The sequence below is a fragment of the Coregonus clupeaformis genome, chromosome 9 (assembly GCF_020615455.1).
Source record: "Coregonus clupeaformis isolate EN_2021a chromosome 9, ASM2061545v1, whole genome shotgun sequence".
Classification (NCBI taxonomy): Eukaryota; Metazoa; Chordata; class Actinopteri; order Salmoniformes; family Salmonidae; genus Coregonus; species Coregonus clupeaformis.
Window position 1 is genome coordinate 34814323 of NC_059200.1, and position 576716 is coordinate 35391038.

Below are 576716 nucleotides of genomic sequence, written 5' to 3' on the forward strand. Positions count from 1 at the left end.
TTGACCATGCCAAAAGAGTTGAAAAGGAAAGTTTTGAGTGAGGAAACGAAGGGTTCAATTCTGGCTTTACTGGCAGAGGGATACAGTGAGTGTCAGGTTGCTTCCATCCTTAAAATGTCAAAGACGGCGGTTCATAAGAACAAAGTCAAGCAGCAGACATTGGAGACAACAAAGCTACAGACCGGCAGTGGGCGAAAACGACTCTCTACTGACCGGGATGACCGCCAACTCATTCGAATGTCACTCAACAACCGTAGGATGACATCAAGTGACCTACAAAAAGAATGGCAATCGGCAGCTGGGGTGAAGTGCACGGCGAGGACGGTTCAAAACAGGCTCCTAGGGGCAGGGCTGAAGTCGTACAAAGCTAGAAAAAAGCTCTTCATCAATGAGAAGCAAAGAAGATCCAGGCTGAGGTTTGCAAAAGACCATAAGGATTGGACCATAGAGGACTGGAGTAACGTAATCTTCTCTGATGAGTCCAATTTTCAGCTTTGCTCAACACCTGGTCGTCTAAAGGTTAGACGGGGACCTGTAGAGGCCTACAAGCCACAGTGTCTCGCACCCACTGTGAAATTTGGTGGAGGATCGGTGATGATCTGGGGGTGCTTCAGCAAGGCTGGAATCGGGCAGATTTGTCTTTGTGAAGGACGCATGAATCAAGCCACGTACAAGGTTGTCCTGGAAGAAAACGTGCTTCCTTTTGCTCTGACATTGTTCCCCAACTCTGAGGATTGGTTTTTCCAGCAGGACAATGTGCCATCCCACACAGCCAGGTCAATCAATGTGTGGATGGAGGACCACCAGATCAAGACCCTGTCATGGCCAGCCCAATCTCCAGACCTGAACCCCATTGAAAACTTCTGGAATGTGATCAAGAGGAAGATGGATGGTCACAAGCCATCAAACAAAGCCGAGCTGCTTGAATTTTTGCGCCAGGAGTGGCATAAAGTCACCCAACATCAATGTGAAAGACTGGTGGAGCGCATGCCAAGACGCATGAAAGCTGTGATTGAAAATCAGGGTCATTCCACCAAATATTTATTTCTGAACTCTTCCTAAGTTAAAACATTAGTATTGTGTTGTTCAAAAATGAACATTAAATTATTTTCTTGGCATTATTCGAGGTCTGACAACACTGCATATTTTTTGTTATTTTGACCAGTTGTCATTTTCTGCAAATAGATGCTCTAAATGACAATATTTTTAATTGGAATTTGGGAGAAATGTTATCAGTAGTTTATAGAATAAAACAAACATTTTATTTTTACCCAAACACATACCTATAAATAGTAAAACCAGATAAACTGATAATTTTGCAGTGGTCTCTAAAAAAATGTCACAGCTATATACAGTGGGGAGAACAAGTATTTGATACACTGCCGATTTTGCAGGTTTTCCTACTTACAAAGCATGTAGAGGTCTGTAATTTTTATCATAGGTACACTTCAACTGTGAGAGACGGAATCTAAAACAAAAATCCAGAAAATCACATTGTATGATTTTTAAGTAATTAATTTGCATTTTATTGCATGACATAAGTATTTGATACATCAGAAAAGCAGAACTTAATATTTGGTACAGAAACCTTTGTTTGCAATTACAGAGATCATACGTTTCCTGTAGGTCTTGACCAGGTTTGCACACACTGCAGCAGGGATTTTGGCCCGACTTTCAGCTCCCTCCAAAGATTTTCTATTGGGTTCAGGTCTGGAGACTGGCTAGGCCACTCCAGGACCTTGAGATGCTTCTTACGAAGCCACTCCTTAGTTGCCCTGGCTGTGTGTTTCGGGTCGTTGTCATGCTGGAAGACCCAGCCACAACCCATCTTCAATGCTCTTACTGAGGGAAGGAGGTTGTTGGCCAAGATCTCGCGATACATGGCCCCATCCATCCTCCCCTCAATACGGTGCAGTCGTCCTGTCCCCTTTGCAGAAAAGCATCCCCAAAGAATGATGTTTCCACCTCCATGCTTCACGGTTGGGATGGTGTTCTTGGGGTTGTACTCATCCTTCTTCTTCCTCCAAACACGGCGAGTGGAGTTTAGACCAAAAAGCTCTATTTTTGTCTCATCAGACCACATGACCTTCTCCCATTCCTCCTCTGGATCATCCAGATGGTCATTGGCAAACTTCAGATGGGCCTGGACATGCGCTGGCTTGAGCAGGGGGACCTTGCGTGCGCTGCAGGATTTTAATCCATGACGGCGTAGTGTGTTACTAATGGTTTTCTTTGAGACTGTGGTCCCAGCTCTCTTCAGGTCATTGACCAGGTCCTGCCGTGTAGTTCTGGGCTGATCCCTCACCTTCCTCATGATCATTGATGCCCCACGAGGCGAGATCTTGCATGGAGCCCCAGACCGAGGGTGATTGACCGTCATCTTGAACTTCTTCCATTTTCTAATAATTGCGCCAACAGTTGTTGCCTTCTCACCAAGCTGCTTGCCTATTGTCCTGTAGCCCATCGCAGCCTTGTGCAGGTCTACAATTGTATCCCTGATGTCCTTACACAGCTCTCTAGTCTTTGCCATTGTGGAGAGGTTGGAGTCTGTTTGATTGAGTGTGTGGACAGGTGTCTTTTATCCAGGTAACGAGTTCAAACAGGTGCAGTTAATACAGGTAATGAGTGGAGAACAGGAGGACTTCTTAAAGAAAAACTAACAGGTCTGTGAGAGCCGGAATTCGTACTGGTTGGTAGGTGATCAAATACTTATGTCATGCAATAAAATGCAAATTAATTACTTAAAAATCATACAATGTGATTTTCTGGATTTTTGTTTTAGATTCCGTCTCTCACAGTTGAAGTGTACCTATGATAAAAATTACAGACCTCTACATGCTTTGTACGTAGGAAAACCTGCAAAATCGGCAGTGTATCAAATACTTGTTCTCCCCACTGTATATACACATATACACAAAACACACACACACACACACAAACATATCCTTTTTAAAATTATATTTCCCTTCATTACTTTCCAACCCCACCACCCCTTCCCCAATTGGAGTAAACTAGTGAACAACAACGCTTAGGCCTCTACTTCCAGCCCATACATACAATATAAATTTTATGGACACAGTCAAATTCTTAAATAATTATATTTTGTTTGTTTTTACTCCTGAATTTCCTCTGATCATTTTCATGATGTCCATCTGGTTTGCTTCTATATGCCATATTTTTCTAACTGTGCTCTTTCACAAAAGCTCTCAACCTATAACCTATATACTTATTATGGACACAGTAGGCTTTACATTAGTTATCTTATTGTTATTAGTTGTTGTTATTAGTCCCATCCTTCAGCTCCATTCAACACCTCCCATCTATCTCTTAACACCATCCATATTGGATTTCTATTTGCCATATATTTTTCAACTGTACTGTGATGTTTTATAAAGGTTCTGAACCTTTCTATTCTCATTGTTTCTACAGATCGTAAATTGAAAATATAATATATTTTTTAAAAGTGTTATTATATTATTGATCGATTGACTATGACTTTTCCGATCACCCAGTAGTGCTATCTGCAGGGTTAGCTCCAGGTAAATATTGCAATCCTTTAGCCATTCCTGGACCTGTGTCCAAAAACAAGCTACAAATGGACAGTACCAAAACAAATAATCTAATGATTCTGTCTCTTCGCAGCAAAATCTGCAGAGCTGGGAATATTGTATCCCCCATATAAATAACATTATATTGGTAGCAAGAATTTTATATAATAATTTAAATTGAAAAATTCAAAATTTTGAATCCGGCGTCATTTTGCGTATCAATTCATAAACACTATGCCATGGAATTAGTACGTCAAAAATCTCTTCCCAACTATTTTGCAATCTATATTGTACGGCTGTCAACCCTTTGGTCCTTAAATTAAACTGGTATACTTTTTTATTTATCACAATTTTCTTTAACCAATTATATTCTTGGCCGACAGACAAGTTCCTTACTTTTTCCCCCTTCCACTTTCCTTTTCCATTTTTGTGGTAATGCTGCAATTATTTGGTTGTAATTTTGGGTAGACCAGACATTTCCATATGTTTTTGTTAGCTGCATGTGCGACATAACTCCACCAGTCCTACCGATAATATTGTTTATGAAGATTATACCTTTTTTAAACATTTTGTCAAAAAAAAATGTTTTTTATCAATTAGTATATTTGAGTTTAACCACAATATTTGTTGCATTATTTGTTTTGTCGTTTCTGGAGGATTCAATTGAAATTGCAACCAACTTTCTATGGCTTGTTTTAGAAATAGTGATATTTGGGAGATTATTTCCTTTTCAAATAACTTAAAGTGAGAGGTTGTAATCTGAATAAAGGGAAAAAGGAGGAACATTGGGTGAGACAATCTTACTAATTTGCTAGAGAACCAGTTCAGATTTAAGTATAACTTTTGTAAGACTGAAGCTTTTAGTGATAGGTCTAATGCTTTAATATTTAATAATTTATGTCCTCCGAATTCATATTCATTATATAAATAGGCCCGTTTAATTTTGTCTGGCTTGCCGTTCCAAATCAAATGGAATATTTTTTTCTCATATAATTTTAAAAACTGTTTGCTAGGCGTAGGCAAGACCATAAGCAAATAGGTAAACTGGGATAATACTAAAGAGTTAATCAGGGTGATTTTTCCACAAATTGACAGGTATTTACCTTTCCATGGTAGCAAGATCATCAATGTTTGCTAACTTTCTATTAAAATTTATTGGAGTGAGATCATTTATTTCATTTGGGATATGTATTCCGAGTATATCCACATCACCATCAGACCATTTTATTGGTAAACTACATGGTAATGTAAAAAATTGTATTTTTTAGTGATCCAATACGTAATATAGTACATTTATCATAATTTGGTTGTAATCCAGAGAGGTTAGAAAATGTATCTAGATCCTCTATGAGGCTGTGGAGGGATTCAAGTTGTGGATTTAAAAGAAAACATGAATCATCAGCGTACAATGACACCTTTGTTTTTAAGCCCTGGATTTCTAATCCCTAGATATTATTGTTGGATCTGATTTTAATAGCTAACATCTCGATGGCAATAATAAATAGATATGCCGATAGTAGACAACCTAGTTTCACTCCTCTTGGAGTTGTGCCTATTGTTAACACGATATCTGCCCTTTCATTGGCTAGAATGGTCCCATGTGATCTCTTGTCCTCTCTCTGCCACTTCCTCTCTGAAGACAACAAATCCCATTGTTAGAGTGTTGAGACGGGCAACTGGTCAATATATTGATAATCTGTGGTGACACGTTGCTACTGAAAAATGTTGTATTTATGTAAATAATGCCATGTTATTACTTTGTATTTTTACATTTCAGTTAATTTCTGTACAGAGAAAGGTCTTAATTTCAAAACAACTTTTTTTTTTACAAACTGTAATAAAATATCTTGATGTTACAGGCATCTATCTATTCATTGTCTGATTCACATAACAGTTACAGTTTTCCACTATGGACTGCAACCAGGTGAACTGTGAAATTCCTGGTTCTAATTTCACTTCATAATTTTTTTTAACCAGTATCATACATGTGATTTAATAGAACTAAAAGTGAATCTGGGAATTAGTTTGGCCTGGCTCAGCCATGTGTAGAAACACCATACAAAATAAGGATATTTTCTATCATTCTTTTAAGTCTGTCTTCCTGTATGGATTCCCATAAGACATATCTAAGTTGTACAGGGGCTCTGTATTATCAAACAGATCTAAAACATTCAGATATATCCAAAGAATGTCAAATTCCACAATACAGTGGAGTGCACACAACTATTAAATGCTTCAAAAAGAACTCAAATCCTATTTTATTTGTCACATGTGCCGAATACAACTGGTGTAGACCTTACCGTGAAATGCTTACTTACAAACCCTTAACCAACAATGCAGTTCAAGAAATGGAGTTAAGAAAATATTTACTAAATAAAATAAAGTACAAAATAAAATAAATATGTAAATAGTAATGTAAATAGTCCGGGTGGCCATTTGATTAATTGTTCTGCAGTCTTATGGCTTGGGGGAAGAAGCTGTTAAGGAGCCGTTTGGACCTAGACTTGGCCATTAAATGTTCTGAATATTGTGAAACTCTTGTGTGTCTGGTGTAGTAGCAGAGAACTGGCCATGATGGAATTGCCATTGACTACCCCCACCTCAGCCATAAACTTTTAGGTCCTTACTGAGGTAGGCTACCCCCCACCTCTGCAAAGAGCTATTCACACCTCTCTTGCCAGAAGAAACTCCATTGCTGACCAGATTTTGGTCAGAAGAGAGTTACCCCCTAGCAAAATAGGTGTGAATTACCCTTTGCAGAGGTGGGGGGTAGCCTACTTCAGTAAGGACCTAAAAGTTTGTGTCTGTGAGGGCCTGAGTGACCAGAGTTATAAGATTCCCTGTGTCCCAGCTGCATTAAGTAGCAGAACTGATCATTATGAAATTGCCATTCACAAAAAAATACATTACGGTCAATTTTGTACAGTTCAGGGAATACTTGTAGGCCGACAGCTGTTTGACTTTGCAGCAGCTGTTGCATTGTCTGTTAGTGTGTCTGAGGTGTAAGGTGCAGACATCTGTTGATCATCATTTACATTTTAGTCATTTAGCAGACGCTCTTATTCAGAGCAACTTACAGTTAGTGAGTGCATACATAAAAAAAAAATAATAATCATACTGGGCGCCCGTGGGAATCAAACCCACAACCCTGGCGTTGCAAGCGCCATGCTCCACCAACTGAGCTACACGGGGCCCATCAGAGGTGGGAAAGGAGTTGTCTTGACCAAACTGCCATTCCAATCAAATCAAAGTTGATTGTTTACATGTGCAGGATACAGGATGTAAACATTGCAGGGAAATGCTTACCCATAAGCACTCAACAGTGCAGTAAACATATAAAAAAAGAGTAAAGGAAGCAATAGGAATGGAAATAAGAATATACACAACAGGAATATGCAGATTATACTATGAATACTAAATAACATACTGGGATGTGCACTAAAGTAAATTGTACCAACTAAAAATAACCGTGTAAAGTTTGTGTGTGTGTATGCGTGGTGTTTGGGGCTGTGTGTGCGAGCTGTGTGAGAGTGGTGTGTGTGTAGAAACAGTGCAAATAGTCTTTAAAGGTGCAGGTGTGTAAAGAGTCACTCGAGGTGCAGGTGAGTAGGTGAGCAGCTGTTTGGCATTCTTATGGCTTGGAATTATAAACTGTCACTGAGGCTGTTGGTCCGGGCCCTGATGCTCTGGTACCATTTGCCAGACGGTAAAGTATAGAACAGTCTGTGACAGTTTTTTTGTGTGTCTTTGATAACTTTCCGGACATGCCCAGACACCACCTGGCATAAATGTCTTAAATGACTGGGAGGTCAACCCCAGTGATGGACTAGGCAGCCCGCACCACCATTCACAGCTCATCCTGAGAATCATTGATTTATTGGAATCTAGCATAGCATCTGTCCACAGAGGGATACAGGTCACAAACTGCTCCAACGACACAAGCAGGCAAAGGAATTATGTTCCCATTCCCAAGTTTCTCTCCATCCAGGATCCATTCCATGAAGAATCTGTACGCGACCAAGCGGTATTGTCTGCAACACAGAAAATATAATAAACTATTTCATTTTGTACTGACATCTTTCGAACTGTGCCAGCATAACATCAACATTAGGGTGGGGTAATTTAACATGCATACATGTGCACAGTCACAGAGATTACATACCAGAACAATATCCAGCCTGAGAAAGAAATGTGGCTCTCAACTTCTGCTCATGTACCTAGAGGTAGATAGTACAGCCATGTCTAGGCAAATATTTTTCTATTAAAACCAGCTCATCAGTTTCAGAGATGGAACTACAACAGAAACGTTAAATGGGTGCATGATCATTTCTTCTCAGTTAGTGAACTTAGCTAGCCAATACTTTTTGGATTAACATCTGTTTTGAGTCCTAGTGTATTTTGTGCCATCATGCCTCTAATGACGTAATTGAAATGCATCGACTGTCATAATCATAACAAACAATCGCTTTTTTTTACAATGCCAAAAAATGACTCATGGTTTACAGTTGCTGATGTCAGCTAACTAACCGTTACATAAGTTTGCCAGCTAACAAGTTTAGTTACAAACACGATGTATGACATTAGCAAGTAGCAGCTGGGCTGACCATGTTAGCTAGTTAGCCAACTCCAGTCTAGTGCTTTGCTAACGTTAGCTACGTTTGTTGGTAAACCTGGCTAGCTATCTTGTAGTAGTTTGCTGTTTAGTAGCCTTATTTAGCTAATGTAGCTAGCTAGCTATGTTTAAAAAGATACGTTGTTTTACAATCGTGATACACATCTCATATTATAAAATGTATTTTCTTTTTAGTTATCTAGCTACCCAACCTAGCCACAAAAAATAAGCAAATTGATTCCTCCTCACTGTAACACATTTTGTTAGCCAGCAAGACACAACATTTGTTTTCAGTAGCTAGATAGACTAAAGTTAGCTGGCTAGATGGCTTGCATGAAAAATTACTTACTCATTTGTCATTTTAGTCATTTAGCAGACGCTCTTATCCAGAGCGACTTACAGGAGGAATTAGGGTTAAGCGCCTTGCTCAAGGGCACATCAACAGATTTTTCACCCAGTCGGCTCGGCGATTAGAACCAGCGACATTTCGGTTACTGGCACAACGCTCTTAACCACTAAGCTACCTGCCCTCTTGGTCCGGCTGGCATTGGCTGCCTTCTCCAATTGATCTTCGGCTCTGAACTATGTTATCAATGCCTCTCTATCCATATGTGCACCAAAATTGTCGTGGTCTGTGACACATATGATCATCTGTCATGCTTGCAGTGACCCTTCCCAGTAAAACCTGTCCGCGATCCCATTCATTGCAGCAAATACATTCTTGCTCTGTTGGTATAGCTGGACAATTACCACAGAGACACCACCAATCAGTATTTGTTTGTGGTTCACCAGGATCTCCAGCGGGAGCAGCTGCTGCTGAGCTTGTAAATCCAACTCCCTCCTTCTCAAATCCTCTTCACTATATTCCGGTATGGTTCAATGTCACATACAAGTATGGTTCAATGTCACCATGTAAGAGAACTTCACAAAATTGTCATATTCGTCTTCATGAGAGGAATCACTTGAAGCCATTGCGTCATCTAATGTTAGTTAGCTAGCTAGCAGTCAGCTAGTTTGCCCAGAGGAATTTGTCTTGTGTTGCTCGCCTCCCTTTTCCAAAACCCTGCAATGGGGAGGGACAGGACTACAGTAAGAAACACCTCCCCACACCGAGTTGTAGTCTTATTGAGACTGGAAAAAATATGTCACCTTGCACATTTATCAATGAACAAGGACAACCATATCTACACGCACAAAAATGTATAGTGCGATCAGTATAACATAGAGCCTTCGTGAAATGCCACAAAGCAGGACTACATGTATTTTCAGATCTCCCCCCCATCAATATACCGGAAGCAGTCAAAGGGTGTATCATTCAGCGCGCGAAGCCCAGACCTGCCTTCCTCCTGGGCAATTATGTGTGAAACACATCTCACTAACCTAGAAATGCCTAGGACATGATGAAAACAAGCCCAGATTCTCCCAGGGTGAAATTCCCCTTTAATAAAGGACGTGGGCAACTAGAGACAACTCTTGCACACAAACACAACAGCATAGAACAGAGCAGTGAGACACAATGAAAGGAAATAGATACCATAGTCTCGTAAAGCCCATAGTGTCACAAACGTTGAGAGACGGGTCAGACCAAGGTGCAGCGTGGTATGCAAACATGTTTATTAAACTGGATAAACACTGACAAAACAACAAACGGCAACGAAACGTGACGTCGGAAGGCTATACACTAACAAGCCAAACACACCGAAACACAAACAAGATCCCACAACCCAGGCAGGAAAACTGGCTGCCTAAGTCTGTTCCCCAATCAGAGACAACGAGCGACAGCTGCCTCTGATTGGGAATCACACCCGGCCAAATGTAGAAATAGAAACATAGATCTAAACATAGATCTACAACAACATCGAACTAAACATGCACACCCTGACCAAACTAACTAGAGTTCTATAGGTCAGGGCGTGACACATAGATTGTAAAGAACATAATGTTTTCTGTCCTCTGGACACAGTGCATCTGTTAGGAGATACATTTGAAAGAAAAAAAGGGGGGAAAGAAAAAGGAAAGGGTTATGTGATTCCTCTTGTAGAACAATTATTTATGTCAGCAGAATCACAAACAGCCAATGACAGGTTGCCGGTGTCTGAAAGCAAGGAGACAGTTTGAGCAGTAATCGAGAGAAGCTGTAGCCAGTCATACTCCTGAATCATCCACTCCAATAGAACATGCAAGGAACCATAGGGAGTGTAAAGAGCGGGAGAGTGTTCAAGTGTTTGAGCTTGATTGTTGAAGTGAGCTTGAAAGTGTTAGAAGCCTAGCAGCAGCACACACAGATATAGAAGGTGTTTGCTTATGTGATTGCAAAAACTCAGGCAGACCCCTTGGTGTGTGGGGGACCCACAGAGTAGGAGAGAGTGAGGTTGAGCCCAGAGAAAGGGGTTGAGGAGGGGCTATAGGTGGGCTTGCCTTTTGAGGGGCCTGCAGCATGTTTAGGTTGGGCAGGTTGCCTGTGCTGACTGGGCTGCCAGCGTTGACTGTGTTGTTGGCTGTGTCTCTATGGCTCACAGCACACTGGCTCTCTATCGCTGGCCACCACATGCATGCTGCCTAGAGACCTGGCTAGTCTGGAGTGGCACAGGGAGCTGGCAGAGAGGAGGGAAGGGGTTAATTGAGTCAACATGGAACCATGAATGGCAGCATCCTGATTTATGAGCTGCTATTGAATCTGATCAGCCTGGCAGGAATAGAGCTCACCAAATGGATCATATGCATCAGCCTAGAAGGCACTTCGACTGCTAATATGCCTGCAAGGAGCTTTGCTCATGAAACAGCTTACAAGGCAGCATCATAACTTACCAGCCTCTGAGCCTGCTAATGAATCTGATCAAGCTCTGAGGCTGAAAGATAATCTGATAAGCCTGTCAGGAATGGAGCTCTGTAAATGTAAATATTATCCACAAAACATTAAGTGTCCCTTATAATTCTACACTTATCAGTTATGGAAGCTAACAACCAACATAGATAACTAGCTAGCTAACAAGACAACCTAGCTTACTAGCTAGCTAGCTCACAAGACTAGCTAGCCAAATTAGCTTGCTGGCTTCCCGGCTAGCAAGCTAGCTAACAAACACAAAAAGATTGCTCATCTACAACAATCTGTCTGATATAATATCAGTGATGTATCAGTATAAAGTTGCCTTAATTATGAAAGATGCTAGCTTTATTACCTTTTTTCCTCTAGGCTTCAGCTTTCTGGCTCTGTTTGAATATGGCTCAATGGCTCGTTGTTCCTTGCATGCGATTGACTCTGGTCTTGGGGGCGTCACGCAGCCTGGGAGACAGTGCTACCTCTTAGAGCTGCCTGTCAGGCGCTGTTCAGGGCTTAAATGCCCCACGAGTGAGCAGCTCAAAGCAAGGTTCTGGCAGGAAACTCCAGTCAGTCTTTATGTCAGCTGATACAGCCAGTGTGCAGCATGCTACTAAATATTGACAAACTACCTAATGGCCCTCTATGTACGTTGACCACTCCAGCAAACATAATTGCAGTGCAACATTGCTAGTGTTTTTGCCCACCTCCACCTGCTTTTGGTTCTATATGGAATTGTTTTAAGAGGGTCATACCAAGGATCATTTAGCTATTCGATGTTTTTATTTAATTAAAAAAGTTATTTTTGACCTTAATGGTATTAGCCCATACATTGAATAACATAGTCACTACATGGAACAACAGATAGTCTCCCCCAAAAATAAAAAGGAAGTTTGTTCTGAAGTGTCTGTCCTATATCTGAGAGATATAAGAAAGATCAGGAAACATTTGATATTTTTTTAACCCCTTATTTGGCACTAAACAGTCTCCATATATACTTCTATTTATTTTTTCAACTGGTACAGCGGGACCTTCAGACGAGTCTTGTGAGGCCTCGTGAGAGTTTCACCATAATAGTTTGTAGGCCAAACTGTTCAGACGCTACAGACGATTTTGTGAGAACACCAATTTTCGGCATATCTAATGGTTTGACAAACACCGCTCTAGCTGTCACTTTTCACAGCAGATGCGGAAGTGCGACATCAATTTGGGGATTATTTTATTATGCTAATTAGACTCTAGGGGGTTTAAGGCAAAAACAAAACTAGGGTAGTTGGTCGGGGTGGATGGGTAGGCGTATAACGCGACTGTCTAGCAAACCAAAGGTTGCAAGTTTGAATCTCATCATTGACAACTTTAGCATTTTAGCTAATTATCAACTTTTCAACTACTTACTACTTTTTAGCTACTTAGCAACTACAGTGGGGAGAACAAGTATTTGATACACTGCCAATTTTGCAGGTTTTCCTACTTACAAAGCATGTAGAGGTCTGTCATTTTTATCATAGGTACACTTCAACTGTGAGAGACGGAATCTAAAACAAAAATCCAGAAAATCACATTGTATGATTTTTAAGTAATTAATTTGCATTTTATTGCATGACATAAGTATTTGATCACCTACCAACCAGTAAAATTCCGGCTCTCACAGACCTGTTAGTTTTTCTTTCAGAAGCCCTCCTGTTCTCCATTCATTACCTGTATTAACTGCACCTGTTTGAACTCGTTACCTGTATAAAAGACACCTGTCCACACACTCAATCAAACAGACTCCAACCTCTCCACAATGGCCAAGACCAGAGAGCTGTGTAAGGACATTAGGGATAAAATTGTAGACCTGCACAAGGCTGGGATGGGCTACAGGACAATAGGCAAGCAGCTTGGTGAGAAGGCAACTGTTGGCGCAATTATTAGAAAATGGAAGAAGTTCAAGATGACAGTCAATCACCCTCGGTCTGGGGCTCCATGCAAGATCTCACCTCGTGGGGCATCAATGATCATGAGGAAGGTGAGGGATCAGCCCAGAACTACACGGCAGGACCTGGTCAGTGACCTGAAGAGAGCTGGGACCACAGTCTCAAAGAAAACCATTAGTAACACACTACGCCGTCATGGATTAAAATCCTGCAGCGCACGCAAGGTCCCCCCTGCTCAAGCCAGCGCATGTCCAGGCCCGTCTGAAGTTTGCCAATGACCATCTGGATGATCCAGAGGAGGAATGGGAGAAGGTAATGTGGTCTGATGAGACAAAAATAGAGCTTTTTGGTCTAAACTCCACTCGCCGTGTTTGGAGGAAGAAGAAGGATGAGTACAACCCCAAGAACACCATCCCAACCGTGAAGCATGGAGGTGGAAACATCATTCTTTGGGGATGCTTTTCTGCAAAGGGGACAGGACGACTGCACCGTATTGAGGGGAGGATGGATGGGGCCATGTATCACGAGATCTTGGCCAACAACGTCCTTCCCTCAGTAAGAGCATTGAAGATGGGTCGTGGCTGGGTCTTCCAGCATGACAACGACCCAAAACACACAGCCAAGGCAACTAAGGAGTGGCTTTGGAGGGAGCTGAAAGTCCGTATTGCCCAGCGACAGCCCCGAAACCTGAAGGATCTGGAGAAGGTCTGTATGGAGGAGTGGGCCAAAATCCCTGCTGCAGTGTGTGCAAACCTGGTCAAGACCTACAGGAAACGTATGATCTCTGTAATTGCAAACAAAGGTTTCTGTACCAAATATTAAGTTCTGCTTTTCTGATGTATCAAATACTTATGTCATGCAATAAAATGCAAATTAATTACTTAAAAATCATACAATGTGATTGTCTGGATTTTTGTTTTAGATTCCGTCTCTCACAGTTGAAGTGTACCTATGATAAAAATTACAGACCTCTACATGCTTTGTAAGTAGGAAAACCTGCAAAATCGGCAGTGTATCAAATACTTGTTCTCCCCACTGTACTTAGCATGTTAGCTAACCCTTCCCCTAACCTTAACCCTTTTAGCTAACCCTTCTCCTAACCGTACTCTTAACCCTTTAACCTAACTCCTAAACCTAACCCTAACCCCATAGCCTAGCTAATGTAACATATCATACATTTTGTAAATTACTAACATATTGTATGTTTTGCAAATTCATAACAAACTGTATGTTTTGCAAATTCGTAACATATACAGTGGGGAAAAAAAATATTTAGTCAGCCACCAATTGTGCAAGTTCTCCCACTTAAAAAGATGAGAGAGGCCTGTAATTTTTATCATAGGTACACGTCAACTATGACAGACAAATTGAGATTTTTTTCTCTCCAGAAAATCACATTGTAGGATTTTTAATGAATTTATTTGCAAATTATGGTGGAAAATAAGTATTTGGTCACCTACAAACAATTTATGGCACCTGTTTGATGGCACCTGTTTGAACTTGTTATCAGTATAAAAGACACCTGTCCACAACCTCAAACAGTCACACTCAAAACTACACTATGGCCAAGACCAAAGAGCAGTCAAAGGACACCAGAAACAAAATTGTAGACCTGCACCAGGCTGGGAAGACTGAATCTGCAATAGGTAAGCAGCTTGGTTTGAAGAAATCAACTGTGGGAGCAATTATTAGGAAATGGAAGACATACAAGACCACTGATAATCTCCCTCGATCTGGGGCTCCACGCAAGATCTCACCCCGTGGGGTCAAAATGATCACAAGAACGGTGAGCAAAAATCCCAGAACCACACGGGGGGGACCTAGTGAATGACCTGCAGAGAGCTGGGACCAAAGTAACAAAGCCTACCATCAGTAACACACTACGCCGCCAGGGACTCAAATCCTGCAGTGCCAGACGTGTCCCCCTGCTTAAGCCAGTACATGTCCAGGCCCGTCTGAAGTTTGCTAGAGTGCATTTGGATGATCCAGAAGAGGATTGGGAGAATGTCATATGGTCAGATGAAACCAAAATATAACTTTTTGGTAAAAACTCAACTCGTCGTGTTTGGAGGACAAAGAATGCTTAGTTGCATCCAAAGAACACCATACCTACTGTGAAGCATGGGGGTGGAAACATCATGCTTTGGGACTGTTTTTCTGCAAAGGGACCAGGACGACTGATCCGTGTAAAGGAAAGAATGAATGGGGCCATGTATCATGAGATTTTGAGTGAAAACCTCCTTCCATCAGCAAGGGCATTGAAGATGAAACGTGGCTGGGTCTTTCAGGATGACAATGATCCCAAACACACCGACCGGGCAACTAAGGAGTGGCTTCGTAAGAAGCATTTCAAGGTCCTGGAGTGGCCTAGCCAGTCTCCAGATCTCAACCCCATAGAAAATCTTTGGAGGGAGTTGAAAGTCTGTGTTGCCCAGCGACAGCTCCAAAACATCACTGCTCTAGAGGAGATCTGCATGGAGGAATGGGCCAAAATACCAGCAACAGTGTGTGAAAACCTTGTGAAGACTTACAGAAAACGTTTGACCTGTGTCATTGCCAACAAAGGGTATATAACAAAGTATTGAGAAACTTTTGTTATTGACCAAATACTTATTTTCCACCATAGTTTGCAAATAAATTCATAAAAAATTCTACAATGTGATTTTCTGGATTTTTTTTTCTCATTTTGTCTGTCATAGTTGACGTGTACCTATGATGAAAATTACAGGCCTCTCTCATCTTTTTAAGTGGGAGAACTTGCACAATTGGTGGCTGACTAAATACTTTTTTCCCCCACTGTAATACCAATTGTAATTCGTAACATATCATATGTAATTTTGCAGTGTAACTGCCGTTATAGTGCAGTGTAACTGCAGTTCAACTGCAGTACACTGCAATTACTCTGCAATTACTGCATCCAAAATACACAGTCGACTGCAGTTACTGCACTTTACTGCAGTTTCAAAACTGCAATCTTTTTTTGTAAGGGACTTCACTCGCACTAAAGAGGGAGGCTCGCTTGGCCGGTGCTAGCACATGCTCAGATAAAATACACTGCTGGAACACCAATTAAGGTTTTAAGATTGCTCAGAAAACCAGGTGTTTTAATCAGCGTATGCTTACTTTGATTTTGACCTTACGCCGATTAAGATAAACAGAGTAAGGTGTTTACATGACTATTGCATAATCTGCCTACTGCCATAATCAGTTAAATATCGAATGATTACTGTGGATGTAAACGTACTCACTATGGAACTCAGACCACACATAGCAGTTTAAACCTGAAGCCTGGCGTGCGGTTCACGACAACTGGACCATTGTCATTAGGCTACATTTCCATGATTAGTGAGGAATAGGGTATTTATAGGACTATTGTTCAACCGTTGTACACTTTTCTCACCTTCCAATATTTCATTGATTGAACTTGTAACGATCCCGGCAGTCTGAGTCGGGTCCTGTCTGTGGTCTAGTTGTTCTGCTCGTGATCTCCAGTTTCCCGAGGGTGCTGGAACGCTCCGGGGAGCTCTCTTGATTTCCGCACCTGCATCCCATCAGCAATCTGCACACCTGGTCCTGATCATCACCCTTCTTAGGCTCTGGTCTAACATCCATTCCCTGCCGGATCGTTAGCCATTAACAGTGTGTTTTGTCAGCGTATCAGCCTCTTAGTACTAGCGTTAGTTTTGTTGTTTTGCACCTTGTTGACCTGCCTTGTACTTACCTCAGTTTTTTTTCTGTCTACAGTCATTCTCCCGGAACCTTCACCCAACCCCTGCCGTGCCATCGTTTAATCTGCCACTTCACCTCCACCTACTCATCTCCGCCACCCGCTCCGTCTCCTGGATTATTCTGCACCTTTTGAATCTGTAATAAACACTCACCTTCGTTCAACTCTCCTTGTCCTGGTCTGCTTCTGGGTTCTGTCTTAGGGAACCGTGACAGAACGATCCGGCCATTAATGAACCCAGCGGATCTGGACTCTGTTCGCCATGCCATTTCCCATCAGGAGAAGATGTTGGGACAACATAGCACGGCACTACAGGAGATCGCGTTGTCAGTTCGGAACCTTTCTACCGGTCTGACGGAGGTCCAGAACCAACGCGAGTTTCCGGTGGAGGATCCACTACCGGTTTCACCCATCTCGCCTGCCGCTTCTGGAGCTGTGTCCTTCCGTGAGCCCAAGGTTCCGACGCCGGATAAATATGAGGGGGAGCTGGGAAGATGCCGTTCCTTCCTTATGCAGTGTGGATTAGTGTTCGATCTACAGCCCTACTCTTATGCCACAGACAAGGCTAGGATAGCCTTTGTGATTGAGTTGCTGCGTGGTCGAGCGCTGGAGTGGGCTTCAGCCGTTTGGGAACGACAGGATCCCTGCATGGCTTCATACCAGGGGTTCACGGCCGAGATGAGGAAGCTCTTCGACCATTCCGTCCGAGGGAGGGACGCAGCTAGGCGCCTGTTTTCGCTTCGCCAAGGAACTCGCAGCGTGGCCGACTTCGTGATCGAGTTCAAGACGTTGGCTGTGGAGAGTGGGTGGAATGAGGAGTCTCTGCAAGCGGCCTTTTACCAGGGTCTGTCGGAGCAGCTCAAGGATGAGTTGATCTCCTATCCGGAGCCTAGTGACCTGGACAGCTTGGTAGCCTTGTCTATTCGGGTGGATAATCGAGTCCGAGAGCGAAGGAGGGAGAAGCAATGGGGTCCGTCCAATCGATCAGCTTCTCAGTTCCCAGTCGGGTCGGGTGGTGGACCAGAACACGTCGATCATTCTCCACCACAAAGGATTAGTGGAGAGGTTCTCTCCCCGATTCTGAACCCATGCAAGTGGGGCGGCACGGGTTAACCAAGGAGGAGCGTCAACATAGACGTAAGACCAACTGTTGCCTCTACTGTGGTAGCTCGGGACATTACATCTCCACTTGTTCCCGGCGGTCGTCAAACTGCCCGGCTCGCTAAAGTTGGGAGGACTTTTAGCGAGCCAGTTTCAACCTCTCAGTACCTCTGTCAGACCCCGTTTCCCGGCTACCCTTGTGAACAGGAATCAGAGCTTAGCGATTAACGCTTTTGTCGATTCAGGTGCCGATGGAAGCTTTCTTGATGCCGAGTTGGTGGAACAGCTGGGGCTTTCCAAGGAGCAATTGCCGGAAGCCATTGAAGCGACCACTCTGAACGGCAGTAGTCTGGCACGTATCACGATGAGGACTGAACCGGTTAAGATGCTGTTGTCGGGGAATCATTCGGAGATGATTTCATTCTTCATTCTGCCGTCTTCCCATGTTCCTCTGGTCCTTGGATACCCCTGGCTGAAGGAACACAATCCCACGTTCGATTGGGTGACGGGCAAGGTAACGAGTTGGAGCCTTGATTGTCATGCTAACTGTCTCAAGACTGCCTGTCCCCATTCGGTTCCCAGTCAGGTGATTGAGGCTAAACCCCCAGATTTGTCCCTGGTTCCCGAGACATATCACGATTTGGGGGAAGTGTTCAGTAAGCAGAAGGCTCTGTCACTCCCTCCCCACCGACCATATGATTGTGCCATCAACCTGTTCCCTGGAGCTGTCTACCCCAAGGGAAGGTTATACAGTATCTCCCGACCTGAACGTGAGGCTTTGGAGACCTACATCAAGGAGTCCCTAGCGGCTGGTCTCGTTCGTCCCTCGTCATCACCCCTGGGGCAGGATTCTTCTTTGTGGGTAAGAAGGATGGCTCTCTTCGACCGTGTATTGATTATCGGGGGTTGAATGACATCACGGTCAAGAACAAGTATCCCCTGCCCTTGATGAGTTCTGCCTTCGACTCCTTACAGGGTGCTACGGTGTTCACCAAGCTAGACCTACGCAATGCGTATCACATGGTCCGGATCAGAGAGGGAGACGAGTGGTTGACGGGTTTCAATACACCGATGGGTCACTTCGAGTATCAGGTGATGCCGTTTGGACTGACCAATGCTCCAGCGGTATTCCAGAGTATGGTGAACGACGTCCTGAGAGATATGATCGGTCTCTTTGTGTTTGTTTATCTGGATGACATTCTGATCTTCTCGAAGGAACCTTCCGACCACGTCCAGCATGTCCGGCAGGTTCTGCAGCGATTGTTGGAGAATCGCCTGTTCGTGAAGGCCGAGAAGTGCGAGTTTCACGCCCACACAACATCCTTTCTCGGGTACATCATCTCCAGGGGAGAGATTAGGATGGACCAGGAGAAGGTTAGAGCGGTTCTGGAATGGGCCCAGCCCGGTACGAGATTGCAGCTCCAGAGATTTTTGGGGTTTGCGAATTTCTACCGCAGATTCATCCGGGATTACAGCCGTGTGGCCGCTCCGTTAACTGCCTTGACTTCCAGTATCAGGAGCTTCAAGTGGAATCCGGAGGCGGATCGAGCGTTTCTGGATTTGAAGAGGCGATTCACCAATGCACCGATTCTCTCTCAACCGGACACGGCCCGTCAGTTCGTCGTTGAAGTGGACGCGTCTGATGTGGGAGTTGGCGCCATCCTGTCGCAGCGATGCTCCACGGACAGTAAACTCCATCCCTGCGCCTACTACTCGTCGCCTTTCGCCTGCGGAGAGGAATTACGATGTGGGTAACCGGGAGCTTCTCGCGGTGAAACTCGCCTTGGAGGAGTGGCGCCACTGGTTGGAGGGGGCGGAGCAACCGTTTATTGTCTGGACTGACCACAAGAATCTTGCTTACGTGCAATCGGCTAGACGTCTCAACTCCCGTCAGGCCAGGTGGTCGTTGTTTTTCGGACGATTCAATTTTTCCATGACGTTCCGACCTGGATCTAAGAACGGCAAGGCGGACGCCTTGTCTCGGATGTTCTCCAAGACGGAGGAGAGTGGGTCCAAGACCGAGACAATTCTCCCCCGGAACTGCGTCGTGGGAGCTGTTAGGTGGAAGATTGAGGAGGAGGTGATGGCGGCCCTTCGGACGCAGCCCGGTCCCGGTAACGGTCCACCCGGTCGGTTGTTTGTGCCTGAGTCGGTTCGTCCTGCGGTCCTCAAATGGTCCCACGCCAGCAAGATGGCTTGTCACCCTGGCGTGGCTCGGACGATGGCGTTTCTTCGCAGACGTTTTTGGTGGCCTGCCATGGCCGAGGATACTCGGGGGTTATGTTGCTGCCTGTCCAGTGTGTGCGCAGAATAAGAGTACCAATCGGCCCAGCTCTGGACTACTTCACCCCCCTTCCTATTCCCCGGCGACCATGGTCGCATCTGGCCCTGGACTTTGTCACTGGGTTGCCCGCTTCTGAGGGGAACACGGTCGTTCTGACTATCGTGGACAGATTCAGCAAGTTCGCCCACTTTGTGCCAATTGCCAAGCTTCCCTCTGCCTCGGAGACGTCCGAGATCCTGGTTAGGGAGGTTTTCAGGGTCCACGGTTTGCCCAGTGATATCGTTTCCGACCGTGGCCCTCAGTTTACCTCTGCTGTCTGGAAGTCCTTCTGTTTGGCCATTGGAGCTACAGTCAGTCTCACATCTGGGTTTCACCCCCAATCTAATGGTCAGGCGGAGAGAGCCAACCAGAAGATGGAATCCACGCTACGCTGCCTGGCCTCTTCCAACCCCACCTCCTGGGTCTCTCAGTTGCCTTGGGTTGAGTATGCCCACAATACTCTCCCTACATCTGCCACTGGGATGTCTCCCTTCCAGTGCCTGTATGGCTACCAACCTCCCTTGTTCCCTTCTCAGGAGAAGGAGCTCTCAGTGCCTTCTGTTCAGGCCCATATTCGTCGTTGCCACCGGACCTGGCATCGGGCCAGAAAGGCACTCCTTAGAGTTTCGGACCGGTATCAGCTCCAGGCGAATCGTCGCCGGATCCCCGCTCCCACCTACACCATCGGAGATAGGGTCTGGTTGGCCACACGGGATCTTCCTTTACGGACTGAGTCTAGGAAGTTGTTACCGAAGTTCATTGGTCCGTTTGTGGTGGAGAAGGTGATCAATCCGGTGGCAGTTCGACTCAAACTCCCGAGGACGCTCAGAGTCCATCCCACCTTTCATGTCTCCTGCCTCAAGCCTGTTTTCCTCAGTCCTCTGTTGCCTCCTCCGCCTCCTCCTCCTCCTCCTCGGATGATCGGAGGTGGTCCTGCCTACACGGTGCGACGCATCATGGATTCCAGACGGCGGGGCCGGGGTTTCCAGTATCTCGTGGACTGGGAGGGGTATGGTCCTGAAGAGAGGAGTTGGATTCCGCGGCGACAGATCCTAGATGCTGACCTCATCAGTGACTTCTACTGCCTCCATCCTGGCGCTCCGGGGAGTCCGCCCGGTGGCGTTCGTCGGAGGGGGGGTACTGTAACGATCCCGGCAGTCTGAGTCGGGTCCTGTCTGTGGTCTAGTTGTTCTGCTCGTGATCTCCAGTTTCCCGAGGGTGCTGGAACGCTCCGGGGAGCTCTCTTGATTTCCGCACCTGCATCCCATCAGCAATCTGCACACCTGGTCCTGATCATCACCCTTCTTAGGCTCTGGTCTAACATCCATTCCCTGCCGGATCGTTAGCCATTAACAGTATGTTTTGTCAGCGTATCAGCCTCTTAGTACTAGCGTTAGTTTTGTTGTTTTGCACCTTGTTGACCTGCCTTGTACTTACCTCAGTTTTTTTTTCTGTCTACAGTCATTCTCCCGGAACCTTCACCCAACCCCTGCCGTGCCATCGTTTAATCTGCCACTTCACCTCCACCTACTCATCTCCGCCACCCGCTCCGTCTCCTGGATTATTCTGCACCTTTTGAATCTGTAATAAACACTCACCTTCGTTCAACTCTCCTTGTCCTGGTCTGCTTCTGGGTTCTGTCTTAGGGAACCGTGACAGAACTTGAATATGGCAACTTTCAGGATGAATTAAATCACTGTATTTTTTTATTCATCAATATATTTCGGCTCTCCAAACCAGTTTTTTATGATTTATAAATACTTTACTAACCCTTAATAATCTACAAGATCAGAGTATTTTAAAATCTACCAATTGGTGCTGAAACAGAGATGAATATGCATATACTGTATTTAGATGGCTTTCTTTCATTGATCCATAATATTCTGAACCCATTCTCTCGATATATTCTAGTGTCTGTCGACAAACTTTTAACTAAAAGGTACACCTTATTTAAAGGGGTGGCTTAAGATAACTGTACTGAAAACCCTATTGAAGGAAAACTCCACGAGAAAATCTGTTGGCCATCAAGTGGGAGGGATATATTTATTTAGTGTGTGCAAGGTAGCCACACCCGTACAGCGTGTAAAGCCTGTCGCATGCTTCCCAGTTGAAACAGCTTGTGCATATATTATGATGAAATTTGTGATGTTTTTGTTTGTTTTGGTGTTCGGCAGTTTTTTGGGGGGCTGTTCACACACACAAAATGTTTTCATGAGGCAAGTCGAAGTTCTGTAGCCAAAGTCTATGCCCCTTCGTCTGTGATTGGTCAACAGCACTGCATTTTAGATTTTTACATTTCAGTCATTTAGCAGACACTCTTATCCAGAGCGACTTACAGTTGTGAGTGCATACATTTTCATACTTTTTTCATACTGGTCCCCCGTAGAAATCAAACCCACAACCCTGGAATTACAAATTGTCCAAGAAAAACAGAAAAAAACATATAAAATAATTGATATTTAGTCTCTCTGTGTTTCATAATTTTCATTCAATTCACAAGAGGCTGAATGTATCTCACCGGAGAAAGCATTTGAACGAGCGAAACAGCGCCCCTCTGTCTCTGTATATGTAGGCCATCTATCTTTTGCTGTCTGGTCAAAAAGAGTATGACATTGTTGGTGCCCGTAGCATTGAATGCAAGGGAAGGCAGCGAGCATTTGGCCTCCCTTGAATACATTTTTTAATAAAATAATAGCCAATCAGCGTTGAGCTAAACTGAGTGAGCTGAACTGTGAATGGTCCTGGCGCACCAAAAAAAAGTGTCAAGAGAAGCCCGTTTGGATTTGGCTTCACTCCAATCACATCACATCAAGAGCCAAATGTCATTGACAGAAATAACTTGAATTGTTGCATCTCGTTGTGTTGTCCTCCGGTTGCTAGCTAGCAAGCTAAACTTGGCCCTTTCTTAAATTAGCCATGGATAGAGATAGGGATTTGGATTTGTGGGTTTACTTAATTCTCCGTACTGGCCAATGATTATAACGGCGATTCTGATCCAACCATACATTCATACATTGTGCACGTGGCCTGAGAGGATGGAAGTTCAATATGTAGCTAGATGTAGAAGGCTAATGTTAACTAGCTGGCTCATCATTTCCCATGAAAGCAAGTTAGGCTAGCGAGCAAGCATTTTAGCCAGGTAGCTTAGGACAACAAAAAATAAAAGCGTGTACTGTATGACAGTCATAGACCGTTTAGGCAACATTAGCAGAGGATGGCATTGGCGTTTCTCTACAAGTAGGGTGAGTCAAAATAATTGTTCTACTTGCACGAACGCATGCATGCACACACAAATCAGTACTATGGACAGCCACAATATTTAGCTTACGTTGATTGGACTTAATTGTTTTTGGAATCTTTTAGTTGTCACTGTATTAGACTAAGCATATGTAATTTGATGACGTTGAAATGTTGAAGTTGAAATGGTCCTGGAATAGCGGAGGCAGTTCCTGTTTTCTTTGCGACTTGCGGTAACTCTCCAGTGTTCTAAATCAATAGTTGTTTAGTAGTCCGAAAATGTCGGAAACATTCACTTGCTTGACCATGCTGTAGGTCATGTAACTGTTTGTTACATGCAATATGCCTTGTGGACTTCACCAGACAAATGTTGCTCTCTGGTTTAGTGATGAAACAAAGGTGTGGTTAAATGTATTCTGCAACTGTGTCTTATTGTCTCGGCCTTAGGCCTATATATCGCAGTGACAAGGCTAACAGGATATAGAGCAAACAATGTAATTATCACAACACAGGTTGTAATATTGCTTTTTCCCCTGGCTTGGCTTCCCCAGTGATTTTACCCATGCACTGCTATTGAGTAGGAGTGGGAACTATGGACTGGATTCTTCAAATTAAGTGTTTGCCATTCAACGAGAGACGACTAGTTTTCATGCAAATGTATTCACTTGAGAAATACTGCACCAAACATCTTAGTTAGATGTAAAACTGCGCGACTGACCTCCTCTGCAAAAATGACCAAATTAATAACTGATTTTTAAATGTATCTTAGATTAATTCAGACTAATTTGAAGAAGTGTTACTGGCTGTTGTTGCTACGGCGTCTCAATCTGGACAAAGAGTCAAAGGTCTTTTAAGGGAGTACAGACGTTTGCTTCACCTAGCTGAGTTCTGCTAGGAGCAAACCGAACCTAGTATGCGGGTGCCTTTATGTGCCTGCATAAGGTAATTCTGAATACCAACTACTGAGAAGTGCGTAGGAAAGGCATACATTTCCTAAATCAGAATCGGCCCACTAGTTTGGCGAAAGAGCTTGCTCTTGATATGCTCCTCAAACCACAAAATGTGCTTAATGGACTATGTAACGGCTCGAAAAACCTGTCTGAGGCCATGCATTCAACGTTAAGCATCACATTTTATGTCTCTTTATACATGTCTCTTCATACAGTGGGGGAAAAAAGTATTTAGTCAGCCATCAATTGTGCAAGTTCTCCCACTTAAAAAGATGAGAGAGGCCTGTAATTTTCATCATAGGTACACGTCAACTATGACAGACAAATTGAGATTTTTTCCCCCAGAAAATCACATTGTAGGATTTTTAATGAATTTATTTGCAAATTATGGTGGAAAATAAGTATTTGGTCACCTACAAACAAGCAAGATATCTGGCTCTCACAGACCTGTAACTTCTTCTTTAAGAGGCTCCTCTGTCCTCCACTCGTTACCTGTATTAATGGCACCTGTTTGAACTTGTTATCAGTATACAAGACACCTGTCCACAACCTCAAACAGTCACACTCCAAACTCCACTATGGCCAAGACCAAAGAGCTGTCAAAGGACACCAGAAACAAAATTATAGACCTGCACCAGGCTGGGAAGACTGAATCTGCAATAGGTAAGCAGCTTGGTTTGAAGAAATCAACTGTGGGAGCAATTATTAGGAAATGGAAGACATACAAGACCACTGATAATCTCCCTCGATCTGGGGCTCCACGCAAGATCTCACCCCGTGGGGTCAAAATGATCACAAGAACGGTGAGCAAAAATCCCAGAACCACACGGGGGGACCTAGTGAATGACCTGCAGAGAGCTGGGACCAAAGTAACAAAGCCTACCATCAGTAACACACTACGCCGCCAGGGACTCAAATCCTGCAGTGCCAGACGTGTCCCCCTGCTTAAGCCAGTACATGTCCAGGCCCGTCTGAAGTTTGCTAGAGTGCATTTGGATGATCCAGAAGAGGATTGGGAGAATGTCATATGGTCAGATGAAACCAAAATATAACTTTTTGGTAAAAACTCAACTCGTCGTGTTTGGAGGACAAAGAATGCTGAGTTGCATCCAAAGAACACCATACCTACTGTGAAGCATGGGGGTGGAAACATCATGCTTTGGGGCTGTTTTTCTGCAAAGGGACCAGGACGACTGATCTGTGTAAAGGAAAGAATGAATGGGGCCATGTATCGTGAGATTTTGAGTGAAAACCTCCTTCCATCAGCAAGGGCATTGAAGATGAAACGTGGCTGGGTCTTTCAGCATGACAATGATCCCAAACACACCGCCCGGGCAACGAAGGAGTGGCTTCGTAAGAAGCATTTCAAGGTCCTGGAGTGGCCTAGCCAGTCTCCAGATCTCAACCCCATAGAAAATCTTTGGAGGGAGTTGAAAGTCTGTGTTGCCCAGCGACAGCCCCAAAACATCACTGCTCTAGAGGAGATCTGCATGGAGGAATGGGCCAAAATACCAACAACAGTGTGTGAAAACCTTGTGAAGACTTACAGAAAACGTTTGACCTGTGTCATTGCCAACAAAGGGTATATAACAAAGTATTGAGAAACCTTTGTTATTGACCAAATACTTATTTTCCACCATAATTTGCAAATAAATTCATTACAAATCCTACAATGTGATTTTCTGGAGAAAAAAATTCTCATTTTGTCTGTCATAGTTGACGTGTACCTATGATGAAAATTACAGGCCTCTCTCATCTTTTTAAGTGGGAGAACTTGCACAATTGGTGGCTGACTAAATACTTTTTTCCCCCACTGTACATGAAAAATAAGAATTTAATAAGGAAGAATGAAAAACAACACATACACCAGTTACTTTGAACATTAATATATTTTATTTTTTATTAAGACAATAACTAATTTTTTTCATAAAAATGTCTATTAATGAACCAATACAAAATGTGTATGGGAATGTGGATATCTTTTTTCTTCATTAATACACATTAACATTGCCCAAGTAGACCTACAGCAGAAAGACAAAAATAATCAATGAAGACAATGAATTGATAAACAACCAAACGCCCTGGGAGGAAAACCAAACGTGAGAGACGTGTTTAAATTGATAGTTGCACAGCCACAGCTGAGTGTGTTCTGTTCCTGCGTCATTTTAACAAATGGAGTACTCATACATTATGAACTATGTCTATACAAAGTCATACTTAAACACATATTATACAGTTCACTGAATATTTAAGAAAATACATAAAACATGTACAGCTTAAATGCAAAAGAAAAAATCACTAGTTGTCTCTTGATCTAAAATGATTTGAGTTTTTTTTTTATATACTTAATCAATTTGTGGTGGGGCCTAGACTTTGCATTCTACCTGAGATGCAATCACACCATTCAATGCACATGAACCTGAGACAGGGAATTAACAAAGGAATGTAAAAAGTAATTTGATAAAATAACACGGTCAGACTACCAAGTTAACAGTACCTTGAGTCACAAAGGGGCATTTCATGAGAAAAATAAAACAGATAACAACACTTAGGAAAAAGAAATTACAAAAAAACAAACATTCTATACTCAAAGCCAACTCATTCCACACCTCTCTGGACTTTTCACATCCATCCAAATAGTTGTCCATCATCGAATTATAGTGGTCCCCATTCCAAACCACAATACACATAAGTAAAAGGTTAAAAAGCAGAAACAAACATATATATCGACCCAGTCCACACAGCGGTGAGTACATGTCATTACATCTCCATCTACAGAGAGAGTGAATAGATGTGTTCACTTGGTAAGAACATAATTTTCTAGGTCCAGTTTTGAATGGAAACCGCCACACTTTTTACCGAAGCAAAATAATGCTCAATGTTAAATACAAGTCACACAACCTCAATCTAAACGATGGTAACATTCTCTCTGTTGTTTGTTCCGTTTAAACAACAGAGGGAATCCAAAATGTTTCATATGATGTCACAGTCTAAAACTAAGCATTTAAACGAGTCAGGAAGCCACCGCTGTCCTGATAAACAAACAGCATTGTCGTTGTGGTACAGTGTTAAATCAGTGATAGCTCCTTTTCCAAGATATCATATTTGTAATAAATGTCAAATCAACCTCATTGTCATATCAACAACCTCAGCAGGACAGTAACTAAATTCAACAGCAATACTGACTGTGGTGATGTAGAAATTAAATGAAAAGTAATAGATAACAAAAAATGACTTTTGGCATTCCCCAATTCTCCCCCACTGGCCCTTTCAACATGGTCTCATCTTAAAGCTTAGGCAGGTCATTCACAAAGAAAGAAAAGAGAAGACTGTATTATGTTGGTTTAGAGGTGCACACTCACATACATGCAGTGTGGTGTTGACTGACTGTTTTGGCAACTGAAAATTGTCGCATCATGACAAGACCATGTACAGTCCAGAGGCTGAGGTGTGATAGTAGTGGCAATAAGGCCCTGTCTCCAGTGGTAATTCCTAGTGACACACACGCTCCTCAACTGTCATCACCCATTCAGGAGTGTTGCACAGTATGGAGTGACAAAACTCACAACAAACAGCTTGTGATAATCATAAAAACCACAAAATTATTCTGTCATGAAATTCCACTAGGATGTAAAATATATTTCCTGGCACGTGTTTATGCATAATACATTGGTGTGAATTTATTGGCTGGACATAGTTTGTATATTGTTGGAACTATTCATTCTGATGCATCTCAACTGTTTTGAGATAGTGTTTTGTCTTGATATCATATCCTTTGTAAAAATGTCTTAGATACAATGATTGTAGGTTCTCTGCTCAGAAGCTTTGTATCCACTATTTATCACCATCTCCTTCAAAATCCTATAACCCTTTTTACACCTCTAGTTCTAATTTTATACACAAGGCTGGAAAATACAACTAAATGTGTGATTTGCCTGTTCAGTTTATACCAAGATGAAGGTAGTATCACTTTTTTTTATGTTGATTGCAGTAAGTACCTCACAACCTAGATTGATATCTCTCTTATAATGAGAATATTCACCTTTGATAGTCAACATTAGTTTGGAGATGTCTTCCGGTCATTTCTCATTTAAATGAATCCTATCAGTATTACATATTTTGTTTTCTCCCCTAACTGTATTACAGCTTGGCCAAACTGAGGCATCTTGATTTAGAGACAAAGGGTGAGTACAACACCAAAGAAACCATTAAAAACTAATTATTATTTTCATTTTTTTGTTTGTAAAAACTATTTCTGAATGATTGAGGATGTAAAACCCAAAAATGTCATCACAAAACAATAAATGCCTGCCGGGGGATTGCGGTTCCATTCAGTGGAACAGAACAAAAACATAATTGTACAGAGAATAAAAGGTGTAAATAATGAATTGAAAATGCCTCTAAATTCAGCATAGCGAGGGTGAAATAATGTGCCTTCTACTTTCTTATTCCAAGCTGTGGCAATCTTTTAAATGCGCTGGCATATCTAATTTGAAAAACAAATTGAAGAGGCAGAGGAAGGAATACAAGTGATCCACAGTGATGAGGAATTGGCCCCGATACAAAGAAAACAAGGACAGTTTTCAAGACCAATTGTCCTCTACTGTCTTCCTTTAGATTATATTTCTGTGTGTGTGTGTTTTGAAGGGGGGGGGGGCACAATGTTATTTTCCTCATATACATTTTTCGAATATGATACGTAAAGCGTTGGATGTGTTTTGGAGCTTTCAAAAGGTTTGGGAAAAAAAGAAAGGTGGTGTTTGAGACCTGGCCTGCTCACAGTATAGTGGAAATAGGGTTCTTATGAGCTTTTGGTATGCAGGAGAGGACGTGTGTGTGAACACAGTGGGAGAGATGAACAGAGCCACTTTGTAATTTTACCCTCATAGGAAAGCCAACAGCACAATGATAATGAAGAGAGTGGAAGAGGGGAGGGTGGGGAGCAACAGGGCATATTGATGGGGGGAATAAAGAATGAATAGAAAATAAATTCAGAACAAGGCACAGAATTTTCTGCAAATGGTTGAACTAAACACAATTCGTACCAGCAGTTTTGGGAGGTGTCGCATGGTGACGCTCTCTTCTACAGTGATTTCTGGCAACCCCCAAACCCCCCTCCCTTACCAAAAACCTCCCCTCCCCATCTTTCCACCTTATACACACAAAACTTTTCCTCTGGACTATACATTGTTCAACCCCGGGCAATCATCCCTAAAACCAACCTATCCTACCCCCCTTACCCAACCCAACCCAACCCAACCCAACCAATTCTCAACCCCCCCTCCCCCAACCCAAAGACAGCGTGGTGTCCCACAGAGGACAGTATTGGGGCCCTGTGATTTCTATATGTAGTACTCTTTCTTCTCGTCCGAGTTGTTGTGGCCCCCCTCTGCGTTGATAATGGCCGTGTCTGCGTCTGCTGCATCGTCGGCTCCTTTAGCTTCATGTGTGAAGTAGGTACCTGAAGGGGGGGGGGACGAAAAGGAATGAACAACTTGATAAAAATGGACACTTCATTGCTAAGCTCCTGAATGCCTACTCAAGTTTCCTTGACATTAAGAAGCAAATCATTGAACCAAAACGACCCATGAGGTTTATTGAAAAAAATGTGATCTCATAAAATACGTTATTAAAATATAATCATATTAAACTCATAATTATGTCCGTTGGCACACCTACACAAACTCTAATGGAAACTGTAGCTTAAAAATTATATATCAGCTGCTACAATTTTTATTATTGTACGTAAATTATTTATTTGCCACTGCAAACCTCTCTGTTGGCATTCCTTGATTCGCACATTGAAATACAGATTCTGCTTCAGCTCGACTCACACCTTCGAATTAACCTTGCCAAGTTCAACAAACGAGTGGGAATGAGCAATCCACTTCAAACTTCATTTCCGACAGGGATTATTCACATCCCAACAGTGTTGGGCCTGATAATGAAGGCGATAGCCCAGATCAAATGGAGAAGGGCAGGGAGTAATTTAGAATCAAAACCAAAACCATGGGCTGCACTCCAAATACCACCCCTTCAAAAGTACAGTAGCCACAACAGAGAAAAAATCAGATGGGGCTCAGGCGGTATGGTCAAATTCCTAAAACATTGTTCAGGGGGGAGAGGGAAGTGGATTTCTGATAGCCCAGGACAACATTAGTATGATACTGAGTAAAAAACCCATTACATTATAGTGTGTTTGTGTTCTTTTTCACCTTGTGGTTCCACAGAGGTGCTTCTATAGATAGAAAACAAAAGGGTTTGTCACATACCTTTGTGTCTTGCAAAGTACCGTCCCAAAATGATGAGTAGACAGAGCATGGCAAAGACAACCACAGCCACTACTCCTCCAATGACTGCATGGTCGACCGCTCTTGGTGCTCCCTCTCCAGCTCTGGAATCTGTATGCACAGTAAGATAAACAGCTTTTAGAGAATCCACTAACAGTGCATGCTAATGGTAGAGATCACACCCACTTTGGTGGATTAGAGATCTCCAAAGAAATAATGATGACATTTATCCCTCATACTACACTGCTCAAAAAAATAAAGGGAACACTTAAACAACACATCCTAGATCTGAATGAATGAAATAATCTTATTAAATACTTTTTTCTTTACATAGTTGAATGTGCTGACAACAAAATCACACAAAAATTATCAATGGAAATCAAATGTATCAACCCATGGAGGTCTGGATTTGGAGTCACCCTCAAAATTCAAGTGGAAAACCACACTACAGGCTGATCCAACATTGATGTAATGTCCTTAAAACAAGTCAAAATGAGGCTCAGTAGTGTGTGTGGCCTCCACGTGCCTGCATGACCTCCCTACAACGCCTGGGCATGCTCCTGATGAGGTGGCGGATGGTCTCCTGAGGGATCTCCTCCCAGACCTGGACTAAAGCATCCGCCAACTCCTGGACAGTCTGTGGTGCAACGTGGCGTTGGTGGATGGAGCGAGACATGATGTCCCAGATGTGCTCAATTGGATTCAGGTCTGGGGAACGGGCGGGCCAGTCCATAACATCAATGCCTTGCTCTTGCAGGAACTGCTGACACACTCCAGCCACATGAGGTCTAGCAATGTCTTGCATTAGGAGGAACCCAGGGCCAACCGCACCAGCATATGGTCTCACAAGGGGTCTGAGGATCTCATCTCGGTACCTAATGGCAGTCAGGCTACCTCTGGCGAGCACATGGAGGGCTGTGCGGCCCCCCAAAGAAATGCCACCCCACACCATGACTGACCCACCGCCAAACCGGTCATGCTGGAGGATGTTGCAGGCAGCAGAACGTTCTCCACGGCATCTCCAGACTCTGTCACGTCTGTCACATGTGCTCAGTGTGAAACTGCTTTCATCTGTGAAGAGCACAGGGCGCCAGTGGCGAATTTGCCAATCTTGGTGTTCTCTGGCAAATGCCAAACGTCCTGCACGGTGTTGGGCTGTAAGCACAACCCCCACCTGTGGACGTCGGGCCCTCATACCACCCTCATGGAGTCTGTTTCTGACCGTTTGAGCAGACACATGCACATTTGGGGCCTGCTGTAGGTCATTTTGCAGGGCTCTGGCAGTGCTCCTCCTGCTCCTCCTTGCACAAAGGCGGAGGTAGCGGTCCTGCTGCTGGGTTGTTGCCCTCCTACGGCCTCCTCCACGTCTCCTGATGTACTGGCCTGTCTCCTGGTAGCGCCTCCATGCTCTGGACACTACGCTGACAGACATAGCAAACCTTCTTGCCACAGCTCGCATTGATGTGCCATCCTGGATGAGCTGCACTACCTGAGCCACTTGTGTGGGTTGTAGACTCCGTCTCATGCTACCACTAGAGTGAAAGCACCGCCAGCATTCAAAAGTGACCAAAACATCAGCCAGGAAACATAGGAACTGAGAAGTGGTCTGTGGTCACCACCTGCAGAACCACTTCTTTATTGGGGGTGTCTTGCTAATTGCCTATAATTTCCACCTGTTGTCTATTCCATTTGCACAACAGCATGTGAAATGTTTTGTCAATCAGTGTTGCTTCCTAAGTGGACAGTTTGATTTCACAGAAGTGTGATTGACTTGGAGTTACATTGTGTTGTTTAAGTGTTCCCTTTATTTTTTTGAGCAGTGTATATTGTCAGCTACTCCAGCCTAAAATACATAAATGCTGTATGCAGTTGGAAAGAAGCGCAAAATGAGAATTGTGAAAACATTTATGAAATGACACAAATAAAGGCCATGAAGATTCTTTCTAAAACACACAATATGATTCAAGTAAAATGTATATTTTATATTCCAGCTTCCACCATAATGAAACAAAATATATAATGGACTGAATTATATAAAATGGCCAGAATGTGGTAAGAGTTTGGTTTATTAGGCAAAATGACTGTCTTTCGAGAACCGCTATACAAAATTCATTTACATATCACATAGCATGTTATCCAATTTACAGTAAGAACATGCAGAACTCTACTGTGGTTTGCCATTTAACTGAATGACAGGAGAAGATAGTGGAACATTTAAACATGATTTATGAAGTGATACCCTTGGTTCTCAACTTCAATCTGCCAGAGCAAGCACTGCTGTTCAAATAAATCTGGACCCTGGTTTGTCTCGAGTCAGAGCCATTGAAATACATTTAGCCTGCAACGACTAAAAACTGCAGTTTCCAGGAATAAAAAGAAGAAGATTTATATCAGTTTGGCCTGAAGAACAAGGCAGGCCTCAGAGGCTCCAAACTGTAATGATATGTGAAGGTTATTGATCAAGTGTAGGGATCCATGACAACCTAAAGTTAATGGCGGTTTGTGGACTTGATTGGTTCTTCACGGCGCAAAGGAGGAAAATCTTTCATCAATAGCTCACACTCTGCTAGGAAATGATTTTGGGTGAGAGAATAAATAGGAGACCGGGGGCTTTCGACAAGACCTTATGTCAGTGAGAGAGAGAAAAGTTTCAGATTCAATGAGGGATTATACATTTGTAAAAGTGAGGCTGTGGTAATAGCCTATGCCATATCACAGCTACATTCCCATATACTGTATATCAAATACTAATCAATTAAAATGTGTCATTCCGGGCATTTAATTCCAGACCTATGTATGTTTACAGGTGCATCATCTTCAAAGAGCTATCGCGAAAAGATAGGAAGGCAAGAGGGAATGGAGAAAAGGAGGGAAAACTGAACATCCCTGCACTCATCGCTAGCCTGAATCCCAGCTCAAGGAATTACTTGTGGGAGCTCAAAAAACAAAAACGGCAGGCCACAACTTATTAGAATATAACCAAGAGCGAGAGAAGCCCATGCTGTTGGGCAACATGCCCACCCTTTTCCTTACCCAACTCACCTCATAAACAACTCACTGGTAATACTGAGTGTGGGAGGGAAGGGGGGAGAGAACCCCACAGTCACAGTGCTACCTGCCAAACTCAGCCAAACTCAACCAAACATTACTTGATAACCCTAATAGGTTATTTTGACTTCAGATTTCCTTTTTCCGCGCTGGGCAGATTCAATTAAAGTCTGCAGAAGTCCTTTTGACACCTAATTCGCTCTTGTCAGGGAGGGAGGTAAAGACGTGCGCTAACACACTTTCCTATTAAGATGTTAATGTGGACTTGGGCTACGCCAGTCCGTCAGGCTGGGGGATAAACAGAGGCCTATGGAAATGTCAGGGAATTTTGCTCTCTCCCCTCCCCCTGAATAAAAATACTTCCTTTTTCTGTACTGGATGAGGGACGGGTGGATGAGGGAGGAGAGGAGGCACTGGGTCCACGGTGGGTTTGATGTCCCACTCAGTACTTGACACTAATTAACATAAGCTGATAAATGGACTGGGCTCGGGGAGCTGACTGTTGCCACCCATCCTACATCGGGAGTGATCTGACCCCCAGTTGACCCCCACCCCTATCCCTCCCTCGCCCCTCTGTCGGCCCGCCATCCCCTGCCAGCCTCAGTGCAGCAACTGTAGACAAATGACATGGGGCTGGGAAACGCAGGCAACAAAAATCAGACTGTAGATTGGAGTTTATGATGGATTGCAGCAAGGGGTGTCGCTCAGGTCATAACGCAATCAGAAGAGGGGGAAATTGTAATTTGATAAAAGTCCACTGTGAACCAACATTGTTGCATTGTGTAATTTCAGAAAGGGCCAGATGGTTTGGAAATGAGTTGCTTCACTCTCATAACACAAACCAATGAACGCCTAATCTCATCCAGCCCATTCTGCCCCAGGAATATTCAATAATTCACAGCGAATTGGCATGGTAATGCAAACTCCTGAAATGTCCCTCCATCCAAATTGACTGTAATCAGTCACTTAATTATACGTATTGCAGGGTGCTTATAGATGAGTCATTACCACCAACAGCAATCCTTGTTAAACACTTAGGATTTAATCGTATAAAACTGGAGGAACGGCGCATCCGTGCCTTTCTATACTTCAAACAGATATGGGCGTTAACAAGAATATATCAAGGTATATATTTTCAGCTCATTGACACAAAAACCTTAAGGCAGAATAACCATGTGGATTAAGACCAAGACTTTATTCAATATAAAACGGGTATACGATAGTTTTCGGGGTGAGGCAACACAACAATTCTTCCTGTGTTGCATGCTGGAAATGATATCCGGTTGACTTTTTTGTTTCACACAGTGTACACCTGGTTTAAAATGAAAACGTCAGTAAAAGTGTAAACGTCAGTAAAACCAAATGCTTTTGAAGCCGAAGTGCCAGCACCCAGCGAGCACAACTAAGCACTCAGATCTCTCTATCCTCCATCACCCATCTTTCTCCACAGGTGGCCCCCCCGTGGAGAGGGGAGATTGCTACAGACATGGCGAGATGGCACCTTGGTGCTACCAGACACCAGGTAATCAGGGGCGGACGTATTTCTCCATCCCCGGAACTGGGGTGTTACCCAGATTATTACCCAGACGCTGGAGGCCCCCAAGGCCACACACTAGGCCTTTTCACTCGGCATTGTTCTTATCCCCAGGCTATCTTAACCCTGGGCTAAGCTTTAGGCCTGGGCTAAGGATTCACACTTGTATTCCAAAGCACTGGGTTTACGGACAAACACACATTCTATCTCTGCCACGTGACCAATGTTAAGCAATAAGGCATTTATTTAAACATTATTTCCTCTTGCTTCTAGCCTAGCATTTTATTTCCAACAGTGCTGTCTGGCTGTCTGACCTCAGAAAAAATGTTTCACTTTTGACATGCGATATCGCCCCTGTACAGCGAATGCTTTGCATGGACGAGACATCAACTTTTCTGATCCAGGCAAAATCATGCAACAATATTATTATCATGGATAGCTCTATCCAATTAAATGTCAATAGAAAAGCTATGAAAACAGATGAAAATGAAGCATTTGCTGCCCTTCCAGCTGTAGAGTTTGTGGCTTCAGTTGGCTAGCTAAGTGAGAAGATGGTAGCCAGCCTGCATAGCAATCGTTTTTGTTAGCCAAAGCAACCAATGTTTTTGCATGGATAAAAGTATTTGGTGACATTTGTTGACAAAAGTATTAAAATACCGTGCAGAACGCATCACAGGCATCACAAGCATATGCAAATTAAGTGAAAGTGCAGCTTTTGTGATTGGACAGTGAAAATTCTATGCGTTGTTCTTGACCCCATTTCACACTGGCTATTTTGGCACCGTGTTTCTGGAGCTAGCCCTGAAAAGTCTTTGCTAACCCTGCTCCAGAGCAGGGCGGGCTAGCCCTGGGCTAAGATAGGTGCTAGCCCACTTTAGAATGTGCAAGTGTGAACACTCGCTTAGGAGGCTCTTAGCCCTGCCCTTACGAAAAAATATTGCAGTCAGAATGCAGTTATTCTGCAGTTACTGCGTCCAAAATACCACAGTCGACTGCAGTTACTGCACTTTTAATGTAGTTTCAAAACTACAATATTTTTTTGTAAGGGTGGGCAAAGGTGTAAACGCGCCTACTATGGGCCAGCCTGGTGGGCCAGCCTGGGTACGCCACATTTCGATACAGCTACGACCGGAAGTGACTTTTCGGAGCAGGTTAGGAGAGCATTTATTTTAACCTGCTACATTAATTATCCTAACCTACTGCGTAAGTTCTCCTAAGCTGCTACCAATGTCACGTCCAGTTGTAGCTTTGTTTTTAGGGAATCTTGGAAGGCCTGTCACAAGCTCAACTAAGCTCATGCATGACGAGGGAAAGTGTCTGAGGTGGAAAGCTAGAATTGCATGCACATATAGAGGCAAGGCTAAAAGCATGCCTCAAAAGCAGAATGATTTCAATGAATAGTGTTTACCATTATGTTCACAAAGGTGATATCTTATTGTGAACTGTACAAAGAAAGTGTTGAATAGATGTCTAAAGACAAGGAGTCTTTTCAGCAGCCAGAACACAACACTCAACCCAAGGAAAGGTGATGTATTGAATTCAGAGAGCCGTGGTCTCCTTTGTATGGAGAAAATGGTAGTCTCTAGGTCTCCATCAGACGACAACTGAGTCTAAACATGAGTACAAACATCCAAGTGACATATAATTCTGGGTTTTCAAAGTCCAAGACAAAGACCTAAAGAGAAAGAAGAATAGGTCCCAACAAAGCTCTGTGTGGATACAGGACCTTGGGGTTGAAGTGAAATACCAGTGTGAACACAGTCGTGATGAGGGGAAGGAAAGGATGACTCTCAGGGGGTGTCCATCTGCAGACCACATTGGGAGTGCTGTCATGTGGGGTTACTTTCAAACACGCTTCCCTGATAGAGTTGGTGACCGGCCCCTATAGGAAGTGACCCGCGGACAATGGGCTGGTTAGCTTGAGAGGGTCGAGGCATTCTGCCGTCCACACCTTTTGTAACCCGAGACACATCCTCCAACACTCAGAGAGGAAAACACAGGCGTGATGGAGTCTATAGCGTTTTGCTGCTGTGATGTGGCGACGTGTTGTGTGTGAGTAGCAGCACCTTCTTTTGGTAATTTCCCTCCCTCTCTCTCTCTTGATCTATCCATCTATCTTGTCAGTGGGAAAGAAGATAAAACAGAAGAGTCTGTGTCTATACTGTTTGCTGAGAATGTATTGTCCCCGGTCACCCACACCTCCCTGTGGTTTCTTTACAGTCTAGGTTCTGATCTAGCCCAACACCCTCCAATTTACCACCAAACAACTTGAATGACAAACGCCCAAGCTATATACTAGAGCTCCACAGGGATCTGACTCTGTCCTCCCTGCTCTCCTTTCCCTCCGCATTCTCTCTTTCTCTCCATGACTGTTTTGCTAAGCGTCGCCAGAGGATAGAGAGGGTGAGTGTTTCCAGCCCTCTCCCGGTTGTTTGCTGTTTATGTGGAGAGAGAGAGTGGAAATGTATTGGTTTTCTCTCCTCCACCCCCATCCATCCCCCCTCTTGTGAGTGGAGCCTGTAGCCACACTTGATCTTGCTCTCAGAGTCAATTACTTCGCTTCCTTGGGATAAGGCTGCTGTTGTTTTTCAGCACCCAGGATTGGGGCGCTCATTGTCAAGTTCTAATAACTTTCTCAAATGAATCACACGATAGCAATAGGCCTCGATGCTATCCTCTGGTGGACAATTAAAAAGTTATTCAGTCTGTCCTATCGCCATCTCTCCTTGTTTTGTTGCCTTTTGACATTTAGGACGCACACACAAACACACTCATATGCACTCTTTTAGTAAATCTCCATCAGGTATTTCAAATACATTAGCCAAGCCAATTTAATGAGCATCGCTCACTGAAATCAAGAATACTTTAAGTGTTTCCTTGAAAATATCCTCTCTGTTTCAATATGCAAAATTAGTGAATTACCGAGCCAATTTCTAGAAAGGTCTACCACTCCAATTGTTTTTCTGCCTGCTTTTTTCCAATGCTTATGATAAACTGTTGCAACGTAGATAAATCCCAATCTGAGGTCACTGACTACCTTGGTCCATAGACTACTCTAAAGTCTATAGCGATCCATACAATGAGGTAGCCTATACTTGCCATTTGTGTGAACTATTCTAGAAAGGCTAGAGGCTAGCTTAAAAAGGCGTAGGTCTAGATTCAATCCGGGCTGCAGAAGATCCACGTTATAGCGTGATTGACATTTAAAGGTAATTTCCGATTGAGCTGACATATGCAGCTTTTGCCGTGAATGCGGTCTCCGCGAATGCAGAAACTTTGTCTTTAAAAGGTGTATAGCTGAAAAGAGGTGATCGGATTTAATCTATCCCTTTGTCTACATGCCATAGGTCCTGTACAACACTGTAAACAATTATGACAAACATGACTGTGTGTGTGTATGTGAGTGTGTGAGAGTGAATTTCTGTGAATTTGACTCTCTTCTGAAAGGTAAGTGTACGTGAATGTACCCAAGTGAGTGTGTTTGTGTGTGTCTAAGTCTCTGACTGAGTCTGTAAATATATGATTACATGTGTTGCGTTCTGTGGTATGGACACTGCGTGCGAATCACGGCGATGTGTAGCTCTGGCCTGTCCCCCGCTGAGGTCCGTATGTGTGAATAATGAGAAGAAATGAGGAGGAAATGCCATTTTCAGCTTTAATATCTCATGATTAGGGCCTAATTAGATGGCTCCACAAGGAGGCGAAGCACGGCAACAGGCCATCTTGGGCTCTGCTGGAGTATGTGGCTGTGGTAGTGTCCACAGGGCAAAACACGTGTACAAATGAGTGTATGTGGGAATACTAGATCATAGCTCTGAAGTATGTTGTGTCAATCTTGTAAATCACACAGGCGCAATGGTAATACTACATAGCAGCATGTTGATTGGCATATTCTCTTATGTGGGCTGTCCTTCTCAACGTCATACTTAAGCAGGTCTTATAAGTTTAAGGTATAAGGTATGAAGTTCAGTGTTTTTACCAAACATCAATGTTGAAGATTTGTGAAAAAACTAACTCACCGTGAAAATGTTCTGATTCAAGTTTAACTTTACTTCCACTCGCATGGTGGTTGTCTTGGCATTAAAAAGAGTGCATCACAAGTCCAGTATAATTTTCTTAACTGTTTTCTCTCAGGGGCCACTTTTAAGATGGATGTGAATTTCCATCGTTCCCATACATATTAAATAAAACATTACATAACTTTTATCTTTAAAGGAGCTACATGTAGCATTTGTGCATTGTAATTTCAGAAAATGTCCATACTTTCCTTCAGAAAGTATTCATACCTCTTGACTTATTCCACATTTTGTTGTGTTACAGCCTGAATTCAAAATGGAGAAAAAAATATTATAATAATCACCCAACTACACACAATACCCCATAATGACAAGGTGAAAACATGTTTTTGGAAATGTTTGCAAATTAAACTCTTCAAGCTCTGTCAAGTTGGTTGTCTAGTCATAGATTTTCAACCAGATTTAAGTCAAAACTGTAACTAGGTCACTCAGGAACATTCACTGTCATCTTGGTAAGCAACTCCAGTGTATATTTGGCCTTGTGTTTTAGGTTATTGTCCTGCTGAAAGGTGAATTTGTCTCCCAGTGCCTCTAGGATTTTAGTATTGTGAACTACAATGTTGTTGATCCATCCTCAGTTTTCTCCTATCACAGCCATTAAACTCTGTAACTGTTTTAAAGTCACCATTGGCCTCATGGTGAAATCCCTGAACGGTTTTCTTCCACTCTGGCAACTGAGTTAATTCTACTTTGACATTGTGGGGTATTGTGTGTAGGCCAGTAACTCAATCTCAATTTAATCAATTTTAAATTCAGGCTGTAACACAACAAAATGTGGAAAAAGTCAGGGGGTGTGAATACTTTCTGATTATTTTTGGCCCGACACAAAATTGCATTCTGATGGTGCAGTCTTCCTATTTGTCAAAAAAAGCCAGTCCGTCTTTTCTTGTCGAATAGGAAGGCTGCACCCTCCCTGTCTTCCATCAGCATAATTTAGAGGCATGGTCATCTCTTCATGAGCACAACCAACAATGACAACTGGGGCAAGCATTCAACATGTACAGTGGGGAAAAAAAGTATTTAGTCAGCCACCAATTGTGCAAGTTCTCCCACTTAAAAAGATGAGAGAGGCCTGTAATTTTCATCATAGGTACACGTCAACTATGACAGACAAAATGAGAAAATAAGTATTTGGTCAATAATAAAAGTTTCTCAATACTTTGTTATATACCCTTTGTTGGCAATGACACAGGTCAAACGTTTTCTGTAAGTCTTCACAAGGTTTTCACACACTGTTGCTGGTATTTTGGCCCATTCCTCCATGCAGATCTCCTCTAGAGCAGTGATGTTTTGGAGCTGTCGCTGGGCAACACAGACTTTCAACTCCCTCCAAAGATTTTCTATGGGGTTGAGATCTGGAGACTGGCTAGGCCACTCCAGGACCTTGAAATGCTTCTTACGAAGCCACTCCTTCGTTGCCCGGGCGGTGTGTTTGGGATCATTGTCATGCTGAAAGACCCAGCCACGTTTCATCTTCAATGCCCTTGCTGATGGAAGGAGGTTTTCACTCAAAATCTCACGAAACATGGCCCCATTCATTCTTTCCTTTACACGGATCAGTCGTCCTGGTCCCTTTGCAGAAAAACAGCCCCAAAGCATGATGTTTCCACCCCCATTCTTCACAGTAGGTATGGTGTTCTTTGGATGCAACTCAGCATTCTTTGTCCTCCAAACACGACGAGTTGAGTTTTTACCAAAAAGTTATATTTTGGTTTCATCTGACCATATGACATTCTCCCAATCCTCTTCTGGATCATCCAAATTCACTCTAGCAAACTTCAGACGGGCCTGGACATGTACTGGCTTAAGCAGGGGGACATGTCTGGCACTGCAGGATTTGAGTCCCTGGCGGCGTAGTGTGTTACTGATGGTAGGCTTTGTTACTTTGGTCCCAGCTCTCTGCAGGTCATTCACTAGGTTCCCCCGTGTGGTTCTGGGATTTTTGCTCACCGTTCTTGTGATCATTTTGACCCCACGGGGTGAGATCTTGCGTGGAGCCCCAGATCGAGGGAGATTATCAGTGGTCTTGTATGTCTTCCATTTCCTAATAATTGCTCCCACAGTTGATTTCTTCAAACCAAGCTGCTTACCTATTGCAGATTCAGTCTTCCCAGCCTGGTGCAGGTCTACAATTTTGTTTCTGGTGTCCTTTGACAGCTCTTTGGTCTTGGCCATAGTGGAGTTTGGAGTGTGACTGTTTAAGGTTGTGGACAGGTGTCTTTTATACTGATAACAAGTTCAAACAGGTGCCATTAATACAGGTAACGAGTGGAGGACAGAGGAGCCTCTTAAAGAAGAAGTTACAGGTCTGTGAGAGCCAGAAATCTTGCTTGTTTGTAGGTGACCAAATACTTATTTTCCACCATAACTTGCAAATAAATTCATAAAAAATCCTACAATGTGATTTTCTGGAATTTTTTTCCTCAATTTGTCTGTCATAGTTGACGTGTACCTATGATGAAAATTACAGGCCTCTCTCATCTTTTTAAGTGGGAGAACTTGCACAATTGGTGGCTGACTAAATACTTTTTTCCCCCACTGTAGATATCGCTCTGCCATTACCTGGATGCTAAAATGATACATTGTTCGCCTAATTTCAGTTTATGTGACTAAACAAGCAATGTCCAGAACAAATTCAAGGAAACATACAGTATTATACAGAGCCATGAGTGCATGGAACTCCCTTCCATCTTATATAGCGCAAGTGAACAAACAGCAAACCTGGTTTCAAAAAAGAAATAAAGCAACACCTCAAGGCACAACACCTCTCCCCCATGTGACCTACTTGTTGTGTGTATGTACTGACATGTATGTGTAACTGACAGATGCGCACACACACACACACACTACATGTTAGTGTTTTTAAATGTATGTAAATTGTAAAGTATTTTGTCTGTAATGTCTTTTTCGTTATGTGTCGGACCCCAGTAAGACTAGCTGTCGCCATTGGTGTTGGCTAATGGGGATCTTAATAAATCAAATAAAATGACAAAAATAATATTGAAAGTATGTATATAGTGTATAGAGAATCATTGTACCATCTAAATCATTTTGAAATATCTTTCAAATAACAACCAGCCGGGAGGATGTGGGGGGGTTAACCTCTCTGCCAATAACAGCTAGTTTTCAGTTTTCCACTCGCCACACACCACTCCCAGACAGTCCTAGCAAAATTCTTGCTTGAGAAATTGCTCTTTGCTAAGAAGCAATTTTATTTTTATTTTTCACCATTATCATTGAAAACAACCACAGCAAGGTAACAATGCATACCTTTTTTTTGTTGCAACTTTTTCTAATCATAGTCGCATACCTCATGTAGCCTAGCCCATAGGCCTGTATGTTTTGATAAGATTTGTATCATAGCTAAAGTGGCCAAATAAATTCTTAAAATTAAGCACATTACGGGTGTAGAGCCTAACTGGCATACAGTGCATTAGGAAAGTATGTTACAGCCTTATTCCGAAATGGATTCAGTTGTTTTTTCCCCTCATCAATCTACACACAATACCCCATAATGACAAAAAAATGAAATATCACATTTACATAAGTATTCAGACCCTTTACCCAGTCCTTTCTTGAAGCACCTTTGGCAGTGATTACAGCCTCGATTCTTCTTGGGTATGAGGCTACAAGCTTGGCACACCTACACTACCGGTCAAAAGTTTTAGAACACCTACTCATTCAAGGGTTTTTCTTTATTTTTACTATTTTCTACATTGTAGAATAATAGTGAAGACATCAAAACTATGAAATAACACATATGGAATCATGTAGTAACCAAAAAAGTTGGCTGCTTTTCCTGCACTCTGTGGTCCGACTCATCCCAAACCATCTCAATTTGATTGAGGTCGGGGGATTGTGGAGGCCAGGTCATCTGATGCAGCACTCCATCACTCTGATTCTTGGTAAAATAGCCCTTACACAGCCTGGAGGTGTGTTGGGTTATTGTCCTGTTGAAAAACAAACGATAGTCCAACTAAGCCGAAACCAGATGGGATGACATATCGCTGAAATATGCTGTGGTAGCCATGCTGGTTAAGTGTGCCTTGAATTCTAATTAAATCACAGACAGTGTCACAAGCAAATCACCCCCACACCATAACACCTCCTCCTCCATGCTTTACGGTGGGAAATACACATGCAGAGATCATCAGTTCACCCAGACCACGTCTCACAAAGACACGGCGGTTGGAACCAAAAATCTCAAATTTGGACTCCAGACCAAATAACACGTTTCCGCTTGTTTAATGTCCATTGCTCATGTGTCTCTTCTTCTTATTGGTGTCCTTTAGAAGTGGTTTCTTTGCAGCAATTCGACCATGAAGGCCTGATTCACACAGTCTCCTCTGAACAGTTGATGTTGAGATGTGTCTGTGACTTGAACTGTGAAGCATTTATTTGGGCTGCAATTTCTGAGGCTGGTAACACTAATGAACTTATCATCTGCAGCAGCGGTAAATCTGGGTCTTCCATTCCTGTGGCGGTCCTCATGAGTGCCAGTTTCATCATAGCGCTTGATGGTTATTGCGACTGCACTTGAAGAAACTTTAAAAGTTCTTGAAATGTTCTGAATTTACTGACCTTCATGTCTTAAAGTAATGATGGACTGTCGTTTCTCTTTGCTTATTTGAGCTGTTCTTGCCATAATATGGACTTGGTCTTTTACCAAATAGGGCTATCTTCTGTATACCCCCCCTACCTTGTCACAACACAACTGATTGGCTCAAACACATTAAGAAGAAAATAAATTCCACAAATTAACAAGGCACACCTGTTAATTAAAATGCATTCCAGGTGACTACCTCATGAAGCTGGTTGAGAGAATGCCAAGAGTGTGCAAAGCTGTCATCAAGGCAAAGGGTGGCTATTTGAAGAATCTCAAATATAAAATATATTTTGATTTGTTTAACACATTTTTGGTTACTACATGATTCCATATGTGTTATTTTATAGTTTTGATGTCTTCACTATTATTCTACAATGTAGAAAATAGTAAAAATATTGAAAAACCCTTGAATGAGTAGGTGTTCTGAAACTTTTGACCGGTAGTGTATATTTGGGGAGTTTCTCCCATTCTTCTCTGCAGATCCTCTCAAGCTCTGTCAGGTTGGATGGGGAGAGTCGCTGCACAGCTATTTTCAGGTCTCTTCAGAGATGTTAGATCGGGTTCAAGTCCGGGCGCTGGCTGGGCCACTCAAGGACATTCAGAGACTTGTCCCGAAGCCACTCCTGCATTGTCTTGGCTGTGTGCTTAGGGTCATTGTCCTGTTGGAAGGTGAACCTTTGCCCCAGTCTGAGGTCCTGAGCACTCTGGGGCAGGTTTTCATCAAGGATCGCTCTGTACTTTGCTCCCTCGATCCTGACTAGTCTCCCAGTCACTGCTGCTGAAAAACATCCACACAGCATGATGCTGCTACCACCACGCTTCACCATAGGGATGGTGCCTGGCTTCCTCCATTCAGGCCAAAGAGTTCAATCTTGGTTTCATCAGACCAGAGAATCTTGTTTCTCATGGTCTGAGAGTCTTTAGGTGCCTTTTGGCAAACTCCAAGCGGGCTGTCATGTGTCTTTTACTGAGGAGTGGCTTCAGTCTGGCCACTGTACCATAAAGGCCTGATTGGTGGAGTGCTGCAGAGATGGTTGTCCTTCTGGAAGGTTCTCCCATGTCCACAGAGGAACTATGGAGCTCTGTCAGAGTTACCATCGGGTTCTTGGTCACCTCCCTGACCAAGGCCCTTCTCCCCTGATTGCTCAGTTTGGCTGGGCAGCCAGCTCTAGAAAGAGTCTTGGTGGTTCCAAACCTTCAATGCTGCAGAAATGTTTTGATACCCTTCCCCAGATCTGTGCCTCGACACAATCCTGTCTCGGAGCTCAACTGACAATTATTTTGACCTCATGGCTTGGTTTTTCCTCTGACATGCACTGTCAACTCTGGGATCTTATATAGACAGGTGTGTGCCTTTCCAAATCATGTCCAATTTACCACAGGTGAACTCCAATCAAGTTGTAGAAACATCTCAAGGATAATCAATGGAACAGGATGCACCTGAGCTCAATTTCGAGTCTCATAGCAAAGGGTCTTAATACTTATGTAAATACTTTTTTTTTTTTTTTTTTTTTGCAAACATAAAAAAAACTGTTTTTGCTTTGTCATTATGGGGTATTGTGGGTAGACTGATGAGGGAAAACATTTATTTAATCCATTTTAGAACAAGGCTGTAACGTAACAAAATGTGGAAAAAGTCAAGGGGTCTGAATACTTTCCGAATGTACTATACAAACGCAGCGAATGAGTTTCAAGTTTGGGGAAGATAATTTTCACCATAAAAACGCACCTTTATAATAAAAGCATTACATGCATAATCGCATTTGCGGTCACTTTTGATAATGTATTTTTTTCCGCTAATGGAACATTCGCATTTATAGCCTACTGCTGTGTGCGCATTGCTGTGCTTATAATGTGAAGAAATAGCCGAATAGTTTATCAACATTTTAAGCCTAGCCTATGTTTGGAATATTGATTTCTTGCACAGAATAGAATAGGTCAACTTTTGTACAATAGGGGATAGTAGATTTATATAGGCTAGTGCTTTTGCTGTTCGTTAGACCTACTCATCTTGTTGGCTGACAAAAATTAAATGTGTACAGTTCTTCCAATATCTTCAATATGTGCCTTGGAATTGGATAAGGATGTGCACAGTTGCGTCCCCGATGTTTCTGTCTTCACTTGTAGCCTGTGAGAAAGACTTGATCACGTGACAGAGAGCCATGTGAGTGAGAGGAGCTCGCAGTACGCAGGGAGAAGGGAATTATAATTATTATATTCAGGCCAAGGACACAACGGCCACTGGCCGCAAAAGGCATGGATTGTTTTATGTGGCATTACGGCCACACAAAGGGGATGCCGCCGGGAAATTCGAGGCATTATCAAGTTCTTGTCAAATTGTGAATGAGAGACTGATGACGTGTGTACAGCCTGTGCAAAACACAAAGCAGAGCTCATGCCTTTCATGCAACCTTTTTCAAATCTAAATTAGAGTTGCATCATGCAGCCTTAAAATGTATTAAAAATCATAGCTCAACGTTTGTATCACAACTAAAGTTACATAAATAACTCTAAATTAAGCATATAGGAGTACCTGTTTCTTTGTTAACCGCTTAACACAGAATAGCCGCATGTGCGCACTCCCTTAAATCGTTTGGAGAAAATATCCTTTCTATTTTATTCAGCTTCGTCCAATTGTATTCTTCATACTATGCAATAATATAAAATAATGCCATGAAATTCTAAGCAAATCTTGTCTGCTAAATGAACTAGTGTAGCCCACAGCAATATGGCATATCCAGATCAGGACCTAACATAAGGACAACTCAGAGTATGCTATTCTGTTCTTCTGAAATAGACAACAAATAAAATCATATCATGTTTCTTTAGACCTGTCTAAAATAAATAATGGGTTTATTGTGTAGGCTACATTACATGGATGTATTATACTTTTTAAAGTATAATAAGCATGCCCCATTCAAAAAATTCTGAACTAAGAACAGATATAGCCCCTGGTTCACCCCAGACTTGACTGCCCTTGACCAGCACAAAAACATCCTGTGGCGTACTGCATTAGCATTGAACAGCCCCCGCGATATGCAACTTTTCAGGGAAGTCAGGAACCAATATACACAATCAGTTAGGAAAGCAAAGGCTAGCTTTTTCAAACAGAAATTTGCATCCTGTAGCACTAACTCCAAAAAGTTTTGGGACACTGTAAAGTTCATGGAGAATAAGAGCACCTCCTCCCAGCTGCCCACTGCACTGAGGCAAGGAAACACTGTAACCACCGATAAATCTACGATAATCGAGAATTTCAATAAGCATTTTGCTACGGCTGGCCATGCTTTCCACCTGGCTACCTCTACCCCGGCCACCAGCTCTATACATCTGGCACTTCATTGGACACTGTGTTAACAAACCTCCAAACGAGCTTCAATGCCATACAACATTCCTACCGTAGCCTCCAACTGCTCTTAAACACTAGTAAAACTAAATGCATGCTCTTCAATCGAACGCTGCTTGCACCCGCCTGCCCGGCTTCCTATTTCGCAACAAAGCCTCCTTCACTCATGCTGCCAAACATGCCCTCGTAAAACTGACTATCCTACCGATCCTTGACTTCGGCGATGTCATTTACAAAATAGCCTCCAATACTACTCAGCAAATTGGATGTAGTCTATTACAGTGCCACCCGTTTTGTCACCAAAACCCCATATACTACCCACCATTGTGACCTGTACGCTCTCGTTGGCTGGCCCTCACTACATATTCGTCGCCAAACCCACTGGCTCCAGGTCATCTATAAATCACTGCTAGGCAAATCCCCGCCTTATCTTAGCTCATTGGTCACCATAGCAACACAGACTTCTTGATGATGTAGGCACGATGTGTCGATAATGAAGGGAGCTGTGCTTTTTTACTGATTGGTTCTCATCTGTGTCTTTCTCACTCAAACACCCATATGGACAACCACACACAGCCCCCCAGTGCCACCCCCTTCCAATACAACTGTTGGATTTTCAAATCCAAATAGCGTGAGGTCTCAACTAGGGCTGTGGCGGTCACGAAATTCCGTCAGCTGGTGATTGTCAAGCAAATAACTGGCGGTCTCATGGTAATTGACCGTTAATTAACATGAACATATTTAGCATAGTATGCGCTCCAGCAGGTATATCTCACTGGTCATCCCCAAAGCCAACACCTCCTTTGGCAGCCATTCCTTCCAGTTCTCTGCTGCTAATGACTGGAACGAACTGCAAAAATCTCTGAAGCTGGAGACTCTTATCTCCCTCACTATCTTTAAGTTGTCAGAGCAGCTTACCGATCACTGCACCTGTACACAGCCCATCTGTAATTAGCCCACCCAACTACATCATCCCCATATTATTATTTATTTTGCTCATTTGCACCCCAGTATCTGTATTTGCACATCTTCTTCTGCACATCTATCACTCCAGTGTTAATACTAAATTGTAATTATTTTGCACTATGGCCTATTTATTGCCTTACCTCCATAACTTACTACATTTGCACACACTGTATATAGATTTTCTATTGTGTTATTGACTGTATGTTTTGTTTTATCCCATGTGTAACTCTGTGTTGTTGTTGTTTTTATCGCACTGCTTTGCTTTATCTTGGCCAGGTTGCAGTTGTAAATGAGAACTTGTTCTCAACTGGCCTACCTGGTTAAATAAAGGTGAAATAATAATAAAAAATAAAAAATAAAATAAAAGGTCTGCATCAGTGTCTTGTAGGCTATGTGTGGAAGCCAGGAGATGCTAAATATGTTCATGTTAATTAACGGTCAATTACCGTGAGACCGCCAGTTATTTGCTTGACAATCACCAGCTGACGGAATTTCGTGACCGCCACAGCCCTAGTTGAGACCTCACGCTATTTGGATTTGAAAATCCAACAGTTATATTGGAAGGGGGTGGCACTGGGGGGCTGTGTGTGGTTGTCCATATGGGTGTTTGAGTGAGAAAGACACAGATGAGAACCAATCAGTAAAAAAAGCACAGCTCCCTTCATTATCGACACATCGTGCCCACATCATCAAGAAGTCTTTTCAGACTGAAGTTAGAAATACTAAGTTTGGTGTTCATCTAGTTTCCATGGGGGGCTTCGTTTTACATGTACAGTTGAAGTTGGAAGTTTACTGTCACACCCTGGCTCTGGGGACTCTATATGTTGAGCCAGGGTGTGTAGATTCTATGTGTTTGTGTTCTGTGTTGTAGATTCTAGTTGTTGAATTTCTATGTTGGCCAGAGTGGTTCTCAATCAGAGGCAACGAGTGTCAGCTGTTGCTGGTTGTCTCTGATTGGGAACCACATTTAGACAGGCTGTTTTCCCACAGTAGTTGTGGGATCTTGTTCCGTGTTGGTTTGTGTTAGACCGAGGACGTCACGTTATCGTTTGTTGTTTTGTTTATTGTGTGCACTTAATAAAATAAGTATGTTTGCATTACACGCTGCGCCTTGGTCCTCCTCCTTCGACGATCGTGACAGAAGATCCCACCACACCAGGACCAAGCAGCGTGTCCAGGAGCACACGCAGGAGGTAACATTAGTAGATGTCCTCCTCGGTTGGGGGCAGATTACGGAGGAGGAGGCCGTCCGTTGCCGGAGGGCTATGAAGGGGGAGACCCAGGCAGGAGAGGAGAAGCGGCGCCAACCGGGCCGTGGTCGGACAGGCGAGAGGCACCCCCAAAAATTTTTTAGGGGGGGGCACATGGCATGAACGACGGGGCTGCTGGAGGCAGAGAAGGGGCGAGTTCGTGGACGAGGAGAGAAGGCCACCGGGTTACGGGAGCCATTGGTGAGAAAAGGGAAGGAAGATGTAGAGGCACGGCGAGAGGTACTGAGGTGTATTGCCAGTCCGGTCCGGCCCGTTCCTGTCCCTCGCACCAAGCCTACGGTGCGCGTCGCCAGCCCGGCCCGGCCTGTTCCTGCCCCTCGCACCAAGCCAATGGTGCGCGTTGCCAGCCCGGCCCGGCCTGTTCCTGCCCCTCGCACCAAGCCTACGGTGCGCGTCGCCAGCCCGGCCCGGCCTGTTCCTGCTCCCCGCACCAAGCCAATGGTGCGCGTCGCCAGCCCGGCCCGGCCTGTTCCTGCTCCCCGCACCAAGCCAATGGTGCGCGTCGCCAGCCCGGCCCGGCCTGTTCCTGCTCCCCGCACCAAGCCAATGGTGCGGCGTCGTCAGCCCGCCCGGCCTGTTCCTGCCCCTCGCACCAAGCCTACGGTGCGCGTCGCCAGCCCGGCCCGGCCTGTTCCTGCTCCACGCACCAAGCCAGGGGTGCGCACGTCAGCCCGGTCCGGCCCGTTCCTGCTCCACGCACAAGCCAGGGTGCGCGTCGTCAGCCCGGTCCGGCCCATTCCTGCTCCACGCACCAAGCCAAGGGTGCGCGTCGTCAGCCCGGTCCGGCCCGTTCCTGCTCCACGCACCAAGCCAGGGGTGCGCGTTGCCAGCCCGGCCCGGCCTGTTCCTGCCCCTCGCACCAAGCCTACGGTGCGCGTCGCCAGCCCGGCCCGGCCTGTTCCTGCTCCCCGCACCAAGCCAATGGTGCGCGTCGCCAGCCCGGCCCGGCCTGTTCCTGCTCCCCCGCACCAAAGCCAATGGTGCGGTCGCCAGCCCGGCCCGGCCTGTTCCTGCTCCCCGCACCAAGCCAATGGTGCGCGTCGTCAGCCCGGCCCGGCCTGTTCCTGCCCCTCGCACCAAGCCTACGGTGCGCGTCGCCAGCCCGGCCCGGCCTGTTCCTGCTCCACGCACCAAGCCAGGGGTGCGCATCGTCAGCCCGGTCCGGCCCGTTCCTGCTCCACGCACCAAGCCAGGGGTGCGCGTCGTCAGCCCGGTCCGCCCATTCCTGCTCCACGCACGCAAGCCAGGGATGCGCGTCGTCCAGCCCGGTCCGCCCGTTCCTGCTCCACGCACCAAGCCAGGGGTGCGCTGCCGCCAGCCCGGTCCGCCCGTTCCTGCTCCACGCACCAAGTCAGGGGTGCTGCGTCGTCAGCCCGGTCCGGCCCGTTCCTGCTCCACGCACCAAGTCAGGGGTGCGCGTCGTCAGCCCGGTCCGGCCCGTTCCTGCTCCACGCACCAAGCCAGGGGTGCGCGTCGTCAGCCCGGTCCGGCCCATTCCTGCTCCACGCACCAAGCCAGGGATGCGCGTCGTCAGCCCGGTCCGGCCCGTTCCTGCTCCACGCACCAAGCCAGGGGTGCGCGTCGTCAGCCCGGTCCGGCCCGTTCCTGCTCCACGCACCAAGTCAGGGGTGCGCGTCGTCAGCCCGGTCCGGCCCGTTCCTGCTTCCCGCACCAAGCCAGGGGTGCGCATCGTCAGCCCGGTCCGGCCCGTTCCTGTTCCACGCACCAAGCCAGGGGTGCGCGTCGTCAGTCCGGCACAACCCGAGCCTAAGCAATCCGCTCCTACGATGTCCGGTCCAGCTCCAGCCAGCGGGGCCAGACCGGACCAGGGGCGCTACGGGGGGATTGTTGGAGGGTGGTGGTCAAGCCCGGAGCCGGAACCGCCTCCGAGGAGGAATGCCCACCCAGCCCTCCCCTGTTTGGTTTATGTTTAGGCGCGGTCGCAGTCCGCGCCTTTGGGGAGGGGTACTGTCACACCCTGGCTCTGGGGACTCTATATGTTGAGCCAGGGTGTGTAGATTCTATGTGTTTGTGTTCTGTGTTGTAGATTCTAGTTGTTGAATTTCTATGTTGGCCAGAGTGGTTCTCAATCAGAGGCAACGAGTGTCAGCTGTTGCTGGTTGTCTCTGATTGGGAACCACATTTAGACAGGCTGTTTTCCCACAGTAGTTGTGGGATCTTGTTCCGTGTTGGTTTGTGTTAGACCGAGGACGTCACGTTATCGTTTGTTGTTTTGTTTATTGTGTGCACTTAATAAAATAAGTATGTTTGCATTACACGCTGCGCCTTGGTCCTCCTCCTTCGACGATCGTGACATTTACATACATCTTAGCCAAATACATTTAAACTCAGTTTTTCACAATTCCTGACATTTAATCCTAGTAAAAATTCCATATCTTAGGTCAGTTAGGATCACCACTTTATTTTATGAATGTAAAATGTCAGAATAATAGTAGAGAGAATTATTTATTTCAGCTTTTATTTCTTGCATCACTTTCCCAGTGGGTCAGAAGTTTACATACCCTCAATTAGTATTTGGTAGCATTGCCTTTAAATTGTTTAACTTGGGTCAAACGTTTCGGGTAGCCTTCCACAAGCTTCCCACAATAAGTTGGGTGAATTTTGGCCCATTCCTCTTGACAGAGCTGGTGTAATTGAGTCAGGTTTGTAGGCCTCCATGCTCGCACACGCCTTTTCAGTTCTGCCCACACATTTTCTATAGAATTGAGGTCAGGGCTTTGTGATGGCCACTCCAATACCTTGACTTTGTTGTCCTTAAGCCATTTTGCCACAACTTTGGAAGTATGCTTGGGGTCAATGTCCATTTGGAAGACCATTTGCGACCAAGCTTTAACTTCCTGACTGATGTCTTGAGATGTTGCTTCAATACAGTGAGGGAAAATCAATATATCCACATTATTTTCCTTCCTCATGATGCCATCTATTTTGTGAAGTGCACCAGTCCCTCCTGCAGCAAAGCATCCCCACAGCATGATGCTGTCACCCCTGTGCTTCACGGTTGGGATGGTGTTCTTCGGCTTGCAAGCACCCACTTTTTCCTCCAAACATAACGATGGTCATTATGGCCAAACAGTTCTATTTTTGTTTCATCAGACTAGAGGACATTTCTCGAAAAAGTACGATCTTTGTCCCCATGTGCAGTTGCAAACCGTAGTCTGGCTTTTTTATGGCGGTTTTGGAGCAGTGGCTTCTTCCTTGCTGAGCGGCCTTTCAGGTTATGTCGATATAGGACCCGTTTCACTGTGGATATAGATACTTTTGTACCTGTTTCCTCCAGCATCTTCACAAGGTCCTTTGCTGTTGTTCTGGGATTGATTTGCACTTTTCGCACCAAAGTACGTTCATCTCTAGGAGACAGAACGCGTCTCCTTCCTGAGCGGTATGACGGCTGCGTGGTCCCATGGTGTTTATACTTGCGTACTATTGTTTGTACAGATGAACGTGGTACCTTCAGGCGTTTGGAAATTGCTCCCAAGGATGAACCAGACTTGTGGAGGTCTACAATTTTTTTTCTGAGGTCTTGGCTGATTTCTTTTGATTTTCCCATGATGTCAAGCAAAGAGGCACTGAGTTTGAAGGTAGGCCTTGAAATACACCCACAGGTACACATCCAATTGACTCAAATGATGTCAATTAGCCTATCAGAAGCTTCTAAAGACATGACATCATTTTCTGGAATTTTCCAAGCTGTTTAAAGGCGCAGTCAACTTAGTGTATGTAAACTGCTGACCCACTGGAATTGTGATACAGTGAATTACAAGTGAAATAATCTGTCTGTAAACAATTGTTGGAAAAGTTACTTGTGTCATGCTAACCGACTTGCCAAAAATATAGTTTGTTAACAAGAAATTTGTGGAGTGGTTGAAAAATGAGTTTTAATGACTCCAACCTAAGTTTATGTAAACTTCTGACTTCAACTGTAGCTCCTTTAAGTACCACCACTTGAGTAAGTGTATGGTAAAGTCAGAGGCAGTTCATCAAAGAACAGTGAATTAAACCACACAGAGGAAATGGCTTAAAAAAATTAATTAACAAGAGGATTTGTCTCCGTGCGCAACTTGCCTGTGACACATTTACCCAAACCACCAGTCGGGAAGATGTGTCTCTTTCCGCGTTCTCTGAAATATAAATCATAACCTCAGAGAGCGTGCGGAAACAAGGTGTCCACGTGCCAAACAAAGCACCTAGCCGTTTCGTGAGTGCGATCAATTTGTAGGGGAGGAATGCCATCCCCTGGGGGACACACGAAAGTATCTCATTCAAATCAGGCAGCGGACTAATCTGAATGACAGGAGATCTGCTAATTGGATCTTCTAATCTGGTAATTAAGCATTAGTGATTGCAGTGGTGCAGCTGTGCTGCCTGCGGATAGGAAGACAATCAAAAGACAGCAGCATCCAGCAGGTGGGTGCCATACAAAGCTACATACATATAGTACATGTGTTACTGCATAGCCTCATTAGATATAACTGCATCACTACTGCACTGCCCCTGCTGTTAAAAAGCCCATTGAGCCAATTTAACGATGTTAGTTGGATGGTTTGACTCTTTGGATTGAATTTATTTTAATACTCACTGCCCAACACAATGTAAAAAGAGAGGTCAAACTGTTCTGTTTCTACCTCCTTTACTGAAGAGAAAGCATCAATAACAAGTGTATTCTCCTTTTATTATAAATATAGTGTTTATTTTCGATAACAACTAGCTATTTGTGTGTTCCAGATAGAGGAGTCCCACTTGGCAAAAAGTGGTTGAATCAACATTGTTTCCATGTCATTTCAACCCCAAAAATCTAATTGATTATGCATCAACGTGGAAAACTGATTGGATTTGCAAAAAGTCAACATATGGGCATTTCGTCATTTTTTCACCCAACATTTAACCTAAATCCAATGACATGGTGACATTTTTTGTTAAATTCATGTTAGTCGACAAATCAAACAAAATGTAAATCAAAACGAGATGTTGAACTGATGTCTGTGGCCTGTGGGGTGTCTCCTTTTATAAAAAGACAAACAGGATGGCCTATTGAAGACAACAACCCAGATCTATTCGATTCCATTTTTCCACTAAATTTCCTCGGCAGAGAACCTCTGGGGTTGGTTTGAAAGGGTTTTCAGTTAAACATATTAGCAATCTAATTACTTCAAAAACACAAAACTCCGGTGAGGCTGACTAGAGAAAAAAACTAAATCAAAGTTATAATTTCATTTCCAAAATCATGATCTGGGATAGCTTTGCCATTTTTATCTAAATTGTTTAGTTAATACATTTAATCTGGGTGCCATGGTATCAGTATACTGATAGGTGGAAGGCATGACATCTCTCCAAAAGCTGTTTCAATCCATGGAAGAGTATTATCAGTGCGTGACTAAGGCTTCTCTATTATGAGAAACGGGGATAGTGGGGAAAGGTGAAAATAATGTCAATTAATACCAAGTCTTTTATGGTTTTCCCCACGCTTGTACAGCCATTATGTACATAATGAATGAGAAATTGGGTTCCGTGCTTTTCTATTGAGTACCCTCTCCATTCAAGGAGTTTGGGGTCGGGATTTTACTGAAAGAAAAAAGTATTTCACTCATTGTGAAAATGAACCAAGTTCTCTGAGTTGCATGCATCTTTTGTCTCTTAGGAAAGACCTACATTCATTTGGACGTTTTCATTGGAGCTCTCTATGGTATCTTGGCAACCATTTGAAATCCTCATCGAGACTTTGATATAATCATGGACTAAGACAAATATAGACGAAACATACATAACTGACATATAAAATCTATGAGCTCTAAACTAAGAAAGTTTGAATAAGAACTAGGTCATGGTTCCCTCCATAACCACATCCTAATGTATTCCAGCGGCCTACTATGTTTGTCAGGATGTTCAGAGGACTCGCCAGGCCCAGAGACTCTGCAGCTCATCTCATAGATACACCGCCAACCCTGTTAATGGGAGGCAGAAAAGAAAACTGAACAGTGGAGCAATAACTGCTTTCGCTTCGCCGTTTGCCCTTTCTTTTCCTCTCCCGTCTGTTTATCGTCCCCTCTCCAATTCCCCACCCCTCTCTGTCACCAAGCTGCCTGGAGCCTTGTCATTACCGTGTTGGCTGACAAACTCCCCAAGATTTATATTTACAGTAGCGAGGGTCGGACAGGAGTGGGCCACCGGTGTGGCGCGGAGGCAGGGGAAGGAGAGAGGAGGGCAACCTTTACAAGCCGGTTAAACCAAATGGATTTTTAGCTTGACAGAGAGTGCCTGAGGAGTCTTTGTATCAGACAAACAAACCACCCCAATAAATTCCAACTGCTTTAACGTAGTTGTGGGCAAAGAAAGAAAAGGAAAAGCACAATATCCTGCGGTAAGTAAAGAATTAGGGACAGATGTTGTGGCAGGGCTGTTTAAAATTGGACTCTGATGTTGCTTATTTTCTTAGTGTGTCAAAAAAAAAAGTATAATAATAATAATAATGACTCACTAACTGTAAGTCTCTCTGGATAAGAGCGTCTGCTAAATGATTAAAATGTAAATGTAGACCCCCCCCACTCTGTGTGTTGGGGTGCCACATGTATATAACATGACAAAAACAGATTTATGTAAATCTGTGTAAACAACACAAGACACCACTGGGGACCATTTGTCCATTGTGCGAGAGCCAGGGGAAGTGAGTTTTGTCAGGGCTAATCCAGGATAAGATGTCCCTTCCAGGGAACAGTGCAAAGCCTGGGGCGAGCAGGTCCCGTTTCTCAAAAGCTTCCCTCGTTTCCTGAGAAAAGATGGATAAAGACTAATTCTTGTCCCTGGCTGCCATGGAAGCAGTCGACCCACACCGACGAGCATAGGCGGAGGTTCGCATTGACAGCCATCACCTTTGCGGTGGTGGCTGACTGAGGTGTTGGTACAATCTTAGAAAAAAGTTTTTCAGCTGTCCCCATTGGAGAACCCTTTTTGGTTCCAGGTAGTCCCATTTTTGGTTTCAGGTAGAACTCTTTTGGGTTCCATGTAGAACCCTCTGGGGAAAGGTTTCGACATGGAACCCAATAGGGTTCTTCAAAGGGTTCTCCTATGGGGACAGCCGAAGAACCCTTTTAGGTTTTTTCTAAGAGTTTACAGCTGGTTGATGGCTTTGAGTTGGACAATGAAACCTCCACAAAAAGCAGGCAAAAAGAAGTGGAAGGAATAAAATGTGGCAATGAATGAATGTCGGCCTAGCAGGGTGTTTTCATTTCCTAGCTGTAGGCTACTGTGAGCATTACCATGTTTTTGGGAGATTTTTGTGCTATATGTCCTCAGAAAGGGACCAATCTTGTAGTGCTTTCTCGGTGAGGCCATTGTTCACAAAGCACGCAGTCATAATGGAACCCTTTAGCAGACTGAGTCCAGAGTGTCAAGATGAGGTGATCTGTAATCCAAAACTTCACCTCAAAGGGGTCTCTGCTCTCATGTGTATGAGTTATGGGATTTTTTTTATATCAGTGTCTATTATCCCTCTTTTCCACAGATCGGCTCATTTTACAGCCAGTCATTGTACCGGTGCTTTAAAAGGCTTGCGACATTCAGAATGTGCATTCTTTCTTCGCGATGTAGAGTGGCGCAGTGGTCTAAGGCACTGCATCACAGTGCTAACTGTGCCACTAGAGATCCTGGTTCGAATCCAGGCTCTGTCGCAGCCGGCCGCGACCGGGAGACTCATGGGCGGCGCACAATTGGCCCAGCGTCGTCCAGGGTAGGGGAGGGAATGGCCGGCAGGGATGTAGCTCAGTTGATAGAGCATGGCGTTTGCAACGCCAGGGTTGTGGGTTCGATTCCCATGGGGGGCCAGTATAAAAAAAAAATATATATATAATGTATTCACTAACTGTAAGTCGCTCTGGATAAGAGCGTCTGCTAAATGACTAAAATGTAAAATGTAGAGCTTAAGAGCAAACCAAACCAACAAATGAAGGCAGATTTGGAAATACATTTCCTTCAAGAGGCCAAAACAAAACTTTACACCATGTAGACTGAAACCCAAAAAACTACTGGCTAAGAAGCCTTGCCAAAGAATTACAAATTGTACCTCTGTTTACCCAACATTTCAAACAGGGCCATAGAAGGGAAAAGGGGAGATTAATTGAAGAAAATGGCTTAAATGAAGGGCCAGAGCCTTGGAAGATAGCATTTGGCGTGGGCTGCGAGCGATGGAGAGGAACTGCAGACGACTGAGGAACTGTTGATTCAGTAGACCAAGCTAATTTCCACACTCGTCTGCCAGCAACCACCCCCACTGATTCTCACTTCCCGCCAACCGCCAGGGCGTCTAGGCCCCAGACGGCCACTCGGTGGTCCATTGAATGTCAGCCGAGGATGAGTTAGAGGGAGAAGAAGGAGGGGAAGTGGGTTTTGGTTGGTTGTCTGCCTTAATAGTTTGCGAGTCTCCTGGCTAATTACTGCAGCATATGCGACTCACCTGAGAGAGCCCCACAGGCGGGCTTCCAGTCATCGAGTGGCAGGCTCACAGACACAACATGTGCTACAAACACACACAGAGTGTGCTCAAAATTACAAACGCATCTCACACGAAACCCACACATACATGTACCATCAACATGCTACACTTACAGTGGGGAAAAAAAGTATTTAGTCAGCCACCAATTGTGCAAGTTCTCCCACTTAAAAAGATGAGAGAGGCCTGTAATTTTCATCATAGGTACACGTCAACTATGACAGACAAAATGAGCTTTTTTTTCTCCAGAAAATCACATTGTAGGATTTTTAATAAATGTATTTGCAAATTATGGTGGAAAATAAGTATTTGGTCAATAACAAAAGTTTCTCAATACTTTGTTATATACCCTTTGTTGGCAATGACACAGGTCAAACGTTTTCTGTAAGTCTTCACAAGGTTTTCACACACTGTTGCTGGTATTTTGGCCCATTCCTCCATGCAGATCTCCTCTAGAGCAGTGATGTTTTGGGGCTGTCGCTGGGTGTTACGGATACAGGTATCCTGTGTCTTTTTGTGTTTTTCCTCTCCTTCTGCCCTAATCACAGGTGTCCTGTATGTTCCTGATTGGGGGTCGTTGGGGTGTCTGCTGATTGCTAAGGTGGACCAATCAGTGAACATTCCTCTGCATTGCACCACCTGTTTCTGGTTTTTCAATCACACATCCCATTGTTTAAAAGTTGTGTTTGTTGTTAGAGACTAATTCCGTATGTGAGTATGGATACTGTGGTGTCCTGTGTTTTGTGTACTCACTCATTTGCTGGTTACTCTGTTTTGTAACTTTGTGTGTGTCTGGGAAAAGGGGAATTTAAGAAAGTTGCCCTTGGGCGTACATTACCCGTAGGAAGAAAACTGTCTAGAAACACTAGTAAGACCTGAGCGGACCACCCACTGTACTTTTGTATGATTATCAGTAGCTTAGCGGTTCTTGAGGCAGGCAAGATCAGTTTAGTTTTTTTTTACACTATTGTTTCATTTCTTGGGTCCTGCTCAGCCCTTTTTCCCAAACCTTTACCGTGTGTTCAAAAATAAACCTTTTATGTTTGACGGTAGTTTATTGTTGTCGTGTAGTTTTTGTTCTCACTGTTCCATGTCACGATTCTAATTTGCATGAATTATGTTACGGGTCTCTTCTCCATCCACCCTAGACGTTTAAAGCCAAAGGGTTCGTAACACTGGGCAACACAGACTTTCAACTCCCTCCAAAGATTTTCTATGGGGTTGAGATCTGGAGACTGGCTAGGCCACTCCAGGACCTTGAAATGCTTCTTACAAAGCCACTCCTTCGTTGCCCGGGCGGTGTGTTTGGGATCATTGTCATGCTGAAAGACCCAGCCATGTTTCATCTTCAATGCCCTTGCTGATGGAAGGAGGTTTTCACTCAAAATATCACGATACATGGCCCCATTCTTTCCTTTACACGGATCAGTCGTCCTGGTCCCTTTGCAGAAAAACAGCCCCAAAGCATGATGTTTCCACCCCCATGCTTCACAGTAGGTATTTTGTTCTTTGGATGCAACTCAGCATTCTTTGTCCTCCAAACACGACGAGTTGAGTTTTTACCAAAAAGTTATATTTTGGTTTCATCTGACCATATGACATTCTCCCAATCCTCTTCTGGATCATCCAAATGCACTCTAGCAAACTTCAGACGGGCCTGGACATGTACTGGCTTAAGCAGGGGGACACGTCTGGCACTGCAGGATTTGAGTCCCTGGCGGCGTAGTGTGTTACTGATGGTAGGCTTTGTTACTTTGGTCCCAGCTCTCTGCAGGTCATTCAATAGGTCCCCCCGTGTGGTTCTGGAATTTTTGCTCACCGTTCTTGTGATCATTTTGACCCCACGGGGTGAGATCTTGCATGGAGCCCCAGATCGAGGGAGATTATCAGTGGTCTTGTATGTCTTCCACTTCCTAATAATTGCTCCCACAGTTGATTTCTTCAAACCAAGCTGCTTACCTATTGCAGATTCAGTCTTCCCAGCCTGGTTCAGGTCTACAATTTTGTTTCTGGTGTCCTTTGACAGCTCTTTGGTCTTGGCCATAGTGGAGTTTGGAGTGTGACTGTTTGAGGTTGTGGACAGGTGTCTTTTATAATAATAATAATAATAATAATAATACTGATAACAAGTTCAAACAGGTGCCATTAATACAGGTAACGAGTGGAGGACAGAGGAGCCTCTTAAAGAAGAAGTTACAGGTCTGTGAGAGCCAGAAATCTTGCTTGTTTGTAGGTGACCAAATACTTATTTTCCACCATAATTTGCAAATAAATTCATAACAAATCCTACAATGTGATTTTCTGGATTTTTTTCTTCTCAATTTGTCTGTCATAGTTGACGTGTACCTATGATGAAAATTACAGGCCTCTCTCATCTTTTTAAGTGGGAGAACTTGCACAATTGGTGGCTGACTAAATACTTTTTTCCCCCACTGTATGCCATACATATTCAGCTCACGTACACACAGACACAAACACAGACACATCTCTCAGACATATATTCCATTTACATGCATGGCGTGTTCACACAGTCTCTCCCACCTAATTTCCCGCCCGTTAGCATGACTTCCAAAGCCAGTGGACTAAGGCAGTAATCAAGGAGTCAATGAAAACCCTGACAACTCTGAGAGACCCGAGAAATAAACACACCGGGGGGAAACAATAGGACGCGGCATGTCTTGCAACGAATCCTCTAGGTGACTCAAAGTCGTGTTCCTGTCATTTACTGAATATTAATGGCATCCAAAGCCTAGTTTATAACTGATTGTGTCCACATTTTAAGATATGCATCTACACATGGTATTAAAATGTGTCTCTTATCTGTCCACTGTGTCCGCATTGTGACCAGATTTTCTGGTCCCTCGCTGTATGCAAATTATTTATTTAAGACACATATTGATGCCATAAGTCAATGGTGCGACCTGTCAATGATTTTAGAAGGTGGGATAATGATGATTTCAATCAGGGATGGGCAACTCCAGTCCTTGGGGGCCGGAGTGGTGTCACACTTTTCCCCCATCCCTAGCAAACACAGCTGATTAAAGTAATTGCATTCCAAACTGAAGATCATGATTAGTTGATTATTGGAATCAGGTGTGTAGCTGGGGCTGGGGCAAAAGTGTGACACCAATCAGGCCCCCGAGATTTGAAGTTGCCCATCCCTGATTTAAATGGTTTCACTGTCCAGATCCGTCTACACTTGTAAGATATCCAGACACAATGCATGCTTCAATACCTCCTGAGGTGGTCAGGAAGATCTGATCACAATCAGATCACAATGCATCTTTTAATCGTTTACACCTGTCTGAAAATGTGGGCACAATCAGAATGTGAAGAAGATCAGGAACAAGGATGCATGTTAGAACCAGGTATAAACGGGGCTCAAATGTGACAAACTCTGTTCCCTATTAAATGGAAGAGATAAGTCTTCCGCTTCACCTGCTGCAGTTCCAGCTGGGAGCAAAATGGCCCTTATTCCGCCGTCTTCCCGCTTCGCCATTGCTCTCCCAGTGGCTTCCTGGGCCTAGCTCAATTATCCCCTCCTTCTCTCGCACACCACCCTGACATGCACGTTGGCAGGAGTGTCCTTTCCAGCGTGCTCACCTCTCCAGATAGAAGATTAGCGGGCAGAGCTCGTTATCAACTAATGGAACAGACTTCAGACCTGTTCCATCCTCCGACCATGCCCTTTCCAATAAGAAAGTGTGGATAAGAGCAGAAGATTCTGTTGAATATATAGAGCTGTAGCCCCAATGCCAACCCTAACAGGGCCTCTCAAGTGTAGCATTACGCAGAGCACAATGTCTGTTTCTTGAAACAAGAAGTTCAATAACGCTGGCTTCTCTTTGCCACAACAAACAGGGGCATCACAATGGCGACAGCTTTCAGGGGAGAGAGGATGCGGCGAGAGGTAGTTAGCTAGGCTGGCACTCTCTGCATATAAAACAGGCGCGCATCAGCGGAGGCTCAGCTCATGTCAAACAGAGGCTTAGGTTACTTTGCGCGGAGACAGAGAGAAAGATACGTAAATAAGCTGTTGCTTAATGTTCCCAAGCCGCAAATGTCACTTTTCCTGAGGATTGCAGGGAGTTTACTTCAGGAGTTTTGTACTGTTGGGGGTGACTTAGCGATTGCTTCAGGAATATGAATGAAATATTCTGAGTAACATTCAGAAAAGCAGAGGGCCCTCAGCTACACATTGGGCAATGGTGAGATGGTATTTCCTGGCCTTGAGGTAATTCAAGCATGAAGAACAAGGTAGGACAACAACCAAAATCATGTACTCCAAAATGTCATGCATGAAATGGACACACACAACCCCCCCCCCAAAAAAAAACAAGCGCACCAGTCCTTGAAATTCAATTGCATTACTTCGACCATGAGGTGAAACATTATTGCCTTGCCACCACCACTCCTTCTGCCTTAATCTGTGTGGTGATCTGAACTAGTACCGGCGCTGGCTTTACGGCTGGCTTCTTGCAGATATATAGTTACTTAAGGCACATCATCAAACAACTGGCCTGGACATGCTAGCCTCATGTTTGTAGAGGCCAGAGTGAAACGTGTTGGCTTTAGAAATTAACAGAGAGAACGAGGGACCAAGCCTGAATGCATTCGCGCAACAAGAGAGAGAGAGAACACACAAGTGGCAGCAGACCAAATGAATGGGGTCTTACAATAGAAATTCACCACAGACCTCTCCATTCTAACAGAGGAAGAGAGCGAATGCATTCTTTGAGAAAAAACACCAACATATCATTTATCGTAAAATAAAACACACAAGATGACACATTATTGATAAATCAGATTGGAAAAACTCATGGCCCCAGGCAGTGTGAAACTAAATACACAGTGGGTCAGGTAAAGGAAACGCCATGAATACCGCTGGTGCCAGTGTGTGGCGATAGAAGTGCTGTCTGACAGCGAGGCTGACGTGCTGATAAGGGTTTGATCTATCTGACCAGGACAGCAATGCGTTTCCCGGCCCTGCACTGTAATTCATATTCCTGAGGCAACCCACTTCAGCTCCACGGCGCAAAGGAGTAACAACAACGTGGCCTTGTAGTATCGATTTCCAAAGCAACTGAATAGAGCATCAGCTAGAGTGAAGCACTTCTGACAAAGGGGACGATGCAACAATGTAGCATAAATACACAAATGGGACTGCTTTTCTTTGGTGGTAATGTACTGGTTACTCTTCACTGACTTCCTGGTTCACTGTAGTATCTTTCTAACCCCCTTCGGTCAATACCCCCCCTATTTATGTAACAGGTAAAATAGACTGTTATCAGAGAGCAGAAACATCTCCTATCAGAGAGCAGAAACATCTCCCAAACAGTGAAAGGGCACCAAAACAACAAGAAGAACACATTTTGTAACGATAGAATAATACTTCTGCGACAGCCTAATATTTCACAATGACCTGTGTGAAACTTGTTTTGTTGGCATCTTTGTATTCTATGCCCCTTGAATGACTCAAATCTTTTTTTAGGCCACTGAACAGGTTTCTGAACAGAGTGCAAAGGTACAGTTTAATCGATATGTCTATCTCGCCGATAAAGAAAAGCTATAATGCTAGTCAGTTAAGAATTTGTTCTTAACTGACTTGCCTAGTTAAATAAAGGTAAAATAAAAATAAATAAAACAATTCTCAGAAGCTAGCTTAAGCTTAAGAGAGAGTTGCATGGTCTTACTGATCACAAACATTGATTTAGCATTTGGTGTGAAATAAAGCTGCTTGAAATGTTGCATAAAACACATTTCACACCAGAGTTGGCATTATGTTGAAAGATATGTCGGGATTTTGGAAATGAATTCCCCAGAGTCAGATGAACTCATGGATACCATTTTTATGTCTCTGCATCCAGTATGAAGGAAGTTAGAGGTAGTTTTGTAAGCCAATGCTAACTAGCGTTAGCACAATGACTGGAAGGCTATGCAGTTACCATAGATTTCAAGTCATTGCGCTAACGCTAGTTAGCAATTAAGCTAACACTAGTTAGCAACTTCTTTCAAACTGCACACACATATATATAAAAAATGGTATCCATGAGTTCATCAGACTCGGTGGAAGTAGATGAAGGGCTTCATTGCCAAAATCCTGATGTATCCATTTAAGGGTGAGAAGGAGTTAGATAGATTGTGTGTGTATATAGTACCATACCCCCCCTCCCTCCCCATCTCCTTGCCACAAATAGCTTTACATGTCTGCATATGTAAAATCGTATCTGCAAATCTGTTCATCGGGTTTCACCCAATGTCCTATTTGAATAGTGGAAATTGCACTAACATATTCTGGGGCTTACAGCAATTATAAGTGATACATCATAGGCAAGGCAGACACTACTCCACAAGGTTAACATTACCCTTGTGACATGGTATTTAGAACGGCACTTAACTGCGAGAAAGCAAAATTATAGCCTGGCTACATGTACCACGTAGCATGATATGTAGTCAAGCCTCAGTGCCTTTCCCCCTCAGAAAACACCACTTACACACTGCACACCCAGGCTGGTGCTGCTACTCAAAGAACAAGTAATAGGGTACTTCCTATGCTTGAAAAGCCAAGTAGAAGGGCACTCCATGTCTCAAAACACTAGCTGCATACAAAAATGTCTTGCCCTCTGAGCTCTATGAATAGTCTGCTGTTTGTGGCCTATGTGGACAGAAACCAAGCGATAATTCTCTGGCAAACTGAACTACGCTGTCTGAATCCCAGGTGATCGATCACCTTACAAAACCAGCCATTTAGACATCATTTAAATTAATGAAAAAATGATTTGAGGCAGGTTAATATTTATTACTTTTGGGCGCAAAATGAGAACACTGGAGGCAAATGTCAACAAGTACTTATGCACCCTCATACGTTGTCATGGAGATAATTAGCCTGTGTTCAATTAAGAGTGGCCATTTTGATTAAACCCAAAAGGGGTGTTCTTTTAATTAAAATGTACTGGCGAGGGTTTAACACAAATACACACTAACAGACAGAAAGACAGGCGGACGGACAGACGGACAGACATAGACACATGAAGGACGGATAGTCATACAATAGACTGGACCCATTCTGTATGTGCTGTAGCCAACTCTTCTCTTGTTGTCATGGTATACATGTATGGCATGACAAGGAACGAACACAGAGAGGAGTTAGCTAAAAGCACAAACTGGCTAAAAGGACCAGCAGGCTAGTCATACAAATGCCCAATTCCAAATTGACCCCTAACCACTTTCTTATAGGGGAATTGGGCCTACACAATAATGTGTAGCAATGCTGGCAAAATTCCACCTAGTCTATCAGAGGACAAGGTGGAGCTATTACCATATTGGCTATACCTTTCTGATTCTTTCAGATCTACACAAGTGTGTAGAGGCTAGGGGATGTTTTGGGATTAAGCAATAGATGTACAAATAGACAGAAAGACGCACATACAGACACAAACAAGCAGAGACAGACGGACATAGTAACATATGAAACCGTAGCAAGTCATCGTTTCATGTACAGTAGGCATTCATCCACAGTGTGGCAGACAGTACAGTAGAGTAATCAAAGGAGAGCGAGACATTAAAACAGCGCTGGTAATCAGGTGCCATGCTGCGGTGGGGCATGCTGTGGCGGGCAGACGAAAAAAAGAAGAGGAGGGAAGAGATACCAACCGTGTGCTGCGGGTTCAGTGCTGGGCGTAGTGTCTGAGCACACAAGGACGGAGGGACAGCAGTGGTGGTGGTGGAGGGAGGAAGGGAACAGGAGGAATGTGGCATGCAAAAAAAGGAGAAATGGGGGCGGGAGGGAGAAAACAAATGGAACCCATAAGCAAGCATTCAGAGACCAGTACATGACAAAGACTAAGACACGAGGCTTGAGGGAAATCAAAGGCAACCAAGGTAGTGCAAAGATAAAACACAACACACACACATTGGACCTCAAACTGTGAGGGGAGCGCCATCGCCGCTTATGGGAGGACAGCAGCAATCGTGGCGGTGTAGACAGCGTTCACATGGTACACAGACAGCTCATCAATAAAATACAACTGCACACAGTCATGCATTATGTTGAAGGCCAATGTGTGACTGTGGGGAGCTGGGGAAAACATTTTACATTTAATTTACTAAGGGCAGATTTTGGTATGGCTGTACATATTTCGATCAATATGACATGACTTTGGGAATCTCAATAAAAACAGCTTAAACAACCTTTGTCAAATGCAATCATACTAACCTTGATGTGACAAACCGCAATGGTACAGGGCACGCATATTACCCATAGGACCTTTGATTTGTGAAATATATATATTTTTTGGTGACTTACAGTGAGGGAAAAAAGTATTTGATCCCCTGCTGATTTTGTACGTTTGCCCACTGACAAAGACATGATCAGTCTATAATTTTAATAGTAGGTTTATTTGAACAGTGAGAGACAGAATAACAACAAAATAATCCTGAAAAATGCATGTCAAAAATGTTATAAATTGATTTGCATTTTAATGAGGGAAATAAGTATTTGACCCCTCTGCAAAACATGACTTAGTACTTGGTGGCAAAACCCTTGTTGGCAATCACAGAGGTCAGACGTTTCTTGTAGTTGGCCACCAGGTTTGCACACATCTCAGGAGGGATTTTGTCCCATTCCTCTTTGCAGATCTTCTCCAGGTCATTAAGGTTTCGAGCCTGACGTTTGGCAACTCGAACCTTCAGCTCCCTCCACAGATTTTCTATGGGATTAAGGTCTGGAGACTGGCTAGGCCACTCCAGGACCTTGATGTGCTTCTTCTTGAGCCACTCCTTTGTTGCCTTGACCGTGTGTTTTGGGTCATTGTCATGCTGGAATACCCATCCACTACCCATTTTCAATGCCCTGGCTGAGGGAAGGAGGTTCTCACCCAAGATTTGACGGTACATGGCCCCGTCCATCGTCCCTTTGATGCGGTGAAGTTGTCCTGTCCCCTTAGCAGAAAAACACTCCGAAAGCATAATGTTTCCACCTCCATGTTTGACAGTGGTGATGGTGTTCTTGGGGTCATAGGCAGCATTCCTCCTCCTCCAAACACGGCGAGTTGAGTTGATGCCAAAGAGCTCGATTTCGGTCTCATCTAACAACAACACTTTCACCCACTTCTCCTCTGAATCATTCAGATGTTCATTGGCAAACTTCAGACGGGCCTGTATATGTGGTTTCTTGAGCAGGGGGACCTTGCGGACGTTGAAGGATTTCAGTCCTTCACGGCGTAGTGTGTTACCAATAGTTTTCTTGGTGACTATGGTCCCAGCTGCCTTGAGATCATTGACAAGATCATCCCGTGTAGTTCTGGGCTGATTCCTCACCGTTCTCATGATCATTGCAACTCCACGAGGTGAGATCTTGCATGGAGCCCCAGGCCGAGGGAGATTGACAGTTCTTTTGTGTTTCTTCCATTTGCGAATAATCGCACCAACTGTTGTCACCTTCTCACCAAGCTGCTTGGCGATGGTCTTGTAGCCCATTCCAGCCTTGTGTAGGTCTACAATCTTGTCCCTGACATCCTTGGAGAGCTCTTTGGTCTTGGCCATGGTGGAGAGTTTGGAATCTGATTGATTGCTTCTGTGGACAGGTGTCTTTTATAAAAGTAACAAACTGAGATTAGGAGCACTCCCTTTAAGAGTGTGCTCCTAATCTCAGCTCGTTACCTGTATAAAAGACACCTGGGAGCCAGAAATCTTTCTGATTGAGAGGGGGTCAAATACTTATTTCCCTCATTAAAATGCAAATCAATTTATAACATTTTTGACATGCGTTTTTCTGGATTTTTTTGTTGTTATTCTGTCTCTCACTGTTCAAATAAACCTACCATTAAAATTATAGACTGATCATTTCTTTGTCAGTGGGCAAACGTACAAAATCAGCAGGGGATCAAATAATTTTTTCCCTCACTGTAGTTCCTTAGTAGAGAAAATATATGTTGTTGCGCAGTATAAAGCACTGCATATGAAAACCTTTATTCGTTGTTTATATTTCAGTATTTGTTTTTATGATAAAATGACATCAAGAGTACTCCAATAAAATAAATGTGATTTACAGAGGACATTGGGTGATAAAACAGGCACTGTTCTATCTCTGAATTTGCTGTTAATTTCATTTATTCTCTCTCCCTTAACTGTAAGTATCCATGATGGATCAATATAAAAAAGCCTGTTAGTTTTGCTGTTGCCTGTACACATGTAAATCCAAAATGTACTATCGCAAATTAGTCCAATGAATGGAACATCATTGTCATTGTCCCCATGCAGCGCCATTGTGGGGACACAAGCGAAGGTTGTTTCCCTTTACCACACTTTAGCTTTATCAGACCTCGAGGTGCAGGAAACTGTAAGGCTTGTTATGTGGTAACCCCATTTGCAATGTCAATCACTGCAAGAGTGTGGCGTAACTCCACATCCCGCTCTCTCTCCAGGGAGATTACATCGAAATCTAGATGTAATCCGATTGTGGTCTTTTGATGATTTTGGGTACAGTTTACCAGTTTCCTCCGCGTTTATCCCAAATCTTAGGAAACTAAGGAGATATGTGTTGACTGCGCTCCACTGTGTCGGAGTAGAGGGAGATGGGAACAGGGGGACTGACAGTGGCTGAGTCCCAAATGGCACTATATACTGTAGTAGTGCACTATATAGTGAATAGGGTGCCATTTGGGTCTTCCTGAGATGAAACACCTGCCTAGGAGGACTCGGCTGATTTTAGAAACGCAGGGAGATGTCTGCATGCCAATCAAAGCAGCCTGTCAGGTAACATGGTTCCTCACTGTTTTATCAAAGTAGGCCTGTATCCAACCAAAGCTAGATTGTTGTTGAGAAACCTGTCAACGAACACAGATACTAGCTAGCGCATCGCAAATCACGTGAACGCCTTGCATAATGCAATGTTTCAATTCCAGACAACACAACGACAACATAGGTATCAAACATATTTTATTCTGAAAGAGGTTTGACACCTCCATCTCAGTCACAGTTAAGTTGGGGCTACATGCATTTCCAGAGCTGTATGTAAACAGACTTCCCATGTTTCCCCTTCTTATCTACTGTAGACATGAGAGTATGAGTGGAGGGAGGTGTTCCCTCGCTTTCCATACCTCTCTTCTCACTACCTCTCATGTAGATCTTCTATAAGTCAATAAATTGAGCACCTCGGCTTGCTCTTTAAAATAGATTCCGACCTTGTAAAAAGGAAGAGGAGCCATTTCACTGCTTGCTTTTTAACTACCGCTTCTTTGCAGCTGCTACTTCTACACGGACGGCTCCTAGCGCTTCCTTAATCGGGCTGCTTGTAGGCCAGAGTTATCAAAGAGGAGTACACTGCGTGTCCTCAGGAAGGAGGGAGGAGAAAGATGGAGTGGTTCAAGAACAGTCCTGAAACAAGTAGGCATGAAGAGCAGAGAGGGAATCAAATGTCTGCACAGTCAAGAAAGGGTTTTTACCTTCTTTGCTCAATCGACATTTTAAGACATAGTACGACATCTCAGCCTCTACTTGAGGTCTAGTAAAATGTATTCGGGAGGGATGGGCTCCAAGCAGTCCTCCTAAGACAGCTGGAGGCGCTAGGGATGTGCGCTAGGGATGTGCGGCTATACAGCAGTAATATACCGCTGCTCATTCAAATCAAGCAGTACAATAAAGCACCCGTCTCTGCACCCCTCAATCATCGGTGGCCCCTGGATGTCTGCTAACCCCATTACTTGGCTGTGGCAGCTGTGCCGGCTGGTCAATATGTCTACTGATGAGCTATCACCAGCCCCCGGTGCGGCCCTCCTTCCTTTTCTCTTTCTCTCTCGCCTCGTGTTGCAGGTCACCTGAGACACTAGTGTCCTTGTTGACATCAGCAGACGTGACAATGGGCACGGAGCTTCACAGCTAATTGCTATGGTTCCCCACAAGCCCCTAGTGGCAGAATGCGACATACTGTAGCTTCATAGTCTGCTAAAGTTTTACTGTTAATACCAGTGCACCACAACCACTGCACTATCACTGCAAAGTCTGACAGTACAGAGAAGATAATCCCCACTGGAACCACAGTGTTTGTACTGTAGAAGTACAATGTCACAGTTAGATCATTCTTTTTAGTCCAGGAGGCTTGGGACATTGCCTTTAAATTTCGATTGCGCTATAGCGCTGAACTTCGGCGATACAGATTGAATTGAGCCCTAGATCTAGGTCTGCATGGGAAACCATCACTAAAAATCAGTGGTGTAGTGGAGGGTAAACGCATGTAAATGCCGTTTATGCACTTATTTTATTTTGCTCCAGCGTTTACCCACCCTTTGCGGAAATCTGTTAATAAAAGTATAGAGAGCGTTATTTTACTCACTGTGAGCGGCGATCTGCGTTTACCCACCTAGCAATTTTTTAAACGACTACATGGTTACACAATCTAAACGAGGATACCATGATATATTCTGTTAGTGGGTGGCAGTTACAGTAATCACTACAGAATTACATTGCTTTGGCCACAGATTATATTTATCATCAAAGCACCAACAGTTTGTATTTAAATAAACTTGACATAAATTATCTTGCAGTGCTCTGTTATGACTGATAATCGCCTTTCAAAATCAAGGTGTAAACACAACAGAAATATACCAATGCTTTTGCACACACACACACACACACACACACACACACACACACACACACACACACACACACACACACACACACACACACACACACACACACACACACACACACACATACACACACCAACCAAGCTTCATTGCCGTAGGTGATTCAGGGCTAGCTAGCTGATTACCTTCCCCAGCCTACTTTATGAGTCCCCTCTTCTTGGAGCCATCATGGAGTGCAATCATGGCCTCCAATAACAATATACCTCTACATAAAGAAGACGTATTTGGCGCATTTCTATGTTTGCATGATGCTAAGCCTAATAAATTCAGCGGGATGCTCTCTCTGAGTGGTGTATCACACGACTGCTGTTGTTGTTTTCCCCCGTGGGAATACAATTGACCTTTAGTGAATTAGCCTATCCTCTGCCGGTGAGCCATCCCTCTCTGTCCCTGCTTTATGCCGCTGGAAGGAATCAAGACAGGCAGAGAAATGGACTACTCTATCTCGCAAGAGCTTGTGCAAGTGAGGGCCTCATTTGTTCAATTCCAAAATCAGTTTACCAGATGGTGTTTTGCAATTTAAGGTTGAAATGAATTGGTTGCCATCTCTGTTTATGTATTTTCATCAATTAACAGGCGGTGGCGGCTAGGACTCCTAATACACTATTGTTTTTATTAGCGCGGGTACATTTTATTAATGGCCTTTTCTGTTGTGCGTCTCCCAAATGCTGCTTTACGAGCGTCTATTTCCGTTGCTGGGTTGGGGTGTAATTCTGTGACGTCTCATTTTGGTACATCATTAGTCATATACTGTATTCAATCTGAGAGAGAGAAAGGGAGGGAGTAAGGGGAGGGAGGGTGGGAGGTAGAGAAATGGAGGGAAGGAGAGAGAGGGAGGGAGAGAGAAAGAGAGGGGAGAGTAGGAGAGAGGGATCCAGAGAGAGAGAGAGAGCGAGAGAGGTATATGGAGAGAGAGAGGGGAAGATAGAGGTAGTGAGTGTGCTAGAGATGACTCTGTGTCTTAGTATCTGTGGACTTCATCAAACAGATAGATTCAACCTTCTTCCGCTCTGCAGGAGTGGGTCCGCATTAGAGATGACAATAACTACTGTTGCCCCTGACTACCAAAAGGCCAACGGCCTGCCCTGAGGACAGGGCCAGCACAAATGCTGCATGTCAAGAGGAAAAGCTATTTATTTGCCTCTCTGACTGACAGAGATAGAGAAAGAGATGGAGGGAAATAATAAGGGACCTGGAGAAATGGAGGGAAACAGTACAAAGAGGGAGGGAAAGAATAAGGTAGGAAGAATGCTTTGGGAATGCGACCAAAAAGAATGCTCTGAAAAAAAGAGAGCGAGATAAAGGGAGGGGTGAGGGTATAAATGGAGACATACAGAGAAAATGAGAGCAAAGATTTGGCCTTTGAACAAATTCACAAAACCTTTTTGAAAGCAAAAACAAAAAGAAATGGCAAAATATCGATAAACATACATTACGGAGCTGTGTTTAGAGGGCAAAAAAAGAGGCACAACAAATAGAAATGAATGACATCTGTCCCACGAGCGGATGGTACACTCTTAGAATTAAGGGTTCCAAAAGGGTTATTCGGCTGTCCCCATAGGATAACCCTTTTTGGTTAAAGGTATAACCCTTTTGGGTTCCATGTACAGTTGAAGTCGGAAGTTTACATACACTTAGGTTGGAGTCATTAACCCTTGTGCTTTGCTGGAAAAAAATGACATCCATTATGTTACGGGTCAAATTGACCCGCACAGTTTAAACACACTCAAGACAGTCAAAGAATTAAGTAAAAACAGAAACAACTTTATTTTGTCTTATCAGACATTTCAGAAAGAAGAAATACAATACTTTTTATTTTTTTTAAACAATATTTAAGAACTATTTGTTAAACATATTTCCTTTCTCACAAACAAGATTTTTCAGTTTCCCCAAGTAGGTTTTTTCCCCCTATTGGTCCATATTATCCCTTCAGTCTTTCTCTCTACATGTTGAACACAATGTGTGTGTGTGCTTTCTGCAGATGTATTTATTGCATTCTACACAAGTGGTGCTTGTTTTACTGTCTTGTCGAGGGGGCAGAGCTGGCATCTTTTCCGTTTCTTGCCACTGCCTGTATCCACTGGATCCATTTCTGGTTGATTGGAGGCATGTGTTGATGGTCCAGCTTGAATTTTCTGGACGGCAGATGCAGCTGCTGTCGACCGAGGAGGCCGGACTCTCCTCTGGATCTTGGGAGTGATGAGAGCTTTGCCGAGCTCCCTCTAGGAAAAGCCGGCGTCGGTACAATTTGCCACCATTCCATTGCTGGTTGATTTCAGTCCACAGGACATAGGCATTGTAAGCAGACACATCCACAATGTTGTAGAAAATCACCAAAGGCCAGCGGGCAGTCATGCGCTGACAACTATATGTTGCTGTGACTTTATCCAAATTGTCAACTCCTCCTTTGGTGGAATTGTAGTCCAGTATTATTTGTGGCTTGATGTCCTCTCTTGCACTCAGCGATGCATCTTTGTGCATTGTGCTCATTACAAGAACATTCTTGTTCTTCTTTGGGCAGTATGAAACAACAGTTGCATTTTCAGAGAAAGCAAATTTAGAGGAATGCACAGTTCTGCCCTGCATTTTCAGAAGCTCACTGGGAAGTTCAGGTTTGTTTTTTCTGATTGTTCCAACCATGGTCAGCTTTCTCTTCTGTAGTTCAACACCAAGGCGGTAGGATGTGAAGAAGTTGTCACACGTGATGTTATGACCTTGCAGCCCTTCACTCATGTCCAGCACCACCCGCATCCCCTGGTTTTTCTCAGGCACTCGCCGGGTGGCTTCCCAGTGTAAACTTGCATATTCCATGCATAGCTTGATGTGGCATCACATGCTGCCCATATTTTGATGCCATATTTTGCAGGCTTGTTTGGCATATACTGTCTGAAGGGACAACGTCCTCTGAATGGAACAAGGCGTTCATCAACTGTAACATGAGGACTGGGATTGTACAGTAACGGTAGAATTTCCACCCATTTATCCCATACATCTCTGATTGCAGCTAGTTTGTCTCTTTCACGTCGACCCGGTCTGGTATCACGGTTATCAAAGCGAATCACCCGAGAAATTATGTGGAATTCTTGTAGAGACATTGTTGCCCGAAATATTGGCCTTCCATTCTCTTCATTCCACAGGCTGGCCGTTGCTTCTCCGTTTGACCGGTAGACTCCAGCTAATATGAGCAATCCAATGTATGCATGCAAGTCAATCCGATCCAGTGGCTTCCAGTTCTCTTGAAACACACGGCTCCCCTCCAAGTTGGTCATGTCCAGAACAATCTTCTCTATTGCTTGGGGTAAAAAGAGCTCAAAAGCTGATTGTATGTCATGGACTCGAGTGACAGCAAATCGTGTAGGTCCTGGAACCATTTTTATTACATTGGAAGCTGAGAGTCTACCTTGACCTCGTTGTGGTGACGGTGACCATTCAATATGACCATCTTTAGACTTCCATGTCTTCTCTTCTCTTGATGATGCTTGTTGCATGCTCTGTCTCTCATCTGATGTAGGGGATGGTACGGCAGACTCCTCCTCTGAATCCTCTTCAATGAAGACAAAATCTGGATCATCAACAGCATTGTCCTCTATCTCTGAAATATCCTCTGTCTCTGAAACCTCTTCTTCTTTTTCACTGTCACAGTCCAGAATTTGTGATAAGACTTCATTGATTGAAAATCTTTTGGAGCTCATTTTTGAGTGTCTGTGTCAGGGACCTGCTGCTCTCACACTGAGGAGAAGCTTGGGAAAGCCCTTTTAACCCAAACACAATTCTAAAAGTGCAACGCAGGACCAGTCAAAACAAAATAAATCAAAGACACTTTTTTGTTTTGCACCTGTGCAAATATATATACACATGAAAGCCTCCGGGTCAAAATGACCCACAACATCATGTTTGTATACAAAATGTACACAGACATTCCACAACACATCAGTGTGTCCACATTTTGCAGTTAGGTTCATGACCCTAAATGAGGAAAAGTCATGTAATTTCATGGCGAAAAGAGTGGTTAACTAGTATTTTAGACAACGCAAAAGTGGAAACGGGTCAAATTGACCCACAACATAATAGGAGGGTTAAAACTCTTTTTCAACCACTCCACAAATGTCTTGTTAACAAACTATAGTTTTGGCAAGTCGGTTAGGAAATCTACTTTGTGCATGACACAAGTAATTTTTCCAACAATTGTTTACAGACAGATTATTTCACTTGTAATTCACTGTATCACAATTCCAGTGGGTCAGCAGTTTACATACACTAAGTTGACTGCGCCTTTAAACAGCTTGGAAAATTCCAGAAAATGATGTCATGGCTTTAGAAGCTTCTGATAGGCTAATTGACATAATTTGAGTCAATTGGAGGTGTACCTGTGGATGTATTTCAAGGCCTACCTTCAAACTCAGTGCCTCTTTGCTTGACATCATGGGAAAATCAAAATAAATCAGCCAAGACCTCAGAAATAAATTGTAGACCTCCACAAGTCTGGTTCATCCTTGTGAGCAATTTCCAAATGCCTGAAGGTACCACATTCATCTGTACAAACAATAGTATGCAAGTATAAACACCATGGGACCACGCAGCCGTCATACCGCTCAGGAAGGAGACACGTTCTGTCTCCTAGATATTAACGTACTTTGGTGCGAAAAGTGCAAATCAATCCCAGCAAAGGACCTTGTGAAGATTCTGGAGGAAACAGGTACAAAAGTATCTATATCCACAGTAAAACGAGTCCTATATCGACATAACCTGAAAGGTCGCTCAGCAAGGAAGAAGCCACTGCTCCAAAACCGCCATAAAAAAGACAGACTACATTTTGCAACTGCACATGGGGACAAAGATGATACTTTTTGGAGAAATGTCCTCTGGTCTGATTAAACAAAAATAGAACTGTTTGGCCATAATGACCATCGTTATGTTTGGAGGAAAAAGAGGTATGCTTGCAAGCCGAAGAACACCATCCCAACCGTGAAGCACGGGGGTGGCAGCATCATGCTGTGGGGGTGCTTTGCTGCAGGAGGGACTGGTACACTTCACAAAATAGATGGCATCATGAGGAAGGAAAATTATGTGGATATATCGTGAGGGAAAAAAGTATTTGATCCCCTGCTGATTTTGTAAGTTTGCCCACTGACAAAGACATGATCAGTCTATAATTTTAATGGTAGGTTTATTTGAACAGTGAGAGACAGAATAACAACAACAAAAATCCAGAAAAATGCATGTCAAAAATGTTATACATTGATTTGCATTTTAATGAGGGAAAGAAGTATTTGACCCCTCTGCAAAACATGACTTAGTACTTGGTGGCAAAACCCTTGTTGGCAATCACAGAGGTCAGATGTTTCTTGTAGTTGGCCACCAGGTTTGCACACATCTCAGGAGGGATTTTGTCCCACTCCTCTTTGCAGATCTTCTCCAAGTCATTAAGGTTTCGAGGCTGACATTTGGCAACTCGAACCTTCAGCTCCCTCCACAGATTTTCTATCGGATTAAGGTCTGGAGAAGTTGTCCTGTCCCCTTAGCAGAAAAACACCCCCCAAAGCATAATGTTTCCACCTCCATGTTTGACGGTGGGGATGGTGTTCTTGGGGTCATAGGCAGCATTCCTCCTCCTCCAAACATGGCGAGTTGAGTTGATGGCAAAGAGCTCGATTTTGGTCTCATCTGCCACAACAATTTCACCCAGTTATCCTCTGAATCATTCAGATGTTCATTGGCAAACTTCAGACGGGCCTGTATATGTGCTTTCTTGAGCAGGGGGACCTTGCGGGCGCTGCAGGATTTCAGTCCTTCATGGCATAGTGTGTTACCAATTGTCTTCTTGGTGACTATGGTCCCAGCTACCTTGAGATCATTGACAAGATCCTCCCGTGTAGTTCTGGGCTGATTCCTCACTGTTCTCATGATCATTGCAACTCCACGAGGTGAGATCTTGCATGGAGCCCCAGGCCGAGGGAGATTGACAGTTCTTTTGTGTTTCTTCCATTTGCGAATAATCGCACCAACTGTTGTCACCTTCTCACCAAGCTGCTTGGTGATGGTCTTGTAGCCCATTCCAGTCTTGTGTAGGTCTACAATCTTGTCCCTGACATCCTTGGAGAGCTCTTTGGTTTTGGCCATGGTGGAGAGTTTGGAATCTGCTTCTGTGGAGAGGTGTCTTTTATACAGGTAACAAACTGAGATTAGGAGCACTCCCTTTAAGAGTGTGCTCCTAATCTCAGCTCGTTACCTGTATAAAAGACACCTGGGAGCCAGAAAACTTTCTGATTGAGAGGGGGTCAAATACTTATTTCCCTTATTAAAATGCAAATCAATGTATAACATTTTTTACATGCGTTTTTCTGGATTTTTTTGTTGTTATTCTGTCTCTCACTGTTCAAATAAATCTACCATTAAAATTATAGCGTGATCATGTCTTTGTCAGTGGGCAAACGTACAAAATCAGCAGGGGATCAAATACTTTTTTCCCTCACTGTATTGAAGCAACATCTCAAGACATCAGTCAGGAAGTTAAAGCTTGGTCTTCCAAATGGACAATGACCCCAAGCATACTTCCAAAGTTGTGGCAAAATGGCTTAAGGACAACAAAGTCAAGGTATTGGAGTGCCATCACAAAGTCCTGACCTCAATCCTATAGAAAATGTGTGGGCAGAACTGAAAAAGCGTGTGCAACAAGGAGGCCTACAAACCTAACTCAGTTAAACCAGCTCTGTCAGCAGGAATGGGCCAAAATTCACCCAACTTATTGTGGGAAGCTTGTGGAAGGCTACCCGAAACGTTTGACCCAAGTTAAGCAATTTAAAGGCAATGCTACCAAATACTAATTGAGTGTATGTAAACTTCTGACTCACTGGGAATGTGATGAAAGAAATAAAAGCTGAAATAAATAATTCTCTCTACTATTATTCTGACATTTCACATTCTTAAAATAAAGTGGTGATCCTAACTGACCTAAAACAGGGAATTTTTACTAGAATTAAATGTCAGGAATTGTGAAAAAAACTGAGTTTAACTGTATTTGGCTAAGGTGTATGTAAACTTCTGACTTCAACTGTAGAACCCTCTGTGGAAACCATTTTAGGTTCTAGATAGCACCTTTTTTTCTAAGAGTGTAGTGAGCAAGGTCCTTCAATTTAGCCATTTATTTTGCAGTGTAAATGGCAATTTAGTCATCTCTAAATGCCACCTCCTGAAGCCACCGAGCACTATTCTGGCATTGGGGCTTTAATAAATTTGAATAAAAGTGCAGTATACCCCCATTCCAGTCCCTTTATAGCCAGTTTATCAAAAATATATTATATTTCTAAGCGGCCTCTACCCTGCGTACCCTCTGCTAGATTTGTTTGCCGCTACTGCCTATGATATATACGTATCTGCGCTGGTGGAGAAATGAAATCAGCCGGCACAGTGCATTATGGCCATAACAGACTGTTCCCTCACATCTAAATACACAGGAATAATGGAAGGCCCCAGAGAGTTAAAGGAAAAATCCTCTCAAAAACTATATTTGGTAGGTTTTTCATTAGTCCACTGTTGATACAGTCACAACATGTTTTGCATGTCAGCAGTCAAGTTTTCAAGATATTGGACTTTCAAGTAGGAAAGTGTCACCGGCCACATCATCATGCTCGCATCATCATGATGATGTGGCCGGTGACACTTTGCTTCTTGAAATGTGTGTGATGTCACTACGCTCCTGCATAAATAAACTTGATTCTCAATTAGTGTTTAGTGCATTAACGTCTATAATTGCTCCAGGGGTGTTGCACTGCAGCTGACCCAATGCGTCAAGCCCCTCGGTGTGTGTCCGTGTCTTGGGGGTTTGGGTTGTGAGCATAAACACGCATTTCTGTTCTATGTAAGTTAATGGACAATAAAGTACATCTTATCTTATCTAATTGCGATACTAGATTACATGAGTCTGACAATGTAGGTAACAGCCTACTAAGACACACTCACTTGTTTGATGTGAGTAGAAGGTGTATCCAATCAGCAATGTCACTAGGTCTTTGGTCTTTCATTTAATCCAATTAGATAACATAATCGAGCACAATGCCTAAGATTTCCCGGCCTCAGTAGATTTCTTCCAATTGTGCTGAGAAAGGTCTGTCAGAGACTTTGATAACATTTCTAGCTCAGGGCTGCTCAGCTCAAACGCCAGCCGTAAAGTGTTGTTTTGTTTATGCACATTTCAAAGATTATGAATTGCAATGCCGAAAATGGCCTTCAGCAAATAGTTTCTGACAATGAGAGTTGTTATGAACAAAGAGAGAGAATTGCAAGTTAATTTACTAGCCATTGCAAATGGCTTTAAGTTGAAAACCTAATACAATCGAATGGTTATAGTTAGGGCTCTATTCAATCTGTATTGCTGAAGTGTTACAGATTGAGTGATAGAAATGTAAATGTAATTTCCTATTGAGCCGTCATCTGCAGCGTTTACCGTGAATGCAGTCTCCGCTAACGTGGAAACATTGCCTTTAAATTTGAATCACGCTGTAACACTGAATTTCCACAATACGGATTGAATAGAGCACTTAGTCCACAATAGTATGGCAACCAAGATATCGTATTGACCTGATAAATACCTTTGAATGTAGTTGAAGAATGATGATTTGCGGCATCATCGTGTTGTTGTCATGCTCATATGTGACCCGTTTCAGGAAGCTAGGCGTATGTCACACATCACTACTTCACAGAGAGGCATTTGAACGTCTTTAAAACATAATTTTTATCCAAATGCTTTTTTTTCTGGCAGAAATGCCTTCTGGAACATGTGAACTTTCATGTACCTTAATAACAAACTTGTCACGGTTTCGGCCGAGGCTGCTCCTCCTCCTTGCTCGGGCAGGCTTCGGCGGTCGTCGTCCCCGGAGTACTAGCTGCCACCGTTGTATGTTATCGATGTTTGTTTGGTTTTGTCTTCTTTGTACACCTGTTTCCTTTTAGTGTTAATTATGTCTCCTATAAGTTTCTCGTTTTGTTAGTTGTGTGTTGTGTGTAATTGTTCCGCCTGTCTTTTGGTGCTGCTCGTTTTTGCTATTTGTATGTTCAGGACAGTCGCACTGTATTTCGTGCGCTATAGTATTTAGGTGTTTTACGCACTGCTGCGTAATCGTTCGCCTCCTGATTAGTTGAGGCCCAGTGTTATTATTTTTTCGTTTAGTAAAGTCTGTTGGACGAAGCTTCTGTGTCCTGCGTTTGACTCCTACACCACATCCACATCAGCCGTTCTGACAGAATGACACACCATCTAATGGAGTCAGAAGGAGCAGCAGCAGCGCCCGAGTCATTGGAGGAGCGCGTCCGCGGGCAGGACGATAGGATCCTACAACTCGGGACCGCCCTGCAGGACGTGATTAATACTCTGCACCGATGGGAGACCAGAGGGGTACCCACACCTCCACCTACCTTACCACCACCATCGGTCAGTCCTCCCATCCAAGCTCCGGAATCCAGTGGGATTCGGCTCTCGCTCCCGAGGGCGTATGACGGCACCGCTGCCGGGTGTCAGGGGTTCCTCCTGCAGGTGGAACTCTACCTGGCCACTGTACACCCGGCGCCCTCAGGACACGAGAGCGTTTCCGCCCTCATCTCCTGTCTCACCGGCAAGGCGTTGGAGTGGGCCAACGCCGAATGGAGGGGGATAGACGCCGCCACCATCACCTATGCGGAGTTCTCCCGCCGCTTCAGGGCCGTGTTCGACCATCCACCTGAGGGGAAAGCGGCGGGGGAGCGTCTATTCTACCTCCGACAGGGGAAGAGGAGCGCACAGGAGTTCGCCCTGGAATTCCGGACTCTAGCGGCGGATGCAGGGTGGAATGAGCGGGCCCTCATCGACCACTATCGATGCAGTCTACGGGAGGACGTCCGCCGAGAGCTGGCCTGCAGGGACACCAACCTCTCGTTCGACCAGTTGGTGGACATGTCCATCCGTCTCGACGCCCTGCTGGCCACCCGCGGACGTCCCGAGTGGGGGCCGTCCATTCCATCCTCCAGCACCTCCGAGCCGAGCCCTATGGAGCTCGGGGTGCTGGGCGCTAGAGAGAGGAGGAGAAGGAGCCCGAGGGGGTCGCCCCTGCACCAACTGTGGCCGTGGAGGGCACACTGCGGCTAGGTGCTGGGGAGGGTCTCCAGGGGGACGGGACAACAGGCCACGCACTGGGGAGCCCTTCCAGGTGAGTAGGCGCCCCACTTACCCAGAGCTCTCTGTTGTGCACTTATGTATACCTGTAAGATTTCCACAGGTTGCACCTCATTCCCAGCATAAGGCGCTAGTAGATTCAGGCGCAGCTGGGAATTTTGTTGATCTGAATTTTTGTGTAGAGTTAGGGATTCCCCTCCTTCCTGTTGATGCTCCTTCCCTGTCCATGCACTAGATAGCCGCCCGTTGGGATCGGGGTTGATTAGGGAGGTCACAGCACCACTTAGGATGAGTACGCAGGGGGGTCATGAGGAGACTATTCAGTTATATCTGATCGACTCTCCTGCGTATCCAGTGGTGCTGGGGCTTCCCTGGTTGATTACCCATAATCCCTCCATTTCGTGGCAACAGAGGGCTCTTAAGGAGTGGTCTGCCCAGTGTGTGGGGCGATGTCTAGGTGTTTCCGTGGGGGCGACCTCGGTGGAGAGTCCGAACCAAGTGCCCGCAATGCACATTCCCCCTGAGTATGAGGAAGTAGCACTCGTGTTTAGCAAGACGAGGGCGACGCGGTTGCCTCCTCATAGACAGGGGGATTGTGCGATAGACCTCCAGGCAGGAGCAGCGCTTCCGCGGAGCCATGTGTATCCTCTGTCTCAAGAAGAGAAGGGGGCTATGGAGACATACATAGCCGAGTCTCTGAGACAAGGATACATACAGCCCTCCACTTCCCCTTCTTTTTTGTGAAGAAGAAGGATGGAGGGTTGCGCCCGTGTATTGATTACCATAGTCTCAATCAGATCACTGTGAAATACAGTTATCCACTCCCTCTGATTGCGACTATGACGGAATCATTACACGAAGTGCGTTTCTTCACAAAACTGGATCTCAGGAGCGCCTACAACTTGGTGCGCATTAGGGAGGGCGATGAATGGAAGACAGCATTTAGTACCACCTCGGGTCATTACGAGTATCTCGTCATGCCATACGGGTTGATGAATGCTCCTTCAGTCTTCCAATCCTTTGTGGACGAGATCTTCCGAGACATGCAGGGGCAAGGTGTGGTCGTGTACATTGACGACATTCTAGTGTACTCTTCTACCCGAGCCGAGCATGTAGCTCTGGTGCGCCGAGTGTTGAGGAGGCTGTTGGAGCACGACTTGTATGTCAAGGCAGAGAAATGTCTGTTTTTCCAGGAGTCTATGTCCTTTTTGGGTTATCAGTTGTCCGCGTCAGGGGTGAAGATGGAGGTTGACCGTGTGTCAGCCGTGCGTAATTGGCAAACCCCAACCACGGTTAAAGAGGTGCAGCAGTTCTTGGGTTTTGCAAATTACTACCGGAGGTTTATCCGGGGTTTTGGACAGGTGGCAGCTCCCATAACGTCTCTTCTGAAGGGGGGTCCGGCGCGCTTGCAGTGGTCTGCTGAGGCGGACAGGGCATTTGGGAGACTGAAGGACCTGTTTACTTCGGCTCCGGTGCTGGCGCATCCGGACCCCGCTTTACCATTTCAGGTAGAGGTGGACGCGTCAGAGGCCGGTATTGGGGCCGTACTATCGCAACGGTCCGGCACGCCACCTAAACTCCTCTGCTTTTTACTCCAAGAAGCTCAGCCCAGCGGAGCGAAATTATGACGTAGGGGACAGGGAGCTGTTAGCCGTCGTACAGGCCCTAAAGGTGTGGAGGCATTGGCTTGAGGGGGCTCAACACCCTTTTCTCATTTTGACTGACCACCGTAACCTGGAGTACATCCGGGAAGCTAGGAGATTGAACCCTCGTCAGGCTCGGTGGAACATGTTTCTAGCCCGGTTCGTATTTAAAATCACGTACATCCCTGGGTCCCAGAAGAGTAAGGCAGACGCCCTGTCCCGGCGGTATGACACAGAGGAGAGGTCCATTGAGCCCACTCCCATACTGCCGGAGTCTTGTCTGGTGGCACCGGTAGTGTGGGAGGTCGATACGGAAATCGAGCTGGCGTTGCGTACCGACCCTAGTCCTCCACAGTGTCCTGTGGGTCGGACGTACGTTCCGCTCGAGGTTCGGGATCGACTGATTTATTGGGCTCACACGTCCCCCTCCTCTGGACATCCAGGTATTGGCCGGACAGTGCACTGCCTTAGCGCTAGGTACTGGTGGCCAACGTTAGCCAGGGATGTGAGGGTTTATGTCTCCTCCTGCTCGGTGTGCGCCCAGTGTAAGGCGCCTAGACACCTGCCCAGGGGGAAGTTACAACCCCTGCCCGTTCCACAACGACCCTGGTCTCACCTCTCGGTGGATTTCGTTACAGACCTTCCCCCCTCTCAGGGGAATACCACTAATTTGGTCGTTGTGGATCGGTTCTCTAAGGCCTGTCGTCTCCTCCCAATGCCGGGTCTCCCTACTGCCCTACAGACCGCTGAGGCACTATTCACCCACGTCTTTCGGCACTACGGGGTACCCGAGGATATAGTGTCTGATCAAGGTCCCCAGTTCACCTCCAGAGTCTGGAGGGTGTTCATGGAGCGCTTGGGGGTCTCGGTGAGCCTTACCTCGGGGTACCACCCGGAGAGCAATGGGCAGGTAGAACGAGTGAACCAGGATGTGGGTAGGTTTCTGAGATCGTATTGCCAGGGCCGGCCGGAGGAGTGGGCGAGGTATATCCCCTGGGCAGTGATGGCACAGAACTCTCTCCGCCACTCCTCCACCAACCTAACCCCTTTCCAATGTGTGTTAGGGTACCAGCCGGTTCTGGCACCATGGCATCAGAGCCAGATCGAGGCCCCTGCGGTGGATGAGTGGGTGCGGCGCTCGGAGGAGACGTGGAACGCTGCACACGTCCATCTGCAGCGGGCCATCCGTCGACAAAAGGCGAGCGCCGATCTCCACCGCAGTGAGGGTCCGGTGTACGCACCTGGAGATTGAGTCTGGCTCTCGACCAGAAACCTGCCCCTCCGCCTGCCCTGCCGGAAGCTGGGTCGGCGGTTTGTGGGGCCTTTTAAAGTCCTGAGGAGACTGAACGAGGTGTGTTACAGGTTACAACTGCCTATTGATTATCACGTTAACCCCTCGTTCCATGTGTCTCTTCTCAGGCCGGTGGTAGCTGGTCCACTCCAGGACTGTGAGATTGGAGAGACTCCTCCGCCCCCACTGGACATCGAGGGGGCTCCGGCGTACACAGTTCGGTCCATCTTGGATTCGAGACGTCGGATGGGGGGTCTCCAATATCTCGTGGAGTGGGAGGGGTACACCCCGGAGGAACGTTGCTGGGTGCCGAGGAGGGACATCTTAGACCCGTCTCTCCTGACTGAGTTCCACCGTGGTCATCCCACGCGCCCTGCTCCGCGTCCTCCTGGTCGTCCCCGAGGCCGGGGTCGGCGCACGGCTGGAGCCGCGTCAAGGGGGTACTGTCACGGTTTCGCCGAGGCTGCTCCTCCTCCTTGCTCGGGCAGGCTTCGGCGGTCGTCGTCCCCGAGTACTAGCTGCCACCGTTGTATGTTATCGATGTTTGTTTGGTTTTGTCTTCTTTGTACACCTGTTTCCTTTTAGTGTTAATTATGTCTCCTATAAGTTTCTCGTTTTGTTAGTTGTGTGTTGTGTGTAATTGTTCCGCCTGTCTTTTGGTGCTGCTCGTTTTTGCTATTTGTATGTTCAGGACAGTCGCACTGTATTTCGTGCGCTATAGTATTTAGGTGTTTTACGCACTGCTGCGTAATCGTTCGCCTCCTGATTAGTTGAGGCCCAGTGTTATTATTTTTTCGTTTAGTAAAGTCTGTTGGACGAAGCTTCTGTGTCCTGCGTTTGACTCCTACACCACATCCACATCAGCCGTTCTGACAAAACTTGTATTCCATCTGAGATAATGATGGGCTGGACATGTTGGGAGATGAGTTTTGATTGGTCTGCCATGTAGCATGCTTCTGTCAATAACGTGAGCTGCTCAGTATGTGTTGATAATCCTTTCTACCGTGACTTTTTTGAAAGATTTAACGTTAGCCATCGAGAACTATAATGATAATTTGGAAACAAAATCTGCAAACACCACGGTCAGTGTGAACCGGAGTGACTTGACAACGCCAAACAAGATGTAGCTACAAACAAAACAGAGTTACATGGTTCCAGTCTGTTGTGAAGCGTTCAGCCATGTATAGGGGTAAGAGTCTAGCTACATTTTCAGATATTATAAGTTTCTAATTTTGTCAGAGTCATTTTCATTGCAAGTTAATGAATGTTAGCTTGCTGGCTCGCTAGCTAACGTTATGTGTATGATCTGTGTAGTAATATTATTCGAATCAGAAATCCATTTGCATTGCTAGTTATAGCCTAATGTTAGCTAGCTAGCTAACATTGAACCTAGTTGGTTAGCTTTAGCTACCTGCATATTCATACTACAGATATGACAATCAGTTTCTATTGGTAGTAGTATGAGTTGAGATTATGCTGGTTCATTGTTTAGCTAGTTAGCTACATGCCCAAACAAAAGACTCCACCTTGCCAGATGATTACATGATCAAGTTAGCCAGGTTTGTCTGGGGGTGATTACGGCCATCTATTGTATTTCATGAACATGTGTACATGTCTAGACAATAGTGACCCATCCACTTAGCTAGATGGTGGTTATATCATTTATTTCACATGACCCATCAATTTAGAAAAGTGTGTCTGGGTAAGCGTTGGCTAATAATTATCTGGACACTTTCTGTTTTTGATATTGCTACTATGCAAATACGCAAGTAACCATTTCAATGTACCGTTTACACCTTCTGCATCCTGTGCATGTGACAAATAAACATAGATTTTATTTGATATAATGTGTGTTTACCAGAGACGGTAATGTGAAGAACAACATGACCTGCACCAAAGTCAGATTAGGATATAGGCCAAGGACTAGATAAAGTGTATTTTTACCTGGAGTTTTTCCTTATTGTAGGCTACTACTTTTACCCCTTTTAGTCTTGAAATCTTTGGTTGTTTACTACACTACTCACTCTGTTTAGCAGTATCTCTATTTGCACATCATCTATTTGCACATCATCTTCTGCACATCTATCACTCCAGTGTTAATACTAAATTGTAATTAGTTTGCACTATGGCCTATTTATTGCCTTACCTCCATAGCTTACTACATTTGCACACACTGTATATAGATGTTCTATTGTGTTATTGACTGTACGTTTTGTTTATTCCATATGTAACTCTGTGTTGTTGTTGTTTTTATTGCACTGCTTTGCTTTATCTTGGCCAGGTCACGGTTGTAAATGAGAACTCAACTGGCCTACCTGGTTAAATAAAGGTAAAAAAAACAACATCAACAACAAAAAAAACATGGCCTCACGTGTGAATCCTTAAAGAGATAGGTGGTGCTAAGGCTTAAGAGGGTGTGAATGATGCTGAACAAAGAAGAGCTCTCCAGTAGGTGTATCAAAAGTGGGGTTACAAGTTTATCAACTTTCAAAGCAGAATTGCTTTCCCGTTGTTCCTTAACTGCAGTGTATGATATTCCATTTTCTAGCTCTGAGTCTCTACTTTCATCCAATGTAAAAAACACAATTTCAAATTTTGCTACATAGGACCGAATCCAGGTGGTGGGTCACATATAAGCTTTTGGACTGAGAAAGGAAATACAGTTGATCATAGTGACAGGCCACATCCATGTCCAAAACTAATTTAACAGATCGTTTAACATCAATTATAGATCAACTGGTTGACTCACAGCCTACAAATACCAGTCTCAGAAGGGCTGATCTAGGATCAGGTCCCCCTGTCCATGTAGTCATATTCATTCATTCATTCTGATCTAAAAGGCAAAACTGATCCTAGAATAGCACTCTTACTCTGAGATGCTCGTTACATACGGCCCCAGATCTAGAGGACTCATTTGTACCTTGTCAGTGTTTCTTCTAGACAGAAACCAATTCAAGTTGGGGGGCATAAAAGTAAGCCAAAGCAATAGTAAGGACAAACATTGTATCTGCAGTAACTGGTTTTGAGGAGAGGTGAGCCAAGGTTACAGGAATTGTAACAGAAAAATGAAATATATTGCCTGTTCATTGCATCAGGTACATGATAATACAAGAAAGGCAGGGGAGAGATCAGAGCTAAATGTATCACTGTATCTGCATTCTGTTTAACAGGAAATAGGATCAAACAAGGGATTCCATAAATGATCCTAACATCAGTGCTGACATTCACACCGTGAATGTATTCTGATGACGACGCCAGGGGACAGTTAACTTTTCACATATATCGCTTTTGCGACTAAGTTGATTTCAAATGTATTTTGAGGAGTGGCAATGGACCTGCACTTTTCCAGTCACTAAGGCTGTGTGAACACAGGCAGCACAATGGAAAACATATCAGAATTGGGCTGCCTGTGTGAATGCAGCCTAAGAGAGAGATGCACCTCACTTGGGGAAAGACGAGTCTATGTGTCTACAGTACATTAATGTGAATAGCTGGATGGGAAGAGAAGGGAGTCGTCTGCCTGTCCCCGTCTCCACTCTTTTGTTTGAGCGTATGAAAATATGGCGTCATTGTCAACCCTCAGGAAACACAAAGGAGTTGTGTAATCCCTGGCTCAGACAGGGCGGGATACAGCCCAGATCGTGATAAGCTTGTGGGAGCAACAGGAGAGGGAGAGAGAGAAAGAGAGGGGCGATTCCACGCCAGGACAAAAATATTTTTGGTATTTCAGATTGTACTGGCAATTGTCACATAGAAACCTCATTGGGAGGAATGATGTTTGACATGCCTTTTACATTTGTATCACAATTTTGTAGACAATAAAGATGAACTTGGCTATTTTAGGTCAATTTAGACCTATACAGTGCCTTGCAAAAGTATTCATCCCCCTTGGCGTTTTTCCTATTTTGTTGCATTACAACCTGTAATTTAAATGGATTTTTATTTGGATTTCATGTAATGGACACACGCAAAATAGTCCAAATTGGTGAAGTGAAAAAAAAGAAAAAAAAGTGTGATTTGTTTTTCTAAAAAATACATTACGGAAAAGTGGTGCGTGCATATGTATTCACCCCCTTTGCTATGAAGCCCCTAAATAAGATCTGGTGCAACCAATTACCTTCAGAAGTCACATAATTAGTTAAATAAAGTCCACCTGTGTGCAATCTAAGTGTCACATGATCTGTCACATGATCTCAGTATATATACACCTGTTCTGAAAGGCCCCAGAGTCTGCAACACCACTAAGCAAGGGGCACCACCAAGCAAGCGGCACCATGAAGACCAAGCAGCTCTCCAAACAGGTCAGGGACAAAGTTGTGGAGTACAGATCAGGGTTGGGTTATAAAATAATATCAGAAATTTTGAACATCCCACGGAGCACCATTAAATCCATTATTAAAAAATGGAAAGAATATGGCACCACAACAAACCTGCCAAGAGAGGGCTGCCCACCAAAACTCACGGCCCAGGCAAGGAGGGCATTAATCAGAGGCAACAAAGAGACCAAAGATAACCCTGAAGGAGCTGCAAAGCTCCACAGCGGAGATTGGAGTATATGTCCATAGGACCACCTTAAGCCGTACACTCCACAGAGCTGGGCTTTACGGAAGAGTGGCCAGAAAAAAGCCATTGCTTAAAGAAAAAAATAAGCAAACACGTTTGGTGTTCGCCAAAAGGCATGTGGGAGACTCCCCGAACATATGGAAGAAGATACTCTGGTCAGATGAGACTACAATTGAGCTTTTTGGCCATCAAGGAAAACGCTATGTCTGGCGCAAACCCAACACATCTCATCACCCCGAGAACACCATCCCCACAGTGAAGCATGCTGGTGGCAGCATCATGCTGTGGATATGTTTTTCATTGGCAGGGACTGGGAAACTAGTCAGAATTGAAGGAATGAAGGATAGCTCTAAATACAGCGAAATTCCAGAGATTTGAGACTGGGACGGAGGTTCACCTTCCAGCAGGACAATGCCCCTAAGCATACTGCTAAAGCAACACTCGAGTGGTTTAAGGGGAAACATTTCAATGTCTTGGAATGGCCTAGTCAAAGCCCAGACCTCAATCCAATTGAGAATCTGTGGTATGACTTAAAGATTGCTGTACAGCAGCGGAACCCATCCAACTTGAAGGAGCTATAGCAGATTTGCCTTGAAGAATGGGCAAAAATCCCAGTGGCTAGATGTGCCAAACGTATAGAGACATACCCCAACAGATGTATAGAGATATAGAGACATACCCCAAGAGATGTCTAGTTATGCACACTCAAGTTTTCTGTTTGTCTTATTTCTTGTTTGTTTCACAATAAAAATTATTTTGCATCTTCAAAGTGGTAGGCATGTTGTGTAAATCAAATGATACAAACCCCCCAAAAATCAATTTTAATTCCAGGTTGTAAGGCAACAAAATAGTAAAAATGCCAAGGGGGGAGAATACTCTGTGAACCATACATGATACAGACAACATCGTGGTGTCATTATACTCCTAATAGTGTGCTTTAACATATGGAGTATGTCTAGATTCTGAAATACAATTTTTCACATTCATTTATAAAACATATTAATATTAATATCTCAAAAGCACCTTTTCATTTTAAGACATTGTTTGGAACAATATACTATACAAGTACATACAATTTCCAGAGTGGGCTCTCTCTGTGCTAATTCTAAGTTATGATCTATTTTATGAGCAACACCAACACAGTGAATGGGAAAACAGATTCAAACAGAACTCCCTCTGCTGCTGATTTGCTGAATGTGCAATCCTGAAGGAGGGCTGTGATTAATTAATTACCTATTATGTCAATGTCTATGTATAAAATGGGTCATATCATTAAAAGTACCAGAGAGCCCACTCTGGAAATGTGATGTGTTTGAAGAGTATATTGTTCCAAACAACATGTCTAAAAATAAGCAAAATAAAAAGGGTACTTTTGAGATATTCATATTTTTTATGTTGAATAAATTAAAGTGATGAAGACAGCTTGTCTGTGGAAACATTGGTTATCAGGTTATTACATTATTGCATTTGAGCTCCTAGAGCAGGGGTGGGCAAACCTTTTGGCTCAAGGGCCACATTGAGTTTTTGAAACCAAGTGAAGGGCCACATACTATATGCGTGACAAAACATGTGAAGCCTTTATTCATTTTCACATTGACACGTAACTACTAGTGTACTGTAGGTGTACATATGCTTGCAGAACAATTCTACCCTTGAACCATCTCTACTCTTGTTTTTTGTGAACATATTATTCACAAAACTTTCACAAAATTGATATAATTGATAACATCACAGACACAGTCAAACACACACACAGATCCTGCATCTCTACCCTTGTAAAGTACAATCAAACTTACAGTCACAATATGCAAACTTAAAAAGATATACAGTGGGGAAAAAAAGTATTTAGTCAGCCACCAATTGTGCAAGTTCTCCCACTTAAAAAGATGAGAGAGGCCTGTAATTTTCATCATAGGTACAACTATGACAGACAAATTGAGAAGAAAAAAATCCAGAAAATCACATTGTATGATTTTTAATGAATTTATTTGCAAATTATGGTGGAAAATAAGTATTTGGTCAATAACAAAAGTTTCTCAATACTTTGTTATATACCCTTTGTTGGCAATGACACAGGTCAAACGTTTTCTGTAAGTCTTCAGAAGGTTTTCACACACTGTTGCTGGTATTTTGGCCCATTCCTCCATGCAGATCTCCTCTAGAGCAGTGATGTTTTGGGCCCGTCGCTGGGCAACACGGACTTTCAACTCCCTCCAAAGATTTTCTATGGGGTTGAGATCTGGAGACTGGCTAGGCCACTCCAGGACCTTGAAATGCTTCTTACGAAGCCACTCCTTCGTTGCCCGGGCGGTGTGTTTGGGATCATTGTCATGCTGAAAGACCCAGCCACGTTTCATCTTCAATGCCCTTGCTGATGGAAGGAGGTTTTCACTCTAAATCTCACGATACATGGCCCCATTCATTCTTTCCTTTACACGGATCAGTCGTCCTGGTCCCTTTGCAGAAAAACAGCCCCAAAGCATGATGTTTCCACCCCCATGCTTCACAGTAGGTATGGTGTTCTTTGGATGCAACTCAGCATTCTTTGTCCTCCAAACACGACGAGTTGAGTTTTTACCAAAAAGTTATATTTTGGTTTCATCTGACCATATGACATTCTCCCAATCCTCTCCTGGATCATCCAAATGCACTCTAGCAAACTTCAGACGGGCCTGGACATGTACTGGCTTAAGCAGGGGGACACGTCTGGCACTGCAGGATTTGAGTCCTTGGCGGCGTAGTGTGTTACTGATGGTAGGCTTTGTTACTTTGGTCCCAGCTCTCTGCAGGTCATTCACTAGGTCCCCCCGTGTGGTTCTGGGATTTTTGCTCACCGTTGTTGTGATCATTTTGACCCCACGGGGTGAGATCTTGCGTGGAGCCCCAGATCGAGGGAGATTATCAGTGGTCTTGTATGTCTTCCATTTCCTAATAATTGCTCCCACAGTTGATTTCTTCAAACGAAGCTGCTTACCTATTGCAGATTCAGTCTTCCCAGCCTGGTGCAGGTCTACAATTTTGTTTCTGGTGTCCTTTGACAGCTCTTTGGTCTTGGCCATAGTGGAGTTTGGAGTGTGACTGTTTGAGGTTGTGGACAGGTGTCTTTTATACTGATAACAAGTTCAAACAGGTGCCATTAATACAGGTAACGAGTGGAGGACAGAGGAGCCTCTTAAAGAAGAAGTTACAGGTCTGTGAGAGCCAGAAATCTTGCTTGTTTGTAGGTGACCAAATACTTATTTTCCACCATAATTTGCAAATAAATTCATTAAAAATCCTACAATGTGATTTTCAGGATTTCTTTTTCTCAATTTGTCTGTCATAGTTGACGTGTACCTATGATGAAAATTACAGACCTCTCTCATCTTTTTAAGTGGGAGAACTTGCACAATTGGTGGCTGACTAAATACTTTTTTTCCCCACTGTATATATTATATTACTGGAGACATGCAAAATGTAACAGCAGATGTGTAAAAAAAAATAGATTCAAAAATTTGAGTGAAACATATGGTAAGAGCATCCGTTTCATTTGGAATGGTCTGTTTTTGAAAGCATATTAAGGAACAATTCTCATCTCCATTGTGAACCATATTCACAGTTATCCAATCACCTCAGACCAAATCTGACTGATTAGTTATTACCTGTATCCAAGTGCATTGCTGGATAATTCTCACTGCATAACCATCACCATGAAAAAGCATAATCCTTGCCTACCCCAGTCACGGTTATTCAAGTCTTAATGTGAACAATGGGTCTGGTCACCTCTCTTGGCAAGGGCATCAAAGTCTGGTGTCATCTTTGATGTAGAGATTCTCAGAACAGATGGTCATTTGTTAAATTTGACCTGTGACGGGATTTGTTGTAATTCATGACTGAGAACGTTTGTTCACACACATATGTGGACCCGAATAAAACAAGAATCCTTTGGGCATGCTTTTTCATGTTTGGAAACTTTGTTTCATTCAGTGAGCCGTAGAACTGGTCTATTGTTGCTGTTTTGTACTTCTCCTTCAAAGCACTGTCACATTGGATGTCGATGAGCTCCAATTGTGTGTCTGGTGGTGCTTTCTCACTGTCGAAAGACAGGGGGCATGATACAAGCTCCAGCTCAGTCTCAATCTTGGTGAAGTCTGAGAAGCAGTGGGAAAACTCAGCATGCAGGTCGATCAAAGTGCTACTGTATGTCTCAGTGCAGTACTGCGATATGGGCGCGTTCAATGCGGCCAGTGTCGGAAAATGAGTGAGAGACCGGCTGCTCATTTGTCTGGAGAACAACATAAGTTTGGCCTTGAATGCTTTCCGTTGGAATACAGTTCATGGACAAAAACACAATTTCCCTGCAGTTTCACATTTAGATCGTTCAGATGCCCCAATATGTCCACACCGAAAGCAAAGTCGCTCAACAAGTCTGTGTCTTTCAACTCTGAGAAGTCGTCAGCTTTACCAACCTAATCAAGGAACATAACTATCTCCCCTCTCAGTTTCCACACACGGCTAAATACTTTTCCCAGGCTTAGCCAGCGCACATTTGAATGGTACAACAAGTCCTGGTGCTCTGCCTCTGTGTCATTGAGCAGCTGAATGAACTGACGATGGTTAAGCCCCCTTGCCCGTATAAAGTTGACAAGTTTTTCAACCACTTTGACAACATTTTCCAGCTCTAACACACTTTTACACAGGGCTTCCTGATTAATAATACAGTGAAGAAATATAAATTCCTCCGAGTTAGGGCTTTCTTCTTAGGCCAATGTTTTTACCGGTAACATTTGGCGATCCATCTGTTGTGACGTTTGTCAGTAATGCTCCACGGTAGATTCATTTTTTCCAAGCAGGCAGACACCCTGTCATATAAGTCAGAGCCCCTGGTTGTTCCCATCATTGATTCCATCGCAAGAAGTTCCTCTGTTATTTCAAAGTTCTCATTTATTCCTCTGACACACGACATTCAGAGTCCACTTTTCTCATTTTCGCAGCACTCATTTTTCACGTCAAAAGTCATCAAGCAATGAAGTGGCTATGATGACTGAGCGCATTCTGAATCTGACTGTAGGCCCAAATACAGAGCGCGCTGCCAGGCTACAGCGCCATCTATTCTAGTGTTCTACTCCACTAGCCAGCACCTCGCCTAACCAGGTGTGCGTTTCTTTCGCCTCCAGAATAAATTAATGTGAACATATTTGTTTTCTGAATCTAGATATACTCCATATTTGAGCGCACACATAAGATGTTGTTTGTATCATGTACGGTTCACAGATCACAGGGTCTTACAGGAGGCTTGTATAGGTCTAAAAAGGGCCTAAAATGGCCACTTTCATCATGATTTTTATTTATTAATTGTTTGTGATACAAATGTAAAAAGCATGTCAAACATCGCAAGAACAATCGGAGATACCCAATATATTTTCGGGCTGTCCTGGCGTGGAATCGCCCAGGAATAGATGGAGAGAGAGGGAGAGGGGGAGAATAAAGAGAGAGGGAGAGAGGGAGGGAGAGAGGGGGAGAAGAAGAAAAGGATAGAGTGAGAGAGAGAGGACGGAGAGAGAGAGAGAGCGGCTGAACATTTTAGTGAGAGAAATGTGATGGGTGTGAGCGGGCAGCTGATGTGTGCCATTGACAGGGAGCCTAGACCTGGCCCCTCCAGTGCGACTCTGTTATTATTATCGTTCTTCAGAATCTTATCAGGACTGGCTGACGGCAAATATTGATCTCTTTTCCACACACTCTTTCTTGTTTGCTCACAAACACACACACATGCATGCACTAGGGGGGGTGTCAGGTCACACATTACAGTGGGTAATGGTAACTGTAGAATGAGAACGCTTACATACGCATGCACTCACACAGCGTGGATGGTGGAAATGGTGGTGTTTGTGGTGAGGGTCGGGTTTGGTGGGTATGAGGGTATCGCATACAGTCAGGGAAAAAAGTATTTGATCTTAACCTGCTGATTTTGTACGTTTGCCCACTGACAAAGACATGATCAGTCTATAATTTTTATGGTAGGTTTATTTGAACAGTGAGAGACAGAATAACAACAACAAAAATCCAGAAAAACGCATGTCAAAAATGTTATAAATTGATTTGCATTTTAATGAGGGAAATAAGTATTTGACCCCTCTGCAAAACATGACTTAGTACTTGGTGGCAAAACCCTTGTTGGCAATCACAGAGGTCAGATGTTTCTTGTAGTTGGCCACCAGGTTTGCACACATCTCAGGAGGGATTTTGTCCCACTCCTCTTTGCAGATCTTCTCCAAGTCATTAAGGTTTCGAGGCTGACGTTTGGCAACTCGAACCTTCAGCTCCCTCCACATATTTTCTATCGGATTAAGGTCTGGAGACTGGCTAGGCCAATCCAGGACCTTAATGTGCTTCTTCTTGAGCCACTCCTTTGTTGCCTTGGCTGTGTGTTTTGGGTCATTGTCATGCTGGAATACCCATCCACGACCCATTTTCAATGCCCTGGCTGAGGGAAGGAGGTTCTCACCCAAGATTTGACGGTACATGACCCCGTCCATCGTCCCTTTGATGCGGTGAAGTTGTCCTGACCCCTTAGCAGAAAAAACACCGCCAAAGCATAATGTTTCCACCTCCATGTTTGACGTGGGGATGGTGTTCTTGGGGTCATAGGCAGCATTCCTCCTCTTCCAAACATGGCGAGTTGAGTTGATGCCAAAGAGCTCGATTTTGGTCTCATCTGACCACAACACTTTCACCAAGTTCTCCTCTGAATCTTTCAGATGTTCATTGGCAAACTTCAGACGGGTCTGTATATGTGCTTTCTTGAGCAGGGGGACCTTGCGGGCGCTGCAGGATTTCAGTCCTTCACGGCGTAGTGTGTTACCAATTGTTTTCTTGGTGACTATGGTCCCAGCTGCCTTGAGATCATTGACAAGATCTTCCCTGGGCTGATTCCTCACCGTTCTCATGATCATTGCAACTCCACGAGGTGAGATCTTGCATGGAGCCCCAGGCCGAGGGAGATTGACAGTTATTTTGTGTTTCTTCCATTTGGGAATAATCGCACCAACTGTTGTCACCTTCTCACCAAGCTGCTTGGCGATGGTCTTGTAGCCCATTCCAGCCTTGCGTAGGTCTACAATCTTGTCCCTGACATCCTTGGAGAGCTCTTTGGTCTTGGCCATGGTGGAGAGTTTGGAATCTGATTGATTGATTGCTTCTGTGGACAGGTGTCTTTTATACAGGTAACAAGCTGAGATTAGGAGCACTCCCTTTAAGAGTGTGCTCCTAATCTCAGCTCGTTACCTGTATAAAAGACACCTGGGAGCCAGAAATCTTTCTGATTGAGAGGGGGTCAAATACTTATTTTCCCTCATTAAAATGCAAATCAATTTATAACATTTTTGACATGCGTTTTTCTGGATTTTTTTGTTGTTATTCTGTCTCTCACTGTTCAAATAAACCTAGCATTAAAATTATAGACTGATCATTTCTTTGTCAGTGGGCAAACGTACAAAATCAGCAGGTGATCAAATACATTTTTCCCTCACTGTAAGCACACAAACAACGCACGCACAACCACAACACACACAGGGAGGTGGTGGGAGGTGATACTGTACCTGCAGTGGCTTCAGGGAGGGAGATGGTGGTGGTGGTGGGAGTGGTGGTGGTAGCTGTAGTGGGTATAGGGGTAGTGGTGGGGGCATCTGAATGAAGAAAACAAATACATGACAGACAGGGAAACTAATGAGTAAACCATGAAAACAAAAGACACAATGAAACAGACCTGGGTCCAAATACTATTTGAAATATTTTAAATACTTTTAGCATTTGCTTTAGCCCACCTATATTTCCAGATGGGCAGGGTTTGTAGTTCTGGGACTATTGTATTGGTCCATGAAGCCAGCCAGCTTAATCGAGCACGGATAAAGTATTTGAAATTATTTCAAATAGCATTTGAACCCAGGCCTGAAATAATATGAAACAATTGTGATGGGGAAATTATTGATTCATACCAGTGGCAGTGCATTTGTTTGCCTTTAAGTCTGTCATAAACCAAGCTATATAAAAAAATGTTAGCTACGTTAAAGCATTAATCCCAGGTGGTTAAGGTTCAGGTTAGGGTGTCCAAATGTGTCAATTTATCTCTCCTACGGATACTGTTGGCAGGATAATAATAACAAGCCCATCACAAGTTAAAACAGAACAAAAGTATTCAGACATCTTCCCTTTTCCACATTTTGTTATGTTACAGCCCTGTTCTAAAATGGATAAAATATATATTTTTTCATCAATCTACACACAATACCCCATAATGACAAAACGAAAACAGGTTTTTAGAAATACCTTATTTACATAAGTATTCAGACCCTTTGCTATGAGACTCGAAATTGAGCTCAGGTGCCTCCTTTTTCCATTGATCATCCTTGAGGTGTTTCTACAACTTGATTGGAGTCCACCAGTGGTAAATTCAATTGATTGGACATGATTTGGAAAGTCACACACCTGTCTATACAAGGTCCCACAGTTGACAGAGCATGTCAGAGCAAAAGGAAGGAATTGTCCGTAGAGCTCCTAGACAGGATTGTGTCGAGGCACAGATCTGGGGAAGGGTACCAAAACATTTCTGCAGCATTGAAGGTCCCCAAGAACACAGTGGCCTCCATCATTCTTAAATGGAAGTTTGAAACCACAAAGACTTGCTAGAGCTGGCCGCCTGGCCAAACTGAGCAATTGGGGGAAAAGGGCATTGGTCAGGGAGGTGACCAAGAACCCGATGGTCACTCTGACAGAGCTCCAGAGTTCCTCTGTGGAGAACCTTTCAGAAGGACAACCATCTCTGCAGCACTCCACCAATCAGGCATTTATGGTAGAGTCGCCAGACGGAAGCCACTCCTCAGTAAAAGGCACATGACAGCTTGCTTGGAGTTTGCCAAAAGGCACCTAAAGGACTCTCAGACCATGAGAAAAAAATGTATCTGGTCTGATGAAACCAAGATTGAACTCTTTGGCCTGAATGCTAAGCATCCCGTCTGGAGGAAACCTGCCACCATCCCTACGGTGAAGCAGACCTCAGACTGGGGCAAGGTTCATTTTACATATACATTAACATCATTTAGCAGACGCTCTTATCCAGAGCGACTTACAGTTTTTTAGTGAATGCATACATTTTCATACTGGCCCCCCGTGGGAATCGAACACACAACCCTGGCGTTGCAAACGCCATGCTCTACCAACTGAGCTACACGGGACTACCTTCCAACAGGACAACGACCCTAAGCACACAGCCAAGACAACACAGGAGTGGCTTCAGGAATGTCCTTGAGTGGTCCTGCCAGAGTCCGGACTTGAACCCGATCGAACATCTCTGGAGAGACCTAAAAATAGCTGTGCAGCGACGCTCCCCATCCAACCTGATAGAGCTTGAGAGGATCTGTAGAGAAGAATGGGAGAAACTCCCCAAATATACAGTTGTGCCAAGCATCATACCCAAGAAGACTCGAGGCTGTAATCGCTGCCAAAGGTGCTTCAACAAAGTATTGAATAAAGGGTCTGAATACTTATGTAAATGTGATTTTTCCGGGTTTTTTTTGTTCTATAAATTGGCAACAAATTATAAAAACCTGTTTTTGCTTTGTCATTATGGGATATTGTGTGTAGATTGATGAGGATTTTTAAAAAATATATACATTTTAGAATAAGGCTGTAACGTAACAAAATGTGGAATAAGTCTGAAAGCACTGTATAAAACAAAACTCAGTCCTTTAAAAAAACATGATGTACATGATAAGTAATGAAAATGCACTGTCCAAGTCTCAAAACATCAACAAACAAACAAACAAGCACAGTGGTGCAACGTGAGGTCCAATGGAGGGAGGGACGTTCGGCACACAGACTTTCAGCTCAAGGCCATCCCCCCCACCCGTTGCATTTTCCATTTACTTCATTAGTCGCCTCGACCCCCCACCAATAACTGTAGGGGGAAATCAAAAGTGACATTCTCTCAGTCGGAGTGGTGGTGCTGCATTGATAAGAACTTGGGGCTGAGGCTTGCAGTGAGGAGAGAGCCTCGTCACTTGTCATGCTGCTCAGTTGCCTGAGAGTGTGCCGAAAAACAGGGGGAAGTGTTAAAGGAGTGCAGAGAGCGAGTGATTGTGGCGTTTTTTTCAGAGGATGAAAGAGACAACAACCAAACAGGTTAATGAAATTAGGGGAAATACAGAGAGAGAGAAAGAGAGCGAGAGGGGGATGGAGAGAAGGAGAGAGAGGGAGAGTGGGAGTGAAATAGAGTTAGAGGAGATAATTTTCTAATATTTTTTTTGCCCGCGGCCGCACAACTGTTTGCATGTCTGTCCTTGTCCAGCCAAACAGATACCACTGTGTTAACGTCTGTGGAGGTGGGTGGAAATAGGCAGACAGTTTCCCTTCCTCACTCCCTCACTCCCTCCCTGCTTTCCTTGTTGTCTGAGTTCTATCAGAACATCCCGGCAGGAGGGCCCAGAGATTTTCCAACAGATGTGGAGGACTTGGGAGGACTGGGAGGCTGGCAGGGACACATCAGAGAGACGGTGACGGCTAGAATGTCGTCTTCAAACATGCCGTGTTTACCAAGCCTTTCAAATATCACTGACAGGATACACACAAGATATTTGAAACACCTCATTCCAAATGCATGTCAATTAAATTAAATGAATACTGCCCATCCCCGCAGGAAAATGCAGCTTGAAGGTAAAGAAATTGAGAAATAGTGTTTGTATCTGCTGAAATGGAGGGGTCACTTTCTCCTCCGCTTTTATTGCTTTCAGTTGTTCTGACATTTTGTAATAGTAGTTGCAACTTGTGTATCTGAAATGAGCATATGCCGGTGGACTGTTTTCATAGGTTTTGAATGATGTCGGATAGCTTTGGCAATGACTTCACGTCAACTTTTAGAATTTTCCCATAGGGCTCTGGTCAAAAGTAGTGCACTATATGGAAATAGGGTGCCATTTGGGACGCAACCAAGGCTATTGAACTACAGATGTAGGATCTTAATTTTGTCATCCTGTTGCAGGAAATGTAAAACTTCCTGTGTATTTGGGTCTGTAATTTCCATTTACAAATTTCAGACTTGATTTTCCCTAACGAAAAATGTACCAATCCCTACAAAAATGTCCATTCATTAAAATTCACATAATAATTCACATTTCCTGTTGCTGAAAATTGTCTCAAATTAAGATCCTTCATCTTGCAAGACTTTCATTTAGTCTCGTGTCAACCCATAACTCTAACCCTGACCCTAACCTAACCATAACCAATAGATTTGCTGGTGCCATTTCCCTTTAAGTTTTCCTGATTGAAACACACATTCTTTCATTTCAAATCACAGTGGGCAGCAATCCATCTTTCCAAATGTTCCTTCACGTCAACAACGCTCAAAGGCGGCGGCCATCTTGTGATGTATCCAAGGGTCACCTTCCCTCTACTGCAGCCCGCCCAGGATACCGTCAGTATATCTTTAGCGCATTCCCTCTTACCTACTTGTTGTGTGTATGTACTGACATTTATGTGTAAGTGATAGATGCAAACATACACACACACTACATGTTAATGTTTTTAAATGTATGTAAATTGTGAAGTATTTTGTCTGTAATGTATTTTTCATTATGTGTCGGACCCCAATAAGACTAGCTGTCACCATTGGCATCGGCTAATGGGGATCCTAATAAAAATCGAAAAAGAAATATGAGTTTGGTGGCATATTTCTCCAAGGGAGAGGTACTTGAAGAGAGTTGTATGTTTGGCATGCCATTAAAGTACTTTTATGGATCATGTGTTGTCAGAGCTAAGTTGTTACCTGTCCCAAACTCCCCGTGATTCACAAGGCATGCCTTGACAGGGCAGTTGCTTTCACGCTGTTTCTCGGAACAGTGCACCCATGTTGATTACCTTTGCCAAAGGTGAGACAGAAGGTGGCTTGGGGAGTAGTGGCGTGATGAGTTTCTACACTAACGGAGGAATTCAGCTTGGCATTAAGAAATGGAAAATAGATTGATGAAGTGTTTGATTATAGTTGATCACCTTGTCGGTGTAAAGGATTATATTTAAACTGTAGTGTATTTAGGTACATTCGACAAAGAGGAACAGTTGTAATATATTCTGTTTGGCTCCCAGAGTCCTTTATGGTTGTTCAGCCTATATTTTGTTAATGACCAGTTAATCATTCGGATTTCCCCCCCAAAAAGTACATTCATCGTCATACAACACCTTATAAAATAGATACATGCGTAGAGAAGTAAGTAATTCAATGTGAGAGAGAGCTAGAGAGATGTGCAAAGTCTCGAGAATCCAGCCAGGAGCGGTTTCAGAAGCAAACCAAGCCGGCCTTTAGGTGATCTGAATTTGTATTCAAACACACTCTTTGATATTCATTTTTAATGACTAAGAAAGAACATATTCCATTCCTGTAAACAGAGGCTTGAAAAAAACAATGGCTGAACGGACAAATAGGGAAGCCGATCTTGCGGCGGGAGCTGGCTAACTGGGCTTGCACCACTGATGAGTTTCACACGTGTCAGGAGCTGACAAACTTGAGCTCGGCGGTGACGCTACTTAATTGGTTTTATCCCTTAATAAACTGTGAGGCCCAGCAGATGTTTGGGATCATCGGTGTCAATAGCTCATTAAAAACTTGGCAGCGATAATAAGATATATACTTTCCCTGCTTCCCACCCTCCAAACAGGCTCGACTGGAGTGAATGTTTACCAAGGTGTCCCTTAAAAAAAAGCAGCACTCCACGTTACCCGCTTTTCCAATGATGTTGTATCAAACGCAGTGGAAGCTTATTGAGTTTTAAATATGGGGAGCTGCGAGTGAGTTTTCCTGTTAAGTCACTGTGGATTGTTTACCGGGGCAGATTATGAATCAGCATCCCGGACCCAGAGAGCTTGGAGCGGAGGCTGCATTAAAATACTGGGAATGCCTGACAGAGACAGAGAATATCCCTCCACAGTCAAGCTAAATGCTAAGAAACTCCAGAGATGGAGAGTTTCTCACTTCCTGTGTCTCTTGGTTTTATCCCCTTAGACAGCTGAGTATAAACAGACCTCTGGAAATTAGCTGAGGTGACACAGCCGACACACACAAGATGTAGGGAGGGGAGAGTCAAGCAGGCAACATCTCAATTAATCCTTTAACCAAGGGATTGGTGTGGGAGTGGCAAACTGGCACATGTGGGGGTAGTATAAGAATCTCACTCAATAAGGAACAGGGTAAAAGTAAATGAGGAAAACACAGAACAATCTTGCTAATAGAGTGCTTAAAGTATAGTGTACTTTGGGCTGTTGATTTCCCTACTAGCCACCTGCTAGAGTCACACAGCTTTACATATAGGAGGGAAGCAGGAAGAGCGGAAAGCAATCTGGTCAAATCTCCCAAATGGCTAGCCAAACATTCTCTTCCTGAGCCCTTGGAAACTCAATAATAGTGTATCCCCTTTAGTTTCCAATGTCCAAAGGCAAAAACATATTAAAGTGGTTAAACGAAAGAGCCACACGGTATGTCAAGGATATAATATAATATTATTATATTAAGAAACCCAGGTACAGCTTTCGTTCAGACAAAAATCACTCCTTTTCTTACTCAATCATTCCAGAGAGTTATGAAGAAGTGTGGAGATGGGTGAATAATGTTACACTACAGCACAATAACACTAACTAAAGCACACACATCTCCCACTCCCAAAAGAGCGCCGAGGGGATGGTTGACTCCAATTTAAAAGCTTATGAACAGCACGGGGGAGTGACCCCCCCCCCCATATTAATCGCCCTGGCAGATAGCAGGCAACTCTTACCGAGGCGCTGGGCGCCCTTCTGTCACCTGCACAGCAATGGGACGGTGCCCGGCACTCACCGTGCAAAGAATGACGAGCCCCCCTACCTCTCCCAAATCTGCCAGCTGCACGATATGACAAACAAGAGTGATGGGGCCCCTCTTCTCTTCTAGGAGGAGTGGAGGAAAAAAGAAGAGAAAAAGGGAGAAGGGAGAAAAACAACTAGTCTCTGGCAACGGCACCACGCTAACGACGGTATTTGGAAGCCAACGGCACCACGCTAACGACGGTCATTGGAAGCCAACGGCACACCTGCATCGAATGCTTGTATCATGCAATCAAGGGCTGGACAATTACGCGTTAATAAACGAGGTGTGGGTTTGCAAGGGGGAAAGTCCCTTGTCGAGACAACTGTTTTGAATGGCATCCTTTCGTATGTTCACCTAACTGTGTTCATTTTCGTTGCAGGGAGAGACTGACACAGGGATCCCTCCGCAAATTAGCCACCTTTGCTGGACTAAATCAATGCCATCTTGCATCGTGGAAAGCAGTACACTGTCCTAATTATGGAATCGTTTGTTATTCAACCAGAATGATGAAGAGGAGCTCTCTCTTCCATATGGAAGGCTGATTTTTCTGACATTTGCATGTCTGCAGATGGGCGTGATTCTGCGCGTCACAGTAGCCAATAGCCATCTCTGACATGAACTAATAGTCTACCATTGATCTCAGGCTATCTGCCTTGTAAATTGAAGCGCCAGCCGACCCCTAACCAGGAGGAAATATTGGCCCCCAGAATATAATGAAAGAGCACAAGACCCTGGTTAAGAATGGGGATTGGAGGAGGGTGTCAAGATGAGAGAATTTACAGCTTCATTATAATGGCCGGCTGATGATATTGGTTCTGTCTGTGTCAGGGCTGCACATGTTGTTTCCCTACAGCTGCTGTCCTGTAGATTGTCTTCAGTTAGGCTTCCTGATCGTGAGTTACATCTGATGCGTGGCGACCGGGATGCTGCATTCCCTTGCCTGGCTGCCTCTCAAGAGTAAACAACTGTAAAACACGTGTTGTTGCCTGGCCGGGAACAAATATGTTTCTCTATACTAGGTTAGGGTGTGGGGCGAAAGGTTGCTGGTTCGAATCCCTGAGCCGGCAAGGTGGAAAAATCTGCCGTTCTGCACTTGAGCAGGGCAGTTAACCACCAACAAGTGCTCCCTGGGTGCTGTGGACATCGATTAAGACAGCCCCCGCAACTCTCTGATTAAATGCGGAAGACACATTTCGGTTGAATGCATTCAGTTGTGCAACTGACTAGGTATCCCCCTTTCCCTTAATAGGAAATGGTGTCTCTTTATTTGCGAAAATATTTTTCATTATGTTCTTCATTTTCCAAGCCAGCGTGTAGATAGGATGAAGGCAAAAAAGGTTACTGTAAAGGGTCCGATACATTTGTTCAGCTCTGGCTGTGTGTCTCCTTACAGGGGGAATTAATACTGTACCGGCCACACAATAATACGACTTCAAGCTTGACTCAGGTCGGGTGTTGGTGATTGCGATAAACACAGCAAAGCACATACTCCAGACCAGTTTAGGGGAGTGTATCGCCAACGGTAGCAATCAATCTTCAGCGCTGATGCTGACGCCAGGGGCGGGAGGAGGAAACCCCCGGAAGCATCGCAGGAGGACGGGGAGGAAGTGTTAGGGAGCCGAAAGGAGCACTAGAGCGACAGGCCGCCGGGCACGGCGCAATAAAAGCCAGAGCTTGTGAAGGAGGGAGGTCCTCTTTATTGGGTTAGCGCCACTTCGACTGCAGAGCCCCACCAATTTTCCTTTACCGACGGGCCGCTTGAAGAAATGGGTACCGGGAATGCATTCTTTCTCCCGGTAACCAGGTTAGTTTCAACTGCTCTCCCGTTGCTCTCCATCACTTAGCTTCACAATAGTCGGGGAAACAAACGTATTAGAGGGATGGGGGCTGGGGTTATATCAGTTCTGCCTGTCGACTAAGGGGAGACAGGGTGGGACGGGGCGGGGCAGGATGCTGAGGCTTCTTGACTTACTGTACGTAAGCTTTGATGGGTTCAGGAGTGAAATTCCGTGGGAGGTTTCAATTGGAAATAATGGAAGATGGGAAAAGCCTATTACACATTTCCAGACCACTCCAACCTACAGGATATTGAGGCCCCCACTGAGCATACTGGGACGGTAATAACTTAAATGGATTTCCTATTGTAATTTCCCCTGACAGGAAAGTGCATTATAGTGAAAATATGTAGTAACAGTGTGGTTAATGCTTGAAATAAAAACTGTTTACTACAAAAATCCCTGAATATGTCACACATGCATTATTCAGTGTTGGCCACTGTTGAGATTAAATGCAGGTATTGTCATACACCAAATTTTTCGAATATGAAAAACCTCATGTTTTTGTGCTTTTTGTGTGACCCCGACAGCTTTTATGATTTTTTTTTATGCTGTATTTCAGCAGGACGCTGAGGTACATTTTCATAATGGCTCAGACAACATTTTCATTAACGTGTGTGTGTGTCTCTGTTGTATGTGTGTGTGTACGTCAGAGTGTTTGTGGCTCGCTCACCATCTCAAATATGTCAGGGCTGCTGTGTTTATAATAAGCAGATGTCAGCCCCAACTCTCTATCTTTCTGTAACACTTTATTAAACACACACACACACACACACACACACACACACACACACACACACACACATACCCTAGCTTCAACGATCAATCCAAACGCCTCCGTCCACATACATGTTTAACAAGGGCGATAAAAAGGTGTCGGAAAGTCGACTCCCAGTCTTTCACAAGCCCCGTTGTTTTACTGCGTTCGTCATTAACACTACCCCCTGCTCTTCCATTGTAAATAACATCTATTCAGCGATTTGTTCCTGTGTCAGGCAACAAGTTCTTTTTTATAAAGGTTATTTTCAGTCCATTAATGCCCTCAAAATAGCAGCCAAATAATTTCTCCTGCAGGCTTAGTACGACTTGGTAAGCTATATCAGCTGAGTCAATTTGGCAGAGGGAAAATTACCAGGTTAGGTGGGAATGTCCTGCAAGGGAGGAATGTCATTGGAATCAATGGTATTGGACCGTGTTCAGATAACGCTGTCGGGAGAGAGGGGGAGGGGGATAGAGAGAGAGAGGGTGCTGGGAGGTAGGTACCATATACACGTAGAGTACGTAGTCGTAGAGAGGGGTAAAGACAGAGAGAGCACTGCATTGAGAGGTAGGAGGTATGTACCGTAGACATAGAGGATGTAGTCGTCATACGACTCGCCCACTGAGTTGGCAGCGAAGCAGCGGTAGGTGCCGTTGTAGGTCTTGTTGAGGTTCTCGATGTACAGGTCCGGGCCGGTGATGAGGGCGTGTGAGGGCAGGTGGTCGTCTACCTTCACCCAGCTGATTTGCTGGGGACTAGAGAGAGAGAGAGAGAGAGAGAGAGAGAGAGAGAGAGAGAGAGAGAGAGAGAGAGAGGGGGGGGGGGGGGGAGAGAGGAGAGAGAGAGAGAGAGAGAGAGAGAGAGAGAGAGAGAGAGAGAGAGAGAGAGAGAGGGAGAGAGAGAGAGGGAGGAGAGAGAGAGAGAGAGAGAGAGAGAGAGAGAGAGAGAGAGAGAGAGAGAGAGAGAGAGAGAGAGAGAGAGAGAGACTCAGTGATTAAATAAGCAGTGTTTGCACTTTTGGGACTAGTCTATAGGTTACACAGGAAAGAGAGGGGACAGTAATGTCACTGGTCACACGCATTGTGTCCCCTAGACCTGGATGTTGAATACATATTATGTCAAATAAATACTTTCAAATAATGGGATTATTTAATTGGTTTCTTTGTACCTGGCGAACTAAATCAATCATTTGTTTTCCCCTTTTTATGGCACATCTGATAGGGCACATGCTTTAGGATAAACATCAACACACCCAATGAGATTCTTTCACCTTTGACTGCCACACTATACTGAACAAAAATATAAACGCAACATGTAAAGTATTTGTCCCATGTTACATGAGCTGAAATAAAAGATCCCATACATTTTCCATACTCACAAAAAGCTTTTTTCTTTCAAATTTGGTGCACACATTTGTTTACATCCCTGTTAGTGAGCATTTATCCTTTGCCAAGATAATCCATCCACCTGACAAGTGCGGCATATCAAGAAGCTGGTTAAACAACATGATCATTACACAGGTGCACCTTGTGCTGGGGACAATAAAAGGCCACTCTAAAATGTGCAGTTTTGTCACACAACACAATGCCACAGATGTCTAAAGTTTTAAGGGAGCGTGCAATTGACATGCTGACTGTAGGAATGTCCACCAGAGCTGTTGTCAGAGAATGTCATGTTAATTTCTCTACCATAAGCTGCCTCCAACGTCGTTTTAGAGTATATGGCAGTACGTCCAACCGGCCTCACAACCGCAGACCACGTGTAACCACGCCAGCCTAGGACCTCCACATCTGGCTTCTTCACCTGAGGGATCGTCTGAGACCAGCCACCCAGACAGCTGATGAGATTGATGAGGTGGTCCTCTGTAGCTCAGCTGGTAGAGCACGGTGCTTGTAACGCCAAGGTAGTGGGTTCGATCCCCGGGACCACCCATACACAAAAATGTATGCACGCACAACTGTAAGTCGCTTTGGATAAAAGCGTCTGCTAAATGGCATATTATTATTATTATTATGAGTATTTCTATCTGCAATAAAGCCCTCTCTCAGAAACTCATTCTGATTGGCTGGGCCTGGCTACCCAGTGGGTAGACTTGGCTCCCAAGTGGGTGGGCCTATGCCCTCACAGGTCCACCCATTGCTGTGCCCCTGTCCAGTCATGTGAAATTCATAGAGTAGGGCCTAATTTATTTATTTCAATTGACTGATTTCCTTATATGAACTGTAACTCAGTAAAATTTTTGAAATTGTTGCATTTATATTTTTGTTCAGTATATTTGTGTGTGTGTTCAAAACTGTGTGTGTGTCTGTGTGTTGAACTGTGTGAGCTATTATGTGGGTAACCTTTTACATTTTAGTCATCTTCCTGGCCTTTCGACGTGGTTAACTACATTACCCAGCCATTTTTGTTCCCTAGCTACCTTGGCAGGAAGCTTACATGGATCTGGATCTGGATCCCATTTCTTAACGATTAGTTATGTGAGAAGAACCAGACGGCACAGACGGGGAAAAACAACAAAAACAAAGCACCTCTTAACTCTGTTCTGCTCTCACAACCTTCAATGGCTGGTTTGCTAGCTAGCTGACGCACCGTTATTTCCCTTGAGTGGGCGCCGAGGCCTCTCCCTTGTTCTGTTTTTGTGTTGCCGTTTAAACTTGTTCCCTCCGTTTGAAAAAACTTTTTTGGGGGAGAACGAGGGAGGGAGGGAGGGAGGGAGGGAGAGAGAGAGAGAAAAGTGAGGAAGAGAGAGAGAAAGGGAGAGAAATATGGGAAACAAAGCACTAAGCCACAAAACAAAAGAGCAGTTTGAGCTCAATAACAGTTGATCTCCCGCCTTTGTGGCAGGGTGAAAAAACTACATTTGACGGCACAGGCGGCGGGCGGCTCGAGAAAGCAAATCAGAATCCCTTATCAGGGCGAGAATCTTAGGTAGCCGGAATCAGAGGTTAAATATACACACACAGCGCCGGCCGCTGCTGCCACGCTCCCAAGACAGAGTAAGGAGAAATGACCTACAAAAAGTGGTTTACTGAGGAAGAGGGGATGACAGAAGAGAGATAGAGAGAGGGGGTTGGAGAGAGAGGGGGAGGCTGCGGGGGAACGGAGAGAGGGAGGATGGGCTGCTAGAATACAAATGGACACACATGGCCAGAGCCTGCCACTATCTGGCCCCAGTAATGAGTGCAGAGAACTCTCATGAGCTCTAATGAAAATGACTTCCAATTCTCTGGCCCACTGTATTGATTGTATTTTCATCTTTATTAAATGAATACGGGTGAGAGCCGCCTTGTCTCTCCCTGCTGAGTGCAAAACTTGAAGGGGGAGGGAGAGGGAGGGAGGTGTGTGTCTTGTCTGTGTGGTGTGTGTGTGTAGGCTGTGTGTGTGTGTGTGTGTGTGTGTGTCGAAATGTGGAAATGTTCGAGGTCTCCTCCTTCACAATTATTGCGCCTCAGGACCAGAGGATGGGTAATGATGTAATGTCTTCACAGGGATCATACGTCTGACAGCGTCATGTAATGACCGTTTGTTTTCCGCAGCGAACCGTTGCAGCCAGCATCACCTTTCCACTACGACCGGCCACCGCTTGCTCCCTGAGCTACGGGCGGGCATTTCCGTCTCTGCATGTGTCTGTCTTCAACGCATTAGCAAGCCCACAACCACACTGTGCTACACCCGGAGCATGTGTAGTATGCTAATAACAGAGGCTGTGAGCTAACGGGAAGAGGGGAGGGGGAGCAGTTTCCCCTTTGGAGGCATATGAAAAATACATTCAGCCTACTCCGTACTAGCCATAAATATTCATACACGTACATCAGTAAGCCCGTGGAGGTGTGTGAAGGTGTGTGTGGATATGTAAAACGTGTGTGTGTGTATGTCTTACTGGGGTTTGCCTTTGGCCTGGCACGACAGCTCCATGTTCTGTCCTTCCCTTGGCAGCCCGTCAGGAAACTCCACTATGATCTTAACCTCCGGTTTATCTGTGGAAGGAGAGGAAGGGGAAGAGGGGGAGAGAGAGAGAGAGAGAGAGGGGGGGAGAGAGCGGTAGGGAGAGACAGTGCGTCAATGTAATATGCAAGTCATTAGTTCCGTTACAAGTTTATCAAGTAGCTAAGCTCCAGTCTACTTAACGTTTCTTCATTCCAAGTTGATGCAGGCTACGCATTGTGAAATGTAAGGGCGTGTGGTTGGGAGGTTCACAATTTATTTTTATTTTTATGTGGAGCAAATGTATGAATATTGCATAAAAATAGACAGCTCTAAAACTTCAGGTACAAACTCAGCGTTTGTATTGTAGTTTGGTAAATCTTTGTTAGAAATCATGTTTTAATCTATCAACACGTTGCTATTATCAATACTATGCAATGCTAAGTTCTTTCAGAGTTTGGGCCTCTAAGTACCAGTGGAGGCTGGTGGAGGGGAAAATCGGAGGACGGGCTCCTTTCTATCCATTACAATGACCCCATCCTATGATTTCACTGGTAAGTAGCCTACACACAACACCCTCCAAAACGGCCACATTCTCCTACTGTATCCTCCTATCTTCACAGCAGCACAATGTCCACTTAGAATGGATGCTCCAAGCCTTTCCACTCTCCTCTCCGGTGTGCAGTTTGTCAACAGTCCATGGGGCCGACAGCAGGCTACAGCTACACCATTGACCATTCTGGTCCATTAGTAACAACCTTTGGCTCGTCCATTAACATGACTGGCCTAACTGGCCGTCATACGCAGACTGCAGAATGGACAGATTGGCCAGGTTCTACTCCCCACAACCCGGTGATAGACAACAGGTGAAGAGATGGCTTAAGGGATGGCTTTGACGCAGATGTGTCGTCCATAGCTGCTTTTACAACATTCGCTGTGAAATGAAACAGGCTGATGACATGTTGCCTACAGGGGAGTTGGAGGGATTGTGAAGGGACTGTTTGAGGCGAGGTTGTCGTTATTGTACGGAACCTAGATGATTTGACAGATTCTGGCCTTCAGGTTGCAGTAGTGTGTGAAGGAGTGTCCCACAGCGAACCTATACTGTTTATTTTTAAGTGTTGGTTAGTCGTCCAGTCGATGTCGATTGGTTTATTTAGAGGTGTTCTTTTGCAGGTTGAAATTTGTTGAAATTAAATAAGTCCCTTCGAGACTTTAGCCACAGTCACCGTAATGTTTATGAACTTCCAACACTATCTGCTGTCCTTGCAGTATCCGGGGAAGGCAACGAGATGAAAAAGAAAATAAAGCTGCCTCGCTAACAAGACCTCAAAGACGCTTTGGACGCTTTATGTAAGGAAGCCATAAAGGTCCTCTCAACAACATTTAAGACAGAAACAGGATTATAAAAGTGGGTAAATCAGTCTGGGCCGCCTTTTAATGTTGCCTTACAGTAAGTTAACACTAATAAGGCCCCCCTTTGCTCCCTTTGGCAGAACTCCAGCTCGCCTGCCGTGTTCAGAAGAAAGAGCAGCCTCTGTATTATGTACAGAGCAAGGGGAGAACGAACAGAGAGATAGAGGGAGAGAAGAGAAAGGGAGAGGGAAGAAAGGAAAAGACAGACAGACAGACAGGGAGAGAGAGACAGAGAGCGACACTGAGAGGGGGAAGAAAGAGAGAGAGAGGGAAGAAAGAGAGAGAGACAGAGAGAGGGAAGAGAAAGAGGCAAGCGAGAGCGGAGGGGGCGATAGAGAGAGAGAAAAGAGAAGCTATTTGAATTTGAGATAGAGTGAATGGAAAAAATGAGAGAGAAGGAAGAGAGAAAGAAAGAGAAGAATGAGCGAGAAAGTCAAAGAAAGCACACCATTACCTCCCTTTCATTAACAGTGCCCTGGCAACAACGGCTGGCGTGGACCAAGAGAATAAAACACACACAGTATGGCTAATGCACTCCTGCTGGGTGTTGTGTTAATATTACCATCATTATCATCAAATTCATCATCATCATCATTATCACCATTTTAATGTTATGCTGTTATCAACAGCAGCAGCAGTATAATTTGTAGTAGCAGAGTTAGCTAGTTGAGGCATGGTAAAGGTAGCAGTACAGGACAGAATATAACATGATAAATTACCATGACCTTGCTAAATGCACTAGGGGGACCACATTGTAAAACATGTCCGTTAGGATCCCTTGGAAAGATATGCATCTTGCCGTCGTAGTTAGGCCTAATAGCTGATATCACATCCAAACATTGGCACAGCTCCATTCCCTTAGTACCTCAAAGGACTCTAAATCTAATATTCTCCCTGTGATGGAGACGTGGTGCCACATACGCTGGTTACAGTACGTGAGCACTACTTCACATAGCATACAGTGTCAAACTTTTACAGTAGCTAAATCCTGAAGTGTTTCGAACTAACATCATGATACATCCATTGCAAAAGTGCACTCAAAATGATTATCACTCTATAGACGAAACAGCATCACCTATATGACAATATGCTAGATATATTGGCCCAGCGCAATTGTCCAGCGTCGTCCGGGTTTGGCCGGTGTAGGCCGTCATTGTAAATAAGAATTTGTTCTTAACTGACTTGCCTAATTAAATAAAGGTAAAAAAATAATATATATATATATATATGTCAAATACATTTGTACTCCAAAAGCAACACTATATTTACAAAAGTATGAGGACACCCCTTCAAATTAGTGGATTCCGCTATTTCAGCCACACTCGTTGCTGACAGGTGTATAAAATCGAGCACACAGCCATGCAATCTCCATAGACAAACATTGGCAGTAGAATGGCCTAACTGAAGAGCTCAGTGACTTTCAATGTGGCACCGTCATAGGATGCCACCTTTCCAACAAGTCAGTTCGTTAAATTTCTGCCCTGCTAGAACTGCCCCGGTCGACTGTAAGTGCTGTTATTGTGAAGTGGAAACATTTAGGAGCAACAACGGCTCAGCAGAGAAGTGGTAGGCCAAACAAGCTCACAGAACGGAACCGGCGAGTGCTGAAGCGCGTAGTGTGTAAAAATCGCTTATCCTCAGTTGCAACACTCACTACCGAGTTCCAAACTGCCTCTGGAAGCAACGTCAGCACAAGAACTGTTCGTCGGAAGCTTCATGAAATGGGTTCCATGGCCGAGCAGCTGTACAGAAGCCTAAGATCACCATTCGCAATGCCAAGCGGAGGCTGGAGTGGTGTAAAGCTTGCTGCCATTGGACTCTGGAGCAGTGGAAATGCGTTCTCTGGAGTGATGAATCACGCTTCACCATCTGGCAGTCTGACAGACGAATCTGGGTTTGGCAGATGCCAGGAGAACCCTACCTGCCTGAATGCATAGTGCCAACTGTACATTTTGGTGGAGGAGGAATAATGGTATGGGCCTGTTTTTCATGGTTCGGGCTAGGCCCCTTAGTTCCAGTGAAGGGAAATCTTAATGCTACAACATACAATGACATTCTAGACAATTCTGTGCTTCCAACTTTGTGGAAACAGTTTGGGGAAGGCCCTTTCCTGTTTCAGCATGACAATGCCCCTGTGCACAAAGTGAGGTCCATACAGAAATGGTTTTTCGAGATCGGTGTGGAAGAACTTGACTGGCCTGCACAGAGCACTGACCTCAACCCCATCAAACACCTTTGGGATGAATTGGAATTCCGACTGCGAGCCAGGCCTAATCACCCAACATCAGTGCCCGTCCTCACTAATGCTCGTGGCTGAATGAAAGCAAGTCCCCGCAGCAATGTTCCAACATCTAGCGGAAAGCCTTCCCAGAAGAGGGGAGGCTGTTATAGCAGGAAAGGGGGGACCAACTCCATATTAATGCCCATGATTTTGGAATGAGATGTTTGACAAGCAGGTGTCCACATACTTATGGTCATGTAGTGTATGTTTGCCTATTCTGCTCAGTGTTTTGACCTGTGGATGGGTTCATTTCCCGAGGAGTATTCAGGTACTTTCACTAAGCCTGATGTTGTTGTCCCTGGGGCTCCTGTAGTTGAAGTTGCTGTACTTGCAGCTCACTAAATATGTCAACAGTGGAGCGCAACCCGGCTGCTCCACTGTCCAGTCAACACACAGCAATCTGCAGGCCATCCATCTGTCCAAATTACAGGGGGGTTTTTCATCTAGTCGGCTTGGGGATTCGAACCAGCAACCTTTCGGTTACTGGCCCAACTCTCTTAACAGCTAGGCTACCTGCCTGCATGTTGATTTCAGGCTTGGGATGTGTTCGTTTCTACACTGCACTCTCCCAAAGGTTCTTGAAACCACTTTGCTCGGATCTTGTGGCGTGTGGATTAAAATTAAACCATTACATGCAATGCAGAGGGTTGGTACTGACAAAAGACACTACAGTACATCCCTCAATCGTCCTCTCACTGCAGTGTAATATCTCCTGTCCTTGTCATCTTCAAAATGTCATCATGAAACTAGAGATTTAGTGTTTTGATGGTTACAGTACCACTGTCTGTCTAGGAGTTGTCCCGTCATTAAACACCTTCGACACACACACACACACACACTCGGTGACTTCCTGGTATTACCACTTGGGGAAAATGAGAGCGGCTGTATCGTTGACGAGGAAGACATTATCATTATGCTAACAGAATTATTTGCTTTATTATCTGCGTCCCCCAGCAGCACTCAAGCCTCGGCCATCCATCTGCCCCGGGCAGCTGAACTAGTGACCTCCTCTTGGAGGGGGGCAACAGAGCAGTAGCGCAAACCTGTTTACCTTGCCCAGCAAGCCATCAATATTATTACTGGGCATATTTCATATCCCTGGCCATGTTTTTTCTGTTTTCTATGTGCACTCAATGATTTCAACATTGATTGCTTTTGCCTGCCCCGACAGCCTTGCAAGGCAATGTGTCTGATGAGAGCGCACAAGGCGGACCGTGAAATGAGAACGTGTAAAATTTGGGCTGCTGGCTGGCTCACCTTGGAGGATAATTTCAAGAATTTGGAATGATAGTTCATGATCACATTATTTTTTAGCATTCACTAAAATGTAAAATCCAATTGCCGTCATATTGGTGGTTCCATGTGAAATTGTGTAATGTCGAACCGTATCCTTTCTTCCCCTTCCATATTTATCCAGCGCAATGTGAAAAAGTACTTGTGACAGTAGGGGCAGCTCGACCAGGCTCTGCAGAAGCAGTTGGAGGGACAGCCTGGAGAACCAGGCTGTCCCAGGGCACCTGTAGTTGAAGTTCCTGTCCTTGCAGATCACTAAATATTTCAACAGCGGAGCTCAACCCGGCCGCTCCACTGTCCAACATTTCCGGTCATCACAGCAATCTGCAGGCCGTCCAGCAGTCCAAATTACAACCGTGGCAGAGGCTGTGCCACTCTTTCTGGGTGATGGGCATGGCGCCACGTTGATCGGACGGGCATGTACTGTTTTTACGAGAGAGAACTTTGTTTCAGGCTTGGGATGTGTTAGTTTCTACACTGCACTCCAAAAAAGGTTCTTGAAACTACTTTGCTCAAATCTTGTGGTGTGTAGATTAAAATTAAACCATTACATGCAATGCAGAGGGTTGGTACTGACAAAAGACACTACAGTACATCCCTCAATCGTCCCCTCACTGCAGTGTAATATCTCCTGTCCTTGTCATCTTCAAAATGTCATCATGAAACTAGAGGTTTAGTGTTTTGATGGTTACAGTACCACTGTCTGTCTAGGAGTTGTCCCGTCTTAAACTCCTTAGACACACACACTAAACATTCCGGTGACTTAATGATATTACCACTTGGGGAAAATGAGAGCAGCTGTATCGTTGACGAGGAAGACATTATCATTATGCTAACAGAATTATTTGCTTTATTATCTGCGTCCCCCAGCAGCACTCAAGCCTCGACCATCCATCTGCCCCGGGCAGCTGAACTAGTGACCTCCTCTTGGAGGGGGGGGCAACAGAGCAGTAGCGCAAACCTGTTTACCTTGCCCAGCAAGCCATCAATATTATTACTGGGAATATTTAATATCCCTGGCCATGTTTTTTCTATTTTCTCTGGCAGAATTAAGTCTATTAGGCCAGCCTGTGCACTCAATGATTTCAACATTGATTGCTTTTACCTGCCCCGACAGCATTGCGAGGCGATGTTTCTGATGAGAGCGTGCGAGGCGGACCGTGCAATGAGAACGGGTAGAATTTGGGCTGCTGGCTGGCTCACCTTGGAGGAGAATTTCAAGAATTTGGAATGATAGTTCATTATTAACATAATATTTTAGTATTCGCTAAAATGTCAAATCCAATTGCCGTCATATTGGTGGTTCCATGTGAAATCGTGTAATGTCGAACCGTATCCTCTCTTCCCCTTCCATATCTATCCAGCGCAATGTGAAAAAGTACTTGTGCGAGCGTGACAGCAGGGGCAGCCCAACCAAGCTCTGCACAAGCAGTTGGAGGGACGGCCTGGAGAACCAGTCTGCTACTGTAATGGGAGAGCGGCCAAATGTCACGCCGAGGCACATGAGCCCGTCTCTTCCAGGGAAGCGTCAGATGGAGCATCCTTGTTTATTTTGTATGTCAAGGTAAGGAAAGGCAACGTTTTAGAGAAAATATCCTTACCCTTTTGCATAGATAATGGTCTCTGAAGCCTAAGTCTTCAGCCCAAAGGCCAAGTCAAGCACTTCAGGGCCTTACCCATTGTATCATAATGCCACTACTGCATATTAAACATAGGCCAAACATTAAGTTGGTTGATTTTAGTTCCTGATGCAAAGACAGCTGAAATGCAGTCTGAAGGCCTTTGTCTGTCGTCTCAGGTTGGACAAAGGCCTCTGAGAACCTTTTTCAAGGAAAAAGGGTCAAACTTGTGTTGGGTGCAAAAACTTATGGATAGACTTAAAGTTCAGTCAACATCTGTGGAAGAACAAAATCTAAAACGATTTCCCTCAATTAGTAGAAAACATGTATCTCACATGTACAGTCCCAAGGAAAATTTATGTAAAAATAGACAAGATGTTCTCATCTTATTTTCTAGGTTTGAGTCCCTCAGGAAAGACAGCATTAGTGGACAAAGACACTGGAAGTATTAATTCTCTCGAGTGTTGGCCCATACTCACAATGTACCACCAGGTACGTCTGGGCCTGGACGTCTTTGACGGCTGGGTGGTCCACGATGCACACCACGGGCACACCGTCGTCCTCCTTGGTGACGGTGAACGTCAGCTGGCTGGTCACGGTGAACATGGCGTCGTACGTCTCCTCCACCTTCGACTTACCTGGGAGGGAAAACGAAGACAGCCATGTTTAAAGGTCCACTGTGTGTTATTTACAGCCATTTTTTATCATAGTTTTGTTGTTTTTGGAATTAAGGAGTGGGTCTTTAATACAGACAGCAGTTTTCTATGGCACCTGATGAAGACCTGAGTGGTCGAAACGTTGTCACCAATTGTCACCAATAAACCACATGCGAGCATAGACTGCAGTGTGGAGAGTTTATTTTTATCGTTTTATTGTATAACGATATCCGGCACCTGCTCAAAGACATTGCACATGTCATCTTTTTCTATAGGGAAGAAAAACACCATGTTTCAATACAAGACTGTAGGGACCTATTGTAAAGCAGTCTTCTTCATCTTTAGACCACGATTTGTTAATGTAACTGGCCTAGCTATACGTTTTCTCTTCATAAGGACACCACATAATCACATAAAAATGGTCTATGGTACTTTTTGTACCATCTCTAAACATACCTGAAAACAAAACATATTTTTTCCCCCTATGAAAAGCTTGTATTATGTAACCAAGTGTTCCCACATGGAATTGGGAGTGGAATATGTTTATGTTGTAACGAAATGGTAACAAAGGGCTACTGTTGCGCTCAAGGCTACGTGGGAAGACTAGTAATAACTTAGCGTAAGGGGAAAGGCGTCCATTGTGCGTCTCTGAATGGAGTGGCTCTGTGAGAGTGACCTTGTACAGTAAAAGTAGGGGAGAGAGGAAGACGTCCTAGAGAATGGTCAATGGAAGGTGAATCAGCTGGAAATGTCTTGCTGTCAAGGGCTGTTGTGAGTCATTCAATTGCTGCTGTGTTGGTTGTGGTTTTGGATGGGACAGATATTTTGACCCAAAGTAACCCCTGCCAACGGTACACAGCGAGGTGTGAAGTAGGCCTACACACATACCTCGTTCTGATGAGTAACTGTGGTGCAAGAGCACAAAGGGAGGGGGGATTGATTCCTTTCCCCATTGTCCCATTTTGTAACAATATTTGGTAGCATGAGTGTATTTTTGGTCTTGTCAATAAATCAACTAGATTTAAATTGGATTGAGAGATGGGGAGGTTGATCAGGGAGAGAGAGAGGGATAGAGAAGGAGAGTGAGAGAGAACGAAGGGAGAGGAGGGGGAGGGGGGTTGAGAGAGAGAGGAGCCCGTGAGGGGTGTGTGCTTAGTCCCGTCCTGTACTCCCTGTTCACCCATGACCGCGTGTCCACGCACGACTCTAACACCATCATCACTGGCGACGATGAGACAGCCTACAGGGAGGAGGTCAGGAACTGGCATTGTGGTACCAGGACAACAACCTCTCCCTCAACGTCAGTAAGACCAAGGAGCTGATCGTGGACTACAGGAAGGGGGGGCCTTAAAGTTTCTCGGTGTCCAAATCACTAAGGACTTAAAATGGTCCACACAGTCGTGAAGAAGAATCTTGAAAATATTTGGACTGGGCCTTCAAATTCTCAAAAAGTTATACAGCTGCACCATTGAGAGCATCTTGACTGGCTGCATCACTGCTTGGTATGGCAACTGCAACACCTACAGAGGGTGGTGTGGACAGCCCAATACATCACTGGGGCCGAGGTCCCAGCCATCCAGGACCTCTACACTCAGTGGCCAGTTTATTAGGTACCGGGTCGGACCCCCCTTTGCCTCCAGAACAGCCTGAATTCTTCGGGCATTGATTCTACAAAGTGTACCGTTGACACCAGGCACGGTGGGGCCATGGACTCATGCTGCTTACGTCAAATCCTGACTCTGCTATCAGCATGACACAACAGAAACCGGGATTCGTCGAACCAGGCAAAGTTTTTTACACTTCTCAACTGTCCAGTGTTAGTGATCGTGTGCCCTCTGGAGCTGCTTCTTGTTTTTAGCCGATAGGAGTGTAACCCACTGTGGTCGTCTGCTACAATAGTCCATCCGTGACAAGGACCGACGACTTGTGCGTTCCGAGATGCTGTTCTTCACAGCACTGTTGAACTGTACCGTTATTTGCCTGTTTGTGGCCGGCCTGTTACCTTGCACAATTCTTGCCATTCTCCTTCGACCTCTCTCATTAACGAGCTGTTTGCGCCCACAGGACTGTCGCTGACTGAATGCTTTTTATTTGTGCACCATTCTCGGTAAACCCTAGACACCGTTGTTCGTGAAAAGCCCAGGAGGCCGGACATTTCTGATACTGGAACCGGCGCGCCTGGCACTGACGATCATACCATGCTCAAAGTCGCTTAGGTCACTCGTTTTGCCCATTCTAACAATCAATTGAACAGTAACTGAATGCCTCGATGCCTGTCTGCCTGCTTTATATAGAAAGTCATGGCCAAGTGAATCACTGTCTGTAGGAGCGAACCATTTTCGTGAACGGGGTGGTGTACTGACTACTGAATGTATACTGAACAAAAATATAAACACAACATGTAAAGTGTTGGTCCCATGTTTCACGAGCTGAAATAAAAGATCCCCAAAATTGTATTTCTCTCAAACTTTGCGCACAAATTTGTTTACGTCCCTGTTAGTGAGCATTTTTCCTTTGCCAAGATAATCCATCCACCTGACTGGTGTGGCATATCAAGAAGCTAATTGAACAGCATGATCATTACACAGGTGCACCTTGTGCTGGGAACAATAAAAGGCCACTCTACAATGTGCAGTTTTGTCACACAACATAATGCCACTGATGTCTCAAGTTTTGAGGGAGCGTGCAATTGGCATGCTTACTGCAGGAATGTCCACCAGAGCTGTTGCCAGAGAATTTAATGTTAATTTCTCTACCATAAGCTGCCTCCAACATCGTTTTAGAGAATTTGGCAGTACATCCAACCGGCCTCACAACCGCAGACCATGATTAACCACGCCAGCACAGGACCTCCACATCCGGGTTCTTCAGCTGCGGGATCGTCTGAGACCAACCACCCAGACAGCTGATGAACTGTGGATTTGCACACCAAATAATTTCTTCACACACTGTCAGAAACTGTCTCAGCGAAGCTCATCTGCATGCTCGTCGTCCTCACCAGGGTCTTGACCTGACAGCAGTTCGGTGTTGTAACCGACTTCAGTGGGCAAATCCTCACCTTCGATGGCAACTGGCATGCTGGAGAAGTGTGCTTTTAAAGATATATGTGACCAACAGATGCATATCTGTATTCCCAGTCATGTGAAATCCATAGATTAGGGCCTAATGAATTTATTTCAATTGACTGATTTCCTTATATGAACGGTAACTCAGTAAAATCGTTTAAATTGTTGCATGTTGCGGTGTGAAAGGAAAGCCTGGAAAATTGGTAAAGACTCCAACCACCCAAGCCATAGACTCTTCTCTCTGCTTCCGCATGGCTGGAGCAACAAGTCTGACACCAGCAGGCTCCTGACTATCTTCTACCCCCAAATCATAAGACTGCTAAATAGCTAACAGCTACTAGCTAACTAATAGTTAGCTAATAGCTAACTCTTCTTACCGAACCACATCACCATTGTTTTGGAGGTGTTCAGAACAAGGTTAAGGGCAGAGAAAGCTTGCTGGACACTAAGAAAGCTTTGTCGTAGAGCGTTCAACACAAAATCCGGGGAGGGGCTAGCTGAGTATAAGATTGTATCATCTGCATATAAATGGATGAGAGAGCTTCCTACTGTCTGAGCTATGTTGTTGATGTAAATTGAGAAGAGCGTGGGGCCTAGGATCGAGCCTTGGGGTACTCCCTTGGGGACAGGCAGTGGCTGCGACAGCAGATGTTCTGACTTTACACATTGCACTCTTTGAGAGAGATAGTTAGCAAACCAGGCCAAAGACCCCTCAGAGACACCAATACTCCTTAGCCGACTCACAAGAATGGAATGGTCTACCGTATAAAAAGCTTTGGCCAAGTCAATAAAGATAGCAGCACAAGCCGAGCACTGTAAAAACAAATTCCTCACTAATAAAACCGTGAAAAAAGCATATAGCAACGTGGAGATGGAGCACCGAGGTGTGTCTTATATCAAACACTGTCTGACCAATATGATCAAGTGAAAAATGTAGTACCAGTTGAAAAGACAGTCAGCAGACACTGGCTCTATCACATTGAGAATGTGCAATGTGTATCTTGACCTAAGGAGTTAATTTGATTCTCCATACATTTGACGTTATTATTACAGCACAGTAGCTAATTGCTGGTATGTTGCATATCACTGCACTGCGTTGTCAACATTATGCTATAGCAAACCTGGGCCGGGCACTTCCTCAATGAAAGGGGCAGACTTCAGCGAAAGACAGAGATGAAAATACCTTTGAATTGGATGACATGAACTGAATCTTATTTACTTATGAAGATATCATCTTCCCACGGTGATAGCATCTCTGTTTGATAGCCACAATCTCAGATGTGGCGCTTGATATTACTCCAACACTATTTTTGGAGTGCTAGCGTACATATTAACATTCATGAAAAGCTAATTGCTTTTGTAGTCGAAGAGTGAAGCTCGGGGTTCAACATCAATGCAGAGAGAGTCGAGCCACTGTTAATTGCTGCACTTAGCTATTCCTTCAGATGCAGCGCCATTAACAGTCCCCGCTACTTTACATTAGAAAATCGTTAATTGTAATTTCAGTGCCATTTAGGAGCAAGGGGGCTGCGTTTGGGGAGAGTTAACTCAGATCTGTCGAAGCGCCTCAGACATTTCTTGACTACTTGCCCACTGCAAGTTCAATTATTATTTTATCAATGTGCAAGTCATTCCGGCAGAGTGTGGCAGGATAATTGAAATCACCCCGGTGGTTATCTTTGAAGACTTAAGGCTAATGGCCGTGCTCGCCCTCGTCCGTCACTTCTCTCTCTCATCTAGTCTTGTCCAGATAGAGAAACCTGTGCTGCTGGAACTCCCATTGTTCCTTGACATTCATTTCACTCGTACGCTTAAGTGCTGGAGATATCCGTGGAAGGCAGCATATAAAACAAAATAAACTAACCACAGAACAAAACAAGCAGGATAAGAAAGAGGACAATAAAGAGGGAGAGGGGTGAAAGGAGATGGAGAGATAGAGAGAGGGCAAGGGTGAGGGTAGAAAGAGAGCAGGAGAGACCGAGAGAGGGCAAGAGAAGGGATATAATGGTAGTAGGATAACTGAGGCTTTGCTTCGGAGGCCGACATCTTGGTTTACATTTAAATGATATTTAAAACACGCCCGATTATCCCTTAAGGTAATTAGGTTAAATCATAAGGACGTTTAATTAGAAATAAATCTGCAAGGTGCCGAAAGTAATTTGGAGCAGGCGGCGAGTGGCGTGGACCGTGGTGACACGTTCTTCCCTCTTGTGTCCTAGCTCCTGGCTCTATCTCAATTAGTCATTCCATGATTCCTCGCATCCTATCTCCTCGCCTCCTTCTCAACCATATTAGAGGCCTAAGGTCCCTCCCATAAGACCTTCTCCAAATGGTTTTACAAGGAACACAGGAAAGATGACTTGACAAAGAGCCCCTGTCTCTTCTGACCTCAAGCCTCCTTCTCAACCTCCACATTCTGTCCATTAAGTTATTCAAACTCCCACATATCTACCTCAATTACCTTGTACTCCTGCACATTGACTCGGTACTGGTACCCCTTGTATATAGCGGCGTTATCGTTACTCATTGTGTATCTACAGTGCCTTCAGAAAGTATTCACACCCCTTGACTTTTTCCACATTTTGTTGTGTTACAGCCTGAATTTAAAATGGATTCAATTGAGATTTTGTGTCACTGGCATACACACAATATCCCATAACGTCAAAGTGGAATTATGTCTTGAGTCAATAAGTATTCAACCCCTTTGTTATGGCAAGCCTAAATAAGTTCAGGAGTAAAAATGTGCTTAACAAGTCACATAATACGTTGCATGGACACACTGTGTGCAATAGTGTTTAGCATGATTTTTGAATGAGTACCTCATGTCTGTACCCCACACATACAATTATCTGTAAGGTTCCTCAGTCGAGCAGTGAATTTCAATTTCAGAGTCATTACAAAGATACAGGCATCCTTCCTAACTCAGTTGCCGGAGAGGAAGGAAACCGTTCAGGGATTTCACCATGAGGCCAATGGTGACTTTAAAACAGAATAAAAAATATTCCAAAACATGCCTCCTGTTTGCAATAATGCACTAAAGTAAAACTGCAAAATAAAATCCTAAGAAATTAGCTTTATGTAATGAATACAAAGTGTTATGTTTGGGGCAAATCCAACACAACACATCACTGAGTACCAGTCTTCATATTTTCAAGCACAGTGGTGGCTGCATCATGTTATGGGTATGCTTGTCATCAGCAAAGACTAGGGAGTTTTTTCTTTGTTGATAAAAATAAACGGAATAGAGCTAAGCACAGGCAAAATCCTAGAGGAAAACCTGGTTCAGTCTGCTTTCCAACAGACACTGGGAAACAAATTCATCTTTCAGCAGGACAATAACCTAAAACACAAGGCCAAATATACACTGGAGTTTCTTACCAAGTAGACATTGAATGTTCCTGACTGGCCTAGTTACAGTTTTGACTTAAATCGGCTTGAAAATCTAGCAATGATCTTGACAGTGCTTGAATAATTTTTATAATTATAAAATCCAGGTGTGCAAAGCTCTCAGAGACTTACCCAGAAAGACTGACAGCTGTAATCGCTGCCAAAGGGGATTCTAACACGTATTGACTCAGGGGTGTGAATCCTTATGTAAATGAGATATTTATGTAGTTCATTATCAATAAACTTTCAACAATTTCTAAAAACATGTTTTCACTTTGTCATTATGGGGTAGACAAAATGATGGGTGAGACAAAACAAATCTATTTAATCCATTTTGAATTTGGGCTGTACACAACAAAATGTGGAATAAGTCAAGGGGTATTAATACATTCTAAAGGCACTGTATTATTACTTTTATTATTACGTGTTTTACTTTTAGATTAATTCTATATTTTCTTTCTTTCTGCATTGTTGGGAAGGGTCCGTAAGTATACAGGTTAGTCCACACCTGTTGTTTACAAAGCATGTGACAAATAAAATGTGATTTGAACAATGCGGCATGCCATATTCATCATGTTGATGTGGCAATTAACGGCAAAAACATGGCCTCCAATCCACATCGTTCAAGATGACGCAAGTCTACGTTAATAAGATCCAAGATGGTGTAGCAGTGCGGTCGTGTTTTCTGTAGTGTCCTCATGTAAATAGCCTGTTTTTTTTTTTTATATATTTCTCAATCTCACTTTCCATCCTTTAACTAAATATACTTTCCTGCAACCCGCCTCACCCAATGTGGAATCGATTCTATTATTTCTTTATACCTTCGTATCTAGAACATCCGGCTGAAACTAGCCAGCTAGCCAGCTAACTAGCTACTTGCTATTAGCCACCGTTAGCGGTCTTCACCATTGTCCGTGGCCTGCACTACCTACCAGCCAGCTCTAGCCTGGACAATTATCGGCCAGTCTGCACCTCGCGCTATCGAGCCATAGCATATCGGATTTTGACACCGGAACATCGCAACTAGCTAGCTGCAACCGAATGGCTGTTGTTGTTGGCTAATCACCGCTGTCTAGTAGCAAGCCCCAGTTAGCCTTGAGCTAGCCTCGAGCCAGGCCCATCTCCCGGCTATCTACCTCTCTGTCAACCGGACGTGACCTCCTAGTGTTGACACGGAGCCCCGCCTATCCGTCACGACTGGTCTGCTGACGTAATCGTCTGATGTGGTTTCAACAGGCTTCCCGTTGCGACGACCACGAAGATCCATCTGCTAGCCCTGGCCCACTAGCACACGCAATCAACAGCCGTGCTTCCCGCTCGCCTGTGCCGTAGCAGCCACTGAACTGAACTGCTCCCGGACTCACCTATTGCTGTTCACTGGACCTTATGATCACTCAGCTACACAGCTGATGCCTGCTGGTCTGTTCCTTTATACGCTACCCCATCATGTTTATCTGTTTAGCCTCAGCTCAAACTTTCGTTGCCATTACCAGCTGTTGTCTTAGCTCTCTCGAATAACACCTGTGATTGCTTTATGCCTCTCTCCCATGTCAATATGCCTTACCTATTGCTGTTTCACTGTAGAGCCCCGAGTGCCGCTCAACCCGCATCAGATAGCTCCTTTGTCCCACCCCCCACACACGCGGAGACCAGCTCAATCGGTGCCTCCAGTGATGCTCTCTCTTTCATCGTTACCCAACGCTTAGGTTTACCTCCACTGTACTCATATCCTTCCATAGGTTTACCTCCACTGTACTCATATCCTTCCATATCCTTGTATGTACATAATGCCTTGAATCTATTCTACAACGCCCGTACCCAACGCACTAGAAGACCAGTTCTTAAAGCCGTATCCTTATTCTATTCCTCCTCTGTTCCTCTGGTGATGTAGAGGTTAACCCAGGCCCTGTAGCCCCCAGTATCACTCCTACTCCCCAGGCGCTATCATTTGTTGACTTCTGTAACCACAAAAGCCTTGGTTCCTTGCATGTTAACATCAGAAGGCTCCTCCCTAAGTTTGAGTTATTCACCGCGTTAGCACACTCCGCCAACCCTGATGTTCTAGCAGTGTCTGAATCCTGGCTTAGGAAGGCCACCAAAGATTCAGAAATTCCCAACTACAACATTTTACGTCTAGATAGAACTGCCAAAGGGGGCGGAGTTTCAATCTACTGTAGAGATAGCCTGCAGAGCTCTATCATACTATCCAGTTCTGTCCCCAAACAGTTTGAGCTTCTACTTCTAAAAATCCACCTTTCCAGAACTAAGTCTCTCACTTGCCGCTTGCTACAGACCCCCCTCAGCCCCCAGCTGTGCCCTGGACACCATATGTGAATTGATTGCCCCCCATCTATCCTCAGAGTTCGTATTGCTTGGTGACCTAAACTGGGATATGCTTAACACCCCAGCCATCCTACAATCTAAACTAGATGCCCTCAATCTCACACAAATTATCAAGGAACCTACCAGGTACAACCCTAAATCTGTTTACATGGGCACCCTCATAGATATCATCCTGACTAATTTACCCTCTAAATACACCTCCACTGTCTTCAACCAGGATCTCAGCAATCACTGCCTCATTGCCTGCATCCGAAATGGGTCCGCGGTCAAACGACCACCCCTCATCACTGTCAAACGCTCCCTAAATCACTTCAGAGAGCAGGCCTTTCTAATTGACCTGGCCCGGGTATCCTGGATGGATATTGACCTCATTCCGTCAGTAGAGGATGCCTGGTTGTTCTTTAAAAGTGCTTTCCTCTCCATCTTAAATAAGCATGCCCCATTCAAAAAATTCAGAACTAAGAACAGATATAGCCCCTGGCTCACCCCAGACTTGACTGCCCTTGACCAGCACAAAAACATCCTGTGGCGTACTGCATTAGCATCAAACAGCCCCCGCGATATGCAACTTTTCAGGGAAGTCAGGAACCAATATACACAATCAGTTAGGAAAGCAAAGGCTAGCTTTTTTAAACAGAATTGTGCATTCTGTAGCACTAACTCCAAAAAGTTTTGGGACACTGTAAAGTTAATTGAGAATAAGAGCACCTCCTCCCAGCTGCCCACTGCACTGAGGCTAGGAAACACTGTCACTACCGATAAATCTACGATAATCAAAAATTTCAACAAGCATTTTGCTATGGCTGGCCATGCTTTCCACCTGGCTACCCCTACCCCGCTTCTCCTTCACCCAAATTCAGATAGCTGATGTTCTGAAAGAGCTGCAAAATCTGGACTCTACAAATCAGCTGGGCTAGACAATCTGGACCTTTTCTTTCTAAAATTAGCTGCCGAAATTGTTGCAACCCCTATTACCACCCTGTTCAACCTCTCTTTCGTATCGTCTGAGATCCCCAGAGATTGGAAAGCTGCCGCGGTCATCCCCCTCTTCAAAGGGGGTGACACTCTAGATCCAAACTGTTACAGACCTATATCCATCCTGCCGAAAGTATTTGAAAGCCAAGTTAACAAACAGATCACAGACCATTTCGAATCCCACTGTCCCTTCTCCGCTATGCAATCTGGTTTCCGAGCTGGTTATGGGTGCACCTCAGCCACGCTTAAGGTCCTAAACGATATTATAACCACGATCGATAAAAGACAGTACTGTGCAGCCGTCTTCATTGACCTGGCCAAGGCTTTCGACTCCGTCAATCACCGCATTCTTATTGGCAGACTAAATAGCCTTGGTTTCTCAAAAGACTGCCTCGCCTGGTTCAACAACTACTTCTCAGATAGAGTTAAATGTGTCAAATCGGAGGGCCTGTTGTCTGGACCTCTGGCAGCCACAGGGTTCAATTCTTGGGCCGACTCTATTCTCTGTGTATATCAATGATGTCGCTCTTGCTGCTGGTGACTCTCAGATCCACCTCTACGCAGGCGACACCATTTTGTATACATCTGGCCCTTCAATGGACACTGTGTTAACAAACCTCCAAACGAGCTTCACTCCTTCCGTAGCCTCCAACTGCTCTTCTAAAACTAAATGCATGCTCTTCAATCGAACGCTGCTTGCACCTGCCCACCCAACTAGAATCACTACTCTCGGCAGGTCTGACTTAGAATATGTGAACAACTACAAAAACCTAGGTGTCTGGTTAGACCGTAAACTCTCCTTCCAGACTCACATTAAGCATCTCCAATCCAAAGTTAAATATAGAATCGGCTTCCTATTTCACAACAAAGCTTCCTTCACTCATGCTGCCAAACATTTCCTCGTAAAACTGACTATCCTACTGATCCTTGACTTCGGCGATGTCATTTACAAAATAGCCTCCAACACTCTACTCAGCAAATTGGATGTAGTCTATCACAGTGCCATCCGTTTTGTCACCAAAGGCCCATATACTACCCACCATTGTGACCTGTACGCTCTCGTTGGCTGGCCCTCACTACATATTCGTCGCCAAACCCACTGGCTCCAGGTCATCTATAAATCACTGCTAGGCAAATCCCTGCCTTATCTTAGCTCATTGGTCACCATAGCAACACCCACCCGTAGTATGCGCTCCAGCAGGTATATCTCACTGGTCATCCCCAAAGCCAACACCTCCTTTGGCCGCCATTCCTTCCAGTTCTCTGCTGTCAATGACTGGAACAAACTGCAAAAATCTCTGAAGCTGGAGACTCTTATCTCCCTCACTAACTTTAAGCATCAGTTGTCAGAGCAGCTTACCGATCACTGCACCTGTACACAGCCCATCTGTAATTAGCCCACCCAACTACCTCATCCCCATATTGTTATTTATTTTGCTCATTTGCACCCCAGTATCTCTATTTGCACATCATCTTCTGCACATATATCATTCCAGTGTTAATACTAAATTGTAATTATTTTGCACTATGGCCTATTTATTGCCTTACCTCCATACCTTACTACATTTGCACACACTGTATATATATTTTCTATTGTGTTATTGACTGTGCGTTTTGTTTATCCCATATGTAACTCTGTGTTGTTGTGTTTTTATCGCACTGCTTTGCTTTATCTTGGCCAGGTCGCAGTTGTAAATTAGAACTTGTTCTCAACTGGCTTACCTGGTTAAATAAAGGTGAAATAAAAAAAAGAGGTGGTCGGCAATAGAAAGCCCTGAAACTGTTGTCTAGCAACGGCACAAAACATTTTACACGGCTAGCAGTAAAGTTCAGATGTGTGAACTCTCCGTCACCCTCTGTTTGTTGTCAGGTAACTTCTCTTGTCAACACAGAGAGTAAGGAAAGACATCATCCACACAGCCAGGCCTAGCCAGCGCTATTCAACAACACAGTAGTAGTTACACTAACGGTTAATGAATGGAATGGGCACCAACTGTCCTGGAGTGCCACAGTGGGTGCAGACTTCAGCACTAAAACACCAGATTCACCTAAAACTGGTCTATATTGAAGACCACGATTAGTTGATTACGTGAATCAGCTGTTTTAACACTGGGCTGGAAGTTCAAGGAAAAATCCACTATAAAACTATCTGTAAAAAAATATATATATATTAGTCCACGCATCATCATGATGATGTGGCAAGTGACACTTTGCTTCTTGAAAGTCAAATATCTTGAAAACTTGACTGCTGACATGCCAAACATTTTAGGTCTGTATTAACAGTGGACTAACTAACAGTGGACAAAAATATAGTTTTTGAGTGGATTTTTCCTTTAGGCCTGCACACACTGCACACAGTCCTGCAGGACCAGAGTCAGCCTACCCACTCCAGAGTTAAAGTGTTCATTGAGTAGATGAAACCAAGTCGAAAGGCTTTGACTCCTCATTAGGGCTTTGCACTGTTAGTGATTGGTATGAGGTTGTGGTTGTGACGTGGGTGAAGGGCTTTGGACTCTGCTGAGTGGGAGCTGGAACAGCAGGGGGTCATTCCATTGGCCCAATTCTGGGCCCCCCTAATCCCAGCTCCCTTTGAAGAGAGGCTTGAAAGCTGTCACTGTGCCAAGAGGCTAGTCAACCACTGAGCCAGCCCATCACTCTAATGGATGTCATTCAGAGCCACAGGAGTGACCCAATTAGGCGGAGGTGTCGTTGACGTGGGGCTAATTATAAAGGAATGAGGGAAGGAAGGAGGTAGAAAATAAATCAAGAGAGAGGAATGTTAGAAAGAGAGACTGTAGAGGCAGAGGTGCCTATTGAGATGATGAGAGGGAAGGGGTTTTGGTGTTGACTTGGTGATGAGCCATCACCCATTGAGTCTCTGTCTGGTTTTATTGACAAACTATGTGAAGGCCTTTGAATAAAGATATGGTCATGAATGTATCACTGGGTCAATTCATTTGAACTTAGTCAATGTAGGGAATGGGAAATGATGCATTAACAACAATAGACAACTCTACAATTCATACAGAGTAATTCACTACAATGACTTTAACCCTCACCTTCTTATCCCTCTTCATCGGAAACATCTTGTTTTAGACTTTGGTCTTTCAGTCGGAGACTCCGCTGAGTTGTAGTAGACCGCTAAAGTATTTTGGGAGTGACAGGGTTGACAATGTGTTTTGGGCGTGACAGTGTTAACGGGCAGTAACCTACCTTGGAGCTCTTTGTCTCCCTTCATCCATCTGATGGTGGCGGCGGGCTTGCTGCCCATGGCGGTGCAGGTCATCTCTGTCTCATTGCCCTCGATTACCTGGCCCTCCCGGGACTCAATGATTGGATTGCCTGGAGGGACTGGCAAGGAGGACAAATAGACACAGTGTTTAAGGAACTTGGGTCATAAATCACAAAAAAAACTAGGGGGTGTCGGGTCAGTCCAACATCTTAGATGTCTTAACCATTTTTGGAAATACTTTGAGATAAATCAGATTGACTACAGTCATTTTGTTGTAAACCAAACAAGGTCAGAATGTACGCAGAAAATAAAGTGTGTGAAAAAGGACTAAGTTATATTTAGGTGCGTGTATCTCAAGTCAGAATCGGCCCCTATCAGCTTTTGGCGAAAGGCTCTACACAAAAAATAAGAATAATCACCCACTTTATAATAAAACCCCTACGCTGACAATATGCAGTACACTTCAGATGTTATAGGATGTTTTTTTCTCCCTTCTCTCAACTAGGCTGTTCTCATGAACATGTGAGTTGAGACCACTCACCGATTTTGGGTTACTTAATTCCAGCTCTTGCTGGCTACCTACTGCCACTTGAAACAGCTTGATACCATTTGCACTGTTCTACTCCTGCCTTGGCCCAGACACACAGATCCAAGCCTGAGCCAGTCTCCCCATGTCTTCCTTGTGAACACTTTCAGATCACAATCATTCCCTGCATCCCGCTGTCAAACTTCATTGCCAAAACGCCATCATTATGTCTAAGTGCGTGCTCTTGTTTAAAGCACGCTTTGTATGTCGCATTGTATAATTCGCACACAATGTAATTTCCCCTCAGAAACCCTGCTAGGATGCACAGTGGAGAACTGGATGGGTGCTGGGTTTTGATTGGCGTGGCTCTTTAAGTGCTTCTGCGTTGACACCAAATACGGCTGTGAGCTGAGGACAATGTTTAGATTGAAGCCATTCCTTATCCTTTGGATTGTTTTGTATGTATGCTTAAAAAACTAAGTGTGGGGTTATGACATCATGAAAGTGACATATAAAACATATCTAGCTTTCAGTGAAATGGCCTCATCCCTAAAAGCGAGACTTTTACTCCTGTTTAATTTTTTTCAAGGTTATTATTATTCAATTCAAGCTTTGCACATTGGCTCTACACCTTGATGACGGTTTGATTTGTCCTTTATTATCATTATTGAAACCCTGCCCTTATCTTCTGTCACAAAAACAGAGAGAAGAGAAAGGGTGAAAGTTTGAGTGCAAAAGTGAGTGAGAGAAGGCTACTTTAAGATACAGCTGTGGGATCAACCACTCCATCAGTCTCTGATGTGCCAGTGATAGCTGTGTGTGTGTGTGTGTGCATGTTTTACTATACTTGTGAGTACCAGAAGTCTTCACAAGAATAGTAAACCAACAAAAATTCTGAATAGTGAGGACATTTTGCCAGTCCTCACTTGTAAAAAGGCTATTTTAGGCTTAGGGGTTAGGTTTAGGCTTAGGGGTTAAGGTTAGGGTAAGGGTTAGGTTTAGGGAAAATAGTATTTTGAATGGGAATCAATTGTTGGTCCCTAAAAAGTCCTCACAAGTATAGTAAGACATAGCTGTGTGTGTGTGTGTGTGTGTGTATGTTTTTTCAATCATACTCTCATAACTAATGTCCACGTAGATGGTCTGAGACATATTTCCATTCTATAAACATTGTGTGTGTGTGTAGTCATACTCAGCACAGTGATGTCAGCGTAGGCCTCCTGTGGGGGGTCTGTGTACAGCTGGCACACGTATCTCCCCTCGTCAGACAGGGTCACGTTGGACAGAGACACCCGCAGCTCATTGTCCGAGAAGTTGACCAGCTGGAAGCGGGCATCTTTCAGGGCTGAAGGGTCAAAGAAAGAGAGATAGGGAGAGAAAAAGGGAGAGAGAGAGAGAGAAGGGGGGGTAGGTCAAAAGAGAGTGTCATTGTTTATGCCTTGACTATGAAAATGACTGTCGACCTACTAGGTGAGAGTATACAGTAAGTGTGTATCTTTGTGTGGAGTTCCAGGTGGAGTTTCAAGAGTTAAAGTATGGAGGTAAAGTCTACAGACACGTGGTCGCCACATGCTCACTCCCACAATTCTGACTCTAGTCCATCACATCCAGCAAACCTTGCTTGCCCCCTATGGAGAAAGCTCTCGTAGAGGGATGCCGACCAAACCAAACAACAAACGCCAGTCCTAACTTTGAGGACTTTGTATCTAGCTCAGGGTCCCTCACCTAATTAGAACAGCAGTGTGTGTTGAATGACACACACACACACAAGCTCGCAGACTAATGAGCAGGCCATTAGTGGTTCGTTTTGCCTTGCGAACGCGATGGAGAATGCCAACGTCTGGTTAAGATGAAAGCTTCCCCCCACCAACCCCAACAGATCGACAGCGACCATTTACTGCTCTCTGTGTCGTCTTCCCCTCCCCAAGCCACGTTTATTCTCACCCACAGCAGCCCAGTTCAAAGGAGCAAAACGAACAACAAAAAAGAGGTAGCGTGAATAAATACATAAATAAATGGAAACAAATAGCAAAATGATCTGGCATCATTATATAGTTTGCAGCGGCGGGCACATGAAAGGCAGGGTTGTGATGGCGATGGAGGATGGGGGGATGAAGCTGATTGTTCTTGGTTCCAGCTGGTTAGCCGTGCTCTTTTGCTTTTATTCGAAAATAGATATAAAGCGAGAGAGCAAGCAAGGGAAAAAGAGGAGGAGAGAAAAAGTGGCTGTCAGTCAAACGTGAGGATTTACAGTCGGAAGTTTACATACACTTAGGTTGGAGTCATTCAAACTTGTTTTTCAACTACTCCACAAATTTCTTGTTAACAAACTATAGTTTTGGCAAGTCGGTTAGGACATCTACTTTGTGCACGACACAAGTAATTTTTCCAACAATTGTTTACTGACAGATTATTTCACTTATAATTCACTGTATCACAATTCCAGTGGGGTCAGAAGTTTACATACACTAAGTTGACTGTGCCTTTAAACAGCTTGGAAAATTACAGAAATGATGTCATGGCTTTAGAAGCTTCTGATAGGCTAATTGACATAATTTGAGTCAATTGGAGGTGTACCTGTGGATGTATTTCAAGGCCTACCTTCAAACTCAGTGCATCTTTGCTTGACATCATGGGAAAATCAAAAGAAATCAGCCAAGACCTCAGAATTTTATTTTAGACCTCCACATGTCTGGTTCATCCTTGGGAGCAATTTCCAAACGCCTGAAGGTACCACGTTCATCTGTACAAACAATATTATGCAAGTATAAACATCATGGGACCACAGAGCCGTCATACCGCTCAGGAAGGAGACGCGTTCTGTCTCCTAGAGATTAACGTACCTTGGTGCGAAAAGTGCAAATTAATCCCAGAACAACAGCAAAGGACCTTGTGAAGATGCTGGAGGAAACAGGTACAAAAGTATCTATATCCACAGTAAAACGAGTCCTATATCGACATAACCTGAAAGGCCGCTCAGCAAGGAAGAAGCCACTGCTCCAAAACCACCATAAAAAAGCCAGACTACGGTTTGCAACTGCACATGGGGACAAAGATCGTACTTTTTGGAGAAATGTCCTCTGGTCTGATGAAACAAAAATAGAACTGTTTGGCCATAATGACCATCGTTATGTTTGGAGGAAAAAGGGGGTTGCTTGCAAGCCGAAAAACACCATCCCAACCGTGAAGCACAGGGGTGGCAGCATTATGCTGTGGGGGTGCTTTGCTGCAAGAGGGACTGGTGCACTTCAGAAAATAGATGGCATCATGAGGAAGGAAAATTATGTGGATATATTGAAGCAACATCTCAAGACATCAGTCAGGAAGTTAAAGCTTGGTCGCAAATGGGTCTTCCAAATGGACAACGACCCCAAGCATACTTCCAAAGTTGTGGCAAAATGGCTTAAGGACAACAAAGTCAAGGTATTAGAGTGGCCATCACACAGCCCTGACCTCAATCCTATAGAGGAGGCCTACAAACCTGACTCAGTTACACCAGCTCTGTCAGGAGGAATGGGCCAAAATTCACCCAACTTATTGTGGGAAGCTTGTGGAAGGCTACCCGAAACATTTGACCCAATGCTACCAAATACTAATTGAGTGTATAACTTCTGACCCACTGGGAATGTGATGAAAGAAATAAAAGCTGAAATAAATCATTCTCTCTACTATTATTCTGACACTCGACATTCTTAAAATAAAGTGGCGATCCTAACTGACCTAAGATAGGGAATTTGTACTAGGATTAAATGTCCGGAATTGTGAAAAACTGAGTTTAAATGTATTTGGCTAAGGTGTATGTAAACTTCCGACTTCAACTGTATATATACGCAACATGCAACAATTTCAAATATTTCACTGAGTTACAGCTCACATAAGGACATCAGTCAAATGAAATAAATTAATCAGGCCCTAATCTATGGATTTCAAATGACTGGGAATACAGATACGCAGCTGTTGGTCACAGATACCTTTAAAAAAAAGTAGGGGCATGGATCAGAAAACCAGTCAGTATCTGGGATCAGAAAACCAGTCAGTATCTGGTGTGACCACCATTTGCCTCATGCAGCGCAACACATCTCCTTCGCATAGAGTTGATCAGGTTGTTGATTGTGGCATATGGAATGTTGTCCCACTCCTCTTCAATGGCTGTGCGAAGTTGCTGAATATTTGCGGGAGCTGGAACATGTTGTCGTACACATTGATCCAGAGCATTCCAAACATGCTCAATGGGTGACATGTCTGGTGAGTATGCAGGCCATGGAAGAACTGGGACATTTTAAGCTTCCAGGAATTGTGTACAGATTCTTGCGACATGGGGTCTTGCAATATCATGCTGAAACATAAGGTGAAGGCGGCGGATGACTGGCACAACAATGGGCCTCAGGATCTCGTCACTGTATCTCTGTGCATTCAAATTGCCATCGATAAAATGCAATTGTGTTTGTTGTCCATAGCTTATGCCTGCCCATACCTTAACCCCACTGCCACCACGGGGCACTCTGTTCACAACGTTGACATCAGCAAACCACTAGCCCACACGATGCCATACACGCTGTCTGCCATCTGCCGAGTACAGATAAACCGGGATTCATCCGTGAAGAGCACACTTCTCCAGCGTGCCAGTGGCCATCGAAGGTGAGCATTTGCCCACTGAAGTCGGTTACGACGCCAAACTGCAGTCAGGTCAAGACCCTGGTGAGGACGACGCAAATGAGCTTCCCTGAGACGGTTTCTGACAGTTTGTGCAGAAATTCTACGGTTGTGCAAACCCACAGTTTCATCAGCTGTCCGGGTGGCTGATCTCAGAAGATCTTGTTGGTGAAAAAGCCGGATGTGGAGGTCCTGGGCTGGTGTGATTACACGTGGTCTGCGGTTGTGAGGCCGGTTGGACGTACTGACAAATTCTCTAAAATGACATTGTAGGCGGCTTCTGGTAGAGAAATGAACATTCAATTCTCTGGGCACAGCGCTGGTGGACATTCCTGCATACAGCATGCCAATTGCACACTCCCTCAAATATCTGTGGCGTTGTGTTGTGTGACAAAACTACACATTTTAGAGTGGCCTTTTGTTGTCCCCAGCACAAGGTGCACCTGTGTAATAATCATGCTGCTTAATCAGCTTCTTGATATGCCACACCTGTCAGGTGGATGGATTATCTTGGTAAAGGAGAAATGAGCACTAACAGGGATGTAAATGAATTTGTGCACAACATTCTTTAGAAATAAGCTTTTTGTACATTTGAAACATTTCCGGGACCTTTTATTTCAGCTCATGAAACATGGGACCAACACTTTACATGTTGCTTTTATATTTTTGTTCAGTATAATTAATCAAAGGAGGAGATTAAGTATTCTCTCTGGTTCTGCTTCACTGGAGGATCCCCGGAGTGGAGAGAGCCGTCCACCATTGTCCCCCTCGGGTTGATCCTCTATACCTTCCCGATGACCCTCCTCTCAGCACCTCGGAGTAGCCACGTGCCCCCTCATCAGGAAACCCAATCTTGATTACACTCGCCTCCCCCTACTCCCATAAGGTCAAGCCACATGGTGCAAAAGGAGTGCAAAGTTGCGGGGGTAGGGGGTTAAAACCTGTTTTCGTGCCAACTCATCGCTAATGTCTTTGATCCTGTTGCCAGGGTAGTGCTCTTCGAATATCAGAGATAACTACAAACAGAGAGAAACGGAATAGCTAACAAGTGTGTGAATTCAGAGTAAGAACTTAAAAGATAACATTGTTCAAAGGAGATTTTTAGCATGTGGGATTTAAGTCAAATCAAAACATAACTTCTCACCGTTCAGTTACATTTTGCAAAGGCATTCTGGTGTCCCAACTTCCTAACTCAATGACTTTCATTATTTCTTGATAAGTTGCTTAACTATGCTACTTTTAAACGCTAACCGCTAGCTTTAGCGCTCATATAGTCGCTGGCTGGAAAGCAGGGTTAGGCCTGTCAGTGTGAATGGCAGCCAGAGGCTGCAATTCATTGATTGGAAGAATGTGCTGGGATTAACACACTCCAATGAGAGGCGTCACGGCCAAGCCGCTGGTAATCTGTTGTGTGACTCAGCGCTAGGTGGAAACCAATGGGCATGATTAAAGCGTTATGAAAACACTGATAATGTTCATAATGGCACTAAAGTCTGGTGTACTGGGGGTATTCGAGGACTTAAGTACAGTCTAGTCTACAGACCTGGTAAGGAAGGACATGCTTTGTGGGAACCTTTAGCTAACGAACTGGAACGGTCATTGTATACAGTAGCATAGCCTTCACAGGGCACTTGACCTCCATTGTGAAATGCCAGGGCTTGCTGATGTTTTGTGTGAATAGTCCGAGACTGTGGAGGGGAAAGCAGTCATCAGCAAATACCCGAGCTGACCATCACATTCTTTGGAGGTATGGATACAGTATGTGAAATAATTTTGGTATTTGAAAAATGGTCTCCAGTCCATTGTGGTATCCTGTATGCTCAATGCATACCTTTCATACATTGCCTCCTTTACCATGCTATACCTTGGTGTGATAATTTTATGTAAGTGTACACCTATATTAACAACACAGATGTGGCTTTGGCCAAAAAACAGAGAGAATTGGAGGTGGTGAGAAACTGAACACTGATCCATTTTTGGACAGGACAACAGTGTTAGCGCTTGACAACACAAAATCTCTGTGTCCAACAGGAAACATGGCCTTTCTCTAGTGCAGTGGTGTTGTTCCTGGACACAAGCATGGCCATGTTGTGAGGGTTCAGTGGCCCGCCATGTCCCCGTTACAGCACAACAATGGTGCCTGCCCGCGACATCCAGCTCACCACGGGGGAGCCCGGGAATGGACACGCAGCGTGTCCCCACTAGCCCCTGCCGCGGCAGTGCTGTCCAATGGGGTGAGTTCCAGGAAAACAAATGCACTAGTAGTGGAAAGCAATTCCACTAAAGAAAACTAACTGAAAAATAAAGCATTTCGATGTTGTTTTGTTCTTTCATTTCCATTAGTTTGGCAGAGGGTTTCTCAGATAATGTACTTCTTGGAAGGTACAAACACAGGGGGAGACAGAAGTGGGCAAGAAAAGGCAATGACAACACAGTAAAAAACAAGTGTGGAGAGACACCGGTGAGGCAACAAACACTTGATCAAAACAATATGTGGGAATATGATTCACAGTGGCAAGGAACAGGGACAAAAACAGACACAAAGAAGAACAAGGACAAGGAAACAATGGGAAATAGCCCAGTCACACAGCAGGGTTGGAAACTGCGGTACATTTCAGACAGAATAATAGATATGGGCGGTAAAGAATAGGCAAGCAGGCAGCTTCGCAAACAATTGAATTCCTTTGCAGTAATGTCAAAGCTTGCCTGGCAAGGTATTTCTGAGGTATCCCCTTCTTCTTTGGGTTCAGATGTGCTACAACATGGAGGATGACCCCTCTCTCTTTCTCTTTTTCCACCTCTCTCTCTCTCTCTCTCTCTCTCTCTCTCTCTCTCTCTCTCTCTCTCTCTCTCTCCTTCCCTTATCATGAGTTGGGCTGAGGAGAGACGGAGCAATTCTGACAATCGTAATTGCCATTGAAGCTAGCCTGCCGGGAGGATTTCGGTAACAATAATGAAAACAAAGTGGTGGGGGGGGGGTATCGCCATGCAAGTCTCAAAACACAGCAGTAGACTATTCCTGCTGATTCAAACTTGAATACAGTAGCTATAGGAGTTTCAAAACTAGCACATTTATTTTATGTAACACACACACACAAGGCAGAGACTTGGAGGAACATTTGTACTGTATACGTTTCATTTCTATGGTGGTCTTGAATTAGATTGTGAAAACCAAAGTCAATGTTCTTCATACAGCCTCTCTACAACCAAAAAAACAGCCTCTCTATGAAAATGAATGACAGCTTTCTTCAAAATAAAACTGATTCACTGTTCACATTGCAAGAGTATTCAAAAAACATAATTGGTTTTGGAGGGTATTGCATCCCTCAATTCGGCTCTTTTGTTATTTACCTCGTATCAGAAGGCCCCAAGCCATCTCATGAATAAAGTGATCCTACTTAGGTATGAAATAGTATGAAATAATAAAACAGAGGACTTTCTGTCCAAGATTTCTAATTCATTTGCCTGGGTCAGATCAACGTGGACAATGGCGTTTTTTTTTTATGCCACTCATTTCCATTGGCGAGGGGTAGACAGTCGCCTAAAGTGGTGCTGAATATACATTGCTTATTTTGGTGTTATCACAAACAGCCAAAGGTCCGTTCGGTGGGGCTCAAAAGGCTGCACAAACACACTCAGCCAAATCCATTGAGTCCTGGCAATCTCTGCATTGAAATGAAGCTGACTGTAAACACAAAAGGGGTGAAAATCAACTCCAATTGATAACAGAGCGAAAAAATATATAAAGATGAGATCAACTAAACCTTTGATGGCTGCAATGGGTTATTCCTTTCTTCCATCTTTCTCCCTTCTCTCCCTCTCTCTTTCTATATCATTTGCGTATTTTCTCCCTAGTTTCATCGAGGAGGGCTGGCTCCAGCTTCTTGGCGACGAGCTTCTGGCTTCTTCCTAAGTGGCGGCAATCAATTCTGATTAGTGGGCCCGGCTACTTTTTGAGAGGAGCCCATTAAAGTTTTATTAAGGAGCGAGCGAGGGAGAGGTAAGTGGGGGAGGGTAATTTGGCTCCTCTGACAGACCCCCACCACACACATACACGCACATGCAGACACGCTACACACGCACACTTCAAGCGTTGTAGAAAAGGGAATCTTGGCGCCCAACCCTCCTCTTGTCCCAAGGCCCTTTAGCTGGTTCCATACGGTTTTCTAACCTTTTAGTGATAAAGAGAGCGGCGGAGAGATTAGAGAGGATGAACTTCTTGGCTTGGCTGCTGCCGTCCCCTTAATGGCCGGGTCAGTGCCTTGAAAAACCAGAGGAGATGGAGGTGAGGTTCTCATTAAGAGATTGGGAGCTGTGGTTGTGAAGGTAAGGTAAAGGTGTCCTTTGGTAATGCAGAGGCTGCTTTCAGACAGGTACCATGCAGGGCCCAGCGGACTCCTCACACACCCGCGCTCCCTGGATTTCAAAAGAATGGCTGTCCACCCACTGTACAAATCAGATCAAATTGTATTTGTCACATGTGCCAAATACAACAGGTGTAGACCTTACCGTGAAATGCTTCCTTAAAAGCCCTTAACCAACAATGCAGTTCAAGAAATAGAGTTAAGAAAATATTTACTAAATAAACTATAGTAAAAAAAAGAAAGAAAATAACACAATAAAATAACAATACCGAGACTATATACAGGGGGTACCGGTACCGAGTCAATGTGCGGGGATACAGGTTAGTCGAGGTAATTTGTACATGTAGGTAGGGGTAAAGTGACTATGCATAGATAATAAACAGCGAGTATCAGCAGTGTAAATTCAAAGGGGGGTGGGGGTTGACGGGGGGTTGGGGGGATGGAGGGGGACGGAGGAGGTGTCAATGTAAATTGTCCGGGTGACCATTTTAATAATTGTTCAGCAGTCTTATGGCTTGGGGGTAGAAGCTGTTAAGGAGCCTTTTGGACCTAGACTTGGCGCTCCTGTACCGCTTGCTGTGCAGTAGCAGAGAGAACAGTCTATGACTTTGGTGAATGGAGTCTTCAACACTTTTTTGACACCGCCTAGTATATATGTCCTGGATGGCAGGAAGCTTGGCCCCAGTGATGTACTGGGCCGAACGCACTACCCTCTGTAGTGCCTTACGGTCGGATGCCGAGCAGTTGCCAACTTCTTGAGGATCTGGGGACCCATGCCAAATCTTTTCAGTCTTCTGAGGGGGAAAAGGTGTTGTCGTGCCCTCTTCACGACTGCCTTAGTGTGTTTGGACTATGACAGTTTGTTGGTGATGTGGACACCAAGGAACTTGAAACTCTCGACCCGCTCCACTACAGCCCTGTCGATGTGAACGGGGGCATGTTCGGCCCTCCTTTTCCTGTAGTCCACGATCAGCTACTTTGTCTTGCTCACATTGTGGGAGAGGTTGTTGTCCTGGCACCACACTGCCAGGTCTCTGACCTCCTCCCTATAGGCTGTCTCATTGTTGTCTGTGATCAGGCCTACCACTGTTGTGTCGTCAGCAAACTTAATGATGGTGTAGAGATCCTGGTTCGAATCCAGGCTCTGTCATAGCCTGCTGCGACCGGGAGACCCATGGGGCGGCTCACAATTGGCCCAGCGTCGTCCAGGGTAGGGGAGGGAATGGCCAGCAGGGATGTAGCTCAGTTGGTAGAGCATGGCGTTTGCAACGCCAGCGTTGTGGGTTCGATTCCCATGGGGGGCCAGTATGAAAAAAAAAAAATATATAATAATAATGTATGCACTCACTAACTGTAAGTCGCTCTGGATAAGAGCATCTGCTAAATGACTAAAATGTAAAATGTAATGTAAATGTGTTGGAGTCGTGCTTGGCCACGCAGTCGTGGGTGAACAGGGAGTACAGGAGGGGAATAAGCACGCACCCCTGAGGGGCCCCGTGTTGAGGATCAGCGTGGCAGATGTGTTGTTGCCTACCCTTACCACCTGGGGGCGGCCCATCATGAATTCCAGGATCCAGTTGCAGAGCTTTGTGGGCACTAGAGTGTTGAACGCTGAGCTGTAGTCAATGAACAGCATTCTCACCTAGGTGTTCCTTTTGTCCAGGTGGGAAAGGGCAGTGTGGAGTATCAGGTGTCTGCCTCTTCATTGTGAATGCCAGGGCAAAAGCATGTGTGTGCCTCTTAACTCGCTGTGTGTGCCTACAGTATAAAAGTGTGTGTTTGTGTGTACTCACTTTGTGTGCAGAGGGCTACACCTGGGAGGAGGTCAGGCCCCCTCATCCACACCCGGCTATGACCGCTCCCTTGAAGTGGGGTCACAGGATGTCAATGTCAAAGCTCTCTCCTCTCTTTCTCTCTCTCCTTTTTTTCCCAATATGGATTTTAGTTGGAGGGGCCCAATATGATATTCCAGGGGAGGCTGGTAGCAGAGCAAAGCTATAATTAAGCAGTGCAGCTGCAGTAAAATGCCAGCGTGTTCTCAGGAAAAGATCACAAGAGATCAAGGCTTCCCGTCAGAAGATGAGATGCCCTTGACAGCCAGCTGTGGGCTTGGTATTTGGTGCCCCAGCGAAACAGAAAAACACGAGGCACAATTTATGCATGCGAGGGGGATCTTGAGGACATGGCTGAGTGGCTGTGTATGTGTGTGAGAGAGAGTGTGTGGTGGTGCGAAGGGAGGGAGGGACACAACGTTGGATGCTTCAGAGATAGATGGGAGACCTTCCGAGGACGTGGCTGCTTCTCTGTCTGTGTTTGTGTGAGTGTGTACGCTCATGCCTGAAGTCTCTGAAGTAGACAGAAGGAGGACATTAAGTGTGCGTACATTAGAGCTATACTGTATGTTTGTGGGTGTATTTCCAACCTCTTCAAATTAATGTGTATGCGAGTACTACACTGAACAAAAAAAATTACGCAACATGCAACAATTTCAAAGATTTTACTGAGTTACAGTTCATAAAAGGAAATAAGTCAATTGAAATAAATAAATTAGGCCCTAAACTATGGATTTCACATGACTGGGAAAACAGATATGCATCTGTTGGTCACAGATACCTTAAAAAAGACAAAGTGGAGTCGCAATTCAACGGCTCAGACACGAAACCGTTGTGGCAGGGACTCCAGACAATCAAAGGGAAAACCAGCCCCATTGCGGACACCGACGTCTTGCTCCTGGACAAGCTAAACACCTTCTTCGCCTGCTTTGAGGATAACACAGTGCCACTGATGAGGCCTACTCCGAGGACTGCAGGCTCTCGTTCTCCGTGGCCGACGTGAGTAAGAGATTTAAGCATGTTAACCCTCGCAAGGCTGCTGGCCCAGAAGGCATCCCTAGCCGCGTCCTCAGAGCATGCGCAGACCAGCTGGCTGGAGTATTTACGGACATATTCAATCTCTCCCTATCCCAGTCTGCTGTCCCCACTTGCTTCAAGATGTCCACCATTGTTCCTGTACCCAAGCAAAGGTAGCTGAACTAAATTACTATTGCCGCGTAGCACTCACTTCAGTCATCATTAAGTGCTTTGAGAGGCTGGTTAAGGATCATATCATCTCCACCTTACCTGACACCCTGGACCCACTTAAATGTGCATAACGGCCCAATAGATCCATAGACGATGCAATCGCCATCGCACTGCACACTGCCCTATACCATCTCGCCAAAAGGATTACCTATGTAAGAATGCTGTTCATTGACTACAGTTCAGCCTTCAAAACCATAGTACCCTCCAAGCTCATCATTAAGTTCGGGGCCCTGGGTCTGAACCCTGCCCTGTGCAACTAGGTCCTGGACTTCCTGACGGGACCCCCTCACCCCCAGGTGGTGAAAGTAGGAAACAACACCTCCACTATGCTGATCCTCAACACAGGGGCCCCACAAGGGTGTGTGCTCAGCCCCCTGCTGTACTCCCTGTTCACCCATGACTGCGTGGCCACACACGCCTCCAACTCAATCATTAAGTTTGCAGACTACATAATAGTAGTAGGCCTGATTACCAACAATAACGAGAAGGTGAGGGCCCTGGCGGAGTGGTGCCAGGAAAATAACCTCTCCCTCAATGTCAACAAAACAAAGGAGCTGATCGTGGACTTCAGGAGACAGCAGAGGGAGCACGCCTCCATCCTCATCGACGGGACCGCAGTGGAGAAGGTGAAAAGCTTCAAGTTCTTCGGCGTACACGTCACTGACAATCTGAAATGGTCCATGCACACAGATAGTGTGGTGAAGAAGGCGCAACAGTGCCTCTTCAACCTGCCTGCCCCACAGCACCCGATGTCACAGGAAGGCCAAAAAGATCATCAAGGACATCAACCACCGAGCCACGTCCTGTTCACCCAGAAGGCGAGGTCAGTACAGGTGCATCAAAGCTGGGACCGAGAGACTGAAAAACAGCTTATATCTCAAGGCCATCAGACTGTTAAATAGCCATCACTAGCCGGCTACTCAACCCTGCACCTTAGAGGTTGTTGCCCTATGTACATAGACATGGAAACACTGGTCACTTTAATAATGGAACACTGGTCACTTTAATAATGTTTACATACATTTACATTTTAGTCATTTAGTAGACGCTCTTATCCAGAGCGACTTACAGTTAGTGAGTGCATACATTTTCATACTGGCCCCCCGTGGGAATCGAACCCACAACCCTGGCGTTGCAAGTGCCATGCTCTACCAACAGAGCTACACAGGGCCCGTAAACATACTGTTTTACTCATTTCATAAGTATATACTGTATTCTACTCTATTCTAGCCAATGCCACTCCGACATTGCTCGTCCTAATATGTATATATTTCTTAACTCCATTCTTTTACATAGAGATTTGTGTGTATTGTTGTGCATTGTTAGATACTACTGCACTGTTGGAGCTAGGAACACAAGCATTTCGCTACACACACAATAACATCTGCCAAATATGTTTATGTGACCAATAACATTTGATTTTATTTGATTTTGAAGCGGACCGAACGATTCTTGTACACTTGATGACAGTATGTGTAAGTGTGTCAGTGTAGACCTACACAGAGTATACCAAACATTAGGGAACACCTTCCTAATACTGAGCTACACCGCATACTTTTGCCATCAGAACAGCCTCAATTCGTTGGGGTATGGACTCTACAAGGTGTCGAAAACATTCCACAGAGATGCTGGCCCATGTTGACTCCAATGCTTCCCACAGTTGTGTTAAGTTGGATGGATGTCCTTTGTGTGGTGGACCATTCTTGATACACACAGGAAACTGTTGAGCATGAAAAACCCAGCAGCGGTGCAGTTCTTGACACAAACTGGTGCGCCTGGCACCTACTACCATACCCCGTTCAAAGGCACTTAAATATTTTGTCTTGCCAATTCACCCTCTGAATGGTACACATACACAACCCATGTCTCAATTGTCTCAAAGCTTAACAATCCTTCTTTATCCTGTTCCTTCCCTTCATCTACAATGATTGAAGTGGATTTAACAAGGGACATCAATAAGGGACCATAGCTTTCACCTGGTCAGTCTATGCCACGGAAAGAGCAGGTGTTCTTAATGTTTTGTATACTCAGTGTAGTAGGCCTATATTTTTTTCTATTTCCAAGGTGTGTGTGTATATATGCTTGTCTCTGTGTGTGTGTGTGTGTGTGTGTGTGTGTGTGTGTGTGTGTGTGTGTGTGTGTGTGTGTGTGTGTGTGTGTGTGTGTGTGTGTGTGTGCCTGCCTGAAGTGTACCTATGATAAAAATTACAGACCTCTACATGCTTTGTAAGTAGGAAAACCTGCAAAATCGGCAGTGTATCAAATACTTGTTCTCCCCACTGTATATATTTCCAGGCCACGTGTGTATGCCAGTCTGTGTGTATGTGTGGTACTCACGTCGGACGTCTCTGAAATAGATTGTCTGTCTGTTGGGGTTGAGGAGCTGGATGACCGAGTCATCGTTGTTCTTCACCCGGCAGCTGATGACAGCCACCTCGCCCTCCACCACCGCCACATTGTCCGTCACCAGGTTCTGACTCTGGACTACAGGGCACAGACAGAGACACACACTCGTCATTACAACTGGCAGGCTGTGTGCAGTATAGTTTTTCACACCACTGAGCCAAACCAAGCCAAGCCAAACCGAGCTGTACTTAACCTGGTTACACATCCACCATAGTTGCTGGAACTGTGCTGGAAAGGTGTGAAAATATCATATCTGAGTGAGCACAATTTGGTTTGCAAACGTGTATGGAATGAAGTTGGTACTACCTTTTGGCATTATTTTCCCTACACCAACATGGTATGTATTATGTATTTGCTTCTTCAAGTGTGTTTGGGATTAACATGGGTAACCGGGATCCCAGGACTGTCCAGGGACCACTCTTCACATTTCCCGAAAAAATAGACCCGGGAAATTACAACATTTTACCCCAATGTCGCACTAATGCAATTCCACACAATACACAAAATGTGCAGCAGCAGATTGGCCCAAAATAAAATACCACATTATCCAAACAGGTTGTCGCATGGAAGCCTTGAGACTAGCGTATTTACGCCATAAATTCAAAGCATACGCATAATTGACACTTACGGAGACTGCACACGAGACCCGAATGCAGTTTAGAGTTCTAATCAGAACTGAAAATTCAATCCCGGTCCGAATCAAGCCCGGTGAGCTGAAAGCACGAGCCCAGGCCTGGTCCGACATCACAGAAATTAAATGCTAGATTTCTAGAAAACAGTAGTCTAAATTGATTTAAATTAGTGTTGAGAACAACGCGGCCGAGGTGGGCGGCAATGGAGTTAGGAGACAAGGAAACAGCCATTGGGCCTCGAAAAATTGCAGAGACAGGAAAACTCACCTTAGTTATGATCAACTGAATGATGAACATATTGGAATAAAGTAGGCTAATGCAGTTGAAGGCATGTATCAAATTATTACTTATACTGAAACTCCCAAAGTCATATACTGTACAACAGTTATACACCTTTCAAGCAATAGTCGTGTATGGTCACCTCGATCACGGTTTCCCAAACTCGTTCCTGGGGCCCCTCCTGCGTGCACATTTTGGTTTTTGCCCTAGCACTACACAGCTGATTCAAATAATGATGAAGTGATTAGCTAAATTGAGGTGAGTGCTAATGATCATCTTTATTCTAGTTTGCTCATATATTAGCTGATAAAAACTTGTTGCTAGCATGTTATACAAGTGGATTTTGCTCTTCACTCGCATAGTAGCCTATCTTACTCCCGACCAAAAGCCTGTGACTTGTCTAATATCAATGTGATATTGTTTCACTGAATCTCTGTCTGTATATTTGGTTATTTGATCTCTGGCTGGACAAGTGGAAGTGGTAGCTCATTTATTTGTTTGCTCATCTATCACTGATCAGAAACATTTAGCCTGCAATAATGTAGCCTAAATCAAGTGTATTATTGATCTATTGACTCATGTAGTAGCCTTAAAAAGAGGCAATTATCCTATCGTCACAGTCCCACTAAAACCCAAAATCCTGACTCCTGTCTCGCATGAAAATTCCTAACTTTATTCTGTAATCCATAGGTTGCATTATCAAAGCACGTCTTACCTACGCATGTCAAAATACCACTATAACATTTCCCCCGCTTCTCTGCACTGTCTCATATTGCTGCCCATATGAGAGCTTCGGTATTGAATTTGTGATCAACAAACGGTATGAGAGTAGATATGGATATATTTTTTTACAGAGTTGGTCCCCGTTAAGATACCTTGATATTTAAACAATATCCTCTCTTCACCGCCCCGTTATTCATGAGCTGATCTGCTATCTGTATAATCATCAACTCGATTTAGCCAAATAGGAGATATTCTGTCATTCGTTGGAGGTTATCTAGCAAGCTTAGCAACTTTGGTCATTTAACTTTTGTTTGACTGCCGTTACAAAGTTTTTACAATTCGACAACGCTATGGCCTGCGCTCTGTGTGTCCTGAGCACGCTCTGTATCGAGATAGCCTAGGACTACTGCTGAAATGCACTGAATTAATTGAGGAACATGATAACGCCCTGAATTTATGAACGGCCAGTTTCGCAACAATGTAATTGCCGATCAAAGTTACTCTATCATTACTAAATATCAGTTTCACTTGCTGTGAAATCTTTACATACTGGCGCAGCCAAGACGGCAATGTGGCGCAGCGACAATCTTATTTTGGGAGAACCCTGAGTGACCATATCTTGGTTTTAAATGCTTTAAAAGGGCACTTCTGTATTATTCACGGTATTGTTTCAGGAAAATATGAATCCCTAGTGTGTGTGTGCATGTGTGTTTTATGAGTGAGCTGGTAAAGGTTGCTCCTGATGGCTGACCTCGTGTGTGACCCCAGACTGTATCACAAGCCAATAGAAGACTTCATAAATCAACTGTGGTCTTGCACCTGAAAATCTCCCTGTAAATCTACTACGAAACCAAAAGATGCACATGTACACACTTAAAATGGATTTGAGCTACTTCATTAGAGCGAGAGTGCGAGAGAGAGAGCGAGAGAGAGAGAGAGAGAGAGAGAGAGAGAGAGAGAGAGAGAGAGAGAGAGCGAGAGAGCGAGAGAGAGAGAGAGAGAGAGAGAGAGAGAGAGAGGGAGAGAGTGTCTTTGATTTTCATCATCTCCTAGATACATCTCTTGCCTCCTGGATGCGTATCTTCAATAAATAATAATACAAAATAAAAACTCTATTCTATATTTATTGTTCCCTCCCCTAGGAGCTATTAAGGGGAACCTGAATGGACCTGCAACACATCAAATGCTAATTTGCATGTCTAGTTGTCAGGGGAAGAAAGCAATCGCCAGGATAGACAAACAGGATTTAAATCAGCCTGCCAAATAACAGCCCTGAAAATGAACCTCGCCAGAAAAAGGCACACTCCCCACTTGTAAGAAGCGAATTCAGCCTACTTTTCAATAAGGAAAGCCGTTATTGGATATATGCTAATATGCTATGGTAACATGCTAGGCTAATATGATATGCTAATATGCTACACAAACACTATGTTTCTTCAGGATAAAGGTTATCCTGCCGAAGGTTAAACATGGAAGGTAACTAGTGCAGCGGGTGTTGCCGTGGCGATGCTGCTAAATTTAGTCTCCTACTACAGTGGGCTAGGAGTTCAAACCATGGGATGTGTTCATTCAGTTATTTGTTCTTCCTCTGGTGAACAAACACTTGAACACAAGTCGTGAGGGGGAATACTTACGAGGGAACATGCTCATTAATGACAACAACAAACGTACACAGACGTCACCCAGAAAATGTCAACCGTATCGAGTCACTACCAACAGCTAGCCTAATCTGGATTGCAAATTTACTTAAAGCCGCAGTCTTTTTGTTTAGATTTTTAAATCATAACTGTAAGCCTAATAAATCACTGTGTGTTTATTTCATGAAAATAACTCCAAATATACACTACATATACAAAAGTATGCGGACACCACTTCAAATTAGTGGATTCGGCTATTTCAGTCACATCCGTTGCTGACAGGTGCATAAAATCGAGCACACAGCCATGCGATCTCCATAGACAAACATTGGCAGTAGACTGGCCTTACTGAAGAGCTCACTGACTTTCAACGTGGCATTGTCATAGGATGCCACCTTTCCAACAAGTCACATTTCTGCCCTGCTAGAGCTGCCCTGGTCAACTGTAAGAGCTGTTATTGTAAAGTGGAAACATCTAGGAGCAACAACAGCTCAGCCGCGAAGTGGTAGGCCACACAAGCTCACAGAACAGGACCGCCGAGTGCTGAAGCAGGTAGCATGTAAAAATGGTCTGCAACATTCACTACCGAGTTCCAAACTGCCTCTGGAAGCAACGTCAGCACAATAACTGTTCGTCGAGAGCTTCATGAAATGGGTTTCATTGGCCGAGCAGCCGCACACAAGCCTAAGATCACCATGCGCAATGCCAAGCGTCGGCTGGAGTGGTGTAAAGCTTGCCGCTATTGGACTCGAGAGCAGTGGAAACGCGTTCTCTGGAGTGATGAATCACGCTTCACCATCTGGCAGTCCGGGTTTGGCGGATGCCAGGAGAACGCTACCTGCCCCAATGCATAGTGTCAACTGTAAAGTTTGGTGGAGGAGGAATAATGGTCTAGGACTATTTTTCATGGTTCGGGCTAGGCCTCTTAGTTCCAGTGAAGGGAAATCTTAACGCTACAGCATACAGTGAAATTCTAGCCGATTCTGTGCATCCAACTTTGTGGCAACAGTTTGGGGAAGGCCCTGTCCTGTTTCAGCATGAAAATGCTCCCGTGCACAAAGCGAATTTCATACAGAAATAGTTTGTCGAGATCGGTGTGGAAGAATTTCACTGGCCTGCAGAGCCCTGACCTCAACCCCATCAAACACCTTTGGGATGAATTGGAACGCCGACTGCGAGCCAGGCCTAATCCTCAACATCAGTGCCTGACCTCACTAATGCTCTTGTGGCTGAATGGAAGCAGGTCACTGCAGCAATGTTCTAACATCTAGTGGAAAGCCTTCCCAGAAGGATGGAGGCTGTTATAGCAGCAAAGGGGGACCAACTACATATTAATGCCCATGATTTTAGAATGAGATGTTCGACGAGCAGGTGTCCACCTACTTTTGGTCATGTAGTGTATGTTTTAAATCATTTATTTCCCTTAGCCTCCTTTTGCCATCGAAAGGCTGATCGTGTGGGCGTGTTGATATACACTACCAGTCAAAAGTTTGGATACACCTACTCATTCAAGGGTTTTTCTTTATTTTTACTATTTTTTACATTGTAGAATAATAGTGAAGACATCAAAACTATGAAATAACACATATGGAATCATGTAGTAACCAAAACAGTGTTAAACAAATATATTATATATTTGAGATTCTTCAAAGTAGCCACTCTTTGCCTTGATGACAGCTTTGCACACGCTTGGCATTTTCTCAACCAGCTTCACCTGGAATGCTTTTCCAACAGTCTTGAAGGAGTTCCGACATATGGGAGAGATGTGTGTGGATATTGGATGAGTCTTTAGCAAAAACCTAGCTATACTCATGAAGAGTTGTGGAAAAAGCCTTTCAACTCACCCTGCATGCACCCTGCATGCACCTGACCAGAAAACAGAGGATAAACAGAGATATGGTCTAACAGTACCAGAATGGGCACAGGGACATATGTATCTTACTTGGAGGATGACTATTGTTTCTATGCTTCAATTAAAATTGATTGAACAACAAAATAAATTAATTCCTTACTGACAGGAATCAAATTAATTATTTGCAAATGGCATCTTGTAAACACAGAACCGAACTAGCATGTGCAACATAACATTAGTTTTCCCTCTCAAGGCTCTCTAAGCTTTGCTGTGGACCCACTTTGCTGTGCATTTGCTTTCTGTGCATGCGTCAACAATCAACAAGGCTTGCCGTCATGCAAGAAAGGATTCATATCGGTGGAATTTGCATAACTTGTTCAAACAGATCTGTGACATTATCTTTGTATGTAATTAGTGGCGTTCAAAAGCGCTAGCACAGAGCATTGATCATTCTGGCCTATATTAAACTTGTCAGATGAGGATGCTCTGTACTTTCAGCAGCACTAGCCTACACTGTGTGTGTGTGTGTGCTCGACTGAACTTGTGTGAGTGTGTTTGTGCACACATTTGAGTGTGTGTGTGTGTGTGTGTGAGAGAGAGAGAGACCCGAGTGTGTCTTCGCTAGTGTGTGGTACATTTCCACGCTCGCCCTGACATGAGAGAGAGAGCACCAGCGGCTGGGAGAAGCCCACATGCGGTGCAAGTCACTGACAGCTGGCTGAAGGCTGGAGCACACCGCTGGATTGGAAAGGTCATCGTGCCCTCGTCATTGGCCCTGTTCTCTCTGTAGATGGGAGCGTAGAGGGTCCGGCAGCCAGGGCCGGTACTAGCCCCCCCAGTACACCCTCTGCAAGTTCGATCAGAGAAAATAGCACCGGTGTCAAATTAGCATTGACCATGGGAGTTGCGTACAGAATGGGCTCTTGAGCTAGCTAGCTAGCTAGCTAGTACACAGCAGACTATTGACAGACGCAGTGAGGAGCTCTTATTGTGCCACCCTCTTTGTTGAACTGTACCCTGTTAATGCTAACTGCCTATAAGTAAGTAATGTTGCTAGAATGTTATTGGAATGTTATTGGAGTGCTTGTAGAGCACTTTACCCTGTTAATATGCACAAGGCTGGTGTCCTACCTTGAGATTAACACTGAACTAACAGAATTTATTGGGTGAAAAGCAAGGTTGCCACTGTATTGGTTACATCTATCCAGTTCTGTCAGATTAGTGTTGAAGGGTCTATTTTCCCAGCATTTAACTAGTCCTGTAGCTTGTGCTTACGCTTAGCTTATGTGTCATACTACAGCTAAGGGGACATTTTAGAACAAACAAACAATGCTGTATTTTGACATGGTGAATATGTGAGGTCAACTAGTCATTTCTCACTGAGAGCGTGTTTGATAGTCAGGGTGTATCTAAGCACCCTGGATGATTTGATTCTCATCTGCTGGCATTCTGTGTATGTGTCTGTCTCTCTCTCTCTCTGTGTGTGTGCATGTGTTCATGCACGTGTTTGTGTGTCTGTGTGAGTTTGCTGGTGATCCCGCAAAAACAAGAGGCTCTTTTTATCCTCTCCCTGCGATTTTTCATAATCCAATTCTGCTGTGGACCAGATGAGTGGCAGCGGCCATTGACCCCTTCATCTGTGAGTGGGAGACCCTGTTCAACAGAAATGCATGGTGATGCAGCCCTGCCAAAATCCCTAACCAACCAGTCACTGTCTCATATTCACACACACTGCTTTGATGTAAAGAACCATAGCCTGGTCCCAATCTGTTTGTGCTGTCTTGCCAACTCCTATGTTCAATGTCATGCCAAATCATAGTTGGCTGTACAGCACACACATATCTAGGACCAGACTAAAAGAACCCTGCTTCTACTCAATAATATCAAATGTATTAAGCCTGATTTACACCGTTTAGAAATGGCCTGCTTTTATGATTAGACAAATCTTATTAAATGGAGTAAAGAGGACGTTATAGAGATATTTTATTGCACAGTAATAAAATCAAAGGTTTGATAGTGATGATGCTGAATCATTGAACGATGTCAAGTGGTTTAATTTTCCTCTTAAATACTGAGGATGTTTTAGTATTTGAGATAGCTCGCTCATTCAAAGGGAATGACTAAGAATGATTCCACATCATCTTTGACTTTTACTAAGTAATTTCACTAAGTGGTAATTGTTTGTTCTTGACAGTTATTTTTATTCAAACACTTACGAAACGCTCTTACAAACAATTATGTTACCAGTGAACTGATGCCACCCAGAATCATAAAGCATATTCAAAATACAAAAAGGGCCTAGTGCTTAAGATGTGATTACTCGCCCCGAAGAAAAGTTTGAAGAAGCTTTTGTAGTGGCTAATTAGCAACGACAGCATGGTGTTTTTACATGCAGATTTCGAGACAGTGTTTATAAACTGACCTCCTACGCCTCCATGCTTTGGAGGAGAAAACACCCGAGAAAATCCCTCAAAGGCTATTCTGTGCTGGTCTTCCCTCTCTCCCTCCTTCCCTCCTTCCCTCCTTCCCTCATCACCATCCCCCTCTCCACTCGGAGAGGAGACAGTGGGGATACATTCGCAGTGCATTCCAATAAAGAGAGGGAGAAGAGAAGTACACAAGGAGGGGGAGGCCTGGCCTGTGTGGTGCTAATGACCAGGAAAATGGAGCTCACGTGGGAGCTGTCCGTGGATGGATGTGTGGATGGAGAGAAGTGGTGCAGAAAAGCATATGAATCAGGGGAGGGATGGGAGGATGTGTGTGTGTGGGGGGAGGGATGGGAGAATGTGTGTGTCAGGGGAGGGATGGGAGGATGTGTGTGTGAGGGGAGGGATGGGAGGATGTGTGCGTGTCTGTGTGTGTGTGTGGGGGGAGGGAGGGATGGGAGGATGTGTGTGTGTCTGTGTGTGTGTGGGGGAGGGATGGGAGGATGTGTGTGTGAGGGGAGGGATTGGAGGATGTGTGCGTGTCTGTGTGTGTGTGGGGGGAGGGATGGGAGGATGAGTGTGTGTCTGTGTGTGTGTGGAGGGAGGGATGGGAGGATGTGTGGGAGGGGAGGGGGGTGGTAGCACAGTGATTAATGCGTCAGAGAGGCAGTGGTGGCCTGGGCGCGCTATCAGAGGGCCCGCTATTATGCTCTCTCATTTGGAAATCTCTTTCCGGGAGGAGAGAGAGGGAGGGAGGCAGGGAGAGAGAAGGAGGGATGGAGGGGTCACCTCTCCTCCACCCCAAGCCAGATAAACAAAAGCAGGCTGAGACCCTGCAGAAGGGCTGAAGGAGGAGAGAGAGAGATGGAGAGAGAGAACAAGAGGGAGATACAGACAGAGAAAGAGAGAGGTGGGGAGGTAGAGGGCACTGCAGCAGAACACAGGCTATCAGCATCCCTCTTCCCCCCTCCTCCACACTCACTGTTTCTCCTCTTGGTTAGTGGTGTGTGTTAGTGTGTGTGAGAGGGAGAGCGCATGTGTATGTGTATGTACTATGTGGCTCTAGCACCTGGCTGTCTCTCCACAGCCATCTTGTACATGAACACAAAACAAAGCATTCACAAACCTGCTGCTCACTACTATCTAGTCTGGTATGTCTGTTATCTACTGGTGTCTCCATGCCCTTGCGAGGCTTACTTACAATCCACTTTATTTTAATTTATTTCATGAAGATGATGATCATCATCATCTTCAAACAGTGTGCTTTACAACACCTGCAAATCAATCAATTCAGGGAAAAATATAGTGGTTGCATTGGGGTTTACAACAGGCTTTGGAGGTTTCTAGAATAAAGAAATGCAAAGGGCAGACGCTGTTCAACAAGACATATTTAGGAGGACCTGTTGTTTTAACAGCTCCAGCTAAGCGCAGCCAATTTCATATACACTGCTCAAAAAAATTAAGGGAACACTAAAATAACACATCCTAGATCTGAATGAATGAAATAATCTTATTAAATACTTTTTTCTTTACATAGTTGAATGTGCTGACAACAAAATCACACAAAAATTATCAATGGAAATCAAATGTATCAACCCATGGAGGTCTGGATTTGGAGTCACCCTCAAAATTAAAGTGGAAAACCACACTAGAGGCTGATCCAACTTTGATGTAATGTCCTTAAAACAAGTCAAAATGAGGCTCAGTAGTGTGTGTGGCCTCCACGTGCCTGTATGACCTCCCTACAACGCCTGGGCATGCTCCTGATGAAGTGGCGGATGGTCTCCTGAGAGATCTCCTCCCAGACCTGGACTAAAGCATCCGCCAACTCCTGGACAGTCTGTGGTGCAACGTGGCGTTGGTGGATGGAGCGAGACATGATGTCCCAGATGTGCTCAATTGGATTCAGGTCTGGGGAACGGGCGGGCCAGTCCATAGCATCAATGCCTTCCTCTTGCAGGAACTGCTGACACACTCCAGCCACATGAGGTCTAGCATTGTCTTGCATTAGGAGGAACCCAGGGCCAACCGCACCAGCATATGGTCTCACAAGGGGTCTGAGGATCTCATCTCGGTACCTAATGGCAGTCAGGCTACCTCTGGTGAGCACATGGAGGGCTGTGCGGCCCCCCAAAGAAATGCCACCCCACACCATGACTAACCCACCGCCAAACCGGTCATGCTGGAGGATGTTGCAGGCAGCAGAACGTTCTCCACGGCGTCTCCAGACTCTGTCACGTCTGTCACATGTGCTCAGTGTGAACCTGCTTTCATCTGTGAAGAGCACAGGGCGCCAGTGGCGAATTTGCCAATCTTGGTGTTCTCTGGCAAATGCCAAACGTCCTGCACGGTGTTGGGCTGTAAGCACAACCCCCACCTGTGGACGTCGGGCCCTCATACCACCCTCATGGAGTCTGTTTCTGACCGTTTGAGCAGACACATGCACATTTGTGGCCTGCTGGAGGTCATTTTGCAGGGCTCTGGCAGTGCTCCTCCTGCTCCTCCTTGCACAAAGGTGGAGGTAGCAGTCCTGCTGCTGGGTTGTTGCCCTCCTACGGCCTCCTCCACGTCTCCTGATGTACTGTCCTGTCTCCTGGTAGCGCCTCCATGCTCTGGACACTACGCTGACAGACACAGCAAACCTTCTTGCCACAGCTCGCATTGATGTGCCATCCTGAATGAGCTGCACTACCTGAGCCACTTGTGTGGGTTGTAGACTCCGTCTCATGCTACCACTAGAGTGAAAGCACCGCCAGCATTCAAAAGTGACCAAAACATCAGCCAGGAAGTATAGGGACTGAGAAGTGGTCTGTGGTCACCACCTGCAAAACCAGTCCTTTATTGGGGGTGTCTTGCTAATTGCCTATAATTTCCACCTGTTGTCTATTCCATTTGCATTTGCAGGTGTGAAATGTATTGTCAATCAGTGTTGCTTCCTAAGTGGACAGTTTGATTTCACAGAAGTGTGATTGACTTGGAGTTACATTGTGTTTGTTTAAGTGTTCCCTTTATTTTTTTGAGCAGTGTATTTAATGTATTCCAGGACTAGGACACCTGATTCAACTGAGAGGTTGAATGAGAGGTTTAGGAAACATGGTTATAGTGCATTAAATAATGTGTTGGTCTTTTCTGTTAGATTGGGTAGTTTTCATAGGACAGTATTGACCTTAACTAACCTAAATTAAATTCCAGTCAGTTATACTAAAATGGGATCAGTCTAGACAATTGATCTAGACTGAAACACAAAGGTCTCAGACTGAAATATTAATGTATAATAGAGATGGTGGATGTACCAGGCGCAGTGTCGCATTACTAAGTATATATTCTAATCAAGTGTCTGGAGAATGTATCTACTCCTCTGCACCTGCGGAACATCATTAGGACAGCCTCTGTTTATTGTCCGTTCAGGAAATGAAATAGAATTCCAATCACAAATTGGGAAAATGCCCATAACGTCAGCTGAACAATTGAATTTCAATTCCAGACTTCAAAGGGACTGGAACTTCAAAGGTCCAAACTCCAGCATGAGTGATGTCCTTCCTGTTGTCTCAGTTGGTAGAGCGCAACGCCAGGGTTGTGGGTTCAATTCCCATGTGGGACCAGTACGAAAAAGTATGAAAATGTATGCACTCACTACTGTAAGTCGCTCTGGATAATAGCATCTGCTAAATGACTAAAATGTCAAATGTAAGGACAGCACTCCCATCAACAGCTCTCCCATCAAGTCCCTATAGGGATTTACTGGAAGTTTACAGCCAGCAACTTTTACCAGTCCTCCGGCCATAAAGCGCTTTGTAGTTTTTGTATTTTACTTAATATCTAGATGGTGACTGTACAGTACAGTATGTCTTTGGCAGAGGGGAAGGAGAGCAGAGCAGTGATGCTCAGTTGGCAATCTGTTGTGGAAGACCACAGCATAGCAGCGGGTGGGGTAGGATAGGACAGGATATCACTGAGCATAGAGCCGTGAAGGACTGTCCTCCTCTTAACAAGGGCTGGGCCCTGTCCAATCCCCCTCGGGAAGAATCTTTTGCAGCTCAATTCTAATTTATATATGTATAAATAACGGAGGGTGCCATTAATAATTGGATCGAAGGCAGGGGCTAAACACACACACACACACCAGGCCCTCTGCCAAGCGAGGCAGTGTTTTTGCGAACGCTAGTTCAATACTGGCTCAGCATCTTTGGCGTGATTGAATGTGGATGGTGTGGTGTGGGTGGTGGGTGAGTGGGTGGGTGGGTGGGAGCATTAATCACCCCTGCCGCAGTGAGGGGCGTTGTCGGGCCGTCTAGTTTCAATGTCTGACTGTCCTCAACCTCTGTCTACAGTAGTCTACAGCTAACGTGCTAAAAGCTAGTGGTCTGGTTCGGATATGAGGCTGTGAAGGCGTTGGACAATTCTGGTCCGAGAAAGCCAAAGAGTGTGCAGGCTTTGGTTCCACCCCTGCACCAACACATCTGATTCAGTGACTTAACTAATAGTGGTCTTCAATTTAGACCATTATTAGATGAGCTGGGATGGAATAAAGACATCCACACACTGCAGCTCTCCGGGACTGGAGATGTACTAGAGTTGTTGAGAGAGTAGTGACTGTATGCTAACTGCTAAAGTGCTATTTAATTGTGGCTGACTGTATGAAAGACAGTCAAGTTGAAGACAAAAAATAGATCTTACTTTGTAGCTTGTGTCATTTATTTTAGTTCCAACCACGAATTCAGACCATTTTGCCATGGTACCATGGTGTAACACAAACATACTGTAAGTGTTTGAGTGGCCCAATTGGGTGATACTTGGTGACAGCTTGGATTAAAACAGGCCTTGTTAGCAGGCAAATGAGGAACGGGTGTTGAAAAATTTATGCACTCACTAACTGTAAGTCACTCTGGATAAGAGCGTCTGCTAAATGACTAAAATGTAAAATGTAATGTGTTGTTTTGAAGCAGGCATGTCATGGTTTGCCATCCATTTTAAAAGTGACTAAGTATGAATGAGGTGGCATTCTTAAAATAACCTTAGGTTTTGCTAAGGAGTATCAAAATGGCCTCCCGAGTGGCGCAGTGGTCTAAGGCTGTGCCACTAGAGATCCTGGTTCGAGTCCAGGCTCTGTCGCAGCTGGCCGCAACCGGGACCCATGGGGAGGCGCACAATTGGCAAAGCGTCGTCCAGGGTAGGGGAGGGTTTGGCCGGCAGGGATGTTCTTGTCCCATCACGCACTAGCGACTCCTGTGGCGGGCCGGGCGCAGTGCACGCTGACTCGGTCGCGGCTGGCTTCCGGGTTAAGTGGGCACTGTGTCAAGAAGCAGTGCGGCTCGGTAGGGTTGTGTTTCGGAGGACGCACGACTCTCGACCTTCGCCTCTCCCATGTCCGTACGGGAGTTGCAGCGATGGGACAAGACTGTAACTACCAATTGGGTAACACAAAATTGGGGGTAAAAAAAAGAAAAGAAAAAAAGACAAAAAATAGAAGAAGAAAAATGGCCTCCTGAGTGGCGCAGTGGTCTAAGGCACTACATCGCAGCGCTAGCTGTGCCACTAGAGATCCTGGTTCGAGTCCAGGCTCGACCGGGAGACCCATGCGGCAGAGCACAATTGGCCCAGTTGCAGCGATGGGACAAGACTGTAACTACCAATTAGATACCACGAAATTGGGGGAGAAAAAGGGGTAAAAAATATATTTTAAAAAAGGAGTATCAAAATAAGTCCATTATGAATAGCCAGTGAGGCATGTGAGGTGACAAGCCTTTAAACTGGTTCATCAAAGTCCTTCCAATATCATAATTAATTCACAAAAATACGTTGTTTTATCGACAATGCAAACAATTTCACATACCACAGACCATCAACATCTAAAACCCTAACACAAAACAACACTGAGAAGAAAAAGAGAATGTGACAAACTGTAGCTCTAGAGTCTAGTTACCTTCTGCTCATACAAACTGCTTTTAAGATTAGCTCTCCCTGCCCCCACGTCTAACATCAACCATTATGCAGTACTCAACTAAATTGACCCTAGACAAGCTATAGAGAGCAAAAGGTTACAAGAACAAGAAAGAGATGAGGAAGAAAAGACGTGAAGAAGAAACAAAAGCAGATGCAGAAGCAACAGATATTCTATCAGCAGCTATGAAGCGGTGACGGCAGCGGCGGTAGATGTACGAAAGCAGAGGAGAAAGAAAATGAAGGCAGTGAGAGAAAATGAAAGTGTGAGAAAATAAAATTCATATGGAAAGATCACTGCGATAGTTAGTATGCAACACACAAACACTAAACGCTGAGAGGCGACCATTCTGTAAAAACTAGGAGAGAAGAGAAGGGCACTAGACGAGTGAGAGAGAGATAAGTAAATTAAAAGAGAGAAGGAGGTAAGGGGGTTTACCTGGGTACTGAGCAGCTCCTGTGTCAAGGGAAAGGAGGAAGGAAAACAGAAAGAGGGCAGCGTTAGCATTAGCGATAAGCCCCATTCACCACAGATTAACTGCTCCCAACAGTCACCAGTGCAGAGGAGAGCTAGCTCACTAGCATAGCGTGAGGCTAACATAAGAAGGTAGAGAGAGAGGATTTCTAGGGTGCTTGATTTCTTCACAGGGAAAGGGTGAATAGTTACATACATTCAATAGCACACAAGGCATTTTAATTCAGTCTAGTCACCAGTAGAATATTTTACTGTTCAGTTATAAGTAATATTCAATACAGCTTGTAATAATCATAGTATAACAAACATTGCTTAATATTGAACATCTCAGAATTGGTCTGAATAGCAAGCACAAGCTTATTGGTGGTTCAATTCACATGACATTGAAAGCAAATTACACCATTCCAGAGATCTTAGGTCCCAGTTTTATCCATCTGTGGTTTCTGCCATCGCTATCCCCCTGAAAATGAGCATCTTCACCAATAATCCAATTCACTTGGCACCTGTTACATCTTTTAAAACCGCTCTACGCCAACCGAGCGTAGAGCGGATTCTGCTCTGAGGCTGGTTCTGATTAGACAACCCATATCCCTTCAACATTTGCCAAATTTCAATCACGGTGACATACTAATTATAAATTCTCCAAGAGACAAGTGGGATTCTGTCGATTCCTCCTAGTAGCCGAGAAATCAGTTGACATTTTCAGTGTGGAGACTGAAAAGAAAGTATATCCTCTTCGGTTTCCGTTTATATCCTGAGAGACATTTGAACTCTTATTTGTGGTGCAGATACATCTAATGGATGTCTGAAATGGTCTAAAATGTGTCATCGGTTGACATCGTCTAGATTTTTTCGATTGAACTTTGCTTAGCAATCAGACTGAATCTCTCCAACCCTCTACTGATACAAAACAAACCAACATGTAAAAACACAAGTGGTACACTGTTAGAAAAACTGATTCCAAAAGGGTTCTTTGGCTGTCCCCATAAGAGAACCCTTTTTGGGTCCAGGTAAAACCCTCTGTGGAAAGGGTTCTACATGGAACCTAAAATAGTTCTACCTGGAACCAAAAGGGTTCTACCTAGAACCAAAAAGGTTATTCAAAAGGTTATCCTATGGGGACAGCTGAAGAACCCTTTTAGGTTCGAGATAGCACCCTAGTCCTCAGCAAAAGTAGCCTAATTATGCACACAAAATGAAGTGTTGAGATTGTCAGCAGGTTGACTGCACCAAAGCCCTCCAGGCCTCCATGAGCACAGTAATAGATTAATCCACATTGATACATAAACCAGGTTTCCTTCCAACCTTTTTATGCAAGTAAAGTACATGTCAGATAAAACATTTCATGGCAGGCCTGATGGAAACAGCAAATTTGTCTGTAAACTTTCCAAATATGTAAATGATTCAAAATATGCTAGACAAGGTGAGATCTTTTTGTGTCTGTAAAATTCATTATGTGAGAAATGGCAGTGAAAACTCCTTTATGCACAAATATTGATATAATAACCATAATATCGAAGTAAACTTGGAGTCACACGATGATATGTTGTATGGTCCTCCCACTGCGACTCGGGATGCATGCAGTTTATTAGGCTACAGATTAAATAAGTTATGATAAACTTCACAGGGTGGTGAAAGTGCATGCCAAATTGATGCTCCTTCCCAATAAATATAGAGGGTCTTATTCTGGTGACATGATTAATCTCACTCTTTTCTCCATAATAATCTCATCATGTAGGCTATACCCGCACTGTATCTGCAAGCTGTTGGCTAGAGCGCATCTGCCAAGACCAGAGTGGGCACACTCGCTATATAACACAATTTTTTTTTTAACTAAACCATCAGTAGAGTTGAAAAGGCGATGGAAACTAATTTAACTTGTATTTTTTATTTGGTACATGGGAATTTAACTGCAAAAGTAATTGTTATGTGCACTACATCATCACGGACATCCTTTTATCCGCAACAAGTCAATTTCTGGTGGGAAAATGCGCATATTGTTTTTAATTCAGATTTTAGAATATTCGCATTACAATCTGTTGCCAATTGGATGGAAACCTAGCACCTGACATTAATAGCCATGTTATCGTTGTGTATTTATTCCTCATGTTATTATCTTTCTATTTTTCTCTCTGCATTGTTAGGAAAGGCTCGTAAGTAAGCATTTCACTGTTAGTCTAAACATGTTGTTTACGAAGCATGTGATAAATAAAATGTGATTTGAATCACTCCTATATGTTTCTTACTCACTCTGCTGTTAGTAGGCTAAAAGCCATGAAGGCACACACACACACACACACGTAGTGGCGGCTCCCGAAATGACTCTTATCAACACTGTATTAAAATTATTTTGTGTTTCTCAGGAATGCTGAATTATCTGTGTTGCTCTCACACCTCTGGAAAGCAGAGGTGCTGTTGTGATAACATCCTGTAGGTCTGATATCTGATTGGAAGTTCACTTTCACAATATTCTATTGGTCAACAACTCAGATTTAGAATCCAAACAACTCAGATTCTCTCTCTCTCTCTCTCTCTCTCTCTCTCTCTCTCTCTCTCTCTCTCTCTCTCTCTCTATGCCTAGATAGTCAATGCTTTGTTAATGCCAGTATTGCCTTGTAACTTAAGCTTATGCCTTATATGAGAATAAAATATTTGCCTTTGATATTCAATTCTCAGACCTTTCTTGATAGTCTATTCCTGTAACTCAACAATAGTCCTGCTTACACATTGCTATTTATCTTATGGAGTCAAATGATATGATATTAGACTTTTGTAATATAAATGGCATAGTCTCATTATGGGTTGCAGGTGAGGTATACAGTATATACAGATATTACCCACTACACACACACAGAGCAAGTACAAAACAAACACACACGCACACCCAAAACCCCAGCACCACCGCGAGCCAGTCTCCCCTGCTTAAAGATTCCAGTCATGGGCCAGGCCACAGCCACTAAGTGGTTCGGAGAGCCACGGGGGGACCCGGGCCACCCTGGAGATCAGGTTCCTGGAACACAGGCCACGGGGAAGGGGCTTGCCATGTTAAGTAAATGCCTGACAGGTAAGAATAACTCTGCATGGCCATTTCAACCCCACCGGTCCTGAGGGGGGCTGCCTGGCTAACCCGCCAACCCCTCATGCCCGGCATGGCCATGTCGCCGGTATGCAACCATCCAACCCTCCAACAACCCCGGAGGTGAGGTTAAATGCTGGAACCAGAGAGATGCATTAAACATGAGTCGTTTCAAATGAAAGGTAGCTACTCCCTACTCTAAAAATGATAGGAACATTAACCAGGGGTCAGACAGCCTGGGTTGCATTAATGAAGGCTTGATGCCTCTCTTTAAATTCACCTCTACAGCCCACAAGAACACTCCACTTCATAAAATGGCTACGGAAACCAGCTCAAAGACAGGCCGGCATTCTCTATCGCACACACATACGCATCCTCATGCATGGACACACACAAACGTTTCTGGGTGAGAGAGACCTGCAAAAATCTCTATAGCAGTAGCAAAATGTACCACCACGTTCATATTCAAAGCCTCAATATAAAATACTGGCCTTATTGCATATGGAATATGGTTTGTATTGCAGACCTACAGCATGTTAATAATCCATACATAGCAATCTGCTACTGTCAGCAAAATCCTATCAAGTCAAGGAGCTTCTGACAGCATTAACCCTCTGCTGAACTCTCTACATTAACATTAGTTCAACTCTTTCCTCCTCTGATCTAAGGCCTTACTATAGGAACCATACCTCTAAACTTGTCAACCTTGTCAACCTTTCTTGTAGTAGTCCCAAAAGTGCAAAGCTCGCCCACCCTGTGCGCCATCCCTAAATTAAGTGTACCCAAGGTATTTGAAAGAAAATAATAGGCAATCTATTTTCGACCCAGGTCTGAATGGCACAGATCCAGACATGGGAAAGTTGGCGGTATTGGGTCCTCCTCTTCCACCCCCACCCTATTCAAAAGGTGGAGTGTAACCGCATTATGCCGTGATTAAATCGGAAATCTGCAGCTAGAGGGCCATGAAATTGGACATGATGAGTGTGCCACATTAAAAAGTAATTATCGATACCACTCTCCCATTGTCTCCCTTACAAGCCGCCGAAGTGAATCAAAGTCTGAATGAAAATGGATTCAACCTTATTCCAGTCAACACAGTAAAATTTTGTTTTGTTTTCAAAGCCCCAGCGACCTAATTGTGACTAAATTATCGTGAGAGCATTCATCTCGCGATTGAGATCATACTGTATTGTGTGTGTGTGTGCCACTGTGACTCTGTGTGTGTGTGTGTAAGTGACACAGACTGCAACAAAGAGATCTACATCTCTGAAATATCACTTACTCACACACACACACACACACCGGGGGATGAGACGACGGCCGCTGTTGAACTGGGACACAGTGGAGCTCTATGAAACCTATGAACCAGCGATTTGTTCTCTCTCTCTCTCTCTCAATCTCCCCCCCCCTCCCCTACACTGGAAGCATCGGCTCGGCTCGCTCATTCACGCTCGGCATCTGAGTCAGTATGGAGAGGGACTTAACAGCTGTCTGTGGCGCCGCGATTAGACGCCCGCGCTGTCACACTGATAAGCCGGCGGTGATGGGAAAAATCTCCCTCCATGTCCCAGCGTGACCTGGGAGAGGAAGGCGAGGTCACCACCACAATCATGGGTGGCGCCGAGAGATTGGGAAAATATAAAACCTGGTGATCTTGGATTAATGTAGGTTTCTTAGTGTTTCAAGATGTGGGAAAACTATGTGCACTGCAGAGCAGACAGAGTGTAGGACTTATTTGGAATGTGAAGTTATTTTGTGTGAGTTTTCGAGTTGCACTGCCGAGGCAGAAGAAGCCACAGATGAGGTCTGTTGTTGCTAAGCGTTGTGATGCACTGTGCTGATTGTGCACGACGTCTCTTCATTGTAAGGTTAATATGCACTGAAGTACCATAAGTGGCGGAGAGTCATCATAGAAAAACATGGATCTCGTCATGGCTCTAATGTAAGTCAGGGGTAAACCGCAAATACAAAATGACTCACTCATCTCTGAGTGGACCTCTCTCCACTAAGCCAACTCATTCAGCACTATCTAGGCTAAATAGGGTATACCTACAGTGGCTTGCGAAAGTATTCACCCCCTTGGCATTTTTCCTATTTTGTTGCCTTACAACATGGAATTAAAATGGATTTTGGGGGGTTTGTATCATTTGATTTACACAACATGCCTCCCACTTTGAAGATGCAAATAACTTTTCACCCCCCCCAAAGTCAATACTAGATTGATGAGGGAAAAAAACTCATGACAGCCCGCTTGGGCCATTTTAGAATAAGGCTGTAACGTAACAAAATGTGGAAAAAGTCAAGGGGTCTGAATACTACTTAGTACTGCAGCATGTTGTCCATGTACAGTCGTGGTCAAAAGTTTTGAGAATGCCACAAATACTAATTTTCACAAAGTCTGCTGCCTCAGTTTTGATGATGGCAATTTGCATATATTCCAGAATGTCATGAAGAGTGATCAGATGAATTGCAATTAATTGCAAAGTCCCTCTTTGCCATGAAAATGAACTTTATCCCAAAAAAAACATTTCCACTGCATTTCAGCCCTGCCACAAAATGACCAGCTGCCATCATGTCAGTGATTCTCTCATTAACACAGGTGAGCGTGTTGACGAGGACAAGGCTGGAGATCACTCTGTCATGCTGATTGAGTTAGAATAACAGACTGGAAGCTTTAAAAGGAGGGTGGTGCTTGAAATCATTGTTCTTCCTCTGTTAACCATGGTTACCTGCAAGAAAACACGTGCCGTCATCATTGCTTTGCACAAAAAGGGCTTCACAGGCAAGGATATTGCTGCTAGTAAGATTGCACCTAAATCAACCATTTATCGGATCATCAAGAACTTCAAGGAGAGAGGTTCAATTGTTGTGAAGAAGGCGTCAGGGCGCCCAAGAAAGTCCAGCCAGCGCCAGGACCGTCTCCTAACGTTGATTCAGCTGCGGGATCGGGGCAACACCAGTGCAGAGCTTGCTCAGTAATGGCAGCAGGCAGGTGTGAGTGCATCTGCACGTACAGTGAGGCGAATACTTTTGGAGGATGGCCTGGTGTCAAGAAGGGCAGCAAAGAAGCCACTTCTCTCCAGGAAAACATCAGGGACAGACTGATATTCTGCAAAAGGTACAGGGATTGGACTGCTGAGGACTGTGGTAAAGTCATTTTCTCTGATGAATCCCCTTTCCGATTGTTTGTCCGGAGAAGACAAGGTGAGCGCTACCATCAGTCCTGTGTCATGCCAACAGTAAAGCATCCTGAGACCATTCATGTGTGGGGTTGCTTCTCAGCCAAGGGAGTGGGCTCACTCACAATTTTGCCTAAGAACACAGCCATGAATAAGGAATGGTACCAACACATCCTCCGAGAGCAACTTCTCCCAACCATCCAAGAACAGTTTGGTGACGACCAATGCCTTTTCCAGCATGATGGATCACCTTGCCATAAGGCAAAAGTGATAACTAAGTGGCTTGGGGAACAAAACATTGACATTTTGGGTCCATGGCCAGGAAACTCCTCAGACCTTAATCCCATTGAGAACTTGTGGTCGATCCTCAAGAGGCGGGTGGACAAACAAAACCCCACAAATTCTGACAAACTCCAATCATTGATTATGCAAGAATGGGCTGCCATCAGTCAGGATGTGGCCCAGAAGTTAATTGACAGCATGCCAGGGGCGGATTGCAGAGGTCTTGAAAAAGAAGGGTCAACACTGCAAATATTGACTCTTTGCATAAACTTAATGTAATTGTCAATAAAAGCCTTTGACACTTATGGAATGCTTGTAATTATACTTCAGTATACCATAGTAACATCTGACAAAAATATCTCATAACACTGAAGCAGCGAACTTTGTGAAGACCAATACTTGTGTCATTCTCAAAACTTTTGACCACGACTGTAGACAAAAACATGTGCGCAAAAGTGGTATCCACTACTGTACATAGCTGCAAAGTAACTAATCTGTTTTGAGGTTGTATAATTATTCCACTAGTAGTTGCTGTGGTATATAAGGCCATTGCCAATGGTAAGTGTGACCTACGGCCCTGATAGTATCACTTGTATAGTACCTACAGCCCTACACCAATATCAGGACACAGTAAAAATCTCAACTTGTCTATTATTGTAGCACTGACAGTCAGTGTACTTATCTGACCCTCCCTCCACCACATGTTGCGTTGTGCTTTGGCCAGAAACGTTATCTTATTACTGGTCCAAGTGTTTCTGTTTTGGGGTACACTGGGCTATTCTGCTCAGGGCTCCGCATTGCTAGCTGGATGGCATGGGTACAGGGAAGGCAGGGGTAGGGGGCACAGATGGACACCACTGACTGGACTGGGGGGGGACCAAGGGGCTGGAGCGTGACCCGCCACGTTGTCGTGTAATTAAGAGGTTAGGAGGGTCGGGCCGTGTTCTCATATGAAAGGGGGATTGGTTGGATACGCCATGGCGTGCGGCATACAGATTGGTTGGATAGGCCATGGAAACACAGATTGGCCAGTTATAATCTTACAAAACAGCCAGGCGCCAAAAACCGTTTAGATTGCATGACAAAATAATGGTTCAGATGTGTGCCTGCATTTTCTTTCCAGTAGGACTAAAGCCGATTTCTGAATGGCAATTTACAGTGTGATAGGTATGAGAGAGGTATGATTTAGGGCAATTCCACAGAACAGAATGATGCTGAGACTCAGAGTTTTCTCTTTTAAAACGTATGTCAAACAAAAACCAATGATTGCAAAGTTTAACAAACCATACAACTCTATGCAAAAGGCCTACTTTGAACAACTTCCACAGAAAATTTTACAAAAACAAGTTTACTCGAAGAACCGTGCAGATGCAAAGTTTAGTAACAGAATTACAGTTTGTGCTGTTCGTGCCGTCATTCTGCATAGAGTTGTATGGTTTGTTTAACTTAGCAATCATTGTTTTTGTTTGGGATACATTTTAAAGAATTGCCCTTTATCTTTTTGCCTGATGCATTTGGCCTCAGGAGATGTAGCTCAGGATATAATTATCAGTCGGGAAAGATGTGTCAGTGTTTCTATGTTACAGAAGCGTTCTAAAACATGATGGCTATAGCCAATAAATCTAGGGAGCATACAATTACAACTTAGCCTACATATGCCATTCTGGACTTTGAGGTTTATCAACTGAAAACCTGGATGAAACCATAAGTCAGTGAATATGGGAGCCGGGTTGAACCAAACCAAAGGCCCGTCTAGGCCGGGTTGAACAAAACCAAAGGCCCGTCTAGGCCGGGTTGAACCAAACCAAAGGCACGTCTAGGCCGGGTTGAACCAAACCAAAGGCACGTCTAGGCCGGGTTGAACCAAACCAAAGGCATATCTTCTCGGACGAGACTTGGCCCAGCTTGACTCTGGGGTCATGGCAGGGCCTCAGTCACTATTGTTAAATGAGCAGATTGGATATGTGGTAATGGGAACCCAATGGCTCCAGACAGACAGCGAATGACACTGATAACCTGACCGCTCAACTGTACCTAGAGGGATGGGCCATTCAATGAGCTCCATTTAGGTGGATTTATTGGCCTGCCGCCACCATCACACTTCCGGGGACAATAAACAAACAAATCCATTTGATGAGTTTGGATTTGAGTTTTCAGTATCACTTTTTATAAACCACTTTATACTTTATGGATGCACTATTGCACTTACACTTTTATAAGGTGATTAGGATCAATTATAGCCAACTTGTGCATAGGCATACTGATGAATGCATTTAGGCTACAGTCTTTTAAAAGGCCTCTACATTGGTATATCGTAGATAGTGTTATTCAGGGATTTTCTGCCATTGAAATCCTTGGGTGGGACACCTAAGCGTTTATCGGGTCACTTCAGTCCAAACAGTGCAAATTGGGATGGAAAAACACTTTATAAAGTACAATATAAAGTATCTAGAAAATATAATGTACCTATATATATTTATATTATAGAATCTTTGAGAACTAACAATCACAACAACAAAAAAGAGTCAGGGAGACTAAAACATAAACAAAAAATGAATTTAGCAGTACATTTTGTTATTATGTTTGAGCGAATGAACACAGCATTAGCCATGGCAAAACGCATAGAATTGCAGGAAATGTGTTTTAAAACTGCAAAAAAAGGACAGACATTACTGTACAACACTGGACAAAAAAGATACAGAAACCCTTTATTATTGTATACAATGCAAGGAATTTAATGAAAGGAATTGAATTACTACTCAATAACAAATATTCCTTCAAGCCACGGGCAAGACATAGGCTACATTATGTTTTATTTTCCTATTTCAGTTAGTTTGAATCTGATCAGGTTTTTCACATACTGGCAATATATTGCTAATCAAATTGCAATGCTAGGCTATGTGGAGAGATATCAATATCAGAGAGCAATTTATTGTGTTTATTATTCATCAATAATATTGGGGCCTATAAGATGCATGTTGACGTGCAGAAAACATTTGGCTATCTACTTTCCATCTGAGATAAAACATATATTTTTTATAAACCTTCACAATTTAGCCTACATGCCACATATTCAACACATCTCCCATCCTCCAGTGCAAATGTATTTTAGAGGTAGGCTAAAATGTGCTCCAACACAAATAATTACTCCAAACCCTTCAGAAACCTTGAGTCGGACTGTTGCTGAGACTACAATGCCCTGCCTCTCCATTTGCTCTCTCTATTAGCCCTGGTTTTGTCTCTTTACTAAATTTAATCAGCTTGGTCGGGTTTACATGTCATATATTCCTTAAAGGAATACTAAAACATATCCTGTTCTAGCCAGCTAATACCATTACAAGGATAGGCAGAAAGACGGATGCTTTAATCCGCCAGATCAGAGTACACAAAAGAGAGCGTTGCCCGCAGTCAACCATTAGCCACATATTCACTCCTAAGCCCTGTATTCAAACCTGGAGGCTGCCCTGACGCTGTCTGACAGAAATGACAACAACCCCCCACCCCCCTCGCTCATTCTCCTTCACAGGCACTCTCATCTGTTGTGCCGTAGTGAGGGCGATGTTCAGGAAACAACTCTTCACATACACTAGGCTACATGTTTAGATGGTTGTACTATTTTTGGTCATTGAGGTTCACTCCAACTGTGATGGTAATTGTCAGCACATCGGTTATATGACCACTGACCAGGGTAATATGTGTCTATTTGTCATTGAACCTCCAGGTCATTCCCCAACAGGTCCCTATCAAAAGACTGAGACTGTCAGCATTAGTGAGCATCTGTTTGCTTATACCTAGCAAATGCACCTCATATCGTCTGGTTGTCTGACTTGGGTCAGTGTCTGTGCAATGGAGCGGTGACAATGGACCATTGACGTGCTGGTGATAAGCCATTTGTGATGCACATGACCCCTAGATCTCTGCTGTCTGTCTGGTCACTAATGTAACAAGAGAGCAGGGGGCCTCTTATGATATATGACAACAACATGCTACCGTGACCGTTAGTGCATGTTGGTGGCAGTGGTGGGATACAGGGGTATCTCCCCCTTTCGTTTTTTTTTGCTGTGTCAAGCGTAGGTTGGACCCCCACTGAGCTCGGGCCTCTTGGACTAATCCTCTCATTTAGGAGGTCACTGCTGATCATTATACAATAGGGTGCCATTACAGCATCCACTCCGGCATCACAGATTTTCCCCCAGCATAAATACATGGCTCCAGGGAATGCTCTGCATCAGCCTCCCTCCTTCCTTCCCACCCTCTCTTTCCCTTTCTCTCTCTCCCTCTAGTATGCTTCTCTCTCCCTTACTCTATTTATCCATACCTCCCTCTCTTTCTCATCCTCTCATATTTTTCAGTGTGTCCAGAGCAGCGTATAATTGAATCTGCAGATATTGTATGAGCAGGAACAAGTGATGCAGCCAGATAGTATTCCTGTAGAGGATAAACAGTCAAATAATGTAGGGGGGGATCAATATGCACTGTCTCTGACAAGGCAAAAGAGAAACACAGGGGTTGCAGAATACACAGCCGTTGTTTTTCCCACCGCACTCTGACAAAGACAGGGTCCACTCTTTTTCCACCACACCGATTGTTGTTTTTCCCCCCTAATGCTCCCATTCTGCCTACATTGAGTTGTGGTAAAAATAAATCCTTGAATGTCTGGTGTCAAGGCCATGTTGATGGCCCCATCATGTATTTCCCATTGCCTTTTTAATCGCACTTATCTGGCGATGGAAGAAAAGCTTGGTTCACAGGCGAACCGTGGGGATCCTCGCTTGATTGATCTGTAAACAATTGTGTCTATATTTTCACAGACTGTAGTTTAATTTCCAGATAAAACCTGCTCATTAGCAGGGAGTGGCAAGGGGCATCCCTTCCATTCCTCAAATCACTGTCGCAGATGGGATGGCAGACAGCAGACTAATTCTATCGCATCAGAATAACCGCCTCTTGTTGCCTCTAATGCTTATAGTACAACAATTCATCACTCCGCTGAATTCATGAATGCGTAAACCAGAGTAAACTAAAAAAGGCACTATTATTAGGAAGAAAATGGGGGAAAGAGAGAAAAAATTGAAAAATAGAGGGAATATCTTACTCCATTGAGTTGACATAGGCAAATAGTGGCCAAAATACTTCATAAACACCAATTAACTCCAGAAATGGAAAGGAAGTGGCAGCTGTTTCAACCAATTACAGAGCTCTTTACTCAAAGGGTGGCAGGGGAAAGATACTTCCTTTTTATGCCACTCTCTAAAAGAGAAGGCATTGTGATGTCACAGGCCCAACAACGTCCCTTATATCTTCATGTCAGGGATGAAAAGCCCCACCGTCCTTTGAGTAAACCCCAGAAGACATAACATGTATCAGTAACATGTCTATCCTTGAGGACGTCTGAGACGACTACACAAAATCCTCCCGTAGGCTTTGAGTCTCTCTCTCTCTGTCTCTCTTTTCCCTTCTCAAAGGTCCTTCCTTGCCAGTCAGATAACACAGAGAGAGAGAGAGAGAGAGAGAGAGAGAGAGAGAGAGAGAGAGAGAGAGAGGGAGGAGAAAGAGAATGATATAAAGAGGGGGAAGACTGCAAGAGAAAGAGTGAGGGAGAGGGTGGTGCAGTGCGCGACGTTGTCGACGGGCCGAAAATGGGGCAGCTGCTGTTGAATGAGTTGTCATTCATCACACGCCCAGGCTGTCTTCACTTCCCCCCTCCGCGCGGCACACAGGGCTAAACACATTTACCTCAGAGGATTGGCTGCACTTGGAGGTGGCAGTAATTCTCCCAACCCAGGGAAGGAGAGAGGGGGTAAAACAACAACCAACCCAGGTTCTGCAGAAGCTATCGGCAAACTCTTTCCTTTTACTTGGTGCAAACCTTAGGCCAAAAACGTATACTGTAGTAGTTTGGGGTTGCAGCAGCCACAGAACTAGAATGAGATAGATTCTAGTTCTATGGCGGCAGCTACTACGCTGTCATAACACATACTTTGAGAGGAACAGAGAGTGGAGAACAGCAAAGAAATTAATTGTCATCTGTTATTCTAAGTGCCCCTCCATTTAAATTAAGCTACTGACATTCAGTTACAAAGAGGCGGTTACGGGGAAAAAATTACCCGGCGCATTGCAGAAATTGCATCACAGAGGCCATCAAATGACATTCTAAATCTCTCCTCACCCAATGAGCAGTGAATCAGTGGTACTATGCGGATATAGCCGTGCCACACTGTGATGAAGCGTTTGTAGGTGTGTACGTGCGTATGCCATTACTGGCAAAACAGCTTATTTTCTGCATTCTGCTATGTCGGCCTAATTGCTTCCCCGCATGCCATTACACAGTGCATATTCTTCCCGAAACAATCCCCAGGACATTTTGGCCTGAAATTAAACTCTAAGGGAGCACTCCATTTTCAAACGGGCATGGGGAAGTAGAACGGCATGACTTCGCTGCAAAATGGTCGACCGGCAACTGGAAGAGGGCTCAGAGGAGAGGCAACAAGCACAATTCTCTAGACCTCTCAAGAGCCAAAATAATGCTTGAGACAGTAGTGGCTCCTTGACGATGGGCCAAAGCTGTGTCCCCTCTTTGGCTTAACTATACATCCTTAATGTTGAGATTTTGCTGCCCAAAAACCCCAAAGCGAGTAAAAATAGCAGTTTGTTTTGAACCACTGAGCTTGATGTATAATGTAACTAGGTCAGAAAACAGCAGTCAGAGAGAGTATGAAGGAAGTACCTAGGAAATGTCCATGCTGAATATGACCAAAGGCATCGCAACAAATGACTTGGTCATGCATTATTACCACAACACAGAGTCCACAAAACTAGCCGAACCAACAGAATAAGGTTAGCTTTGGAGCTTGAGGAGATCAACTAGAGCATCATGGACAACATTATAATGATATTTTGAAGTGGAGCTGCCAAATATAGGCTAGTGGAAAAGAGAAGATGTGTTCATCACAACAGCTCTGGAAGACGATGAGGAACCCTCGATGCCGAACTATGTTGTGAAGCAAACTACCGTGAGAGGATTTGTCTCCTGCCACCCATTTCGTGGCCAAATGTGGTTCTTGTTCCCCAACACAATGACAAGGACTGTCGCTACTCCATTTAGACGTCATCCAAAAGACAAGACTCGCTTTCACAGCTGCCACCAATCAAGGCTGTCTACCCAGCCACCACTGTACACCTGCCATTCTGGCATATTATGCTCTGGCGTAATTTAATTTACCACACAATCCCATTTTCAGCATCTGTCAGACTTCCACCAGCGGAAGGCAGTGACTTCAAAAAGATTAGGGAATTGTGGGAGATGCGAGGTAGTGAGGGGTGGGAGTAAATAAAAGAACGAAGGAAAGACCGAAAACGGGAGAAAAAAAGGAAATAAATACATAACATTATGATGTGATGTCTCAATTGAAAGGAGGCATCGGTATCATTTAAAAATGGATTAGAGGGTAAAGTCAATATCAAACAAATAGCTTTAGATTCAATGCCCTAATTACAAAGGTATTAAGATTTGAGGGAGTGATAAAACTGCATGGGGAGGGGGAGGGGGGAGGCTTGTAGAAATGGGTTCTAGCGCCGGAGTTGAGCGCCAAAATCAGAAGAGGGACTTTTGGAGGACTTCGGTGGCCATTGCAATGAGCCATATGGATTTTTCTTTCTTCCCCTCTCTCCTCCAGTTAAGAAGCAAAGAGAGTTCTTTGGATTTCTGAAGGAAGCTTTGAGAGTAGTACAATGTAGCCCGTTGAAGGACGAGAGCGAGGAGTGTTTGGTGTTTGACATGGCTAGCCTAAGTCTAGATTGTTTAGCCTAAGAGCATATGAATCACTCTGAATAGTGGTTTCCTCTGTTCTTTGTCTAGTTTGTATGCTTCCAATATGGAGTAAAACTCCACCACCACAGTCCTGCTTTTTCCTAGTATCTTAGTCACACAGGTCAATTAAACACCTGGACACTTGTCCTGGAAAGGTAACCTTAATATAATGGACATACAGTGGGGAGAACAAGTATTTGATACACTGCCAATTTTGCAGGTTTTCCTACTTACAAAGCATGTAGAGGTCTGTAATTTTTATCATAGGTACACTTCAACTGTGAGAGACGGAATCTAAAAAAAAAATCCAGAAAATCACATTGTATGATTTTTAAGTAATTAATTTGCATTTTATTGCATGACATAAGTATTTGATCACCTACCAACCAGTAAGAATTCCGGCTCTCACAGACCTGTTAGTTTTTCTTTAAGAAGCCCTCCTGTTCTCCACTCATTACCTGTATTAACTGCACCTGTTTGAACTCGTTACCTGTATAAAATACACCTGTCCACATACTCAATCAAACAGACTCCAACCTCTCCACAATGGCCAAGACCAGAGAGCTGTGTAAGGACATCAGGGATAAAATGGTAGACCTGCACAAGGCTGGGATGGGCTACAGGACAATAGGCAAGCAGGTTGGTGAGAAGGCAACAACTGTTGGCGCAATTATTAGAAAATGGAAGAAGTTCAAGATGACGGTCAATCACCCTCGGTCTGGGGCTCCATGCAAGATCTCACCTCGTGGGGCATCAATGATCATGAGGAAGGTGAGGGATCAGCCCAGAACTACACGGCAGGACCTGGTCAATGACCTGAAGAGAGCTGGGACCATAGTCTCAAAGAAAACCATTAGTAACACACTACGCCGTCATGGATTAAAATCCTGCAGCGCACGCAAGGTCCCCCTGCTCAAGCCAGCGCATGTCCAGGCCCATCTGAAGTTTGCCAATGACCATCTGGATGATCCAGAGGAGGAATGGGAGAAGGTCATGTGGTCTGATGAGACAAAAATAGAGCTTTTTGGTCTAAACTCCACTCGCCGTGTTTGGAGGAAGAAGAAGGATGAGTACAACCCCAAGAACACCATCCCAACCATGAAGCATGGAGGTGGAAACATCATTCTTTGGGGATGCTTTTCTGCAAAGGGGACAGGACGACTGCACCGTATTGAGGGGAGGATGGATGGGGCCATGTATCGCGAGATCTTGGCCAACAACCTCCTTCCCTCAGTAAGAGCATTGAAGATGGGTCGTGGCTGGGTCTTCCAGCATGACAACGACCCCGAAACACACAGCCAGGGCAACTAACGAGTGGCTCCGTAAGAAGCATCTCAAGGTCCTGGAGTGGCCTAGCCAGTCTCCAGACCTGAACCCAATAGAAAATCTTGGAGGGAGCTGAAAGTCCGTATTGCCCAGCGACAGCCCCGAAACCTGAAGGATCTCGAGAAGGTCTGTATGGAGGAGTGGGCCAAAATCCCTGCTGCAGTGTGTGCAAACCTGGTCAAGAACTACAGGAAACGTATGATCTCTGTAATTGCAAACAAAGGTTTCTGTACCAAATATTAAGTTCAGCTTTTCTGATGTATCAAATACTTATGTCATGCAATAAAATGCAAATGAATTACTTAAAAATCATACAATGTGATTTTCTGGATTTTTGTTTTAGATTCCATCTCTCTCAATTGAAGTGTACCTATGATAAAAATTACAGACCTCTACATGCTTTGTAAGTAGGAAAACCTGCAAAATCGGCAGTGTATCAAATACTTGTTCTCCCCACTGTATATGTTCTTCTCAGACACAGAGCCAGATGACTGTACATGATGGTAAGTTCACTGAAATCAAATGAAATCTACAGGCAATTCCTTCATTCTCCAAGCTTCAGTCACACTACAAATCAGGAATGCACAGTGCCGTGAGGCAGTTGACATATTACATATAAATACACTACAAAAGTATGTGGACACCTATTTGTCGAACATCTCATTCCAAAATAAAGGTCATTAATATGGAGTTGGTCCACCCTTTGCTGCTATAACAGCATCCACACTTCTGGGAAGGCTTTCCACTAGATCTTGGAACATTGCTGCGGGGACTTGCTTCCATTCAGCCACAAGAGCATTAGTGAGGTCGGGCACTGATGTTGGACGATTAGGCCTGGCTTGCAGGCAGCGTTCCAATTCATCTCAAAGGTGTTCGATGGGGTTGAGGTCAGGGCTCTGTGCAGGCCAGTCAAGTTCTTCCACAACGATCTCGACAAACCATTTCTGTATGGACCTCTGTGCATGGGGGCATTGTCATGCTGAAACAGGAAAGGGCCTTCCCCAAATTGTTGCCACAAAGTTGGAAGCACAGAATCATCTAGAATGTTATGTTGCTGTAGCGTTAAGATTTCCCTTCACTGGAACTAAGGAGCCCGAACAATGAAAAACAGCCCCAGACCATTATTCCTCCTCCACCAAAACTTTACAGTTGGCACTATGCATTGGGGCAGGTAGCGTTTTCCTGGCATCTGCCAAACTCAGATTAGTCCGTCGGACTGCCAGATGGTGAAGCGTGATTCATCACTCCAGAGAACGTGTTTCCACTGCTCCAGAGTCCAATGGCGGCGAGCTTTACACCACTCCAGCCGACGCTTGGAATTGCGCACAGTGATCTTAGGCATGTGTGTGGCTGCTCAGCCATGGAAACCCATCTCATGAAGCTCCCGACGAACAGTTATTGTGCTGACGTTGCTTCCAGAGGCAGTTTGGAACTCGGTAGTGAGTGTTGCAACCAAGGACAGACAATTTTTACGCGCTTCGCGCTTCAGCACTTGATGGTCCCGTTCTGTGAGCTTTTGTGGCCTACCACTTTGCGGCTGTGCCGTTGTTGCTACTAGAAGTTTCCACTTCACAATAACAGCACTTACAGTTGACCCGGGCAGCTCTAGCAGGGCAGAAATTTGACGAACTGACTTGTTGGAAAGGTGGCATCCTATGACGGTGCCACGTTGAAAGTCACTGAGCTCTTCAGTAAGGCCATTCTACTGCCAATGTTTGTGTATGGAGATTGCATGGCTGTGTGCTCGATTTTATACACCTGTCAGCAACGGGTATGACTGAAATAACTGAATCCACTAATTTGAAGGGGTGGCCACATACTTTTGGCCATATAGCGTATATGGGCCAAGATAACAATTATGCCTAGGTCTAATTCAATTAGTGTAACTAGGAGAGATTCTTGAGTTAGCTAATGTTCCTTTAACCAAAAATACCCACCTGGCAAAACTGGTTGAAATGATGGTTAGGCTACCTTAGATTTTATATAAAATCTAACACAGTTTAAGGTGCTTCCTTGCATTGGGTAGGAAAGCAAATGATCAATAACTTGTATTTGCATTCTAAAATCACAGTATATAAGCTACTTTTTAATTGAGTAAACGACACTGTGATGAAGTGTGTGTATATGCGCACATGTGAGTGCGTGTGTATGTGCGTGTGTACCATTACTCACAAAACAGCTGATTTTCTGCATTCTGCTAGGTCGGCCTAAGTGCCTCCCCACATGCCATTACACAGTGCAGATTCTTCCCGAAAAACTACAACAAGCCCCAGGACATTTTGCCCTGAAATTAAACTCTAAGGGAGCACTCCATTTTTGACCGGGCATGGAGAAGCAGAACGGCAGTGATGTGCTAATCCACACTGATACAGTGTGACTAGGATAGGTTTAGCAGTGGAAATCAGTGCTCAGACAAGCCAATCAATGACTTTGATTACTATCAAACTGCTGGGACTAGGGGCCCTTGGTCATTGACAGCAAATTGATTCCTAAATGATTTAATCGTTCATTGTGATTTATCACAAAGATGCAGTATGGAGTCCTTCACAAAACAGGTCATCACTCACTGTGAATGGGTGAAGAAATAATTCCACAAACCAATAGAAAACCAATCGTGTCAACATCAGACACACTTATTACCTTTTGAGTATTCCCTTTATCGCTTAGCGATTTCTCCACCTATGAAATTGGCATTATCAAAGCACCATTCTGCTATTGAGACCGACTGTGACCCCGGTCTGTCATTCACAAAGAGCTCTGAGGGGTTTATTTTTCTGGTTCTTTCTATGTACTTCCAATTTCTGATCCTCTGCTGACACCTTTGTTTCCCCAGCCAGCCAATAGGATGACAGCCTCCCTGGGTAGTACCATCCATCAGGCTTGACACAAATCACAGAAAAGCACAGCAAAAACTGCTTCCTACAATTTGGGTATTATTTCAATGTATTTCTGTGAGGCTCAATCAGACCTCTCACAAACACCTGCTTCCTACTGCCCCGAGCGTATAAAAAGGAACAGAGGTTTATAATCGGTGCTCAAATTTCTCATCTTCACCCACTATTTTTATCTTTCCTCCCCGCCCCTCCACCTCTTCTTGAAATAGACATGATGCACGCACAAGCACACACTCCCCCCCCCCCACACACACACAAACACACACACACACACGCAGCAATCCCTTTCCATGGATATCACAGCTATCAATCAGCCATGGCTTGAGGCTAGAGAAAGAGAGTCTCTTGTGAAGGATACATCTGCTCCATCCCCAGCTCAATTTGTTTGGCATCCCAGGAAATATATGTGGTGCATGGAACACAAACACAATGTTACCAATCACTCTGTTCAACTTGTGAAGGATGAGAGATCACGGTCCAGGGGAGAAGGAGCCTTCCATTTTTCACACATGACAAGTCTGTAAGGGCATGCTGGATGTAAACAAAGCCTTATTTGGTTTCAATATGAATTAACCTATATGCCCTGTTGTCAACACAGTTATCTAATACTAACATTACAAATCAAGAGCTATACAAAATATGTATGTGGCATCCAGTGTTGCTATACAGTGCTTTCGGAAAGTATTCAGACCACATTATTTCCACATTTTGTTACGTTACATCCTTATTCTAAAATTGATTAAATTAAAAAAATGTCTTCATCAATCTACACACAATACCCCATAATGACAAAGCAAAAACAAGTTTTTAGAAATAAATAAAAAACTTAAATATCACATTTACACAAGTATTCAGACCCTTTACTCAGTACTTTGTTGAAGTACCTTTGGCAGTGATTACAGCCTCAAGTCTTATTGGGTATGACACTACAAGCTTGGCACACCTGTATTTGGGGAGTTTCTCCCGTTCTTCTCTGCAGACCCTCTCAAGCTCTGACAGGTTGGATGGAGAGTGTCGCTGCACAGCTATTTTCAGGTCTCTCCAGAGATGTTTGATCGGGTTCAAGTCCGGGCTCTGGCTGGACCACACTAGGACATTCAAAGACTTGTCCCTAAGCCACTCCTGTGTTGTCTTGTCTGTGTGCTTAGGATCGTTGTCCTGTTGGAAGGTGAACCTTCACCCTAGTCTGAGGTCCTGAGCACTCTGGAGCAGGGTTTCATCAAGGATCTCTCTGTACTTTGCTCCGTTCATCTTTCCCTCGATCCTAACTAGTCTCCCAGTCCCTGCCGCTGAAAAACATCCCCACAGCATGATGCTGCCACCACCATGCTTCACCGTAGGGATGGTATTGGACAGGCTATGAGCTGTGCCTGGTTTCCTCCAGACGTGACGCTTGGCATTCAGGCCAAAGAGTTCAATCTTGGTTTCATCAAAACAGAGATTCTTGTTTCTCATGGTCTGAGAGTCCTTTAGGTGCCTTTTGGCAAACGCCAAGCGGGCTGTCTTTTGCCTTTTACTGAGGAGTGGCTTCCGTCTGGCCACTCTACCATAAAGGCCTGATTGGTGGAGTGCTGCAGAGATGGTTGTCCTTCTGGAAGGTTCTCCCATCTCCACAGAGGAACTTTCGAGCTCTGTCAGAGTGACCATTGGGTTCTTGGTCACCTCCCTGACCAAGGCCCTTCTCCCCCGATTGCTCAGTTTGGCCGGGTGGCCAGCTCTAGGAAGAGTCTTGGAGGTTCCAAACTTCTTCCATTTAAAAATGATGGAGATCACTGTGTCCTTGGGGACCTTCAATGCTGGAAAAATGTTTTGGTACTCTTCCCCAGATCTGTGCCTCGACACAATCCTGTCTTTGATCTCTACGGACAACTCTTTCGACCTCATGGCTTGGCTTTTGCTCTGACATGCACTGTCAACTGTGGGACCTTATATAGACAGGTGTGTGCCTTTCGAAATCTTGTCCAATCAATTTAATTTACCACAGGTGGACTCCAATCAAGTTGTAGAAACATCTCAAGGATGATCAATGGAAACAGGAAACAATTTCGAGTCTCATAGCAAAGGGTCTGAATACTTATGTACATTTGTAAAAACCTGTTTTTGCTCTGTCATTATGGGGTATTGTGTGTAGATTGATGAGGAAAAAATACATTTTAATCCATTTTAGAATAAGGCTGTAAAGTAACAAAATGTGGAAAAAGTGAAGGGGTCTGAATACTTTCCAAATGCACTGTACAATGTCCTCAAAACAGGATTGATCTGTCCTCATCCACTGACATGTTAAAATGAACGAATCAATGTCAAACAGATGCAGGGTTTCATAAAACATCCTAACATAGCCTAGTCTAAAGAATCAAGGTAATAGCTTAATTGAATCCATGTATAGATCTCATACATTTACATTTTAGACATTTAGCAGACACTCTTATCCAGAGCGACTTACAGGAGCAATTAGGGTTAAGTGCCTTGCTCAAGGGCACATCAATAGATTTTTCACCTAGTCGGCTCTGGGATTAGAACCAGTGACCTTTCGGTTACTGGCACAACGCTCTTAACCACTAAGCTACCTGCCGCAGAAACAGACAGACACAGAGAAGGTTTTACTGAAACCCTGTGTGTATTACACCAAGAGGTGTGTGAGAGCCGGGCCTGCGAATAGGGCAAAATAACAAGTCTCCCCTCTAATAATATCAGACACTCAGTCTGACAGGCCCTGGCGTGGCCCGTGATGTTGGCTCTCTGTGGGGCAAGGCTGTATAGTGAAGCCTTTAAGCTTCCTGAGCCTGGAGAAAGGAAGAATTGATCCACAAGGATATTGCGCCTATGTGGGAGCCAGGTAAACTTCATTTTTTGTTTATACTTCGTTGGTCGAGGGGGTCTTTGCTGAGACATGGTGAGAGAGATAGAGAGATAGAGAGAGAGAGAGAGAGAGAGAGAGAGAGAGAGAGAGAGAGAGAGAGAGAGAGAGAGAGAGAGAGAGAGAGAGAACACAATAGACAATAGTCGATACTAAACTCCGCAAACACAAATGGACTTGGATCTGTTACATCCTCTGATACCTATTGATCACATTCAACCAAAGGCAACTGGCTGGCATAAACAACCCTCTCTAATAAAACTGTAATGCTGCACTTCTAAACCCTTTGTGCGATAAATGTAACGTGCTTTATTGGACCCAAGAGAAAATCAAATGTAGCTAAGGAAAAACAACTAATTATGGCTTAGGGCAAGGCTTTAACACTAGGAGAGCACCCCCCATCAAATTCTCCTACTGAGTCACAAGCAAGTAAGACGTTTTGATGTCTATATAGTATCACTTAACGATAATAATAATGAATTATCTTTGTGATGGTTTTTATTTAATGGATTTTAACACTTAAATTGTAGAGTTTTAGTGCTTTTTCGCTTGTACATATAGCCTACAGTTACATAAACTAATGAAAATGCTATTGTATTCTTTGAAATACATTTTCTTTCATATTCTAACCGTCTACTGCACATCGTTGCCCTCAAGCAACAGAAAACCTTTTTGCCCCTCACACCTCCCAAATTATTATTTTTAATTCCTACACATGTGATGACATGTCTGTAAACAATGTATAAATTGGGGCAGGGGCCTTATTTCAGGAAGCAGAGCGACGTGAGTAAAGGGTCAGATACATTTCATTATTTTGCATGTTTAAATAGAGATAACTTGACAATAAAAAATATATACCTCTAAAGAACCATATTTGATAGGTTTTGAACATACAATATTTTGTTTTTCAAAAAATATTCAACAAATGTAGTTTTCTTTTTTGTTGCCTCAGGGCAAAGTTGTGCAGTTAGGCTACTTGGCCAATGGTCTTGGTCAATGTTTTTGCCAACATATCCACTTACATTCACAGGCAATGGACACAGGGACATTCTATCTGTGAAAGTAGCCTAATAAAGCAGTTAGGATCATACCCTCTGATATTGAGAACAGTGAGCTTTAGGACAGTGACAGCAAGGTAGAATGGACCGTAGAATCTGGTTTGAGAGGCAGTGATATACTAGTTTATGCCCAACTTGTATTTTCTTATGAAAAGAGTGCTTGTTTCTACTATATTTCACTTAATAAATGTTCTGAACATATCAGATTTTCCTTGGTGTTTTAGTACTTTTATGGCACAGTGTTGCCCTGAGACAACAAAGCCTAAATCTCCCCCAAAATAAGATGTCATATTTTTTTCTATGATAAAACAAAATGTGTGCAGTAGAGGTGTCACGACTTCCTCCGAAGCTGCTTCCCCTCCTTGTTCGGGCAGGCTTCGGCGTTCGTCGTCACCGGCCTTCTAGCCACTGCCGCTCCATATCTCATCATTTGCTTTGTCTTGTCATGTCAATTACACACACCTGGTTCATATTGCCCTCATTAGTACATGTATAAGTGTTCCCTCTGCCCCATTGTCCTTGTGGGTGATTGTTTCATGTGAGGTGAGTGTAGCTCGGTGGAGCTACCTGTACTTTGTATTGCCGTGGTATATTTTCCCTGTGTGCCTGTATTTGTTCCAGTGCGCCTGTTTTGCGCACTGGACTGTTGACGCTAACTGTGTACTACGGAATAAACTCTGTATTCTGTGATTTACCCTCCTGCGCCTGACTCCTTCAAATCACACTCTCACAAGAGGGCTAATGTTCCCTTCATAAACAAAACCAAACGATTATTTGTGCGATAGCATATATGAAATGTATTTATTATTAGACTGTTAGAATGTTGACGTTCAAAAGACCCGAAGAGGCCAGGCTTTTCTAGTGTTAAGTTGCCTCTGTTTAAATGTAGACTAAACTATGAAGAATCTGAGGGAACACTGAAAATATAATAGCCAGTATATAACAATCATGAGCTTCCTATGCTTACTAGCCAGAAATCATAACAGTATTTTGAACTGCCCTTGACAACCAGCCCTTGTTTGAATTCCAGTTGTTCTTATAGTGAATGCCTCTATCAAGAGATAAATGAAGCACTTGTGCATGTCCAAGCATGACACCAAGCCCACAGGTGACAAAAACCAAGGAACCCCTATATTCTCTGATCCTTTGACATTCCATCTGATGACACAAAACGAAAGGGAAAAGTGACAACACATGCAAGAGAAAGGGACCTCATCCGATATCCATGAAGTACCATTACTAAAGAAATAAAAGGGGAATATTCCATCGCTTTCTCTCCAACTGCACCTTCACCGAACCATAGGTGCAGCAGTGTCGAAGTGAGGCCAGGTTCTAGCCAGCCTAATTAGGGGAATACACCCTGCAGTATTCTCTTTCACTTCCACTGTGCATGACCACTAAGGGGAGAGAGCTAGCTACTCGTGCAGAGAGCAGCTGCAGCCACCACAAACAGACGTAATAAACCATACAGACCCATGGTGCTGCTGCTGGAGGGGTAAAAAGAGAGAGGGAAGAAGCTTTTTGATGCAGATAAGGGGGATGGGGTGGAGGAGAAAGATAGATGTGTGCGTATTCTCCACCAGCCAAAACACTGTGGATTGGTGTAATTGGCTTATTAGTATTTCAAATGGTGAGGCCTATATCTCCATTCAGATACGTCCCCTGATGGAGGGGGGATGTTTGCAATCTGGGGGTAGACTTACCTGAAGAGGATGTATTTATCCAAGTTGAAGTGAGTTGGCGCCGAGCCAATATAGCAATTTGTGACTAACTCCCTCGAAAAGCCTAGTGGAAGAGAGTATGTGCCATCCATCTAGCTTCCGTTTCTTTTCATCTCAGCTTTTTCAAAATAATCACATTCTCAATATGAAGAAAATTGGTAAACTGCAATGTATGTGTATGTAAGTATGTTTGGAAAATGATTATGCCCCCCCGACAATACCCTTTTCACTATATTCCTAATGTCGCCATGACAAGTATCCAAGTTTCTCAAAGCCAGATAAATCATTTAAATGACACCATCATGACAATCCGAAGAAAACAACATGCCAACAAATCAATAGTAAACATCTACTCTATATTTTACGCATGCAGCCGGTAAGATAAATTCTCAAAGCCTTATGAAAAAAAAAGTGGGGATGTGTTTACACGGTGACGGCAAGTTATCAATCAAAGAGAGGATAGAAGAATGGCAGCGTGTCACGAATTCCGCCGAGACTGCTCCTCCTCCTTGTTCGGGCAGGCTTCAGCGTTCGTCGTCCCCGGAGTACTAGCTACTACCGCTTGATGTTCTCTATGTTTGTTTGGTTTTGTCTGTTGGTGCACCTGTTTCGTTTTATGTATTGATTATGTCACCTATACGTTTCCTTTGGTTTTGTTTGCAGTTGTGTGTTGTTGTCCGCCTGTCCGTTGGTGATTTGTTATTGCTCTCTTGTATTTAGTGTATTGACGCACTGTATGCGTAATCGCTCGCCTCCGTTGTTTTGAGGCCCGTTATTTTGTATTGTCGTGTTTGACAAGTAAAGTCGGTTTGACTAAGCTTCTGTGTCCTGCGCCTGACTCCAACACCACATCCACATCAGCTCGTGACAGAACAACACACCATACTATGGAGTCAGCAGGAGCAGCGGCGGCGACCGAGTCGCTGGAGGATCGGGTCAGCTGCCAGGACGCCAGGATCCAGCAACTCGGCTCCGCCATGCAGGAGGTGATGAACACCCTGCACCGATGGGAAAGGGGTTGGCGTGCCCACACCTCCTCCGACATTACCACCACCATCGGCCAGCCCCACCATACCAGCTCCGGAGTCCAGTGGGATTCGGCTCTCGCTCCCGAGGGCGTATGATGGCACCGCAGCCGGGTGTCAGGGGTTCCTCCTCCAGGTGGATCTCTACCTGGCCACCATCCACCCGGCGCCCTCGGAATACGAGAGCGTTTCCGCCCTCATCTCCTGTCTCTCCGGCAAGGCGTTGGAGTGGGCCAACGCTTATGGAGGGGAATAGACGCCGCCACCATCAGCTACGCCGAGTTCTCCCGCCGCTTCAGGGCAGTTTTCGATCACCCTCCTGAGGGTAAAGCGGCGGGGGAGCGTCTGTTCCACCTCCGACAGGGGAAGAGGAGCGCACAGGAGTTCGCCCTGGACTTCCGGACTCTAGCGGCGGATGCGGGGTGGAATGAGAGGGCCCTCATCGACCACTATCGGTGTAGCCTGCGTGAGGACGTTCGTCGAGAGCTGGCCTGCAGGGACACCAATCTGTCCTTCGACCAGCTGGTGGACATGTCCATCCGTCTGGATATCCTGCTGGCCATCCGCGGACGTCCCGAATTGGGGCTGTCCATTCCATCCCCCAGCACCTCCGAGCCGAGCCCTATGGAGCTCGGGGGTGCTGGCGCTAGAGAGAGGAGGAGAGAGAACCCGAGGGGGGCCGTCCCCTGCACCAATTGTGGCCGTGGAGGACACACCACGGCTAGGTGCTAGGGAGGGTCTCCAGGGAGTCGGGGCAACAGGTCGCGCACTGGGGAGCCATTTCAGGTGAGTAGGCGCCCCACTCACTCAGAGCTCTCTGTTGTTCACTTGTGTATACCTGTGGTATTTCCTCAGGTTGCATCTCATTCCCAGCATAAGGCGCTAGTCGATTCAGGCGCAGCTGGGAATTGTATTGATCGGAAATGTTGCACTAAGTTAGGGATTCCCCTCCTGCCCGTTGATGCACCCTTCCCTGTCCATGCCCTAGATAGCCGCCCGTTGGGATCTGGGTTGATTAGGGAGGTCACAGCGCCACTAAAGATGAAGACGCAGGGGGGTCATGAGGAGATCATTCAGTTGTACCTGATTGACTCTCCTGCGTATCCCGTGGTGCTGGGGCTTCCTTGGTTAATCACCCATGACCCCACCATTTCGTGGCTACAGAGGGCTCTCAAGGAATGGTCTGACCAGTGTGTTGGGCAATGTTTAGGTGTTTCCGTTGGGGCGACCACAGTGGAGAGTCCGAACCAAGTGCCCGCAATTCACATTCCCCCCGAGTATGAGGATTTGGCACTCGTGTTCAGCAAGACGAGGGTGACGCGATTGCCACCTCATAGACAGGGAGATTGTGCGATAAACCTCCAGACAGGTGCGGCACTCCCGCGGAGCCATGTGTGTCATCTGTCTCAAGAGGAGACGGCGGCTATGGAGACATACATAGCTGAGTCCCTTAGACAAGGATACATACAGTCCTCCACTTCCCCTGCGTCCTCAAGTTTCTTTTTTGTGAAGAAGAAGGATGGAGGGTTGCACCCGTGTATTGATTACCGTAGTCTCAATCAGATCACTGTCAAATACAGTTACCCTCTTCCTCTGATTGCGAGTATGACTGAATCATTACGCGGAGCGCGTTTCTTCACAAAACTGGATCTCAGGAGCGCCTATAACTTGGTGCGCATTAGGGAGGGAGATGAATGGAAGACGGCATTTAGTACCACTTCAGGTCATTATGAGTATCTCGTCATGCCATACGGGTTAATGAATGCTCCTTCAGTCTTCCAATCATTTGTGGACGAGATCTTCCGGGACCTGCATGGGCAGGGTGTGGTAGTGTACATTGACGACATCCTAGTGTACACTTCTACACGAGCCGAGCATGTAGCCCTGGTGCGCCGAGTGTTGGGTAGGCTGTTGGAGCATGACTTGTATGTCAAGGCAGAGAAATGTCTGTTTTTCCAGGAGTCTATCTCCTTCTTGGGTCATCGGTTGTCCGCGTCAGGGGTGAAGATGGCGATTGACCGTGTGTCAGCCGTGCGTAACTGGCAAACCCCAACCACTGTTAAAGAGGTGCAGCAGTTTTTGGGTTTTGCCAATTACTACCGGAGGTTTATCCAGGGTTTTGGACAGGTAGCAGCTCCCATTACTTCCCTGCTGAAGGGGGGCCCGGTGCGTTTGCAGTGGTCGGCTGAGGCGGACAGGGCGTTTGGTAGACTGAAGGACCTGTTCACTTCGGCTCCGGTGCTGGCGCACCCGGACCCCGCTTCAGCGTTCCAGGTAGAGGTGGACGCGTCAGAGGCCGGAATTGGGGCAGTACTGTCGCAACGCTCCGGCACGCCTCCTAAGCTCCGTCCCTGCGCTTTTTATTCTAAAAAGCTCAGCCCGGCGGAACGTAATTATGACGTCGGGGACAGGGAGCTGTTAGCCGTGGTTCAGGCCCTCAAGATGTGGAGGCATTGGCTTGAGGGGGCTCAACACCCTTTTCTCATTCTGACTGACCATCGTAACCTGGAGTACATCCGGGCAGCTAGGAGATTGAACCCTCGTCAGGCTAGGTGGAACATGTTTCTGACCCGGTTCGTTTTTAAGATCACTTACATCCCAGGGTCCCAGAACGGTAAGGCAGACGCCCTGTCCCGGCGGTATGACACAGAAGAGAGGTCCATTGAGCCCACTCACATACTGCCGGAGTCTTGTCTGGTGGCACCGGTGGTATGGGAGGTCGATGCGGAAATTGAGCGGGCGTTACGCACCGACCCTACTCCCCCAGAGTGTCCAGTGGGTCGGACGTACATGCCGCTCGAGGTCCATGATCGTCTTATTTATTGGGCTCATACGTCACCCTCCTCTGGACATCCAGGTATTGGCCGGACAGTGCACTGCCTTAGTGTTAACTACTAGTGCCCAACATTGGCTAGGGACGTGAGGGTTTATGTCTCCTCCTGCTCGGTGTGTGCTCAGTGTAAGGTACCTAGACACCTGCCCAGGGGGAAGTTAAAACCCCTGCCCGTTCCACAACGGCCGTGGTCTCACCTCTCGGTGGACTTTGTTACGGACCTTCCCCCATCTCAGGGGAATACCACTATTCTGGTCGTTGTGGATCGGTTCTCTAAGGCCTGTCGTCTCATCCCAATGCCGGGTCTCCCTACTGCCCTACAGACTGCTGAGGCCTTGTTTACCCACGTCTTCCGGCACTACGGGGTTCCCGTGGATATAGTGTCTGATCGGGGTCCCCAATTCACCTCTAGAGTCTGGAGGGCGTTCATGGAACGCTTGGGGGTCTCGGTTAGCCTTACCTCGGGATTCCACCCTGAGAGTAATGGGCAGGTGGAGAGAGTGAACCAGGATGTGGGTAGGTTTCTGAGATCATATTGCCAGGGCCGGCAGGAGGAGTGGTCGGGGTATATCCCCTGGGCAGAGATGGCTCAGAACTCTCTTCGCCACTCTACTAACCTGACCCCTTTCCAGTGTGTGTTAGCGTATCAGCCGGTTCTGGCACCATGGCATCAGAGCCAGATCGAGGCTCCTGCAGTGGATGAGTGGTTTCGGCGCTCGGAGGAGACGTGGAACACTGCACACCTACATCTGCAGCAGGCCATCCGCAGGCAGAAGGCGAGCGCCGATCTCCACCGCAGTGAAGGTCCAGTTTACGCACCCGGAGATCGAGTCTGGCTCTCGACTCGAAACCTGCCCCTTCGCCTGCCCTGCCGGAAGCTTGGCCGGCGGTTTGTGGGGCCATTTAAAGTCCTGAGGAGATTGAACGAGGTTTGTTACAAGTTGCAACTGCCTAATGACTATCACATTAACCCCTCGTTCCATGTGTCTCTCCTCAGGCCGGTGGTAGCTGGTCCACTCCAGGACAGTGAGATAAGAGAGACCCCTCCGCCCCCACTGGACATCGAGGGGGCTCCGGCGTACTCAGTTCGGTCCATCGTGGATTCGAGACGTCAGATGGGGGGGTCTACAATATCTCGTGGAGTGGGAGGGGTACGGTCCGGAGGAATGGTGCTGGGTGCCTAGGAGGGACATTTTAGATCCATCCCTCCTGACTGAGTTCCACCGGAGTCATCCTACGCGCCCTGCTCCACGTCCTCCTGGCCGTCCCCGAGGCCGGGGTCAGCGCACGGCTGGAGCCGCGCGTCAAGGGGGGGGTACTGTCACGAATTCCGCCGAGAGTGCTCCTCCTCCTTGTTCGGGCAGGCTTCGGCGTTCGTCGTCCCCGGAGTACTAGCTACTACCGCTTGATGTTCTGTATGTTTGTTTGGTTTTGTCTGTTGGTGCACCTGTTTCGTTTTATGTATTGATTATGTCACCTATGAGTTTCCTTTGGTTTTGTTTGCAGTTGTGTGTTGTTGTTCGCCTGTCCGTTGGTGATTTGTTATTGCTCTCTTGTATTTAGTGTATTGACGCACTGTATGCGTAATCGCTCGCCTCCGTTGTTTTAGGCCCGTTATTTTGTATTGTCGTGTTTGACAAGTAAAGTCGGTTTGACTAAGCTTCTGTGTCCTGCGCCTGACTCCAACACCACATCCACATCAGCTCGTGACACAGCGTCACACTATTTGTAGAGGGGAAGATAGAGCGCTTTGTCTGCCACTTTGGTGACACGACGATTTCACAGTCAGGTCTCGGCGGTGACGGAGAAGCCTCACGTCGAGCGCCAACTCACTCCCAACTTCCGAGCCTCTCCGGTGCTCCTCCCTTCCTTCCGCATTCTTCGTTGGAACTGGGATCACAGGCTCACTCCTTCTCCGTGATCCCTACCCACGTGGGATTATTAGATGCGCCATTATTGTACAAAATAATGAAACCTCATTTATATCACACATGCTTCCCCCACATCCCTGCCACCACCATCACCTCTCCCTGTTTAGAACTCGGGAATCCTGTGCCTCTTATCTTCAAAGCTCCCAGTCCCTGCATAACTTTGAAGACAAATGCAAAGGGTGCTTAAATATCACGGGGTTGAGAGGATGTGAATGTCGGTGAGCCGCCAATAATAAATAGCAGAGAGGAGAGCACATAGAGAAGAGTCTTGGTGAATATGAGCTGCTGGGCTCATGCATTCTCATTCTAAACCCAAGCTGAGCATCGCTCACCGGGTGTCATACTACTCAGCTAATAGTGCCTTCACTTATTAGTCAATACTGTGACTGATTAGGCACTACCGCTGGGTGAGACGGGAAACTATGATGGATAGTAAGAGATGGGACAAATGAGAAGTAATGAATGTGAGTCTATATCAACTATTAATACAATTTGCGTCTATTCTTTTTTTATGTAGGCTAAAGATGGCCCTTTTTTCCGAATGAATAATCTTAGCATAGCTAAGAAATATTAAACTAATTTCAACAAGCTAGAAGTTGCTCAGTGATTTGGAAGTTAATGCCCATGACTGTGATCTGAAAGTTTCATGTGTTGCCAGTAATGCCAAGTACTAGTTTATCTGGAATTTGGCCGGCCTAATTCTGTTCAAGAGCCGATGGGAAGAACATTAAGCACTGCCCCTAATGGTCACGTTGCAGGCCGACTATATTGTAGCGTCGCTGCGCACATCAACTAAACCCTGTGGTTGCGTGCCACATCATCGACTTCACTGCCGGCCATCAGATTGCTATATATTGCAGTTCGCTGATATGTTAGACATCTATACAGGCGTTGTGAGATCTGGAAGGCGACTGCAATGTAGTCGGCCTGGAACTCGGTCAGTATATTTATCATTGGGTCGACTAAACAATGTCAAAACAATACTAGTTGAGTAACATTAATACAATGCTATTTCCCTCGAAAAGTAAGAGCAATTCTGTTGCACCACAGTGCAGGTAACTGCCAAAATAAAGGAAACACTTGAGTGAATGAGGGATACAAAGTATATTGAAAGCATATGCTTCAACACAGGTGTGGTTCCTGAGTTAATTAAGCAATTAATATCCCATCATGCTTAGGGTCATGTATAAAAATGCCCAATTGCCCATTGTTTTGGATACCATGGCTAGAAGAGATTTGAAAGAGGGGTCTCAACGAAGCATAGTGGTTTTAAAGTGTGTGTGTGTGTGTGTGTGTGTGTGTGTGTGTTTGTCAGTCACCAGAACTCAACCCAATTGAACACTTCAATTCTGGAGCGGTGCCTGAGACAGCGTTTTCCACCACCATCAACAAAACACCTAATTATGGAATTTCTTGTGGAAGAATGGTGTCGCATGCATCCCTCCAATAGAGTTCCAGAAACTTGTAGAATCTATGTCAAGGCACATTGAAGCTGTTCTAATGGCTCGTGGTGGCCCAACGCCCTATTTAGACACTATGTTGGTGTGTGCTTTATTTTGTCAGTTACCTGTAGCTACCCTTTGAGAGACACATTCATCCCCATACATTTCTACAGTTTGTACAAGCATAAAGACAAACCACATGCTCATTTTCTGGAGTTACTTTTCTGTTAAAAAGATGAAGAATCTCATTTGGTGAAAAACTAGGCCATGTTCTCCCATTTCTTCCTCCTCTCGTTGTTTGACTGGGAAATTTAAAATTAAACAGAGTGCACATGCATAAAGAATTAAGCTGGTGAGATCATGAATATAAATAAACCTCTGGGATGAAAAAAAACTCCATCATTATGCGCGGGAAACATCCTAAAGTAAACACAGCAATTATATTGACTACAATGACGGTAGTTGTTTTTTTCTGCTGTGGCAGTAATGTAATATACGTCCATCCCGGGGGAAGAGTCGAATTAACGAGGAACAGATGGGCAGTACTTTAGGGTTACTTGTTTTGCTTCAAAACGCAGCATTTCCCTTGGAATCATTAAGCGGCACTGCAAAGCTGTGTTATGTAACACACAGACAACACATGGCTAGGAGAACCAGGCTTAAGAGCATAGTACGATAAAGCCTCGCTACATAATCAGAACAAGACATCTTTTTTTTGCTGAGGTTTTCTTGGACGTTGCAGAGACACAGTAAAGTACCTCCGTATACAAGCCCATGTCCTTGAGGAGTCAGTGGTTGGCCAGTTACAGGATTTACTGTATAATTGAGCGGTAGTGAACCAATGACAATGCAGAGTGGTAAAAGAGGGAGAAGCTTCTATAGTGGAACGGCTGGATTAACTGTTTGAACGTCCCCCTGCGGTGTTAATGACTATGTGAAAAGAAGAGGGGACACTGTGTAGTGGGGAGCCCTCCAGGATGATCTGCTCTGGGCAATGTGGCACTACCACATACAGTGGCCAGAGAGAGAGAAAAGGAGAGGAGAAGGATAGAGGGAGTGGGCGAGGGAGGGGAGTAAAGAAGGGGAAAGGGGAGCGTGGAACAGTGGCAAAATGGAGGTCAGTTCAGGAGAAGAAGAGGGTATAAAGACAGAGAACAGGGAAAACAGGGGAGGAAGGAGAGGTGGAGGAAATGGAGGGAAGAAAATAAAGGAAATCAGGTTGAAAAGGAGGGATGATGTCCACCCTGCGGATGCCTCTCTCAGGCCAGGGTTAGTGTAGCATCCCCTCTGCAGCTCCAGAGCTGAACCACCACACCCACGGGGACGGAGACAGGCCCTCCCACAGGGGACACACACAGGAAGGATTTCAGCTGGCTGTGCTGGTTTAGATGTGGGCGTGTGTATGTATGTGTGTGTGTGAGTGTGTGCCTGTGCCTGACTATTTGCACAGAAGTAACTGTGTAGGAATGAGCGTGTCTGTACATGTACAGTGCATTCGGAAAGTATTCAGACCCCTTTACTTTTTCCACATTTTGTTACGTTACAGCCTTTTTCTAAAATTGATTAAATAAAAAATGTCCCTCATCAATCTACAAACAATACCCCATAATGACGAAGCGAAAACAGGTTTTAAGAAATGTTTGCAAATTTATAAAAACTTAAAAACATAAATACCTTATTTACGTAAGTATTCAGACCCTTTGCTATGAGAATCGAAATTGATCTCAGGTGTTACCTGTTACCATTGATCATCCAGGAGATGTTTCTACAACTTGTTGACAGTGCATGTCAGAGCAAAAACCAAGCCATGAGGTCGAAGGAATTGTCCATAGAGTTCCGAGACAGGATTGTGTCGATGCACAGATCTGGGGAAGGGTACCAAAAAATGTCTGCAGCATTGAAGGTCCTCAAGAACACAGTGGCCTCCATCATTCTTAAATGGAAGAAGTTTGGAACCACCAAGACTCTTCCTAGAGCTGGCCGCCCGGCCAAAGTAAGCAATCGGGGGAGAAGGACCTTGGTCAAGGAGGTGACCAAGAACCCAATGGTCACTCTGACAGAGCTCCAGAGTTCCTCTGTGGAGATGGGAGAACCTTCCAGAAGGACAACCATCTCTGCAGCACTCCACCAATCAGGCCTTTATGGTAAAGTGGCCAGACGGAAGCCACTCCTCAGTAAAAGACACATAACAGCCCGCTTGGAGTTTGCCAAAAGGTACCTAAAGACTCTCAGACCATGAGAAACAAGATTCTCTGGTATGATGAAACCAATATTGAACTCTTTGGCCTGAATGCCAAGTGTCACGTCTGGTGGAAACCTGGCTCCATCCTTATAGGTGAAGCAGGGTGGTGACAGCATCATGCTGTGGGGATGTTTTTCAGTGGCAGGGACTGGGAGACTAGTCATGATCGAGGCAAAGATGAACGGAGAAAAGTACAGAGAGAGCCTTGATGAAAACCTGCTCCAGAGTGCTCAGGACCTCAGACTGGGGCGAAGGTTCACCTTCCAACAGGGCAACAACCCTAAGCACACAGCCAAGACAACGCAGGAGTGGCTTTGGGACAAGTCTCTGCATGTCCTTGAGTGGCCCAGCCAGAGCCCGGACTTGAACCCGATCGAACATCACTGGAGAGACCTGAAAATAGCTGTCCAGAGACCTGACAAAGCCTTTGAGGATCTGCAGAGAAGAATGGGAGAAACTCTCCAAATAAAGGTGTGCCAAGCTTGTAGTGTCATACCCAAGAAGACTCGAGGCTGTAATCGCTGCCAAAGGTGCTTCAACAAAGTACTGAGTAAAGGGTCTGAATAGTTATGTAAATGTGATATTTTTTATTTGTAATACATTTGGTAAAATGTCAAAAAAAATGTTTTTGCTTTGTCATCATGGGGTATTGTGTGTGGAAAAAGTAAAGGGGTCTGAATACATTTCCGAATGCACTGTATATGACAGATTCACGATTCCGTTACTCTTCATGGAAGCGAGTGCAGTCTACATTTACGTCATTTAGCAGACGCTCTTATCCAGAGCGACTTACACATTTACTCAAGTAAAATGGCAGTTGTCAAAACATAAATGTAAGATAAAGCTGAGATGATCATAGCCAAGGTGGCACTCACAACTACATGTTCCTGATGACAAAAAATGTACTGGAACTAATCTCTCTCTCTCTCTCTCTCTCTCTCTCTCTAATGGCTTGTACATTTAATTTTTCTGTGTGTGCTATCTTTCCTATGCAATCCTTGATCCAATTATTGACGGATCTGTTTTGAACAGAGGGTGGAGGTTGTTAGCCTAGGTCTCCTCTATATTCATGCACTATATTCTTGGAAGACGAGTTGATTAAAATACCAATCTATTACAACTGTCTATATTTACTGACAGCTATATTTACTATTTCTAACAGAACACAAATTCATATTTAATATTAGCGTGGTAGGACTCCTAGTGTTCGGGGATAATTAATTATTTTGTGTATGCTATAGCCGAGAAAGGCCAGATCTGCTTTAATAGTTTTGATGAATAGCTGAATAGTTTTTCAGCTGCGGGATTGGGTACACCCCCCCTCCCCATCCCCCAAATGTGCGGACTCCGACCGCACAACATAAACATAAGAGGGTAGGGGCCGGGTGGGCATTCCGCCTCGGAGGCGGATCCGGCTCGGGGCGTGACGACCTCTCACTCTCCGCCTCCCTGTTGCGCCCCTGGTCTGGTCTAGACCTCGGCGCGTTGCTTCCCCTCTCCTTCCTTCCACGATACACCAGGCCCTGTCTGGACCCTGGTGTGGGAGACCCCAAACCTGGAGAGGGGCTGACGTCATGGTCTGGACTGGAGCCACTGACCGGAGCCGGACTAGGCACCGGTGGACCGGACTGCTTTGGCTCCGGAGTGGAGCCACTGACCGGAGCTGGATCAGGCACCGGTGGAGCGGACTGCTCTGACTCCGGAGTGGAGCCGCTGACCGGAGCTGGATCAGGCACCGGTGGAGCGGACTGCTCTGGCTCCGGAGTGGAGCAGCTGACCGGTGCCGGACCAGGCACCGGTGGAACGGGCATGGGCCGTGCCGGACTGGACAAACGCACCACTGGTCTGGTGCGAGGAGCAGGCACGGGCCGGACCGGACTAGGAACACGCACCACTGTCTTGGTGCGAGGGGCAGGAACGGGCCGGGCCGGACTGGCGACGTGCACCACTGGCTTGGTGCGAGGAGCAGGAACAGGCCGGGCCTGACTGGCGACGCGCACCACTGGCTTGGTGCGAGGAGCAGAAACAGGCCGGGCCGGGCTGGAGACGCGCACCACTGGCTTGGTGCGAGGAGCAGGAACAGGCCGGGCCGGACTGGCGACGCGCACCACTGGCTTGGTGCGAGGAGCAGGAACGGGCCGGACCAGACTGTGAAGGCGGACTGGAGGTCTGGAGCGGAGAGCTGGCACAACAGTCCTGGCTGACTGCCCACTTTCGCACTACACGTGCGGGGCGCTGGCACAGGACGCACTGGGCTGTGCACACGCACTGGCAATACAGTTCGTAGAACTGGCGCAGGATATGCGGGACCGAGGAGGCGTACTGGAGACCAGGAGCGTTGAGCCGGCACACCCCGTCCTGGCTGGATGCCCATCTTCGCACGGCACGTGCGTGGTGCAAGCACAGGACGTACAGGACTGTGCCGGCGCACTGGCGACACAGTACGTAGCTCCGCATAACACAGAGCTTGCCCAGTCATACGCCTCTTTGCGTGAGTACGGGGAGTTGGCTCTGCTCTAACCCTAGGCTCCACCAACCACCCCGTGTGCCCCCCCAAATTTTTTTCTTGGGGCTGCTTCTCGGGCTTCCTCCTCGACCGGCCTCCTCCATGTTGCCGTTGCTCCTCTCCTGCCTGGGCATCTACCTTAGCCCATGGTCCTTTCCCCGCAAATATCTCCTCCCATGACCACAAATTGGCCACCTGTAACATGGCCATCCGCTCCGCCTGGGCATGCTGCTTGGTCCTCGTTTGGTGGGATCTTCTGTCACATTCGTTTAATGACGGGTCAGACCAAGGCGCAGCGTGATATGCGTACATGTTTATTAACGTAATAAACAACACGACAAAACAACAAAGGAAACGAAACGTGAAGTCCAAGGTAGTACAGAACAACAAACCTTACACGGAACAAGATCCCACAACTAGACAGTGCCAATAGGCTGCTTAAGTATGGTCCCCAATCAGAGACAACGATCGACAGCTGCCTCTGATTGGGAACCACACCGGCCAACATAGAACTAGACATACTAGATCCTCATACATAGAACAAGCACAACAAGGAATATACATACCCTGACTCAACATATAAGCGTCCCCTGAGTCAGGGCGTGACAGACTGTACATATAGATAGAGCATTATAGCATTATTATCACTTGCTGCATGATATCACAGATTTGATCTCTGAGAGAAAATAATGGATAGTATATAAACACAGTAATAGCATTAGCCTAGCGTCCAGGCCAATGTTACATCTTCAAGGGCAAAGGTGGATAGGTAGAGGCAATACAGTAGCAGATGCAGGCCAGATGTGACTATAGCAACAAAACATATGCCTACCTATCGTCAGTGTGTCATTTCAAATCAAATCAAATTGTATTTGTCACATGCTTCGTAAACAACAGGTGTAGACTAACAGTGTACTAACTAACAGTGTACAGAGTCTAGCTGACCTCACACACCTACATACACATGATCATGGTGGAGTTGCAAATAATTCTGCCAGTCCACCTAGACACCCCTACCTACACACATCTCTAGCTCTACATTCATCTATCTGCAAGGCCAACTCTCTTTTGTCCACTTGCTTTCAGGATTTGTGCTTGGACGTCCTTCGCCAAGAAACGGCCTTGATAAACTTTTGTTTGTGAACAGTCTTTCTGATGATGACAGTCAGTCCGACACAGTCCTTGTAATACACAGTGTCTTTTTATTACACATGTACAGCAACGGTAGCACGCCAAAGCCCAACTGTGATGAAAGCGAGTTTCAAGGCACCGCTGCGTTCCTTTCAACAGAGGATAATGAAGGACGATTGGTCTCTAGGCTGCGACTGAATGCTTTGTGAACGGTTCGTGCTGTTTTTGCTGTGGTCAACCCAGAGGGAGCGATCCAGCCATGATAATTATGTCACTTGACTAGGGCCAAGGGCGATATGTTGCAAGACGCAGAACGCAGTGAGCGCTGACAATAGGATGTGTTAACTAATGGAACTCCATTCAACTGCAAAAGGCGCTGTTGTTGTCAGCTCAGGTAAAACAGTTGGGGTTTATTAGGGGTTTGTTGTCTGGCGCTTAAAGAGCCACTGAACACACCGATTATGCACGTGTGTCTTTCTGTTTCTCATTAGAAAAATAACATTTCAGTCTTGGAGGTGTGTTTCCTGACCGATTCCGCATTTGGTTAAAGATGTTTGTCCCCCATGAGACACTGTAGACGGGGAAGCCTACTTCACTTCCTCAAAATCCCCGAAATATGTAATAAATGTTGACGTTTTTGTCGAGAATGTTTTAGTTGCGCATATTTACATCTAACTAAGGCGTTTAGTGAAGTATTTCTCAAGCAAAAACACGTGTGACGTGTTGTCTTATGTATACAAAGTCGGGCTGCTGGGCAGGTCTGTCTCACTGTCTATGCTATTGGATAGAGAGCAATCACCGCAGCTGTTTACCCCATGTTAGTTGGCAAATGCACATCGTCAAATCAAAACCCAACCTTCATTTACCTGTTGTGGCACACAGATGTTCCAAACTCTGTTTTAGACGAGACTGACTTTATGAAGAAATTATCCTATTTACACTTTGTAGGAAATTCTGACACTAGAATAACTGTTTCTGACTCATATCGATGCCACATAGGCCATTTTCAAAGACATTCGTTGCTTTTTAAAGGCAGTCACTCTTTAAGGTCACAAACTCTACGACTACAGTAAGTAGGTGATGCACTTTCATCCTTGGCAAGTTTTTTTTAAAATGTGGATGATGAAACGGACATTTCAAAAGGAAAGTCACTGTAGGCCAGAGCGATAGTCACTGATTCTGCTGCTACAAAGGAATGTCAGATCAGTGGTTGGCTCCTGATCCTTTGTTGTTTGTGGAATCGGATTGTGCAGCTGAACAGGGGCTCAAAATAGCTTTGTATTTACCGTACATGGCTTTCTCAGCAGAAGTGTTTGTGTGTGTGTGTGTGTGTGTGTTGATGACAACACATAGGAAAAAACCCATAGGAGCCAGAACGTCGAAGGAAGAGGCTACTCGTTGATCAGATTTAATTTAAAATGGAAAACAATGCTACTTGTCTGGTCTACCTCCCGAGCCTGAAAGAGGCCCTGTGTTTTCCTATGGTCTGAATTGCCTGTGACACCTCGGAACATTGCAACAAATTGAAATAATTTTTCTATTTGTTTTGTGCATTGGGCTCGCCGAGGAGCTGTTAGGGATGATTTTCAATTTTCTCTCCCTCCAAAAACTCAGAGGAGATAGTCCATGAGACTGAATGAATCTACACAATAAGATTCTCTATTTGTCGGTAGAAAATGTTTCTTTCATTGAAAGAAGGCCATACGACGGCAAATAAATGTAAAGCAATTACTCTCAGGGTGCATGCAATCACCAATAAAATCCGATGCAATGATATTTTCAAATTACTGTACCCCTAAACTGTGTATAAATCCAAGAAAAAGGCCTCTCCACGCACACACACCTATTTTCTATCATTTTCCAAATCAGTTCAACTACACCCTTTTATATAGATGCACAACACAACACACACCCATATGCGTGTACACACACACACTCAAAATGTCTGCCTTTTCTCCCCTCATGTTAGAGGGGAGCTGTGAGGCTTCGAGACGGATTCTCTATACAATAGGCGTGGGTGCTCTTTAAAGTAAATGGGTCGTTCCATGAAATGAGTGCCTTTTGCGTCCCTTTAATATTTTAAGTAGAAATTGTGCACCAATATTGAATTGTAAAATGTTAAAAGCCAATATTGCATTTTTCATGATGTGCCCTTTAATATAGACCAAATGTATATGAATAAAGGCTTGCTAAAGTGCCAAAATCCAACATTTTGATATGTCCCTCCGTCAACCCTGTGTCACTTCTAGGTTTTAGATTTTAACCAACCTAATCCCAAAATGTCTCCAAGTTTCACCATCATTGTAAAGCCATAGTTATGTTGCTTTGACAAAGTCCTTTCTGAAGATTACTATTTATTTCACGTGATTAGTGATTCATTTACGTCTGTTCCTCATTTTAAGGTCAACCCTGTTACGTGAACTGAACTCTAGTTTTAATATGGTGAAACTATTCCTTTTGAACATCTAATAGTCAAATCATAGAGTAAAAGCAGGTGAGCTGGTTCTACTATTTTTGGCCATAGACAGGCTAGAAATGTTAATTTGTTTTGTGAAGCTAGCATTCAATTGCCACTCCCTGTTGCACACAACAAGCTTCCATTCCCCCTGTCACAAGGGGATTTATGGCTGATTTAAGAAGAAATTGTCAACCCTGTTACAGTCAATCCTCTTACTTTATTTGGCAGTTAATAGGCATTTACTATAGTGATTTTTTTTAGATTGGAAAACTTGATTTTTATTAAGTTGAACATGTGCTCTTTATCAAAGTATTTATAAAAAGGCACAGAATTTGAGGAACGACCAAAATGCCACTGAAATGTGCCACGGCAGATCGGCCCACTCTGTGCGGTCTGACATAACAACACCTTTCAGACAAAGCACTCCTCCTCCAACCGCCTGTTCATCTGCCCGCCAGTCCGCTTACTTAACATTTGCATCAGCCATTGATTTGGTGACACATTCTCGCAGTGGTGGTCCTTGCCTGTAGACTGTAGTCTCCCCCTGAGTGAGTTCAGGGCTAGCTACAGCACTTTCTCTCTCCCTCTCTCTCTTGCTCAAATGCCACAGCTCATGTAATTATGTGTCTCAAACTTCCCTTTTTCCCTCTCCCTCTTGTTGTGTTTCTGCTATCGTTCCTCATTGCTTTCGTGAGACAAAGCGGCAATGAAAGAAAATCAGTCCCTGGGTCAAGTGAAGGTTATTCATCCACTCTGCACTGGGGCTGAGAGTTGACACTCCCCACAGCCAGTTGCTTTGTTTTATATATATTTATATATTTTAAAAAAATTCAGCTGCACAAGCGACTGGTCTTTCAGCTCTCAGACTAATTGGTATTTGTATTTGTATTTATTATGGATCCCCATTATCTGCTGCCAAGGCAGCAGCTACTCTTCCTGGGGTCCAGCAAAATTAAGGAAGTTATACATTTTAAAAACATTCCAATACATTCATAACAGATTTCACAACATATTAAGTGTATTACTCTACTACCACATATCTATAACACAAAATCCATGTGTACATGCGTGTATAATGCGTATGTTATTGTGTGTTTGTATGCATGTGTATGTTTGTGTTGCTTCACAGTCCCCGCTGTTCCATAAGGTGTATTTTTATCTGTTTTTTAAATCTAATTCTACCGCTGGCATGAGTTACTAGATGTGGAATAGAGTTCCATGTAGTCATGGCTCTATGTAGTACTGTGTGCCTCCCATAGTCTGTTCTTGACTTGGGGACTGTGAAGAGACCTCTGGTGGCATGTCTTGTGAGGGATGCATGGGTGTCCGAGCTGTGTGCCAGTAGTTCAAACAGACAGCTCGGTTCATTCAACATGTCAATACCTCTCACAGATACAAGTAGTGATGAAGTCAATCTCTCCTCCACTTTGAGCCAGGAGAGATTGACATGCATATTATTAATGTTAGCTCTCTGTGTACATCCAAGGGCCAGCCATGCTGCCCTTGTAGCACCTGACCACACGACTGAACAGTAGTCCAGGTGCGACAAAACTAGGGCCTGTAGGACCTGCCTTGTTGATAGTGCTGTTAAGAATGCAGAACAGCGCTTTATTATAGACAGACTTCTCCCCATCCTAGCTACTGTTGTATCAATATGTTTTGACCATGACAGTTTACAATCCAGGGTTACTCCAAGCAATTTAGTTTCCTCAACTTGCTCAATTTCCACATTATTCATTACAATATTTAGTTGACATTTAGGGTTTAGCAAATTATTTGTCCCAAATACAATGCTTTTAGTTTTTGAAATAATTAGGACTAACTTATTCCTTGCCACCCATTCTGAAACTAACTGCAGCACTTGTTAAGTGTTGCTGTAATTTCAGTCGCTGTGGTAGCTGACGTGTATAGTGTTGAGTCATCCGCATACATAGACACACTGGCTTTTTTTATTTTATTTTTTTATTTAACCAGGTAAGCCAGTTGAGAACAAGTTCTCATTTACAACTGCGACCTGGCCAAGATAAAGCAAAGCAGTGCGATAAAAACAACAACACAGAGTTACATATGGGGTAAACAAAACAAAGTAAAAAATACAACATCAATTATATATACAGTGGGGAGAACAAGTATTTGATACACTGCTGATTTTGCAGGTTTTCCTACTTACAAAGCATGTAGAGGTCTGTAATTTTTAATCATAGGTACACTTCAACTGTGAGAGACGGAATCTAAAACAAAAATCCAGAAAATCACATTGTATGATTTTTAAGTAATTAATTTGCATTTTATTGCATGACATAAGTATTTGATACATCAGAAAAGCAGAACTTAATATTTGGTACATAAACCTTTGTTTGCAATTACAGAGATCATACGTTTCGTCTTGACCAGGTTTGCACACACTGCAGCAGGGATTTTGGCCCACTCCTCCATACAGACCTTCTCCAGATCCTTCAGGTTTTGGGGCTGTCGCTGGGCATTACAGACTTTCAGCTCCCTCCAAAGATTTTCTATTGGGTTCAGGTCTGGAGACACTTCTTACGGAGCCACTCCTTAGTTGCCCTGGCTGTGTGTTTCGGGTCGTTGTCATGCTGGAAGACCCAGCCACGACCCATCTTCAATGCTCTTACTGAGGGAAGGAGGTTGTTGGCCAAGATCTCGCGATACATGGCCCCATCCATCCTCCCCTCAATACGGTGCAGTCGTCCTGTCCCCTTTGCAGAAAAGCATCCCCAAAGAATGATGTTTCCACCTCCATGCTTCACGGTTGGGATGGTGTTCTTGGGGTTGTACTCATCCTTCTTCTTCCTCCAAACACGGCGAGTGGAGTTTAGACCAAAAAGCTCTATTTTTGTCTCATCAGACCACATGACCTTCTCCCATTCCTCCTCTGGATCATCCAGATGGTCATTGGCAAACTTCAGACGGGCCTGGACATGCGCTGAATTGAGCAGGGGGACCTTGCATGCGCTGCAGGATTTTAATCCATGACGGCGTAGTGTGTTACTAATGGTTTTCTTTGAGACTGTGGTCCCAGCTCTCTTCAGGTCATTGACCAGGTCCTGCCGTGTAGTTCTGGGCTGATCCCTCACCTTCCTCATGATCATTGATGCCCCACGAGGTGAGATTTTGCATGGAGCCCCAGACCAAGGGTGATTGACCGTCATCTTGAACTTCTTCCATTTTCTAATAATTGCACCAACAGTTGTTGCCTTCTCACCAAGCTGCTTGCCTATTGTCTCCTGAGTGGCGCAGTGGTCTAAGGCACTGCATCGCAGTGCTAGCTGTGCCACTAGAGATCCTGGTTCGAATCCAGGCTCTGTCATGGCCGGCCGTGACCGGGAGACCCATGGGGCGGTGCGCAATTGGCCCAGCGTCGTCCAGGGTAGGGGAGGGAATGGCCGGCAGGGATGTAGCTCAGTTGATAGAGCATGGCGTTTGCAACGCCAGGGTTGTGGGTTCGATTCCCACAGGGGGTATGAAAAAAAATAATGTAAGTCGCTCTGGATAAGAGCGTCTGCTAAATGACGTAAATGTAAAATGTAAATGTCTTGTAACCCATCCCAGCCTTGTGCAGGTCTACAATTTTATCCCTGATGTCCTTACACAGCTCTCTCGTCTTGGCCATTGTGGAGAGGTTGGAGTATGTTTGATTGAGTGTGTGGACAGGTGTCTTTTATACAGGTAACGAGTTCAAACAGGTGCAATTAATACAGGTAATGAGTGGAGAACAGGAGGGCTTCTTAAAGAAAAACGAACAGGTCTGTGAGAGCCGGAATTCTTACTGGTTGGTAGGTGATCAAATACTTATGTCATGCAATAAAATGCAAATTAATTACTTAAAAATCATACAATGTGATGTGTCTCTCACAGTTGAAGTGTACCTATGATAAAAATTACAGACCTCTACATGCTTTGTAAGTAGGAAAACCTGCAAAATCGGCAGTGTATCAAATACTTGTTCTCCCCACTGTACAGTGTGTGAATGTAGTAAATTATGGAGGTAAGGCAATAAATTGTCCATAGTGCAAAATAGTTACAATTTCATATTAACACTGGAATGATATATGTGCAAAAGATGATGTGCAAATAGAGATATTGGGTGCAAATTAGCTAAATAAATAACAATATGGGGATGAGGTAGTTGGATGGGCTAATTATAGATGGGCTGTGTACAGGTGCAGTGATCGGTAAGCTGCTCTGACAACTGATGCCTAAAGTTAGTGAGGGAGATGAGTCTCCAGCTTCAGAGATTTTTGCAGTTCGTTCCAGTCATTGGCAGCAGAGAACAGGAAGGAATGGCGGCCAAAGGAGGTGTTGGCTTTGGGGATGACCAGTGAGATATACCTGCTGGAGTGCAGACTACGGGTGGGTGTTGCTATGGTGACCAGTGAGCTAAGATAAGATGGGGATTTGCCTTGGAGATGCTTAATGTGAGTCTGGAAGGAGAGTTTACAGTCTAACCAGACACCTAGGTATTTGTAGTTGTCCACATACTCTAGGTCAGACCTGCCGAGAGTAGTGATTCTAGTCGGGTGGGCGGGTGTAAGCAGCGTTCGGTTGAAGAGCATGCATTTAGTTTTACTTATTTAGTTTTTACTCAAAGCCAGTGGCATGTCGTTAGTAAAGATTGAAAAAAGTAAGGGGCTTAGACAGCTGCCCTGGGGAATTCCTGATTCTACCTGGATTTTGTTGGAGATGCTTCCATTAAAGAACACCCTCTGTGTTCTGTTAGACAGGTAACTCTTTATCCACAATATAGTACGGGTGTAAAGCCATAAAACATAACTTTTTCCAGCAACAGACTATGATCGAAAATGTCAAAAGCCACACTGAAGTCTAACCAAACAGCCCCCACAATCTTTTTATCATCAATTTCTATCAGCTAATCATCAGTCATTTGTGTAAGTGCTGTGCTTGTTGAATGTCCTTCCCTATAAGTGTGCTGAAAGTCTGTTGTCAATTTGTTTGCTGTGAAATAGCATTTTATCTGGTCAAACACCATTTTATCCAAAAGTTTACTAAGGGTTGGTAACAGGCTGATTGGTCGGCTATTTGAGCCAGTAAAGGGAGCTTTACTATTCTTAGGTAGGGGAATATATTTTGCTTCCCTCCAGGCCTGATGAAACACACTTTATAGTAGGCTTAGATTGAAGATATGGCAAATAGGAGTGGCATTATCGTCCGCTATTATCCTCAGTAATTTTCCATCCAAGTTGTCAGACCCCGGTGGCTTGTCATTGTTGATCGACAATAATACTTTTTTCACCTCTTCCACACTTACTTTACGGAATTCAAAATTACAATGCTTGTCTTTCATAATTTGGTCAGATATACTTGGATGTGTAGTGACAGCGTTTGTTGCTGGCATGACATTCCTAAGTTTGCTAATCTTGCCAATGAAAAAAAAACGTAGTTGGCAATATCAGTGGGTTTTGTGATGAATGAGCCATCTGATTCCATGAATGATGGAGCGGAGTTTGGTGCTCCAAAGCTTTTTACTATCATTCTTTATGTCATTTATCTTTGTTTCATGGTGTAGTTTCTTCATCTTTTTATTCAGTTTAGTCACATGATTTCTCAATTTGCAGTACGTTTGCCAATCGGTTGTACAGCCAGACCTATTTTGCCTTCTCTTTTGCCTCATCCCACTCAACCATACAATTTTCAATTCCTCATCAATCCACAGGGATTTAACCGTTTTTACAGTCATTTTCTTAATGGGTGCATGCTTATTAGTAACTGGGATAAGCAATTTCATAAATGTGTCAAGTGCAGCGTCTGGTAGACAACTTGGTAGACAACTTCAGTTGAGTATTTTCTCAAACGCAGCCTGTGGGGAAAAAAGGGCAGTGAACACAGACATGCCATGTCCTCACTGATGGACACACATACACAAGTGTGTGCATGCACACAGTCTCACACAACATGAGCAAAAAGAGACGCACACAAAAAGAATTCAAAAAATGAACCTAGTGAACCCTCCATCTTCCTTCCTATCCAACTACCACACAACACCTCTGTCAATGTGTACTGTAACTAAGCCAGAGCGAGAGAGAGATAAAGAAAAAAAGAAAGAACAGGAAAAGTGTCCTGACAAGTGGATCAGCTTAACCCTTGCTCCGGAACCATCCATCAGGCTGTGGAATCAGCTCTCCGGGATCGCTCATCCCAAACGGGAGGTGAAATTCCCAACTCTGACAGCTGTGACCAGAAAGATAGCTCACTGGACACCCAGCGCCTCAGCCAGCAATCTTTAAATAACATTCCAGATGGTGATTTTGATACATGACAAATAGGAGAGAGGAGAGGAGAGTGGGGGAATGGAGGGAAAGAGGGAGAGAGGGAGGAGTAGTTGAGATGGAAACAGAGGTGGATGGATGGATGGGTGGATGGAGGAAAGGGGAGAGGAGAAGAGGTAGTTGAGTCGGAAACAGGGTGTCTGGGTAGAGGGGGGCATTATACTTCATACGGGCATCGATCTATGTGAGGAGGACTGAGCAAAGACAGGATGACATTCATGGTGCGGTTGGTGGTCAGACTGCATGGGTCGTTAGTTCTGAGCAAGACACTTCCAAACAGTGACATGCTCTACTGTGCTTAGAAATAGTGTTTGTATTCCAAATACACTGTGGTATCAAGTTGTTTGGCATCCAATTGAATCCCATGCTGAATTCTGAATGCTGGGTCTTGTTAGTTGCACTGCACCCACTGTATTACATGCACTATTCAACATGTGCTCCAGTGAGTGCACCATTTGCTGGCTAGCCTACCTGCGCACACACACAAGTGTGTGTGGTGCTATGTCATTGCCAATCATGGAATGAAGCTGAGGAGAGAGCAGGGGGCTACATGTGTAGCTGTCTAGCATTCTTAAGCATGCATGTCAAGGGCAATCACACACACACACACACACACACACACACAATGTATGCAATCCTATACCACTCATAACCTACACAGTTGTCGAGCCAATCCTGTATAAGAGGCCAGGTATAACAGAAGCCTAGAGCAGTGTTCTTCAATCCTTGTCCTGGGGACACACAGGGTGTGCAGGCTTTTGTTATAGACTAGCACTAACACACATAATTCAGTTTTTCATCTCATCCGCTAGGCCTGAACATGATTAGTTAAGTCAGGTGTGTTAGTGCAGGGCTAAAACAAATGTGCACAACCTGGGGGTGCTGCCAGGAATGGATTGTGAAACACTTGGAACAGAGGTAGCCTACTAGTGGACCCTTGTTAATTTGCAGTAATGACAGAATGTGCATTAACATTTCCTGAGGATCTAGGATTACACCACAGGTCAACAAATTACAGGTACAGCTTTCCTAAAATGAGGACAGGGAAAACATAATTTCGGCAAAAAACAAAATCCTCCTACAGCTCCTCATTTCTAATAGAATATCAAATCCACCGACGTGTGGTCCATGGATGTTTAATTAGACGCCACTGCTGGCTTTCACACAGAAACATAAAAACAAATACAGCGAAAAAAATATACGACTAGTGTTGCTGGAGTGTGCTGTCTGCAGTGTTGGGGAGTAGTGAACTACATGTTATTCAACTACTAGTAATGTAACTACATTTTGCCGTAGCTTGGTGGTAGTTGAACTAAATTCAAATCTTGGTAGTGTTTTCAGTAGTTAATTACTTTTTCAAATCAAATCAAATCAAATTTTATTGGTCACATGCGCCGAATACAACAGGTGCAGACATTACAGTGAAATGCTTACTTACAGCCCTTAACCAACAGTGCATTTATTTTAAACAAAAAAAGTAAAAATAGTAAAAATAAAACAACAACAAAAAAAGTGTTGAGAAAAAAAAGAGCAGAAGTAAAATAAAGTGACAGTAGGGAGGCTATATATACAGGGGGGTACCGTTGCAGAGTCAATGTGCGGGGGCACCGGCTAGTTGAGTATGTAGTGGCCATGTAGTGGTGTAGCCAACTACTGGAACTACACAATACTTTTTCTGAAACAATTAAATATAATATGGGTGAGGTAGGCAAGAATCAGACCTACCTAATTCTCATTTGAAACAATGTTTTTGTGTTTAATAGGCTAAATTACACATTCTGTTAACATCTGACTCCAGAGTGATGTGTTCTTGCAATTTGTAGTCTATGACATTTCAGATTTAGATATGATCATTTATCATGAAGAAGTTTGGATATAGTGAACAACTTTTTCAAAGTAACTTTAGTTAAGTAAACTATGTTTTTCTTAAGGGTAGCTTTAGTGTAGCTTAACTTATTCCAGTGTGAAGTAATTGGTAGCTTGGTAAACTATATTTTCAGAGTAGCTTCCCCAACACTGGCTGTCTGTCAGTGAATATATTATTAAATACCTATTATTCAGAAACAAGTTAACACATTTTGCAGGGTGTTTTTACCGTCGTGTGTGTGTGTGTGTGTGTGTGTGTGTGTGTGTGTGTGTGTGTGTGCGTGTGTCTTTGAAGGAAAATATACACCCGTTTCAGACTGCTGACTGGTGGGTAGAGTGTCTTAACACTTTTGGAACCATAATAATACTCAGTACATCCTGATTTTGGATATATATAGAAATAGAAGAAAAAAGTATATAGAGCAGTTGATATCACTCAGTAAAAAGGCACAGAAAATATTGAGTTCCCCTCTCAGAATCCACAGAATGATGACCTGGTTTGGAAATGCCTTTAGAACTTCTTCTAAACTAACATATCAGAGGCTAAGTAGGACACTAACAGGTCAACGTGTCTCGCCCAGGGCCTAACACCAGCATGAGCTGCCTGCATGCCCACCTTGACACATGAGCGGTGTTGCACACTAAACCTTCCCCCTATACCACAGGATACAGACAGTGGAGAATCCATCATGTCTCCAATCCACAGGCGGTGCCAAATGAACAGACCTGCGCCACACTTCATGTGTGTTGACCCCAGAGGGTACGTATAAAAAACAAGACACCGCATGCATTTTAAAACGAATCCCAAGTTTAACATCACACACTTTGCAAACTAATTATCACTTGGTAATTATGTGACAAATGTCGGCGCCAGCGCCTGAACTGAATCCGAATGCATCTTATAAGTTGAATATATGAAACTTTGATGAACATGAAATGATAGTTTGTAAACTTCATACACAGACAATGAATGCAATATCTACCATATTGAAACTGAATATATACACTGTGTGTACAAAACATTATGAACACCTACTCTTTCCATGACATAAACTGATCAGGTGAATCCAGGTGAAAGCTATGATCCCTTATTGATGTCACTTGTTAAATCCACTTCAATCAGTTTAGATGAAGGGGAGGTGACAGGTTAAAGAAGGAATTTTAACCCTTGAGACAATTGAGAAATTCAGAGGGTGAATGGGCAAGACAAAATATTTAAGTGCCTTTCAATGGGGTATGGTAGTAGGTGCCAGGCGCACCAGTTTGTGTCAAGAACAGCAACGCTGCTGGGTTTTTCACACTCAATAGTTTCCCGTGTGTATCAATAATGGTCCCCCACCCAAAGGACATCCAGCCAACTTGACACAACTGTGGGAAGCATTAGAGTCAACATGGGCTAGCATCCTGGGGGGTGCAACTAAATATAAGGAAGGTGTTCTTAATGTTTTTTACACTCAGTGTAAATATTGTACTTGAATATTCAATGAAATTGAATTTTAAAACTGAATGCAATATTCATTCAATTCAGTTTCAAATCATGAAATACAAGCTACATTTTTGAATTCAATGATTCAATTTGTACATTACAAATTCAATATCCTAATACACATTTTTAATTATGTAACTCAAATACTGAACTCGCTCCATAGATAGCCTTCCTACCTAAAAAGTCCCCCACCTGAAGTTTTCAAAGTGTTCTGAAGGAAAAATCTGAATCTCACATGACACTGAAGGGCACATGAAGGCAGATATTAACCGGAATCAAGATCAAATTCATTTGAATCCTGGTCCACTGAAATGTAATGACATTATAAAGTCCCCCAAAAGACTTCTGATAGAATTCAATGTGAAATTCCATTCAATGCTTTACCTGAATTTGGATACATTCAACCTAAATTCATGTTGAGGAAAGAGTTGAATCTAGCAAGGTATCCAGAAATAAGAAAACACCTATCATACTGTACATTCACTTGACATTTTGCCTCCTGCTTTTAGAAGCAAATACACTTGAATGATAGATCCACGTATAACTTGACCTTCGCTTTAACACAACATCCTGATCATGACTGTGAAGAAGATAGTAGTGGTGAGCATACAGTGGCTTGCGAAAGTATTCACCCCCCTTGGCATTTTTCCTATTTTGTTGCCTTACAACCTTACAACCTGATTTTTGGGGGGTTTGTTTCATTTGATTTACACAGCATGCCTACCCCTTTGAAGATGCAAAATATTTGTTATTGTGAAACAAACAAGAAATAAGACAAAAAAACAGAACTTGAGCGTGCTTAACTATTCACCCCCCCAAAGTCAATACTTTGTAGAGTCTCTTGGGGTATGTCTCTATAAGCTTGGCACATCTAGCCACTGGATTTTTGCACATTCTTCAAGGCAAATCTGCTCCAGCTCCTTCAAGTTGGATGGGTTCCGCTGGTGTACAGCAATCTTTAAGTCATACCACAGATTCTCAAAGATTGAGGTCTGGGCTTTGACTAGGCCATTCCAAGACATTGAAATGTACCCCTTAAACCACTCAAGTGTTGCTTTAGCAGTATGCTTAGGGTCATTGTCCTGCTGGAAGGTGAACCTCCGTCCCAGTCTCAAATATCTGGAAGACTGAAACAGGTTTCACTCAAGAATTTCCCTGTATTTAGCACCATCCATCATTCCTTCAATTCTGACCAGTTTCCCAGTCCCTGCCAATGAAGAACATCCCCACAGCATGATGCTGCCACCAGCATGCTTCACTGTGGGAATGGTGTTTTCGGGGTGATGAGAGGTGTTGGGTTTGCGCCAGCCATAGCGTTTTCCTTGATGGCCAAAAAGCTCAATTTTAGTCTCATCTGACCAGAGTACCTTCTTCCATATGTTTGGGGAGTCTCCCACATGCCTGTTGGCGAACATCAAACGTGTTTGCTTATTTTTTTCTTAAAGCAATGGCTTTTTTCTGGCCACTCTTCCATAAAGCCGAGCTCTGTGGAGTGTACGGCTTAAAGTGGTCCTATGGACAGAAACTCCAATCTCCGCTGTGGAGCTTTGCAGCTCCTTCGGGGTTATCTTTGGTCTCTTTGTTGCCTCTCTGATTAATGCCCTCCTTGCCTAGTCCGTGAGTTTTGGTGGGCGGCCCTCTCTTGGCAGGTTTGTTGTGGTGCCATATTCTTTCCATTTTTTAATAATGGATTTAATGGTGCTCCGTGGGATGTTCAAAGTTTCTGATATTCTTTTATAACCCAACCCTGATATGTTCTTCTCCACAACTTTGACCCTGACCTGTTTGGAGAGCTCCTTGGTCTTCATGGTGCTGCTTGCTTGGTGGTGCCCCTTGCATTAATGGTGTTGCAGACTATGGGACCTTTCAGAATAGGTGTATATATACTGAGATCATGTGACACTTAGATTGCACACAGGTGGACTTTATTTAACTAATTATGTGACTTCTGAAGGTAATTGGTTGCACCAGATCTTATTTAGGGGCTTCATACATATACACGCACCACTTTTCCGTTATTTATTTTTTTCATTTCACTTCACCAATTTGGACTATTTTGTGTATGTCCATTACATGAAATCCAAATAAAAATCCATTTAAATTACAGGTTGTAATGCTACAAAATAGGAAAAAGTCCAAGGGGGATGAATATTTTTGCAAGGCACTGTACATTTCCCTCTGTCTTCCTCCCTCCCTTCTGTCCCTGAAGTAGCTGAACTCTTCTCCCGGATAAATATTTGATTAACTCAGGAATTTATGGTGTGCTGCTACTACACAGGGCTCTCACAATTTTCCCAGGGAGAAAAGGGCCATGCTAGGGCTGTTTATTCTGGAGAGCTGGGAGGTCGGGGCAGTTTGTGTGTTTGTCTGTCTGTGTGTGTCTGTTTGTATGTGTGTGTGTGTGTGTGTGTGTGTGTGTGTGTGTGTGTGTGTGTGTGTGTGTGTGTGTGTGTGTGTGTGTGTATGTGTCTGTCTCTGTGTGTGTATCTATGTCTGTCTGTTTGTATGTGTATGTGTGTCTGTCTCTGTGTGTGTATCTGTGTCTGTTTGTATGTGTGTGTGTGTGTGTGTGTGTGTGTCTGTCTGTCTGTGTGTATATGTGTCTGTTTGTATGTATGTGTGTGTGTGTGTGTGTGTGTGTGTGTGTGTGTGTGTGTGTGTGTCTGTTTGTCTATGCATCAGTGCTCCTGTGTGTGTCTATGCACAGATGTGTGCGTGTGTACCTGTGAGTGAATGTTTGTGTGTATGCAACCTGCTTGCGTGTGTCCCAGCTCTCTTCAAAGGGAGCCTCTTGGATAGATCGCGGCTTTGGCACGCATCCAACCTATCAATAGGCTGGCAGGTAGTGGAGCTGTCAAGGATGAATCTAGGGAGATGAAACCAAATAAATGGGAGAGGGGGGAGGGAAAGAGAGAGGGGGGGCAAATAATGGTTTCTTCGCAATGGCTATGATGGGGGAGATGTTTGGTTCAAAGAAACGGACCCGAGTGGGGGATGGAGGGATGTGTGTGTGTGGGGGGCTTCATCCCACCAACTGAGACACTGGAGTCAACCCAACCTTAACAAGACCCCTGCTGAGGGGTGAGGAGAACTGGACGTATCCCCACTGGGCGGGCAGGAGGGAGAAGGAGGGAGGCAGAAGGAGAGTGGGATAAGACGGGAAAGAATTGGAGAGAGGGAGATAAAGGGAGAGAGGATTTACAGAGAGGAAAGAGGAAGGAGGGAGGGAGGGAGGGAGGGAGACTAAGGGAAAGAGGGAAGGAGAGGGAAGGAGTGTGGGATATAGAGGTAAAGTGGGTTGGAGGCAGGGAGGCAGAGTGTGAGGGTGAGATGACATAAAAGTGGGAAGGATAGTAAGGGATAGAGAGGGAAAGAGGGAGAGGAAAGAGAGAGGCAGAGAGATAGGGGGAGCAAGGGAGGGAGTGAAACAAGGAAAGAGGAAGAAAAGCGAGGGGAAATAGGGGAGAGGAGAAGCACTGATAGAAATAGAGCGTAATGATATGAAATGAGAGAGCTATCGCCTGCCTTAGCGATGAACACTCAGGGGACCCAACGTGTGTGTTCCCGTTCACGTGTATCCGTGCATGTGTGTGTGTGGGAAGAAGGGTGATCAGACGCGCCCCAAATTGGAGCTGCGATGACGATAGATTAGAGGCAGGACACTACCGGGGGGAAAACAGGAGGGGTGGTGGTGAGGGTACCTTTGATCATTAGCCCGTTTGCCAATCTCTCTCCGGGCTTCTCCGGGGACCTCCGACATTACATCCTCTTAAACCCCCCCCCCCCCTCTGACAGGTGGGAGAGACCCAAGAGGGGTGAGGAGGGAACCACCAGCCATGAGCCCTAGGTTGTTTCCCAAATGGCACTATATGGTCCCTGGTCAAAAGTAGTGCTCTACAGAGGGAATAGGGTGCCATTTGAGACACATACCTAGTTGTGATCCGCACCAAAAGGGGAAGAGGGGGAATAGAGTCGTAACCATGGGCTGCTGAGTGGGGGGGTGAGGTAGGGCTCCAGAATCAAATCAAATTGTATTTGTCACATGCGCCGAATACAACAGGTGTAGACCTTACCGTGAAATGCTTACTTACAAGCCCTTAACCAACAATGCAGTTCAAGGAATAGAGTTAAGAAAATATTTACTAAATAAACGAAAGTAAAAAATAAAATAAAAAGTAACACATTAAAATTACATAACAATAATGAGGCTATATACAGGGGGTCAATGTGTGGGAGTATAGGTTAGTCAAGGAAATGTGTATATGTAGGTAGGGGTAAAGTGACTATGCATAGATAATAAACAGCGAGTAGCAGCAGTGTAGGTGGGGGGGACACACTGGTGCAAGCTGCACATTCTACCTGGTCACCTCAATCAAAACATCCTATTTTTTGGGAGGATAACACCATGAATTTGTAGTAAAGTGCATTATCCTTTAATAAAAGTGTCTGCTCTGCCGCTGTGCCTGCCTGTTTCGCTGGGGCCGGCTGTCGTAATGAGCGAGCCTCTCATACTCTCTCTCCCCCCTTGTGTGCCCCTTGTGTGTGTATAACATTTCAAAATGCAATTGCAGGGAAAAAACTACTTTGGAAGCAACTAGTTATCCATAAAAATACAAAAAAATCAGGATACCTATTTCGACAGTAAAATATAACAAAAATAGCTGAATTGTCAACCCAAAATTCATGACAATCACTGGATTAGGTTGCATATACAATATTTTGAATCATGCATTCCTGCTTGGACATGTTAGATGTAAAAACATATTTATTGAATACCAACTCAGTAGTCTCTTACACTTCTTAATAAAGCATTGTGAATGACTTTATAAGACTGAAATGTATTCTATTGTGTGACGCTGCAAATTTGTTTTGGGGGGGGATGGTGCCACCAACTGAAAAAGTTAGTGGCACCAGTGCCACCAGGGGAACATGTTAGTCTGGAGCCCTGTGAGGTCAATAAAGGAGCTTGGGGCAGTAGGGAAGCTCATCTGACAGTAGGGGAGGGGAGGGTTAATGTCAGTTGATTACCACTGAAAGGGTGCTTCATTCTATAGCTAGAGGACTTTGGCCGGTGTAGGCCGTCATTGTAAATAAGAATCAGTGGCTGTATTGGAGGGGGAGTGGTTTCTCTTGTCCTTGGCAATCAGCAATTAGTACAGGGAGGTGTGCTCCTCCCCTCTGCTAGGCAATTAGCAAATAGTGCTTCTCAGCGACAGCTGTAAGCGGCGGTCATGTCTGTCTCGTCGGCAAAACTAAGACTGTCGCCGAAACAAAGACGGTTCTACTGCTCACTCTCTCACTTGAGTATCTAATTTTGCTCTTTTGTAGCTTTGGCAACTATGTGCGTTTTCCATACCTGTTCGCTCCTCTGCCTGTAGGCTTTACAGATGCTCCCCACCCCTTGGCTGCAACCCTTCTAATTTAGTGTATCCTGCACACACAACCCATGTGGAATTCCGGGTCTCTGGCAGAGTTTGGAACTGCCGATCTGTGGTCAAGAACACCAAGTTAATTTCAGCCTCTGCTGCCCTTCAGTCCCTTGACTTTTTGGCCCTGAAGGAGACATGGATCACCCCAGAGAACACTGCTACTCCAGCCGCTCGCTATTCATCTGACTACGTTTTCTCTCATAGACCAAGAGCATCTGGTTGTCACGGTGGTGGCACAGGGCTACTAATTTCTCCTAACTGGAGATTTACTAATTTCCTGATGATGGCTCACCGCTCTTCATACTTGGCGACTTCAACTTCCCGATGTCTGCCTTCAATTAATTTATTTCTAAATCTCTTTCCCCTCCTTTCCTCTTTTGACCTCACCCTTTCCCAATCCCCTCCAACTCACAAGGCAGGAAATACACTTGACTTCATCTTCACTAAAGGCTGTATGCCTACTAATCTCAATTCAACCACCCTCCAGGTCTCTGATCACTACTTTGTTTCCTTTTCTGTCTCCCTTTCCTCCAACCCTAACCACTCCACCCCTACCCAGATGGTAGGGCTGGGCGGTATACAGTATTTTACTATATACTGGTATTGATGCACGGACCGGTTTGAGTTTTTACTTTACCTTCTATAACGGTATTTCAATGTTTGATTTGTTAAATGTGATACGCAACTCCGGCGCGTATAATGTCTGTTTTTATAGTCTACTCCGTTTGCTACTTGAGTCATCTCTCTCCATCTCCTGCTGCTGCATGCCGCTAACCACACCAAGCCCTGCCCCCTGTCACTCAAGGAGAGAGCAGTTGCTCGAACACTGAGTCAAAAGCACTTTCTTGCCGTTCACTCCGCATGGTCAGATGGATACAACAATGTTGGTGACATGCTGCTTTCGTTCTGTAATTACACTATTTATTTGTGTATCTTACTGTCTGCAAACTACTGTTTGCTAGTTTGTCTTACCTTAGCAAGGTGTTGGTAAAATAATTACTGTTAGCCGCTAATGCTAATCGCTAGCTAGCTTGCTAAATGTACTAAGAGTCAGAGCAAACTTAGCTAGTTAGCTAATACTGCCTACCAGTGCTGGTGTAGGCCTAGATAAGCATGTTTGTGCAACAGTATCTTATCAGAGAGGAATAGGCAAAGCATGAATATGTTGGCTCGCTAGCTAGGAAACATCTCATGTAACATCTTAAGGTTACCTGGAAACACTAACAAAAACTTTGGTTCCTATCCTGTCAATCATTCCTCACTGGCTTATTAATTTGTGTGTTGTCAAACAACAATGTATTCAAGGTGCTGACCACTATATTTCAACTATAGAATTAGAATAATCAATATATTTCCATGATTCCAACAGTTAATTTAACTAGGACTAGATTTTTTTTGCCCATATCATGCTGCGTGGCACAGTGTGGAAATAATGATAAAAGTGCAGGAAATTCAGAAATTGTATGAAAATGCTGAAAATAATTGTTTTGAGTTGGATTGAACAGTATAAATGGAGAAAGCCCCATAAATTGTGTTGCCACCCTAGGGTTATGAACTACTCAGAAAGCATATTTAAAACTTTTATTATTAAAAAACAAAATGCCGTCAAACCATCAAGAATATTACAAAATATTGTGATATGATAATTTGTTCATATCACCCAGCCCTACCAGATTGTCATGCGCCGTCGAAATCTTTGCTATCTCTCTCTTACTACTCTCTCCTCTCCTATCGTATCATCTTTCCCTTCTGCTAAATCCTTCTCAGTCCTGTCTCCTGATTCTGCCTCTTTGACCCTACTCTGCTCCCTTTACGCATCCTACGACTTGCACCCTTTCCTCCTGGCCGGCTCGGCCCTCCCCTCCTGCTCTGTGGCTGAGTGACTCATTGCGAGCTTACAGAACAGGGCTGCGGGCAGCTGAGCAAAAATGGAGGAAAACTAAACTTCTGGAGGACCTATCATCCTTTCACTCCCTCCTCTCTACCTTCTCTTCCTCTGTATCCTCTGCAAAAGCCACTTTCTACCACTCTAAATGTCAAGCTTCTGCCTCTAACCCTAGGAAACTCTTTTCCATGTTCTCCCTCCTTAATCCTCCACCCCTCCCTCCTCCCTCTCTGCAGACGACTTTGTCAACCACTTTGAAAAGAAGGTTAACGACATCCGCTCCTCATTCCCTCAGCCTATTGAGTCCACTGGTCCCACTCACACAGAACTACCCTACGCCTTGACCTCTTTCTCCCCTCTCCAGATGAAATCCTGCGACTAGTGAGGTCTGGCCGCCCGACAACCTGCCTGCTCGACCTTCTCCCAATCCTCACTTCCCTCATCAACTCATCCCTTACCACTACCACTCTGACTTCAAAATGGCCCGAGTCGCTCCCCTCTTCAAGAAACAAACAATCGACTCATCTGACGTCAAACTTTAGACCTGTATCACTTTCTTTTCTTTCCAAAACACTTGAGCACGCTGTCTCTCAACTTTCTCGTTATCTCTCTCAGAACAATCTTCTTGACCCTAACCAGTCAGGCTTCAAGACGGGTCACTCAACCGAGACTGCTCTTCTCTGTGTCACAGAGGCTCTACGCACCGCCAAAGCTGACTCTATCTCCTCTGTTCTCATCCTCCTAGATCTATCCGCTGCCTTTGACACTGTGAACCATCAGATCCTCCTCTCCACCCTCTCAGAGCTGGGCGTCTCAGGCTGTGCACACTCTTGGATTGCTCGTGGAGAGGATCTGTGTCTGCACCACATACACTCACTACTGGTGTCCCCCCAGGGCTCGGTTCTAGGCCTTCTTCTCTATACACCAAGTCACTCGGCTCTGTCATATTCTCGCATTGTCTCTCCTATCATAGCTATGCGGATGCCACTCAACTACTTTCTACCAAGTTCTCCCATGTCACCCGCTCCTCCGCACATCTACTGGAGGAACTGCCCCTCCCAACCTTCAGGCTATGCTCAAACCCTACACCCCAACCTGAGCATTCCGTTCTGCCACCTCTGGTATCTTGGCCCTCCCACCCCTACGGAAGAGCATCTCCCACTCCGCCGTCCAAGCTCTTCTCTGTCCTGGCACCACAATGGTGGATCCAGCTTCCCCCTGAAGCTAGGACAGCAGAGTCCCTGCCCATCTTCCGAAAGCACCTGAAACCCTATCTCTTCAAAGAGTATCTTACAAAATTCCCCTGACCCCTTTTCTAGCTCTGACTGCTGATAACTACTTTATTAAAGAAAAGTGTACTTAATATGCCTGTGATATGTGGTTGTCCCACCTAGCTATCTTAAGATGAATGCACTAACTGTAAGTCACTCTGGATAAGAGCCTCTACCAAATTTTCTAAAATGTTTAAAGGGGTACTTCAACACCTTTTAACATATTGACACTGGTATGGTGCTGGAGATAATGAGAATGATAAGACAACGTCCAGCAGCAGATTTTAACAATGAAATGAATGACAACATGATTTAAGACTAAAAGGTCTATCAGACTAAAACAGACATTAAATAAGGGGGACTAGTACAATAAAATATGAAAATCTATGCAATCACTACTGTAAGTCGCTCTGGATAAGAGTGTCTGCTTAATGACTAAAATGTAAATGTATAAATACATAAGTATTTGGTTGTAATGTTGCAATATTTTATATCAAACATGGCCAACCATCCTCCAGGAGAGCTTTTGTTCCTGCCCCTCTATAACACACCACATTGTAGCCTAAACATCAGCTGCTCAACAGGACCTTGATAAGCAGACTTGGGTGTGTTTCAGGGCTGGATCAAAAGCCTGCACACCCAGTAGCTCTCCAGATGGAGGGTTGACCACGTGTTTTATACAGTAGCCTAACAGTGCAGTTATTCTATTTTGTGGGGTGTTAAGTGCCTTGATCAAGGCACAACGGCAGAAGATAGTGGACCTACATGGGATCAGAGACCAGCAGTCTTCTAGTGTCAATACCGCATTTATGCAGACTTTTTCATGTAGGCTACATAGACACCACCAATTATTGGTCATGGAAATGTGGTTAAAAGTCATGGTGAATCCATGGAAAAGTCATGAAATTCCATCGGTCAAAAAATGTTTATGAACCCTTAACAGTGAATAATCAGAGGTCTCTATAGCATAATGTCATTTGGGAATTTCTGTGAACATAGTTTAATGAACCGACTTGAAAAAAGACAGCTCCTGCACCTCTAGCCTCCCAAGTCAAGCACTACAAAGAGGAGAAAACACCAGACAGAAAACACCAGACAGCATAGAAAATACACAAACCAAATGGAAAAAAGTGTTTTTTGTAGGCGACTTGCCACAGTAGGTGACATGTAGTCATACTACCATAAATAGGCTGACATGATTTGCCTGTATGATTTGAGGAATATATAACTTTGCACATAAACCTAAGATAAGCCAACCCCCCCAAAAAACAATACGATGGGCTAAATGACTGAATCACATCGAGTTAATAGCAGTGACTTTAGAATTGTTCTGCGTCACACTTTAACGTGGATTCAGTCTGAATCGAGACGTGATCTCAGCTGACTTGTCTTCTTCCTCAGAGACATGTTGATCTTGATGATGCCACATTCTGCATGCGTTTTATGACTCATGCTTTCTGGTGGTGACACTGAGTAGGCGTGCAATGTTTGTGTTTCTGTGTGCGTTAGTGTGCTACACGCCTATGTATCTTCTGCTGAAATTAGGAATATAGGCAAATCATATGGCTATGTGATACTAAAATAAGATGTACGTCATACTACATACTACTAAGGCATAGTATAGGCTTAATACACACACACACACCGTGTCTTCTGCCTCGTTCGTCTCACTGATACTTTTACCTCACTGAGTCAGAAAAATAATAATCTCTTTTCTCTCTCTTTTCACATTTGCCTCTCGTTCTACCCTTGCTCCATCTCTTTTGGTCTCCTCATGATTACAAACCATTCATTACAGCCACCTAATTGCAGACTGTGAGCAGTGGCTCATTGGCCAAAAAATATTATTGTTGTCGGGCAGGATCAAATTAGAATCATTAACGTTCTTTCCCTCAGCCGCCCCAAACTGTGTGGCTGAAAAACGGTAATCAGTAGCAAAGACGAAAAAGGGGTCTTATGGGGTTAGTGGGCCTGTAGCTAAGTCACACGCTAATGTAGCTAGATGAAATGTAGCTAGCTAGCTGATACTGGGGGATTTGAATGGTGAAAGTGAAACTGTGGAAACTATTGCTTAGGTAAAAAACATTAGCCTATCCCCGGTCCTCCCATCTGCATACCCGGTGCAATTATGGCCTCTGTGGGGTGCCGTCCAGAAAGCAGCCGAGGAGTGGATATATTGCCGTAGCGACAACAGCGCCCACCTTAGTGACAGGGAAGAGGCATCATCTGCACTCTTTTTATCTCTCTCTCACATTTGCTCTCTCTATGGTCTCATTTTCTCTCTCTTTCTCCATTTCTCATTTTGTCTCCCTCACTCCTACCCCCTGCCTACCTCTCTCTCCAGTCTCTCTGTCTTGACCAACAGATTGCAGGGAAGTAACAGCATCTGGGGGGAGAGGAGCTGGAGGAGATTGAGACTAGCTAAGCCCCGCAGGCTGAGGTCGTCCACGCAACCCCGGAAATTGATATACTTTCACGGGCAAACTGCCTGGGACCGGGCACCCCTCCTCCACCTCCTCCTCCTCCTCTGACTACAACAACTCACCCAGCCAGGCAACAGGTGAAAGGGAGTTAGTCAGTACATGTTGATCAAGTGCCTGGATCTCGAGTAGGGTTATTGGATACTGGCTATTTACAACCGCAGCTAGGAAGGATGTTGTGCTTGGGAGCAGTATGGCTGAGGTATGACTCCATTTGTAAGACTTTGGGGAGGGCTTATGATGTGACACAGGATGGGACTGTACAGGTGCAGTATCTGGCAGATACATGCTTGATGGTGAGGTTATGATGTGACACAAGAGGGAACTGTAATGGTGCAGTTTTCGGTGTGGTGGTGTTGAAGGCATAATACTGTAATGGTATTCGGTGCAGTATTTGGCAGACACTGAATGGTGGTGGTGGAGGGGCTATGTAATGTGACACAGGGGGGACTGTAATGGTGCAGTATTTGGCAGGTCGATGAGGTGGGGGATTAGAGAGGGAGAAATAGAGAACAAAAACAGAGAAGATTGATAGAGACAGAGAGAGGTACATATATTTATAGAGAGTGATCCAGGCAGGACCTGAGGTGGATTCAAAGCCACTGGGCTCCACAGAGAGAGATAGAGAATGAGAGCGAGAGAGAGAGAGAGAGAGAGAGAGAGATAAGAGAGAGAGAGAGAGAGAGAGAGAGAGAGAGAGAGAGAGAGAGAGAGAGAGAGAGAGAGAGAGAGAGAGAGAGAATGAGAGAGAGAATGAGAGAGAGAGAGAAAGAGAGAATGAGAGAGAGAATGAGAGAGAGAATGAGAGAGAGAGAATGAGAGAGAGAGAATGAGAGAGAGAGAGAATGAGAGAGAGAGAATGAGAGAGAGAGAGAATGAGAGAGAGAGAATGAGAGACAGAGAGAATGAGAGAGAGAATGAGAGTGAGAGAATGAGAGAGAGAATGAGAGAGAGAGAGAATGAGAGAGAGAGAGAATGAGAGAGAGAGAGAATGAGAGAGAGAGAATGAGAGAGAGAGAATGAGAGAGAGAGAATGAGAGAGAGAGAGAGAGAATGAGAGAGAGAGAATGAGAGAGAGAGAGAGAGAGAGAGAGGGAGAGAGAGAGAGAATGAGAGAGAGAATGAGAGAGAGAGAGAGAATGAGAGAGAGAGAATGAGAGAGAGAGAGAGAGAGAGAGAATGAGAGAGAATGAGAGAGAGAATGAGAGAGAGAGAGAGAGAGAGATAGAGAGATCCTGCGTGTGTGAAAAGGAAGAGCTTGGACAGGACTGATGCACCCACTCACTCGCTGGACTGAGGTCCTTTTGGCATAACTGGAGGCTTAAAGATATGTCACATTAACCACTGAGCACAGCTGGGGAATTGGTGCATGCACACGTGTGTGTGGGCTTTTTTCACCTTCGAGGGTCTGAGAGCAAGGTTCGAGTGACATGCTGACTAGACCGGGCACACACGTGCACCACACCAGACGCGATCAGGACACGCAGGTTGAAATATCAAAACGAACTCTGAATCAACTATATTAATTTGGGGACAGGTTGAAACACATGAAACATTCATGGACATTTAGCTAGCTAGCTTGCTGTTGCTAGCTAATTTGTCCTGGGATATAAACATTGAGGCTACAGCAATCCACATAAAACAACTGCAAACACATAAGCTTCTTAAGATTACCTTATACACACACACACACACATCACAATAATATAGCCCTTAACAACCATTAAGCGAGGTGAAAATGAAGTCAAGCATGTTTCAGGAAGCTATGCGTATGTCGCACGTCACTACTTCACAGGAGAGCCCTTTGAACATAAACTTTTTTGGGGCAGAAATGCCTTCTGAAACGTCAACTTTCATGTGCCTTAATAACAAACTTGTATGCCATCTGTAAATACAAATAAAATTGTTAAATTACGAGCCTAGTTGGTTTAGCCACAGAAAAAGACAGCAACCTTCCCGCTAGCCATGATTGGCTGGGATAATGAGTGGGCTGAACATGCCGAGAGATGAGTTCGGATTGGTCTGCCATGTAGCACGCTTCTGTCTATAACATGAGCTGGTCAGTATGTGTAGGTAATCCTTTCTAACGCGGCTTTTTGAAAGATATCACGTAGTAGAAGTGTTGCTCTCCAATTTCTGGAGGACTGAGTTTTGAAATCAGTGGAATTAGAGTATGAAACCTAAGGAGATGGAGAAAATTCTGGCGTTTGATTGCAAATATGCAGACGGAGTTAAAAAGAGAACACGCAGAAGGCTGTTGTATAAAACACCTGTCTCCAGATTACATCTTCAAACTAAGGGCAACTATGGCAGAGAGGGAGAAGCGTCCATCCATGTATACGGGTAAGATAGTCTAGCTAGCTACATTTTCAGATATTATTAGTTTCTAATTTTGTCAGTGTACTATTAGCTAGCTAGCTAACATTAGCTGGCTGACTCGCTAGCTAACGTTACGTGTATGATCTTTGTAGTAATATTATTCATATCTCAGACCATTTGCATAGCTAGCTAACATTGAACCTGGTTGTTTAGCTACCTGCAGATTCCTCCAGGGTAGTAACGTTATGAGTTGGGATTATGGTTAATTGATAGCTACAGTGAGGGAAAAAAGTATTTGATCCTGCTGATTTTGTACGTTTGCCCACTGACAAAGAAATGATCAGTCTATAATTTTAATGGTAGGTTTATTTGAACAGTGAGAGACAGAATAACAACAAAAAAATCCAGAAAAATGCATGTCAAAAATGTTATAAATTGATTTGCATTTTAATGAGGGAAATAAGTATTTGACCCCTCTGCAAAACATGACTTAGTACTTGGTGGCAAAACCCTTGTTGGCAATCGCAGAGGTCAGACATTTCTTGTAGTTGGCCACCAGGTTTGCACACATCTCAGGAAGGACTTTGTCCCACTCCTCTTTGCAGATCTTCTCCAAGTCATTAAGGTTTCGAGGCTGACGTTTGGCAACTCGAACCTTCAGCTCCCTCCACAGATTTTCTATGGGATTAAGGTCTGGAGACTGGCTAGGCCACTCCAGGACCTTAATGTGCTTCTTCTTTAGCCACTCCTTTGTTGCCTTGGCCGTGTGTTTTGGGTCATTGTCATGCTGGAATACCCATCCACGACCCATTTTCAATACCCTGGCTGAGGGAAGGAGGTTCTCACCCAAGATTTGACGGTACATGGCCCCATCCATCGTCCCTTTGATGCGGTGAAGTTGTCCTGTCCCCTTAGTAGAAAAACACCCCCAAAGCATAATGTTTCCACCTCCATGTTTGACGGTGGGGATGGTGTTCTTGGAGTCATAGGCAGCATTCCTCCTCCTCCAAACACGGCGAGTTGAGTTGATGCCAAAGAGCTCGATTTTGGTCTCATCTGACCACAACACTTTCACGCAGTTCTCCTCTAAATCATTCAGATGTTCATAGGCAATCTTCAGACGGCTCTGTATATGTGCTTTCTTGAGCAGGGGGACCTTGCGGGCGCTGCAGGATTTCAGTCCTTCACGGCGTAGTGTGTTACCAATTGTTTTCTTGGCGACTATGGTCCCAGCTGCCTTGAGATCATTGATAAGATCCTCCCGTGTAGTTTTGGGCTGATTCCTCACCGTTCTCATGATCATTGCAACTCCACGAGGTGAGATCTTGCATGGAGCCCCAGGCCGAGGGAGATTGACAGTTATTTTGTGTTTCTTCCATTTGCGAATAATCACACCAACTGTTGTCACCTTCTCACCAAGCTGCTTGGCGATGGTCTTGTAGCCCATTCCAGCCTTGTGTAGGTCTACAATCTTGTCCCTGACATCCTTGGAGAGCTCTTTGGTCTTGGCCATGGTGGAGAGTTTGGAATCTGATTGATTGATTGCTTCTGTGGACAGGTGTCTTTTACACAGGTAACAAACTGAGATTAGGAGCACTCCCTTTAAGAGTGTGCTCCTAATCTCAGCTCGTTACCTGTATAAAAGACAACTGGGAGCCAGAAATCTTTCTGATTGAGAGGGAGTCAAATACTTATTTCCCTCATTAAAATGCAAATCAATTTATAACATTTTTTAAATGCGTTTTTCTGGATTTTCTTGTTGTTATTTTGTCTCTCACTGTTCAAATAAACCTACCATTAAAATTATAGATTGATCATTTCTTTGTCAGTGGGCAAACGTACAAAATCAAATCAAATACTTTTTTCCCTCAACTGTACATGTCTAAACAAAAGACAAGAGTGTGCAAAGCTGTCATCAAGTCAAAGGGTGGCTATTTGAAGAATTTCAATTATAAAATATATTTATATTTGTTTAACACTTTTTTGGTTACTACATGATTCTATATGTGTTATTTCATAGTGTTGATGTCTTCACTATTATTCTACAATGTAGAAAATAGTAAAAATAAAGAAAAACCCTTGAATGAATAGGTGTCCTAAAACTTTTGACCGGTAGTGTATGTAAACAATGATGTCAGCCGCATCCTGTACCAGATAAAATATGGTGTTGTTATCACCCCGCCAATGTTCCCCCCAGCTTTCATTTCTGCTAAAACAAGAACTGTCTAGGATGTGATGTATGCGCGCAATCTGAGCTGTTTCTCTGTGGTGCATAGTGTGTGTGTGTGTGTTTTTGCATGTGTGTGTGCACAGGCGTGCACGTAGTATGCATTCAGGGTGTCTATGATATGCATTTGTGTTTTTGTGTTTATGGCAGATGTATTAGAATGAGATGTGTGTGTCTGTCTCAGTGTGTTCGTACAAATGTATGTGCACATGCACGTGTGTGTGTGTGTGTTTGCGCCTTTCCCCCCCAACTAGATGCTGAATTAACCATGACAGACACAAAAGCCTAATCACCTTCACAGCTCTAGCCCCGGCCTCATCTCATCACTGGCTTGTGACCCCAGGAGTTGCTATGGCAACAAACAGTCTAATTTATCTCCTAACATTTGCATAATTTTTTCGGAGGCGGTGAATATTCCCTGCATTTTCGTAGCCGCACCTTTTGATAATACAGTATGAGACACATTTGATGATGCAAACCAACTCAACATATTTGGAAATAGTGACCAAAGGCTTTACAACAGTACATTTCGAGTCCATTATCATCTTGGATTTGCAGTGGTGGAAGTGAGGGGTCCAATGTGGTGCTTATAGTTCATTATCAATAATTAGGTCACAATACGGTGCAGAGCGTTCGTTTTGGCTGCTGGGGGGCCCCCAGCTCCAATAAACCATTGACAACTACCATTTAGAGTTATACAGTAAGTAACTGCATGCTTTTCATGACCATTAAACATCAATTGAACATGTAATTTCAGATAGGGTAGCCTATCCATTTGGCATGTAGCTAGCTAGCTAGCTAAGCAAACAACGTGTCATTTAGCTTGCTTCATCAGATATTAGGCTTTTGGAAAGAGCTTGACATCGGAAAGTCCTCGTTCTGGTAAATGTTTCAGTCAAACTACTGTCATCACCACTATAGATGGCAAGCAAATCAAGCAATATTTGTATATAGCCATCTAATTTATCCCATGAAAGTTTGCTTGCTAACTAGCCATATTGATGTGATCTTCTGTTAACTTGCTAGCCAATTTGACGTGGTCCATCAATCAATGTAGCCTATGTCTGTCAGCAGCAATCGTGATTAAACACTCTTAAAAACAATGTTGAAAAGGGGATGTTAACGTCGCTAGGTAGGCCTACATTGGTTGGAGAGAAAAGTACATTAGGTCTACTTACCACTATATGTTTAGCCAACTGTACAAAGTTTCTACCAGTAGCTTGCAAAGTAAACATTTTCAGCTAACAGTACATCGGCAAATATGCCATTCTGCTGCTTGACAGGCAGAGCCCACAAAGGATGGGAAATTAACTTAAACTACTCATTCTTGTCAGTTATAGTTCATTTGAATTTTATATCACTCAAATATCCAATTAATGGTGTCCATAATTGAGCGATATTGTGATGCTACTCTGACGTTGTAATGAATACTCAGGGAGAAAAAGGTGTAGATTCATGCGCAGAGCGTGGCAGGTGTTTAAATCGCCTTCGCAGAAGGCAGGAATCGTGGTCACAGGCAGGCAATGGTCATACACAGGTAGGCAAACAGGCAGGTGAAACAAAACTAGGACTGAAGGCTATAACTGGTTCTCACAAACGAGCTAGGAAAAGGCTTAGTAGAGTCAAAATGAACAATACCTCACAAGGCACAAACAAAATGAACTGAACTAAATAAGGAGCTGATGAGACCAGGTGAGTAACTAACACAGGTGAAATCAATGAACAAAAATGAAAGACAGGGCTACGTTCAAGAACACAAAGAAACAGGGCTACGTTCAAGAACACAAGGTGAACTAAGAAAATAACTACAGAACCTTACACACGTATCTGAAATTACATGATCAATTTATGTTAATTGATCATGAAAAGCATACAATTACTTGCTGTATAACTCTGATGATAGAGCTAAATGTGTGCAATTGTTTTGCATGGAATAATCAGACATTTGCAGTTCTGACTATACTTTACAAGTGGTGATGATATTACAACCAAATAGTTAACATTTATTTAATAATCCCTTGAAAAAGACACGCAGTTGTCAATGGTTTTAGCCAATTTGCCCCCTAGCATGCAAATTGAAAAAAGTACGAAAGAAGTATGAACTCGCTCTGGATAAGAGCATCTGCTAAATTACTCAAATGTAAATGCAAAATGTAAATTGAACGCTATGCACCTTATTGTGACATTTTATTGATAACAACCTATTCAAACTAAAATGGCCACCCTGAAGTTCATTATTGAGTTTCAATTAAATTATTTGTTCATTTTTTACACTAGATCCGATCTAATCCGGGCTAATCCCAACCAAAGTCATGTGAGCAACATACAGTTGAAGTCGGAAGTTTACATACACTTAGGTTGGAGTCATTAAAACTTGTTTTTCAACCACTCCACAAATTTATTTTTAACAAACTATAGTTTTGGCAAGTCGGTTAGGACATCTACTTTGTGCATGACACAAGTAATTTTTCCAACAATTGTTTACAGACAGATTATTTCACTTATAATTCACTGTATCACAATTCCAGTGGGTCAGAAGTTTACATACACTAAGTTGATTGTGCCTTTAAACAGCTTGGAAAATTCCTGAAAATGATGTCATGCCTTTAGAAGCGTCTGATAGGCTAATTGACATCATTTGAGTCAATTGGAGGTGTACCTGTGGATGTATTTCAAGGCCTACCTTCAAACTCAGTGACTCTTTGCTTGACATCATGGGAAAATCAAAAGAAATCAGCCAAAAATTGTAGACCTCCACAAGTCTGGTTCATCCTTGGGAGCAATTTCCAAACGCTTGACGGTACCACGTTCATCTGTATAAACAATAGTACGCAAGTATAAACACCATGGGACCACGCAGCCGTCATACTACTCAGGAGGGAGACGCGTTCTGTCTCCTAGAGATGAACGTACTTTGGTGTGAAAAGTGCAAATCAATCCCAGAACAACAGCAAAGGACCTTGTGAAGATGCTGGAGGAAACAGGTACAAAAGTATCTATATCCACAGTAAAACGAGTCCTATATCGACATAACCTGAAAGGCCGCTCAGCAAGGAAGAAGCCACTGCTCCAAAACCGCCATAAAAAAGCCAGACTACGGTTTGCAACTGCACATGGGGACAAAGATCATACGTTTTGGAGTAATGTCCTCTGGTCTGATGAAACAAAAATATAACTGTTTGGCCATAATAACCATCGTTATCTTTGGAGGAAAAAGGGGGTTGCTTGCAAGCCAAAGAACACCATCCCAACCGTGAAGCACGGGGGGGGTGCTTTGCTGCAGGAGGGACTGGTGCACTTCACAAAATAGATGGCATCATGAGGAAGGAAAATTATGTGGATATATTGAAGCAACATCTCAAGACATCAGTCAGGGAGTTAAAGTTTGGTTGCAAATGGGTCTTCCAAATGGACAATGACCCCAAGCATACTTCCAAAGTTGTGGCAAAATGGCTTAACATTTTAGTCATGCAAGCTTAAGGACAACAAAGTCAAGGTATTGGAGTGGCCATCACAAAGCCCTGACCTCAATCCTATAGAACATTTGTGGGCAGAACTGAAAAAGCGTGTGCGAGCAAGGAGGCCTACAAACCTGACTCAGTTACACCAGTGATGAGTGTTATGAAGTTGAACATACGCTCATTATGACAGAATGTTAAAACTAGGTGAAATAAATAGTTATTTTGACAAAATCACACTACCCGAAAGGCACTCTATCCGTGCAATGAAATAACCTGTTCACCTTCTCTTAGTAAAATTAGGAGTGATATCCCTGCATACTTCCAATGAGGTAACACAGGTAGGCCTATGCTTTACTACAAACAAACATATCAGCAGATCAGTGCCTTAAGAGAAAGAAAAACACAATTGTTTGCCAGATTTGCCAGATGACAGCTCCTTAGTATGGGGAGTTTGTGTGCTGTTGTTTTAGCAGTTTCTACCAAAGGTTATTTTTCCCTCTTCATTTTAGCCATTGTCATTCCCTGTCACTTTGAGTGGAGTAATTGTAAGAGCTGAGCACCTTTAGCATTGCGCGGCAAAGTTGTGGCGTCTTGTCAGTAAACAGAGCTATACTTTGAATACCTAATGTACCCCGCCAAAAGGCCATGAGCTCTGATAGCAGACGGCACGTGCGACTAAAACAAAGACAGGTAAAAGGAGCGAGAAAAAGGGTTAGTTTGTAATCCATCGGCGGTGGACGTTGTCGAAAAAATGTAATTATATGCAATGCCTTTGAGGTGGAAATTGCTTTGGGAAATTAGGCATGTAAAAAGATAAACGGTAAAATATTGGCTTCACAAGCTTTCATTGGTTTCAGATGGAAATGTTATCTGTGTTAGGGTGTTTTTGCACTTTTATTTGTATGGGCTCAGTGAGGTTCGTTAAAAAGTTCACGTGGTGAGAATGCTCACAGATCTCACCCCAACTTTTTGCTCCAAGCTAAAAAAGAAAGTGAGACCAGCTTTACATTTAACATTTTGGGCTTGTGATGTCATTTTGGACCACTACTTCAGAGAGCAAAGCACAAATGAGGTTTAAGAATTATACAACATAGTTTCTTTTGAAACTACCTTCTGTGAAAGTAATTCATCTATACAGGCAGAACCTAATTGAACCTGACTGATGTTCTTCTCATTTTGAGCCTGTTAACATTTTCAGTATGAAAGTAAATTTCACTGCCATATCATAGTTAAGTACAGCAGTACACATGTTCAAAGCTATAATCAAATTATGTTATTGGAAGTCAGCCAGGTGAATGTGGGAGCAAAACAGCAATATAAAATTATTACATTGTACAGTAAGGTCACAATTGTTTGATTAACGTTTGTAATACGGCAATACAGATACGGATGCAGAATACTGTTTGCTGTTGGTCTTGAAGAGGTACAGTAGGCCTATATGCTACTACAGCATGAACCTGTTGGACCATACAGCATGTAGTGCAGAAAGGCTGCATAGCACCATGCACACTTTGCAGCTCATTGGCTGGCATACTGCAACACTGCAGAACTGAGAGCTCAACAGCATGTCCAGACTCCAGTTCATTCTCAACACAGCCCATGCAGATGAGACACGACGAGTCGATTCCCTTTGGAACGAGGACCATTCACTCTGCATGGGTCTTGCTTCCCTATACGTTTATTAGGTACACCACCCCATTAACAAAAATGGTTAGCTCCTACAGACAGTGAGTCACGTGGCCATGGCTTGCTACATAAAGCAGGCAGACAGGCATCGAGGCATTCAGTTACTGTTCGGTTGAATATTAGAATGGGCAAAACGTGTTCTAGTGCTTTTCACGCACGACAGTGTCTAGGGTTCACCGAAAATAGTGCGACAAACAACAAGCATCCAGTCAGCGGCAGACCTGTGGGCGGTCAGCTCGTTGATGAGAATGGCAAGAATCGTGCAAGCTAACAGGCGGGCCACAAACAGGCAAATAACGGCGCAGTACAACAGTGGTGTGCAGAATGGCATCTCGGAATGCACAACTCGTCGGTACTTGTCACGGATGGGCTATTGCAGCAGACGACCACACCGGGTTCCCCTCCTATCAGATAAAAACAAGAAGAAGCGTCTCCAACACTGGACAATTGAGGAGAGGAAAAACATTGACTGGTCCGACGAATCCCGGTTCCTGTTGCGTCATGCTGATGGCAGTCAGGATTTGGCGTATGTCCATGGCCCCATCCTGCCTGGTATCAATGGTACAGGCTGGTGGCGGTGGTGTAGTGGTGTGGGGAATGTTTTCCTGGCACACGTTAGGTCCCTTGATTCCAATTAAGTAACGTTTGAACGCCACACCTTGTAGAATCCATGCCCCAAAGAATTCAGGCTGTTCAGGAGGCAAAGGGGGGTCCAACCCATTACTAGGGGCTCCCGAGTGGTGCAGCGGTCTAAGGCACTGCATTTCAGTGCTTGAGGCGTCACTACAGACCCCCTGGTTCGATTCCAGGCTGTATCACAACCGGCCGTGATTGAGAGTCCCATAGGGCAGCGCACAATTGGCCCAGCGTCGTCCGGGTTTGGCCGGTGTAGGCCATCATCAAATAAGAATTTGTTCTTAACTGACTTGCCTAGTTACATAAAGGTTAAATACAAATAAAATAAAAAACTAGATTGGTGTACCTAATAAAGTGAGTATATGCTGCATTTGTGAACGTATAAATCAAAGTGACAAACACTATCAACAAACAAAAAAACATTCACAGGTCTGCATGAATTATGGGTGGAATTCAGTAAGGAACAAAATATATATATATATATATATATATATATATATATATATATATATATATATATATATAAACAGCTGACATATACAGTATAAATAAAAGATAGAGGACAAGCCACACATTCCAGCTCCAGCTCCAGTGGTGTCTCTCATGTTTTCATGTATACACTGATCAGGAATTGCAGTCTCCCGTCCACCCATCCAGATTGACAATAAATGGGTGGAGGTATCAAACATGGTATGGGCGAGAAAAGATGATAAAGCGTTTGATATTTTGACTACAGGCTCCTAAGCAAGTAACTGAGTAGCGGTGTGAGGAATACTGCAGAGTCACTGCCGATTTATCACCACACCAATGGGAGCTTGGCAGCCGACTACATAGGGAAGTCAGGAGGGAGGAAAACGCTAGGGGAAGCTGGTGAGGTTAACAGCAATCCATAAATTACCCCTGAGACAAAGTCTCTGCCGCGGTGCATTATAACGGGAGGGATCGATACGACTCTTGTGATTCAAACACTACAACCTATTCTTCTTGCTTATCAGCAAACTTCGGCTGAGGTACAGTCCTTTCCTATGGTCAATTATTAAAATCAACTTGGCCTCGGCTGGCTTCGTAGACATCTGCTCGGTGGCTCTGTAGATTTATGCTTGCATAGTGGCCCTCCACAAGGTAATGTTTCACTTAAATTACTTTGAAAGTTTTGACTTTAAAGTTATTTTGATTTATTCAGACTCAGTAGTAATAGATAATTAATCAAAATCACTAAAACAAACTTTTATTGCATTATCAAATGGGCCTCTGGCAAAAGGAATGGGGAAATACAAACAGTCATAGAAGACCATTTTAATTTCTCTCTAATGGTTACGGTCAAAGCGGTTATTCAGAGTTTACAGATTACACATTACAGCATCAATGGGCCCAACTCAAGACTAGAGGCTTTAGCTGCTAAATAGAAATTGTCTAACTTTTCCAAACGATTCATAAATATGAAATGGACTTTCATCTACTTATCAAAGGCCCGGATGCTATCATTTTAGAGGAAAACAAATGAAGAGCAGCAAAGAGATTTGGCTATGATACCAAATGTGGTGAAATAGATGCAAAATGTATATCTGCTACTAATAATAATAGTATTCTTTGCTATGCCTCTAGGCTACTTGGTTATCCAAAGCAACTAGAAAGTTCTTCTTCTTCTTCTTCTTCTTCTTCTTCTTCTTCTTCTTCTTCTTCTTCTCTTTCCATTCCCTCCCACTTTCCAAAGACTTGACCGTGACACGATATACCGTTCTAGATTACTCTTTCTCTATCCCTCCCTCTCTCCACCCCCTTCTCTCTCCCCTTTTGCCTTCCAACCACTTCTTACTGGGAAAGGAGAGGAGGACTATCCCCTTACCCACTAGGGAGAAGTAATCGAGTTGGAGAGGGGGAGAGAGCGAGAGCGAGGGAGAGACAGAGAGGGGGAGTGGAGTGTAGAGAGTGAGAGATGTCTGAGCCTGCCTTCCAATTAAGTATTATCCATTAGGGGTAAACCAACTCACCCAACTGTTACAGGTTTTAGTTTCTCTATCCAATTTTTATTTAACCAGGAAGGGCTCATTGAGATTTGAAATCTCTTTTTCAAGAGCGTCCTTTTAGTGGGTGTCTTTGCGGTTGGTTAGCACGTTATCATGTTAGCTGAGGCACACTGATTGGAGTCACCTCATCAGTAAGGATGTGTTTCACCTGTGCTGGCCCAGCTGGTATTTAGGACCTGCTGACCCCGTGCATCAGTGGGAGAGGAGATGTTGGGAAAGCTACACCTCACATTAGCACTTCTACTTTAGCCAAAAAGAAGCCTGAGTTTTGTGTTTTCCCCTGTTTGTTTAACGCCATATTTATTTTACTCCCTATCCTAAATTGAATTGTTTTCCTTTAGTTTATCCTCTGAGGCAGATTTAGTGGGTGTCTTTTAGAAACTCCTTATTAGTTGCTTGCCAACTTTCAGTGGATGCCCCATGGGTGTCTTTCAGAACCCCTTTTGAACCTTTTTGTTGTCGACGTGACTTTTTGTTAGTTCCCTTATCTGTGAGCGACGACATTTTGAGTTTGTCCTTTGGAACGTTACAGCACTATTTCCAGCCCGTAGCCTGACTCACACCTCCAAACCTCTCGGGAGACTTCTCTACTCACACTTGCATCGCCTCTGATGACAGCCCCGCCATTTCCACCTTCTCTCCCAGATATCTGTCACGGCGTGTAGGTATTGCTTTAAAAGTTATCTGTGATAGCTGACCTTTGGCGTGTTCGCAGTAGCTAAGGTCTGCTATGATATCTCTGCTCTCTGGTGGTCTCTTTTCTTTTTCCTAACTTCACAAGACCTTTTCTAACCTTCAGCTTTCAAAGGAAGTGGAAGCTGTTTGGCGTGTATAAAGGAGTGTGTGTGTATTGGCTGGGGAGGGAGAGAAGAGGGGGGAAAAAAGAGGGAGAAAACAGCTAGATCAAGGCCAAGACAGGTCAATGAATCATGTTAATATCCCTAATAAAGCCAGTCAATAGTAATGTTGCACAGTATACCGGTACCACGGTAATATCACGGTACCAAGACGTCATGATATTTATGATACCAACATTTTAGTATACTGTAGTACCGTTTCATATGATACTACCGACTTTTTCAGCCCTACCGACCTAAAGAACCTGCTGGGGCCTGTTATAAAATGTTTATAAATTCAGTTTTGTTTATAAATTCGGTTGAATTTAAGCAACAGCCACTAGTCTCTTGTATGCACAGGTCCAATAATATCCACTTCACTTTCATGCACATATCAAGTGTGGCAGCTGTAATCAGCCAGCTGCATCCCCTACCAGCCCTCACTCACCTGCATCTCTCCATCTGCTCTTCACGCGGGACTATTCCTCCGTCAGTTAAAAAAAATAATCATTTAGACATGATGGCGAGCAGGGATGCAGACCCAGACCCTGATAAGTCTTCTGTTGTTAGATTTGTACATTTGTTACATTGGATCAGGCGCAAAGTGAGCAATTCTAAAACATTGTATAATTTAATCGGCTGTTATAACCAAGAGCACAGACCAGTCTGAATAGACTTTGCAAGCTCACTATCATGCAGCCTTTGAATGTCAGAGACGGAAAATGGAGCACCGCTTCGCGACAGGCATGCTTGCAACTTTACAGCAAAGAAAACAGCTTGTCTCTAGCCTAAACGGTTTTAAAAAATATGACCCATATTACCAGAGGTGCCTTATTTTCTTTCTATCGGGATTCGCACACATTTTATATTATTTCACAAACCATGTCGCGGGCCGTTTTTAAACTAATCCCGGGTCGCTCATAATTATTGGTTTGATAACCTGGTAACTTGACAGTATGTTTAGGTAACTTTGATTGGCACAGGAAGAAAGGAAAAGGGTCTGCTCCTCATGAGATGCGATTCTAAATGTAGGATTCATATAGGCCTAATGGAAGCCTAAACTATAGCAAAAATCTATTTATTTGGTGCTCCTTAAATTCTGTTTGGTGACTAACGTTTTAAAAGTTGGGAGCAGTGTGTGTATGTGTGTTTGTGGGAGGGAGAGAGAGAGAGAGTGGTGTGCCTCTAAAAGTGCAAAAAAGAGTGCAATAACAAGTGTACCAATTCCCTGTGTGTAGTCAGTCTCCATTAACCCACTCAATGCAATGGCTCAGTTCTCCAAATAGACAAGATGGCAGACATCCTCCAACTACAAATACAGCCACTGCTAACAGCTCCCTCCTTGAGCCAGCCACCTCCCACCACAGGGCTTCAATCAGCTGTCTGGCACTTTTAAACAGTATTCCATTTAGACACCACTCCCTAGGGGCTCCTCCCTTACACACATCCAAGCAGGCCTGCACACACACAGTGTCAAAGTCCTCAGTAGCACCCCGAAACAAAACCATTGACAAGCACCTCATTTACCCTATTCCTTCACATCCCCCATTGTCTCTCTCTTTACCACCTGCCCCCTCCTCCTCTCTCATGTTTCCATGCAGCAAATGAGGCCCACTCCTCCAGACAGAGACAGTAGAGGAGGGCAGAGTCCACTGAACATTGGAGGTAATTAGTGATCTTGATAATGGGGTGAGGGCAAGGAAGGTTGCCACTGATCCGGCCTAATTGCTCTGATCCGTGCCAAAGCGCCCGGGTAGGACACTAAGGTGGATAATGGCCTTGGCACCCATTGCCACAGATATGCCCGTGATGCTGCTTTTAACGACGTACAGGGGCGGGGGGATGGGTGGCGGGAGAGTGGGGACTGACGTTGATGCCACATCTCATCCATTGTCGCCATGCATCCTTCAAGGGGGACAATCTGAACACACAGCTGGAAAAAGGGATTGAGAGAGAAAAGGAAAGAAAAAAAACAAAGCTGATGAGAAGACACTGTTATGTAAGCAATTAGGTCTACTGTATGTATTCATCAGTTCAACACTCGGCCAAATCTCTGAGATGCATTATCAGACGTATCAGACGTTAGAGTAGAAGTCGACGACGTGAACATGCAAAAAGGTACAGATTTTCCTATACAAAAATAGAGCTGCATTAAAGATTCAAGATTAATGCCTCCGATCGTTTATGGAATTTTGTGGAGTGTATGGAACAAAACCCTTAAATGAGTCAATCCCTTGAGATGCACTCAACATAATAAAAGGCAGAGATGTGGAACATGGAACTTTAAGATACTATAAGAAAGGTTTTGATCGCATGTTAGTGCTACTACTCAGAATTAAGACAAGTACAAGGCATACTATAGTCATGAGGGATGCATTAATGCTCTAGTATCCTATTTATAGGAATTAGGAAGTGTTGGACAGCGTCGGGTGAGGTTGAGGTTGTGTCTCTCTCTGGCGGGAGGTAAGCTTGGCTTATATGGTGTCGAGTAAAGCTTAAACCAGTATTTAGATTGTAGGTAGGTAGGTATTGTAGTTAGGTATTGTAGGTAGTTTATCTAGGTAGTTATTGTAGGTTATTGTAGGTAAGTATTGTATTCGGCTGAGCCCGGTGAAGCACGAGGCTAGCTAACTCACTACCTGGACCAATAAAGCTAGCTAGCTAACGGGTAGCTACTGGCAACTATTAGCAACTGTGGATAGCTGTTTCCAATGTTATTTCACGCTCAAGAGTACCTGTAATTATGCCAGCTAGCTACCTACCATTCAGCTGTTTTTCTACCTCATTATCTGAAGTGTTAACGTTAGGTAGTTAGTAGCTACTGTACTCGTAATGTAGCTAGCTTGTTGCTACCTGGATAGCTAACTAAACATTAGCTGGAACGACCTAGCTTTAATATTTGGAGACGCTTTCTCTCCGTTGGGACAGACGCGAACTGGCTGAATCGATTCAGTGGCTAGCTTTGCTCTTAACTGGCTAACAGTAGCTACTAAGGGTAAGTTATAACCTACATTTATTTTTGTTTCGTTTTTTAAATACTGGTAACCAGAGTCGTTCAAGGGAATTTGGGACATGGGTGACTAGTTAGCGTTAGCTTGTGTGTTCGTGCCGTGGGAGGAGAGCAATGGCTAGCTAGTATGCTAACTATTCTAGCTAACTAACTGCCATGCCGTTGGCAGAGAGCAATGGCTAGCTGGTATGCTAACTATTCTAGCTAACTAACTGGCTGAATAAGTTGACGATGTACTCACTCAAATTGTCAAAACGAACCCAAAACTTTACACAACGTTAGACACGGACACGAATGATCTGCTTGGCGTGTTAACACACTGGTGGTTGTTGTAACCGAGTATTGGTGCTAAACCGTGTTATTGGAGGCTGGCATGCTACTTGGCTTTGGCGTCATAGGATTCGGTGCCCTGGACGGTTTTCACGGAAGAATACTGTACCAAGTTAGCAAGAATACTGTACCAAGTTAGCTAGAATACTGTACCAAGTTAGCTAGCTGAATAAACTAAGTTAGAGTCTATTCCTAGAAAACATTGAACCGCTGTAGTTTACAACAATTATAATTTCTAAAGTGGAAGTTGGGAGAGTTATATTTGAGTGTTTCAGTGAAACGTAAGTAAGGGAGGCCCCGCTCTCTCGCTTTCCCAGATGTTTAGTTCATTTCATTCCGATCTCCTTTGCATTATTGTAGCCTTTTTCTGTAGCCTGTCAACTATGTGTCTGTCTATCCCTGTTCTCTCCTCTCTGCACAGGCCATACAAACGTTTCACACTAATCTGGTGGTCCCTGCGCGCACGACCCACTTGGAGTTCAAGGTCTCTGGCAGTCTATGGAACTACCGTTCTGCGGCCAACAAGGCAGAGTTCATCTCAGCCTATGCTACCCTCCAGTCCCTCGACTTCTTGGCGCTGACGGAAACATGGATTACCACAGAAAACACTGCTACTCCTACTGCTCTTTCCTCGTCTGACCATGTGTTCTCGCATACCCCGAGAGCATCTGGTCAGCGCGGCGGTGGCACAGGAATCCTCATCTCTCCCAAGTGGACATTCTCTCTTTTTCCCCTGACCCATCTGTCTATCTCCTCATTTGAATTCCATGCTGTCACAGTCACTAGCCCATTCAAGCTCAACATCCTTGTCATTTATCGCCCTCCAGGTTCCCTTGGAGAGTTCATCAATGAGCTTGACGCCTTGATAAGTTCCTTTCCTGAGGATGGCTCACCCCTCACAGTTCTGGGTGACTTTAACCTCCCTACGTCTGCCTTTGACTCATTTCTCTCTGCCTCCTTCTTTCCACTCCTTTCCTATTTTGACCTCACCCTCTCACAAGGCAGGCAATACGCTTGACCTCATCTTTACTAGATGCTGTTCTTCTACTAATCTCACTGCAACTCCCCTCCAAGACGCCGACCACTACTTTGTATCCTTTTCTCTCTCGCTCTCCTCTAACACTACTCACTCTGCCCCTACTCAGATGGTAATGTGCCGTCGCAACCTTCGCTCTCTCTCTCCCGCTACTCTCTCCTCTTCCATCCTATCATCTCTTCCCTCTGCTAAATCCTTCTCCCTCCGATCTCCTGATTCTGCCTCCTCAACCCTCCTCTCCTCCCTTTCTGCATCTTTTGACTCTCTATGTTCCCTATCCGCCGGCCGGCTCGGTCCTCCCCTCCTGCTCCGTGGCTTGACGACTCATTGCGAGCTCACAGAAGAGGGCTCCGGGCAGCCGAGCGGAAATGGAGGAAAACTAGACTCCCTGCGGACCTGTCATCTTTTCACTCCCTCCTCTCTACATTCTCTTCCTCTGTTTCCGCTGCTAAAGCCACTTTCTACAACTCTAAATTTCAAGCCTCTGCCTCTAACCCTAGGAAGCTCTTTGCCACCTTCTCCTCCCTGCTGAATCCTCCTCCTCCTCCCTCTCCCTCCTCCCTCTCTGTGGATGACTTCGTCAACCATTTTGAAAAGAAGGTTGACGACATCCGATCCTCATTTATTAAGTCAAATGACACCGCTGGTCCTGCTCACACTGCCACACCCTATGCTTTGACTTCTTTCTCCCCTCTCTCTCCAGATGAAATCTTGCGACTTGTGATGGCTGGCCGCCCAACAACCTGCCCGCTTGACCCTATCCCCTCCTCTCTTCTCCAAACCATTTCCGGAGACCTTCTCCCTTACCTCACCTCGCTCATCAACTCATCCTTGACCGCTGGCCATGTCCCTTCCGTCTTCAAGAGAGCGAGAGTTGTACCCCTCCTCAAAAAACCTACAATCCATCCCTCCGATGTCAACAACTACAGACCAGTATCCCTTCTTTCTTTTCTCTCCAAAACTCTTGAGTGTGCCGTCTCTAGCCAACTCTCCTGCTATCTCTCTCAGAATGACCTTCTTGATCCTGATATGTCTGCCAGACATGCAGAGATGCGATTCGCCACCTGGTTATCAGAAGGGGGAAAGACATATCAGTGTGGATGTCGGATCACCACCTCAAGCTGAACCTCGGCAAGACGGAGCTGCTCTTCCTCCCGGGGAAGGACTGCCCGCTCCATGATCTCGCCATCACGGTTGACAACTCCATTGTGTCCTCCTCCCAGAGTGCAAAGAACCTTGGCGTAACCCTGGACAACACCCTGTTGTTCTCCGCTAACATCAAAGCGGTGACCCGATCCTGCAGGTTCATGCTCTACAACATTCGCAGAGTACGACCCTACCTTACACAGAAAGCGGCACAGGTCCTAATCCAGGCACTTGTCATCTCCCGTCTGGATTACTGCAACTCGCTGTTGGCTGGGCTCCCTACCTGTGCCATTAAACCCCTACAACTTATCCAGAACGCTGCAGCCCGTCTGGTGTTCTACCTTCCCAAGTTCTCTCACGTCAACCCGCTCCTCCGCACACTCCACTGGTTTCCAGTTGAGGCTTGCATCTACTACAAGACCATGGTGCTTGCCTACGGAGCTGTGAGGGGAACGGCACCTCCTTACCTTCAGGCTCTGATCAGACCCTACACCCAAACGAGGGCACTACGTTCATCCACCTCTGACCTGCTAGCTCCCCTACCACTACAGAAGCACAGTTCCCACTCAGCCCAGTCAAAGCTATTTCCTGCTCTGGCACCCCAATGGTGGAACAAGCTCCCCCACGACGCCAGGAGAGCGGAGTCACTGACCACCTTCCGGAGACACTTGAAACCCTACCTCTTTAAGGAATACCTGGAATAGTATAAAGTAATCCTTCTACCTCCCCCACCCCCCCATAAAAAAAAAGAAGAAAAAAAGTGGTTGTCCCACTGGCTATCATAAGTTAAATGCACCATTTTGTAAGTCGCTCTGGATAAGAGCGTCTGCTAAATGGTGTAAATGTAAATGTATACCATACTCAGTGTAGGTCCACTCAATGTTTAGATCTGAACACCTTTGACAACTACAAAACAGCAATATGTTTTTTATGTCCCCTTCAAGAATGGAACATCTTCACAAATGTCTCCACCAACAGACCGTTGCAGTCACCAAAGTGTGCTTTTTGTTAGAGGGGGACTTCACCAAAAGCAGACACATACATATTGGACAGTCTTCAAACCTAGAGGTAGAGTTGGACACTTTACCAAAGTGCAGAGAAGCTAGGACCCTGCAGGAGTTGGGAAGCAGTCGGAATAATCCACACACTGTCACAATGGAACTTACCTAGAGAGAAAGAGGGAGAGAAACATGTTAAACAGTTGCTAAACAACATCTAAGCCGTCTCATTGAGAAAAACGGCGAAATAAACAATTCAAGGTTTATTCACACAAAGGTGAAGCATAAGGAGGAGAGGATCTAATGGACAAGAGGAGGTGTCTCAACCGTATTAAATTGCTTCCTTCTATTCCTCATCTCCTTTCCTTCATTACCCTTGATGGTTGAAAGGAAGCCCTGGATAAGTTTCAGCAATATCGACATTGGTGGTGGAGGAAAGGAGACAAGAAGAGTAAAACTATTGAGACCCAGCTCCGTTCCCTGACTCTCTACACCCCTCTGCTTTAGAGGGAATTAGTCACAAGTGCGCTTTATACAGCAAACAATCTTGACTGCAAGGAACAATTAAGTAGAAACTTCTGAACCCCGTGCATAATTGAATTGTAATAAGACACCAAACATTTTATTTTCTACATAACATTAGACTGTGCCTGATTAATAATTCATCACAAACATTACATGTGAAAATTAAAGGCTTTCTTGAAGCCGCCTCGCGGGGAAGCGACAGCAGGTTTTGAAGGATGGCGGGGAAGACAAGAGGCCGGCGCTTAGTATCTCGGGCACCCTGAGATGGCAATTAGGAGCTCCCATAATAATCTGGCAATCACCTTTTATTAGGTGGGTATAATAGTAATGACTGGACACCACGCCTTACGTGGGTGACGCATTAACCCCGTGACTGGATTAGCCCAATGACGGTCCACAAAGGAAACTGTTGTTGTCATCAGAAACTAAGGGGGATGGTTGGTAGTCGGAAGAGTTGGGGGAAGAGCTTTTTAATCAAGGTGGCAATCATTTCTGTTTGTCGAAAACCTAAAACAGGTCGGATTTCTTACATCCCTGTGTCTGCTTGCACTTTCATCCGGTTTTTCCTGCATAATGTGTCACATTGAAAGTGCTCTTGACAGGCAGTAGTACACAGAGGGGGAGAGGAAGGAACCTCAAAGAAGTCAGACACAAAATACATTTAAATTCCTCTCACCAGGAACTCAGGCTGGTTGATCGCCCCCACGTGTCAGTCTTTAAAAAAGATGCTGCTCAAAAAAGTATATAGATATGATGTGAGGTTTATTTGTGTGTGTGACGAACCAAGTGCTACTTTGTAGTAGAGTGACATTTCAGCCATAAGACTTTATTTTTCAAACGCAGCCAGGCAGTCGATCTGACATCTGGGTTTGTCGATCTGACATCTGGGTTTGTCGATTGAAAAAAGGGCAGCTCATTCAAGTCAAAGGTTCTCCCGCCGAGTGTGAAATCTTTGGAATAATGGCATGCAGCATGTGACAGCCGAACAAACACTTGAATATGGTAACACTGAGGTAGTGGTGTCAAATAATAAAATACCTCACTTGACATATTACAAACATATCACATTACTAAACATGATACACATAAGAGCGTCCCTGGGATCTGAATGTATTCAAGACCAATCCAACACTGCCTCAAATGCCAGTGAGTTAACTCATCCTGATGGTTAGTGAGACCTCAATAAACAATCCCGATTGCATTTTCAGCGCCATACAGCTATCGCACAGTTCCCATCATACACTATCAAAGACAACAGCCCATAGACGATCCAGCCGAGCGAAAACACACACTGGGGACTTCGAGCAGTGTGCAACACAAAATCTCTCCAACCTGTTACTCTCCACTTCCTTTCCATTTCCCTTAATTCAATCAGGGAGGGGAATCTCAGAGCCAGCATCTCATGAATCCACCACCAGCACTTTACCAGTCCACTGGTTTGCCATCTCTGGGCCCCTCCCACTCTAGCAGTGTCTTACTTATACACGGAAGGAAGAGAAAGGGAGGAAGAGGGGCTAGGAGCTTCTCTCTGTGGCGTGACGGCAGGGTGGGATCACTAGTGAACACACTCCCGCTGATAAACTGATGGCACTTATTTTGTATGCATGGTATAGATAGGAGCGCCACTCAACTAATTCTCTTTTGTTGCTAAATAAGATACTTAATCACCATGCCGAGCTATGATACATGGACTAATCACTGACTAATGCCAATCAGGTCCAAGTTCCAATTCCAATTCCTCAGGCAGCGTGACAGAACTTCATAAGCCCCAAATGGAGTGTGTCATAGATTTTCCATTTGTATGTGCAAAGTCAGTTTGCAAGATATTAATGAGCCATCATGAGATTAAACCTTTAAATATTAATTTGCTGTCAATTAGCAACATACTCGGGCCACATGTCGTGTTCGTGTTGTATAAGAGAAAGGAGGAGGGGGGTCATTGTCTTTCAGTGTGGCTTATGAAATACGAGCTAAATATGCTGAAGCTCAGGCGAAGATGTGCTGATGAATTTCAAGTCTAATTAACCTCTACAAGTCTAAACTAATATATGGAATTGTTTTAAGATGGTCATACCATGGATCATTTAGCTATTTGATTTTGAATTTAAGGACCCTTACTATAGCCCATCGAAACGCATTGAATAACAAATTAATAAATGGCAAAACAGACAGTCCAAAAAAAAAATCATATGGAATAAGGTTTTGAAGTGTCTGTCCTATATCTAGGAGATACAATGCCTTCAGAAAGTATTATTGTCCCTTGATTTATTCCACATTTTGTTGTGTTACAGCCTGGATTAAATATAACACACAATACCCCATAATGACAAAGTGAAAACATGTTTTTAGAAATGTTTGCAAATTCATTACAAATGAAATACAAAAATATCTAATTTACATAAGTATTCACACCCCTGAGTCAATACATGTTAGAATCACCTTTTGCAGTGATTACAGCTGTGAGTCTTTCTGGGTAAGCGTCTAAGAGCTTTGCACACCTGGATTGTACAATATTTGCACATTATTATTTTTTTAATTATTCAAGCTCTGTCAAGTTGGTTGTTGATTATTGCTACACACCCATTTAAGTCTTGCATTGATTTTCAAGACAATTTAAGTCAAAATTGTAACTAGGCCACTAAGGAACATTCAATGTCGTGGTGGTAAGCAACTCCAGTGTATATTTGGCCTTGTGTTTTAGGTTATAGTCTCCCAGTGTCTGTTGGAAAGCAGACTGAACCGGCTATAAACTATATGGAAATGTTTTAAGAAGGTCATACAAAGGATCATTTAGCTATTTGATTTATAATTTTAAGACCCCTTGAAGTATAAAAAAAACATTATGATGACAAAATATTTTTGGCCTTAAAGCTATTAACCCATACAAACGCATTGAATAACACATTCACTACATGGAACAACAGATAGTCCCCAACAAAATGTCTAAAGGAAGTTTCTTCTGAAGTGTCTGTCCTATATCAGAGAGATATAAGAAAGATCAGGAAACATTTGTTATTTTTGTTTTTACATGTATTGAAGCCTTATTTTTTACACTATAAAGTCTCCATATATACACTATACAGCGCCTTCAGAAAGTATTCAGACCTCTTGACTTTTACCACATGTAGTTACGTTATAGCCTTATTCTGAAATGGATAAATCAGCAATCTACACAGAATACCCCATAATAAAGAATTTTTGTAAATGTATTAAAAATGTAAAACAGAAATACCTTGTTTACATAAATATGAGACTCGAAATTGAGCTCAGGTGCATCCTGTTTCCATTGATCATCCTTGAGATGTTTCTACAAGTTGATTGGAGTCCACCTGTGGTAAATTAAATTGATTGGACATGATTTGGAAAGGCACACACCTGTCTATACAGTGAGAGAAAAAAGTATTTGATCCCCTGCTGATTTTGTACGTTTGCCCACTGACAAAGAAATGATCAGTCTATAATTTTAATGGTAGGTTTATTTGAACCGTGAGAGACAGAATAACAACAACAAAATCCAGAAAAACGCATGTCAAAAATATTATAAATTGATTTGCATTTTAATGAGGGAAATAAGTATTTGACCCCCTCTCAATCAGAAAGATTTCTGACTCCCAGGTGTCTTTTATACAGGTAACAAACTGAGATTAGGAGCACACTCTTAAAGGGAGTGCTCCTAATCTCAGTTTGTTACCTGTATAAAAGACACCTGTCCACAGAAACAATCAATCAATCAATCAGATTCAAAATTCTCCACCATGGCCAAGACCAAAGAGCTCTCCAAGGATGTCAGGGACAAGATTGTAGACCTACACAAGGCTGGAATGGGCTACAAGACCATCGCCAAGCAGCTTGGTGAGAAGGTGACAACAGTTGGTGCGATTATTCGCAAATGGAAGAAACACAAAATAATTGTCAATCTCCCTCGGCCTGGGGCTCCATGCAAGATCTCACCTCGTGGAGTTGCAATGATCATGAGAACGGCGAGGAATCAGCCCAGAACTACACGGGAGGATCTTGTCAATGATCTCAAGGCAGCTGGGACCATAGTCACCAAGAAAACAATTGGTAACACACTACGCCGTGAAGGACTGAAATCCTGCAGCGCCCGCCCGTCTGAAGTTTGCCAATGAACATCTGAATGATTGAGAGGAGAACTGGGTGAAAGTGCTGTGGTTAGATGAGACCAAAATGGAGCTCTTTGGCATCAACTCAACTCGCCGTGTTTGGAGGAGGAGGAATGCTGCCTATGACCCCAAGAACACCATCCCCACCGTCAAACATGGAGGTGGAAACATTATGCTTTGGGGATGTTTTTCTGCTAAGGGGACAGGACAACTTCACAGCATCAAAGGGACGATGGACGTGGCCATGTACCGTCAAATCTTAGGTGAGAACCTCCTTCCCTCAGCCAGGGCATTGAAAATGGGTCGTGGATGGGTATTCCAGCATGACAATGACCCAAAACACACGGCCAAGGCAACAAAGGAGTGGCTCAAAGAAGAAGCACATTAAGGTCCTGGAGTGGCCTAGCCAGTCTCCAGACCTTAATCCCATAGAAAATCTGTGGAGGGAGCTGAAGGTTCGAGTTGCCAAACGTCAGCCTCGAAACCTTAATGACTTGGAGAAGATCTTCAAAGAGGAGTGGGACAAAATCCCTCCTGAGATGTGTGCAAACCTGGTGGCCAACTACAAGAAACGTCTGACCTCTGTGATTGCCAACAAGGGTTTTGCCACCAAGTACTACGTCATGTTTTGCAGAGGGTCAAATACTTATTTCCCTCAATAAAATGCAAATCAATTAATAACATTTTTGACATGCGTTTTTCTGGATTTTTTTGTTGTTATTCTGTCTCTCACTGTTCAAATAAACCTACCATTAAAATTATAGACTGATCATTTCTTTGTCAGTGGGAAAACGTACAAAATCAGCAGGGGATCAAATACTTTTTTCCCTCACTGTATAAGGTCCCACAGTTGACAGTGCATGTCAGAGCAAAAACCAAGCCATGACGTCGAAGGAATGGTCCGTAGAGCTCCGAGATAGGATTGTGTCGAGGCACAGATCTGGGGAAGAGTACCAAAACATTTCTGCAGCATTTAAGGTCCCCAAGAACAAAGTGACCTCCATCATTCTTAAATGGAAGAAATTTGGAACCACCAAGACTCTTCCTAGAGCTGGCCGCCCGGCCAAACTGAGCAATCGGGGGAGAAGGGCCTTGGTCAGGGAGGTGACCAAGAACCCCATAGTCACACTGACAGAGCTCTAGAGTTCCACTGTGGAGATGGGAGAACCTTCCAGAAGGACAAACATCTCTGCAGCACTCCACCAATCAGCCATTTATGGTGGAGTGGCCACACGGAAGCCACTCCTCAGTGGGGATGTTTTTCAGCGGCAGGGCTGGGAGACTAGTCAGGATCGAGGGAAAGATGAACAGAGCAAGTACAGAGAGATCCTTGATGAAAACCTGCTCCAGAGCTCTCAGGACCTCAGACTGGGGCGAAGGTTCACCTTCCAACAGGACAACAACCCTAAGCACACAGCCAAGATAATGCAGAAGTGGCTTTGGGACAAGTCTCTGAATGTCCTTGAGTGGCCTAGCCAGAGCCCGGACCTGATAGAACATCTCTGGAGAGACCTGAAAATAGCTGTGTAGCAACGCTCCCCAAGTGAAGGGAAATCTTAATGCTACAGCATACAATGACATTATTCTGTGCTTCCAACTTTGTGGCAACAGTTTGGGGAAGGCCCTTCTTTGTTTCAGCATGACAAATCCCCTGTGCACAAAGCGAGGTTTATACAGAAATGGTTTGTCGAGATCGGTGTGGAAGAACTTGACTGTTCGGCATAGAGCCCTGATCTCAACCCCATCGAACACCCTTGGGATGAATTGGACCTCACTAATATTCTTGTGACTGAATGGAAGCAAGTCCCCGCAGCAATGTTCCAACATCTAGTGGAAAGCCTTCCCAGAAGTGTTGAGGCTGTTATAGCAGCAAAGGGGGGACCAACTCCATATTAATGGCCATGATTTTGGAATGATATGTTCGACGAGCAGGTGTCCACATACTTCTGGTCATGTAGTGTACTTCCATTCATTTTTTCAACTGCTACTGGGGGACCTTCAGACATAAAAAAAATAATTTCAGCCCATGTAAAAATCATTGCAGCCTATGCAAAAAAAACATCTCTCTAGTTTAAACTGACAGATTTTGATGTTTTTTTTAAACAATTATGTTACTTAGATTGACGCAAGGGTGCATCAATAGACTCTTAAGGATTAAAGGATTTAGGGACCATATTTTATCAACACCAGTAATCCAAGAGTTACTTGTGTAAGACAAAACACTTCCACAGGTGCAGTCTGACTCGGAAACCGGAAACTCCTGGGATACCAATTTTGATTGAATAGGGCCATTAGGGCTGACAAAAGTTTGCAAAGATCTAAAACACACAGCAGGTATGGAAGACTGCATGGCGACTTGATTTTCCTTCAGTCAAACCTCTCTGCGAGGAAACCATTAAGGCTACACAGTGTCAAAGACTAAAGTCACACAATGTGACCCATATTTCACATTCATCCAACGTTGTCAAGAGCAAGCGATGGATTATACATGGCATCAATAATTAAATGTGTCTGGCGACTAACAAAAGGGAAGGCAGTTAAAGAATTAAAATGAGGGTAGGCACTTACATGCACTCAAAGTGTAATACTTGTTCAAGGTTCCTTGTACAGTTATGTCACTGTCATCGCTGCACTCTGCCTACTGCTGTGTGTCGTAACGTCTTAGACCGACATTTTTTATATTTTTTCTTCGAACAAAGTGGTGTGATGATGGCATTGTTATATGTACTGTAGCAACTCTGCTTGTTCTTCTCACAAATCCTTTCAGGATCTCTTTCCCTCACAATGAACTTTAGTCTTCCACCATGCTTGAAGCTCGGTTCAAATTTACATTATGATGAAAATAATCACTGTAGGGAGGAGAGTGCACAGGTATGTATGATGCCAAAGACTCTGCTGTCACTTTAGCTCTTAGACCTCTGACTTCCATACAAGGGAATGAAAAGGGACGGAGGAGTAGTAGTGTGGGGACCAGAGAGGGAGGGATGGTGAGACCCTTTCAGCCAGCTAGAGCCCCTGCATTGTGCCCAAGGCTACACGTTGCCTGCAGGGGGCTACTAGCCTGGATGCTACTAAAAGTGGGTTTAGCCACCGTAGAGCTTATCATCCCTTCACCATGGGTAGTCTCACTGACAGTTCATGACACAGTTGCCCCTGGTTGATCTTTTGGAGACCCCCAGATTCTGCTCCCGGTTACGCTAACTCACATCCATTCACAGCGATAGCTTACAAATGTGTCAGCCTTATAGCAGGACGAGTCCTTGACTTGGCAGACAAGTTTGTCTTGAGGGTCAAGTATGACATTACACAGGGCTGTCAGCGACGATCACGAAGAACATTCTCTGACACCGGCTGTGAGGGTAATTGTGTCACAACCGGTTGGGCATAGAATTCAAATAAGACGGATGTATCTTATTCAAATGTTAATTACTGCTTAGCGCAAATTAGCCTGTGATACACCAGGCTATGCTAAAAGGGGGCATAGGGGGAATAGAAGACACAAGGGCAGGCAAGGTCGGGCTATGATAATGTTAAACTGCTGCCATGATATCTCTGAGGAGATACGTACGCAGACACAATTGCCTGTATCTTCATTACGTGGCATTTTATCTCTGGGTGCCAAGTTAATGCAAGATGACGTTGGGCACTTCAGATGTGAAATGGGCAACTCAGTGGCGTGTCCTGGGCCTGGCACTCCACTCCTCTATCCAAACTGTCTGACACAGACATCAATGGCAATGGATGCAGGACGGCCTCAGATTGACAGTGGCGGCTGTACTTCACCGCTGAGTAAATGTATCTCCGCCAGCCAGGTTCTACTGCCTGAGAGGAGGCGGCAGTGGATAGCGAGCTGAGGAGACAAGAACCTGTCTCTGAGTCCAGATTCTGCCCGCGTCTATTTCCCCTTCTGCCAAAAATTAAGTTAAACCGGTCACTCGGGAGACTACTTGTCAGTAGCAAGAGCTGTCAGAGAAGATGGCCAGAGGGCACGGTTCAATCAAAGGTTGATTTATCAAGATGGAGGATTTAGACTCGGACTCACTGAGCTTTTTTTCAAACTTTCCTATTTCCACATGTTACGAAATAAAATGTAACTTAGGGTTCCCACGCCTGAAACGTTCTCATTGCGTGGCCCACCCTCCATTGTAAGATGTTGCTAAAATGAAAATGGGAGAGAGAAAAATTGTGCCATCAGAGATCTATTCATCTAGAGTCAATTAATTAGAGCAACACAGACGCGGTTGGGAAAAAATGAGGGCCTTCACAATAAAAACTGATGCTGAAATCCAACGCCTCATATTGGGTGGCTAATCCACACCGGTCAATGACGCCACGCAGAATTGCCAGCCTTGATTGATGCACAAGCTCCTCGCTTTTCTCACTCGTGGTGACAAATTCACTATTTCACTGCATTAGAGAGCCCCTCATCTCCCCACCATATAAAACACCCTGGACTGCAGTGATATGCACTGATTTATTAATTAATATATTTTAAGCTGGTTGCGGAGATAAAAGGAAAATAGGAGCCTGTAAATATTGTTGAATTAAGGCCTGAGTCTGAGAAAAGACTCCCTCTTACATTTTTTTTTCACAATGTGGTAAGTGTTCCCTCTTTTTTGTTGATAATCATATCTGCAGGGTGTTGCATGATACACTCAGGGTTTGTGCTCTCAGCTGAATTCAAGATCAATCTCTCTGTATTCAACTACCCCCTTCCTTCCCACAGACCCTCCATCGCTCTCTCTCCCCAGCCAGCCAATCCCCCTATCAGTCCGGGTGGAGGGGAGAGAGGAGAGGAAAGGGGGAGGGAGGAGACGGGAGGAGAGGAGATTTAATCGTCTGAGACAGCGCTACTTGTGCTGAACAACAACTCCGATCAGCTCCAGGATTTACAGAGTGATCAACGTGGGGCTGCCCTCTGTGGCTTTCGATTAAACTTCCCAGGCTCCCTAGCGCTGCTGACCACTGTTGACTCAAAGGATACCATCCACAAAGTTAGATTTAGATTTCTTGGTGGAAAGATGAAGATGTGAGTAAGGGATAAGCTAAGGTGAAGGCCTCTAGATTTCCTTGTGTCAATGATTTGGGAAATGTTCAGAAACCTACAGATGAAGTCGGAGGTTTACATACACTTAGGTTGGAGTCATTAAAACTCGTTTTTCAACCACTCCACAAATGTCTTATTAACAAACTATAGTTTTGGCAAGTCGGTTAGGATATCTACTTTGTGCATGACACAAGTAATTTTTCCTACAATTGTTTACAGACAGATTATTTAACTTATAATTAACTGTATCACAATTCCAGTGGGTCAGAAGTTTACAAACACTAAGTTGACTGTGCCTTTAAACAGCTTGGAAAATTCCAGAAAATGACGTCATGGCTATAGAAGCTTCTGATAGGCTAATTGACATAATTTGAGTCAATTGGAGGTGTGCCTGTGGATGTATTTCAAGGTCTACCTTCAAACTCAGTGCCTTTTTGCTTGACATCATGGGAAAATCAAAAGAAATCAGCCAAGACTTCAGAAAAAATGGTAGACCTCCACAAGTCTGGTTCATCCTTGGGAGCAATTTTCAAATGCCTGAAGGTACCACGTTCATCTGTACAAACAACAGTGCGCAAGTATAAACACCATGGGACCACGCAGCCGTCATACCGCTCAGGAAGGAGACGCGTTCTGTCTCCTGGAGATGAACGTACCTTGGTGTGAAAAGTGCAAATCAATCCCAGAACAACAGCAAAGGACCTTGTGAAGATGCTGGAGGAAACAGGTACAAAAGTATCTATATCCACAGTAAAACAAGTCCTATATTGACATAACCTGAAAGGCCGCTCAGCAAGGAAGAAGCCACTGCTCCAAAACCGCCATAAAAAAGCCAGACTACGGTTTGCAACTGCACATGAGGACAAAGTTCGTACTATTTGGAGAAATGTCCTCTGGTCGGATGAAACAAAAATAAAAATTTTTGGCCATAATGACCATCGTTATGTTTGGACGAAAAAGAGGGTGGCTTGCAAGCCGAAGAACACCATCCCAACCGTGAAGCACGGGGTGGCAGCATCATGCTGTGGGGGTGCTTTGCTGCAGGAGGGACTGGTGCACTTCACAAAATAGATGGCATCATGAGGAAGGAAAATTATGTGGATATATTGAAGCAACATCTCAAGACATCAGTCAGGAAGTTAAAGCTTGGTCGCAAATGGGTCTTCCAAATGGACAACAAAGTCCCAAGCATACTTCCAAAGTTGCGGCAAAATGGCTTAAGGACAACAAAGTCAAGGTATTGGAGTGGCCATCACAAAGCCCTGACCTCAATCCAATAGAAAATGTGTGGGCAGAACTGAAAAAGCGTGTGCGAGCAAGGAGGCCTACAAACCTGACTCAGTTACACCAGCTCTGTCAGGAGGAATGGGCCAAAATTCACCCAACTTATTGTGGGAGGCTTGTGGAAGACTACCCGAAACATTTGACCCAAGTTAAACAATTTAAAGGCAATGCTACCAAATACTAATTGAGTGTATGTAAACTTCTGACCCACTGGGAATATGATGAAAGAAATAAAATATGAAATAAATCATTATCTCTACTATTATTCTGACATTTCACATTCTTAAACTAAAGTGGTGATCCTAACTGACCTAAAACAGGGAATTTTTTACTAGGATTTAATGTCAGGAATTGTGAAAAACTGAGTTTAAATGAATTTGGCTAAGGTGTATGTAAACTTCCAACTTCAACTGTACCCCAGGGAAAGTTCTCTTCATCCTGACTAAGAAGTTTAACATACAAACTAACAAAGTTAAGGCACTTCAACGTTTTGCCGGAGGGAGGCAGGTAGGTGAGCTGAAAGGACTGAGCTGAACGTCTTCCCCACTCCCTTGTCATTGCATAACATTTACATCAGATGAAACAAACCAGGTTGTCATCTCTGTAGTGGCTACACCACACTGTCTGGAAATAGTCAATGTGAGTCACATAGGCAATAACCACGGAGATGACACAACACTAATCGAGCACTACACTCCAAACGATCCTCATGCCATTGTGTGTGAAAGAGCAACATTCGACAGAAAGAGGGAAGGGGAAAGGGATTGGCTTCCATATTAATTGTCTCTTCAAAGCGGATGGCAAAGTTTGAGTCTCGTGTCAAACGGGCACAGTTTTTTTACCTAATCAGGCCTTGATGTCTATGCTCTGTCAGATCAAATGACAACACCACTTTGTGCCAAGAACACAGCTGCAACGCCCCTCCCACTTGATATGAGATATGAGTAAAAAACATACTGCATTCATCTCGTAAAAAACTTGATGAAGCGAGCACGACAAGAAAATCACATTGTAGGATTTTTAATGAATTTATTTGCAAATTATGGTGGAAAATAAGTATTTGGTCACCTACAAACAAGCAAGATTTCTGGCTCTCACAGACCTGTAACTTCTTATTTAAGAGGCTCCTCTGTCCTCCACTCGTTACCTGTATTAATGGCACCTGTTTGAACTTGTTATCAGTATAAAAGACACCTGTCCACAACCTCAAACAGTTACACTCCAAACTCCACTATGGCCAAGACCAAAGAGTTGTCAAAGGACACCAGAAACAAAATTGTAGACCTGCACCAGGCTGGGAAGACTGAATCTGCAATAGGTAAGCAGCATGGTTTGAAGAAATCAACTGTGGGAGCAATTATTAGGAAATGGAAGACATACAAGACCACTGATAATCTCCCTCGATCTGAGGCTCCACACAAGATCTCACCCTGTGGGGTCAAAATGATCACAAGAACAGTGAGCAAAAATCCCAGAACCACACGGGGGGACCTAGTGAATGACCTGCAGAGAGCTGGGACCAAAGTAACAAAGCCTACCATCAGTAACACACTACGCCGCCAGGGACTCAAATCCTGCAGTGCCAGACGTGTCCTCCTGCTTAAGCCAGTACATGTCCAGGCCCGTCTGAAGTTTGCTAGAGTGCATTTGGATGATCCAGAAGAGGATTGGGAGAATGTCATATGGTCATATGAATCCAAAATAGAACTTTTTGGTAAAAACTCAACTCGTCGTGTTTGGAGGACAAAGAACACACACACATATATATATATATATATATATATATATATACAGTGGGGGAAAAAAGTATTTAGTCAGCCACCAATTGTGCAAGTTCTCCCACTTAAAAAGATGAGAGAGGCCTGTAATTTTCATCAAAGGTACACGTCAACTATGACAGACAAAATGAGGGGAAAAAATCCAGAAAATCACATTGTAGGATTTGTAATGAATTTATTTGCAAATTATGGTGGAAAATAAGTGTTTGGTCAATAACAAAAGTTTCTCAATACGTTGTTATATACCCTTTGTTGGCAATGACACAGGTCAAACATTTTCTGTAAGTCTTCACAAGGTTTTCACACACTGTTGCTGGTATTTTGGCCCATTCCTCCATGCAGATCTCCTCTAGAGCAGTGATGTTTTGGGGCTGTCGCTGGGCAACACGGACTTTCAACTCCCTCCAAAGATTTTCTATGGGGTTGAGATCTGGAGACTGGCTAGGCCACTCCAGGACCTTGAAATGCTTCTTACGAAGCCACTCCTTCGTTGCCCGGGCGGTGTGTTTGGGATCATTGTCATGCTGAAAGACCCAGCCACGTTTCATCTTCAATGCCCTTGCTGATGGAAGGAGGTTTTCACTCAAAATCTCACGATACATGGCCCCATTCATTCTTTCCTTTACACAGATCAGTCGTCCTGGTCCATTTGCAGAAAAACAGCCCCAAAGCATGATGTTTCCACTCCCATGCTTGTGGACAGGTGTCCTTTATACTGATAACAAGTTCAAACAGGTGCCATTAATACAGGTAACGAGTGGAGGACAGAGGAGCCTCTTAAAGAAGAAGTTACAGGTCTGTGCTTGTTTGTAGGTGACCAAATACTTATTTTCCACCATAATTTACAAATAAATTCATTAAAAATCCTACAATGTGATTTTCTGGATTTTTTTCTCTCAATTTGTCTGTCATAGTTGACGTGTACCTATGATGAAAATTACAGGCCTCTCTCATCTTTTTAAGTGGGAGAACTTGCACAATTGGTGGCTGACTAACTACTTTTTTTCCCCACTGTACATGCCCGTCTGAAGTTTGCCAATGAACATCTGAATGATTCAGAGGAGAACTGGGTGAAAGTGTTGTGGTCAGATGAGACCAAAATCGAGCTCTTTGGCATCAACTCAACTCGCGTGTTTGGAGGAGGAGGAATGCTGCCTATGACCCCAAGAACACCATCCCCATCGTCAAACATGGAGGTGAATACATTATGCTTTGGGGGTGTTTTTCTGCTAAGGGGACAGGACAACTTCACCGCATCAAAGGGACGATGGACGGGGCCATGTACCGTCAAATCTTGGGTGAGAACCTCCTTCCCTCAGCCAGGGCATTGAAAATGGGTCGTGGATGGGTATTCCAGCATGACAATGACCCAAAACACACGGCCAAGGAAACAAAGGAGTGCCTCAAGAAGAAACACATTAAGGTCCTAGAGTGGCCTAGCCAGTCTCCAGACCTTAATCCCATAGAAAATCTGTGGAGGGAGCTGAAGGTTCGAGTTGCCAAATGTCAGCCTCGAAACCTTAATGACTTGGAGAAGATCTGCAAAGAGGAGTGGGACAAAATCCCTCCTGAGATGTGTGCAAACCTGGTGGCCAACTACAAGAAACGTCTGACCTCTGTGATTGCCAACAAGTGTTTTGCCACCAAGTACTAAGTAATGTTTTGCAGAGGGGTCAAATACTTATTTCCCTCATTAAAATGCAAATCAATTTCTAACATTTTTGACATGTGTTTTTCTGGATTCTTTTGTTGTTATTCTGTCTCTCACTGTTCAAATAAACCTACCATTAAAATTATAGACTGATTATTTCTTTGTCAGTGGGCAAACGTACAAAATCAGCAGGGGATCAAATAGTTTTTTCCCTCACTGTACAATGCATTATTTAAATTTAGAACAGAAAGTATGTGTGAGATTAAACCTTAGCCAGGACAACCCACATACTTCAACTAGCCTAGAGGAATCTCTTCAGGCTCAAGCTCATGCTTTCCTGTATGGCACCAGGAAAAGGATTAGGTTGCCTTGGCGCACACAAACTCTCCCGTATACCCCCAGACATTCAGCTTATATTTGATAAAGTGAGAATATGGTATGGGGGGCCATATTCTACTGGCTTTGAACTTGGCACAACTGAAATGACGCCCAGAGTTGTTTGTGTTTTGCCATTGCGACATAACCTGCTTAATGAGACTACTGGAAAACCTACACTTTTGTCCGCCACAAGACAAATGCCACGCCCGAGTTCATATTACACAGCCAACAGCTAAATATAGCCTGATTTTACATTTGTTTCACACAACATATATTTCCCCCAGCCTAAGGCACCGTTATAACATAATTTGTAATTGCTTGAATAAAAGGCCAACGTATCAAATCTCATTAAGCCCCTGTGTGCATACACTGACGAGTGCATGTATTAATTAATGCACTGCTAAACTACCTTTTCATTGCGTGCAACCTGTCCCCACTTCCCACAACAACGACAACAAGAAATGTAATATCATCTGTATCCCTTGCAGCCCACGTCTCTCAATAAACACCATCGGATTAGCAACTCGGCTTGTCAGCTGACGACGGCTCTTTTTAACCAAAGCAGAATGGTAACACTGAGTACGTAAATAAATAAATAAATAATTATCTTTACTGAGACCGGGCAACGACAGTCTGGCAACTTTACCAGTTCCTTAATTGGGAGAGCAATTCATTCTGACACAGGTTTTTTGTCTGCTTGGTGTCAAGAAGTAGTATACACTCTAGGGTTGGGCCGATATATGATTAAATAGAATATCGTGATATTTCACATTGATATCATGAATTGGAAGATTATATATTGTGATGTGCAAGGCTATACTCTATTTGAACTTTCCAAATCTAAACTGTGCAATTTTATGTTGTATTAATATGTTGAAAATGAAGTGTAAAATAATTGACTAAGCCTTATTCTTTTGCCATTCAAAGATGATTTAATGAGAATGTGACTATAACATTGTAAATAAGCATTAAAGTCATTAACGCTGCAAAACAATTATATTGGATATCACGATATTTGGAGTAGAATATCATAGAAGAGGTTTCCCCAAATCTCGCCCAACCCTAGCACGTGCACGCACACACACACACACACACACACACACACACACACACACGTAGTGGGAGATGGGATGTACCCAAAGCCATGGGCGAGAGAGACTCTGTCACGGTACACTAGTGGATGTGGTGGTAAAGTCAGGCGCAGGACACAGCGGATAAGTCAAACGACTTTACTGAGACTCAAAAATGATAATACAAAAATAAATGGCCTCGAAACACACAGGAGGCAAAGAATACGCGCAACGCGTAAAATACACAAATGCAAACAGGTACCGACCAAAGACAAATGACAGGCGGACAACAACACACAACTCCAAAACATAACACAGGGAAACTTATAGGTGACATAATCAGGACAGAATACGAAACAGGTGCACTAAACTAGACATGACCAAACAAACATCGAAACATCAAACGGTGGCAGCTAGTACTCCGGGGACGACGAACGCCGAAACCTGCCCGAACAAGGAGGAGGGGCAGCCTCGGCGGTATTCGTGACAGTACCCCCCCCTTGACGCGCAGGTCCAGCCGTGCGCCGACCCCGGCCTCGGGGACGGCCAGGAGGACGCGGAGCAGGGCGCGTGGGATGGTTTCGGTGGAACTCCGTCAGGAGGGAGGGATCTAAGATATCCCTCCTAGGCACCCAGCACCGTTCCTCCGGACCGTACCCCTCCCACTCCACGAGATATTGTAGACCCCCCATCCGACGTCTCGAATCCACGATGGACCGGACTGAGTACGCCGGATCCCCCTCGATGTCCAGTGGGGGCGGGGGAGTCTCTCTTATCTCACAGTCCTGGAGTGGACCAGCTACCACCGGCCTGAGGAGAGACACATGGAACGAGGGGTTAATGTGATAATCATTAGGCAGTTGTAACTTGTAGCATACCTCGTTCAATCTCCTCAGGACTTTAAATGGCCCCACAAACCGCCGACCCAGCTTCCGGCAGGGCAGGCGAAGGGGCAGGTTTCGAGTCGAGAGCCAGACTCGATCTCCAGGTGCGTATACTGGACACTCACTGCGGTGGAGATCGGCGCTCGCCTTTTGTCTACGGATAGCCCGCTGCAGATGGACGTGTGCAGCGTTCCACGTCTCCTCCGAGCGCCGAAACCACTCATCCACTGCAGGAGCCTCGATCTGGCTCTGATGCCATGGTGCCAGAACCGGCTGATACCCTAACACACACTGGAAAGGGGTCAGGTTAGTAGAGGAGTGGCGAAGAGAGTTCTAGGCAATCTCTGCCCAAGGGATATAACCCGACCACTCCTCCTGCCGGTCCTGGCAATACGATCTCAGAAATCTGCCCACATCCTGGTTCACTCTCTCCACCTGCCCATTACTCTCAGGGTGAAAACCCGAGGTAAGGCTAACCGAGACCCCCAAACGTTCCATGAACGCCCTCCAGACTCTAGAGGGGAATTGGGGACCTTGATCGGACACTATATCCTCGGGAACCCCGTAGTGCCGGAAGACGTGGGTAAACAAAGCCTCTGCGGTCTGTAGGGCAGTAGGGAGACCCGGCATTGGGATGAGACGACAGGCCTTAGAGAACCGATCCACAACGACCAGAATGGTGGTATTCCCCTGGGAGGGAGGTAGGTCAGTGACAAAGTCTACCGAGAGGTGAGACCACGGCCGTTGTGGAAGGGGCAGGGGCTGTAACTTCCCCCTGGGCAGGTGTCTAGGCGCCTTACACTGGGCGCACACTGAGCAGGAGGAGACATAAACCCTCACGTCCCTAGCCAATGTTGGCCACCAGTACTTAACACTAAGGCAGTGCACTGTCCGGCCAATACCTGGATGTCCAGAGGAGGGTGACGTGTGAGCCCAATATATGAGACGATCACGGATCTCGAGCGGCACGTACGTCCGCCCCACTGGACACTCCGGAGGAGTAGGGTCGGTGCGTAACGCCCGCCCGATTTCCGCATCGATCTCCCACACCACCGGTGCCACCAGACAAGACTCCGGCAGTATGGGAGTGGGCTCAATGGACCTCTCCTCTGTGTCATACTACCGGGACAGTGCGTCTGCATTACCGTTCTGGGACCCTGGGATGTACGTAAGCTTAAAGACAAACCGGGTCAGAAACATGTTCCACCTAGCCTGACGAGGGTTCAGTCTCCTAGCTTCCCGGATGTACTCCAGGTTACGATGGTCAGTCAGAATGAGAAAAGGGTGTTGAGCCCCCTCAAGCCAATGCCTCCACACCTTTAGGGCCTGAACTACGGCTAGCAGCTCCCTGTCCCCTACGTCATAATTTTGTTCGGCCGGGCTGAGCTTTTTTGAATAAAAAGCGCAGGGCCGGAGTTTAGGAGGCGTGCCTGAGCGTTGAGACAATACTGCCCCAACACCGGCCTCTGACGCGTCCCCCTCCACTTGGAACGCTAAAGCGGGGTCCGGATGCGCCAGCACCGGAGCCGAGGTGAACAGGTTCTTAAGTTTATCAAACGCCCTGTCCGCCTCAGCCGACCACTGCAAACGCACCGGGCCCCCCTTCAGCAGGGAAGTGATGGGAGCTGCCACCTGTCCAAAACCCAGGATAAACCTCCGGTAGTAATTGGCAAAACCCAAAAACCGTTGCACCTCTTTAACAGTGGTTGGAGTCTGCCAATTACGCACGGCTGACACACAGTCAATCTCCATCTCCACCCCTGACGCGGACAACCGATGACCCAAGAAGGAGATGGACTCCTGGAAAAACAGACATTTCTCTGCCTTGACATACAAGTCATGCTCCAACAGCCTACCCAACACTCGGCGTACAAGGGCTACATGCTCGGCTCGTGTAGACGAATAGACTAGAATGTCGTCAATGTACACGACCACACCCTGCCCATGCAAGTCCCGGAAGATCTCGTCCACAAAGGATTGGAAGACTGAAGGAGCATTCATTAACCCATATGGCATGACGAGATACTCATAATGACCCGATGTGGTACTAAATGCTGTCTTCCATTCATCTCCCTCCCTAATGCGCACCAAGTTGTAAGCGCTCCTGAGATCCAGTTTTGTGAAGAAACGCGCTCCGCGTAATGATTCTGTCATACTTGCAATCAGAGGAAGAGGATAACTGTATTTAACTGTGATCTGATTGAGATTACGGTAATCAATACACGGGCGCAATCCTCCATCCTTTTTCTTCACAAAAAAGAAACTCGAGGACACAGGGGAAGTGGAGGGCCGTATGTATCCCCGTCTCCTCTTGAGACAAGGGATACACATGGCTCTGCGGAAGTGCCGCACCCGCCAGGAGATCTATCGCACAATCTCCCCGTCTATGAGGTGGCAAACGCGTCGCCCTAGTTTTGCTGAACACGAGTGCCAAATCCTCATACTCGGGGGGAATGTGCATTGCGGGCACTTGGTTCGGACTCTCCACCGTGGTCGCCCCTACGGAAACACCTAAACATCGCCCGACACACTGGTTAGACCACTCCTTGAGAGCCCTCTGTTGCCACGAAATGGTGGAATCATGGGCGACTAACCAAGGAAGCCCCAGTACCACGGGATACGCAGGAGAGTCGATCAGATACAACTGAATAATCTCTTCATGACCCCCCTGCGTCCTCATCTTAAGTGGCGCTGTGACCTCCCTAATCAACCCAGATCCCAACGGACGGCTATCTAGGGCATGGATAGGGAAGGGTGCATCAACGGGCAGGAGGGGAATCCCTAACTTAACACAAAAATTACGATCAATGAAATTCCCAGCTGCGCCTGAATCGACTAGCACCTTATGCTGGGACTGAGATGCAACCTGAGGAAATACTACAGGTATACAAAAGTGAACAACAGAGAGCTCTGGGTGAGGTGGGCGCCTACTCACCTGGAATGACTCCCCAGTGTGCGACCTGCTGCCTCGAACCCCTGGAGACCCTCCCCAGCACCTAGCCGCAGTGTGTCCTCTACGACCACAGTTGGTGCAGGGGACGGCCTCCCTCGGTATCTCCCTTCTCCTCTCTCTAGCGCCAGCACCCCCGAGCTCCATAGGGCTCGGCTCGGAGGTGCTGGGGGATGGAATGGACGGCCCCAACTCTGGACGTCCGCGGGTGGCCAGCAGGGTATCCAGACGGATTGACATGTCCACCAGCTGGTCGAAGGTGAGATTGGTGTCCCTGCAGGCCAACTCTCGTCGAACATCCTCACGCAGGCTACACCGATAGTGGTCGATGAGGGCCCTCTCATTCCACCCCGCATCCGCCGCTAGAGTCCGGAAGTCCAGGGCAAACTCCTGTGCGCTCCTCTTCCCCTGTCGAAGGTGGCGGCGTCTATTCCCGTAGCTGATGGTGGCGGTGTCTATTCCCCTCCATTCGGCATTGGCCCACTCCAACGCCTTGCCGGAGAGACAGGAGATGAGGGCGGAAACGCTCTCGTATCCTGAGGGTGCCGGGTGTATGGTAGCCAGGTAGAGCTCCACTTGAAGGAGGAACCCCTGACACCCGGCTGCGGTGCCATCATATGCCCTCGGGAGCGAGAGCCGTATGCCACTGGACTCCGGAGCTGGTATGGTGGTGGTAAGGTAGGAGGAGGTGTGGGCAAACCTCCTCTCTCCCATCGGCGCAGGGTGTCCATGACCTCCTGCATGGCAGATCCGAGTTGCTGGATCCTGGCGTCCTGGTAGCTGACCCGATCCTCCAGCGACTCGGTTCCCCCCGCTGCTCCTGCTGACTCCATAGTAATGGGTGTGTTGTTCTGTCACGGTACACTAGTGGATGTGGTGGTAAAGTCAGGCGCAGGACACAGCGGATAAGTCAAACGACTTTACTGAGACTCAAAAATGATAATACAAAAATAAATGGCCTCGAAACACACAGGAGGCAAAGAATACGCGCAACGCGTAAAATACACAAATGCAAACAGGTACCGACCAAAGACAAACGACAGGCGGACAACAACACACAACTCCAAAACATAACACAGGGAAACTTATAGGTGACATAATCAGGACAGAATACGAAACAGGTGCACTAAACTAGACATGACCAAACAAACATCGAAACATCAAACGGTGGCAGCTAGTACTCCGGGGACGACGAACGCCGAAACCTGCCCGAACAAGGAGGAGGGGCAGCCTCGGCGGTATTCGTGACAGACTCATATATCAACAACTTGGGTAAACTGTGGAAATCACTTAGGGAAGGGAAAAGTTGGTTTTCAAATGGCCTTTTCTGTCAATTACATTCAATAATGCATTCAGTCCGATTAGAGTGTGCTAATTAAAGCATTTAAGTGCGCCCTCAGGGAAGAAACGGAATCAGAGAGAGACAGAAATAGTGGTGGAGAGAGCAAGTGTGAGACAGTGAGAGAGAGGGAGAGAGAGCGACCGAGTCAACTAATGTGAAACAGCTGGTACCGTCTTCTCTTTGAAACAGAGCTCACATCGGGCTGCTATTCTGAGCTGGAGCCCAAACACAGCAATATGCTGGTTGTCACCGTGCTGCTACAGTAGCTCCACAAAGCGGATGGGAACCGCTGCTGCTGCCGCCGACTCTCAGCTGAAAGACATTACTCTGGGTGCTTTGTCTTTATTCACTCAGAGAAATTTACCATCGCGGTAAAAAAAGAAAAACAATCCCGGCCCAGAGTGGTTGCCAGCGCTGCTAAATTAGAACAGCTGCGCTCTTCGTGGCATCCTGACAAGCGCACGAGGGGGGTTTGCTGAAGTTAAGCTCAGGTAAAGCTGGCATTTCCTATCCCAGGATATTAATCGGTGGTGGAGTTGATCTGCAGTCTCACTTGAACACAGTACATTACATCTCCATCGTGGTGCACTAGCTTATGCTCCCTTGATCACTCATTAGCATTTGGGGCCGATGTTTGTTTTTACATAACATCAAAGCTTGCCACCCCCTCACACCTGATGGGGGTTTTCTTGAGGTGCACTCATACTGTGTGGTTCATGGGAGTACACACAGGCACTCACTCACGCACACATGTGCACACACACCACACACACACGAGCTGGCTCGCAGGCTCCAACGATGAGGCAAATGAATTGTGACATGAGGTTTGAAGACTCACGAATCCTTACTTGATTCCTTGCTGAGCTTGTGCAGCTCGGCGACATGGTTGGTTGATGTGCGTATATGGGGCACTTTGGGAATGGAGAAGTCGTTCCTTCCCCCACGCCGGATGAGGTGGGACAGGGATGCTCAGATAGGTAGTGGAGCACAGGAGGCTGCTGAAGGGAGGACGACTAATAATAATGGCTGGAATGGAGTGAATGGAATGGCATCAAACACATGGAAACCACTTGTTTGATGTGTTCGATACCATTCCATTAATTCCGTTCCAGACATTACTATGAGCCTGTCCTCCCCAATTACGGTGCCACCAGCCACCTGTGTAGTGGCAGGTATATGGGGATGGAGATGGAGGGTGGTGGGAGGAGGTGGTCTGTTGGAGCAGCTGGAAATTGGAAAATATGGGGAAGGGAAGTCAGGCGTGAATGGAGGGAGCTCCAGCCTGTCTCAGGCTTTAATGCACTTGACTACACTTAGCAGAGTCGCCCAGGCGTGGAGAGATGTGCATGGGGGATATGGCCCACTGCCTCTCAGCCTCCCTCTTTCCACTTTCTCTCTTTCTTCTACAGACATGTCTCTCTTCTGAAACACTCTCAAGGCATATGATGAAGTGTGTGTGTGTGTGTGTGTGTGTTGTGTGGCAGTGTGGCAATTATCTCATAGGAACATCCATCAGATGGGGGGTGTGTGTATGAGTGTGTGTGTGTGTGTGTGTGTGTTTGACAGAGAGAAAGAAAAAGATTTGTCTAGAAACATTGGCAAAAACATAGAATACAATATAATGGTGCAGCACCTCCAGGAAAACATCCACTGTGGGTTTGTGTGTGTTTGTGTGTAGGTGGAACTCTGAGGAAGTCATCATTAAGTCAGGAAAATAAATAACAAAGCAAAAACAACAAAGACTATTATTCTTCTATATATTCTTCCGAGGTTAACGTGGGTAGCACAGAGAGCAGCGCCTCTCTTCAAGAAAAATGCCCTGCGGCCATTCTAACCGCACTGTTAAAAAAGCTGTATATTGAAGCAGGCACCACAAAGGCCAACCTCTCCCAGGAAAGGACCCCTTTGTATATCCAGAATGGGCAGTCCAGTGCCCCCAGTGGCACAACTAACCAACCATCTATCCTCACATCCCACACTTTGGCTCTAACCTCTACGCTTGATCTCTGTTTCTTCATTATTACTAAACTACCACCTAAAGTACACATAGTTGATGAATTCTTGATTAAAGTAAGTCATTACTGCAATCATAGCGTGGATCCTTTGGGTTCCTAATTAATACCTCAATCTCTCATTTGTTTAAACTGGGGAAAGGTGACTCTTGCAGTGGCAGGAGAACAATGGCTATTTGTTGAGCCAAGAGAGGAGGGGGAGTTGGGGAGGAGGGGTTGCGTTGGCAGAGGGGATGGAGTCAGGGAGTGCAGAATAAGCATACCTTCATCCATCACCACACACACACACACACGCATACACAAGCATGTGCAGCACATACATATCTACACACAAGTACATACATGTGTACACACACACAGGCTTTGTGTGGGTCTGTTAAAGGGGATAGGTGGTGTGTATTATCTCTGTACTGGAAATTAAAAGAGACATGAATTACACCTGGAACTGTTCAAATACTCCTCAGACACACCTGGCAGCTATCTGTTGTTGAAACTCCAGGACAATTGCCCACCGGTGGCCCAGCAGTGTCCAAAAAAGACAAATAATTTGAGCCTTTGGAGGCAGTGCACTCTTGTTTTGTTAGTTGGGAGGTAAAATGTCAGGCGCCGCAAGAGTTCAGCTTTAGTGTTCTTTCAGTGACAAAAATCAAATCAGGATTCTGGTGGGGTAGTAGGCTGGCACAAACACTCCAGAGAAGAAACCCCCCCAGATGACCTAGCGGGACCTGGGCAATCCGCTGCAATTCGCCTGGGGAACGGAACCTGCCTGGTCTCTGTGCTTGAAATTCACTGCTCGACTTAGGGACCTTACACATAAATTGTATGTGTGGGGTACAGAGACGATGTACAGTGAGGGAAAAAAGTATTTGATCCCCTGCTGATTTTGTACGTTTGCCCACTGACAAAGACATGGTCAGTCTATAATTTTAATGGTAGGTTTATCTGAACAGTGAGAGACAGAATAACAACAAAATAATCCAGAAAAATGCATGTCAAAAATGTTATAAATTGATTTGCATTTTAATGAGGGAAATAAGTATTTGACCCCTCTGCAAAACATGACTTAGTACTTGGTGGCAAAACCCTTGTTGGCAATCACAGAGGTCAGACGTTTCTTGTAGTTGACCACCAGGTTTGCACACATCTCAGGAGGGATTTTGTCCCACTCCTCTTTGCAGATCTTCTCCAAGTCATTAAGGTTTCAAGGCTGACGTTTGGCAACTCGAACCTTCAGCTCCCTCCACAGATTTTCTATGGGATTAAGGTCTGGAGACTGTCTAGGCCACTCCAGGACCTTAATGTGCTACTTCTTGAGCCACTCCTTTGTTGCCTTGGCCAACACACTACATATATATATATATATCATATCATCATCTATCGTAAAATCATGTCTCTGAGCTCTACGGACAATTCCTTCGACCTCATGGCTTGTTTTTTGCTCTGATATGCACTGTCAACTATGGTACCTTATATAGACAGGTGTGTGCCTTTCCAAATCATGTCCAATCAATTGAATTTACCACAGGTGGACTCCAATTAAGTTATACAGTGGAGAGAACAAGTATTTGATACACTGCCGATTTTGCAGGTTTTCCTACTTACAAAGCATGTAGAGGTCTGTAATTTTTATCATAGGTACACTTCAACTGTGAGAGACGGAATCTAAAACAAAAATCCTGAAAATCACATTGTATGATTTTTAAGTAATTAATTTGCATTTTATTGCGTGACATAAGTATTTGATACATCAGAAAAGCAGAACTTAATATTTGGTACAGAAACCTTTGTTTGCAGTTACAGAGATCATACGTTTCCTGTAGATCTTGACCAGGTTTGCACACACTGCAGCAGGGATTTTGGCCCACTCCTCCATACAGACCTTCTCTAGATCCTTCAGGTTTCGGGGCTGTCGCTGGGCAATACGGACTTTCAGCTCCCTCCAAAGATTTTCTATTGGGTTCAGGTCTGGAGACTGGCTAGGCCACTCCAGGACCTTGAGATGCTTCTTACGGAGCCACTCCTTAGTTGCCCTGGCTATGTGTTTCGGGTCGTTGTCTTGCTGGAAGACCCAGCCACGACCCATCTTCAATGCTCTTACTGAGGGAAGGAGGTTGTTGGCCAAGATCTCGCGATACATGGCCCCATCCATCCTCCCCTCAATACGGTGCAGTCGTCCTGTCCCCTTTGCAGAAAAGCATCCCCAAAGAATGATGTTTCCACCTCTAGGCTACACGGTTGGGATGGTGTTCTTGGGGTTGTACTCATCCTTCTTCTTCCTCCAAACACGGCGAGTGGAGTTTAGACCAAAAAGCTCAATTTTTATCTCATCAGACCACATGACCTTCTCCCATTCCTCCTCTGGATCATCCAGATGGTCATTGGCAAACTTCAGACGGGCCTGGACATGCGCTGGCTTGAGCAGGGGGACCTTGCGTGCACTGCAGGATTTTAATCCATGACGGCGTAGTGTGTTACTAATGGTTTTCTTTGAGACTGTGGTCCCAGCTCTCTTCAGGTCATTGACCAGGTCCTGCCGTGTAGTTCTGGGCTGATCCCTCACCTTCCTCATGATCATTGTTGCCCCACGAGGTGAGATCTTGCATGGAGCCCCAGACCGAGGGTGATTGACCGTCATCTTGAACTTCTTCCATTTTCTAATAATTGCGCCAACAGTTGTTGCCTTCTCACCAAGCTGCTTGCCTATTGTCCTGTTGCCCATCCCAGCCTTGTGCAGGTCTACAATTTTATCCCTGATGTCCTTACACAGCTCTCTGGTCTTGGCCATTGTGGAGAGGTTGGAGTCTGTTTGATTGAGTGTGTGGACAGGTGTCTTTTATACAGGTAACGAGTTCAAACAGGTGCAGTTAATACAGGTAATGAGTGGAGAACAGGATGGCTTCTTAAAGAAAAACTAACAGGTCTGTGAGAGCCGGAATTCTTACTGGTTGGTAGGTGATCAAATACTTATGTCATGCAATAAAATGCAAATTAATTACTTAAAAATCATACCATGTGATTTTTTGGATTTTTGTTTTAGATTCCGTCTCTCACAGTTGAAGTGTACCTATGATAAACATTACAGACCTCTACATGCTTTGTAAGTAGGAACATTTGCAAAATCGGCAGTGTATCAAATACTTGTTCTCCCCACTGTAGAAACATCTCAAGGATGATCAATGGAAACAGGATGCACCTGAGCTCAATTTCAAGTCTCATAGCAAAGGGTATAAATACTCATGTAAATAAGGTATTTAAGTTTTAAATTTTTTATAAATTTGCAATGTTTTCACTTTGTCATTATGGGATATTGTGTGTAGATTGATTTAAAAAAAAAATATTTTATCAATTTTAGAATACGGCTTTAACGTAACAAAATGTGGAAAAAGTGAAGGGGTCTGAATACACTGTAGCTAGCTCCATCTATGGGCTTTTATTTGTTTCTGTCGTACATAATGTGCAGTAGCCTATATCATATACGTATTGGATAACGGCACTTGGGCTTTTTTGGGCTTGGGCTCATTAAATATTCTCAATGTATGGCTCATAAAATCTATTTAATTAATCAAATGGCCACCCAGACTATTTACATTGACAGCCCACCCCCCTCCATTTGTTTTTACACTGCTGCTACCTGCTGTCTATTATCTATGTATAGTCACTTTACCTCTAAGCATTTCACCGTAAGGTCTACACCTCTTGTATTCGGCGCATGTGACAAATAACGTTTGATTTGATTTGATTTGATCTATGGCTCATCAGGCTCAGGTAGCGTCAGGCTTGAATTTTCGATCAAAGCTCTAATCAAATCCAGACATTGGCCCATTTATATGCTTTATAATGCCTTTGAATTACACTTCTGGTTTTGGCGGGAAATACCGGGTTACCCGGGAGAAAAGTTATTTATTCTCGGAATGGAACATTTGTAAAATACCAGGAAAATATTAAACCCTAGTCTTGACCTTGTAAGGGTTGTTGCATTTTAAATAGGTATTTCATTAGCAAAAATTTCAAGAGAATCTACAGTGCTGTGTTCTGAGGCTTACTTCACTCAAGCGCTAGAACTCCAAAGCATAAGTTTCTATTTTTTATGGGAAACGTCAAACCTGGATGTGAGTGCTTTTGATGGTGCATTTCCAGAGAAGTGTAGCAAATTGGAGAGAATAAAAGGAGAGCTCTGCCTGAGCCAAGGGATGCAACACAGCAGCACTCATTATCCAATACTCCCCACAGCTACTTTTAAAATTGATTAACTTCCCAGAAGATTATGACAGTTGTGCTAAAAAAGTAAGATTGAACCATTACATTTAGTATTACCTTAACCGTATTACCTACCTAGTGAGAATTGTCAAATTGGTGCTACTTTGAGAACATAACTTTTTTGGTGAACCCTCATACTTCGCCTCGCTGGAGAAGATGTTTCCAGAAACAAATTGAGTGATTAGATGCTCCTCTTCTGTCGTGTCAGCTCTCCCTGCGGTCCCTTTACTTCCATCACTCTCTTCCCCCCGTCTCACGTTAGCAAACCACACATGCAAACGTATTGCAGGCGAATCTCCCTATTAGTGCTCTGCTGAGTGATTTGTTTGTGTCAACTCAAAGGTTATTGCTCGGAACAAGTTGTTCATTAAACCGGGCCCCCAGTTAAGACCACCTTAATCTGCCAAATCCTCTGGGAATTTAAATTAGTCAGTGGAGGAATACTATCATTGCCTAGCCGGGGGTCCATGACTGGCCATGGCTCAGAGAGCCCTAGTCATTATCCAGGGTGGGAGATGCGGTGGCAACTCTAGGACAGCGGTGAGGGCCCCGCTAATGAGATACTCCACCAGTCAAAATATGGAAGGGAAGACGTAGCTGAGTAGATGTAGCCTACTCCTAAGGTCTGTCTCTCTTAATTATAAGAAGCACTAGCCATTTATCAACATGTGAATCACTCTGCCTTATTATAAAGATCTTCAAAGTTGAGAGATAATAATTTGGTCTGGTTCCTTAATCACATGGGCCAATATTTCCAGTTATTATTTCATTCCTAACATCTTGGAGGTAACGTTGATTTCAGAAGCACCACTGTAGAATAGGATGACCCTATAGATCCTAGCGTGAGCTAGCTTGATTAGATTTCCTATATTCATAGAGCTGTAGCTCTGTTGGTGTGTGTTTCTGAAGCAAAGGTCTAGCGGTGGCTGCTAATTATGTTGGGATTTTGTTATCAACCCTGGGTTTTAAATAGACACAGTGTCTTGTCTTGTTCCTGTCTTGCACACAAGATCAGTAGTATTTATGTGTCTGGGGAGAACTGTGCGTCAATGTGATTAGTAGAATAACCAACTGTGGTGACAACCACAGAACCAATATCCCACACACAGTGGGTAGACATAAGTGGTTTCTCTCCAGACAAAATGGCACCACTTGACAAGAGGGCAAAGAATGGCCCTGCAGTCCAATGACTTTGCAGTCCATATGTGACGTGAGTAAGCATGGAACATTGCTGTTCTCTAAGATGTATAGGGCATTGGTGAATTGTCACCATGCAACAAACATGACACCTCTTTCCTTTGACTTGCTCCAAAGGAATCAGAGCACATTCAGAGCGACTGTTCTGAAGTCTGTCTACTTTTTTCACCAGGTCTACGGATGGGAGAATTCCAAAGTCTGTATATAGCGCCGGCCGGCCTGGGCGCGTCCCTGCGGAGGGCTGCGAGCAGAAACTCCAGTAAAGTTTCACTGGTAATAATGCTGTTGAGCGTTGAGGTTTTATATTCCCATTTGCACTTTGTACAGTGGAGGTGCAGGATTTGGTTTGACAGTGGAGAGCCCCTTGGGGCCTTGCTGCATGGAGCGATTCTGACAGATCAGCAGCCAGACCTGTTGAAGTGAGGGGTCCTGTGCGTGCAAGAGCAAGGCTCTCCATGTCAAAAGAACCTGAGACTTGGACTGGCTTATTAGTGAGGTCTGCCAATTTCCATTTTCCACCCTCATAGAAGAGCCTTTTTCATAGGGAAACTGTATTTATTTCTGTGAGTGCTGGTATATTATTTTGCTCAAATATTTTCAATTAATATAAGGGTGTGTTTACAACAACTAGCCTATCTAGACAGGTCTGGCAAACTTTGCATACCAAAGATGTCAAGTAACACAATCGAAGACAACAAATCTTTGACTGACAATACTTAAATACGTGATAAAGCAAATTATTTCAGAGCTGCTTCCTGTCTCTCTCTTAGGGGGTTGTCTCCCTTGTTGTCTTTTGTTCTCCAGCCAGGGTGGCAGAGATGAGTGGCGAGGACGTCCACTTCACCACAGGCACACAATGCCCACTGGCCCCTCATTAGCATATTGCTGACACCGCCTCCACCTGCCCCGCCCGTCTTAGCCACCAATTCTTTACCAATGGGGATTTAAATCGGAAAACCCCCCTTACTTCAAAAAGGCAGAATGCGGCAGCAGGAGAGAGGGATCTGTGTGTGTGTGTGTGTGTGTGTGTGTGTGTGTGTGTGTGTGTGTGCTACATGAACCTGATGAATAAATCAGAGCTGCCCTACTCCTCAACCCCTCAACGGTGAGAATGCAACAAGAAACAGGGATGAGGGTGTCCCAGTGCAGTGTGTTCACAGTCCCCATGGTAGCACGGCCATGCCTGTGCTAATAAAATATTGTGTTTAGCACAGGAGGCTGGTGAGGAGAGGGCAGCTCATAATAAATTATGGAATGGAGTGAACGGAATGGTATCAAACACATGGAAACCATTTATGGTAAATAAATGGAGCCAGAGGATATGTCTGCAGTTTTATGGCCCCCTAACCAAATGTGCTATTATGTGTGTTCTATCGCGTTATTTGTCATTTATTCTGTTAATAATGTTTCTGCCACTGTCTCTTATTACCAAAAATAACTTCTGGATATCAGGACAGCGATTACTCACCTCGTATTGGACGAAGATTTTTTCTTAAACAAGTCGGACGCGAAGGATATTCTACAGACACCCGACAAGGCCCAAATCCCTGTCATTCGCATGAGAAAGAGACAGAGATATCGTGGACGTAGGTCGGGGTGCCTTGTAAGGATCCGACGGCGAGCTAGGAATCTGCCTCTAACATCAGTCCTATTAGCCAACGTAAAATCATTGGAAAACAAAATAGACGACCTACGATCACGGATATCCTACCAACGGGACATTAAAAACGGTAATATCTTAGGTTTCACCGAGTCGTGGCTGAACGATGACATGGATAACATACAGCTGGTGGGATATACGCTACATCGGCAGGATAGAATGGCAGACTCCAGTAAGACAAGGGATGGAGGTCTGTGTATATTTGTAAACAACAGCTTGTGCACGAAATCTAATATTAAGGAAGTCTCGAGGTTTCGCTTGCCTGAGGTAGAGTATCTCATGATAACCTGTAGACCACACTATTTACAAAGATTGTTTTCATCTATATTTTTTGTAGCTGTCAATTTACCACCACAAACCGATGCTGGCCATAAGCAAACAGGAAAACGCTCATCCAGAGGCAGCGCTCCTAGTGGCCGGGAACTTTAATGCAGGGAAACCTAAATCCGTTCTACCTAATTTCTACCAGCATGTTAAATATCCAACAAGAGGAAAATAAACTCTAGACAACCTTTACTCCACATACAGAGACACGTACAAAGCTCTCCCTCGCCTTCCATTTGGCAAATCTGACCATTATTCTATCCTCCTGATTCCTGTTTATAAGCAAAAACTAAAGCAGGAAGCACCAGTGACTCCGTTAATAAGGAAGTGGTCAGATGACGCAGATGCTAAGCTACAGGACTGTTTTGCTAGCACAGACTGGAATATGTTCCGGGATTCTTCCGATGGCATTGAGGAGTACACAACATTAGTCACTGGCTTCATCAATAAGTGCATCGATGACGTCGTCCCCACAGTGACTGTACGTACATACCCCAACCAGTAGCCATGGATTACAGGCAACATCCTCACTGAGCTAAAGGGTAGAGCTGCCGCTTTCAAGGAGTGGGACTCTAACACGGACGCTTATAAGAAATCCCGCTATGCCCTCCGACGAACTATCAAACAGGCAAAGAGTCAATACAGGACTAAGATTGAATCGTACTACACTGGCTCCGATGCTTGTCGGATATGGCAGGGCTTGCAAACTATTACAGATTACAAAGGGAAGCACAGCCGCGAGCTGCCCAGTGACACAAGCCTACCAGACGAGCTAAATCACTTCTATGCTTGCTTCGAGGCAAGCAACACTGAATCATGCATGAGAGCATCAGCTGTTCCGGACAACTGTGTGATTACACTCTCCGTAGCCGATGTGAGCAAGACTTTTAAGCAGGTCAACATTCACAAGACCGCAGGGCCAGACGGATTACCAGGACGCGTACTCCGAGCATGCGCTGACCAACTGGCAAGTGTCTTCACTGACATTTTCAACATGTCCCTGACTGAGTCTGTAATACCAACATGTTTCATGCAGACCACCATAGTCCCTGTGCCCAAAAACACTAAGATAACCTGCCTAAATGACTAACAACCCGTAGCACTCACGTCTGTAGCCATGAAGTGCTTTGAAAGGCTGGTCATGGCTCCCATCAACACCATTATCCCAGAAACCCTAGACCCACCTAAATTTGCATACCGACCCAAAAGATCAACAGATGATGAAATCTGTATTGCACTCCACACTGCCCTTTCCCACCTGGACAAGAGGAACACCTACGTGAGAATGCTATTCATTGACTCAAGCTCAGTGTTCAACACCATAGTGCCCTCAAAGCTCATCACTAAGCTAAGGAACCTGGGACGAAACACCTCCCTCTGCAACTGGATCCTGGACTTCCTGACGGGCCGCCCCCAGGTGGTAAGGGTAGGTAACAACACATCTGCCACAATGATCCTCAACACGGGGGCCCCTCAGGGGTGCGTGCTCAGTCCCCTCCTGTACTCCCTGTTCACCCATGACTGCATGGCCAGGCACGACTCCAACACCATCATTAAGTTTGCAGACGACACAACAGTGGTAGGCCTGATCACCGACAATGATGAGACAGCCTATAGGGAGGTCAGAGACCTGGCCGTGCGGTGCCAGGATAACAACCTCTCCCTCAACATGATCAAGACAAAGGAGATGATTGTGGACTACAGGAAAAAAAAGAGGACTGAGCACAACCCCATTCTCATCGATGGGGCTTTTGTGGAACAGGTTGAGAGCTTCAAGTTCCTTTGTGTCCACATCACCAACAAACTATCATGGTCCAAACACACCAAGACAGTCGTGAAGAGGGCAAAACAAAGCCTATTACCCCTCAGGAGACTGAAAAGATTTGGCATGGGTCCTCAGATCCTCAAAAAGTTATACAGCTGCACCATCGAGAGCATCCTGACTGGTTGCATCACTGCCTGGTATGGCAACTGCTCGGCCTCCGACCGCAAGGCGCTACAGAGGGTAGTGCGTATGGCCCAGTACATCACTGGGGCCAAGCTTCCTGCCATCCAGGACCTCTATACCAGTCGGTGTCAGAGAAAGGCGCTAAAAATTGTGAAAGACTCCAGCCACCCTAGTCATAGACTGTTCTCTCTGCTACCGCACGGCAAGCGGTACCGGAGCGCAAAGACTAGGTCCAAAAGGCCGCTTCTACCCCCAAGTCATAATACTTCTGAACAGCTAATCATGGCTACCTTGACTATTTGCATTGTCCAGGTATGTGTTCTCAAAACCAGTTCTTTATTGTGATTATCTATAATGGATGGACTAAAAGCCTGGAAAGTTCATTTATGATCTGTTGAGTAGGCCTACAGTATACCTTTGGCAAAAGCAACGGTGTCAACCAACACATTTTTGTCCTGAGGATTACAGAGGTAACTGGTATATACACTGACCAAAAATATAAACGTAACATGCAACAATTTCAAAGATTTGACTGAGTTACAGTTCATATAAGGAAATCAGTCAATTAAAATAAATAAATTAGGCTCTAATCTATGGATTTCACATCACTGGGAATAAAGATGTGCATCTGTTGGTCACAGATACACTACATGACCAAAAGTATGTGGAACATCTCATTCCAAAATCATGCTATGACGGTGCCACATTGAAAGTCACTGTGCTCTTCAGTAAGGCCATTCTAATGATAATGTTTGTCTATGGAGATTGCATGGCTGTGTGCTCGATTTTATACGTACACCTGTCAGCAACGGGTGTGGCTGAAATAGCCGACTCCACTAATTTGAAGGGGTGTCCACATACTTTTGTATATAGAGTGTTACTTATTTAAAAATGTAGGTGCGTGGATCAGAAAACCAGTCAGTATCTGGTGTGACCACCATTTGCCCTAATGCAGCGCGAAACATCTCCTTCGCATAGAGTTGATCAGGCTGTTGATTGTGGCCTGCGGAATGCATCCCAAACATGCTCAATGGGTGACATGTCTGGTGAGTATGCAGACCATGGAAGAACTGGGACATTTTTAGCTTCCAGGAATTGTGTATAGATCCTTGCGACATGGGGCCGTGCATTATTATGCTGAAACATGAGGTGATGGCGGTGGATGAATGGCACGACAATGGGCCTCTGGATCTCGTCATAGTATCTCTGTGCATTTAAATTGCCATCGATAAAATGCAATTGTGTTTGTTGTCCGTAGCTTATGCCTGCCCATACCATAACCTCACCTCCACCATGGGGCGCTCTGCTCACCCACACGATGCTGCTCACCCACATGACACCATACACGCTGTCTGCCATCTGCCCGGTACAGTTGAAACCGGGATTCATCCGTGAAGAGCACACTTCTCCAGCGTGCCAGTGGCCATCGAAGGCGAGCATTTGCCCACTGAGGTCGGTTACGACGCCGAACTGCAGTCAGGTAAAGACCCTGATGAGAATGACGAGCAGGCAGATGAGCTTTTCTGAGAAGGTTTCTAATTTGTGCAGAAATTCTTCAGTTGTGCAAACCCACAGTTTCATCAGCTGTCAGGGTGGCTGCTCTCAGACGATCCCGCAGGTGAAGAAGCTGTGGCATTGTGTTGAGTGACAAAACTGCACATTTTAGAGTGGCCTTTTATTGTCCCTACCACAAGGAGCACCTGTGTAATGATTAGGGCTGACCCCAATTAGTCGACTGGTTGATTGTTTGGTCGATAGGCTGTTGCAAGGCTTATACAATGTTGCAAGTTCGTTGCAGACAGGCCATGTTGAGCTAATGTGATTTATAGGACATTTATTTTTATCAGGATATTTTCTACCTGCAGGCTGCAATGTTTTTATTTGTTGGTTTTATTTAGGCTATTTTTACATAGTTGGCAATGGAAGTTACTTTTTAGGTTTGTATCATTTTCATTTAGATTTTGATAGAATTTTGATTAACCACATGACAATGATTTTGAGATATGAAGACGTTATTATAAATGAAATGAAACTGTTCCACAAAAAATGTATATCTGAAAACCATAACTGGTACGCAGATCGTTAGAAATGGTAAGATAAATTGGCATTCCACATGAAAAGGTTGCCGACTCCTCATGTAGCCTATTACCGGCAACTTCAGGAGAGTAATGGCAGAATCTGCGAAAGCCAGCAGGAGAGGGAGGAGCATGGTTGGGTCAGGTTAAGTAATTTTTCTTCGGGTTATCTAGATCTCTGGCTCCCGCTTGAGGCATGTGTGTCATATTTAATCAAACAGTAAGCTTAAAGCATCAGACAAGCTCAATGCATATAGTATTTTTTTACCAACCGATTGGTCGAAAGAACAGACAACTTTCGGTCGACCAAGATTTGTTTTTGTCTGGGACAGCCCTAGTAATGATCATGCTGTTTAATCAGCTTCTTGATATGCCACACCAGTCAGGTGAATGGATTATCTTGGCAAAGGAGAAATGCTCACTAACAGGGATGTAAACAAATGTGTGCACAACATTTGAGATAAATAAGCTTTTTGTGCGTATGCAACATTTCTGGGATCTTTTATTTCAGCTCGTGAAACATGAAACCAACACCATACATGTTGCGTTTATATTTTAGTTCAGTATATCTAGACACTATTAGGTGTGTGACATTGTGGTTTGGCAACCATTGACTTGGTGATTTCCTGGTGAAAAGGAAGAATAATCCAAAACAATTAGTGGCGAGTAGAACATAACCACTCACATTCAGAACATCTCTTTAGTATTTACTTGTTTGATTATGCAACGCGTCACCCAAAGCATGTGACTTGAGTGACATTCTCACCTCGAGCATGTGTTAACCTATTGCACTCATAAATGATGCAAGCCACAACAGAGTGCCACTTGGATTGAGGATGAGATACAAGTCAACTAAATCTAGGTCAGGGATTTCACTCAAGCCCATTCTTCTCATTTGAAAGGAGTTTCAAGTCTTCTGGAATGCATATAAGTATGAAAAATGTATGCACTCACTAACTGTAAGTCGCTCTAGATAAGAGCGTCTGCTAAATGACTAAAATGTAAATGTAATATCTGCATAGCAGTGGGATAATGGTGTGTTGGAGGGATGCGTGGCATTTTAATGACGTAATCTTGCCATCAGGAGACACCCAACGAGAGATCTCGAGGTGGTTTATCCTAGGGCTGTTAAGGTGACCGTATTACCACCACACCGGCAGTCACGAGTCATGACCGCAGTCAAATTCCACGTTACCGTTTAGTCACGGTAACTAGGCTTCTCCAAGCTCTGATGCTGTTGATGACCATTAGTAGCCTACCAAACTTGCTAATTGCTTGGTACTCAGCAATCTATTGTACCTCTAATCACTCTGACATCAATGAAAATGTAATCGAAAATCAAATCAAACACTTAATGAGAGCCCATGAGCTCATGTGCAACATTTCCAAAGGCTATGCAATTACGTGAGAAACAGAGTTTTGATGGCCTCTATTAAAAAGAGGAGGATCCCATCAGCTTTCTATAGGCAAGGCCTACTAAATTATATTTATTTCTCCACTTTCCTCAAATTAAGCACATTGCTTTACTTTAAAACAGGAGTATAGCCTACCTGGCTTGCATGAAAATGAACCACGGGAAAAGCATCCTCCATTCGCTATTTAAGTCCATAGATGACATGTATGATTTTTTTTTTCCCGCTGCCCCTGTTTCGAGACAGGTACAATATAATAAGATTAAATCAAGAATAGTCTGATGGGTGACAATATTAGGCTATCACTTGTGAATGATATATTATCACTTGTGAATGATGCCCAGCTTGTGTGCAGTAAGGCAAGAAACAGTGCATGCCTTTTTTTGGCGACTTTTTCAAATCATAGTCCCACACCTCATGTAGCCTAGCCCATAGGCCTATATGTTTTGATAAGGTTTGTATCACAACTAAAGTGGTCAAATAACTCCTTAAGATGAAGCACATTAATCTGCTTTACAACCGGTGTAGAGCCTAACTGGCATACATAGGCGGCGAGTGAGTTTCAAGTTTGGGGAAGCTAATTTTCACCATAAAAATGCACCTTTATAATAAAGCATTACATGCATAATTGCATTTGTGGTCACTTTTGAGAATGGTGTTTTCCCGCTAATTGATTGCATGTTTTAACATTTGCGCTTATAGGCTACTGCCATGTGTGCATTGCTGCGCTTATAATGTGAAGAAATAGCCTAATAGTTTATCAACATTTTAAGCTAAATGTTCTGATCTGTTGCATCAGCATCATTGCTTTTAAAAGTTTTTTTGATGCGAGTAGTATTGATTTGGGATATATCGCATCCCACAACTGTCCCAGACTATGTTTTGAATACTTCTTTCTCGCACAGTAGGACAAGTTGACCAATAGAATAGGTCAACTTTTGTACAATGGGGTATAGTATACTGACATAAGCTAGTGCTTTTGTTGTTCGTTAGACCTACTCATCTTGATGCCTCGGAATTCGATAAGAGGGACGCGCGCAGTGGCATCCCCGATGTGTCTGTCTTCACTTGAAGCCTACTTATGAGCTAAGATAGATGCCTGTGAGAAGAACCCGATCACGTGACTGGCATTGGCTAATAAGAATTGAAATATCTGAGCGAGCCATGTGAGTGAGAGGTGCTTCGGAACACGCAGCCGGGAGAAGGGAATTATTATTATTACTTTCAGCCCAAGGGAACAACAGCCACTGGCTGCAAAAGGCATGGATTTTTTTAGGGGGCATTACGACCACACTAGGGGGATACCGCCGGGAAAGTCATTATCAAGTGGGCATTATCAAGTGCTTGTCAAATTGTGAATGAGAGACTGATGAAGTGTGTACAGCCTGTGCAAGAAACAAAGCAGAGCTCATGCCTTTCATGCGACTTTTTATGCAACATCATTAGAGTTGAATCATGCAGCCTTAGAATGTATTAAAAATCTAAACATGTAGCCCAACATTTGTATCACAACTAAAGTTGCATAAATAACTCTAAATTAAACATATAGGAGGACCTGTTTCTTTGTTAACCGCTCAACACAGAATAGCCGCATGTGCGCATTCCCTCAGAAATTGTTTGGATAAAACATCCTTTCTATTTTATTCAGCTATGTTCAATTGTATTCTTCATTCTATAAAATAATATAAAATAATGCCAAGGAATTCTAAGCAAATATTGTCTGCTAAATTAACTAGTGTAACCAACAGAAATATGGCATAGTCAGATCAGGGCCTAACATAAGGAAAACCTAGAGTGTGCTATTCTGTTTTTGTGAAATAGACAACATTTTCTTCATATCATGTTTCTTTAGACCTGTCTAAAATAAATAATGGATTTATTGTGATGGTGTAGGCTATATTAAATGGATTTATTAGACATTTTAAAATGTAGATGTTCCAAAGGTCTGCATTGTGACTTGTAGGCTATGCGTGGAAGCCAGGAGATGCTAAATGTGTTTATGTTAATTAACGGTCAATTACTGTGAGACAGGCAGGTATTTGCTTGACAATCACTGGCTGACAAACTTTCATGACCACCACAGCCCTAGTTTCTCCCCAAAATGATTTTGCTATATGGCCTTTGATGGAAATGTGTTGGATGCTTTTGTTTCTAATTGTCCACCCACAAGGCTGTTGGTTCTTGTGTAAGAAACTGCTACGAAGGACAGCTTGGAATAAATAGAAAAGCTCAGAAATTATGTTTTCACCTTGTTTGTTATATAAGCTTGATGTAGCATGGATGAACTGTATCAGAGGGGAGAAATAGCCTTAGGAGGAATGTTAACCACTCAGAAATTGTGGAGGATTGCCGCTTTGTGTAATATCTGTCTACTGACATTTCAACATCGCTTCTGACATTGTCAAACTTTGTCCCATTGTTGTGAAGAATGTACTTTCTCGTGTAAAATAAATATTGAATCCATTCTGGCTCGCTGATAGGAAGGCAAAGCCTACTGGGCAAAAACTGGTTGAATCAACGTTGTTTCCACATCATTTCAACCCCCAAAATCAGTGTGATGACATTGAATCAATGTGGAAAACTAATTGGATTTGCAAAAAGTTATCTAAATAAGGGCATTTAGTCTTTTTTCACCCAACTTTTAAACTAAATCCAATGACATGTTGACATTTTTTTATATTTCACGTTAGTGGACAACTCAACCAAATGTAAATCAAAACAAGACGTTGAACTGACGTCTGTGCCCAGTGGGAGGGGATAATGTGTGAGAGATGGTTGAATTGTGGGCTTTAAACACAAGGCCAGGATAGGGTTGCAATTACAAAATGCACTCCGTTTGACAGTGATAAAAGTCAGCAAGAGGTTGCCACAGTATCCAACAGGTGAACACAGATGGCCTGCTCTTTCTGTTCCCTGTAATGGGGACCGTGAACCACTGTTAAACTGTGACAATTGCACTTTTGTTTTGCTTCTTAACGATGAATGGTTCTCATTCAGGGACAGCTACAGTCTTGGCTTTTTGTCCGTGAAAAGTTCCACACTTTCCCACTGAACATCACATCCATTGTGTATGTGTGCCATTCAGAGGGTGAATGGGTAAGACAAAATATTTAAGTGCCTTTGAACGAGGTATGGTAGTAGGTGCCAGGCGCACTGGTTTGAGTGTGTCAAGAACTGCAATGCTGCTGGGGGTTTTCACGCTCAAAAGTTTCCTGTGTGTATCAAAGGACATCCAGCCAACTTCACACAACTGTGGGAAGCATTGGAGTCAACATGGGCCAGCATCCCTGTTGACCGCTTTTGACACTTTGTAGAGTCCATGCCCCGACAAATTGATGCTGTTCTGAGGGCGAAAGGGGGTGCAACTCAATATTAGGAAGATGTTCCTAATGTTTTGTACACTGTGTATACAGTATCGGCCTGGGATAGGGCTAGTTCAATATATACAGTGAGGGAAAAAAGTATTTGATCCGCTGCTGATTTTGTACGTTTGCCCACTGACAAAGACATGATCACTCTATAATTTTAATGGTAGGTTTATTTGAACAGTGAGAGACAGAATAACAACAAAAAATCCAAAAAATGCATGTCAAAAATGTTATAAATGTATTTGCATTTTAATGAGGGAAATAAGTATTTGACCCCCTCTCAATCAGAAAGATTTCTGGCTCCCAGGTGTCTTTTATACAGGTAACGAGCTGAGATTAGGAGCACACTCTTAAAGGGAGTGCTCCTAATCTCAGTTTGTTACCTGTATTAAAGACACCTGTCCACAGAAGCAGATTCCAAACTCTCCACCATGGCCAAAACCAAAGAGCTCTCCAAGGATGTCAGGGACAAGATTGTAGACCTACACAAGGCTGGAATGGGCTACAAGACCATCGCCAAGCAGCTTGGTGAGAAGGTGACAACAGTTGGTGAGATTATTCGCAAATGGAAGAAACACAAAAGAACTCTCAATCTCCCTCGGCCTGGGGCTCCATGCAAGATCTCAGCTCGTGGAGTTGCAATGATCATGAGAACGGTGAGGAATCAGCCCAGAACTACACGGGAGGATCTTGTTAATGATCTCAAGGCAGCTGGGACCATAGTCACCAAGAAATCAATTGGTAACACACTACGCCGCGAAGGACTGAAATCCTGCAGCGCCCGCAAGGTCCCCCTGCTCAAGAAAGCACATATACAGGCCTGTCTGATGTTTGCCAATGAACATCTGAATGATTCAGAGGAGAACAGGGTGAAAGTGTTGTGGTCAGATGAGACCAAAATCGAGCTCTTTGCCATCAACTCAACTCGCCGTGTTTGGAGGAGGAGGAATGCTGCCTATGACCCCAAGAACACCATCCCCACCGTCAAACATGGAGGTGGAAACATTATGCTTTGGGGGGTATTTTTCTGCTAAGGGGACAGGACAACTTCACCGCATCAAAGGGATGATGGACGGGGCCATGTCCCGTCAAATCTTGGGTGAGAACCTCCTTCCCTCAGCCAGGGCATTGAAAATGGGTTGTGGATGGGTATTCCAGCATGACAATGACCCAAAACACACGGCCAAGGCAACAACGGAGTGGCTCAAGAAGAAGCACATTAAGGTCCTGGAATAGCCAGTCTCCAGACCTTAATCCCATAGAAAATCTGTGGAGGGAGCTGAAAGTTCGAGTTGCCAAACGTCAGCCTCGAAACCTTAATGACTTGGAGAAGATCTGCAAAGAGGAGTGGGACAAAATCCCTCCTGAGATGTGTGCAAACCTGGTGGCCAACTACAAGAGACGTCTGACCTCTGTGATTGCCAACAAGGGTTTTGCCACCAAGTACTAAGTCTTGTTTTGCAGAGGGGTCAAATACTTATTTCCCTCATTAAAATGCAAATCAATTTATAAAATTTTTGACATGCATTTTTCTGGATTTTGTTGTTGTTATTATGTCTCTCACTGTTCAAATAAACCTACCATTAAAATTATAGACTGATCATGTCTTTGTCAGTGGGCAAACTTACAAAATCAGCAGGGGATCAAATACTTTTTTCCCTCACTGTATATAGCTTAGGTCATTCTGTCCTTACCACAAAGAAATTAAACTAACAAACCATGCCAAGGATAATAGCAATGTTTATTTATGCATTGATAAGCAGCCATAAGTCTACATTGTCCTGAAGGAGCATGGTCCTTTAGCTACTTTCTTTTATTTGCATGAGGGAAATGGAAGCAGTCTCCCAAACAAGGATTGCAAACATATTACCAATCTATTTCCCCTGTCCACATTATGCCTTCTCTAAAACAAATGAAGTGCACAGTATTGAACATATAAAACACATTCCAGCATTAAAATTAATTGGTCGGGCTCAATTGAAAGCACAGATAGATAGGCCTAGGTCAAATGGAAAGGCTTTGAGTGCTCACACACTTTCTGTGTTGGGTTTATTGTGTCGATATGACGGTGGAATGTTTCTTACTTTTGACTACCTTAATGGATGTGAAATGCAACAGCGATTTCCTGATTAATTTCTCTGTTGGCCAAAGAAGCCTTTATGAAATGGCAGTAAAATGACTCACCACAGCTGAGAGAAAAATAACAGACATAGTCTTGCACAGTATGAGCCATAATACCCAATACCCATAAAACATAGTGGTCAAACACAGTTCCAATTGTTTTTCCACCCTTTATTTTATCCATTGTGGATTTTTGAAACTCTTAAAATAAGGGCTGTGTTTCGTGTAGGCTTTTGATAACCGTGTAAATCTCTCTCGGACAAGGTGACATCAATATATTCACCTGTATTTATCCCCCAAAAATGAAATGCTAATTAGTGGCTACTGTGGCTATCATACAGAACTACAAATGCCTGTCAAGCTTCACGTCACTCACCAGGGTCATGACGATCTGGACGAGACTGCCGAATCGAGGCAAAGGTAAGAATCTCTGGATTATCTATCTAATGTTAGCAACATTTCGTAATCAATAAATTGGCTAAAGTTATTTAAATTGACAATTCTGTGAACTGTCTTGAGCAAGTTTTAAATAGAAAATGCCTGTTATCTAGCTAGCTAGCTAGCTCATGGTTAGCTAGTTAGCAACATATGCCTGGCTAGATGGCTATATTAACTGTCTATTTGTCTAGCCATTTAAATGCATGAGAAATTCATAAAAACTAATTTAGCTTTCTTTGGCTTTTATAAACCAACAGTCTACCTTGCTAGTTAACTAGCTAACTTAGATGGTGAAGCTATGGCTTTCTTGATATGAAAAATAAAATAATAATGTATGCACTCACTAACTGTAAGTCGCTCTGGATAAGAGCGTCTGCTAAATGACTAAAATGTAAATGTAAATGTTGATAATGTTGTCAACAAAATGCTGTCCTCAATGCTTAAGTTGCATTGTCTATGACTCAATTTGTGGAAATGCTGTGATCACTCATCGTCTTTAACGTTGTGATTCACAGACACAATGACCACGATTTGAATGCTGCAACTGAGACGGAATGATGTCGAGGGACACATGCTGAGACCCCGACTATGACTGGACATGAGCCGGTTATTTGAGATAACGACCTAAAAGGGGTGCAGAAGCACACCAGCACCCCATTTTATGTTTATTCCATGGCCAACCATCTCTCTAGATACCGCTTATTCCACACTATGCCTTTTATGCCCCATGGTCCCTCAACTTCAGACACTTTGGAACTCTCCATCTTACCTCTATAAACCCACCCTACCTTCAAGCTTGTGCTTGAGAGATTGTTAATGAGATCTGTCTTAATGTTCTATTATGCCTGCTACAAGACATGAATGTGCATTATGCATGGTTCTGGTAAAATGTATAGCCAGTCTTGATAGCCAGATCAGTGATTATTGCAACAACAAAAAAAACAATAGATTAGATTATGAGTGGGTCTTATGATTGTGGAAGGCTTATATTTAGCCTAGGTATAATTTCACAAGCCCTGAATTCATTAGATTATTGCTGATTGTTTGAAATGCAGTGTATTTTACCTTTAATTGTACAACAAACCTTATTTAGAGAACTTTTTTTTATCAAGATATATATTGTGAATCGCCAACAAGTTAGTTCTGATTTGCCTTAATACAGCAGTGCATTCTGACACAATTAATTGAAATACACTGAACAAAAATATAAACGCAACATGCAACAATTTCAAAGACTTTACTAAGTTACAGTTCATATAAGGAAATCAGTCAATTGAAATAAATCCATTAGGCCCTAATCTATGGATTTCACATGACTGGGAATACAGATATTTGTCACAGATACCTTTAAAAAAAGGTAGGGGTGTGGATCAGAAAATCAGTCAGTATCTGGTGTGACCACCATTTGCCTCATGCATCGAAACACATCTCCTTCGCATAGAATTGATCAGGCTGTTGATTGCGGCCTGTGGAATGTTGTCCCACTCCTCTTCAATGGCTGTGTGAAGTTGCTGGATATTGGCGGGAACTGGAACACGCTGTCGTACACGTCGATCCAGAGCATCCCAAACATACTCAATGGGGTGACATGTATGGTGAGTATGCAGGCCTCTAAAACGACGTGGCTTATGGTAGAGAAATTGACATTACATTCTCTGGCAACAGTTCTGGTGGACATTCCTGCAGTCAGCATGCCAATTGCACACTCCCTCAAAACATGAGACAGGCATTGAGACAGGCATTGTGTGGTGTGACAAAACTGCACATTTTAGAGTGTCAGCATAAGGTTCACCTGTGTAAAGATCATGCTGTTTAATCAGCTTTTTGATACGCCACACCTGTCAAGTGGATGGATTATCTTGGCAAAGGAGAAATGCTCACTAACAGGGATGCAAACAAATGTGTGCATAGAATGTGAGTGAAATAAACTTTTTTAGCGTATGGACAATTTCTGGGTTCTTTTATTTGGGGTCATGAAACATGGGACCAACACTTTACATATTGCGTTTCAATTTTTGTTCAGTATAGATTTCACATTATTCATATAATTGGCAGAAATTATAAGGGATTGAATAAAGACCTCCACCGGCTGAAGGAGAATTGGATCTGGTCAAATAAGGGTATGTTGCTAAGATCATCTAGGTAGGTAGCTAGGTTGCTATATAGCTTCTTTACAAAAAACTAGCCTAGTATTCATGGCACATTATACATATCTGACTGCTACTAGGATAGTATTCTGTACAAGACAAGACCAAATGTATAAATAAGATAACAAATATGAATTAAATAAAATATGGAACAGTAAATTAAAATGTTCAATATATATTTTGTTTTGGATCAAGGTAGTTAGTAGCTAGCTAGCTGACAAAAAAAGGTGTCAGATGAAGATTATGTGCAGGAGTTTGCAGGGATTTCTAGTCTTGCATGATGTCTACTTTGATACTAATTAGCAGTTTTGAATCTGAGAGTAAATAGAGCCGAATATATTGATAAGTCACCTTATACGAGAGAGATTTACACGGTTATCAAAACGTCACACCAGGGTAAGCCTACATGAAACACAGCCCTTATTTGAAGTGTTTCTAAAATCTACAATGGATCAAATTAATGGTGAAAAAACTATTGGAACCATTTCTGTGTTTGACCGGTTGGTTTTATGAGTATTATGACGTGTCCACTGTGGGGCTCAATTTGTTCTTATTAAGTGGGCTCCCTTGGCAATGAATTTAGCCAAAATTACAATAAATTGATGACAACAAAGCATTCCTGGCATGAGAATAGACATTTAGTTTTTATAAAGCTGTTTTGTCAGTTGCTGTGTAAAATAAAACAGCTATTTAGCCAGCTAAGACCTGAGACACCTAGGGAGTGTGTGAATGAATAAATGAAGAGTTAAAACCCATTTAGCCAAGCAAGTGCTAATTATAATTCTGGGATAGTGATAGGATGCTACAACAAGAAAGAAAGTCAAGCCAACCAATGCAGCTACTGTCAAAGGGTTAGCAAAATACCGAAATAATGACAAATTGACAGAATTATTACTAAAGGTCCTTGAAGCAATATACTTCATTAGCCTAATTCACATAATGTTGTAGTAAATTATTGAATTTAAAAGTGAAATTGGGTGTTAATTTGGCCCTTGGAAGACATAATATGTCTAAAGAATATGTCTACATTCCAGAGCAGGCAGCCCCACTAGATTGACATACAAGGGCATAACGCTGCCAAGATCCAACCCACTGGGCACTAGCTGGTTGAATCAACGTTGGTTCAACGTAGTTTCATTGAAATGAGGTGGAAACAACATAGATTCAACCAGTGTGAAGATTAATAGACGTTGAATTGACGTCTGTGCCCAGTGGGAACTGTGTATCTCCCCAGTTTACATCCCCACATTATTACTAGGTCAAAGGAAGATGATGAGTGATTACATGGATATACATTTGGCTAGCAGGTCACAAAGAGAGAGAGCCCATTCATGTTGAATAATGCAACACCGGGGTGAAAAGTCAACTCCATCCTCTATAACCAAATCAAAGCGGGGAATAGAAATAATGCCACAGGAGACCGGGGCGCTTAAAAAAACAAAAGGAAAGTGCTGTGCTAAACAGGTAGCCTAACGACGGAGATAATGGGTCTTCTGGGACAGAACTTCCCCCCTCACCTCCACTCCCTCACCTCCACCTCTTACTTCACACTCACCAAGCGTTTATAGTGTGTCAAGTCTCAGTGAGTTAAATTATCTGGAGCATGATCTGTTTATTTATGTTTGCGCGCCGCGCCCCCTGATCCATCCATGGCATCCCAGTGAGCCAGGAAATCCTGATCAGCATGATGCCAACGTGATGCCTTCACACACACTGAATACACACACACAAATGTGGGAGGCTCAGATTGAGACATTAATGGTGCTGGAGCACAAAAGTGTTTAACATCAGCAGATTCGGCTTTCATTGTGCCGATGCAAATCAGAAGATGATTTATTAAATATGCCTTTATTGAACATTTTATTTATGTACTGATAAATATATTCATTATATTCAAGCTAGTCTGTCAGAGTATTATAATCTGGATAACATATATCTTTGAAAAACAGAACTAAATCATAGAGCTGCTACCAATTAGAAGCAACGATGATAGACACCAATACTTTGACCATTGATATCACTGAGGTAAAGCTGAGAGCTAAAATTCAGAGATACCTGAGACAAATGTCACACACCCTCCTCACCTACACCATGAATCCCTTATTCTCCCACAATCCCTGTGGGCTGATAGGGATCTGGGCCTTGCCCCCATCATCAGCCCTCAGACAATGGCGGATCGCTTTCTTCATGCCAACACCACTCCTCTCATCACCTGGGCGTCCCCTGAGCGAAGAGGTAAGACGAAGGAGAAGTGAGGTAAACCATTATTGTAATATAGTCGATTGAAGGGGGAGGTCAGGGTTAGGCCATTCTTCTCTATGGGCTACTCAAGCTTTACTTTGGACTGCTTCTGGATTTGGAACCCCTTGGGGGTAAGTGGAATACCCCCATAGAGACTTAACTTCTGAGTTTCGAGATCCTCTGTAGCCCTCCAAACAACCACCACTAGAGTGCTGTGCTCTCCACTGCCCCAGCTAATGCATTATAAATCAATTATCTTCTGTTACGGATTGAACTTTTCTAATCTTAGTGTTTAAAAAAAATCATATACAGGGAACCCAGCACATTCACACCGGCTATCACGGATTTCAGATATCTCACCCAGCATCGCAGAGGTCAGGCTATCAGGTGGTGTGGGTGAGGTCACGAAGGTACCGGTCTTGGCCGGTTTTGATCCAGAACACAAAGTGGAAGGTGGCACATATAGCTTAGTTTACAAAGAAGGGTAAACCAAACCAAGCTTTTGAACAGTAGACTATATGTCCACTACTATTGTACGTCTCTGCTGGGAGTGTGAGCTAAAATAAAAGGAGTGGTGAGTTTGACACCTTGCCTACTGAGGTGCAAAAGAAAGGGATGTGTTACATTTAATCCTCGAAGTGCTAAGTGTTAAGGGAGTTTTTGTTCTTAACACAATCATTTGCATAGGCAACCATCAGGGAGCCATTAAGGATGCCTCTGGTTTGACTTTGCGCGCAGCAGCCATTACAGAAGAAGGTTTCGTGGGAGCCCGACAATGCCCCTGAGCGCTTCTCCGTTTTTCTTTCAATGGCTCTCCTGACAATATCCTTCTCTCTCTTTGTTTATTCTTTCCCCTCTCTTTCTTTCTCTCTCTCTTCTCTTACACACACACACACACACACACACACACACACACACACACACGTACTGCAACACACGCACACATAGTTTGGTGGCATGATAAGAAAATCCAAGTGACAAAGACAGTTGCAGGAAAGAACTCACGTCTCGGGATCGGGTAAATCCAGTCTACTATGGCACAGGGCACGTAATAAACCGGCTCTAAAATAATCTGTCCCTTCCCTTCATATCCCAACTCTCTCAAATAAAACAGAGGAACAGAACAAATGTATACCATACCTCCGTCCCTAACTATACTTCGACTTCAATTCCAACTAGGCCTAAACCTAAAAAAGAGTTAAAGTTTGTTTTCCATTTCGGTAACTAGGCCTGCACCACAACCGAAAGCATTTCAGTAAAAAATAAAACAATGGTCTTCATTTTGTTCTTTTTTCATTATGTTTTCATCATCAGGGATAGCAGTAAATTGACCCCCCTCGAGTGATACTCATCTTCAATTCATGGCCCAAATCTCCTAGCAGATTACAGCATGGAGCCTTGGGGTAAAACAAACCCAGATTACTTTTTGATCAGGTCTAATCTGCCTGGCCTGATAAAGGAGGCAAAACCCTGGGTGTCTTCACCTATCTGCTCTGCTAAGGGTGCCAATGAATGCGCTCCGATGGAATTCTAAGTATGACCGAGGTTGATTTTTTAATGAGAGCGAACAAACTGCCCTCTTCAGGTGGAGAGGAGAGTATTGACTGACCGCTGTCCGTATGAGGTAAAGAACATAGTCTACCTACACTATCACTGGTTGAGATACAGTATGTGCTTCAGCATGTGAATGTTTACTCCTAGAAATGATTGTGATTGCGCCTGTTCAGACGTATTGGAAAAACACTCCCACGTCTCAGAGATTCTTCTGAGAATCCTTGGGGTCTTGAAATAATCATAAACGTTAGGACCAGCTAAATTAGTACTGAGATTCCCACACCCAAATGACTACAGACAATACCATTCAATTCCATACTTTCTCTAGCCGTCAAGCCATCTATTGACTTGCCATGAGACTCTCGAGACCCGTTTAATAAAAAAAATCAGTCGATACCGAAATCACCTGTATTACACTAGCATCATTTGAATGGCGCCGTGTCAGTGCTATCTCTTTATCTGCCTCTCGAAGCCTTCACTCTGGTTAAACATACCCAATCAGCGGCCGCACAACAAACACAAGCCCCTATCTAAATGGAGGGCCTCTTCTTGATGGGCTTTTCGATTGATAGACCATTTGCCCATGGAGAGAAAATAAATAAAACTATCTGGGAGGAGTGGAGTGCAGATAAAGGCGAGACGAGACGGGCGATTGTTTTTTAATCTGCTATTGATGAGCGAGGTCACCGGCGATGATTAAAGTGTAGTGGCGCCATCATGGCCGTGTTCCTCTGTTTGCACCTTGATGAGATGAAGAGACACGTGAGGGAATGGAGTGTCACGCCGCACCTTAATCCCTGATTTACTGCCTCCCTCAGCGGGGCATTGATTGAAAAGAACAGAGTATCACTGCTGATAGGGCTGACATAGGGGTAAAATTGTGTGCATGTGTGTGTGTTTGAGAGAGGGAGTTGGGGGTGCAGAGAGCGCCACAGAATGGACTCCACTGAGTGTGAAGTTGCATGCAGATCTAAGACGTCATTGAAGTAGGGAGAGCAGAGACCCATACAGATAGAGATAGACAATACTGGTCTGCAATGACAATAAGCAGTCAGAGAACACACACACAGGTGCATTTGCAGACAGACAATGCTTATAGCCATGCACGTTCACTCATGCACTCATACATTCACATTTACACCACAGACCGACACACAGATTCATGAAAAACTCGCACACAGACAAAAACACAGAAGTGCACGGTCCGCACACACTCACACACCACACACAAAACAGCCAATGAAAAAGACGAGCACAGAGAGGCATGCATTACAGCTCACATTCAGGGACCACACAAACTAAATTAAGACTCTCACACATTTCTCTCTGGCATTCTGCTTCTCCAACCGAACCCAGCAAAACCATCTCTTTAAGAACCCCACTAGCTGAAACTGGCTTTTCAACTCCGCAGGGTAGCTCTAACAACACTGACACATCCGCCGTCTTCCACAGAGTCACCATAGCCTACTCTCTGCTATATGACAATTTCCGCGAAAGATGTATCTTGTGTGTGTTCCCCTACAAACAAAAGCTGCAAAGGCCCCATAAGGGTACTTTATAATTGCTTGTTCAGACTTTTAAATGAATGTTCTGCGGTGGTCTGGTTTTTCCACAGCAAAGAGAACCTGAGCTCGGGAAAGGGCCCGGAGGCTGTGGAACTGCGATTCTAATTGCTGTACCCCCCGGTTCAGATGTTATTAGAAAACGAGGAGGGGTCCTTCGCTTTCCTCAGCGCCTTCCTGTCCTCTATCTCTTTCTTTCCCTCCCCCTTTCCTGAGAGAAAGCCGTCAATTGTTTTAACTCTATAATTTGCTCAGAGGCAGCGTCCTTGAGGAGTCATAAATTAAAATGTATCCAGAGCTCAGACAGACACTTTGCTCCTTTGACAACCTTGGCTCAGCCTGTCAAAGCTACCCTGGATGGCGGGATAACAGGACACTGTGTACCCTTGAAAGGCTGCTTGTCCATTGCCTTATTGGCTTCCATAGTCTAAGAACAACACCTTGTAATGGATGCACTCAATACTTTTAAAATATCACATCAATCACATGAAACACACCATATTCACTCTTAGAAAAAAGGGTTCCAAAAGGGTTCCTTGGCTGTCCCCATAGGAAAACCCTTTTTGGTTCCAGGTAGAACCTTTTTTGGTTCCAGGTAGAACCTTTTTGGGTTCCATGTAGAACCCTCTGTGAAAAGGGTTCTACATGGAACCCAAAAGGGTTCTACCTGGAACCAAAAAGGGTCCCTCAAAGGGTTATCCTATTAGCAAGGCTCAAGAAACGCCCACCTGAGAATACAGCTCTCGAAGCCACCATTTGGCTGTGTTTGAGAAGTGGATAATCTATTTGTGAACTAATTGCCACTTCACCGATTGCTTTCAAAATAGAAACTGACAATATTCATACTATTAACTGGACTTTACTATCGGGGAAAAGTGTGAAACAAGGTCTCAAAAGGATGGGGGTATCATCGGAAATCGTAGACATGGGACAAAAAAGTTTGAGAAATCCAAGGCTTAAAAACAAAGGTGCCCATGTATGCAGATGACTCAAGTTTTATATTAAGTCTGCAAGTTAGATCCCTGCAATGTCTCATTGAAGATAACTTTTTCTGGATTTTCTGGACAAAAACCTAATTATGATAAGTGTACAATATTACATATTGGATCTTTAAAAAATACAATTTGACATTACCCTGCAGTTTACCTATAAAATGGGCTGATGGTGAAGTAGACATACTTGGTATTCATATCACAACATATATAAATGAGCTCTATACAATGATTTTCATTAGAAAACTAGTCAAAATAGACCAGATCCTTCAACCATGGAGAGGTAAATACCTGTCTATTTATGCACTGATCAACTCCTTAATCATATCTCAGTTTACTCACTTACTTATGGCGCTGCCTACTCCTGATTATACGTTTTTCAAATCATAATTATCAGCAAAAAATATTTCGCTTTATCTGGGATGCTAAACCAGACAGGATAAAGCGTGCCTATCTATATAATGAATATGAACTGGGTGGGTTGAGATTATTAAATATAAAAGCACTAAACCCCTATCTAAACGCTTCACTTACAAAAAAGTTTGCCTTGAACCCTAAAAGGTTCTCAGGTAGATTACTAAGAAAAGCTAATCCATTGTTCAAAAATGGCCTTTGTGCCATTGTGCAGATTGCCATGTCTCATTTTCGATTAATTGAGTCAATACTTTGTAGAGCGAACCTTTTGCAGCAATTACAGCTGCAAGTCTCTTGGGGTATGTCTCTATGAGCATGGCACATCTAGCCACTGGGATTTCTGCCCATTCTTCAAGGCAAAACTGCTCCAGCTCATTCAAGTTGAATGGGTTCTGCTGGTGTACAGCAATCTTTAAGTCATACCACAGATTCTCAATTGGATTGAGGTCTGGGCTTTGACTAGGCCATTCCAAGACATTTAAATGTTTCCCCTTAAACCACTCAAGTGTTGCTTTAGCAGTATGCTTAGGGTCATTGTCCAGCTGGAAGGTGAACCTCCATCCCAGTCTCAAATCTCTGGAAGACTGAAACAGGTTTCCCTCAAGAATTTCCCTGTATTTAGCGCCATCCATCATTCCTTCAATTCTGACCAGTTTCCCAGTCCCTGCCGATGAAAAACATCCCCACAGCATGATGCTGCCACCACCATGCTTCACTGTGGGGATGGTGTTCTCGGGGTGATGAGAGGTGTTGGGTTTGCGTCAGACATAGCACAAACATCAACAATTGTCTGTCCCACAAAGCACTGTAAGGTTTTCCCAAACTCTGTCCTCGGGACCCCAAGGGGTGCACGTTTTGTTTTTTGCCCTAACACTACACAGCTGATTCAAATTATCAAAGCTTGATGATGAGTTTATTATTTGAATCAGCTGGGTAGTGCTAGGGCAAAAACCAAAACATGCACCCCTTGGGGTCCCGAGGACCGAGTTTGGGAAAACCTGACTTACAGTGAATGTTCCCCTTTGTGGGACAGAAAAGTGTTGATGTTTGATTAGATGGTAATTTAAACAAATTCACCACTCAGAAAAGAAAGCAGACACAAAAACAATCATGCAATTTTTATCTTTCCCCTATTGTCAAATAAATATGCATTGGTTAATTCTAGAGCGATATACAATGCATTCGGAAAGTATTCAGACCCTTTGACTTTTTCAACATTTTGTTACGTTAAAGCCTTATTCTAAAATTGATATAATTGTTTTTTTCCTCATCAATCTACACACAATACCCCTTAATGACAAAGCAAAAACAGTTTTGTATTTCATTTTTGCACATAAAAAATAAAAATTAAATACGGAAATATCACATTTCCATATGTATTCAGACCCTTTACTCAGTACTTTGTTGAAGCACCTTTGCCAGCAATTACAGCCTCGTGTCTTCTTGGGTATGACGCTATAAGCTTGGCACACCTGTATTTGGGGAGTTTCTCCCATTCCTCGACGCAGATCCTTTCAAGCTCTGTCAGGTTGGATGGGGAGCGTTTCTGCACAGCTATTATCAGGTCTCTTCAGAGATGTTCAATCGGGTTCAAGTCCGGGCTCTGGCTGGCCCGCTCAAGGACATTCAGAGACTTGTCCCGAAGTCACTCCTGTGTTGTCTTGGCTGTGTGCTTAGGGTCGTTGTCCTGTTGGAAGGTGAACCTTCGCCCCAGTCTGAGGTCCTGAGTGCATCAAGGATCTCTCTGTACTTTGCTCCGTTCACCTTTCCGTCGATCCTGACTAGTCTCCCAGTCCCTGCCGCTGGAAAACATCCCCACAGCATGATGCTGCCACCACCATGCGTCACCGTAGGGATGGTGCCAGGTTTCCTCCAGATGTGATGCTTGACATTCAGACCAAATAGTTCAATCTTGGTTTCATCAGAGCAGAGAATCTTGTTTCTCATGGTCTAAGAGTCTTTAGGTAGCTTTTGGCAAACTCCAAGCAGGCTGTCATTTGCCTTTTACTGAGGAGTTGCTTCTGTCTGGCCACTCTACCATAAAGGTCTGATGGGAGGAGTGCTGCAGAGATGGTTGTCCTTCTGGAAGGTTCTCCCATCTCCACAGACGAACTCTAGAGCTCTGTCAGAGTGACCATCGGGTTCTTGGTCACCTCCCTGACTAAGGCCCTTCCCCACCGATTGCTCAGTTTGGCAGGGTGGCCAGCTCTAGGGAGAGTCTTGGTGGTTCCAAACTTCTTCCATTTAAGGATGATGAAGGCCACTGTGTTCTTGGGGACCTTCAATGCTGCAGAAATATTTTGGTACCCTTCCCCAGATCTGTGCCTAGACACAATCCTGTATCGGCGCTCTACGGACAATTCCTTCGACCTCATGGCTTGGTTTTTGCTCTGTCATGCACTGTCAACTGTGAGACCTTATATAGATAGGTGTGTGCCTTTTCAAATCATGTCCAATCAATTGAATTTACCACAGGTGGACTCCAATCAAGTTGTAGAATCTTCTCAAGGATGATCAATGGAAACAGGATGCACCTGAGCTCAATTTCGAGTATCATAGCAAAGGGTCTGAATACTTATATAAATTAGGTATTTCTGTTTTTATTTGTAATAAATTTGCTAAAAATTCTAAAAAACAGTTTTCGCTTTGTCACTACAGTACCAGTCAAAAGTTTGGACACACCTATTCGTTCAAGGGTTTTTCTTTATTTTACTGTTTCCTACATTTTTGAATAATACTGAAGACATCGTGTAGTAACCAAAAAAGTGTTAAACAAATCAAAATATATTTTATATTTGAGATTCTTCAAATAGCCACCCTTTGCCTTGATGACAGCTTTGCACACTCTCATTAAATGTGTTCTCTCTAGACCCCTAATGAAGCACCATACAGAGATATACACTATGTAACAATACACATAATATAAAGATGGGCTATTGTAGAAATAACAATAATAAGTTGAAAAATTGACAAGGACAAAATAAATGCTGGTCTTTTGGAGTATATAGGGAGAATTTGTTTGTGATAAAAATAAAGGTTGTGCCTTGCAGAGTGGCTAAGCTTCAGGCATTAGCACAAGGAGCCACAAATCCAATTAGCTGTTCAACCGAGATATAAATGAATAGGGCTTCAATTTAAACAAGCTAAATATAGCAGGTTTTTATTTTATCAAGGACATAGGCACATTCAATCATTGCTGAATTCATTATCTTAAGAAGAGACGTAAATGTCAGCATCGGTAAGGTATTTACTACCTCAGGCTTGTGTTATTGTGTCACACCTATTTGAGACAGGTCTTCTTTTGAAAATCTTCCTGTGTGAAGTCTCAGCACTGCTGAGACACCTCTTCTTATCCCTAATCATATTATTCAGATAGATTGTACCGCAAACAAACAATAGATGTACATTAGACCTGTCATTTAACTCCCCTTTCCTCAACTGTAGAAGAGCTCCCTGCATTGTGTTTGTCAAACAATAGTCAGGGCCTCTTTTTAAACATTGGCCTTCACTGTGTCTGGATGAACCTGCAACTGTCTTGCTTTTATTTTGAACCTCCCGTTGGGACGTGAACTGCGAGAGCAGAGTGAGTGAGTGTGAGAAGAGAAAGAGAAAGAGAAACAGACTCTTGCATAGGCCCTATTTCCCTATTGACCTGATGCCTTGGACAAGAGGAGCTTATTGGTCCTCACTTGGATCAAGGGTTCAACCTTGGCTAGGCCCTCTGCTTTTACATTTTCTCCCTCTCTACTGTTTTCCACATCTTCCCTCCCATCAAAAAGGGAATAGGATAGAGAGAGAAAACGTCCGCAGATGGAAACATGATTGGGAGGCCCACGCTATTTACACACTATTTTATTTTATTTAACTAGGCAAGTCCGTTAACAACAAATTCTTATTTACAATGATGGCCTACTTGTAAAGCCCCCCCCCAGCCAAACCCTCCCCTAACCCGGATGACACTGGGCCAATTGTGTGCCGCCCTATGGGACTCCCGATCACGGCCGGTTGTGATACAGCCCGGGATCGAACCCGGGTCTGTAGTGACGCCTCTAGCACTGCGATGCAGTGCCTTAGACTGCATGCGCCACTCGGGAACCTAAAGCCGATCCCCAATCCGCCTTTGCATCCAAATGGGGCTATTTCTGACCAGTGCTTGTCAATATCTGTGCACACGGCCATTTAGGAGAGAACAGAAAGATATACTCTACTTAAGTGATAATGCCCTCGAAGCCGGTGTTTGGAGGATATATTGGCACGGGTGTTGTTAGGCCCGAGATGAAGTCGAGGGCCAGCAAACCTTGCCAAGGTCAAGGGCATTATCACTTTTATCAAATAATGATTTACATATTTTCATTAAAACATTTATTTTGATGAATCTATTCATACTATTTCATCCTTCCATGAGATATAGTCCCGACACAAATCTAAGGTTGCTACCGAAGCCGGCTGGTCGTTCATTCTATCGGTTCGGTTGCCCCAGAGACGCGACCCAGTCATTACGTATTTGTTTTCTAAATGTTCCATTGTCATACTGGCTGGCAACGTTCTTATTATTTGCTTGCTAGCTTGCCAACTACAGCTAACTTACAGTCACGTCAAACAGTGCAACCAGAATAACAGCAAAGTAGCTGCATTTGTGTTTGTTTAAGCTGTTTTCTAGTTACATTTATTTGGATACATCCATAATGATGTGAGATTTCAACTGGCTTAGAAAATGTGCTCTCTCGTCAGGACACTATTGTTCAGAGAAGCTAGCCAACAACACAGCTAACACAATCACTTCAAACTGAAGATGGAAAGACCGCAAACTAGCTGCATTTTATTATGTTTTACCTGTTTTCTATTGACATTTCTTTGTATAAATCCATAAAAATGATGCCAGCTGATTCATGATTTCGACTGGCTAAGAAAAGCTGCCTACCTGTCTGTCTCGTCCCGACTACCGACACGTTCATTACTATGGGACAGCTGGAGATAGAATTTTCATATTGAAACAATGTTGCAAATGTCGGAGAGACAGACAGCAAGGTTTATACAAATCTCCGCTGTTGAAAAGTAAATGTTAGTCTAACAGAAATGTGATATAATGTCTAGATGCTTTTTATAGTGGAGATCAAGTTTATAAATTGCTTGGATGGGCTGATGAGACTGTGGATTGCGCAGTCAGATGGAACAAAGTAAATAGGCATTTTAAGGTCATAGATTTAGCCGGTGGTCATTTGTGGAATAGACACCGGCTGGAATGTGGTTTTAACCAATCAGCATTCAGGACTAGACCCACCCGTAGTATAAGAAACCATACCCAACATAATATAAAGATGGGCTATTGTATAGATAACAATAATACAAAATAAAAGCAATTTTGCCGCTCGAAGCGGAATGAATGTACTGATGGAGATTCTGTCAGCATTCCACTCAAAATGATTTGGTTGTAGGTATGGTGAGTGGAAAGTGAGTAACAGACTGAGATGTTGATGGGAGACCTAGGTAGGAGATCATTTACCTCCCTCGTCTACTACCATCTGTTTTACAGGAACAAAATATACTGAACAAAAATATAAACGCAACATGTAAAGTGTTGGTCCCATGTTTCATGAGCTGAAATAAAAGATCCCCAAAATGTCTCATACGCACAAAAGGGTTATTTCTCTCTAATTATGTGAACACATTTGTTTACAACCCTGTTAGTGAGCATTTCTCCTTTGCCAAAATAATCCATCCACCTGACAGGTGTGGTATATCAAGAACCTGATTAAACAGCATGATCATTACACCAGTGTACCTTGTGCTGGGGACAATAAAAGGCCACTCTAAAATGTGCAGAATTGAATGTTCATTTCTCTACCATAAGCCACCACCAACGTTGTTTTAGAGAATTTGACAGTATGTCCAACCGGCCTCGCAACCGCAGACCACGTGTAACCACGCCAGCCCAGGACCTCCACATTTGGCTTCTTCACCTGCGGGATTGTCTGAGACAAGCCACACGGACAGCTGATGAAACTGAGGAGTATTTTTGTCTGTAATAAAGCCTTTTTGATTGGCTAGGCCTGGCTCCCCATTGGGTGAGCCTGGCTCCCAAGTGGGTGGGTATATGTCCTCCCAGGCCCACCCATTGCTGCGCCCCTGCCCAGTCATGTGAAATCCATAGATTAGGGCCTGATTAATTTATTTCAATTTACTGATTTCCTTATATGAACTGTAACTCAGTAAAATTTTTGAAATTGTTGCATGTTGCATTTACATTTACATTTTAGTCGACGCTCTTATCCAGAGCGACTTACAGTTAGTGAGTGCATACATTTTTTATATTTTTTATACTGGCCCCCCGTGGGAATCGAACCCACAACCCTGGCGTTGCAAGTGCCATGCTCTACCAACTGAACTACATCCCTGCCGGCCATTCCCTCCCCTACCCTGGACGACGCTGGGCCAATTGTGCGCCGCCCCATGGGTCAGCTACGACAGAGCCTGGATTCGAACCATGATCTCTAGTGGCACAGCTAGCACTGCGATGCAGTGCCTTAGACCACTGCGCCACTCGGGAGATGTTGCGTTCATATTTTTATTCAGTATAGATCATGTTCTTTTCGATCTAATCAGCCAGTGGGTATAGGCCTGGCACGGTCGATTTGGGCCAAGAATAGAGCGCTTGATGACATAAATCAGGTCAGTTAGGGTTGGAGTTCAAATTCTGGAAACATTAATGAACAAATCCCACATGCAACATCTGGATAAATGTAGGAATGAAGGTATTGGTGTGTTTGGACAACTGTATGTGCATCGCAGTAGCCCTAACATTAAGGAGGGACAGATCAAATGCTAGTTCATTCATTTCTTCAATCTCTCTCCTCTGTCTAGTGATGGGGTCTGAGATTCAATGGTCAGAGATGGGATGGGGACATGACATCAGTCCAGAGTGTGCTAGTCCTGCTGAGTCGGCAAGAGCCAGGGCCACAGACATCTCTCTGAGCCCTGAACTCACTGGCGCGGTGTGTCACCTTAAATCGGTCCCCCTCCTGTACACCTCCTCACAGGGGGGGAACCATCAGGAGCTGCTGGCAACGAGAGGTGCTCTCACTCAAACCTCCACCATCATCATCATCATCATCATCATTACCACCAGGGGCCAAATAAAGTGCTTACCTAGAAGGAAAGAGGGAGAGAGAGAGAGAGAAGAGGGAAAGAGGATTATTCAAGCAGCCATGTTATGTTACACTCAGCAGGTCTATGAGCTCGCTTTTCAAGATGATCCGATCACTCTCCTAAATTCACCGGAGTGCCGGAGCTGATGTCTTACATGGAAATTACTCGGCATGCAGGAGAAACCTTAACGTTGGGCCTAAAGTGCCTTCGGAAAGTATTCAGACCACTACAGCCTTATTCTAAAATTTATTAAATAAAAACATTTCCTCAGCAATCTACACACAATACCCCATAATGACAAAGCGGAAAAAGGGTTTTAGAAATGTTTGCAAATGTATTACAAAGAAAAAACAGAAATACCTTGTTTACATAAGTATTCAGACCCTTTGCTATGAGACTCGAAATTGAGCTCAGGTGCATCCTGTTTCCATTGATCATCCAGGCACACACCTGTCTATATAAGGTCCCACTGTTGACAGTGCATGTCAGAGCAAAAACCAAACCATGAGGTTGAAGAAATTGTCCGTATAGCTCCGAGAGGATTGTGTCGGGCACAGATCTGGGGAAGGGTACCAAAACATTTCTGCAGCATTGAAGGTCCCCAAGAACACAGTGGCCTCGATCATTCTTAAATGGAAGAAGTTTGGAACCACCAAGACTCTTCCTAGAGCTGGCCGCCCGGCCAAACTGAGCAATCGGGGGAGAAGGGCCTTGGTCAGGGAGGTGACCAAGAACCCCATGGTCACTCTGAAAGAGCTCTAGAGTTCCTCTGTGGAGATGGGAGAACATTCCAGAAGGACAACCATCTTTGCAGCACTCCACCAATCAGGCCTTTATGGTAGAGTGGCCAGATAAAAGGCACATGACAGCCCGCTTGGAGTTTGCAAAAAGGCCCCTAAAGACTCTCAGACCATGAGAAACAAGATTCTCTGCTCTGATGAAACCAAGATTGAACTCTTTGGCCTGAATGCCAAGCGTCACGTCTAGAGGAAACCTGGCACCATCCCTATGGTGAAGCATGGTGGTGGCAGCATCATGCTGTGGGGATGTTTTCCAGCGGCAGGGACTGGGAGACTAGTCAGGATCGACGGAAAGATGAACGGAGCAAAGTACAGAGAGATCCTTGATGCACTCAGGACCTCAGATTGGGGCGAAGGTTCACCTTCCAACAGGACAACGACCCTAAGCACACAGCCAAGACAACACAGGAGTGACTTCGGGACAAGTCTCTGAATGTCCTTGAGTGGCCCAGCCAGAGGCCAGACTTGAACCCGATCAAACATCTCTGGAGAGACCTGAAAATAGCTCTGCAGCAATGCTCCCCATCCAACCTGACAGAGCTTGAGAGGATATGCAGAGAAGAATGGGAGAATCTCCCCAAATACAGGTGTGCCAAGCTTGTAGCATCATACCCAAGAAGACTTGAGGCTGTAATCGCTGCCAAAGGTCCTTCAACAAAGTACTGAGTAAAGGGTCTGAATACTTATGTAAATGTGATATTTCCGTTTTCGATTTTTAATAAATTAGCAAAAATGTATAAAAACCAGTTTTTGCTTTGTCATTATGGGGTATTGTGTGTAGATTGAAGAGGGGAAAAGGCAATTTAATAAATTTTTGAATAAGGTTGTAACGTAACAAAATGTGGAAAATGTCAAGGGGTCTGAATACTTTCCGAATGCACTATAGGTGCATCTTCAGTCCCACCACTACCCCCCCCACACCCACCCACCCACACCCCACTCCACGAGGTTGTTTCTGATTATCCCTGGGAGAAGTGAATGAGAGGGTTTCCCATTAGGACTGTGAATGATCAACATACATTTCCTGGTTTTCCCCCACCGGTGCGATAATTACAGCACTATTAGGAAAACCATTATCAGTGAAGCAAAGAAAAACTAAACCCCCACGCAGACAGAACACCCGCTCCTGCCACAGCTTGGAGTGATTTGGTAGGTTTTGCATTAGAAGTCTGATTGTGAGCCTGTGGTTAGTTATGATCAACACCCCCTCCACAACCATAATTTATCCTAGTCTTGCAGACCGCCTTTAGAAAGACTACACAGGTTAACTCTCCAGTGAAGGTGGGTTAAGATGAAAAAAAGCACTGAAATAAACAATCCATTTAAATGCAAGTGGCCTTGGAAGAATTTCTTTGCCTCAGGTTTTTTTCTTTTTCATATCGTTTATCACCAGGATGCTAACTAGCCTAAAACTACAATTCCACATCAAAAACATTGCGAGCTTCCAAGCAGGCCAGAGTTAAAATCCAAGCAGGCCAGATAAAATTGCCCAAGAGGAAGAGGTACTAATGCACAGAGCAGAGGGGCAGGATGTTGGAGTCGGTGGATGGATGAAGAGATTTCATTATTTGGCTTAATTTCTTCCAGAGGCTCTAGCCTCGGCCCGAATCAAGACTGATGGTGGCTTCGCTGAGCCAAGCCTACAGAACAGCCAGGGCAGAGAGAGAACAAATCAGAGACGTTGAACACAGAAAAAGAACAGCAGTGCAACAGTAAAACGCAACGACCTTGTTTGTCTGGAAACAAAGTGTGCCACTTGTATCAACTCAATGGTCCTTGCTATTTGCTGCGAGCAGATTTGATGTATTGCATCTAACAAACCCTTAACTTGCGGGGAAAAAGCAGCTCTTTCTTTCTCCTTTAATTCCAAATCTTCAAGTAAGAGGAAAAAAAGATGCAGTGCACTCTGAATGAATTAGCCTAGTAGTAACAGAGCAGGGCTTGGTTTGTCAACTAAATTTATTAAGGGCAGTAAGGGCAACACTTACAGTGTGTTTTTGTGTTTGAATTTCCCCAATATTTGGCTTTGTTACTTGGCCTGCTTAGTGCTTTGAACTTTCTTCTAGAAATTCACTCCAGTGTTTCTCAAGGGACTTTAGTTAATGCTAAACTCAATGCCTTTTTACAGTGTGTTGGACAACTGGCCAGGAGTGTCAATCAAAAACTATGGAGGACGGTTAGAGCCTATGGAGAGGATATAAGAAGAGAGGGAGAGAGGGGAGGAAGATTAGATGGGAGGGATGGGAAGGGGGATGGAAAATAGGAGTGAGGGGGAAGAGGGTAGACAGGAGAATTGAGGAAAGACAATGTAAAAGTTAAGGGAGGGGGTGAGGGGAGTGAAGAGAGGAGAGGTGAGGGGAGGGAGTGGGTGAAGAGGGAATAGCACATAGATAAGGTAGCCTAGATGCTGCACTGAACTGAAATTAATTAAAAACATATTGACTGTCGAGGAAAATCAGTCCGATGTCAACTCAAGTGCATTCAATCAGTAGAACGGGAATCTTTCAGCTTTGTTGATTCCCAGCCAATCCTGGACAGCTTTTGATGACCATCCACTGGTCCAAGCTGAACCCAACAGGGATCTATCCAACCAATGATCACCCCCATCTGCCCTGTCCACTGCCCACGCCTTACAGTATGTTCCCTCATAGCTGACCAATCAGGAAAAGGAACAGTGTGAAACAAAAGCTGAAAAGGCACCCAAGAACCATCCCTTGCTCCCTCTATTTCCATATTATAAGCCATAAAATAGAGCTAAAACCCCTGACAAAGGCTAACACCTTTCCAAATGCTAATTTGCTGAACAGGCTGCAGATGATGCGGAACAAGGATTTCACCTACTCCTGCCATACATAATTCATACTATTGACTGGTGAAGCAATGCCACTTTCATGCACTGGGCTCGCAAAGTGGTGCCACTTTCACACATCGAGGCGAGCCAATGAATCCAAAATAACTGTGCAGTTACACCAAGCACACAATGTGGCTTCGCGTGAAATGTCCACACAGACACACTGGAACACTCAAGCTCTAAGAACACACGAACACACACACACACACACACACACACACACACTCCCTTTCAAGCAAGTACAGTGGGGAGAACAAGTATTTGATACACTGCCGATTTTGCAGGTTTTCCTACTTAGACGGAATCTAAAACAAAAATCCAGAAAATCACATTGTATGATTTTTAAGTAATTAATTTGCATTTTATTGCATGACATAAGTATTTGATACATCAGAAAAGCAGAACTTAATATTTGGTACAGAAACCTTTGTTTGCAATTACAGAGATCATATGTTTCCTGTAGGTCTTGACCAGGTTTGCACACACTGCAGCAGGGATTTTGGCCCACTACTCCATACAGACCTTCTCCAGATCCTTCAGGTTTCGGGGCTGTCGCTGGGCAATACGGACTTTCAGCTCCCTCCAAAGATGTTCTATTGGGTTCAGGTCTGGAGACTGGATAGGCCACTCCAGGACCTTGAGATGCTTCTTACGGAGCCACTCCTTAGTTGTCCTGGCTGTGTGTTTCCGGGTCATTGTCATGCTGGAAGACCCAACCACGACCCATCTTCAATGCTCTTACTGAGGGAAGGAGGTTGTTGGCCAAGATCTCATGATACATGGCCCCATCCATCCTCCCCTCAATGCGGTGCAGTCGTCCTGTCCCCTTTGCAGAAAAGCATCCCCAAAGAATGATGTTTCCACCTCCATGCTTCACGGTTGGGATGGTGTTCTTGGGGTTGTATTCATCCTTCTTCTTCCTCCAAACACGGCGAGTGGAGTTTAGACCAAAAAGCTATATTTTTGTCTCATCAGACCACATGACCTTCTCCCATTCCTCCTCTGGATCATCCAGATGGTCATTGGCAAACTTCAGACGGGCCTGGACATGCGCTGGCTTGAGCAGGGGGACCTTGCGTGCGCTGCAGGATTTTTATCCATGACTGCGTAGTGTTACTAATGGTTTTCTTTAAGACTGTGGTCCCAGCTCTCTTTAGGTCATTGACCAGGTCCTGCTGTGTAGTTCTGGGCTGATCCCTCACCTTCCTCATGATCATTGATGCCCCACGAGGTGAGATCTTGCATGGAGCCCCAGACCGAGGGTGATTGACCGTCATCTTGAACTTCTTCCATTTTCTAATAATTGCGCCAACAGTTGTTGCCTTCTCACCAAGCTGCTTGCCTATTGTCCTGTAGCCCTTCCCAGCCTTGTGCAGGTTTACAATTTTATCCCTGATGTCCTTACACAGCTCTCTGGTCTTGGCCATTGTGGAGAGGTTGGAGTCTGTTTGATTGAGTGTGTGGACAGGTGTCTTTTATACAGGTAACGAGTTCAAACAGGTACAGTTAATACAGGTAATGAGTGGAGAACAGGAGGGCTTCTTAAAGAAAAACTAACAGGTCTGTGAGAGCCGGAATTCTTACTGGTTGGTAGGTGATCAAATACTTATGTCATGCAATAAAATGCAAAATTAATTACTTAAAAATCATACAATGTGATTTTCTGGATTTTTGTTTTAGATTCCGTCTCTCACAGTTGAAGTGTACCTATGATAAACATGACAGACCTCTACATGCTTTGTAAGTAGGAAAACCTGCAAAATCGGCAGTGTATCAAATACTTGTTCTCCCCACTGTAGGCCTACAAGCACACACACACACAGGCCTTAACACTAGAACCGCTGGGCCTCGATGGACCCCCTTTCAAGCTAAAGAGCCGTCATTCTGACTGCAACATTCTAACAGTGTAATTAATATATTTAATATATGCTATTGCAAAAATAATCATTTGATTGTGTTTATGAAGGCTGTGGGTAACATTAGAATATGATTAGTATTTTATTTAAAATAACACAAAAACATTTTACTGTAGGCTATATGTAAAAATAAAAAAAATAAAAAAATAATAAAACAATCATAATAATAAAAAGATTTACGCTAAAATTCTAGTGTTCAATCCATTTTATTTGTGGAGTGCCATTGTTACAACTATGAAACAGAACACATATGCGTTAGAAATTGTTTAATACCCCAACCACCAAGACACATGTCAAAAGAAGCAGTAAAATTATGAAAACATCAGTAGCCTAAACATCATTATAAGCCCCATGTGGCCTTGATAAATACTGAAACTCGGCACAAATGCAATAAAAAAAGGTATTATAATGAATATAAATGTAGATATGACAGCAGTCAGCAAATAGTACATTATTGTCAGCTTGTGTGCATCTTCACGCAATGGCATCAGTTGGATTTACGTTAGCTGTTATCTCTTGTCCTAACAGTTTACACCATTTTTGTAAATTTCACTTTGCTTGACACACTTTGACACACCTTTGTTTGGTTGTAGTGTGTAATAGTCTCCGGTTTTCTCTTTATTGTGTTCCCTTGTCTTATCATTCTTCCACACATACAACGGCTGTGCAGGTGCCTTATTTTGCGCAGAGGGAGGGAGCTCCCATCTCACTTTGTTCATGGTGCGGGCCAGACTTGTTTTCTTTGCAAGCAACTTGTTCGCCAATGACAGTGAAGTGAATAAATTGTCCATGGTGACATTGCTCTCCTTGCCAACATAAGGTTCCACAAGCTTCATCACCACATTCTCGCGCCTGCTGCGGACATTTTTTTCAGACATTGAAAGCCGTTCAGCATGTACAATTATGCACACTCTCACTGTGTAGCCTACTCCAAGTAGGCCAGAGTATACTGATAAGACTGCTTTGATTCAGTGAACTGATATACACTACCGTTCAAAAGTTTGGGGTCACTTAGAAATGTCCGGGTTTTCGAAAGAAAAGCAATTTTTTTGTCCATTAAAATAACATAACATTGATCAGAAATAGTGTAGACATTGTTACTGTTGTAAATTGCTATTGTAGCTGGAAACGGCAGATTTTTTATGGAATATCTACAGAGGCATACAAAGGCCCATTATCAGCGACCATCAGTCCTGTGTTCCAATGGCACGTTGTGTTTGCTAATCCAAGTTCATCATTTTAAAAGGCTAATTGATCATTAGACAACCCTTTTGCAATTATGTTAGCACAGCTGAAAACTGTTGTGCTGATTAAAGAAGCAATAAAACTGGCCTTCTTGAAGACTAGTTGAGTATCTGGAGCAACAGCAATTGTGGGTTCGATTACAGCCTCAAAATGGCCAGAAACAAATAACTTTCTTCTGAAACTCGTCAGTCTATTCTTGTTCTGAGAAATGAAGGCTATTCCATGCGAGAAATTGCCAAGAAACTGAAGATCTCGTACAACGCTGTGTACTACTCCCTTCACAGAACAGCGCAAACTGTCTCTAACCAGAATAGAAAGAGGAGTGGGAGGCCCTGGTGCACAGCTGAGCAACAGGACAAATACATTAGAGTGTCTAGTTTGAGAAACAGATGCCTCACATGTCCTCAACTGGCAGCTTCATTAAATAGCACCCGCAAAACACCAGTCTCAACGTCAACAGTGAAGAGGCGACTCCGGGATGCTGACCTTCTAGGCAGAGTTGCAAAGAAAAAGCCATATCTCAGACTGGCTTATAAAAAGAAAAGATTAAGATGGGCAAAAGAACACAGACACTGGATAGAGGAAGATTGGAAAAAAGTTTTATGGACAGACAAATCAAAGTTTGAGGTGTTCGGATCACAAATAAGAACATTTGTGAGACGCAGACCAAATGAAAAGATGCTGGAGGAGTGCTTGATGCCATCTGTCAAGCATGGTGGAGGCAATGTGATGGTCTGGGGGTGCTTTGGTGGTGGTAAAGTGGGAGATTTGTACAGGGTAAAAGGGATCCTGAAGAAAGAAGGCTATCACTCCATTTTGCAACACCATGCCATACCCTGTGGAAGGCGCTTGATTGGAGCCAATTTCCTCCTACAACAGGACAATGACTCAAAGCACAGCTCCAAACTTATGCAAAAACTATTTAGGGAAGAAGCAGTCAGCTGGTATTCTGTCTATAATGGAGTGGTCAGCACAGTCACCGGATCTCAACTCTATTGAGCTGTTGTGGGAGCAGCTTGACCGTATGGTACGTAAGAAGTGCCCATCATGCCAATCCAACTTGTGGGAGGTGCTTCAGGAAGCATGGGGTGAAATCTCTTCAGATTACCTCAACAAATTGACAACTAGAATGCCAAAGGTCTGCATGGCTGTAATTGCTGCAAATAGAGGATTATTTGACGAAAGCAAAGTTTGAAGGACACAATTATTATTTCAATTAAAAATCTACATTTCCTATGCATTTTGCTATATTTCCTATTCAAACTCATTTCATGTAGGTTTTCATGGAAAACAAGAACATTTCTAAGTGACCCCAAACTTTTGAACGGTAGTGTATGTAACATACAATTGTAAGATTAGGCCTATAATCAGAATGGATCAATACATTAGAATGGCCCGCCCTGTTCTTCATTCACAATTGGGTATTACATAATTATGCATCGTTCGCTTCCCCTTGCTCATCAACTCACCCATTCTCCCCATCATACTTTACTTAATTTATTTAATCTGTTGTTATTTGTGTGAAATTAGTTTCGGTATAGTTTAGTTTCAGGCAATTGTCGGGGCACTGCACTTTCAACTGTGGCGCAGGCCCTAATGTTGGGAGAAGGAGGGGCAACGGGGAAAACAATTTTTTTTAAATGACATGGCTTCCTAAAACTCCAGTTCTATTTGCGATATTATTATTCTGACAATGACAGTGTGTTATATAGACTTATTTAGGAAAAGTCAAGGACAGAGGGGAGCATGACTTGGCAGAGTAATACATAAAAAATAAGGAGCAGTCAAAATGACTGCTTTAGCGGTTCTGGTGTTAACAAAGGAACACCTGGATTCAAGCACACGCACACATACACTAAGATACACACAAACTTGACACTTTCACAAACACATACGAAAGCCCACAGTCAGAAACAAAGTATAACATTTGCTCATACCTTTCGTAAGCCAATTCAGACATACAGTATCACAGGAGTATGCACATAGAAGAAAATGCATGACAGCCATTGTCTCTGAATAATTATTCATAGCCCAATAGTGTTGTCACGATACCAGAATTTTGTTTTCGATACCGATACCAGGTTTAGTATCACAATTCTGGATACCATCACGATACTCAATACCAAAATGATAGCAAAATGATACCAAAACGATACCATGGCAAATAAAGAATGCTTATTAATCAAAGAATGGCACTTGATCCAGACAGATAAACTCAGCTACTGCTCTGTTTAATAGTTGGCCATCTTTTGAGTTTTTACCTTTTTTACGTCAACATTTTTCAGAGACAGCCATGTACGCATTAATGAATCAATTATACAATCATACAATCAATTTGACTTTGTTTTTACCAATCTAACTACGTAACAACATAATGCTAATAATTTATTTGAATGGTAAATCTCTATTGATAAACAGGGTAAATCACGATGTAGCCTAGGCCTATTCACAATACAGGTGAATACATATTCAACAGGAGTGTGTGCATGCATTGAATTATTGAGCTTGTTTTGGCTGATTTCATGGGGCTACAGATGACAAACAATCTGTTTCCCTTCCATTTGGGACATATTTTATTGTACTGATCAACAACATTTGCATAAAAGTATCTTGTTTTACAAAAGTGTGCGCTGTCTCTTTAACCAGCAATGAGGTCATTCAAGATGCAAGAGAGGGGCGGCCCTTCAAATCTTTGGGAGAGACGTGAGAGAGAGACCGATTAAGTGAATTAATAATGTTTTGGTGGCAATCAGCTTTGAAATCAGCATATTTAGCATATTATCACAAACAAAGTACTAAAGCCCGACCGCATTAAGAAGGAAAGAAATTCCACAAATTAACTTTTAACAAGGCACACCTGTTAATTGATATGCATTCCAGGTGACTACCTTGTGAAGCTGGTTGAGAGAATGGCAATAGTGTGCAAAGCCGTCATCAAGGCGAAGAAGGGTGGCAATTTTTTGGTTACTACATGATTCCATATGTGTTATTTCATAGTTTTGATTCTTCACTATTATTCTACAATGTAGACAATAGTAAAAATAAAGAAAAACCCTTGAATGAGTAGGTGTTTTCAAACCTTTGACCGGTAGTGTATCTGCCGATATTATCAGCCTTTTAACGCTATATCGGTATCGGCCGATAACTCCACCAATAACTGATATTCAATAAATAGGATGAAAAAGGGGAATATCATGCATATCTAAACACATGCGGCCATTCTCATGTGTCATTATTGTCACAATGTATGAAATTAACATTTGAAGCATAGTTATTAGACAATTGCTCTTTTGGATGGCAATGTATGACAATTCAGTGTGGGAAAATGACACTTTTTAATTTCCCCGCTGTAAAACAATATATCGGCAGAAACACTACATGACCAAATGTATGTGGACACCTGCTCGTCGAACATCTCATTCCAAAATCATGGGCATTAATATGCAGTTGGTCACCCCAGATGTTGAACATTGCTGCGGGGATTTGCTTCCTTTCAGCCACAAAAAAAAATCATCAAGAAATAGTTTCAACGGTATTGACGGTATTGAAAAACCATCCCGTGGCTTTTTCCAAATACCCCGGTATACGGTATATACGGTACACCGCCCATAGAGAACATAGAGAAAAATGCTTATGTAACGAGCCAACGGAAAGTGACGTTTGTGGTGCATACGGCTTTACATATGTAGAAGAGTACGGGCAGAGTTGACACTCGAACGGGAGTGTGCTGTTAGACATATTCTGATCTGCTCTGACCAGATGGCTGTCATCATAGGACTGAATTTGGCTTGGGGGTGTGAGGAGTGTTAAGATATGTAACCAATGGGCATTGTAAACATTTGTGGTTCACTGTTGGAAAGCCAAAGCGCTAATAAAATATTAATATATCACGTTAGTGGTGTGATAATGACACATTAACATTTGCAGAAATTGCCTCATGGTTACTGGTTTTTGTAGTTGTGGAGTTGTGTCAATATGAAATGTACCTAATTTACACTACTCACAACTTTTCAGAAAAAGAAAGAAGATAGCCTGGTTGATGAGGTTTGACTGAGTATTTCTCAAGTTGGTCGATCATAAAGACCCTTGATCTGACTTTAAAATGTAACAAAGTCGTCCCAATTCTTTGCAGAATGTGACAGTCACACCACAGTCACTGTCAGGTTACCAGGCATACCACAGTGCTCTCGACGCTGTCCTACCAATTTTCTAAACGGAGCACACAAATAGAGGCTCCCTGCGTTTTCCTCAGACTGATTACCAATTCATGAGAAGACAAAAGCGGCCACGATGACAGATGTCAATAACAGGAGGGGTGCTGTAGTATCTGATTGCCACGATCGCTTCATCAAATGGAAGTTATTACGGGTTGAACCCGTCAAACAACACATTCATGTCAGTGCTTTTGATAAGGCAGTGTAGCGTCTTTCAAGAATGCTGGAGAGCTTGTGGCTTTACTGCATGGGGTCTTTGTATGAAGATCTGCAAAAGAGGAAGCGTCTGTCAAAACAAGTCGCTGTAAAGGGCATATTCTGTCACTTTGTTCCATCTGTATTTGATGGTGAATAGCACTGCTGATAGAGTAGGAGGGAAGTTGGTATAAGTTTTAATTTGCATAGCACTTAAAAAGGTCATCACGTTCCTTTTGATACGAAGAGCGTACACTTGAAAAGGGACGCTTGGTATTGAATTCCATGACTTGATTAACAGTCTAGGCCTCTGAACTTTGCGGGGCGTTTGCCTACCGCCGCTTTCTAAACAACCGTAAAGCAGTGGAGATGTTTGTTGTGCCACAATCATCATCCTGTTGACTCTGGAAGTGGTCTATATGAAGAGAAGCCCATTCTCAGAGCATGCCCATTATTCAGTGGCGATGTGGGGACAAGGTTAAGGGCAATTTCTCCGGCTCATTCGTAGCGTAGCCCCCTCAAAATGATGGAGCAGGGCAGTCATGGAGAGAGCATGATCACACCGCAACACCATTAACCATCTTCTCAAGGGACAACTCCGTAATTGAACAGCTCATTAAAGCCAAAACTACTTTAATTATTAAATTGGCCATGACAGAGTTGTCCTTTTCAAGTCAAATTTAATTTCCCTCTCGGAGCAGCCGTGGCATTTCAAGATTGGCCTTAACTGCTGCTTCTGCTCCTATGATTCCGCCCTCAGGAGAAGTTTAAGATCACACACCTGACACCTTGCTGGGCGCTCCCACTGTCAGAGGCTCTCTCTCTGCTTTTCAATTCTCACTCCAAGAGCAAATCTTAAGACAGCTGGTTTGATGTTTAAAGCGAAAGGGCTTGAAAGCTTTCCACAAACCACCAAGAATCAAGAAGGCTCCCTTCAAAGGCAAACATCAATTGGCTTAAGAAAATGATTCAGACTGTACACAAACATGGGCTTGACTCTCCCCACAGACATACAAAACCCACCTTACTGAAACACAACCTGTTTGGCCAGGCCTTGTGTTTGTAAAAGGGTGGTGTACAGTAGAACCTCAAGTTATGGAAACGAAGGTACCTTCCTCTGGGAGAGGATGAATGAATAATCATCCTTGTATAACTACATTTTTATCCTGTGACAGCCCGGTGTAAAAAATATAATAAAAATGTCAGCTCTTTCCCTTTGAAACTATGCAAAGCACCAGCTGAAGAATAATTTAATGTTAATGAGAAAGAAATGCAATCAGAGTACGCAAAAAAATAGGCATTTCTCGGTCAGTGCTCAGGTCATGATATTGAGTCCTACAATGTGTAAACACTAATATTCCCTCATGTGAACGAGTCTTGAAGCTGTCTTTCCTATGTTTCATATGTATTGTTTTCCCTCAGGTAATTTTCGATTTGTCACAATCCAGCACACACACAAGATGCCCTTAACACAACAGCCATTTACTATGTGGCATACCGCGCTTAAAATTGTGTTGAGGTAGGCCTCCATAAAAGTAGTGGAGACAAAAGAAATTGCGACCACAAAATACGACAAATCATTTATCCCCAGAAATGGGAGAACGAAATGTCATGCAAAGTTCAGGGAAGCAAATACCGCTCAAACAAACTCTGTATAAACAACAGTGTAGGATAGAGAAGTGCATCCATGTCCCAGGCAGACTGGATGGAGAAGGTTGGGGTCAGAATTAAGCCCAGTCTAGTCTGCTGGAAGCAGCTGCAATGAACATCTTCTTACACACAGACATTTCTATGATGTGTTGGGTCATGAAATGTCACTATTGTATGTCTGAGTGTTAAACAGATATGTCAACAGGTGGAAGAGACTGTAGATTTGCAGGCCTAAATCTTCAGTATGACTAACCATAAACTTGAAAATACAATCATAAAATGGCCTGAAAAAAGGGATCCATAGGGATATTAGTAAGCCTGCGTGATCATAGATGACAGTGGGTCACTGTAGAGTCATGAGAGTTTTGTTAAAAGGTTAGAAATTCAATTCAACACTTTTCCAGTCTATCCTGTCTGGTTCATTTTAGGACACCACAGGAGTCTCCTCTGAGAAACCCTATTTGCCTCAGTCTGGTGTCCTAAGCTTTTCAGGAAAACACCATGAGAAGGCCTCAGATTCAAAGTCCCTTTGAGAGGATTTCATAAAACTCTTTATTGCTTTTCCGACTATTTTTTAAATGTTGATATACCTCCTCAGTTTATAATGAAAATCGGTGTACATAAACCAGACGAGCCTATTCCCTTCAAAACGTATTGTCTGTCTTCTATTGGGAGCCAAACAATGGCATTAAACGGTACTGGCGATGGATATAAGAAAAGCCACAAGAGCGGAAGCTGACATAGAGGAGACAGAATCCACAGTAAATAACTACAGAATTTTGGGCCTTGTCAGGATTCACAGCATGGCCCTGGTCCATTTGACTGACATTTACATTAGAATTAGCTCAACGGAGACGCCAGCGGAGAATATCAGAAAAACCTCACTTCATCTCCTTCAGAAAGTGATCAATTCCCCTCCTGAGTCAATACGCTTCTCTCCAACCAAGTCATATACAGCTGGGCGGGCAGGCGGATGGCGGGAAGTAAACCGATAACATCAACATGCATGCGGTGTTATCTGTTCCGTGCTCCGGCGGTGGCATATGCAATTTCCATTATTCTGAATCTCAAGTGCAGCAAACATGCCATTTCTGTCTCAAAAACGGCTCGACAAGAGTGGATGCAGCAACCACCCTATCAGACCCTGGTCATTGCCGAGCTCAATTATTCATTCACTCATTCAGATAGCTTTTTCTGGGGCACACAGGTATGTTTATACCTCATTTTGTGTATGTGTGTGCGTCAGGGGCATACCATTTGCCATATGAAAGTAACACAGCTGCCATTTTGTCCTCTCCTCAGATTGTTCCTCATCAACTGGCTGCTTCATCTCCTCAGTCCTCCACATAGGCTACATATTCCTCCATATCACAGACAGGAAGTGCTAAATCCTCATCTCTCTCTCTCTCTCTCTCTCTCTCTCTCTCTCTCTCTCTCTCTCTCTCTCTCTCTCTCTCTCTCTCTCTCTCTCTCTCTCTCTCTCTCTCTCTCTCTCTCTCTCTCTCTCTCTCTCTCTCTCTCTCTCTCTCTCTCTCTCTCTCTCTCTCTCTCTCTCTCTCTCTCTCTCTCTCTCTCTCTCTGTGTGGGGCATCTACGTGTGGCGCAGCCTGATGGCAGGAGGTCGAGGAAGAAAGGAAGCTGCAAGAGAGGGTGGGCGTGCTAATCTTCCCCCGGTTCTGTGGCTGGCCTGCATTAGTTCACTGCCATACTTGAGATGGAAGTAGAGCGGGAACAAGAGAGAGGGAGGAAAAAAAGAAAACTTCCATCAGCACCAGGCCTGAGCTTTTACACTGGTGCTATGATCCCAATGGGCTTGGCAGGGGGAGGAAGGATAGCGCCATAAGGGTGGAGGGTGGAGAGAGGTGGGAGCCATCAAGGAGGAAAGGGATTATTTCACCTAATCCAAATGACAACTACTACTTCACATGAGGGAATCTTCATAATTTTTTTCTTCTCCCTCTGTCTCATCACTTGAACGAGTCTTGAAACAATTCAAATCTAAATTGCTTCTCTTAGCCCTGAACACACCTGTAAGCTTTTTGGGGGGAGAGTGTACAGAAGGAGGTCTAGCAGAACAAATCTGGTGGTGGGTGCGTTGTGGGATAATCCAGGTTTACTGCCAGGAGGGGGCTCACAGACCCCCATACCACCCATCCTGTTCCCCATCCCACCTCCTTTTGCATTGAATTTTCCAAAGCGGCTTCGGGTAATTTAATTGAAATCAACTTTGGCAGCCAGGAGAGGCAGGCGAGGCCCGGTGCCGTGGCCACATTAGAATGCCTCTACCTGGGATGCGTCGTCACACCAGGCCAGGGGTGCTCTAGTGGTCCACTTTGCTCTCTTAACTTAGCCGTATGGCCTTTAACTCATAGCGGTTTAATTACCATCCTATTAAAATACGTCTTTATCTTTGACATGGGCTTTAAAGTCGATGGAAGGGCCAGCTCAAGGGCCTAGGTCGCTTGTAACCAACGTTTATTGGATCTATTAGAAGTCCCCTGGCTGGCTTTCTCCTCCGGTTTGGGTGTTTTATAGAAGGAAAGAGAAGGAGACCTTCATATTGCCATTTGTGACCGCCCTTCTGAAGTCTCCAGATATTCAGTGTCTGACCCCGGAGCAGGAAAACAATGACATCTAATGATTGGGCCTCTTTCCCCACAAAGGGGGTTTGACAGCCAAAGTGGCAGCCTTGTTTTTCACACATGACATGTTGTGTGACATTCTGTGCAATTCAACTATCCATTGAAATATGTCAATGAAATCTGTGAACCAATTTTGAATCACAATCTGTACAGGCCTCTGCAAATAAGCAACATTGTTTAAAAGGAAGCCAACCTATAAAACAACAATTTGATTTGTATTTATTTAACCCTTATTTTACGAAGTAAGTTGACTGAGAACATGTTCTCATTTACAGCAACGACCTGGGGAATAGTTACAGTGTCACGATCGCTGAAGGAAGTGGACCAATGCGCAGCGCGATAAGTGAACATACTTTATTTATTTCACCACACGAAACAAAACAACAAAACGATAACGTGAAGTCCTTGGTTACCTACACAAACCAACACGGAACAAGATCCCACAATACACTACTGCCAAACGGCTGCCTAAGTATGGTTCCCAATCAGAGACAACAAGCAACAGCTGATTCACGTTGCCTCTGATTGAGAACCACCCCGGCCAACATAACTAGACATGAACTAGAACTTAAACACAGAACACAAACACATAGAAACTACACACCCTGGCTCAACATAACAGAGTCCCAGAGCCAGGGCGTGACATACAGGGGAGAGGAGGGGGGATGAATGAGCCAATTGGAAGCTGGGGATGATTAGGTGGCCATGTTGGTATGAGGACCAGATTGGGAATTTAGCCAGGACACTGGGGTTAACACCCCTACTCTTACGATAAGTGCCATGGGATCTTTAGTGACCACAGAGAGTAAGGACACCCGTTTAACATCCATCTGAAAGACAGCACCCTACACAGGGTAATGTCCCCAATCACTGCCCTGGTGCATTGGGATATATATATATATATATATATATATATATATATATATTTTTTTTTTTTTTGACCAGAGGAAAGAGTGCCTCCTACTGGTCCTCCAACATCAACGAAGGGGAAAGAGGGAGGAGATGTTGGGAAAGGGGGGAAGAGGAGAACAAGAGTAGGATGTGTGTAAGAGAGAGAGAGAAAGAAAGAGAGAAAAGAGAGGTGAAAACGAGGAGATGCGGGAGTAGTAGAGAGAAAGAGAGAGAGAGAAAGAGAGAGAGAGAGAGAGAGAGAGAGATTCCTTTTCAGGGTTCCTTTTCAATTCAACCCAGATCTTATAATGCCACCCCTTAGAGTGTCCACCCAGAGGGGGTGAAAACACATTTTGTTGATGAATTTTCACTTCCTTATGTTATAAAATATATTTGATCAAGACAAATATGATTATTCATATTCTAAATCGTTCAATGGGGTCTTTCTCTAACATATCATTAACATTATATGCAAAAAGTCGGATTTCATAACCTAATGCATCTGATAATAAGCACCGAGCTCTGTTGACATAGCGGTGCAGGTTTCTTGTAACAATATTTGAGGATTTTACATTTTGTGGTCGTTGTCTTCAAAGTTCATTCCACGGATCACAAAAAACTACAGTGAGTGAAAAAGTATTTGATCCCCTGCTGATTTTGTACGTTTGCCCACTGACAAAGACATGATCACTCTATAATTTTAATGGTAGGTTTATTTGAACAGTGAGAGACAGAATAACAACAAAAAAATCCAGAAAAACGGATGTCAAAAATGTTATAAATTGATTTGCATTTTAATGAGAGAAATAAGTATTTGACCACCTCTTAATCAGAAAGATTTCTGGCTCCCAGGTGTCTTTTATACAGGTAACGAGCTGAGATTAGGAGCACACTCTTAAAGGGAGTGATCCTAATCTCAGTTTGTTAACTGTATAAAAAACACCTGTCCACAGAAGCAATCAATCAATCAGATTCCAAACTCTCCACCATGGCCAAGACCAAAGAGCTCTCCAAGGATGTCAGGGACAAGATTGTAGACCTACACAAGGCTGGAATGGGCTACAAGACCATCGCCAAGCAGTTTGGTGAGGTGACAACAGTTGGTGTGATTATTCGCAAATGGAAGAAACACAAAATAACTGTCAATCTCCCTCGGCCTGGGGCTCCATGCAAGTTCTCACCTCGTGGAGTTGCAATGATCATGAGAACGGTGAGGAATCAGCCCAGAACTACACAGGAGGATCTTGTCAATGATCTCAAGGCAGCTGGGACCAGTCACCAAGAAAACAATTGGTAACACACTACGCTGTGGAGGACTGAAATCCTGCAGCGCCCGCAAGGTCCCCCTGCTCAAGAAAGCACATATACAGGCCCGTCTGAAGTTTGCCAATGAACATCTGAATGATTCAGAGGAGAACTGGGTGAAAGTGTTGTGGTCAGATGAGACCAAAATCGAGCTCTTTGGCATCAACTCAACTCGCCGTGTTTGGAGGAGGAGGAATGCTGCCTATGACCCCAAGAACACCATCCCCACCGTCAAACATGGAGGTGGCAACATTATGCTTTGGGGGTGTTTTTCTGCTAAGGGGACAGGACAACTTCACCGAATCAAAGGGACGATGGACGGGGCCATGTATCGTCAAATCTTGGGTGAGAACCTCCTTCCCTCAGCCAGGGCATTGAAAATGGGTCGTGGATGGGTATTCCAGCATGACAATGACCCAAAACACACGGCCATGGCAACAAAGGAGTGGCTCAAGAAGAAGCACATTAAGGTACTGGAGTGGCCTAGCCAGTCTCCAGACCTTAATCCCATAGAAAATCTGTGGAGGGAGCTGAAGGTTCGAGTTGCCAAACGTCAGCCTCGAAACCTTAATGACTTGGAGAAGATCTGCAAAGAGGAGTGGGACAAAATCCCTCCTGAGATGTGTGCAAACCTGGTGGCCAACTACAAGAAACGTCTGACCTCTGTGATTGCCAACAAGGGTTTTGTTACCAAGTACTAAGTCATGTTTTGCAGAGGGGTCAAATACTTATTTCCCTCATTAAAATGAAAATCAATTTATAACATTTTTGACATGGATTTTCAGGATTTTTTTTCTTGTTATTCTGTCTCTCACTGTTCAAATAAACCTACAATTAAAATTATAGACTGATCATGTCTTTGTCAGTGGGCAAACGTACAAAATCAGCAGGGGATCAAATACTTTTTTCCCTCACTGTAAATTAGCATGACACGAGCTGAATGAAATGCAAAATGCTTCGAAAATAAAAAGCTTGGTATACGCTCAGTGCTCCATTGACATTTCACAGATATACACTTGTATTTGTGAGAAATCTTCAAAAAAGAACAGGAATTTCATATGAATATATATCCATCTTACCTCTATATTGTTTTGTGTCTTACGGATTTGAGAAGAAAGATGACAAGTTCAAGGGTAAAGTGAGCCTTTCAGGTAGCCAGTAGCCTTAATTCTTGCACAGAATCCTGCCTAGCTGATGCAATGCAATTTTCCAGATTTAGTACCAGTTTTTTTATCTGGCCTCCATTGATTTAGTCACCCTAATTCTGGCCACCCTACAAGTGTAAAAACTCCAATAACTTGTGTCACAGATTATGATAGAGACATCAGGTTTGGACCATTGGTTTTCTTATATAATTATCTACACAATTAACACATGATTTTACCCATTGGTCAAAATATGCATTTTTTATTGGACACGGTACACCCCTCTAAAAATACTATGAACAAACATCCCAGGCGAGGAAAAGATTTGGGTCTCCTCTCCACCATTGGGGTAAATATACAAATATAGACCTAGCCTATCCTGTTTACAACAATACAACAAGAAAAACATCAAAATGCCAAGCTACAGTAGGTCTTGTTCTTAAAAGAATTGTGCAGGTGGTAACAGAAACCAAAAAGCAGTCTTGTCATTAACTATGAGCCATGGAGTTTTTGGATAATGTGCTGGAAGTATTTTGAGTGCAGTCTAGTAACATATGGGCTCCTGCAGGCATTTATTCATCCAGAACTGAACAATGTCCCATCAAAAGTGATATTCAACAAAAACAAAGAAAGCAGATGACGAACCCCGGCTTCGCGAAGCATTAATCAAGGCCCTAGCCGGGCAGGAAATTAAATAAGGCGACAAAGACATGGGGAGGCCCTTTTGACCCCAGGATATTGAGAGACGGTGCACTTGGGCTGCGGCATTTCATCAATTCACCATTGGCATAAAGGTAATAGAGCTTCGGAGGGGCTGGCTAACACTAACGATCGCCGACAGACAGCCCTCCCCCCGAATGAGATGAAAAGGTAGAGCCTTTTTTAAGGGTGAGATTATAAAAGGTGCTGCTAATGAGTAATTAGGCTGTTCTGTTGGAGGGACAGGCTCAGGGCCAAAAGGCCAGCAGTCATTTGAGGAGCTCGAAATGGAGATGACACTAATTGCGGCCATCAGAACAGCCATTGATTCTCATTTTGAAATAAAACCCTGCTCGGTGGTGCCGGGCATCTCTTGACGGGCGTGTGTTGACAGGTACTGTCGGCTGTGGCGAGAAGGAATATACCCAGTCCTCAGCTTTTCGCCCCAGAACCTTCCAAATTGGCTGTGCTGTCATGCTCGGAGCATTCGTCCGGTGGGTTGGTATTTGAGCCAAGTTACCGGCGAGCTATATTCCCTCCAGCGAAAAAACCTGCCCTTTATGATTCCTGTCCAGCTGATCGGTTTGTTTGGCACAAGTAATTACCTAATGATGACGTGATAGAACAACATTAAAAAACCTCTGTTGATGTAGGCTTACGTGACCTGAAATGATGAAGTTTCCTACCAACTACTCAAAGCCTAAAATAGATTACCTGGAATGTGACACGATATGACAGTATGCCCTGGGTCATTGGCAGGACTAGGCTTTTGAAAACATCATAGTACTCTAGGCTGAGCTCACTCAATGCTCTCATAAGTTTGAAGTGTTGAAATGCAAGAGGTAAGACCGACATTGTCAACATTTGTCATTTGGGCCACATATGGTTAACACGAGCGATGACATACACTGCTAGAGTACCTTGAGGCTTCACAAATCGTCAGGTCTGCGTCATTGGACCCTCCTGCCAAAGCATGCAGGTAAAAGGAATTAAAAGCAGCTATTGACCAAATTGATTTGGCTGGCTGAAGGAAGGCTCGCTGAAGGAACACTCGCTGAATGCGTTGTGTACTTAACGAGGGGGAACTTTTGCCAATTTCTGGACTTTAGAACAGAACGCTCAGGCTAGTTCCAGAGACACAGCGAGGGTCCTCCAGAAGTATCATTTATTCTCAGCAGGAAACTGAGGCAGAAATTAGTTCAGCCGGGGACATAAATAGACTGTCAATATGAGCCGACAACAAGTGCGTCACCAAGGGGTCAGGATCAAAGCCTTTTTTTTCATCTCAGGCTAGATTTCCATGTCTTTATAATGGAGAGAGAACAGTAGAGAACAAATCAGAAATGGAGCAATAACTTTTTCTTGTTGTTATCTTATACACAACAAATGTAAGTGCCCTGTGGTGGCTTTATTGGCAGAATTAATTAAGTGGATGTGGTCCTAGCCGTCCGATCCAAGCTCGAGTTTCTATACAACCGTATCACCAATGAAGTGATTAGATTGATGCAGCTATCTTGACAACTTCAGCCTTTGATTCCCTGTCTGAAACATTGACCTATTATTACATCATCAGACCGTGGTTTTCCTTAGAAACATTGTCATGACCTGAGGTGGCCAATTACAGCAAAGATTGTTAATGATCTTTGAGTAACTTTATGAAGATACGTTATTCCCCATAGAAAACCACCAGGAGCAATGTCTCCAACTGGGCAGGGGGATTTAGGCCTAAGCAGCATAGCCTAACTTGGGTGGCACCAATGTGTCATTGCAAATCAAATCTGGTGGAAAAGGCTGCTACTAACCTCATTCCTGACTGGTGAAAATAGCCAGGGAAAGCTTTTGGAAAGGGACAAGGACGCCAATGGACTTGAAACCCTGAGACCTGAACCGTAATCTAGGAAAGAGTACAGCCATTCCCCCTCTACTACCTATGGTATTCTCCTCAACCCCCACCACAATCACCATCACACACACTCTCTCGCGCTCTCCCGTTTTCTCTCGTTCCCCCGGCAGACCCTGAGCTGAAGAGGTTAGGGTGGGCTAATGTTTACAATCTGTAATAATAACGCTGGGAACTGCCACTATAATCACCCTTGAACTGGGTTTAGCCCGGGCCTTATTGCAGTTATTACAAAGGTAATTCAAGCCACTGCTGAGATTCTTTAGATTTCATTTAGGCTAAGCCTTTTGGGATGATGCTGGGCGCTGACAATGGCCATCCATCTTTCTAAACAGTCCTAATCTGAACGGAGGATCCAACCCTCCGATTGTGCCGTTGATGGATAGCTCTCTGTTTTTTCCCTTCTCTCTCCCTCCCTCCTTTTTTCTCGCTTCGCATCCTGTCTGAAGACTTTCCATTATCGCATAGTGAGAAGCCTTTATAGCGAAGATGAGGCCACGGCGGGTATAGTGGCTGTCCAGAAAAAAAACAGGCAGGGGTCTATGAGAAGGCAAGCAAGAGACTAGACAAGACACCCACCAGGGTGTCCTCCTCAATCTAAAGTGGCTTCCTCCCTTTTGTCTCCTTTCCTTAATCTGCACTGATATGAAAACACAAGGTAGGTGAAAACAACTCACCAGAGTACTACTGAGTAACCTGCTTTCATCTGTCCAATTATTTTAAGATCAGTGTGAGGAGAATAGGACAGGAAGAGTGGGTATACTGTATGATACGGCAGGCAGACAGACTGGCGACTCAGTGATGACACCTGGACATCATGTGGGAGTTCCTCTTATGTTGGCAATGAGGCAGCCTTCATTGCAATATCTGAGAAAAACTACCAAACATCTTTCTTTTTTATGCTATATTAAAAAGACAAGGATTCATTGCCCAACTGCTTGGTGGAATCATGGATCTCTTTACAGGTCATAACTCCTCTGAAGATATCTGCATTCTCAGCCAAGCAAGGGTTAAGAGAAGGCCAAAAAGAATGGGAGAGGGAGAGAACAGAGAGAAATATAGAGAGATAGAGAGAGAGATAGCAGAGACTGGGAGAGAGAAGTCTGTCAGAGCTTAGAGCTGCCAGCCAGCCAACCAGAAGGCGGACTCTCAGCTTATGACTCAAACTCCACTCAACCTAGTGTCTCCTTGTCTCCTCACCCTCCCTTCAACACAATGACAAGTATGTAGGCTGAACAAGAAAAGGGGGAAACAAGCTTAACTGCTAAGAAATTCTAGGTAAACAAGTCCTGTCTCGGTCTAATTTTAGCAAAAGACGCAGTTTTTCCGCTCCCGGTCACACTAGCCGAGAATGCTAAATGAGCCCCAAATAAATTAACACCATGAAAGGTAAACAAGACAAATTTGGCCCTTGTCGAAAATGGCATGGTTCACCGGGCAACATTCATAGCACATTCCCTCAATGACGGAGCCTATCAAAGCCTGGTATTATCCCCTCAAAGCCTGATAGAAGAAGCCTGGAAGATTTATTTAATCTAATAGACTGAGAGAGTTGAGACAATCACGATGTAAAGCTAGAGTGAATGAGCTGGTGATGAAACATCTCACATACCGCACAAAAACCCCAGACAATGATAAGACCAGATAAGACCCTCTCTTTTTGACAAAGACACAAATAACAAACTCATTGTTATCTTTTTATCAAAGGCTAACTATAAGCCTTAGGCCTCCAATGAACATAAGTCAAAGATGGCTTCGTAGTTTCCTGTTTTGTTGCTCAAAGAGATTGAGGACATTGGCAATTAAGAGTCTCACAAGACATAGCAATAGCATGCTCTTTGCTCCTGTGTCATGCCGTCTTCATCGACCTGGCCAAGGCTTTCGACTCTGTCAATCACCGCATTCTTATTGGCAGACTAAATAGCCTTGGTTTCTCAAATGACTGCCACGCCTGGTTCACCAACTACTTCTCAGATAGAGTTCAATGTGTCAAATCGGAGGGCCTGTAGTCTGGACCTCTGGCAGTCTCTATGGGGGTACCACAGGGTTAAATTATCGAGCCGACTCTATTCTCTGTGTATATCAATGATGTCGCTCTTGCTGCTGGTGACTCTCAGATCCACCTCTACGCAGCTGACACCATTTAGTATACATCTGGCCCTTCATTGGACACTGTGTTAACAAACCTCCAAACGAGCTTCAATGCCATAGAACACTCCTTCCGTAGCCTCGAACTGCTCTTAAACGCTAGTAAAACTAAATGCATGCTCTTCAACCGAACGCTGCTTGCACCCGCCCGCCCGACTAGAATCACTACTCTCGGCGGGTCTGACTTAGAATATGTGGACAATTACAAATACCTAGGTGTCTGGTTAGACTGTAAACTCTCCTTCCAGACTCACATTAAGCATCTCCAAAAGTTAGATCTAGAATCGGCTTCCTATTTCGCAACAAAGCCTCCTTCACTCATGCTGCCAAACATGCCCTTGTAAAACTGACTATCCTACCGATCCTTGACTTCGGCGATGTCATTTACAAAAGCCTCCAACACTCTACTCAGCAAATTGGATGTAGTCTATCACAGTGCCATCCGTTTTGTCACCAAAGCCCCATATACTACCCACCATTGTGACCTGTACGCTCTCGTTGGCTCGCCCTCACTACATATTCGTCACCAAACCCACTGGCTCCAGGTCGTCTATAAATCTCTGCTGGGCAAATCCCCGCCTTATCTTAGCTCATTGGTCACCATAGCAACACCCACCCATAGTATGCGCTCCAGCAGGTACATCTCACTGGTCATCCCCAAAGCCAACACCTCCTTTGGTCGCCATTCCTTCCAGTTCTCTGCTGCTAATGACTGGAACGAACTGCAAAAATCTCTGAAGCTGGAGACAGCCCATCTGTAATTAGCCCACCCAACTAACTCATCCCCATATTGTTATTTATTTTGCTAATTTGCACCCCAGTATCTCTATTTGCACATCATCTTCTGCACATCTATCACTCCAGTGTTAATACTAAATTGTAATTATTTTGCGCTATGGCCTATTTATTGCCTTACCTCCATAACTTACTACATTTGCACACACTGTATATAGATTTTCTATTGCTGTTAGATTAATTTGTATTTTAAGAATAATGACTAAAGGATTTCACCCCAAATACAGTATAAATGTGTGAACGGTGTTAGAGTTATAATGTAGTGGCAACCCACTAACAGAGGGGGGCGGGACTAAACATTCCAGGGTGAAGGGGACTGAGAAAACGGGTTAAAAAAAGCCTCCTAAAGGTGGGCGGAGCAAAGTGCCTTTGTGTGTCAAGGGGTATAAAACAGCAGTGTATGGGTTTTGGCGCCAGAGCTCTCCATGAATAAAAATACAGATCATTCTTGCTGGTTGTGGACCTTGAATCATTTATGATTAAAACCAGGGCCTTACAACCCCTGGTAATGATTCAAGCTTAGGTTGAATTAGAGATAAAAATTCTCGTGACAATTGCGTTATTGACTGTACGTTTTGTTTACCCCATATGTAACTCTGTGTTGTTGTTGTTTTTATCGCACTGCTTCGCTTTATCTTGGCCAGGTCGCAGTTGTAAATGAGAACTTGTTCTCAACTGGCCTACCTGGTTAAATAAAGGTGAAATAAAAAACAAAATAAAAAATGCATGGCCTTCAAACAGCCTCTACTGTCATTAGCAGTCAATGCTAATCAGCAGGAAGAGGAGAGGAGCGATGGGCGGTGTGAAGTCCAGGTAGCAACCACAATTTTTTGCCCAAATCCTCAAAAGCTTTAAAGGGGGAGGGGGGTTGTTTACTGACACGGCACAGTCATTAAAGAATTACGGAAAGCATCAATGATTTAGGAATGAATAAATAAACACTTTGGACACTAAAATAAACAGGCATGCTAATCCATCAGGAATCATCTGAGACCTTCTGTCATCTCGGGCAAGGTTGTAATTAACTCATTTTGGTATGACAGCAAACAAAAAAGTACAGGACGTTGCTATGGAGACCTGAAGTGTATCAGTGTTCCAATTTGGAGTGTGCCCAGCTTAATGATTAATTACCAGAGTTAACTAGCCAATCGGAGTTCTAGCTGTCAATGGCACATAATGAATCATGCTTTCAGATGCTTTATGGGCGATTAAATGTATGATAAACTATAATAAATCAAATCTCAAATAAATGGCCAAAAGTATGTTGACACCTGCTCGTCGAAGATCTCATTCCAAAATCATGGGCATTACTATGGAGTTGGTCCCCTACCTTGCTGCTATAACAGCCTCCACTCTTCTGGGAAGGTTTCCACTAGATGTTGGGACTTGCTTTCATTCAGCCACAAGAGCATTAGTGAAGTCGGGCATTGACGTTGGGCGATTAGGCCTGGCTCGCAGTTGACGTTCCAATTCATCCCAAAGGTATTCGATGGGGTTGAGGTCAGGGCTCTGTGCAGGCCAGTCAAGTTCTTCCACACAGATCTCGACAAACCATTTCTGTATGGACCTCGCTTTGAGCACGGGGGCATTGTCATGCTGAAACAGGAAAGGGCCTACCCAAAACTTTTGCCAGAAAGTTGGAAGCACGGAATTGTCTAGAATGTCATTGTATGCTGTAGCGTTAAGATTTCCCTTCACTGGAACTAAGGGGCCTAGCCCAAACCATAGAAACCAGCCCCAGACCATTATTCCTCCTCCACCAAACTTTACAGTTGGCACTATGCATTCGGGCAGGTAGCGTTCTCCTGGCATCCGCCAAATCCAGTTTTGTTAGTCGGACTGCCAGATGGTGAAGCGTGATTCATCACTCCAGAGAACGCGTTTCCACTGCTCCAGAGTCCAATGGCGGCGAGCTTTACACCACTCCAGCCGACGTTTGGCATTGCACATGGTGATGTTAGGCTTGTGTGTGACTGCTCTGCCATGGAAACCCATTTCATGAAGCTCCAGACTAACAGTTCTTGTGCTGACGTACTTCCAGAGGCAGTTTGGAACTCGGTAGTGAGTGTTGCAACCGAGGACAGACAATTTTGAAGCGCTTCAGCTCTCGTCGGTCCCGTTCTGTAAGTGTTGTGTAGCCTACCACTTTGCGGCTGAGCCGTTGTTGCTCCTAGACATTTCCACTTTACAATAACAGCACTTACAGTTGACCGGGGCAGCTCTAGCAGGGCAGAAATGTGATGAACTGAATTGTTGTAAAGGTGGCATCTTATGATGCTACCACGTTGAAAGTCACTGAGCACTTCAGTACGGGCCATTCTACTGCCAATGTTTGTCTATGGAGATTGCATGGCTGTGTGCTAACTTTTTTTCAACAAGTGACCAAGTATCATAGTGAGATTCAATGATACTTAAGAGCAGACTAAAAAGTTAACTGAGACGCCTCCCCAACCCCTTATGGACACCTTATCTAGATGAACTATGTTGGCGACAGGCAGGCTAAACATATCACCAATATTACTACTTTATGCATCTCATCCTTGCTAAGAGGTGCCCAAAAGTGCAATTAAGACCAAAGCACATACTGTCTGATATGCCTCTCCGACGTGCAGATGTGCTACAGTCAGGTGTAATGAGTCTGGTGCAATCCTCCCATTATGTCTGCTCATCTGTTTTCTCCTCTCCCTCTTTATCCCAGCATCATGGCATGCCTAAGTGCCTCTCCCATCAATCATCTTTATGCTCCGCTGGGAAGATTCATTATACCTGGAAGACAGTCGGAGATGAGATTCACCATCTCCAAATTAATGATTGGGGGAAAAACACTAGGGTCCAATTCTGATTTTGGGGGGGACAAAACGTATCAATACCGATATATCTGCCAATATACTGTTTTAGAGCGGGGAAATGAAAAGGTGTAATTTGTTCCACAATGAATTCTCAAATTGTCATCCATTTCTAATACTTGTTGCAATGTGTCACTTATGGTATATAGCCAACTCCCGTAATGCAGACAGGGTAGTGGGATGAGCCCTCAGGCCCCCTGTGGGCTGTAAACCCTTGCTATTAAGAGCCAATATAATAGCCTCCACTATCCAATGGGATAGCCATTAACAAGAGAGAGGCTCACCAATGCAGGGGGGCGCCCAAGACATGAAGAGTTGGTACTCTTACGCCATGCTCTCGTTCTTTCCAAGTAGATGTGCAAAGCAAGTACTGACCACAAATGGTGGAGACGCTCTTCTTCCTTAGAAGTGAAGGGTGGTGGGTGAAAAGCCATAAGCTCTAAGGCGAGACAATTGTAATTGCCGCTGACCTTAGGCATAAACGTGGGGTTAGGTAACCACGTTACCTTGGATAACCCCCGGGGCAAACTGTAGGCACGAATGGTTGGCTGACAGTGTATGCAGCTCACTCACTCGCTTTGCAGATGTAAGGGCAATCAGCGGCTCAAAAGGTTGCTGACAAATCATCTCAAGCACAATAGCCAGGTCCCAGGACAGGGCTAAAGGCTTGGAGACTGGGCATAAGCAACATGCTCCCTTTATGAAACAACATACTAGGCTATATGACAGGCCGAGATAGCGGCTTAAAATAGCTGCTGAAAATACCTTAACAGTGAACTGTTTCTGGTCACACCGCTTCTCACAAAAGCACCACTTGTTTCCATACAGAGAGCGTAGAAGGGGTTCTTGCACTCTGGATAGTCTCAATGACTCTGAGAGGCAAGCCTATTGCATTCAGATTTACCATCTCATGGGCCAGGCCCAGAGGGCCATGGATTCCGGGTGAAGGTGTAAAAGCTTAATTTGAAATGGCTGCTGTCAAAAATATTTTTGAGCATAGTTCTGCTGTTTACAGTGAAGTGTTATTGAGCACGCACAAAATATATTTGAGGCTTGGAGAAGGTGGTGGCAGGGAAGTAGCCTGTGGAGCCGACACTGATACAGAGCTAAACGTGGAAACTCAACCATCTGCCTGACTCACTGGAACAATTAAAAACAAGTTGTTGTGAGCAAGGAAATAAAAGAAAAACAGTACTTATTCACAACCTTCAGAAGCAGTAACTTAACGACTAAACTCTAGCCATGCTTGTGTGCAAGTTGATAAGAACATAATATTGCTATAAAATGTCTTAATTAGTTGGTCCCGACAAAAACAACAACACCCACACACTGTTCTCTTTTTTGACACATTTATGTTACTGAAAGATCTCATACACTAAAAGCAAAGTAAATAGACCACAGGTTCACAGCTAAGCGCTTTTTTCTCCTTTGATCCTGTTACTGCGTCGTAATATGACAACTGCAACCGTCAGCCAAAAGTCAGCCATGCTAATTAATAATGTCAGGCATTAACTGGCCTTAGCTGCAGCTAGGAGTCGATTGTGTTCCCAAGTCAATCACTCTGCCCGCTGTGCAGTGTACAGCTGTCTCCAGAGGCAAGGCGCTAGCGCTAATAGGCATAGCCCCTAGTTATTGAGTCATAATCCTATCAATAATAAAAACAGGCCAGGCGTCTGAAGGAACACACCCCTCCCTCTCTCACTCTTTCCTTTTGGATGAGAGCTTTTCGCTGTCGTTGTCGGTGCAACTCTGGCCTCCTTCTCTTTTGCATTCACTCTCTCAGAACTCTTCAAAAAGGTGTTTCTTCTGATACAAAACCGATTCACTAGCCTGCTAATATTGTTGCACTCGCTAAGTCAAGGGGTCTTAGGCCTAGTTAACTGGTCTGTAACCTGATTTGATGTGTGCATTTATGTGAGAAACCAGCGTTTGAAGACCGTGTTGGATGCACATGTGCCCAGGGAGACAGCAACCTTACATTAGGGCCAGGGCCAGCTCTGTCTTGACTCCTTTGGGTCAGCGAGCCCAGGCAGATAATTATGTTCAGATAGTGAATGAAAACAAATATACAAAAAGGCATGCCTAAACTAAAGATTCAAAATCAAGCAGAAGGCCTTTATGGCCACCAAACCAACCAGCAGTCTTACGGCTTGCAAGTTGGGACACTGACTGATGATCACCTTAATTGGCAGCACCTGATGTGCTTATCAACCAGGCTCAGCACCTGGACAAGGTTGCTGCTGCCCCCTGGGGGAATGGAGTGTGGAAGTGGTAGTGAGCTGTAGTGTGCTGTGTAAACTACCTAACCTATCCCATAACCCTTCGAAACTCTTTGATTTTCCAGAATGTTATTGTTGTGTGTTCCCATCGTTTTGGAAAGGTATGACAGAATGCACCAATAAAGCTATGTACTGTTGTTTGTGTTGTCTGTTAGTGCTGTAGATCAAGGTAAAGGGAGAACACGGCACTGAAAGTGCCTTAAAACATTGAAGCATCTAATTAAGATGAAGTCCTCTTGACAGGTACATTACATTTGACGATAGAATAATATCTCTGGGAAAAATCTGTCAAAAAGGGTGGCAGGTAGCTTAGCGGTTAGGAGCATTGGGCCAGTAACCGAAAGGTTGCGGGTTTGGATCCCCGAGCGGACTAGGTGAAAAATATGTCGATATGCCCTTGAGCAAGGCACTTAACCCTAATTGCTCATGCAAGTCACTCTGGATAAAAGTGTCTGCTGAATTACTTAGATGTAAAAACTAGTGTATGTTCTTCACTTTGATACCACAGCAGACCAAACTGTACTCGATATGGCACAGGCTCTCTTTTCAAATGTGAGCGAACAGTGGCGTGCACTGCCACCAACAGAAGCTCAGTCAAAGGCACAAACACTTTCATGGCAGCTCTGATAGGCCAATCAGACAATGGAAGTCAAATGCCTTTTGTGCCCAATTGAGACAAAATGCTGCCATTATCAGCACTTGCTATCGTCCACCCCGCATCCCAGAACACTGGGAGTCATTATGGGGATAGGGGAGGCCTAATAGACTGACGGATATGAACTTTGATATCCCTCCTCCTTCCAGGTCTTTGAACTGTAAGCGAGTGGGGGCTAGTTTGTTGGTCTTTGCTAGACCAGTTTACACTCTTCTGGAAATAGGAAGCGGCATGTAAACAGTGCAGTGACACAGCGCAATTTAGACAGAGTGGTGAACTGTCGGGTGATAGAAAGTGGAAATACAGCAAAGGATAGGCAGTTACAGTACCACCCCACTACACTGCTGGTAAGAATCCTGGATGTACAAAAGGTCAAAGAGAATCAGAACAGTATGGCTGGGTTGCGTAACGGTAGGAGAAACACTGTAGGATGGGTTGAAATGTTGAAATATTTCATAATTACGCTTAGCTTTCTCTTTGTTTACATTTAATGAGTGTAAAATTCGAATGGGAAATTGAATATTCCTGGTAATCAAAGCACCTAAAGGGACTAAAAAGCATTCAAAGTAGGCTAGCCCATGGCATGAAATGTTAGGCCTAACCAAAACGAATATCCCAAGCAACTTGACGAGCAGCTCCAACACAGGAAGTGACAAGGCAGGCTACGCTAGCAGGTGGGGAATGACAGTTAGCATTCTAGCCCTGGTCTATGAACACCAGCATCACCAGACATGGCAGCCAGTGTGAATAGAATGAGCGGCCACACTCTTAAAAACAGCCCAATTGTAGCAGACTGCCGTGCGTCGGGGAGCGCCCAGGCTCCATCTGTGAGGGGAAACGGAGCTGCATGGCAGCCATAGGGAGAAACTCCACTGGCTGTTGGGTAGGTAGTGTAGCGGTGTCTTTGGTGACTGAGTTCCCTCTCCCGTCGCCGTTTTCCATGCTAATGGATCTTCCAACAGAAGGGCCAGTGCCTTGTCAACGCAAGGCAGGCTGTCATCCAGGGGCTGAAATGCACAGCCCCCGGTATCCATTTGTAATGGCCCTCGTGTTTGACAGCACTCTATTAAGCGGCCTTATTTGCTATCACAGGCTCACTTTTACCTCAGCCATATTCCACCTGGCGCAGACAAGCTAATGCTAGAGGCACTGCCAATATGACCAGACGTTTGGTTGCCGACAGTGACAAGAAAAGCCACAGGTCGGTCCTCATCTTACGTCCAACAGGTCCCCCTGGCTCTGACCAGGAGTCCACGCTACCAGTTTGCCCTCAAAAAAACGATGAACGTAATGTGTTTTTTCAAATGCACTGTCAGGACCACTGAATCAGACATGATTGACACCTCGTTATGTTTAAGAAGTAATGTCAAGAAAGAAAGAAAAAACTGAAAAGAATATGGCAATCAATGTTGTCAGTGACTACAGTAGGAGATGAAAAATTAATTGGAAGATGTGGGAGTAGGAGACTGTCATTAAAAAGTCAAATACCACAGCCCCGAGCCTGAAATGACAGTGTGAAGATAAATTGTCACACTAACCAGCTTCAACTTGAAAGTATCCTTTTTTATAGCACAAACCATGATGTAGTCAGTGTTTGTATCAAAATTGTGGTGGCACTGTTTTTCTCGAGCAATCTCATTCAGCATCTGATACCCTCTCCTCTTTCACTTGGATAAAGAGAGCGTGGCAGTGAGAGAGCCTCTGGGGGACAGCGCAGTTCAATGCCATTATTTTTAATTTTTTACATTTCAGAAATGTTGCAGACTTACAGGAGCAATTAGGGTTAAGTGCCTTATTCAAGGGCACATCAACATATTTTTTCACCTTGTCGGCTCAGGGATTCAAACCAGCGACCTACCTGCCGCCCATTATGAAAGTTTAATCAATACAACCAGAAAGCTGTAGTTAGTCCCACCGGAGAGGGGCTCAGGCCACCAACAAAGAAGCTTGGCAAGAGGTCGCCTATCAAATGTATTAGTCATTAGAATGACTAATAACAAACGTTGGCCAATGCAGAAACCCGGGTCTGTAAAGAACTGAGCGAATTAAATGCTGTTCCCCGTCTTAGCTGTCCCACAGGAGAGGCTAAGGGGAGCCCTGGGCTTTTTGACATTTCTGTGGACATTACTTTATAGAATTCAACAACATAGAAGACAAACAAGTGAAAGGAGGAAGACATTACATTTGCTAACACCAGAAATGCCACCAAAGGTGATTAATTCTGGTTCCATTCATGACCTTAAGTCTGTACATACAGCGCATTCGGAAAGTATTCAGACCCATTACTTTTTTCCACATTTTGTTATTTTACAGCCATATTCTAAAATTGATTAAATTGTTTTTTTCCCTCATCAATCTACACACAACACCCCATAATGACAAAGCAAAAATAGTTTTTTGTAAATTTTTGCAAATGTATTACAAATAAAAAACAGAATATCACATTTACATAAGTATTCAGAAATGTTTTGGTACCCTTCCCCAGATCTCTGCCTCGACACAATCCTGCCTCGCAGCTATACGGACAATTCCTTCGACCTCATGGCTTGGTTTTTGTTCTGACATGCACTGTCAACTGTGGAACCTTATATAGATAGATGTGTACCTTTCTAAATCATGTCCAATGAATTGAATTTACCACAGGTGGACTCCAATCAAGTTATAGAAACATCTCAAGGATGATTAATGGAAACAGCGCATGTCTGTGCCACCAGTAAGTACAGACAGTAATGTTAGTATAAATCCCCCCGCACAGTCCCCGCAGTCGGACAACTTTCTCATGGCTTCTGGAGGGAAATACTGTTGGAATGCTCAACCGGTGTCGCTCATTCAGCCGACAGAAACCTTCAACCGGTTTTCCCCATTATGTAGCGAGTCGGAGTCTGAGTCTGAGTCTTCTCTAGTCTCTACTCCTCCCGTTACGGGGTCTGAGACTCCGAAGGCTCCCACCATTAGCTCTGACAAATTGAAAACCCTAGTCATTGGCGACTCCATTACCCGCAGTATTAGACTTAAAACGAATCACCCAGCGATCATACACTGTTTACCAGGGGGCAGGGCTACCGACGTTAAGGCTAATCTAAAGATGGTGCTGGCTAAAGCTAAAACTGGCGAGTGTAGAGAGTATAGAGATATTGTTATCCACGTCGGCACCAACGATGTTAGGATGAAACAGTCAGAGGTCACCAAGTGCAACATAGCTTCAGCGTGTAAATCAGCTAGAAAGATGTGTCGGCATCGAGTAATTGTCTCTGGCCCCCTCCCAGTTAGGGGAAGTGACGAGCTCTACAGCAGAGTCTCAGCACTCAATCGCTGGTTGAAAACTGTTTTCTGCCCCTCCCAAAAGATAACATTTGTGGATAATTGGCCCTCTTTCTGGGACTCACCCACAAACAGGATCAAGCCTGACCTGCTGAGGAGTGACGGACTCCATCCTAACTGGAGGGGTGCTCTCCTCTTATCTACCAACATAGATAGGGCTCTAACTCCTCTAGCCCCACAGTGAAATAGGGTGCAGGCCAGGCAGCAGGCTGTTAGCCAACCTGCCAGCTTAGTGGAGTCTGCCAATAGCATAGTCAGTGTAGTCAGCTCAGCCATACCCATTGAGACTGTGTCTGTGCCTCGACCTAGGTTGGGCAAAACTAAACATGGTGGTGTTCACCCTAGCAATCTTATTAGGATAAAGACCTCCTCCATTCCTGCCATTATTGAAAGAGATCGTGATACCTCACATCTCAAAATAGGGTTACTTAATGTTAGATCCCTCACTTCAAAGGCAGTCATAGTCAATGAACTAATCACTGATCATAATCTTGATGTGATTGGCCTGACTGAAACATGGCTTAAGCCTGATGAATTTGCTGTGTTAAATGAGGCCTCACCTCCTGGTTACACTAGTGACCATATTCCCCGTGCATCCCGCAAAGGCGGAGGTGTTGCTAACATTTACGATAGCAAATTTCAATTTACAAAAAAAAAATGACGTTTTCATCTTTCGAGCTTCTAGTCATGAAATCTATGCAGCCTACTCAATCACTTTTTATAGCTACTGTTTACAGGCCTCCTGGGCCATATACAGCGTTCCTCTCTGAGTTTCCTGAATTCCTATCAGACCTTGTAGTCATAGCAGATCATATTCTAATTTTTGGTGATTTTAATATTCACATGGAGAAGTCCACAGACCCACTCCAAAAGTCTTTCGGAGCCATTATCGACTCAGTGGGTTTTGTCCAACATGTCTCTGGACCTACTCACTGCCACAGTCATACTCTGGACCTAGTTTTGTCCCATGGAATAAATGTTGTAGATCTTAATGTTTTTCCACAAAATCCTGGACTATCGGACCACCATTTTATTACGTTTGCAATCGCAACAAATAATCTGCTCAGACCCCAACCAAGGAGCATCAAAAGTCGTGCTATAAATTCTGGTGGTTGGGGATATCCCTCTAGTGGTGCGGGGGCTGTGCTTTGGCGGAGTGGGTGGGGTTATATCCTTCCTGTTTGGCCCTGTCCGGGGGTTTCTTCGGATGGGGCCACAGTGTCTCCGGACCGCTCCTGTCTCAGCCTCCAGTATTTATGCTGCAGTAGTTTATGTGTCGGGGGGCTGGGGTTAGTTGGTTATACCTGGAGTACTTCTCCTGTCTTATCCAGTGTCCTGTGTGAATTTAAGTATGCTCTCTCTAATTCTCTCGTTCTCTCTTTCTCTCTGAGAACCTGAGCCCTAGGACCATACGTCAGGACTACCGGGCATGATGACACCTTGCTGTCCCCAGTCCGCCTGGCCTTGCTGCTATTCCAGTTTCAACTGTTCTGCCTGCGGCTACGAAACCCCTACCTGTCCCAGACCTGCTGTTTTCAACTCTAAATGATCGGCTATGAAAAGCCAACTGAGAGACCTGAGCCCTAGGACCATACGTCGGGACTACCGGCCGTGGTGACTCCTTGCTGTCCCCAGTCCGCCTGGCCTTGCTGCTATTCCAGTTTAAACTGTTCTGCCTGCGGTTATGGAACCCCTACCTGTCCCAGACCTGCTGTTTTAAACTCTAATGATCGGCTATGAAAAGCCAACTGAGATTTATTCCTGATTATTATTTGACCATGCTTGTCACTTATGAACATTTTTGAACATCTTGGCATGGTTCTGTTATAATCTCCACCCGGCACAGCCAGAAGAGGACTGGCCACCCCTCATAGCCTGGTTCCTCTCTAGGTTTCTTCCTAGGTTTTGCCTTTCTAGGGAGTTTTTCCTAGCCACCGTGCTTCTACACCTGCATTACTAGCTGTTTGGGGTTTTAGGCTGGGTTTCTGTACAGCACTTCGAGATATTAGCTGATGTAAGAAGGGCTATATAAAATAAAATTGATTGATTGATTGAACAGGATGCACCTAAGCTCAATTTCGAGTCTCATAGCTAAGGGTCTGAATACTACCAGTCAAAAGTTTGGACACGCCTACTCATTCAAGGGTTTTTCTTTATTTTTACTATTTTTACATTGTAGAATAATATTGAAGATATCAAAACTATGAAATAACACATATGGAATCATGTAGCAATCAAAAAAGTGTTATATATATTTTATATTTGAGATTCTTCAAATAGCCACCCTTTGCCTTGATGACAGCTTTGCACACCCTTGGCATTCTCCCAACCAGCTTCATGAGGTAGTCACCTGGAATGCATTTCAATTAACAGGTGTGCCTTCTTAAAAGTTAATTTGTGGAATTTCATTCCTTCTTAATGCTTTTGAGCCAATCAGTTGTGTTGTGACAAGGTAGTGGGGGTATACAGAAGATAGCCCTATTTGGTAAAAGACCAAGTCCATATTATGGCAAGAACAGCTCAAATAAGCAAAGAGAAACGACCGTCAATCATTACTTTAAGACATGAATGTCAGTCAATACGGAAAATGTCAAGAACATTGAAAGTTTCTTCCAGTGCAGTCGCAAAAACCATCAAGCGCTATGATGAAACTGGCTCTCATGAGGACCGCCACAGGAATGGAAGACTCAGAGTTACCTCTGCTGCAGAGGATAAGTTCATTAGAGTTACCAGCCTCAGAAATTTCAGCCCAAATAAATGCTTCACAGAGTTAGTCACAGACACATCTCAACATCAACTGTTCAGAGGGGACTGTGTGAATCAGGCCTTCATCGTCGAATAGCTGCAAAGAAATCACTACTAAAAGACACCAATAAGAAGAAGAGACCTGCTTGGGCCAAGTCCTTTGGTCTGGAGTACAAATGGAGATTTTTGGTTCCAACTGCCATGTCTTTGTGAGACGCGGTGTGGGTGAACGGATGATCTCCGCATGTGTAGTTTCCACCGTAAAGAGGAGGAGGTGTTATGGTGTGGGGGTGCTTTGCTGGTGACACTGTCTGTGATTTATTTAGAATTCAAGGCACACTTAACCAGCATGGCTACCACAGCATTCTGCAGCGATACGCCATCCCATCTGATTTGGGCTTAGTGGGACTATCATTTGTTTTTCGACAGGACAATGCCCCAACACACCTCCAGGCTGTGTAAGGGCTATTTTACCAAGAAGGAGAGTGATGGAGTGCTGCATCAGATGACCTGGCCTCCACAATCCCCCGACCTCAACCCAATTGAGATGGTTTGGGATGAGTCGGCCAGCAGAGTGAAGGAAAAGCAGCCAACAAGTGCTCAGCATATGTGGGAACTCCTTAAAGACTGTTGGAAAAGCATTCCAGGTGAAGCTGGTTGAGAGAATGCCCCCCCAAAAATTTAAAATTAGTAATTTAGCAGACACTCTTATCCAGAGCGACTTACAGGAGCAATTAGGGTTAAGTGCCTTGCTAGTTGGCTCGGGGATTAGAACCAGCGACCTTTCGGTTACTGGCACAACGCTCTTAACCACTAAGCTACCTGCTGCCAAGAGTGTGCAAAGCTGTCATCAAGGCAAAGGGTGGCTATTTGAAGAATATAAAATATATTTTGATTTGTTTAACACTTTTTTGGTTACTACACGATTCCATATGTGTTATTTCATAGTTTTGATGTCTTCCCTATTATTCTACAATGTAGAAAATAGTAAAAATAAAGAAAAACCCTTGAATGAGTAGGTGTGTCCAAACTTTTGACTGGTACTGTATGTAAGTAAGGTATTTCTGTTAATTATTTTAATATATTTGCTAAAATTTCTAGAAAAGTATTTTTGCTTTGTCATTATGGCGTATTGTGTGTAGATTGTTGAGGATTTGTTTTTTTACATCCATTTTAGAATAAGGCTGTAACATAACAAAATGTGGAAAAAGTCAAGGGATCTGTGACGAGTACTGAGGATACGAAGAGGCAGGACGCAGACGCAGGAATCAACAATGTAACGGTTTACTTAACACTGAGCAAGAGAACAACAAAGAGCGAGTACACGACAAGACACTAACAATCACACACCACACAACACTGAACAGTCCAGGGCTATATAGGGGTGGTGATGAGATGATGAGGTGCAGGTGCGCTGGAGGTGATTAGAGTGCGTTGGGTTTCCATTCCGGTGTTGCCGAGGTGGTGCGCTCAGACCGGTGGCTCAGTAGACCGGCGAATCAGAGCGCCGGAGGGGAGCAACGGGAGGAGACGTGACAGGACCTGAATACTATCCGAAGGCACTGTAGCTTGTAAGTAGGAACTTAACTATAGATTGAAATCCTATTCATGGTCAAAACCAATATGCTATAAGAAAATAAATAGTGAGTTCTGAGATTGCCTAAGTAACAATGAGTTTGCCTCAGCAGCACAATATCAAATTAAAACTAAGGCTGTGGGGAATTGTCGTTAGTCAGTCAATAAGGAACAAAGATAAACTGCTAGGCCCTATATGAGTTGAGAATGAGATTGAGTCTGTTTTGACAGTTAGTTCTGCTGTGACGTTTATCCCAGACCCCTCATTTCAGACCACGTCAATATTGCCACCAAGGGTGTACGAAATGTATTGAATAGTTTACCACCTTTGCCAACTGTGTCCTATAAATGTGAATGCTGTGAGACAAATGCCTCTTCTGGGGATGGTAAAGTGTCCGGCATATCTATTAGAGGAGGGGAGTAACTCCAACACTGGGTGACAAAGACAGAAGAGGGTTTCTAGGAAATAAATGGAGACCAGGAAGAGAAAACAGTTTAGAAACTGTGAGGTCAGAAATTTCCACAACACCTCACCAAACTCGGAAGTGTGTTATCGAAAAAGGAAACATTCTGTGCATTATGGGATTAGTTACAAATGACACCGTGGTGGAAAAATAAGAAAGATAGGTTATTTATACAACCATTTAAGAATGAGCCGGAGGCTAGAGGACGTGAGTGAACGTGGCTGAGGATGATGTAATCACGCATTTCATCTCATTAGGTAAGTAGTCTCCAGTCGGAGCCTTGTTCTGTGACTGCGGCTAATTAGTCTAAAAAGTATGTCTGCCACAACCGCAACAGTGGAGACTACTAACCAGGACAAAATGTTGCAGACTCCTAAAACCTCTACTGCACAACACTGGAGGAATTGACAAAGACTGTCAGTTAACAGTATGAACAGTGTGTTGTACATTGCAGCCTAATTAGAAAATCATGGCATTCTCTATGTAAACATTATCAGACCTCCTTTTAAGAGGTCCATTTTGATGAGGCTCATAAAGCAGATATTGTTTATGAACAAACCAGATCATTACAGAACATTGAAACATGTCTAGATGTGACCAAAATGACAAACATGACATTTAAGTATTCCTCCAGAGACGTGGCATATGTTAATGATGAGAGCCCCTTAAGTGCACCAGGCAAGTTGATATAAAATCACTCATGGCACCCATATGGTTGCGCTGTCTACCCAGTCTCTGATAGCCACAAGAAGAAGATTAGGTGATGGCCTATTTGAGGTTCCAATATAGTCCTACATGAGGCAATGTCGAAAATATCTAACAAATGTACGCTTTGACATGCTGCCGCTTTAATGTCCGTAAATATTTTACAGAGGTCACCTTATGAAGTAACAAAGTAAAACACAGCAGGGATTTTGGAAGCCAAGAGGTCCCAGGAACAGTCACCTCACGTACCTGCACATTATCTAGCAGAAAATAAGAAACAAAATGATGAATGGCTTAGTGAATAATTTTAGATTTCCTGTCAAAAATGGTGCAATCATTACTGTAGTCCCTTTTGCAATAGGTAGCCACACTTCTATAAATGATTAGGGCCAGCTTTTTATGTTTTTTAAAGGCACCTCAGGGCCATAAGTAGAAAAGTCGAACCAGATTGACAGGACGTTTAGTTCTTTCCCAGATCTATTCTAACGATTTTAACCACAGCATAGACCAAAGTAGTTAACATGAGGGAGAGGATAAACCCATAGTGAAAGACAAACCCTCCATCGGATCTGTGGTCGACTGGCAAAGGAGCTATAGGCAACCTTCAAAGGTAGCCTTTGATATCCTACACCTGAGCCGCGTCCTGGGGTCTGCATTTTTCACTCATGTATGTGACATGTCAGGTTTGACGTCTTATGCCAACCCTCCTCCAATTGCCTCATAGCCTTGGATCCTTTAAGCCATGAAAAAAAGTATAATTTATCTTTGCAGAGAGCCGCTGAGGGAAAGATGCCATGGCACACCTTGACTGCGGAGCCAGGAGATAATGTCACAGGTGGCTCGAGCAGCAGGGGTGCCCCAAATCTCCATTACCGGCCCTGAGGACCTGAGGAGAAAGGCAGCAGAGGGAGGAGGTAGGGGCGAGCGCAATATGGCGAGTTTATTTTCACCTGGCCTCACAGTTTGACCTCTTTGCCATGTGTCGACCCCTCTAGAAGAGCTTGAAAATAATTAAGGGGCAAAATCAAAAATTGCCTTTTTGAGAAAGAGAGAGAAAAAATAGTGTGTTCAGAAGAGGATATGTTATGCATGTTAAGATGTAAAGCAATGCAGCGACTCTAGAGAGGCCTGCTCGCTGTTAAAATGTGTGTTAATGATGGGATGCCTCCACTCCACACAAACACAAAGCTCCAGTCAATGCAGCAGAGAGTGTGTGTGTGTGTAGACCAATATTGGCTGGCTGGTGCTCGCCTGGCCTGGTCTGAAGCACATTATTCTCTTTCTCAGATGTTCACCCAGTTGAACCGTGGTTAATGCCCACTGCCAGGAGCACTGGGCTCTGCTTTGGCATGGCTACACCCACGTCTCTGAGGATGGGAGGGGGGAGAGAGAAAGACCGGTATGAAAAGCGAGTACAAGAAAAAGAGTAAGACAGTGAAAGACGGGGGAAGAGGGAGAGAGATGAAGAGACAAAAGGAGTAGGACAGTGTGTGAGAGAAAGAGAGAGAGAGAGTGAGAGAGATGAGCCAAGAGGGCGGGGGAGAACTCAGGACAAAGAGATAGAGGAGAGGAGGAGAGACTCTCTTTTCCTGCTGACCCGCTTCCTCCGCACACGCCCTCCGTGCCCCCTCCCCCCGAGCGGCCAGGTGGCTGAGCCTTCCACAGGGAGGAGCGCAGACGGCCCTCCCGCCCCTCGCCATTCTGTCCCCACCGTCACACAAGGCACAGGGCCGTGAGGCCAGGCAGGCAGGCAGGAGGACACAAAGGGACAGTACACCGTGTTCACAGGCCTGACACATCTACACAGACTAAAACCTGTGAAATGCTACAGTACCTGTCAAGAGAAGCCGGAGAAATAGATGCTATTTTCAAAGCAATTATTCTCATAAAATTAACTTGACGTCGCCACCCATCTGCGGGGCAAAATAAACGTTTACTCCGAGTCGTGATAATGAATGTTCTATGTAATGCCGTATTTAAATACTTTATAAATAGCTCAAACGGTTTGTCACCGAGCAGTGAAAGACAAAATGTTCCTCGGTCAGTGGGTGCCAAAGTGAAGTTCACCAACTCTTTATACAATGTACTGTATAGCCTATACGGCAAACCTACAGTTCCTACAACTGCTATTACTTTCCACTTTTCCAATTTGCACAGCAATTTATGTGGCTCATGCCCTCACCAATTGACGCCTGAGTCAATTATTTATGAAAGGAACAATGTTTTATCACTAACCAATGATGCTTTAGCACACAAATTGGGCATGCAGGGTAATGCAGACCATGGCATGATGATATTGGAGTCGGAGTGAGCAATTTCTCTGAGAAAAACTAGTTCGATAAAAGGACAAACAGTAGTGGTGGGGATTTTCGCGTTCTTTGATCGCTATATTGTGATTATTTTTCAATGCTCTTTCAAGATTGGTTATATTTGTGGTAACACCATATTGTGTTTGGAAAATAAACAAGGCAGAAAATCATCTGAAGAGGTATCACTCTAACTGTATTGTTGTATTGTCTGAGGCCACTTTAGAGTGTGTGCAGCAGCCTTTGAGGGCTCCAGAGTGCAACCATTTGTTTGCATTTTGCAACCCTTTGACTTGGCTGTGGGATTTCATTTTAATTGGTGATTGCATCGATGCGAGCTGCAAATTCTAGCTGTCTACTTTTTGGGTGTTTTTGGGGCAGCTAAAACAGTAAAGTGCATTAGACCTATCCTGATTCCTGCAATCAAAGTGTCTGCCCTGCCTATGTGGCTGTTTTGCTGGTGGGAAGCATATGGGTAGAGTATCTGTGATGAGCAAGCCACAATCCCTTGGCCCCACTGTGCGCTCCCGAGTAGAGAGAAAAAATGCATTCTGATTGCGCAACATTTCAAAAATGCAATTGCGGGTAAAAATAAGAAAGAAAACATTATTGAAAGCGACTCCATTTGTGATAGTTGAAGAAAGGAGGGCCTCAGCTTTCTGTAGGTATTAATATTGAGCGTTTTAGCACCATTTTACAACCAAAATCAGTGGCGACCCGTCATTCAGGGCTGATGGGGCTCTCTGCCCCACCTGTTTAGCTTAAAAATAAAAATATATATTTTTTGTGTGTAGTAAGCTGTTAGTAGCTCAGTTTGTTAGAGCATGGCGCTTGCAACGCCAGGGTTGTGGGTTTGATTCCCACGGGGGGCCAGTATGAAAAATGTATGCACTCACTAACTGTAAGTCGCTCTGGATAAGAGCGTCTGCTAAATGACAAAAATGTAAATGTAATGTGCCTCACCCTAATAATTTGGTCCCTTTCCCCCTTATAACTTAGCCTACTGTTCTGACTTGGTGGTGCACATGTAGCCTATAGCCTGTTTTAGAAAAATGTCATCATCGAATATTGTAAGAGCTTTCATTGTCTGCTTATATGCCCCCTTTATTTATCCTACGGTTCTGACTTGGTGTACAGGGAGAATACTGTAAGAACAGCCCATGTTCTGAATTCTGTCGCTGTACATTTCAAAAGTGCTGAACAAATAGTTATATTGACTACGTCAGTCCTAGCACGCTCATTAATGCCTTAATCGAAATTACAGATTGCCTCTTATCCGCTCGTCGTCCCCTTATGCCATAGTTTGTACATCTGAATTGTCAGTAGAAACCACATTTGTTTAAGCAAGTCAGCCATATCAGCTATGTTTTTTTTAAAGGCAGTAAATGAGGCTGTATAATGGCGCCGGAGGAGATGGCTGCCATTTTACGGGCTCCTAACCAATTGTGCTATTGTGTTTGTTTTGTCTCGTTATTTGTAACTTATTTTGTACATAATGTTTCTGCCACCGTCTCTTAAAATGTTGTTTAACGAGACGGACGCGAAGGATTTACTTCAGACACCCAACAAGGCCCAAATCCCCGTCATTTGCATGAAGAAGAGACGGAGATATCGGGGTCGTAGGTCGGGGTGCCTTGTAGGAATCCGACGGCGAGTGGGTAATTTGCCTCTACCATCAGTCCTATTAGCCAACGTACAATCATTGGATAATAAAATGGATGAGCTTCGATCAAGAATATCCTACCAACGGGACATTAAAAACTGTAATATCTTATGTTTCACCGAGTCGTGGCTGAACGACGACATGGATAACATACAGCTGGCGGGGTTTTCGTGCATCAGCAAGATAGAACAGCTGCCTCCGGTAAGACATGGGGTGGCGGTCTGTGTATATTTGTAAATAACAGCTGGTGCAGAAATCTAATATTAAGGAAGTCTCTAGGTTTTGCTCGCCTGAGGTAGAGTATATCATGATAAGCTGTAGACCACACTATTTACAAAGAGAGTTTTGGTCTATATTTTTCGTAGCTGTCTATTTACCACCACAAACCGATGCTGGCACTAAGACCGCACTCAAGAGCTGTATAAGGCCATAAGCAAACAAGAAAATGCTAATCCAGAGGCAGCGATCCTAGTGTCCGGGGACTTTAATGCAGGGAAACTTAAATCCGTTTTACCTAATTTCTACCAGCATATTAAAAATGCAACCAGAGGACAAAAAACTCTAGACCACCTTTACTCCACATACAGAGACGCGTACAAAGCTCTCGCTTCCACTCCATTTGGCAAATCTGATCATAATTATATCCTCCTGATTCCTGCTTACAAGCAAAAACTAAAGCAGGAAGCACCAGTGACTCACTCAATACAAAAGTGGTCAGATGACGCAGATGCTAAGCTACAGGACTGCTAGCACAGACTGGAATATGTTCCGGGATTCTTCCGATGGCATTGAGGAGTACACCACATCAGTCACTGGCTTCATCAATAAGTGCATCGATGACGTCGTCCCCACAGTGACCGTACGTACATACCCCAACCAGAAGCCATGGATTACAGGCAACATCCGCACTGAGCTAAAGGGTAGAGCTGCCACTTTCAAGGAGCGGGACTCTAACCGGACGCTTATAAGAAATCCCTGTAATACCAACATGTTTCATGCAGACCACCATAGTCCCTGTGCACAAGAACACTAAGGTAACCTGCCTAAATGACTACCGATCCGTAGCACTCACGTCTGTAGCCATGAAGTGCTTTGAAAGGCTGGTCATGCCTCACATCAACACCATTATCCCAGAAACCCTAGACCCACTCCAATTTGCATACCGCCCCAACAGATCCACAGATGATGCAATCTCTATTGCACTCCACACTGCCCTTTCCCACCTGGACAAAAGGAACACCTACGTGAGCATGCTATTCATTGACTACAGCTCAGCGTTCAACACCATAGTGCCCACAAAGCTCATCACTAAGCCAAGGACCCTGGGACTAAACACCTCCCTCTGCATCTGGATCCTGGACTTCCTGACAGGCCGCCCCTAGGTGGTAAGGGTAGGTAACAACACATCTGCCACGCTGATCCTCAACACGGGGGCTCCTCAGTGGTGCGTGCTCAGCCCCCTTCTGTACTCCAACACCACCATTAAGTTTGCCAACAACACAACAGTGGTAGGCCTGATCACCGACAACGATGAGACAGCCTATAGGGAGGTCGTCAGAGACCTGGCCGTGTGGTGCCAGGATAACAACCTCTTCCTCAACTTGATCAAGACAAAGGAGATGATTGTGGACTACAGGAAAAGGAGGACCGAGCACGCCCCCATTCTCATCGATGGGGCTGTAGTGGAGCAGGTTGAGAGCTTCAAGTTCCTTGGTGTCCACATCACCAACAAACTATCATGGTCCAAACACACCAGGACAGTCGTGAAGAGGGCACGACAAAGCCTATTCCCCCTCAGGAGACTGAAAAGATTTTGCATGGGTCCTCAGATCCTCAAAAAGTTCTACAGCTGCACCATCGAGAGCATCCTGACTGGTTGCATCACCGCCTGGTATGGCAACTGCTCGGCCTCCGACCGCATGGCACTACAGAGGGTAGTGCGTACGGCCCAGTACATCACTTACTGTAGCTTTGATAGGACTGATCATGTCAACATCATCCTTTCAAAATCTTAGCTAGCAGTCATCATCATGAATCAAGTCGACAATCTACTGGCAAATCCTTTTCAAACCTTGTCATTTGAAGAGAAATTATGAAGAGAAATTATAGTTAAAACGTATCGGTGCTCATCGGCCATTGGACATAAACATTACACAACAAGTTGGAAACCGCAAATTCAACAATGAGTTGTTTGGAAGGAATCAGTGACCAACTGCAAGCATTGCAAAGCAATCACTAGCCTGCTATTCAGTGGAGTGGGTGTGTGGTCCAAGTCTGGGTTTAAGGGTCTCTTTTCCAAGCTTAAAAGGATAAACATTCAACATTGGCCATGCTGTCAATTCAGCATGACTTCTACCAAGTTCAAAACAACTGGAAACTGAAATCTCAGAATACAGTGAGTTCAAGACAACTGGGAACTGTGAAAAAAACATGCTCCGACTGGGACAAAACGCTTTGAACGGTCATCCAACTCGGAATTCCAAGTCGGGAACTCTGGCCTCTTTCTAAAGCTCCGACCTGAAGATCACTGGCGTCATGATTCGACCTTGTTTTTTTCAGAGTTCCCAGTTGTCTTGAAAGCAACATAAATCCAGAGAATGCCAGACTTTGATTAGAAAGTTTAATGACAAAATTTGTCCACGAAGGACCGCTGCGCCACCTTCCTATTCAAGTGAGCACAACAAGGTGAGTCCAAAAATGTATTGTATGCTGCTGCATAAATTATGTAATATGCCAGGGAGATATGTATACTGTAGCTAAGAAAGTAATACTAAGTGTATGTTGTGTAGTAAGCTGTTAGTAGCCCATGTGCCTCACACTAATCATTTGGTCCCTTTCCCCCTTATAACTTAGCCTACTGTTCTGACTTCGTGGTGCACATGTAGCCTATAGCCTGTTTTAGAGAAATGTAATCATCAAATATTGTACGATCTTTCATTGTCTGCTTATACGCCCCCTTTATTTATCCTACGGTTCTGACTTGGTGTACAGGGAGAATACTGTAAGAACGGCCCATGTTCTGACGCTAAAATCGCCACTGCCCAAAGTAGACAAACTGGTGGCTTTGAGATTTAGAGTGAGTGAAGCGAGCATCGCCCATTTGCAGTGATTGCATATATAGACATCATTGGGGTAGGCCTAGTATGCTGGTAAGTTTTTTTTACAGGACATTACATTTACTGTTAGATTAATCCATTATACGGCTAACTAGCAGCATATTATATTTAGTATTATATTTAGCGATCTAGCTAATGAGTTTTGAGTTTCCACTTCCTCAGAATGGTGATTTAACCCCAAATGCACTATGTGATATTAATACAAAACATATTTAAGAAAATGTATCTCTATTGAACAAAATAAATCTGAAATTCTGGAGCCCTATTTTGAGAGTAAAATATAGCAACAATTAGGGTTGGGCGATGTCTGGAATGACATATGACGTCCCATCGACCTATCCAAACATCGGTTGATATAGGATTGTATCATCTATTTGTTTTTACCCTGGGCAGGGGGTAAGCGCCTAGTTGCGTTGCCCAGCAACGCAGTAAACAATCTGTAATGCAGTGTCATGCACAAACCACTGATTAAAGTCATCAGACTACAATGTGGAAATCAACTTACCAATATTGTATCTTCTTGTGTGCAAACAAATAAATAAATAAATAAATATAAACCAATCATATGGTGATATGTGGTACCTATAACTTTGAATGGTGATTTGGAACTAAACGTTGTAGGCCTACAGTGTGATACGAGACCCTTTCAATGGTGATTTCGGACAGTTTTAACTGAGATTGAGTTCACCATAGAAGACATCACTGGGCAGTCTTCTTGGGAGAGCTAAGCAAACAGGCACACTCAGTGCGCAACAGCAGGCCAGCGCAGAGCTCAAATCCTACCTACTATAATATATAATCGGAGGAGATGATGACCCACTGGCATGGTGGAGAGGGAATGAGGGTCGCTTTCCGCTCTTGGCCAACATCGCCCTCAAATACCTCTGCATCTGTGCAAAAAGCGTTCCGTCTGAACGTGATTTCAGTAGGCCTATAACAGGCAATATTGTTACCCCACTCCACAGTCTATTAAATCCAGAAAAGGTGAACATGCTTGTGTTCCTTGCCAGAAACCTTTAGGTCGGTTAATATATAATTTAAAAAAAGTCCAAATGGTTCTTCATTGCACTTTTTATTTGTTTAATTTTCAAAGCCTGTATTCACAGATGCGTCTTATTCTAAATAAATGTAGCCTAGGCTAGAATATTATTTTGTGTGCCTTAAACTCATTTATTTGGTTAATTTCGTACTTATTTAGTTTACTTTATTTATTTTGTAATTTGTAGCCTATCCAAACGTGGGTTATTATTTTTATTGGCAACATTTTTTTTTTCTCCCGCTTATCGAAGGCGCTGCTGTGGGAGCTTATGTAATGCCCATTGCGCAATTCAAGGATATGAATAAACACTTCTACAATAATATAAATATCTGTTTAGAAGTTTAACTTGTACAAGTAACGTATACTGCAAATTTTATTGAATTACATTTTTATTTAGTGCAGGCTTATATTACTGGCTGTTTGGTTTGCAAGGATTTTCGGGCGGCACACCATTTTTTTTTTCTAAAGCTTTGGTCAGGTGGAGGCCATAAACTTAAAAGCTTTGATTAAACTTCCCATTTGATTATTCTATCTTGCTGGTTCTCTTTCTCTCATTATTACCATATCATGTTTTTATTTAGGCTATTCACAAACATAACTTTCTGAGATAGAACTCTGTTACTGGCCTCCTAGATTCATTTGTAAGTTGATCATGAAAGATATGCTTAGACCAACAAGTCACATTCAAATAAAATGGGGATTGGGACAAAAAGCGAAATTAAGCTTTTAAAACAAGCCAGACAACGGAGTGTCCACTACAAAAGGCCCATGATCATCCGACATTGGAGAGGTGAGAGAGAAACGTTATCTAACATTTTGCGCAGCTTTTGGCACTCTCCGCTCCATCTACAATCTACATAGAATACATTGTAGGCCTATTCTTGCATTATGTTAATAGTAGGCTGTCTACCTACATATTTATTGAAAAAGGCTATAGCAAACAGGACTAGGTAGGTCATTTGGCGTGTCGCCTGACTGAGAGCTGCACTGTTGTGCGCTGCCTGACTCTGGCGGTGCCAGTCATCATCAAATAGGTTAAACTATCACCTGTAAAAAAAAAAATACAAATATATAAAAACTGTCGTATGTCACATCACGATGTCGTTGCCATCAACGATGTCTGTCAAACATCGTAGATTTACGATTATATAGTAATATCGCCCAACCATAGCAACAACAGCCTAATTGTCAACACAAAATCATGACAATCACTGGTTTAGGTTTCACACCTAAATACACTACATGACCAAAAGTATGTGGACACCTGCTTGTCGAACATCTCATTCCAAAATCATGGGCATTAACATGGAGTTGGTCCCCCCTTTGCTGCTATAACAGCCTCCTCTTCTGGGAAGGCTTTCCACTAGATGTTGGAACATTGCTGCGGGGACTTGCTTCCATTCAGCCACAAGAGCATTAGTGAGGTCGGGCACTGATGTTGGGCGATTAGGCCTGGCTTGCAGGCAGCGTTCCAATTCATCCCAAAGGTGTTCAATGGGGTTGAGGTCAGAGCTCTGTGCAGGCCAGTCAAGTTTTTCCACACCGATCTCAACAAACCATTTCTGTATGGACCTCGCTTTGTGCACGGGGGTTATTGTCATGCTGAAACAGGAAAGGGCCTTCCCCAAACTGTTACCACAAAGTTGGAAGCACAGAATCGTCTAGAATGTCATTGTATGCTGTAGCGCTAATATTTCCCTTCACTGGAACTAAGGGGCCTAGCCCGAACCATGAAAAACTGCCCCAGACCATTATTCCTCCTCCACCAAACTTTACAGTTGGCACTATGCACTCAGGCAGGTAGCGTTCTCCTGGCAGCTGCCAAACCCAGATTTGTCAGTCCGACTGCCAGATGGTGAAGTGTGATTCATCACTCCAAAGAATGCGTTTCCACTGCTCCAGAGTCCAATGGCGGCGAGCTTTACACCACTCTAGCCGATGCTTGGCATTGCGCATAGTGATCTTAGGCTTCTGTGTGGCTGCTCGGCCATGGAAACCCATTTCATGAAGCTTCCGACAAAGAGTTATTGTGCTGATGTTTCTTCCGGAGGCGGTTTGGAACTCGGTAGTGAGTGTTGCAACCAAGGACAGATGATTTTTACACACTACGAGCTTATGTGGCCTACCATTTTGCGGCTGAGCCGTTGTTGCTCCTAGACGTTTCCACTTCACAATAACAGCACTTACAGTTGACCGGGGCAGCTCTAGCAGGGCAGAAATTTGACGAACTGACTTGTTGGAAAGGTGGCCCCCTATGATGGTGCCCCATTGAAAGTTACTGAGCTCTTCAGTAAGGCCATTCTACTGCCAATGTTTGTCTATGGAGATTGCATGGCTGTATGCTTGATTTTATTCACCTGTCAGCCACAGTTGTGGCTAAAATAGCCGAATTCACTAATTTGAAGTGGTGTCCACATACTTTTGTATATATAGTGTATCTTGAATTAGGCATTCTTGCTCCTTGGACATGTAAGATGAAACAACTTATTTATTTAATCATACTATCTCAGTAGCACTATGAATGAGTTTATAAGATGAATATTTTTCATGGGCTGGTGCCATAAACTAAACATTTTAGTGGCACCAGTGCTACCAGGGGAAAAAGATAGTCTGGAGCCCTGTCTTTGCGAACCTATTCCACAGTAGAACCAGCAGAAGGTCACCAGTCCCTTTAGGACTTGTTAATTCACTTCCTCTTATGAAATATACAGAGCTTCCACATTCATTCCATTGTAATCGTGTATTTTGTCATTCCATTGTAATTGTGTATTTTGTTAATCACTCGCTTCTCTGAACGATTTCCAGGCCTTGGATTCATATGCGATCTGACTGAGCAAAGTTGGTTATATATTTAATATATAACTAATAAGCGGAGACTTATCCATCAATACTACAGAGAGTGTAGGCTTATAACTCAAATTTAAAATGAAATTCAGCACGCTCGATAGGGAATACACACCCAAGACTACCATCTGTACTTCCATGGCAGATGTCAGAGCCACTCCATCATGTGTGAATCCTCGGGCCCGTAGGGGCTGCAGTGGCTCCCTATTAGAGGGAACACAACACCCCATTGAGCCACTACACTGTTTCACCCAACAAATGAGAAGATGTGACTAAGAGAGGTCATCTGTACAGCTGTACACACTACTCACAAAGTGCCATTCACTTTCCCGCCCAGTAACACACAAAAGCTGTACAGAATGTACTTTCTATGGCTGGTGCCACTTAAAGACATTCTCCCACAATGCTATACAGATGTAGGATCCTAATTTGACCAGGAAAAGAATCCTGCAGCAACAGGAAATGTGAATTATACTTAACTGACCTTTTTGTAGGGGTTGACAAATGTTTTGTTAGAGCAAATCAAGTCTGACATTTTTAAATGGAAATTAAAAGCTTTAGATGTTTTTTTAAACCTCGAATACAAAAAAAGTTAGGCATTTCCTGCAACAACACAGTGATCAAACTAAGATCCTACATCTGTACAATAAAATCGGTGCCGTCCCACGCTTCGGCGACAGCCCATGATGTGGGCGGCTGTTGTAGACAAGAGGGGAGGCCGAGTGAATGGGATGGGCGCTGGTGAGGTGGCTGCAGTACAATCGATCTGCACTTCCGGTTCTTTCATATGTCCTTCCATCACAAAGAGCCGGAGCCCCCTGGCATCGTTTACCTTCACAGACCTCTACTAATCTGCCGTCCTTCGCCCCTCCCGAGGGCCCCCGCTAGAAAACCCCTCCTGCTTCCACCCCCACTTGAGAGGAACGGCTGACAACAGATGTGGTGAACACAGACAAAACGCGCCGGCTTTGCAACTGTTCAGAGAAACAAAGTTCAGGAGCGAGAAAACAATTGGCATTGCACCCCCATTGCATCAGATGGGAGCCAGGGCCGGAAGAGTGTTACTCAGGAATTCATCATCCACAAAGCCAACAAGCACTTCAAAAGTCAAGGCAAAAACTATATTCTGCCAAGTGATTGATCTTGGTGACATAAACATGTTTCTCCCTCTTTTGAAAAGAAGAGTGACTTTGTAATGTAGAAGCCCCCCCGATTTAGTAACACCGACTTAGCTAAAAAACTGTTCAATGGATTAATCTGTTCCTCCTGGAGGTGTGTGATAAAAGTACTTTATGGCTGCATCAGCGGGAAGGATGTGAGGCGATGCTCCTTGCGTGGTGGAGCCAAGCTGTGCATCAGACACATTCTGATGATAATTAATTGTTTATCGCCCTCTTTCAAGGTCAGGATTCTTCAAGCTTGCTGAAAACTTGGTACCTTTGAGCCAATTGTTAGACCGGCCTACCAAATAGCCGTGTGTTGATATTCTAGGTGTGATGCAGTTTGTAAATGTTTTTTATTTTCTCAGATATCTAAGGTATCGAAGGCTCATCCATGACCTCTAAGGCCAAATCAATAAGCATCAGGCATGAATAAAGCAGTGAGCTATGCGTATGAACAGCTGCAGCCTCGTGTCTCCACACTCCCACTCAACACAGATATCCCTCATCCTTCGCCAGCTCCACGTCCTAAAAGGGGTACATTGTTCCCTTTTATTACCTTCATTACCCTCCATCCCCCCTCAATCTCCTAAACCTATCCGTCACTCACAGGCCGTTCTTCGGTTTTAGACTCCCCAATAAATATTTCATGTTTCTGGAGTTAAAGGTAACATTACAATGATTCATATGAGCTCATGGCCCCTCTAGGCTTCCTGTTTGGGTGCGAGGCGAGCAGGGTTCATTTCCTCTGGCGGCGGCTTGGTGAGGTGAGAGAAGGAGTATTTTTAACCACTCCGTTCCCTTCTCGCCGATGAATCACCTTGGCACCCTTATCTCCAGCGTATGTTCTCCAAGTGGGTGGGGTAGAGGTGCACATTTAGGGTGAAGGAGATGAAAAGCCAAACATCACTTACCTAGAGGAAACGGAGAGAAAAAAAAGAGAGAGAAAACGTTAAAAAACGATTCATCTATACGCATTGGTCCCCGGTTCAAATGTTTAAGATACGAATGCATCGGTCAGCAGGAGCCCAAATGATCCATATTAAGCATGCATCGGTAAGAAAACTGATTCAAACATTACGAATTGCAGTTCACTAATAACTCTTATCTGTTGTGACTGAATCAAACTTTTATGCATGCAACTTTGTCAGATAACAACTGTGCGCACAGTGCGGGAGACACAGCTGCTCCCCCCAACGAGAGGTAGGCCTATCCCTGTTCTAATAGGCTATTCATACATCTGGCACCTTCAGCATTCAGATGCTTGTAAAATGGCTTTCACAATGTCAAATCATAGGTTTTATTAGTTGAGTGACAAGCAATGTAATTTGCTTGTCACTCAACTAATTGAAACTCAACTAACTGTTACCAAATGCGCTGTAGAAAATTGTGTTTTACTGGAGTTTTGTAGCCTATCAGACTGGACGCAACTCACATCCAACTGCTGATTGGGGTTTTCAATCATTCCGGATTTATTTTGATAAATATTGTTATAGTACTATCTCACAAAATATTTCATCTGCAAAAATGACAAGTTTATCAGGGTGAAGGGGATTTCAGATAAAAAGTGGGGGGACTTGGTACGGCAACTGCAAGGCACCCGACCGCAAGGCGCTACAGAGGGTGGTGAGTACGGCCCAGTACATCACTGGGGCCAAGCTCCCTGCCATTCAAGACCTTTACAACAGGCGGTGTCAGAGGATGGCCCAAAAAATTTTCCAAGACTCAAGCCACCCATGCCATAGACTGTTCTCTCTGCTACCGCACAGCAAGCAGTACCAGTCTGGAACCAACAGGAACCTGAACAGCTTCTACTCCCCAAGCTATAAGACTACTAAACAAGACCGCAAAATAGCTAATCAAATGGCTATCCGGACTACTTGCATTTACCCTTTTTTGCACTAACTCTGTTGCACTGACTCTATGCACACACACACTGGACTCTACCCACACACATACTTACACTGACATCCCAACACACACATAAACACACACACACACACACATACTAAATGCGCCCACACACACATAGCACGCACACATATGCATACTGACCCAACACACACACTCACACACACAATCACACTCACCACATACACTGCTGCTACTGTCAATTATCTATCTTGTTGCCTAGTGACTTTACCCCTACCTATATGTACATAGCGACTTCAATTACCTCATATCCCTGCACATCGACTTGATTCTGGTACCCGTGTATATAGCCATGTTATTTTTACTCGTTATTGTTATTCGTTATTCACTGTGTATTTATTCCTTGTGTCACTATTTATTTTTGTATTGTTTATCTTAGCTCTGCATTGTTGGAAAATAACCCAAAAGTAAGCATTTCACTGTTAGTTTACACCTGTTGTTTACGAAGCATGTGACAAAATTTGTCACAAAAATAATAAATTGCCCCCAACCCTAATCTGATAGTGTGGCGGTAGATGCAACATCTGCCCTCAGGCTCAGTTCAGGTGCCTACACACACCATAGTAAACCAGGATACTCTCGAATGTGTTTCGTATGGCCGTAAACCACTATTAGATTACCCTTTGCTACCTGAAAAACCTGCCGTTTGTATGCCTTCCAGTGAGCTACATATGGCCACCATATGCTACCTGGTACACAGGGACAGCTTGGTTACACGTCTCAGGTAATTCCAGAGTCGTTCACGCTTAAGAGGTGAACACATATTTGAGGGTCTTTGTTAAATTAAAAATAAATCCTTTTGTCCCTCGCCAAAGTGGTCAGGGGCCGTTAGCAACCTGGAGTGACATCTGGGCTGGAGTAGCCGGGTAAACAGACATACGGCATTGTCGCATCCCAGAGTGAGACGGAATGTTTGTTGCCATTGTTGCCAGACTAAGCAAACAATCAGAACTGTGTATCGTCTCTGTGTGTGTGTGTGTGTGTGTGTGTGTGTGTGTGTGTGTGTGTGTGTGTGTGTGTGTGTGTGTGTATGTGTGTGTGTGTGTGTGTGTGTTTCTGTGTAGTCAGGGAAATCGGCCAGTAATTGGCCGGTGCGACTCCATCACATAATACGATCGCCTTACAACAGAAATGCCAATGTCTGCTAAAGCCCAAAGACAAGTTAAGATCTGAATATCGGCTTTCCCGATTTTAATTGTCTACCACCGAAGCTTTGAGGTGTGAGCAAAGAGTGAGAGTGAGAGGGAGCATGGGAAAGAGAAACAGATTTTGTTCTTTGCACTCAAATGTATCTCGAGATTTCTTCAGCAAGGTGCTGTAACGTGTCATTATCTACCATTAAAATATAGGCTACTAGACTTTATTTTCCTAGCAATAAGACATATTCTTATTAGGCTAACCTTCCTATTCGCCGCAAAACCTTGTAAAGTAGTACTGTTAAAAACACATTGCTTTATTGCTCATGGTGCTGGTAGGAGCTGGAGATATTGGCTGCTAACAGCTTTCCCAGAGAGTGGTGGTGAGTATTCACCGCTTTAACAGAGATACACTACATGCCCAAAGTATGTGGACAATGCTTTAAATTAGTGTATTCAGCTATTTCAGCCACACCCGTTACTGACAGGTGTATAAAATTGAGCACACAGCCATGCAATCTCCATAGACAAACATTGGCAGTAGAATGGCCCGTACTGAAGAGTTCAGTGACTTTCAACGTGGCACCGTCATAGGATGCCACCTTTCCAACAAATCAGTTCCTCAAATTTCTGCCCTGCTAGAGCTGCCCCGGTCAACTGTAAGTGCTGTTATTGTGAAGTGGAAAAATCTAGGAGCAACAACAGCTCAGCCCTGAAGTGGTAGGCCACACAAGCTCACAGAACGGGACCGCCGAGTGCTGAAGCGCGAAGCGTGTAAAAATAATCTGTCCTCAGTTGCAACACTCACTACCGAGTAGGGTTGAATCTTTTCCCAGTATTTTACAAATGTTCCATCCTGAGAATAAATCACTTTTTTCTCCCAGGTAACCCGGTATTTCCTGCCAAAACCATAAGTGTAATTCAAAACCACTTTAAAGCATATAAATATGTTTGGATTTGATTAGAGCTTTGATCAACATAAAAATTCTAACCTGTTGCTACCTGAGCCTGATGAGCCATATATTAAATACATTTTATGAGCCCTACATTAACGACATTTAATGAGCCCAAGCCCAAAGAATCCCAAATGATTGTGCCGTTATCCAATACATATATGGGCTACTGCACATTACGCACGACAGAAAAACATAAAAGCCTATAGCTGTAGCTAGCTAAACGCTCTCTTGGGAAAATAAATGAAACTAGCTCCAGTAGGCTAATCTTTTTGAGTGTGAACTGTATTACTGTACTGTATTGTATTATAGTGTATTATATGGACTGGAATTACACACATCATTCAAACCATGATAAAGCAGAAGAGAACATGCAATTCTGGTGTAGCACATGCGGCCTACAAAGTTACAAGTATAGGCTAGCGAATTTGATTTTAATTTGAAATATATTAGTAGGCTGACGCATAAATACCTTTCATAATATTTCCCCTAATGTTATTAGCATACCAACTCTTTATCTCTCTATTGTTACTTCATTCCTTCCTCGCTTTCAACAGTTAAATGAAATAAGTTTTGTTGTCCTTATCTTCATCATTCTAATGATATCCTTGAATAATATAGAATTATAATTAAATCCAGAAGGCTTTCACTTCTCTTCACGAAGATTGACTGGTTATGGGTCTGAATAAATAACTGATGTAGCCTACCACCATCGCGTGTTCACTCTTCTTTCAAACTACCCGTGAGTTCTATTGGCTGCAGTATTTAACATTCAGCAAAAAAGAGCTTGCGTCCCTCTTCGAATAGTATATTGGTATAAGAAATGCTAACAAAAAGAATGTCCAGCAAGCTATTCTAGTCTAGCTTTTCCTGCATGGGAAAACAAGTCAAATGTTTGGACACACCTACTAATTTTTCTTTTTACATTGTAGAATAGTGAAGACATCAAAATCATGAAATAACACACATGGAATCATGTAGTAACCAAAAAAGTGTTCAACAAATCAAAATATATTTGATATTTGAGATTCTTCAAATAGCCACCCTTTGCCTTGATCACAGCTTTGCACACTCTTGGCATCAGTCAGGAAGTTAAAGCTTGGTCGCAAATGGGTCTTCCAAATGGACAATGACCCCAAGCATACTTCCAAAGTTGTGGCAAAATGGCTTAAGGACAACAAAGTCAAGGTATTGGAGTGGCCATCACAAAGCACTGATTTCAATCCTATAGAAAGTTTGTGGGCAGAACTGAAAAAGCGTGTGCGAGCAAGGAGGCCTACAAACCTAACTCAGTTACACCAGCTCTGTCAGGAGGAATGGGCCAAAATTCACCCAACTTATTGTGGGAAGCTTGTGGAAGGCTACCCGAAACGTTTGACCCAAGTTAAACAATTTAAAGGCAATGCTACCAAATACTAATTGAGTGTATGTAAACTTCTGACCCACTGGGAATGTGATGAAAGAAATAAAAGCTTAAATAAATAATTCTCTCTACTATTATTCTGACATTACACATTCTTAAAATAAAGTGGTGATTCTAACTGACCTAAGACAGGGAATTTGTACTAGGATTAAATGTCAGGAATTGTGAAAAACTGAGTTTAAATGTATTTGGCTAACGTGTATGTAAACTTCCGACTTCAACTGTATATATAGGGCTATATAGCAATCTAGAACAGGTTTATCTATTTTGGATGCAATTTGAATGGAGTTGATGGAGAGAGAGAAAGAGAATGCAAGAGAGTGATCATGCGTGCACTGATTTAAAGCAACGATATTCGAGTGATAGGCTGTTTTAAAACTCTGCAGCTGCAATTAAAAAAGTATAATCTTTACAATGAAAATACAAGGTGACCCCTGAAAGCCAGATGGAGATGAGTAAATTAGATGCGCATTTGTTATTTCTTTATATTACTGTAGCATAAGCTATGCTGCAGCAAATGTAGACCTACCTGTCACAATAAAAATAGTTACCATGATGAGATGATACGTAGATCTACATGTATTGTGATCTGCGCTCCATACTGAGATGGGCTGTTTGTCCCCACCCTGAGCGTTGATTCATCATGCGGAGGCCGTAGAGAAGCCAGATTTAGACATCGCATATATTTTAACAGTTCCCTTTGATGCCATGCTGTTCATATAAGTAATTTCTCGCAGTTATTTATCCTGGGAAAAGGGAGTGGTTTTGGGCAGTAAATCCCGCTAAATCTCGGTAACCGGGTTCCCGCCGTTCAACCCTACTACCGAGTTCCAAACTGCAAAGTCAGCACAAGACCTGTTCGTCGGGAGCTTCATGAAATGGGTTTCCATGGCCGAGCAGCCGCACACAAGCCTAAGATCGCCATACGCAATGCCAAGCGGAGGCTGGAGTGGTGTAAAGCTCACCGTCATTGGACTCTGGAGCAGTGGAAACACGTTCCCTGGAGTGATGAAACACGCTTCACCATCTGGCAGTCGGACGGACAAATCTGGGTTTGGCAGATGCCAGGAGAACGTTACCTGCCCGAATGCATACTGCCAACTGTAAAGTTTGGTGGAAGAATAGTGTTCTGGGGCTGTTCTTCGTGGTTCGGGCTAAGCCCCTTAGTTCCAGTGAAGGGAAATCTTAACGCTACAGCATACAATGACATTCTAGATGATTCTGTGCTTCCAAGTTTGTGGTAACAGTTTGAGGAAGGCACTTTCCTGTTTCAGCATGACAATGCCCCTGTGCACAAAGCGAGGTCCATACAGAAGTGGTTTGTCAAGATCGGTATGGAAGACCTTGACTGGCCTGCACAAAGCCCTGACCTTAACCCCATCGAACACCTTTGGGATGAATTGGAACACCGACTGCGAGCTAGGCCTAATCGCCCAACATCAGTGCCTGACCTCACTAATGCTCTTGTGGCTGAATGGAAGCAAGTCCCCACAGCAATGTTCCAACATCTAGTGGAAAGTCTTCCCAGAAGAGTGGAGGCTGTTATAGCAGCAAAGGGGGGACAACTCCATATAAATTCCCATGATTTTGGAATGAGATGTTCGACGAGCAGGTGTCCACATACTTTTGACGATGTAGTGTGTGTTAAAGGGAGGAGAGTGAGCTAAATTCCACAGTCTGAATACAGTAAAGGAACCTACTAGAGCAGTGTTTCTCAACCCTGGTCCTCAAGTACCCAAACAGTACACATTTTTGTTGGAGCCCTGGACAAACACACCTCATTCAACTCATTGAGGGCTTGATGATTAGTTGACAAGTTGAATGAGGTGTGCTTGTCCAGGGTTACAATAAAAATGTGTCCTGTTGGGAGTACTCGAGGACCAGGGTTGGAAAAAACTGTACTACAGTACCAGTCTATCCTTTTAACATCCCAAATCTCCCTTTCTCATTACTATGCTCTAGGAAAAGCATTAAACCTGTCAGAACCTTTAGCTCCTTGAGAAAATGACACATTCTGTTTATATTTTACTTATAGTAATTCTATTCCCTGATATAGGCCACCAAAGGCAACAGTGATTTGCATGTAGACTAATATGGCTTGCACATTGTAAGAACAACCGGTGGTTTAGCTTTGAAAGCTTAGTGCCCTACAAAACCATTTACATTTTACATTTCAAGGTTAAGCTCATGTCTGAGTCTAAAGAAATGGACAATTTTTACACCTCACTGATAGTGTAACATGATAATGTACATGTTGTCTCTGGAAAAAGTACCCTAAAAACCAGCTGCTTCTCTCTTTTGTAGCTGGAGGTCAAAATTCTTGCCCATAAATCACTGTGACTACGGCAACACAGCAATCTTTGAAGATTCCATTCTGCCTCTAAAGGGCATTTCAATTACATACTCTAAAGCCAATGTTGAATTTTCATGTCCAAACACAAATGCGTTTTGGAGAGGAAGTATGATATTCTAAATAATATGCCACCCTGTTTTCATAGGGCCCAACCCAATTAATTTGCTCAATTATTTTCAGTTCCTCTCAACTTGCTTACAGCAACATAAAAATTAACTGCTAAAACTGATTTTTGAATAGTAATAATGCAATTATATTCCATGGCATGTGTCCAAATGAATAGGGGTGAGAACAGACAGAGTGTTTGAAGCTACTATTGTCTGTATTGGGCTGTGAATGTCTTGCACTAGGCCTACATTTCTCTTGGATACAGCCCTGCAGATTGGCGTACACAGAAGGACTCCGGCTTGCACTTGGATGAACATCCGTCCACCCCTTAGGCCATGTCCCAAATACTATTCTGCGTTTCGCTGACTCTCACCTGCAAACTGATGTTTCTCTCCAGAGCTCAACTCAGGAAAAGGGCAAGTCGACGAGGCAGCAGTGGGCCAATGAAAATGTTTTGTATGTCACTGTTACAGTAAACAGATATAGTCAAGTCGCTGCAAGCGCAAGAATGTTGCTCGCTCGATCGTTAGCACACACTGCTGCGTGCAGAAGTCTGGACTCCCACTGAATATTTGCAATTCAAATACATGCACACGCTTTTTGGCTTGGTTGCCACAACATATTCTGTTACAGAGGGGGAGGGTCTTTCAAAGAAAGAGAGAAGATAGTGAAAGCTTTTGGGAAAGGGGAGTGCCCCATTACTTTTTGCCAGCTTGTGTCTTGTGACAACCTGCTGTAGGCTCCACTGTGTGGTCTTCAGTCCCCCCCAATCAGTGCTGCCTCACCAGCCATTATGCTGCGAACGAAGTGTTTCATTTTGGAGCCCGGGTGACATCTCCCACTTATTGTGTGCAATCTGTACACATTAGGCTATACCGTGAGCTGTCAAAGGAGAGATGCTCTGCGTATGCAAATATGCCATAAATAAGTGATGTTCGGCGGAGGGATAGCATACATAATCCATCTGATGGAGGGGTGGGAGGGGGAGTGGATGCTTTCTCAGAGGGGAACTAGGGATACAACTGCTGGCAGGGAGCAACCACGCCTGTCTCTGCCTGCCCGACACCACCGCCCTGCTCCCCGGTCAGTTGGACAGTTCCATCACTGGACAGTGGCTGTGTTACTGAACAGATGGAAAGTGGGCCCTTGTAAAGGTGGCTGTGTGTTGCCCCCTTGACCTCTTCCGGTTCCCTGAGGTAAAGCCCGTCTGGCGATCCCTTGTGTGGCTCTCGCGGGGTCACAAAGGGTTAGTCTCTAATGGACACAGGACAAATCACTGGCTCGGGCTACAAATGCTGTGACAGATTGGCGCTGGCCACTTTCTGCTGCCAGCCTCTGTTGTAATAAGGGTTCTAAAGAGGTAACCTCCTCGCCTTTAAGCTCTGTATCTCTTTTCCCCTAGGCTGCTGTCGCAGTCACAAGCCTGTCGACAATTGTACAATATGGTGACAGAACAACACAGCAGCAGCCTGGGGGGATTCACTTTAGGTAATATTTCAGCTCTCCAGATGTCGACCTCTCCTCATGACAAATAGGAGCTCCGAGCAGCTCAAGTTGGGTGAAACAATGGCATCTCTCATTATTAGCTACTGCAAGGTGTGTAAGACAAGTTAGAATTTTAAACGTTGGCTGCAGGCAAGCTGTAACTCTTGCCGGAGTATCGCGGTTTAACAGTGGTGCACAGCAAACCATACAGATGGTGCTGTAACCGTTGTTTAAATCAGATGTATCATAGGCCTGTGAATTCACTCTGGGTGTTGAAGCTGTCAAATCTGCTCCAGATCCACTCTTTGCTGCAGTGTTACGGCAATGACAGGAAGCAAATGTTATGGAGAAAGAAAAAAAATAACTTACTTGGGGCAGCCCACAGTCCTATTACACTGTATCCCATAAACCCCTTGGCCTGGGATAAAACTGCTGATTAATAGCAAGTGCACATTAAAATCCAGAGCGGGCTCAAGAGCACCAGCTGCGTATCTAACCCCTGCTCACTCTAATACAGTAGCCGAAACTGGGATAAGCAGAGAGCAGGGAGGTAGGGTCAAACACACAACATCTGGGAAACAATTCCATGGTAAATAGAGGCAATAACCTATAGGCTAAGTCATAAACCCCTCCTCCCTTGCTAGTTAACATCTGAAATCGGACAAACGTAACCGAACGACGCAGGATATGAGGAGAGGCTTCTGCCCAGCCATCGTAACTCCAACTGGTGGGGGTTTTACGTTGGAAATTATTTAGGTGTTAATGGTAATATCCCCATAACATGTCATGGACTCAATTATCTCCAAGGATCATTTATTGTACTTACACAGCTTTAACCTGTGTAGATATACATTAAACGTCATTATCCTGGCAGCCGAATGTTTAAGTGTGTAGTTAGCGAGGCTGTCATCTGCTCTATCAGCACCAGAGACAGTAGTGATTTTCAGTACGTAAGGAACTCGTCACATTGAGAGTGTACATGATTAATTTAGTCAAATGTGCAAGCAAATCATGCTAATGATTATGTGCTCAATAAAATATTATTCCCAGTTTCAGATTACATTTTTTCAGGAATCACTTATTTGCCATAAAGGGAGAATGTGCATGTTATGTTCTGTATGAGTTTTGCCTCAAATATAATTTTGTACCAGAAATTAAATAAATCTCTCTGATGACTACTACATCCCTCTAAGGGGTGAATTATGAAGTCTCTGAAATTATTTGGTTTGGTTTAGGGCTAAACTGCACAGTGAATTAATCATTCAATTATTTCACCTTTTATTTACCTTGTCTTCTCGACAAAAACAGATGTAAGCAAAGCCGAGAAGAGAGCACTTCCACCAAGTCTATTGGATTCATTCCCCATGCCAGTGAAAACAAACTCTTTAGCATCTATTAGTTGGCACGTGCCTTGACTGAAGCCATTTATTATTAAAATGCATCAAACCTCACATTGGCAGGTGATGACGGGGGGCTTCGAGCTGTGAACAGGCGTGCCCTGAGGCATGAAGAGGGGTGTGAATTTCTCTGCAAACAAAGGCCAAAGTCAACTCAAGAAGATACTCCCCTAGGATTTGTGCTGCAAGGTCACAAAAAGGTCGCCAGACTTTGTGGAAAGTGCCAGAGAAGACATAGTGTTGCGACAAAAGAGGGAAGAAGGAAGCTCAGTTAGCTCTGTGTGTGGTGTCTATTGGGAGTAAATGAAAACAAGGTTAATGCGTTCAGCTCTCATTACACCCTGCTGGAAGAGAGGGTACCACCCATATCGAGCAAGGCGCAAGAAATCAAAACAGCGATTTAGGAGCGGCGCTCAAAGCCAACACGTTACCGGCGGAGGAGATCTATTTGCCTCACTCTTTCGGAGTGAGCCATCCAGCACGCCGGAACTGAGTCAATGTCACTCGATGTGTGTCCAAGCATCATTGCTGTGCTGCTATGTTCTTAAGAGAATTTGCCAGGTGAATTACCATCTAGCTATCCAGTGTCTGGCTACTACATACTATAGGGGGATGCTCTCCAGAACTGTGTGTACCCTTACGGAAAAAACACCTGTGATCACATGTGATAACATGAAACTACACGTGAAAACATTTGAGCACATGTGAAACCTGATCTCATGAAATAAATGTGACAACAAGCGGATGCAAAATTTCAACATTTGATACCATGAAACAACATTTTAATGTTTTTCAACAAATTCGATTTTCACATGTGAATGTTTTTCACGTGAAACTGCACATTTCACAGGTTAATCTGCAATTAACATGTGAGGTGAAAACATGTTATTCTAGTCACATGTGAAAAGGTGGCGTTAACATGTGAACTCTAAATTGAATACATGTGAACATACACTGAGTATACAAAAAATTAAGATCACCTGAACACCTTTCCATGACAGACTGACCAGATGAATCCAGGTGAAAACTATGATCCCTTATTGATGTCACTTGTTAAATCCACTTCAATCAGTGTAGATGAAGGGGAGGAGACAGGTTAAAGAAGGATTTTTAAGTCTTGAGAAAATTGAGACATGGATTGTGTATGTGCGCCATTCAGAGGGTGAATGGGCAAGACAAAATATTTAAGTGCCTTCCTTTGAACAGGGTTTGGTAGTAGGAGCCAGGCGCAGCGGTTCCTGTCAAGAACTGCAACGCTGCTGGGTTTTTCACCCTCAACAGTTTCCCGTGTGTATCAAGAATGGTCCACCACCCAAAGGACATCCAGCCAACTTGACAACTGTACACCACACTATTTACCAAAACAGTTTTCATCTACACTGAACAAAAATATAAACGCAACATGTAAAGTGTCGGTCATCCAGCCAACTTGACATAACTGTGGGAAGCATTGGAGTCAACATGGGCCGGCATCACTGTGGAACGCTTTCGAAACCTTATAGAGTCCATGCCCCAACGAATTGAGGCTGTACAGTGGCTTGCGACAGTATTCACCCCCCTTGGCATTTTTCCTATTTTGTTGCCATACAACCTGGAATTAAAATTGATTTTTTATTGTGAAACAAACAAGAAAAAAGACAAAAAAACAGACAACTTGAGCGTGCATAACTATTCACCCACCCAAAGTCAATACTTTGTAGAGCCACCTTTTGCAGCAATTACAGCTGCAAGTCTCTTGGGGTATGTCTCTATAAGCTTGTACAGCAATCTTTAAGTCATACCACAGATTCTCAATTGGATTGAGGTCTGGGCTTTGACTAGGCCATTCCAAGACATTTAAATGTTTCCCCTTAAAACACTCAAGTGTTTCTTTAGTAGTATGCTTAGGGTCATTGTCCTGCTGGAAGGTGAACCTCCATCCCAGTCTCAAATCTCTGGAAGACTGAAACAGGTTTCCCTCAAGAATTTCCCTGTATTTAGCGCCATCCATCATTTATTCAATTCTAACCAATTTCCCAGTCCCTGCCGATGAAAAACATCCCTACAGCATGATGATGGCACCACCATGCTTCACTGTGGGGATGGTGTTCTCGGGGTGATGAGAAGTATTGGGTTTGCGCCAGACACAGCGTTTTCCTTGATGGCCAAAAAGCTCAATTTTAGTCTCATCTGGCCAGAGTACCTTCTTCAATATGTTTGGGGAGTCTCTCACATGCCTTTTGGCGAACACCAAACGTTTGCTTATTTTTTCTTTAAGCAATGGCTTTTTTCTGACCACTCTTCCATAAAGCCCAGCTCTGTGGAGTGTACGGCTTAAAGTGGTCCTATGGACAGATACTCCAATCTCCGCTGTGGAGCTTTGCAGCTCCTTCAGGGTTATCTTTGGTCTCTTTGTTGCCTCTGATTAATGCCCTCCTTTCCTGGTCCGTGAGTTTTGGTGGGCGGCCCTCTCTTGGCAGGTTTGTTGTGGTGCCATATTCTTTCCATTTTTTAATTATGGATTTAATGGTGCTCCTTGGGATGTTCAAAGTTTCTGATATTTTTTTATAACCCAACCCTGATCTGTACTTCTCCACAACTTTGTCCCTGACCTGTTTGGAGAGCTCCTTGGTCTTCATGGTGCCGCTTGCTTGGTGGTGCCCCTTGCTTACTGGTGTTGCAGACTCTGGGGCCTTTCAGAACAGGTGTATATATACTGAGATCATGTGACAGATCATGTGACACTTAGATTGCACACAGGTGGACTTTATTTAACTAATTATGTGACTTCTGAAGGTAATTGGTTGCACCAGATCATATTTAGGGGCTTCATAGCAAAGGGGGTGAATACATATGCACGCACCACTTTTCCGTTATTTATTTTTTAGAATTTTTTGAAACAAGTTATTTTTTTCATTTTACTTCACCAATTTTGACTATTTTGTGTATGTCCATTACATGAAATCCAAATAAAAATCAATTCAAATTACAGGTTGTAATGCAACAAAATAGGAAAAATGCCAAGGGGGATGAATACTTTTGCAAGGCACTGTACCGAATAAAAATCTATGTGTTTCCATCTCATTTTCAACTTTACTGTTTTGTCACAAAAACTGTTGCGTTAAATAGCAAGTGTGATTACTCTGGTCTTGGCACTTGCGCTCTAGCAAACAGCTCGCAGATACAAGTAGTCTACATGATGAGATTATTATGGATTATTATGAATATTTTTATTTGTCAAACGGGAGTCAAGCATCGATCATTATGTAACCAGAATCAGATCCTAGATATTTATTTAAAGGAGCATCAAGATCACTGTGCACTTTCACCACCTGTAGCCTAATAAACTGCATGGTTTCCATAGTCGTAGTGGGAGGACCACACAACATATCATCGCGTGACTCCAACTTTACTTCGATTTGATGGTTATTATATCAATATTTGCACAAAGATGTTTCCACCGCCATTACTCGCATAATTAATTTTAACGACATGTAGCTCAGTTGGTAGAGCATGGCACTTGCAACGCCAGGGTTGTGGGTTCGATTCCCATGGGGGGCCAGTATAAAAATAAATAAATAAATAAATAAAAACATGTATGCACTCACTAACTGTAAGTCGCTCTGGATAAGAGCGTCTGCTAAATGACTAAAATGTCAAATGTAAAAAGAACCCACCATGTCAAACAAAGGAACTATCTGGCTGCATTCATAAAATTCCAGTTTCCATCACAGCTGCCGTGATTTTCTTTTATACGGTATGACTATACTCTTACAGGTGCAGCTCAATAAATTAGAATATTGTGGAAAAGTTAAGTAATTTCAATAATTCAATTGACAAAGTGAAACTCATATATATTGTGGATTAATTACACAAAAAGTGAAATAGTTCAAGCCTGTATTTGTTTTAATCTTGATGATTACGGCTTACATCTCATGAAAACCCCAAATTCAGTATCTCAGAAAATTAGAATATGACATAAGACCAGTGAAAAAAGGAAATGTAATACAGACAAGTCGGCCTTCTGAAAAGTATGTTCTTGTACAAGCAGTCAGTACTTGGTTGGGGCTCCTTTTGCATGAATCACTGCATCTATGCGGCGTGGCATGGAGTCGATCAGCCTGTGGCACTGCTGAGGTGTTATGGAAGCCCAGATTGCTTCGATAGCGGCCTTCAGCTCGTCTGCATTGTTGGGTCTCGTGTCTCTCATCTTCCTCTTGACAATACCCCATACATTCTCTATGGGGTTCAGATCAGGCGAGTTTGCTGGCCAATCAAGCACAGTAATCCCATGGTCATTGAACAAGGTATTGGTACCTTTGGCAGTGTGGGCAGGTGCCAAGTCCTGCTGGAAAATGAAATCAGCATCTCCATAAAGCTTGTCAGCAGAAGGAAGCATGAAGTGCTCTAACATTTCCTGGTAGACGGCTGAGTTGACTTTGGACTTGATGAAACCGAAATATGCATTCACCTGTATTGTGAGTAGGCCTATGCCATCTTAATTTACCCAGTTTATCGAGAGATTTACCATTCAAATACAATTATTATCATTATGTTGTTATGTAGTTAGATTGGTAAAAATAAAGTCAAATGTATTGTTTGATAAAAAAATGTATGCATTAATGCATACATGGCTGTTTGGCAAATGTCATCAAAATGTTCAAATTGAATGATATCGAATATCGGCCTAAAATATCGGCCATTGGCCTCCTTGACCCCCAAAAATCGTTATCGGCCCTATAAAATCCATATTGGTCGTTCACTAATACAAAGGTCATTCCCATTTCGTTCCCTTGATGGTGTTGTCCTATTAAATAGCTGTGTATGTGTTTGGCTGTAATACCCTCTCTAATAAAACTTAAGCTAGTGTCTCTTTAGGAGAGATAGGGGGAGAGAAAGAGAGAGAGAGAGAGAGAGGGAGAGGGAGTGGGCTCCATTGGCTACAGCAGTGTGAGGCCAGGCTGTCTCTGACTACCAGCGCATAAGGCCCTAGAAGTGCCGCTATGACCAATTGCTTTGGTGTCAGTGGCTCTGGCGCACTGACCCACCCACACAGGCTAGGAGAGAAGAGACAGAGACACTCGGGCATAACAATCCGAGCAGAGTGGGACGCAGCTAGCAGCTCCGGCAAGGAAGGAACCCTGCTTCAGCATGACACGTAATCGCTGAACAAGGGACTGTTCAATCATGCTAATGGGGCCTATGAACTTAAATCCATACTGCCACTGTAACCTCTGTGAATACAACACAACACAACACAGGGACGGATAACAACTGTTAGCATTAGCTAGTGCAAACCAAAATGGAAGGGGACTAAGAGCTATAGGGCCGATGCTACAGCAAAATGAGCCTGGCTGAGCAGTCAAGGAAGCTTACGACCAAAGGAAACAGAGAGAGGGGATCTATTTGCCTTCCGTCCATTTAGCACAATATGCGCCAATCAGCGAAAGTGCAGACACCTCCTACCCCATCACTGTTAACCACCTAGCACCCCCTCGCTGATTATCCCAATCCTGCTGCACCTATGTGCTAAGGAATTATGCCCATTACCGTGCCTCCGAATGGGGCCTTTCTGACAGGTGAATGTCTCTCCAAAGAAATGTTCCATGATGAAAACAGTCAGCCCTGGATGAGTATTATTCCTCATTCTTACAAGTTGTGGTGGCATGCTCATTTCTCCCCAACGGCTTATCACCAGCCTCTCTCCCTCTCTCTGTGAGCAATGCCTCAGCAAATCCCCACTCTTAAATGCTTTTTTCCCTGAAATTTAATGGAAGTGATTTGACTGCAGATTAATAGGCCAGCAGAGGCAAAATGCAGGGGTGTGCAGCACTGGATATTATGCTATATACATGGCTGCATGGAAAATGATACTGGGGTGTGCTTTGAGATATTTGGTCACACCAGCTGGTAAGGTGAATGAATGCATAAACACATTTTGAACAAAGGGATATTTATTTCAAATGCCAAGTGGCTAGTGTGATTTAAGAGATGTGTTTACCGAGGGAAGTCCTGCCTCCAAGTTATCACCCTCTTTGTCTGTTTCGGTAATAATGCCTTTGTGTTGAATTAATCTACACCCAGGGGTGAGGATAATATAACACTTTTATCTGAGGTTCATAACTGCCGTACTGATTTATAGACAAACTGTCTAGATGTGCCCTCATATAAAGCCAAACCCTCCGTTATTCTCTACTCACAATATAAATATTATATTGTGCTTTCACAGAACCAAGACATGGCAGGCTGGGGGACATTCTATAAATACTATATGACAGGCAACATAGCTTTTAGAGTTCTCAGTGCATTCACTCGCCTTGCTCCCACTAAATCCTGTGTCTCTGTACTCGGAGGGACTCTGACGGATGGCCAAGTGTCTTCTGGCTTCACTGTGATTTGATCTCATTCAGTAAGGGCTTTTCCCCTTTCAAAGGGCCCAGGTTTGTGCATGCCCAAGGGATATGGAAGGTTGGGATTTTAGGCGGAGAAGGAGATTGGATGGATGGGTTGACTACATTAGAGTATGCATCCTGACAACTACAGTGAGCTCCAAAAGTAGTGCATTTTTTGTTGTTGTTTTGGCTCTGTACTCCAGCACTTCGGATTTGAAATGATACAATGATTATGAGCTTAAGGTGCAGACTGTCAGCTTTAATGTGAGGGTATTTTCATCCATATCAGGTGAACCGTTTAGAAATTACAGCACTTTTTGTACATAGTCCCCCCATTTTAGGGGCCCAAAAGTATTCTGACAAATTCACTTATACAGTGGGGAAAAAAAGTATTTAGTCAGCCACCAATTGTGCAAGTTCTCCCACTTAAAAATATGAGAGAGGCCTGTAATTTTCATCATAGGTACACGTCAACTATGACAGACAAAATGAGGAAAAAAATTCCAGAAAATCACATTGTATGATTTTTTATGAATTTATTTGCAAATTATGGTGGAAAATAAGTATTTGGTCAATAACAAAAGTTTCTCAATACTTTGTTATATACCCTTTGTTGGCAATGACACAGGTCAAACGTTTTCTGTAAGTCTTCACAAGGTTTTCACACACTGTTGCTGGTATTTTGGCTCATTCCTCCATGCAGATCTCCTCTAGAGCAGTCATGTTTTGGGGCTGTCGCTGGGCAACACAGACTTTCAACTCCCTCCAAAGATTTTCTATGGGGTTGAGATCTGGAGACTGGCTAGGCCACTCCAGGACCTTGAAATGCTTCTTACGAAGCCACTCCTTCGTTGCCCGGGCGGTGTGTTTGGGATCATTGTCATGCTGAAAGACCCAGCCACGTTTCATCTTCAATGCCCTTGCTGATGGAAGGAGGTTTTCACTCAAAATCTCACGATACGTGGCCCCATTCATTCTTTCCTTTACACGGATCAGTCGTCCTGGTCCCTTTGCAGAAAAACAGCCCCAAAGCATGATGTTTCCACCCCCATGCTTCACAATAGGTATGGTGTTCTTTGGATGCAACTCAGCATTCTTTGTCCTCCAAACATGACGAGTTGAGTTTTTACCAAAAAGTTCTATTTTGGTTTCATCTGACCATATGACATTCTCCCAATCCTCTTCTGGATCATCCAAATGCACTCTATCAAACTTCAGACGGGCCTGGACATGTACTGGCTTAAGCAGGGGGACACGTCTTGCACTGCAGGATTTGAGTCCCTGGCGGCGTAGTGTGTTACTGATGGTAGGCTTTGTTACTTTGGTCCCAGCTCTCTGCAGGTCATTAATTATGTCCCCCCGTGTGGTTCTGGGATTTTTGCTCACCGTTCTTGTGATCATTTTGACCCCACAGGGTGAGATCTTGCGTGGAGCCCCAGATCGAGGGACATTATCAGTGGTCTTGTATGTCTTCCATTTCCTAATAATTGCTCCCACAGTTGATTTCTTCAAACCAAGCTACTTACCTATTGCAGATTTAGTCTTCCCAGCCTGGTGCAGGTCTACAATTTTGTTTCTGGTGTCCTTTGACAGCTCTTTGGTCTTGGCCATAGTGGAGTTTGGAGTGTGACTGTTTGAGGTTGTGGACAGGTGTTTTTATACTGATAATAAGTTCAAACAGGTGCCATTAATACAGGTAACGAGTGGAGGACAGAGGAGCCTCTTAAAGAAGAAGTTACAGGTCTGTGAGAGCCAGAAATCTTGCTTGTTTGTAGGTGACCAAATACTTATTTTCCACCTTAATTTGCAAATAAATTCATTAAAAATCCTACAATGTGATTTTCTGGATTTTTTGTCCTCATTTTGTCTGTCATAGTTGACGTGTACCTATGATGAAAATTACAGGCCTTTCTCATCTTTTTAAGTGGGAGAACTTGCACAATTGGTGGCTGACTAAATACTTTTTTTCCCCCACTGTATGTGTATTAAAGTAGTGAAAAGTTAAATATTTGGCCCCATATTCATAGCACGCAATGACTACATCAAGCTTGTGACTACAAATTTGTTGGATACATTTGCTGTTTGTTTCTGATTATTTTGTGCCCAATAGAAATTTATGGTAAATAATGTGTTTTATTGTAAATAAGAATATAATATGTTTCTAACCACATCTACATTAATGTGGATGCTACCATGATTACAGATAATCCTGAATGACTCATGAATAATGATGAGTGAGAAAGTTACATACGCACAAATACTGTATCATACCCCACACAACTGCTAATCTCCCCTGTTATTGTAATGGTGAGAGGTTAGCATGTCTTTGGGGAATGATATTTGTGCGTCTAACTTTCTCACTCATCATTGTTTACTATTCATTCAGGATTATCCGTAATCATGGTAGCATCCACATTAATTAAGTGTTTAGAAACATATTATATTTGTATTTACAACACTTTACTACTTTAATACACATAAGTGAATTTGTCCCAATACTTTTGGTCCAAAAAATGTTGTAATTTCTAAACGGTTCAACCGATATGGATGAAAATACCCTCAAATTAAAGCTGACAGTATGTACTTTCACCTCATAGTCATTGTATCGTTGAGTGTTGCTGTTGATTCATACTCTGGCCAGATGATGGTTATTGTTTGTGTTCATAAAGCCTACAGTGCATTCGGAAAGTATTCAGACCCCTTGACTTTTTCCACATTTTGTTACGTTACAGCCTTATTCTAAAATTGATTAAATTGTTTTTTTCCCTCATCAATCTACACACAATACCCCATAATGACAAAGCAAAAACAGGTTTAGAAATTTTTGCAAATTTATCAATACAAAAAAACTGAAATATAACATAAACATAAGTATTCAGACCCTTTGCTATGAGACTCGAAATTGAGCTTGGATGCATCCTGTTTCCATTGATCATCCATGAGATGTTTCTACAACTTGATTGGAGTCCACCTGTGGTAAATCCAATTGATTGGGCATGATTTGGAAAGGCACACACCTGTCTATATAAGGTCCCACAGTTAACAGTGCATGTCAGAGCAAAAACCAAGCCATGAGGTCGAAGGAATTGTCCGTAGAGCAAAATGGATGCGGAGGACGTGAAAAAGAAACTCAAAACGGGCAAATGTTTACTGGTTGCTCAGGAGGGAAAGGAAGTCAGATCTGTGGAAGACATTGGATTTTTATGGAAACTACTGGAGATCAAGAAAAAGAAGGGTATAGGAGCAAGCTTTGCGTGAGTATTATGTGTGCCAAACAGTTGCTGTTAGATTACAATATTATATTTTTTTCTAACCATTTGGAACAGTGTAAACAACACTAAATAAATAAGTGTACCAGAGAATCTGTTCTAACGAAAAATATATATATAAAGCCTTTATTACAGCAGATTAAAAACAGTTTATTTATTGTTTAGGCTAATTATTCAAAGCTCCCTTTGTTATTAAATTTGCTGTGTGATGGCATGAACGAATGAATGATTGATTGATTGATACAGTAGCCTATTTATTGAAATATAGACCTAAGTAAGTTATGGTATTAAGACTAAACAGGACACGCTCTTAGGCCTACAGCTCGATGGGAGTCATACAAGGCTACTATACAAAGCCTACTAATGATAACGACGTTACTTATTTTAATGATGATCATAATAATAATTGTAATAAAAACAATAAGGAGAAGATCATGGTCCTCTGTAGCTCAGCTGGTAGAGCACGGCGCTTGTAACGCCAAGGTAGTGGGTTCGATCCCCGGGACCACCCATACACAAAAATGTATGCAGGCATGACTGTAAGTCGCTTTGGATAAAAGCGCCTGCTAAATGGCATATTATATTTTATTATATTATAAAAAGGAGGGTATAGGAGCTGGGTGCATATTATGTGTGACAAACATGTGCTGTTACATTTTTGTCATTTAGCAGACGCTCTTATCCAGAGTGACTTACAGTAGTGAGTGCATACATTTTCATACTTTTTTCGTACTAGTCCCCCTCAGGAATCGAACACAAAACACTACCGTTGCAAGCGCCATGCTCTACCAACTGAGCTACGAAAACAAATTGTAAAGCCTTTATTACAGTATAGCAAAGATTAAAAACAGCCCAATCTGTGAAATTGCTTTATCCAACATTTTGCCGTTGCATTTTGCCGTTACGGAATCTGTAGGCTATTAAACAAACACTCAAACAGGCAACAGAAGCAAGATCTGTCTTATTTCTGTAGATATACAGTATATGGATGATTTATAAAGCCAGGCACATTTAATAGTTAGGCTTATAGATTATAGACCTAATTAAATTGGGGTTTCCTCTCTCCTCTATTTTCTTAGACAATTAGGCTAAGGCAAGGGCTGTTTCATCGTCTCTGCTGCTGCTGCCTCCGCCGCATTGTTCTCAATCCTTGTTAACTTTGCTATTATGCACATAGCAACATAGGGAAAGGCGCCAATTCTATGGTGCATAGAAGATTATGTTTCAGAACCGCGGACAGCGACCGTATCCAACTCGGGAGAAAGCACATTTGTTATAAAATAATATTTGATTTATTAGTGTTGCACCATTATTTTTACATAATTTAACCATATGCAATTTCAGTATCACATGTCTTGTGATGGACTGTGCCATCCCCGTGGCCTCCACAATGGATTAGTCCACTGAGACAGGCGAATCAGACAGGTGTCTTGTGCACCATGAAACTTGTGACTAAAGAAATCTCAGTCGACCAACAGCCTATCGACCAAACAATCGACCAGTCGACTAAATGGGGTCAGCCCTAGCGCAGTCAAAAGAAAATGCCATGCTTGTGAACTTGGTTAGCTATAAATGAGACTATTTTCAACACATCAACTGTTTTAGAATGACTTATGCAAGAGAATTAAACGTTCAATCAGTACTGAGTGAATTAACAACAAAAACATTGTGTCATCATCAGCTTGTTCATTTAAATAAGAGTGTCAAGTTGATGGTTAACAACAGGGTTAGCAGCGTTACCGCCCGGATATCGGAAGATTGTGGGTTGGTGTCCCGGAGGAGACATGTTGACCATTCTCTTTCGTGTATAGTTTTGACACCCCCCTCCCAGTCCCGACACACACACAAACAAACATACCGGTACGCACACGCACGGTGTGTGCTTATTTTCATTTATTAGCCTTTGGGTTTGTTGGGTATTGTTGAGTGGCAAGAGAAAGGGAGTGTGACGTGTACTAGTACTGTGCGCATCTTGCTACTACGGAGGAGAGAACGGTGGATAGACCTGCTCTCAAACTTTCAAGGAAGAAGTCGTTGCCCTCATCTGTCAGATGCATGCCATCTGCAGGGACACACTGCTTAAAGGCAGGGTTATGCAGGCTTTTTTGTTCAAGCCCACTTCTACCACACCTGCAAATAGAGATGGCTGGGGTGTATTTATTCAGCTGGAGTGTAGCATGCCAATTGCACGCTCCCTCAAAACTTGAGACATCTGTGGCATTGTGTTGTGTGACAAAACTGCACATTTTAGTGGCCTTTTATTGTCACCAGCACAAGGTGCACCTGTGTAATGATCATGCTGTTTAATCAGCTTCTTGATATGCCACACCTGTCAGGTGGATGGATTATCTTGGCAAATGAGAAATGCTCACTAACAGGATTGTGCAAAACATTTGAGAGAAATAAGCTTTTTGTGTGTATGGAACATTTCTGGGATCTTTTATTTCAGCTCCTGAAAACACTTTACATGTTGCGTTTATATTTTTGTTCAGTATAGAACACTATGGCATTCTCCCTTTATGCTATTTACAAACAAACACGTGACTGGCTCAACTGTTCTGGGGAACTACGGTAAGCTTCATAATGTAAAATAATGTGACAGGTGAAATGAAGAACGCAATCTGCTTTATCTCCTAATGTATTGCATAAATTGACTGACTGCAGGTATTAACTTAAAAAGTAGCTACAAATATTCAAATGTATTGAAAAATGTACTGACGGTATTGAAAAACCACCCTGTGGCTTTTTCAAAATACCCCGGTATACGGTATACTGCCCAAGCATAATCGTATCAGCACCTAAGTATCGTGATAATATCGTATCGTGAGGTCCCTGGCAATTCCCAGCCCTAATTATTATTGTAGCGTCACCATTTATTGCAAAAATAAATATATACAAATACAAATACAAATAAGCTACATATTCATTTGACAGAGGTAATGAACTGTCCATTGATCAACACAGCAATTGATAAAACAGAACCATGTTTGCAAAACAAATGGTTTAGAGCTCATGTCAACATTACACAGATAAGTTAACGGTTACAGAAATCAGGAATGCAGACAGGCTCTATCTGAGTAACTGTGTCCAACACACCACCACCTGTTACGTTGGGCACCTACTGACCAAAAAAAGGACGTTATTATGAAATAAATAAAAAATCTCAATGAAATGTATTGCTAAAATAAAGGCAGGCAGGCACCACATTACTACAAGAATAAACAGCTCACTCAATCAAGCCTGATGGTCTTGTAAATATAAAAGTAAAGCTTGCTTTCATGTAATAAAAACAAGCTTGAAAAGGTAGTGGAATGGGATTTTGTCAGTGTGGTGTGTGAAGAATCCAATGCTTTACCTTGTATGCTGTATAAATCACATTATTGTGGGAGCACCTCCTCTAAGAGTATGAATTAGGCTGTTTGAGAAGGTTTGAATCCTAAGCAAGCTGCCTACACATTGTTTGAAGTACATTAGACCAACATAGTTACTGTGTGCTGGAAAACCTTGGTAGAGCCAGGGTGGAGTAGGCATTGTGGTGCTCGTGAATTTACTTTCTTTTTCGGCTTCAGACCAATGCCTATCTCTCTCATTTTTCATATATTTTAAGAGCATGGCAGTGCGCTGTCACAAACGCAGCAATCTTAACCAACCCTCATCCCTCCCCTACTCCAGTCCACTTTTGCTAAACAACCAGTCAAAAAGCAAACTAATCAAACTCCTCCAAATGTTCAACTATCCAAGCCAAATTCTAAATGCCATGCTTCTGTGAAGCCGTTTGTTTTTAGCACAGACTCTCTTCTTCCAATTCGAGTGGGCGGAATTCTGATTGTCTACCCCATATGCCAGCAGAATAGAGGGGAAATTCTTGCGTCCTCTGTACGCCCAATATTAGCATCATTCGAAACAAAACAGCATCTGGCACACCATCACAGCTCGCTGCTTACCCTCTCAAATGATTTAATTACAAGGCTCCAGATGAGTATGTATTTGAAGCCGTCATTATCTGCCGGAGCGCGCACGTGCTTGGAGAATTGCAAATGTGGCAGGTTTGTATCATATCAAACGCCTAATGGTGCCAGGCAGTAGAACGTGGCAAAACCAGCCAGAGGCTTTTTTTTATTGACTGATGATAATTTTGGGGGGAGAATCGTACAAAAACATGGATTAAAATCGAATCAAGGGCTAATCAGCTTGCATAAATGGTAAAAAATGTGTTTATCATTTATGCTGTTTACAGCAAAGTCCAATGATCGCCACAGGTGGTTAGAGCCAACGAGTCTCTAAAGACTGAGTTAGTGGATTTTACATATAAATAGCCTAATCCTCCCACTACAGCTCCAAAGCAGATGAAAACACCCTTAAAATACATTTAGTTCTCATTTTCTATCAGCTTCCATACACTCAAACAGTGCTAATAGAGCTACCAAGGCAGTGAAAAACGAATCTTCAACGTATCCTTCTGAACTCGATGACATTGTTCAGTACAGGTATAACTCATGAGGCTGTAATCTGCATTGAGTCACTGAAGGACTAAATAGGAGTTGAAAATAACAGCAAAAATCCTCTCTGTTTGATGTATTCTGATTTGGTTTTTCTGACCGTCACATAAATCACTAGGAATCGGTCTGGCAGTGCCTGTTCTCCCCCTTCCTCTACACTCTTAGAAAAAAATATTCCAAAAGGGTTCTTCGGCTGTCCCCATAGGAGAACCATTTTTGGTTCCAGATAGAACTCTTTTGGGTTCCACATACAGTGAAGGAAAAAAGTATTTTATCCCTGTCAGCTTCCTGCCTCCTGTTTGTCTCCGGGCCTCTAGAGGTCATCTGTGTTCCCCTCTGCCTTAGTTCTTCCTCGTGTGTCCTAATTAGCTTGATCCAGGTCACCTGTGCCTTGTTTCCCCTTGTGTATTTTAGCTGTGTGTTTTCCCCTTGTTTCTCACTTGGTTATTGAGTCCTGGCTATGTGTCTCCTGCTTTGTTCCACCGTGTCTTTCCAAGTAAGGTTTTCTAAGTTATCTTTAGTTTGTTTTTCTCCCTCGTGGAGTTATTTTGTTTTGCCTCCTGTTTTGTTAACATACCTCTTTCTGAGAAGAACTTTTGTTGGACTATTTGTGAATGGCGAAGAACCTTTGTTTTTACATTAAATCTACTGGCCTGGAGTATTGCCTTGGGTGTTTCATTTGGGTCCTACTACACCTCCTCTGTGGCTAAGGGTATTACCCCAGCTCTCCACATCTGAGACCGGAGTTCTAGCACGGCTTGTGACAGAATAACCAAGTCAATCATGGACCCAGAAACACTCAGTTCCCAGGACCTGTTGGCGGTGATCACTCGACATGAGGCTTCTTTCCAGCGCCATGAAGCCGTTTCTCAGCCGACAAGAGGAGCTGATGGCTAGACATTCTCAACTCCTGGCCGAAATGATGAGTTCCCTTCACCAGCTCTTTGAACGCCTCCTTGGTCCTCTCCCTTCCCCCAGGTCACCTCCCAGTGACGACAGGCCTTCTCGGTTGGCGGAGCCCCGACTACCACCTCCCAAGCCCTTTTCTGGGGATCCAAGCTCTTGCCAGGGTTTCCTCACCCAATGCTCCCTCACCTTCGAGCTCCAATCCTCAAGTTTTCCCACAGACCGTTCCAAGATTGCCTACATCATTACCCTTCTTTCAGACAAGGCGCTCGCCTGGGCCTCTGCGGTGTGGCAGTCCCAGGAGGCCTGTTGTGATTCCCACGCTGCATTTGTAGAAGAGTTCAAGCGGGTGTTCGATCATCCTGTCAGTGGGCGGGAGGCTTCCAAGCGCCTACTGTCTCTCCGTCAGGGCTCCCGAAGCACAGCAGATTTCGCCATTGATTTTCGGACCATAGCAGCAAGGAGCGGATGGAATGATGAAGCGCTGAGGGTCTGCTTTCAGGGAGGGTTATCTGAGCCCCTTCAAGATGAGTTAGCCACCCGAGAACCAGCTGGAGATCTCGAGTCCCTCATAGCCTTGGCCATCCGCCTGGACAATCGTCTAAGAGAGCGGAGAACGGCTCGCCGCCAGGTGTCTCAGTCCCAAGTTCCTCGGAGCAGCTCTGTTTCTCCTGTTTGGACTCCGTCATTCAGAGCTTCCCGGCTCCTGAACTGCTCCAGGATTCCCCGGAGAGCATGCAGTTAGGCCGTTCCAGGCTTTCTCCCAATGAAAGGGAACGTCGCATGAGGGAGCGTCGGTGCCTCTACTGCGGGGTTGCCGGCCACTTCCGATCCACTTGCCCCGAGCTTTCGGGAAACGCCAGTTCCCGCCCAGCTACAGGAGGGCTGTGATGGGGAGAATTAGAGCTCCTCCTACTAACGCTGTCCTGGCTATTCCAGCCACTCTGTCCTGGGAGGGCCACCAGCATCGGGTCCAGGCTATGATCGATTCCGGTGCCGCAGGTGATTTCCTGGATGTAACCTTGGCTAAGGAACTTAAGATCCCTACCCAACTACTTCCTCATCCCCAGTCAGTTACAGCCTTAGATGGCAGACCTCTGGAACCAGGAAAGGTTACAGAGGCGACTCAGTCCCTGCGACTTACCATCTCTCAACACCAGCAGGAGGAAACCTTCTATCTCATTGACTCTCCCGAGTATCCTATTATCCTGGGTCACCCTTGGCTATGCAGACATAATCCCCAGATCGACTGGCCTACTGGCACCATTCTAAGCTGGGGTCCCACTTGCCAACTCACCTGCATGCTTCAGAGTCCCTCAGCCCCTAGTACCCAGTTTCAAGAGTCTGTTGACGTCTCCCTAGTCCCCAGTGTTTACCATCGGTTCAAGGCTGTGTTCAGCAAGGCCCGGGCTACTTCCTTACCGCCTCATCGCACGTATGACTGTGCCATTGATCTACTCCCTGGGTGCTGCCCTCCTAGAGGTCGGATCTTTCCTTGTCCTCCCGAGCACGCAGCTATGGACACCTACATTAAGGAGTCCTTGGCAGCCGGCCTCATCCATGCCTCTACTTCCCCGGCTGGGGCGGGCTTCTTTTTTGTTGAAAAGAAGGACGGGGTCTTAGGCCTTGTATTGATTACCGGGGACTCAACAAGATCACGGTTCGGAATCGATATCCTCTTCCTCTCATGGCCACTGCTTTTGAGCTGCTTCAAGGGGCTTCCATTTTTCTAAACTGGATCTCCGCAATGCTTACCATCTCGTGCGGATCCGGCAAGGTGACGAATGGAAGACGGCGTTCAACACGCCCACGGGGCACTATGAATATCGGGTGATGCCGTTCGGGCTCACCAATGCCCCCGCAGTATTCCAAGCCCTGATTAATGATGTTCTCCGGGATATGCTTAATCTGTTCGTCTTCGGTACCTGGACGATATCCTCATCTTCTCGAGGTCACTGAAGGAGCATGAGGGGCATGTTAGCCGGGTTCTCCAGAGGCTCCTTGACAATCACCTCTATGTTAAACCTGAGAAGTGTGAATTTCATGTTTCTCAGACTCAGTTTCTCGGGTTTATTGTCACTCCCGGGCACCTAGAGATGGATCCCAAGAAGGTCGAAGCGGTCCGCAGCTGGCCCACACCTGCCACGGTCAAGGAGGTTCAACGGTTCATTGGCTTTTCTAACTTCTATCGGAAGTTCATCAAGAATTTCAGCTCAGTGGTAGCCCCCTTGACGACGCTTACCAAGGGAGGAGGGACCAAGGTTCACTGGGGTCCGGAAGAGCAGGGGCCTTCGAGGATCTCAAGCGCCGCTTCACGTCTGCTCCGATTCTGGTGACTCCTGACCCAGAAAGACCTTTCGTGGTGGAGGTGGACGCCTCAGAGGTGGGGGTGGGAGCCGTCCTGTCACAGAGGGGTGAGGATGGGAGATTACACCCTTGTGCCTTCATGTCTCGCCGCCTGTCTGAGGCCGAGCGCAACTACCACGTGGGGGGATCTAGAGTTGCTTGCAGTAAAACTGGCCTTGGAAGAGTGGCGCCATTGGCTTGAGGGGGCTCAGCACCCGTTCCAGGTTCTCACAGACCACAAGAACCTGGAATATCTCCAACAGGCTAAGCGGATGAACCCTCGGCAAGCACGATGGTCCCTTTTCTTTAATCGATTCCAGTTCCTCCTGTCTTACCGACCTGGCACCAAGAACGTCAAGCCGGATGCCCTGTCTCGAGCCTATTCTCCCGAGGTACAAGAGAAGCCCTTGGCATCGATTATTCCGAGGTCTAGGATCGTCGCACCTCTTCAGTGGGAACTAGAAAGAGGGGTACGAGAAGCCCTTGTCCATGAGCCCGATCCAGGCGGTGGTCCTGCCGGTCGCCTGTACGTTCCTCTCTCTGTTCGGGCCCGCGTCTTGCAGTGGGGTCATGAGTCGCCCTTGACATGCCATCCAGGCAGTGCTCGCACACTGGAATTCCTCCGACGGCGGTTTTGGTGGCCGTCCATCAAGAAGGACGTGCAGGTCTATGTTGAGGCCTGCCCGGTGTGCAACCAGGGAAAGTCAACGCGCCAGCGACCCCAGGGACTGCTCCATCCCTTACCTATTCCTCGAAGGCCATGGTCACACCTTTCTCTGGACTTTGTTACGGGACTTCCTCCATCCCAGGGCAACACCGTCATCCTAGTGATCGTTGACCGGTTCTCTAAGGCTGCCCGGTTTATTCCCCTGCCCAAGCTGCCCTCGGCTAAGGAGACTGCTGAGCTCCTCATGAACCATGTCTTCCGGATATTTGGCATTCCCCCTGGGACGTGGTCTCTGACCGAGGTCCCCACTCTCGTCCCGGTTTTGGGGGGCCTTCTGCAGGCTTATTGGGGCCACAGCCAGCCTATCGTCAGGGTTCCATCCAGAGTCTAATGGCCAAACGGAACGGATTAATCAGGATCTGGAGACCACCCTGCGGTGTATGGCGGCCAGTAATCCCACGTCTTGGGCCACCTATATCATTTGGGCTGAATATGCCCACAACACCCTCCAGTCTTCAGCCACCGGATTGTCCCCCTTCGAATGCCAGTTCGGTTACAACCCTCCATTATTTCCAGAGGAAGAGGTGCAAGTTGGTGTTCCCTCGGCCCAGCGCTTTGTCCAACGCTGTAGGCGGACCTGGAAGAAGGCCAGGTGTATCCTCCTTCGGACCTCCCAGAGATACCAAAGTCAGGCTAATCGACACCGCCTGGACGGCCCCTAGTTTCCGAGCTGGTCAGAGAGTTTGGTTGGCCACTAAGAACCTGCCCCTCGGGGTCGAATCCAAGAAGCTTTCCCAGAGATACATCGGCCCTTTCCGCATTGCTAGAAAGGTTAACCCTGTTTCGTATCGTTTGGTTCTGCCTCGCTCCCTTAGAGTTAACCCCACTTTCCATGTTTCACTCCTTAAACCTGTCTTGTCTTCTCCTTTTGCCCCCCCACGCAGACCCCCGCCACCTCCCAGGATCATTGACGGCCAGCCAGCCTACACAGTCCGCCGGATACTGGACTCCCGGAGGGTCCAGAACTCTCTGCAGTATCTGGTGGACTGGGAGGGCTACGGGCCAGAGGAGCGCTCCTGGGTTCCAGCCAGGGACATCCTGGACCCAGGTTTGATCCGAGATTTTCGCACCCTGGGGCCGGGGTGTTCTGGAAGGAACGTCAGGAGTCGTTCCTAGAGGAGGGGGTCCTGTCAGCTTCCTGCCTCCTGTTTGTCTCCCGGGCCTCTAGAGGTCATCTGTGTTCCCCTCTGCCTTAGTTCTTCCTCGTGTGTCCTAATTAGCTTGATCCAGGTCACCTGTGCCTTGTTTCCCCCTTGTGTATTTTAGCTGTGTGTTTTCCCCTTGTTTCTCACTTGGTTATTGAGTCCTGGCTATGTGTCTCCTGCTTTGTTCCACCGTGTCTTTCCAAGTAAGGTTTTCTAAGTTATCTTTAGTTTGTTTTTCTCCCCTCGTGGAGTTATTTTGTTTTGCCTCCTGTTTTGTTAACATACCTCTTTCTGAGAAGAACTTTTGTTGGACTATTTGTGAATGGCGAAGAACCTTTGTTTTTACATTAAATCTACTGGCCTGGAGTATTGCCATGGGTGTTTCATTTGGGTCCTACTACACCTCCTCTGTGGCTAAGGGGTATTACCCCCAGCTCTCCACATCTGAGACCGGAGTTCTAGCACGGCTTGTGACAATCCCCTGCTGATTTTGTACGTTTGCCCACTGACAAAGAAATGATCAGTCTATAATTTTAATGGTAGGTTTATTTGAACAGTGAGAGACAAAATAACAACAAAAAAATCCAGAAAAACGCATGTCAAAAATTTTATAAATTGATTTGCATTTTAAGGAGGGAAATAAGTATTTGACCCCCTCTCAATCAGAAAGATTTCTGGCTCCCAGGTGTATTTTATACAGGTAACGAGCTGAGATTAGGAGCACACTCTTAAAGGGAGTGCTCCTAATCTCAGTTTGTTACCTGTATAAAAGACACCTGTCCACAGAAGCAATCAATCAATCAGATTCCAAACTCTCCACCATGGCCAAGACCAAAGAGCTCTCCAAGGATGTCAGGGACAAGATAGTAGACCTACACAAGGCTGGAATGGGCTACAAGACCATCGCCAAGCAGCTTCGTGAGAAGGTGACAACAGTTGGTGCGATTATTCGCAAATGGAAGAAACACAAAATAACTGTCAATCTCCCTCTGCCTAGGGCTCCATGCAAGATCTCACCTCGTGGAGTTGCAATGATCATGAGAACGGTGAAGAATCAGCCCAGAACTACATGGGAGGATCTTGTCAATGATCTCAAGGCAGCTAGGACCATAGTCACCAAGAAAACAATTGGTAACACACTACGCCGTGAAGGACTTAAATCCTGCAGCGCCCGCAAGGTCCCCCTGCTCAAGAAAGCACATATACATGCCAGTCTGAAGTTTGCCAATGAACATTGAATGATTCAGCGGAGAACTGGGTGAAAGTGTTGTGGTCAAATGAGACCAAAATGGAGCTCTTTGGCATCAACTCAACTCGCCGTGTTTGGAGTAGGAGGAATGCTGCCTATGACCCCAAGAACACCATCCCCACCGTCAAACATGGAGGTGGAAACATTATGCTTTGGGGGTGTTTTTCTGCTAAGGGGACAGGACAACTTCACCGCATCAAAGGGACAATGGACGGGGCCATGTACCGTCAAATCTTGGGTGAGAACCTCCTTCCCTCAGCCAGGGCATTGAAAATGGGTCGTGGATGGTTATTCCAGCATGACAATGACCCAAAACACACGGCCAAGGCAACAAAGGAGTGGTTCAAGAAGAAGCACATTAAGGTCCTGGAGTGGCCTAGCCAGTCTCCAGACCTTAATCCCATAGAAAATCTGTGGAGGGAGCTGAAGGTTCGAGTTGCCAAACGTCAGCCTCGAAACCTTAATGACTTGGAGAAGATCTGCAAAGAGGAGAGGGACAAAATCCCTCCTGATATGTGTGCAAACCTGGTGGCCAACTACAAGAAATGTCTGACCTCTGTGATTGCCAACAAGGGTTTTGCCACCAAGTACTAAGTAATGTTTTGCAGAGGGGTCAAAAACGTATCTCCCTCATTAAAATGTATCTCCCTCATTAAAAATTAACATGCGTCTTTCTGGATTTTTTTGTTGTTATTATGTCTCTCACTGTTCAAATAAACCTACCATTAAAATTATAGACTGATCATTTCTTTGTCAGTGGGAAAACATACAAAATCAGCAGGGGATCAAATACTTTTTTCCCTCACTGTAGAACCCTCTGGGGAAAGGATCCTTTCTACATGAAACCCAATAGGGTTCTAGCTGGAACCAAAAGGGTTCCTCAAAGGGTTCTCCTATGGGGACGGTCGAAGAACCCTTTTATGTTCTAGATAGCATCTTTTTTTATAAGACTGGAACACATGGCCTACAGTATCCTTGAAACATCCAAATAGAGTGTGAGGAAGTATGTATCTTTGGGGAGTTACTGTACCATAAATCATATATTTCCCTGTGTCGCCAAAGACCAGCAGTGAACCGCTGACCCAAATACTCTCTCAGGGCTTGCCAATATGGAAAAAGGTGGCTTGGTGTACCTGTCGATACATTTATAAGATCCAGCAATCTAAAGTTTAACAATTGTTTGGACGTTTTATGTAAGTGTTAAGCCTACATAAAATGTTTATAACTTGGCAGACAAATCAGATTTTCTTTTATTGCTACAGTCATTGAGTTGGGTGTCTCCTTTCATGCTAAGCACATCTTGTGTGAAAGAATTTCCTGTTCACATTTTAGCTAAGTTTTATAAATTATTATTTGACATACAAGATGTCTTAATAGACGTTCCTGATTCACTCCCATTGACTTTCCATTGTATATAATTCACTTGTGGCTTTGGGTTCACTGAATATTTTCCAGACACCTAGGAACACTCATGCTGAGAGTTGAGGCGAATTCCTGGCCCAAAAACACAGGACACCTGACGGGCCGGTGGAATTTCTTAATGAATCACTAAGACCGTGTTTCATAACATGGGGATAACTGTCAAGACCGCTCTCATAACCGTCTGGCCCAGTTCTGTAATCTGTAGTAGGCCGAATGCATGATAACTGACCTCAACTGGGTTTAGGCCTTGAGAATGCACTTAGGCTTTAGGCGGATGTAGAAATGTTGGTAAAATGCTAAACAGATAGGCACATCCAGTATGCAGTCCAACTCAATTTCAAGTGGAGGTTTGTGATGCGGAGGCGTTTTTTTATAACAACGTGTTAACCCCACCCGGGTAACCCCCCTAAGCATGGAAAAGTGTTTGCATTTTGTTGCACACCAACTTGTGCTCGGCTGGATGACTGCTTCCAACCGACATCCGACACTCCAAACGGGAAAAAAATATAAATTAAATCCTGGAACGACTTCCCCCAAATGTGCACCCTCACAGATTCTCTCTCCACTCATTCCTGGTCGAACAACAACATCTGATTGAGTATGTTGCTTTGCGAGTGTATTGGAGTGTGTTTATGTTGAAATGTGGTGGAGCTAGTCCTCTTATCGCACACATACTTTACCCACTGTAAAACTGATTTCTATCCTTCACAATACCTATGTACTGGTCTGCAGTAAATATTAAGCAAGGCTCCACATTTAGCACATTTAGCACTTTAAGTCCTACAATTGTGGTCTATGATTTATATAACTCAATGATACTTTCTGAGTCAGACTTTTCTCTTTTCCCTTCAAATGCCCTCGGGACCCAATTAAAAATTATATTAATAATCCACAGTTCCTCGTTTCAGTTCTCGGTTTGCCAAAAGAACGACATCCTTTGCTTGTCCCCATTGCACACATTCCCTCCTCATGGGCCATCAGGTTTTATGGATTAATTTAAGAATGTGGAGAAATAAGAGGCTTAATCAGCTTTCCTTATTCAAACAGGAGGTTTTTCTCAGACAGCCTCTGCCCCTGACTGTAGGAACTGTAAGGGATGTCATGTCTAAAAGAGCCAGGATGTAAAATGCTTCCCACCAGCCTGACAACCCGCTGTAATTACAGTGAAAATCAGCCAGCTATGCTGATGATATGGCCGCCATTAAAAAAAACAGGTGGCCATGTTCAATGGAATAGAAAGACTAAATGAAATAAAAGAGCCTGGTTTCCACAAGAGCCCCTTGTCTTTTTTTTTCCATTATTCTTCCTCCACCCCAATTCCTTGAAATGAAATACAATTAATCCATTAGCAATTACAACATTTAATTTGGAAATCTAGCAAATGAAATAAATCAAAAGTGTCTTACAGCTGCGAGGGTTAGGGAGGCAGGATGATGGATTGTGGTCCCATTATTCACGATTTGTTATTCAATAAATCATTGATGTGTTCTATGAATAACTGTGGTGAGGGACAGAGAGTGAGGGACCAGGCGGGCAGTGTTGCTGACGCGGCAAATTGTGTGCTGTTATATTCGTGATACTCAACGCACATTCAATGTGGCTCATGGTGTTGCGCACGGCCTTGCATACAATAGCCCCTAGTATGATTTATTGGCCTGCGTTGTGGCTAACTCTAAGGTGACTGGCTTTTGGCTCTCGTACAGTATGCCACAACAACTCCACCCCTTTCTAACTTAAAAGAGACTTCTACAAACCAATACAGCTGAGAACTTTGCCAATATAAGCTCCACTGGGGGATATTTTTATTTGTACAAAATATCAAGCCCAGAGATACATTCTGAAGGAGACCTTGTGGTTAACAAAATTGTTAAACCCAATAATGTTGGCAACATGGATTGACAGGCCAAACAATATTCAATAGGAAGACGAGGTACCAAATCCATGGTCTGTTGTTGGAAATCACGATGAAATATATTTTCAACGTGAAATATATATCTCAGCACATAAACAACTCTGTATATCTGACATCTTGCCAGATCAAATGGTACTGGTCTGAGAAATTGCAATATGTAGGCCTGAGATAAGCCAAGGCATAATTTGTCTCCATATATCCAAGCCCCCATTAAAAATTCAAAGTGTAGCTATTAACAATAACAGGAGAGTTCAAGAGGCTTGGATGAAACAGGCATGGAAGCAGCTGGTGTGTGTGCTGCATAGCCGCTGCAAAAGCGTTTACTAGCAGTTGATCAAGGCATCTCTCCTCTATCCCTCTCTCTCTTTCTCTCTCCTCCTCCCCCTCCGCCTCCTCCTCCACCTTTACATGACTCTGCCTTTAGGCTGAGTGATGCATCACTATGGGAGGCTGGGCGTCACTCTAGCAATGGCACTAAGACAACCAGAGACAACAACTCGTGTCAGGATGGATTCTGATCACTTTTCCCCTTGCACCAGCACCTCGGCACCTACATTTTGCCAGGGGTAGGACACATGGCCTCCACTATCATCCATCCGTTTATGGCCTTTGTGAGAGAGGGAGAGAGAGAGAGAGGGAGAGAGAGAAAGAGACGGATGAGAGGGAGGAATACGAGAGAGACCTTAGAAAAGGAAGGGTCGGTTGAACACGTCTGATCACCTGGAAAAGTGATCAGTCAAGAGGGGCCTGGAGAAAGGGAGCAGAGAGCCTGCACATTTCCCTGATTAAATTAGGGTAGGGATGGGCAACTTTGATGGAGGTGGGGGCCACCAAAACCCTGAACTCATCATGGGTCTGTGTCCCCACATCCATACCCACACATGCGGTCAGAGCTGTCTGCAACGAACTTGAAACATAGCATCAACTATCAACTTGGGTCCAGCCCTTAGCTCTGTCTAGCAAACTTGCAACATTGTATAAAATATTCTGGGCCCTCAAGAGTTTCCTGCACCAGTGAGCTCGGGACAGACACAGCTGTAGGCTATTTTGCGCAAGGGATAAGAGCTCATTAGGTAGACCTATTTTATGACGTTTCCACTAGATCAGAGCGTGACATTTTTCCCTTTCACGCTGAGTGGTTATCGAAAGAGCTGGAAAGAAAATTAAAATACATTGAGAAACTATTGTCATTCTCTATGGATGTAAAAACAGACTTTGTTTGCTTGCTGTGAAGAAAACATTACTTTGAGAAGCTCCATAACTTATTAGTGGTGGTGCGTTAAGCCAATCAGAAATACTATCAGATCCCCAAATGGGAACATTTTATATGCCTACATTTGCGCGCAGTCCATAATCAGGTGCACGTCCTTACTCAACATTGACAGTAGCCCAAACAAAAGACAATGACTAAATTGACAAAACTTGTAAATGGAATCAAATAAACCAAAACTTGTTTCTCACAAGTGTAGCATAGGTTGTGCGCTCTGCAAACAACGTGCCCACTCTGACAATGAGAACGGTAAAACACTGGAAAAATAATATATCAACAGAAATTACCATAACCAAACAAACATTGTAGATTAGAAATTCTAAGAATTAACAGTGATATACAGTGGGGAGAACAAGTATTTGATACACTGCCGATTTTGCAGGTTTTCCTACTTACAAAGCATGTAGAGGTCTGTAATTTTTATCATAGGTACACTTCAACTGTGAGAGACCAGAAAATCACATTGTATGATTTGTAAGTAATTAATTTGCATTTTATTGCATGACATAAGTATTTGATACATCAGAAAAGCAGAACTTAATATTTGGTACAGAAACCTTTGTTTGCAATTACAGAGATCATACGTTTCCTGTAGGTCTTGACCAGGTTTGCACACACTGCAGCAGGGATTTTGGCCCACTACTCCATACAGACCTTCGGGGCTGTCGCTGGGCAATACGGACTTTCAGCTCCCTCCAAAGATTGTCTATTGTGTTCAGGTCTGGAGACTGGCTAGGCCACTCCAGGACCTTGAGATGCTTCTTACAGAGCCACTCCTTAGTTGCCCTGGCTGTGTGTTTCGGGTCGTTGTCATGCTGGAAGAACCAGCAACGACCCACCTTCAATGCTCTTACTGAGGGAAGGAGGTTGATGGCCAAGATCTCGCGATACATGGCCCCATCCATCCTCCCCTCAACACGGTGCAGTCGTCCTGTCCCCTTTGCAGAAAAGCATCCCCAAAGAATGATGTTTCCACCTCCATGCTTCACGGTTGGGATGGTGTGCTTGGGGTTGTACTCATCCTTCTTCTTCCTCCAAACACTGCGAGTGGAGTTTAGACCAAAAAGCTCTATTTTTGTCTCATCAGACCACATGATCTTCTCCCATTCCTCCTCTGGATCATCCAGATGGTCATTGGCAAACTTCAGACGGGACATGCGCTGGCTTGAGCAGGGGGACCTTGCGTGCGCTGCAGGATTTTAATCCATGACGGCGTAGTGTGTTACTAATGGTTTTATTTGAGACTGTGGTCCCAGCTCTCTTCAGGTCATTGACCAGATCCTGCCGTGTAGGTCTGGGCTAATCCCTCACCTTCCTCATGATCATTGATGCCCCACGAGGTGAGATCTTGCATGGAGCACCAGACCGAGGGTGATTGACCGTCATCTTGAACTTCTTCTATTTTCTAATAATTGCGCCAACAGTTGTTGCCTTCTCACCAAGCTGCTTGCCTATTGTCCTGTAGCCCATCCCAGCCTTGTGCAGGTCTACAATTGTATCCCTAATGTCCTTACACAGCTCTCTGGTCTTGGCCATTGTGGAGAGGTTGGAGTCTGTTTGATTGAGTGTGTGGACAGGTGTCTTTTATACAGGTAACGAGTTCAAACAGGTGCAGTTAATACAGGTAATGAGTGGAGAACAGGAGGGCTTCTTAAAGAAAAACTAACAGGTCTGTGAGAGCCGGAATTCTTACTGGTTGGTAGGTGATCAAATAATTATGTCATGCAATAAAATGCAAATTAATTACTTAAAAATCATACAATGTGATTTTCTGGATTTTTGTTTTAGATTCCGTCTCTCACAGTTGAAGTGTACCTATGATAAAAATTACAGACCTCTACATACTTTGTAAGTAGGAAAACCTGCAAAATCGGCAGTGTATCAAATACTTGTTCTCCCCACTGTATGTAATGGGGAATTGATAGACACAAACAATCAAGGCAAACAATTCACACAATGAAGTTATGAAACCATGAATGTGCACAAATTGGCAGGAGAGAGTGCATTGGAGAGAGACTTGCATTGTGTATATTAGCCACACTCCCCTTCTTCTTGGACTGTGCCATCCACGCGGCCTCCGCAATGGAATAGTCTCAGCCTCCGCAATGGATTAGTTCACTGAGATGGGCGCGAATCAGACAGGTTTCTCATGTGCCATAGAAAAATTATATTTGCTACTGCTCGACAAAAGAAAAGCTTAGTCGACCAACAACCTATCGACCAAACGACTAATTGGGGTTAGCCCTAAATTCTATACATTTTGCCATCGGGAGTAGAGAAAATGTTGCAGTTTTAAAGCAAGTTTGCTGCAATTCTACACATTCTGCCATGGGGCGGAGAGAAGATTTTGCAATTTTATAACTCATTTCATGCAATTCTACTCATTTTGCCATAGGGTGGAGAGATATGTTTGCAGTTTTGAATATGATATCTGAGTGAGAGTGACTAACAAAATCAATGGGTGCACCCCGGTCAGTAATTTGACCATGATAACTTACCAATCAAAAACATTTTAGCTGACATGGGCTAATTGAGTAACTGTCAGTGACTGACATAACAAGAGGAAAAACTGCTGATGCACAACCAAATTCCGAACAAGTTGAGACGTTTCCATCATCCACGTGAGCAATTGCCTGTCTATTGTGGTTCCATTAGATTATACTTGGATCTGCAGTGCAGGGGTAGGTAGAGCTGCACTGAGGACTGGAGCACCGTGAGGCTCTCACTCGTAACGTTTACATTGACATTTTAGTCATTTAGCAGACACTCCTATCCAGAGCGACTTACAGTTAGTGCATTCATTTTAGGATAGCTAGATGGGACAACCACCTATCACAGGCAATAGAAAGTACATTTTTCCTCAATAAAGTAGCTATCAGTAGTCAGAGCTAGAAGGTGAGGAGGAGGATTATTTAAGATAGTGTTTGAAGAGGTAGGAAGATGTTCAGATGTTTTTGGAAGATGGGCAGGAACCTAGCTTCAGGGGGAAGCTGGTTCCACCATTGGGGTGTCAGGACAGAGAAGAGCTTGGACTGGGCAGAGCGGGAACTGCCCTCCTGTAGGGTGGGAGGGCCAAGAGACCTGAGGTGGCAGAATGGAGTGCTCAGGTTGGGATGTAGGGTTTGAGCATTGCCTGAAGGTAGGGAGGGGCAGTTCCTCTTGCTGTTCCGTAGGTAGGCACCATGGTCTTGTAGTGGATGCGAGCTTCGACTGGAAGCCAGTAGAGTGTGCGGAGGAGCGGGGAGACATGAAAGAACTTGGGAAGGTTGAAAACCGTCTGTTAACAAAGCCCCGTAATGATAAGCTGTAAATATGTATTATGGCGCTACGTGAGAACCCTTCCATTTCGTTTGAAGCGTGGCCCAGACAAATGATAGTAGGTGGAGATAGGGACACAATTTCCACCCTCATTAATATAAACTGAAAATTAGAAATGATTTGATGATACTACTACCACCCCAAAACCCCACCTCTGTGCCTCTGCACTGTTAACTATGTGTCTACCCCGTTCTCATACACACAGATTCTACCTGCATCATCATTCGTAAAAGGGATCACTTTCTCTAGAGATAGGGGTTCAGGAGAGATGCTTGCATGGGTTAAAAAGCCTGTCTCATGCATCGGATTGCCAAAGAGATCCTTCATTCTGGCTGCCATCATATTGAGCCCTCAGACGCACTCGTTCACCTTCTCAGCCTTTTTATGGAAATGCCTCTTATTTCTTTCTTTGCAACAACACTTTTTTCCTTCCCTCTTCCTCCTCTCCCCCCCAACCTTCTGCTCTTCCAGACATATAAAAGCAAGGGAGTTGAGACTGAATGAGGTTTTACAAATGATCCCACTTCCACGCCGGCAAACCAATTACCATGACTAAGATAACCTTCTCTTTCCAGGCAGGAAGAAGCGGCCATTGTTGTGGTGCTGCCTTTCTCCCAGGCCTCTGGGAAGTCAAAAGTCAGCCTTAGTCACTTTCTGACTCGAAAATGCCCTGTTCAATCATCCCCCCACCCCACGAGATAAATGCCTTCTCTCTATGCACCCAGACATCGCACACATATTCCAATGACACATACCACAGACACAGACCATGTCTTAAAAAAGTAAATGACATTTCAAATCCAGCACTTCATTTGCATTTTTCTCTATATATCTTAAACTGATAAATGTCATCGCTGTGCCTCGGGGCTATAAGTCACAGCAGACGACATATGTAGGATCTTAATTTGATCACTCTTTTGTTTCTGAGAATTTTCCTGCACAGCAGGAAATGCAAACGTGTGTATTCGAGGTTTAAAAAGGCTTCTAACATTTGTAATTTCCACTTTAAAATGTCAGACTTGATTTGCCCTAACGAAAAAAGTATAAACCCCCACAAACAATGTCCATTCATTATAATCCACATAATAATTCACATTTCCTGTTGCTGCAGGATTATTTTCCTGCTGTAGCAAACTGGCTCAAATTAATGTCCTTCATCTGTTGTTCTTGTTGCCAAATTTAGGGCTTTGAGCGAACAGCTTTGATTTATTCCTCCTGCCTCACTTCCACTAACTTTGTGATTTATGCTTTATTTGGTGGACATTTTCGGTCTCTACCAGAACATGGCTGGAGGCCATAACCACACAACAGTGAGAATCCATTTAATGACATTCACTCTGGATTAGTCCATCACACTGAGAGTCCAATCCAGCTCGAAAGTTGACAACTTCATCTTAATGGAGATGTCATTTAGTTAGACGTTTCCCTCATCCTGGCCAGAAAGCTTTCGTCAACCTTTTACTTGTCCTTAGCGGCAAACTGGAAGTTCACTGGAGTAATTTCAATTGATTTTAACTTTAATAGTCTTCACATCGATAGTCTTTCCGATAAACGGCATCTCAAGCACGGAAGCAAATGTTTATATTTCAATAAACTCACTGTCACAGATAGCTAACCAACCAAATAAGTGAGCACATAAAGCAGGGGTCTCCAAACGTACAAAATAAATAAACATGTTGTGAGCTACTAATGTTTTTCCTAGCTTTCAAATAAGCACATTCTTCTCTTATTTTCTCCCCTGCAACTCTTCCCTTTGTCCTTAGTGTACAAGAGAAAGTAGTGGACTATGTTTTCTGTCAATATACCTGGTAAAATAATGATTAATAACCAACTCTGGTTTCCTGGTTGTATTTGTTAAAAAAATTTCACTCTCAAAATTAAAATTGTTAATAGAGAAACAATGAAATTGGATGTTCTGAGTCCATGCCAATGCTTAAATCACATCAGAATACATTTTTTTAGGTTTGTGTAATTCCCCTTTAACTGCGCATCTAGTGTGAGGAATGTGCTGTCTAATGTGCCGGTCTAGCCATGGTTCTGTACTGCTGCTGTTCATTTCATGGCAACGTTAGCAAATAATTATTTTAGCAGGTAAGATGACTGATAACACATTCTAATTTACAGCAATGACCTGGGGAATAGTTACAGGGGAGAGGAGGGGGGGATGAATGAGCCAATTGGGATGATTAGGTGGCCGTGATGGTATGAGGGCCAGATTGGGATTTTTATTTTATTTCCATGACTGATCAAAACTCATTTTCTCATGCTCTCTCTTGTCTCTCTGCAGCAGACATACAGTGAGTAATATGTTCGGAACATCGAATCGCAATACATATCGTATTGGCACCTATCGTGAGGTCCTTGGCAATTCACAGCCCTAGTTAAATAGACCTGAGGACTATGAGGGCCTTGTGGGCTCTTAGCCAAACAGATGTAGATAAATATACCAAGCCAGATATGTAAACTCATCAATCTTGTTCCGCCGCTGTCCGTTTGTCTAGCGCCGTTGTGCTGAACTGCCGTAATTGGACGGCCTCCAAAGAGCCACAGTGAAATGAATAAGCATGGAAAAGAAGCTGCTGCTTAGTGTGTGTGTGTGTGTGTGTGTGTGTGTGTGTGTGTGTGTGTGTGTGTGTGTGTGTGTGTGTGTGTGTGTGTGTGTGTGTGTGTGTGTGTGTGTGTGTGTGTGTGTGTGTGTGTGTGTGTGTGTGTGTGTGTGTGTGTGTAATTTCTTCCCCTTTCTAGATAACCATTTAAACTGCTTGGCTCATTGATCAAGATGGCGACATACTGTATGGCTGCCGTCTTGCGTGCTCTGACCCAACTTTGCTATTTTGAGATTAATTTGGCATTTATCATTACTTTTTTGGCACTAAATGTATCCGCTATCATTTCCTAAGATCGACAAAAACGTTTGAACCTCAATTCCGGCTTCATCGTCGACTCATCTGCCCTGGGCTCGTTCTGTACCTCCGACCCAATCTTCGGGCTACCCAAGAGGAAAAACAGGCGAAAGAGAGCGGGCGTCCTGGTGAGACTAAGGCGAAGGGAAAACCAGCCACCACTTCCCTCCATTCTATTGGCTTCTTGATAATAAGATGGACGACCTCTGATCGTAACTGCAATATTCTCTATTTTCCTGAATCAAGGTGTTCATAAAACTTGATGTATCCTCAATTCACCGAGCAGACAGGACATTGGATTCAGGTCATTCCAGAGGGTTTAAGCATGTCTCTTCATCAACAACAAATGGTGTGGAATGATTTCGACGCCTTGTAGAGTCCATGCCCCGACAAATTGAGGCTGTTCTGAGTCAAAGGGTGCAACTGAATATTAGGAAGGTGTTCTTATGTTTGGTATACTCAGTGTATATGTACAGTGGTTCCTCAATTAAACGTTTTGAGCTTATGCCGCGAATGTTTGTGGTAGATGGTGGTAAATTGCGTCATTCTGTCATTGCATCACACTATCACAAGGGGGAGTTAGAATGCTGATCTATCGGTACTCTAAACTGTGTCACAAATTGACTATCTTTTCATAAATTAATGGAGGTGTGAATGTTTCAGTCCAAGAGTCTCTCTTCTCTGGCACTAGAGTCCTGCTTCGGGCAACAACAAAAAATTGGCTGCCGGGTGGTCCCGGAGTTGAGAGAGAACTTGGGTAAATACAATGCCGCAATTACACTTGACATGTGGACTGACGAATAAAAAAATAAAAAAGGTACAGTGGGCTTTTGGTTTCTCTCCCTCTAAAAACAGAAATAAATAATTATAAATAACAAACTGGCTTTATTTACCACAGTGTGAAAGAGTGATAGCCCCTCTATATAAAGTGAGTTTCTGAAAAACTGATTCATTCTTTGCTGATGTGAAGAAGAAACTGAATGAGAGAGTCCAGCGAGGACAGGGAGGGGAAAAAGGTTGCCCATATTTTCAAGACCTGAGCTACTTCATTTACTTATGAAATAACATTCCCAGAAGGCATGGATTATTATAACCTAATGAAAAATGAACCTGGTAATCTAATTCAATTTACTGCAGGCCTAAGACATATGGGTTTAACCTTATGAATTAATTATTATATTGAAGATAGAAGCCGCCTCTTAATGAGTTCTGAGAGCCAATCCGTTACCCAACAAAATAACATCAATTTATTTAGCCTAATTGTTTTCATGACTACAGACAGTAGGCTATTATTACTCTTTTCCTGCATTAATTAATTTGTCTGCATGTCTATTCAACATTTGGCTAAAAAGAAACCACGCCATAAATTTTTTCACAATGTAATGCGGCACATTGACAACTCAAATCGCTTTAAAGAGCCTTCTTATATTAGACAACAAATAAATATACTAAAACAATAACTTAGAAAACAGTCCATTCATCAATGGATTTCTTCAAATTGCTGTGCAGGAAAAGGATATCATCTACCGTGCCTGGTCGCAGGCTCACAGCTGGCTTCTCTCTGAAACCACACATCCATCTGAAGGTGACACTTTATCCTTTGGAACCACACAATTACCAGGTGGACAGTAGGCCTCTTGAAGCGATAGAGCAAATCAACAAGATCCACAAGTAATTTTTCACAATAGCTGGCCTTATGGGCGGCAGGTAGCTTAGTGGGTAAGAGCGTTGTGCCAGTAACCGAAAGGTCGCTGGTTCTAATCCCCGAGCCGATTAGGTGAAAAATCTGTCGGTGCCTTTGAGCAAGGCACTTAACCCTAATTGCTCCTGTAAGTCGCTCTGGATAAGAGCGTCTGCTAAATGACTAATTATATTATAATTATGTTATCTGCAGTTTTGAGCTGCACTGTCCACTCCGTGGTGGATAACATTCACTCGTTTATGTAATGGGCTGTAAGGCACAAGTATCCTATTTTTCCCAAGTTCTTTCTCAACTCCGGGACCACCCGTCAGCTGATTTTTTCTGCCTGATGCAGGACTCTATTGCAATAGGAGAGAGACTGACTGAAACATTCACACCTCCATTAATTTACAAAAAGATAGTCTAATAGCTCGGCTAGGTGTGAAAAATCCCCCAATTTGTGCCACAGTTTAGACTACCGATAGATGCTGCGGTCAGTCAGAGGAGTCCTATTGTAAAGTGTAGCCTAATGGCCAAAAAAGGGCAAACTTCCTATGTATTTGATGCTTAAGTACTCTAAAGTTTTACATTTCTAACTCAATGTCACAGACCAGATTTGCCCTAACGAGAAATGCATCAACCCCTACAAATATATTAATTGATTATAATCCATATAATAATTCTAACTAAATTAGCTGTAGCGAGAGACTTTTCCCACATTTTGTTACGTTACAGCCTTATTCTAAAAAGGATTGAATAAACAATTTTCCTCATCAATCTACACACAATACCCTATAATGGCAACGCGAAAACAGGTTTTAGATTTTTTTTGCAAATGTATTACAAATTAAATACAGAAATACCGCATTTACATAAGTATTCAGACCCCTTGCGATGAGACTCGAAATTAAGCTCAGGTCCATCCTGTTTCCATTGATCATCCTTGAAATGTTTCAATAACTTGATTGGAGTCCACCTGTGGTAAATTCAATTGATTGGGCATGACTTGGAAAGGCACACACGTCTATACGAGGTCCCACAGTTGACAGTGCATGTCAGAGCAAAAACCAAGCCATGAGATCAAAGGAATTGTCCGTTGAGCTCCGAGACTGGATTGTGTCGAGGCACAGATCTGGGGAAGGGTACCAAAGAAATTCTGCAGCATTGAAGGTCCCCAAGAACACAGTGGTCACTCTGACAAAGCTCCAGAGTTCCTCTGTGGAGATGGGAGAACCTTCCAGAAGGACAACCATCTCTGCAGCACTCCACCAATCAGGCCTTTATGGTAGAGTGGCCTGACGGAAGCCACTCCTCAGTAAAAGGCACACGACAGCCCGCTTGGAGTTTGCCAAAAGGAACCTAAAGGACTCTCAGACCATGAGAAACAAGATTATATGGTCTGATGAAACCAAGATTGAACTCTTTGGCCTGAATGCCAAGCATCACTTCAGGAGGAAACCTGGCACCATCCCTACGGTGAAGCCTGGTGGTGACAGCATCATGCTCTGGGGATGTTTTTCAGCGGCAGGGACTGGGAGACTAGTCAGGATCGAGGGAAAGATGAACGGAGCAAAGTACAGAGTGATCCTTGATGAAAACCTGCTCTAGAGCGCTCAGGACCTCAGACTGGGGCGAAGGTTCACCTTCCAACAGGACAACGACCCTAAGCACACAGCTAAGACAACGCAGGAGTGGCTTCGGGACAAGTCTCTGAATGTCCTTGTGTGGCCCAGCCAGAGCCCGGACTTGAACCCGATCCAACATCTCTGGAGAGACCTGAAAATAGCTGTGCAGCGATGCTCCCCATCCAACCTGACAGAGCTTGAGAGGATGTGCAGAGAAGAATGGGAGAAACTCCCCAAATACAGGTGTGCCAAGCTTGTAGTGTCATACCCAAGAAGACTCAAGGCTGTAATCGCTGCCAAAGGTGCTTCAACAAAGTACTGAGAAAAGGGTCTGAATACTTATGTAAATGTGATATTCTGTTTTTTTTTGCTTTGTCATTGTGTAGATTGATGAGGGGAAAAAACAATTTAATCCTTTGTAGAATAAGGTTGTCACCTAACAAAATGTGGAAAAAGTCAAGGGGTCTGAATACTTTCCGAATGCACTGTATACTTTATTTAGTTTTGTTTACACTGTTCCAAACTGGCAGATAAATTATATTGTAATCTAACAGCAACTGTTTGTCATGCAAAAGTATCTCTTGCGCTTTTGACAATGATTTTACATTAGGCCTAATTCACATGATACTTATATCCTCTAGGCTAAAATACTTATATCCACTAGGCTAATAAGTAATCACATTTTTTATTTCAATTATTTAATTAACCTATATCATGTTATTTCAAGTTATCCCTTTGGAGCACATGCAAAAGCGATTTGGAGTTGTTGAACGGGAGTGACAAAATGTATTACAATTGAATTTGAATGAACTGAATGATGAGGATGAAGAAGAAGAGTCATTGAATTTAGAGCAATAGTGTAAGAATTGCTCTTCCTCTGTCCCGCGCGCACACTCAAAAAAAGACATTTTTATTTGTTTCTACTTTGTCAAAAGAAGCTGTAATTGGGCCGTAGCTTATTACTTACTAAAACTGTTGTTACACTGTAAGGTTTTTATTCTAAGAGAAACGAAAATGGTCTGTTATATTATATTCTTAAAATATATGTGTTGACTGAATATACGCAAGTGATATCATGCCAAATTGATGGTGAAGCCATAAAGCCTCCGCTACTAAGCACACAAAAAATTATAATCACATATTTTCAAGACCTGAGCTATTTAATGTAGGTGTTTAATTCAGTACATTTACTTGTGGAATGTTACCGAATAGATAACAACAACATAAATAATAATCTGGTGGTAGAGAGTCAGGCGGAGAATGGAGTGAAAGTGCACTGTGCTGTAAGTACCCAACAACGCTGTGGGCCAGGTGCAAATGGTTTAGCAGACTTTCCAATAAATTGGTATTCAAAAATGCCCTCCACCCTTGATGGGCTATCAGCAGGACAATAGACTCTTGCCGAGTTTAGGTACTTTAAATGTATTAATGGATGTTTGCGAGGCATGTCACTTCACCCATCTCTTTGCATAGCCCACCACATGCACTGTTTTCTAACCACATCTGGATGGATCCATTACGAATTACTATGGGTATAAATATCACTGAATGACAGAAATATTGGAATAAAGTAGGCTAATGCAATTGATGGAAACACCCAAAGTCACCCAATTGTTATAATAGGATTTGAAGCAATAGCCTACCCACGTGTGGTCAACTATTTCAGCACCATTTCACGCTGCTTTGAGACAAGCATGGGGACTGTTCTTGACAAATCAATCAGATTTTTATTTTCCCTGAATATCTGTTTGGGTATTGGTTAGCCTACAATTAGGGTGTGGAAATGTTAGGATTATTTTGCTCTTCATTGCAGTCACTTAGTAGCCTAGGCCTTCATTTACATTTACATCATTTAGCAGACGCTCTTATCCAGAGCGACTTACAAATTGGTGCATTCAACTTATGATAGTAAGTGGAACAACCACTTTTTTTCTTATTTTTTATTTTTTATGGGGGGGTGCGGGAGGGGGGGGTTAGAAGGATTGCTTTATACTATTCCAGGTTTTCCTTAAAGAGGTAGGGTTTCAAGTGTCTCCGAAAGGTGGTCTACTCCCGACCGGTCACGTTGTACAGCACCATATTTTCCTAACAGAAACCCTGAGGCCTACATAGGCTACTGTAAAATGCATTTTCATTTTTTCTTGGAATAGAAACACCATAATATTCATCAATTTAATTAAACTACATTTCTAACAGTATAACCAGCACAAAAAATCCAATAATAATTTACTAATTATAATCAATCCCATATAGTCTGTTCTAACAAAAAAGGTTTTAAAAAGTCTCTAGTACAGCCAATATTAAAAACAGTCAAATGCATTCGTGAATTTAATCGCTTTAGCCGACATGTTGTTTAATTATTCAAGGCTCCCTTTGTTATTTCGTTTTATAACTAAAATGCTTGACTTTATTTAAAGACATGGATGACTTGTGTGCTGTGTGATAACATGCAAAAATGAATGAATGATTGATTGATATACTGTTTATTGAAGTAGGCCCTTATGCCAATAAGTAAGATACGCTAAAACAGCTACAGTAAACAAGACTCTCAGGCCTATAGCTTCATGTCATTTCAATAACGTAGCTTCTCAAAGATGCCCTCTGGTGGTCGAACTAGCATTAACGGCAACAATGGCTGACAGTAAAATACTATGATGTCATGCACTCCAACATGCCATACCATTCCGCAGTACCCCGCAAGCTGTGCTGCGGTATGATGCAACTTTTAAAGCAAAAAACACTGTAGGTGTAATAATCCTATCTATTATCACAAACAAAATATTTGTTTCATTTGGATTTGTTTTCAGTTAGCACAGTATGTATTAATTCATATGAACTCATTTTAGAAGTGATGCTCTCTACTCTGATACTTGTGTTAACCATGTCTGATGGAATTACCAAGTTTTCACCTAAGTGTTTGAAAATCGCAATTCATAATCACAAAATTGCGAATAGATATTTTGTAAAGATCGTGCAGCCCTACAACACCTCAGCCACGCTGATCTTCAACACGGTGGACCCCCAGGGGTGTGTGCTTAGCCCCTCTTGTACTCCCTGTTCACCCAAGACTGTGTGGCCCCGGACGACTCCCAACTCCATCATCAAGTTTGCTGGTGGTTGGCCTGATCACCAACAGCGATGACACATCCTACAGGGAGGAGTTCAGAGACCTGGCAGTGTGATGACAGGACAACAACAGCCTCTCCCTCAACATCAGTAAGACCAAGGAGCTGATCGTGGACTATAGGAAACAGGGGCGGGTGCACACCCCCATCCACATCGACAAGGCCACTGTTGAGAGGATCAAGAGCTTCAATTTCCTCGGTGTCCAAATCACTTAGGACTTAACATGGTCCTCCCACGCCAGCACAGTCATGAAGAAGACACGGCATTGCTTCTTCTCCCTCATGAGGCTGAAACGATTTCGCATGGTCCCTCAGATCCTTAGGAAATGTTACAGCTGCACCATCGAGAGCATCCTGACTGGTTGTATCACCGTCTGGTATGGCAACTGCACCACCCTCGACCGAAAGGCCCTACAGAAGGTGGTGCGGAAGGCCCAGTGCATCACTGGGGGTGAGCTCCCAGCCATCCAGGACGTACATGCCAGGCGGTGTCCGAGAAAGGCCCGAAAAATTGCCAAAGACTCCAGCCACCCGAGACATAGACTGTTTGCATACTCCCGTCTGGCAGGTGGTACCGGTGCATCAAGGCTACAGACTCCTAAACAGCTGCTATCCTCTGGCCATAAGACTGTTAAATGGCTAACAACTACTGCTCCACCTCACACCTATGCTGCTGCTAAAATGATTATTGATCGTCATTACCATTAGTATCTACAGTACATTCTGAAAAGTATTCAGACCCCTTCACTTTTCTACATTACAGCCTTCTTCTAAAATTGATTCAATTCAATCTCCCAGTCCCTGCCGCTGAAAAACATCCCCAAAGCATGATGCTGCCACCACTATGCATCACCGTAGGGATGGTGCCAGGTTTCCTCCAGACGTGATGCTTGGCATTCAGGCCAAAGAGTTCAATCTTGGTTTCATCAGACCAGAGAATCTTGTTTCTCATGGTCTGAGAGTCCTTTAGGTTCCTTTTGGCAAACTCCAAGCGGGCTGTCGTGTGCCTTTTACAGAGGAATGGCTTCCGTCAGGCCACTCTACCATAAAGGCCTGATTGGTGGAGTGCTGCAAAGATGGTTGTCCTTCTGGAAAGTTCTCCCATCTCCAAAGAGGAACTCTGGAGCTCTGTCAGAGTGACCATTGGGTTCTTGGTCACCTCACTGACCAAGGCCCTTCTCCCTCGATTGCTCAGTTTGGCCGGGCGGCCAGCTCTAGGAAGAGTCTTAGTGGTTCCAAACTTCTTCTATTTAAGAATGATGGAGGCCACTGTGTTCTTGGAGACCTTTGATGCTGCAGAAATTATTTGGTATCCTTCCCAGGTTTGTGCCTCGACACAATCCGGCCTCGGAGCTTTACGGACAATTCCTTCGTAAATAATGTATTTTTACAAATATATATATATATATATATATATACACACATTTGCAAAACTGTCTACAAACCTGTTTTCGCTTTGTCATTTGGGGTATTGTGTGTAGATTGATGAGGAAAAAAACTAATTTAATCCATTTTAGAATAAGGCTGTAACAGTTAAGGGGTCTGAACTTTCCGAAACACTATCTATTTAACCTGCTACTGATTACATGTATATCTGCCTATCACGACTACACTGACTCTCTTGCACACACACACACACACACTCACACTTACATACACACACTCACCACCATGCACACATCCACACACCACTTATGATGCTGCCATACTGTTTAATATTATTATTATTAATCCTGCTACCAGTCACTTTGTCCTAATCCCTGCCTACATGTACATACAGTTGAAGTCGGAAGTTTACATACACTTACGTTGGAGTCATTAAAACTCGTTTTTCAACCACTCCACAAATTTCTTGTTAACAAACGATAGTTTTGGCAAGTCGTTTAGGACATCTACTTTGTGCATGACACAAGTCATTTTTCCAACAATTGTTCACAGAGATTATTTCACTTATAATTCACTGTATCACAATTCCAGTGGGTCAGAAGTTTACATACACTAAGTTGACTGTGCCTTTAAACAGCTTGGAAAATTCCAGAAAATGATGTCATGGCTTTAGAAGCTTCTGATAGGCTAATTGACATCATTTGAGTCAATTGGAGGTGTACCTGTGGATGTATTTCAAGGCCTACCTTCAAACTCAGTGACTCTTTGCTTGACATCATGGGAAAATCAAAACAAATCAGCCAAGAAAAAAATACCTCCACAAGTCCTTGGGAGCAATTTCCAAACGCCTGAAGGTACCACGTTCATCTGTACAAGCAATAGTACGCAAGTATAAACACCATGGGACCACGCAGCCGTCATCCCGCTCAGGAAGGAGACGCGTTCTGTCTCCTAGAGATGAACGTACTTTGGTGCGAAAAGTGCAAATCAATCCCAGAACAACAGCAAAGGACCTTGTGAAGATGCTGGAGGATACAGGTACAAAAGTATCTATATCCACAGTAAAACGAGTCCTATATCGACATAACCTGAAAGGACATCAGCAAGGAAGAAGCCACTGCTCCAAAACCGCCATAAAAAAGCCAGACTACGGTTTGCAACTGTACATGGGGACAAAAATCATACTTTTTGAAAAAATGTCCTCTGGTCTGATGAAACAAAAATAGAACTGTTTGGCCATAATGACCATCGTTATGTTTGGAGGAAAAAGGGGGTGACTTGCAAGCCGAAGAACACCATCCCAACCGTGAAGCACGGGGCTGGCAGCATCATGCTGTGGGGGTGCTTTGCTGCAGGAGGGACTGGTGCACTTTACAAAATAGATGGCATCATGAGGAAGGAAAATTATGTGGATATATTGAAGCAACATCTCAAGACATCAGTCAGGAAGTTAAAGCTTGGTCGGAAATGGGTCTTCCAAATGGACAATATGAATGTGATGAAAGAAATAAAAGCTGAAATAAATAATTCTCTCTACTATTATTCTGACATTTCACATTCTTAAAATAAAGTGGTGATCCTAACTGACCTAAGACAGGGAATTTTTACTAGGATTAAATGTCAGGAATTGTGAAAAACTGAGTTTAAATGTATTTGGCTAAGGTGTATGTAAACTTCCGACTTCAACTGTAGCTACCTCAATTACCTCATACCCCTGCACATCGACTTGATTCTGGTACTCCCTGTATATAGCCATGTAATTTGTCCTTTGTATTTTATTTGTGTCACTATTAAACATTTTTTATGACATTTTGTATCTTTAATTTTAACTCTGCATTGTTGGAAAAGGACCCGTAAGGAAGCATTTCAATGTTAGTCTACACCTGTTGTTTAAGAAGCATGTGACAAATACAATTTGATTTGATTTGAATTCCTAGACCTATTATGCAATATGTGAAAGATGCAGAATAAAATCAGAGGCTAGGACTATCCTTTTTGCCCGTCGCAAATATCAATCCCGAAAAAGCCAGTATGAGTGTGTTCCCGTTTCTCAGCACTTTACTTAGCATCTTTTTACGTGCTTTGCAGAGGAGAAATCTAAAATGTTCATAGTGAGAGGGTTCTGGTAATTGTCGATGGATAGATACAGCACACAGTGACTAGGGCCCTATAAAATCCACATTGCAGAAAACGCGGATGGAATCACAGAATCCAGACATTAAAATGGAATTCAACAATATCATTTGTTTTATTAAACTTATTGGATAATGCATTAATTTGGCCATGTTAATTATAAGATATGAACAAAATGCATCAGTGATTTGTATTTTCCTGCAACTTTCTGAAACGACACAGGAATGACCCTGTCTGTGTGTGTGTGTGTATATGCGGTGCGCGCGTATGTCTAGACTTTATGTAGCCTTTAGCGATGATGCTAATGATAGCCTTCTTCTGGTAGAGATGGAAAGGCTTTCTCAAAAACGTTCTCAATTAAATGTTAACTACAAAGTAGCCTATGCCTACCTGGCATAATGATATGATTATTGCATCTATCCAGCGGCCATTTGTTTTGCAAACATGAGTGCTATAGAAACATTACTAAACTAACAACAGTCTCTTGCTAGTGATTACTTGCATTAAAGTGTAACTACAGCCAAAAATCAAAATTCCTTCTATTTTTCCCAGACCTCAAAAGTGGTCTCCTGATGTGGTTTAAGCATTGTTGTGTACTTAAAACATCAAATTTTGTTGTTTTTCTATTAAAAAGTGTGATTTTGAGAGCAAAACCCTGAAAAGACTGGGAAAAATGGAAACATGGAGAGGAAAAAAATGGAATTAGGAGAAAAATTTGTCTGCTACACTAAGAGTCAGCATGCAAGTGGCAAGAGCTGTGTTATCCTTTAATTGAGAAGACTGAATGTGCATAATGGTAAGAATAATGCAGCGCATTGTCAAGCAGCGAGGCATACTCATTTGGTGACACAGAGCGGCAACAATGGGAGAACAAGATATGAATTCAGACATCAGCGCTGGCAAACAAAGGGGCTGTTGAAAAAAGGTAATGGAACCAGGCAAATTACATCAAAGTTTGAGATAAAGTGGTTATGCAGTTCAAATGTAAAAAGGCCTGCTGGAGCTACAAGCCACAGAGACTAAATGCATCTGCCATTGAGTGAGCTAGAATTGAATGAGTATGGGGGGGTGGGGGGGTCTTATTTCAATCAGAATAACAAACCATGAATGTACACATGATCATATAGCCTAGCCTAATCTAGGCCTAGGGCTGGGAATTGTCAGGGTCCTCACGATATGATACTATCACAATACTTAGTTGCCGATATGATATGTATTGCGATTCTCACGATTCTATATGTATTGCGATTCGATACTGTGATTTTATTGCGATTCGATATTCCAAACATATTACTCACCATATGTCTGTTTTGGTGCAGGTACAGCAAACTAGCGCAAAAATAATATTGCAATATTGTCAAAACGATACAATATATAGTCAAAAATAATCTCCCAATATGTAACTATACCGATTTTTTCCCTCATCACTACCTAAGTCTAAAGAATGTTTCAAATGTGAAACAAGTGTAGGCTATTCCATTGAGCACAACCACCGCCTTAGTAAAGAAACCATTTAAACCTAGGCCTATTTCTTGGGGCTCATGGTGCAGCTGTTGGCCATGCATGTCTGCATTAATACATCATCGCAGGTCCAAGCATCACTGGCTATGTAAAGTGGAAAAGGCTAATTGAATGACCACATCAAATAGAAAATGTATTACCGTGCACTTGCTCTAGACAGGTGAATTGATGGCATACATTATACAAGCGAATGAGAGGTTTCTGCTGTGTAGTCTAGTTGTCCTCACAAAGCCTTTCGACTATAGGCTTTAATTGCTACGCTAGTCTAAAGGATACAGATGTGCAGACATTAGTCAGACGATTTGACTTGTGTACCTCCGTTGCCTCCTCTGCTGTCTGAAATCCTCCCTTAACATTATTTTGGGGATCATGAACAACTTCATTCTCTGCAAGAGTAACAGATGACTGATTACAGGGGGTAGGGCAATGAGGGCCAATAATTTTACCTAAACAGTCTTAACAGTTCAGCTTTACCACAATAGATAATCTCTTGAGAATCTTATCAATGTCATCCACGACCCACCATTTGGGAGATTCTGCTTTAGGCCTAGAAGGAGCTGTAGAGTGGCAATTTGGTCTTCTACGTGTACAGCAAACATTTTCCTTTGAATAAGTCTCATACAAGTAAAACGTTTGTAGTAGGAGTTTATAGAAACCTTTTCAATCAAGAAACCATCTGTATTCCTATTCAAACCGAGGCATCAAATATCTGAAATCGCAGAGCGTAAGAGCTTTGAACACTTTACATACACTGCAAACTTAGCTCAGTGATGCTGTCAACTCTGCAAGTTGGTCATTAAATTAACATATCTCTGTAGCATTAAGTGCTTTAGCTTCATTTGTAGTTTGTCTGGTTTTCTAACAAGTTATGTTGACAGAATGGAAGAAAAGGAGAGCTCTACATTGGGTTGATAATTTATGATGACGTTTCCTGGCCCCAGGAGAGCACTGCTATGCAAAACTAATGCTGCAAAAATATGAATGGAACCTTACCGTAAAAAGGATAACTTTTTCTATGTCAGGGAAAACGGTTGCCTTCAACGTCATGCAGACAGGCTCTTCTTTAAGAACTTTGGTGCAGAAGGAGAGGGAACACCCACTAGGTTCAAAGGATTTTTACTGTTGATGCCATCTTTTTCCAGATTGGTCAGCAGCTTCTGCACTTTGCAGGGGGCTGCCAGGAGTAACAGGGAGGACGGACTCCCACATGATCAATTATACCACTTTCCAGACACACCAACATGCTACTGTCTCTCCCAGGCTGGCAACTGACCTTCCTCACAAATACTAACGTGATCGTGTTTTCTTCATTATGCCAGCCACTCCTCAGCAAGTGGTGTGGGGGGGTCTGAATAGAGAGTTTCAGGGAGATGCATGCAAGGTAACAGTATTCCACAACTTAACAATATTGAGTCTGAATGGAAAACTAAATGAAGTTGTGCGGTTTCAATGAGCAGTCTCATATTACTATATTCCATTGTGCTTCTCATAAAATCAATGGCCTGCATCTTAGACAATCATAGAAGGACATAGGCTAACTGAGTTTTAATGATGCCTGAAAACACAATCATGGCTTGAGCGTAGACTGGTGCTGAAAGTCATGACCCGTACATGTGTTTACTAGTATTGAACGACGAAAGGTGCAGAAATAATAATAATAATAATAATAATAATAATAATAATATAAATGGATGACCTTTTACTTGGTGAAATAATTTAAACCAATGTTATTATGTCCTCTTTTGCTGACATAAAAGCACATTCACATTTCTCACATAACTGTACAATTAGGAATGGCACATTTATTTCACACTCAATGCAGTCCTGGATAAACACAAGTAGGCCTTATACAGTACCTTCAGAACGTATTCAAACCCCTTGACTTTTTACACATTTTGTTGTGTTAAAAAATTTACTTAAAATATTTGAGTTCCAAATATCTCTAACGGTAGCCCCAGCGTGAGTTTTTTTATGCACGCGATGTCAGAATGTACTCACTGTTCCAAAATGTGATTGTTAAGCAACAGGACAGTTAACACGTGCTGCCTGCTAATTATTTATAGACTATGTTTCAATTTGTCAATTTCAAATTATTTTATTTTCTAAAAACAGTTTGAATTGAGGTGTGTTCCGCCTCCTTATTAATTCACATAGAAGTAGCCGATTTCAGTGTTGCTGACAATTTATGATTGAGGCTTTACTGAGCCGGACAAACTTCACTCTTCGATGAGAGCCCAAGCACTTCACCAATGTTTCCGCAGATCAAGTATGCAGACATTTGCGCAGTCTTGCACGAATTGGCAAATTTTCTGGCAAATAATAACTTTGGACATGTGTGAGTTCCTATCAAAGTAAGTGCCGTATTTTGTTTATATCGTGTTGTCGTTTCTACTGTAGCATACAGTATGTATGAACAGTTGAAATCGGAAGTTTACATACACTTAGGTTAAAGTCATTAAAACTTGTTTTTCAACCACTCCACAAATTTCTTGTTAACAAACTATAATTTTGGCAAGTCGGTTAGGACATCTACTTTGTGCATGACACAAGTAATTTTTCCAACAATTGTTTACAGACAGATTATTTAACTTATAAATCACTGTATCACAATTCCAGTGGGTCAAAAGTTTACATACACTACGTTGACTGTGCCTTTAAACAGCTTGGAAAATTACAGAATATGATGTCATGGCTTTAGAAGCTTCTGATAGGCTAATTGACATCATTTGAGTCAATTGGAGGTGTACCTGTGGATGTATTTCAAGGCCTACCTTCAAACTCAGTGCCTCTTTGCTTTACATCATGGGAAAATCAAAACAAATCATCCAAGACCTCAGTCTGGTTCATCCTTGGGAGCAATTTCCAAACGCCTGAAGGTACCACGTTCATCTGTACAAGCAATAGTACGCAAGTATAAACACCATGGGACCACGCAGCCGTCATACCGCTCAGGAAGGAGACGCGTTCTGTCTCCTAGAGATTAACGTACTTTGGTGCGAAAAGTGCAAATCAATCCCAGAACACCAGCAAAGGACCTTGTGAAGATGCTGGAGGGAACAGGTACAAAAGTATCTATATCCACAGTAAAACAAGTCAAGGTATTGGAGTGGCCATCACAAAGCCCTGACCTCAATCCTATAGAAAATGTGTGGGCAGAATTGAAAAAGCGTGTGCGAGCAAGGAGGCCTACAAACCTGACTCAGTTACACCAGCTCTGTCAGGAGGAATGGGCCAAAATTCACCCAACGTATTGTGGGAAGCTTGTGGAAGGCATCTTTTACAAGACCATGGTGCTTGCCTACGGAGCTGTGAGGGGAACGGCACCTCCTTACCTTCAGGCTCTGATCAGACCCTACACCCAAACGAGGGCACTACGTTCATCCACCTCTGGCCTGCTAGCTCCCCTACCTCTACGGAAGCACAGTTCCCGCTCAGCCCAGTCAAAGCTATTCGCTGCTCTGGCACCCCAATGGTGGAACAAGCTCCCCCACGACGCCAGGACAGCGGAGTCACTGACCACCTTCCGGAGACACTTGAAACCCTACCTCTTTAAGGAATACCTGGAATAGTATAAAGTAATCCTTGTAATATGTATGTATGGAGCATAATGTATTTACAGTTTTCAAGTTTTCAAGTACTGGTGACAAATAATGCATTCCGATTATTGCATAGATTGTAATGGACACCTACAAATACTTTTTTGAAGGTTCTACTGATTATAATGAGCTAATGCTAAGCTATTTGCCAGCTATGTGTGGCACCATGTTTGTTAACATTATACAATGCATTCTGGGTGTCACGTAAACGTCTGTCAAATCAAAGATGTTATAATGAGGTGAAGGGTAAACTTCCGGAAGTGAATGAAGGGAAGTGAATGATTGAATGATCGTAGACGACACACCCTCTTCAACATGCATACTGCAAACAGACCAAACTCATCTTGTCTCCTATTATTATCTTTGGTTGACACGAAAAAACTAACATGACAGCGTGCACAAACTACCCATCATCGGATTACATTCGATTTCTAGAAAGTGTTTTACTCAATTATTTAGATCAATGGTGAAATCACCCGTGATTTGATGAATTATAAATAGCAATTGCTATTAGCTTATTCATATTTCTGACAGCCAAGAGTTATCTAAATATGACCGCTTGTGTTACATCAACCTTTCCTCAGTTAGCGCTAGGACTAATATAGCCTACCTTTTCCGGTTTGGATGATTGTGTATGCTGTCGCTTCTTCTGTGAATGTCTGAACATTGTATCAAAAAATAAACTGGTCACATTCAGGACATAACTTTGTAAGGACTGTGTTTGTGCAAAATGTTTCTGTGAAAAAACAGTGTGGCTAGCTCAAATGTTGACTGTTGCATCAATCAAAACTGGACATTCTAATCACACCGGTTTGAACGTATGCTGCAGGGACCACTGTAGAATAATCACACCCGTTTGTTGGTACGTGTGAAAAGGTTAAATGAACTAAACTAAATACAGAAATATCTCATTTACATTAGTATTCACACCCCTGAGTCAATAGATGTTAGAATAACCTTAGGCAGCAATTACAGTTGTGAGTCTTTCTGGGTAAGTCTCTAAGAGCTTTCCTCACCTGGATTGTGCAACATTTGCCCATTATTGTTTTTAATATTCTTCAAGCTCTGTCAAATTGGTTTTTGATCGTTGCTAGACAACCATTTTCAGGTCTTGCCATAGATATTCAAGCATATTTAACTTCAAAACTGTAACTCGGTCACTCTACTTGGTAAGCAACTCAAGTGTAGATTTGGCCTTGTGTTTTAGGTTATTACCCTGCTGAAAGGTGAATTCATCTTCCAGTGGCTGGTGGAAAGCAGACTGAACCAGGTTTTACTCTAAGATTTTGCCTGTGCTTAGCTCCATTCCATTTATTTTTTTATCTGGAAAAACTCCCCAGTACTTAACAATTACAACCATACCCATAACATGATGCAGCCACCACTATGCTTGAAAATATGGAGAGTGGTACTCAGTAATGTGTTGTATTGAATTTGCCCCAAACATAACATGTTGTATTCAGGACAAAATGTGAATTGCTTTGCCACATTTTTTGCAGTATTACTTTAGTGCCTTGTTGCAAACAGGATTGTTTTGGAATAGTTTTATTCTGTACAGGCTTCCTTCTTTTCACTCTGTCAGTTAGGTTAGTATTGTGGAGTAACTACAATGTTGTTGATCCATCCAGCCATTAAACTTTGTAACTGTTTTAAAGTCACCATTGGCCTCATGGTGAAATCCCTGAGTGGTTTCCTTCCTCTCCGGCAACTGAGTTAGGAAGGACGGCTGTATCTTTGTAGTGACTGGGTGTATTGATACACCATCCAAAGTGTAATTAATAACTTCTCCATGCTCAAACTGATATTCAACTTCTGCTTTTTTTTATTTTTACCTATCTACCAATAGGTGCCCTTCTTTGCGAGGCATTGGAAAAACCTCCCTGGTCTTTGTGGTTGAATCTGTGTTTGAAATTCACTGCTCGACTGAGGGACCTTACAGATAAATGTATGTGTGGGGTACAGAGATGAGGTAGTCATTCAAAAATCATGTTAAACACTATTGTTGCACACAGAGTCCATGCAACGTATTATGTGACTTGTTAAGCACATTTTTACTCCTGAACTTATTTAGGCTTGCCATAAAAGTTTTTTTTTTTTTAATAATCTAAAAACATAATTCCACTTTGACATAATGGAGTGTGTAGGCCAGTGACTAAAAATCTCAATTGAATCATTTTTCAAATTCAGGCTGTAACACAACAAAATGTGGAACAAGTAAAGGGATGTGAATACTTTCTGAAGGCATTGTATGTTAGAATATCCTGAGATAAACACAATAGGCATACTGTAAATATTCTGTAAACATGTAGCTAATTTACTAGGCCTAGTAAAATGTGTGAGAGATAGCTTAGACCAGATTAGACCATGGCAAGAGAAAATAAATGTCCTACCACAAATGCACAATGGAACAATTTGAGCACATGGCCCTAGAGGTTGAAGAGAGGTGTGGTGATGGTCAACCAGGGTTAAACCTACACCAATATTTTTTCTGCATAGAAAAGTAGTTATAAGAGTTATTTCGAGCCGCCTATGTCCAATCAGTAAAAACGATAATAATAATAGTTTTTTAGAAAGTAATTTTCAGGGTGGAAAAATAGTTTTCAACCAGATATAAAGTATGTAGAAAAATAATGGACCTATATCTTTTTTTAATACGATCTCTTTGAGAACTAACAAATCACCTAAATAAAAGCTATAGACAGAATCTAAAATTCCCAAAATGATGCATTCAGAAGGTATTTTGGTCATGGCATGGGGCCCCCATTGATTTTGTAATAATGTTTGAGTCACTCAGATAGCATAAGCCATGGCACATTTTTCTCTTGGCCTCATGGCAAAATATGTAGAATTGTAGGAAATTAGCACACTAAAATCACATTAGAGGACCTCTAAAATTGTTGGCCGGCGACCGCACCATTAGCCATGCCCATGGCCACGTCTGTGCCACGCCCACCACCTAAGCCCCATTTCAATCCAGAAAAAAACCCTGGCAACATATTGAAACCAACTTCCATTTGATACTGAAGGACACAGATTTTCCCATTTAATGTTAGGTATAATAAAGGGAATCACATTTTAGGATACGAACATCACTGACACTCAGCATCTGACCCACAACCAAACTGGTATTGATCTGTCACGGTGGTCATGTTAACAAGAGAGCATGCCTCTATCTCAACTAGCACCTCAATGTATTGGAGTTGCTCTATCGATAAAGAATAAGTGAACAGAACCAATAATTCTCGTTAGCTTAGATTTGGCTAGTTTTTCATCTACACAGAAATAAAAACGGTCAGTCCCCTAGTAGGCTACATGTCAGCTCGTAGTCCCATTGAGGGGGCATGGATGCCATGTCATCAGAAGAGTTAGTACGAGGTTCCCAATCGGTGGGCCTCAAGCGGTTTGGCAGTCTTTGGCCATTTTCTTCCTGACGCTGATTTATCCAATAAATTGCTGCTCTTGGTTAATTCAAGTCCCGACATGAGGGCAATTAAGAGTGTGCAGCGGGAACCTTTTTCTCTCATTTACATTAGGTGGGAAATATAAAAGAGCAGTGGATGAGAAAAGGATTAAGTGCCTTCGCTTTACGATGCAGCTTTACTGTCCCACCCCATTACATTCACAAAGATGTCCCTTACCATGGGCGCCGATCGATAGGATACTGGTTTGGGTGAAGTGGCATTATTGCTTGGGTTGCACTCTGCAGACTCTGCTGAAGATTATACATTTGGGGGTGGGGGCCTTCAGTGGCAGGGTAATTAAGATGGTTAAAGTAAGCCAAAGTGATGACTCACATGTTAAACAGCCCAAGCAAACAACCTGGAATAACCTTGCCGTAGCTGCTTTGTCCTGTAGGCTTACACAGTGCTCTTGTGAAGGCTAGTCTAGTCTCTCCGTCATTGTGGTAATGACTTGGTACAAGCCCCAGCACAAATGCTGTGCATTGTTGGCTTAAAGGCACAGGGAACATTTATCCTGGCAAAGAGTAGGTGACTGAAGCACGTACACACTAATCCCTCAATTGGATGAAAAGTCTGTCCCTTCATGTAAATATGCATGCACAATACAGTGCTGCAAGTTTCCACTAATCCCAAAATCTAATTCTGACTAATCATAGTATGTTGAGATACAATGCTACACAGCACTACATACACTCTCCTACGTATTTATTTGGACAGTGAAGCTAAAACTTTAAATTTGCCTCTATACTCCAGTGATTTGAGATCAAATGTTTTATATGATGCGAAAGTACAGAATGTCACCTTTTATTTGAGGTTATTTTCATATTTGTTTTACCGTTTAGAAATGAATGCACTTTATGTATCTAGTCCCCTCATTTGAAGGTGCCATAAGTATTTGCAGTGCCTGGATAAAGACTTTAGCCGTGGTATATTTGCCATATATCACAAACCCCGTATTGCTATTATAACCTGGTTACAAACATATTTAAAATAAATGTTTTGTCATATCCGTGGTATACGGTCTCATCTACCCCGGCTTTCAGCCAATCAGCATTCAGGGCTCGAACCACCCAGTTTATAATCATGAATTAATCGTGAATAATTATGAGTGAGAAAGTTACAGATGCACTAACATCATACCCCTAACGCATGCTAACCTCTCACCATTACCAATAACAGGGGAGAGTAGCATGATGATTCACCAATACCCCGGTTCAAATGTTTAAGACAGTGTTTCCCAACCAGGGGTACTTGGCCTATCCACAGGGGGTACTTGAGAAGACTCATGAGACCGTAGGTGACAGACCAGCTCGATTCGGTCTTATGTAGCAACATTTGAAATTGTGTTTTTTACATTGGATAAAAGTAGAGACTCAAAGTTAGAAAATGGTATATCATACACTGCAGCAGAAGAACAATGGGAAAGTAATTCTGCTTTGAAAGTTGATCAACTTGTAACCCACTTTTGCGAAAATGGCCCTTGAATGTTTTGGTACACCTACTGGAGAGCTCTTCTTTGTCTACATCCATTCAGCATTGTTCACACCCTCTTAGGCCTTAGCCCCAGCCATGTCTTTAAGGAGTGAGGCCATGTGCTAAACAGAGTGAATACGGTAGTGTACTAAACAACCAAAGATTTCAAGACTAAAGGCTGGTTTATACTACGTCTATCGACATGTCTGTAGACAGTTGCGCAGTGACAACATGAACATCCTATTGTCGTCCGACAACAAACTTGTCGTTGTCATTATGAAAAAGTATAAACACAAAAATGACAGGCTGCATGACATCTGCAGCCTGGTGGTCCAAAATAGCATAACTGGTGTATTTTAACAACAATAAACCCATGTAGTATATGTCAATTTAGCAAACCAGGCAACTAAAAGCAACTTTCTAAACAATGGTTTGTTTCTAGCTTGTTAGCTATCTAACGTTAAGTTTGCTGGCTAGCCAGTTCAAATAATGACCATATCATAGCTGACAATGTCTTAACTTTAGCTAATTTGAATTCATTATTACAGGAAAATAAACTCACAACAAGATCATTCTTTACAAGTTAATGGCAAGCTAATTACAGAAAATAGCTTACGGTTGTGAGTGTGACAAAATAAAAGCTGGGCATATATATCCTAATTTGACTTTGGTGCAGGTCATGTTGTTCTTCACATTACCGTCTCTTGTAAACACACACTATATCAAATACAATCAAAGTTTATTTGTCACATGCACAGGATAAAGAAGGTGTAAACGGTACAGTGAAATGGTTACTTGCATAGTGTCTTTTGTTTAGACATGTAGCTAGCTAGCTAAACAATTAACCATAATCCCAACTCATAACGTTACTACCATGCATGAATCTGCAGGTAGCTAAAAGGTAACCAACTAGGTTCAATGTCATCTAGCTAGCTAACATTAGGCTATAACTAGCAATGCAAATGTCTTTCTGTGATTCAAATAATATTACTACACAGATCATACACGTAACGCTAGCGAGCCAGCCAACTAACGTTAGCTAGCTAACAGTACGCTTTAACTTGCAATGAAAACGACTTTCTGTCAAAATTATAAATGTATCATATCTGAGAATGTAGCTAGCTAGACTCTCTTACCCGTATACATGGATAAACGCTTCTCCCTCTCTGTCACGGATGCCATGGTTGCCCTTAGTTTGAAGATGTAATCCGGAGACAGGTGTTTTATACAACAGCCTTATGTGTCTTCTCTTTTTGACTCCCTCCGCATATTTGCAATCAAACAGCAGAATTTTCTCCATCTCCTTAGCTATCATACTCTGCTTCCACCGGGCATTCCACTGATTTCAAAATTTGGTCCTCCAGAAAGTGGAGAGTATTAGCAACACTTTTGCAGTTCTTCATGATATCTTTCAAAAAAACCACGTTAGAAAGGATTAACAACACATACTGAGAAGCTCATGTTATAGACAGAAGCATGCTACATGGCTGACCAATCCATCTATTATCTCAGCCAATCATGGCTAGCGGGAAGGTTCCTGTCTTTTTCCGTGGCTAAACCAACTAGGCTCGTAATTTAACTATTTCATTCATATTTACAGATGGCATACAAGTTTGTTATTAAAGGCACATGAAAGTTCACATGTTCTAGGAGGCATTTCTGCCAAAAAACTCATTTTGATAAAAAATATATTTACGTTCAAATGCCTCTCCTGTGAAGTAGTGACGTGCGACATACGCCTAGTTTCCTGAAACAAGTTACACAGGCTTACTGGTCAAATGCACATGAGGGTGTACTTCAAGGGTACTCTGGGCAGAGCAAAATGTACTTGATTGTACAGTAACTGAAAAAGGTTGGGAACCACTGGTTTAAGTTAAGATATGAGTGCATCAGCATGTGGAAGCCCAAACCGATCCAAATTAAGCATCCATCGGACAGAAAACCAATTCAAACATTACGTTTTTTACTCATTTGTTTTATTCATAAAATACCTCTTATCTGTGACAGAATTGATGCTTCCTCTCCTTCAGTTCAGTAGCCTATCGAACTTCTGCATATGACTGTCAGATAACTGTGCGCACAGTGCAGGAGACACTTGCACAAACGAGAGGTAGGCTTATCCCTGTTCTAATAGGCTATTCGTACATCTGGCACCTTCAGCATTCAGATGCTTGTAAAATGACTTTCGCGATGTCAAATCATAGGCTTTAGTAGTTAAGTGACAACCAATGTAATTTGCTGGGTCATTGTTACCAAATGTGCAGGAGAAAATTGTGTTTTACCGGAGTTGTGTAGCCTACCGGACTGGATTTCACATCCTGCTGATTGGGGTTTCCAATCATTCAGATTTTGATTGTTCAGGTTCACCATAATAAATAGATTTGGTAGTTTTGCTTTAAACAGTCAGTGTATTTGGTCATTTTTACATGAACAGGGTCATTTCATAAAGGACAGCAATCATTTCTCATTCATTGGTCAGTGCGGGAGAAGCTCTACTTAAAATTCCAAATGGTCTACATTTCCACCACCCCTAATTTGATAGTGGGGTGGTAGACACTTAGTCTTACCAATGGCTCATCTCAGGTGCCTACACACGCCATTGACACATTGGCACACACACTAACAGAGAGTCACTCAGTTTAGAGAAGTAATCTCAGACAGATCCAGCTCAGAGTCCCATCTCCTGAGCTACCATCAGCAGCAGATATTAATTTAAAATGGAAAATAAATGTAGTGTGTTGAATTGTTTGAAACCGAATTGCATCCATTTCTTCCCCTAATCAAACCAAATCGCACCGAATCATTTCAAACTGTACCAATATGAAAAATGTATGCACTCACTAACTGTAAGTCGCTCTGGATAAGAGCGTCTGCTAAATGACTAAAATGTAAAATGTAAAACTAAAACGTATTGTTCCTCTATCGTATTGGAGCCCATGCGGAGTGTCGGAGAGATGCACATCCCTAATATTTATGCCTCTGCCTTCTCACTCATCATTGTTCACGATTCATTCATGATTATCCATAATCATGGTAGCATCCACATTAATGTAGAAGTATTCAGAAATAAATATTATATTCTTGTTTACAATAAAAATAACTCCAAAATGACACAATACATTATTTACCATTCATTTCTATTGGACACAACATAATCCAAAAGACAACCAAAACAAACTGCAAATACATCCATCAAATGCAGTTTGTAGAGTCACAAGCTTAATGTAGTCATCAAATACTCAACTTTTGATTTTAAGTGAATTTATCCAAACACTTATGACACCTTCAAATGGGGGGGACTAGATACATAAAGTGCTTTCATTTCTAAACGGTAAAACAGATAGGCCTATGTATGAAAATACCCTAAAATCAAAGGTGACATTCTGTACTGTCGCCTCATTTAAAACATTTGATCTCAAATCCAAAATGCTGGAGTATAGAGACAAATTAAAAGTTTTAGCTTCACTGTCCAAATAAATACGAAGGGGAGTGTACATTGCTTTGCATGATGAAACTGTGAGGAACTGTCACCATCTCAGCACCAAGAGCCTACTTGTTGCATGACACAAGGCCTCTGTCGGTGACACTAGAATAACGAGGGAGCTGCACTTACACTTAGAGGTAAATTGTCAATATGGTGTTCCTAAGGCCACAGTGGGTCTTGTAGCCAGTAGCCAGTAGATTTCTGACTCCGGGGAAAACACACAACAAGTGAGCTAAATAAAGCGTCCTATTTGCCTGGAACTTCCCACGTTCCCAAAAGTAGTCTTAAGTTTTAAAAGGATCAGATTAGGAGCTTTAAATACGATGACAAGGCCTCCAGAGACCTGCCTTTTCCCTTGCATTTATTTTAGGGATTCGCGATTCCCAATACGCTAGTGATGGCTCCACATTAAATATTAATTTTGTGGGTAAGAGCTCCGAGTGCATTGTCCCAAGACTTTCATTTTACATATCCTTAAAAGGCAGTTCTTTTTTGCTATGCTTGTTAAATGAACCCATAAAAACATTAAGGTAGAACACAAAATCCTGAGCAATATTTAATTGACTGATAAGGAGAGACTTCTGTTGGTAACAAAGCAGTGAAGAGTTTAAAAAACTTTTTCTGGTTGCAAGCCATATGACGCAACTATATGGGAAGTATAATACCACAACTATCATAACATTCCAATGCAGCTCAGCATGGTTGAAAAATATGTAACTCCAATCTTCCATACCCTGATGAGTTGCTATTCAAACACCAGAGAAACTGCCACTTTATTTGTTTACTTTCCTTAGATGCTATTACGTGCATTATAGTAGACCCAGTGCAACGCTTCACAGCAGATGAACTCATCTCCTTGTAGGAGAGTTGTTGGCTGATGTGGGAGGACAGTGAGAGGAGAAAGACACACGTGCACACACACCTTCAGTAGACTTACAGATGGTGGCTCATATGGGGGAGGTGCTACTCCCCGGATAAGCTTGCACATCAACATCTGTCGGTCCGCGCTGGCTTTTCAGGATCCCCTATCAGCATCAACTCCTCTCGTCTGGTTAACTGACGTGCCTAAAAAAAGCGAGCTGACAAGAGCGTGATAAAACACCAACCGCCAGCCCTCAGTCTGTTCTAATGGCTTGTCAATCAATCAATCAATCAATCAATCATTCAACCACATCTAAGGTTTTCCTGGTAGAGAAACCTTTCCATGGCACATGGAAGGACTAAGAGGCTGCGTTTACACAGACCAATTCTGATATTTTTTTCCCGTTACCAATCAGATCAGCTCTTTTGCCAATAATTGGGCAAAGATCAGAATTGGGCTGCATGTGTAAACGCAGCCAGAGCCCCAAAAGGTTTGAACATTCTCTCTCCTAGCCACCCACCCACACACTCTACACACGCACACAAAGTCATGCAGTAAAAGCAACCCCGGCTGTATCTGTCATTGCACAGATCCTGGCAAGCAAGGCTCCTAAAGACATCCATCTCGCTACAACTGCCGAAATCACAGTAAAGACCAGGTGTGGAAATACAGCTGACTCAGAGCTTTGAACAATTAATGTAACCTGCAGGCACATGTGCCTTTTCTTTTGACTGAAGCAAGGTTCCCTGCAGATCTACCCTAGAGCTAAAGACTTAATGAAATCTAAGCATACCGGAATTATAATGATCTGACTAGGCTGTCAACTTACTGACAGGACGTCTAGTGGAGAACGTCTAGTGGAAAACCAGACAGTACACAGCATAGACCCCGCAAATACAAATCCACTGTTCCATCACTAATGCAATTCCTTTTTCCCACTCCTCTCACTACATTTGTACAGAAATACATAATTACAAGTAAGGGTAATTTTGATATTAGACTACACAAGCCCAAGGTCTGTAGCCCAGTAATATACCCCAAACTCGTGTCTGAATTATAACTGAACCAAATGTACCAGAAAATACTAAATTACGAGCTAACCCCATTTCAAGTAAAGTTCCAATGCAGCCGTTTCTATTTCAATATCAAATCATTTCTGGGTAACAATTAACTACCTTACTGTGATTGTTTTCAATTAAAATAGTTTTAGCAAAGAGCAATTTCTCAAGCAAGAATTTTGCTAGGACTGTCTGGGAGTGGTCTGGGTGGGTAGGGGAAAACTGACAACTAGCTGTTATTGGCAGAGAGGTTTGGAACTCTTTCTTTTGGTCTATTAACTACTTTAATGCCTGGTGATGTCACCAGGCAGACCAAAAGTCCATCCCACCAAAACAGGCAGACATTTCAGCCGGTCTTTTCAAACAGCTCTTAATATTAAACTTAAAGGGCATTATCATCATTTTCACAATATTTGTCCAACCTCATAGTGTGGAAATATATATAAAACACAGGAAAATCACGTTTTTGACCGCACTGGGCCTTTAATGAAAATAGTGTGGGAAATTATGTGAAAGCTCCAACAAAATCTGCAACAAACTGTTACTACAGTATAATTTTACAGAATCACTAGCGGGGATGAAAGACACTAACTATGTCACTATAAACAGAAAAGCCACTGTTGTGGCTGAGCCCATTTTAGAGCTGAGACAATTTGTCAAGAAAACAGAACAAGGTGGCAAATAGGAGTAGTAGGATACTGTTCTGTGCTTCAGCAAATAATAAAAGAGCATTTTAAAATCGGTAGTAGGCCACGGCGTGAAGAGTGTGAGTTGGGGAGTGAGGAGGGAGATGAGTGGGTCGACATGGCTGCTTCTCTCTACCCTGCTGTATCCCTGCCTAGGAAGCATGAACGCGTCTCAAACATCCTGTCAGCAAACCCCATTTAAAAAAAGCTCTGACAGTTTTATTAGGTGCAAAATGGGTCATAGCTCCCAATGATCTGAAACAATGTCTTCATTATGACATTTATTTAAACCCACCTTTTGTAACCACAAACTCCTGGCAAAGAATGATGAAGTGGGCCATATAGGAAGATTAATATAGATGTTAAACAGGTTTAGGGGTAGATTGTGGTATGATGCTGCTTCTTAACCGCACATTGTCTTTTTTTGTCTTTTGTCTTTTTTTACATTTACATTTACATCATTTAGCAGACGCTCTTAATCAGAGCGACTTCCCTCTTGACTGGCATAGTATCTTCCTCTTTTATTCAAAGTATACAGTAAGTGCAATTCAGCAAGGACACAACTTGGTGTTTAGCTTTCAAAACAAGTTTGAAATGTGTAAATTGCCTGCTGCTTGGCAATCCACTTCTTTGCTCCCTTGGCAGGTTCATTTATCATCCGTAAAGGAACGAGAAGCACCAAGAAGTGATGGAAATGAGCACAGAATCTCTTTGACAGCTACAAATCAGGTTAAAGACGTGGCAAGCGTGGTCTCCGCAGGAATGTAGGCAAGTTTTCATCGTAGTCGCGGAAAAAGACTACAAAACATTTGTCACGGTTCAGACAGACGACAAGAGGACCACAATTGCGTCACACCAGAAAGTTTATTTAAACTTAAGGGGAAAGGGATGTAGGGAGTGAGTGAAGGCTCCAGGGGTTATCCCGTCCGATGTGCTGGGTCTGTGCCTCCCCCCAGTGGCAGCGATGCGTCCGATGGCGCGGTGGTTGGTGGTCCAGAAGTCCTGGGGGAGGAAACACAGACACAACGGGCGGAATGAAACCAGGCAGCAGTACAGTTCAAGGAAATCCAAAATACGTAGTAGCAAGGCAGAAGGCTGGTCAGAGTTACCGGGATTGAAGAGTAGTCAGGAGTCGTAATGGCAGAAGCAGGTCTGGATCTCCTGAGGCAGAAGAGTATCCAAAACCAGGCAGGTCCGGGGGTCACAAAACCAGGGTGAGCCAGAAGCGCGAGCAAACAGGTTCGGGTGTGAGCTTTGCAGACGATCTGACACAGGAGAGCTGAAAGACAGGGCTATAAATACTGGGAGAGGTTAGTGGGTAATGCAGCGCAGCTGGCAGAGTAATTAGAGCCGAGCAGAGCAGGGACAGGTGGAGCTAGTTAGGCTGAGTAGAGAGAGTGGTGAGCAGAGTGGAAGACAATAAAGGTGTGGTAACCCGGTGGAGTGAGAGGCTCATGACAGAACCCCCCAAGGGGACGGCCCCAGAAGTCCCAAGAGCAACACCACGCCGGGGCGGAGGAGGGGAGCCGGAGGAGGGCTGAGAACTCCTCCGAACGGTCCGAGTGAACGTCCTCATCCTCGGAGGAAGCCGGAGGGCCGTGGTCGGGAGATGGGACAGGTCCCGAGACCGGATCAGGCACAGGACAGGAAGCCGAGCGGGCAGGGACGGTTAGAGACCCCTCTGGGCGGCCCCACGGATTGCAGGTTGATCAGGATGCCGTTGGTGGAAAGCGGTGATGAGAGTCCTATCCACAATCCGACTAGCTGGCACCCAGGTCCTTTCCTCAGGTCCATAGCCCTCCCAGTCAATGAGGTACTGGAGACCCCTACCCCTCCGTCTGGACCCGAAGCAGGCGGCGGACGGTGTAAACCAGACCACCATCGACGAGCCGTGGAGGAGGAGGACAAGGCGCAGCAGGGACCAGCGGACTCCTGGGCACAGGCAGGGGCTGCAGCAATCCGGCTGGGGGGCTGGCAGGACGACTTGTGTTGGTTGCAGATGGGGCAGGCTTGGGACGAATTCCCGTACATCCTTCCTCAGAGAGGGCCACCAGAACCTCTGGGCGAGCAGGTTGTAAGTGCGGGTGGAGCCAGGGTGACAAGCTAGGCGGGAGTCATGTCCCCCACTGAACGACCTGGGACCTCAGGTCTTCGGGGACAAAAAAGGCGGTCAGCTGGGCAAGTGCTGGGACCTGGCTGGTTACGGAGAGCCTCCAGCACCTGTTCCTCAACAGCCCAGGTCAGAGCTGCAACGATGCAGGGACTTGGCAGAATCGACACAGGGTCCTTGGAGGGGTCAGGAGCGGAGTTAGTAGGTACTGGCCGAGGGGTAGTGCGGCGGCAAGCAGGCAGGTTCGGTGGCAGTCCTCTCCACTCCCTGATCACCCCGGTCACCCAGTCGAGCTGAGGGTTGTGCCGGGCGGAGCCATGGGTAACCCAGGATGAGGTTGGCCTGGAGAGGGAGCAGGTGAAACTGGATAGTTTCTTGATGGTTTCCGGACAGACCCATCGAGACCGGGGCCGTGACATGAGTGACCGATCCGAGTAAGTGTCCGTCCAGTGCCCGGGCAGGAATAGGAGGTGTCAAACGGAGGTTCTCCAGTCCCAGTTGGCGTGCCAGCTTGATGTCCATTATGTTGGCTTGGGCGCCAGAATCCACCAGAGCAGCCAGGGTGTGAGTTGAGTCAGAGAGGCGGAGGTGAACTTGCAGCAGGGGTTTGCGGTCGGAGGACTGGATGGTCATTGAACTCAACCGGACTCCCCTATGCCCGGTGAGCTTCGGCCCTTTAAAGGGCAGGTTACCACACGATGTCCGTCACCTCCACAATAGAGACAGAGGTTTGAGGTGGAAGCGTCGCTGGCGCTCTGCAGGAGTGAGAGAGGCTCGCCCAATCTCCATAGGCTCAGACTGATCAAGCTGACCTGGGTGAGTGGCAGTAGATGACAGGAGCCCAGTCGGATCTCTCCGAATGCCGGTAGTAGGTGGACCTTGGCGCCCCCTCTCACGAGCAGACGGGTCTGTATCCCTCTGTCGATCCTGACAGTCAGTGCGATGGCTTCATCAAGAGTGGAAGGCAGTTCATGGGAGACCAACTCGTCCTTGATATAGTCAGCCAAACTATGGAAGAACGCGTCCACCAACGATGGTGTGTTCCAAGAACTTCGTCTAGCCAGGGTTCGGAAGTCGATGGAATGGTCTGCGACTGTACGTCTGCCTTGTCGAATACTGAACAGTTCACGAGACGCCTCTGCGGTTGGTGAATCCAGGTCAAACACCTTCAGCATCTCCTCAGCAAACAGGTCGAAGGTTGCACATGCGGGGGGTTTGACGTTCGAACTCTGCTGTTCCCCAGAGTCGAGCTCGGCCCGTCAGGTGAGTGATGGCATACCCAACTCTAGCCCCTCCGTGGCGAAGGTCCTTGGCTGCAAGGAGAACTGAAGTCGGCAGCTAGTCAGGAATGGCCGGACCTGGGTTGAATCGCCGTTGAACCGCTCGGGGTTTCCAATCTTGGGTTCGGAGCAGCGGCTGCAATGACCGGGGCAGGTAACTCGGGGCAGGGCTGGTGGGCAGACTGGCTGGGGTCAGGTTGGTGAGGAGTTGAATGATCATGGCGAGTTGTTGTTGCTGCTGCTGGGACTGCTGCTGGTGCTGCTGGAACTGCTGATGCTGTTGGTGGCCGACCTGAAGCAGAGAGGAGATGACGCCGCTCATGCGGCCTAGCTCTCTCTCAGTGTGTTCCAGGCGTAGCATGGCGGTGGGTTGCTCAGGCTCTTCGGTTTCCATGTCGGGGGAAGTGTGCGCTGAGTCCATGATGGTCAGATCGGTACTGTCACGGTTCAGACAGACGACAAGAGGACCACAATTGCGTCACACCAGAAAGTTTATTTAAACTTAAGGGGAAAGGGATGTAGGGAGTGAGTGAAGGCTCCAGGGGTTATCCCGTCCGATGTGCTGGGTCTGTGCCTCCCCCAGTGGCAGCGATGCGTCCGATGACGCCGGTGGTTGGTGGTCCAGAAGTCCTGGGGGAGGAAACACAGACACACGGGGCGGAATGAAACCAGGCAGCAGTACAGTTCAAGGGAAATCCAAAATACGTAGTAGCAAGGCAGAAGGCTGGTCAGAGTTACCGGGATTGAAGAGTAGTCAGGAGTCGTAATGGCAGAAGCAGGTCTGGATCTCCTGAGGCAGAAGAGTATCCAAAAACCAGGCAGGTCCGGGGTCACAAAACCAGGGTGAGCCAGAAGCGCGAGCAAACAGGTTCCGGGTGTGAGCTTTGCAGACGATCTGACACAGGAGAGCTGAAAGACAGGGCTATAAATACTGGGAGAGGTTAGTGGGTAATGCAGCGCAGCTGGCAGAGTAATTAGAGCCGAGCAGAGCAGGGACAGGTGGAGCTAGTTAGGCTGAGTAGAGAGAGTGGTGAGCAGAGTGGAAGACAATAAAGGTGGTAACCCGGTGGAGTGAGAGGCTCATGACAACATTGTCTATATTGGCTATCAAAACATCTTGAAACGCATGTTATGCACAGATATCGCTAGATCTTTTCTACTGTATAAAATATGAAAATATGATACTGTTGTATGGTTGCTATTTGAAAAGGAGAGAGACCTTCTGCATTCATCTATTGAGTGGCAGTGATCTTGTCAAGGCAAAGCCTAGCTTATAGTTATTAATGAGGCCAAAGGCACAAATTAGGCTTGACGCCCATTGAATGGGTACAGTATACTTTTTTTTCTGAATGGGGTACAGTACTGGGTGCTTCTGGCTGAGAGAATCGGCTGACCCTTGTGTTCCCACCCTCTGGCCGCCGCACCCAAAGCCTGAGGTCACCCTACCATGCTGGGGCTCAGACAATGAGCTGGTTGGTGGAAAATAACTGGGGCATGGTGGGAAACAATGTTGTAGTCATGACCCTGGCCCTTCCAAAGCCTTTCTTCCTTCTTCCTCATCCCCCTCTCGCTCCCGCTGTCCCTCCTTCCATCTTTCTCATTAGCACTGCCCTGGCATGAATGGGGAGCATTATTTGTCAGTGTGCAAGGCATCCCACCTTCCCCCTTCAGTTAATAATTGCTCATTTACCGCAACATCCTGTGACAACTTTCTACCAGGCCTTGTCTGTGTTTTTTTTCCAGAGTGCTCCCGTTCGTCATTTTTATTACTGTCATACAGTCAGACACTCTGGGGGCACATCATAGGACCCCATCGCTCTCCTTTGCTTTGAAGAGACAGGTCGTTAGAAAAGAGGTCCCTGTTGCCAATGGCGACAAGCCACCGGGTCCCTTCACGGGTGTATCTGCGACCATGACCCACTCTACTGTTGTTTCAAACTGAACACACAACTAAATTGTGTGCAGGCTATTGAAGTTGCACTTTTGCAAAAGAAAGAGTGGGCTTGAAGGATGCCAAGGTTAAGTCTTTCATCGCACAGTGAAAGAGCAAGGTCCCTACAGCAGGAGCCGTTGAAGGGGTGCAGAGGTCTCGCAACGAAAGCGCCTCCAACACAACAGACTGCCTTCACATTGTTTGCCAGCCAAGGCTGTGTATTGCGGCAAATTCCCCTTATTTGACCCTTGGTACATCACAGCCGTTCTTTCCGTCATTCTAATGGCGTAAGCTGGAGGACGTTGATTCATCTCAGCAAACAAAGCGGTAGGACAGAGGCGTCAAATCCAGCCCCCAACTTAAGGTCTGAACGACAAATCAGAAAGGTCTAAACGACAGAGGACTATAGGGAGGAGAGTGAACACCCACACACTGCCAGACCCCCGTAGACAGAGGCAAAGCAAAGAATGCCACTACATTTCATTTCCAGATAATATTTTATCAAAATGTTGTGGATATGAACTCTAGACTACAGCTTGAAATTATTCCATGTGTGTTTCTTCTTTCTAATGTCTGGCCCTGCAAAATGTAAAGTGGGTAAAGACGTCAACAAACCAAATCTCTCGACGCACTCAAGCTGTTTCATGTAGGACAGAAAGCTGCCCAGACTTGTTCTGTCGTTGCCAATGTTGCTAATTAGCTTAGCCGTAGCCTCTCTGTGGGCCAATTGTTCATTACCTACGCCATTAGTGTCTGCTACTCAGTCAATGACCTTCAAGTGAAAGTCTTAAAAAGAAGTAGCAGAGCTCTCTGTGGTCGGCATGTGCAGAAAGTGAGCGTAAGCCTCAACCCGTATACCTGGAGATGCCCTGTGCCCAGGATTGTTTTTCTAAGCCTGACCACATCCCACTTGCAGTGGCAGCCAAGCAAGGAGAGGATGGAAAGAGGGGAAAGAGGAAGCTTACGCCTGAATTAGCGAAGGTCTCCATTCACCCCTGAGAGCGCCGGAGCCACGGATGCGCTGCAGAGATAGGATTACGGCCAAGCAAGTTTAAGCTGGTCCTTTTAACGCATACAAACACACACACACACACAAACAGGCACCCACACACACATTGAGACAGGTGCACAGTACCATAGAGAGCCATACACATACACCCACTCACAGGCACACACTGTTCTGTAGATAGACACGAACTAAAGCAGCAGACACACACACACACACAGGCCTAAACACACACACACACACACACTCCCTTTACCCTGAGCTTTCCCCCATCGCCTAAATGGAGAGAAAATGTAATGCAACTCTAGCTGGTTCCCCCATTCAGTTAATACTGTGTCAAGAGAGAGAGAGACCGCGTCAGAGAGAGAGTGAAGCCTTTTACTCTGCATAGACTCCCCTAATCTCCCCACACATAACAGAGGACCCTTTCAACACAAAGCCATGTCTCCTTCATGCATATTGTTGGATTGAATGGATTTCTGTTCTCTCTACTTGTAGACAGCAGTTTCTTAAAAGAGATTTTCTGTATGGGCAAAAGACATAAGGGATTCTCTGTGACAGCATAGACTCGTTAGGGAGTTCACAAATCATAGCTGCCACGTTCCTGGGGTTGTGTCCTTTCTGCCACTAAAATAAAAGTTTGATAACAAAGTAAGGGTAGAGTGCCTTCTCATTTGCTATTAAAACAGTGCCATGAATCTTCCAAATGAGTGGAGTCATTTTATTGACGTTCTAAAACAAAATAAAGTGGATGATCATCTAGAATCGATCAGAGTGGCCCTGCGGTATCAATTGGCATTTCCTCTGCCGATTGTTTCTTCTTTCATTGCCTTTCTTTGCTTTGTTTCTCCGTTTTTTTTCTCAGGTCTACAGCTGAGTAAGAGCATGGAGAAGGCTAACATGGCCATGCTAATGCAACCCTTCATCTTCCAACCAGAGCCTAGTTTTTGTGTCAGCAATATGTACCACAAATTATGGATTTTCCTTGCAAATGGAAAAAGGCATAGAATGCAAACTGGAGCCCGTCGACAAAACCCAGGCCCTGGAAGCCAAGCGCTTGGTACTTTGCAGATTAGGAGATCAGTCATCCCCGGCGTTCCCCCTCTGGACTGAGCAAAAGGGAGCCATGGAGAGGACCTTTTATGCGAGAAGCAATTCCTGCAGTGTTTTCCATCCCAGAGCAGCGGATTTCTCCCCTGTTCTCTGAAACAGCTCCCAAAAACAGGCTTTGCTGCTGTAATGCAGACTAAAGCTCTAATTACATTTTTGGGCTCGATTAGCAGAAGTCGTAGTTATGGTACCTTTATTATGCAAATTAATGGGCTGATTTCAAAGAATTAATTATCCTTGTCCCGAGTTTGATTAGTAAATGAGTGTTTCCGCATCTATTTTGTTTTTGGGGGGTTTTCATGTAAGGAAAATTGACGAAGGTAGATTTCATGGTTGGTTGTTTGACAGAATCTGGCTTTTTCCATTCCCTGTGTTCCTTAAATGATGCAACGTTTTGAGATGAGGCGTTTTGTGGAGGATGTGAGACAGACAATAATAGCCTACTGTAAGTAAGCGTATCATAAAATAGGCTACATTACAGCAATGATTGCTCTAGCAGTTTACAATTTTGATGGAGATATTTCACTCAAACCTACTTGACATTTTCAAATTTTGTCTGCCTCAACTCAATTCTCTAGCCTCAACTCCCGCCCTATTCATATTGATGAGGAGTCAAGACAAAAGCCCACCAAATGAAATGCATGAGCAGACAGAGCACAATGGGGGCCATCTGAATGGCCTGAAATGGACTAGTTTGACAAAAGGGTGGGGATGAAAAAGAGCCCCCTCAAAGCCTTTGCGGCCTCAAAGCCGCTGGACGAGGTCCAATTTGCCAGGCTGAAAGACCAATCAAACTCAATCAAACCCGACCCATGACTTGCACCCGTGTTCCACCTCAAAAATTGAAATGTTCTCCATTCTTCTCCAGTCATTATCACGAGATCAGAAAAAGACTAGGAATCACGAACTCAGAGGGCTCTGTTAGAGTTGAGTTTCATTCAGTGAAATTAACTGAGAACATAAAGGGTGGAGCAAATGGACAAGGTCAATATTCAAATTCTAAGACAAGTTTGAAAGCCTGGGCTAGGTGAAAATAATCAGGCCATCTCAACCAAATGCCCCAGATTACATCAAGCCTTTGGGTTCATTTCATAATAAGCTTCCTACCATTGTTATGTGTGTGTAATTAATAGCACAACAGCTATACTATTGGACAAATTCCCAAATGACAGAACACTCAATTCCTCTACCGCAATTTTAAACACTTCCTTCCTATGGAAGATAAAGGAAGAGCTGGATGGAAATTAAATGTTGCTCAGCCTTTGTACAGTGAGGGAAAAAAAGTATTTGATCCCCTGCTGATTTTGTACGTTTGCCCACTGACAAAGAAATGATCAGTCTATCATTTTAATTGTAGGTTTATTTGAACAGTGAGAGACAGAATAACAACAAAAAAATCCAGAAAAACGCATGTCAAAAATGTTATAAATTGATTTGCATTTTAATGAGGGAAATAAGTATTTGACCCCCTCTCAATCAGAAAGATTTCTGGCTCCCAGGTGTCTTTTATACAGGTAACGAGCTGAGATTAGGAGCACACTCTTAAAGGGAGTGCTAATAATCTCAGCTTGTTACCTGTATAAAATACACCTGTCCACAGAAGCAATCAATCAATCAGATTCCAAACTCTCCACCATGGCCAAGACCAAAGAGCTCTCCAAGGATGTCAGGGACAAGATTGTAGACCTACACAAGGCTGGAATGGGCTACAAGACCATCGCCAAGCAGTTTGGTGAGAAGGTGACAACAGTTGGTGCGATTATTCGCAAATGGAAGAAACCCAAAATAACTGTCAATCTCCCTCGGCCTGGGGCTCCATGCAAGGTCTCACCTTGTGGAGTTGCAATGATCATGAGAACGGTGAGGAATCAGCCCAGAACTACACGGGAGGATCTTGTCAACGATCTCAAGGCAGCTGGGACCGTAGTCACCAAGAAAACAATTGGTAACACACTACGCCGTGAAGGACTGAAATCCTGCAGCGCTCGCAATGTCCCCCTGCTCAAGAAAACACATATATAGGCCCGTCTGAAGTTTGCCAATGAACATCTGAATGATTCAGAGGAGAACTGGGTGAAAGTGTTGTGGTCAAAATCTGTGGAGGGAGCTGAAGGTTCGAGTTGCCAAACGTCAGCCTCAAAACCTTAATGACTTGGAGAAGATCTGCAAAGAGGAGTGGGACAAAATCCCTCCTGAGATGTGTGCAAACCTGGTGGCCAACTACAAGAAACGCCTGAACTCTGTGATTGCCAACAAGGGTTTTGCCACCAAGTACTAAGTCATGTTTTGCAGAGGGGTCAAATACTTATTTCCCTCATTAAAATGCTAATCAATTTATAACATTTTTGACATGCGTTTTTCTGGATTTTTTTGGTGTTATTCTGTCTCTCACTGTTCAAATAAACCTACCATTACAATTATAGACTGATCATGTCTTTGTCAGTGGGCAAACGTACAAAATCAGCAGGGGATCAAATACTTTTTTCCCTTTCTGTAAGAGTACCCTCCAAAAAAGGTGTCCAATAAGAAGGGGGTTATTAGTAGAGAGCAGTGAGAGGAAAGACAATATGCTACAAGTACTAAGGTAGCAAGAGCTGAAAGGGTACAATATATGGGACAGCTTTGATATTCCCTGGAAATAGGTTAGCATGTGTGGAATACACAGACTTAAACAATCACATATCGACTTAAAAAATCAAATATTTTATTCACTACTCCCTCTGCATCATGCCCTCTCCCTAACCTCAGTGTGTGCTTGAGGTTGCCAGGGAAATACAGTACCAGTCAAAAGTTTGGACACACCTACTCATTCAAGGGTTTTTCTTTATTTTTAATATTTTCTACATTGTAGAATAATAGTGAAGACATCAAAACTATGAAATAACACATGTAGTAACCAAAAAAGTGTTAAACAAATCAAAATATATTTTATATTTGAGATTCTTCAAAGTAGCCACCCTTTGCATTGATGACAGCTTTGCACACTCTTGGCATTCTCTCAACCAGCTTTATGAGGAATACTTTTCCAACAGTCTTGAAGGAGTTCCCACATACGCTGAGCACTTGTTGGCTGCTTTTCCTTCACTCTGCGGTCCAGCTCATCCCAAACCATCTCAATTGGGTTGATGTCGGTGGATTGTGGAGGCCAGGTCATCTGATGCAGCACTCCATCACTCTATTTATTGGTCAAATAGCCCTTACACAGCCTGGAGGTGTGTTGGGTAATTGTCCTGTTGAAAAACAAATGATAGTCCCACTAAGCGCAAACCAGATGGGATGGCGTATCGCTGCAGAATGCTGTGGTAGCCATGCTGCTAAAGTGTGCCTTGAATTCTAAATAAATCACAGACAGTGTCACCAGCAAAGCACCCCCACAACATCATACCTCCTCCTCCATGCTTCACGGTGGGAAGCACACATGCAGAGATAATCCGTTAACCTACTCTGCGTCTTACAAAGACACGGCTGTTAAAACCAAAAATCTCAAATTTGGACTCATCAGACCAAAGGACAGATTTCCACCAGTCTAATGTCCATTGCTCGTGTTTCTTGGCCCAAGCAAGTCTCTTCTTCTTATTGGTGTCCTTTAGTAGTGGTTTCTTTGCAGCAATTTGACCATGAAGGCCTGATTCACGCAGTCTCCTCTGAACAGTTGATGTTGAGATGTGTCTGTTACTTGAACTCTGGAGAAGCATTTATTTGGGCTGCAATCTGAGGCTGGTAACTCTAATGAACTTATCCTCTGCAGCAGAGGTAACTCTGGGTCCTGTGGCAGTCCTCATGAGAGCCAGTTTCATCATAGCGCTTGATGGTTTTTGCGACTGCACTTGAAGAAACTTTCAAAGTTCTTGACATTTTACGGATTGACTGACCTTCATGTCTTAAAGTAATGATGGACTGTCGTTTCTCTTTGCATATTTGAGCTGTTCTTGCCATAAAATGGACTTGGTCTTTTACCAAACAGGGCTATCTTCTGTATACCACCTCTACCTTGTCACAACACAACTGATTGGCTCAAACGCATTAAGGAAAGAAATTCCACAAATTAACTTTTAACAAGGAACACCTGTTAATTGAAATCCAATCCAGGTGACTACCTCATGAAGCTGGTTGAGAGAATGCCATGAGTGTGCAAAGCTGTCATCAAGGCAAAGGGTGACTACTTTGAAGAATCTCAAATATAAAATATATTTTGATTTATTTAACACTTTTTTGGTTACTACAAGATTCCATATGTGTTATTTCATAGTTTTGATGTCTTCACTATTATTTTACAATGCAGAAAATATTAAAAATAAAGAAAAACCCTTGAATGAGTAGGTGTGTCCAAACTTTTGACTGGTACTGTACATATGGATACCTCAATTAGATCCTCAGGCACAGTCACACGTTATGAAACACATTATACATGTGACTGTAAAGACGGGAGCAGACTGATGAGAGGGTGAAAATCAAAGCATGGTGAAGACAATCCCATTGAGAGCCATTGCTGTTCTGGGCTCCATTTAGACTGCCTACTTCTGTTGAGGTAATATTAGACCAATGTGCCCATTCATTTTACAATTCAAAATGGCCACCAGTGGCACATTGACTTTAATAACCACAAACAGTGTTTCATCCTACCGGGCAGAACCGCATCATAGTTCAGTCCCATAGGGAAAGGAGGGGCTGAAAGAGGCGGGGCAGGAGAACTAGGGTTGCATCTCAAGTCTAAACAAGCTTCTTCCTCTTGTCTCCTTTCCTTTACACTGCATCTGAAGACACAGGCAAGGTGAAAGCAATATGAATACTGATTAGGACCTGCAAAAGTCTCTCTCTCTCTCTCTCTCTCTCTCTCTCTCTCTCTCTCTCTCTCTCTCTCTCTCTCTCTCTCTCTCTCTCTCTCTCTCTCTCTCTCTCTCTCTCTCTCTCTCTCTCTCTCTCTCTCTCTCTCTCTCTCTCTCTCTCTCTCTCTCTCTCTCTCTCTCTCTCTCTCTCTCTCTCTCTCTCTCTCTCTCTCTCTCTCTCTCTCTCTCTCTCTCTCTCTCTCTCTCTCTCTCTCTCTAATTACACCCACACAGCCTGAGATCTTGCTTTCAGTCAGTGCTGACTTCATAAATGTCACAATGACTGCCCACTGTGGTTAACAAATTAAGGTCTGGGTTAGGGCTGTGGTGGTCATGAAATTTTGTCAGCCGGTGATTGTCAACCAAATACACTGCTCAAAAAAATAAAGGGAACACTTAAACAACACAATGTAACTCCAAGTCAATCACACTTCTGTGAAATCAAACTGTCCACTTAGGAAGCAACACTGATAGACAATAAATTTCACATGCTGTTGTGCAAATGGAATAGACAACAGGTAGAAATTATAGGCAATTAGCAAGACACCCCTAATAAAGGACTGGTTTTGCAGGTGGTGACCACAGACCACTTCTCAGTTCCTATGCTTCCTGGCTGATGTTTTGGTCACTTTTGAATGCTGGCGGTGCTTTCACTCTAGTGGTAGCATGAGACGGAGTCTACAACCCACACAAGTGGCTCAGGTAGTGCAGCTCATCCAGGATGGCACATCAATGCGAGCTGTGGCAAGAAGCTTTGCTGTGTCTGTCAGCGTAGTGTCCAGAGCAAGGAGGCGCTACCAGGTGTCACGATCGTCTGAGGAAACGGACCAATACGCAGCGCGTGGAGTGAACATGATGACTTTATTTAAATAAAAGCAACCACGAAAACAACAAACAAATGACGATAGTGAAGTCCACAGTTACAAATACTGTACAGGAACAAAAACCCACCAAACCAAGGTGAAACCACACAGTTTAAATATGGCTCCCAATCAGAGATAACGAGCCGACAGCTGACACTCGTTACCTCCGATTGGGAGTCATATGACTAATACAACAAAACCAAACATAGAAATGAACAACTAGATCCAACATAGAAATACACCCAAAATGAAAATGAACAACCCTGGCTCAATAATCAAAGTCCATGGAGCCAGAGTGTCACAGTACCCCCCCCTAAAGGTGCGAACTCCGGGCGCACCAGCATACAGTCTAGGGGAGGGTCTGGGTGGGCGTCTGTCCATGGTGGCGGCTCTGGCCCAGGTCGTGGTCCCCACCCCACCTTAGTCACTATCCGCTTCCGTAGCCCCCTCCACATGACCACCCCCCGACTAAACCCACCTGGATTAAGGGGCGGCACCGGACTAAGGAGCAGCACCGGACTTAGAGGCAGCACCGGACTAAGGGGCAGCACCGGACTAAGGGGCAGCACCGGGCTAAGGGGCAGCACCGGGCTAAGGGGCAGCACCGGACTAAGGGGCAGCACCGGGCTAAGGGACAGTACCTGACTAGCTGGCTCTGGCGGATCCTGGCTGGACGGCTCTGGCGGATCCTGGCTGGACGGCTCTGGCGGATCCTGGCTGGACGGCTCTGGCGGATCCTGGCTGGCGGAAGGCTCTGGCTGATCCTGTCTGGCAGAAGGCTCTGGCTGATCCTGTCTGGCAGAAGGCTCTGGCTGATCCTGTCTGGCGGAAGGCTCTGGCTGATCCTGTCTGGCGGAAGGCTCTGGCTGATCCTGTCTGGCGGAAGGCTCTGGCTGATCCTGTCTGGCGGAAGGCTCTGGCTGATCCTGTCTGGCGGAAGGCTCTGGCTGCTCCTGTCTGGCGGAAGGCTCTGGCTGATCCTGTCTGGCGGAAGGCTCTGGCTGCTCCTGTCTGGCGGAGAGCTCTAGCGGCTCCGGTCTGGCGGACGGCTCTGAAGGCTCATGGCAGACGGGCGGCTTTGCAGGCTCAGTACAGACGGGCAGTTCCTGCGGCGCTTGGCAGACGGACAGTTCAGACGGCGTTGGGCAGACGGGCAGTTCAGGCGCCGTTGGGCAGACGGGCAGTTCAGACGGCGTTGGGCAGACGGACAGTTCAGGCCCCGTTGGGCAGACGGCAGACTCTGGCCGTCTGAGGCGCACCGTAGGCCTGGTGCGTGGTGCCGGAACTGGAGGTACCGGGCTGAGGACACGCATCTCAGGGCTAGTGCGGGGAGAAGCAACAGGGCATTCTGGGCCCTGGGGACGCACCGTAGGCCTGATGCGTGGTGCCGGAACTGGAGGTACCGGGCTGAGGACACGCATCTCAGGGCTAGTGCGGGGAGCAGCAACAGGACGCACAGGACTCTGGGGACACACAGGAGGCTTGGTACGTGGTCTAGGCACTGGTGGGAAAGGGCTGGCGACGCGCACCGTATCCCTGGTGCGAGTGGCCGGAACAGGCCGGGCCGGGCTGGCGACGCGCACCGTATCCCTGGTGCGAGTGGCCGGAACAGGCCGGGCCGGGCTGGCGACGCGCACCGTATCCCTGGTGCGAGTGGCCGGAACAGGCCGCGCTGGGCTGGCGAAGCGCACCGTATCCTTGGTGCGAGGAACAGGAACAGGCCGAGCCGGGCTGGAGACGCGCACCGTACACTTGGTGCGAGGGGTCGTAACAGGCCGGACCGTACTGGAGGCACACACCACTGGCTCTACCCGGGAACTGGAACGGGCCGGACCGGACAGGTAATACACCCCAGTACCACTCGCCGTGCCTCTACATCTCCTTTCCCTACTTTGCCCAGTGACCCCCGTAACCTGGTTGCCCTTTGAATTCGCCCCTTCTCTGCCTCCGTCAGCCCTGTGGCAGCCTCCTGCTGCCCAGCCGCCCAAGCCATGTGCCCCCCCCCAAAAACTTTTTGGGGTTGCCTCTCGACCTTCCGACGATGGCCCTGCTGACGCCGTTGCTCCTCTCGCCGTCGCCTCTCCACCGTTTCGCTCCATGGACGGCGATCCATCCCATCCAGGATCTCCTCCCAAGTCCAGGACCCCTTTCCGTCCAAAATCTCCTCCCATGTCCAGGAAGCCTTTGGAGCTGGGTCCTGTTGCCGCTTGACACGCTGCTTGGTCCTTTGATGGTGGGTTTTTCTGTCACGATCGTCTGAGGAAACGGACCAATACGCAGCGCGTGGAGTGAACATGATGACTTTATTTAAATAAAAGCAACCACGAAAACAACAAACAAATGACGATAGTGAAGTCCACAGTTACAAATACTGTACAGGAACAAAAACCCACCAAACCAAGGTGAAACCACACAGTTTAAATATGGCTCCCAATCAGAGATAACGAGCCGACAGCTGACACTCGTTACCTCCGATTGGGAGTCATATGACTAATACAACAAAACCAAACATAGAAATGAACAACTAGATCCAACATAGAAATACACCCAAAATGAAAATGAACAACCCTGGCTCAATAATCAAAGTCCATGGAGCCAGAGTGTCACACCAGGAGACAGGCCAGTACATCAGGAGACGTGGAGGAGGCCGTAGGAGGGCAACAACCCAGCAGCAGGACCGCTACCTCCGCCTTTGTGCAAGGAAGAGCAGGAGGAGCACTGCCAGAGCCCTGCAAAATGACCTCCAGCAGGCCACAAATGTGCATGTGTCTGCTCAAACGGTCAGAAACAGACTCCATGAGGGTGGTATGAGGGCCCGACGTCCACAGGTGGGGGTTGTGCTTACAGCCCAACACCGTGCAGGACGTTTGGCATTTGCCAGAGAACACCAATATTGGCAAATTCGCCACTGGCGCCCTGTGCTCTTCACAGATGAAAGCAGGTTCACACTGAGCACATGTGACAGACGTGACAGAGTCTGGAGACGCCGTGGAGAACGTTCTGCTGCCTGCAACATCCTCCAGCATGACCGGTTTGGCGGTGGGTCAGTCATGGTGTGGGGTGGCATTTCTTTGGGGGGCCGCACAGCCCTCCATGTGCTCGCCAGAGGTAGCCTGACTGCCATTAGGTACCGAGATGAGATCCTCAGACCCCTTGTGAGACCATATGCTGGTGCGGTTGGCCCTGGGTTCCTCCTAATGCAAGACAATGGTAGACCTCATGTGGCTGGAGTGTGTCAGCAGTTCCTGCAAGAGGAAGGCATTGATGCTATGGACTGGCCCGCCCGTTCCCCAGACCTGAATCCAATTGAGCACATCTGGGACATCATGTCTCGCTCCATCCACCAACGCCACGTTGCACCACAGACTGTCCAGGAGTTGGCGGATGCTTTAGTCTAAGTCTGGGAGGAGATCCCTCAGGAGATCATCCGCCACCTCATCAGGAGCATGCCCAGGCGTTGTAGGGAGGTCATACAGGCACGTGGAGGCCACACACACTACTGAGCCTCATTTTGACTTGTTTTAAGGACATTACATCAAAGTTGGATCAGCCTGTAGTGTGGTTTTCCACTTTCATTTTGAGGGTGACTCCAAATCCAGACCTCCATGGGTTGATACATTTGATTTCCATTGATAATTTTTGTGTGATTTTGTTGTCAGCACATTCAACTATGTAAAGAAAAAAGTATTTAATATGATTATTTCATTCATTCAGATCTAGGATGTGTTATTTTAGTGTTCCCTTTCTTTTTTTGAGCAGTGTAACTGCCGGTCTCACGGTAATTGACCGTTAATTAACATAAACCCATTTAGCATCTCCTGGCTTCCACACCTAGCCTACAAGCCACTGATGCAATACATTCTAATGCTGCATGATGCGACTCTAATGATGGTTTTTAAAAAGTCACATGAAAGGCATGAGCTCCACTTTCTTTTTAGCGCAGGCTGTACACACTTCATCAGTCTCATTCACAATTTCACAAGCACTTGATAATGCCTCGAATTTCCGGGTTGCATCCCCTTTGTCTGGCCGTAATGCCCCCTAAAGAAATTCATGCATGCCTTTTGCGGCCAGTGCCCGTTGTGCCCTTCGGCTGAATATAATAAATATAATTCCCTTCTCCCGGCTGCGTGCCGAAGCACCTCTCACTCACATGGCTCTCAGTCACCGTGATGGGGTCATTCTCACAGGCTATAAGTGAAGACAGACACATCGGGGACGCAACTGCATCCAATTCCGAGGCGCATATTGAAGATATTGGAAGAACTGTCCACATTTACTTTTTGACAGCCAATAAGATGAGCAGGCCTAACGAACAGCAAAAGCAATAGCCTATGTCAATCTACTATCCCCCATGGTACAAAAGTTGACCTATTCTATTCTGTGTGAGAAATAAATATTCCAAACCTAGTCTGGGAGAGTTGTGGGATGCGATAGATCCCAAATTAATACAACCACTAGCATCAAAAAACCTGTTTTAAGCAATGAGCCTGACTCAACAGATGAGAACGTTTAGCTTATAATGTTGATAAACTATTAGGCTATTTCATCACATTATAAGCGCAGCAATGCGCACACGACAGTAGGCTATAAGCGCGAATGTTCCATTAGCAGGAAAACACCATTCTCAAAAGTGATCACAAATGTGATTTTAATTTGTATTTATCTATTTTTTACTTAACACTTTTTTTTTTACTGCATTGTTGGTTAAGGGCTTGTAAGTAAGCATTTCACTGTAAGGTCTACACCTGTTGTATTCGGGCATTTGGCAAATAACATTTGATTTGCGTGTAATGCTTTTATTATAAAGGTGCATTTCTATGGTTAAAATTATCTTCCCCAAACTTGAAATTCACGTGCTGCGTATGTATGCCAGTTAGGCTCTACACCCGTTGTAAAGCGGATTAATGTGCTTCATTTTAAGAAGTTATTTGGCCACTTTAGTTGTGATACAAACCTTATCAAAACATATAGGCCTATGGGCTAGGCTACATGAGGTGTGCGACTATGATTTGAAAAAGTTGGGGGGGGGGAAGCATGCGCTGTTTGCCTTAAGCTGGTCATCATTCACAAGTCTTTACATATACTAAATAATATATGTGTGAAATTTGTTTTGATATATAATGGACCATTATCATGCACCCGTCTCGAAACAGGGGCAGCTGAAAAATGGGCTCTCGTGAAGTGTTTGATTAGAGGGACAAGAGAGTGCTGAGTACCAGGCAGTTAGCAAGTTTGGTAGGCTACTAATGACCATCAGCAGCATCAGAGCTTGGAGAAGTCTAATTACCATGACTAAACGGTCACGTGGAATTTGACTGCCATCATGACTCGTGACCGCCGGTGTGGCGGTAATACGTACTCCTGAGTGGCGCAGTGGTCTAAGGCACTGCATCGCAGTGCTAACTGTGCCACTAGAGATCCTGGTTCGAATCCAGGCTCTGTCGCAGCCGGCCGCGACCGGGAGACTCATGGGCGGCGCACAATTGGCCCAGCGTTGTCCAGGGTAGGGGAGGGAATGGCCGGCAGGGATGTAGCTCAGTTGATAGAGCATGGTGTTTGGAACGCCAGGGTTGTGGGTTCGATTCCCACGGGGGGCCAGTATAAAAAAAATATATATATGTATTCACTAACTGTAAGTCGCTCTGGATAAGAGCGTCTGCTAAATGACTAAAATGTAAATGTAATACGGTCATCGTTACAGCCCTAGTCTGGGGAGGATTGGTGTTTCCCTCAAGTTTTAGTGGTTCGTAGGATCGCTTGCTCCTGTTTAGACTAAATCGATACATGGTCAATCCTTTCTCTGAGAGGATGCATCGATTTGGTTCTTCAGGCCACCCAACCTTTAATCTCTTGAAATGGTGTGGTGCCGCTCCTGTGTGAGCTGAGCCAAAGAGCAGAACACAAAGATAAAACCGTGCAAGAAAAACTATTCACCACTGTTACACATTCCGCAACATGGAACTTGTTTGATATCAAAGCCATGGCCCTTAGCGCTGCAGTACTCGGTGAGTGTCACTGAAGGTTGCTGAGAGGGTGTACATGATGGCATGCGTATTTAGAGAGAGCAGTTTATTTTCAACCGCATTGTCATGTAGACCTTATTCCATTCTTATGGGCAGAATAAATCCTCAGTTCTACAGCAAAATTCTGTTTAAAATAAAGTTTTAAACTTTCTCCGAAAAACGTATCTCAAAGGCCCTTTCTAGGTTTGACATACTCTAGGCCTATGCCTAAGCATTAAGTTCTCAAGGTTGAAGAACCTTCCAAAGCCAAGGAAAATCATTGGTAGGCCACATCTGGTTAACATGTCAAGTGATACAGTGGCTTGCGAAAGTATTCACCCCACTTGGCATTTTTCCTATTTTGTTGCCTTACAACCTGGAATTAAAATTGATTTTTTTGGGGGTTTGTATCATTTGATTTACACAACATGCCTACCACATTGAAGATGCAAAATATTTTTTATTGTGAAACAAACAAGAAATAAGACAATAAAAAACAGAAAACTTGAGCGTGGATAACTATTCACCCCCCCAAAGTCAATACTTTGTAGAGCCACCTTTTGCAGCAATTACAGCTGCAAGTCTCTTGGGGTATGTCTCTATAAGCTTGGCACATCTAGCCACTGGGATTTTTGCCCATTCTTCAAGGCAAAACTGCTCCAGCTCCTTCAAGTTGGATGCATTCCGCTGGTGTACAGCAATCTTTAAGTCATACCACAGATTCTCAATTGGATTGAGGTCTGGGCTTTGACTAGGCCATTCCAAGACATTTAAATGTTTCCCCTTAAACCACTCAAGTGTTGCTTTAGCAGTATGCTTAGGGTCATTGTACTGCTGGAAGGTGAACTTCTGTCCCAGTCCCTGTATTTAGCGCCATCCATCATTCTGACCAGTTTCCCTGCCAATGAAAAACATGGATGGTGTTCTCGGGGTGATGAGAGGTGTTGGGTTTGCGCCAGACATATCGTTTTCCTTGATGGCCATAAAGCTCAATTTTAGTCTCATCTGACCAGAGTACCTTCTTACATATGTTTGGGGAGTCTCCCACATGCCTTTTGGCGAACACCAAACGTGTTTGCTTATTTTTTTCTTGAAGCAATGGCTTTTTTCTGGCAACTCTTTCATAAAGCCCAGCTCTGTGGAGTGTACGGCTTAAAGTGGTCCTATGGATAGATACACCAATCTCCGCTGTGGAGCTTTGCAGCTCCTTCAGGGTTGTCTTGCCTGGTCCGTGAGTTTTGGTGGGCAGCCCTCTCTTGGCAGGTTTGTTGTGGTGCCATATTCTTTCCATTTGTTAATAATTTTACATTTTAGTCATTTAGCAGACGCTCTTATCCAGAGCGACTTACAGTTAGTGCATACATTTTATTATTTATTTTTTCATACTGGCCCCCTGTGGGAATCGAACCCACAACCCTTTGCAACGCCATGCTCTACCAACTGAGCTACATCCCTGCCGGCCATTCCCTCCCCTACACAACGCCAATTGTGCGCCGCCCCATGGGTCTCCCGGTCGCGGCCGGCTAAGACAGAGCCTGGATTCGAACCAGGATCTCTAGTGGCACAGCTAGAACTGCGATGCAGTGCCTTAGACCACTGCGCCACTCAGGACGCCATAAATAATGGATTTAATGGTGCTCCGTGGGATGTTCAAAGTTTCAGATATTTTTTTATAACCCAACCCTGATCTGTCCTTCTCTACAACTTTGTCCCTGACCTGTTTGGAGAGCTACTTGGTCTTCATGGTGCTGCTTGCTTGGTGGTGCCCCTTGCTTAGTGGTGTTGCAGACTCTGGGGCCTTTAAGAACAGGTGTATATATACTGAGATCATGTGACACTTATATTGCACACAGGTGGACATTATTTAACTAATTATGTGACTTCTGAAGGTAATTGGTTGCACCAGGTCTTATTTAGGGGATTCATAGCAAAAGGGGTGAATACATATACACGCACCAATTTTCTGTTATTTATTTTTTTGAATTTTTTTAAACAAGTAATTTTTTTCATTTCACTTCACCAATTTGGACTATTTTGAGTATGTCCATTACATGAAATCCAAATGAAAATCCATTTAAATTACAGGTTGTAATGCAACAAAATAGGAAAAATGCCAAGGGGGATGAATACTTTTGCAAGGCACTGTATGCTTGCATTAATTATCATTCTGGTTGTGTGTATCAAATACAAAGTCTGTTTTGCCACATAATACTGGCCTTGTAGGAGGCAAAACATGTGGGTTACATTTATTTGAACCTGCTCCTTGATTGCAAAGAGGGAGGCTATCATTATTTCCATGAAATAACAGGATGAAGATGATGTCTTCTAATAGGCTCGTAAATGGCATGTTGGAGGCAGACACTAGCAGGGAGAGAACGAGCAAGACCATGCTAATGAATATGTACACTGCATTTCATTTGCGGTGAATAGAAGAAAAAAATAGCAACTACTTAAAAGCTCAGCTTAGGCCATATTTCTGTCAGCCCAAATTATTTTGCACACTCGGAGAACACATTTAGCTTGCCCGTGGTGTGAACAAGGACATAATGTTTGGAAAAGAATCAGAGCCTTGATCAAATATTAATTAAGTACAGAGGAACTATATGGTGTTTATTGCACTGCTTGTAATATGAGGAAAGACCGTTTTGTATTTTGAAGGAAAAGTAATTTCATCTCTTTTGGCAGAAGTGGTCAGTGTGTGAATGGGCAACATGAATATCCTTTCTTGCGCATTTGTACTCCAGACTAGCATTTAGCATTTAGCAATCCCCGAGCCGACTAGGTGAAAAATCTGTCAATGTGCCCTTGAACAAGGCACTTAACCCTAATTGCTTCTGTTAGTCGCGCTGGAGAAGAGCGTCTGCTAAATGACAAAAAGTACATGTATTACATTCACCGACATACACAACATATTTTACATTCACCTCCTTCAGATTATATCTGACTGAGTTGTCCAAGCATTAGCCAAATTTCCTCCATCTCTTTACCCAATGCAACTAACTAGTAGCCAACTTTTTTTCTGGCCTGCAACCATTTGCTAAAATATGAGAGATTATGAGAGGCTGTGCAATAGGGTTGGGCGATATTACGATAGCATCGTCTATCGACGATGATTGACGACATCATGATGTGACAGACAATGGTTTAGCCTATTTGAACTTGACCTGAGCAATTTGCCTAATCCTATTTGCTATAGCCTACTTCAATAAATATGTTATATGGCCTACAGAACCCAGAACGCAAGTGAAGAATGTAGGCCAGACAGAGCAGAGAATCCCACCAAAGCAGAACAAAATGTCCAGTCAGAAAATATTGTTTCTCTCTCTCTCTCTCTGTCATGCGTGGTCATTAGGCTACAGGCTAGCCTAAACCAGTTTTTTCTATAAACGGACACTCCTTAACTATCTTGTGTCTATCTGTTTAAAAAAAACTTAGCCTATATTCCCTTCTCTCTCCATTCGATAGCCTATGAATATGACTGAAGGCTACGTTTAATTGTTTTATGCATGGCTTTCTCTCAATCAAACAATGAATGTAATGGAGTTCCATCACAAAACATTTTTGAATAGCCTAAAAACACAAGGAAGGTAAGGAAGGCCAGAGGAATAATAATGACACAGAACAAACAATATCAATAGCCTACATAAAAATCTAATGACAAGTTTAATCATGTTTAAGTTTATTAATAAAGAAATGATCCATGCGGGCCGGGAAAATCCCTTCTTGAAAACCAAATGGCCAATAACGTATCCTCCTACTAACTAGAGGCCTATCATAAAAGCTTTAAGACAAGTTAAAGTTATGAACAGTAGCTTATTTCCCAAATATTCTAGCCATGAAGGTGTTGTCCTAAAGTTGTTGTGGCTTTCAAAAATGAAAAGAATGAAAAGTCTATAGCCCAATCCTAGGCATAGGCTATTCTCAATCACAGCTTTATGAGAGATAGAACAAACAATTGTATTTATTTTTCTTTAACTTTGAGGCAAATAAAGCAATTATACAGTTCTGAAGATGGTAGACTGCTTCTATCCAGCCCATGATGTAGGTCTATAACATAGCTCACTACCAGAACACCCGTTCCTCATCAGACAGTCACTGCTTCATCATGTGCGCTCCACACAGAGAGACACAGTGCTCCTCCACCAGAAAGAAATATTGGAAAATATTTGCCATTGCCTGCACTTAGTCTCTGCCCAGGTTTTCAACGACATTATCTTTCGACATAATTCGTCCAGTTGCATAACATTTTGCACTATAGCCCAACTATCGTTTTAGCAAAGTAAAATAAAAAATATAAATTGGGGGGGGTGACCAATAAGGACGATAGCATCATATATCAATGTTTTATCGGTACATAATCACGATAGGACAAAGGTTGACATCGCCCAAAACTACTGTGCATTATTTAGTAATTATATGTGGGTGTGAATTTAATGATCTATAAAATCATTTTTACTAGGGAAGTATATCACTCTTGCAATGATGTAGTGAACGAACCGAGAGGCTCTAAAATAGTTTATTACTTCGGCAACAGTAGGGAGCCCATTAGTTAGAGATTAATTTCAAACTAGAGAATGGAAAAGTCTGCCCATTTCCAATACTGCAGAGACCTTTAAGTGTTATGTTATGCAACTTAAAGGCATATAAACATGTATATAGGCCATACATACAAACAATGTTTGCAATGTAGGCTAAACACATACACTGAGTGTACAAAACATTAGGAACACCTTCCTAATATAGAGTTGCACCCCCTTTTGCCCTCAGAACAGCCTCAATTCGTCGTGGCATGGACTCTTCAAAGTGTCGAAAGCGTTCCACAGGGATGCTGGCCCATGTTGACTCCAATGCTTCCCACAGTTATGTCATGTTGGCTGGATGTCCTTTGGGTGGTGGACCCTTCTTGATACACATGGGAAACTGTTGAGTGTGAAAAACCCAGCAGCGTTGCAGTTCTTGACACACTCAAACCGGTGCGCCTGGCACCTACTACCATACCCCATTCAAAGGCACTTAAATTTTTTGTCTTGCCCATTCACCCTCTGAATGGCACACATACACAATCCATGTCTCAATTGTCTCAAGGCTTAAAAATCCTTCTTTAACCTGTCTCCTCCCCTTAATCTACACTGACTGAAGTGGATTTAACAAGTGACATCAATAAGGGATCATAGCTTTCACCTGGATTCACCTGGTCAGTTTATGTAATGGAAATACTTTTTTTGTATGTTTTGTATGTACATTCTGTTTGCATATATAGGTATATATGAATTCATCTCACAGCAGTGATTTACGGTGTGTGAGATCCCTGATAGAAAAACATTTACGAAAAACATTTTCTTCTATGATGGCTTATCCTGTCATGAACATTTTGATATCAGCGCATGCCAAGTTATGAATTTTAATTGTGGCTGTTAAGCTATTTGGTTCTGTAGAAATCGTGCCATAAGGAATTATCATAATTTATCAGACACCTATCCCCCACACAGTACAACAAAAATAAACTGTAAACAGCTTAAGAGAAAGATATGCAAGGCTGAGGCAAACATAGCCTCCCACATTAATTCCATATTTTATTACCTTCCATTTTCATCTACTTTATGGTGACAACACTCTAAATAGCTTGCCTAATGCTGTGACATTATAGAGCAAGTCAGTTTATTTAATTTGTCAAATTCTATCTAATTTGAGGCTATGATGCAGGCTCAAGGCAACTAAATATGGAATATGATACTTACCTTATTACCGTATGAGTATGATAAACAATGATGGGCACTCAAATAACATGGCTGCTTTAGAAATGGGCATGAAATTGGCAATTTTCTCAAATAATATTATTGCTTTGCGCAAGATGCTTCCCTTATCGTCACTGATGACTGTGAGCTATGCATAGACACACAAACGGGTATAGGCCCACTGAAAACAGTGGGGGTCTGTGAGCTGGGCGAACCAATACCGTACTTGTGATCAGTTGAGCTCGGAGACTATGCTGATTCCATATTGTTGGCTGTGCTTAGAGGGAAGATTACAGGCCTACCTCTCCACAGGCTCGACTGATTATTCTCAAAGAGTAGCCTGGGCGCTCTGTAATCCCCTTGTTTCCAAGGGGTCCTGATTGTACCGCCATCCAGGAACTTTGATAACACAAACTTCAAAGAAACTGGCGAGGTTAGGTGCCCAGGCTCTAGGGATTGTGGGTTAGGGGAAATGAAGCATGCATTATCTATGTGTCTGCTTGATATTAGGGCACAGGTCCTCTTTTGACATCGAAAACAGACATGTGCCATGGAAACGTTATCAAATAATGCTGGTGGAAAATGTATGTATAATGAGTAAAGGGCTTCTGTGCCTATCCCCAATGCTCAACATTTTGTCACTAACCAGGTTTCCATCCAACCTTTTTATGCGAGTAAAGTACATGTTGAATAAAAAAATTTATTGACAGGCCTGAGTCACACGATGACATGTTGTGTGGTCCTTCCCCTACAACTAGTCGAGAAAGGATGCAGTTTATTCGGCTACAGATGGAACAAGTTATGATTAACTTCACAGGGTTGTGAATGTGCAAGGTGATGAGTTTAATGCTCCTTTCCCAAAAATATCAAGGGTCTTATTCTGGTGACATGATCATCGATGCTTGGCTGGCGTTTGACAAATAAAATAATCTTGCTCTTTTGTCCATAACAATCTCATCACGTAGGCTATACGTACACTCCAGCAGATACTATCTGTGTGCTGTTGGCTAGAGCGCACATGTCAACACCAGAGTGGGCACACTCACTATATAACGCAATTGATTTTGTGAGAAAACCATGAGTAGAGTTGAAAATGCGATGGAAACCCATTTCACTTGTATTTTTTATTCCGTACATGGGAATTTAACCGCAAAAGGTATTTTCATGTGCACTCCGTCATCACACACAGCCTTTATATGCAACAAGTCAATTTGATGGAAACACATCTCTGGTGGGAAAATGCGCATATTGTTTTTATGAAGATTTTAGAATATTCGCATGAAAATCTGTAGCCAATTGGATGGAAACCTAGCTACTGATCCATAATTGATGAGCTGGATTTGAAGGCGTAACATTACACACCTTGCATCAGGTGCATGCTGGCAGGCACTAAAGACACTCATACACAGGTAAACTGCGCTGATAGATGCCCATAAAGATAGAATAAAATATTACGTGTTTTTTTACGTATTCATCCCCCTTGGCGTTTTTTTCCTATTTTGTTGCATTACAACCCGTAATTTAAATGGATTTTTATTTGGATTTCATGTAATGGACATACACAAAATAGTCCAAATTGGTGAAGTGAAATGAAAAAAATTACTTGTTTAAAAAAATTCTAACAAATAAATAACGGAAAATTGGTGCGTGCATATGTATTCACCCCCTTTGCTATGAGGGCCCTAAATAAGATCTGGTGCAACCAATTACCTTCAGAAGTCACATAATTAGTTAAAGAAAGTCCACCTGTGTGCAATCTAAGTGTCACATGATCTCAGTATATATACACCTGTTCTGAAAGGCCCCAGAGTCTGCAACACCACTAAGCAAGGGGCACCACCAAGCAAGCGGCTCCATAAAGACCAAGGAGCTCTCCAAACTGGTCAGGGACAAAGTTGTGGAGAAGTACAGATCAGGGTTGGGTTATAAAAAAATATCTGAAACTTTGAACATCCCACAGAGCACCATTAAATCCATTATTCAAAAATGGAAAGAATATGGCACCACAACAAACCTGCCAAGAGAGGGCCGCCCACCAAAACTCACGGACCAGGCAAGGAGGGCATTAATCAGAGAGGCAACAAAGAGACCAAAGATAACCCTGAAGGAGCTGCAAAGCTCCACAGCGGAGATTGGAGTATCTGTCCATAGGACCACTTTAGCTCCACAGAGCTGGGCTTTACGGAAGAGTGGCCAGAAAAAAGCCTTGCTTAAAGAAAAAAATAAGCAAACACGTTTGGTGTTTGCCAAAAGGCATGTGGGAGACTCCCCAAACATATGGAAGAAGGTATTCTGGTCAGATGAGACTAAAATTGAGCTTTATGGCCATCAAGGAAAACCCAACACTTCTCATCACCCGAGAACACCATCATGCTGTGGGGATGTCTTTTCATTGGCAGGGACTGGGAAACTGGTCAGAATTGAAGGAATGATGGATGGTGCTAAATACAGGGAAATTCTTGAGGGAAACCTGTTTCAGTCTTCCAGAGATTTGAGACTGGGACGGAGGTTCACCTTCGTCCAGCATTTAGGACGCCTTCTACTGCGGATAGCTAAAATAATGAATATGATCACGTTTCCTCAATTCAAATATTATAGCGACACTATAGGCTACCAAAGATGGTTTGGCATGGTTTAGAAACTTGGGAACCAAGCTCGAGTTATCAGTGTAGCCTCTTATCGCCTGGACATGTTGAAAAATATTTGTGCCTAGTATATAAACCTCCAGGCTTCCGTCATAATGAATCCCGTCGGAATAGTCCTCTGGAATAACGGACATTCTGGGGTAATAGTTACATAACCAACGTTCTCTAGTAATACTAGTCCCATGCGAATAGGATGTTTTTTGGCCTGCTAGCCTATGTGCACTCTACCTCTGTCAGAGGGACAACAGAGAGGCTCTACTGGACAAAAGGATGAGACAGCCAATCAAAGCTGACTCAAAGATCTCAAAGATGACCTAAGAGGAAAGCCTTTATTCGCTCCGAGTGGCAGTTACCGAGCAGAGGGCCTAACTGAAAACTACTGCAGCCCCAACCAAGGTAAAGCCTTCGACATGAGGCATCATAAATAACATTGGGGTGAAAAACCCAATACAAGGAGGCAGGCAGATGAAAGAGAAAAAGCACTTAGGGATGACTCCGACAACTGAGGGGTGGAAATTGACTTGGCGTTACTCATGCTCCAAAATGAAACAACCCCGCTGAGTGTATTCCTGAGTATGTAGTAGGAACCATTGTGGTGTCTGGTCAGATAAGTATCTGAGGCGCAAAACACGAACACCACTGTCTGCTTGGCTGTGCTTTGTCAGACTTTTGAGCTTTGTACTTCTGTGTGCTTTCCTTACCATTTAGCAGGTATTATTCCAGGATACATTGATCCTCCCAAATGTCAGCGGTGCTGGACTGGAGCTTAAATATGTTAGCTCCAACTGGGCTGACCCAGTACTTGAAGACAGATTTTTCTTCTTGTCTTGTATACAAATAACTCATGAAAATATGTAGCCTAGGACTACAAGTTTTGGGACATAATGTACTGTTAGTGACCATTCTCTTGACCTGGAATGATAATGTTTTCTTTCATTTAGACACTTTATAGGCCTGTGTTGTTTTAAAATTCCCAGACCTTATTATGGGGCAAGCAGACATTTAATGTTTGGGAGTAGGGAATAGGAAAGCCTTGGCTCGGCTTCAGAACCCATTGCATTCAACCTCCCTCGACTTCTATCTCTTTATATTAATTCTGCTCTCTCATACTATGTTCTGAACTGTAATTCTCCAAAGCTACAGCAATTTCCTATTCTCTTGACCCAGAAAGGGGGAGCCATCCTATCTGTGCCTTCTGTCTTGTTATCCGTGCAAGGGTAACTCCCTATGACCTGAAAAAAGCACATCCAGATGGCCCCTGCATCCGTGCACGTGTCTGAAGCCCAAACATGTCTGGTCTGAGCACAGTAGGGGGTGAAGCACAGGCAGAGACCCATATGATAAAAGGGATTAGGAAATCCAGATTGAGAATATTTGGTTCAGAATGCACAAATCTGGCCACAGCGGGAACTCCTTATTGAGAACTTCTGCTCCCGCTTAAGAATCTTAGAAGTTCCTAATGGTCTTAAAGTTGGACGCACTTAGCATGCTCTTATCAAGGAACTTGGGGGGTTCTGTAAGATCTGCCACTGAAAAACAGGGCATTAATTGCTAAAGCGGTCTTGGGAGACAAAAGGTTTTCTTGGGATTGCCTGGTAGTCTAGTTAAGGTGGACGGATTGGAGCACAACTGAGAGATCTCTTGACAAACATTTATCGGTCAATTTCCAAGCAATCCTACATTGCACACTATTTGCTTGCGACTATTTGTCGAACTGCTGCATCTTGTTTTGTTTTGGCAGTTTTTCTTCGTCTTCTACAGCTCACCATTCCTATTAATCTCAGCTCTGAACAACATCTGCGGCAAAGCATAAACATAGACCACTGAAGTCCTCTGGAAAACAGCAATCATAGCGTATGTTTATAGGCCATAAAGGGTTATGACCAATCCATAATATATTACCACATTCCATTATGGCTGGTGTTCATAATTGATTGGTTCGTTGCTCAAGTATCTGAGCATGGCTAGGAACTGAAAGGCTTGCAAAACCAGTGTTAGTATAATATTTTCATCTACATTCTGTATACAGGGCTACAGCTGCTTTCTGGTCAGGATGTCCAGTGACATTTGTTGATTCCCATCATAATAGGGGACTGGAACGTTTGCCAGATGATAACATGCATTCAGCTGGTGCCGCATGATGTGGGTATTAGGTCTTTTAACTAAATCAAGAGCTCATGATAGTGTATTCGAATTGTCTAAATGTCTTACAATTAGGCTATCCCTAAGCATGTCTGTCTGATCCTGTACAATTCACTAATGACCAAACCACGTGTAACATCAGGTTTACATCTTTACAGGTGACTGTATCTTGCCGCAAAGGCCAAAATGTTATCTCCTATACGTCTGTGAATGTCTACTTACTTGCCAGCGAAGAGAAATAAAAATCATAATGATTTAATATCTAAGTACCTACATGACTGGCTACAGGCTACATGGCAATGTTCTTGTAGCTTAGTCTGATTTTAAATCTAATATGACTCACTGTAGGTCACTGAGCAATGAGAGCAAGCAGGGGTCATTTCATGATGCAGGTTTGACAGAGCACGGCGAATGATGCTGGGTGACTTGTCTAGGCCTAGCCTCTGTGGGTGCTGTAAACACCAACTGATAGACTAGAATGACGGGGTTGTTGCAATGACAATAAGTCCCTTACGCAGAGATAAATCTGACATTACTCCAGTGTCAGCTGATGACAGAAACGTTTTAAAGCAGCTTACTCTCTTCAACTGCTGCTCGTCCAGCAATGTGCACTGAATGACCAGATTACTGAATCTCTGTTTCAGGGATTCAATGGAACACTTTTAATGACTTAAAAATGTTGGTTAAATGGAAAATTGTCATCAATGCTTGCCTTAACGTGGCACTCCTTGGTCCATGGTTTCTATCTGTACCAAATCACAGCTCTCCATAAAGATAGGCTAGTCAACTATAACCTAGAGCCTATAGGTTATGCTGTCATAGATGACAGTGATTAGATCAACTCAAACCAAATCACAGCATGAATGCAACTACTGTAAGGCTAAGGCTACTGAAATACTTTTAGTAAATGACTGTGACCTATTTTTATTTAAGGAAAACCAAATAATTTGTCAAGAACATAGTGAGCCTCCCACTATTATGCCCTTCAAGAGGCATTATAAATTAAACAAATCCTCTGAGGGCACCAAAACCTACAAGTGTTATTTTCAGGCACACAAAACCCACAAAGGAAATGCAACAGGGGAATGGATAACAAATTATAATGCACTCAATGATTTAATCCCGGAACGCGACTAAATGACAAGAGCCAAAATAGGCTCAGAAAGCACATGTGCATTCTTTAATGAATCAACACAAACTACCGAAGACTGCATGCACATTTATCTTTTTGTCTGCAAGGAAACTCTGGCGTTTTGAGACACAAAAGAAACTGGGAACAATCAAAGCTATGAACAATGGAAGCCATCAAGAAAGGATTGTCATCCAAAGAGAGAGCCTACAACTTCCAAGTCATTGAACATCCTAAATGCCTCCAGCATGAGGAGTTCCCTCCAAAGCAGCCAAGGTCCAGTCGATACGAACTGCACTATGAATGAGGAGAGGAGCAAAAACCTCTATCCTACCACAGAGTTGGGCCTCTTGATCAAAGTGGCCAGAGGTTTATCCAGAAAATTGTCTATGACGTGTTATATAACAACAAAACTAATTTATTTTGAAAATGCTTCAGTGCTGATTAAGCTAAAATGATGGCTATGCTATATACAGTGGGGAGAACAAGTATTTGATACACTGCCGATTTTGCAGCTTTTCCTACTTACAAAGCATGTAGAGGTCTGTAATTTTTATCATAGGTACACTTCAACTGTGAGAGACGGAATCTAAAACAAAAATCCAGAAAATCACATTGTATGATTTTTAAGTAAGTAATTTGCATTTTAATGCATGACATAAGTATTTGATCACCTACGAACCAGTAAGAATTCCGGCTCTCACAGACCTGTTAGTTTTTCTTTAAGAAGCGCTCCTGTTCTCCACTCATTACCTGTATTAACTGCACCTGTTTGAACTCGTTACCTGTATAAAATATACCTGTCCACACACTCAATCAAACAGACTCCAACCTCTCCACAATGGCCAAGACCAGAGAGCTGTGTAAGGACATTAGGGATAAAATTGTAGACCTGCACAAGGCTGGGATGGGCTACAGGACAATAGGCAAGCAGCTTGGTGTGAAGGCAACAACTGTTGGCGCAATTATTAGAAAATGGAAGAAGTTCAAGATGACGGTCAATCACCCTCGGTCTGGGGCTCCATGCAAGATCTCACCTCGTGGGGCATCAATGATCATGAGGAAGGTGAGGGATCAGCCCAGAACTACACGGCAGGACCTGGTCAATGACCTGAAGAGAGCTGGGACCACAGTCTCAAAGAAAACCATTAGTAACACACTACGCCGTCATGGATTAAAATCCTGCAGCGCACGCAAGGTCCCCCTGCTCAAGCCAGCGCATGTCCAGGCCTGTCTGAAGTTTGCCAATGACCATCTGGATGATCCAGAGGAGGAATGGGAGAAGGTCATGTGGTCTGATGAGACAAAAATAGAGCTTTTTGGTCTAAACTCCACTCGCCGTGTTTGGAGGAAGAAGAAGGATGAGTACAACCCCAAGAACACCATCCCAACCGTGAAGCATGGAGGTGGAAACATCATTCTTTGGGGATGCTTTTCTGCAAAGGGGACAGGACGACTGCACCGTATTGAGGGGAGGATGGATGGGGCCATGTATCGCGAGATCTTGGCCAACAACCTCCTTCCCTCAGTAAGAGCATTGAAGATGGGTCGTGGCTGGGTCTTTTAGCATGACAACGACCCGAAACACACAGCCAGGGCAACTAAGGAGTGGCTCCGTAAGAAGCATCTCAAGGTCCTGGAGTGGCCTAGCCAGTCTCCAGACCTGAACCCAATAGAACATCTTTGGAGGGAGCTGAAAGTCCGTATTGCCCAGCGACAGCCCCCGGAAACCTGAAGGATCTGGAGAAGGTCTGTATGGAGGAGTGGGCCAAAATCCTTGCTGCAGTGTGTGCAAACCTGGTCAAGACCTACAGGAAACGTATGATCTCTGTAATTGCAAACAAAGGTTTCTGTACCAAATATTAAGTTCTGCTTTTCTGATGTATCAAATACTTATGTCATGCAATAAAATGCAAATTAATTACTTAAAAATCATACAATGTGATTTTCTGGATTTTTGTTTTAGATTCCGTCTCTCACAGTTGAAGTGTACCTATGATAAAAATTACAGACCTCTACATGCTTTGTAAGTAGGAAAACCTGCAAAATCAGCAGTGTATCAAATACTTGTTCTCCCCACTGTACCTATTACTTTGCGGTGTGTGGTTACAGTGTTAGTCAACTTTACTACCCACTGCTGAAGTTTAAAGCTTATCATAAGCCTTGCAACCAACCAAGACGGAACCTGTGCAGCGATTGTGGATGATCTTGTTGAACGACCACTCTTATAGATAATCGATGGGAAATAATTGCACAAAAAAGTCCTCATGTGATAAGAGCATCTACCCACACACACACATTGAATAGATGAAGTGGTTATGGTCTCAGTGGATAGCACCTTCAGAGCAGAATTAGCCCAAGAGTGCATTTTTGTCTCAATAAAGAAAAGCTTTACTCTGAAAAATGGCGTGATTGACCTCGAACATGAGACATGAGGATGTTGTATGGGTTTTAAAGTAGTGCTAATAGATCCTTGTACGCTACACTTAATGGGAGATCATTCTTGTGTAGGGGGCAATATGATGTATGGGGTAGCACAGTTTTATCCGCTGCAATGGCTTTACACGAGTCAGGGGTTGGGGAGGGCTGAGGTGGGAAGGCGGGGTGATGGGATGGGATTGCAGGAGGGGGACAAGTGGGGGGGGTCTGTATCTCAGAATTCAATTCCACCGCTCATTAACTACCTGCTGAATAGAGTCAAACCATCCGTTAATAAGATCAAATTTCCTGCCAGCGTCAAGGTACATTCTGGTAATGACTGATCATGTTTACTTGTAAATAGGTTATGTGTAAACGACTTTCATTTTCAGTGCCGGCTAATTAGAATTAATGCTAAATGTTCAACATAGCCATATAGGCAAAGCTATGCATGATGGCAGATGTGATGCCATCCTTAATGATATCAAAGATTGATTGATATCATTAAGATTGATTGATATCAATGAGGTTTAATGTACCCCTAATGATTACAAAAAAATATCCCATGAAATGAAAGTTTTTTGGTCGGATTGTGATATCAACCACTGGCACTCCCGTGGATGTTTGGTAATAACATGGCATATCAAATAAGCTAGTTCTCTTTCTTGATGTAATCTTTTTATTTAGGGGGCTTTCATACCAAATTGGTTTGGAGCACTTTTTCCAAACTCTGGCACATTTCCCCCCTTAGTTCAGTTTGTTTGGACTGGTGTGAACACTCTATACGCACTCGGGAGAACACTAAACAACGCACCGTGGTTTGCTCAAAAAGGGTGGTCTCGGTCCTATCCCACTTGTACCATGGTGCGGTTCGCTGCAGGTGAGAATGCAGTCCAGACCAAACACAGGAAAATAACCAGAGGCGCGCAGTATTATTGGTTGTTTGACTGCGAGCATTTGATGAAATGCACGCAGTAGGCCTACCATAACTTGATATCTCTGAAACATTCTGTGATTAGCAGCGTATTTATGAGTGCATCTGATGCAGATTAGGGGAGACGGGGGCTATATCAGAGATATAGGCTACTGAATATAGTATTTTCATGTCGCAGTAAGAGCGGCTATTGCGCCCTTTCCTCCCACATGTTGTTGGAAGACCAAAGCAAATGTAATATGAAGTTTGGGACACACAAGTTATGCTTCTTGATAATCATAGATGTATTTAACGTGAGCATTTTTCTCCAATAAACAAATGACTTGCATGAACACATGGTTTTGTTTAGGCATTTTAGTTCATTTGACATTTGGCAATGTGAAACCAACCGGACCAAATATAAAAGTAACAAAAAAATCGAACTCAGATTCGAACTATAGCTCAGAACTATGTGTGAAAACGCCATTAGAAACAATGTTCTATAATATCACGAGAGCTTAATGAAGATTTGAAGGTTTTACAACAAGATTTTGGCTAACTTTGGATAGACAAATTTTCATAAATTCAGCACACAAAGCAGATCACTTCAGCTTGAATCCCTGTGTCGAATAAAGAAGCTCTGTTTTACTCCTTTAATTTGAACAAAGAGCAGTTTTGAATTAATTACGATAAACAATTCTGATGCTAGTCAGCATGAATTTTGGTATTGAGGCATTTTGTTGCTAGAAATTTAAGCGAGGGGGGTTATGACAGAATTTCAAACCCAAGAAAAGGGCATCATTTATTTTAACTAGGACAATAATGTAGGCCTACATGATAGGCTGAATAAGAGCTTTTGTCAAAATATGGCATTGAGCTTTAAGAATTTTTCAACCACTGGCAAGAATTTCACAGTTGAATGAGGCACTATATTGTATAGCACATGGTGCCAATAAAACAAAGAAAATGTAGACAATCCAGACTTCCCATGAGAGAATGTGGGAAGGAATGTGGGTAGCACTGTCATAAATGAACCAGCTATGGCCTATTTAATTACCGGTATATGATTGATGATTGGACAGTGTCATGTATTTTCACAAAGGCGGCATAAAAATGAAAAAGACAAAGATCTTACGTAATAGATTGTGTAAGAATAAGCTCGCCCTACGTATAGCTTAACATTAGTAGTCTAGTGGATATCTGAGAGCAATATGAGCGCATCAATATGTGGCCATTTGTAGCCTTCCAGTTAGCGTCCGCCATATTGCTTGAACCTGGCTTGTCCTTTCAGATGAGTGGGGAGTCGAGGTAATAGCACATAACAGGGGAAGACGCTTCAGAGTATTGGGGCATGGTTAGGATTGGGCGGTATACAGTATATAACATATACCGGGGTAATTGGAAATAGCCCCGGGATGGTTTTTCAATACCGTCAATACCGTTGAAACTATTTATTTTAAGTTTTTCAATACATTTTAATATTTTTAGCTATTTTTTAAGTAAATAAAGGCAGTTAACTTGTACAATGTGTTAGGAGATAAAGCAGATTGCGTTCTTATTTCACCTGTCACATTATTTTACATAATGAAGCTTACATAATGAAGCTTACTTAGTTCGCCAGCACAATTGAGCCAGATGCAACTATAGTTTTTTTTCACAGAAAATACATTAGTGCAACACATTCGGCAGAAAATAGCTTCATTTTCATCAGATGACAACAGAAGTGCAACGCTATTTGGCTGGCAGCCACACAAGTAGGCTAAATGAGCTTACAATGAAAAAGCAAGGTATTATTTGCAAAAACTATGCATGGCCATCATATTTCTGTTTATCATAGAAAGAATGTAGTAGCTAGCTAGATTTCCTAATGTTTTTCTTAAAGTTAATCTGGCATTTCACTCGAGAAAAGTAGGCTGGCTACACCGAGAAAAGTACAGGAGAAAAGTAGCTCCACATCAGTCAGAGTGCTGGCTGCTGATAGAATGCCTGTTAGTGAATTCTCATCCGAGTGGAGAAGTGCAACTAGAGCACAAAATGAGTTTGATGCCGAGCAGAAATTATTAAACGCAGCAAGATATTTCTTATGAGTTTTATTTTATTTTCCTTTGTGAAAAATGAATATTTATGAGTTAACGCAACCCCTAAATTTAACTTGCTAGTTATCTAAGTAAGTGCCTGAATTAATAAGGTCACGGGACATCATATTGTGTTAGCTTTCTGCTGTGTTTGAGAAGTCAAAACACTTTGGATGATTTATCTGTACAGCTGCCACTGCTTTTTTTGATTTCCTTGCATTTTTTCTCCTCTCCGTTCTCGGGCCCCACCCCCATCTTCTCCGAGCAGAGCAGGCAGGCCCGTTGCACTATTGACTCCAGACTCCACACAGACACAGCATGTACTCATGCTGCTCCAGACCCAGAACTGTTCATTTGCACAATGTCTCTCGTTCACATTCGCTTGTAAATGATAAAACTCAACAAAAATGACATTCGGTAGCTTCTACCTATATATGTATAACTTTATGAGCTGGACTGCCTGTCTTTGCAATTATTGTATTTTCTGTATATGGAATCATGTAGTAACCAAAAAAGTGTTCAACAAATCTAAATATATGTTACATTTGATATTCTTCAAAGTAGCCTCCCTTTGCCTCAATGACAGCTTTGCACACGATTGGTATTCTCTCAACCAGCTTCATGAGGCAGTCACCTGTAATGCATTTCAATTAACAGGTGTGCCTTGTTAAAAGTTAATTTGTGGAATTTCTTTCCTTCGTAATGCGTTTGAGCCAATCAGTTGTGTTGTGACAAGAAAGGGGTGGTATAGAGAAGATAGCCCTATTTGGTAAAAGACCAAGTCCATATTATGGCAAGAACAGCTCAAATAAGAAAAGAGAAATGACAGTCCTTTATTACTTTAAGACATGAAGGTCAGTCAATACGGAACATTTCAAGAAGAGACTTGCTTGGGCCAAAAAACACGAGCAATGGACATTAGACCGGTGGAAATCTGTCCTTTGGAATCAACGTCTGTATTAAATAGCTTATTACATAGGGCCTATGTTCTATGTTAGTCATTATAAACCAAACCCTCATCATCCAAGGCTTTCATTTTAAAGACCTGAGACAAAATGTAAACAAAAGTAAATTACCTGAAAACCTAGGCCTAAATGGTGAACTGAAGTTTCATACAGCCTGCATTGCCTTAATGCAGAACAATTTAATTCTCAATTAATTATGTATGAATGCTATCAACACTGCTTTGTGAAAACAACTTCAAAAGTTACCAAAAGCTCCCTTCCGTGGCTGCTGCTGATGTTGTTGCTATCATTATCATCAATATTGCAGGACAGAATAGGGCGATATGGCCAAAATATCATATCTCGGTATTTACACAAAAATTGACAGTATGACGGTATTTGACTGTATTTTATGTTTTTGAATAATAAAAGTTCAAAATTTGTTTTATGAGTAGTGCGTGACCCTAGGGTGGCAACACATACATTCTAAGTGATTTCAATGGGTCTTTCTCCATGCTGATTATTTTATACTGTTCAATTCAACCTCAACCAATAATTATTTTCCAAATTTTCATCAATTTCTGCATTTCCTGCACTCATTTGAGATCATTTCCAGACTGCCACGTAGGGCTGCACGATATCGGCAAACAATCTAGGCCTTATTTTTAACCAAATGTTGCAATTGCGATTTGAATTGCGATTTAGAGCAAAACACTTGGGTGAACTGTTGGAATCATGGCAATAGAATGATTATTCTAATTATATAGTTATAATATAATAGTGGACACTTGAATAGAGTGTTGTTGAAAATGCCAGGGAGGAGTTATTGTTACAGGGTAGGAACCAAAGTGTTGTGAAGTGTTTCCTAGGGGACCCTATAATCTTTGGCTATATTGAATGTTTTCTCTTAGCTACTTCATGTAGATAACATATTCATGCTTCACATATTCCTCTTTGATTAAGAAGATACTGTTGCACAAATAACATGCTGATTTAGGTCTACACCATCACTGGTAATATCAGGCTGTATAGCTAATTATGTTTGCTCTGACTCAGTACATTTATTAGCTAGCTAGCTAGCCAGCTAACTAATGATTAGCATTAGCGGCTAACAAGATTTAGGCCCAACTTGCTAAGAAAAGACAAACTAGCTGTTTGCAGATGTAAGAAACACCAACTAATAGTGTAATTATAGAACACTAGTGGATTTATATTAAGAAGCAAAATGAAAACAGCATCTTTGTCATCAACATTGTTGCATGTGCTGTACTGACCATGCAGACTGAACACAAGTGTCTCGTGGTCGAGGAACAACAAATGCGCTCTTTGAGTGACGGAGCGGGGTTAGGTCTGTGTGGAAAGCGGCATGAGAGAGAGAGAGAGAGAGAGAGAGAGAGAGAGAGAGAGAGAGACGTTACACACGGCGTATCACATTTAACAAACCAAACATTCAAATACCGTTATAGAAGGTAAAGTAAAAACCCAAACCATTCCGTGCATCAATACTGGTATATCATAAAATACGGTATACCACCCAGCCCTAGGACAGAACACATCAGGAATAAGGTAGGAAATCTGTCTGTGTCCAAACTAAGTAAGAATTAAGAGGGATCTGGTCTCACTCTGTCATTTCTGTAGGGCCAATCGACCAATCAATAGGAAGACAACTTGCTATACTCCAGCCATAATCCTCAAAAATATTCTTATGCAGATTAGTGTCTCCCTAACCCATTTCCATTTGCAGTCTGGAAGGTATTAGTCTGACAGCCAAGTGGAGCCCAACAAATACTGCACACTTCAAAGCAGCAGCAAACCATCTAAGAAAAGCAACCTGGTTAAATTTTTATTTGAAGGGTAAGAAATAGGCTAGGCCTAGGCTGTGCCTACTGCAGCGACTGTTAATAGATTGCTAATAAAAAGTATTCACTCTGACTCTACACAATGTTATATTATGTTATTACATATTAATGCTATTTAGGGGCACTGTTTCTGATCTGTACTTCAATAGCTTTCCCACAAGGGAGGGCCTAGTGTGCATCCCTTGCATCACCCAGCTCCGGCATAAAGAAAATTAGACCGCATAATCCTCTAGCATCTGACATTTGTGCAGACAAAACAGCAGAGAACCTATCATCAGACAAGACACTGCAGCAATAGGTAGGAAACAATGGACAGGAACTGAATACAATGAGCACAAGGGATCCAATTCCGTGGGAGACAGTGAGGCTGCTTGAAGGGTCTTGTCAGGGGCACTGAAATGTAATACCGGCTCGAGTGTTATGCTAATGTCAGACATGAGAACTCAGATCACTCAAGCCCATCAAGCCCAGTTGATAATTACCTGTATTGTATTCAAAAGGACACATTCATTTTCCTTACCGCTTACATGATGAACCAGCATTTTGTTTATTCAGGGTTATGGAACCATAAATAATATGCATAGATTTTCTATTCATTGTTTAACCCGGCATTATATGGATGAATACATGCAAAATGTGCCCACTTATATCATACAACATCCCTTCCTGTCTGATTTAATGACATCCTGCTATAACAAGCATATTGGGGCCTAACAACTCTGGGGGGAAAAGAACTAGGCCTAATCAAAATATTTGTTTTGGAACAAAGGTTTTCAGAGCAGTGTGCTAGACTTAGGACCATTGTTATGACTGACATCTTCAAAGGCTATGAATGTATTTTCTTCTACATTTAAATTGTTACTGTAAAAAGTAGGCCTATAAAGTGGCACATTTGTACAGTAGTTTCAAAATAGCTGATTTTAATCCAGCATTCCTCATCAGGGATCAGTTGGCACCGCAGTAAAGACGTAGCCTTCTCTGTCTTTGATTATACTAAGTGCATAGTGGCCAGATGTGACCAAACCCAGTCATCTGTTGGACGGCACAACCACTTCTGTTGACTGAAAGAGGGGTTACAGCAGCAACCCCCTCCCCTCAAAATAAAGCCATTGTTCTTCATTACTGCTCAGGGCACCAGAGAAACAGAGAGCAGCAGGAAATATACAGATCCATTTCCACACCTGTTTTTCAATCACTGGGCTACTGACTTGACAGTGAGCCAAACTCAATACAGGATACGGGGGGGGGGGGAACGACATTCAGATTACGTGGAAAAATGAGAGATCTAATGACCTAATCTGACTCTTAAAATTACAGTGAGGTTTCAAATCAAATCAAATTGTATTTGTCACATACACGTGTTTATCAGATGTTATTGCGGGTGTAGCTAAATGCTTGTGCTTCTAGCTCCGACAGTGCAGTAATATCTAACAAGTAATATCTAACAATTTCACAACATATACCCAATACACACAAATCTAGTAGGGAATGGAATTTAAGAATATATACATATATGGACAAGCAATGACAGAGTGGCATGGACTAAGATACAGTAGAATATTATAGAATAGAATACAGTATACACATATGAGATGAGTAGTGCAAGATATGCAAACATTATTAAAGTCACTAGTGTTCCATTTCTTAAAGTGGCCAGTGATTTCAATAGGCAGCAGCAGCCTCTAGTGATGGCTATTTAACAGTCTGATGGCCTTGAGATAGAAGCTGTTTTTCATTCTCTCGGTCCCAGCTTTGATGCACATGTACTGCACTCGCCTTCTGGATGATAGCGGGGTGAACAGGCAGTGGCTCGGGTGGTTGATGTCCTTGATGATCTTTTTGGCCTTCCTGTGACATCGGGTGCTGTAGGTGTCTTGGAAGGCAGGTAGTTTGCCCCCCGGTAATGCGTTCGGCAGACCGCACCACCCTCTGGAGAGCCCTGCGGTTGCGGGCGGTGCAGTTGCCGTACCAGGCGGTGATACAGCCAGACAGGATGCTCTCAATTGTGCATCTGTAAAAGTTTGTGAGGGTTTTATGTGCCAAGCCAAATTTCTTCAGCCTCCTGAGGTTGAAGAGGCTCTGTTGCGCCTTCTTCACCACACTGGCTGCGTGGGTGGACCATTTCAGTTTGTCAGTGATGTGTACGCCAAGGAACTTGAAGCTTTCCACCTTCTCCACTGTGGTCCCGTCGATGTGGATAGGGGGGTGCACCCTCTGCTGTTTCCTGAAGTCCACGATCATCTCCTTTGTTTTGTTGACGTTGAGTGAGAGGTTATTTTCCTGGCACCACACTCCCAGAGTTAAAAGAGGTTAACAGATTCAGTCTCACTAAAAAGTTAATCCAAAGGCCTACTCCAAACATCACTATGTTTGGATAGTGAAACCAGCCCCCTACAAAGCAAACTGTCCTGGTTCTTCTGTTTTGCTGTGAAACAATGGCAATAGGCAAAATCAAAAGAACAACTATCGTTAAAATGCCTAACTACATCGGAAATAACTGCACATTAGGCCAGTTAGGCTATATTGAATGCTTTGAAAGTAAATAGATGGCCACAAACCATTAAATGAAATTGAGTCTACATTAAGAACTTCAAATGCCTCGTCAGCTGAACGATTTCAATTGGAGCACTTGAGTGATTTGATGACTGCACGTATGATGAGCTCAAAACCATCGCGTGCGCCAAAATGTAGTGTTGATCAACAAATGAATGCGCCTACAGCACTCTCTTGCCCTGAATACACCGCAATATTTACCATCGTTGCAGTGACTCCATTTATCTTAAATCCTGCAATTCTTTAGCATAATCTAAAGTGTGGTCGAAGTAAATTATTGATTTGCTCTGTCTGACTGTATGCCTACCCAATGCTTTGTTTAAAAATCAACAAGGCAGCAAATGCAATAGCTTATCCAGCACCTACCACTGTTCCAACAATGGATTAGGGTTTAATATTTTCCCAGCATTTTACAAATGTTCCATCCCGAGAATAAATCACTTTTCTCCCGGTTATCCCGGTATTTCCTGCCAAAACCGGTGTCATTCTAAAGCATATAAAGCATATAAATATGTCTGGATTTGATTAAAGCTTTGATCGGCATGAAAATTCAAGCCTGATGCTACCTGAGCCTGATGAGCTATACATTAAAATACATTTTATGAGCCCAAGTCTAAAAAAGCCCAAATGATTGTACCGTTATCCAATACATAGCCTATGATATGTAGGCTATCGCACATTACACACGACAGAAAAACATAAAAGGCCATAGATGTAGCTATGCTCTCTTGGGTAAATAAATGAAACAAGCTAATATTTTTTTAGTGTGGACTGTATTACTGTACTGTAGTGGTTCTCAATCCTGGTCCAGGAGACCCAAAGGGGTGCACTTTTTTTTTTTTTTGCCCTGGCACTATACACCTGATTTAAATCATCAGCTCATCATCAGGATTTTGATGATTTGAATCAGGTGTGTAGTGCTAGGGCAAAATGTTTTCTGTTGTGTGTAATGTGCGATAGCCTACAGTCGTGGTCAAAAGTTTTGAGAATGACACGTATTGGTCTTCACAAAGTTCGCTGCTTCAGTGTTATGAGATATTTTTGTCAGATGGTACTATGGTATACTGAAGTATAATTAGAAGCATTCCATAAGTGTCAAAGGCTTTTATTTACAATTACATTAAGTTTATGCAAAGAGTCAATATTTGCAGTGTTGACCCTTCTTTTTCAAGACCTCTGCAATCCGCCCTGGCATGCTGTCAATTAACTTCTGGGCCACATCCTGACTGATGGCAGTCCATTCTTGCATAATCAATGCTTGGAGTTTGACCGAATTTATGGGTTTTTGTTTGGCCATCTTGAGGATCGACCACAAGTTCTCAATGGGATTAAGGTCTGGGGAGAAACTCCTGGCCATGGACCCAAAATGTCGATGTTTTGTTCCCCGAGCCACTTAGTTATCACTTTTGCCTTATGGCAAGGTGCTCCATCATGCTGGAAAAGGCATTGGTTGTCCCCAAACTGTTCTTGGATGGTTGGGAGAAGTTGCTCTCGGAGGATGTGTTGGTACCATTCTTTATTCATGGCTGTGTTCTTAGGCAAAATTGTGAGTGAGCCCACTCCCTTGGCTGAGAAGCAACCCCACACATGAATGGTCTCAGGATGCTTTACTGATGGCATGACACAGGACTGATGGTAGCGCTCACCTTGTTTTCCGGATGCCCCAAACAATCGGAAAGGGGATTCATCAGAGAAAATGACTTTACCCCAGTCCTCAGCAGTTCAATCCCTGTACCTTTTGCAGAATATCAGTCTGTCCCTGATGTTTATCCTGGAGAGAAGTGTCTTCTTTGCTGCCCTTCTTGACACCAGGCCATCCTCCAAAAGTATTCGCCTCACTGTGCGTGCAGATGCACTCACACCTGCCTGCTGCCATTCCTGAGCAAGCTCTGCACTGGTGGTGCCCCGATCCCGCAGCTGAATCAACTTTAGGAGACGATCCTGGCGCTGGCTGGACTTTCTTGGGCGCCCTGACGCCTTCTTCACAACAATTTAACCTCTCTCCTTGAAGTTCTTGATGATCCGATAAATGGTTGATTTAGGTACAATCTTACTAGCAGCAATATCCTTGCCTGTGAAGCCCTTTTTTTGCAAAGCAATGATGACGGCACGTGTTTCCTTGCAGGTAACCATGGTTAACAGAGAAAGAACAATGATTTCAAGCACAACCCTCCTTTTAAAGCTTCCAGTCTGTTATTCTAACTCAATCAGCATGACAGAGTGATCTCCAGCCTTGTCCTCGTCAACACTCTCACCTGTGTTAACGAGAGAATCACTGACATGATGCCAGCTGGTCCTTTTGTGGCAGGGCTGAAATGCAGTGGATATGTTTTTTTGGGATTAAGTTCATTTTCATGGCAAAGAGGGACTTTGCAATTAATTGCAATTCATCTGATCACTCTTCATGACATTATGGAATATATGCAAATTGCCATCATCAAAACTGAGGCAGCAGACTTTGTGAAAATTAGTATTTGTGTCATTCTCAAAACTTTTGACCACGACTGTATATATATCATAGGCTATGTATTGGATAACGGTACAATCATTTGAGAACCACTACTGTACTGTATTACAGTGCATTCGTAAAGTATTCAGACCCCTTGACTTTTTCCACATTTTGTTACGTTACAGCCTTATTCTAAAATTGATTAAATAAAATCCTCATCAATCTCCACACAATACCCCATAATGACAAAGCAAAAACAGATTTTTAGAAATGTTTGAAAATGTATTAAAAATAAAAGACAGAAATACCTTATTTACATAAGTATTCAGACCCTTTGCTATGAGACTCGAAATTGAGCTCAGGTGCATCCTGTTTCCATTGATAATCCTTGAGATGTTTCTACAACTTGATTGGAGTCCACCTGTGGTAAATTCAATTGATTGGACATGAATTGGAAAGGAACACCTATCTATATAAGTTCCCACAGTTGACAGTGAATGTCAGAGCAAAAACCAAGACATGAGGTCGAAGGAACTGTCCTTAGAGCTCTGAGACAGGATTGTTTCGAGGCACAGATCTGGGGAAGGGTAACAAAAAATGTCTGCAGCATTGAAGGTCCCCAAGAACACAGTGGAATCCATCATTCTTAAATGGAAGAAGTTTGGAACCTCCAAGACTCTTCCTAGAGCTGGCCGCCCTGCCAAACTGAGCAATCGGGGGAGAAGGGTCTTGGTCAGGGAGGTGACCAAGAACTTGATGGTCACTCTGACAGAGCTCCAGAGATCCTTTGTGGAGATGGGAGAACCTTCCAGAAGGACAACCATCTCTGCAGCACTCCACCAATCAGGCCTTCATGGTAGAGTGGTCAGACGAAAGCTACTCCTCAGTAAAAGGCACATGAAAGCCCGCTTGGAGTTTGCAAAAAGGCACCTAAAGACTCTCAGACCATGAGAAACAAGATTCTCTGGTCTGATGAAACCAAGATTGAACTCTTTGGCCTGAGATCCAAGCGTCACGCCTGGAGGAAACCTGGCATCATCCCTATGGTGAAGCATGGGGGTGGCAGCATCATGCTGTGGGGATGTTTTTCAGCAGCAGGGACTGGGAGACTAGTCAGGATCGAGGGATAGATAAATGGAGCAAAGTACAGAGAGATCCTTGATGAAAACTTGCTCCAGAGCGCTCAGGACCTCAGACTGGGGCGAAGGTTCACCTTCCAACAGGACAACAACCCTAAGCACATAGCCAAGACAACGCAGGAGTGGCTTTGGGACAAGTCTCTGAATGTCCTTGAGTGGCACAGCCAGAGCACGGACTTGAACCCGATCAAACATCTCTGGAGAGACTTGAAAATAGCTGTGCAGTGACGCTCCCCATCCAACCTGACAGGGCTTGAGTGGATCTGCAGAGAAGAATGGGAGAATCTCCCCAAATACAGGCGTGCCAAGCCTGTAGCGTCATACCCAAGAACACTCAAGGCTGTAATCGCTGCCAAAGGTGCTTGAACAGAGTACTGAGTAAAGTGTCTGAATACTTATGTAAATATAATATTTCCGTTTTGTATTTTTAATAAATCTGCAAACATTTATAAAAACCAGTTTTTGCTTTGTCATTATGGGGTATTGTGTGTAGATTGATGAAGGAAAAAAACGATTGATTCAATTTTAGAATAAGGCTGTAACGTAACAACATGTGGAAAAAGTCAAGGGGTGTGAATACTTTCCGAATGCACTGTATATTATACTGTATTATATGGACTGGAATTACGCACCTCATTCAAATCATGAAGCTGGGAGAGAACATGCAATGCTGGTGCAAGACATGCGGCCTACAAAAAGTTACAATTATAGGCTAGCGAATTTGATTTTGAAATATAATAGGGCCTATTTTACATTTTTATCAATAGTAGGCTGGCGCATATATACCTTTAATAATATGTCCCCTAATGCTATTTATTCTTTCCTCACTTTTATTCTTTCCTCACGTTTAGTTGTCCTTATCTTCATCATTGTAATGACATGCTTGAATAATTTAGGACTAGAATAAGATGCAGACGGCTTTCACTTCTATTCAGGAAGATTGAATGGTTATGGATCTGAATAAATAACTGCTATAGTCTACCTCCATTGCGTGTTTTCTTGGCTGCTGTATTTAACATTCAGCAAACATGAGCTTGCATCCCTCTTCGAATAGTCTATTAGTATAATGTCCAGCACGCCATTCTAGTCTAGCTTGTCCTGGGACTCCAAGAGCTAAGGGGTGTTTTTTAAGGAAAGAGGCCAGCAGAGCGCAGGTGCGCATCGCGCAAGATACAGAGGCTATAAGTTAGAACCTTATGCATAGTATAACCCATCATTCATTAGCTAAATATCAGGCTAATACTTCATTGAATGTATTACTTGAAAGAGGTAGGCTAGGACATCTATATATAGGGCTATATATATCAATCTAGAACAGGATTACCTATTTTGGATGCAATTTGAAGAAGGAGAGAGAGAAAGACTGCAAGAGAGGGCTTGCGTGCACTCTGATTTAAAGCAATGATATTCGAGTGATAGGCTGTTTTAAAACTCTGCAGCTGCAATTTTAAAAAATCATCTTTACAATTACAAAATATGGTGACCCCCGAAAGCCAGATGGAGATGTGTAAATTAGACGTGAATTCAGTCCTTAAATTACTGTAGCATAGGCTATGCTGCAGCAAATGTAGGCCTACCTGTCACAAGAAAAATAGTTACCATGATGTAGGGTGTCCAGTGTCCACCCACTCTGCCCATAGTGGGTGAGAACGCACTTTAGTGATGAAATTTCACTTCTTTATGTTATAAAATACATTTTACCTAGACAAATCCGATTATTCATGTTTTGAATCGTTCAGTGGGGCTTCTCTAACGTATTATTAACATTAAATCCAAAAAGTCTGATTTTGTAACCTAATACATCCGATAATAAGCACAGAGCTCTGTTGACAGAGTGTTGCTGCTTTCTTAACGCCACTTTTGAAGAATTTACATGATGTGGTGCGCACGTTGTTTCAGTGAGTCATAAAAAGTAAAATTAGGATGACATTAGCTGAATGAAATGCAAAAGGCTTTGAAGATAATAAGCTTGCTATACACTCAGTGCTCCGTTGACATTTCACAGAGATACGCTTATTTTTGTGAGAAACTTTTAAAAAGAACAGGAATTCCGCATCAATATGAAAAGCATATACTAAAATGTGATACTACATGTCAAATCGATATCTATCATGTCCTGCAGATGCGGGAAGAAATATGACGAGTTCAACAGGAAAGTGAGCCTGTCAGGTAGCCTTAATTCTCACACAGCATCAAGCCTAGCTGACACGATGCTGTAGACATTTTCCTGATTTTAGACAATTTTTTTCTCTGGACTCCATTGATTTAGTCACCCTAATTTTGACCATCCTACAAGGGTAAAAACTCCAATAACATTTGTCAATAAACTCATGAATGCAACTGTTTATGTCAAATAGTTTTGTGTTCTACTTGTAGCCATGGTTGTCCTTAAAATAAAATGGTAAAACACTTAATTGTGAGGCTACATTTAGGGGCTGGACATGCAGATAAATGAAAGTTAAAAGCAGATTTTTGCTGGCATCTTGGGATTGATAGGGTTAATACCACGTGTTGAACGCATAAACATGTTTTCTATGAATTCACCATATTGACTGACTTGGTCTGATTAGGATACATTAACTTATATAAACAAATATAATAATACAGGCTACCTAATATAAATATACTGTACCTAGTATAACAACCTGGGCAATGAAATGCTAAAGAGCACCCAGAAGAAGGACTCTGAAAGATGATAACACTCTGAAGAAATGCCAAATATTCAGCCTATATGTGTGAGCGTTTTTGTAAAGATTTTGGCTTTGTTCTTAATTGACTTGCCTGGTTACGTGCACATTTTGTGGACTGCAAGTGTTGGTACTTTGTAGCTTTAATTAAGATGAACCTGTTGATGTTTAGGCTACAGTAAACTACAATTCCTATTGACTGAGTATAATTTCGCATAGTGGATAGAGGTAGGTAACCCGACCATGTAAGTCAACACGTAGGAAATAGATGTGTACATAAAAAGCAAGTGTGTTTGGCAATTGGCAGGGCTGCCTAATGCACCCGCCAGATTTTTAGGAGAATCGTTGATCCCTTTCCACAAGACTAGACAGACTATGATAATTCAAGAAATAACTACCGGTAGCCCATGCTTCACATTGAGTTGCTTAACATGAATGACATATTCAAAAAAAACTGCAGAGATTCAGGAGTTTAGCTACATCTGAATTGAATTGACATAATGTCTGTTCATCGTGAAATGTATGCGCAACGCGGGGACTGCATACCTTGATACAGCTGATGGCAAGATATTTGCAATCATTGAATCAGCTGAATTCGTAATAGCCTATCGCGTAGTCTATAACAACGTTTTATGTAAACCACTGATTTTAATTTTAAAAGGTGTTTAGGAAGCAAGCAAAATCAAAACAACACCACTAACAACTTTTGTCTCCATCGGTGAAGCATCTGTACACCACTGATGCCGTTCCCTGGGCATTCAAATGTAAGGTTATAGCTACAGAGTATTCTGCCTAGCTAAATTACACTGTATCTCTCTGCGTCAACAGCCCACCAACTCACACGAGACACACAATGTGACCAATCGATCACCCCAGTACGGTTCATAGTTTGAGCAGACTAAATAATCTTTCTAAAGATTTCTAATGGCCAACATCACTCAACAACTAATTATATCTGTAATAAAACTGAGCATCTCCCCAGAAAAATTATGCAATTGCAATGGTAGCCTGCCTAAATGAAGCATCGCACTGAATAGCTCCCGCTAGAATATTCTGCATTCACTGTAGGCTTCGGCGTTCTACAGAATATGGATAATAACAACCCAAAAGTATTGAGAACAGCTGACTGGTTAACTTAAACAAACCACGTTCAACTTCTACACTAAAGATTAATTTACACTTGAATACTATCTAATTTCGCTCATTTAAACTGCCAGCTGTGTGCGTGTGACAGTGGCACAGGTCTCGAGACGAGAAGGGAAAACTAGCCAAAGTGATTTGTGTGAAGGGCTAGTTGACTATATGGAAGGCAAAAACATCTGTAAAGGCTGTATTTGAGAGAAATTGAAATATTCAAAGAATGTAACAACTATTTGAGTCTTGTTTTTCTTCCTTTAGGCACATAAAATACCGTATTACAACTTGAAGAACAGTTACACTCAGTTTCGTTTATTATTATCGATCCACACTCATGCGGGCACATCCAGAAAAAGCTTGCGCTTAATGCAGACAAATTTCTGCCCCCCATGTCCATAGAAATCCATTCAAAAGACGAAATCCTACCTTTATGAAGAGCTGCTGGAATCATGAACAAAAAGAGAAGAGTAGCGAGAGATCCGTTGCCTGTGATCGCCATGTTGGACACCTGCTTCTTTCTATCTGGCGGCGCGAGTAGTACTTCACCTAGCGACAACGGCATACACTTTAATGACATGCACGGAAGGGAGGGGACAATTCAAATTGCTTGTTTAAAAAATATGGTTAGGCAACTGAGGAAGCTAACAAAAGTGTTACTGTGGATACTTATTGAATATGAGCAAGTGAAAATTCTTAAGCATTTTATTTCAATTTTTCAACCATTCCAGAACATGGAATTATTTTTGTGTAATGGGTTAAAATGGGTTCAAGGCAAACATGCAGTGAACTTTCCTAATTATTTGTTGTGTGACATACAGCTGATACAGTGCTTGCATGACTCATTGATATATGACTCATGATAAACTGGGTAGTATCATGTGGTTGGCAGCTTTGAAATGCATGTATTCTTTAAATGGCAGCTATCAAAGATGCTGGACTTGAATGCAGTGAAACTTGACATGACAGTCTTTCCTGCATCAATTCAATTGCATGGACATATGCATATAAAATTGCCTGTGCTCAAGTTCAAGTAAATAGGCTACATCCACTTTGGGCATCATGCAACTAAAATAAAAAACAAGCATACAGTCAGTACTGTATTTCCAATATTTCCAATATATCTTGTTGAACATATAGTTTTCACTGTTATATTTTATTTATTGAACACAGTACAGCAAGATATAGACTTCTGCCCTATGTCCACATTACATTGATATCAGAGGTAGAAGTCTTCACAGGTCCACAGGAAAATGTAATGTAAAATGTCCACCCGAACCCGAAAACCCGCATGCGGATCCGGGTCCAAAATTCTAACTTTTCCCTCAGGTCCTGGTCGGGTCCTGTTTGACTGTCATCAGGTCACGGGTCTATGTAACTACAGCTGATAAACCCGAGCGGACCCGACAATGGCTCTGTATAGACTATAGCATTTTTGGGGGGGCTAATAAGGTGAATTTATTGACTTATAGAAGGCCTAGACAGCATATAAATAACTATTCTTTAACCAGAAGAGCAACTTGGCTGAAAGAGATTATTTGTTCGTCACTCGGGTCCAATCGGGTCTGGTCTAGACAGGTCAGGTCTAGGTCTGGTTGTCGTCAGGTCCAATCGGGTTCGAGTCTGATTGTTCTCGGATCCGTTTGTGTCCGTGTCCCCCTTTAAAAAATATATATTGGGTCCATTTGGGTCTGGGTCTGATTATCCTAGGGTCCATTTGGAGTCCGGGTCCAAAAAGTTGGACCTGAGAAGACCTCTAATCAGAGGGCTCATTGGAATTAATGCTCTCTGACAGAAGTAGCCTACAAAGTGGTGCCCCTAGTGGTGGTACCAAGTTATGTAAGAATGTTTATTAGACAATCTCTTGCACGAAGAAAGGTGATGAGGATGTGCCTTTCTTAGCATAAATTAGGCTACATGTACTGATTAGAATAGTCCTTCTAGTAGGAAGGCCACAATGAGATATTAACTGTCTTGAAAGGATAGAAATTCTTAGTAAAACACAAGCAATCCCAAATGCAATCTGAAATAGTAGGGTTTCTTCTATGTCATGTCATATCAAAAAAGATGCTGAACCACAGCTCTCTGTTCTCCCTCAATATTAGATTGTAATTTGCCTGCTCAGTCTTAAAATCCCTTGTGATTTACAAAAGTTCTGACCAAATAATTTTTTTTGACCAAGGACTGTAAATCGGTATTGGATTTTACGGTTGAGTCAAACAGATCTCAGGACTCTGAGATCCACAGGGAATCAGGACCAGATGAAAGGTCTAATACCTTTCTGATTCGAGTTGTACCCTGCAGAGATTGACACACACACCGAGAGTGGAACTGCAGCATTGCTGCTGTGTTCAATGTAGTCACGTCTGTGTTTCGCAGACCTGTTGTGGCCCAGTCTCATCCTGTGAAGTTATCTAATTAAAGTTATGACACAAACATACAGAAGTTGAGAAGCTGAGGGACTTGTGCTCATCCGCTTCAAGTTTGCATGTTTAAAGTGTAGTGACGTTGTATTGATGTGTTACTGTATAACACTTATACTGGCTATAAGTCCCTCCCCGCCAAAAAAATCATAATCATCATCATAATCATCATCAACAACAACAATAACAACAACAACAACATATTAATGATATTTCTGAACTTAAATGTTAAGCATGAAAGGTTAGTTTACATACAAGTATTGGTAGGTGGCAATGGGAGGGTTAAATAATTAGTTATGCATTAGTTATGCATACACTGCTTAATTGGTTAGTGCGGATGAAGTAGCCTAATTGAAAAGGTGCTGATACTAATGACCAAATGGTTAATTAGCTGTTATAACAGTAAATATGCATATGCATAGAACATTTAGTATCTGTTCTTATGTGTAAAAGTGAACACATTTTAGTCTCGCCATAAGCTAAGAGGAAATGACTGGTCCTAGAGAAAAATAGTTGGGATATTCCAGATATTTTGAAAGATTGAAAGGTAATACTGATAAACTATGTTTACAGTTTTAATCAATGTATGCAATTAGTGCCTCATTGAGAAAGACCCTTCTTATGTAGGTTAATGAATGCCCAAAAGCTAAATAACCTCCTATAATTATTTGGTGAACATTTATTTCATTGCATAACCTCCCATTATGGCAGGCGCAAGGGCCTAGAGGGAATGGAACAAACGAGTCTGTCTGGCCATGACATGTGACAGATAGCTTTGAGAGGAATGTGAATGAGAACTTTTCAGTTTGATTTATATTTCTAATTATACTCATTCAGGAATCCAATCAGAGATTAGGCCAATCAACCGTTGTTTTTTGGAAGTGCGTGATTTAGAATATTTTTTTTAACTTCTCACCCACATTTGAAGGTTACAGAAAAAGTCCTCATCCTTGAAGCATGAGGATGTCTTGCCATATTTTCAGTGTCGTTGGGATAGGGTTGCAGCTGTTATTTCAAACTCATAGGGGAATAAAATATCAGAAAGTAAGCTACAAACACCGTACCTAAATGTATTAATCATGTTCTTGTCTTTGTTGTCCCTTCTGTTTGACGTTTAGGTTATAGTCCCTCTGGATAGTAACAGGTGCAGTTTTTGCACTGATGCAAAGTCAATCTATCTCATAATGAGTTGCTTTCTGTAATTCTTTATCATTCTGTCATAAATAAAGTAGTTAAACTGTACAAGGTTTGTGGCAGATAGGCTAATACTTTACCTATATACTGTAAATAGACAAGTATGGGCTATGTTGAACTTATGTACAACTGAATTGAAATAAACCTGAAGCAGAATCTCCTTTTCTTTGAACAAATCTATAACATCTTGCTTTAGTACTTTAGCCTTCTATACATTATCAATTCAAGTTTTTTGCTCTTCTTGATCCTGGCAAGCTTTAAAAATTCTGTTTGTGAACGGTCCACACCTTTGGTCTGTCGAGAGCCTGCCAATGTTGGAATATGATAACTCTGATCCATCTACTATTTATTTTTTTCAACAGACATAGCAGGGGAAATGAGTGGTTTGCTGTTGTGCAAAGATACACAATTTACATTTTCACATTTTGCACTGGTAAACAAAACTGCTTAAGCCAACCAAAGCCGCGGTGGCTGCACAGACAGAAAATTATTGCAGATCCAGTTGTTTTTGTACGATTTTAACTTGCGTAAACCAACAATGACAAATCTGACCCCTGGAGCTAAAAATTATCTGAACATAGAAACATTTTAGAGAACACCACATTTAGGGAGATTACATGCCCAGTCCAAACCTTACCTTGCCCTCCAAGAATAAGAACCGGGGACTTCTCATCAACATAATTATGTTGACTTTATAATGTAAATTAATTGGGTGCTTCCTCAAATTGACTCGCATTTGGAGCCAGGGTTGCAAATTGATAAGGTAATCCAGGTAGCTCCTACACTTGGTGGCTCATTATACAAATGTATCTGCAATGGTTCATAGCATAAGTGCTTTGATTTTCTGGAGATGAAGAGTAATTAATGATGTTTATACACGCCTCAAATTCCAATTATATACCTCCATGCCTATACAGGGTTGGAGATACAACACTCAGCCAAATCCATTCTGCACTTATCGCCAAATGTGTTTTATTGTACTGTTTTTTGAGGGGGAAGCAACTACAGTATCTCCCATTGAGTGTGTTCTTTCTGAAATAGCTATAGATAAATTATGTTCTTCCCCCCTCTCCAATAAAGTGTGTGCAGGCTGTGCTTTACCTACTTTGTGTGACTCTGGTAACTTTGTGACACGCTGATACTTTCTTTGGTTGACAAATCTGCTATCATGGCATACAACTAATGCACTTGGTCTGCATTTCTTTTGAATCTATTCTCGCCCTCTCTCCTGTACAAACAGGATTTTATGCAAATCATTCTGTTCCCAATGTACAGTATAGGAATAGTTCAGAGACTTACAGTATTTTGTAAACAACATACAGTCAAATGCGTGCCCACATAAGACGAACTGACCCCTGTAACTAATAGGATAAACAACTCTGCCCAAGGCATAAAGAAGAGATGTAGTCGTGTGTATCTTTCAACTCTCCTGACCCAAAGCGTGATGAAAATAAATAGAAACTAAATGCAATCAGTTAAAAACAAACCCAAAGCTGCTCCCAGATTAAAGCAACTCCCAACAGGAGGCCACAGCAGGAATACAATGTAACCTTTGAGCACGATGGTAATGTTTTGAGATCCTGCTGTAATAGACTACAAGCTCCTGATAGCTTGTTGGATCAACGCTTTTCTTCTGGAAAGTCACCATAAGGGCTCTTCAGTTAATGAAATCTCCCTGTTATTTATTGATTTGCTTGAAGGTCTTTGTTCTTGTCTGCAAATAGGGGTTATTTGATTTGGAGTAAACACTACAGTGCACATTTTGTCCCAAAGTACAGACCGTGGTTGTCATCCCCTGTAATGATTTGTTTAAAGTGCAGGTCTCCAACTGCCGGAGAATCTGATTAATAAGAACTCAAAAATGGAATTCGTATTGGTTCGCATCTGAAGTGATTTATCGATAAGCCCAGGCTTTTATCTGTAAAGTGGGAACAATGCAGGCTAATGTTCAGCACTAATGCACAGAATTGGATTGTGCCCTGTTCAGTGGACAAATGTGTAGTGCTATAAAATTACTGGAATAAGATGGAGTCTTCCATTTGTTGCATTATTTGTATTGATCATGTCACTTAAGCGGGACTGGCTCAAGACCTCTGTGTTTGCATGTTGGAGCTCACCCAAGCACACTATCTCTTGGCTGTCCATTATAACATCTGATTGATTGCAGATGGAATCTCCCCATTCAACATTACATGCTGCGTCTCTGACTGTTGAGTGTCATGTGTGCAAGTGATTGCTTAATCAACAGGATATGATAGAGGCTATGCCCTCCTGTCTTGAGATTGAGTACAAGAAAGACAACTGGGTTTAACCCATTGTAAAGATAAACCCTCTATGCGCTATAGTGGTATTATGTTCTATAACTGGCATCTCCTTTTTGTCACATCCTAAACACTGATACATTCTCAAAGAGACAAATGTGGAAATAACCAATAGCAAATTAGGAAATAACCAAACCACAAAGTTGACATTTTAGTAAACAAAAAATACCTTTGGCGTCATGAAGTACTAAAGTGTGTGTGTGTGTGTGTGTGTGTGTGCATGAGCACGTGCTACAAATATTTTGAGCTGTTTATTTTCCACTAGTCTATCCTCATCCATCTCTCCACAAGTTAAATCCCGGAGAATTGAAATTCAAACAGGATACTCAGGTTTGATGTCATTATCCATGTGAGCAGATTAATTTCCTTTCTTCCCCTCTCAATGCAATTGGAATAAATGTGACATGGAGATGTAAACAAGCTGTCAACTGGCAGCTGTCCTTTATAACAGCCCTTTGCTTTTTGGTACTCGTTATCTGACTGAACTTTCCCCATTCACAGTTTGTCACCCAAACTGCATGTCACCCAAACTGGCTTTGTGACAGCAATAGTAACGAGGTGTGGTGTGGGAGGAAGCGAGGTTAGAAAGAGGTAAACAAATTAGTTTGAGCCTCTCTCAAGTTGAGCATGGACTGTCTTTAACTGTAGGATGTGATTTAAGGATGTGTGTTTCCCTCTTTCCTATTGATTTCAGCTCTTTCCACAGAAGAGTGTGGCATGAAAAGCTCAATTTGCAGAGACAATGTCCAAAGAACACACACAGGCAGCAGACCCTTCACACATACCACAACTTTCCAACTGGATAAGATAGCATTGTTTCTGTTAAAAATAATCTATCACTCATCAATGCAGAATGCAATGAAAGACGTTCGTTGGTAAAGAGAATGGTAATCATTAGTGTCAGTAAAGTATTAAAAGGTGACATATTCTTTAGCTCCTCATTATTTAGATAGTAGTGGTGAGTCTATGGCTCTCTGTCGACAAGGGTTTGACAGATCGCTAGTTAGCCCACAGGAGGTGCTTCTTTGCTGCTTTGTTTTGTGGTCTGTATGTGAGTCTTAGTATGGAAGCAAAGGATGCATGAATTGTATTACATTTAAGTGTGTGTATGTGAATAGTGTAATGCATGTGTTTGTGTGTGTGTGTTTGAATAGGATTTGTACTTTGCTAGACATGACCGCCTTGTTGACCTGATAGCCAGCGAGGTGAGACAAGTGGTCTCACCAACAGCACACATGCATAAACATTCTTGTGTAAGGGGAAGCTGGTTTGATGTTGATGATGATGTGTTTTCCTGTGTGCCAAATACGCCAGATATTGTTGTTGTGGGGGAGGCCAGGGGGAGGTGCTCATTTTGGAAGTGGGCTGCTCATTTGACTGCTACATGGAGCAGGCCTTTGCCAAGATGCTGCTGAATTAGCTTAGTTTACCCTCACTTTTCCTGGGTGATTTCTAAGTGCTGCTTTGGGTGTCACTTTGGAATCAAGCCTCATTAGTTTATTTGTTTGCCCATGCATGCTTTTTTATGTATTAATCTGTGGGATCACATGATTCCAACATTTCTCATTTTGTTTGTTAATTTTCTGATGAGTTCAACAGGATGTGGCTCAACCCCCACAACCAGAGTGCGGCATAGACACTGCACTCTGCCTCATCAAATCAGAAACTTGACTTCTTGGTTCAAGACCTGTGCTACTGCAGGGCCACCTCATATTGCTCAGAAGACCACAGAGAGACATCAACGGTCACATGATTAGAGCACCACCAACTGGAAGGATCCCACAGTAACATCCACAATCAAGTCCCTGAGGAGGTTGCTTGAATACAGAGAACAGGGGACCACAGCAGCATAGATTTGACTAACAGGGTAAAAGTTGCCTGCTTATTCTAATCTGAACCTGTAAACAACGTGCAATGCTGCCTCTTAGAGTCACTGAGAGCCGTACAAGATCTCCTGGGAAGGTGTGTGCTCCTTTTGTGTGCTGTGCAGTCCTTTGCTGACACGTTGATGTACCAGGCCCACTGATCATAAGCACGAGGGAGATCATAACTCCACATTGCTCCAGTTGCGTCATGGTTGCCACTCAGACCCTGCTCAGCTGTGCGAGCATATCCCAACCCGTCTTTGACACATCATATGCTGTCATTAGATGCACTGGGGGTTTAGCCCCGGATGTTTTTGGTCCAGCCCCGAACCTTTTGATGGCAATAATACAAAATAAATACAAATAATAATATATATATATATACACTACATGACCAAAAGTATGTGGACATCTGCTCGTCAAACATCTCATTCCAAAATCATGGGCATTAATATCGAGTTTGTCCCCCCTTAACAGCCTCCACTCTTCTGGGAAGGCTTTCCACTAGATGTTGGAACATTGCAGTGGGGACTTGCTTCAACCTGTTGCCACAAAGTTGGAAACACAGAATCGTCTAGAATTTCATTGTATGCTGTAGTGTTAAGATTTCCCTTCACTGGAACCAATGGGCCTAGCCCGAACCATGAAAAACAGCCCCAGACCATATTCTTCCTCCACCAAACTTTACACTTGGAACTATGCATTCGGGCAGGTAGCGTTCCCCTGGCATCCGCCAAACCCAGATTAGTCCGTCGGACTGCCAGATGGTGAAGCTTGATTCATCACTCCAGAGAACGCGTTTCCACTGTTCCAGAGTCCAATGGCGGAGAGCTTTACACCACTCCAGCCAACGCATTGCGCATGGTGATCTTAGGCTTGTGTGCGGCTGCTCGGCCATGGAAACCCATTTCATGAAGCTCAACGAAGCCCAACGAACAGTTCTTGTGCTGACGTTGCTTCCAGAGGCAGTTTGGAACTCGGTAGTGAGTGTTGCAACCGAGGACAGCCGATTTTTACGTGCTTCAGCACTTGGCGGTCCCGTTCTGTGAGCTTGTGTGGCCTACCACTTCAGGGCTGAGCTGTTGTTGCTCCTAGATGTTTCCACTTCACAATAACAGCACTTACAGTTGACGTGGGCAGCTCTAAACAGGGCAGAAATTTGACGAACTGACTTGTTGGAAAGGTGGCATCCTATGACGGTGCCATGTTGAAAGTCACTGAGCTCTTCAGTAAGGCCATTCTACTGCCAATATTTGTCTATGGAGATTGCATGGCTGTGTGCTCGATTTTATACACCTGTCAGCAACAGGTGTGGCTGAAATAGAAGAATCCACTAATTTGAGGGGGTGTCCACATACTTTTATCCACATACTTTTAGATATATATTCTTTTTCAGTCTGATATGAGTTTCCATAACCACACATCAATTGTGCTATGCAGTATAATTTATTTGTATTGTTTTACTAATCAAATTGTTATGATTTTTTTTTACAATACAGTATAATGCATTGGCAGTAGCAGGCATTGCAAGAAGCCCCTGGAGTGATGCAGTGGACCACTCAAGTCCCTTGACCCCTCCCCCACCCCTACAGCACCGGTTAGATGTCAATGTCATCACTCAGCAAAACACCTGTCACTCAGTCAGAGTCTTCAGCATAGAACATTGCAAATATGGATATTCAGAACTTCTTCCGAAAGAGATGCAAGAAAAGCGAGCAGGTTGAGCAGGATGAGCAAGAGCAGGCAGCAGTGAATGAGGTGGAGAGGGCAGATCAGCCAGAAAGTCAATGTGCAGCAGCAGCAGAGTTAGCCACAGGTTTGTTTAGGGTTGGTGGTAGCTTACTAGCTAGTCTCCCTCAGCATAAGGTTCGGCTAATGCTAATAAGCTAGCGTTATTGGGTGTCAATCAGAGTTATTTAACAGTATATTTAGTGAATGGGCAAGCTAAGGATGTTGATATGTCATGATATTAGGAAAAGTGTTTCTTTCCAGCGAGTGTATTTGATGGTTTCGTTTCTGTAGCTAGCTTGGCTGGCTAGCCATTTCGGCAGCTACTGGCTGACTAGCTAGCTGAGACCGAAGAGATGAGATAACTTTTTTCTATCTGAAGCGCATATCTTCTGACAGTGACACAGTACCACCCTGTGGACTGAAGCTGAACTTTACTACAACTAGATATTTAACCCTGTTTAAAATGGGCAATGTTGAGGTGGTAGAACTGACTAAATTAAATGACTCATATAGGTCTTATAACCTATTCCATTCTACATGCTTGACTCATGTCTTATTTACATATAGGCTATGTAACTATTTGTATAAATCTGCCCATTATTACATTGGTGAAATTATTTCATTAAGCCTTTATTTGTAGTCCTCTTTTTATTCACTTAGCTACTTAGTTATGTGTCCTCAAAAGTTAGTAATTTAAAGATCTCACATTATCTGGTAGAACTGATTTAAATTAATCATAGAGGTCTTAAAACTTATCCAATTCTACAGTTTGTTTTTGTGGCTCACGTGTCTTTATATTCATACAGCCTAGGAGCTATGTAGCTTCTTATCGGTCACGTTTGGACCTGTGTTGCTCTGTTATGCGGACACTTTTTTCTTTACAGTTGAGTTGCCCTGGTTGTTTTAGTATACAGTACCTTTAAAACTAAATAATGACACCTTGCTACCTTGCAGATGAGCCAAGGAGGAGGACAGATGAGAACTGCAGGCCAGTGGAGCGCTTAGAACAGTAGCAGCCAGGGGCAACTGGTAGGGAAGAGGATGATTTAGGTGACCCAGACACAGGTCCAAAACAAGTTAAGCTACCCCAGTATCCCCTTGACCGCGTAGACAAGATGGCGCCGGAGGAGATGGCTGCCGTTTTACCGCCCTCTAACCAATTGTGCTATTATGTGTGTTTTTTCACGTTATTTGTCATTTATTCTGTACATCATGTTTCTGCCACCGTCTCTTATGACCAAAAGGAGCTTCTGAATATCAGGACAGCAATTACTCACCTCGTAATGGACGAATATTTTATCTTCAACGAGTCGAAGGATATTCTACAGACACCCGAAAAGGACCAAATCCCCGTCATTCGTATGAGAAAGAGACGGAGACATCGTGGACGTAGGTCGGGGTGCCTTGTAAGGATCCGAAGGCAAGCGAGTAATCTGTCTCTTCCATCAATCCTATTAGCCAACGTACAATCATTTGAAAACAAAATGGACGACCTAAGATCAAGAATATCACGGGACATTAAAAACTGCAATATCTTATGTTTCACCGAGTCTTGGCTGAACGACAACATGGATAACATACAGCTGGCGGGATATACGCTACATCGGTAGGATAGAACGGCTGACTCCAGTAAGACATGGGGTGGCGGTCCGTGTATATTTGTAAACAACAGCTGGTGCATAAAATCTAATACTAAGGAAGTCTCGAGATTTTGCTCACCTGAGGTAGAGTATCTCATGATACGTTGTAGACCACACTATTTACCAAGAGAGTTTTCTTCTATATTTTTCGTAGTTGTCTATTTACCACCATAAACCGATGCTGGCACTAAGATTGCACTCAATGAGCTGTATAAGGCCATAAGCAAACAGGAAAACGCTCATCCAGAGGCAGCGCTCCTAGTGGCCGGGAACTTTAATGCAGGGAAACTTAAATCCTTTCTACCAGCATGTTAAATGTGCAAACAGAGGGAAAAAAAACTCTAGACCACCTTTACTCCACACACAGTACAAAGCTCTCCCTCGCCCTCCATTTGGCAAATCTGACCATAATTCTATCCTGATTCCTGCTAATAAGCAAAAACTAAAGCAGGAAGCACCAGTGACTCGGTTAATAAGGAAGTGGTCAGATGACGCAGATGCTAAGCTACAGGACTGTTTTGCTTGCACAGACTGGAATATGTTCCGGGACTCTTCCAATCGCATTTAGGAGTACACCACATCAGTCACTGACTTCATCAATAAGCGCATCGATGACATCGTCCCCACAGTGACCGTACGTACATACCCCAACCAGAAGCCATGGATTACAGGCAACATCCGCACTGAGCTAAAGGGTAGAGCTGCCGCTTTCAAGGAGCGGGACTCTAACCCGGACGCTTATAAGAAATCCCACTATGCCCTCCGACGAACCATCAAACAGGCAAAGAGTCAATACAAGACTATGATTGAATTGTACTACACCGGCTCCGACGCTCGTTGGATGTGGCAGGGCTTGCAAACTATTACAGACTACAAAGGGAAGCACAGCCGCGAGCTGCCCAGTGACACGAGCCTACCAGATGAGCTAAATCACTTTTATGCTCGCTTCGAGGCAAGCAACACTGAAGCATGCATGAGTGCATCAGCTTTTCCGGATGACTATGTGATCACGCTCTCCATAGCCGATGTGAGTAAAACCTTTAAGCAGGTCAACATTCACAAGGCCGCAGGGCCAGACGGATTACCAGGATGTGTACTCCAAGCATACGCTGACCAACTGGCAAGTGTCTTCACTGACATTTTCAACATGTCCCTGACTGAGTCTGTAATACCAACATGTTTCAAGGAGACCACCATAGTCCCCGTGCCCAAGAACACTAAGATAACCTGCCTAAATGACTACCGACCCGTAGCACTGACATCTGTAGCCATGAAGTGCTTTGAAAGGCTGGTCATGGCTCACATCAACACCATTATCCCAGAAAACCTAGACCCACTCCAATTTGCATACCACCCCAACAGATCCACAGATGATGCAATCTCTATTGCACTCCTTTCCCACCTGGACAAGAGGAACACCTACGTGAGAATGCTATTCACTGACTACAGCTCAGCGTTCAACACCATAGTGCCCTCAAAGCTCATCACTAAGCTAAGGACCCTGGGACTAAATACCTCCCTCTGCAACTGGATCCTGGACTTCCTGACCGGCCGCCCCCAGGTGGTAAGGGTAGTCAACAACACATCTGCCACGCTGATCCTCAACACGGGGGCCCCTCAGGGATGCGTGCTCAGTCCCCTCCTGTACTCCCTGTTCACCCATGACTGCAGGCCAGGCATGACTCCAACACCATCATTAAGTTTGCCGACGACACAACAGTGGTAGGCCTGATCACAGACAACGATGATACAGCCTATAGGGAGGTCGTCAGAGACCTGGCCGTGTGGTGCCAGGATAACAACCTCTCCCTCAACATGATCAAGACAAAGGAGATGATTGTGGACTACAGGAAAAAAAAAAGAGGACTGAGCACATCCCTATTCTCATCGACGGGTCTGTAGTGGAACAGGTTGAGAGCTTCAAGTTTCTTGGTGTCCACATCACCAACAAACTATCATGGTCCAAACACACCAAGACAGTTGTGAAGAGGGCACGACAAAGCCTATTCCCCCTCAGGAGACTGAAAAGATTTGGCATGGGTCCTCAGATCCTCAAAAAGTTATACAGCTGCACCATCGAGAGCATCCTGACTGGTTGCATCACCGCCTGGAATGGCAACTGCTTGGCTTCCGACCGCAAGGCGCTACAGAGGGTAGTACGTACGGCCCAGTACATCACTGGGGCCAAGCTTCCTGCCACCCAGGACCTCTATACCAGGTGGTGTCAGAGGAAGGCCCTAAAAATTGTCAAAGACTCCAGCCACCCTAGTCATAGACTGTTTTCTCTACTACCGCATGGCAAGCGGTACCGGAGCGCCAAGTCTAGGTCCGAAAGGCTTCTTATCAGCTTCTACCCCCAAGCCATAAGACTCCTGAACAGCTAATCATGACTACCCGGACTATTTGCATTGTCCAGACAAGACACACCAGACAAGACACAGAGACCGCAACAGAAGAATGGGTGATGGAGAAAGACACCAGACAAGACACAGAGACAGAAACAGAAGAATAGGTGATGGAGAGAGACACCAGACAAGACACAGACACAGCAACAGAAGAATTGGATATGATGGAGAGAGACACCAGACAAGACACAGAGACAGCAATAGAAGAATAGGATATGATGGAGTGTGACACCAGAAGAACAGCACAGGCCATAACAGAAGAGAACAGCCAGCAACAGACAAGACACAGAGAAAGTGACAGAAGATGGCAGATGGAGAGAGAACAGAGATGGGTTGAGCACACAGTAGACTGTATCACTTCAAGCTGCTCTATAGATTCTAATTAGTTGTATTTATTTGTACAAATTATAAATAGGTGAAATACAGACAGTGAAAAAGTAAAACATGGTTTACAAAGAATTTGCAGCTGAGTTGAGATTTGAGAAGTGTAACTTTTGATTTCACCTAATTGTAACATTCTGTCATACAGAGCACATGTTCAACTTCATAAAAACATGTTTTCCCATCTCAAGAGGGAAAGAAAATACTATAGTAAGTGCCTATTCTTTTTGTGCCCTGTACAGGGCCTGGTGAGTTTGGGGCGGCAGGTAGCCTAGCGGTTAAGCGTAACCAAAAGATTGCTGGTTTGAATCCCAGAGCAGACTAGGTGAAAAAACTGTCAATGTGCCCTTGAGCAAGGAACTTAACCCTAATTGCTCCTGTATGTTATTCTGGATAAGAGCGTCTGCAAAATCAGGGGTTCCAAAACTTTTTCACTCAGGCCCCCCTTCCAGCATTGGGGAACATCCCACGCCCCAAACCAGACACAACTGGTTCCAAGTGGCCAAGAGATGTCATGTGAACTCCTACTGCCAGCTAGTGGACAAACTGGGAATCAGACAGGGGATATATTTACATCAATGGATAGGTAGAGAGTTCAGCTTTCTCCTCATATGTATAGTGTCTTGTAAAAGTATCCAGACCCCTTGGATTAAAATGTATTTCATTGTAATTTCTTGTCAACAATCTACACAAAATACTCCAGCCACCCTAGTCATAGACTGTTTTCTCTACTACCGCATGGCAGAGACAGTGTCAAAATAGACGAAAAATTAACTCCAGGGTAGTGGGTTCGATCCCTGGGACCACCCATACGTAAAAATGTATGCACACATGACTGTAAGTCGCTTTGGATAAAAGCGTCTGCTAAATGACTAAAATGTAAATGTAAATGTAAATGGCATATTATTATTATAAGAGCTTTGCACACCTGGATTGTGCAATATTTGCCCATTATTCTTTTCAAATTTCTTTAAACTCTGTCAAGATGTTGGGGATCATGGCTAGACACAATTTTTACTTAAATAAAGTTTTGAAAATTGCTAACCAATCAGGAACATTCACTGTCTTATTGGTAAGCAATTCCAGTGTAGATGTGGCCTTTTGTTGTAGGTTATTGTCCTGCTGAAAGGTGCATTCCTCTCCCAGTCTCTGGTGTAAAGCAGACTGAAGCAGGTTTTCCTCTAGGATTTTGCCTGTGCTTAGCTCCATCCCATTTCTTTTTATCCTGAAAAACTCCCCAGTACCCATACCATCATGCAGTCACCACCATGCTTGAAAATAAAGAGGCAGTTACTCAGTGATGTGTTGGATTTGCCCCAAACATAAGGCTTTGCATTTAGGCCAAAAAGTGTATTCCTTTGCTGTGTTTTTTTGCAGTCCTACTTTAGTGCTTTGTTGCATACAAAATGCATTTTTGGAATATTTTTGATTCTGTATATTTGTATTCTTCTTGTCACTCTGTCATTTACAGTAGGTCGTTATTGTGAGTCACTACAATGTTGATGATCCATCTTCAGTTTTCTCCCATCACAGCCATTGAACTCTGTAGCTGTTTTAAAATCACCAATGGCTTCATGGTAACATCCCTGTGCAGTTTCATTCCTTTCCTGCAGCTCAGTTCAGAAGGACAACTGTATCTTTGATGTGTCTGGGTGGTTTAACACATAATCCACAGCATAATTATTAACTTGATCATGCTTACAGAGATATTCAACATCTGATTTGTTATTGTTACCCATCTACCATTCACTTTCGAAAAGCTCCCTGGTCTTTATAGCTTAAAATGCAATACTTGACTGAGGGACCTTAAAAATGTTGTATGTACTGTATGGGGGACAGAGGAAGGGTTAGTCATTCAAAAATCATGTCAACCCCTATTATTTCACACAGAGTGAGTCCATGTAACTTATACGTGATTTGTTAAGCCAAATTTGACTCCTGAACTAATTTAGGCTTGCATAAACAAAGGGGCTGAATACTTATGCAATGGCTATATTTTAGGTATGTTTTTTTTTTTTTTTTTTTGACATTACAGAGTATTTTGTGTAGATTGTTGACAAAAAAAAGTACAATTAAATCAATTTTAAAGTGAATTTGCACATGTTTAGAGCGGCACCATTAGGTAAAATGTTGGAACAGTAATTTTTCAAACCTAGACTTTCAAATCTTTTATTCCCCAACATGGAGACAATTGGGGAACGTTTTGTATCTCGGGCCCTGTAAGTTTCTGACACCAAGCATGTGTTTGTAGGACTTAACAGTTTTGAAATTGGCAGGTAGCATAGCGGTTAAGAGCATTGGTCCAGTAACCGGAAGGCTTCTGGTTTGAATCTCCGAGCCGACTTGGTGAAAAATATGTTGATGTGCCCTTGAGCAAGGCCCTAATTGTTCCTCTGGATAAGAGCTTCTGACAACAACTGAATTGTACTTTATTAGGGTAGTATACAATATTATGCGTTGTTTAGAAAATGCCACCAGAGAGAGTCAGAGTTTAACAGGTTTAAAGTGCCAAATAAAGTAACAGGGTTGACGATGTTATCTTAAATCAGCCATAAATCCCCTTGTGACAGGGGGAATGGAAGTTTGTTGTGTGCAATAGGGACTGGCAATAAAATGCAAGCTTCACAAACATTTTTTAATTGTTAAAATATTTCTAGCCTGTCTATCTATGGGTAACAGGGTTGACATGTTATGCTCCTTCAGTTTTCCACCACAAAACACCAGAAAATGGCCAAAAATAGTAGAACCAGCTCATCTGCTTTTACACTATGATTTGTTCAATGTTTTATTTGAAATAAATATAAAAAATGAATAGTTTCACCATATTAAAACAAGAATTCAGTTCACGTAACAGGGTTGACCTTAGAATGAGTGACAGACGTAAATGAATTAATAATCACATGAAATCAATAATAATCTTCAGAAATGACTTTGTCAAAGCAACAAAAATAACTAGGGCTTTACAATGATGGTGAAACTTTGAGAAATGTTGGGGTTAAGTGGGTTAAAATCTTCCTAGAGGTGACAAAGTGTTGACAGAGAGACATGTCAAAATGCAGAATTTTGGCACTTTAGCTATTTATTCTCCATGTGGTCTATATTAAAGGGCACTTCAATTTCTACCTACAATTTCAAAGGGTCGCAAAAGGAACCCATTTCGTGGGCATGACCCTTTTACACTGTTTACAATCAGGATAGGAGGAGAGAGGAGGGTAGACAAAAGAGACCGCAACATAGAAAACTAAGAGACAGCAACAGAAGACTAAGAGACAGCAACATAGAAGACTACGAGACAGCAACAGAAGACTAAGAGACAGCAACATAGAAGACTAAGAGACAGCAACAGAAGACTAAGAGACAGCAACATAGAAGACTAAGAGACAGCAACAGAAGACTAAGAGACAGCAACATAGAAGACTAAGAGACAGCAACAGAAGACTAAGAGACAGCAACATAGAAGACTAAGAGACAGCAACATAGAAGACTAAGAGAAAGCAACATAGAAGACTAAGAGACAGCAACAGAAGACTAAGAGACAGCAACATAGAAGACTAAGAGACAGCAACAGAAGACTAAGAGACAGCAACATAGAAGACTAAGAGACAGCAACATAGAAGACTAAGAGACAGCAACATAGAATACTAAGAGACAGCAACAGAAGACTAAGAGACAGCAACATAGAAGACTAAGAGACAGCAACATAGAAGACTAAGAGACAGCAACATAGAATACTAAGAGACAGCAACAGAAGACTAAGAGACAGCAACATAGAAGACTAAGAGACAGCAACATAGAAGACTAAGAGACAGCAACATAGAAGACTAAGAGACAGCAACATAGAAGACTAAGAGACAGCAACAGAAGACACAACGAAAGTGGTGGAGAGAGGCAGAGAAGGGGTGAGCACACAGTAGATGTATCACTTAAAGCTGCTCTATGGATTCTAATTACTGCACAGAGTGTGTGTGTGTGTGTGTGTGTGTGTGTGTGTGTGTGTGTGTGTGTGTGTGTGTGTGAGAAAGAGGGTGAGGGTGTTTGGGAACTGTGGGATTCTTTAATCAGCTTGGCTCATTGGACAGGTCAGAGTCTACTGTATGTTTGATGTTTTTGAGTGGTATGAAGGTTTTGGCAATACACTTTAGATGTATGTGTTCCAGAGTAGAGAGTGTTCCAGAATAGAGAGACCCACAGTTACCTGAAAAATATCAAATCTCTCAATGTTCATGTCAAAGTGCACCAAATTCATACATTTAGCTTTTGAAATTCCTTTTTTTTATTTTGCCGGGGGGATGCTGCCGGACCACCCTACTGGCTTTGGGCTAAGCCCCGAATGTCTTCAAATCCTAGAAACACCCCTGGCGGCAGCTGTAACTCGGGGGGAATCGTTCTCCATATTCAGTCTGATCCCAGACCAGCTGTCTGCCTCAGGGATGAAGGCACCTCAAGACACTTCTTAGGGGTTTCTCCCTCCTCAGGCAACCAACAAGATGGCAACCGCTTGCTTCTTCCCCCTCGCCAAGGGAGAGGTCAACTGTGTGTGGTGTGCTCAGTGGGGTTATTGTGCTGCTGCATCTACAAACAACTTTTTTTGGCAAGGTAATTGCCACCAAACTGGATTAAAATGACTTGATTATACCTGGGCGTATTGGGTACAACAGATTCCACACATCATCATCAGACATGTTCTATTTATCTACTGAAGGATCTGACAATCCCTGAAGTTATTTCGGATGACAATGTCACCTTGAGGACTTTTCAATTTTGGCGATCTCAGTGCCATAGCAGACTCACAATGAAGTTGTCGTGTTTGTGTCATAAATATAATTTGTATGAGGAATTGAGGAGACATGTTGACAGCCGGTGGACCAGTATGTGGGAGAGAGTGAGAATGTAAAGTGAGAAGACAGAATAGGGTGAGAACTGTTCACGTCTTGCTATATTCATCTGCTTTAATTATTGAAAGAACATAAAATAATTTTAGCAGCACTGCCACAATACTTACGATTCCGAAACGTTCAAATCAAAGTTATCAAATAATCTTTTTTAATTTCATTGATCTATAACCTACTGTATATACAGAATGAAAGTGATATGTTTTTTTGTTGCTCAGTCATCTTTGTCCCCATGCAGTAGGCTACCTTAGAGAACCTATAGGAGCGAGGAAATATTTTGCAGCATGTGTTCTTGATTTAAATATCAGTCTCCTGTTTGTTTTTCTAGGTGAAAACCCATGAGGTTCCAAGGAGGTTCAAAGTCCCAGAGTGTCCGCTAGCTACTTCGAAATCTACTCTTAATAACCTGATCAACAGTTGCTAAGAACGTTTGACAACTACTGGGGGATAAAGGAAATTAACTTACACTTGATCTCTGTAGATGGAATTAAGGGGTAATTCCATTAAAGAACCAGGGATCTCTGGAAATGCAGACCACAAGTTAGAAATAAAACAACATTCCACTAGTATTTTCACTGTCATAATTGTAGTTTTCAGTATCACTAAAATTCACATTTTGATCATTGCAATGACACAATATACACTACATGACCAAAAGTATGTGGACACCTGCTCATCAAACATCTCATTCCAAAATCATGGGCATTAATATGGAGTTGGTCCCCCCTTTGCTGCTCTAACAGCCTCCACTCTTCTGGGAAGGCTTTCCACTAGATGTTGGAACATTGCTGCGGGGACTTGCTTCCATTCAGCCACAAGAGCTTTAGTGAGGTCGGGCACTGATGTTTGGCGATTAGGCCTGGCTCACAGTCGCCGTTCCAATTCATGCCAAAGGTGTTCGATGGGGTTGAGGTCAGGGCTCTGTGCAGGCCAGTCAAGTTTTTCCACACCGATGTCTACAAACCATTTCTGTATGAACCAAGCATTGTGAACGGGGGCACTGTCATGCTGAAACGGGAAAGGGCCTTCCCCAAACTGTTGCCACAAAGTTGGAAGCACAGAATCTTCTAGAATGTCATTGTATGCTGTAGCGTTAAGGGGCCTAGCCCGAACCATGAAAAACAGCCCCAGACCATTATTCCTCCTCCACCAAACTTTACAGTTGGCACTATACATTCGGGCCGGTAGCGTTCTCCTGGCATCCTCAAACCCAGATTCGTTCGTCAGACAGCCAGATGGTGAAGAGTGATTCATCACTCCAGAGAACGTGTTTCTACTGCTCCAGAGTCCAGCCGACGCTTGGCATTGGGCATGGTGATCTTAGGCTTGTGTGCGGCTGCTCGGCCATGGAAACCGTTATTGTGCTGACATTGCTTCCAGAGGCAGTTTGGAACTCGGTAGTGAGTATTGCAACCGAGGACAGACAATTTTTACGTGCTTCAGCACTTGGCGGTCCCGTTCTGTGAGCTTGTGAGGCCTACCACTTCGCGGCTAAGCCGTTGTTGCTCCTAGACGTTTCCACTTCATAATAACAGCACTTACAGCTCTAGCAGGGCAGAAATTTGATGAACTGACTTGATGGAAAGGTGGCATCCTATGACGGTGCCACGTTGAAAGTCACTGAGCTCTTCAGTAAGGCCATTCTACTGGCAATGTTTGTCTATGGAGATTGCATGGCAGTGTGCTTGATTTTATACACCTGTCAGCAACAGGTGTGGCTGACATAGCCGAATCCACTAATTTGAAGGGTTGTCCACATAATTTTATACATACAGTGGGGAAAAAAAGTATTTAGTCAGCCACCAATTGTGCAAGTTCTCCCACTTAAAAAGATGAGACAGGCCTGTAATTTTCATCATAGGTACACGTCAACTATGACAGACAAAATTAGAAAAGAAAATCCAGAAAATCACATTGTAGGATTTTTAATTTATTTATTTGCAAATTATGGTGGAAAATAAGTATTTGGTCAATAACAAAAGTTTCTCAATACTTTGTTATATACCCTTTGTTGGCAATGACACAGGTCAAACGTTTTCTGTAAGTCTTCACAAGGTTTTCACACACTGTTGCTGGTATTTTGGCCCATTCCTCCATGCAGATCTCCTCTAGAGCAGTGATGTTTTGGGGCTGTCACTGGGCAACACGGACTTTCAACTCCCTCCAAAGATTTTCTATGGGGTTGAGATCTGGAGACTGGCTAGGCCACTCCAGGACCTTGAAATGCTTCTTACGAAGCCTCTCCTTCGTTGCCCGGGCGGTGTGTTTGGGATCATTGTCATGCTGAAAGCCCCAGCCACGTTTCATCTTCAATGCCCTTGCTGATGGAAGGAGGTTTTCACTCAAAATCTCACGATACATGGCCCCATTCATTCTTTCCTTTACACGGATCAGTCGTCCTGGTCCCTTTGCAGAAAAACAGCCCCCAAGCATGATGTTTCCACCCCCATGCTTCACAGTAGGTATGGTGTTCTTTGGATGCCAGGGACGGCCTGTTCAATAGGGCGATATGGGCGACGCACTGCCAAACGGGAAAAGGAAGGGATTTTTTTTCTAATCAATTATATCACGGCAACAGTAGTTATCAGTGTTGTAATCTATACGTCTGATCTGCCACAGTGCCACACTGCCACTAAATGTCGAATCAGGCTAAAGTCGTGCTTCAAATGGCTCCACCCCCTTTTGGGGCGATTTCAGTCAGATTGAAAATCGCCCAGAACTTCTGTCATAGACTCCCATGTAAAATCTATTTTTTTCAAATTTCAGAGCCTTCAATACAATCTCAATGGGTGTCTGTGGGCTTGCACTTACGCGCTTTCGTCATACGTTACGTAACCATGAACGTAACTGAGAAAAGAGTGGATTGTTTGAAAGAAGTTCCTTTTTGTCGGCGAACAAATTAAGATAAATTGGCAACGAAACAATTAGGACCTCCCAGACCAAATTTAATAATTCAACAGGTTTCTACTAAAGGCGGAAAGTCCTACACCCGAGGATTTTCCAAAAATTGGTACGAACGAAAAAAGACATTGCCACTCACTCAACTGGATGACGAGGGATACAGGCTAGCTGTCCGCCGCCACAACGATGAGGTTAGTGTTGATAATCACAAGTTTACTGGATGTGGATATGGTGTAATAAAGGCAGTTTATTCAGAGGTAAATATATCTGGAATCGCGTTCACGGACCCGTTCGTCAAACTCTTAGGGAGCTATAAATTAAGCCCCATTACTTACCATATCAGATAAGAGAAATTGCTGCAGCTACATATATTTTACATCCTGGCCCTACATAGTTCACTATTTGCATCACTTACCAAAATATTACATGTGGTCATATATGCTTGGAAAGTGGAGATGCCATAGAACGTCAAAAAAGTAAACATTGCTGGAGACACATTGCCGTTTTGGAGAAGACATCGCGTTTGCTAGCGAAGAGATTTGTTGTGGCAAATGAACTTGGGCTGGGAATTGCCAGGAACCTCACGATAAGATATATGCATCAGCATTGCGAGTCTCATGATTCTATACGTATTGCGATTCGATACTGTGATTTTATTGCGCACCATATGTCTGTTGCAGAGGGATCAGAAAGCCATGAGAACGAGTTTTGATCAGTCATGGAAATAAAAGTGCTGAAAACAAATTGGCTCCCAATGTGAAAAGATTGAGAACAAGCTATGAAGGAACAATAATGGTGTTTTGGTGCAGGTACAGCCAACTAGCGCTAAAATATTGCGATATTGTCAATACAGTATATCGTAAAGTATCACTATGTAACTCGATTTCTTTCACCCCAATCCCTCAAATTAACGGTAAATAACTGAATTGTTTGCCCCACATTTAGCTAAGATGATTAGCTAGCCAGCTAAAATGTTTTAGTTAGTTAGCAGTCGCATCTACAATAGTTTACTGTCAATAACATGTCTCCAAAAATGACGTGGTGTCTCCAATTGTGTTGACATTTTACAATTGCAATGCGCATCCATGAGTATCCACTTTCTGTAGCTCAGCTGGTAGAGCATGGTGCTTGTAACGCCAAGGTAGTGGGTTCGATCCCCGGGACCACCCATACACAAAAATGTATGCACGCATGACTGTAAGTCGCTTTGGATAAAAGCGTCTGCTAAATGGCATATTATTATTATTATTATTATTATTATTATTATTATTATCTGAAGAGAGCCCCGAAACATTGTGTGCAGACATTTTATGCAATAAATGAAGTAGGTTCAATCTAGTAGTTCTGATCTTCTGATTGGTCCTGATGAGTTGGGCGAGGTCCCCTGCAGGCTACTGTCACTGTTGCATTGGCTCTGAGTCGGGTTCTCTGTCTTCAAATGTTCAGCCTAAGAGAGGGGATTTTTGTGTGTGTGTGTGTGTGTGTGTTTAACAGTGATGATGTGTGTGTGTGTGTGTGTGTGTTTAACAGTGATGATGTGTGTGTGTGTGTGTTTGTGTGTGTGTGTGTCCTCAGAGCAAGAACTCGTGAGTTGGAAGAACTGAGAGGCCTATGGCGTGGGTGTTGTCCTTGGCCACCTGCTGACAAGGCTGACAAGATAGGACCCTTTTGTCCATTGTTATTGGATAGGAACAGAACTTATAACCAGCTCCTGACCTAAATAGATCTTAGCACAACATTTTACTCAACATATCATATTCCATATTCACTATAACAAATATATTTACTACGACATTAGCAAGAACCGCCACATCCTCAGCCGGCTAATCCAGTGTGTGAAGTTTTGCGGAGTGTTTGAGTTAGCTTTGCGAGGCAAAGATGAAACTGAGGGCTCCACCAACCCTGGTAAGCCAACACTTTTGAGATCAGTCAATAAATGCTTCTGGTATTGACTTATATGCTGCCCCTGTCTTCATGTTGTTGCTGGACATATCTTTTTTTAAATGTGTGTAGGTCACCTAAATCATCAGAAAAATTGCCCCTCCTGAGAATTTTTTCAGGAGCCGCCACTGTTGGATGCAACTCAGCATTCTTTGTCCTCCAAACACGACGAGTTGAGTTTTTAGCAAAAAGTTCTATTTTGGTTTCATCTGACCATATGACATTCTCCCAATCCTCTTCTGGATCATCCAAATGCACTCTAGCAAACTTCAGACGGGCCTGGACATGTACTGGCTTAAGCAGGGGGACACGTCTGGTACTGCAGGATTTGAGTCCCTGGCGGCGTAATGTGTTACTGATGGTAGACTTTGTTACATTGGACCCAGCTCTCTGCAGGTCATTCACTAGGTCCCCCCGTGTGGTTCTGGGATTTTTGCTCACCGTTCTTGTGATCATTTTGACCCCACGGGGTGAGATCTTGCGTGGAGCCCCAGATCGAGGGAGATTATGAGTGGTCTTGTATGTCTTCCATTTCCTAATAATTGCTCCCACAGTTGATTTCTTCAAACCAAGCTGCTTACCTATTGCAGATTCAGTCTTCCCAGCCTGGTGCAGGTCTACAATTTTGTTTCTGGTGTCCTTTGACAGCTCTTTGGTCTTGGCCACAGTGGAGTTTGCAGTGTGACTGTTTGAGGTTGTGGACAGGTGTCTTTTATACTGATAACAAGTTCAAACAGGTGCCATTAATATAGGTAACGAGTGGAGGACAGAGGAGCCTCTTAAAGAAGGAGTTACAGGTCTGTGAGAGCCAGAAATCTTGCTTGTTTGTAGGTGACCAAATACTTATTTTCCACCATAATTTGCAAATAAATTCATAAAAAATCCTACAATGTGATTTTCTGGATTTTTTTTCTGAATTTGTCTGTCATAGTTGACGTGTACCTATGATGAAAATTACAGGCCTCTCTCATCTTTTTAAGTGGGAGAACTTGCACAATTGGTGGCTGACTAAATACTTTTTTCCCCCACTGTATAGTGTAAGTGCCACAGAGTTCAGTGCTCAGAACAAGGCTTGATGACCCTTGGACAATAGAAAGTAGAAGCTTTGATGATGCCGCGCACCACCTCCCATGTGATCCAGTGTCCAGAGGTCACTCTCTCCCCTCGTATCAGTGGTGTGAAGGCCCAGGGTCATTGCCATGACGACAGTATAGGTCCCTACAAGTCTGTTATGGTCGCTCTGAGTGCAGGGTCTTTATTGCTAAGAGCACAGTGTGACAAAGGGGGGAGAAAAACCTTTGTGTAAGGAGGAGGGGGCTGGGGCAAGCATTTGGTGTTGCAGTCCCAAGGGAGAAGGTAAAAGCCACGACAAGTACCACCACTCAGTGTCCTCTTGTTTAAACCTTGTGAGGACTCTCCATCTTTATACCACCATAACATAACAACATTTACCACCACATAACCTAACAAAATATTTACATTTGGGTGAAAGGCCAATATACTCCCTCAGTTTACAATTTCCACTTTTTGATTTTCATAAAGTGCACAATGTAGAGAATTTCCAGGCCTGGTTTAATAAACGGCATCTACAGTGATCGTGGAGGGAGTAAAAAAGGGAATGAATGGTGTGAGAACCACAGTGTCAGAATTAATAGAAGGGGAGGCCATCGCTGTCGTGAGCAAACACTGAATGTCATAAATCTGTTCAGTACAGTATCACCTGAAGCAAAACTGAAGTGCCGGATTTCTAACAAGGATCCACAGGCTGTACTTTTTGAAAGACTTCACTAACGGAATCACATCGAGAACAAGTCTTTCTGTATTCTCTATAAAAAGGCAAAAGGCAAGTCTGTGAATGCCACTGGACAGAGGGTATAAAATGGCACGTATACACCCCCATTCAGGTAATGGCTCTACTGAACAAAATGTGCATCTCATTTTTTCTTTTTTGAGAATGCAACTGTAAGTGAGGTGTTTAAATGAAACACGCAGACCTGAATACTTGTGTTAGACCTGTGTTAATGCCTAGGCTTTAGCTCTGCAGGCTAACACTTTATTAGGGTGAGCACGGAGCATGTTGAACATGATTTGTAATATATTCTTATAGTATGCCATAAATGTCTCATGTTAATTTAGCACTTAGAACTTCTATGTAATTATAGACAATTACCATAACATTGTCTGAAAAGTCTACTACTCCCCATGAGCCAAACAAATGAAAAGCTTGATGGAAATAGATCAGGCTAGCAGGATGGAGGAGAGATCATATTTCACTTTTTGAAACTTCTAGTATACATGTCCAATGTCGACTAAGACCCTACTGTAAAACACTACATGAGCATATTTCAGGGATGTAAAGCATCTCTGCAAATGTGAGGAGCAGTAAATGTTCACAAAGCCATATTAGTCATTGGTTTTGGTCTACTGTCTTTTATATGAATTACTTTACCATCATAATAAAAACAGGGCTAGCCCTTGCTTAATAATAAAATAATAATAAATAATATACAGCATGCCATTTAGCAGACACTTTTATCCAAAGCGACTTACAGTCATGCGTGCATAAATGCTTACGTGCAAACATGCGTACGTGCATTCATGCGTGCATACACTTGCTTAGTACAGAGTGATGCATTGTGGGATACAAATACTCCAATATGTCTGTGGTTAAAATATGTACTGTAGTTACTTTAACAAAACTTGCTTGTTGATGATTGCTAGCTAAATTGGTAGTTGTATGTGATTGGATATGAGCTTGTCAAAGTTTTTGTCATTGATGGTGCTTCAAACCATTCCCCACATTAACGCCCATACTTAGTGTCCAGAATAGACTGGGAATAGTCACCGTAATACACATTGTTTTAGTTTGTTCTTGCAGAACACTGTCCTGATTGAAGACCAAATTGAGGGAGAGCACTCAAGCTGCAAAATGAGGAAAGTGATAACAAACCCCCCCTAAACAAAACACATTACAATAATTGTTGACAATACAATTTTATACCCAACTGTCACTCTTCAGTATGTTGGTGTGTTCAAATTTCAGTACACTAAAAGTCTCCCCCATTTCATACTGATTGCATCTCATCATAGTACCGCAAGCAGACAGATGGAGTTTCAGACGAACACGTGTTGAATAAAAATTCAGAGAGATTTCAAACTTCAAAATCGAGTTAATCTGAAGGTCCCAGGTAAGAAACTTCAGGACCCATAGGAGCCTGAAATCTAAACATACCTCACAGTATGATGTATAAAATGGAACAGCCTTTGCCAGAGGTGTCCGATAATAGTTCTGCTATCACAATCATTACACTACGATAGCCTACAGTACAAATGTGGAATTGCAGAGGTGAACTCTCATTGACAGATGCCATTTGCCAAAAGAAGCTCTGTTCAAAGGGCAGTCAGACTGTGATCCCCAATATTTGAAAGCAAAAACACTTTTCAATTCTAGGAACTCACTGCTCCTACCAACAGCAACAGGACATTGGGGCAGTCAGGGTTATGAAATCAAAACAAATATAACAACCTTTGATTGACGATACATGTACTATGCATGTACTACAATACACAATCACCTTTACTGTAACTGTACCACTGAATACTGTACAGTGAATGGAATCCCAGTTTTTCTTAATGAGTCAAGGGATAGGACCAAGGTTTATCAATCCAACTTGACAGGGAAGCTATTCCTCAGACTGACTATTGTGTACACTGACTCTTCAATTGCAGATACGTCAACCAGAACCATTACATTCTCTTCAGACCAATGGCACATTGATTTGTCAATGCAGCAGTGAAAATACGTTGTTGCCTTTAATTCTTCACCACTGTTGCAGCAGAGAGAAAGGCTTAACACGACTTCAGAAGAGAGTACATCAACTCCTCTGTCACCATTTATTCATCAGGTTTGATACTTCGGAAACAATTTCCTCAAAGGACCCATGCTTTCTAATAAGAGAGATAATGGATGCAAGGAAAGCGGCAGAAACGTTTCATTCCTGTCACAGATAGCTGTGGCATTCCACATAGAAACAAGCCCTCCCTGTGGTAGCTAGTGACTGAACTGACCGGAAACATTTCCTCCTAGCTGATTGCCACATCAGAGCGATGAAGCACTAAGCTTAATCCCTTCCTGGAGGCTAGGGTGGCGGAGCTCTCTCTGCTTTGACTCCAGCCATCAGGGAGAATTCATACTGAAAATAACCATAAATCGTTTCTACTGGAGGCCCGGGCATTTACAATTTGTCTCTTCACCTTAGGGTGGACAATAAAGCGCGGCGAGTGGCTGTCTCGTCGTCACTGTAATTATCCTTGGGAGACTGACAACTTGATGCGTGAGACAATGGATCAGTGTCCAGTTATGTATTGTTTTCCTCTGCTCCGTAACAGCATCAGGCCTCCATTAAAGTGGAGGTAATTGTTTAAAGTCGATGAAACTATAACTGTGCTGTGGCACGTAAAACAGTGGTTTAGCGAGTGGATATTTTGACGTTTATGCTCGGAAATAAGGAGTGAGCTGGGGAATGTTCCAGTAGGTGGGTTCAAGCTTTAGTTTTTAAGGACTGTCTGTGGTGGTGTGTTCTTAGAGGTCAAGTCAGTTCATATTGGTCCTGATATTGAAGTACAGGTAGGTGTACAGCAACAACCTCTTGTCCCATTGTAAAAAAGCTTGTAGTATCACAAACTAACAATGTACACACAGTACATACAGTATATATCATCATTGCATTGTCTCATACATATGTAATGTTCTCATGATTGCAGACAATTTTTTCAGTTATTGCCAAAAAAGGAGTAATAGTTGTCATTTTCAGACACATTATGCAATAATAATAATAAAACATGTCAAGAAACCAGTCAGTTTTCTAACCAGCAGCAGCATGCTTTAAGTTGAACACATGTTGATGATACCCTATAAGCCAAAGAGTGAGCCTTGTGTCACCTCCACCTCTTCATTATAAGCTCTGGTGGAAGCTACATTGTCACTAAAGCCTTGTTCGCACTGGCAGTTTGACTGAAATCCTCCTTTTTTACATATCCGATTCAAATCTGTTCTTTTTCCTGCAGTATGAACAGCTGAAAAGCACATGGAATAGGATATTTCATGTCACATTTCAAACCACCTTCATAGGTGGTTTGAAATCAGACACAAATCTGATTCCTGGCATGCAACTTGTGTCTGAATGGTCAAATCTGATTTATTTGCCCTTAAGTGGTTTTTAAGACCGTTATTTAGCATATCTTGTTGCTTGCTAACAACTCTGTTGACAGTTTGACAAGAACATATGGTAGCTAACTAGCTTGTTAATTGTTTACAAACAAATTAGTGAATGTGCTAGAAAGGTAAACAGCTACCTAGCTAGCTAGTTGACTGCTGTGGCTAGCCAATAATGACTCGTTTTGAAAGTTGGATCATCTTATCCTTTGAGGCTTTAAAAGTGTTCTTACACTATGATTTTGAACATTCCAAGGAGCTGGGAAACGTCCATGGCAGGCATTGTTGTCACCTTAGCTTTCTAAACAACAACTTCTTAGTGATAGGAAGCACGACCACCACCACCAATCAGCCTACACCACTGTGCACACACCCATTGTTACTATGACAACTACTGTAGCCCTGTCAGCAAATGACTGTTGTCTGAACACACACAAATCCGATTTGGTCACTTGTAACTTGCTGTTTGGACAGTCAGTATTCCAAAACGGATTTGAAAAACAAAACTGATTTGAGCATTAAGGCCTGCATTGTGAACAAAGCTTTAGAGAGATAATTTGACAGCACAGTATAAACAGGCGGATAAACAAAGGCTTAGTTTCAAACATACAATTATTTCCTGAGGAAACCCAAGAGAGAGCGAGAGAGAATTAGAGAGAGAGGGAAATGGAGAGAGAGAGGGAGTGTGAGACAGTGAGCTCAGTATTGGCAATTTATCTGCCAAATTTCATCTACCAAGGTTCTTCTAGATCAATGGCCATGAATCAGAGAGCGATAATAATGTTTCCCATGACAGCAGCATCAATAGCCGGAACAAAAAATCATCCAATAAATGGTTAAGTATGTTAATTATGAGTAATGCTTTAATAAACAAGCAAAGAAAACAATAGGCAACTTTATCATGGCAAAGCCCCAGTTAATGTTTTGCATCTCCAAAATCATAACCCTAACACTTCATCAAGACAGATAATTGTAAAACTATGATAATTGGTCTGCTGATTAAGCTAATTGAGGCAGACTTATTAGTGTATCTGTTCGGTTAGCTGTTACTGTTATGACTGCAGAGTTATTCATTGTTATTGACTGTTTCTGTTCATTTCCTCAGAGTCAAAGGCATGTTCAGTTTAAGGGAAGGTTTTCCTTTAATTTAATGTCCTTGCATTTAATCTGTGACTGGCAATGCTTCTGTGCCTGCTGCCAAGGAGGTTTCAGGATAATTCATGAGAACATATCCTCAAGGCATAGCCGCGGGAAGTAGGGGTGCTGGAGTTGCTGCAGCACCCTCTGATGAATTGAAATACATGTTTTTATTTTATTATATACAGTACTAGTCAAAAGTTTGGACACACCTGCTCATTCAAGGGTTTTTCTTTATTTTTACTATTTTCTACATTGTAGAATAATAGTGAAGACATCAAACCTACGAAATAACACATATGGAATCATGTAGTAACCCAAAAAGTGTTAAACAAATCAAAATATATTTTATTTGAAATAGCCACCCTTTGCCTTGATGACAGCTTTTCACAATCCCACATACAGTGGGTAAAAAAGGTATTTAGTCAGCCACCAATTGTGCAAGTTCTCCCACTTAAAAAGATGAGAGAGGCCTGTAATTTTCATCATAGGTACACGTCAACTATGACAGACAAAATGAGAAAAAACTTCCCAGAAAATCACATTGTAGGATTTTTAATGAATTTATTTGCAAATTATGGTGGAAAATAAGTATTTGGTCAATAACAAAAGTTTCTCAATACTTTGTTATATACCCTTTGTTGGCAATGACACAGGTCAAACGTTTTCTGTAAGTCTTCACAAGGTTTTCACACACTGATGCTGGTATTTTGGCCCATTCCTCCATGCAGATCTCCTCTAGAGCAGTGATGTTTTGGGGCTGTCGCTGGGCAACACAGACTTTCAACTCCCTCCAAAGATTTTCTATGGGGTTGAGATCTGGAGACTGGCTAGAGCCACTCCAGGACCTTGAAATGCTTCTTACGAAGCCACTCCTTCGTTGCCCCGGGCGGTGTGTTTGGGATCATTGTCATGCTGAAAGACCCAGCCACGTTTCATCTTCAATGCCCTTGTTGATGGAAGGAGGTTTCACTCAAAATCTCACGATACATGGCCCCAATCATTCTTTTCCTTTACACGGATCAGTCGTCCTGGTCCCTTGGCAGAAAAACAGCCCCAAAGCATGATGTTTCACCCCCATGCTTCACAGTAGGTATGGTGTTCTTTGGATGCAACTCAGCATTCTTTGTCCTCCAAACACGACGAGTTGAGTTTTTACCAAAAAGTTATATTTTGGTTTCATCTGACCATATGACATTCTCCCAATCCTCTTCTGGATCATCCAAATGCACTCTAGCAAACTTCAGACGGGCCTGGACATGTACTGGCTTAAGCAGGGGGACACGTCTGGCACTGCAGGATTTGAGTCCCTGGCGGCGTAGTGTGTTACTGATGGTAGGCTTTGTTACTTTGGTCCCAGCTCTCTGCAGTTCATTCACTAGGTCCCCCCCGTGTGGTTCTGGGATTTTTGCTCACCGTTCTTGTGATCATTTTGACCCCATGGGGTGAGATCTTGCGTGGAGCCCCAGATCGAGGGAGATTATCAGTGGTCTTGTATGTCTTCCATTTCCTAATAATTGCTCCCACAGTTGATTTCTTCAAACCAAGCTGCTTACCTATTGCAGATTCAGTCTTCCCAGCCTGGTGCAGGTCTACAATTTTGTTTCTGGTGTCCTTTGACAGCTCTTTGGTCTTGGCCATAGTGGAGTTTGGAGTGTGACTGTTTGAGGTTGTGGACAGGTGTCTTTTATACTGATAACAAGTTCAAACAGGTGCCATTAATACAGGTAACGAGTGGAGGACAGAGGAGCCTCTTAAAGAAGAAGTTACAGGTCTGTGAGAGCCAGAAATCTTGCTTGTTTGTAGGTGACCAAATACTTATTTTCCACCATAATTTGCAAATAAATTCATAAAAAATCCTACAATGTGATTTTCTGGATTTTTCCCCCTCAATTACAGGCCTCTCTCATCTTTTTAAGTGGGAGAACTTGCACAATTGGTGGCTGACTAAATACTTTTTTCCCCCACTGTATGCTGAGCACTTGTTGGCTGCTTTTCCTTCACTCTGCGGTCCAACTCATCACAAACCATCTCAATTGGGTTGAGGTTGGGTGATTGTGGATGCCAGGTCATCTGATGCAGCACTCCATCACTCTCCTTGGTCAAATAGCCCTTACACAGGCTGGAGGTGTGTTTTGGGTCATTGTCCACACATGCGGAGATCATTCGTTTACCTACTCTGCGTCTCACAAAGACACGGCGGTTGGAACCAAAATTCTCACATTTGGACTCATCAGACCAAAGGACAGATTTCCACCAGTCTAATGCCCATTGCTTGTGTTTCTTGGCCCAAGCAAGTCTCTTCTTCTTATTGGTGTCCTTTAGTAGTAGTTTCTTTGCAGCAATTCGACCATGAAGGCCTGATTCACGCAGTCTCCTCTGAACAGTTGATGTTGAGATGTGTCTGTTACTTGAACTCTGTGAAGCATTTATTTGGGCTGCAATCTGAGGTGCAGTTAACTCTAATGAACTTATCCTCTGCAGCAGAGGTAACTCTGGGTCTTCCTTTCCTGTGGCGGTCCTCATGAGAGCCAGTTTTATCATAGCGCAAAGTTCTTGACATTTTACGGATTGACTGACCTTCATGTCTTAAAGTAATGATGGACTGTTGTTTCTCTTTGCTTATTTGAGCTGTTCTTGCCATAATATGGACTTGGTCTATTACCAAATAGGGCTATCTTCTGTATACCACCCCTACCTTGTCACAACACAACTGATTGGCTCAAACGCATTAAGAAGGAAAGAAATTCCAGAAATTAACTTTTAACAAGGCACATCTGTTAATTGAAATGGATTCCAGGTGGCTACCTCATGAAGCTGGTTGAGAGAATGCCAGGAGTGTGCAAAGCTGTCATCAAGGCAAAGGGTGGCTACTTTGAAGAATCTCAAATATAAAATTTATTTTGATTTGTTTAACACTTTTTTGTAGAGATATCAATAAAAGCCCCACTGATCGATTAACCCAGAACATTTTCCCTTATTGACATTTGCCTCTGACAAGAGCCGGAGAACTACTGCGTCTTGCTCTACTCCTTCGGAGTCAAGGTGGAGTCGAGTTGGCTATCAAACCGTTTTGCGGCTCTAAACCCTCTGTCTTCACCGGGGCCCTCCTACTAGGCCCTCCGCCGCTCCCCCTACCACTCCACCGCCATACCCAGTGCAAGCCAGGTCGCTGTGTCCGTGCGGCTTGGAAATCCACGACCTCCCCCTCTTAGTGTGGCCATTGTAGGGAGTTCTACTGTATGGGATGTGGTGGTTGCCGGAGCAAAGACATTCTGCTTCCCTGGTGCAAGGGTGCGTGATGTTACTCGGGAGCTTAAGGTCATTCTAGACCAAAACCCTGAGCTGCAAACGGTGGTCATGCCTGCCGGTACTAATGACATCAACCTGTGGCAATCAGGGAAGTTGAGACGGGACTTTGAATACCTGAGGGACAGGCAAATGGCTACTGGCAAGCGGATTGTCCTTTCCGGCCCTATTCCAACGTACGGTCATGGAGTTGATCGCTTCTCCCGGCTATTTGCACTGGACTGTTGGATGAAATTGAAACTCTGCCCCGAAATAGCGTTGGATTTTATCGACAACTTTGATTTGTTTTGGGAAAGACCTCAGTTCTTAAAAAGGGATGCACCCGAAGAGGAACTAGCTTGCTGAGTTCTGACATTGCACATTCACTGAAGAAGTGATGGGATTTCAGTCCTGGCCCGCAACAGTTTTAAGTCACGTCCTCGTTCGATTCATAGGCATAATGGTACAGTCCTGGGAAATATTGAATCTATACCAATTCAAGTCAGCCCTATGGTATGAGGAAACAGAGGGTTACCTACTGAACATAGCATTGTTGATTTAGAGACTCCGTCTAATCTGAAATCCTACAGGTGCGGCCTTGGACTGATTCATGTAAATGCCAGAAGTTTGATTTCAAAAATGGATTTTATTGTAACTCTGGCTTCTCAAACCAACGTGGACATTCTGATTATGATGCCGAATTCTGATGTATCTTTGACTGGTTATAATGTAATCTATATAGATTTGTCGCTATATTCATGAAGAGCAACTTAAATGGGTACCTTTCCACCTCTGTCCCTAAGCAATTTGAATGTCTAATCCTAAATGTGGGCCTTGGTAATAGTGCCCAACTGACACTAGTGGGAATTTATCGCCCTCCCTCGGCTCTGCCTTGTGCTCTAAGCAAATTGTCTGAATTACTGTCTGACTATGCTAAATCTGAGTTATTAATATTGTGTATTGTGTGATCTTAATCTGGATTGGTTGATGCCAGTATCAGATAAGCTGATAACTAAACCAACTGGCACCAACTTTAAACACCCTAAAAACATCTACTCTTTTAGAACTTATTCTAACAAATGCCCCTCATAAGTATACTGCCAATGAGCTGCTAATGAGCTCAGTGACCATTGTCCCATTGCCTGCATAAGAGATGCTAAGCTACCTAAATCCTGCCCATGCATTATTACAAAGACACATTTTTTGATTTTCTATGAGCAACATTTCATGACTGATCTGGGGTTGTGTGACTGGGGGTTTGTGCCATCTATCTCTGACTTGGATCAGGCCCATTTTGTTTCACTGCTCTGTTTAACACAGTTGCAGATAAGAATCCCTGGCCAACGCTCAGCTAAAAAAGTTTTAACTTCTCATTCCATTCTATTCTAAATGTGCAGCAGTCTGGTTTTAGACCTGGACATTGCACCATTTCAGCTGCTACGATTGTTCTAGATTATGTGTTAAATTGCTTAGATCATAAAAACCATTTTGCCGACTTATTTATAGACCTTTCCAAGACCTTCGACTCTGTTGACCATTACCTTCTCATTCAAAGGCTGACTGAAATAGGCCTGGCTCAGGCTTCTTGCAAGTGGTTTGAGAATTGTCTGTCAGATAGGACACAATGCGTGATTTCTGATGGTGTCAAGTCTAGTTTCCTGGATATTACAAAAGGTGTACCACAGGGGTCGGTTTTGGGACCTGTTCTCTTTACTATTTATATAAATAATATTAGTTTATCTGTTAAAACTTGTAATATTCATCTGTATGCAGACTACATTGTTATGTATGCCATTGCCCCAACTGTTGACCAGGCTATATGAGAGCTGCAATCTGACTTTGTTGCCATACAGAAAGCCCTGTTTGGTTTAAGACTAAATATATGTTGTTCTCTAATTGGTCCTCTGTAGCTGGTAGAGCACGGCACTGGTAACGCCAGGGTAGTGGGTTTGATCCCCGGGACCACCCATACACAAAAATGTATGCACGCATGACTGTAAGTCGCTTTGGATAAAAGCATCTGCTAAATGGCATATTATTATTATTATTATATAATTCTCGCAAAAAAAATTCAGATGGACATATTTATTCATTGGATGGTTCTCCCATCAATCGAGTTCCCGTCTATAAATATCTGGGCATTTCGATTGACAAAGATTGTACGTTTAAAAAACATGCGGAGGAGCTAGTTAAAAAGCTCAGATTTAAAGTGGGCTTCTTTTTTAGAAATAGGTAAAATGTTTTACATTTTAGTCATTTAACAGACGCTGTTATCCAGAGCGACTTACAGTTAGTGCATTCATCTTAAGATAGCTAGGGGGGACAACCACATACAGTATCACAGGCATAGAAAGTACATATATCCTCAATAACATAGCTATCAGTAGAGTCAGAGCTAGAAGGGGGGGTCAAGTGCAAGTGTCGAGGTGAGGAGGAGGATAATTTAAGATACTGTTTGAAGAGGTAGGGTTTCAGATGTTTTCGGAAGATGGGCAGGGACTCTGCTGTCCTAGCTTCAACGGGAAGGTAGTTCCACCATTGGGATGCCAGGACAGAGAAGAGCTTGTACTGGGCGAAGCGGGAGGGGTGGGAGGGCCAAGATACCTGAGGTGGCTGCGGTGTAGGGTTTGAGCATAGCCTGAAGGTAGGGAGGGGCGGTTCCTCTTGCTGTTCCGTAGGTAAGCACCATGGTCTTGTAGTGGTTGTGAGCTTCGACTGGAAGCCAGTGGATTGTGCGAAGGAGCGGGGTGATGTGAGAGAACTTGGGAAGGTGGAAAACCAGGTGGGCTGCAGCGTTCTGGATAAGTTGCAGGGGTTTGATGGCACAAGCGGGGAGCCCAGCCAACAGCGAGTTGTAGTAGTCCAGACGGGAGAGGCCAAGTGCCTGGATTAGGACCTGCGCTGCTTCCTGTGTGAGGTAGGGTCATACTCTACGGATGTTGTAGAGTAAAAACCTGCAGGAGCGGGTCACTGCTTTGATGTTTGCAGAGAATGACAGGGTATTGTCCAGTGTCACGCCAAGGTTCTTTGTACTCTGGTAGGGCAACACTGTGGAGTTGTCAACCATGATGGAGAGGTCTTTGAGTGGGCAGGCCTTCCCCGAGAGGAAGAGCAGTTCCGTCTTGTCCAGGTTGAGCTTGAGGAGGTGGGCCGACATCCAAGTTGAGATATCTGCTAGGCAAGCAGAGATGTGCATCTCCACCTGGGTGTCAGGAGGGAAAGATCTTAGAAGGAAATAGAAGGAAGCAGATTGTACAGTCAACTATAATGCCAGTTCTTGACTATGGTGACCATTTACCAGATTGCAGAAGCCACTACTCTTAAACGTTTGGATGCCTTCTACTATAGCGCCCATCACTTTATAACAGGTGACAGTTTTAATACTCAGCACTGCATCATGTATCAAAAGGTTGGCTGGTCCTCATTAAAGTCCTGTAGATCACTTCATTATTCCCTTTTTGTTTACAAAACTCTACTATACAAGCTTCTGACTTACCTAACTTCGCTGTTAACATACAGTGCATGCGGAAGGTATTTAGACCCCTTGACTTTTTCCACATTTTGTTACATTACAGCCTTATTCTAAAATTGATTAAATCGTTTTTTCCCCTCATCAATCTACATACTGTCACACCCTGGCTCTGGGGACTATATATGTTGAGCCAGGGTGTGGATATTCTATGTATTGTATTTCTGTGTTGGCCAGAGTGGTTCCCAATCAGAGGCAACGAGTGTCAGCTGTTGCTGGTTGTCTCTGATTGGGAGCCATATTTATAGAGGCTGTTTTCCCACAATAGTTGTGGGATCTTGTTCCGTTTGGTTTGTTCCAGTGTGGTTTGTGTTCAACCATAGACGTCACGTTATCGTTTGTTGTTTTGGTTTGTGTCTTCAGTCATTAAATAAAGAGTATGTTTGCTTTCAACGCTGCGCCTTGGTCTACTCCGTCTAGCGATCCTGACAGAAGATCCCACCATACCAGGACCAAGCAGCGTGTCCAGGAGCAGGCGGCCTGGACATGGGAGGAAGCGCCGGGAAAGGAGCTGGAGAGGTTGGCGATGGCCCAGGTGGGCAAATCGTGGTCCTGGGAGGACATGCTCGGGGCAAAGGGCCATGGGCTAAGATTAAGGCCCCTGGCGAGAGAGGAGCAACGGCGTCAACAGTGTCGTCGTCGGACGGACGAGAGGCAACCCCAGAAATGTTTTAGGGGGGGGCACACGGCATGGGCGACTGGGCAGCAGGAGGCTGCCACAGGGCGAAATGGGAGACGAGGAGAGAAGGCCACCGGGTTACGGGAGCCATTGGTGAGAGGAGGGAAGGAAGTTGTAGAGGCACGGCGAGAGGTACTGAGGTGTATTGCCAGTCCGGTCCGGCCCGTTCCTGATCCCCGTTTAAGGCCAGTGGTGTGTGTTCCCAGTACGGTCCGGCCTGTTCCTGTTCCTCGCACCAAGCCTACGGTGCGCGTCGCCAGCCCGGCCCGGCCTGTTCCTGCCCCTCGCACCAAGCCTACGGTGCGCGTCGCCAGCCCGGCCCGGCCTGTTCCTGCCCCTCGCACCAAGCCTACGGTGCGCGTCGCCAGCCCGGCCCGGCCTGTTCCTGCCCTTCGCACCAAGCCTACGGTGTGCGTCGCCAGCCCGGCCCGGCCTGTTCCTGCCCCTCGCACCAAGCCTACGGTGCGCGTCGCCAGCCCGGTTCGGCCTGTGCCTGCTCCTCGCACCAAGCCTACGGTGCGCGTCGCCAGCCCGGTCCGGCCCGTTCCTGCTCCACGCAACAAGCCAGGGGTGCGTATCGTCAGTCCGGTACGGCCCGTTGCTGCTCCAAGCACCAAGCCAGGGGTGCGCATCGTCAGCCCAGCCCGGCCTGTTCCTGCCACTCGCACCAAGCCTACGGTGCGCGTCGCCAGCCCGGCCCGGCCTGTTCCTGCCCCTCGCACCAAGCCTACGGTGCGCGTCGTCAGCCCGGCCCGGCCTGTTCCTGCTCCTCGCACCAAGCCTACGGTGTGCGTCGCCAGCCCGGCCCGGCCTGTTCCTGCTCCTCGCACCAAGCCTACGGTGTGCGTCGCCAGTCCGGCCCGGCCTGTTCCTGCCACTCGCACCAAGCCAGGGGTGCGAGTCGTCAGCCCGGTCCGGCCCGTTCCTGCTCCACGCACCAAGCCAGGGGTGCGTATCGTCCAGTCGGTACGGCCCGTTGCTGCTCCACGCACCAAGCCAGGGGTGCGCATCGTCAGCCCGGTCCGGCCCGTTCCTGTTCCACGCAAGCCAGGGGCGCACTCACTGCCCCCCACGGCAGCCGGGGTGCGCCGTCAGCCCGGTTCAGCCCGGTTCAGCCCGGTACGCACCAAGCCAGGGGTGCGCATCGTCAGCCCGGTCCGGCCCGTAGCTGCTCCACGCACCAAGCCAGGGGTGCGCATCGTCAGCCCGGTCCGGCCCGTCCCTGCTCCACGCACCAGGCCAGGGGTGTGCGTCTTCAGTCCGGCACAACCCGTGCCTGGGTCACCGGTGCCTGGTCAGCTGCTCCACACCGGAGCTGAAGCAATCCGCTTCTACGATGTCCAGTCCAGCTCCAGCCAGCGGGGCCAGACCGGACCAGGGGCGCCATGGGGGGATGGTTGAAGGGTGGTGGTCAAGCCCGGAGCCGGAACCGCCTCCGAGGAGGAATGCCCACCCAGCCCTCCCCTGGTTTGTTGATGTTTAGGCACGGTCACAGTCCGCGCCTTTAGGGGGGGGGTACTGTCACACCCTGGCTCTGGGGACTCTATATGTTGAGCCAGGGTGTGGATATTCTATGTATTGTATTTCTGTGTTGGCCAGAGTGGTTCCCAATCAGAGGCAACGAGTGTCAGCTGTTGCTGGTTGTCTCTGATTGGGAGCCATATTTATAGAGGCTGTTTTCCCACAATAGTTGTGGGATCTTGTTCCGTTTGGTTTGTTCCAGTGTGGTTTGTGTTCAACCATAGACGTCACGTTATCGTTTGTTGTTTTGGTTCGAGTCTTCAGTCATTAAATAAAGAGTATGTCTAGCGATCGTGACACATACAATAAGGACAAAGCAAAAACTGGTTTGTAGAATTTTTTATAAATATCACATTTACATAAGTATTCAGACCCTTTACTCAGTACTTTGTTGAAGCACCTTAAGCAGCGATTACAGCCTTGAGTCTTCTTGGGTATGACGCTACAAGCTTGGCACACCTGTATTTGAGGAGTTTCTCCCATTCTTCTCTGCAGATCCTCTCAAGCTCTGTCACGTTGGATGGGGAGCGATGCTGCACAGCTATTTTCAGGTCTCTCCAGAGATGTTCGATCGGGTTCAAGTCCGGGCTCTGGCTGTGCCACTTAAGGACATTCAGAGACCTGTCCCGAAGCCACTCCTGCATTGTCTTGGCTGTGTGCTTAGGGTCATTGTCCTGTTGGAAGGTGAACCTTCGCCCCAGTCTGAGGTCCTGAGCGCTCTGGAGCAGGTTTTCATCAAGGATCTCCCTGTACTTTGCTCCGTTCATCTTTCCCTCGATCCTCACTAGTCTCCCAGTCCCTGCCGCTGAAAAACATCCCCACAGCATGATGCTGCCACCATCATGCTTCACCGTAGGGATGGTGCCAGGTTTCCTCCAGAAGTGATGCTTGGCATTTAGGCCAAAGAGTTTAATCGGACCAGAGAATCTTGTTTCTCATGGTCTGAGAGTCCTTTAGGTGCCTTTTGTCAAATTCCAAGCGGGCTGTCATGTGGCTTTTACTGAGGAGTGGCTTCCGTCTGGCCACTCTACCATAAAGGCCTGATTGGTGGAGTGCTGCAGAGATGGTTGTCCTTCTGGAAGGTTCTCCCATCTCCATCGGGTTCTTGGTCACCTCCCTGACCAAGGCCCTTCTCCCCCGATTGCTCAGTTTGGCCAGGCGGCCAACTCTAGGAAGGGTCTTGGTGGTTCCAAACTTCTTCCATTTAAGAATGATGGAGGCCACTGTGTTCTTGGGGACCTTCAATGCTGCAGACATTTTTTGGTACCCTTCCCCAGATCTGTGCCTCAACACAATCCTGTCTCGGAGCTCTACGGACAATTCCTTCGACCTCATGGCTTGGTTTTTGCTCTGAGATGCACTGTCAACTGTGGGACCTTATATAGACAGGTGTGTGCCTTTCCAAATCATATCCAATCAATTGAATTTACCACAGGTGGACTACAATCAAGTTGTATAAACATCTCAAGGATGATCAATGGAAACAGCATGCACCTGAGCTCAATTTCGAGTCTCATAGCAACGGGTCTGAATATATACTTTTAAAAATTGTAATAAATTAGCAAAAAAATTTAAAACCTGTTTTCACTTCGTCATTATGGGGTATTGTGTGTAGATTGATGAGAAAAAACTAATATTTAGTCAATTTTAGAATAAGGCTGTAACGTAACAAAATGTGGAAAAAGTCAAGGGGTCTGAATACTTTCTGAATGGACTGTATAAAAACACGAGATACCATACCCTTTCATAAGGTTGGTTAACTCTAGGTTATTCGGGTCTCCACCAAACTAGTTAAATCCACTTTTAGTTTTAAAGCACATTATTGCTGGACCCAACTACAAAATACATTACAAGTGGATGTTCTGATGTCGATTGGGCAATTTCAAATATTGTTTGGGGACCTTCTTATTGAGGAATGTAATTGCTTTTCTTGAATATTTGTGTTGTGCTGTATTTTCCTTGTTTTATATTGTATTTGATTTTTGATTTTGTCTTATGAAATTGTATATGCAGGGCTCCCTGGTTTCTATGGTGACTCTATGCTTAAATAAAGTTAAAATAAATAAATAAACTAAGGCTGTCAAACAATACAAAAATGTAATCAAGATTCTTTATACCAAAAGCATTACAAGAATATTGCCATTTTTATTTTGTCCAAAGTAACGGTTAGCAAAATCAGGTAAATTGATAAACACACTTTCTTTAACTTCAAAATCAACTTGTTTTGACATCGCTTTGTTTTGACATCACTTAGATTATGTATAGATTATATACAGTGGGAAAAAAAGTATTTAGTCAGCCACCAATTGTGCAAGTTCTCCCACTTAAAAAGATGAGAGAGGCCTGTAATTTTCATCATAGGTACACGTCAACTATGACAGACAAAATTAGAAAAAAAAATCCAGAAAATCACATTGTAGGATTTTTAATGAATTTATTTGCAAATTATGGTGGAAAATAATTATTTGGTCAATAACAAAAGTTTCTCAATACTTTGTTATATACCCTTTGTTGGCAATGACACAGGTCAAACGTTTTCTGTAAGTCTTCACAAGGTTTTCACACACTGTTGCAGGTATTTTGGCCCATTCCTCCATGCAGATCTCCTCTAGAGCAGTGATGTTTTGGGGCTGTCGCTGGGCAACACAGACTTTCAACTCCCTCCAAAGATTTTCTATGGGGTTGAGATCTGGAGATTGGCTAGGCCACTCCAGGACCTTGAAATGCTTCTTACGAAGCCACTCCTTCGTTGCCCGGGCGGTGTGTTTGGGATCATTGTCATGCTGAAAGACCCAGCCACGTTTCATCTTAAATGCCCTTTCTGATGGAAGGAGGGTTTCACTCAAAATCTCACGATACATGGCACCATTCATTATTTCCTTTACACGGATCAGTCGTCCTGGTCCCTTTGCAGAAAAACAGCCCCAATGCATGATGTTTCCACCCCCATGATTCACAGTAGGTATGGTGTTCTTTGGATGCAACTCAGCATTCTTTGTCCTCCAAACACGACGGGTTGAGTTTTTACCAAAAAGTTATATTTTGGTTTCATCTGACCATATGACATTCTCCCAATCCTCTTCTGGATCATCCAAATGCACTCTAGCAAACTTCAGACGGGCCTGGACATGTACTGGCTTAAGCAGGGGGACACGTCTGGCACTGCAGGATTTGAGTCCCTGGCGGCGTAGTGTGTTACTGATGGTAGGCTTTGTTACTTTGGTCCCAGCTCTCTGCAGGTCATTCACAGTGTGGTTCTGGGATTTTTGCTCACCGTTCTTGTGATCATTTTGACCCCACGGGGTGAGATCTTGCGTGGAGCCCCAGATCGAGGGAGATTATCAGTGGTCTTGTATGTCTTCCATTTCCTAATAATTGCTCCCACAGTTGATTTCTTCAAACCAAGCTGCTTACCTATTGCAGATTCAGTCTTCCCAGCCTGGTGCAGGTCTACAATTTTGTTTCTGGTGTCCTTTGACAGCTCTTTGGTCTTGGCCATAGTGGAGTTTTAGCGAGTGACTGTTTGAGGTTGTGGACAGGTGTCTTTTATACTGATAACAAGTTCAAACAGGTTCCATTAATACAGGTAACGCAGTGGAGGACAGAGGAGCCTCTTAAAGAAGAAGTTACAGGTCTGTGAGAGCCAGAAATCTTGCTTGTTTGTAGGTGACCAAATACTTATTTTCCACCATAATTTGCAAATAAATTCATTAAAAATCCTACAATGTGATTTTCTGGAGAAAAAAAAAGCTCAATTTGTCTGTCATAGTTGACGTGTACCTATGATGAAAATTACAGGCCTCTCTCATCTTTTTAAGTGGGAGAACTTGCACAATTGATGGCTGACTAAATACTTTTTTCCCCCACTGTATGTTCTTTTCACTGGACTCCTTCCAACTTTCATTGACCAACGTATGAAGATACTCAGGTAGACTAATTCACCTTTTTACAGAATAGCATTACAGAATTTGCCATTCCATATGTGGAAACATTGGTACTGCAACATGTTAACACCACCTTTTCACATGTGAGGAGAATAACTATATTTCACCACCACATGTGAAACTGCAAATTTGATTTTCAAATGTTCAAATTCATTCACATGGTCCTCTGTAGCTCAGTTGGTTGAGCAAGGCTCTTGCAACATCAGGATAGTGGGTTTGATTCCCGTGACCACCCATATGTAAAAATGTATGCATGCATGACTAAGTCGCTTTGGATAAAAGCTTCTGCTTAATGGCATATATTACTGTACATTTGATTGTTTTTCACATGGGAACTTCTAAAAAGTAAAAGTGAGATTTTCATGTGGGGCTTTCTTACATGTGAAACTGCAAATGTGATTTTTACATGTGATTGTTAAAAACGCAAATTTCACATGTGAACATGTGAACTCTAAATTTGATACATGTGAAAATATGGTTTAATGTGAAATTTAAGCTCAAATGTTTATTTTGACATGTTTCTTTGTAAGGCTTAATGATGTAGAATTGCATTAAATGCGTTTATGAAAGGCCACATTTTTTCTGGACCCAGCAAAAAATAAATAATGTGTCCACAGCACCCCCAACTCAAAACATCTTCCCGCGGCTATGCCTCAAGGGAATGAGCGGGCGGCATGGCGCAATGAGGAAATATGACATATAAGCAACACTGGTCATTAAATCCCTCTAATGTAAATGTGTCTTCTTTCTCTTCAAAATCATTGTCATTCACGGCAAAGGCTTTTCATATATCCAGTTGCACAAGCATCCATTTGATTTATGACTCCAGTTTATCTGCTGGATGCAAATAGCAAGCACTCTGGAGTCGCACGCATATGATTCATTGTATTGAAGCACGAGGCCGAGTCGACAGAATCGCTGGGAAAAAAAGAGTTGTCTTAGACCAATGTGATTTGAATTCCAAATTACTTTCAACAGGTTTTACAGTCAAAAGTTTGGACACACCTACTCATTCAAGGGTTTTTCTTTATTTTTACTATTTTCTACATTGTAGAATAATAGTGAAGACATCAAAACTACGAAATAACACATATGGAATAATGTAGTAACCAAAAAAGTGTTAAACAAATCAAAATATATTTTATATTTGAGATTCTTCAAATAGCCACCCTTTGCCTTGATGACAGCTTTGCACACTCTTGGCATTCTCTCAACCAGCTTCATGAGGTAGTCACCTGGAATGTATTTCAATTAACAGGTGTGCCTTGTTAAAAGTTAATTTGTGGAATTTCTTTCCTTCTTATTGAATCTGAGCCAATAATTTGTGTTGTGACAAGGTAGGGGTGGTATTCAGAAGATAGCCCTATTTGGTAAAAGACCAAGTCCATATTATGGCAAGAACAGCTCAAATAAGCAATTACTTTAAGACATGAAGGTTAGTCAATCCGTAAAATGTCAAGAACTTTGAAAGTTTCTTCAAGTGCAGTCGCAAAAACCATCAAGCGCTATGATGAAACTGGCTCTCATGAGGACCGCCACAGGAAAGAAAGACCCAGAGTTACCTCTGCTGCAGAGGATAAGTTCATTAGAGTTAACTGCACCTAAGATGGCAGCCCAAATAAATGCTTCACAGAGTTCAAGTAACAGACACATCTCAACATCAACTGTTCAGAGGAGACTGCGTGAATCAGGCCTTCATGGTCGAATTGCTGCAAAGAAACCACTACTAAAGGACACCAATAATAAGAAGAGACTTGCTTGGGCCAAGAAACATAAGCAATGGACATTAGACCGGTGGAAATCTGTCCTTTGGTCTGATGAGTCCAAATTTGAGATTTTTGGTTCCAACCGCTGTGTCTTTGTGAGATAAAGAGTACGTGAACGGATTATCGCCGCATGTGTGGTTCCCACCGTGAAGCATGGAGGAGAAGGTGTGATGGTGTGGGGGTGCTTTGCTGGTGACACTGTCTGTGATTTATTTAGAATTCAAGGCACACTTAACCAGCATGGCTACCACAGCATTCTGCAGCGATACGCAATCCCATTTGGTTTGCGCATAGTGAGACTATCATTTGGTTTTCAACAGGACAATGACCCAAAACACACCTCCAGGCTGTGTAAGGGCTATTTGACCAAGAAGGAGAGTGATGGAGTGCTGCATCAGATGACCTGGCCTCCACAATCACCCAACCTCAACCCAATTGAGATGGTTTGGGATGAGTTGGACCGCAGAGTGAAGGAAAAGCAGCCAACAAGTGCTCAGCATATGTGGGAACTCCTTCAAGACTGTTGGAAAAACATTCCTCATGAAGCTGGTTGAGAGAATGCCAAGAGTGTGCAATGCTGTCATCAAGGCAAAGGGTGGCTACTTTGAATAATCTAAAATATATTTTGATTTGTTTAACAATTTTTTGGTTACTACGTGATTCCATATGTGTTATTTCATAGTTTTGATGTCTTCACTATTATTCTACAATGTAGAAAATAGTAAAAATAAAGAAAAACCCTGGAATGAGTAGGTGTGTCCAAACTTTTGACTGGTACTGTATGTGTCAAGCTCCATTGACAACTTTGAAGGTAAGAAGCTACTTTAGCTAGCAAGCTAGCTACCTTGCATTGCAAACATAATTTCATATTGACTGTTTAACCCTTTCCTGTCTGACCATTCTAATATCCAATACATGTTCTGTCTGTTTGTCTTTTTTTCTCAGTATCAAACAAAGATCATAAAAGTCAGCGTCAGGGTGAACTATTATAGGTCCATGAGAAAAAATTAGAAGCCACACAGCTTGAGTGTAGGCGTGCAAGATTAAGGATAAATAGGAAGCTAGTTCTCACTCATGTTCTGGGGATTCAGTGTTGCTAGTTAGCTATATATGTTACATTTTATAGACAGGTTAAATGTTATATCATATTCTATCATAGCCAACATGTGCATAATGGCATGCAATTGAATCTAGCATAGGGTCCCCAGACACTGTTTTGAGGATTTCTGTTCCATGTTTTTGTTCCACTCTGTTCCACCTCTTATTTTCATCTGAATTAACAATACTAACCATAAACATTTTTTACAGCCTTTAAATGAGTCAGTTGAGACAGTGATTGAAGAACCTAGTTTGGCTACAAATTAGAACGCGTGTCCAATATATACTGAACAAAAACAATGTATGTAACATGCAACAACTTCAAAAGTTTTACTGAGTTACAGTTCATATAAGGAAATCAGTCAATTGAAATGAATTAATTAGGCCCTAATCTATGGATTTTACATGACTGGGAATACAGATATGCATCTGTTGGTAACATACACCTTAAAAAAAAGGTAGGGGTGTGGATCAGAAAACCAGTCAGTATCTGGTGTGACCACCATTTGCCTCATGCAGCGCGACATATCTTCTTCGCATAAAGTTGATCAGGCTGTTGATTGTGGCCTGTGGAATGTTGTCCCACTCCTCTACAATGGCTGTGCAAAGTTGCTGGATATTGGCGGGAACTGAAACACACTGTTATACACGTTGATCCAGAGCATCCCAAACATGCTCAATGGTGACATGTCTACTGAGTATGCAGGCCATGGAAGAACTGGTACATTTTCAGTTTCCAGGAATTGTGTACAGATCCTTACAACATGGGGCTGTGCATTTTCATGCTGAAACATGAGGTGAAGGCGGCGGATGAATGGCACGACAATGGGCGTCAGGATCTCGTCACGGTATCTCTGAGCATTCAAATTGCCATTGATAAAATATAATTGTGTTCATTGTCCGTAGCTTATGCCAGCCCATACCATAACCCCACCGCCCCCATGGGGCATTCTGTTCACAACGTTGACATCAGAAAACCGCTCGCCCACACGACGCCATATACGCGGTATGCGGTTGTGAGGTCGGTTGGACATAGTGCCAAATTCTCTAAAACAACATTGGAGGCGGCTTATGGTAGAGAAATTGACATTAAATTATCTGGCAACAGCTCTGGTGGACATTCCTGCAGTCAGCATGACAATTGCACGCTCCCTCAAAACTTGAGTCATTGTGATGTGTGACAAAGCACATTTTAGAGTGGCCTTTTATTGTCACCAGCACAAGGTGCACCTGTGTATTGATCATGCTGTTTAATCAGCTTCTTGATATGCCACACCTATTAGGTGGATGGATTATCTTGGCAAAGGATAAATGCTCACTAAAAGGGATGTAAACAAATTTGAGCACAGAATCTGAGAGACATTTTCTGGGATCTTTTATTTCAGCTCATGAAACATGGGACCAACAATTTGTTGCATTCATATTTTTGTTCAGTGTATATAATATATAAAATTGCTCCATACTATGTGAACATGCTAATGTGGACACCTGCTCGTCGAACATCTCATTCCAAAATCATGGGCATTAATATGGAGTTGGAACCCCCTTTGCTGCTATAACAGCCTCCACTCTTCTGGGAAGGCTTTCCACTTGATGTTGGAACATTGCTTGGCATTGCGCATGGTGGTCTTAGGCTTGTGTGCGGCTGTTCTTCCATGGAAAACCATTTCATGAAGCTCCCGACGAACAGTTCTTGTGCTGACGTTGCTTCCAGAGGCAGTTTGGAACTCGGTAGTGAGTGTTGCAACCGAGGACGGTCCCGTTCTATGAGCTTGTGTGGCCTACCACTTAGCGGCTGAGTCGTTGTTGCTCCTAGATGTTTCCACTTCCCAATAACCGCACTTACAGTTGACCTGGCAGCTCTAGCAGGGCAGAAATTTGATGAACTGACTTGTTGGAAAGGAGGCATCCTATGACGGTGCCACGTTGAAAGTCATTGAGTTCTTCAGTAAGGCCATTCTACTGCCAATGTTTGTCTATGGAGATTGCATGGCCGTGTGCTCAATTTTATACACCTGTCAGCAACGGGTGTGGCTAAAACGTGTGTCCACATACTTTTGTATATATAGTGTATATGCAGTATGAGTCCATTGATTATCATTGTCTCAACTTGCTACCTTTCCTTAATTAATCATATCTTAACTTACTTAACTTTCTGCCTACATTATTTCTATAACATTTGAATGAAATGTGACATATTTTTGCCATAAATTACATTCTACACCTTTACTTACTGTTACGGATCGTGTTGAAGGACTCGCGCCCTGTGGTGTTATCACATGCACGCTGTTCATGTGTAGCTAGTACAGCTTTATGAAACCATATACAGTGCATTCGGAAAGTATTCAGACCTCTTGACTTTTTTCAAATGTTGTTATTCTAAAATGGATTTAAACAAAAAATAAATCTCATCAATCTACCCACAATACCCTTAATGACAAAGCAAAAACTGTTTTTTAGAAATTTTAGCAAATGTATTAAAAATAAAAGAAATATTACATTTACATAAGTATTCAGAACCTTTACTCAGTACTTTGTTGAAGCACCTTTGGCAGCGATTTCAGCCTTGAGTCTTCTTGGGTATGACGCTACAAGCTTGGCACACCTGTATTTGGGGAGTTTCTCCCATTCTTCTCTGCAGATCCTCTCAAGCTCTGTTAGGTTGGATGAGGAGCGTCGCTGCACAGCTATTTTCAGGTCTCTCCATCTCTCATTGAGAGCCTTATCCCGAAGCCACTCCTGCATTGTCTTGGCTATGTGCTTAGGGTCGTTGTCCTGTTGGAAGGTGAACATTTGCCCCAGTCTGAGATCCTGAGCGCTCTGGAGCAGGTTTTCATCAAGGATCTCCCTGTACTTTGCTCCATTCATCTTTCCCTCGATCCTGACTAGTCTCCCTGCCGCTGAAAAACATTCTAACAGCATGATGCTGCCACCACCATGCTTCACTGTAGGGATGGTGCCAGGTTTCCTCCAGAAGTGACGCTTGGCATTCAGGCCAAAGAGTTCAATATTGGTTTCATCAGACCAGAAAATCTGGTTTCTCATGGTCTGAGAGTCCTTTAGGTGCCTTTTGGCAAACTCCAAGCGGGCTGTCATGTGCCTTTTACTGAGGAGTGGCTTCCGTCTGGCCACTCTACCATAAAGGCCTGATTGGTGGAGTGCTGCAGAGATGGTTGTCCTTCTGGAAGGTTCTCCCATCTCCACAGAGGAACTCTGGAGCTCTGTCAAAGTGACCATTGGATTCTTGGTCAGCTCCCTGACCAAGGCCCTTCTCCCCCGATTGCTTAGTTTGGCTGGGCGGCCAGCTCCAGATAGAGTCTTGGTGGTGGCAAATCTGTGTGTGGATTAGTGATGCGCGGGTTGACTCATAACCTGCAGGCCCCGCAGCTGGGCGGGCAGGTTTAGGGTCACGAAATAGTGTGTGGATGAAGGGCAGCTGGGTGGCGGGCGGGTTGAATAAAAAGAAAACAATGCATAAAAAATCCATAAATGTGTAATTATTGTGCAATTCATATCTATAGGCTACATTGAGGTTTTTCTTTAATTATTTTTATCTGGCATTTAGTGCGTAGCCTAAGCTTTAGTACAGGCCAAATGCCAAATGCTTTTGGGAACTTGGAAGAAAAATGTATTGTTGATCCACTGAGTCAAAAAGGACAATGTCGGAGTTTAATTCAATAAGAGAAAAGCTGCGGAATGGAGAGTTGAAAATAAATTGAAGAGAGGGCCAGAACAGTAATCTAATGTTTGGGAAAGATTTGGTAAAGTGGTAAAAGAGGATGATAGCAGTGCCGGCTATGTTATGTGGGATGATTGTGAGGTGCTATACAAATTCGACAGTCACAAGACGGGGACTTCAAAATGGCAAGTCAAGGGAACTGTACTGTTCAGATGAGTTAAATGGAATAGTAGCCTAACTGAAATCTGGACACAGACTGTAGGTCTATATCCTCTCACATAGCCTAATATAATATTAACTCCTGCAGAATTAAGCATTTCTTGCATTTTCTCTCCAGTCCCTAAACGTCTTTGCTGCTTGAGAGAAGCAGAGATGAAAGTGGAAAGAGAAAACAAACTTTACCAATGTCAACTAGATTGAAGCATTCATTCTATCGATTTATGACATTATTCTGGTGAGCAAGGATTTATTTCGTTTTCTAGGGCAACAAGAAATGACAGAAGAGAAGATGCTTGTATCTAATTATAGACAAGTTGACTAACAAATAGCCTACCAAAATGTAGGAAATTATAAGTAGAAACATAATCTAAAAAAGGCATGTCAAAAATACGTTCCGCCATTTCTGACTGTACAGCGCATTTTCTATATTTGCGAGTTAGGGGTCGGGTGCGGGCATCAGATTTTCACTTTATCACATATAGTCGGGCGGTTGCAGATGGGTTATTAGCAATTACAGGCGGGTGCAGGTGAACAAACAGCTGACCCGCGCATCACTAGTGTAGATAGATAGCATGTCAGATTGTTGGAGACCACCTGGGATATGGCTCACAACATGAAGGCGCTACAAAAGAGCAGAGCACCGCCCTGGCATTTTATGCGGACCAGCCAACACACCGACATACACACACACACCCCATCCCCACACATACACCCTGACCCTTCACACCCTTCTTACACACAGGCAGTATTCTCAACGGTGGAAAAAGTACCCAATTGTGTTACTTGAGTAAAAGTAAAGATACCTTAATAGAAAATGACTCAAGTAAAAGTGAAAGTCACCCAGTAAATACTACTTGTGTAAAAGTCTAAAAGTACACACTCCAACACTTAGACATCATTTACAAACTCAGCATTTGTGTTTAGTGAGTCCGCCACATCAGAGGCAGTAGGGATGACCAGGGATGTTCTGTTGATAAGTGTGTGAATTGGACCATTTCCCTGTTCTGCTAAGCATTCAAAATGTAACGAGTACTGTCTCCCGAGTGGCGCAGTGGTCTAAGGCACTGCATTGCAGTACTAGCTGTGCCACTAGAGATCCTGGTTCGAATCCAGGCTCTGTCATAGCTGGCCGCGACCAGGAGACCCATGGGGCGGCGCACAATTGGCCCAGTGTCGTCCAGGGTAGGGGAGGGAATGGCCGGCAGGGATGTAGCTCAGTTGGTAGAGCATGGCGTTTGCAACGCCATGGTTGTGGGTTTGATTCCCATGGGGGGCCAATATAAAAAAAAAAAAGTATGCACATTACTAACTGTAAGTCGCTCTGGATAAGAGCGTCTGCTAAATAATGTCATGTACTTTTGGGTGTCAGGGAAAAAGTACATTATTTTCTTGAGGAATGTAGTGAAGTAAAAGTAAAAGTTGTCTAAAATATAAATAGTAAAGTACAGATACCACTAAAAACTACTTAAGTAGTACTTTAAAGTATTTTTACATCACTGGTAGTGCTGACACATAACATTGGCAGTACAGTACAGCGTTTCTCAACCATTTCTGTACCAGTGATTGGTGAGACAGACATGGTCCTCCTCCTCTTTTTTAACCAGATCATGCTCTCTCTCTCTCTCTCTCTCTCTCTCTCTCTCTCTCTCTCTCTCTCTCTCTCTCTCTCTCTCTCTCTCTCTCTCTCTCTCTCTCTCTCTCTCTCTCTCTCTCTCTCTCTCTCTCTCTCTCTCTCTCTCTCTCTCTCTCTCTCTGTTTAAGCCATGTACGTTATAAAAGCCAAGCTAACAACTTTTTTTCCCCTGGTGCCACTAACTTTTACAGTTGGTGGCACCAGCCCATGATTTGGTCAGACCCAAATCATGAGTAATCATCTTATAAAGTAATTCATAGTGCTTAATTAAGAATGATAATGAATAGACTACTGAGGTATTCAATAAATAAGTTGTCTTCTCTAACACGTCCACCAGGAATTCATTATTCAAGATATTTTGATGTGCAACCTAATCCAGTGATTGTCATGAATCAGGGCACAGGCACAGGGCAGACACTTTCAATACAGGAATCATGAGGATAATGCACTTTCCTGTTTGACCAAATCATGGTTTTAACGTTTCAAATCAAATAAAAGTTTATTGGTCGCATACACAGTTTTGAAGATGTTATCGCTGGTGAAGCGAAATGCGTATGTTTCTAGCTCCAACAATGCATGAATATCTAACAATACACACATAATCCAGAAGTAAAAAAATAAAAAGAAATGAAGACATATCAGAACAAGCAATGTCATAGTCCGGAATATAAATAAATGTATGTATGTGAATGGTCGTTTGACTTTGAATGTGAGTTTGCGTGACCGCAGCTCAGCCTATCAGAAAAACGGGGGGCCGGCCATTGCCCACTGATCAGATAAAAGCTCATTATAGATTAGTATAGCAGAGAAATAGCGAAAAATCTTAATAAAAAAATATTTACAGGCACATTATTTAACATTACTGCATGTCAGCCACATGAAAATTAACGAATTGAATGGAAACCGGGTGGTATACACTTCAAATTGCGTTGTGGTTCGACGAGAACAATTACATTTGGTTAAGGCCGAGATGAGTGGCCAAGACCAAGGCGCGCGCGGACAACACTGGATGCATTAATTCAGGCTACAAGTGTAGGCCTAATGACAATCGCAGAATGTCATCAAATTGCAGGTGCACAGTGCACTGTTGGGGTTTGGATGCTGAAATGATTGTGTGAGTGGGCGAATGTGCACTGGTAGCCTAGAGGAGTGCCTTTGTTATGTGATTGTTTGACAATCAGATGAAAACATCATGACTGCTTGTGTTTAGGCCACATTAAAAGGCATTGCAGCGAATCCATAAGGCCAGGGGAAGCTAACCTTTCCCTAAACGAAATTGAATTAAATTGCCAAAGTTATTTAGCCTAATTAGCCTAATCCTGTCTTTACAGAAATAAATACAATTATTCAAAATAGGCTACTACACCAGAAAGCATGATTTGGCCACAGAGGAAAAAACTGTGGAAGGGCCTGCAATTTGGGCAGTGCGCAAGGCAAATACCAAATTGGCCTAGATGATTGTTAAATTGGGACTGTCAGTGAAAAGCAGAGAGACCCGGCCAGGCATATCACAATATTTAAAAATACAATCGCGGAAAAACAGTTTGGAAAGCAAATGGCTATTGCTGTAAAGAGATGACAATGAAAAGACTCCAATCTGTCTTTCAGTTATCAAAATTCTCAACTTAATGTTGAGCGAACAGTAGCCTAGTATCTTATTGGCACCAGTGGAGAATATTCACTGTCTTTATCATTGGGTCAATGCCACTTTTGTTTGTTTTGGGACAATAATTTCATCCTCCAGGTTAGATGGACATCATATTGTATTTGTGTCTCCCCCTTTCGTAGGTCAATTATATGGATCAGACAACAACGCATTTATTGATTTGTTTGTCAGTGTCAGCAGAGTAGGCTACCCTGTCATTTTTTTAGTATTAAAACAGATTCTGCTAATGTCTCCATTCATATAAAGTGTAGTGGAATTGCATGAAATGTGTTTATAAAAGGCCAACAAGAAATGTATCTGATAGGCCTATAGCCTATAGCCTACTCTACGCCACTATGCGCTGCATTGAATAGTCTTTTTTTGCAAACAGTGATTGAGTTAGGCTATATTATTAGCCTAAATTATGACTATCCAATCTAGTCATCACATTAGGAATAGTAGACTATCTTACTGTACATAAGTCTGCAAATGCAAGGATGTCACACCCTGATCTGTTTCACCTGTCTTTGTGATTGTCTCCACCCACCTCCAAGTGTCGCCCATCTTCCCCATTATCCCCAGTGTATTTAAACCTTTGTTCTCTGTTTGTCTGTTGCCAGTTCATTTTGTTTCGTCAAAACCTACCAGCGTTTTTCCCCTTGCTCCTGTCTTGCTCAAGTTCCTGTTTTCTAGTTTTCCCGGTTTTGACCCTTCTGCCTGCCCTGACCCTGAGTCTGCCTGCTGTTCTGTACCTTGTCACACCACCCTGGATTATTGGCCTCTGCGTGCCCTGACCCTGAGAATGCCTGCCGTTCTGTACCTTTTGGACTCTGATCTGGATTGCTGACCTCTGCCTGCCGTTTGCTTGCCCCCTATTTTTGTAATAAACTTTTGTTACTTTGACACTGTCTGCATCTGGGTCTTCTCCTGAAACGTGATAGTATGCATGGAATGCTTTATTATAAGAGTGCATGTTTATGCCAAAAATTTGCTTCGCACCGCCAATGTTAAAAGGTATTGCATGTTAAAAGTGATATGCCACCTTTCCAACAAGTCAGTATGTAAAATTTCTGCCCTGCTAGAGCTTCCCTGGTCAACTGTAAGTGCTGTTATTGTGAAGTGGAAACGTCTAGGAGCAACAACGGCTCAGCCACGAAGTGGTAGGCCACATAAGCTCAAAGAACGGGTCCGCCGAGTGCTGTTCATCGGGAGCTTCTTGATGTGGGTTTCCATGGCCGAGCAGCCGCACACAAGCCTAAGATCACCATGCGCAGTGCCAAGCGTCGGCTAGAGTGGTGTAAAGCTCGCCACCATTGGACTCTGGAGCAGTGGAAACGCGTTCTCTGGAATGATGAATCACGCGTCACCATCTGGCAGTCCGACAGACGAATCTGGGTTTGGCGGATGTCAGAAGAACGCTACCTGCCCGAATGCACTATAGCGTTAAGATTTCCAGTGAAGGGAAATCTTAACGCTACAGCATACAATGACATTTTAGACAATTCTGTGCTTCCAACTTTGTGGGAACAGTTTGGGGAAGGCCCTTTCCTGTTTCAGCATGACAATGCCCCCATGCACAAAGCGAGGTCCATACAGAAATGGTTTGTGGAGATCGTGTGGAAGAACTTGACTGGCCTGCACAGAGCTCTGACATCAACCCCATTGAACACCTTTGGGATGAATTGGAACGCTGACTGCGAGCCAGGCCTAATCGCCCAACATCAATGCCCCTCACTAATGCTCTTGTGGCTGAATGGAAGCAAGTCCCCGCAGCAATGTTTCAACATCTAGTGGAAAGCCTTCCCAGAAGAGTGGAGGCTGTTATAGCAGCAAAGGGGGAACCAACTCCATATTAATGCCCATGATTTTGGAATGAGATGCTCGACAATCAGGTGTCCACATACTTTTGGTCATGTAGTGTGTGTACATTATAACATGTATTAAGACAAAAGAAAGACAACATGCATGGTATTGATTAATCTACTGGATGAAATGACTTGTCACTAATCACAACAAGAATAAAGATTATGATTATTTAAAAACAATGAGTTCAGTCCAGTCAAAGGACTTAAACGTGAATCATGTAATCATATCGAACAATACTATAAAATGAATGGATTCAATCAAACATCAAAATCAAAGGCACCTATGGTATTGGAGCTTGTCAAGACAGTGCAGGGTGCACAGGCTGGGTATTGGTACGGGGTGGCTGCCTAGGGGGTTGTGGGCTCACTTTCCTTTGCCCAGGCTTTGACCAGAGCCCCATTCTGGTAGTTGACCAAATCAAATCAAAGTTTATTTGTCACGTACACAGGTTAGCAGATGTTGTAGTGGGTGCAGCGAAATCCTAATGTTACTAGCTCCTAGAAATGTAGTAAAATGTCAAACAGTACACAATAGTCAATAAATAAATAAATGAACAAATGTCGGAACGAATACAATTAACAACCAAATAGCACTGTAACAGTAATTCAAAAAAATATGTAGATACACCGGATGAATTTACACAAGATATACTAAGAATGATATGTACAGCAGTAGATATATTAGAGTGGGCTATGTTAAGAATCCAGTATATAAATAAATATGCAGTGTGTATAAACAGTGTAACTAAAATGACCAGGAAGCATGCAACCGAGTACAGGAGGCTGTTATACAGTAACCTCCCTCCCTGACACACTCCACCTCTCCAATTTGCTTATCGCCTGACAGATCCACGGACGACGCAATCGCCATTGTGCTGCACACTGCCCTTACCCACCTGGACAAAAGGAATGCATATGTGAGGATGCTGTTCATCGACTACAGCTCGGCCTTCAATACCATAGTGCCCTATAAGCTCATTACAAATCTCACAGCCCTGGGTCTGAACTCCTCCCTATGCAACTGGATCCTGGACATCCTGACTGGCCGCCCCCCAGGTGGTGAAGGTAGGCAACATTACCTCCTCCACACTGATCCTCAACACGGGGTCTCACAAGGGTGCGTCCTCAGTACCCTCCTGTATTCTCTGTATACCCACGACTGTGTGGCCTCACACAGTTCCAACTCCATCATCAAGTTTGCTGACGACACGACAGTAGTATGCCTGATCACCAACAACAACGAGACAGCCTACAGGGAGGAGATAGGCACTCTGACGGCATGGTGCCAGGTAAACAACCTCTCCCTCAACGTTAGCTAAACAAATGAGTTGATTGTGGACTTCAGGAGGAACCAGGCTGGACACGCCCCCATCCTCATCAACGGGGCCGCTGTGGAGACAGTCAATAACTTCAAATTCCTCGGCATACACATCTCAGAGAAGCTGAAATGGTCTAACCACATGGACACCGTAGTGAAAAAGGCACGACAGCGACTCTTCAACCTCAGGATGCTGAAGAAATTCAGCCTGTCCCCGAGGTTCCTCAGTGTTCTACAGGAGCACCATCGAGAGCATACTGTTGGGCTGCATCACAGCCTGGTAGGCAACTCCACCGCAGAGGACCGCAAGGCTCTTCAGAGGGTGATACGTGCAGCCGAACGTATCATTGGGTGCACACTGCCTACCCTACAAGACACCTACAACACCAGGTGTCGCAAGATCAAAAGGGACCCCAGCCACCCAAGCCATGCCCTGTTCTCCCCGCTTCTATCACTCAGATGCGGGCAGTACAGGAGCATCATGGCAAAAACTGAAAGACTTGCCAATAGTTTCTACCCTCAGACCATCAGGCTGCTGAATAGCCATCACTAATCAGCTACCTGCTCCCCCCTCCCCCCTGCTACTCCCCCTATGGACTTTACTTTGCCCCCACCCCAACGACATTCATCACTTTTGCTGTTGTTAATATGTACAGTACATTATTACTTTTTTGTTTTTATTTCACTCAATGGTCATGCTGCTGCTTCCCCTATGGTCATTCCACCCTACCCCCTCAACAGTCTTTACTCTGCCTCCACCCCAATGGACATTTATTTATTCATCACTGCCACAGTTGTTATTATGTATACAGTATAGTTCTATTTCTATTTCTATAGTTTTTTATTACCATTTTCATTATTTTATTCCACTAGTCCTGCATGTTGGAGCTCGAAGTCTAGGATTTTCACCCTACCCTGCAATCACACCTGCAACCCTGTACATGTGACTATTAAACAATCTGAATCTGATTTCCAAAAACACCATGCAGAGAGGACGGTCACTGAGTGCGTTGTTGGAGCATGTGTTGATACTGATAGGATTGAAAGAAAGGAAGCGCTGCTGACGACGGATCAGCTCCTATAGAGATATTACCACCAACGGCTGCAATATTGAGGTGGCTTATTCTAATGCTTACCCAATAAAAATTCACAAAATCACTGATATGGCACAACATTGCGCACATGTTAGGCTACACATCATGAAATATGTTGAGACAAATTGCAGACAGTAGCCTACAAGTAGCAAAATATAACTGAATTTATTGAACATGAAATGCATTTCAATATGATTGATATAGGCCTTTAGCTTACTGTTAATATTTTAATGCAGCCATCTCGGTTTTCATTTGCAGCATATTTTTATACGTTGCTTGTTTGTATCAATTGCAAAGACATCGGCAACTTTGTATTTGTGGTCAACTTTTGTTCTGAAGTTATCTAGGTCACAGAGAGAAGGATAAACCATGTGATTCTATGTTTAATGGAGATCTTCTGTGTATAAAGTGACGCGGGAGGGCAAAAAAGCATCTAACGACGCATTTAGCTGTTTTACGAGTGGTCTGAGGCAGCCGTTAGATTACGACCGTTTTCAAGTGCAACTTTAATGATGGTTTTGGGAAACAGTTCGGAGATTTAACGATGCTCCTACTAATGTTCTAACGATGAATTTAGCCTTAAGATGCTCTTGGGAAACTGGGCCCAGCTCTCAGACTCTGCGCCCATCTGTTTTCATATGTACGCTGCCATTTATAAATGTGTGCTCTTTTGCTGGAGTTGGACAGCTGTGTACAGCATTACTAAGACCATTTGTAGCTAAAGGATTTAGAGCACCTATCCAATGTCAGATTTGTAAATATGTATTCTTAAAAGTGTTTGGTACTTGTCAAATTACTTTGTATTTTATTTGTCACAGTGTTTGTATCAGGAGTTACCTAAATTGCTAGCACACCTGATTCTACTACTCAGCTGTTCATCAAGACCTCAGCTGTTCATCGAGACCTTAAATAGTAGAATCAGTTGTGGTAGAACTGGGCTTGAACAAAAAAGCCTGCATAACCAGTGCTTAATTTGAGCCGGATCCTGCCTGAACAGGATCCGGCTGGTACCTCTCAGATTTGACTTTGATTGTTCCGACACCAGATCCGGTACCTCTCATGGCATGATTTATTAATTATTTCACTGTAGACATTCTAATAAAAGCGATCAGCATTAAATCAAGTTGCCTCCTCGTTATTTCTCCAGCCCCCCCAGAAACACCATCATGTAAAAGCGCGGTGATCCATCTGTGTAATCATCCTATCCTGCCACACTGATTCCAGACCTGCTCTCTTATTTGTACATAGAGGTTATGGGGAGGGCCAGTGGGGTAAGTAACTGATCTTGACACAGGTCTTGGTAGTGGTGGTCAGCTAGTGGTCAGCTACGTAATCACGTCACGTAGCCTAGTCTAGTCATCTCACTACTGAATTTGAATCGTGGGAAAACCCAAACAATTTTTTATAAGAAAAGGCAATCGAGTTTTACATTTTTCAAGTCCAGAAATCCAGAGAAAGATGGTGAATCGAACCCAGAATGAGCCAGAGAACTGTCAGTGCCGGAGGAGAGGAGTGAGGAGCAAACTGTTCCTGATGGCGATGCTAATCCCTCCAGTTCAGCATCACCACCGGCACCTCCACTAGCTAGTAGGCCTACTAGCGAGTCAGACTAAGCTGGAGAGGGAGACGAGGAGCTTGGGGGGAGGGGGGCGGTGTATCCACTGATGAAGTGCTCAGAGCAGGTGCAATTTGCAGTTCAAGAACAAGCAATCGTATAACCCCTGGCTTGTCATGCAGAGTTCAAAGTTGGTCTGTACAACATGAAAAAAGGTAGGGCGCTTTGGTCTAGAAACGACTGGAGGGATTAAACTAGCAAAAGAGTGGGTGGAATGTACAGTTATTAACATCATATGCATCAGACGTAAAAACAACAACAAAGAGTCCTCAGAAAAAAGGTTTTTGAACATGCCTGAACCAAGTCGCATTTGGTGGCAGCAAGCCTTGTAAACAAGGCTAAAGAGGACGCCCAGGTTAACACTCAAAATGAGAAGAAAAGAAGACATTACAGCCAGAGTCTTCAGAACAGCTTTAGAAGGAGGCTAAACATCACAGCCACAGTCCCGCTCACGGCTTTGAACAAGAAGTTGAATCTCAGGAGTTAAATGGACTTGACATGGGGAGAGTCATTGTGGGAGGTTTTGAAAACTAAGGTAGGACATTTTTTTCCCTTTACCTTCACAGCACAGAACAAGTTTGTAATCTGAATATGTGCTTTATATTATCACATAGGCAGGAGGCCTATATATTCTCAAATGTGTGTTCTGCTGTAGCCTACATTGATTTCCTTTATTTGAAGTTATAATCCGATATTGTGATATTTGTTCTACTGCTACATTGATGTCTTGAAAATTATATGAAATGTGGGTCTTGTAAGCTCCACAGCTGAGTATGTGTGCATAAGGCGGGTGTTCTGCAGTGTCGTCTAAAAATGTTGCTGTACATTGATGTCTCGAAAATTAGGCTATAAGAAATTCGGACTTGTGTAAGCCCCGCAGCTGTACTCAAGTATGTGGGCATACTGCAGTGACGTCTAAAATGCTTTGAATTAATCAGCACCTTGGAGAGTGCTGTCTGTTTCACCACCATAGATAGTAGGCTACTTGGCTACTACGTTTTGTATGACACTTTTTTTCTCAATGTGTTCCGGTACCTTACTTTACTTTTATTGCTATGTTTTGCTATATTATAATGTTGTATATAATGTTGTATAATCACCTTCCGGTGTAAAAACTATGGAAAATAAAAACAAAAACGTTTTAAGTGAGTAGTAGGCATTGGTCTGAAGCCAAAAAAGAAATCCACATGAGCACCACAATGCGTACTTCACCTATGCTATACCAATGTTTTCCAGTACACAGCTTTGACCTGCTACAGTAGCTATGTTGGTCTATTGAACTTCCAACAATGTGTAGGCAGGTTGCTTAGGATTCAAACCTTCTCAAACAGCTGAATTCATGCAGTGTCCTGCTATTAAAATAATGTATATATACAGTTAAAGTCGGAAGTTTACATACACCTTCGCCAAATACATTTAAACTCAGTTTTTCACAATTCCTGACATTTAATCCTAGTAGAACTTCCCTGTCTTAGGTCAGTTAGGATCACCACTTTATTTGAAGAATGTGAAATGTCAGAATAATAGTAGAGAGAATGATTTATTTCAGCTTTTATTTATTTCATCACATTCCCAGTGGGTCAGAAGTTTACATACACTCAATTAGTATTTGGTAGCATTGCCTTTAAATTGTTTAACTTGGGTCAAACGTTTCGGGTAGCCTTCCACAAGCTTTCCACAATAAGTTGGGTGAACTTTGGCCCATTCCTCCTGACAGAGCTGGTGTAACTGAGTCAGGTTTGAAGTATGAAAAAAAAAATGTATGCACTCACAAACTGTAAGTCGCTCTGGATAAGAGCGTCTGCTAAATGACTAAAATGTAAAATGTAAATGAAGGACTCCTTGCTCGCACACGCTTTTTCAGTTCTGCCCACACATTTTCTATAGGATTGAGATCAGGGCTTTGTGATGGCCACTCCAATACCTTGACTTTGTTGTCCTTAAGCCATTTTGGAAATATGCTCGGGGTCATTGTCCATTTGGAAGACCCATTTGCGATCAAGCTTTAACTTCCTGACTGATGTCTTGAGATGTTGCTTCAATATGTCCACATAATTTTCCCTCCTCATGATAACATCTATTTTGTGAAGTGCACCAGTCCCTCCTGCAGCAAAGCACCCCCACAGCATGATGCTGCCACCCCCGTGCTTCACGTTTGGGATGGTGTTCTTCGGCTTGCAAGCAACCCCCTTTTTCCTCCAAACATGGTCATTATGGCCAAACAGTTCTATTTTTGTTTAATCAGACCAGAAAAGTACGATCTTTGTCCCCATATGCAGTTGCAAACCGTAGTTTGGTTTTTTTATGGCGGTTTTGGAGCAGTGGCTTCTTCCTTGCTGAGCGGCCTTTCAGGTTATGTTTTACTGTGCATATAGATACTTTTGTACCTTTTTCCTACAGCATCTTCACAAGGTCCTTTGCTGTTGTTCTGGGATTGATTTGCACTTTTTGCACAAAGTACGTTCATCTCTGGGAGACAGAACGCGTCTCCTTCTTGAGCGGTATGACGGCTGCGTGGTCCCATGGTTTTTATACTTGCGTAATATTGTTTGTACAGATGAACGTGGTACCTTCAGGTGTTTGGAAATTGCTCCCAAGGATGAACCAGACTTGTGGAGGTCTACAATTGTTTTTCTGAGGTCTTGGCTGATTTCTTTTGATTTTCCCATGATGTCAAGCAAAGAGGTAGGCCTTGAGGTAGGCCTTTGAAGGTAGGCCTTGAAATACATCCACAGGTACACCTCCAATTGACTCAAATGATGTCAATTAGCCTATCAGAAGCTTCTAAAGCCATGACATCATTTTCTGGAATTTACCAAGCTGTTTAAAGGCACAGTCAATTTAGTGTATGTAAACTTCTGACCCACTGGAATTGTGATACAGTGAATTATAAGTGAAATAATCTGTCTGTAAACAATTGTTGGAAAAATTACTTGTGTCATGCACAAAGTAGATGTCCTATCCAACTTGCCAAAACTATAGTTTGTTAAAAATAAATTTGTGGAGTGGTTGAAAAACTAGTTTTAATGACTCCAACCTAAGTGCATGTAAACTTCCGACTTCAACTGTACATACACATTCACCAGACAGTTTATTAGTTACACCACCCCATTCATGAAAATGGTTGCTCCTACAGACAGTGAGTCACGTGGCTGTGGCTTGCTATATAAAGCAGGTAGACGGGCATTGAGGCCCAGTTACTGTTCGATTGAACGTTAGAATGGGAAAAACAAGTGACCTAAGCGACGTCTAGCGTGGTATGATCGTCGGTGCCAGGCACCCCAGATACAGTATCTCAGAAACGGCCGCCATCCTGGGCTTTTCACGCACAGTGTCTAGAGTTTACAGAGAATGGTGCGACAAACAAAAAACATCCAGTCAGTGGCAGTCCTGTGGGCGAGAAACAGCTTGTTGATGAGATAGGTCTAAGGAGAATGGCAAGAATCATGCAAGCTAACAGGCGGACCACAAACAGACAAATAACGGCACAGTACAACAGTGGTGTGCAGAACGGCATCTCGGACAACTCGTCGATCCTTGTCACGGATGGGCTATTGAAGCAGACGACCACACCGGGCTCCACTTCTATCAGCTAAAAACAAGAAGAGGCGGCTCCAGTGGGCACGCGATCACCAACACTGGACAATTGAGGAGTGATAAAACATAGCCTGGAACATGACAGCAAGTTGAGTTTACTTGAGTGACCTGCGCAGTCCCCGGACCTCAACCCAATAGAGCATTTCTGGGACGAGATTGAACTGGCTGTTCGCAGCATGAATGTACCGCCATCCTGGCACCATCCCTATGGCGAAGCATGATGGTAGCAGGATCATGATGTGGGGATGTTTTTCAACGGCAGGGACTGGGAGAACAGTCAGGATCGAGGGAAAGATGAACGGAGCAAAGTACAGAGAGATCCTTGATGAACATGCTCCAGAGCGCTCAGGACCTCAGACTAGGGCGAAGGTTCACCTTCCAATAGGACAACGACAGAGCCCGGACTTCAACCCGATCGAACATCTCTGGAGAGCTGAAAATAGCTGTGCAGCGACGCTCCTCATCCAACGTGACAGAGCTTGAGAGGATCTGCAGAGAAGAATGGGAGAAACTCCCCAAATACAGGTGTGACAAGCTTGTAGCATCATACCCAAGAAGACTCGAGGGCGTAATCGCTGTCAAAGGTGCATTAACAAAGTACTGAGTAAAGGGTCTGAATACTTATGTCAATGTAATATTTCAGTTTTTATATTTTTTATAAATTTGCTAAAATTTCTAAAAAACAGTTTTTGCTTTGTCATTATGGAGTATTGTGTGTAGAATCAAGGCTGTAACGTAACAAAATGTGGAAAACGTCAAGGGGTCTGAATACTTTCCGAATGCACTGTATATCATTAGGCTGTATGTATCTTTAGATATAGGCGTATTGTAAATGTGTATTATTGTAGTGTCATCAACTTTATTGCAAAAATGAATACAAATACACAAATAACTTTAAGCTGCATAGCCATTTGACAGAGGTAATGAACTGTCCATTGTTCAGCACAGCAATTGATAAAACAGGACCATGTTTGAAAAAAAGTGGTTCTGAGCTTATGTCACTATTACACAGGTAAGATAACAGTTACAGAAATCAGGATTGCAGACAGGCTTTATAGACCTCTATATCCAGGCTCTGTCGTAGCCGGCCGCGACCGGGAGACCCATGTTGCGGCGCACAATTGGCCCAGCGTCGTCCAGGGTAGGGGAGGGAATGGCCGGCAGGGATGTAGCTCAGTTGGTAGAGCATGGTGTTTGCAACGCCAGGGTTGTGGGTTCGATTCCCACGGGGGGCCAGTATGAAAAATAAAAAAATTATGTATGCACTCACTAACTGTAAGTTGCTCTGGATAAGAGCGTCTGCTAAATGACTAAAATGTAAATGTAAATATCTATGAGTGACTGTGTCGAACACATCACCTCCTATTGTTATGTTGGCTACCTACTGACCAAAAAATATGTTATGAAATATATGTATTTTTCTATGAATGTATTACAGGCAGGCACCACATTACCACAAGACAACACAGCTCACTCAATCAAGCTTGAAAAGGTAGGGGAATGGGGTAATGTCTTAGTTTGGGGTGGGAAAAATGCAATACATTACCTTCTATGCAGTAGAAATCACATTATTGTGGGAGCACCTCCTCTAAGAGTTGAGAAGGTTTGAATCCTAAGCAACCTACCTACACATTATTGGAAGTACAATAGACCAACATAGCTACTGTAGTAGGTCAAAGCTGTGTGCTGGAAAACCTTGGTAGAGCATGGGTGAAGTACGCTTTGTGGTGCTCATGTGAATTTCCTTTATTTTTTGGCTTCAGACCAATGCCTACTTCTCACTTAAAACGTCGTTTTTTTGTTTTTAATTATTATTCCAGTTGGCTTTGAACGAATGATCGAACCAGTCTCGTGAGAGTGATATTGCTGTTGGTTAAAGATCAGTACGGGCACAGCAACATTTACACTACATTATATTGACTGATGCTGCCGCTGTGGTGTTTCTTTTCAAAAGTAGCCACTTTGACGAAAACAGTGTAGCCCTTTCCTGCAGTCAAATGACCTAGTGGCCTCATGTTTGGAATGTTATTCATCTTTTTTTTTATAATTTCATAATTAATAAACATGAAGAAAAAAAATGTAATCCACTGTTTCTATGTCAAACGGTTTTGCTATATTTCAGTCTTCTGTGATGTATATAAAGTGTAATATTGGGTTGCGAAGTCCAAATGTTATACATTTCAACTCTATATCTGACATGGTGCAGGTGTCTTCTTTTTTTAAGCCCATAACCATGTGCGTGAGGTGAATACTTTTGTTTCAAAGTAGATTTGTATAAGACTACCAATAAACACTGATTTAGCCCCCTGCAGTAAGCGGTTATTAAGAAAGATTGTACAGTATTTACCTTTGCATGGCTTGGGAATGTGACCTCCTTGTTCATCTTTGCCGCTGCTCTTGCTCTCATTACACTCATCATCTTGTGTGTGTCAAGTTCGATGTCCTTCCAGAAGGCCATTAGCTAGGTACAGTGACGATTTTAGCGTGGTAATCTTGTTGGGGCAAACTCAATATATACAGTGGGGAGAACAAGTATTTGATACACTGTCGATTATGCAGGTTTTCCTACTTACAAAGCATGTAGAGGACTGTAATTTTTATCATAGGTACACTTCAACTGTGAGAGATGGAATCTAAAACAAACATCCAGAAAATCACATTGTATGATTTTTAAGTAATTAATTTGCATTTTATTGCATGACATAAGTATTTGATACATCAGAAAAGCAGAACTTAATATTTGGTACAGAAACCTTTGTTTGCAATTACAGAGATCATACGTTTCCTGTAGGTCTTGACCAGGTTTGCACACACTGCAGCAGGGATTTTGGCCCACTCCTCCATACAGACCTTCTCCAGATCCAAAGATTTTCCATTGGGTTCAGGTCTGGAGACTGGCTAGGCCACTCCAGGACCTTGAGATGCTTCTTACGGAGCCAGTCCTTAGTTGCCCTGGCTGTGTGTTTTGGGTCGTTGTCATGCTGGAAGACTCAACCACGACCCATCTTCAATGCTCTTACTGAGGGAAGGAGGTTGTTGGCCAAGATCTTGCGATACATGGCCCCATCCATCCTCCCCTCAATACGGTGCAGTCGTCCTGTCCCCTTTGCAGAAAAGCATCCCCAAAGAATGATGTTTCCACCTCCATGCTTCACGGTTGGGATGGTGTTCTTGGGGTTGTACTCATCCTTCTTCTTCCTCCAAACACGGCGAGTGGAGTTTAGACCAAAAAGCTATATTTTTGTCTCATCAGACCACATGACCTTCTCCCATTCCTCCTCTGGATCATCCAGATGGTCATTGGCAAACTTCAGACGGGCCTGGACATGCGCTGGCTTGAGCAGGGGGACCTTGCGTGCGCTGCAGGATTTTAATCCATGACGGCGTAGTGTGTTACTAATGGTTTTCTTTGAGACTGTGGTCCCAGCTCTCTTCAGGTCATTGACCATGTCCTGCCGTGTAGTTCTGGGCTGATCCCTCACCTTCCTCATGATCATTGATGCCCCACGAGGTGAGATCTTGCATGGAGCCCCAGACCGAGGGTGATTGACCGTCATCTTGAACTTCTTCCATTTTCTAATAATTGCCCCAACAGTTGTTGCCTTCTCACCAAGCTGCTTGCCTATTGTCCTGTAGCCCATCCCAGCCTTGTGCAGGTCTACAATTGTATCCCTGATGTCCTTACACAGCTCTCTGGTCTTGGCCATTGTGGAGAGGTTGGAGTCTGTTTGGTTGAGTGTGTGGACAGGTGTCTTTTATACAGGTAACGAGTTCAAACAGGTTAATAAAGGTAATGAGTGGAGAACAGGAGGGCTTCTTAAAGAAAAACTAACAGGTCTGTGAGAGACGAAATTCTTACTGGTTGGTAGGTGATCAAATACTTATGTCATGCAATAAAATGAAAATTAATTACTTAAAAATCATACAATGTGATTTTCTGGATTTTTGTCTTAGATTCTGTCTCTCACAGTTGAAGTGTACCTATGATAAAATGTACAGACCTCTACATGCTTTGTAAGTAGGAAAACCTGCAAAATCGGCAGTGTATCAAATACTTGTTCTCCCCACTGTATATTTGTAATGCATGTAAGCAAAGCCACTACACAACACACCACTAAACAATACATTAATAAGAGGCAAGCCATAATTTAGATTAAGACATTAATGAGCGAGCTAGGACGGACGTAGTCAATATAACTATTTGTTCAGCAATTTTGAAATGTACAGCGACAGAATTCAGAACATGGGCCACTCTTACAGTATTCTCCCTGTACACCAAGTCAGAACCGTAGGATAAATAAAGGGGGCATATAAGCAGACAATGAAAGCTCTTACAATATTCAATGATGACATTTCTCTAAAACAGGCTATAGGCTACATGTGCACCATCAAGTTAGAACAGTAGGCTAAGTTATGAGGGGGAAAGGGACCAAATTCTTAGGGTGAGGCACATGGGCTACTAACAGCTTACTACACAACATACACTTAGTATTACTTTCTTAGCTACAGTATACATATCTCCCTGGCATATTACATCATTTATGCAGCAGCATACAATACATTTTTGGACTCACCTTGTAGTGCTCACTTGAACAAAAGGTGGCGCAGTGGTCCTTCTTGTGGGCTCTAGAACGAGGCCCGAAATCCCGACGTGGAATTCCGAGTTGGATGACCGCTCAAAATTATTTTCCTTATTTTCCCAGTGGGAGCTAGTTTTATCCGGGTTCCCAGTTGTCTTGAACTCACTGAAGTCAGAGATTTCCCAGTTCCGATTTACAGTTGTTTTGAACGCAGCAGAAGTCATGCTGGATTGATAGCATGGCCAACGTATTCAAACTTTTCTGGCCCATGGCGTTACCCCTTTTCATGATATCCAATTGGTAGTTAAGATCTTGCCTCATCGCTGCAACTCGCCTATTGACTCGGCGAAGGTCGAGAGCCAAGCTGCACTGCTTCTTGACACACTGTCGAACTTACGACAGAAGTCAGCGTGCAGGCGCGCCACAAGGAGTCGCTAGAGCACGATGAGACAAGGACATCCCGCCCGCCAAACCCTCCCCTAACCCGGACGACGCTGGGCCAATTGTTCGCCGCCTCATGGGTCTCCCGGTCACAGCAGGCTGTGACACAGCCTGGGATCGAACCCGGGGCTGCAGTGGCGCCTTAGCACTTGTTGTGTAATGTTTATGTCCAACGGCTGATGAGTACCGATATGTTTTATCTATAATTTCTCTTCATATGACAAGGATTGAAAAGGATTTGCCAGTAGATGGCTGACTTTATGCATGATGATAACTGCTTGTCTAGCTTGCTAGCTAAGATTTTGAAAGTATGATGTTGACATGATCAGTCCAATCAAAGCTACAGTAGACATAACGTGATTTGACATCATTTTATCTGTGGCCAATGACCTTGAGCCTTCTTGGGTGGGCACTTCTAATGTAAGTCTATGGCAGCACCCAAGGGGCTTGAATTTTCGAGCTCTACTCATAGATGTTGCGGTGACGTAGTGTCCCCATTAGTGACAGAACACTGAGCCAATCACTAGAGAACATTACCAACCCCTACGCTCCGTATTTTTTACGCTGGCTGCCCCACCACCACAGAAAGCACTGAGCTAGGCTGAAACACCTGCATTTTGGAGCTGCCTTACTCAAGAAAGCAAAAAAGAGACCATGTTTGTATGCAGCTTTTTTTTTTTTTACATTGTTTGCAAACTGATATGTGACACATATTAATGCCAAAATAACATGCTAAACAGGTGGGGTTCAAAACATGACGCGTCACCACTGAATGACGTGTCACCACTGCTCCTATGCCATACTGCAGGACGTGGTGCTTGGATGGAGTAGCTTTCCACTGGAAGAGGACAGGCAGAGCTCCTTTATTTAATTGTCTGCACCAGGTGCTGGTCGAAGGCTCGATCAAGCCGTCAGCTTGGAAATGACGGCTGCAGACCCTGGTGTGATTTTTCTATGTGAACTTGTCACGTTGAATATTTACTATACAGCAATGCTCTGTTGAGGTGCTACCTTCCCATCACTGAAATTTAAAAGTTTTACACTTCCCCAAAATCATATATTTTTTAAATAGAAAACTACTAAATAAATAAAACATTAGGAAAGGTATGGTGAAAAGTATGGAATAAAAACAGTTTTTGTTTAATGGTGACTGATGATACCACTAGCTAGCTACTGTTCACATTGTGGTTTGTTTACATCTAGACCGGAACTGGATGGCCAGGCTAATATTTTTTGTGGAAGTACGTGGTTCTACCCTATTGTATGGGGGTATTCTGCAATTGAGTGAAGAATGATTCCTTTGAAAAATATGGTTTGCAAAGTATCAAAAGGAAAGGCTTCTCTCACACTATGAAAGCCACACCATCAGAAAGGAAATCTATTTAAAATCTGGATTGAAATAATATTCAGTATTCCACCAATGTTCAATTCCCTGAATTGGGTCTGAGTTAGAAACTGAGGGGGGAACACAATTAGATATTTCCCTGATTTATTTTATTTTATTAATCACTGTTTCTTATGTGGTTGCCATTTCCCATTGCTACTCCCTCAACCAAATAGAGTGTTCACAGAAATGGAACAAAGCAGGGGTTGATATTTACATTTACATTTTAGTCATTTAGCAGACGCTCTTATCCAGAGCGACTTACAGTTAGTGAGTGCATACATTTTTCATACTGGCCCCCTGTGGGAAACAAACCCACAACCCTGGCGTTGCAAGCGCCATGCTCTACCAACTGAGCTACAGGGACCTGTATAGCAGCAATTTGATAAACTGGCAACCTATTGCGTAAAAAAAAAGTACATGTACATAATTTACAAATTACGTGAAGCTATAAAAGTAAGATGGATGAACACATTACATTATCCCTGAATTTATGCCATTGTCTTTCAGAGGTGCTCTTATACTGTTCCGGGGTAAGGCCTCTCACTGGACTAAAAGTTATTTACTGACCCTACCTTGGTCATTTACAAATGGCTCTACATTATATGTTGAAGCAACGCTATTTCCTTGCAGGCAAGAGGAAGACAAAGGGGATTTAGTTAATGTGACTGTAAAATACATCATCCCGAGATATGATTCCATAAAAAAATAAACAAAGTAATCATTCATCATTTGGGAGTTGTTGCTGTTACAGTTTTACAAACGCCAATGTGATTTGATTATTACTTTTTTCATCAATTGACAAAAATGTCATAACAGTCTTGAAGCATACAATGCACAATGCCTTTTGGCAAAAGCACTTGATATTCAGCATAAAATGTAAATGCCCAGAGCCAAACAGTAGGATGAATGAAAGGGCAGATCTGTGTTACAAAAACAATGTAATGTAATGTGCAATTCATTGTATTTTATTAAAGAGCGACTGCCCCTAAAAAGAAACTAATCCCTTTGAAAACACACTATGTGGCATCTATAGTCAGAAACATTTATTCTAATGTGAAAATTGACTACAATGTGTCAATAGGATAATTTTGGTCATAAAGTCAGTCTTGTCTAAAACTGAGTTTGGAACCTCAGCGCGTCACAATGAGTAAATGAAGGTTGGGTTTGGATTACAATTATTCCAATAAATCATGCCCCCTTTTGCCAAGCTCCATGTGCAAATCGTCCCTCCACCCACTTTGCTTCCCTTCATTGAATGGCGCTCCGTTGTTTGAGAATGAAAATCCCTACATGGATTGACCAGTGCCTCCACAACCAAAGTTCTATGGCTTGCATGCCCTGCCGACTCTTAGAAAAAACAGGTGCTATCTAGAACCTAAAACAGTTCTTTGGCTGTCCCCATAGGAGAACCCTTTGAAAAACCCTTTTGGGTTCCATGTAAAATCCTTTCCACAGAGAGTTATACATGGAACCCAAAATAGTTCTACCTGGAACTAAAAAGGGTTCTCCTATGGGGACAGCCGAATAATCCTTTTGGAACAATATTCTTCTAAGAGTGTAGTATGCAGAATAGGTGGTTGGAGTTCATCGGTCCCCAAGTCTGCACCAGTAACGCTAGCTTGGTGTGCAATAAGTACAAGTGAGTATAACCATAGATACTGGAATATAATGACCTCTCTGGTATAAAAGTATTTGTAGGTGTCCATTACAATCTACGCAATAATCGGAATGCATTATTTGTCACCAGTACTTGAAAACTTTAAAAATGTAAATACATTATGCTCCATACATACATAACTACATACAGTTGAAGTCAGATGTTCACATACACCTTAGCCAAATACATTTAAACTCATTTTTTCACAATTCCTGACATTTAATCCAAGTAAAAATTCCCTGTCTTAGGTCAGTTAGGATCACCACTTTATTTTAAGAATGTGAAATATCAGAATAATAGTAGAGAGAATAATTTATTTAAGCTTATATTTATTTCATCACATTCCCAGTGGGTCAGAAGTTTACATACACTCAATTAGTATTTGGTAGCATTGCCTTTAAATTGTTTAACTTGGGTCAAACGTTTCGGGTAGCCTTCCACAAGCTTCCCACAATAAATTGGGTGAATGTTGGCCCATTCCTCCTGATAGAGCTGGTGTAACTGAGTCAGGTTTGAAGGCCTCCTTGCTTGCACACGCTTTTTCAGTTCTGCCCACAAATGTTCTATAGGATTGAGGTCAGGGCTTTGTGATGGCCACTCCAATACCTTGACTTCGTTGTCCTTAAGCCATTTTGCCACAACTTTGGAAGTGTGCTTGGGGTCATTTGTCCATTTGGAAGACCCATTTGCGACCAAGCTTTAACTTCCTGACTGATGTCTTGAGATGTTGCTTCAATATATCCACATAATTTTCCTTCCTCATGATGCCATCTATTTTGTGAAGTGCACCAGTCCCTCCTGCAGCAAAGCACCCCCACAGCATGATGATGCCACCCCCGTGCTTCACGGTTGGGATGGTGTTCTTCGTCTTGCAAGCTACCCCTTTTTTCCTCCAAACATAACGATGGTCATTATGGCCAAACAGTTCTATTTTTGTTTCATCAGACCAGAGGACATTTCTCAAAAAAGTACGATGTTTGTCCCCATGTGCAGTTTGGCTTTTTTATGGCGGTTTTGGAGCAGTGGCTTCTTCCTTGCTGAGCAGCCTTTCAGGTTATGTCGATATAGGACTAGTTTTACTGTGGATATAGATACTTTTGAACCTGTTTCCTCCAGAATCTTCACAAGGTCCTTTGCTGTTATTCTGGGATTTATTTGCACTTTTCGCACCAAAGTACGTTCATCTCCAGGAGACAGAACTCGTCTCCTTCCTGAGCGGTATGACGGCTGCGTGGTCCCATGGCGTACTATTGTTTATACAGATGAACGTGGTAACTTGGCTGATTTCTTTTGATTTTCCCATGATGTCAAGCAAAGAGGCACTGAGTTTGAAGGTAGGCCTTGAAATACATCCACAGGTACACCTCCAATTGACTCAAATGATGTCAATTAGCCTATCAGAAGCTTCTAAAGCCATGACATCATTTTCTGGAATTTTCCAAGCTGTTTAAAGGCACAGTCAACGTAGTGTATGTAAACTTCTGACCCACTGGAATTGTGATACAGTGAATTATATGTAAAATTATCTGTCTGTAAACAATTGTTGGAAAAATGACTTGTGTCATGCACAAAGTAGATGTCTTAACCAACTTGCCAAAACTATAGTTTGTTGAAAACTAGTTTTAATGACTCCAACCTAAGTGTATGTAAACTTCCGACTTCAACTGTATATCTTGTGGAAGGATGAAATAGTATGAATAAATTCATCAGAATAAATGTTTTTAATGAAAATATGTCAATCATTATTTGAATATGTAGGTAACCCTATGACTGTAAGTCGCTTTGGATAAAAGCGTCTGCTAAATGGCATATTATTATTATAACCCGTTGTATAAAAGTGATAATGCCCTCGAAGCCGGTGTTTGGAGGATATATTGGCACGGCTTGCTGGCCCTCGACGAACCCGTGCCAATATATCCTCCAAACACTGGCTTCTCGGGCATTATCACTTAATAATCATTTTATAATGCTAGTGAGGCAGGCTAGCTAGCTAGCGATCTAACGTTAGCCTGCAAGTTGGATTTGTAAGTTAGTTTGTAACTCATACAAGTGTATTTTGTATTGTCTAGGACTAAATCTGACTAATACAGTGAACTAGGAGCAACAAACCGTAATAGCGTCACCGGCCTGAATCTAATCTGGAGCTACAGTCAGTCTACATCTGTAAAGCATAGAATTAGTGTTTCTACTAGTTACCACAGCCACAAAGTCAAAATGGGTTATCATAAAAATTCTAGATTTTCTAATCTAATCAGGAGCTACAGTCAGTCTACATCTGTAAACCATAGAATAGGGGGTTTCTACTAGTTACCACAGCCACAAAGTCAAGATGGGCTATCGTAAAAATTCAAGATTTTGTTGTTGTCTGTAAAGCATAGAATTAGGGGGTTTCTACTAGCTACCACAGCCACAAAATCTAAATTCAAGATATTGTTGTTGTTGTATTTTAGTCTTAATTTAAGGTTAGGCATAAGGTTATCAGTCTGGTTAAGGTTAGGTTTGAAATCAAATTTTAAGAAGAGAAATTGTAGAAATGGGCGGGGTTTATTTACATTTACAGTCGCTCTTATCCAGAGCAATTAGGGTTAAGTGCCTTCCTCAAGGAAACATCGACAGATTTTTCACCTAGTCGGCTCGGGGATTAGAACCAGCGACCTTTTAATTACTGGCACAACCCTCTTAACCACTAAGCTAACTGCCGCCCTTTATGACCTTGTGGATGTGGTAACTAGTGGCGACCTGGAATTAGCGTGACCCGAGTTACTGCCCTGATGACACAGAAGGCTTCATCAACAACGGTAATGTGTGTAATGTGAAAAGTTGTATAAAAAAATATCCAGTTTGATAAAGTAGTAGGTTAATTACCCAGCCAAGCAGATACAAGTAGTAGAGTCATTTTGGTTGTGAAGTGCCTTATCAAAAAGCTTTGTCCTTCGCTTTACTTAGATTTGTGTGTATTGGGTATATGTTGTGAAATTGTTGGATATTACTTTTTAGATACACTGCGCTGTCAGAGCTGGAAACACAAGCATTTCGCTACACCTGCAATAACATCTGCTAAACACGTGTATGTGACCAATACAATTAGATTTGATAACAAAATGCAATTTACCACTTGGCTATCTATTGTATCACCCTGTCACAGGTCCTCCCAGTCAACACCACCTCATAAGATGAGGAAGTACATTGTTTATGAGGATTGCCGGTTGATCGAGAGATGTCCAGTGTGCAGCCTAACATGAAACATAGAGAAGACCAGCAAGGGGACCCCTCAGCATCAGGGAGGACAGTTGAATCAGGTTGGTGACATTTGACCTGGTGAAAGGTCAAAACAGTTTCGAGTTCTGTCCGAATTCACCTTCATAACCTAGCCTGGTGGAACCAGCCTGATCGCTGTGTTTACCAATTTATTTCATTTCACTTCACAAATCATGCTGTCTGAAATGAAATAGAAAGGTGAACGCAGCGATCAGGTTGGTTCCGCCATGCTAATCATAACCACCATTGATAATGTAATCAGTGCTCTGTTTGTGTGTGACCGACCAGTATCTTTGATGAGGGGCCAGGAGCTGATCTACAATGCCATGCCCATCAATGAGGTAGGTTTAGTCTGACCTGTTCAAACTTCAGCATAGTATATGTTTGTGTGTCAGCAATAAAATGTCACTGGACACAACTGTTACTTTTATTGTATTTTTTCAAATTATTGAATTTAATGGCATTAGTCAATAGGGGGAGGAAGAAACACTGTGCATTCTCCATCAGGATCAGGGAACTCCTGTCTTATGTTTTTGACTCATCACATACGCTGCTGCTACTCTTTACTATCTGTCACTTTATGTAAATATCTACCTCAATTACCTCGTACCCTTGCACATCGACTCGGTACTGGTACCCCTTGTATATAGTCGTTACTCATTGTGTATGTATTATTATTTTTATGTTTTTTACTTTTCTATTATTTAATTAAAAAAAATCTCTGCACTGTTGGGAATCATTGCACTGTTAGTCCACACCTGTTGTTTACGAAGCATGTGACAAATACAATTGTATTTTATTTTATTTGTATACAGGACAACACACAGAAAGGTATGACCAATCTGACATGTTTGCCAAGGAAGCCCCAGCACAAGCTGACAAAATGCCGATAAGCACAGTATCTGTATCGGCTGGGAATGACAATGGAAGTTGAAAGACGTGTAATATTTGCATATTGTTATATTAGCAGAACATTGCTTCTACGGTATTATGTAAAGAGTTGTTTATTCTACATGGACCTGTTAATACATTTGAAAGTTATCAAAACACTTCTGCCACCTGACTGCACCGGTCCATAACCTGTAATGCATTACATATACTGAACAAAAATATAAACGAAACATGTAAAGGGTTGGTCCCATGTTTCATGAGCTGAAATAAAAGATCCCTGAAATGTTTCATACACACAAAAAGCTTATTTCTCTCAAATTTTGTGCAGAAATATGTTGACATCCCTCTTAGTGAGCATTTCTCCTTTGTCAATATAATCCATCCACCTGACAGTTGTGGCATATCAAGAAGCTGACTAAACAGCATGATCATTACATAGGTGTACCTTGTGCTGGGGACAATAAAAGGCCACTCTAAAATGTGCAGTTTTGTCACAAAACACAATGCCACAGATGTCTCAAGTTTTGAGGGAGCGTGCAATTTGCATGCTGACTGCAGGAATGTCCGCCAGAGCTGTTGCCAGAGAATTGAATGTTCAGAGAATTTGGCAGTACGTCCAACCGGCCTCATAACCGCAGACCACGTGTAACCAAGCCAGCCCAGGACGTCCACATCCGGCTTCTTCACCTGCGGGATCGTCTGAGGCCAGTCACCTGGACAGCTGTTGAAACAGATGAGTATTTCTGTCTAATAAAGCCCTTTTGTGGGGAAAAACTCATTTTGATTGGCTGGGTCTGTCTCCCCAGTGTGCTATGGCTAGCTAGCCATCAGCTTGGCTATAGAACGTCAACGCATGCGTCAGCTCAGGCAGAACTGAATAATCGACCACCACTCGTCCTGATTCAGGTCTATACTTTATAGCCTAAGCCTATACAGCTATTTTGTCGACTAACATGTGGGCGACTATAAATAGCTACGGACTAAAATACAACAGCTCTCTAACAGAGGCCCAGGTTCATATTCAACTTTATTGTGTAGATAAAGACGTGTCAACGTTTTCTAACACACACTACCTAATTCAGCTACTATTCCTCCACATCCCCAGTCCTCTCTCTCGGTTCATCGACAACCACCGGTTCATTCTGGGGGGTCGAGGTAGCCAATGGCTCAAACATATAGGGCTGTATATTACGAGCATCATCGTCTTGAGCCGACTCATGACGGGAGAAGTCCTCAACTTAAAAACTTCTCTCCGTAGCAAAGCTAGCTTCACTGACATCGCTACTGCTACTGTCCATGCTTGTTTGTTATGATTGAGTGGGGTGGAAACAGCTGCGAGCAGGAAACACCCACATCCAACCGCACCCCCAATGTAAATCTTGTTTGGCTTCTGCCATGGCCGCCAGCATTTCTTGAGGAGCAAGCCAAAAAACATGGCCAAATCAGCTGGTGCAGTTCCCCTTTAAGAATATACTATTTGACCTCTGACCTCAAAAATGAAAATCTGACCTGATCCTGCCTGTTTTGTACACCATACATATTAAGTACAGTAACAAATTAACTTCAGGTATATGTTGGTTATGTTAAAGGTGATAGGCAAAGTCTCCAAATTTCAACCAGATTTCAACCAGTCTATAATGACTTTATATCAACCAGGTTGTCATGCCATGTTGTCATGCCTCTCTTAGTGTTATATTAAAGATACCAAATCTACCTTGGCCAAAATATTACTGCATATGATATATTTAGCTGTTGTAACAAACGAAGGCTTGAAAAACCAGGGAAACCTTTGCTTATCACCTTTAATTGAACCCTTTCATTACATTTGTTGGGGTCATGATGGATTAACAAGCTGCAAGTTGCCTGTAGAAATACACTGAGTGTACAAAACATTAAGAGTTGTACCCTCCTTTTGCCCTCTGAACAGACTCAATTCGTCGGGGCATGGACTCTACAAGGTGTCGAAAGTGTTCCACAGGGATGCTGGCCCATGTTGACTCCAATGCTTTCCACAGTTGTGTCAAGTTGGCTGGATGTCCTTTGGGGGGTGGACCATTGTTGATACAAATGGGAAACTGTTGAGTGTGAAAAACGCAGGAGCGTTGTTGTTCTTGACACAAACCGGTGCGCCTGGCACTTACTACCATACCCCGTTCAAAGGCACTTAAATCTTTTGTCTTGCCCATTCACCCTCTGAATGGCACACATACACAATCCATGTCTCAATTGTCTCAAGGCTTAAAAATCCTTCTTTAACCTGTTTCCTCCCCTTCATCTACACTGATTGAAGTGGATTTAACAAGTGTCATCAATAAGGGATCCTAGCTTTCACCTGGAATCACCTGGTCAGTCTGTCGTGGAAAGATGTGTTCATAATATTTTGTACACTCAGTGTATATCACTAGTTAAATAAAGGTTAAAATAAATACATACAGTATATAAATAAATAAATATTATACCCACTCAAAATGGAGGAAAGTCAAATGTAAGCATGTGGGTTGTACTCTTTATGTTGAATTAGGTTTGCACAATTCTGGTACCTTTCCCAAAATTCCCAGGTTTTCCAGAAATCTTATGGTTAAAATCGAGATCAGTCGTGAGCTGAAAGGCATTATCAGGCCCTGTTCCCTCTGATCTCATTTGTCTCACAGTTCTAAGACACATAAACCATATGTTATGCTTTGTAAATTATTTAGGCTTAAGACTCAAAGGAAAGATGTATTTAATTTCCACACCATTATTTTCCAAAATTGCCCTCGTAATGCCTCGTAAGATCGAACCTCTCATTAACGTCACCTTCCATTCCGAACTAAAGAAGCGTAATGTCATCGGTCCCCTTTGGTCTCAGAGCAATCATATTCAGTGAGTACACATGGAGCGTGTTTGATCGCTTGACTTGAGCATCTTCAATGAAAGGGTGGCCACTAAAAAGAGCTGTGGCATAGCTTAAGAAGTGCACGAGGCAGCCAACTGAAGAGATCAGCCACTTCAAGATGAGGAATAGGCCTATCGACTGCATTTCATAGTCTGTGAAACATTCAGGAGTCTGTGTTATCTGTGCTGGAAACTCTTTGTTCCAGCCTCACAATTCTTTCCTCCTAGCAAGCCCATCTCTCAAACACTACCCACAACAGTGTTATTTGCGATTAAAATAGAAAATGGATGAAAGAGACAGTAGTAGTAATTACAGTAAAGCACGGCTGTCAACAATAGTATCATCATATAAAAGCAGTAGTAGGGGGTGAATACCGAAACAGCTATTTAGTTGTAATCATAGAGCAGTAGTAGTAGTGGTAGCAGCAGCAACTTTAGTAGTAGTAGTAGTAGCAGTAGTAGCAGCAGTGATAGCAGCAGCAGCATCATCATTATTATTATAATTATTATTATTAGTAGTAGTATTAGTAAATAGGTGAATTAGGCATTTCTCATAGTCATAAATAGTCATTGACAGAATGTGTGACACCTCAGAAGTGAAATGTTTTTACTGAAGCAAGTTCCAGGGCGTCACATGCTATTTAAAAGCAGTTGTCAAGATGACTGACAATTTCCCAAACAGGGAATTGTGAACTTTTATCTGGCTTAGCATTCAGTTCAAAAAGAAAGTGGGAACGAGCGTAAGCTGAGAGACTTAGCAATCAATTCAACTGAAAAAGAGAACAGTCAAACCAAATGGATAATGATGCTACAGTCTTTTGTACCATATCCAATCAGGCAGAAATAGTTTTGAGCCTTGATTGGTCCATGAATTCAATTGCATCAGCACAATCTCAACATTATCAACGCTGAGCAAACAAAAGGTTTGTAGCATGCCTATTGTTAACTCGATTGTGTCTGAAGTACAGTTACATGATACTATAATGGGTGCAAATTGCCCTTGACAGTCCTTGGTGATCAATAGAGACAGGAGATGATTGATGACTGTGAACAAAGACAGTGTTGTCAAGAATGACTCAAATGTAATATCTAAAGTGTTAAGAAAACATTATATCACAATAATGTCACAAAGTGCACGACTACCTGTTATGAAATGGTATGATGATATTAATGGTTTTCAATAATGCTTAAAGGACTACCGTTTTGGGGCTTATTTCTGCATGGCAACTTGTGATACAAATTCAACAGTTTGTGTTGTTTAGTTCTAATTTACAGTGACACACAGTGGTGGGAAAAGTACCCAATTGTCATACTTGAGTAAAAGTAAAGATACCTTAATAGAAAATGACTCAAGTAAAAGTGAAAGTCACCCAGTAAAATACTACTTGAGTAAAAGTCTAAAAGTATTTGGTTTTAAATATATTTAAGTATCAAAAGTACATGTAATTGCTAAAATATACTTAAGTATCAAAGTAAAAGTATAAAACCTTTCACATTCCTTATATTAAGCAAACCAGACGACATGATTTTCTTGTTTTTATTATATTTACAGATAGCCAGGGGCACACCAACACTAATACATAATTTCCAAAGGAATCATTTGTGTTTAGTGAGTTCACCAGATCAGAGGCAGTAGGGATGACCAGGGACGTTCTCTTGATAAGTGTGTGAATTGGACCATTTTCCTGTCCTGCTAAGCTTTCGAAATGTAACAAGCACTTTTGGGTGTCTGGGGAAATGTATGTAGTAAAAAGTACATTATTTTCTTTAGAAATGTAGTGGAGTAAAAGTAGTCAAAAATATAAATGTAAAGTACAGATACCCCCAAAAATGACTTAAGTAGTACTTTAAAGTATTTTTACTTAAGTACATTACACCACTGTTGACACAGGATGTAAACTATTATGTGCCTTTTATCTGTTCTGCAACTGTCCACTGGTATGGAAATGGGAAGCATGGGAAAAAAAGCATGGCTCGGTGGCATGCAATTTAACCGTGCACACACCAGGGGGTAAAATAATGTGTGTGCATTTTCCTGAAGCTGTGGTGGATAGCCTAGCTACTACAGGAATGTGGGTGGATGCAGAGATGAGATGGGCAGTGAAGCCCAGGGATAAATCATCCCCAGTCTGTGCAGTAATCCAATGCCTCAATGGTCTGTCACTGGCTGCAGAAAAACTGCAGATGGAGAACAGATATCATCTGCAAGTATTGATGTGGCCTGCTGCCCGTCTCATCGAAAAGGACTACAAGAGAGCTCTGGATGCTCTCTGCCATTTCACTGTTTCTCGCTCCCCTGCGACAGTGTGATTCATGTGGATATGGTTGAAACGCAAACAGCACTCAAGTTTCATTGCATGGAATGCCGATGGCTGGTCCTGCAAAATACAAAGGACATTAGAAAAGTGATACAGTGCCTTTGGAGGTTGACAGAATGAACAGAATGTTGTTAGTTTTGTTAATTGTAGGATAGATATGATCCGGTGACATTGTTTAAAAGTTTAAAAGGCCAAAGAATCCTCGATTTGGTGTGTGTGCGTGTGTGTGTATGTATATGTTGTATGGTGGTCTTACAATAAAAGAGAGAGAACAAGAGACACTCATGCTGTTGTTGCTATGTATTGGCCAATTAGCTGTATACAAATTACTGTAAATAATAATTGGTCATTTAGCAGACGCTCTTATCCAGAGCGACTTACAAGAGCAATTAGGGTTAAGTGCCTTGCTCAAGGGCACATCGACAGATTTTTCACCTAGTCGGCTCGGGGATTAGAACCAGCGACCTTTCGGTTACTGGCCCAACGCTCTTACCCACTTAAGCTACCTGCCGCCCTAAAGTAAGTGTGAGCAATAGTTTCACCTAACACTTACGACTTTATGACTGTAAACAACAGCATTTGCAATGAGTGTCAACACGTAGACAAAACAACAGAGAATAAGTTCATGAAAGTGAAATTTCTCTATTTGTTTGCCAGTATCATGCGTGGGGCATGCAAACTAGAATACAAGCTATTGGGATAATGGTCAGCAATGTGACCTGCAAAATTCATGACATTTGCCTCATTGTTGGTGCACTGAACAATCCACCGCAGGTAGCTGGGAGAGGATTTGATTGCATTCATCAGTAATGGCACGTTCTCCTCAGAAACAGGTTTCTGATCTGATTACTAAAAAACAACCTCGATGTATCAGGGAAGAGGGGTTGTCCTGGGCAAAGATAGGTATAGCCTGAAAAGATTTAGGAATTTGAGACCGATTCTGAATTATTTGCACTCACAACAAACTTGCTTGACCACAAATCTGAGAAATAATCTGAGAAAAACACAAAGTAAAGTAAAAGAAAGCAACACGGGAGATTAAGTGAAACAGCAGGATGAGGATGTTGATGACAGTATGTTTACTGTTCACATTGATATTTAGATTTTTTTAGATGGTGTAAAATACTGATGAAAAAGATGGTGAGCAGAAAACAAGAATAGTTTCTTTCCACTTTCAAAGCCTATCCATCCAGCAGTCCATTTCTAATTTTACATCACTGTCACAGTCAGAGGAAAACGTTGACATGGTTTCCAGGTATTTTCCCACAGTCGTTGAAAGCAGTGTCAAAATCATTATTCGCCCATCAAGCCAAACCTTTGATAAAGATGACAGATGGCGAGCAGGAAACCTACAATAACACTCCGGCTGTGTCCGGCTGTGTCCGGCTCACCACATATTCCAACTTGATTGGAAATACTCCGATTTTGTCCTCGTCAATTTTGGCCCAAGATGGCTGATCGCGTGCTCTGTGATGACAGATTGAGGCCGTTAAGGCTGTCAAAGATATCGACAAGGACGGTCAGAGGCCAGTCACCGCTGGAGAATGTCTTGTCCTGCATCTCTTCCTCTTTTCACAGCAAAATATGAACCTATTTCCTGATGGACGTGTGTGTTTCACCCTCTCCCCTGAAGCATTGCACAAGAATGCACCGGACACTCAACTGTTTTAGACTGCTAGATGTGCTGTTAGGAGGATGATGTCATGTATGTTTGGAGGGGACTGGTAGATTCACATTGGCTAACACATTTTAATGTGTTAAACTGAATAGGTAGTTCTATGAGTGTGAGTGGTGAGTAAGTGTAATTCTTGTGCAATGCAGTTACGTTAGAAAAGCGAGATGTTATAGCAAAGTATTAATGCACAATATACATTACTAGATGTAGCAGTTAGCCTTAAAAGATTAATAATGCTTGTTTTTGTAGTTGCCAATAGGGGGAACTGTACTTTCTAATGGCCATATTTTGCAATTAAAAGCTGGCCAGCACAACTTGATACACAGATGTGCATATCTTCAGTGTACATTTCCAGTCCTACTGTATGAATCAACAATCATTTTACCTTGTCAATGCACAATGGCCACTGTGCAGACCTGTTGGCCTCAATGGAAAGTAAATGAGTCGTTACAGATTACACTATCTCTAGAACTCACCCCACTGGAACTCACAACAACTACAATGCTTGACACAACCACAGAAGTGCTTAATTACATGCTCAGGTGGCACAAACCTTAAAGACCTTAAAAAATGTTTCCCCTGTTAACACTGGATCCAGGGCCCACATTTACATAAGGACGGTTTGTGTGATCAAGAAGCATGTAATAAGGTAATGAAATTTGAATCAAACGCATGATGATCAAGATATCCCTGCCCCTGGCAGGTTCTGGGGCTGCCTCCTTAATATGCAGATGTTTATTCATTACTGCGCAGTTACGTCAATCCAATCAAAATCAGTTTACTGCACCCATAGCAGTCCTTTGTCTGGGTTAATGCTCCAATTCACTGCATTATTAAGCTAACAGATGTTTATTTAACACTCATAGCTAATTATACTATTTTCGGCCTAGCAAAATACTGAATTATACAATGGATTTACTCCTGCAGAAGAGCAATATCTTCCTCCTCTGTGTGCGATATCAATACATATTTATAAGTGGCTGTACGCTAGTCAACACAGAGGTCTATGTGAGTTGTACGTCCAACTCCTCAATCTAGATTGTAGAAAATTCCTGAGGCGTAACTATCAACATGATATCATGAGGCTAAATGCAGTCACTTGGGACCGGAAATGTTCAACTGTCAGCTTTTTGTCAGTTTAGGATTTGGAATTGGCTTAGTTTGTGAAGTAGTGCCAGGAGGGAGAGCTGTAGAAATACATGAATGAGAGAGAAGAGAGATTGTCCTAAAGCAAATTACCTTCTCTTCAGCATTTGCAGTGTTAACCCCAGCTGATTCTAATCTGGTAATCACATGGTGTGTCCAGGAGGATGCCAGTTCAAAGGTGAGGGGTCCTCAGAGATTGTTTTAGGTCTTGTCATTTACAAGACAGGAAGCAGCAGGTTTGTGGTCGAACAGGAACGGGCGGTACAGCCAAAGTCAGCCATGGCGGGAGGAGTGATTGATTGGGCCTTGCACGTTGCTACGATGAGCTACATGCGAACATATCTGATATCAGAATTAATATTTATAGATGAGCAGAAGAAGACGATGGCTGGATGGTGGTGTTGGTGGTTGTATTGCTGCTTTGAACTATGCAGGTAAACAAAAAATGATGTTGCTGTACGTGGGCCCAATAATGGTAGGGTATTATTGTAATGTTTATACCTCTTGATCTGAAACTTAACTTTTTACTCAAGTTGCTTGGAGTTTTTAGTTGCTTGCAAGTAAAAAGTAAAAATGTTGATATTTTGAAAAAATAGGATTGGGTCTTTTTGTAGAATCTGTTTTTATTTGTGTGCGTATGTGTTCGGTAGAACAAAACAACTTGATGAAAGCCACTGAGTTGAGCTTGGCATAACTCTATTAAAAATATGAATTCCCAGACATCAAGCACTTTATGATTTGATGGCGCACTACTGCCTATGGAGATTTGCAGTGGGAAAAGCTGAAAAGTTTGATCACTAAGAAAACAATTGTCCTTGATGCTGATTCAACAGGATTTTTCGAGAGATTGATCAATAATAGATCAATGGCTTAATGTTGCGGTTATAGAGAGATACTTCCAGAATTTTTTTCTCTCTCTCTCCCCCCCATTTTGGTCTCATCTGACCACAAAGAGCTCTCCAAGGATGTCAGGGACAATATTGTAGACCTACACAAGGCTGGAATGGGCTACAAGACCATCGCCAAGCAGCTTGGTGAGAAGGTGACAACAGTTGGTGCGATTATTCGCAAATGGAAGAAACACAAAAGAACTGTCAATCTCCCTCAGCCTGGGGTTCCATGCAAGATCTCACCTCGTGGAGTTGCAATGATCTTGAGAACGGTGAGGAATCAGCCAGAACTACACGGGAGGATCTTGTCAATGATCACAAGGCAGCTGGGACCATAGTCACCAAGAAAACAATTGGTAACACACTACGCCGGGAAGGACTGAAATCCTACTTCGCCGGCAAGGTCCCCCTGCTCAAGAAAGCACATATACAGGCCCGTCTGAAGTTTGCCAATGAACACCTGAATGATTCAGAGGAGAACTGGGTGAAAGTGTTGTGGTCAGATAAGACCAAAATGGAGCTCTTTGCCATCAACTCAACTCGCCGTGTTTGGAGGAGGAGGAATGCTGCCTATGACCCCAAGAACACCATCCCCACCATCAAACATGGAGGTGGAAACATTATGCTTTGGGGGTGTTTTTCTGCTAAGGGGACAGGACAACTTCACCGCATCAAAGGGACGATGGACAGGGCCATGTACCGTCAAATCTTGGGTGAGAACCTCCTTCCCTCAGCCAGGGCATTGAAAATGGGTCGTGGATGGGTATTCCAGCATGACAATGACCCAAAACACACGGCCAAGGCAACAAAGGAGTGGCTCAAGAAGAAGCACATGAAGGTCCTGGAGTGGCCTAGCCAGTCTCCAGACCTTAATCCCATAGAAAATCTGTGGAGGGAGCTGAAGGTTCGAGTTGCCAAACGTCAGCCTCAAAACCTTAATGACTTGGAGAAGATCTGCAAAGAGGAGTGGGACAAAATCCCTCCTGAGATGTGTGCAAACCTGGTGGCCAACTACAAGAAACGTCTGACCTCTGTGATTGCCGACAAGGGTTTTGCCACCAAGTACTAAGTCATGTTTTGCAGAGGGGTCAAATACTTATTTCCCTCATTAAAATGCAAATCAATTTATAACATTTTTGACATGGATTTTTCTGGATTTTTTTGTTGTTATTCTGTCTCTCACTGTTCAAATAAACCTACCATTAAAATGATAGACTGATCATGTCTTTGTCAGTGGGCAAACGTACAAAATCAGCAGGGGATCAAACACTTTTTTCTCTAACTTCCTTCATACTGGACACAGATACATAAAAATGGTATCCACGAGTTCATCTGACTCTGGGGAAGTAGATAAAGGGCCTCATTGCCCAAATCCTGAAGTATCCCTTTAAGCAGATCATTAATTATTAGAGTGTCGAATTTAGTCAAGATAAAAATGAATAGCTATTTTGATTTGTGAGGCTTATTTGAGCTAATAGGAGTTTCGTAATACTTAGGTTGTTACGAGTGTACTGATAAGTGTGATGCACCTGACATCTCGGCAACTTTGAGAAAAAACACTATATCAGAGTTGTCCCTGTTAAAATTTGAGACGGTCTATGCATATTCATGAGGCTAGCATCTCACTCTCAATTGAATACAAGTGGTTGACGTCAACACCCCTCATTAAATATTCCTAAATGTAATCAAATAACAAGATGTATCCACCAATCCAAAGGGAGGAATATGCGGGAGCTTGACAGCCCGCCGTTCTGCTCTGTGGACAACGAATCTCATTGTTAGGGCAAAGACACAAGCATCTCGTCATTATATCCAGTATTCGAAGGCCTAGACACATCACTATTGAGAGCGCAAGAGCAAAGAATTAGCGAGCAGTAGTGTTCCCATGTTAGTAGCTAGCTAGCATGGGAACACTACACCTATTCAGGACATCTACTCGAAACGGTGCCTGAGGAATGCCCGCAGCATCATCAAGGACCACACATACCCCAGCCACGAGCTGTTCATTCCCTTACCATTAGGCAGAGGTATCAGAGCAAGAGGTCTGATAACAACAGGCTCAGAGACAGTTTCTATCTACCAGCCATCAGACTGCTGCACACTTATTATACTGCTAAATGTATACACTTGCTGCCCATCCCCCCCTTAACCAATACACGTGTAAATATTGGACTATAAATTGTGCCTTCCTGTATTATACTTAAGCTAAAATGTTCGTATTAATACTTTATGTTCGTATTGTTATTTTTTACTATTTATTATTGTTGTTCCATTGCCGAGAAGGAACCTGCAGGTAAGCATTTCGTTGGACAATATATACCACACGTATCCGGTACATACGACTAATAAAAATAGAACATGTAAACTACCTTGTGTTGTATTAGTTTGACAATGGCGACGGTGGCTGCAGCAGCATCAGCAGCAGCAGTGTTATCAACTTCAATGTGGTTGCTGTTGCTAATTTGTTAGCATCACCCTTTAACTTTTAAACTTCGTTTTCAAATGATCATCTGGTGAGTGGCACTGTTTTTTATTGACGCTCGCTAGCTATCTCTGAAAATAATGAGTATGAAACATTGTTGCATTTAAACTTTAGTTTATATCACCGGTTAGTGTGATGAACGTGATAAAATATATTTGCAATGTGAAGTAATAACTAATTTGTTAATTTCATTATGGAAATGAAATGGTTGTGTTTTTGTATTGTTATGATTAGGGCCTACTGGAGTGAATGGGCTGCTTATTCTTTAACATTATTTGATGCTGTGTGTGACTGTCTATCGGCCGTGTCTATGTGTTTGACCAAAACGGCACTCTCTTTCAGTGCCATGGAGTGCACAGGTTGCGGTCGCTGTCCTTTCAGCACCACGAGCTTGTCACCTTTGATGTGTCACTGTTGTTGTCGCTATTGGTGATAGTGGTGTTAGGCTACCATAGGTTGTGTAAACAGTGTGGTTTTTGTTTTGCTGGTCGCATTATTAAATGCTGTGTGACATGTTGTGTCTGTGCTGGTTCTGTCTCAGCCCGAAGCATGGCCAGGCTTGTTTGATTCATTTATAATGTCATCAAAAAGCATTGCTCCTCCTTCACTAGAACTATTTGACTACAGAATATATAATGTCGAGCACATTAAGGGATTCTATGTTATCTGTTATTTTCTTTTTTGACTTTTCTGTTATTGATTTTTGAGTTTGATAGGTAGGCTATTTGGAAGATGTTTGGTCCCTCTGAAGGCCTAGGTTCTAGTCTCGGTTCACCACTGGGGTTGAGATATCGCCATACTGTAATGTTATATTACTGTATTTCTTCAACTAAAGAAGGTCATTACTATAATGTTAACTTTTTGGAGCATTTTTTATCTTTACTGGACATAGACCAATGACAAATCATGCCCATTGTTTTCTCCTTGAGAGGAGCACATTCTACTCTGTTCATGACTGGGTTCAAAGTTTAGGCTAGAACATGCATCTTTCCTGCCCTTTGCAAGCCCACTATGAGGGCAGAAGGTATAAGGAGCAGAGCTTTGAAGAGTGTTGTACACTAAACCAGCCTCATCCAGCACACAAGACTGCAACTCTTCAAGGGATTTCCTACTCTGAAGGCGAGGAATGATGACTAAATGTTCTCATTTACATATATTACTTCAGGAGAGAAACACTTTGGGGAGGTTTTAAATTAGGAATGTGTTTATTTCCTGGACTGGACTGTTTAACATTAAAGGAATCCAATCTCTGTTTAGACAGCTGCAAATTAGGCACAATTAATTATTTTTGTTGACTAGGGTATTGGGATTAGTCCAAAATGTTCTTATCCATCTCTTTGCTGTTCTAGGAATGTAGTGAAAAATGAGATTCACAATGCTCATTCTGTTAGTTACTTTATGTGTTTCACCGAACCTACATATGTAGACACATGGACAGTCAAATATAAAGGGTATTTGTGATGGTACCAAACAGAGAGGTGATGTGTGTTTACCAACCGCACACCTTTACAGTTCATTAAACCAGAGCAGTATTTTATTAATAAACTGCAGTTTCTTCTCAAAGAACACTGCAGTATTTTCTCAATTTCATTATCTCGCCTCTACCTGCAATGGGGGAGTTTTACGTTGCCTTCAGGCAGGTGTTAACTTTCATTTTCACACATACAGATTTCCTTCAGACTAAGTTATGATATTCCTTCCCAGTCTCATGTGTAGTATCATTGGTGTTCTATTAGGGTGATGCTATGCTAGGCAGGGGATAGGAGTGAATAAGAACAAGCAGAGAAACACATATGGTCAACCCTCCATCTGGAGAACTACTGGATGTGCAGGCTTTTGATCCAGCCCTGAAATATACCCGAGTCTGTTTATAAAGGTCCTGTTGAGCACCTGATGTGGTGTGTTACAAAATATTTCAACATTAGAACCAAATATTTGTATGTCTTTATAAAATGATTCCCTCCTTCAATGAATCAGGGATCAAATGGATAAGGTAGGCTACTTCAAAGCAAGGTAGCTAACTTAGACATGTTTATTTATAACCTTATGAGGCTAAAATATTCATGTTTAAGGGGAGAACAATGCACAGCATGGAAGTTATTTGTAAATAAGGCTATTCTTCAAGTTTTTGTAACGAATGACATGGCTAGTTGAATGATAGGGCAAAATTTAGATTTCCATCTAAATAGACACCCAAACATAATTATTTTTCATGAGATGGCCATAAAACGACAACTGGTAATGTTGCATAGTTTTAGAAAGGTCTGGAGCTCACTTTTCTGGTAAAAATAGTTATACATTGCTGAGATGTACTCACTTTTGAGGACACAAGCTCAAGTACATATTACAAATATTATGAAAATATGAAAAATCAAATAGGTGACGCACACACACAGAGATGTGCTGAAGGGTCATTCCAATCATGGCTGATATGTAGATTTTTAAGTGATTGATAATACACTCCATGACCAAAAGCATGTGGACACATGCTCGTCAAACATCTCATTCCAAAATCATGGGCATTAATATGGAGTTGGTCACCCCTTTGCCGCTATAACAGCCTCCACTCTTCTGGGAAGGCTTTCCACTAGATGTTGGAACATTTCTGCGGGGACTTGCTTCCATTCAGCCACAAGAGCATTAGTGAGGTCGGGCACTGATGTTGGGCGATTAGGCCTGGCTCGCAGTCGCCGTTCCAATTCATCCCAAAGGTGTTCGATGGGGTTGAGGTCAGGGCTCTATGCAGGCCAGTCAAGTTCTTCCACATCGATCTCGACAAACCATTTCTGTATTGACCTCGCTTTGTGCACAGGGACATTGTCATGCTGAGACAGGAAAGAGCCTTCCCCAAACTGTTGCCACAAAGTTGGAAGCACAGAATCGTCTAGAATGTCATTGTATGCTGTAGTGTTAAGATTTCCCTTCACTTGAACTAAGGGGCTTAGCCCAAACCATGAAAAACTACCCCAGACCATTATTCCTCCTCCACCAAACTTTACAGTTGGCACTATGCATTCGGGCAGGTAGCGTTCTCCTGCCATCCGCCAAACCCAGATTTGTCCGTCGGACTGCCAGATGGTGAAGCGTGACTCATCACGCCAGAGAACGCGTTTTCACTGCTCCAGAGTCCAATGGCAGCAAGCCTTACACCACCCCAGCCGACGCTTGGCATTGCGCATGGTGATCTTAGGCTTGTGTGCAGCTGCTCGGCCATTGAGACCCATTTCATGAAGCTCCCGATGAACAATTATTATGCTGACGTTGGTTCCAGAGGCAGTTTGGAACTCGGTGAGTGTTGCAACCGAGGACAGATGATTTTTACGTGCTACGTACGTCAGCACTCGGCGGTCCCGTTCTGGGAGTTTGTGTGGCCTACCACTTCGTGGCTGAGCCATTGTTGCTCCTAGACATTTCCACTAATTTGAAGTGTCCACATACTTTTGTACATATAGTGTATTTCCCTGTCAATCATGGTCGGTTCTCAACACATAATAACAAATTGCAGTTTCCCATCTGCTTGCCAGAGCAAACACACTCTACTGTGTGTTCTAGTACAGCTCCCTGAGGTGCACCATCAAAGCAAACCGCTATGTGTGTGTGTGCGTAGTTGTTGATCCAACTATTTGGTATAGGGAAGCAGGGGACAAATCCTACACAAACAAAGTGCATTTCAATGAGTGCCTAGGGAAGTGTGACTTCATACAAAAGGCAACTTCAATCTTATGTGGGAGGGTAGCTATTCCATGTTGAGTTATTGCAAGGGATTTTTGTTTCGCACTAACACCAGTGGCTTTTGTAGTTGTTACACATCGGCCATGAAATGTGCAGCTTTGTATCCAAACTGCATCCATTGTTGCTAAGCTCTGTTATTCTTCCCCGCTGTTTTTCTCTGGTTATTTCACTCCCTAGCTCCCCTTATTATCTCTTTAATCCTGCAGCCACTTCTGAGGACTTATGGAATCTGATATAAGATAGGACATTTAATTAAAATCATAATTAAAGATGATCTAATCATAAGCACACACCTGCTACACTTCTCCAGGACATTGGATTGAACAGTGGAGGTTTTAGGTTTACATGTGTTAAGTAGCTCTTCATTCTTAATTGATTCATGCACCATATGCTTGATGTGTCAGAAGGGAGTTGTAGGCCTATTCCTCTTCATAGTCTCTCTCAGGTTGAAGTAGTGTACAGTTAACATGGGATTTATAGGTTATGACAGGTTATGACAGTTATGGCAGACATATTTTCACCATTACAATGATACAGATTGCCATTATGATTTAATAATTATTTTCCCTAAAGGCAATCATCCCCTAGATCGATTCGCTTAAAAAGCTGCAATTGTTTTATTGAGTCGATAGATTCCAAGCTGCTGGACAACCTGTGTTCTGATGCAAAAAGCTGCTGCCAACTGTGCGGAGGTCTTTATCTTATAAATTCATTTCAGAGTTGTGCATTGTAACACAACTGAAATGGTTGCCTTGTCTATTGATGCACAGTATAATTGAGCAATAAGGCACGAGGGGGTGTAGTATATGGCCAATATACCAAGGCTAAGGGCTGATCTTAGGCAAGACGCAATGCGGAGTGCCTGGATACAGCCCTTGGCCGTAATATATTGGCCATATACCACAAACCCCAGAGGTGCCTTATTGCTATTTTAAACTGGTTACAAACGTAATTAGAACAGTGAAAATAAATGTTTTGTCTGATATACCACGGCTTTCAGCCAATCAGCATTCAGGCCTTGAACCTCCCAGTTTATAATGCAGAATTGATCAGGGGCTGTAGATATAATGGATAACACTTTACTGTAGCCACCCTTAGTATGCAGCTACATAAAACTACATGCAGCTACATTTTACCATCTGTCAAAGGCACTTTAATTAATATTATGAATAACGGCACAAGTTGTTATGAAGTATTGTTGCTGCTTGAGATTGTTAAGATCTAAGAAAGATCCATCTGTATATTTGCCCATCTTGGCTGATGATATGAGGCTTTTAAGGACAGTTGGTTGTGTTCCCAAAGTGACACTTTTCATGTAGTCATTTTCACAAAGAAATACGTGAAAGAATCAACTATGTGCCTTCAGAAAGTCTTCATACCCCTTGACTTGGATTAAATAGATTTTTCTTCATGCAACTACACACAATACCCAATAAAGACTAATTAAAAACATGTTTTTGGAATGTTTTGCAAATGTATTGAAAATGAAATACAGAATATCTCATTTACATAATTATTCACACCCCAGAGTCAATACATGTTAGAATCACCTTTGGCAGTGATTACAGCTATGAGTCCTTCTGGGTATGTCTCTAAGAGCTTTGCACACCTGGATTGTACAATATTTGCTTATTATTATTTTGCAAATTCTTCAAGCTCTGTCAAGTTGGTTGTTGATCATTGTGTTACCTGGTGATGATCCACTTCTCTTACTATAGTTCAATAACTGTCACGACTTCCTCCGAAGCTGCCACCTCTCCTTGTTCGGGCAGGCTTCGGCGTTCGTCGTCACCGGCCTTCTAGCCACTGCCGCTCTGCATCTCATCATTCCATTTGGTTTGTCTTGTTTATTACACACACCTGGTTCATATCCCCTCATCAGTACCTGTATAAGTGTTCCCTCTGCCGCCTTGTCTTTGTGTGTGATTGTTTATTGTGGAGGATAGTGAAGCTCGGTGGTGCTCCGTTTATTTTGTATCGCCCGGGATATTTACCTGTGTGTCGTGTAATTTCCAGTGCGCCTGTTTTGCGTACTAGAGGGTTTTGACGCATTTCTGCGTAACTCTGTAATTGCGGAATAAAGCCTGTTATTCTGTGATTTACCCTCCTGCGCCTGACTCCTTCGACATCACCTCATCACAGAATCACACACCAGACATGTAGTTAGCAGGAGAGGAGCACATGCCTGGAGTCGTTGCACGGGTCCTGAAGTATTCGACAATGCTAACCAGCTTGGGAGAAGCAATGGATCGGGTTCTCCAGGTCATCCAACGCCTGGAGAGGAGAGGACCCGATCTTTCGGGACCAGCTGAGCGACCGGATCCAGCCACCCACACCCCAGCACCCAGAGGGATCCATATATCCCTACCACGGGATTTCGATGGGACAGCTTCCCTCTGCCAGGGATTCCTCCTACAACTGGAGTTATACTATTCAAACATCAGCCCGGCTCCATCGGAGCAGGAGAAGGTGTCCGCCCTCGTCTCCTGCCTCTCAGTTAAAGCCCTGGAGTGGGCCAACGCGGTCTGGAGTGTAGGAGGAGCCATGTTGGACAACTACGGGGAGTTCGCTCGCCTCTTTCGGGCCATCTTCGATCACCCGCCCGAAGGTAGAGAGGCGGGCGAGCGGCTGGTCCACCTGGGGCAGGGGACGAGGACCGCGCAGGACTTCGCCCTGGTGTTTTGGACTCTAGCGGCTGGGTCTGGGTGGAAGGAGCGGGCCCTCATCGACCACTTCTGGTGCCATCTACGAGAGGACGTCCGAAGGGAGCTAGCCTGCCGGGACACCATGTTGTCCTTCAACCAACTAGTGGATATGGCCATCCGGTTGGACAACCTGCTGGCTGCTAGAGGACGTCCTGGAAAGGGCCTGCCCGTTCCACACCCCCCCAACCCGGATCCCGAGGACATGGAGCTGGGTGGAGCGGCGATCCGGGAGAGCGGAGGATGACAGCGCCAGTGTCACTCTCGTGGCACGAGAGGACATTCTCCTGCACGCTGTTGTTGGCATTCTTTTGGGTGTGGAGGCGGCAGGCAGGAAACTCTTTTGTCACCCCAGGTATTGAACACCCACACGCGTTCAGAGCCCTCTGCTGCTCACTGTACCCTACACATCCACTTTCCTGATTACACAGTAGTTCCCCAGTGTAAGGCGCTGGTCGATTCAGGCGCAGCTGGGAACTTTATGGACAGGTCATTTGCACATAGTCTAGGCATTACATTGGTTCCCTTATCCATTCCACTCCCCATCAGAGCACTTGACAGTCGAACATTAGGGTCCGGGTTTGTTAGGGAAGTTACAGCACCAGTCACTATGGTTACGCACGAGACCCATAGAGAGCAAGTCACATTTTTTATATTGACTCTCCTGATTTCCCTGTTATGTTAGGTCTTCCCTGGTTAGCACTACACAACCCCACCTTTTCATGGCCGCAGAGGGTTCTCACGGGGTGGTCACGAGAGTGTCAGGGTAGGTGTCTAGTTGTTTCCGTTGGTGCAACCACGGTGGAAAGTCCAGACACTACCTCCACCGTGCGCATTCCCCCGAATACCTCGATTTGGAGCATGCATTTTCCAAAACGCAGGCGACCAAATTACCACCTCTCGGGCGACGGATTGCGCGATAAACCTCCGGGTAGACGCTGTGCCTCCCAAGAGTCATGTGTATCCCCTGTAGCAGGCTGAAACGGAGGCGATGGAGACATACGTCTCAGAGTCCCTGTGCCATGGGTTCATACGTCCCTCCACTTCACCCGCCTCCTCAAGTTTATTTTTTGTGAAGAAGAAAGATGGAGGTCTGTACCCTTGCATTTATTACTGAGCACTGAACAAGGGGACAATACGTTACTGTTATCCTCTACCCCTCATTCCATCTGTGATCGAGTCAATTCATGGGGCGCGCTTCTTCACAAAATTAGATATTCCGGAGTGCGTACAACCTGGTGTGTGTCAGAGAGGGCGAGTGGAAGACAGCGTTCAGCACAACCACGGGGCATTACGAATACCTGGTGATGCCTTACGGTTTGATGAATGCTCCATCTGTCTTCCAGTCCTTTGTGAACGAGGTGTTTCGGGACATGCTTGGTCGTGGTGTAGTGGTTTACATCGATGACATTCTGGTGTATTCCGCTATGTGCGCGGAGCATGTGTCCCTGGTTCGCAAAGTGCTGGCCCGACTGTTAGAACATGACCTTCATGCCAAGGCAGAAAAGTGTCTGTTTTTCCAACAGTCCGTCTCCTTGCTTGGATACCGCATTATCACCTCAGGTGTGGAGATGGAGGGAGATCGCATTTCAGCCATGCGTAATTGGCCGACTCCAACCACGGTCAACGAGGTGCAGCGCTTTATTGGCTTCAGCAACTACTATCGGAGGTTTATCCGGGGCTTTGGCAAGGTCGCAGCTCCCATCACATCTCTGTTGAAGGGTGGGCCGTCCCGGCTCCGCTGGTCTGCTGAGGCTGACAGGGCCTTCAGTAACCTGAGGGTTCTGTTCACCTTATCCCCGGTACTGGCCCATCCCAATCCATCACTACCGTTGGTAGTGGAGGTGTATGCGTCCGAGGTAGGGATAGGCGCTGTCCTATCTCAACGCTCGGGCACGCCACCCAAGCTCTGCCCCTGTGCCTTCTTCTCCAAGAAGGTCAGCCCGGCGGAGCAGAACTACGACGTTGGTGATCGGGAGCTGTTGGCTGTTGTCCGAGCCCTGACCGCGTGGAGGCACTGGCTGGAGGGGGCAAAACACCCATTCCTTGTCTGAACGGTACATCCGGGCAGCGAGGAGGATGAACCCTCGCCAGGGCATGTGACCTTGTTCTTCACCCAGTTTGATATGACTCTGTCTTACATCCCTGGTATGAAGAACATGAAGGCAGACGCACTGTCACGGCTGTACGACACAGAGGAGAGGCCCATAGACAACACCCCCATACTCCCGGCCTACTGCATCGTGGCGCCGGTAGTGTGAGCGATGGATGCAGACATAGCGCGGGCATTACGCACAGAGCCATCTCCACAGAGCCATCTCTTGTCCGTGACCGTCTGATCTATTGGGCACACACGTCCCCCTCCTCTGGTCACCCAGGTATCGGTCATACAGTGCGCTGCCTGACCAGAAGGTACTGGTGGCCTACCTTGGCTAAGGACGTGAGGGTGTATGTCTCCTCCTGCTCGGTGTGTGCCCAGAGTAAGGCACCTAGGCACCTCCCAGCGGGTAAGTTACAGCCCTTACCAGTTCCACAACGGCCATGGTCCCACTTGTGTAGTGACTTCCTTACTGATCTTTCCCTCTCTCAAAGTAACACCACCATCCTGGTCATTGTGGACCGCTTTTCCAAAGCCTGCCGCCTCCTTCCTCTGCCCGGTCTCCCCACTGCCCTGCAGACTGCGGAGGCCCTGTTTACACATGTCTTCCGGCACTACGGGGTGCCAGAGGACATAGTGTCTGACTGGGGTCCCAAGTTCACATCCAGGGTCTGTAAGGCGTTCATGGAATGTCTGGGGGTCTTGGTCAGCCTGACCTCTGGTTTTCACCCCGAGTTCAATGGGCAGGTGGAACGGGTGAATCAGGATGTGGGTAGGTTCCTGCAGTCCTACTGCCAGGACCGGACGGGGGAGTGGTCGGTGTTCTTGCCATGGGCCGAATATGCCCAGAACTCTCGCCGCCACTCCTCCACTAACCTAACGCCATATCAATGTGTTTTAGGTTATCAGCCGGTTCTGACACCGTGGCATCAGAGCCAGACTGAGGCTCCTGCAGTGGATGACTGCCAGTAGGCCAACGCTGACCGCCACCGCAGTGAGGCACCGGTCTTTGTACCGGGTTATCGGGTCTGGCTCTCGACCCGGAATCTGGCCCTACGCCTGCCCTGCCGGAAGCTGAGCCCGCGGTTTGTGGGGCCATTCAAAGTCCTGAGTAGAATAAATGAGGTTTCTTACAGGTTACTACTCCCTCCTGATTACCGCATTAACCCCTCGTTCCATGTGTCTCTCCTCAGGCCGGTGGTGGCTGGTCCGCTCCAGGAGTCTGAGGTGCGGGAGGTCCCTCCACCCCCTCTGGATATCGAGGGGGCCCCGGCGTACTCCGTCCGTTCCATCCGGGATTCTAGGCGTTGGGTGGGGGGCCTTCAGTACCTTGGGAGGGGTATGGTCCGGAGGAGCGGTGCTGGGTCCTGGTGAGGGATATCCTCGATCCCTCCCTGTTGGGGGGGGTACTGTCACGACTTCCTCCAAAGCTGCCACCTCTCCTTGTTCGGGCAGTCTTCGGCGTTCGTCGTCACCGGCCTTCTAGCCACTGCTGCTCCGCATCTCATCATTCCATTTGTTTTGTCTTGTTTATTACACACACCTGGTTCATATCCCCTCATCAGTACCTGTATAAGTGTTCCCTCTGCCCCCTTGTCTTTGTGTGTGATTGTTTATTGTGGAGGATAGTGAAGCTCGGTGGAGCTCTGTGTAATTTGTATCGCCGGGATATTTCCCTGTGTGCCGTGTAATTACCAGTGTGCCTGTTTTGCGCACTAGAGTGTTTTGAAGCATTTCTGCGTAACTCTATAATTGCGGAATAAAGCTTGTTATTCTATGATTTACCCTCCTGCGCTTGACTCCTTCGACATCACCTCATCTCAATAATCATACGATTTTGTCAAACTCAAGGTGTCATATCATAGCTGACACCTCATTCTTTCTGCAGACATCTTTGAATCTTAATTTGGAGTAGATATTTAACAGTTTTTGGAAAGTGGTCACAAAAAAACAGAGGGATTTTTTACTGTCATTCTGTTACCAAACTTTGCATCTGCACTCTTCCTCAAGTAAATGTTTGAGTAAAATCTTCTGTGGCAATTGTTAAAAGTAGACTTCTGCATATAGGTGTATGGTTTGTTAAACTTTGCAATCAATGGTTTTAGCTTGGAATACATTTTTAAGTGAAAAGTGAGTCTCAGCATCACTTGCCCTTAGAACCAAACCCGTTCATTGCTTGCCTTGTGAGGCAGACAAAGGAACTGCACTCTTCTTTACCTGCAGGCTATGATCAAACCATTAACATCTGCGAGACTATTCAGTTCTGTAGCCTCTAGACATCTGACATACTCTGTGGGAGTCATGACTCTGTTCACCAGTTGTAGAACCAGGTTCCCAGAGCTGTCAGAACAGTAGAATCATGTGCAGATCTAGAATAGAAGAGGAGAGAATCCATTGCCTGACTTTCTCTGTATACTGAAAACCCATGCATTTAAATCTTGGGCTGGGGTCTGATTCTCTCTACCCTTCTCCCCAAAGTGTCCTCGTTCACTCCCCCTCATGGATAAAAAAAAAAGTAGAAACTCTCCATAGCGTTGAGTGAGCAAGTGTACTCTTCAGGGAGAACGATAGAAAATCAGACCGCAGCCCTGGAATACCTCCACTCCTTGTGTATTTTCCTGTAAGAGAGGAACTTTGGAAGTATTTTTGGTTATTGAATGGCACAATGTTTCGACTGCATATGCATTCTTTGTGGGTGCAAGCTGTACTTTGTTTAATATAGAACGTTTTATTCTATTTAATATCTACAAGCTGTATTCACTAGTATGCCCCTCCTTCCCCATCATCATCTCATCATCACACCAGAAACCAATGAGGTCACACTGTAGTAAATGGACTACTAAGCAATGAGCAAACAAGCAGATGTGTGACGAGTACTAAGGATACGAAGAAGCAGGACGCAGACATCAACAATGTAAAGGTTTACTTAACACTGAGCAAGAGAACAAAGCGTGAGTACACGACATGACACTAACAATCACACATACACACAACACTGAACAGTCCAGGGCTATATAGGGGTGGTGATGAGATGATGAGGTGCAGGTGCGCTGGAGGTGATTAGGGTGCGTTGGGTTTCCATTCCGGTGTTGCCGAAGTGGTGCGCTCAGACCGGTGGCTCAGTAGACCGGCGAATCAGAGCGCCGGAGGGGAGCAACGGGAGGAGACGTGACAAGATGCAGGAAAAATATTTTTGCTACGGATGTCAATTATGTAGAAGACACCTGATCCCCATTCAGCAGACCCTTTCCTGGAAAACACTGTCCTAATAATTCCTTAGAATTTAAATGGCTAATTCACTGTGATTCAGGGGCCAAATGGATCTGTAATTAGCTTGAAATGAAAGTTTGGCTGGACTGCTTTTGTGTTTATTGCCATTTCTCTGATTAAGTCCCTCTCTACGTCTCGGCTTCCATCAAGGATGCTGTAAAATCAAGTAAGTTCACTTTACTCAAAAATAATTAGGAAACCGATTGCCTTGGAATCAATACAGCAGGTTTCCCCAAATTTCATTCAGCCGTGGGCCGATTTTCTGTACATAGTTTGTACATTGCAAATTGACCAAAAATATAATTTGGGAGTGCTTATATTTGTCCTGTAACACACTTGAAGTGTGTTATTTGCATATAGCAACTCCCACAAGACACCTGCAGGGAGTGCGATCACAACCAGGGTCACCATTGCCCAGCAACCTTGGAGCAATTGGGGTTATGTGCCTTGCTCAAGGGCACAGCAAAAGGTTTTCACTTTGTCGGCTCTGTAACTCAAACCAGCGACCTTCTGGTTACTGCCCCAACGCTCTAACCATGATGCTATTTCTGCTGCCCCAGATTGACTATTTGACAGAAACAGAATAATTTCAAACCTCAATTACATTGGGATACGATCACATATGCACCTTATTTATGGGTGGGAATACTTGGGCGTTCCTAAATTAAAATAACTTCGAGCTGATTTCCTGATGATTTTAATATTTTATGTGCAAAAAAACAAACAAATATTATAGATATATATACAGTTGAAGTCGTTTGTTTACATACACCTTAGCCAAATACATTTAAACTCAGTTTTTCACAATTCCTGACATTTAATCCTAGTAAAAATGCAATGTCTTAGGTCAGTTAGGATCACCACTTTATTTTAAGAATGTGAAATGTCAGAATAATAGTAGAGAGAATGATTTATTTCAGCATTTTATTTATTTCATCACATTCCCAGTGGGTCAGAAGTTTACATACACTCAATTAGTATTTAGTAGCATTGCCTTTAAATTGTTTAACTTCAGTCAAACGTTTCGGGTACGCCTATGTAGATATTCCATAAAAAAATCAGCCGTTTCCAGCTACAATAGCCATTTACAACATTAACAATGTCTACACTGTATTTCTGATCAATTTGATGTTATTTTAATGGACAAAAAAATTGCTTTTCTTTCGAAAACAAGGACCCCAAACTTTTGAACGGTAGTGTGTGTGTATATATATATTTGATTTATTAATCACTGCCTATTGGGGAACCCTGCAGTACAGGCTCAAGTTAGGTGAACTTGTCGATCCAGAGTCTGATTAACTGAGTCGATGCACATTAAGTCATGTTTTTCCACATTTACAATATTTGACAGTACTCAGATAAGAACGATAGAAGGATGCATGTACAAGCTCAGTAGAAACAGCACTGTAACTGTTTGACAGCACTGGGGCACTGGAGTTTCAGGGATTCCAGTAGTATACTGTACTATGAGAAACATATATTATCTGAATAACTAACCCTGGGGCCACAGTATCCTGACCATGGAGCAGTCTCCTATGGGCCTGCTAATAAAGCTCCACATTCAATATCAAGCTCTGCTTCTGGCTTTCAAATGATTGCTTAACCTTGCTCCCTCTTCCCTAATCACCTCTAAGGATATGTCCCAGCTCTTACAATGTTCCCACTGCTAGTCCACGTAAAATGGATATCATCCTCTTCAATCATGCCCATGATCTCTTGCATTGCCTTCAAAACATACTGTATACTGACCCTCAGTAGAACATACTTTTGTCAGTTTAGATTGATCCTACTTCTTCTCTTAGATTGATTCTAGGTTGTTTTTGAATTACGGTGGCATTTGGGCATGCACTGGCATAAAGCAGTTTCTCTGGACCCCCACAAGGTCATGGATAAATGTTTATTGGTAGTCCTATTTCTTTGTCATTTTCTCATGTTAAGCCTAACAGTTCATGAAGCTATACACAGTGTCGCAGCGCGTCCATGTAGACTGCTGGCTGGTGGCAATACTGAGTACCACTCTCCATATTTTCAAGCATAGTGGTGGCTGCATCATGTTATGGGTATGCTTGTAATTGTTAAGGACTGGGGAGTTTTTCAGGATAAAAAATAAACTGAATTAAGCTAAGCAGAGGCAAAATTCTAGAGGAAAACCTGGTTCAGTCTGCCTTCCACCAGACACTGGGAGATGAATTCACCTTTCAGCAGGACAATAACCTAAAACACAAGGCCAAATCTACACTGGAGTTGCTTACCAAGAAGACAGTGAATGTTCCTGAGTGAACAAGTTACAGTTTTGACTTAAATCTGCTTGAAAATATATGGCAAGACCTGAAAATGGTTGTCTAGGAATGATCAACAACCAATTTGACAGCTTGAAACAAATTTAAAATAATAAATGGGCTAATATTGTACAATTCAGGTGTGCAAAGCTCTTAGAGACTTACCCAGAAAGACTCACAGCTGTAATGGCTGCCAAAGGTGATTTTAACATGTATTGACTCAGGGGTGTGAATACTAATGTGAATTAGATATTTCTGTATTTAATTTTCAATAAATGTAAAACATTTTTTAAAAACGTTTTCACTTTGTCTTAATGGGGTATTGTGTGTAGATTGGTGATAAAAAAATAGATTTAATCCATTTTTAATTCATTGTGTAACACAACAAAATGTGAAATAAGTAAAGGGGTATGAATACGTTCTGAAGGCACTGTATGTCCATTGCGCTGCACACAATTTAAACTTAGTCTTGAATGATGCATGCCAAGATATACCAGAGATAAAAACCGTTGATATTGCAACCACACAACTCAAAACGCTGTTTCACCAGTATGAACAAAATCGCAAACTGCTGTTTTGTTTGAGCCCTCAAGAACTATTGTCTGCTAAAGATGATAATCTGTTTGCATCTGCCAATTTATTGGCTGTCCAGTATCCAGATGATCTGTCCCAGAGTTTCCTATACAGTAACGTGTTGAGGCCGGTAATTAAGGAGAATGCGAGAGGCTCAATTAAAGATGTTGCAGAACTTCTGTATTTGAAGAACCACTCCCTTCTTCCAAGTTTCTTTGATGTTGCAATCAAGCTGTTTTTAACCATCCGGTAACTGTCGCTTCTGTGGAGAGATCGTTTTCTAAACTTCAAATCATAATGAACTGCGTAAGCAGCATTAGGCTCTCTGTCTGATATGCATTTTTGAACACCTGAGTAAGCTTCACTCATTGCACTGGTGCCATCGTAGCCTTGACCACAGCATTTGTTTACCGATATCCCCTTACTTTCAATCAGTTCAATATTTATTTTTTAAGGCCTGAGGCACTTTGATCAAATCAAATCAAATCAAATCAAATCAAATTTTATTGGTCACATGCGCCGAATACAACAGGTGCAGACATTACAGTGAAATGCTTACTTACAGCCCTTAACCAACAGTGCATTTATTTTAAACAAAACAAGTAAGAATAAAACAACAACAAAAAAGGTGTTGAGAAAAAAAAGAGCAGAAGTAAAAATAAAGTGACAGTATATATACAGGGGGGTACCGTTGCAGAGTCAATGTGCGGGGGCACCGGCTAGTTGAGGTAGTTGAGGTAATATGTACATGTGGGTAGAGTTAAAGTGACTATGCATAAATACTTAACAGAGTAGCAGCAGCGTAAAAAGGATGGGGTGGGGGGGCAGTGCAAATAGTCTGGGTAGCCATGATTAGCTGTTCAGGAGTCTTATGGCTTGGGGGTAGAAGCTGTTGAGAAGTCTTTTGGACCTAGACTTGGCACTCCGGTACCGCTTGCCGTGCGGTAGCAGAGAGAACAGTCTATGACTAGGGTGGCTGGAGTCTTTGACAATTTTGAGGGCCTTCCTCTGACACCGCCTGGTATAGAGGTCCTGGATGGCAGGAAGCTTTGCCCCAGTGATGTACTGGGCCGTACGCACTACCCTCTGTAGTGCCTTGCGGTCAGAGGCCAAGCAGTTGCCATACCAGGCGGTGATGCAACCAGTCAGTCACATTCTTGAAACAAATACTTAGCTTCTTAGAACATATGGAAATTAAAAAGGTTTATTAATGACTTTTTGGACGGTTACTTTCAAAATGATTTATAAAAATAATAATATTAATAGACGTCAATGTCAGATAGGAGTATGGGACCCCAGAGCTGTGCAGCACATTGATAAAAACCATTATCAGCTGGGACCTGAGCACCTGTTTCAGCAATATTTGTCAAACAGATCTAATTAACCTCATTGACAGGCCCAGCAATGTTTGTCCAAGGGATGAGTGGGATAAAGAGGGGATGGGGTCTGGTCTGCCTTGGTTGTGGTGGAAACCCTGTTGTGCCATCTGTTTGGCTTGGGAGGGAGTGTGTGTGTGTGTGTACGGACAGCCCACCTGGCCTAAACCCTGGGTTTCTTCAATGTCCTGGGGAGCAGGTTTTCAGAGCAAGGTACAACATGGTATGTGGTTGGAATTGTTGTGCCATCTTTTGTGTTCTTCTGTTATGTAACATTGTATGGAAACCAGAGCAAAGGCAAGCCTATGGTAAAGTTTGAAGTCCTTTTGACTTGCAAATCTCAAGTTTGTATAGCCTCCAATTCTGACAGTCATGTCCCCGCTAAAGGCTGTGGTGGACATAGGACCAAATCTGTGAGGCAACAGCCATGGGTCTCAGAGTGGAGGATGTGAAGGCTGACAAGAACACTATATGGAAAGGTGCATGCGTCCTTGTCTTCGGAAGTCCAGAGAGCTGGTTGGGGAAGACCAGGAGATGTATTGGCCTCAGTCCTATACAGCTCCAAAAATGTAGGAATCGTTGTGGAACCTTTTTGGCTTGACCATGAAGAACTACTGTTGTATTGTGTCAAGCCATTTTAAAGGCATTATTTACATATTCAAGGAAGATCTGTTTAGCTGCGAAAGAAAATGTGCTTACCAGTGCTGTGGATATTATTGCATAACCAACCAGCATAACGCCATTCAACATAGACGGCAAAATAGTTACTTTGCCTCCATTTAAATAAATAAATAATGTTAAGGCGCCTTTACAGAGAGCTGAATTAGCATGCTCAGATTGGATGATTCATAACTCTATTTTGTAACGACCCTGGGTTTATAAGCTCGGATATCGACTCTGCCATGGGAGCATGCTTTTGGGGCACAGTCGATGGCGCGCTGGACTTCGGGCTAGAAGGTTGAGGGTTCGAGACCTGCTACCTGCCTGTTTCATTACAGTATCTTTCTGTACACTCTTAGATAAAATGGCTCCAAAAGCCTTCTTCGGCTGTCCCCATAGGAGAACCCTTTTTGGTTCCAGGTCGAACTCTTTTGGGTTCCATGTAGAACCCTCTGTGGAAAGATTTCTATATGGAACCCAAAAGGGTTCTACCTGGAAACTTATTGGTTCTAGATAGCACTTTTTCTTCTAAGAGTGTAGGGGTCAGGGGTCATAATGAAAACCTGACTTTCAGGAGAGTTTCAGCAAGCTTGGAGAACTGCATTCTTTGGTGGAAGAAGATGAGATTACTATATATGAGCACATGATGTTTAAAAGTGGTATCAGCCAACATTATCTGAGTGACAGAGTTAAAATTGAGAAGGCATGTTGAGAAGGCATCACTTACACTATAAATTATAGCCCATGTCGATTGTCTACTTTACTTTCATAGATAGTGTCTTCAAAGTGAAACAACTTAAAACAACAAGCTCTAGGTATCTCTCTATAGCCATTGATCTATTATTGATCAATCTCTCAAAAAATCCTGTTGACAATCCAAGGACAATTGTCTTAAGCCTATATAGTCAGGTTTAGGAAGGGAATGTCTATGGAGACCTGGAGTTCCAGGTCTCAGGCAGCCTCTGGAACTGCCGTTCTGCTGCCAACAAGGCAGAGTTCATCTCAGCCTATGCTACCCTCCAGTCCCCCGACTTCTTGGCGCTGACGGAAACATGGATTACCACTGAAAACACTGCTACTCCTACTGCTCTCTCCTCGTCTGACCATGTGTTCTCGCATACCCCGAGAGCATTTGGTCAGCGGGGTGGTGGCACAGGAATCCTCATCTCTCCCAAATGGACATTCTCTATTTTTCCCCTGACCCATCTGTCTATCTCCTCATTTGAATTCCATGCTGTCACAGTCACTAGCCCATTTAAGCTTAATATCCTTGTCATCTATCGCCCTCCAGGTTCCCTTGGAGAGTTCATCAATGAGCTTGACGCCTTGATAAGTTCCTTTCCTGAGGATGGCTCACCCCTCACAGTTCTGGGGGACTTCAACCTCCCTACGTCTACCTTTGACTCATTTCTCTCTGCCTCCTTCTTTCCACTCCTCTCCTCTTTTGACCTCACCCTCTCACCATCCCTACCCTACTCACAAGGCAGGCAATACGCTTGACCTCATCTTCACTAGATGCTGTTCTTCTACTAATCTCACTGCAACTCCCCTCCATGTCTCCGACCACTACTTTGTATCCTTTTCTCTCTCGCTCTCCTCCAACACTACTCACTCTGCCCCTACTCAGATGGTAATGCGCCGTCGCAACCTTCGCTCTCTCTCTCCCGCTACTCTCTCCTCTTCCATCCTATCATCTCTTCCCTCTGCTCAATCCTTCTCCCTCCAATCTCCTGATTCTGCCTCCTCAACCCTCCTCTCCTCCCTTTCTGCATCCTTTGACTCTCTATGTCCCCTATCCTCCCGGCCGGCTCGGTCCTCCCCTTCAGCTCCGTGGCTTGATGACTCATTGCGAGCTCACAGAACAGGGCTCCGGGCAGCCGAGCGGAAATGGAGGAAAACTAGACTCCCTGCGGACCTGGCATCTTTTCACTCCCTCCTCTCTACATTTTCTTCATCTGTTTCTGCTGCTAAGGCCACTTTCTACCACTCCAAATTCCAAGCATCTGCCTCTAACCCTAGGAAGCTCTTTGCCACCATCCCCTCCCTGCTGAATCCTCCTCCCCCTCCCCCCCCCCTCCTCCCTCTCTGTGGATGACTTCGTCAACCATTTTGAAAAGAAGGTTGACGACATCCGATCCTCGTTTGTTAAGTCAAATGACACTGCTGGTCCTGCTCACACTGCCCTACCCTATGCTTTGACTTCTTTCTCCCCTCTCTCTCCAGATAAAATCTTGCGACTTGTGACAGCCGGCCGCCCAACAACCTGCCCGCTTGACCCTATCCCCTCCTCTCTTCTCCAGACCATCTCCGGTGACCTTCTCCCTTACCTCACCTCACTGATCAACTCATCCTTGACCGCTGGCTATGTCCCTTCCGTCTTCAAGAGAGCGAGAGTTGCACCCCTTCTCAAAAAACCAACACTCGATCCCTCTGATGTCAACAACTACAGACCAGTATCCCTTCTTTCTTTTCTCTCCAAAACTATTGAGCGTGCCGTCTTTAGCCAACTCTCTTGCTATCTCTCTCAGAATGACCTTCTTGATCCAAACCAGTCAGGTTTCAAGACTGGTCATTCAACTGAGACTGCTCTTCTCTGTGTCACGGAGGCTCTCCGCACTGCTAAAGCTAACTCTCTCTCCTCTGCTCTTGTCCTTCTAGACCTGTCTGCTGCCTTTGATACTGTGAACCATCAGATCCTCCTCTCCACCCTCTCCGAGCTGGGCATCTCCGGCGCGGCTCACTCTTGGATTGCATCCTACCTGACCGGTCGCTCCTACCAAGTGGCGTGGCGAGAAGCTGTCTCCGCACCACGTGCTCTCACCATTGGTGTCCCCCAGGGCTCAGTTCTAGGCCCTCTCCTATTCTCGCTATACACCAAGTCACTTGGCTCTGTCATATCCTCACATGGCCTCTCCTATCATTGCTACGCAGACGACACACAACTAATCTTCTCCTTTCCCCCTTCTGATAACCAGGTGGCGAATCGCATCTCTGCATGTCTGGCAGACATATCAGTATGGATGACGGATCACCACCTCAAGCTGAACCTTGGCAAGACGGAGCTGCTCTTCCTCCCGGGGAAGGACTGCCCGTTCCATGATCTCGCCATCACGGTTGACAACTCCGTTGTGTCCTCCTCCCAGAGTGCGAAGAGCCTTGGCGTGACCCTGGACAACACCCTGTCGTTCTCCGCTAACATCAAGGCGGTGACCCGATCATGTAGGTTCATGCTCTACAACATTCAGAGAGTACGACCCTGCCTTACACAGGAAGCGGCACAGGTCCTAATCCAGGCACTTGTCATCTCCCGTCTGGATTACTGCAACTCGCTGTTGGCTGGGCTCCCTGCCTGTGCCATTAAACCCCTACAACTCATCCAGAATGCCGCAGCCCGTCTGGTGTTCAACCTTCCCAAGTTCTCTCACGTCACCCCGCTCCTCCGCACACTACACTGGCTTTCAGTTGAAGCTCGCATCTGCTACAAGACCATGGTGCTTGCCTACGGAGCTGTGAGGGGAACGGCACCTCCGTACCTTCAGGCTCTGATCAGTCCCTACACCCAAACGAGGGCATTGCGTTCATCCACCTCTGGCCTGCTGGCTCCCCTACCTCTGCTGAAGAACAGTTCCCGCTCAGCCCAGTCAAAACTGTTCGCTGCTCTGGCACCCCAATGGTGGAACAAGCTCCCTCACGACGCCAGGACAGCGGAGTCACTCACCACCTTCCGGAGACATTTGAAACCCCACCTCTTTAAGGAACACCTGGGATAGGATAAATTAATCCTTCTACCCCCCCCTTACCCCACCCCAAAGAAAGAAATAAAGAAAAAAAAAACATATTGTAAAGTGGTTATCCCACTGGCTATAAGGTGAATGCACCAATTTGTAAGTCGCTCTGGATAAGAGCGTCTGCTAAATGACGTAAATGTAAATGTAAATGTTTATGGAAACAAGGTGAATTTCTGGATTTTTAGATTCCGTCTCTCACAGTTGAAGTGTACCTATGATAAAAATGACAGACCTCTACATGCTTTGTAAGTAGGAAAACCTGCAAAATCGGCAGTGTATCAAATACTTGTTCTCCCCACTGTATTTTGACATACAACCTAATCCAGTGATTGTAATGAATTTTGGGTTGACAATTAGACTATAGTTGCTATATTGTACTGTCAAAATAGAATTTCCTGATTTTTTTTCTTCAATAGAGATGAATGACATACATCTTTATGTGCACTAACTAATATCATAGGCCAGGGGTTCTTAAACTCTTTCAGCCTGGGACCCAAACTAGAAATTCTGTGTTTTCCTGGGACCCAAGCTTATGAAAACATGCAACTATACGTAAATATCGGTACATTTCATTGCCCTTATGCCTAAAACAAATGCAATACTTAAGTACAAATACTTTAAAGTACTACTTAAGTATTTTTTGGGGGTATCTGTACTTTACTTTACTATTTATATTTTTGACAACTTTTACTTTTACTTCACTACATTCCTAAAGAAAATAATGTACTTTTTACTCCATCAATTTTTTCACTGAAACTCAAAAGTACTCATTACATTTTGAATGGCTAGCATGACAGGAAAATGGTCCAGTTCACGCACTTATCAAGAGAACATCCCTGGTCATCCCTACTGCCTCTGATCTGGCAGACTCACTAAACACAAATGCTTTGTTTGTAAATTATGTCTGAGTGTTGGAGTGTGCCCCTGGTTATCCATAAATAAAAAAACAAGAAAATGGTGCCATCTGATTTGTTTAATATAGGGTATTTGAAATGATTTATACTTTTACTTGTACTTTTGATACTTAAGTATATTTAAAACCAAATATTTTTTGACTTTTACTCAAGTAGTATTTTACTGGGTGACTTTCACTTTTACTTGAGTCATTTTCTATTAAGGTATCTTTACTTTTACTCAAATATGACAATTGGGTACTTTTTCCCAACACTGACTCTTACATATTTGTCTAGGTTGGAACTGTTGCTGTTAAAATACAATAAATTAATTCATTCTAAATTGTAATAAACTGACTGATCACATCACACAGATGTATAACAGAACCACAGGAGGCTGCTGAGGGGATGAAGGCTCATAATAATGGCCGGAACGGAGCAAATAGAATGGCATCAAACACCTGGAAACCACACAGGCTCAGTTTTTGATAGTGCAACCCTAAGTAACAGTACAGATGAAAAATGATCAGGCCTTCCTGTAGAAATTATTGTTGAAAAAAAGTATAGGTTGGAACTGTTGCTGTTAAAATACAATAAATAATTGTAATTCTGACCTGGTTGATCACATCACACAGATGTAGACCAGCACACACACACACAGGCAGGGCGGCAGGTAGCTTAGTGGTTAAGAGCGTTGTGCCAGTAACCGAAAGGTCGCTGGTTCTAATCCCCGAGCCCACTAGGTGAAAAATCTGTCGATGTGCCCTTGAGCAAGGCACTTAACCCTAATTGCTCCTGTAAGTCGCTCTGGATAAGAGCGTCTGCTAAATGACTAATTATTTATATTATTTACCTACACCTAATAAGAGGTGTGTGGCTGGTTGAAGTTTTCAACAAGTATGTCTATTCTGGGCTCAGTTTTTGACAGTGCAACCCTGAGGTCATGCTCAGCATTGAGTCTATTTCTGTACTTGTTTTTTAAGTACGCCAGAGTTGAGAACCCTGACTCGCATAGGTATGTGGTGCCAAACTGGACCAGAACATTTACTGCTTTCTCAGCCAGGCAGGAGACCGCTTCCTGCTGTAGATAAGCAATCCAGAACTGTGCGAGTGTGTTTGCCTCAAAAAGCATCTCGCTGCCATTGCTTGCTTGTAGTGTCACTAAGGCCTCCATCTCTGGCAGACTTAGTCCTCGGTCTGATGAGGACACTGCTTGAAAGGGATACCTCACCCATTGAAGTTTGAGATCTCTCTGGGTTAGGGAAGTACCGGTCAAAGTTCTGCTGCAGGCTGGCCATGTGCTCAGCCATGTCCTTCTTCACAGCTTCACACAGGGGGGAATCTATCTGCTGCAGGTGAGCTGACAGAACAGAGAACATGACATATGCTCCAGCATTCAGCTGTGACTGCCACATTCCCAGGCATGCAGTGAATCCTCTGATGCCTTCTTCAAGCTCCAAAATGGTTTATTCCTTGCCCTGGAAGCTTGTGTTTAGCTCATTGCGCTTTCTGAAAATGTCAACCAGATAAGCCAGCCTAGCCAGCCACAGTTTGTTTCTCCAGATAGGTCAGAACCTCCTCTCTCAGTTAACACATCCTCTCCAGTACCCTCCCCCTGAATAACCACCTAACCTCACAATGAAAGAGCAGGTGCTCATGGTCTGCTCCCATCTCCTTGCAAAGCTCTCTGAACAGCCTTGTTTGAAGGGGTCTCTTCTTGATCAGATTCACCACCTTTACGACTGAGTCGAAAACAGCCCCTAGGTTATGATGTAATGCTTTGCTGGCCAAAGACTCCCTGTGCAGAATATAATGTGTCAGCTTCACGTTGGGCACCACTCTGCGGATATGAGCTATGAATCCGGAGTTGCACCCAGTAATGCATCTTGCACCATCAGTGCAAATCCCAACACAATTTGCCCAGTCAATTTGTAAGTTTTTCAAATGAGTGTCTACCACCCTGAAAATGTCCTTTCCCCTTGTTGTTTGTAAATGGTCACAGAAAATAAATATCATCAAATACGTATCTTGCATATACCATCAACTGCGGAATTCTAGCCACATGACTCATCTAATTGAAGAGAGAATTTATTGTGCTGTTTCACCTCTTCTATCACAGATGCTTGTATGTCAACTGACATATCTCTTATTATTTTACCCACTGTGTCATTGGAACTTTTTTTGCTGCCTCCTCACCCAAAAGAGATACACAGATATCCCTCAGGCAGGGTTTGATGAGCTCATCTCCTATACTGTGGGGCTTCTTTGCCTTGGCAATATTTAGGCTCACCTGGTATGAAGCTTTGAGGATAGCTCTCTTCCCTTTGAATGCCTGTTAGAGGGGCAGAGAAAGCCTTTTGCTAAAAGCCACCTACAATGAACTATCATGTAAAAAAGACTCTTGATTTATCTTATCAGCTGTGTGTGTGTGTGTGTGTGTGTGTGTGTGTGTGTCTGTTATGATCTGTGTGATGTGTTAAATAGTTTTATTCAGAATAAAAAAAGATTACTTGAATTTTAACAGCAACATTTCCAACCTAGACTTGTTTTCATCTGTACTGTTACTTAGGGTTGCACTATCAGTATCTAGCTAGCTTGCTTTGGCTAATGTTAGCTAGCTAGTTATTAGCTGTGTACAAGGGGATTGTTTGAAAGAGAAACTCACATCGACTACTATGAGAGATAGTACTCCCTTATTTCTGTTATAAAATGACAACAATGCCTTGCTAGCTGACTTACTTTTCCACTGTCGAAGCACTGTTTCCTGGAGCATTCTGCCTTGTTCTGAAAGAACTCCCTGGGTTTACCGTCATGCTGTGGATGTTTGGTCAGGACGTGTCGTTTTATTTTGGTCGTTTTGAGAGACTCATTAGTGAGCACTTCCCCGCACAAAACACATTGCGGGCGATCCTCGTTATTTCTCAAAGTTTGTACAAAACCAAGATAGAGAAACTCATCGCTGTATTTGTATTTCATGACGATTGAGCTCAGTCAGAACTTGTGGCTAGCTTGAGTTAATTTGATGACAGCGGTAAGTGATGGCAAGTGGGAATGACAAGTCATTGGCTGACAGCACATCATATGCTGCTGAACGACAGCACTACAGCGTGTGGGTCGCGGAGAGATCTTCAAGAGAACTGCCGAAAAAAAGATCAGGTAAACGGTGAAGCACACGGGCATCTCCCTCCCGCTCGCGCAGCTGCAAAACTGAGCTGAGATACCACTGCAAAACAGAGAGAGTGCAGTTGCCAAATAATTATACATTTACTCTGACACGTCGCAAACCACTTAACAGGTCCGCGACCCACTTTGGGTCGTGACCCATACTTTAAGAAAGGCTGTCATAGGCTAATTTATGTAGGGTTCAACACCTGAGGAAGTGGAAACTCAAAACACAAACTATTTAATGAACTCTAAATATAATACCCACTGCTAGTAGCCATGTATTCATCCAACAGTAAATGTAATGTCCTAAAAAAAGTAGCAGTTGTAGGCTACTACCCATGAGACCTATAGGCATATGCCGTCGCAATGGCTGGTGCGCATTTTGCGTGCGTGCCTCTCCATATCTCAAAGCCATATCAAATATCTTGGTTGTAAAATAGTTTCTATTGAGCTGAATATTGAGAGTTGAGAAATACAAATTATACTTACAGAAAGCTGAGACCGTCCTCTCTTTGACAGGGACAAGAGTACAAAGCTTCCAAAGCAATTGCATTTTGAAATGTTATACGATCAGAACACATTTTTATTTCGAGCACATGAGGGAGAGGAGAGTGGCTCACTCATCACAGCAGCAGACCCCAGCGAGGGCACAGGGGCAGAGAAGACACTTTCATTACAGGAATCATGAGATAATACTGTTTGACCAAATTATGGTTTTAGCCGCCCCAAAAATAGGAAGTTTTGAGTGAGGTTACAATGTAGAACAGGGTTTCCCAAACTCAGTCCTGGGGCCCCACCCTGGGGGGCTTGGGTTGATCTTAGCTGTCTAACTAATGACAGAGTCGAAGCAGGTCTCTTTGCTGATGCCGCATTTAACTTTGAATGAGAGTTTGCGTGACCTCAGCTCAGCCTATCAAAAAAACCTGAAAACGCCCCATGTCACAAATCACTGGCTTACTAGAAACCCCCACAGCCCCCACAAGGCGGGTGGGCCTACAAGATCTGTGGGCCCATGCGCCTGTCATTGATGTCTATTTATTTTTTTATGTAATAAAGCATTTTGACAGTAACCCTCCAAAAAGCGTTTGGCTTGTTGTGTTTGTAGCCACTGTTTAAGCTTCACGTTTCGTTGTTTTGTAATTTCGTCAAGTGTTTATTCATCTTAATAAACATGTACGCATACCACGCTGCACCTTGGTGTAACCCGTCTCTCAACGATAGTGACAATAGTACACTATATAATTAAACAATCCCTAGTAAGCGAGTGTTTTGAGGGTGGACTGTTTTTACGCACAACAACTTTCTATCCAAGCTGGGAGCGAGCACGAGGACGGCTCATGTCATGCAGGTTCAGATAGCCTATACATGACACCTAAATACAGTTGAAGTTGGATGTTTACATACACCTTAGCCAAATACATTTAAACTCAGTTTTTCACAATTCATGAAATTTAATCCTAGTAGAAATTCCCTGTCTTAGGTCAATTAGGATCACCACTTTATTTTAAGAATGTGAAATGTCAGAATAATAGTAGAGAGAATAATTTATTTCAGCTTTTCTTTCTTTCATCACATTCCCAGTGGGTCAGAAGTTTACATACACTCAATTAGTATTTGGTAGCATTGCCTTTAAATTGTTTAACTTGGGTCAAACGTTTCGGGTAGCCTTCCACAAGCTTCCCACAATAAGTTGGGTGAATTTTGGCCCATTCCTCCTGACAGAGCTGGTGTAACTGAGTCAGGTTTGTAGGCCTCCTTGCTCGCACACACTTTTTCAGTTCTGCCCACAAATGTTCTATAGGATTGAGGTCAGGGCTTTGTAATGGCCACTCCAATACCTTGACTTTGTTGTCCTTAA

General features: G+C 43.7%; 1 protein-coding gene across 5 annotated transcripts; it reads right to left on the reverse strand.

Moving 5' to 3' along the window:
* Positions 1–29194: 29194 nt before the first annotated feature.
* LOC121573977 (cell adhesion molecule 1) lies at positions 29195–464744 on the reverse strand. 5 transcript variants are annotated; one of them, XM_041886408.2, is made up of 12 exons: positions 464617–464744; positions 157762–157779; positions 143765–143911; positions 130523–130675; positions 128786–128923; positions 115626–115784; positions 108494–108590; positions 105196–105368; positions 95738–95824; positions 65523–65555; positions 30505–30633; positions 29195–29693 (listed from the first exon to the last, which is right to left on the reverse strand). In XM_041886408.2, exons 1-12 carry the CDS (start codon positions 464687–464689, stop codon positions 29575–29577), a joined length of 1326 nt encoding a protein of 441 aa, XP_041742342.2. In that variant the 5' UTR covers positions 464690–464744; the 3' UTR covers positions 29195–29574. The 5 variants fall into 5 exon arrangements, with proteins under 5 accessions (XP_041742342.2, XP_041742343.2, XP_041742346.2 ...); XM_041886409.2 differs by lacking the exon at positions 157762–157779; XM_041886412.2 differs by lacking the exon at positions 95738–95824.
* Between the last annotated feature and the right edge of the window lie 111972 nt (positions 464745–576716).

Excerpts from the sequence above, each read along its gene's own strand:
- LOC121573977 (XM_041886408.2), bottom strand. The coding sequence starts at position 464,689 with ATGGCGATCACAGGCAACGGATCTCTCGCTACTCTTCTCTTTTTGTTC. Across the intron at positions 128,924-130,522 it reads CGCTGACATCACTGTGCTGA|TCCCTCCAGGCAATCCAATC; the intron begins GTATGACTACAC and ends CCTCCTTGCCAG. Across the intron at positions 115,785-128,785 it reads GGGAGACAAAGAGCTCCAAG|GTAAGTCGAAGGTGGAGGAG; the intron begins GTAGGTTACTGC and ends TTTCCCTCCCAG.